At 41.1% G+C, this 575578-nt stretch overlaps 2 protein-coding genes across 9 annotated transcripts; both read left to right on the top strand.

The window, feature by feature from the left end:
• Positions 1-91174: 91174 nt before the first annotated feature.
• On the top strand, positions 91175-224787 carry SLC4A7 (solute carrier family 4 member 7). Of its 5 annotated transcripts, none has more exons than XM_067561883.1 (26): positions 91175-91404; positions 145221-145302; positions 163605-163745; positions 168792-168930; positions 171092-171252; positions 174938-175126; positions 178544-178900; positions 186872-186987; positions 188445-188602; positions 189886-189973; positions 192079-192225; positions 193626-193729; positions 195304-195478; positions 197901-198034; positions 199341-199586; positions 201199-201304; positions 203922-204083; positions 205621-205734; positions 208420-208581; positions 209223-209474; positions 212146-212214; positions 213116-213289; positions 213707-213838; positions 214644-214744; positions 217021-217128; positions 220161-224787. In XM_067561883.1, exons 1-26 carry the CDS (start codon positions 91357-91359, stop codon positions 220240-220242), a joined length of 3747 nt encoding a protein of 1248 aa, XP_067417984.1. In that variant the 5' UTR covers positions 91175-91356; the 3' UTR covers positions 220243-224787. The 5 variants fall into 5 exon arrangements, with proteins under 5 accessions (XP_067417984.1, XP_067417986.1, XP_067417987.1 ...); XM_067561884.1 differs by lacking the exon at positions 91175-91404 and adding an exon at positions 126584-126798; XM_067561885.1 differs by lacking the exon at positions 217021-217128.
• Positions 224788-235781: 10994 nt separating this feature from the next.
• On the top strand, positions 235782-399057 carry NEK10 (NIMA related kinase 10). 4 transcript variants are annotated; one of them, XM_067561620.1, is made up of 36 exons: positions 235782-235886; positions 236257-236317; positions 238028-238161; positions 239955-240053; positions 249944-250028; positions 251476-251517; positions 257062-257140; positions 257542-257609; positions 259054-259133; positions 262851-262937; positions 264751-264975; positions 265808-265947; positions 266525-266586; positions 269578-269655; positions 272589-272653; positions 274158-274260; positions 274370-274498; positions 274984-275121; positions 276153-276198; positions 276898-277019; positions 277222-277324; positions 296826-296901; positions 324795-324924; positions 325538-325608; positions 337238-337451; positions 355930-356113; positions 356203-356289; positions 366076-366124; positions 367729-367766; positions 367882-368022; positions 374255-374355; positions 384692-384802; positions 387147-387255; positions 389171-389223; positions 389317-389372; positions 398810-399057. In XM_067561620.1, exons 1-36 carry the CDS (start codon positions 235813-235815, stop codon positions 398856-398858), a joined length of 3489 nt encoding a protein of 1162 aa, XP_067417721.1. In that variant the 5' UTR covers positions 235782-235812; the 3' UTR covers positions 398859-399057. The 4 variants fall into 4 exon arrangements, with proteins under 4 accessions (XP_067417721.1, XP_067417722.1, XP_067417723.1 ...); XM_067561621.1 differs by lacking the exon at positions 367882-368022; XM_067561622.1 differs by lacking the exons at positions 367882-368022; positions 398810-399057 and adding an exon at positions 368989-368996 and having other exon boundaries at positions 367729-367776; positions 374240-374355; positions 389317-389376.
• The last annotated feature ends 176521 nt before the right edge of the window (positions 399058-575578 follow it).

A 575578-nucleotide genomic window follows, 5' to 3' on the forward strand; every position in this document is an offset into this window, starting at 1 on the left:
TTTGTGCAGCCTTTTGTAGCCGAAGCCTGCTCGGTGACCCCCATCGCTCTTTCGCTCTGTTCTCCAGCCACCCGGGCTGGGCCGGGAGGGTCTCTGGCTCGCTCAGCCCTAGCGGGATCACTGTTTAAAGGCACGAGCTTCCCGGGCCACTCGGCGCGCGGGGCGGGGATCCCGCGTGCTGGGCGGAAGCCGGCTGCAGCCACCAGCCCGCCGGGGCAGGCAGCCCAGAGACGCTCAGGAGGGGCGCGTGCTAATATTCAGTGCTTGGTCCTGATCGTCTTCAGAGCTCGCCCGCCCCTTTTGTGCTCGCAGCCCGCGGGGTGCCACGAGCGCAGCTCGGGGTGACTCTTGGCGACAAAACGAAACGATTTTCTAGGTCGCTGGTGTTCTTCATCAGCCGCTGCCCTGCACTGAGTGGCGGCTCAAAAGCCCCACGTTTTCCTCCTCCTCCATCTGACTAGGACCAAGCTAAAGCTCCCGCACGCATGACGAGGGCGCCTTCCTTTCAGACTAACAGAAGCACATCGCAGGCATTTTATCCTGACTATAGATTTTCTTTGCAAATGAAAACAACGCGCCCACAATAGGGGCTCCCTGCTCAGCTCCTCTGCAAACAGCTGGATTTTAAATCGCTGCATGGAGGACCGGGCTCTAATCAACCACGCAGCTCTGTTGCTACTGGTTTGCAAGTTTGAAATACCGAGTGAGAGATTTGCAAATACTGAGCGAGAGAGGCTGATTTGCGATCTTCAGGCACATCCAAAGGGTCCTCTTTCCCTCTTAATATCTCCATTTCTTTTATTCCTCAAGCAAAGCAAATACGAATTATGCCAAACGCTGCTTGAACTAGCTGGGTTTGGTTTCTGTCACTCGATTGTGTTGCGATTTTTTTTTTGTCTTCTTGCCCCCTAAGGGGACCACACGTGTGTTATGTGTCAAGGAAGCCTTGCTCCTGATTTAATGAACTTCCTGTGCAAATGTCGCTTTGTTGCATCCGGGCAGGCATCCCTCCCTCCCTCCCTCCCTGCTTCTTTTGATGCTACACCGGAGTCAATAAAGGCAGGAGTGGGCCCCTCCCCCCCCACCCCATAACTCCTTAAAAATGGAGCAAACCCAGCCAATGCAACTGACTATGAGGCAGCTGCTCCTATTCTACTCGTTACAGAGTTGGTTCAATAATAATAGTAATAAAACAAGCACGGCTGCATTACGCCGATTTTTTTTAACTCTTTTGCTGCTTTACCCATTTCCTTCCCTTAGAGAAGCGGCTCAAGGAGTTCCAGATGTCCCGCTAGGTTCAGCGCTGATCCACGCCTCTCTCGCTCGCTTGACATTTCCTTGACAATGAACGCGAGGAGACGTGATCCTTAGAAAGGCCAACCACACTTCGCGGGCTGCTTCTGCCAGCATCTCTGCCGAGACCAAGGGAGGCTTCCGCGGCCCTGGTGGTTTATTTTAACTCTGGTCTGCGTTCCCTAGAGCTCTTTATTTCTTTCTGCATTTAGGAACACCCCCCCCCCCCTTTCTGCTTTTCTCCCCTGCCCGATCTCGTTTTTACTCCGTGTGATGTAAATAAAATGTATATCGTGTCAAAATAAAGAATGAGCAAGCTCCTCCCAGCTATTGAGTCCATATTGAGTTGCCATATTTCACTCATCCAAGCGGCGGGTAGGGATCTCACTACAGTTAAAAGGCCCTTTGCATGGAATTTTGTCTCCGCAATGGGTCTTTCCGAATTCACTTCGGATCCGCTTCACATCGATTATCCTAGGCCGGAGCACTCGGAGCGTCTCCGAATTTGTGCAGGGAGGGGCGCAGACTCGTGAAAGGATCGGCGAAGTGAATGGACCGAAAGCGAGCAGGAGGGAATGTGTTATCTGGGGCTGAGTCTTATAATCACTTGAAGCAAGGCTGGGTTTGCCAGAGCTAACGGAAGATCAGATCACCCCGCAGCCAGCTGGCTCCGGACCTGTGGCTGCACCCCGGGCATCAGAGCCACGGTCTGAGCCTCCCCTGCAAAGAACCGCTCAGCTGGGAAGCGATCGGTTCTTTGGGTCTTTAAGGAAGTCGGGAACAGCCGCGGAGATCTCTGCCACCCGTACCCTGCTGGGAGGATTGGCCGGGGGGGAGGGAAACGGGGGCGGCTCCCTAATATTCCCATCCGGGCTGTAATCCAGTTTGTGGTCTGACACTGCCAGCCAGCCGAGCTGCTCCCTTCCCAAACCGAGACTCCCTCGCTCAGGAGGGAGACGACTGAAGGCAACTTTCCAGACACACCACCCACTGACGCACCCACCCAGGGCCGAAACAGCTCCGGGGGGCCGGCCCGGCCCTGCCCTTAGGGGAGGAGGCGCCGGGGAGCTGCTGACGCCTCTGACCACTCCCGGATCGGCCTCCTGCCACTCCTACCGGAGCTGCGCTGGGAACCCTGCTCCATCTAGCGGCGGCGGCCAGTGCCTCCAGCCTGTCCGGTGCGAGCCGGACCTGCGCTCAGCCCCATGCCGCCTAACCCACCCTTCCCTCCGGGCCCGCCGCGGGATCTGGTCGGCTCGAGCAGTGCGGGAGGGACGCGGGCGCGCTGAGCCGCAGCGCTGTGGCTGGCATCACAAGCCAGCGGACGTTCCCCGTTAGCCCTCGGGCCTGTAACTGCAGAGGCAGACGGTCTCACTCCCTCCCTCCCGCCCAGCCCTGCAGGCAAGGGGCCGGAGAGCATTCATCCACTGACTGAAGAATGCCCGCTGAGCAGCCTGGCTAGTCTTTTGGGAGAGACAAGGTGGGTGAGGCAATAGCTTTTATTGTACCAAGTGCTGAGTTTACACGGAGCTTTTCTCTTTTGGGTGAAGGTGTCCCCGTTCCAGAGTGGCCCTGCAACACCTATCAGACCTTGGATTTCTTTGATGTGTTTTATTCCCCTCCCACTCACCCCCTTTTTGAACCCTAGTATTTTTCAAAATCCGCTTTAAAATAGGATTTTAATTTCTGCATACAAGCCCCCACTCCTTGCTTTCCCCAACAAAATAACCACAGCACTTGATGGCTAATATAAAGATTAATCTCATCTTTCTTGGAAGGATTTTTAGTGCCCGCTGCATATCACAAAAATATAATCCAGAGGAGAATAACATTAGACTGAAAGTGTGGAGTGCAAAATATGATTTGAATAAAGTGATAGGGTGGTATCTAATATTTCCTTTAGGGAGTACTAGACTCTGAGCTGTCACAACAGATTGTGTAAATAGACTAGACTGAGGGATGTGATCCTAATCATATTGATGAAACATTCATCTGAAAGACTGAGCGCAACCAGAAAAGACTCACCAGGAATACAATTAAATCCTAATCTGGGGAGGGAAAATTCTGTAAAGATACCACCTGGCTTCCCCCCAACCCCCCCAAAAAAAAGAGAGAAAAGAAAACTAGAAGGAACAGTGTGTGCCAACCTCTCATCAAAGGAAATTGAGGCTGTGTGGTTTGCCTACCTGAAACTAATGGATGATTGCACTGGGTACTGTGGAGGAAGGTGGCAAAAATGCTCCTGATCTTCCAAACCCATGCCTAACTTTACTCATGTGACTAACCCTACTAACCTGAATAGGACTCCTCACATCAGTAAAAGTAAGTATGTATATAAGTGTTCACAGGATTGGGGCCTATAGGATGAGAGGGAAAGTTCATTTCTGATCCTGAACTGGCAGTCAATTTAACCCTAATCATGTGAACAGGCGTTACATTAAATGCCCTTTAGGTTCTGTGAGCAATAGGAAAATGATTTGTTGCTTGTAACGATTATCAGCAATGGGTTTGCTCTATTCATACTATCTAGTAGTTCCCCTATGCCTATTCCCAGCCCACTTCAAATGGTGTTAAAGTGGATTAGCTGCTACTGTAGATGGGGCAACCCATTTTCAACCTAGTTACAGGAAGTGTGATTCACGTCTGATAGGACCTCACCTTGGTCATACCTTTGCTAATGGTGCTGGGAATAGTTTTAACCTCTAGCCACTAGCAACTAGGTCATTCTCATCATCATCATTGGGGGGGAGCGGGGCAGACAGGCAGGTGGGAGCCATTTTTGATTACTGTTAGCAGAGGCCTTTTCCTAGTACAAATAGAGCCTTATGCCACAAAATATATACATAATATTAGTGTTGGACCTAAAATGACAAAGATTTACAGCACAGTTTTGCTCTGAAAAGCAATCTTGTTTCAAATGACTCTATGCAAATTCCATCATGGAGTCTCAGAAACAACATCACATTAGCTCAGTTTACAAGTCTGGCCTATATTTTCAGAAGTAACTTGCTTCCAGGTGCCTGAGGTTTTGGATGTCCAACTTGGGACACCTTGTGGTGGCCTAATTGCGGAAAATGCTGAGTATCCAGCCTCTGACAATCAGCCATCTTTATGGTCTCTCAGGCCGGGCACCCAAAAACTGAAGTCCCCCAAATCAAGTCAGTCTTGAAAATACAGGGCCATGCTTTCTAACTGCCAAACCAAACCTAGCCTGGGTTTTGACAACCACGCTGGGTTCATTCCAGCTAGTGTGTGCTCACCAATAATAAAGATCCTGAAGGCTAAATTCTGCACTCTTTACACCTCTTTACACTTTCAGTGAGGTTGCACAGATGCAAATGAGGGAAGAATGTGGCCTTGCAATTGGAAATTAGTTTGTAAGTCTGTTGAGGCATGAGCCTGCATAAAAACCAATGAGCTCTGCCATGCATATATGGGCTCCGCAGGGCTACATTTTGAAAAAAGTAAAAAAATTAAATTTTTATCATTAATGTTGGCAGATTTTCAGAACAGAATGACTGTGTAAGAAGGGGCCAATTTCCAGAATAGAACTACATTTAAGGCTCCATGTATGCTATAATTATTAACAGGTTGTCAGTGGACCCAGTTACAAAATGGGTATTCCCTGACCGACTTACAGCATGGTTTGATTTTTGTAGTGTAGACAGGACTTCAATTGTTAAAGTCCGTGAAAGAGCTATTTTACTGCAGAGCTTAGTAAGTTATCAGATCCACTGACAGGCTTGCAATTGCAAAGCAGATGTAGGCCACAATCCTCAAATATATTTAGGCTCCTAATTTCCATTGATTGAGGATCTGGGCCTTAATCCTTCATGTCTCATTCACACTACTAAAATTAACCAGGTTGTAGGATTGGTGTAAAGTGAAGTTGTCTCACAGCATCGGTCAAATATGATTTGATTCTATTTATGCTAAATAATGAAATTGTGCTTTAACGGTGTGTGCGTGTTGGGCGGTGGGAGGGACATACGGTATCTGGAACCCTCAACATTTTTGGTTTTTAATAGTGTAGATAGGAAAAACATTGATTACTCACTGAAGGTGGAAATGATCCCCCCTTTATATTTAACCTAGATTTATTTGTTTGAATTTCCAGGAGTATCCAATCCCCTGGGTTATAGTTTGATGAACTTGGAAACTATGAGAAACCAAAGGGGATCACAAAAAAGAGTAAGGATCTGTTTAATCAAGCAGCAATGCTCTGAACTATCCATTACTCCCTTTGGGAGATAAATGCACAAGCACCTAGACAAATCTAGGTGAATTAAACTGAACACATATCCTCAGTCACAATAATTTATTTTTCTTACAAACCTCCCCGCTCCTATCTTCAGTGAGGATTTAAGTAGCAAAAGAGGAAATTCTTACTCTGGCAAACAACATAGCCAAAGGAGGCTAGTGACTTCCCAATGTGGGTAGGTTGTATCGACTCTCAGGCATGTTCAAAACCTTCTTACAAGAACATTTTATGCTTTATCTGACTGCAAACATAGCAGCCAAAGCCTCTCCTGTCTAACGTAAGGAGTCTCTGGTGAAATGCTTATACATAAAGCAGCTTACTTTGCCAGTAGTTTTCTGTTTTATGCCTTGAAGATTATTGTTCAACAAGAGATTTCTTGCTCTTAACTCAGCTCTTCTGCTGCTTCATCCTGCAGTGAATCTGAATTTTGCTCTGGTGCCACTGCATAGTTAGCATTTTGACTTCATGGCAGGATCCAATGAGAGAAAAGCTAGGACAAATTCCTTGTTTAAATAGGATGTCCTTGATGCAAAACAAACAAGGCTAGGAAAGCGATGGAAAAATCGGTGACAGTTGAAGGGATCTATTTTCAAGGATAGCAGGAAATATTTTAAATTTCCGCCCAGTTCCTCTTGAATACAACAAATAGGTCCAAGCCACAAAGCTTACATCCAAATCTGAACTTTTCTATTAATCTATTTTACCTAATAACACACTGTATTTCTCGTACACCACTGAAAATTCTCACATGGCAGGTGTGGAAGGGTGGTCCAGTAGGCAGGGCAGTAGTTTGGCACTTGGTTTAAATCCTTTTTCTACCAACTTCCTATGTGACCTTGGGCAAGACACCTAGGCCCAGATCCACCAAGGTATATCCATTGAAATTAATGGAAGGAGCCTAAATACCTTTGTGGATCTGGGCGTTAGTCCATGTTGATGCGTACAATGGCACAGCTGTACTGATATAGCTCTGTGCATCAAGTGAAGACACTCCATGCCAAGAGGAGAGAACTCTCCCATGAACATAAAAATACCCCACCCTTGTGAGCAGCATAAGCTATGGCAGTGGGAGATGCTTCTCCCACCAACATAGCACTGTGCACACCAGCGCTTATGGCAGTGTAATTTATGTCACTCGGGGTGGAATATTCACACCCCTGAGCGACATAAGTTTTGCTGACATAAAGGAGGTAGTGTAGACATAGCTGAGTCTCTCTCTATGTCAGTTCTCTGTCTGTACAATGGGAGAATATTGCTCCCCTACCTCACAGAGGTGTTGTGATGATCAAAGCATTACAGAATAAGATGCACTCATACACTGGGACAATGGAGGTATCTTCAACAGATATGGCAACCCCTTCCTGTTTATTTCGAGAGACTCTTAGCTCAAGTGTTTGACTGAGCTCAATTTGCATATTAGCATGTAAGGATAAAGTTGCACGTTTTTAAATATCTTAGAAAATGCCTGTGTATGGATTGTCCCCTGTTTCTATTGTGTTACAACAAATTAATCAGAAGGGTTGTTTAGGAGTTTGTGCAATAGCTTGAATATGATGATATTGGCTCAAGAACTGTTTGGTTTCAGCATGGTGTACAGATGCTATTTTTGATATTCCCCTTAAGCAGCTGATTGTAAGAATCCATAGGGAATTATGATTCCCCAGAACTGGACTTTATATTCAGAACTCCAGTGAGCAGGTTCTTTGATCTCAGAGACTAACCATGGGTACTTTGCAACAGACTTTTCCCCACTCCAAAGTCAGGGTGGGATGCCTATTAATGACGGGTGTCCCACTTGGTTTTACAAACACTGGAATTTTGTAGGGGTCACTTTAGCTTTCCTACAGAGCAGGATTACTCTTACTTCACTGGAGCAGTTTTTTAAAATCATTCTATGGTAGTTTATTGAACTGGAGGATGATAGTGGCTAGAAAAGGTTTCTGAAAAAAAAATTTTTAAGTGGCCAATGGAGTTGCATTACCAGAGATGACTCCTGCATGGGGCTGCAGCAGATCCCTTGGGAGTGAGTGTGGGGGGCCAGAAGATGGCAGAGAATACAGCTTTTCTATTTATATACTCCTTCACATTACACAAGTACCAGGGTTCACCCTGTGAAATTAATAGGCTGCAAGTTTAAAACAAACAAGAGGAAGTACTTCTTCACACAATGCCCATTTAACCTGTAGAATTTGTTGCCAGGGAATGTTGTGAAGGCCAACACTATAACAAGGTTCAAAAAAGAATTAGATAAATTCACAGAGAATAGGTCCATCAATAGCTATTAGCTAAGATGATCAGGGATGCAACCCCATGCCCTGGGTGTCCTTAGCCTTTGACTGCCAAAAGCTGGAAGCGGGTGACAGGGGATGGATCACTTGATGATTACCTGTTCTGTTCATTCCCTCTGAAGCACCTGGCATTGGCCACTATTGGAAGACAGGATACTGGACTAGATAAACCATTGATCTGACCTAATATAGCTGTTCTTGTATTCTTTTTTAACCCCCACAGGGCCAGAGATGGGACTGTGTGCATGGACCCTAAGTCCACAGCTTATCCTCCATGAGGATTCAAGGACATGGTGGGTGTCTCAGGGCACCTTCATCTCTATGCCAGTGTATTGCACTGCTTAGGCTGTTTCAGGTTGTTTTTCTTCCACCACACGTCCCTTTTATTTCTCTGCTCTTTTACACATATAACATAACCCAGGCATCTTGTAGCATCAGTTTTCCACCCAGCCTGATCTCCCTCCTCACCATAGCTCATCTTTTGAGCTTCCCTTTGCTTCCTGCTCCTTCCTCTTTCCTCCTAGTTACATCATTAGTCCAGTGGTTACTAGTGCCACCCAGGTGCTCATAATCTCCCAAGAAAGCGTCATCAATTGCTCAGAGCTGAGCCTGCAGCTCAGTCTCTTCATGATGCAGCAATCAGCAGTGTGCTGCTGCTGCTAGGGTCCCCTGCACGCAGAATCTCAGGGGGGAAAATCTGGGCCAATAGCAGAGGCATAGATGGGCAAATGCCCTTCCCCCACCCTATTCACTGGAATGAGCTTTGAACTGCATCCCTCTGCAGCTCCCTCTCCTCAATGAGGTATTAATATTGTTATGCTGAGAGCTGCTAATGGCTGGCAATTAGGGGTCATTGATGTATAGAAACAGTTAAAAGTGGTATGTTACAACCGCACCCAGAGATCATTAAGGAGACTGAGTGGGTTACCTCACTCTCTTTAGTATAAAAGACGAGGCGGGTGAGCAGAATGCATGGACTAATTCCCTGTCTTTTGGCTAACCTTTAAAGCTTTCAGGATTCTTATCTTTTCTAGCACAGCTGTCCAAAGGGAGGAAAATGGCCAGGCCACTGCCAGGCAAAGGCAGTTCCCTTGAGCATAAGCATTTACAGTATGTCTTCACTGCAGACTTAACATGGGTTCTTACTCACATTGCCCCTCCCCTAACCTGTCTCCTGACCACCCACAAAACCCTCTCACGCAGGTATGGTGGTGCTTTCAAACCAGAGTCACAGCAGAGGGTTAGAGCCTGCGTGCCACTTCCACGCCGGCTGGTAACCTGTCCCTTTGCAGTGATGAGGACAAAGACTAAATCACTTGATTGCTGATAGTCCTCCAATGCCATTGCCTACCCACAATTCCCCCCACTTGTCGAGCTGGGAAAGAATGATAGAGTGGCTCAGCTTACTGCAGTACAAAGAACCATGGAATATGCCCCCAGAAGTCCTAGCACCACAAATGGAGGAATGCAGCACCGGTGAGGATGTGATAACTCAGGTGTGGCTTTGCAGACTGGCTGCTCACACTCATGCCTGCCTAGCCCTAGGCCTTGTCTATATTAGAAAGTGTTGTCGATGCAAGTTACAGCAATGATCAAAAAGCACTATAATGACAACGCTTGTGCCTGTCCACACAGCATGCATTGTGTCTCTGAAGCACATCCACAGTTGGTGCTCTAGCATCGGCAGTGAGAGCAGTTTACTTGGGCAGCTATCCCACTGTGCAACTGAGTCACCACCTAGTGCCGCTAGGAGTTGTGGGAAGGCAGAGAGGATTGCAGTGCATCATGAGTGAGGGCTCAACGTCCCAGGATGCAGTGATTTCCGTCCCGTCATTCTATGGGTTTCCAACTGCGTTTCGCAGCATTTTTCAACAGCCCCAGTTTCCTGAGCACCCACCATCTCCATCTGAAAGGCTGGATCCTGCACTGCTCTCCACTGTTGTTGTCAGTGTTCTTAATATATCATGGCTGGTTATGCAGTATATCATGAGTTCCCACTGGAACAGGAATCCAAGGCACCTGGCCTACTGATAACTTGCAAACAAACAATGCCAAATTACTGTTTGCATTAACGGAGCATCTACATATGGTGCACTGCCACTTTTGGGCATGTGAAACAAGCATTGAGTGGTGGGATTGCAGTGTTATGCAGGTCTGGGATGAAGAGCAGTGGCTGCAGAACTTTTGAATGCGCAAAGCCACCTTCATGGAACTCTGTGCGGAGTTCACCCCTGCCCTGCAGCGCAAGGACACCAGAATGAGAGCTGCCCTCTTGGTGGAGAAGTTCATGGTGATTGCCATGTGGAAGCTGGCAACTCCAGACTGCTACTGGTCAGTCACTAATCAGTTTGGAGACAGGAAGTCCATTGTTGGAGCTGTGTTATCACACATGTTCAGGGCCATTAATCGCATTTTGCTATGAAGGACTGTGAGTCTTGGAAATGTGTATGAAATAGTGGATGGCTTTGCAGCAATGGGATTCCCAAACTGAGGCGAGGCAATAAATGGCATGCATATCCCAATTTTGGCCCCGGACCATCTTGCGATAGAATACAACAATGGAAAGGTTCTGCAGGTATTTGTGGATCACCGTTGGCATTTCACTGACATCAACGTATGTTGGTCAGGGAAAGTGCATGATGCATCTTCAGGAACACTGGCCTGTACAGAAAGCTGCAAGCAGGGACTTTCTTTTCAGACCAAAAGATTCCAATGGGAGATGTTGAAATGCCCATAGTGATCCTAGGAGACCCAACCTAACCCTTACTGCCATGGCCCATGGAGCCTTATATGGGCATCTTGGATAGCAGCAAGGAGTACTTCAATAACAGGTTAAGCAGGTGCCAAATGACTGTTGAGTGTGCATTTGGCAGATTAAAAGATTGCTGGTGATGACTTTATGGCAGGTTAGACCTAAATGAGGAAAATATTCTCATGGTTGTAGCCGCCTGCTGTGTGCTCCTTAATATTTATCAAGCTATGGGTGAAAAGTTTCCCCCTGGGTGGAGCACAGAGGCAGATCACCTTGTGGCTCACTATAAACAACCAGATGTCAGGGCTATCAGAGGGGCACAACAGGGGGCCATTTGAATCAGGGAGGCCTTGGGGAGCCATTTTGACAACAATCAACAATAGTGTGTTTTTGTAAACAGTACTGTGCCATGCTATGACTGCTAACCAGCTTGCACTATGTATCAACAAAGGTTGCAATCACCATGTGAAAGAGGCAAATAAAGATTGCTTATTCTTCACAGAGTATGTCTTTATTAAATAACAATTATTCGCAACACACACAAAAAACTGGGCTTAAGGAGAGACAGCAGTGAGGGACAGTGTGAGCTAAGACAGATGGATGTAAGTCCAGCTATTGTTCTGGAGCTGTCTGAATGGGTGGAGTGAGTGGGGTACTGAGATGGGCTGGGAGTTTAGTAGGAATGTGTGGGTCGAGTATGGGGAGGGCCCAGAAAACAGTTCTGTATGGGCTTCAAAGGGGAGTGAGCATACATGAATTTAGTCTAAGCGTCATTAATGACTTTAGCAGCTCCATTCGCTCCTCCATGGCTTTTATCATGCACTCGTGCCCTGCTATCACTTGATCCTGGTTTTCCCTCCTCTCCTGCTTATCAATTTTCTGATTTTTGGACACTTTATCTCCATGCCCTTTTTTTTTTCTTTTTTTCCGTCTCAGAGGACTGCAGGAATTCTTGGAACATCTTCTCTTTGCTTCTCCATGGTTGTTTTCTTATCAACTGCAGGTGCTTAGAAGGTGTGGAGGGGTTTCCCATCAGGGGCACTTCTGTAGAAGCACAATAAACAATGAACAGAAGCATGATTGTCAGTGTAATAACATCATTGATTCATTACTGTAAAATACACCACTTTCTCACTCTCCCCTGGTAAGCACACAGATCGACTAGCAACCAGGACATGGTGAGTTGTGCCTGGGGGGAGGGGGCACTCAAGCTGAGGAAAAGATTCTGGGTGGTTTTTTGGGGTACTGATGCAGGTAAATAGGGACAAAATTTCAAATTGTGCCACCATTTTCCACAGGTGGGGACCATAGAAGCCGATATCTCATTCCTGATAGAAAGGGTACATCTCCTTCATGCAAGCAGCTTCACACCAGGTCCCTATACTGCTCACCTGTGTGTTGCTTTGGTCCCTACATAAGTGATTGCCAAATGGCATGGGAAAATTTCCTACAATGGGGGAAGAAACAAAGCAGCTCTGCTGCAGCATCTCTGGCAGAGGATTGGCGAGTACCTCCAGTTAAGTTTCCTGGAGATCTCGCTGGAGGATTCCCGTGAAATCTCAGTGTGCATTAACACACTTTTCCACCACACTGCCTAGCTGAACAGGGGAATGGGAAACACACATGCAAACACAGCTACTCTTGCACATTTCTATCCCTTCAACCAGCTGTATAATGCAAACAAGCAAAGGACAGCCATACCTCATGTAACCGAGCAGCATCAGCTCAAAAAAATCACATACCCAAACTCCCCTTTCCTGCATTCTGCATGCCAGAGCTGGGGGCCTGGGGCTGGCTCGAAGCCTCCTGGGTCAAGAAGAGGTCCTGGCTTCCCATGTCAGTAAACAACCCGGTTCCCTGCTCCGCATCATCCTCCAACTCGACATCCTCGTCCACAACTTCTTTTTCAGAGTTGAGTCCATTGTCTGCTGTCTCCAGGCCTGTGTGTCAGTGGGTGTCTTGGTGGGGGAGGTGGGGTTGTTGCTGAGGATGGCTTCCAGCTCTTTATAGAAGCAGCAGGTCTTTGGCTCTTCGCCAGAGCGATGGTTTGACTCCCTGGCCTTTTGGTATCCCTTCTGCAGCTTCTTGATTTTTGCACAGCACTGCAGCATGGTCCATTCATAGCCCGTCTTTGCCATTAAATGAGACATTTGACTGTACATCTTGAAGTTCCTTCAGCTGGCGTAGAGTATTCTCTCCCCAAATGCCGATCAGATCCAGAAGCTTCAGTGTGCTCCACGCAGATGAGCATTTGATGTGTGGTCAGCTAGAAAGATGTGGTGTGAGCTCTCCACACCAACCATGCAGGAAGTGTAATTTCAAAAATTCCTGGGACTTTAAAGGCATAGAGGTGGATGGTTGCAGGGCAACGGAGTTCAAACTGATGGCCAGAGTGGTCAAGATGGGCATTATGGGACACTTCCTGGGGGCCATTTACCATGACATAACCAAGCACAGTGTCTATACACTGATGCTTTGTTGCTAAAAGTTTGGCGCAAAAAGCTCTATGCCTCTTGTCGAGGTGATTTTATTTTGTTGCAAAATCAGGGAGTTGGGTCGGGGGAGGGAGGGGCGGGAAGAGGAGGGAAGGGGATTATAGAGTGTACACCACCACAGTTTTGGTGAAAAAAACTGACTGTGGTCGACAAAACTCTGTAGTGTAAACCAGGCCCTAGTGCTGACAAGTCACTTGAGTTAATTCTGTAGTGAAGACCTACCCGGAGGGGGGCGTTTCTTAGGCTGGCTCATCTCAAGTTGCATGTTTTCACATGAGGCGAGAGGCATGTTCTAAGGTAAGTATGCACTACGTACATATTTCCCTCTGGGATACGTTGTGTGTTGAGCTGTCATGTGCACCCCAAGCAAACAACATGGCTGCAGTGAAAGCACTGAACCCCCTCCCCTCTCAAAACCAAAGAAACATTGGGTCAATCTACACTATGAAATACATTTCCTGGCTAATTGACATGGTTGGACCTGTTTATTTTGAACAGTGGTTCCCAACCTTTTTGGCTCGAGGGCCACAAATATCATTTTTACGATGAAGGGCCGCCAATCTATCAACTCATAAAAAATGTATTGACGTATACTCTATTAAGGACTACAAACCACTACATGTTTAAAGTAAACATTTTGATGCTACTGTGCTCATTTTTACATTCGCTATTTTACACCTACAAATTACTCACAGTATGACACACACTCACAGACAAAGCACTAGTGTCGGTGAGTGCTTGTCACTACACACTGAAGCACATGGCCTGGCAGCTAAGTCACAGTGAGTGGTCTTCTAAGTGCAGGCCAAACCGGAAGGCCCTGATTTTTAGAGTCCTGCCCTTCCTCAAGCATGGTAGGTCCTGGCTGCTCCAACAGCAGCGCCCACCTCCCCCACACTGCAGCCAGATGGAAGGAGTTCAGTGAGGAGGCTGCCTCACTCCTCACTGATCTCCTGTCCCACTGGCTGCAGCAGGGAAAGTGCACACATCCCGTAGCCCTGTGCGCTCCAACTGGGTCCCTAGACAGTGGCTCCCTTCTGCAGCCAGGGAGATGGGAAATCAGTGCTCCCCTTCCTCTGGCTCCAGCAGGGACCCCAGCGTCTAGGGACCCAGGCAGAGGACTTTGCCGTGCTCCCTGCTCGAGCCAGGGGAGGGCTGATCTCCCGTCCCCTTGGCTACAGCAAGGAGCCTGCCCTGGTCTTGTAGCCTTGCGGCAACATGAGCCACCTGGATCCTTAGGCAGCATCTTCCTTTTGCAGCCAGCAGGCAGGGAGTGGCGGGCCACTTAGAAAGACCCACAGGTTGGGAACCACTGATTTAGAAGGTACTAAATCATGAGCCAAATGCTGTGAACCTTAGCTGAGTAAAACTTCCATTGATTTCAGTTTTTTTTAAAATAAGCCTGTAAATCGCACTCCTTTGTAAAGTGCTTTCAGACCTAAAGATGAATAGTGCTATATAAGAGTTAGGGGGTAGCAGTACCGACTTTTACTGAACTGTAGACTGCAAGGGGATAGGAAATGTTTCTAAAATGGTTGTTTTAAAGATTATAGGATGATCTTTTTAATGTTTCCCATTACAACCCTCTTTCCATTGTCATTTGCAGGGTCCAAGGTCTATCATATAGACAGACCACACATACCATGTATCTATGAAGGCTGTCTTGCCTGCCACTGGATGTCTGTTTATGGCGAAAGCTTAACATATGTTATGCGAGTTAGAGTTTTCAGGTGTCACAGCAGTTAAGGTAAGCTGATGGGAGACTGAGATCATACCATGCCATTCAAGCAATTTGTTACCCAAAAAAACCCCCCCCCCCCCCCCCCCCAAAAAAAAAAAAAAAAACAACAAAAAACAACAAAAAAAACCCTGATGGTTGGACAGCTTGAGCAGTAGCATGGATGTTCTGTCATCTCATGGAAGAATATGAACCCTAAATCAGCATCAATAAAGATGAGATAGACGTGCAAACATGCCAATCCAGACAGGAAATTAGTCTTCATGTGGCAAGGTATTGCCAGTGCAAAGAAGTCACAAGACAAATGAACACAAATGCTGCCAGCAAGTATGGATGGAAAGTTAGATAAAAGTATGAATCCTTGCTGTTTGAAAAATACAAAGTCATCACTGCTGCAAGACAGTGCTAAGAAAAGTGCTTAGATGAGGTGGGAGAACTGTTTTTAGGGAAAAAAAATGCAGCAATTGTGTAGCCTGTAGAAATAATGTTAAATTTACAAACAAGTTATTTTTCTTGCTGCAAAGATGAGATGATCAGTACAGTCACAGGCTGAGACTGTTGCCCTCACTAATTTTAAAAAGCAGCATCATTTCCTCATTCTTTGCTGGCTTGAGCAGGTTGTTGAGACAGGACATGAGGCAAAAACCGTGAAACTTCTTTGCAAAGCAAGGTCTGGAATCTGCAGTATCCACACCCATTTCCAGCTCCTATAGATTGCTAGAGTTTCACTCAAACCATCCTGGCATCTCTGCTACAGTGACTCAGTTGCTTACACTCTACAAGAAGTTTTTTCTTCCCAAGATGGGGAGACAAGATTTTGACCATTATGTGCAACTTGATGTTGGGATCACTATGGGAGCAAGGAAAACTGATTCATAGCTGTGTACTGAACTGCAGCTTATACATGGCGAAGGTTTTGACAAGGACATCAGCAAATCAAGCACCATGAGTGTTACGTCAGCTAGAGGCAAAATTTTGCCTTCCAGTAGGCGCTGGTGAGCTGGGGAAGAGGGAGAAGGTGCCAAGCCTGAGTGACGGGGCCTGGAAGTAACAGTCTTTGAAAGCCATAAAGCTTCTAAAGGCAGCAGGGGTGGTGGACTGGGAAGTGGCTCTTGTTCTGCTTTTGGAAAAGTATACCCAGTGGTAATTCTTATGTAGCTCTGTTAGGTCTCAGTCCTGTAAGATGGTGAGCACTGTGGCCCCAGCGCAACAAGGCGTTTAAGCATGTGCCTCACCTTAGGAACATGGATAGTCCCATAGAAGGCAATGCGGCTACTCTTGTGTTTATAATTAAGCACAGTTTAAGAGCTTTGACGAATCAGGCCTGGAATGCTCAGCACCTTGCAGCATGGAGCCCCTCGTGCCTGGATGGAAGAAGGGTGGTCTCCTTGCTCTCTATATTCCGCCTCAGTTGCATACCCAGGGGACAGTGCAATGGAGCCTTAGATGTCTGATTTTCATTTTTAGGCACAAACAAGGTTAATTTACATGAAACCTTTCATAATCCTCAGTCACTTGTTCATAATCAGTAAGTTTCTTTACCGTGCTGTGGCATCAGAAAGCCATGATCGTTTGTAATAATCACCAAGATGAACTAGCTGTTTGTTCTTTTTCAGCTATAATGGGCAGCGTCTGTGTGATGTGAACCACCACAGGGAGCTCTGGGGTTTGTTGTTTGTTATAAGCCACTGTCTGATCTGCTGCTTGAAAATTAAGGGTTAATAAGCACACATCATTTTAAAGGCAAAACAATGTGCAATAATATTGGGAAATGAATGGTTTTTTGTGAAATAATATTTAAACACGAAAAAACTAAAAGGTGACATTATGTTTAAGAAATGAACTTGCTATATTTTATTACCCTTATTTAAAAATCTTATGAAGTTTAATAGGTTTCTATAGGAATTTAACAGATTTCTGTAGCACTTGCTCTATAATGCCGTATATTTTAATTCATAGCAAATGATATCCTTTCTGTAGAATTAATTATATAGAGCAGAATAGCCCTGCTTCCAGAATTTTATAGGTTGGATTAAAAAGCTGTGGAAATGTTTTCATTCTCTAGTAAAGAATTCTGACTTTTCTAGGAGGTAGGAAACATTTCAAATGGAAGTGTCTAGTTTCATTGCAAAATGTTCAGCCTTCTAAATGCTTAACTTCATGCATGCTCCATTTAAGAGCATACTTAGCTTGTTGTCTCAGGGCTGTGCAAATAAGCAATGCGCCCAGTCCTGTTCTCACTGACAGCCCAGCTATTAACAGCAACACTACCATAGCTCCCAATGACTTGAGTGAGAGCAGGAACTGGCGTTGTAGTTTTATTTTTGTGCCGGGAAGAAAATGTGTTGTTCCCATTGCACTCCTTGCTCAGTACTACGGCCCCATGGAAGGGAAATTCTGTCCTGTTTAAGGCTAGCACTATCCCTGAAGTCCTCTGCTCTCCTCAACTTTAAACCAAATTATTTAGCAGCTACACTTTAAAGCCCTTTCAGGCTTTTCCCAAAAGAGACAAATTTTATATACTTAATGAACTCTTAGTGATACTCTTAGAGTTAGCAGTTCCTGGCTGCACATTTAGGGCCAGACGGTAAAGCCCTTACATGAGTTATCCTATGTGAAGTGCTCCCCAGTGCAAGCGAAGTTTCCACAATCTAGTCCTGAGATACTATGTTGGAGTTCTGTAAACCTACAAATCCCAGGGAGTGTCAGTTTTCAGCTTCAGTGTTGCAACCTATGGTGGTTTGCAACTCCAGAAAACAGAGTTGTAGCACTTTCTCTAGCAGTTCTGGTCGCAAACATAATACTTAGAATGTAAATTGTTGAAGTAATAGATTTTATGGCCTATCTAGCACTCTACTAATTACACAAAATTAAAGGGAACTGAAGTATGAAATGACTTACACTGTACATTATATATCAAATCTGGGCTAGGGGATTAAAGGAGTCTGGTTTAGATTTTCATAGAAGAAAAACTTGGGTATTTTGTAAAGAACGTGGGGTAAAGAACTTCTGCGGTCAAAGTAGAAAATCAAAAGGGCTTTACAAATCTACAGAAAGGCAGTATGCATGTTGACAAGATATGAGAGTGACCACTATCAACCACTATCAAGGGTCAGATGTTGCAGTCCTCACACTGAGTAGCACTTACACATGCAAGTTGTTTCACTGAGTAGTGCTAATTCATGCATCTTGTTGAAGTCAATATGAGCAGAAGATGCTGAATCTGGCCATGGGTTAGTGACCTAAAAATCTAGCCTTTTAAAATGGATGAGAATTGAGAGGCTCAAGCTAATGCCACACTGGCGCTGACAGTATTTTTGCCCAGTTTTCTTATAGTACTAATAAGAAAATAAACAGTTCAGAGGTGGATAAAATGAGAATTTGCTCCCTTGGACATAGTCTGAGGTCCTGCCCAATTCCTCTTAACAGCTAGAGCTTTTGTGAGTTATATTCAATAGCAGCCCCCAAAAGATACATTTCTGCTGCCTGGGGTTAACAACTCCTGAGATTTCTGAAGTCAAGCTAGTACATTAACACCTTAGATTTAGGTAGTGCATGGCTACAAGCAAGTGTCTTTGGATGATAGAAACAAATCAGACACTGCTTTTGTATGTCACAAGGGATAATTCCATTTTAGTGCTATGCCCTGTGGCTTTACAAATGCACCTGTAACGCTCCTGAGGTTAATGAAAAAATGTCTCGGTAAAATTAATTTACCATAGTTGTTTTACCTCTGCAGATGACGAAATATTAGAACTGACTACATACAAGTAGTACTGCCAGACCTACGTGCTTTATTTACTACAGTTCAGAAAGCAGGGAATCATTTTATTAGTTAATACCAGCAGTGCTTTCATCAATGTAGCTTTATATTAATAAAAAACCCAGGGTTGGGGGTTTTTTTGAGTAAGCTTGCTATGATAGCTGGTGTTATGGGGTGTTCACACCCCTCCAAGCCCTGAACCCGGTTAATGTGGGTTAGAGGAAGCCAGTTAACTTTATATGCTGCACCTGGAGGGATTGATAAAGCTTAATTGCAGACAAAGCCCAGATGGCCGAGGAGCTGTGCTTACATTATAAAGACAAAACATGAGAGTAGGAGGAGACTGCAGGGAAGGGGCTTATAGTCACTTTGTAGAGGGAAGCAAGTTGGTCAGGGACAAAGAGAGATCCAGGGGGAGAGTAAGATCTGGGGTGCTGCCCTGGACTAGGGAATCAGCCAAGAGGCTGACAGGACTGAAGTAGTCATGGGGAGCAGACGATGCTTTAGTGGTAACGTAGAAGCAAAGGTAGGAAGGAGCACAAGGAAACAGCAACAGGGAGCGAGACTGAAGTGACCTGGATTGATGGTCCCTGGCCTGGAACCCAGAGTTATGGGCAGGCCCAAGTTCCCCTACCAACCATTGGGAAGCGGCACAGGATCTAGAGTTGGAACAGAAGGCCATCTGAGGACAGCTTGTCTGGTGGGACTTTGTTATCCCAGAAGGTACAATTGGACTGTGTCACATCACATCACAAAGACAGAAGGAGATTTCTTTCTTTGGCATTATCTACAGGGGGGGCAGTGCTATTTGTGCAGCTATATCAATGTAGTGCCCCACTAGTGTAAGCCCCAGTGCAGACGCACTGTGAAAGCTGTGACTTGGGCCTGTGCAGCCTGGAACTGAGGTAAACAGCTCTGGTCACTCTTTACAACAGCGCAGCACAGCTGCACTCGGGGTACCAGTGCAGCTTTATCATCATGGCTACTCTGTCAGCTACTAGTCTGTGTGGACGAGGCCTCCTACTAAAAGGAATTGTTCTCCGGAATTAGTTTCTGTGGTGATCAGCTTGCTGGTCTCTAATGCAGAGTACAGCAATGTATGTCGCTATACTGCCACCTTGTGCAACAGAGAGCTGAATAAAGATGGCTGACTCAGAAGTGTTGTACACGGTGTTGAGGCCTGGTCAAAACTTAAAAATTCTAGTCCTAGCTACATTGCTCAGGGCTGTGAAAAATTTACACCCTGTGTGATGTAGTTAGGTCAATCTAACCCACCAAAGGAATTCTTCTGCTGACCTAGCTACTGCCTCTTGTGGGGTTGGATTTGCTATATCAGTGAAAAAGCTCCTTCCACCAATGACTGAAGCATCTCCACTGTGATGCTATAGTGGCACAGCTGCTCTGCCTGGTTCTCTGTAAGATGAAAATATAGAGACAGTTTTTGCTTTGGGGCTCTTTCAGTCTAAAACCGGTCTGGTGTTCAATATCCTGCCAGTCAATATCCTGCCATCAACTGGGAGAGCCACGCTTTGTATTTCTATTGATAGTGCCCAGAGGCCCTAATACAGACTAGGAACCCATTGTGCTAGGTGCTGTACAAACCCCTGTACGTTGCTCCAGCTGTACTGAGGACCTTATGTCTTATGCGGAGGGAGAGCAGAATACCAAAGTCAGTCACCTCTAGGCAGGGCTAAGAAAATGGTTTTGCCCTAAGAATCTTGTCAGCTGCACTTCATCCACCTCAAACTACAGAACCTGAATGAATGCGTCTTGATGAAAGAGAGGAAAATTCCAAAGACGAGAGGGAGTACACTAAAAGTGAGCAGGACAAATCCAGGAAGGTTTTGACATGTTACCTTTTGAAATTGGCAAAATGGATAAATCTGCTTTGATCATCCTGTTTGAAAAAAAATACCATACTTGAGTAACATGTGTTTAATGGTGACAAACAAAAATCTGAGGAAATATTTTCCTAGTTTGTAATGGACTTTTCATTCCACTTCTGACATTATAGCCATCTTTCAGAGAATATAATTTGTGATTCAAATTGGTGAGGGGTTGTAAATGGTGACTAAGGAAGATGGCAATTATATTAGCAGAATTTATAGTCTTAAAGTATGCAAAACTCTGGAGAGTATCAGGAACTTCAAAACATCAAAAATAAAATCAAGACAGGTAATTGTACAGTGAACTCTTAACAGGAGATGAAATAGTATCAAGTGAAGAATAAACCACACTGTGTTAGAAACCTGTAAGGCCTGATTTTCAGAGGTGCATGCCCAATACAGCTAATGGGAGGTATATCTGCAAAATCAGGCCCATTACTGGACAAAATGAGGAACAATCTCTTGGGACAGTGATACAATTTAATTTGCTTGATTTTTTTTTCTAGAATGCCTCTAAATTAATATCTAGAGTGACAGTTTCATTTTGCCTAATTTGTAACCTTCTCTAATATAACTGTTGAAAGTTCAGCTCTAATGTGATTTGCTTTGCATTCCATGCAGGAAAGACTGGGAAGGTACAAAGTGATGGCAGAGAGAAAAGAATCAAATGAAAATGGGAGGCGAGAGCTGGCAAAGTGGAATACAAATACAGAGAGAGACTGGGGCAGGGAGGGAAGAAAGGAGAATTTTAACCAGCAAATACAAAAGGCCTGCATGGCTGTAACTGGGAGAAGAATTTGGCCATTATATTGGTGCCCAACTGCTCTCATCTTCAGTTTCTCTTGCTTGTCCTATTTGTTCTCCCATCAGTTGGGCCTTACTGGATGTAACATTGAGAGAGACTAGTTATTAGTGGGCGAGATCAAACCTGGGATTTCTGAAGCTTAGTGTATGAGCTGCTACTGAATGAGCTAAAAGCCACATGCCCCTTAGCCAAGACTATAGCAGACTCCTCAGTCTCTAGCTGGGGTAGGTGCCAGTAGCTGGGGGAGAGCACCACACCAAGAAGGCATGGCTTACATGGACACACAGATGGTACCTGTAAAATACCACCTCGAGCCCTACAGCTAGGGCAATAAGAGACTGAAATGGATTTGTGAGAATACTGTGTCCTCTCACTTATTGAGACAAAGAATTCACATAGAATAGGTCCCTTTGTCTGAATGAAAGAGTGTGTCATAAAACTAGCCCATTCACTAGCTATGCCTTGATAAGGAAAGATATAATACCCCCTGTGACAAAGTTAGTTCTGACAGATATAAGAGTGTGGTCTGTTAAGCTGTGTAGCTACACGAGACAAAGGGGGAAATTAAGTATTGTGACAGGGCCAAACATGATGGCTATAGGAAAGTAGTCTATTTGCATACCAGGAAGTGGGTGGGCTAGCGCTAAAGGCCCCTCCCCCAGCCTAAGGGTTGGAGCCACTGAGCCTGGAACGCAATTGAGTGCTTGGGAAAAGTAATGAAAAAACAGGAAGGGACGTGAGGGTCACAGGTTTAAACGAAGGGAGAGGGCAGATATATCAGTGAATGATGAAGGCCACTATTCCCTATGAGCTTAAAAAGGGTTACCTGAGATTAACTAGAGACACCTGACACCTTGCTAAGGCCAGTTAAGGGCTGCCAGTGACCTTTAAAAACCCCTCTTCTGGTGAGAGAGGGGAAGGGGGAGAAGGGAGATAAGCTAAAGAAGGGCTAATGGCAGCAGGGAAAAAGAGAGGGGGCAGAGAAAGGGGGCAGAGAAAGGTATTCCTAAAGAAGGGCTAATGGCAGCAGGGAAAAAGAGAGGGGGCAGGGAAAAAGAGGGGGCAGAGAAAGGTATTCCCCTTTTTGTACTATGAATTTGTTTCTTATTTGACTGAAACGTATCCCTGAGGCCTGCCTTGTAAATATGGAGGAATAAAAAAACCTGAGTGAGGAATAAAAACTCTCCAGAGTGGGACTGATAGAACCCCACTACCAGAGGGGGAACTGCTGTGCCTGGTGAAGTGAAGGAGTTGCCCTGCCACACTAATCAGGAGAAAAATAATGTGAAATAATTTAGACATTGTGACTGGGTGGACTAGGCCTGGAGGCCTCAGGGTCCTGCCACACCCCATCCCAGAGAGGAGCAGAGGAGAAGTCCTCCAAGTGGCCTACAGTGGCTGCAGGGGAAACAGTCAATTAGATGGGCTTCTGGAGCGACCAATCAGGGGCCAGGAGGGCCATATAAAAAAGAAGTAGAGACACCGTCAGTCAGGTGCTGCCTGGAGCTGGAAGAGAGAGAAGGACTGGATTTCTGGCAGGCTGAAGGAGCAGCAGGACTATAGACAGCTCAGTGCGGGCAGAGACCAGGGGAGCTAAGAAGGAGCTCCTGACTGGCTACTGAGACTGAGTAAGGACTGAGCCCAGGGAGGACTACAGAAAGACAGTGTCTCCAGGAAAGAAGCCTTGGTGGCATGACCCCATGCCAGGGCCAGGAGAAGGTAAAGACTGTATACCCCAGAAGGGATTTGTTCCATTCAACCTACAGCGGGGGTTCCCAACCTTTTTGGCTTGAGTGCCACAAATATCATTTTTACAACCCTCAAGGGCCACTAGTCTATCAACTCATAATAGTGTATACGTCAATACATTTTTTAAGGACTACAAATCACTACATGTTTAAAGTAAACATTTTGATGCTACTGTGCTAATTTTTACATTCACTATTTTACACCTACAAATTACTCACAGTATGTCACACACTCACAGACAAAGCACTACTGTAGATGAGTGCTTGTCACTACACACTGAAGCACATGGCCTGGCAGCTAAGTCACAGTGGATGGACTGTTAAGTGCAGGTCAAACTGGAAGGGACTGATTTTTAGAGTCCTGCCCCTCCTCAAGCATGGTGGGTCCTGCCTGCTCTGCCAGCAGCCCCCGCTCCCCCACTACCCATCCACTGCAGCCAGATGGAAAGAGTTCAGTGAGGAGGCTGCCTCCTTGCTGAGCTTTTGTCCCCCTGGCTGCAGCAAGGAAACTCCGTGCGTCCTGTAGCCCCATGCGCTCTGTCTGGGTCCTTAGGCAGCGGCTCCATTCTGCAGCCAGCGGGAGGGGAGTGGCAGGCCACTTTGAAAGACCCCCTTGGGCCACAGGTTGGGAACCACTGACCTACAGACTGTGTGTGACTTGGCTGGAGGGCTGAGTCACTGAAGATTGACACAAGGGGCGGGGGTGTGCTTGTGAGAGGTGGGTGCCATCTCATTCCATGAACTGAGTGATTGCAGGCATGCACTCGATCAAGGGGTCACTCGCGAGAGGCGGGTGCCACCCTGTTACCAGAAACAGAGACACTGCAGCACATACACTTGACCAGAAGGGGGTGTTTGTAAGAGGTGGATGCTGACCCTGTTACCGACATATAAAGAGTTAGGTTTGTTTATATTTTAAATTACATTAATTTGACCTTTTCTTGCATCTTCCACCTGAGGATCTTGCAGTACTTTACAAATATTACTTAAAACGTAAATGTGTAAGAATGACATGATGGAGTTCCATGCTTAATGTGTCTCTTTTACTCCATATGAGATGTGTTCTGTTTACAAATACAGGCTTTCATTAAAGTCAGTGGGATCCTTTGCAAGTGCAGGCATCTGATTGCAAGAGTCGGGCCATAAAGACATTTTTTCTTGCAAACATTGCCTAGGATCTGAAATCCCAGCTGCTTTCTTTCTTTCCTTCTTCTGCCTCATCACCAGTACTAAAGATTCTGCAGGCAAAATTATGGCCTCTGCTTCCTGTTGCGCAACTCCTATTTTCTGTTCAAGGCTGGCCATTGTGGCCTGGGGGGAACAAACAAAAAATCATTGTATGAAAATATGACATGGAATCATGGCAGAACAAACATGGAACCCTTCAGTATTGTTTTCACAAGATCACTTTTCAAAGGAGAGACCCCTTTAAAACTGTCAAAATAGGTATAGTACAAGGCCCTGATCTTCCCAAAACCTACACCTGTGCTTAATTTTGAGTACATGAGTAGTCCCACTGAACTGTTTGCAGGCTCAGAGCTTAAGTGACTTAGGCTTTATGTCTATACTGCAATAAAACACCCGTGGCTGGCCCATATCCGCCAACTTTGGCTCACGGGGCTATACAATTGTAGTGTAGATGTTTGGGCTCAGGCTAGAGCCTGCTTTCTGGGATGGGGCAGAGGGTCTCAGAGCCCGGACTCCATCCATCTGCCCTGCAAATGTCTACATTACAATTTTATAGTCCTGCAGCCAGAACCCCGCCAGGTTCAGTGGGGCAGCCAGGAGTGTTTTATTGCAGTGTAGACATATCCTGAAGGTCAGATGGGCATAGACAGGCCTGGGGAGGAGATCAGCTGTGGATGAGTGTGAGAATCAAAGGAGAAAATAGCTCACTTGGCACAGAAGAAGAGAGGCTGTTCCAAATGTAGGAGGCAACATGAAAACAGGAATGAAATGAAGGGTAGGAGGAGACTGAAGATGGAGGCATGACTGGAACGTTAATCATTAAGAGCACATAGGAAAGTGAGAGATGAAATGGCAGTAGGATCTATGTAGGGCCTTGCAGATGAGGATGGGGAGATTTGAATTTATGCTGAAAGAGAGGAAGTTAAGAAGGGGTCATGAGGACATGCTGGTGAAAGTGAATGCTGCACCCCATTCACTATATAAGGACATACAGGATGTAGCTTTTTTAGCCATAAGCACAGTAACTTTCCTTATTTCAACTTCAAATGCAGTAAGAAAACAATAAAAACCTGATTTGATTTGATATCCTTTCTGAGTGAGTGTTTGAGGTGCTGGAGGCTTGCCTCCCAAAAACTTGTCTCTGTGTTAAGTATATTTTCTTCTTCAAATAAATGAAATAGGTTGAAGTGTTTCCAGTTTCAGAATGTTCTTGCTCAAGTAGACACCGATCAACTTGTAAATTAAGATTTCTCAAAGTGCTAATTATTCCAAAAGCATCTCTTGTTTAGCAAGTGATTTTTTGCATGGATGAGAAGTTTTCAGATTGCTAATTTATGGTTACAGTAACTGGAAAATCTAGACTCTGTGTGTGTCTTTTGTGCGAGGGTGGGGATAAATAGAAGCCTCCATGATTTTCCAATTCCTAGATCCACTGATGTCCCAGCTACACAGCAAAACTGTCATACTGGGGAATGTAACAGGGTTACTGTCCCATCCAGTGACAGCTCTCCTATTCCAGCCCAAGGGAGCTAGACAAGGGTTGGTGGAATCCAGTCTGAGAACAGAGCCAGTGAGGAGAAGGGCAGGAGAGGAGAGCTGCCAGAGAGAAGGTGGTTCCCGGAAGAGAGCTGAAGGCTGGAGAGTAGCAAGTTGGGTTTGCTGACTGGTGTCCCCAAGCCAGAGAGAGTTGCCTGCTGGCTCTAAACCAGAGAGCCAGACCCAAGGGCTAGAAAGGGCAGAAGGAAGGGGGAGCAGAAGCGGGGCGGGTTTACCCACTGACATCTCCTTGCTGGAGAGCTGGGCCCCAGAAGACCCATGAAAGGAGGGGAGGGGAGAGTGGGGAAGGAATTCTCCCAGATATGGGCATTCCCTGCTGGGAAGAGTGGGGTTGCACCCCTGAAGGAAGGGCTGGGGTGGCCTTCCTGGCAGAAGGACACAGGAGAACTGGCAGATTCTGGGAGTGGCAGAAGCCAGATGGGGTATGTGTTATGTTAATGTTCCAGCGCATATGTGATTTTTAAGAACTATGTGCACTGGGATGGTATGGACCATGTTATGAGGCTGTTTTGTTATTGGACTGCTGGCACAATGCTTTTCCATAAGCTGTTGATGGGCTAGAGGGCAAGATTCTGTGAAATTCCTGGGGATCCAAGAGGGAAACCAAGGTGAGGGGCTACTTGCATGGCCTCCTTGAGGCCACTTCGGGATGCCCAAGAGGAGGCTCTCGGTTACAGGGCCCCAGGTTACAGCATCGTAGTTTCTAGACATAGTTACCAGTTGTCTTGTAGTGCCTGGGATTGAAGCATGCAGAACCGTGCTCAGTGACTCAATTACAGTTATAGGCTATGATCCTGCAACTGGCTCTGTGCAGGCAGATCTCTGCCTCTGTGCAGGGCCCTCTGATTGAGGTGGGATTCTGCGTGGAGGCAGGGGTCTGCCTGTGCGCTCCCACTTGCAGGACTGGGGCCAGAGTGCAGATGAGCCCTGAACCCCTCTCTTTGCCAAGCTTTTCCCCACTCTCCCTGTCCCTACCACTAAATAAGAGATGAGGATTGTGCACTAATAAAATATCACAGTGACAGCAGATTTGTTTGGCAGTTCTTCCATGGTAATAAATTGGAGGGTCTGATTTAAGAATGGGCCATAAACTAATGTTAAGGTGGAGAGTGGGCTCCTGCTGGACAAATCTTGTTTTTAGACAATTGAGATGAAAACAATGATAGTTTTGTACCAGGATCAAGTCCATTTTATATGTATGGTTACCACTTCTGGGGTAGGACCAAAGTAAATATACAGCTAACACTATGAAGCTGAGCAAATACAAAATTATTTCTTAAAAGTGCAAGGGAACAGGGAGAAGTGAAATTGGGGGATGATTTCCATAAGAAGGGAGTTGTAGAGCAACTGATTATTACCTATGTGAGGGGGGGAGGGGACAACAGAGGAACACTTCTGGAAGATCTGCTACATGGCTATAATACCATGAAGAGGAGATGGAGCAGCTATTTACATTTTGACAATGAGTATGGCAGCCTATTGACCAGACCTTCTAATCTACAAATACTGGCTTAGAAAGGCCCTTTAAACTGGTATTTATGAGGTTGCTGTTTAGAAATCTGAGGTCCTCTTGATTCTTTAATTGAAAGTGCTATTAGTAGGTGAGATCTGGAAATTGTTTGTATAGTTATGGATGAGATTTATTATGTAGAAATGTGAATTTAATGTTAGGAAGGATAAACGTCTATAGAACTTAAGCAATTAAATGTTTTGTTCATATATGTTAATGACAAAAATAACAAGTTTAAAATCCCCTTTGAAAAGCTTAGCTTATATTCGAGTCCCTTGCTTATTTAATATTCCCTTTCACATCCAGCAGAGGGCAGATTTGTGTCATAAAACTTCCATTTAGTCATTCTGTCAGAATTGCATTACAAAGTATGTCAGGCTGTTCGAACATCAACAGAAAATCATTCTTCCTTTGGTAATTTTCCTTGCAAAGTACATTAAAAATAAGATCATACCCTAACAGTAAAATAAACAAACAAAATCCCAGTAGCAACTTCTCATCATTCTGAAGGATTGGTTAGCCTGCTGTGCACAGAGGGAATGTAAATACTTTCATATGAGTCCAGCATCTCCATTGGATTGTTTCTCCTGGTGATTGTTTGTTTATGTATTTACTGCCACGTGTCAGACTGCAGTATCCAAAATATTTTCCACACTCATGTCAGCTGATGATAATCCAATGACACTGCTCCAGTTGCAGAGGCATGAAATAGGTAGCATTAAAAAAAAGTTATACTAGTGAAACCCGAATGTAATTAAGGCCTGGATGCTAAAAATAGGGGAATACCTGACATGGTTCTGTCATGCAAAACACTCTAAAGAAGAGCACAGGCTGTTGTCATGGTGACAAGCCCCAACACGACAAGCCACATGCCTGTGTTTGTATAAATCATCTAAATGCTTCACTACTCCCCTACTTCTAAAGGAACATGTTGTGGCAGTGCTGACTGGGGGAATTCTGAAGCAAAGATGCGTGCTTTGCTAATTGGCATGTCATCGCCCAGAATTCTCTTCTCCCTTACGGCTATTTCCTATAGTAGTAGTCCTGTGGGAAGCAACAGGCATCAAGTTTCTGCATATACGTAATGCTCAGTATTTCATCACAGCTTCCTTCAGCTCCTCTGTGCTTTGAGTCTCATTTCTCAGTTGTTGCATTTCATCCTGTGGCCAAAATGAGATTATGAATAGAAATGCTCCTGTTTTACAGGCATATACACACACATTAGCAGTTGGTGGCGTTCACTTTGTTCTCTCAGATCTATGCCCGACATGCCTTTCCTGTTCTAGGCCTGCTTGACTTTTCTCCCTCTTCCCTTTTACACCCTGACTTTGAGCAGTGTAAATGTTTTGTGAGATATTATATGGCATTGCAGATAATACAGGTACAGTATTACTGTGCTCTCATAGCTGTAGCATAGTCCAGCGTTCTAATAATTATAGAGAAATACACCGAGTATAGTGCAGAGCTGACAAATTTTTGCAGTGCTCCATGAGGGACATTTTTCATGGATGAGTACATTGCATGGCACCTGCCATGGGGCACAGATGCCACTTAACACCCACTTTTGGCCAAGCATGGCACAGCTGGTACTCGCTGCCTCAGTTTCCCTTTTCAAGGCTGGTCTCCATGGCTTCCCAGAGATTGGTCTCTGCTAGAGATGTCGCTTAGTCTTCCAGCCAAGTCACCACAACCTTTTCCCAGGATACTAAAGTCCAAACTAAAAAGTCCTAAACAAACCAAAAGGTTCCCCTGCCCTTCAGGGCTTCTCTTCAGCCCAGCCTCTGGGCTCTGTGCTTCATGTCCTTCCCAGCTCCCGTATAGAACCTGGGCTTCCCTAAAGTACCCTTTTCCTTGCACACCCTGCCTCAGGCCCTTCCAGAGGAGACAGCCTGCCTACTCCTTGTGGTCCCCACCACCATTGATTTCACTCTGTCCTTTTATAAGGCCGAGGGGGTCCCTTGATCTATCACCTGACCCTCCTTCCTCTTGCCCCTCAGGTTGGGAAGTCACTAATTAATTATGGCTCAAATATGGCTCCCCCCCCCCCTTAAAAGGGCCAGTCTTTGACCTCATTTAGGTCTGTCTGTGTCTGTTTAGATTGTGCACTCTTTAGAGCAGGGACGGTCTCCCTCCTCTGTATTTGGAAAGCAACTAGCACACTAGCACATATTGGGCACTAACCCAATCTAAATAAAAGTTCATAGGTCATCACTGTCCGGGGTGATACAATAATATCCAGAGAGCCTGAACTTCATCAAAATCAGGGAGTTTGCCTTAAGTGGCCTTTCAGTTTGATGGTCAAATATTAACAAGAACCCCTGCATGCCTTTGGCACAGAAGTGTCCCTAGCTGGTTTGTCAGCTGGGGAGAAAATTATTTTCTGCACCCATTACTCCTCTCCAAGCAGCTGAAGCGGGGGAGGGGAAGGAGGGAGGCTGAGTGGCACAGTAGTTTAGTGCTTCCTGGAAGCTGGGGCCCAGCCCTGCCTGCCCACTCCTAGAGGTGGCCCTGCCCTGGCATATAACTGGGTTGACCAATATTGAACCCAGGTCTCCAGAGGTGAAGGACTACTGCAGGGTTTAAATTCTCATAGAATATTTCCCAGAGCCCACCGCACCCTCACCCCTATTCTCCGTGGGGCGAGTTGGGGCATGGGGCTAAAATATATACCAGAGCTCCGTTCCAGACAGCTCTGGCTGGATTTAAACCCTGGACTAGTGCATGAATCCACTAGAAAACCTGCCCCCAAAGAAAAATACCTTTTCTAATTACCGCCACATTTATGATAGTTACTAGGGCAGAATAATGTTTCATGACCTTTGGATTGTCTCATTACTACTACATACTCTTACAGTGCAAGCTTTGTAAAGGTCACTATAAAAGTTTAAAAAAAAAATCCCACTGTGATCTATACCCTTAAACACAATGAAAAATAAATATCCTGACAACTATGGTGACATTTGCACTATAGGGCACAGTGCAAAGGTTATGAACCATTATTCAGCAGTAGTAGCAATGTTGTCATTTTATTCTTGCCTGGTGGATACTGGGTGACATTTGTGCTCCTGGAGGAAGTTCCTGTGAATATCAGTAACTTAAACATGCTGCCCTAGGGGGACCTATCATTCTCCCACTGAAATCAATGGGAGTTTTGCCATTTAATGGGAGCAGAATGGGGCCCAAATTTCCCATGATAGTTCATCAAAAGTGAGATGACAAAATGGTTGAAAAATCATTTTTAATGAAGAAATAGAAACTTTCACTCACCATACATACGATATAGGATAAAAACACAGCAAGTGTAGTATTAGGAGGATGGCTTTTATCACTGGTCTTTTTGAAAGGCTTTTGGACCGTAATGCAGTTTAGCACTTATGCAATGCTTTACATCTTCACTGCACAAATATTGGCTGATTTATCTTCACCACACACCACGAGGTAGGTAAAGAACTATTCCCCCATTTTACAGAGAAACAGAGATTTAAGCCAACATTTTCTGACTTGGGTGGCTAGTGTAATGCTCCTAAATCCATAGAACTGTAAGTTCCTAAAAAAAAAGTGGCCTGATTTTTTTTTTTTTTTTTCTTCCCTCTCTGAGCTGCGGGAACTCCTGAATCTCACAAACTCTATCCTATGCTACTTGTTTACACATGCTCAGCAGCAGAATTTTTAAAGCTACAGTATATGACAGTTTTCACCGATCTATCTGGAATTATAACGGAGCCCTCAGGGTGAGGGAAATTCTATCTGCAATTGCAATACACGTTGGCCCCTGTCCGAAACACACCTTAGCAATCAAAATGTTTTGTTGTGCTTATGATAAGATATACAAATCTGAAAAGAATACCATGCCTGCTCCTGTGCGCAGGACAAACCTATCTGGATACAATGAATTATATGAAAGTTAACATGCATGACTAATGATGATAGCACCTGTTTACTCTTGCTTTCAGCCGCAGTGTGCCAGTCTCTAGCATGGGTGCTTGGTGGGGGAGATGTAATGAGGTGTTCCCTCTTCTCTTTTTTTGTTACTGCACAAGTGTCAGGTACAACAACAGTCCTTGCTCTTCAGGAAGTGCAGGGGCTGCTCCCTCCAAGAACCCCCAGGGACAAAAACACCCCAGAGAAGGACTCTGGTCCTCCATGCTGATCTGAGGCGCTAGCTAACCGCATGAGGAGGGGAGGGAATCAAACTGAACCATCTGAGAGGATGATAGTGCAGTGCACATTGTTATTCTGTGCTTCGGGGGACTGGGAGAGATACTGGGCCTTCTGAGACATAGTCTTGGATCTTTACAATCAGGGGATCTTCTTGTCAGGGGTGCACGTCCACACTGCCCCCAATTTGGGCTAGTGGCTAAATGGCACAATCTGGCCCTTTGTTTATTTTGGCATTTTATAGCAGGCAAAAAATGTCAAATGTGATTTTTTTTTTTCTTTTTTCCCCAAATGTTGTTTCCATTTTCTGTACGCAGTTTTGCACCTGGAGTGGACTGGGCCCATAATTTTGCACCCACAGTTCATTCAGCTTTTTCCTAGTAATTCACTGTGTGTGTCACTTGTCGGAGCCTCATTAAAGGTGCAGAGTTGTGGCCATGGAAATTGACTGATCTGAAAAAGGGGCCACAAATTTGCTGTTGATTAAAAACATATGTAGTTGTCATCTATGTTAACCTTTTGCATCTTATAGCTATAAAAAGGTACAGTGTATCATCATTAGGAGCTTTCCATGAATCACTTACAGACAAGTCAGTGGGAGTCTTGTCAGTGAGTTCAATGGGTCCAGGATTTCATCCTCCTTTTTTTTTTTTAAATTCAAAATTAGATGTTACTCAAATGCCATACTATGCATGACTAAACTTGTGTTAATTTCACAAAAAGTAGTTTAGATTTGCATGCATGTCAAGAGACACGGAAGCTAAATCCATCATGACTTTTCACTCATTTCTCAGAGCTGTTGAGTCACTTTAATGGCAGACTGAAGTGTTGGCAGGAAAGGAGTAGCAGTAGGAATTCCTTTAAACATCTGAAGGAAATTATCAGGGTATCTATGGGACAGAGCTCAGTCGCAGACTCTCTGAGTGCCTTTCTGACTCACTTTCATTTTCCAGCCCATATCAGACTTCACATCCCACGGTGTTCAGAGGGTGTCTGTCCTGATACATTGTCGTGGAAAGCAATCAAAAGAGTTGTTCAAATGAGTGAATAGTTACAGCGGGCAACACTTTCAAAGGCACCTAAATCTCTTAGAAGCAAGTGCTATTTTCAAAAACTCGCAAATCAATCATGAGCCAAATGATTTAGGTACCTTTGAAAATTGTATCCACTGTGTCTATAACAGTGCTCTCTAATAACCTCAGCCCAAAGCTGTAGAAATCAACTTCATCAGGAAGACCAGCCAGTCTTTTGGTTTGATTATGGACTTTGAATTATTAAGGACCAGATTCTGCAACTGTTCCATATTGTACTACCCTACTCTGCAGTAGTTGCACTGAAATTAATGGGACTACTCATAGGGTAAAGTGTGAGTAATATTGAGTATTACTGTTACTCACTATGAGGAATAGTGGCAGAATAGAGCCCGAATGTGTAGTTAAACAAAGGAGAGTCTGCTCAGATCCAGCATCTCATTCACACGAACTTCCTATTTTCAATCAAGTCAGGTTAGTGCATTAATTCAACAGCCTGTGCTTTGGGAAGACCAAGCAACATTTTATCAAAGACTTCTTGAACTGTATTTTTGTGTCTTTTTCTCAGGGTATGCCTTACACACATGACAGAAAATGAGTCATGCACACACTTGGTCTCCTGACCTCTGAGCTATTTAATTTTGGTACAGTTTATGTCCTTGCAACAGCTTTTACTTAAGGCTTGCATTTCAAAAACCTTTGACAACGTCCCTCGGACGAGGCTCTTTGTAGTCATAGAGTCAGAGGTAAAGTGTTGTCATGGAGCAGAAATTGGCTAAGAAATGGAAAACAAAGTATAGAAATGGTCACATTTTCACATGGCTAAAGGTTCATAGAGGAGTGCCTTAGTGTCTGTGCTAGAACAGATCATGGTTTTGTCTGATAATGAACATATATAAAATAAATAAGAGTGGAAAAACGGTCAATGGCACACAATTATTTAGGCTAGTGAGGATAAATATAACAAATCTAGGTAAATGGGCATCACAGTGACAGAGGAAATCATGTTCCCAAATACAAGGGAATTAACTATGGCAGGAACAATTAGAACTACTCACACAGGTTTCATTTACTGAGTTTTAAAGTAACTGTAATGGCAAAGGGAAAAAAGACCTCTTTGTCATTGGGGACACCTAAATGTCAACATCTCGCCACTGTACAGTGTTGGCCTTGTCTCCCTCACTTTAGTGGCAGGGATAAGGGTGGGGAGTTGCTGTCAAAGTTTTGCTGGGATGGGGAATGAGGAATTCAACTCTCCACTCCAAAAATAAAGTAAGTTCCACTCCTGCTCCAAAGTGGGTGGTGAAGAAGGGATGTGTCCTTTCCCCACTCGGCAAAGCCTCAACTGCCTCCTCTTTGCCAACCCCCCAAAACTGATTCCTTCCAGGGTGCCAAAAGCCTCTACCCAGCTGTGAAAGCTTCAAGCTTTCTCCCAATACAGTGCTATTATGTATTGCCATCTGCCAATGCAAAAATCTGTGACACAACCATTTGAAGGCAAAATAAACAGAATTTAATATAGAAATAAAAGACGTGCTTGTTCGGGCTTGGCTGAGGGTAGGGAAATGGGAGTGAGAGATCTTGGGGAGAAGGCAGGGATTAGCCCCTGAGGCATAATTTAGGTCTTCTATGACACATAGAGCTAGTATGGCTTTGACTAGAGTAATATATTAAAGCCAGTATGAGCTGTGGTGCTCAGTATATCTACAAATCAGATTCCTAAATCCTTATGTAGGTGCCTAAATAAAAGTAGCCTAACTCTTAGTGGAAAATGTTCACTCAGGGACCTCTGATCCAGTAAGATTCAAGCCTGACTAGAACAATGTTGAATAGTTTGACCTACTGTAAATCCTTCATTATTCAAGAAAAATTACATGGTCCAAAGTATGAAGTGATTAAGCACAGGCAGAGAATTTCTCTATCAGACACAATTAATATATAATTATAGCTCAAATTAGAGTAGTATCTGTTATGACCACATCGAAGGCTACAGTCAAACTTTGCTCAGTAATGATTTTGTAATGTGGATAAAAATTTACCAGCGCCTCAAGTGAGATCACTAAATCCACTTTATATTTGCTTTTAAATCACATTTGAATTCAGGTTTTCAGATGCAGTGGGCTACTGTAAAAACTTTCCTGCCTAGCCCCAGTGGAAATACCATTGTAACTATTCTCTCTCATTTATGATGATCAAGAAGCTGACTTGTGTACAGCAGTTTAAGGAATATAATTCCAAAGTGTTCAAAACACTTGAGTTTATTGAGAGGAGCACGACTAAAATCCTGTTAATCTGCTTTAAAATTTAGTCCAGTGCTTTAATTCACACTCCTGTACATTCCCTGTGTAAATCCGTGTGATATAAGCCAGTGGAGTTTGACCTATGTGAAAACTGGTGTGATGAGAGTCAAGTCCATTATGTTGAAGTGTCACCAATGGTTTGGTTTGGTGACTGCAGCTGTAATGTGTTTTGGTAACTGCAACATCCTATGGCATCCTGTGAGTTGGGTACATTGAAGATATCAAGCTGGCAACTGGCAACGTCACTCCCTGCAGTCTGTCTCTAATGTGATCTTGGAGTGGAAAGAGTCAATTACCAGTCTCCTTACATTTGTTAATAGACCAGAGACCGAAAGGTAACAAAAAGCCTTTAAAAATCCTAAGAAAACTTAAGTGGCAAGAAGAGGGAGACATCCTTGTGTGAACTGTGGGGCTTTTATACCTAGGCTATTGAAATCAACACATCGTTGACTTAAACAGGCATTGGATTGACCCTCTGAGATATACAGCATGTTCCACAAACTAGAAATGTTTCTTTAAAGCTGACAGCTCTATTAAGCATTTGCAAACATGTGGAATGTTTGTCAGCTTTCACCAAAATAATCAAAAGTGAGTTGAGAATTCTGTATAAAATTGATAAAGAAAGAACTTTTCGTATATCCTGGAGATTTGATGTGAATGTTGTTTGCTATGAGCTGTTTGCAGCTGGGATATGACTTCTAGCAACACAATGAGGCCTTCATGAAGAATGTGGCTTACACAGGGAAGGTTGCTATTTTGTATTTTTCTGGAGACCACCCAGGAATTACCAGCAAGAGTCCACAATTTTAATGCAAAAATGTCCCATTACTTCAAGAAGAACTCTCTTGAAGTGCAGACAAAGGTGCTTCAGCGCATATGTACAAGAGAGTAACAAAACAAAAACCAGTAAACAAGGAAAGACTTAAACCAGTCAGTCACATACCACACAGTTTCTTATCAGAGAATTTCTCCTCTTATCAGCTCTAACATGAACAAACCATTAAGGGCTTGATTCAAAGCCCACTGAAGACAATGGAATGACAGTTTCAATGGGCTTTGGATCAAGCAGAGGAGACATATATAGGGCTGGGGTGCTACCCATTGAAAGCTTACATTTTATCATCACCCACAAAAGTTTACACTATTTAAAAATAAAATGTTTCTTTATCCCACTTTCCTTTTCAGCAATTTGAACAGCTTCAGGAATCTCCACTGGAGAAAAAAAATCTGAACCTTTGACCTGCCCACCATTGAAAGCAATGGAAGACCCCAAAGGGATGCGTACATCAGGAAATGGGCACCTCCCATTTATGAATGACACTTCTCAGTAACAAGGTGTGTCATCTTTGACCTGAAGAAGAGCTCTGTAAACTCCAGAGTTTCTCTCTCCCACCAACTGAAGTTGGTCCAATAAAAGATATTATCTCACCCATCTTGTCCTTCACATCTTCTTTTTATTTGAATGCTGCATCACAAAGGAGCCTCATTAAGGTCTAATGGCTCAAATAAAGAGGCTTTAAACCCACACAATGCCCTAAATGACTCACTGAGGGTGATTAGTGCATGTGGCATCCTCAACTCTTTCTATACAGAGTTTGATCCTGGGTGCTTATACATCAATGATGTGCAATGGTCAACCTATTTAGCATCTTCCGCCATTACATGTTTTGGCACTTTCACTTCTGATTCAAGCAGGAACTCAAACGTCAAGAAGTGCCTATGCAGAACTGGGGGAAAACAAATTAAGAAAACATGTTTGAACTTCAAAAAAGGGTTCATTTCCAATTCAGCTACTCTAATTTTGGAAGCTGGGAAGACTTATCTGAATCAGTTTTTCCATTCAGAGTAAGCACTTGAGTTTACTAATTTCTCTAACCTTTCTATTTCAAGCAATTTTACACATTCTTCATAGCCAGCTGTTTAAACCTTCTTGGCAATTATCAGGTTTTTTGGGGGTGAGGAAGAGAGGTTACTTGAATGAACAATTTGGTGGTGGCTGATGCAGGAATGCTGAGATGCTTTTGTCTTGTTTTAATCTCAGACTTTTGGAGCAGTAACTGTAAAGTTTGGAACTTAAGCAGATTTACACATAAATAAGAACACAAGGCCAGATGCAGGTCAGTCACAAATACTCCTTCTTTATTGTTTTTCTACAGAGAGATCTAATTAAGATGTCAACTCATAATTTTTAAGACTGACTGTTAAGGTGGACTCTTCTTGATACTGGAACTATGCAAAACTAAACCAGGACCATTAACTCTGGATGGGGACCAATAAATACCTGGAATCTTCAGAATTCCTGGATCCCTTTCCTTCTAGTATTGGATTGGGTTGATTGAAATGTTCTGAACAATATATTTTTTCACCAAAATTGGCTTTTTTTAAAAAACAGAAAACTTTATTAACATTTTTCATTTTTTTTAAATTCCATTTTTTGTCAAAACCCCAAAATTAAAAATATAATCCACTCCCCTCACCCCAACCCTTTGGGTTTATAGCTTTTCCTCTCCCTCCTCCCCCGAATCAATCTCTTCAGCATTTAGGCTTTTATCAAGAGGATGATTTGGAAGGGGTTTGGACCTGGGGTTTGTGTGTGCTTTGGTTTTTGCACATACACCTAGAAGTTAATGGTGCATTTAAAAAAAAAAATGGCATAAATACATTCCCATGTAGACCATAGAACAACTATCTTATGGCAGTGACTTTCACTGCTAACCAAAGTTGGAACTGTGATTTAGATGTGAAAGGATCTGTGTCCAGGTACTGATCCACTGTCTAATCCCCTTTTTATTTATTATCAAACGTACGTAATTGGTGAAACATTAAAATAAAAAGTGAGTTCACACAACCATCCATTGATAACATGAACCAAGGTCAAATCGCCTGACCTATGCATGATTTCAGAGCTATCCACTTACAGCTCTTTTACCTCAGGCAGCAGCATTTGATTTTTCTCTAATGTTCACCACAATTCTTAGATCATGCCTACATTAGGTGAGCTTTACTGGTATAACTATACCACTATACTATATTGGCAAAGCACTTCTAGTGTGATCAGTTACACTGGCAAAACTGTGCTTTGTACTGGTATAGAAAACTCCCCCTCCTCCCATGAATGGAATGAGCTATACCAATATAACTGCATCTACACTAGGGACTTCTGCTGGCACACTGTGTAGGTCAGGGATTACATCCCTTCATAGCTCTGACCCACATAGCTATGCCAGCAGTGGCTGAAGTATAGAGCTTTCAGAAATAGTCATTTGGGTCTGCTTGCCCATGCTGTCCATGTGGTATTTACACATGGCGACAGGCTGTCCTGAATCACTATGTACATTACAATTTTTTGTAAAAGTAAATATGCCTATGGAGGTCAGATTAACCACTACCTTTTTTATTGTGCCATAAAAATGTTCTTTCAGTTGCAGTATTGAAGTAATTAGCAAAAGTAAAACAGGAAACCATGAAGGTTAAACTTTTGATCCCATTAAAGTAACTGTTTCTAAATAGAGTCAGATAAGGTTAATGTCTCATTCTGGCTTCATTTATCATCTGGGGACACAAACAACCTTGAACGCTTTGCAGCTGACTAATGGATTTATTAGAGATTAACGCCTATTAGCTGCTTAACTTCGAAGTTTAGTATCTACTAAATTGATTAGTGCCCTGCAATATACCAAAACCTTACCCATTTCTTGCAAAAACTATTTGGAGTGAGTAGGATGGAGCCCAACGCCAGCTGTAGCCTGCAGTATGTGATAATCTATATCAAAAATGGACCTACAGAGAAAATGAAACATGCTTTGAACGCCATTGCATCACTAAGGCATGGGCAAGCATTAGAACTTGCAACTCCAGGAGATGATGTGTGTCTCAGAACTTTGTGGGGTGCAGTGTCTGTTTCCCTCTGTACCTGACGTCCTCTGCTAGCCAATGGATGGGCAGAAGAGAGACAGGGCACAATGCAGACCTATGGCACGATATACAAATATATCTGAATCAGTACTGTTTACGATAGTACTTACAGGCCCGAGCTGAGAGCAAAGCCCCATTGTGCTGGACAATGTACAACGGTGTAGCAAGAGGCAGTCTCTACCCCCAAAGAGCTTCTAATCTCAATATACAGCGCAGGCAAAGGGTGGGACTCACAAGTGAGGAAATATCACTGTCCCCATTTTACAGATGGGGAACTGAAGCACAGAGAGATTTAAGTGACTTGGCCACAGGAAATTGATGGCACAGCTGCAGCTTGAACCCAAATCTCCTGTGTCCCTGTCCTGTGGCTTTTGCATGAGACCGTACTTCCTTTCTATCACTGTCGATCATAAGAATATTTATGCAGTATTTGATATGGGGCTGGGTTGCACATCCTGTGGCAGTTCTGTCAGCCTGTTCATCCAAATCCCAGCAGCTGGCACTGACACGGTCAAGCTCTCTTTCTTTAGCAGAGGAGGGGCAGGAACCCATGGAGGATACAGCACAGCAGTGGACAGTTGGCATTTGTAGGCAGTGCAGACAGATTCACAGGGTTTCTCTCCTTCAGGGCTGCAAGTTAGTTTCTCCCCCCCGCCCCCTATTTACTGTCCAGTGTGTGTTTGGAAGCTTGCAGCAGGCAGTCATCTCATGGCCAAGGCTCATGTGAGAAGGCTCAGAATGCTGTAACGAATGAGCTTGTTCTGATTGCCTCTTGTGAGGAGAGTAGGGTAATATAGGAGCCACGTAGCATGGAAGAATGCAGGTGGCTAAATGCATTTGACTGCTAGGACTCAGGGACAGGACCCCCAAGTGGGGGGTGGGGGGAAGGGTAAACTTTGCTGGGGCCCGGAGGCCCTGCGGGCCCGGCCCAGGCTGCAACCCCTCATGTGTATGTGTGTGAGAGGGGGCCCGTGTTACAAGTTTGTACTGAGCCCGAAAAGATTATGCTTGGGCCCTGTTTAGGGAGACGTCTGTACCAGCTGTGTGTGCCAGGGTTTAATGCAGATAGTTTAGCCGTTAACATGGTGTCCAAGTCTTGCAGTTTTTGCTGGAAGTCTAGAGAGGCCAAGCACAGTTCAGACACCTGGAAGAATAAGTCGTTGCAAATTCTGGCATGTACAATGCCTTGGTCTTTTTTCCCCTGCCAAGCTGAGAACCTAGTAACGTAAACAATGCTTCCAGCACCAGTTTATCCTTTTAACCTCTTAACATGCCAGGTATGGGTACACACATGTCTACAGGGCCTGGGAGTTACTTCTTGCAGAGGAGACGTGTCTACAGGCTGGAGGAAGCATGCACTCCTGAATCAATCCCTGATGGCAGCAGAATGCGTGAGCAAGGAAGCAAACAGTAACATTAGTAATTAATGTTGCCTCTTTTCGACTCTAGTGGCTAGTCCAAGTGAGGGGCCTTGTAGATTGTTTCAGTTGGGAGTAGAAATTGATGATGGAAGCTTTGATGCTGTCTTGCTTATTTACCAGGAATGTACAAAGTCCTGCTTGTCTGAATGCAGGAGGACCCAGAAACAAAAGGCGTAGTTTTTTATCTTACAGGTCCAAGCTTCTTTCAGCTGGAATCCCTGATCACAGACCCGCTCTCTAGGCTTCTCCCAGGGCAACACTATGCTTCCAGGCTGCTGCTTAGTTTTCTTGCTTTACTTCTGAGTCTCTCTGTTTTCCTTACCTGTCTATACCCCACCTTGTCTTTTTTACACACCACACAAACCAGCAGAATACTTTGCTCCCATGGTGCTACGGTCTGAACAGAGTCTATTTTGCCTTTTTTCAGGTGGGACCTTTAACTGTCTCTTGCAACTGTCTTAATTGAAGGGTACATTCACATCTATCAGTTTCAATGAGATTTTAACTCAACTCCCTAACAAGGTTTAACCCAGTTCATAACATCAACATTCATAAGGGCAGCCAGTGAATGAAGTAACTACAGGATAAAAATAATAAAGCTGCTTTATTTTATAGTTTGAGGTTACAGAATAGAAAGTAAAAATGGACCATACAATTTACCAGGAAGCAGCCTTTTTAATTTTTTTTCAAGTGCCTAGAAAATGTAATAGCAGCATTTATGAGTTTCAATTTTATTTCTGTGAGGACTGAGTAGTCTGAATAGAGGACTGACAGCCCAGGAACTCTTTTTATCTTGGCTCTGACGTTGACTCTTACTATGCACTTTGGCAAGTCACTTAATTTTCTTTCTTTAGTTTCCTCATCAACAAAATTGAGACAAGAATAATAGAAATGTAGAGCTGGAAGGGATCTCAAGAGGTCATCTAGTCCAGCCCCCTGTGCTGAGGCAGGGCCAAGTAAACCCTACTATCCCTAACATGTTTACCTGCCTCACAGGATGTTCTGAGGATTAGAGCCAATGTAGGCAGTACTGCCTACCCTGCTTCTGCCAGGCGTGGCTGACTTGGAGCCCACTACAACAGGCTGCAGAGTGTGAAGTAGGAGATGCTTCTTGTGACTAAGAGCTCTATAGTGATAACTTATCCCAGCTCTGTGGTGGCTCACCTTCTCTCTTATTGTGGCCCTGGGTGGGTACATCACAGGTTTTCTCCTGTGTCACAAGAAACCTCCATCCACTATGCCACAAATACCAACTAGTAGTTCTGGGCCAAGTCTACACCTCAATTTTGCCAGCATAGGTATGTTGATTAGGAGGGTGATTTAAAAAAAAACTACTTAGCTATGTTGGCAAAAGCCCTAGTGTAGACACACAGTTATGCTGGGGGAAAACGTGCTTTTGCTAATTGTAACAGGATGGTCTGTCCCCTTAAGGGCCACGGATGGCCTGCGGCCAACCCATCCAGTTGATTATCAGACCCAGCTGGGAAGAGGTCAGGTGATTTCTATAAAGGGCTCAGCTGGAGGGAAAAACTCTAGGAAAGATGTTGGATCCTGGTTTACTCAAAGGGAACGGGTCCCTGAAGCCTCTTTTAGTCATAGAATAGCTGTTTGAACAGAGCTGATCTGGAAAAGCTCTGTTTTGCTGGAAAATGCTGATATGTTGAACTCAAAATATTCAGTGCAAATGGATCAGGTTTGATTATATATTTTGTTGTTGTTGAATCTCAGGCAGGATTCTGATGTTACTCTGTCTTCTGGGAAGGTTGCCTGGGGGATCCCAGAGCTTACAGGGGCTGTGGCTATAGGGTAATCTTGCCATGCCAGGGCTTCCAGTCTCCCAGGCCAGCTGGCTCTGAGACTTCTGAGCTGGCAGCCTTGGGAAACTGGCCTGGGAGTCTGGAAGCCCTTGGGTTCCTAGCCCTGGGGCATTCCACATGATGGGGATGCCCAGTAGCTGCTGACTGAAACTGATATTTTTGTCAGTTTCATGACTACTGTTCAGATAGCAGAAATAGAGGAGGTTGTTGCATTGCAACCCTGTGGCCCATCTGTATGGCTTTGCAGGGCCAAGGATTGCCGGCTTTGCCTGAATATCGTCTTGATGCTTGAAGATTAAAAGTGCTATTTAAGTGCCGGTAATTATAGTTACAGTAATAAGATGTGTTTGGAATCAAACCTAGAGCTACATTAGTCATACAACTTCCTCGGAGAGGCTACAAGAAACCTTGGCCCCCAGTGTACTCATGCATGGAGTAAACTTAATCTGCCTCCCAGCATGCCACTGTCTATCCCCTAAATATCTATAGAATTTAATAGGGTTGAAAAACCTACAGAAGTGACTAGAGAATAAAAACTTTACTATAGCATTTTTAAATTAGGTTTTCATTCTCTAGTCACTTCTATCAGACTTTTCTGAGTGAGATAGGGGCCTGCTTCTCTGTGCACCATAGGTCTGTACTGAAGATGTAGCAAGATCCACTCTGCCCTGTGCTTTTCTGCTGCATCTGAGATGTTATTTCTTTCAAAGGCAATAATACTTTCAGACACTTCACCTCCACCTCCCCCACAATTGGGTGTACAGTGTACTTGGGCAAGTGATCTTCCAATAGCTGTTTTCCTAAACTGCCAGTGCTAACAGTTCCCTTGACAACTTGACTGTAGTAATTTTTCTTGCTTTCTCTATGCCAATTTCCAGAGGACTGGTAATTTCAATTAATCTCTTCCGAAGGATGTAGAGGTGGGATATGTTTGTTTTCCTGTGCTGAATTCTGCATGAGTGCTTTTTTTCCTTCACGCAAGACATGGGGAAGAGAAATAAAAACACCACACGAACAAGAGAGAAATAGACAGAGAAGGAGGAAAGTGCTGTAAATAGAAGGGAAGGGGGAGTTTAAAAAAGCTAAAAGAAGTAGGAGGTAGGAAGGGGATGCATTTTCCCTGATTATCTAAACGTTGTTAACTTCCTTGGGTTTTTTTCTATTATACATTTTGTATGTAATTATTTACTAGCATGGGGAGTTTATAGCAGAAAATATTTATCATTATTATCTGTTGAATTCCATTGCCCATAACTATATGGCAGGGAAAGTTTGAACATATGTATGTTGTAGGTCAAGAACCCCTGAACTTTCTCATAGCCTGAGCCAAACTTCACCAGAGAGGCTGCCTCACTGGCTATCCTCTCTTCCATTTACAGCAGTATGGCCCACTTCTCCTCCTTTTCATGATCATGTAACAGGAGCATCCTTGTGGTTGGCTATGGCAACTGCTTACATGGGTAAGTAATACTCAGAAAGTCGTCTTTTCCTACTTTTTTTTTTATGCCAGTTAGCAAACTGGCAAGAAGGAGGAGATCCTGAGGCATGTGACCCACCGGCTCTACACAGGTCACTAGCCAGTGCTCTGCAGGCTGCCACACTCTGAGAACCACAGTTGTGGTGAACTTAGAGAGAGAGGTTAGGCATTATGTGATGAACATAGAATCATAGACATGTAGAACTGAAAGGGACCTCACGAGGTCATCTAATCCAGGCCCCTGCACTGAAGGCAGGGATTTGTACTATCCAGCCCGTTCCTGACAGGTGTTTGTCTAACCTGTTCTTGAAAACTTCCTAAAAACCGAGGCCAGATGTTGATGCTGTGTTTTGTGACACTTTCCTAGGAGCATATTCCAGGTTTGCCCTGGCATCTGACACACACGTATAGATTGGGGCGAAGTCCACAAAGGGACTTAGGCGTTGTGACGCTTTAACTTTTATGCACCCTGCTACCCAGTGACATCCTCCCGCCCTGAGTTCGGTGCTCCAGCTCCCTGTACAATGCATGGGGAGAGCCAGGAGCCTAAGAGAGAGATCCTGAGAAGCCAGCAAGCTGAGTGGCTAGCTACCTAAACTAGCCAGGAGAAAATGCTGAGGAATGGGGCCTAAGACTCACCCCTTAAAGGTAGGTAGGCACCTAACTCTGCTCAGGATTCACAGGTGTGAACCCTCTCTTGGAGTTAGGGCTGACCTGGCTCAAGTGCCTATCTCACAAAAAACCACACCCCTCCCTCATAGCCAGTAGCATGGACGGAGATGGGAAGGTTTGGGGGGCAACTCCCTCCATGACTGGATACATTACAGAGGTGACATGGTGGGGGGACCCAGATTTCTACCTTCCATTTGGCCCTGCTCCCTCCCCAAGCCCCCGTAGGGGGCTCAGGCTGGCCACAGCCCCCTAGGAGGGCACAGAGGAATGTGCGGAGGAACGAGCAGTGATACCAGGCATTCTGTCCGTCCAGATCAGTTTCCCCATGTGGGTGGGGTAATGGCTGCCATGCCCTCCAGGTTTAGGTAGGTGTAGTTCTCTGTGTCTGCAAACCACTGGGCGCCGGTGGCCAGGCTAACCATGTCCGGCCTAGCGCGCGCACAGCCACAAGGAGCAGAGCTGCCCCCGCTGTGCCAAGTAGGGACTGAGTGTATCATCGGGCATCCCCCCACACGCGGGCACAGCCCCTGCCTGCACCTGGAGCTACACCTCTCCTGGCAGACAGCCCCTCGCTATCTCCCTGCCTGCAGCCTGAGCAGCTCTCAAACGTTTTGAGCTAAGACCCCTCTTTGAGTTATAATTTTGGGTTGTGCCCCACAACCCAGACAGGCTGTGTGGCCTGCTGAGGTGAGTCAGGAGGTGGAGGTGGCACTCCCTCACAGGGCTCTACCATGCAGAACTGGTCTGAGCCTGGCTGGGCTCTGCCCCCCCCCCCCCCACCCTAATACAGAAGTCAAACTACACCTATGGCCAATAGCCCAGTGGTTGGGGCACTCACCTGGGGTACAGGAGACCTATTTTCAAACTCCTGCTCTGCAGGGACTTGAAGCAGGGACTTGAAGTTGGGCCTCCCACATCCCAGGGAGTGGCTGCCTACGGCTGTCAGTTGTGCAAGTTAAGCCTGCTCAGAGTGTGCCTGACAGATCAGGCCCTGCAGGAGATGTAGTTTGAGAATCCTGCTGGGACGTAGGTGTGAGCAGCTTGGCAGTGTCAGAACTTGTGGTTTTGCACATGCCCACTGGTGGAAATATAAATGCCTATGGGACTTTACCAGCAGAAACTTAGATGCCTACAGGGTTAGGCAGCAGCTGAGTGAAGGTTTTAAGGATCTCAGTGGCACGTAAACGGGTAGGCTTAGGTGCCTCAAGTGGCAGTTATGCACCTAAGTCCCTTTGTGGATCTAGTCTTAGTGGTTTTCAGTTCCAAAGTGTATTAAAACTATTTTTCATAGGCAGTGATAATGCAGAGACTTTGTTGCTGCTATTACGCATTTCAAAAATCTCACACACAGTCTTAACCTTCAGAGCAGATAGTTGGTAGTGGGGTAATGCCCTTACCATTTTTTTTTTTTTTTTTTTTTTTTTTTTTTTTTTGGAAGGAGTGGAGCATAACAGTTTGAAAAAGTGCCAAATATATCCTCTAGACTTTGGCCCGTATTTTAGACTCCTACCTGGACATGCTAAAACAGATTGGCCATCAGCTGAGTTTCAGCCAGTAGATAGTATTGCTAAAAATGCAATGAACAGATATTACTCCATGGTCATATAAATTCAGCAAAATGTTCCCTGATTTAGTCCTAATCCTGGATTCCTGAACACCCCCTATTACAGCCCACAGAGTTTTCCCTGATTTTAGTGGTTTTCTGTAAAGTGTATGCATGTGAGTCTTCTAGCAGGATCAGAGACTTACAGTGCAGTAGATCACAGGTGGAGTGGGGTGCTCCACAAACTACAGAAGACATGGTTTTGTTTTGGAATAATTTGTGCTTATAAATATGTGCTAATCTTCCAGAGGAAGGGTGCAATTTTAATATGATTCTCCCATTCAGAAGCACAAGTTTCTAGCTGGTGACCTAAAGAAGCAATTCCATTAACAGCCACTAGAGGGAACTGTCATGTATATACAAACCAGTTATTTAGTGACTTTTTTTTTTTTTTTTTTTTTAAGTGCCCTCAGAGACTACTGAATCACAGCGTGCCTAAATCCACAGCTTTAGGGTTGGGGGTCTTTTTCTCTCCGATATGCCAAATTATTGGCTGCCACAGAGACAATAAGAGGAGTTTTGGAAAATATGTTCATGGAAAAAGCTGAAGACTGATTGAAGGATTTTTAAAAAAAAGTTAAAGCTGTTCCAACTATACACGCAGATGAGCAAAAGTACATTTGCACCTGCAAAATGAGTATTTGGATACAAATTGCGTTGCATGAGAATATTTTGTGGGTGCAAATTACATGGCCTTTTTAAAAAAAAAAAAAAAAAAGTGTTCTAAGAATACTGAAATAACCCTTACTACTTAATGGTAAAATCATTAATAAATAATAACGCTAATACCATTAATTGCAGAACATGCCTATAATTAATTTTCTGAGAAAAGAGGGATGAGGGGAGTACAATGATCAATCGTATGGGCTTGGTTCTCTTGTGCTCGAGCGGAGCTCATGCCTAGTGGAGAGGGGGAGCTGACAGGGATCAGAGCGCCTTGATTCTCAGCTGCCTGGCCCTGGCATGACACAAAGCTACAGAGGGACAACTTTGGACTTGTGGCGCTGGAACCAAAGGCTAATCTGGCAGAGTAGAGTCTCCCGCCACCAGGACACTTTCCGTGCCATGCTCTTTTTGCTGCCTGTTCTTATGTTGGGTGGCCCAGCTCCAGGCAGTGGAAGTGGGTAGTAGAGCTTGTACAGGAAGAGGCAGAGCCACCTCTGCCAGCATTGTGCCAGCAGAATTTCCTGATGCCAGGGGACTTCACTACACATTTCCAACCACTTTTAGTTCACTTTGTGCCACAGCGTGACCTCGGTGGACTTGAGAATCCAGCCCTGTGCAGGGCCAGCAGTGGTCACTCTAAACATAGCTGATGCAAAGGTTAATTAATCAAAATTATTTTGTTAATAGTAACTGATCTAATCTAGCCACACACACAAAACAAACATTAGACCCAATTCAAATACATTTTATCTATGGGTATCTCTACATGGGGATAAAAAAACTCATGGCTGGCCCAGGTCAGCTGACTCAGGCTTGCACGACTTGAGCTCTAGGGCTGCAAAATTGCTGTGTAGACATTCGGGTTTGGGCTGGACTTAAGCTGTGGGACCTTGCAAGGGTGAAGGGTCCCAGAGGTCAGGCTGCAGCCTGAGCCCAAACGTCTACACAGAAATTTTTAGCCCTTCAGCCTCAGCCCTGAGAGCCCGAGTCAGCTGACTCAGGCCAGCTGCGGCAGTGCCATAGGGATTTTATCCCTATGTAAATGTACCCTATGTCATTCACACTGTGTTTTAATTAGTGGGTTTTATGGACTGAAACTGCACCCATTGCGTTCATGTTTGAAAACGCAACCCTCAATTTCTGCATCATTCTCAAGTGCAGTTTCAAATTTGGAGTGTGTTTATAGTTCTTTTCTTGAGTGATGGTTTATGGCTAGCTTTTCCAAAGGAGATAAATGGGAAAAGGTCAGATACTGACTGTCTGTCTTAACAACACCCTTCCCCCCCCCCCCGATCTTGGTGAAAGCTCTGCCTGAGTAAAGACCGCAAGTATGGCCCCCTCATCATTATATTTGGCCCTAAACTTTCCTGCCTCTGTGTTGATTACATTAAAAGGTTTGTCTTTGGCTGTCTTAGAATTTTTTCCTTTGTCTTTTAGATTGTTGTATGCTAACTTAGTGCAGTAAAATTCTCATAGCGGGAAATGTCTGTATATAGAAATCTGGCAATTAGATTTCAGAAATTCCCACACCAACTCTCAATCCTGTGCAGTGACTATTTATATTTTATCCTCATGTTGGCAAAAAAAAATGTGTGGTGTTCAGTTATGAGGTAGGATCTAAAGCTTCTGCTTGGTTTTGTTTCTTGTGAAAATGATGGAATCTGGCTACCACAGTGTAGAGTGACATTTCTCCTTTCACATGGGACTCTTACCTTTGTTACAGGACATGGTCAAGCTCAATTTAACCAAAGTTTCAACACCATGTAAATGAGGCCCCGGGGCCTGATTTTCAAAGTTCATTTGAAGCCAATAACTTGTCACAACAAAAGGAGAAGCTGGTTAACTTATTCCCCTCTTGAACTTCATGAAGAAAAAGAGCAAGTGAATGGATTTCAAGCTTCTCATACCGTTTTGTGTTATTTCAAGGCCCTGCGCAAATCCATCCCTGCCTGCACAATGCTCGCATTTTTTCCTATGTCAATCACCCTCCACTTCACTTCCTACTGCAACCGTGAGACCTGACAGCTATAAGAGAGTGGTAGAAGGTAGGTATATCAGTCCTATAAAGATGAAGGCCTTTTCCCCAATGACTGAGAGCAGGTTAACTATCTAGAGACACCTGAGTTCAATTAAGGGCTGCTGGTGACCTTTAAAAAGCCCTCCTCTGGTGAGGGAGATGAAGGAAGGATGGAAAAACAAGAGGCAGCAGGGAGAAAAGGCTTCTCCTAGCTGGAAGGCTCTTCTCCTTCCTATAGGGGAAACAATGTTGCTGCCCTTCCCCAAATACAAGTAAACTAGAAGCCAATAGAATGAGCCAATGCCTTCTTCCTAAGTGCCCCCTTTGGGCTTGATCCAACTCCCATTGACCTTTATGTGAGCTGGTTCCAGGCCCCTTCTCTTCTCACTCTTTCATGTTGTCTTTTATGTCTCATCTCCATCTGGAACCGTCTGTGAGTTCTCATGTCCAAGTGACAGCCCTGTCTCCTTTCAAATTTCTCCTTAAAATATACTTCACTCAGGAATCTTTAGTAAGGGCACAGCTACATTAGAGAGTTTACCGCAGTGCAGCTGCACTGATGCAGCTGCACCGCCATAAGCTCTCTGTGTAGCTGCTCTAAGCCGATGGGCAAGAGCTCTTCTGTTGGCTTAACTAGTCCAGCCCCTGCAAATGGTAGTAGCTATGTCAATGGGAGAAGCTCTCCCTCTGACATAGCGCTGTCCACACCGGTGCTTATGTCTGTGTAACTTATGTTGCTCAGGAGGGTGCTTTATTCACCCCAAGTGACATAAGTCTTGCCAACATAAGTTGTAGTGTATACCTAGCCTAACATGAGCTCATCAGTTCTATCAGCAAGCACCACTTGTATGGAATAAACCCAAGAAATAAACCTGTTTCCCAAGTCCCAAGTTATCCACTAGGCCACACAGAATATTGTATATAACTAGGTGGTTTAAAGGTTTTACTGACATTCATGATTGAATTACTTGTAAATAATGCATATCATCCCCCCACTTATAGGAACATCAGAATTGCCAGACTGGATCAGATCTGAGCTCCCTTTATCTGTGCCTGATGTTTCAGGGAAAAGTGCAAGAAACCCTGCCATAGCTACAGATGGGATAATCTGGTCCTCAAGGGAGTCTCCACTTCTCCCCTAAGAGTTAGAGATTGGCTTAAACCTTGAAGCATGTGGTGTTATCTCTCTCCTCTTCTAAAAGTACTTACTATGATGCTTCTGAATATTCATTGTAGGAATAAATGTCTATTCCCTCTCTGAATCTTGCTAAATTCTTGGGTTCAATGATATCCTATGGCAATTATAGCAACAAAGTGGGTGAGGTAAAATCTTTTATTGGACCAACTTCTGTTGGGGGGAGAGGCAAGCTCTCGAGCTATGCAGAGCTCTTTTCAGATCAAATAAAAATCTCTGTGTGGCTCAAAAGCTTGTCTCTCTCCCCAACAGAAGTTGGTCCAATAAAAGATATTACCTCGCCCACCTTGTCCCTCTAATATCCTTAGACTGACACAGCTACAACTACATTGGATACGTCCTATGGCAATGAAATCCAAAAAGTGATTATGCATTGTTTGAAGAAGAATTTCCTCTTATCAGTTTTAAATTTGCCACCTTTCAATTTCATTGAATGTCCTTTTGCTCCCTGATTCATAACAAAAGCAAGGACGTTCTTGATCTGCCTTCTCTATACCATTAATTATTTTACTTTTATCATGTCTCCTCACTTATCTCCTCTCTAAAGCAAATAATCCTTCTTTTCAATCTCTCTTCAGAAGAGAGAGGTGATAAAGCCTTCTAGTACATTACATCACTATGTATTCTGTGTTTATCAATATATTATAACAGGAATCCTACTTTGCCTTTCTATAGATCCTCATCTGAGGATCTGGAACGTCTTATTATCCGTGTTTGTACAGCTCACAGGACAATGGAGCTGCAGTACCGACTGGGGTGTTTGACCACTGCTGCAATACAAACTTATAAGAATAAGCATTAATGAATTAATCTGTCTAGCATCTTTGCAAGGCTGCTGCTGACCATGTTTACCAGTGGGGAAACTGAGGCACATTAAGAGGCTTGTTTAAGGCCACAGAGCAAGTCAAGTCAGAATCAGGAATAGAACTCACTTCTCCTGACTTCCATTCCTCTGCTTTAGACAAGACAGAGCACCTCCTGGTTAATCTGTATTTCTGATTTACAATGTAATTTAAACCATCTCTCTTATATTTATATATCTTGCTGTATGACAGCCAATTGTCTATTTAATATACTGAATTTGTTAGATTTACATTTCCCAACATTTGTTTTAATTTGAATACAATGGACCTGATTCTTCCCTATCTTGCAGCTTGTATAATCATTCCCACCTGTGCAAAGTGCATGTGAAAAGCTGCTATTCTCATCTACTAGCATTTTGTACCTTTTTTGTGCTCAGTTTGCATAGATGCAAAGCTGGCTGGAAAATGGACATCTCTTCCTATGAATAATATTACATTTTTTTGGGGGGGGGGAACAAATAAAAAATACAAAATACTATAGGATAACCAAAAGTTTCAGCAAAAATGAAATTTCCCCCATAATTTTTGTGAAAAGCATTTTTTTGGGGGGGTCAGAAAATCATTCTGATGAAAATTTCCAGACCAGCTCTACACAGATGTAAATGACCACATAAGGTGGAGGGTACTAGAGAATCAGGCTGAGAGGAATTAAAATTCCCATTGCTAGTTATGCTAATTTATGATCACATGAAAGACCATAAATTAGCAATAATGAAACCTCTCAGTGAACCACTTTTCTTTTTATTAATTATACAAAAGTGAACAATAATTACCTACTATACCTTTCCATTCTTACAGATGAGGCTATTCTGCTGATGTGTCATTGAAGCTAGCTCACTTTTCTCTGTATCTTTTTATTTTCCAATTCCCGCTTCTTTCCATTCACTCCACCCTTTCTGCTTATTTGCCCTTCTTTTCCTGTTTTCCTTTCTCTGTCCCTTTAAGCTGGCCTCTGAATGGAAATCCCACCAATTCAAGGGAGCCAGTTGAAAGTAAACATTGCCATATGGGTAAACAAGTCTTATAGCTGCCTTAGCCGCACACTGTTACCACATTTAGTGTGGGGAAAAAACAAACGCCTGGAAATTCATGTTAAGGCTGATTCACCGTCGTAGGGTTGTCTTCACTACAAAGTTAACTCAAGTTCCTGGTTGAGTATAGCACATCACAAGCTCTTCCCACAGTTCCAGGAATTTGGCCTTCCTCCTGCAGATGCTCTGGGTCCATTGCTGGTCAACACAAGTTTGTGTGAGCACAATAATACGTGCTTGTGGTCCTGCTCCAGAGCCCCTGGTCAGTATAAGGGGAATCCACAACTATTACAACCTGCATCAGCTGACATCCCTGTTTCATGTCTGCATGCAGCCTGCAATAATCTCCTCACCAAGCTGCACTTGTCACCTTCTCAGGGCAACAACTTGCTGCCAAAATGCCCTCCGCCTTGTCTTGTGCCCTCTGCCTCCTGCTTCTGGAACTAGAATTGCATTAATGCCAACAGCTGGAACAGGTCATTATTCTGAGATAGATTCCTGCATTGCCACCAAGTGAAACAAAGGCCATGGACAGCAATCTAGAATGTGCAAAACCAAAAACAGTTACTTTAAAGAAGAGGTGTTCTAAGATCACTTTGGTACTTTGTGCCCAGAAAAAAAACAGTTTCTTTGACAATACCCTGAGAGAGAATTCCTGGAGCAGCTCAGCTTAGAGCAATGCTAAGAATCATGAGATGTGCCCCCAGATGCCCCATTGCCTCACACTACTGAGTTGCAGTTCTAGTGTCAATGCTGTAAATAAAGTATGGCTTTGAAGAGTGGCTGAGGCAGGACAGACCAACTGAAGGGGTCACATTTGAGCATCGGTCACTCAAGTGAGTTGTGCAGTGAAGACAAGGCCTTAAAAACAGGCCCTTGTGCCTTTCTTTTTCACAGAATGCCACGGTTTTGTTGGTGTGTGTCACACATCAGCATTATTCAATGATAATTAATTTAAACAGGCTTCCCCGTTTCTTTTTTCTGTAAAGCTCCCACCCAGCAAATAGCTTGAAGTCCTGATGGCTGAAATAAGTTCTCTGTTCTGAAATGAAGCCTGTGATACAAATAGGTTATCATATGACTGTGTAATCTTACCTAACAATGCACTGAGCTGGTACATTATGTACATGCCTGTCAGCACAAAGAACCTGTCCTTATAACTGTGATTCCTTAGAGGTTGACAGGGTTGGTCTTCACCCAGTTTTAGAACCCATTTAACTAAACCGGTTTTTCCTTGTATAGAAAAGCCTTTACAAGAACATTATCTGAGCACTGAGCCTTTGATTAATCACTTTGAAGTTCCTCAGGAGGAGAGGGAGGAAAGAAAGGAGAATCATACCATCCAATAACAGCAACAGTTTTGTCTAAATACAAAATTGTACCACTTTAACTGTACAGGAGTAATTTAAGCAGTGCTTATGATTATCCCAGATTATCAGTTGTGGACAATGAGGTCTACGTTTTTGAAAGTCACTTGTGGTTTTGAGTGCCTGACATGTTGGGTGCCCCACAAGAGATTCAATTTAAAAAGCTTTTTGAAAATAAGACCTTTTTAGAGTGTTGTAAATTAGGCACCCATAATCATGAATCACTGTGATTCTAAGAGCATCCTCGTGCCAGAAGGCAATGTGTTTCCTGGTGTTTAGTACTGAGTTACAGCAAGGGCTGCCAGCCCTCCAGGATTGTTCTGGAGTCTCCAAGAATTAAAGATTAATCTTTAATTAAAGATTGTTATGTGATGAAACCACCAAGAATACATCAAGCCAAAATTGGCAGCCCTTTCAGCTGGCCTGGCCAGCTCAGTGCTCCCCAACTCACTATTTGTATAATCTGAATTTAAAAGGTGTCACGTAATTTGTCATTGGAAAACTAACTGTCTGATCATTAATATTCTGTGGTATGTATGTCTGGTCAACCCACAAAAGATTATACAGATGTGCTGGAATTCTGACTAAAGTGTGTTTAAGCCTGGTGTGTCAGAGGGAGTTGATAAAGTTTTTTGTCCAGACAAAGGAATGCAGTTTCACCTGCTTGAATGTGTGTCCTACATAAACTGAGCAAGGTGTGACCAAAGGGAAAGAAAAGTGTATTTGCATGCCAGGCAAACACAGTCATCAGGAGAGTAAGTGGTGGGGGGGGAAAAGTGATCAATTTAATCAGGGGATGGAGACTGCACCCCTCAGAAAGCCTTCCTGCTGCTTGAAGCCTGTCACCGATCCTTTTAGAGAGTTACTTTTCAAAGATTTACTGGACTACAAAGAGGGCAGAGAACTCCTAACTTATCCTTCACCTGAGGAGACCAAGAAAGCCAACGCCTTGGACTCTTTGCGAATCCTGACTAAGAGCTAGTCAACCATTGCTGGGAAGGAAGATCGGTCAGGAAACTACTTGGAACAAAGACTGTAGCTTGTTACATTAGGCCTTAGCCATTAGAAAACATATTCTGACTTTTGTAACCCTTTCCATCCTTATCCCTTATACCGGAACTCATTTAAAACCTCTTTCTTTTCGATTCAATAAACTTTTTACTTTTTATCCAAACCAACCCAGCGGTTTGATTGAATTGAAACAATTAACTCTGGTCACGGTAACAAGCTGCTGTTTCTGTCTCTTGAAAGGAGCAGGAAACTTAATATCTGCTGTGAATGTACAGGGATGGAGCTGTGCAATGCAGAGACATCTCTGAGGAACGCGGGGACTGGAGTTCACTGATTGTTCCCTGCTAGGCAAGGTTTGGGCTGGAAGAGCCCTGAGGAGTTTGCTGGCAAGACAGACAAGCTGGTGTGTCAGGGAGTTATCCCGCAGCTTCGCTGCAGCAGAGCTCCCATTTGCTGAGGCTGAGAGGGGTGGCACAGTGTCTCACAGCTCTAGATATTCCCAGCAGCTTGTCACAATCACTATTGAAAATTTAGACCCAATGAATTGCTCAAGCTCTCCCAGCATTTTTGCAACGGAGTCAATAATAGAACAAATAGCTCCTAAGTACCAGTCCTGTGCTTTAGCCGCTCAATCACCCCGCCTCAGGTCCAGCAGTGACAGAGCAGAACATGCACTTCGTCAGATTTATTTTGAATTCCCAGTAGGAAATTTGTGTGGTGACTATATGGTTCAGTCATCTTTAGAATTTGATGAGTCACTTCATGTTACTAAATCATGAAGAAAACCAATTGTGACAAAGAGCATGTGAATGGAAGAGGCCCCGCAATTCAGAGCCTAGCCCTTTGGAGACTGCAGACCTATAGATCCATTTGGCTGGAGGGCTGGAAAATACCAGTATTGTAAGGGTTAGGACAGTCAGTTAAAGCCTGTGTAATTTTTAGTCTCCGCATGTATGCTTTCATATTCCATGAACACACGGCATAATATTTATTATCTTTGAACTGAGCAAACAACTTTCAAAAAGGCAATAGATTTATTAGGAACACCAAGCCCAAGGGCGCTACACCTACCCAAGGAAGACTTAAAAGCAGTTTAAAAGCTGCATGTTGGCTGCAGAAGAGCGGGGGCAGCAGCAACAGAGACTCCGACACAGTGGAACTCTGCCCCACCTGTGCTACGAAGATTTCTAAAGCGGGTGCCGCAGAATGGAAGATTCTATGCAAAGCAGTGAGCACATGTAGCTCACAGATCCATTGAACCAAAACCTTCTTTAGACAGGGGAACATCTGCTACATCCTTTACTTCATCCTGTGTCCTGTATTAGGCCCAGCCCTGCAAACAAGCGCACACATGCTTAACTCCACCACTGTGAATAATCTCATTGAAATCAACGCGACTACGCATGGTAAAAAAGTTAAGCATATCCGTAAGTGTCTGCAGAGTGAGTGGCTGCGGCCAGGCTGCTGTGCCATTTAGGGTTGAGAATTCTGTCCCCTAGCCCCACAATGTTTTTGTGTGAAATAAATCTATTGTAGGTGGGCTTTGCTTCAGTTCCCAAGTTTTGGACCTTAGTATTTGTACTACTGTTACACTATTGAGCACGGATATTTGTTTGGTACTGCATCGAATCAACACAACTTTTCTTTTCTAAAAAGATGAATGCAAATTAAAAAACACATGAAATCTAGTTCCCAGACATAATCTTCAAAAGTATTTAGCACATTTAAATCTTGAATAACCATGTCTTTTGATTTGCCTGTGCCTATGAAGGGAGACCTGTCTATTGTTGTTATAGTACTATTATTAATTTGTAATACAGCAGCACCTATAGACCCGCAACCAGGGATTGGGGCCCTGTTGTATTAGGTGATGTACAAACATGAGGTTAAAAAGACAGTCCGTGCCCCTAAAGAGTTTACAAACTAGATTAATGACAAGATGCAACTACTGGCTGAGACAAATGTATGAGATTGGGGAGGAAGAGGTGAGACTAATAGGAGCATAATGTAGCTGGAACAGCCTTTCAAGGGGAACATAGGGGCAAAAAACCCCTAATTGGCTTCAGGACTGAGCTTGAGAAGTTATGGAGGGGATGATATGATGAGATTGACTACATGTCACAGCTATAGACTGGGGACCGACGAGCTGGGCAGCAGCTCTGCAGAAAAGGACCTGGGGGTAACAGTGGATAAAAAGCTGGATATGAGTCAGCAGTGTGCCCTGGTTGGCAAGAAGGCCAATGGCATATTGGGCTGCATTAGGAGGGGCATTGCTAGCAGGTCGCGGGAAGTGATTATTCCCCTCTATTCGGCATTGGTGAGGCCGCATTTAGAATATTGTGTCCAGTTTTGGGCCCCCCAATACAAAAAGGATGTGGACAAGTTGGAGAGAGTCCAGCGGAGGGCAACAAAAATGATTAGGGGGCTGGAGCACAGGATTTATGAGGAGAGGCTGAGGGAACTGGGCTTGTTTAGTCTGCAAAAGAGAAGAGTGAGGGGGGATTTGATAGCGGCCTTTAACTACCTGAAAGGGGGTTCTAGGGAGGATGGGGCTAGGCTGTTCTCGGTGGTGGCAGATGACAGAACAAGGAGCAACGGTCTCAAGTTGCAGGGAGGGAGGTCTAGGTTGGACATTAGGAAAAAGTTTTTTACTAGGAGGGTGGTGAAGCACTGGAATGGGTTACCTAGGGAGGTGGTGGAATCTCCATCCTTAGAGGTTTTTAAGCTGCGGCTTGACAAAGCCCTGGTTGGGATGATATAGCAGAGGTTAGTCCTGCTTTGAGCAGGGGTTGGACTAGATGACCTCCTGAGGTCCCTTCCAACTCTAATATTCTATGATTCTATGATTCTATGTCATTTTAGGCAATCTGCATCTGCTAGCAGCAAATATCTCCAATGGCTGGTGATGGGACACTAGATGGGGAGGGTTAAGTAAACTACAGAAAATTTGATCCGTGATGTCTGGCTGCTGTGTCTTGACCACACGCTCAGGGTCTAGCTGATCACCATATTTGAGGTCTGGAAGAAATTTTCCCTTGGATCAGATTGGCAGAGACCCTGGGGGTTTTTCACCTTCCTCTGCAGCATGGGTGACTTGCAGATCTAAACTAGTGTAAATGGTGGCTTGTCTGTAACCTGAAGGCTTTAAATCATGATTTGAGGACTTCAGTAACTCAGCCAGAGGTTATGGGTCTATTACAGGAGTGGGTGAGTGAGGTTCTGTGGCCAGCAATGTGCAGGTGGTCAGACTAGATGATCACGATGGTCCCTTCTGGCCTTAAAGTCAATGAGTTGTATCATTTGTTTATCTGCTGGCAGTATTCTGGAGGCTGCCCAGAAAAATTGAGTCTTAAGGCAGGATCTGAAGAAGGATAAGATAGTGGAGTTGGTGCTATGCATAAGTGATGGTATGGAAGGAAGCCCAGAAGTGCTCATTAACAAAGTGACCTACCATGACAATGTTGGCAGAGAAAAGGCGGTAGTCACTGACATGAGTAAATCTAGTAGATCTGACGGACAGGGCCCAGAAAAGTTGTGAAGGGCCTTAGAAGTAAGGACAAGGAAAAATGAAGATACTGTGAAATGGGTTAGGGTAGGGGGACCCATTGGAGGGATTCAGTTATGTGGTTATCATGATCAAAGTGACAAGCTCAGAAGATAATTTGGCCAGCAGAGTTTTGAATGAAACTGAAGGCCTGAAAGCCAAAAAAGAGAAGGCAGTTGCTGTGAGTGACAAGATGACAGTTTTAGCCATCTGTACAGAGAAGGAAGGCAGTATCTGGGTGAGGATGTTAAAAAAAAAAACAAAAACAAAAAACCCAAACCAGTGGTAAGATTTGGATATGACCCGATGTAAAGGTCCATAGAGAGGTTTACATAAAAATTCTGCATGGACTCCTCCTGACGGTCGAAACAACAGACTAGACTTTTACATAGAGTGCTTCTGCCGACGTGCACAAGCTGAGATTGTTGACAAGCAACGCCGCTTGCCCCATAACCTCAGTCATGCAGAACACAACGCCATCCACAGCCTCAATAACAATTCTGACATTATAATCAAAGAGGCAGACAAAGGAGGTTCCATTGCCATCATGAATAGATCTGATTACAAATAGGAGGCTAACAGACACCACATTCTACAAGCCACTACTGTCCGATCCCACTGAGGAATACCAAAAGAAACTACAACATCTACTTAAGAAACTCCCTACAGAAACACAGGAACAAATCTACACTGACACACCCCCTGAGACCGGACCAGGGTTATTTTATCTGCTACCCAAGATCTACAAACCTGGGAATCCTGGATGCCCCATCATCTCAAGCATTGGCACTCTCACAGCAGGACTGTCTGGCTATATGGACTCTCTCCTCAGGCCGTATGCCACCAGCACTCCCAGCTATCTTCGTGATACCACTAACTTCCTGAGAAAACTACAATCCATCGGTGATCTCCCAGAAAACACCATCCTAGCCACTATGGATGTAGAAGCTCTCTACACCAACATTCCACACAAAGATGGACTACAAGCCATCAGGAACATTTTCCCTGATGATGATATGTCACACCTGGTAGCTGAACTATGTGACTTTGTCTTGACCCACAACTACTTCAGATTTGGAACCAATCTATACCTTCAAGTCAGTGGCACAGCTATGGGCACCCACATGGCCCCATAGTATGCCAACATTTTTATGGCTGACCTAGAACAACGCTTCCTCAACACTCATCCCCAAGCACCTCTCCTTTACCTACGCTACATTGATGACATTTTCATCATCTGGACCCACGGGAAAGAGTCCCTTGAAGAATTCCACCGTGATTTCAATAATTTCCACCCCACCATCAACCTCAGCCTGGACCAGTCTACACAAGAAATCCACTTCCTGGACACTACAATACAAATTAAGGATGGTCACATTAATACCACCCTATACCGAAAACCAACTGACTGCAGTACATATCTTCATGCCTCCAGCTTCCACCCTGGACACACTACATGATCCATTGTCTACAGCCAAGCCTTAAGATACAACCGGATTTGCTCCGATCCCTCAGACAGAGACAAACACCTACAGGATCTCCATAAAACATTCTTAAAACTACAATACCCACCTGGAGAGGTGAAGAAACAATTGACAGAGCCAGACGGGTACCCAGAAGTCACCTACTACAGGACAGACCCAACAAAGAAAATAACAGAACACCACTGGCCATCACCTACAGCCCCCAACTAAAATCTCTCCAACACATCATTAAGGATCTACAACCTATCCTAGAAGATGATTCCTCACTCGCTCAAGCTGTGGGAGGCAGGCCTATCCTTGCTTACAGACAGCCCCCCCAACCTGAAGCAAATACTCACCAGCAACCATACACCATACAAGAAGAACACTAACTCAGGCACATACCCCTGCAACAAACCCCGTTGCCAGCTCTGCCCCCACATCGACTCTAGTGACACCATCACAGGCCCTAACCACATCAGCCACGCCATAAGGAACTCATTCACCTGCACATCTGCTAATGTAATATATGCCATCATGTGCCAGCAATGTCCCTCTGCCATGTACATTGGCCAACCGGACTGTCACTACGCAAAAGAAGAAATGGACACAAATCAGACATAAAAAATAGAAACATCCATAAACCAGTCGGAAAGCACTTTGATCTCCCAGGACACTCTGAAAATGACTTGAAAGTTGCCATACTTTTACAAAAAAACCTTCAAAAACAGACTCCAAAGAGAAACTGCTGAGCTTGAACTGATCTGCAAACTTGACACTATCAAACTGGGTTTAAACAGAGACTTGGAATGGCTATCTCATTACAAGAAGTAATTCTCACCTCCTAATCAATGGTTGTGAATATGCCTCAACTACTTCCCCATTGTTTTTCCTTAAACTTGGATGTATAGATATACCTGCCATTTGATTTCTATTTCTTGCATCTGACGAAGTGGGTTGCAGCCCACGAAAGCTTATGCCTGCAGAAATTAAATTTGTTAGTCTTTAAAGTGCTACAGGACTCTTTTCCTGTGGATGAAGGTTTGAAGGATCAGGCTTCCAGTTTCAGGATCATTTATTTTTATGTGTTTAACCAGTTTAGCTGTATGAAGCCTTATTTATCCAGATTATCTCTTTGCCTAATATAATTTTACATGAAGTAAAATTCTTTTCAGGTAAGAACTTGTCTTTTTCTCTAACTGCCCATTGCCTTAGTAAAGAGATACAGTTGCAGATTAATTAAGAGGTCTATATCTAACCCACTAACAAGAATAAATTCAGCTTTGGACTGGTTCTCTTCAGAAAAAATGATCACAGTCAACTTGGAAAGCTAGCACCCTACATCCCAAATATATTCAAAATAAATATGCTGGTTTCAGCAAACTAGAGTCTTAATTATAAACCTTGGATCATTTACAGGACTAACTTTTTAGCATTTAATTACAGTGTATGATCATATTACTAGAGACAATGAAACTGATTCTCTTGTCTTTAGACAAAGAGTTTTATATGTTCGGGGAGGAGAGGGGGATTTGTTGCCAGATTGCTTTGTATAGTCAGTGGCATAATTTATTCTGATTTACTCTAATATTCACTGCCTTTGCATATTGCATGATACTGGCCATTGCTAAGAGCCATTGAGAAACAATATTGTTGCATTGCATGCCTCTGTATGTTTCAGGTACTGAGTAATTCTCTACGTGCTTTGGAAAGCAGACACACCTTTTTATTGTTGCAAAATCAGAGGTGACTGATGCTGAGTAATTAATAGCTGAAATAATTTTCTCCTTTTTCTTCTATTCTGGTACAGAGGTAGCTTTTCACATTAGTTATCAATGATTTATCAGTGCTTTTTGTATAGGTGTAGTTTCAGGTTGGTGAGTTATCTAATCAAAACACTCATAAACACAAGATATTGGAAGAATTCCGGAAATAATGACGGGATGTTTGTGAAAAGAAAAAAAAACTTTATATACTTCTAAGTGGGAGTAGTTTCCAGCCTTTATTAATTTAGCTGGCCCAGTAATGCTTCTGAATAAGCTAAACTTCGCACTGTGGGAAAAGTTGGGTTGCTTACAAGAACTTCCCTTGTAATAGGCTCTGTCTACAATGAGCTAAATACAACTTTCAGTTACACACGTGACCACTGACTTCAGTGGTGTTGCACTGGGAGGAGAGTATGACTAGTGTTTTATTAATAATAACAGTGCTTTGTACTTACATAGCTTTTTTCACCTCAAAGCACTTTAGCTCACAATTGCAACAATCGGGCGAAAAAATCCTGGTTATTTATATACTCAGTTATCATAATTGCTTTTGCTCTACTGGCAACAAAATAGTGGCACAGTTGGTGAGGCAAGGAGTGTGCCATCCTCAGGCTGACCAGGGACTGATTTGGTTCCGACACAATTTATAGAGCAACAATAGGGCTGTTCTAAAGTGTCCACAGCAAGCCACAGCCTCATAGAGCTATTTCAGCAGTCCGGGATAGATGAAATACAGCTGTGCTCTGGCCATGCCCACTAAATCTAGGGAATCCCCAATCAGCTGGTTAAACTGGTTTTCTGCCTACTTTGCACTGCTGAGGAGACACAAATGGAATGACAGCCAGGACTGGGCCCTTGGCATATGAATGAATGAAAATTCACAATTCTGAAAATCATTCCCTAAAGTCCGGATTCTTTTTAATTTTTCCTGCCTGAATATAGTTTTGGATTTGTGTTAAATTTGTAAGAATATTTTAATGCTCCTGCAAATGAGGGATTAATAGCATAGGATTAAAACCCAAATTCTAATAAGCAGTGCTCAGAGATATAAAATCTTCCTGTTCCAGTATAGAGTCTCTCTTGCATAGGAAATACTGCCAGGTGTGCTGAATTGTGTGAAACTGTCAGCGTGGTTTGTCTTTTGAAAGCCTGGGCTAATGAGTAAACTCAAGGTACTTTTGCATATGTAATTCTTCAGATGAACAATATATTGTGCTCTCTCTCTCTACCACGTTTTAGCTATCTGAGGTGTGGACATTTGCTAATTTTTTATAAAGCCGTTTAAGGAGGCAGGTGTAGGGAAATAGGCACGGAGTTTATTGTTGTTCAGGGACAAAGGCAAAGTGCAATTGTAACCTACACACAAAAGGTTTCCCACTAAGAGAAAATATTAGAGATAATGAAAGTTAAAAAGAATGTTTTCTCAGCATTAATAGTTTTTAAGAGGGTAGATACTATTATACATTGGTGCCAAGAATGATCAGACTAAATTATATTCTCAAACTAGAGTCACTGACCTCATTGAGAAAGATTCTTTGTGTTGATTACCTCCTGTATGCTCAGTATATTGGATTAAGCAGAGAGGTCACTAATTGTTGTTCTCAGGCTCCCAAAAAAAGAATGGAAGGCTTAAGATTAAATCTGCAGCAGCTGAAAGACATCTGGCAGCTAATTGGTTTTCTAGTGAAGATCTTCCTACACTGTAACAGATAGCCAAGGTTAAAGAGAATATTTCGGATAGGCCAGTGGAATGCTTAGATTTTAATCTTTCGTGGTGCGGAATATTTAAGTAGTTGCTATATAAACCTCTTACGTTTTCTGCAACCAATGCCCAAGATATTTAAAGATATGACTGCACCACTTCTTTTGGTGGCATATAGCATGTACAGGTATATAGCCCCCACCACATGAATATAAACAGCAGTGTAGCCGATGAGGCATGGCTTAGGCAAGTAGGGTAAAGAGACACCTGAAGGGTGTGGGTGTGTACACAAATACACATCCCACCCACCTCCCTACTCGCCCAGGCCACGCATCCCCATTTATGCTACTATATTTAGCAGTGTAGTGTCCTGCAGGGAAAGACTCCAGCAGCAGGGAAGGGCTCTGGTAGGAACGTTTCCTCACTGCCTCCCCCTTGACAGAGCCTTTCCTCTCTGCAGTGAAAGGCTCCGGCAGTGGAGAGCTGCTAAAGCCTTTCCCTGCTGCCAGAGTCTTTCACTGACACATGTTGCAACATACTACAGTGTAGATGCAATTTGCATTTCATTGCAACCTGTAGCTACATGTACACTATGTGTCGCTGCCAGTGGTGTGTGGTGTTGACATAACCTAAGGGTATATTTACACTGCAATTAGACACCTCCAGATGGCCTGTGCCAGCTGACTCAGGCTCACCGGGCTTGGGCTAAGGGGCTGTTTAATTGCAATGTAGACATTCGGGCTTGGGCTACAAGACCTCTCCTACCCCACAGGTTCCTAGAACACAGGTCCCAGCTCTAACCCAAACATCTATGCTGCAATTAAAGAGAACCTTAGCCCAAGCCTCATGAGCCCAAGTCAGCTGCATTGGCCAGTTGTGTTTTTTTTAATTGCTGTGCAGACATACCCTAAGTGTCTTAACCAACAATAATTAGAAGCAACAAGCTCTCTTATCCCCTCTACTTTGGGGATACAGTGGGGGTGAAAGAAGCAGAAAATCTAAAATGGAGCAAAATATGGTGAGGAGAAGGGAGCCAATGTTGCCGCCTCTTTCCCATTTTGGCCCCATAGATGACCATTCTGAACAAGCATCGCACATTTGGGGTTCCATGAGCAGGAGGCTTTACCATTCAGTCTACACAACATAGTCTCCTGGGACACTCACAGAGAAACACCCATGAGAACTGATGCTGACACCATCAGCCTAAATTCCTGTGGGTTCCCACTGCATGCTATAAACGCCTTTCAGAGAAGCACTAGCAGCTCAACTCCAGAAAGACTTGCGCTGGTTGCATCCACTTTACACTGCCCACAGCCTCCCCAATACACTTTATGCCACCAGCACCCCTGTCTGGTATCCTACTTTTCTCCAGCAGAAACCAGGCTAAACTAGGAGTTAATCTGGATGTCAACTACAGCCCAGGAGACATCTAAGCAGGAAATACAATTCATTCAATACCCTGGCTGCAGTAAATGCAGGAGATGGATCGTACAGGCAGTACAACGAATAACCCAGCTCCTGTATCGGGGTTGCAGTAAGAATGTTGTTCAGGAGGGGTAAACTTTTCAAAAGTGTCTAAGTCACTTGATTTTCAGGGGAACTTAAGCTCTCAAGGCCAGATCTTCAAAGGTAATTAGGTGCCTAACTAATGGGAGTTAGATGCCTAAATACCTTTGAGGATCTGGGCCCAGGAGACCTAGGTGTTTTTAAAAATGGGATTTAGGCACCTAAATTACTTAAGGGCTCTTTAAAATTTTGACCTTGGTGTCTGATAATTGGTTTGCAGCGGAAATTCACTGGGAGGGTGGAAACAGAGTAACACCTGTTTGTCTTGGCCAGTGGTATTTGAATGTGGTGTGTTTTCTTTGTATAAAATGTGTATTCTTTCACCTGCTGTCTCTGCCACTAAGATTATTATTACTTGGTTCTGCTTATTTTCTGTCTGTGGGAAGATATTACGTGACATGGTGAAGGTATGGTAGTTTTGCAATGTTTGTTAGGGAGGTAAATGAGTGCATGGGATGATTTCTAGCAAAGTAACACCAGCCAGAGGCATCTTTTCCTAATGCCAGACATTAGACTCTGAGCTAGATTTCTTAGATTGCAGACTAGGGATTATCTGATTATTCTCATCTCCTATAGACAAGAAGGCACCACAAGGACATTAAAGTCAATAAAGCCCAACAGAAAAAGCATATGGATAAAATTTAAATTTAAGAGCAAAATAATGCTTCTGTTCTGTAGGTAGAATTCTGATTGGTAGCTATGAGAATATGATATAAAAACAGAGGGACAAAATCTGCTTTCAGTTTATGTGTAAATCTCAAGTAACTCCACTGATATCACTAGTTATTTTGGTGTGAGTGCAGAATTTGGCCAGCATTGTAAAATATGTTCCACAAAGCCACTCAAGGCTGGTCTACACTACACAGTTAGGTGGAGGTATATGTCGACTTAATTATGTCAGTGTCCACACTGTAGTCTTCCTCCCGCCCATACAAGTGCCCTACTACATCGATAATAATAACTCCACCTCCACGAGAGGCGTGAGGTTTATGTCAGTGTAGTTAGTGTGATGCAGTATCTGTCTAGATGCTGCCTTACTTACATTGGCTGTTGGCTGTCCTGTCAATTTCACAGCAGGAGCTTCTGCTGTGAAACTGACAAGGAAGCTGGGCAGCTAGAGCCCAGTTGCCATTCCGCTCCTCTTCCCCCACTCTCCTGGAAAGCTGGATGGCTGGACCCTGCTCCTGGCTGGGAGCTGGGGCAGGAAGCCTGGGCAGCTTCCCACCCATTCCCAGCGGGGAGTGGGAAGGCAAAAAGCCCTGGATGGCTTCCCACCAGCTCCTGGCGGGGACCAGGAGGAGGGGGCAGGGTCGGCTCACCCAGAGCCAGACGCCTTTGGGACAGCCGGACTCCCAACAAGAAGATGCCAACAGAGCTGAGAGACCAGGCTTTCAGCTCCCCACACGGTCCCTCTTATGTTGTGAAAGCACTCCTGGTGAGGACACGCACCACTGACCCAAGGAGTGTAATGTGGACACCAGCCACTGCAGTAATTACTATGGTGGCTTTAAGTCGACCTAATAGAGGTCGACTTATGTTTCTAGTGTAGACATACCCTCAGATTGTCATAAATAGCTGTAGTTCATTATTATAAATTAGTAAATTAAAAGTGCACCGCATTTAAATGTTTTCTATATTTTACATTATCTAAAGTATTAACTATTGAGACACAGTCTGGCTGGACGACTTCAAGAAGGTAGTCCTACTGGGTTCTTGCACCAGTCCCAGCTGAAGGCCCTTCCCCAGCCTAAGGGGAGGAGCTACTGAGCCCAGGACTCAACGAATTCCAGGGGACAACAAATGAAAAAAACAGGAACAGACATGAAGGTCAAAGGGTCAAAAGTAGGGAACCTGAAGGGGATACCAAGCAGAGAACCCCAGACATCGCTCACTGCTCAACAAAGGTGTCTAAGCAGACACGGCCCAGAGGACCTCTGTCTGGATATGTGAATGTATACAGGAACGGAAATAGACCCCAGAGTCGCAGAGCACCCCTTTAGCCAACATCCTCTCCCTGGTTTTATAGATGACCACCTTTGCCAATGCTAGGAGGAGGCTGACGAGGAGGTCTTGCAACTTTGTGGGGTCACGTATTGGATGTGCATACATCAGGGAGTGTGGGGAGAAGTGTAGCCAGAACCTCAGGAGAAGGTTCTGCAGGAGCTGGAAAAAGGGCTGCAGTCTTGCGCACTCCAGATAGCCATGCGCCAGGGTCTCCCTCATGCCGCAAAAGGGGCAGGTGTCAGGGAAAGTGGTGAACCGTGCCAGGTACACGCCCGTGTTCATGGCTCCGTGAAGGAGCTGCTAGCTGATATCCCCAGCGGAATAGAGGCTGGCCCACTGGGGTTCCTCACCCTCAACAGATAACAAAAAGTTCCGCCACTGTATGGCAGGGCAGGACATGAAGGTGAGGAAATGGAGAGTGTAGAGCACGAGCTTGTACAGATGTGCCCTTGGCACGGTTCAGAAACAAATCCGCTGCAGGTTTCACAGTTGGCTTGGAGTATGTGGAGGGAATGGCCAGGTGGCTTGTGAGGCAGGAGACCAATGAAAAGGTCTGGAGGACCAGAGGTGATAGGCAGACAGGGAGCACCCTCCCACAAGATCTGCACAACGTAAACCATAAGAGACGGGCAATAGGGCTGCCCTCACCATCTGAAGTACACACTGGGGGGGAAAGGGGAAGGCTTCAAAGGATGGAGAGCCCCATGCACTGACCTACTGCCCAGAAATCCATCCATTCCCCTCGGTCATATTCCAGGAGCGCTCTGATTCTGTTGACTCCTGCCAGGACCAACCTCTGGCACACCGAGGGGGACTCTGCCATCTGCACACCAAGTTGGGGATTGTGTAGCAGGGGCTCCATGAGGAGATCTGTCCTCTCGGCGGCTGCCATGGACCTGGCTGGCGAAACCAGCTTCCATGTCCAGAGGAGATCCTGGTGGAAAACTGGCAGCTTGGAGCAGTCTCATGGAAGACCTCTTGGATGGAGATAAAAGAGCTGGCAGTCATATCGGAGGTGACAAAGGAAGGCATGTGCCAACATGCTCCATGCTGGACTACCTGCACTATAAAGGAGTCTCTGCAGGGCCTGGAGGCTGAAGACATGGACCTGACTGTGGAGGCAGAATAGGCCCTGCCCTCCTTCCTCCCCAGGGGGACTCAGAACCCCTGGAGAGATCCAGTGCAGTTCTGGCCAAAAGAACTCCAGAGTTAACTTCTGGAGATGGACCAGGAAACCTGCAGCCAGGCTCAGAGTACTGAGCCGATGCCAGAGCATGGACAGGACCAGCTAGATAAGCACTAGCAGCCTCACCACAGGGAAAGGCACCAGAACAATCCTGTCCACCTCCGCAGCTGCTCAGCCACCCTGTCCTCCATATCTGCCAGTTCTCTGGCAATTAGGAGACATCTGAGTCCAATTAAGGGTGCCTGAGACCTTTTTAAACCCCTCTCCTCTAGTGAGAGAGAGAGAGGGAGGAGGTGGGGGGTGAGACAAACTGCTGCAAGGTTAGTGGCAGCAGGGAGATAGGCTTCCCCGGGGTGGGAGGCTGCTTTCCTCCCCATAGGGGAAACAACTAAAACTAAGTGCCTGTTTAGGGGAAGGATTGATGCGCCGGGGCCAACAACAGGACAACACCCCCACCCCCCGCAGCGAGGGGGCGGGGAAAGGTATCCCCCTTCGTTTTTGTGTTTGTAAATTTGTTTGGTGGAGGAGCATTCCTTCGGCCCTGAGACCTACCTTGAAAACACTGTCCAAGGCGGGGCTGATTTACCTCAGGCTCTGCCATCGCCAGAGGGAGAAGTGCCCAGTCCAGCATGGAAGAAGTGCCTTGCCATACTATATATATACGTAATCTGTAGGATGAAATTTTCAAAAGAATCATCCCCTTGACATTCAATGAGAGGTGTGCTCCTGAGGCACTTTGGCAAATTCTACTCTTAACTAATATTTTTTCCTCTAATTAATATCCAGTTAGCATCCTTCTGTCCTATTTAATAATCTTCAGATATGAGATATTAATTTAAGAGCTCTTCAGGTCATCTCTGATTGTTGCCTATGTCTAAGTTAAAGAGCCCAAGTCACTGAAAGACTCACCTTTTCTCTTTTCCTGGTCCAAGACCAAAAATGTTGCCTTTGTCTTTCTCCGTTTAAAGGCAGAAAGTAAAATCTTGCTCCTTCCCACCCCTGGAGAGTACTGGTGCCAGATTTGACAAGCAGACAACATTTCAAGTACATGCAAGAGCATTGGACCCACTGTATCTAGAACTAGACACAATGTTTTTGATCATGGAGCTATCCTCAGGCAGTAACTGAATACACAGCTCAACCAAATAAAAATGTATACAGAAATATTTTATGGAAAATCATCTATGTGTTGCTTCCCATTTGCTATTGTGACTGCCAGATTTTGCTCCTCATTTAATCTTGCCCTGAGCCTTCACTCATCTATCTCTTAGGTAAACACAGCATTGCCAAATACATTTTTAGAAAGACAGTGTAATCATGGATTCATGGACAACATTCTGTCTTTGGTAATAAAATGTTTCTAATGTGTATCTAAATGTTTGTAATGTGATTGCGGAGCACATAGGTCTTCCACATTTGCTTGCACTAGCAGTATGTAAGGGGTTTAATTTTTAAAGTGTATTCGGATAGCATAAGGGAGAAGGTGCTATATAAAATCACATTCTATACAAATACTAATAATACTAGCATTTAATCATGGGATAGGAGGGAATATATTCTTCTAGTTATACGGTGGCTAAGTTAGGAAATTGTCAAACTTGATTGTATTCTTACAGAAAAGAAATCAGTTGTAGAGACTTTCATGGGTAGGAACGAACAAACAAAACATCTATTGTGACTCAGATTTGTGTTTCACAAATAATATCTTTTGCTAGAGCAACAGGAAGCCAATCTTGGATTGAACCTACCAACAGTGGTTTGTGTCTCACAGGTGTATGCTGTCAGCATTAAACCAGCTGACGTGGACTTTGGTACAATGCAAAGCATAATTAAACAGCAAATGGAAATCAAACAACTCTGATAGGAGAACCAAAGTGAGAGGTTACAGTAGCTTTGCTAATCCTCAAAGCAATGGAAAAGATCAACTGCTTATGTTGATGTGTATATATATATCTCTCTTAGATTTGCTGACAGCCTTGGATACCGCTAACCATAAAGTTTGTCCACTTGATTAAGGACCTTGACAGGGGTGGACAGGACTGCATTTAGGTGCTTCCACTCCTGTTACTTGGAAAGATCCCAGAGGGTAGTGCTGTGTCATCTCTTATGTATCCTGAGAGCTCTCTTGTGCAGTGTTCTATAAAGATCTAGTTTGTCACCTATCCTGTTCAAATTGTATGTGAAGCTACAGGGGAGGAGATGGAGGCAGTTTTGGCTATGGTGCTATCAGGATGGAGATGACATGCAGCACTCTTTCAACAAAGCTGGGAAGTGCGGCATTTACTTTTTCAGTGTCTGGTTGAGATTGGTACCAGAGTGAGAACAAATTTGTTGAAACATAATCTGGATAAAACAGAAGTGATGTTAGTTGGTTGGGACTTAGGGAGCATAGAAAGAATGGACTCCATTCCCTTTATGGAGGAGGTTTGACTACCTTTTGTTCTTTTTGGTTCTTTTAGTTGTAGCTAATTGTAAGCAGTTGAATTTGGTATTTATTAATATATGTTTATATACCCTTAAAATGTAATACATATTACCACAGAGCCGGATCCTCAACTGGTGTAAATTGGTAACTCCCCATTGAGGCCATGATGATACTACCCAGCGTGTGTCAGAACAGAATCTGATGATGTGATATGGTTGGGTTCGGACCAAAACCATGTTGCTGTCAAGTTGTAGATCCATGTTATAAAAGCCAGCTGAACCTGAGCAGTCACTTCAGTCAGTGCAGTTCACACATTTCTTGTACAGTATACTTTATCATATCATTTTTATTATTTATTTATCATTTATGTTGTGGTAACACCTAGAGGCTTCAGCCACGTCAGGACCCCATTGTGCTAGACATGTACAAACGTATAGAAAATGAAGTTAAAAATGAAGGAGGATGAGATGTTCCCTGGTGTTGGAATTTGAATGGTAACCTCCTTACAGACTCATAGACTTTAAGGCCAGAAAGGACCAGGACCATCATGATCCATCTAGTCTTCTGCACATCACAGGCCACAGAACCTTGCCCACACCCTCTGGCAGTAGGCCGTAACCTCTGGCTGAGTAACTGAAGTCCTCAAATCTTGATTTAAAGACTTCAAGTTACAGAGAATTCATGCAGGTGAGTTGATAGAGGCCCAGAGATCATATGATAGATTTAGATGGTGAAAGCCTGGCTACTGAAATCAAGGGCCAAATTTCCCTTGACTTCAATAGGATCAGTTTTTAACATCCTCCAAAGTCTCACTTTTTTAGTCAATAGAGCTGTGGCCATCAAAAAGGCAAATCTTGATGAGTTCAGCCAAGACGTTTCAGCAAAGACTATTGGTGAGTACAATTCATAGCCTGTGAGTAGCATGTCAGTAATCAAGCAGATGACAACTTGCCACTGGCCTGCCCATTTTGAGATGGCAGTAATATGGCAAAACAAAAATCACCAATGTTAACTTTTAAGGAAAAGATCAAGTTCTCAAAAAATAAAAGCACCGGGGAGCAAATCCTCACCTAAGCACACAGTCCAAGTATGTGAGTTATGTAGTCGCGTCCCTGGGTGAAGGAATCCTTTTCCTCAGGGCATGGAGTAGTGATGTAGCTGCTCCAGAGCTGTTGCTTTGGCTGCAGCTTTGAGACTTCTGTAACTACCCTGGCTCCTTTTGAACCCACTCTGTGGGAGACAATGACTGGTGGATTTATCATCTTCATCCCACTTCTGCCACACCTCCATCCCCATCCTGCATGAGCTCCTCAAATATATTGTCTGGTCTCTTTTTATGCAGTGCAATCACTCAATTTCCACTTCATTTGACCACCTCTGCATCTAAAGATTGGGAAGTGGCAGAGCAGGATTTACCCCTAAAAGCTAAGCATTCTAGTTCTGGAAGAAAAATATAACAATAGTCCTCAGAATCGTGTTAGTGCTAGAGTTCTTTACTGAACGTTTCTAAGATCCAGTTCAGAGCAAAGTAGGCTTTCTACAACTAAGCAGCAGGGTTAATCTTTAAGCTTTATTTTTATATACAGTTTCTTAGCGAATTATGACGCTTATGCTTTGAGTCTTATTTCTATCTACAATCATCTGTCTTTCTTCTGTATTAAGTTTTATGCAGTTTAAAGTTATATAGAGCTTAGGGGGTGATATAAATTTTAACAAGTTTCTATATAACCTAATTTATAAGATTAAAAAAAACCCATATAACGTATTAAAGGTTTGTGAAACTTGGTGTAAGGCTGATTTTAGTAACAAATGTAAATTTTTTATTTATTTTTTTGGTCTTAAATGAAACTATAATAGGGATGGGCTTATAGAACACCTACTATAGAATATTAACAGTTAGTTCTTTCATTATTGTAGATTTGTTTTGTCATAAGCAGTTTCTTGCATCAGAATGCTATGTTGCTATACCAGTAGTTTTCAAAAGTGGATAGTGCTGGCCCAACTTTGCTTCCAATGAAATCAATAGGAGTTCTACCACTGATTTCAATGGGAACAGAGTTGGGCCAGTGCTGAATGCTTTTGAAAATCCCACCCATTAACTACAAAACACTCCTGCCAGATAGAGAAGTACATTGTCTATGTACTTTTGGTTTAATTTTTCAAAGTAATACAAATGAAGATTTAAGGTAAATGTTTTAATGCAAAAGAGGAGATAATATGGACATCAAGCCAGGGCGAGTGACTGTTGTCACAATCAATTTCCCAAGATAACAACACTCATCAGGTGCTTAACATAGTTTAATTGGAAAGGTTCTCTCAAACTTGAGTTGAATATATTTATGGAATTACTTTCTGAACAGACTCAGAAAATTAGGTTCAGATTGTGGCTGTAAACCTCTGTTAGAGGCAATGAAGAGCTGCATCATCACAGTAGTTGCACCTATAGTCATTGTGCTTAAGCTTCCTTTGAGTCCCCGCACACTTTGGCTAATCAAGTGCTGATGAATTAGACATGCACAGACCAGACTACCAGTTGGTGTAAATTGGTGTAGTTCCATTGAAGTCATAGGAGCTATGCTGATTTTCGCCATCTGAAAATCCAGACTGCAGAGTCCTTGCTCAGAAATTGTGTCTAGCCCAGAGGAGAGGTGCAAAAGAGGAAATGTCTCCTTCATCCTTCTGTTCCCTTTACATATCTGGGCCAAAATGTTTTATTCTGTCAGATCTTAAAAGTGGACCTTTAACTTCAAGTATGTATAAGTGCCAGAACTAGGGAAATACATGAGAAAAGCCAAAACAAGGAACAAAGAATTTAAGGGCCTGTGATATACAGAAGGCCAGACTAGATGGTCTCTTCTGGCTTTGAATCTATGAATATGAATCAAAACAGTCAATGTTTAAGTTCCTTTTCAAATTCAGAAAATGGAATACATTGGTTGCAAGATAATTACAACTTGTAAATGAATAAATTATTATTTACTGTGTATGTACATGATTGTAAGCTTAAAGATCCATTCTAGATCACTGGGAAATCTAACTGGATGCCATTCTAGGAAATCACCGTAGAATGTTTGAAAAAACTCTAACCAATGAACGTTGTGGTCTTCCAATAGTTCGTATTTGTTGGAGCAAATTTGTTCTGCTGGTCTTGAAAATGGTGAACTTTCCTTCAGAGATGCTTTTACATCAGTTGTTGAAACTCTTAAATCTTTAAAAGAAGAAGATAACGTCAGCTTCTTTTTTACAACTTTACTTTTTATATTTTATTCTTACAGGAGTTCCAAAAACTCAGCGCAAACTGGAGTCATTAAACATACATCATACAAAGTTTCTTCAAACCATGAGGGCTCAATGGTGGAATCCTTGCTCATTTGGAAGTCAGTGGGAATACTTGTGTAAGTGCTCATTTAAGTAAGCAAGAGTTCCACAGCTGGGTAATGAATGAATAAAATAAATTAGGTTCACATGTGAATTTTAAAGTTTATGTCCATTGGCCAAATGTTTTTTCAAACATGAGTACCTAAAAATAGACACTTAAACTCATATTTAGGCACTAAGTAAACAGCCTGACTTTCAGAGGTGCTAAGTACCCACAGCTCCTATTCAGCACATTTGAAAGTCAGGTCATTGAAATAGGTATCTAATTATGGATTTAGGTGTGTAACTTTAGGTACCCAAGTTTGAAAATGATGTACTCCGTCTATTGTACATCTGTTTTCTGAGTGATCTGTTCTCCTGAATCCTACCCTTTTTGCTCCCTCCCTCTTTCCCGCCTCACTTATTTCTTTTCTTCCTTTTTCTATTGCTCCTGTGTTAAGTTCTATAACGGAAGGAAACTCACCAGCATACTGGGCTTTACACAAATGTATTGTGTGGAGCATATTCAGTAAATGGTAATCAGATCCTAAAATATTCTCTAAAGTACCTTTCTAATAAATGAATTTCATTAAATGAATTCTGAATGAATTACTGCATCAATATATCAGATGAAATATCTGGCATTGCTCACATGAACATGACTAGAGATATTTTGTGGTAATCCTTAAAAAACAAACCTTTTATAAGAATCTATGACATCTCCAATATCAAACCATAATTTAAAAAGTCTTCCATCCACATGCAACCTCAAAATAGACAGTATTAAGGAAATAATCTTGTTCAGGGTGTGATAAATCACATAGGCAAATGAAGGATAGAGCGGGATATCTAGTGTATTCCTAAGAAGACAATTTTGGGGTATGAGGAATGGCTGATTTAAACCAAGTTAGACAGAAATCCAAGATGCACTTACCTTCAAAGGTGAATGGGATTATGTGAATATAACCTGCAGATTTTGAGATGCCAAATGATATTTTATGAGTGAGACTTGGTGAAATTTTACCCACCACACACAATTAAAAGACTAAAGGAAATCCTTTAAAAGTGGAAGTTAAATCTTATTGAGGAAAATAGAAAGGAGCATAAACTCTGGCAAGTAAAGTGTAAAAATATTATTAGGAAGGCCAAAAAAGAATTTGAAGAACAGCTACCCAAAGACTCAAAAAGTAACAGCAACATTTTTTAAAAGTACATCAGAAGCAGAAAGCCTGCTAATCGACCAGTGGGGCCACTGGACAATTGAGATGCTAAAGGAGCACTCAAGGAAGATAAGGCTATTGTGGAAAAACTAAATGAATTCTTTGCATTGGTCTTCATGGCTGAGTATGTGAGGGAGATTCCCAAACCTGAGTCATTGTTTTTTTAGGTGACAAATCTGAGGAACTGTCCCAGATTGAGGTGTCATTAGAGGAGGTTTTGGAACAAATTTATAAATTAAACTGTAATAAGTCATTAGGACCAGAGGGTATCTACCCAAAAGTTCTGAATGAACTCAAATGTGAAATTGCAGAACTACTAACTGTGGTATGTAACCTATCATTTAAATCAGCTTCTGTACTAGATGACTGGAGGATAGCAATGTGACACCAATTTAAAAAAAAGGCTTTAGAGGTGACACTGGCAATTAAAGCCCGGTAAGCCTAACTTTGGTACTAAGCAAATTGGTTGAAACTATAATAAAGAACAGAATTATCAGACATATAGATGAATACGATTTGTTGGGGAGTCATCGTGCTTTTTATAAAGGGAAATCATGTCTCACCAGTCTACTAGTATTCTTTGAGAGAGTCAACAAGCATGTGATCCAGTGAATAACATGTACTTTGCTTAAGAGCTTTTGGTGAGGGACCTTGTCAAAAGCTCTCTGAAAATCTAAGTAAGCTGTCATGGGGGATAAGAAGGAAGGTCCTCTCCTGGATCAGTAACTGATTAAAAGGTAGGAAACAAAGGGTAGGAATAAATGGTAAGTTTTAGAATGGAGAGACGTAAGTAGTGGTGTCCCCAAGGGGTCTGAATTGGGAATAGTACTGTTCAACATATTCATAAATGATCTGGAAAAAGAGGTAAACAATGAGGTGGCAAAATTTGCAGATGATACAAAACTACTCAAGATACTTAAGTCCAAAGCAGACTGTGATTAGTTACAAAGGGTGACTGGGCAACAAAATGGTAGATGAAATTTAATGTCGATAATGCAAACTAAAGCACATTGGAAAAAATAATCCCAACTATACATATAAAATTATGGGGTCTAAATTAGCTGTTACCACTCAAGAAAGAGATCTTGGAGTCATTGTGGATAGTTCTCTGAAAACATCCACTCAATGTGCAGTGGCAGTCAAAAAAGCTAACAGAATGTTGAGAATCATTAGGAAAGGGATAGATAATAAGACAGCAAATATTGTATTACCTCTATATAAATCTATGGTATGCCCACATCTTGAATACTGCATGTGGATCTGGTTGCTTCATCTCAAAAAAGACATATTGGAATTGGAAAAGGTACAGAAAAAGGCAACTAAAATGATTAGGGGTATGGAAAATCTTTCATACGAGGAGAAATTAATAAGACTAGGACTTTTCATCTTGGAAAAGAGATGACTAAGGGGGAATATGATAGAGTCTATAAAATCATGACTGTATAGAGAAAGTAAATAAGGAATTGTTGTTTACTCCATCTCATAACACAAACTAGGGGTCACCAAATGAAATTAATAGGGAGCAAATGAGCAAAAGGAATAGTTCTTCACACAACGCACAGTCAACCTGTGGAACTCCTTGCCAGAGTTGTGAAGGCTAAGACTATAACAGGAATAAAAAAATAACTAGATAAATTCACGAAGGATAGGTCCATCAATGGCTATTAGGCAGCATAGGCAGGGATTGCTGTTTGCCAGAGGCTGGGAATGGCCAATGGGATGGCTCACTTGATGATTACTTGCTCTAGTCATTCCCTCTGAAACACCTGGCATTGGCCACTGTCAGAAGACAGGATACTGGGCTAGATGGACCATTGATTTGACCCAATATGGCTGTTCTTATGTAAATCCAAGTGGCTTATTTGTGGTGTTGCTTTCTTTGCTGGCTAAATTTTGATACAGAGCTCAAGTGTGTAAATTTCCTGTGTAACCAAGCTTGAGAAACCATTAAAGAAATAATACAAAAACTACCGAATTTGTGCTACTTAAGTAAGAAGTTGTCCTATCTTTTAAAATAAGATCCATCTGTTTTGACTGTAGCACTTAAACCCTTCATTAAACAAGGGGCAGTACGACATCTAACTTTTGCTGCAATTTTACTCCCTTATTAGTCTGTCATTTCATGGGTAAACTTCTTTGTGATACAATCTGTTTGTTTTAAGCTATAGTTTATAAATCAAATTTTAAACTCTGAAAGGTAATTTCTCCATAACTGAAGTGCTGTGCATGTGTGGTGTCGCACAGATGTCTGTCAGGGACACAGCTATTTGTATCTCCTCAAAACTCCCACAAAGAACTTGGTTGGTTCTGCAATCACAAGGGAAAAGTAGCTCCTCAGTCAGCTGTTGGGATGTAATCTGACTCCATGCTAGATTTGTGTGCCACAGAAGCAATACTGTGCATGCACAATTTGTTGACAGAAAGTTCTTAATAGCATTTAATTACAGTTTAGCAACTTATTCTTCATAAATATTAAAATAATTATACTACTTATCAATAACACAAAGTGTAGATAACAGTTTTAATTTTCACTATGATAGAGTAGATCCATCACTTGTAAGCAGACAGCCAGCTGACCCTATAACTGCCATGAGCAAGGAATATGGGTGGTTTAAGAAACCAGGTAGAGAGTGCATACTGTACCTGCCCTTTCCTTTTGTTAGCTAGCCATTTCCATTTCTGGCTGTTTCCCCCTTTCCCCCACCTTGTCCATCACGATTTCTAAATAGGTAGGGTTAGTTCCATATGTAGATGGTTGGGAGCTAGAGAGCCATCACTGGAATGAAGAAGTAAGTATAGGTCGTTGTGTTCTTGCTGATATCAGGACATATGCAAGTGCACATTTTGATAATGTCTGGAGAAGTGTTTCTTAACTGGGTCTGGTTCCCTTGATATTTGGGAGACCCCTTGACTTTTCAGAAGAAACATGTTAATAAAATTTTTCTTTCATTGCCTTGTTTTTAATTTATTTTGGTATCTGATCATTATTGTTAGTGCACAAAGTTAATAGAAACTCACAAGAACAGAGTACTAAGAAAAGTCTACTACCAATGCACACATTAGTGGTAACCTGAAAAGGAAAAATAAAATTGGTCTGAGCCCTACTTTTGCTTCTTTATGATACGGACCACACAGCAAATAGGTAGGAGACATACTCATATTAACACTTCATCTGCTTAGGTTTTCATTGAGTATGTTTAGAAAGATTCAAACCTTGAACCAAAAATAACACTTCAGACACTAAGTTGATTCAGCAACAGTACTTTCTCCCTTTCACATGTCAGCTTATCATTGCACTTATATCACCTTGTGGTATTTGCTCTGCTCATTGTTTCAAATGGAAGTCTTGAACTTTCTAGAAATTACGCACATAAGGGATTTTGACAACAACAATCCCCTTATGAGGCAGTGATAGCGTCAGTAATTCCTAGCGTGATATTCTGCAGGGAATATGGGCAGCTCATTAGAGGTGCTATCTTCTTAAGTTTAATTATAATATGACAAAACTTGGGATAGATATCCATGAGTTTTAAATAAGTGATCCTCAGACCCATACTTTCCTGCCAATGCTGTATTTTCTCAATTAGTTCCACAGATTTGCATTAAATACCAAAGAGAGGACCAGCAGGGAGGCTATCTTTTAGTTTTACCTCTAGGCACATTTACATCCTGGACAGGCTCCATGTTGTTTCTAAGGGAGAGACTAAAATTAACTCTCCTGCATACTATTCAAACTCATTTTTTAGTTTACAAAAGTTTGTTCCTCTGCTTTAGGTGTATATTGGTATACAATTTCCTCACCGATTGGATGAAATTGTGAATTTATTTGCAAGCTATGTCTGCTTGGTGTGGCAATCTGTCCCTCTCCTGTGGTAGCTAGACCAACTAGAGTTTGATGAGCCTGCTACAGTCTTGGCTAAGAGAGAGAGATCTTTTAGCTCAGGCAGTAGAGGCTCATGCATTAAAATCCAGAGGTCCAAAGTTTGATTGCTGCTGCCCTACCCAGAGTCATCTGCATTACATATTCACTGCCACTTGCATTCATTGTTGGACACCTATCCTTATGGCATGCTTATGAGAATGTGGGCTACCTATATAACAAGAAGTGAGAGCATTAACGTAGGTGCATATCCGAATTCAATAAGATAATTTATGCAGCTCTGAAAATAATTCCTCTGGTTATCATGGAAGCTGACAGTAATTAATGAGAACCTTTGTTTATCAGCTCTGATGGCCTATGGACTTTGATAAATGCTACTTTTATAAAGCCATAACTTGGGTACTAAGTCCCCTGGAGGTTATGGTAGGCAGATGGTTATTGGCAATATTTAAGGTATGTTGTTACTACTAATTAAAGACTTTCAAAAGCTACTTATTTTTCTTGTTGGCTCTGAGACACACAAAGTGGAGCTGTTGTTATGATTTCCGTTAATGCTATAATATACTTTGTGGTATTCAGTGATCATAAAAGGAAATTAGATCCTAGTTCTGAACTGAGTATGTGGTGCAGTTCAGGAGTAGTGGCAAAGGTGACTGTAGGCCATCTTTACAGCCGCAGCAGTCTGGGGCGGCCCAGGGACTGGTCTGGTCCCTAACTTAAGTTAGGCCTGGTCTACAGTAGAAAATTAGGTTGGCTTAACTGCACTGCTCAGGGGTGTAAAAAATCCATATTTCTGAGTTGTGTAGGTAAGCTAACCTAAGTTCCCATGTAAACAGCGCTAGGTCGATGGAAGAATTCTTCCATTGACCTTCTGTCAACCTGTCTACTGCCGCTCGAGGAGGTGGATTACCTTCACAGAGGGAAGAACTCTTCCCATCAACATAGTGATTGTCTACACTTGAGCACTGCAGCTGTGCCACAGCAGAGTTTCAAGTGTAGACAAGCCCTTGGAGTAACTCATCCCTTTCTCCAGACTCCATGGAGGATGGTTGTCGGAGAGGGGGTGGAAAGTGGGTGGCTCTGTTGTAGATGGATGGGGCAATGCTGGGTGGAGGTAGATCAACCCTGTAAAGATTATTTTAGAAAGTTATTACAGCCTGAGGTTGTATTACTTTTTCTGAGAGCTCCCTTTGTGGTGGAGAAAGTCCCTTTAAGGGGGAGTACCAGAGATGAACAAGAAGCGGGACAAAGTAACAACAATTTATAAACAGAATAGTGAAGCCTGTCTAGGCTACAGGCAGAAGAAAAGTTAGGAATGGATTACACCCAACACATGGAATACCATAGAAACCAGACAAGTCCTGAAGAAAAAAGTTTTAGACGCAAAATCTCAGAGGCTAAAGGACAAATACCACAAGTACGGCGCATTGGGAGGTTAAACACCTTGTGAGAGCAGATAAATGACATGACATTGATAATCTGACAATACAAGCAGAGGATGCAGCTGTCCATGGTGAACAAGGAACTACCTACAAATGATGCCACTTATTACTGGTAAATGGCAGACACCAACAAACACACTCATCAGGGACAAACAAGGTCACCTATTGATAACAGAAATGCATTGGATAGAGCATTTCAAAGGATTGCTGAACGGGGAGCCACCTAAAGAGGAAGCAAACATTTGGGAGGCAGAAGAAGATATTGATATGAACACAGATACCCCAATATAGGAAGAAATCATTCAAGACATCAAATCTTTAAAAAATGGGAAAGCTCCTGGCAATGGCAAGGATAACTTGAATGCAGAATTGTTCAAGGTTAATCCTGAGTTAGCAGCAACTATCCTGGCCTCTCTATTTACATCAATTTGGGAAAAGGAAAAAGTGCCAGATGGGTGGACCAATGGGGTTATAATGAAGATACCAAAGAAAGGAGCTCTCAGTGATTATAATAACTGGCGTGGTATTACACTTCTATCTGTGCCAAGTAAGGTATTGTATAAGATCATAGTCAAACATATATCAGAGTGGTCTCAGAAAAGAGCAAGCAGGTTTTTGGAAAGGGTATGGATGCACAGCTCAGATCTTTACTCTACAAAATATAATAAAACAATGCTTAGATTGACAATGACAACTTTACATACATTTCATAGACTTTAAGAAGGCTTTTGACAGCATTCACAGGATCAGCCTACGGCATATTCTGTGGTTTTATGGAATCCCTCTTTGTATAATTAACATAATTAGAACCTTATATTGCAACTTGACATGTAATGTTGGTCACAGTGAGCTCAGTTTTGAAGTTAAAACAGGAGTATGGTTGGAGTGTGTTATGTCTGCAATCCTCTTTAATATTGTCACTGATTGGAGTACAATAGAGACATGCCAAGAGGTATTAGATGGATACCCTTCTCATCCCTTGAAGACCTGACTTTGCAGATGATCTTTCTCTCTTATCACATACCCATCACCATATACAAGAGAAAACAACCTGACAACATATTCAGTCAGCAAATTGGACAGAAAATCAACCGCAGTAAAATAGATATGACTTTTAATATTGCCTCACCATCACCAGTACGGATAGAGGATTATGTTCTCACTGATGTAGAAACATTCATATACCATCAATCAGGATGGTGGAACAAGTCAGGACATTCGGAACAGAAACAATAAAGCCAGGAACACCTTTAGGAGCTTAAATACAGTCTGGAAATCATCAAAATGTAACATAAAAAATAAACATAAGATTTATCAGAGTTGTGTACTTTCAACTCTACTTTTATAGTGCAGAATGCTGGAGAATAGCAAAGTCTGACATGTCCAAGCTGTCTTCATTTCATACAACCTGCCTGAGAAAAATTCTCTGTATCTTTTGGCCCAGAACAGTCTCAAATCAAGATCTATTCATACAGTATATCCAAGAAGATATAGAAACCATCATTACCAGAAAGCACTGGAAATGGGTTGGCCATGTATTTCAGATGGTAGTTGATTCCATCACCAGAATAGCAATAAGATGGACACCTAAAGGCAAGCAAAAACAAGGCCACATAAAAACAACATGGCGAAGAGCTGTGGAAGCTGAGCTGAAAAACCTGGGGCACAGCTGGGGAACCATTGAAAGACTTGCCTGAAACAGACAGAAGGGGAGGAACTTCGTTGCTGCCCTAAATACCAGAGATGTAGTGGGGAACTAACTAAGTAAGCAGAGCAATTGCAGCCAGGAAGATTACATCAGGGCTCCAAAGCTTGTGCAGAGGTAAAGGGACTTCATGATATCTCCTGCTTCAGTCTCCTGTCCATTAGCCATAGTAGGAGCTATGACTCTGCGTGTTAAGTTGTGGGTTAGGCCTCATGATCTGTATAGTGAGTGGTGCAATTCACTGTCCCATGCTCCACAATGCCTCTTGCAGAGAGAAAACATGGAGTATCATTCTGTGGAGTGCAGGGGATATATAGTCCATCTGCACAGCATTTCCATAGCTTGCTTCCTACCTAATACAGCCACACAGCTTCCATTGTCCTTGGGGATTTCAATGCCTGCAAAGGATGCCACACTAGGGCCTCAGTATGAGAGAAGGACTAAGCTGATTGACATCTCTTCTTCTGTGTGTGGGCTTTGGTGTGGGTGAAGGAATTGATTCTGAATGTTCCTTCTTTCAGAGTCTTGCTTTTCCTTACTAGAGTGTGTGAGATGTGCTTATACTGAGAGGAGACGCTTCTGTATGAGTAGAGAAGAACAGGACTGAGAATGACAGCATGGTGGGACTAAGTTTTTTGGGGAGGTGACTATAGAAGTGGGTGCACATGACATTCAGATGCCACAATAAGATGTCTTAGCAAAACCTCAAGTACTGTGAGAGGCAGCATTCACAGCAAGTATTTCCATGGGAGGTGTGGGAGGAAGGTAAGCTGCTAGCCAACATGCTCTCCCAAAATATCAGATAAAGCAGAGCATGATGGTGCATGTAACCTCATGTGTATCAGTCATGTCCTTCATTTGCAGACAAATTTTTAATTATCTATTCTGTGCTCAGCAAGAAACAAGATTCAAATCAGTTCCCTATAAACTGGCCTCAAGCTAAGGAGCCGCCTTCCTGGTTTACTAATACATTTGCCAGTTTCCTTTTCATGCTGTTTTCTTAATTTCCCTTTAGAAGTAAAGTTTTCCTAATTCTTTCAAGCAAAATAAATACATAAATAAAAATAAATAAATGCAAAAAAATAAAATAAAAAAATACAATGTATAATGGATTTTGTAAACCATAAGAAAAACAATATATTTTAAACTGTCACTAAATAATAATTTAGGATTAATGGTCAATTTAAATCTTGCATAGTTAAAGAATTTAATCATGAAATTTGTAATACAGATCTCCTGACCAACACACACACACTTTCCAAAGATTGAAATTTCTCAGACACTTAAGAATAGATTTTTTAAATGAGGCATGGGCTTTTTATCTTTGCATTGACTTTAATGGCCAAAGCCCCCATGTAGGGTATTGAAAATGTAGGTCTTAGTACCTAGTGCAAACTGGTGTCTTTGTTATTTTTTAAAAAGATACTTAATTTGGAAACATGGTGGTTGCACACGTACAATGGCTACTTTTTATTATATTTTTCTTATTTTTACTGAGTATATAACACACTGAAGAAAAAATAATTAAACTATTAATTATGTATTGTGTTTGAAGGAGTTATCTGATGTAAAATTCGTGGAAGTATCTCAAGCAGTTACATTGATACTGAACAACTGAGAGTGATATTAATGCAAATGAGATTATGCTGACTGTTAGAGTTATGAATTCTAATTGTGTGCTGGAAACCTTGAGAGGTTAACTCACCCTGGAAATACTAACTCTGAAGGCATTTTTTAAAATATTTAGATAATTGGCACATACTTAATTGGGAGTTTGGCAATAAGCCTAGAGGATGACCAAACACATTTAGAGGCTGGCTTTCCAGCAACAGGGTGTGATCTAACTCCCAGGGGTAGGAGAAGGAGATTGTGTGGGAAGAATATGATCTGCCAAAACAGCTTTATTGGATAGGATTGGAGTCCCAACTTGCACAAATCCTTTCAGACCCTGTACCTTTCTTTTGTGGATCTTTAAACACTTTACAAATAGAGCTAAGCTTTATTATTCCTATTTCACAGATGGTGATATTGAGGCACAATGGGGTTAAATTATTTGTCCAGAATTTTATGATAGGGCTGTAATCTAGAGGGTTAATGACTTAAATGCAGAGATCTGAAGGTGAAAGGCACCGGAAATGTGTGGTTAAAATGTTAATTGGGTGGCAGATATATATAATCAACAGGGAGCACAGAGTGTGCGGTGATTGGGGTAAGAGTGAAAGACTCAGCAACATGAAGATGAAACATGAGGCTCACTTCTTGTGGTGAGTTGTGGTCAATGGTGCTAAATTGAGACCCTGATCCAGAAAAGCACTTAAGTCCATGTTAAATTAAGTTAAATTAAATATAGGCTTAAATGCTTTGGTGGATTGGGGTTTAGCTGTTTTACTTTAGGTATTCCAGCCAGCAAGTGGAGAATAAAGAAATTACAGTTTATATTAAAGCACTGTTACAGGTAGAAAGAAATCTCTCCTGATCATGTGCAAACCTCAACTTTTCAAATTTGGCTAAATTTCATAGAGATGGCAAAAGGCACATCTCTGACACAAATGCCACTCCATTGCTGAATTTCAAATTTCTCCTCTATGCAATGGGAGCACTAGAGCTTTTCAAACAAAAGGTTGACAGAATATTTGAACATGAGCAAAACAAGGTATTTTTTCCTCATTCTCAGAAATGGCTGAATCATTTTGGCTGAAATTTAAAAAAAAAAAAAAAAAAAATTCAACCTGAAGCACATACCTGACAGAAAATTTCAGCTCAAATTGTTTGTTCGGAAAAATTATAAGCAACTGAAAACCATTTGTTTATAATGGAGAGGGTCAAGCAACCTTAATAATTGATAGAACTATCAGCCCACTCAAAATAATCTCCTTTCAGTACTTTAATGCATACTGGTGTGAATGCTCACTTATGTCATTTGCATTTAGCCCCTTTGTCAAAGGAACACTAATGTCACAAATTATAATGTGTCTGAAAGGGACCATATTTGAAGGAAATTTTCAAAACTTGAAGAAAGTAAAGTGCACATATAGACCACAGGTTTTGGATCACACAGCTAGGGAGCATTAGTTGAAGATAGTTGAAGTAGAGCATTGTGAAGATAGTTAATAGTCTGGGCGCCCAAATGGAAAACCCTGCCTAATTTTAAAATTTTTAGCAAACACCCCCCCCCCCCCCCCGGCGACAAAGTTTAACACATTTTAATGAAGGAATTAACCCCCAAGAGTGATTTCTTTTTTGGGGGAGGGTGTATTATGCAATGGTAAATTTGAGAATTATGGATGCTTTTGTAAATCATGTCAAATTGCTATCACGTATTTCTTGAAAAAGACTCTCCTTTAACGTGTATAATTATAGATTGATTTAATTCTATATTTATTTAATTATGGCAAATTCATTTTAAATATGTTCTCTGCTTGTTTGTCTATCTGTGTAATTTATGATCTATTTGCACAATGTGATTTCTAAAAAATAAGCTTATTTCAACATCATGTTTTACAGCTATAAAACATGGACCAAAGGTACTGTAATTTTAGCTAGATATAATTTTACAAGATGAATAATATACTAATAAAAATATTTTAATAGCATTTATCTGGTATGCTGATGTTGAGGCTTGTCAACAAGCCACCAACCTTGATCTGCAGTGGATAATTCTAAGATGCTGCCCAACCAAGCTATCTGAGGTTGAGTTTGAAAAGGTGAATGCTCAGCAAGTATCAGGATGGGCAGTTTTTAATGTGATGATTTCATCTACCATACCAACAGTAACATCTATTGGGTACTGTCCAAGGCTGTGAGCATCACCTACTGAATGAAGTATAGATTTTACTATAATGAAGAATGTCAGCAAAATGTCAAGGACACTTGGCCAAGATTACAGCATCTTGACATTTGATGAGAATCTATTGTAGGGCCAAAGAGATTCAGTGGAGGTGCCCTGATGAATTTCAGAAAACAGTCCTGAGAATGGGTGGTTTCAACATAGAACAGACATTTCTGGAAAGAAGCATGAAGAGAGTGGTCTGGAAGACATCTTCATAGAATTGCAGGTGTATGGTAGCAACACTGAAGCAATGTACTTAAAGGCAAGTCATAGAACCGTGGGCCCATAAACTTGTAATGGAATCTTTGTCCAGATTATGGTGGCAGGCATTTTGTAAATGGGTACAAGACAATGAGATTGATTGTGATGTAGACCTCACCAACAGCAAGCTTCAGGAATGTCCAAATGCAGTATCAAACACTGATGCAACAAGTCTAAGAGCAACACTTTCCCAGCTCAGTGATGCCCTCAAGAGTGTAGGGGATGTATTGCACAGATTCCACAATTCTGGAACAGCACCATCCCAAACCTTTCAATTCTGGGATGATTACATTAAAACAGTTAACATCCTAATGTGTTTCATTACAGCAAAACATGAAAGCATCTTGTTACCGTTGCAGAGATGTTACCACTGTTTTTTGCCTTTGACTACACCAACTATGCCCACTGTATATCTCTTTACAACGGTGATATGAAGCTTCTGCTAGATTTTGCCCTCGTATTTCATGAGCAGTTGGTGCAAGAAAATCATGCTGTACGTTGATCCAGAAATAAATTCAGCAAAATCTGGACAGACATGGCACTTGAACAAACAGTACACTGTGATAGTAAAGTAAAAGGGAATATAGTGGGTTTCACTTTGAAATCAGGAGCCTTGACTAGATGGTTCATCACTGCTTATGAGCGCTCAGGTATCACAGTTTTCATGAAAGTTATGTGTGATATGGTAGACTCAACTGTTTCACAAGGAAAACAGAATGAGGTTTCACCACATCATATATAATATGATGAAGGAAATGTAAATAAGGTTGTTCACATCATCACTGACTCCATGACAACCCATTTGATTTGAATACTGATATGATAGCAACTGGCATTTCTGCACCCACAGAGGTTATCACCAAGCTTGTTACTGAGAATGATACAGGAATCAAAACAATGAAACAGTTTGTGAAAGATGGAATAAATTCAAATGCCACTGGATTCTTTGAACCACTGCACAGTCTTAAATTCACGACACTTGCAACTTTAAGCAAGATGATCAAATCAAAAGTTAGTAGTGATAAGACAGTGACTATCAATGCAGACAGGAAGTTGTTTACCTGTCTTGTAGCTGTACAAATGAGAGATTGATCTCAATGAAGTTTTCACACATGAGTTTTCCACAGTTCCATATGCTCTATCACACTCAGATGGTACATGTTTTGGGGTGCAATCCAGACCCGTGAGGGACTGTTACACCACTTGCCCTGTAACCCCAGAGTGCTTCAGGTGCTTTTTCGTTGTAGCTCCTTGCCTAGGATGCTCACAATCAGCAACAAGCATGCGTTCTGTATCTGAGTGCTGTGCAACACTGATCCAATATTCTGACATCAGCAGTTTGCCTCCTGCAACAACATAGTCATTTCCCAGTTTCCACTAACTTTGGTTACAGCTGGCAAGATGACTGCAACACTCTGCAGTCTTGAATTTTCCCAAAACAGAGTGCTCTGCACTGTCCAGTCCTTTTGTGGACCATTCAGAGGAATAATGAGGTTTATTTGTGCCTCTAAAGAAACAAAATGCACAGCTTATCACTTTAACTGCAGTTAACAATTTACTTCAATTCAAACACAGCAGTGGATGTGTTTAGATTAAAAATAGAACAAATTCATTTAATTACAAAGAGCTAGGTTTTAAATGAGATCAAGTATAAAGCATAAAGATTTAAATGGATACAAACAAATAGAAGTGAAAAATGCTTTCTAATGCGAAGACTTTAGCAAATTATCGCCTAGGTATCAGGTAAGATTCTTACCACACACTTCTTCCAGAAAGATGGCTGACCACTCCACTGCTCAGGAACTCTTCTCAAAGACAAAATGCTTCGTTTCTTTGTCGCTTAAGTGAAAAGATAACTTGTTTTGCCGCTCACTTTGCCCTCTTATAGTCCAGTGAAACTTCTAAATGGATTCTTCTGAAAGCTGCCCCCCCAAATAAAGTTCATTCAAGCTATGGGGCAGGAGACAGGGAGTCCGGTGATGAAGAAAGTTCCATGCTGACTTCTTCCTCTCTGGTGCTTGCTATAATGCAAATGGATCTCTTTCTCCTCTGATGCAAATTAATGGCCTATTGACATGTGATTGCCAATTGACTCTGATGACACCTGGCTGGAGACATCGACTTGTCCTTTGTCTGAGAGAAATCTGATTATCCCCTTCCCAGACTTGTCTGGTAAACACATTTTAGTTCCACATTTCCTTCACCTTTGTAAGGCCCCTTAGGCATTTCCCACACATACACCACACAGTAATATTAATGATCACTGTTTTATTAGTTTTCCAACGATACTTTACATGACACATCACATGTAGTTTATGACATTAATGAACTGGGATACACGGAATTGGTCAGGCCAGCTGCAACTCTCTACCACATATCAGGGAGGGAGCCCCTTGCCCTCTGACATTGGGATGCTTTTAGGTTACAGATGGTACCCTGAACAAAACTACAAAAAGTAAGCTATTGCCTGAATTAGAAAAAGAAATAGAGTCTATGTATCAACTGCCAGCATCCAACATGACACACGTTGGACAGTGGATGGCATGACTGTTAAATAAACAGTCATGCAAAGAGGTGCAACCAGATTTACAGAACTTGCTGAAATGGGCTTCAGAATAATATGTCAGCGTCTACAGTTATAAGAGTGGCAAAAAAGTAGATATTGTATTTGATCAATATGTCAAAGATTTAAATAAAGCTTCTGAGCGTGCACAAAGGCAATCCTCACAAAACAATGAAGTCAAAATCCATAGTCCCAAAACACCCATCCCAATGCAGTAGAGTAAGTTCATTGGAAATTCCAAGAACAAAGCATATCTGGTAATTTTTTGTCAGAATCATGGTGTGATATAGAAACAACTTCACTTGGCCCAGATCAGAAAATGGGTATTACAGGTGGATTTATGGATGGCCTCATTGCTTGCATGGTCACTTCAGATGGAGTTATAGACCAAGAAGATACATTGTCATCACATGAAACAGATATGTGGCTTGTACTTCATGTTGCACATACTTCACAAGAATACCCTAATTTAGTGGTGTGGTCTGCAGACACTAACACTGCAGTTCTCTGTGTATGTTTTATTCACAAGTTGGTAACAACTTCACAGCTTTGGTTTTATACTGGTGTGAAAAATAAAGCCAGGCTCATACCAACCCACACTATAGCAACTGAACTTGGCCAGAAGCTATGAAGAATGTTGCCAGCAGTACAGACACTGACTGGGTGTGATTTAACCAATAGTCTGGCAAGGGTTGGCAAACTAAAGCCATGGAATCTTGTCAGGAAGAAAACCACAAATTTAGACTTGCTATTTTTGGCATTATGATGAATAGGTCACTAGCACAGTTCAAATCAGTAAAACTTCTGATAACCCTTTTCTCTGACCCAACTCAGTGGCTGTAAATGCTGTGTGATATAAGCTTTTCTATTGCAAAAGGGCCTGGAATGCGGCCCTCCCCACAACATATGATAGTCTTCTGCAACATGATGATGATGAAATCTTCAGGTGAGTTCAATAGATGAGCCACAATCACATATTGTGGGTCCTGAGATGAGATCAATGACCAATTTTGGACCTGCAGACCCATCTGTAAGTGCCTCAGGTGAACACCATTGTAGATGAATGTGCACTGCTTTTGGTTTTATGCCTCAAATATCTGTCCTTGATTGCAGCAATCCAAAACCGCTCAAAATCTTCAGTCTAAGATGGTGGAGCTGCTGCCATTGGATCTTGTCATGGGCTAAGAGCTCCTGGGTGTTGAGGTCAAATTGGAGGTTGGCATTAAAAATGTCTTTGTAATGTTTTCTTGGTCTGCCTCTAAAATGAATTCCAGTCTGCAATTCTCTATAAAAGACAACCTTTGGTATTCTGCTGTCAGATGTATGGACCACATGATTCAATGTTCACATGACTCAATGACCACATGAGTCAGTGTTTATTTTGTCCAACTGAGAAAGCGTGTCAAGATCTTTATCAAGTTTTTAACAAGGCTTGCACATGTGAGCTCAGATTTCAACATGTGCACACTGAGGTTGGATACTGGAGATTTGCAACATCGGCACTGTTTTAATTGGAGGATCAGTGTCATTTTACATCTCATGAGCTGATGATCAGACCACATGGATGCTCCCTGATTGCATGGATGATGATTTTGATATCTTGATAGTTGTGCTGGTGTACAATGATGTAGTCAATTAAATGCTAATTAATTGCCAATGACCAGAGCTGGGATGCATCCATGTTGTTTTATGCTTTGTAATATATTCAGTGCACAAATTACCAGACTCGTATCTGGAACCATTCCATGAAAGCTCAGCCTGACATCCCTTCCCCAGTTGGAAATGGATGATATTACGACAAGGATGGACACATTTCCCCAACACTAATGACACAGGCACATGCCCCGGAAGCACTCCTGGAACTTATTACATGTGGGTTTAAAAAGGCAAGTGTGAGCCTAACTGCAGTCGTGTGAGACAGAGCAGAGCATGCACACAGGTTTGCTTGTATACTGGTGGTGAGGACTCTTATAACCCTCATAAAGTTGCCAGTGTAGAGATGAGTCTTAGACTATAGATAGTTCAGATTTAGACATGTAGAATATAGCAAATATATTGAAAAAGGCTAGAAACACATGTTCACTGTCATATTTCCCATTGTTGAGAAGGAGTCCACTGGGAATTAGTTTTGCTGGCACTAGGCAATAGTATACCTGACTTCTATTAGAATGAATACTTTATTTAAAACTTTTGTCTTGGTGAATAATCTGTGCATTTATCAATACCAAACACACAGCCAACATTCTTTAAGTAATGAGCCTTATTAATAATTTGTGGCAAACAAACCATTTGTATGAGTAAAATTTATTTTTGTCTCTTGAAAAAATTAGTGACACTTTGCGTCAAACCCTTTGCATGATAAAAATTTGCTTTTGTCTTTTAAAATAAATTGTTTAAAGCTCATTTTCTTACATTTTTTCTTTAAAACATGTCTTGACAATCTAAGTATAATTTTTGTGCCCTTTTCACTTGCACAAAAGGTTGTCTTGACATGGGTACTAAAATCTTGCAGTGACATATCTTGCTACTACTTTATAACACCACATCCACCCTGGATAGGTACCCAAAGGACACGTCTATCCAAATAACTTTATGTATAGTGGGTTACTGCATCAGCAAAAATGTCCATACTGGGGCTTCAGGCTATAAACTTAAACAGAAAATGTAGCTTGTGCAGTTCTGCCACGCAGTTGCCGATTGCCCTCATTGCAGAGCAGTGGCTTGCAGAAATTTTATGCTCTGACATCATGTAATAGCTCCATCCATTTTGATGCTCTCAAATGCGCTTTACCTTCCAACTCCCTGTTGCATGTACCCCTCCAGCCAATGTGTGCAGAGGTGATGCCCGCCCATTGGGGGCCTTAAGCAGGAATAATTTTTGCCCTTCCCCATAACCCATACTAAAAAAGCAAATGGGACACCGTGAGCTGCTTGGGCCCTAAGCAATTGCTTGGTCTGCTTCTGCTTAGCGCCAGCTCAGAACACAGGCCTCCTCTGCATCGCTCTCAACCTGCCAAGGCCCAAAAGGGTGATGGGTGCCAAGCATGACAGAGACTCACGATGAGCATGGGACATGGGCAGGACATTTCAAATGCTTTAGTGCAAAGGGAGTCGTCTCCCACCCCAGCTGTGGGCTGCTGCTTCCCTGCGGTGAATGGTTGTCACCAAGGGAGCTGAGACCTGGGGGGCCCTGCGCTGGCTGCTGAGCTCTCTCCCAAGGAGAGGTAGGTCCCCGCCAGTGCCTGCTCCTCAGCGCCCCCTGCGGCCGCGCAGCGCTCCCTCCTCTTGCTTGCCGGGGGGAGGGTGTGTGTGTGTGTGGGAGGAGCTTCCTTCTCGCTGCGATTGGCAGGCGACGCTGCCAATCGGGCTGAGGGGCGGGGCTCTGCTCGGGGAGAGGCGGGGGTGAGCCTGGGAGTACGGCCGGGCCGGCGCCGAGTTCATGTAGCCTCATCCCCGGCTCGCCAGCGGCGCCTCCTTCGCTCCGCTCCGCCGTCGTCAGCGGCCGCTCGTAGCGCGAAGTCAGCGGCGACTCCCCTCCACCCACCGCCGCCCCCCCCCCCCCCCCCGGTTCCTCGCGCTCCTCTCTGTCCGCGCGCGCGCAGCCGGGGCGCCACCATGGAGGAGGAGCGGGCGGGCGAGCAGATGAGACCGCTACTCACCACGGTACCGCGCCGCCGGGAGGGGTGGGGGGGGGACAGAGCGAGCGAGCGGGCGCCGGCCGCCGCTGAGCCCGGCCCGCTTTGTGTGTGAGCGGAGCAGCCGGCCCGGCCCTTTGTCATCGGCTGCCGGCCGGGGAGGATGTGCGCCCCCCCCCCCCCCCCCCCCCCGCGGGGGCAGGGACACGGAAGCGGCGCCGCCGGGTACCCGAGTGTCTGAGGCGGCAGAAACGGTTCCCGTCACCTCCCCCCCCCGCCCGCCCCGCTACCCGCCGCCGCGTGAGGGCTTCTCGCGCGCACAGGTGTCCCCAGGGCTGGGGGCGCGCGAGCTGCGCTCCTGGCTGCAGCCCGCGGCGCGGTCTCCGCTCCCGGCGCACCTGGTGTGGCGCGTGCGGGCGCCCGCGCGCGCGAGCTGGGGGCTCTCTGGGCTGGCGGCAGCCGTCCTCCCTCCGCCCCCCCAGTCCCGCAGGCCTGAGCCGAGTGTGGCGGGCTGCTCCCTCCCTTGTGCCCCGCAGGCTTTTGTGTGGGCGGCGGTGTGGGCCGGGGGGGAGATCTGGTGGAGCGGGGCGAGCTGGTTTCTTTGTTCCAGCTTTGTCTTTGTAATACCCGCTTCAGGCCCGTCCCCAGCCCATGCCCCCGTGTAAGGGAAAAGGTAAGGAACAGGCAACAGGCTCTGTATCCCTCCTCTCCACCCCTACCTTGGTGGAACCATCATGGCAGGGCTAATGCACCCGCTCGGGGAGCAAGGGGCGATCCGCGCTTTACTTCTGCCGCCTCTCTGCCGAGTGAGTTCCTGGAGCGGAGAAGTGCGCACACGTAGTACATAAAGATTATTTTATTTTTCCTCTTGTTCTCAAGTCTCACGGCCTCATACTCGGGTCAGGTGGTGGATATGGTTCCCAGTCAGGTGTGTCTCGACGATATCTGTGAGGGCATGGGAGGGAAGGATAAAACTATATTGATTCCGTTCATTTCCTTTCAGGGTTGGTGGTGAAGTAAGGCAGGCATGTGTTCCGTTACTTCCTGTGCTACTGAAAAATACATGTGGCTCTATAGTATGCAATTTCCCCTCTCTCTTCTTCCCCCTCCCCCACCCCCCAATAGATGATTCAGAGTCAGGGTTTTATTAATAAACCTCTTTGTCCTTATTCTGATGTTCTCTTTTGATGCCTGCTCCAAGAAGGTGTTGTATAGCAATATATTCTTAGTATCAAAAGAGGAGGGATATGTGGTTTCCAACCGAGGTAACATTCTGGTAGCCAAAAGAAACTTGGACATCTTATTGTCTTTTACACAAGATTATGTTCAGTTTCACTTCCTTACTCCCTTAAGAAGTAACTTTAATCACTTCTTATAAAAATTGGAATCAGTGATGATTTGCCCTCAACACACTTATTATGGTTCAGAGAGGCCTATGAGTGGTGTATTTTCTCTGGATTCCTATCAGCTGTGTTGCAGGTCATCTTAGGTTAAGAAATTGGTATAATATCTCCCCTATAAGAGATCAGCATAAAGAAATGTGCATTACTTTTTTTATGGCCTTGTCTTCAGTTAAGAAAAAAAGGTGTTCTTAACTCTAGTTAGCTAATATGTAGTGACAAGCATGAGATAAATGTCTGCTGAAGGCAAGGCAGTTTGCAGTTTTAAGACTAGTAATGAAGCCAAGATTAAAACTACAAACTGTTTTGCTTTCAGTAGGCATTTACCTCATGTTAGTCACTACATGTTAGCTAACAGGGAATCTGAACTAGTGGATTTCCTGTCTCTTTAAGAACATGTAGGCTGTGTAAAAGCTAAGGTCACAGAGGTTTATTGTAAAGTGGACATCCTTCCTCCTTTGCTACAGGTAAATGTACAACTGAAGAATGCTCTTTTGGAGAGGGATGCCTTTCCCTCAGTATTCTAGTTTGCTTAGAATTTTTTCCCTGATGCTGAGTGAGACTGACGTGGAAAACTGAATGGGGGACAGGTGCACCTGCTGAATTGGAGTTACAGAAATCTGTGCATAATCTTCTCTCTTTACTGTTTGGAAGATCTGCTATTATTGGAGGATCTCTTAGGTCTTGTCTACACTAGCACTTATGTTGGCAAAACTTTTGTTGCTCAGGGGTGTGAAAAACACCCCCCCCCCCAGTGACATAAATTTTGCTGGCATAAGTGCTAGTGTGGTCAGCACTGTGTCAGCAGGAGATACTCTCCTGCCAGCATAGCTACTGCTGCTCATTTAGGTGATTTTATTATGTCGTTGGGAGAGCTCTTTCCCATCGACATAATGTGGCTACGCAAGCAATCTTACAGCAGCACAACTGTAACGATACAGCTGTGCCACCATAAGTTTTAAGTGTAGACTAGCCTAGTGAGATAGGAGGTGAGTTCTGTTTCTGTTTGAGGCCAGAGTGGCACAGAGAGTTTACAAAGAGAATCTGTGGAAGGGAGGAAAATACCTGTCTTGCATTTTTGCTCCTTTTACTGTAACTGGCTTCTAAAGGAGCTATCTCTATTTCACCGTAAGGCGCTTGAGAAGAACACTCCCATCAGTGCAAGAATCGCTATACCGGGTCTGATCAATGGTCTGTCTAGTTCAGTATCTTAGTTTTGGTGTACATGCTGTCTTCTGTACTCTTGTGTATGGGAAGAGCAAATCCCTCCTTACTGAAGATAGTATAAGATTCTCTGGGTAGATTCTCCAGTATTGAACACAGATCTGTGTATTTTCCCATTTCTTGGACAACAGTTACCAGTAAATATTCCATCAGTGGCTGGACTACCAACTTGAGGCCAAAGTTAATCTTTGTGGTCTCATATCATTTGAGGGTGGATGCAATGTACATCTTGCTAATTTAAACAAACTAGGGCTGTCAAACAATTAAAAAAATTAATCATGGTTAATTGTGAGATTTAAAAAAAAGTCACGATTAATCACCTTTTTAATCGTGCTGTTAAACAATAATAAAGTACCATTTATTTAAATATTTTTGGTGGCCGGGGGGGGGGGGGGGAAGAATGTGTGTGTGTGTGTGTGTTGGGGGAGTTCTGTCTCTTTAAGCAGAGACTCAGGAGTCTGAAGACTTTTTTAGTTAGCAGCATTTACTCTTGAGCCAGCAGCAGTGGGCAGGGTCCCCTTGTTCACCGACCCTAGCTCAGCGGCAACTGGGCACGTGGGCGGAGGGAGGGGGACACTTTGCCATTCTCTGCACCCCCCACTCTTTGCAGCTGACAGGAGGAAGACTCCCAGTCCGGAGCAGCTTGACTGGGGTAACTCCATGTGGGGGTGAAGGAGGAGGTGGGAGCAACCATGGAGCAGGGTGGCAGGAGAAGGGACACCCCTGCCCCAGAGGCATACAGTGGCACCCCCCTCATTGCAGTGCTCTGGTGTGCAATTAACGCTCGGTTAAAAAAATTGCATTAATTTGTTTTGATTTAATCCCATCCAATAACTGTGATTAATTGGCAACCATCAGACAAACTAGCAAAAGCTCTTCTTCACACCCATTTGCTGCCTTACTTTCTGTGTTGGGGTGGGTTATTTTTCTATAACCTAATCTTTTATCAATAAATATAGAAAATTAATTAATGTTTTGATCATAAACTTACTCTGCTCCGGCCCATAGCCAGGCAGCCATCAGCTTTCTGTTCAGTCTTTCTAGGATCTTTACAAGTCTCATGTGCCTTGATGCTTATGTCAAATTTTGGAGAAGATGAACTCAGTAATGTTGTGCTTAATGATGCTTGCAGCTATTTAGGAGATGTTTTAACCACATCTGCTATGACTGAGTGTGGCTTCATTATCGGGGATACTTGAGTTTGAATGTCTTCTGTATTAGGTAGGGGGTGCTCTTTTGTGTTCTAAGGACTCTGGCTTTTTAAGTGTGAGAATGTAGGGGGAGTAGAATACCATAGCTTTGTTCTATCTCCCCCTCCCTGTAAGAGCTATTGAATTGATTTTTGTTTTTGCTGAATCTGTTCCCTTTCAAGTCCCCAACATCTTCCACAGCAGGACATGGGAAATGTTCTTGTTGGGAAACAGAGAGAGAGTTTATTGAGGATTCCCTAGCTAGTTTGCTTGATCTAAAATACTGCAGTAACATGCCTTATCTGATTTTATTGGAGCATATCTCTGCAGATCTTCTGTAGTGGGTGCAAGGTTGGTTGCCACTCTTTTAAGAATAGTTTTGGAGGTGATATGACTGGTGGGGTGAGTCCCTTTCCTCTTCCGGTGTTGGATCCTGTTCCTAGGACGACTCCAGATTTTTGGAGGCCATGTTTACGTTGGACACAGATTCATAGATTATTTCACCGACACTCACCACTTTAGTAGGGCCTGATATTTTTCCAGACTTATTTTAAGTTGTTTTAATTTTTTTTAATTTTATTTTTGATTAAAAAGTCACTGGGATTACATGTCTTGGAACCCGTGACACAGATTTTAAGGGCGTGGGAGGGTCATACAATATCAATGAATATTGTGGATAGTTGACAAATATAACCATGCTGGTGACAAAAATGCTTCATAATGTCTATCTTGCTAGAAATGATGTAAGTATATAATTTCATTATCAAGTAATCAAATATACTTTCTTTGGATGTTTCTCTGTTCCCCAATCATCTTCATCAATCTCTATTCTAGAAAGTAACTTCTATTGTATGCCTAACTGCATATCTTGATTGTTCTTGGAAAGTAACTCTGATGCTAGGTCTGTTGGAATGTATGAGATCAGACTCGGCTTTCAGCAGGATTATTTAATTTTGAAACAGTTCTGGCAATTCTGTATCACTGCTTTGTATAACTTATACATTATTTATAGAATTTACTTACTGAAATAGTTACCTTTTAAAATAATTTAGGGCTTCCTATTTTGAGTCAGTTAGTTTCATTTTTGGGGATTTGGTTTTGGCAATTCTTGAATTCTATGCAGGTGTCAAAAATCAGGGTTTTGGGAGGCCTTCTCTTTTGTATATACTGTAATGAGTTAATGTATGATATCCATTACTTGTTACAGTACTGTATACTGTCATAAGTAATCTTCATAATGTTCCTTAATGCAGTGGTGCTCCATCTTTTCCAGTCATGCCCCCTTTTGCCCTTAATGGGATCTGTCCACACTCCCTCCCCACCATTACTGCACAGCCAAGGCTTCCAAAGCAGTGGAGCGTAGGCTGACGGTGGAACTGGGGATGGGGGAGGAGCTGGGGCTAGAGGCAGAACTGGTCTGGGGGCGGAGAGGGAATCAGGGCAGGGTGTGGGGAAGGAGCAGGACTGGAAGTATGGCACTCCCCCACCACCTGTGGGGGCTAGCTCTCGCCCTGCTGTGTGCTTCCGTTAACGTTACTCTGTGTCCCCGTAGGGGGGTGTGCCCCACACTTTGAGAACTACTGCCTTAGTGCACTTTAGCTGTTTCAAACAGCACTGCGTTAAGGATAGTAGGGAACCTTTAGTGTGCGCCAGTGGGTGCACACCAATTCATGAGCAACATATTAGTGTGCTTTAGAAAGCAAACCCCTGTTGTGCACACTACTGCTCCATGTAGGCAAGCCCTTAGATACAAGTAACCATTTCCAGTGTTGGATAAATACCAATATCAATTTTTTTAGTATTGGGGTGCTTAATTTGTGTTTTATTGTTTAGCATCTCAGATTAGAAATCCTAAATCTGTTGTATACTTTGATTTGTCCTTGCAGTATTTCCTATATACATTTTTATGTATAGGAATACTAATGGAATCAGTGCAGAAGTACAGTATCAGAGAACAGTATCACAGTGGCTGGTCCAAAACTGCTGATTATATACTGTCATATGTTTCCACAAACTTGGTATCAGAGTCACTCTCAAAGCAGTGATTTCTTGCCATGTATACCAGATAACTAACACTTCTTTGAATTAAATGCTAGGAAAATGCTTGTTTTGCTGCTTTTTATCTTGTTTGGTTTAAATTGGGTTGTGGTAATGGCAACTCAAGAGGCCTCTGGATCAAAAATTACACCATGCTACCTCTTGAAAAAACATGTCCATACCTTCTAATTCCTCCTGATTAACACTAAAAATAGCAGTGTGGACATTGCTGCTCTGCTGGAGATTTTGCTAACCACTTGAGCTCAGAGTCACCCAGCCTTTTAGACTTGAGGCTCAGGTGGCTAGCTCAAGTCTCCACCAGAGCCGCAAAGCCCACAAAGATATTTTTAGTGTGCTAGTTTGAGCCTGTCTAGCATGAATCTCTACCCTGGCTGGGAGGCATAACTCTGTGTTAACTAAGTTTTTTGCCCTTTAATTGTTATCAAGTTCTATTTTGGTTTTAACATAGTTATCTGTTTGTGTTTGTTGTAAAATACTCTGAGTTGCTATACAAAATAAATGACTGCTGCAGCCTAGATGTATAGCTATTTTAATGTTTGCCAGGGTATGTTTTTAATAGCTCTTTAAAAAATGCACTAGCAGTATGTAAGTATTCTGTTGTATAATTAAACAAGTGTGGAAATAATTCTTTATTGGCTTCTTCAAAAATAAGCTAGGACTCAATGTTTTCAGATAGCTATATGAGCTCAACTGTTAAAAACAGCCTGATGTATAGGAAGCGCTAACTGCCTGTTTGTAGTGCTTATATAACCCAACAGATTAAAGTTGCTGATCCATGTGGCTCGGTAGGGTGAACATCTGAATTGCATAATTGGCACTTAACTTGGAGTTTTGGAGTGCATAGGACCTTTAATAACTGAGTTTGCAAACTGCCAATGTGCTGACCCACCTCTTGCTTTGACTTACTTTCCATCCTGGGATTTAGATGGAAAAGTGAGACTATCCTTTGTTCATAAGTGAATATTCCCTAGAGAAAAAGAGGTACTTTATTTTAAACTTAACTTTATACATCTACATATTACTTCTGCCTAATTTGCAAGAATCTGGAAAGTCTGGGGCTTCTCTACCTACAGACTAAGGAAAATTTTCTAAAAATTTTTCTTAAATGTGAATTCAATGATTGCAAAAATTATCAGATTCTTAGCACTTGTAGTGTAGACATACTCTACCATGTCAGAGCTGTGGTGCTGCAGCTAGACACTTAATAGAGCAACAGATTTTTTTTCCCCTCCACGTTGTAGTAAATTCACCCTCTTGGGAGGTGGTAGCTAAATCGATGGGAGGATTATTCCGTTAACCTAGCTGAGTCAACAGTGGGAGTTACATTGACTGTGTGGTACAGGGCATGACATTTTTTCACAGCTGTGAACAATGTAACTAGATCGACCTAAGTATTACGTGTAGACCAGGACTCAGCCTCTGGGATGGAATTCTCTATTAATCTATGGAAGAGATGAGCAGCAGCAGTGGAAGATGCTGAAATCTACTCTGCCAATGTGTACTTTCCCTCTAATTTTGAGGGACATTCTGTGCAGCTGAGGTTACTTTGCTCTCTGTGCAGTTCTGTACTTTGTGCCATTTTAAGATGGCATGTAAGAGTATAAATATCTTTCTTGACACTTTGGACTTACTTGTTTGGCTTCATTTAATTGCTGAGTGCTTCTGTAGTGTTAAAGATCTTCCTACAAAAGTAACAACATTATTGCAGTTCATATTGTCCTTATACTGTCACTACAGTTCTAGCATCATTTCTGAAGTTTTAAAAATGTATCTTCAGTGCAAGTGCAACAACTCTCCTAAAATATCACTTGTACTATGTCAGGCTTGGATGCAGCCTCACCACTGAGTGAGTCCCTGTCCTGGAGGGCAAGGGGGATGCAGGGTGATCTCCCATCTCTGTGCAGCCAGTGGCCTGTGCTCGTCAGTGCTATGCTGGAGCCTCCACATTTATTTATTGACAAATAAAATTTGCAGAATTTTAAAATATTGTGTGCAGAATTTTTATATTTTTTGGCACAGAGTTCCCTCAGGAGTAATCAGATCTATTTGCCACAGCCTAGAACAAGAAATGACAAGTGTTCTGTTCTAGAGGGGATGCCAGTCTAGTGTTCCTAGTCAAATGCGGTTTATCCGCTGGACAATGGGACTGATGTTTGTGTCTTCCCCCAATCCCCATAATGCTGAGGGTTGTGATGAAACTGAGGCAAGATGTTAGATTGATCATGATAGCCCTAGTGTGGACTAGGCATCTGGCATTTGGATCTGGTGAGCCACTCAACGCAGCCTCCAGTTACTTTGCCTACTCTGCCCCATGTTGTGTCACAGAACACAGTGGCATCCTACACTCAGACCTGGTATTGTTATATCTGACAGCCTGGATGGTGGCTGGCTGACCTCCACTGATAGAAGCCATTCAGCTGAAGTTCAGAACATTTTGCTCCAAGGCAGGAAAGTCTCAGCTAGACTGAAATTGCTTGAGGAAGAGGTTTTTCAAGATGTGGTATCCACATGGATTCCACGGCCTGCCCTCTTTCCCTGATACAAGGGGACCCTACTTTTCCAGGATCCTGTGTTGATGAAAGAACTAAGTGACAGCTGGGCCTGCTCTGCCCTTTGTATCCTAGGGAGAAAAGGAGGAAGTGAGTCTGTGCATGTAGTTGGGGGCGGGGAAGTGGGGGGAGGGAGGGATGAGGTAATTTAGGACATCGGCTTGCCCACCGGCCACTCCAGGCTAAAATTCTAAGATGATGTGCATTGTACCCTGAATGTAATCTAAGAACCTTATTTATTGAGGTGGTGCTCATATAGAGTACGGATCCTTAGTATCAGAGAAGGAGGGTGGGCTGTGGAATTGTGTGGATACCATGTTTACTTCAAGGTAAGTAATTGTTTTCCAAGTTGTGGTTCTCCCTAGAGCCCCTAGTGTTGACCATTATTAGAAGTAGGTGTTTGGGTGTCTACATCAGGGATGGGCAACTTTAAGGTAGTAGAGGGACAAAAAAAATCCACTTAAATCCTTTGGCATGTCATACAGGAAAAAAATTGTTTTTCAAGATTTGAACTGGGTACCTGAGGGGTGCAGTCTTTGGGTAAAGCTGCTGCTGTCTCATACCATTCAGCTCCACTTCCCCATCAACACAGGCTCTATCTCCACCCTGAACCGCCCCCAGCTCCAGTTACAGCCTTCTCATTGGCTGATTGGTTCTCTGCTCCCGAACAGTCTGGTTCTGGCTATGCCCCCTCAGCAATGCATGGGGGCAAGGCACATCTCCATCAGTGGGGTAGAAGTAATCAGGGTTGGGTGGTGTGGGAAGAAACTGGAGCCTGTGTTGTAGAGCCTGGCACATGGACTCCACACGTGGCAGAGCCTATGTCCATGGGGGAGCAGAGCAGAGGCAGAGACCAGAGAAGCAGGATACATGTGCTAGGTCATATCGCCACTCAGATTTGGCCCAGCTGCCCCTTCATCATTCCAATAGGGAAGATACTGCTGTTATGCCAGCCAGCTCTGGTTACTGCCTCTTCATTGGCAGAAGTGCACCAACCTACTGGGGGAGAGGGAAGGGAGAGGAGAGTAGGGGGACTGGCTACATTCAGTTGGCCTGTGGGAGCTGGGAGCTAATGGGAAGGCATCACTCCACACTACCCAGCTCTGGTTAGAGGAGCCCTTTCCCCTGCACAAGTGATGGAGAGGTGGTTGAACTGAAGAGTGGTGTTGTGACCCAGCCCATGGGCTCCTGCTCAGTCCCAGGGGTCCATTGGTATGCCCTGCAGTCCCCCTTACTTTAAACACACTGCCTACTGCTCAGGCGTTACCCATGGCTACACTCCTGAGGCCTCCCCGAAGACTGTTTTCACGAGCTTCCTATGGGTGCACCAGATAAAATGATCTGGCATGCCAGATGCCCATTCTTGGTCTACCTTTATAAATGCCAAATATGTTTTTGAGCAGAATAGTTTTCAGAATAAAAAAAAAGGCTGTGTGGCGGTTGACCCCCCCTAGGATAGAGGAGTGATATTGGCCAGTGTGGGAAGGCTGGTATTGTCCAAAACTTTGTCAAACTGCCAAGCATTCTTCAGAAAAAAATGCTGAAAAGAGGGTGATGCCCAACCAAAGCAGCCGAATTTAAGATGATTTACATCAACACACCACAATCTTGTAACCTCAGCAGAAGGTTTGAAAACCCCTGATCAACAGCTCTTGTTCAAAGAAGCTCAGTTCACATGATTTTTTACTACTTTCTGTACTTCAACTATTATATAATGTTTGTTTAAGCAATTGTAATTATATAATAACCAGATCTCACTTGATGTCCATTTCTGTAGTGATGGTTTCTTCCTGCAGTATCCTGATTCTTAGACTAGAGACTGATCCAGTGTGCTCTGATGGGTCCTGAAACAACTGCTTGAAATAAAATTAAGTGTCTGCTTCATCTGTTCCGACTGGTCATGTATAAAAATACAGCTAGATGAATTAAACTTCTTTCTGGTTGATCTGTTATTACTTCTGTCAATGGAAAAAGTCATCCATCAGGCACTCTCTGTCTGGTATAAATTCAGATAGATATAACAATACCTGCACTGAATGTTTTTTCACTGATATTACTTGATATGAATTACTGGTCAAAGGACCAGAAAGCAGTTCTTACAGCTGTAAAAGAAAGCAGAGATTAACATGAATATCACCTTTCAGTAAACAGTGCTATTTTTCAAACTTTAATATGTAAATTTAAAATAGACAATTTAAAACACTAACTTTTTTTTAAAAAGGCTGCTCTTCCTCCTTTCTCAAATAAGATACCAAAAATATCACTCTTGACTTAGCTTATTTTCCTAAGATACCTTACAACATAACATTTTAGTATGAATAACTTGCATGACAAGGAATTTTCCTTGATCTTCGTTCTGTGATATTAAATCTGCAGTTCACAAAAACTGTGTGTGTGTGTGTGTGTGTGTGTGTGTGTGTGTGTGTGTGTGTGTGTGTGTGTGTGTACACAAATACAGAATGTAACGAAGAGGCAAAACAATAATTTGCCAAAATCCATGGTTTGGACTATGCACCTCCTACCATGATTTGTACAGGGCAGGGGAAGTACCAGTGCTGCTGCAGAATACTACTGTCATCTCCTGGCCCTGAAGAAATTCCCAGAGAAATTAATCCAGCGCTGGGTGTGCTTGGTTTTGCTCTTTTTCCCTCTCTCTCTCCACCAAGTCTTTATCTCTAGGTTAGGTCCCTGGTAGCATGGCTTTTATGGCTTCGCTCATGAATCCCTGGGAATTTTCTGGGTATGAGAACAGGTCTTGTGGCTGACTCCATAGGGATTTAGAATCAAACTATGCTTCTGAATAGGCATATGGTCAATTTCTTTTCCCCTGAACTGTCTCTGGGAGGTTTTACCATGGGAGGGGATGATTTTGAACCAAGTTACAGAGCCGGAATTGTTACTAATTCCTGAATTGCTCATTTAAAGCTTAACTAATTCTGTTGCCTGACTTCTGGTCAACTTAGCTTGAGATGGTACTATATTTCACTTTCTTCTACATAAATTCAGAATTGGCAGACTAAAACTATGAATAATCCTCTTGTTTGGAAGGAAGAGTATACAAAATTTGTGTAATTTGTCACCGTTCTGAATTCAGGTGTATGAAGTGCACAAATGACCAAAATGAGATCAGATTTCTCATTTGTAACCCAATACAGGATGTCAGGCCTTCTCAGAGGCTAAATCCTAGTCCATTAACTCTCTGTAGCATCTAGTTTTTTTCATAATAGAGACCAAAACATTGTAAGATATGTAAATATCCTGTTCTACAAAAAAAGTTTAACTTTATTTCTTTTTTTGCCTTGCATGTTATGTATGTAAATGTTAAAGATTTTGACATAGAGTATTGCAAACAGACAATAGCAAATACTGGGATGACTGGTACCATCCATGTGAATCTGTTGGTACCTAACTGGCTGTAACTTGCTGATATATCAACATCAGGAGTAGCTCTAGATGTACCAATTACAGCGTAATTCAGATTCCATGTTTTGGGAAGAGGGAGGCATCCATAGTGATGTACAGTATCTTTCTTCAGGACTTGAAACCTTCCACCAGATATTTACTAGTCAGATGCTATAGTACAGGTTGGAGAGGGTGCCACTTTCTAGGGGGAAATGTTCTCCTGGAAAAACCCAACCCCTTGCCCCCAGCATAGTTCCTGGGGATCAGGAATGTACTGAGATTCCTGCGTGGTATACTATTTTTGGACTGTGTTCAGGGGTTCCATCATCTTGTATTAGCTATTTATAGTAGTTTGGTTAAACCCCCCTGTTACCTGCTTGAGGGAATTTTGTATTCATGTTTTGCCCTGTCTATAGTGCAGGTGCACCCCTCCAGTCCCCACCAGAGAGTATATCCTGGGAAGGAAAACAGATTCTTCCTATTATATCACTCTCCCAGGTGGTGATGTGATTTGTTACTGTTTGCTTCTCCCTTGCAAGTGCCTTTTTGTTCATCCTCTCTAATGAATTGGTGTCCTGTGTTGTTGCTATTTATATCTTTCAGAAGTTGCAATAGAATGAAATTGATGCCATTCTTTGTGAGTTTCACTGCTGCTCACAAAGTTCTGAAACTGAGAAATCTATTCAGTTTTCACAGTGTTGCAAACTGAAAAATGTCTTAAAAGAAAGTCACTGGGTCCATCTACACACACAGACAGTCAGCACTACATATCACTTTACATTCATTTCACATTCAGAAGTTTATTCTTGCAACCACAAAGGGTGGAAGTGCAATAATAAATGCTTGCTCAAAGTTAATAACGTTGGTCTTCCTTCTCATCCAGGAAGGTTGCCTATGTCCCACTGGTAAGTAGGCAAGTGTAATTTTCAAATTCTGCATTAAATTCTCAGATACTACTATTTATTATAAAACTCTCCAGGCTCTTTCCTAATTCAAATTTTTCAGCAGCCTATGAATTTTAAGCTGCGACTTGGGAGATCTAGGTTCTGTGCTTGGCATTTTTTGCACCCTCTTATGTGACCTTGAGCAAGTCACTTTCTCTCTGTTTCCCTATTTGTAAAAAGTGGCTTTTGTTTATTAAACACTGCAGTGGTGCCTAGAAGCCACTTTTTTTCTACGGCTCAGTGTGTCATGATATATGGACTGCAAAGGTCAATAACTTTATTAAAGCTGTAGTTTATAAAGTAACCCTTTTTTGTCATGCAACATTAAATATGACAGATAAATTTTTCATTTGAAATTTAGCTATTACTGTGTTTTCCTTTGCTAATCTGTCTTTATTCTGTTACTAGCCTTAATATGTCCATAAAGACTTTATTAATATGCCTCTTAGAAATTCCTATGCCCATTACTTTGTAGTAGGTTCTATATGCTTAGTGTTTTCACACTAGAATGCTACCTGAACTCTCTTCGTTGTTGACTTACTGAAATGCTCTCCTATCCTCTCCTCCCCCCGCCCCAAAAACTCACCCCTATATTCATCCTGTTGGTTTAGTGTGTCTTAGCAAGAGCATTTAAAGCTGCTTGCAGCTGTTCATTGAGCATTTCTTAATTGTTTGTTTGACAGGATTAAATATAGTTAGAAGCAAACGGCTGACAATATAAAGCATTGGATCCATTTACACATTCAAATAAATTTCAGATGTTGTAATGTATCACTTGCATATGAAAAGAGTGCCTGAAGTGCAGTCTGTGGGGTCGTAAAACATGGCTCATGGCTGTCCTCTTACTGTAACTGCTGGGTGAGGACAAAGCTAACTATCTGCAGGGGTTTATTGCTTCTGAATTTCAGATAAGATGCTTTTTAAAGAAGGCATATATAAATGTTCATTGTTTTTATCCTATTTTACAGATGGGGAAATAGAAGCTATGATGTGCACAAGGCCACAGAAGAAGTCAGTGTCAGAGTGAGAACTAGAATTTGAGGGTTCTTGGCTTTGAGTCCTGTGATCAGGACACTGGAGAGAGGATATTAACGACAGATCTGACTGCTGCTTTACAAGCCTAGAATTCCTGAGTTCTAATCTTGGCTTTCTGAGTGATTTTTTTTCCCCTATGGCCAGGGACAAATTCCAACTTTTTTGTTTTCTCATCAGCATAATGGGAATAATGCACCTGTTGTGTATGAAACTAATCCTAATACATAATGTTAGGCATGGAAGAATTAGATTTTTATTGATAAAGGTTGGTAGTGTTGATCACTATATACACACAAACTGATGAAAAAATATTTTCATCGATTGAAATTTACAAATACCCAAATTAAGGAAAATGCTTATGTTTGATAATGATATTTACTTTGTATATTTTGACATGTGATTTTGACAATTAATGGTTATAAAACTTAACTTTTTGAATCTCAGCATCTACTGTCTAATTCTGACTACCCCATAATTTTCCACAACTGTGAACATTTAAATTGCTAAAAATTAGCTTTGATATTTGTCAAAACTATAGAAAAGATTGAATTCTTACAAGCCTAATTAATGTTTATAAAGCCCTTTGAAGATGAAAAACAGTATGGGGGGGGGGGGGGAATTGTATGCGACTTCATGGCCTGTTTGCAAAAATTCTAACCCTGTCAGTGCATAAGTGTCTAGTATGGTTAGGAATATCTGAACTGAAAATAAATCTATCATTGTGTTGGCCCATCCACACTACAAACAACAACAAAAAGTTATGGATGCCCCTGGTTAGTAGCAGGTACACATTTATAATTTATTTGGTGCTTTTGGCAAGTAGGCTTTTGCAATACTGCTACTAATGCCTTCTCTGTCCGAATACAAATAACTTTTAAAAATGTTGGAAATTATTTAATGTGAAGATTCTTTCTTAACCCTGAGTTAAATATAAGGTGCCACTTCAACTGAGAAATCCTAATACTTGTGTAGTTACATGTTGAACTCTTTATCGCTGTATATATTAAAAGACTGATATCACACTCCTGATTTTGGCCAAAGGAGGAATATCAAGTTTCACTAAAACTCTGGGTTATTAGAGCACTTAAGTATTTAAAAACTAAAGAAAACAAAATCAGTGCTCATGTTTCAAAACAAATACTTAGATTTTTTTTTTTTTTTGAATAACGAAAAATATCTTGTTTAAAAAATTTAATTATTTTAGCCACTGCAGTGTTCCCCATAAGTGAATAGGTAATTATTTAGCTTAATGGTGCCCTGTATTGTCTTCAAGCTAATGGTTCTGAAGTGGGAGCACAGGATTTGGGAGTGTTGGCCTGATTGGATAGATGCAGGCATGATGAAAGTCTGCCTAGATTTTAACATGTGTGAAAGCTGTTTTGGGATGTAGCAATGTTGCTATCTGTGACAACCCATGGCTGTAATTTTTGATTTTGTAAAAGTTTTCCATATCTTTCATTTATATTCATCTTTATTTAAGAACCTTTCTGGATACACACACAGGGCATGCAGAGTATGTGTACTATACCTGAACTGTACATCGCTGATATACAGTGATCATGGAAAGTGTTTGGATTTACAACTCTGAACACAAAAGTCCTTTTGAACAGTATAAACATGACCTTCCCCACACCATTATATTAAATGTGTCAACCTTTTAATGGATGGATCACCTCTTGCAGTGAGTTCAGTCCTCGGTCTCTTAACTGATGAGTATATATGGTGGTGTATTCTCATTAGAAATTAGACTATGGCCACCACAGGCCACCAAACAGCTTTGACAGTAATGATTCTTAGTCGTCATTAATTGAAACCAGACCTGAAATGGTGTCCTAGGGGTGAAAGGTTTCTTATCCAGTTATCCCTGACCCATCCATTCCGTCTTACTGAGAAAGGTGGCTCACCTTTAAATCCATGAGCTTCAAAGAAGAAATCTTTCCTTGGAGAAAAGCTAGCAACTGAAGAACATGTATGTATTGTATCCTCTGTATATTTCCCTCAAACTACTTCATTCCTGATCACAGTAATTTATTTGTTACTTATAAAAAGAAAAATCATAAGTAGTCCAAAATTCCATTTTTGAAATTTAGACTTTGTAATCTGTAATGTGAAACCATGGAGTAGGATGAGTTCTATGAGTTCTATGCTTTACTTTGGCAGCAAATGTTTCATCAGAATGTTCTGTAATAAATTGAAGTTGAACCATTTCCATAAAAGTACGGTCACAAAAATATTAACAAAGGCTTGTCCTGTGATGGCCCTTTAAAGCAACAATTTAAGCCAGAAGAAACACGGAAGACTGGAGAATTATCATAGTGAAAAGTAGCAAAACGTTTGTAATAAGCCAGAGTTACTGTCTGTGTTCAGTGAAGTAGATTATGAAATTCTTCATAAAGAAAGGAAAGCTGTTTTCTTAGCTTCATCAGCTGATTATGTAACACACTAATTAGACTTAAGTAGTTTGGCAGAAGCCTTATTAAAGGGAGGAAATGGTTTAAGTCAGTTCAGAGACTAGATGAAAAGAAACACTGTGAGAATATTTTGCTGTTAAATTGAGTCATTGGATGTGGTCCCTTTACAGTATACGAATACCCTACTTAAATGCCTAGCAGATTGCCATAGTGGACCACTGAAGAGGATGAAACTGGGCACTGAAGAGTAGTTTTCATTTACGAAAGGGGAATGAATAACTGAGGGTTAGTGAGTTGTCTGGTTATAACTGCTTATAGGTGAAAAATATATATAAGCATGCCTATCTATCACTTAGACAAGATAGGTGAGGCAAATTATTATTTTTTAATTGCATCAACTTCTGTTGATGGAAAGAACGAGGTTTTGAGCTTCATAGAGCTCTTCGGGTATGGAGATATTGATTACATTCTCTGGACTTGAAGAAGAGTTCTGAGGAGCTCGAAAGCTAGTTCCTTCCACCAGGAAGAGAGAGTGCCTCACATACCTTGTGTGCGTCATATCCAGGGACCAGCATGGCTACATCAACCTTGCAAATATCTGTCACTGAGCAGTTAAGCCTTTTAATCTAAATACCAAAGCACCTGATTCTGCAGTCTTTATTTTGGTAAAGCACTCATTGAAGCCAATAAGAATTCTTCTAGTCCAAAGATTACAGGATTGATCATCTAACTGTGGCCTGCATGTTTTTATAAAGATTACATCATTCTTCTCCATACAGGAATTCAAGTTGTGGTCAGTAATGTTTTAACGAATGAACTCTTATACTATTGTATCTACTAGAAAAGTACTTAACATTTTAACACTCTGACTCCTTCCTTTTTTTCTTGGTCTATAAACATTCGACTTCTGAATGTTGTGACCCTTTTTAATTTCTACTGCTCTGTGATGAAATTATACAAATAAAACTGTACAAGAAAATGTGCAAATGTTTGTTTTGATATAATGTAGAATCCTATTCTAGAGGGATACTCTGGAATATTAGCCTCTGTTTCACTGTTTTAACCTGATTTCACAATTCACTTACAATATTTTCATATTTTCTCATTTATGTAACTTTCCAAAATTCCAAAGAATTGTCACTATTTTCTATATTGCTAGAGTCCTGCAAATCTGCAGATATTCACTTTATATGCATGGACCATGTTTGCAGATCACAGATTGGCTGCGGATACAAATTTTGTGTCCGCGCAGGGCCTTATATATTGCTTCTCCATCTCTTTCTCAGGGCTTTTTTTGTTCAGGAAAGTTCATGACTCAGTAATTGTACTTAAGTGTTACATTTTGTATCAATGTATAAGGACAATTTCTTTCATCTAGTGTATTGGCGTGATATACTTCCTATACACTGTTTTTGATGCTTTCTATTTTCTTATTGTATTTGACAACTATATTAATAAGCATGAGCAAGGAATTCATATATCAGGTGCATTTTGCATGGGGTATTTCACATTAGGTGAGGGGTGGTTGTAGTGGGGTGCTGGTCGCTCTTCCCCCCTCTGGGTCAGAGGGAAGCCACACTGCCTCACTATCTGTCGGTTGATGAGAGAATTAGCCAATAGGCAGTTTAGGGGAGCTCTGGCCCTCAAGCAAGGCAGAGCAACTAAGCAGTCTATTGCTCCTAGTCCTCGGGCAGGGCAAGTAAGCAAACAGCAGTCTAGGGACTCAGGCTTCTGGTGGGGAAGCTGCCACCCCAGAGGTGAAGTGTCAGGGGGGTAGGAGGGAACATGGGCCCACCCGACTTCACCACATCCCAGCCCACAACCCTAACAGTGGGGGGATGTTTTGCCACTGGGTCAGCAGGGAATGCAGCTGCTATGCGCTGAACATGTCTCTGGCTGTACTACTTCCTGACTGGAGTCTGTTGCCCCCGTGCTACTTCCCACCTTCCCCTTGGGGTGTACCTGGGTCCACGGGGTGTCCTCGGTCTCCCCGGGGTAGGTGTCCAGCGGCAGTCCTGGTGGTTCCCCTGCAGGCACAGGTCCCCAGTGGGCAGGACATCTCTGGCCTTGACAGCAAAGTCGGCAGCCTGGAGCGAGCAAGATGCATCCATCTCCCTTGCTGTCTCCATTCTAGCTGAGCTGGAGGGCCCTGCCTTTTATATTTCCTGTCCCACTTACCCACTTCCAGTGGGAGAGGGGAGGTCGATCTAGCTCCCTGCATCTGGGCATGGAGAGGTTCCTTCCCCTCTCACTCAAAGGGAGGCCATACTGCTTCACTACTTCCCCTCCCTCAAGTTGGGCTCCCTATCCTGGGGCTCAGCATCTTCCAGTTCCCCTAAGTGTGTGTTGGCGTGGTGTTTGCTTGCTTGGTGATGGATGGTGAAGGTATAGCGTTGTAAGGCGAGGTAAGAACACGAGTTGGACATTGGTATTCTTCATCAAGTTTAGCCATTTCAGAGAGACATGGTCGGTAAGGGAGCAGTAGGAAGGGAAAGCCGCAGAGGTATTACCTGAGGGTGTTGGTGACCTACTTGACAGTGAGGGCCTCTTTCTTGATGACCAAGTAATGTTGCTCATGAGGGAATAATTTTCAGCTGATAGAGAAGGGGGTGGTCTTCCCCATTGACTTCTTGAGAAAGGACAGCCCCAAGTCCCATCTCAAAGGAATCTGTCTGAAGGGTGAAGTCCTGTGTAAAGTCAGGACTGTACAGCACTGGCTTCTGGCAGGGTCTGGGAGGACTTCTTGCACTCTGGCTCCAGCATGTATATCATGGATTGTCTTTAGTTAGGAGGTCAGTTAGGGGAGCTGCAGTAGCGGCAAACTGCAGGATGAACAACCAGTAGTAGCTGGCTAGACCCAGAAACTGGTATGCCTGTTGTTTCATGGTGGGCACTCTTTCAAGTCCTGGACTTTTCCCGATGAGTGGGCGTACCTGCCTGCAACCCAATGTGTACCCCAGATGTATCAAATAGGATGGCAAGAGACTGCCTTTCTTGAGTTGGTGGTTAGGTCGGCCTCTTGCAAGATCTGCAACACGCTGGCCACCCAGTTGAGATGGTCTTCACCATGCCGGCTATATAGCACTACATCGTCAACTGTCTCCTGTAGGAGACAGTCCATTAGCTTCTGGAATGTTGCAGGGGCTCCATGTAGGTCAAAGACCATCTGTATGAACTGAGAGAGCCTGGTGGGAGTGGCAAAAGCCGTCTTCCCTTAAGCCTGATTTGAGGGGAATTAGCTAGTACCGTTCGGTCAGGTCGAGGGTGGTGATAAAGCAGGCTTCCCGCAAGCAGTCAAACAGCTCATTGACACGGGGCATTAGGTAGGCATCTAACTTAGAAATTGTGTTTACCTGTCAGAAGCTGATGCAAAAGTGCTGTTCCATCAGGTTTAGGCACCAACACCTGGGGCTGGGTCACTCACTTTGCGACAGCTCAATGATTCCCAGTTCCAGCATGGCCTACACCTTCTCCTCTGACTCCCACATCTACCATGGCAGGTGCTGCATTGCCTTTTGGACTATTACCCCTGAGTTGGTATGGATGGTGTGGTGGATCATAGTGGTCTGGCACGTCTGGGCCGTGAAGATCTTCAAGAAGGCCTGCAGTAGGCACTGGGTTTGTTTCAGCTGTACCTCATTAAGGGTGTTGCGGAGGGTAGGGGGATGCGGACCCACTCAATTTCACTGCATGCAAGCCCAGGGCCCTAATAGTGAGGGAGTGTTCCGCCACTGGGTCAGCATGAAATCCAGCCACAATGTTCTGACTGTGTCTCTGGCAGCACTACAGCCCAATTGGAGTCTGCTGCCCCTGGGCTACTCCTTACCTCTTCTGGAGGTGTACCTAGGTCCATGGGACATCCTCAGGCTCCCTGAGGTAGGTGGCCAGTTTTCTTCAAGTGCTTACTCATGTTGATTCCATTCTAGGTGTGTAAACGCCCTCATGCATGGTCCTTTCCGCCCGTGATGGTTCTGGAACCCATATCGCAAGTACTCTGCTAACTTTTAGCAGTTTCAGGTTTTTACGTTTCAAGTTTAGTAGTGCCGACCCTCAGTCAGTGATGCAGGGTATGCCCTTCGAAAGCCTCGTTATCCTGGTGTCCAAAGCATCGGACTTCGGATGGGGTGCTCACATCAACGGCAACCTCAGCACGAAGGGGACGTGGTCCCTGACAGACTGCCATCTCTATATAAATGTCAAAGAGCACAAGGCAGTACACTTAGCCTGCCAAGTATTCCTCCCTTACATGGAGAGGCGAGTGGTTCAGGTCCTAACAGATAATACCACCACAATGTTCTATATCAGCAAGCTGGGAGGGGGGTATGCTTGTCAAACCTTTGTCAGGAGGCTATGCTTCTGTGGAACCTTGCCATCCAGAACAGCTTCCACATCATGGTGGCTCACCTACCAGGGCCAGAAATGCCATGGTGGATCGGCTCAGTAGATCCTTCTACCTTGCCATGTGTGGTTGCTCCGTCCTCAGGTGGCCGATGTGATCTTCCAAAGGTGGGGAACTCCAAGTGGACTCTTGCTTCCAGGCAGAACAAGAAATGCAACCTATTCTGCTCACTTCATAGGATTGACGAAGGGGCGCTTTCCTCCTCTCATGGATAGGGTTGCTCGTGTACGCCTTCCCATCAACACCTCTAATCCACAGAGTCCTGCTGAAGATCGAGGGGCAAGGCAAATGTGATTTTAATAACTCCTGCTTGGCCTAGTCAACATTGGTTCAGCATGTTGCTGGAATTTTCAGCTCCTCTCCCCCCGCCCCCCCGGCCACTGGAAATGCCCCCTTGGCAGGATCTGTTGTTGCAGAACAATGACCAACTCCTTCACCTGGATTTGATATCCATCCACCTGATGGTGTGGAGGCTGAGTGGCTGAATGTAGATGAGTGGGCGTGCTCATCTCAGGTCCAGCAAGTTCTTATGGGCAGCAGGAAACTCTCTACCAAAATGTCCTACCTAGCTAAAATGGAAGAGGTTCTCCAGCTGGGCAGCAGATTGGAATATCCTGCCCCAGCAGGCCTCGGTACAATCTATTCTGGACTGCATATTGTGCCTCAAGGGACAGGGCATAGCGCTAGTCAGTCAGGGTTCGCCTCGCAGCCATTTCAGCTTTTCACCTGCTAGTTCAAGGGAAGTCAGTGTTCTCCCAGCATATGACAGCCAGATTCCTCAAGGGTCTGGAAATACTTTTACCCCAAGGTTGGGACCTGGTACTTCCATGGGACCTAAACCTAGTTTTGTCAAAGCTTTGAACCCATAGCAACTTGTTCCTTTCGTGGAAAGTGGTTTTTCTGGTGGCTATTACGTCAGCATGTAGAGTCTGAGTTAAGGGTGCTCACTGCGGGTCCGCCATACCCAACATTCTACAAGGATAAGGTGCAGCTGCGGCCTCATCTAACTTTTTCCTGTCCAAGACAGTATCCCACTTTCACAACAACTAGGATATATTCCTGCTGGTATTCTAGCCTAAACCGCATAATTCTAGTGAGGAGTGTAGATGGCACATCCTAGATGTTAGGCGGGCACTAGCCTTCTACATTGAGAGGATCAAATCCTTTTGCAGGACCACACAACTCTTTTTGTTCTGGTAGTGGAAAGGATGAAGGGATTACCTGTCTCATCCATGAGGAGATCCTCTGAGATATCTTCTTGCATCAGGAAGTAGGCAAACTTACCTCCATCGGAGATCATCACAGCCCACTCCATCTGGCTCAAGCCTCGTCAGCAGCTTTCCTGGCACAGACATTGTAAAGCTGCTACCTTGGCCTCGTCCCATTACACCATCGTTCAGCAGGCTCAGGATGACGCCAGCTTCGGAAGGGCAGTGCTTCAGATGGCACATCTGTGAACTCTAAGCCCATCTCCAAGGATACTGCTGGTAAGTCACCTAGAATGGAATCAACATGAGCAAACACTCGAAGAAAAGATGGTTAACTTTTTTTTTTGTAACTGTTGTTCTTTGAGATGTTGCTGATGTCCGTTCCATGACCCGTCCTCGCTCCTTTCTGTCGGAGTTGATGGCAAGAAGTAACTGAGAGGGTGCAGGGCCAGCAGTGCCTCCTATACCGCAGCATGAGCGTGGGGCTCCAGAGGGCACCAGAGCTGGCTCTACAGATACTGCTAAGGGAAAAAATTTTTTGGCAGCCATGCATGTGGGCGTGCACATACCTAGAATGGAATGGACATGAGCAACATATTTTGAAGAACAACCATTACAGAAGGTTAGCAGCCGTCTTTCCCAGCGGTTCTCCTGTAGGCACAGGCTTCCCAGTGGGCAGGCGTCTCTGGGTTTGGCAGCAAATCAGCAGCCTGGAGTGAGCAGGATGCATCCATCTCCCTCGCTGTTTCTGTTTTAACTGAGTTGGAGGCCCTGCCTTTTATGCTTCCTATACTGCCTACCCACTTCCAGTGGGAGTAGCAAGGTTGGTCTAGCTCTGCCTTGCTGGGCATGGAGAGTGGTTCCTCCCCTTCTGGCTCAGAAAACAGTTATGACCATCACAACCTTAATTTCTTAAATAATTTAAATGTGACTATGCTTGGACTGAATGCTGGTCTCAAAATGTTAAACTTTGTTGTACAGTAAAGAGTTTTGAATTGAAATTCTCCTCAGATTAATAGCCTAGTCACTCAGCTTTTTCTTGAAAAGAAGAGGGATCCAGGAACATAGGGCAATTGGCTCTAGTATAGACTAACGTTCTGAGTACTGTGTACTCCGCTCTCCTCCCCCCCCCCACAGTTTGTTGAATGCCATATTTTTTTCTGTTAAGTAAATAGTGTGCTCTTGAGAGTAAAAACAGATTTATTGTAGGCTTTAACTTTTATTCCACTTCAATTTGCCACAACTCTGTGGTCAGATTACATAGATTTACTTTTTGGGATCTGGATATACAGGTGTATATATCTGAATTAGTGTTAGTTACTGCACCTGCTTGTTCCATGTGCCTCTTAATCAAAATACTCCAGTAGTGTACCATTGTGTGTGTGTTGCCTCTGGAGGGATAAAACATCTTGTTTATAATTTTTTTAAGGAGCTGTTAATAGATATCTTATACTGCAGTTTTTCCGGGTCTTCTGCGGGGTGGCTGTTGTCCTCCTTGACGACCTTTGTTATGATCCCAAGAATCCTGCTATTCCTTCCCCACTTCCTCTAACCCCAAAACCTTGGTTTTTATGCTTTCTATCATTTTGGGAAAGGACAGTGAATTGACTCAAGTCCATGAACTGTACAGGCTTTTAACTAGAATAATCATGAGTATGATGACCTTTTGGTGGGCTGGTGACAAAATGAAAATATTCAATAAAGGCTCTTGCTTGGAAGAGCAGAGAATCTACTGGGCCATGGACTTACCACCTGCTCTGCTGTTTTAGAAAGCTGGGTGCTTCTGTTGGAGTCTACTTCACTACCACCTGCAAGACTCATGAATATAGCAATAAGTTCGGGTTTATATGCTTTAATAGGATTGCTATATATTGTCTGTGTATGATTACAGATAGGCTTGGCAGAATTGGATTTTTTTAAATCATATTATTTTGATAGACAATATTTATTTAAAATGTGTTTAGATTTTTATTTAAATTTTTAGTTGTGGGAAATTATGGGGGAGGTCAGGCAGTATGGGGGTCAGACAATTATTTAGTGACAATAGACATACAAATTGTCATTATGTGTCAAAATATACAAAGTAAATATCCTTAAATCAAATTCTAAGTTCTTAGGCAAAGCACAAAAAAAAAAAAAAAAAAAAATGCTGCTTTATCAGTGGAAATACCATTTAGTTTGTGTGTGTGTGTGTGTGTGTGTGTGTGGTGAAATCAATATTTACTGACGTTTACCAATAAAAAAAATCTTCCTGAGACTTGAGCAGAAGTGAAGACCTGCTCAATCAATCCGGAAGTTGATCTATTAAAACCACCTCCCTAAAAAGTGTAGCGCTGCATCGTTGGGTACGCATTTCCCGTTGGTGCAGCGCGGTGGAGATTGCGTGCTAAATGGAAGTTATGAGGTTGATGGGAGTTACGCAAGCTACTCTGTGTAACTTGCATAACTCCCATTGACTGCTGCCGAATTTCGCTGGCAGTATAGACCAGGCCTAATTATAGAAGGCTGGCTCCCTGGATGCCTGAGTTGTAGCCATCCACATTAAACTTTTTGATATAATACCAAACTATCTTTCGATAGGAAGCTTCCTTGACACATAGTGTTTCCATTTTTTATTAATTAATCTTGTTTCTTGAGTTGCTTCTGCTCTTGCTACTTTATTGGTGTTTCATTGGTAGCAGTTTTTTGTTGTTGTTGTTGTCACTTAGGAGGATGAACTGGCAGAGGAGACAGTGACTATTCAGCTACAATAGGAACTAAAATGTAAAAACTTTGAATTAAAGAGCTGCACTTGAGATTTTGGCTCAGCTTTACTCTCTCTGAAAGGTACCATTGTGATGCTTGGAAAGTCTGTAAGTGTGATAGCTGTTTTATTTTGTCAGCATGTGCTTAGTCCTATATATTGGAGGGCATGATGGAGGATTTAAGATGATTGAGAAGATCTGACAAGAAGAACTAATGACTGCACATTTTTAAGTCTTTGATGTGGTTTATAGGAATGCTGGCAAAGACAGGTTATTGTCTGTCAGACTTTGCTTATAGGTGCCTTGATACTGTGGTTGGTGGGACTAACTTTTTTATGTAGTATATCTAGCCTGCTTTGGAATGACTTGAGCATTTTGCTGTATAAAGAATTGTTTCAGCTGCTGCTTCACTTAGGATACAACCAGATCTGCCCTTAGTGTTGTAACATTGTCTTCTAGAAGTGCACTGAAAGTGTACAACTGTAACAAGCTGTCAGAACTCTTTTTATGTTTTTAATTGTATATTAGTTACAAGGCAGACTTGTAATATTGTTAGCCATGAATATACGAAACGGGCCAGGTTAATAAGCGTACTTAAGTGCCTAGGTGCTTGAGGTCAATATTTAGGCACCACTGTCATTCTTAAAACCATTGCTCAGCTACTGCCTAATCCTATAGACACCTTTATTTCTAGAAGTGCTTAAGGTTCCACTGTATGAAGTGTGCAAAGCTCTCCTAAGTCCTGATGCCACTCTACAGATAATGGATTGCTTGAAGGCTTCATTTGAGCCAAAACCTCAGTGGGATACTCATACTTAGGCATCCTTACCCCGCTACCCTGGTCTGTTTTGATAGTAGGGCCTGACTTTGCCTGATTTGCAGCAGGGACTTGAACCTGGGTCTCCCACATATCAGGTGAGTGCCCTAACCACCAGTCTAAATTTTTCTTGCAAGAAAGGTCTGACCTGGCTTAGGCTCCTGACTGACCGGTCAGAGGAAGGTGCTTATCTGCACTTGGGATTCTCAGCCATGAACTCCTGGAATTAGGTGCCTAAGGCTAATATTAATGGGAGTGAGGCACCTAAGTACTTTTAAAAGGATCTGGCCCCTAAGCCCCATTCCTTTCCTCTGAATTGCACTCTTGGCTAGCATAGATAGCTTGTTTGCTTCTGAGGATCCCTTTTTTAGTCACCTAACTTTCCCTGTACAGTGCAGAGGAAACCTGGGTAACTAGCTGGGGCTGAGAATTGCACTAAGTAGCAGGTCACTGGGGGTATTAAGCTTTGCAGTGCTCAGTTTTGCAAGGCCTAAGTACTTCTCCTCAAGCAGCTAGAGAGAGAGATAAAGCTACCAGATTACGAGCTTTAGGTTGATGGGGAAAAGGTCCACAGAGAGCACCTTGCTAGAAATTTTAGCATTCTCTTTCCAAACAGTTGATTTAAAGGAGGACTGGGCTCTGGGCTCAATTTGTATATAGGAATGCTTGTCTCATGTCTGCATCTAACCAACAGACTTCTAGTACAGTTCAAGTCCTAGTATTGTATGTTATATCAGTGGAATACTTAACACCATTTAAAAAAACATTTTTTTTTTAAAGAGTTGAGGTATTATATTGGGTAGCAAAACAGTTACTTTCTTAATTTGTACATGAAGGATGATCTAACTTGATTCCTTTTAAACATGTTTTTAATCAGGTGGAAGCATTTTATTTGTGAATTTCAGATGGAATAATATAAACTGATTTTGGTCTACTTACCAGCTATTACAAGAAATCTTTAAAGTAACGTAATTAAGCCAGGTTTGTGCAATTAAAATAGCTAATTCAGAAGTTAACATGCAACTAATATCTATTTTTCTCTAGCAGCTAATATAGCCTATAGTGTGCTGGTCCTGATGGTTTGGTTGATAGCACAGAATGCTGACATGAGTCAGAGCTGGCCTGTAGTATAGTAATAGTTTTAGAATATGGGACCACTGGAAAAAAAACTCTGCAAGAGCAAAGTGTGAACTGAATTGCTTTCAAGACCCCTCATTACTTGAGTGGCATAGTCCTGAGCTGAACTAATATTCTGAGCCCTCCTCTAAGAGCGGAACTTACTTGGTACAGTACATTTTTCAGAATAATAAAAAGAGAACCCATTCTTCAGATGACACAAAAAATAAAAATAAAAAAATGAATCACTTCTGTGGATAGCTGATCTAGTTTAAAAAAAGAAAATGAAAAATTCCTTTTATTTACTTGTTTACTTTTGATGCATCCAGTGAATTTGCTTGAGTCTGTTCTTTTAGTCAGTGTTGCAGATGTCCACTTTGACTGGTTTTCATTGTAAATTGTTAAACTTTTACATACTGCTTTTTGCCAACTCCAAGTTTTTAAAGAACTGAAATAGCTAAAATCAAATTATGAAGTCTCATGGTTAATTACACTAACGAAATCACATTAAGAGGCCCTAGGATTGATGCTAAGACTAATGACAATTATGAGCTCTTTTTTTTTTCTCCTCAAGTACTGAACTTATTTAAAATGTGGTTCTAATCTACGTGTTGAGTAAAATGAGGAAGCGATTTTTATATCAACAGGTCTGCTCCTTGTACTTAGTCTGGGTTACATATGATGACTTCACTGAGTAAAAGTGTGCTTTTTACTCGAGTTAGTGCTCTGGAACCGATACGAAATAAGTAAGATGGATGCTGTTCTTTTTTGAGTATCAGGAGAAATGTTTAAGTTCCGTTCAGTGACACTTGTACAACCCCATTTGTAGGTAATTAAGTTCTTCAAGAAGTCCCTTCCTAAGATGCTGACAAGAAATTTGCCATAGAATGATGGCACAATGAAGGGACTACTGTGGGATAGTCTTAATTGTGTTTTTGCATGTGTAGTATTGTTCTGGTGTTGCTTGTTTTTTTTTTTTTTTTTTTTAAATAAAGATTATAAGCACTTAGAGGCAGGGACTGTTGTGTATGTTTGGAAAGCACCTAGCACGTAAAAGATGCTACTGGAATAGAAATAAATACAGTCAGTATTTTTCCTTTGAATATCTTAATCAAACATATATAGGAGTACAGGATGAATTCTGGATTCTTTCGAAGAAGTTTGTAAACAATGGTCTCTTCTGTATAACATGTTTATAACGGGCTACAGTGTGTGTATATTTTATTGCTCTATTGTGGTTCTTTATGAAAGTAAATACTTTGGTAGACTGCCTTCATAGGAATTATTCCCCCCCCCACCCCCGACATATTTTAGTGGTGCAGTACTGCTTTGTTCCTTTGTGTGATGGAATATGTTATGTCTAGGTTACTTAGCTTTCTGTGTCCACAAGTTCCCCTTGATATTTTTTCTTGTTGCAGAGAACCACAGCCTCCCTGTTACTCAGTAGCAGAGGCTGTCACTCCTTCTACCATTACCTGACAACAAAGAGAAATTTTTTGAATACCCCATACACCTTCCTTTCACTTTCTGCATAAACTATAGCAGTCATTTTTTGGTGTTCTTTAACAAGTTAGAAGGAAACTTTCAAATGTACAAATGGGAAATGGCTATCCAAGACCGACTGATTCTCAATGGAAATTGGGTGCCTCACTGCCTTTTTTGTCTCCTGAAAATCTCCCTGTAGACTTTTATACCATAACATTTCTGGGTCCTAGAAAGAGCTGGTGAAGAAGCTACTCTTATTCCCCTTCTCCCCCCCCCCCACACACACCCCCACCTCCCACCGCACTTTCCCTCTCCTTTCTGGTTGGCTGCTGTCCACTTCCCAGAAACCTGACCCTGTTTAAACTGGGCTTGCAGGGGTTAAAAATAAATCACATTGTATTATAGGCAAGTTTATTCAAATGGCAGACCCAGAAAGAGGAAAAAATATAAAAAGTACTTAGCTCAGGGCATTGCTCAACTCTGAAGCATTTAGGTACCTTAACATTTGGTGGAATATTTCCCAAAGTGAGATTTCAAAATGCATAGCGATTATAATAAACACTTATGGCTATTTTAAATAAGACTTTCAGCATTGTTAACCCCTGGGGTTCAGAACAATTATTGCAAAAGTCTGTTTTGCAGTTCACTTGGGGGTGATCTGCAGGTATTATAAAAGAGAATTCAAGACAAAGATAGTGCTCTATTTTGGCATTAACACTGCAAGGCAATGCAGCCTTCTTGGGGCTGCTTATATATGCAACGTTGGCCTTCCACCCCATCACTCCCCAGGATTGGTATAGGGGTCTAGCCTCCAGCCGAGCTCTTGGTTCTGCATCCACAAAGAGGGAAAAGATGGAAGAGTGGAGGGAAAATCTCTTTATGGAGAGAGACTGCAAAAGACGGAGAATTGACAGGGGAGATCATGGAGAAAGATAGGGACATGCAGAAATAGAGTAGATGCAGAAGCAGACACTTTGCAGAGGAGAACACTTTGGTGTAATGTTCCCTCCCAGCATCCTTATCCAGCCATGTCTTGTAGTCTGTGGAAAACAATGCATATTGAGAGTAGCACTACATTCCCCTCAAATTCTAGCTACAGTCACTTGCCTCCCTGTCCCATACCACAAGACAATGAGAATAGTGGCTACTAGGACCTCACTTGCACTCCTCTAACTAAAAGTGATGGCTTCTTTCTTCATCCTTCTGTTCCTGAGGAAAGAGCAACAGGCAGAAGCTCCCCACTTACACACGTGTGACCAGAACAGCACAAATAAGTGTGCACTGTTATGACCTCTAAACGTTGCATTATCTTTTGTTGTAGTTTATATTCAATAAAATTTTTATTTGCACTATTTTATCTTCACTAAACGTTATATTGACAAAGATTCAATACACTTTCATAAAACTACATGTGTGAAAAGCATAATGAAATGTGTTCTTATAAAATTGTTGCACAAGGCATAGAGAAGCATAATAAAACTTCATTTAATGAAATCCTTACACAAAATAAAATTTCATTTCAACTTTAGTTTGTAGCCTCAAAGTAGGATCACAAGACATCCTTGAATGTGGTCCTGATGATTTGCTGCAATTTATGACGTCTGCTTCTTTGGCTGTTCATAATATTATGAAACTCTTTATACTTCTTTCCCCCCATTAGTGAGGTGCTCTCCCTTGATTTTGCAGATGCGCAAAATACAGCGGGCAGTTGTCGCATAAGGCAGATATTGCCCAGCAGCCTTCACATCAGGCATCTTTTTAGCTTTCTGGATATGCACTCCAATTCATTCTGCAGCTATATGGGATATAATTAAACAGCTCCTTTCTCCTCTTCAAGTGTCCAGTAAAAGGTTTCATAAATCAAGGGAGCTGAGGTAAGTTGTGTCTGCCAGAATGACAGAGGGAATCACAGCACTATTGATGTCCGTAGCAGTCCTGGGAGGAAAAAGTTCCCCTTTTCAGTGTAGAAAATAGTGGGCCTGAGTTTCTAAAGATCCTAGAATCATGAATCTTTCCATCCCATCCCACACAAATACAGGTGAACCTTCCATGGTGATCAGCCAGGCCTTGGAGAGCCATGTAGAAATACTCACTTTCTGTTGAACTTTTAAGCTTGCTGTGTGTGTGGTAGGGTGAGGAAAGAATAGGCATATGGACCCATCAGTGAACCCAATACAATTTGTGAACCCCTACCATGCAGTTCCATCAGTAACCTCTTGTACATTGCCAGGGTTTATGACCAGGGCATCAGCACCCTCTTTATATCTGGGCCATATGTGGTGCTAATAGCCCCCACATTTGATTTTACCAAAATCCAAACTGGTTAGCTATTGACCAGTAGCAGTTGGTAATCTTCCAGATGGCAGTGGCCCATGTTTCTTTGTGCTGAAGAGAACTCATGTTCATGTTCTGTTGCTGCAGCTCCAGGGTGAGCACTGTGCAGATCTCTGAGATAGTGACCTTTGTAATCTTGAAATTCTGCTGCCACTGCTGGTCATCCCAGTCTGCATCATATCCTTTTTTGGCAATCAGTGCTAGTTTCTCATGGCCAGAAATGGCCTTCTGAGTGAAGCAGCTCCAGGAAAAGTTAATCCAGAAAAAGCTACTTGATTTTATCTGCCACTACCACCTTCTTTACCCAGAGGGAGAAGCGGCTGACTCCCAAAATCATCCGGCTGAATGACTGCAAATAAAAGTGCAGCAGCCTCTGTGTATTAATAGCTGTCAAAATTGTGGTATATAGCAGTGTTCCCTTCATGCTGGCTGACAGCAGCTGAAAAATGTAGAAGTCCAATGAATCATGGGAATTTCTTAGTTTGACTCCCCAAGTCCCAGAATGCACCAAACTCCGCAACAGAAGAATACACCATGGTGTATCTTCCAGAATGCTGTCTGTTTGTTTAAAAAACAAACAAACTCAGTGCTTTATGGATACATTATTCAAAAAGAAGTAGGTTAAAGCAGGCCATGTGGACAGATCTATTTTGTGTGGTGTTCCACGGACATTTATATGCAAAAAAACATTCTGCAAAAACCTCTGTGTGTAGACAAGCACTTACTCTTCCTATGGACAGCTCCATTTTATATAAATGGTACGTAACTTACCAAATTCTTTACATTAGTTTGTGGGGTAAAATGAGTGGAAGGGTTAACTATAACTGGGAAAGAATAGCCTTCTGTTGCAGCAGTTGAGTCTACAGTTTCCAATTCAATAGAATCACAATACAGATGCCTCTTTACTTGGGATATGATACAGATTCTTAACAGATATCATCTGCTTCTGCTCCTCATTGATCTTGATGGGATTTTTTTGGGGAAAATATTGGAAGATCTGTTCTGAAGAATTATTTTATGGATAATATAGTTACTATTTTGAGTACTTTCACCTACTCTGGATAGATGCTCTGGCAACAAAAACCTTAGTATTTATTACTTACAGCATGGTATGTTTGAAAATAAATGTTGCTGCATTATCTACTCAGGAACAAAGGTGGCAGATAGCTTGGCTCTTCTCCCCCCCCTTCCCCCCCCCCCCCCCAAAAAAAAAAAAAAAAGAAATGTCTTTAATTTAGGAGTTATAGCCAATTTGAAACAATGTATGTACTGTATTACTAGTTGGTCAAGGACGTAAAATGTGAAGCTGTTCATTTTATGTACATGGTTGATATGTTGACAGTGACATTGCTGTAGGCTGCAGAATAATCCACTTTTTTTTAATATCTCTTCAGTAGTCTAGTCATAAAAATGAACAAGAAAACTATTTTTCTAATGGATTGGATCAGCATAGAGCCCCTCTCTACTCTGAAATTCATTAGTGAAGAGTACGGGACCACTGCCATAGTACAATCCAAAGTAAATGGAAGAACTGGTTTTTCAGCTGACTCTTGGAGGTCCTCCTCTGTGAAATTTTGTACTGCATGCATGAAGGTCATGGATGATGTGTTGCTTGCCAAAGTATTCAGTCACATGTGAAGGACTGAAAACCAAATATGTGTCTGTCTTCCATTTGCCAAAGGTTAAAATTTCATATTTAGATTATTATCTTCTCGTGAACATGCATTCTAAGAAAATATCACTTCTATGGCTAGGGATTAGTTGAAGTGAGTGTTGAGTTAGTTGAGTAGTGTGTTTGTGGGAGGAGGAGGAAGGAAAGATCAGCTAAATTGAAATGCATATGTTATGTGGAAACTAATTCCTATAGTTGCTTTTCAAAAATAAAAAATGCATACAGTTTTGTGAGGATGCTAGATTGCATTATTACATGTGGTTAAAATGTTGCTGCTGCACAAGATGTAGTAGACTTTTTGTTTTGCTTTGAGGTCTCGTGGTGGTGTGTCACAAAAACAAAACGCTTTCGAAGTCTTGACAATTTTGAAGATATTTTCTGGACTTTGGAGGTTACTACCTCTGACTCTGTAAAACATAATTAAGATTGGTGTATCAGTTGCAATTTTGAGCCTGATACTTGATCCCTGTCTAATTTTCTGCACAAAGCTTTTTCATCTGAAATTTATCATGTCTACCCTTAGGCATTTTATTAAGTTTGAAAAATTGCAATATTTTACCATTTGAAATGTCTTCTGTGGTGTTTTTTGGAGCATGGGATGTCCAATTTGGCATAGTTTAAAAAAATCAATTCAGTTTATTTTTGTTTTGATCGGGCCTGAAAACTAGTGAATATTCTTCTCTAGGAATATTTCAACCTCTGCAGGCTGAAAGATTTCAACAGAGATGTTGAGAGCTTGGAGTTTGCAAACTCAGAAAGAGTAGCTTCTGAAGCTTATAAAAATCCATAAACTATTTGTTCAGAGGCTAAAAAGTCAGCAGGATCAAAAAGCCTGATACAGGGACTTATGTTTGCAAACATGCCAGGTGGAGTTTATAAACTGTAGGAGCCAAACAGCTCCTATTGAAAATCTTGTCATAACCAGCCTGCTGTTGACTTCTCTAGCTCAGCTGGCCAGCAGTTCCTTCCAGTCATGAGAGTTTGCATGGATTTACAAAAATGGAGGCAAAATGTTAATTTACATAAAACCTACCAGGACAGACACTAAAAGCTTCCGACTTCCTGGGATACATTGATTATATAATCTACATCATATAATTGTAGGCAGTGTAGATTGTGCCATCTACAGTTATGGTTGCCCAACACTTTTCATTATAAGATCCTGTTTTTAGTTGCTTATTAAACTGTTTCAGGCTAACATTTTCCATGTTGGATGTCTCCCTCTGGCTGAATTTTTTTTGGAGAAACAGGTCAGACATTTCTCAGAATGAGGTTAGGGAAAAATACATTCATTGTTTTGTCAATATTGGAAAAAAAATTGACAGCCATTTTGGTGAGAAGCTCTAATGTTTCTATTTTTTGGAGCAGGGACTTGAAATTTTAGAGTTGCCTGTATGTCAGTGAAGTCATGTCGTGTGTCATGACATCCCCATGAAAATACACTGGATTTAGCCTTGTAGTGCTTCTAGTTATGCTTTTAGCTTAAGAAATAGAGGACTGTGCTGTTGATCTAACAATCCCAGCTCTACTGATACACAAACACACGCACACACTGGCATGTGTGTGGGAGGCGGTGCGGGGGAGTGGTGCAATATGTTTCCACAAGATGAAATTTTTGGTTTTTTCAATATTAAAACTGTTTAAAAACATAGTTTTAAAAATGTAACTTCCTATGTTAAGTTTGCAAAGTCAAGCACTCAGAGGTTAGGAATTAACAGAATTAAGGTTGCATGGGCAACCTTAATTCAGCCTCTTTGCATATTTATTATGATAATATTAATTAGATGAATACATACTATTTTTTCCTCAGTACCTCTGTCTCATTCAGTGCACAGGATGAACTGTGCTCTTGGAATGAATCAAGGATGTGTAGTGAAAGAGGCCTGTAAGACCGTTTCCTCATTTGTTGCAGAAGTTGGAAGATATCTAGTGAATGATGCGGGAAAAGAAGATGGTTAAGGCAGTTGATTTTCTCCCTGGAGAACTGGAATCTCTTCTTGCCTCTACCACAGGTTTTTTTTACATGATGCTTGGCAAATCACAAAGACCAAAGTTTTCACAGGTGGCCATTGTGTTCCTCATTTTCTGGGTGCCCGCTTGACACCTCATGTATGATTAGTCTTGGTACTGAGCACTCACAACTGTTCTGAACATATAAAGTACTCTAAAATGCCAAATACTTTAAAAAATCAGGCCCTAGCCTTCTTGATTTGGGCACCCAAAGTTAGTCGACACTCTGACAATTTAATCTGTGGGGGACGGGTGAGCCAAACATGAGTGGCGTTGCAACCTCTGTGGTAGGTCACAAAGCTGCTTTGCTGGAGATGGAGGAGCAAATGGGCCAAACCTGAGTGGCTCTGCAACCTTGTGTGTCAGGTTGCAATGCTTTACTCAGTTTGTGGGCCTAATCAAATGTGTGTTTATGGCCACTTCCAAGATTTAACAGACTTTTAAGAAAATCATGATTTCCAATATCTCCAGGACAAAATCATAGCCCTAGTAATGGGTGGGTGGTAGATCATGAGGCTTGTGGTTGATAGTGGAAAATATGGCAAGGTGGGAAGATGTTGTGAGGTTTTGGATTTGTATGATTAAGTTGGGGAGGGGAATCTAAGAACAAATTTTCTCAGATATTTTTGTTTCATTGATATGAATGAATTATTTATAGTTCTAAAAAGTTATCTTGCTTAAGGTTTTGTCTGGTTATTAAATTATAGCCTGTAAACAAGACCAAATTAGTTTCTGCTAATGAAGTATTTTTTTACCCCAACTAAACAAGATCTAAACAAGGTCTTCTAAATCCATCTCCTCTAAGGAACAAAATACAAAGATAATTATTTTAGAAATATTTGGTTTATGTACCCTATCAGGACTGCTTTGATTTCTGAAATGTGTATGTGAAGAAGGGGGTTGTGGAGGAAAGAACTGTCTTCAGAATGAACATGCATTGAAAAGGTCTATAATAAACACACTTAGCGGATGTTTGATTTTTGAGTTTCTCAGCTTTCACTTTATAGTGTTAACGAAGCCTTGGATCTGAGCAAAAATAATAACCTTGCAGTTTGAGAGCTGTTTTTAGCAGCTGCTTTTGCAGAAAACCTTAAGTCTCACATTGCATAGTTTCAGTTCCTTTTTTGGTATTCTCTCTGTTGGAATTGAAGGCATGCTATGTTCACCAATTCCGCTATTCTGTAACCCTGTGATAGTTACTGGCTTGGGAGGTTAAGTAGTCTTGCAAGATAGCGATTGGCTCTAGGATAGGGAACAATTTACTGGAGTACATCTGTGTAAAGCCCAGTGTTCTAAATAAGTCATGTACACACAGTCTTCAATACCTCAGGAGACTCATTACGTTATTGTGTCTTGCGCAAAGACGTTCACTGTTTCTGCACATCAGTATGGAAAGAGCTCATCCAGAGAAGAAGCTGCTACCTGTATGTAATTAGCTATGGGTATAACTTTTTAAAACACTTTTTAAAAAAATGTATTTTGATAACAGGCTAAGGGAAGGCTGGGATATTTATCAGCACTGTCTCAGAACAGTATCACATCCTTGTTTTGATTGTACAAGTAATTTCCTTTGAAAGAACCTCATCTGGAAATAATTTTTGTAGTATGGATATCTGTTTAGAAGTTTCTTTTTAACTGGAAGTTGTTTCATTGTATTGTCTGTTGGCCTAATCTGGTAAAAGTAAATCCTTTTAGCTTGAGAGAATCTGTTATCAAATTTTGAGTAAGATTTTTAACCAGTAGTTTACAACTCAGTTTTCCGTCACTGAAGGCTGTTTGACTATGGAATAAAAATAAGTAATTCTGTGTAACTGTGGCAGGCAATTTTTGGTGAAGGATCTCAGGAGCTTGATTATATATAGCCTACCAATCAAGCTGTTTTTCAGCAGTATTCTGCCTATATTGAGATATCATAGAGTTCAGTGCCTTTGTATAAATAACATTGTTCCTTTGATTATTTTAAAAAATCTATTTTATTTTTTAAGACTTTAATAGCATGTTCATAAATTTCCTTTGTTTGGAATCTCTATATTGAAGTAATAAACTTATGTCATTATGGGTTTTTGTTTTTAGTCTGTGGATGTGTAGCTTTTATCATAGGTATTTATTTTAGTGCAGTGTTTAACAGGGATTACAGTTTAATTAAAACCCAATGGAAACTAAAACTATTGGGTGAAATTTCCCTAAAATTTAGTTAAGAGCCCACAAGAGCATTTAGCAGATTTAATGGACTTTTTAATTTTAATTGCATTAATTCATTACTACTGACACTACAATACTGTTTAAATCAATCTATTCTTTTTAAAAAAACACTCAGACATTATAAAATGCATCTAATTGCAATGGTCTTACTTGCTAAGGGGTTATATAGTATAATTGATTTCTTTTTTAAATTTGAATTCCGTTATACAGTTGCCTTCTCTGGATGCATAATTTGTTTAGACATTTATTATCTCAGTAATGCATATATCAGTGGAGACTATTGCTTTTGCTTACTTAGGTATTGGTTAAAGCTGATTTGATGTTTTGAAGGTAATCTGCTTTTTTAGCTTTAAATGACAAGGCATAGATTCATTTCCTGCATGTTTAATTATAGTGTAGATTTGCCTCTGTAGTTGACCTCTCTAAAAGATCATGTAGTTCAACATCCATGGTACTATTAGTCTAATAACTAGCACTGAAAAAATCGATGATGATCCCATAAATTAAAACATTACTAAACATTTTAGAGCAATATATTGATATTTGTGACATAAACAAATCTTCTCCCCACCCTGAGATTCCTGCCTAACATAAGCTTAATTATGAAAATAAAATGATAGTTTGAGGAAACTGGGATTTTAAAATATTGAACTTTGAGTAATGAGGGTTTTTAAAACTTCTTTCAAAAGTATTGGTTCTTAATTCATATGATTTTAAAAACTTGAGCTGTTCTTTTGAGACAATTCTTTATTATCCCCTTTCATTAGAGCTGTTAAGCAAGTAATCTGTGATGGATTCTACTGCTTCTTCTGTAATCTTCACATGCTATTTTTGTAGTTTTTATTTAATAATAATAATGAAACAAAGATATATCATATTCTTTGTTACTTCATATAATATATTAAAAATGTCTTTCCTTTTTAAACTACTCAAATGTTTAAGCTAACTTTTTTTTATTTTTTGCATCTCCCTTTTTGAAATAAAGAATCTAAGTTACTTGAGGTATTAGTTTGTATTTGGCTGTTGAGCAACAGATCTTTGGGCTTTTGGCTATAGTTCTATAAATAAAACTATTACGGTTGTGATGTAGAAAATCACAATATATGTGAACAAAATATTTATTTTTAGGGGAATGTCTGTTTTTAGTATGAATTTATACAATGGCTAGTGTATTACTAGCTACACTTGCTATTTCTGTGTGCAAGCTAATATTGGTTGAGTTGGTGGCAGTATTGATAATGTTACACAGTTTGGGAACTGATGGTAATTTTTCTGGTTCACAGCTGAGTTCAAACTAATTTCTCAATTCAGTTAATTTACAACTTCATTATAATTTATTCTTTCCTCAAAATTTGCAAAGCCATCACCTTGTGTTAAACCCTTCCTTGTAACCTAATCTTTGCCATTGTGACCTACAAATTACTGCAGCCTGGTGTTGGTTAGGGCCAGTGACCACCTGTGTCCAAGTCTTTGTCTACCAGTTTATACTGATACAGCTATCTCTCATGTTACCTTGTCCTGCTCTTTCCTTCCCTTAAGTCTCTTCAGATTGTTTTATGGCTTATCCACCTATTGAGTATTGTCTAATTCTAGATTGTAACTTCTCTGGGACACAGGCTGTCATTTTGTTTGTATAGTGCCTACCATGAGAGCAACTGATTGGGATCCAGAGATGCTACCAAAGTAATAGTAATACATTACTTAAAAGCAGTATATATCCTGAAAGTGTTAGTGCATATCTATGTGAAAATAGCCCATTTTTAAACCTTTTTCTAAAAAGGGTTATACATCTTTTTATTAAAAACAAGTGTATTTGTTTTCTTTTAGTGTTCTTACTCCACTTCTGTAAAAAATTAATTAAGATGCAACTTTGGAGGCTTCATTGAAGTTCCGCTGCTGTTCTAGACCAAGTGAAGGATTTTTAAAGTGTGGATCCTATTGTGAACTTTGGAAAAATATAGTTGTTCAAGCTTCTGGATTTTGCTGGGGCAAACTGAGTCAGAACTATGAGGTTGGCTAGTCAGAGAAATTTCTTAAATATTCTTAATGTCTTTAGTATATTTGTAGACAAATTAATGGGGATGAGCCTTAAAACTCAGTCTTTTTACCAATCTATCCCATTAGCAAAAAGTTTAGAAATATAAAGATAGTTATGTGACCGCAGGATTCTCATATACCAGCAAGTAGAATTCCTTAATAAATAAAGAAGTGGATCCTGGTATACCTTAGACTTTTCTCTAACTCTTGGAATACTGCCTACTGCAGTGTTAGTGGTTGAAATCTGGAAAATGGCTGTTTGTCTTCAGTGTGTTTGGCAGTAGCAAGTGGAATAGAGAAAAGAGGAGGCCTGAAGTGAGTATATTGTTTGATAATGGAAAATTAGTATTCTGGTCTGTGGAATTGTAGTGCATTTTATTCTCCACAGGTGTGCTTAGTAGAGTTCTAAAAGTTGAAAATGCAGGTCTGTGCTGAAAAGTGACAGTGTAAAATAGGCACTTTATTACTCCCCAGTTATCCATTTGTGTGTTTCCTTATATTGGCTCACTTTAGTATAAACAAGGTTTTTACAGTTGCTAGTCTTGCAGAAACAGTGCTACTACAAGAGTGAACAGGACTCTTTCGGTAAGAGTTGATGCACCTGGCTTGTGCATCAACAAACAAAGTAAATTCCTCTTTCAGAACCTCCTTTACACCCAGGTTTAAGTTGAAAGGGTTGTACTGGTGTGAGGACAGCAAAACATATACTGGTTATAGTATCCAAGCTAGAAAGAACTTACTTTTAGGTCCCAGGTTTAGTTTCCAGGGTTGGTTCCAGAAAAATCTATCTACTTATAAACTGAGCAACTTTAATATGGAAATGGGTTAATAAATATGGAATTTTGTAAACAATAAACAATGCCTTTATTGCATAGTAATATGCAATATTACTCTAAGTATCTACTTAGAGTAGAACCTTAGCTAAAGGCTATATCTACCTTAGACTTTCTTACCTAAAATTTCCCATTGGTGAAGCTCAACTGGTGATAATGGTGTAGAGTTCTAATGTAGACTTAGGTTATGTCTACACTACCACTTATGTCGGTAGAAGTATGTCACCCAGGGGTGTGAATAAACCACCCCCCTCAGTGACATAAATTACACCAACATAAGCACCGGGGTGGACAGCACTATGTCAGCAGGAGAGCTACCGCTGCTCATTAGGGGTTGGGGGGGGGAATAAGTAAGTCGACAAGAGAGCTCTTTCCCATCCGCTTAGAGTGGCTATGCTAGAGAGCATACAGCTATGCCTCCCATAAGTTGTCTAGTGTAGACATAGCCTTAGTGCTGATGACTGCCAATGATATAACTACCATGTCATCAAACCCTGCTTCCAGCAGTTCTGTAAATGTGACTAACATTAAGATTCTGTCACGGATATTTTTAGTAAAAGTCAGGGACAGGTCGTGTGCAGTAAACAAAATTTCATGGATGCCGTGACCTGTCCCTGACTTTCCCATGACTGGGGGAGGGGAGAAAACAGCTGCTGGCACTTGCAGCTGCTCCAGCCTGGTGCTCCAGCAGGCTTGCTGGATCAGCTGTTGGGTGGCTCAGGCCGGCTGGCTGATCAACTGTTCTGCGGCTACATCCCCCGAGCTGACAGCTGCTCCAGCCCAGCCCCAGAAGACACGGAGGTCCCAGAAAGTTACAGAATCTGTGACTTCTGTGACCAAATCATATCCTTAATTATGACACTGTAATTAAAACAAACCCCAAACCACAAGTGGCTGTTGGACCCTGATCTATGCTAGAGCTCCCATAGTTGCTACCACAGGTGGAACTGTACCAGTAGTAAGTGGGGAAATTATGGAGGAAAAAGTCTGGGGGTGGACCAGGCCTAGGATATCTGTAGTCTGTACCTAGCTGACAGTTCTGGGAGACTGGTTTCCTAAACTGCATTTTCTCCCAAAAGAATAGGGGGGGAGGGAAGGTTGAGTACTTACTATAGAAAATGGTATAATTTTTTGACTTACAGGTATTTTTGCATATGCAGGATATGATGTCAACGTTGATGGATGTGTGTCATTCAGAAATCTAGCTTTCTGAAGGTCAAGGTCTTTAGGAAATGGAGGGAAAATGCATTGTAAATGATTCTACTAATATTTAAAAAACACTGTAGTAGCTATCTGCAGAGCACACAAAGCAAATGAAAATTTTTAATAAAAGAGGTAGCTGAAAACAGCTTAATTGTGAGTTCAGTTTTCTTGATTCTCTTGTATGGTTTTTATTCATGTGAATTGTTCAGTCAAAAAATGAAAGTTCAGATAATGTTAATACTTTTACTTTTTCTAAATAGGAGATATTGTATGTAAAATTCAGCTCTCTGCTGGATTCTTACCCCATTTTGTATTTTGCTACCAGCCTGTATATATTGATTTAAATAAAAGCTTTTAGAGACATGCTTAAAAGGCTATTTTCTCTCTCCTTTATAATACCAAGCACATTATCAACACTCTACAAACACAGAGAGTAAATAGGGTGGCTGAATTAATTACATATTTCTGTTTGAGATATGAAATATACTGTTTAGGAAATTCTGGTCTCCCCAGTGACTAGATACCAGTTCAGGCAACCTGAAACTATGAATGATTTACACTTACAAGGAACAATTTTTATGAGGAGGAGGTCTTAAATGCATTTATTTTTATATATTAAATATGCACTCATGAGCTGTTCTGGGTGTGTTTAAAATCATTAAAAATCATTGTTAATTAGTGTGAACATTATTTAAAAAAAAGATGTAGAAGATGAAGGAAGGGTAAGTGTCACTCAACTCACACTTAGGAGAAGAATGATGAAAATAAGGCCTTGCAGCTTGCCCTGAAGGTCAGGAACAGATTTGAGTTCTGTCAGAGTAAACGGCAGGAGACAAATTTCAGAGTTAAGGATTTTTAATTGAGAAAATCTTGTCACCTACTATCTTCTTCCCTGTAAGGTGGTAAGGGCCCAGATATTTTATGGTTATTCACTAGAGCAGGCTGAAAAAATTAATTTCCAAGAAATTTAAAAAAAAAATAATTGTTTTTAACAGAATGTGTATTTTATTGGGGGTGTAGTGGGAGAAGGTTTTCAACATGTTATCAACAGCAAATAGCTGCATTCTACACCAGATGAAGTGTCAGATTGTTCTGTGTGTGTGATCCCAAAACAGCATGATAGTTAGTCTAGTCTGGAGATGATACAGGAATGGACTACTGCAGCGAAGTCACTACATCCAAAAGGAAAGGTTATAAACTCCTTGCAAGTGCACATGGTAACTAGTGCTGCCAGAATATCTGTGGGCAGGTCAGGATCCAATGAGCACAGAAAGCTGTGAACCTGAATTGACAAAAGGCAAGCAAAGTCCCTCTCTAGGGGATAGTCTGACATTCTGTCTGGGTTTTTTCTCCTCAGCCATATTAATATTACCTCTTGTTTGGTTTGAGCCTCATTTGCCCATCTCTTATACAGGTTCTGATCTCTGTTGTAGACAAAGGAAGTCAAACACACAGCTTGTGTCTGATAAAATGTAGACCTGAATCTGTGTCATGCATATACTGAAAACACTCCAGCCCCAGCAAAGTACCTTTTCGCTTTGTGAAACCATGTATGGGACAGATGATCATTGGCTCAAATTTTAAAATTGGAAAAAGTTGCTCAAGCATATCTGCAGGCAGCTGAGTTCGTCTGCCAGGATCCACAGTTGTGTAAAGAATAACTCAAGGTTAACGATTTCAAAGGCAGGTAATGGTGATTGTTAACCAGAATGAGAGAATTGATTTATTATATTTAATTAGATTGCAAATCTGTTGGAATAATACTTTTTTATGCCTTGCTGGCAAGATACATTACTTTAAATTGTTACTCTGCAATGTAGTTTGGGCAATGAGCCCATTTGAAATCAGTCCTGAGTATGAGACTACATAACATTAGACCAGTTACATGGTGAGAAGAGATTATACAGATGAAAGAGTGGAAAAGTTCACTTCAAATTTAATTTTCTCTGCGTCATTATTGTCCATTGGGTCAGAGTATGTATTAGTACATGTTGGCTGTGGACAACTGAGCTTGTTTAGGAAATGGCTAAAGTCTGCCAAGATGCTTGCTATTCTGGATTAGTTATTTTTAATCACTTATAAATATAATATGTACAAACATCATATCTGAAATATTCTTTAGACAGAAAAGTGTATAATTCTACCCAAACATTAATCTTGGTTTAGTGATTAGTTCATTAAACGTCTAGTTTAAGAAGAATAGTACGCTGAAGAATCAAAAAAAAATCTGGTTATAGTCTAAAGTGTGAGAAGAGATTCAAAGAGTAAACATCATGATTATTATTATTACGGTAGTACTTAGGAGCCCTAGTCATGGATCAGGGCCCCATTTTTCAAGCACTGTACAAACAGAACAACAAGACAGTCCCTGCCCTAGGAAGCTTACAGTCTAAGCCAGTGTTTCTTAACCTGGAGTTTTAGAGGGGTCGCAAGTGCAGAGCTGGTATTGGGGGTGGCAAGAAAGGGAATTGCCTGGAGCCACAGGGGCGCCATGAAACTAAGTGACATGCCTCAGCCCCGTGGGGGTGGGACTCAGGCTTCAGGGGTACAGTAGTTTGGAAAGGTTAAGAACCACTGGTCTAAGCATAAGAGAAGAGATGTATGTAGACAGATGGAGTACAAATGAACAGTGCGTTAGCATTGGTCAGCAAAATAAGCATTGGTCTCTGCAAATAGGTAGCCTAATAGTTGTAAAGGTTGTTTTTGGTAGGCATCATGGCAAAGTAGAATTTTGAGGAGGGATTGGAAGGTGGATAATGAGGTAGCTTTGTGGATACTTACAGGAAGCACCTCCCAAGCATAGGGTAGCTTGGAAGAAAGCATGAATGTGCTTGTTTAAAAATTTAACAAGTGGGGAATGGGTGCTGGTGTAGGATAAATATGAAATTAAAGAATTAGGGTTAGCTTATTTTTGGCTAAAAATGTGTGGGTGTTGTAAAGAAAGGCCCTGACTGGCAAGTGGAAGGAAGGCCTTGAAAATAATGAGTTATCAGGCCAGAGACAATGAGGCCTAGAGGATGTCTGGTTATAACTAATGACCTAAGGGGAAGTTTCTAAAAAGGCGGCCTCTGATTGATAGCGGTGACTGCCAATGGTTTTAAATAAGACAAAGAGAATCTGTCTTAAAATGAGCCAACATGTTCCTTTCCATCCCACATACCAGTGTTATCTAAAAAATTAAGGCTTATGTGAACCAGGTGCAAAGTAAAAACTGTTGGTTAACAAGGAGGCAGGAAAGAGGTAGGAAGGAAAGGCCTTGGGAAGAAAGGAGATTGTAAATCTTATCTGGATTAAGAATGGAACTAAGGGTGAATTGTCTCACATTAGTTTTTAGCTGAAGTCAGTAATTGGCAGTGGCATCATATGTTGAAGGGTATAAAAAAGTTATTAATTTGTGTTCTTTGTCAGACCCTAATGCTATAGCATTCCACAGTGAGATGGTTTTCATTAGGTCTGGCCTATTTGTAAGTATACTGACCACATGCTTATAAATACTTTTAGTGTATTGGATACAGTGCCTGCTTATTTTTAGGCTGTCAGGCATGTTTAGAGCAATTGTATAAAATATCATTTGGCCTTTGGACTAAATAAAGGAATTTATGATTAAATTGGTGTATCCTGGTCTCTATTAATATTAATAATTCCAGCAGCTGGCATCATGGGCCAATTGGAGGTGAGCATCAACAGCTCGACAGGGAATGAGAGATGATAGGTGGGTGGGTAGGTCATGAAGGGCCTTGAAAGTGAATACAAGCTGCTTATGATTGATGCAAAAGAGAAGGGGGAGCCAGTGGAGGGATTCAAACAGAGGGATAACATGGTCAAATTGACAGGCTACGAAAATGATTTAATTAATAAAATTCTGAATGGATATGAGTTGGGCAAATTGCATTTGTCAAGACCAGAGAAGGATGTCACAGTAATTGAGATGTTGGGAGCTTTGGTGAGTTTTTGCTGTGTGAATAGATAGGAAAGACCATATCTTGGAGATGTTATGTAGAAATATTGGCAAGACGTAGCTACGGCCTGAATGTGAGAACCAAGAATGAGTTACAAGTTGAAGATGATGCTCAGGTTATGGCTTGAGTGACAGACAGGATGGATGGTGGTGTTGTCCACATCAGTTGAGAAACGAGGAGAAAATGAGGAGGACTTGGAAGAGGGGAGAAGGGGAAGTTTAGGAGCTCTGTTTAGCTATATTTACCTTGAGCTGATGGTTAAATATCCACAAGGAAATGGCAGAAGAGAGAGGCCAAGGTTTTAGTTTTGATAGAAGGAGACAGGTTTGGTATAGAAAGGTAGATCTGAGAGTCATCAGCATAGAGATAATGTCACACTCAGAGTCTTGTATATGCCCCAGCTTGTAACCAGTCTCCGGGGAGTGACCTTGTTAGTGTGCCAGGTCCCAAAGACCCACATAATTCCACAAGGGCAGGCCCATGGCCTCCAAGACTCTAAAATTGGAGCCTCCATTCAGGACCAGTGATCTGTCTCTCTCCATGGCTTCCTGCAGTGAATCCAGCCAAGCCAGAGTCCTGTGGGAGGCTTGTACTGGGCCCCTTCAGGAATCTGTGCTCTCAGTGAGTATTTGCAGTGATACCAAGCAGCTTTTTTTTCAAAACAAGGTAACAATTTATTAATCACCTGGCATACAGCATATGAAGGTCTTAGAGTAGCACAGAGAAGCAGAAGTTAAGCCAAAGTTTATCCTGGCCAACCCAATGCCATCAGCCAAGCTGTGATGGACTCCATTCCTGGCTCCCTCCTTTGTCCTCTTTGTCTCCACAGGTCAGAGTTTCCTAGTCCCTCCAAAAGTGCTGATCTTATTCCAGTCACCAGACAACATTTTCCCCCTGTATTCTCCAGTTCAGTTCACATGTCCAGCCTGCCAGGTTTTTCTGCTGTAATGTAATTGTTATTCAGTCATTGGGGCATCTTTGTCTTGTTGATTTGGGGTCAGTTTCAACCTCTGTTGATTTGGGGTCAGTTTCAACCAGTTCTTTAATGACCTTGTTGTTCCTCCCAGACAGCTATTTGATACATATACCTCATGCCTTCTCTGCTGTCCTAGGAATAGACTTAAACCTTTTAACAATGCAAAGTGTGGAAGGAAACTGAGGCACACATAGGCTTCATAAAAATATTACAGAAAATTCCTGCTTCAATACAGAGGGTAGTTGAATTTGTGTTTGTGGGTGTGATTACCCAGAGATGAGATGTAGACAGAGAAGAGAATGGGACCAAGGATGGAGCCCTGTGGAACCCCCACAGAAAGTTGAAGTGGGGATAAGGAGGGTGTGCTGAAGGAGTGATTAGAGAGGTAGGAGGAGACCCAAAAGAGGGCATACCATCTCAGTACTCAAAGAGGGTGGGTATTCCAAACTTTTCATCTTTATATAATTGTATTGTGGTCCAGTCATGGACCAGCACCCCATTGTGCTCCTACAGGCCAGTCATTCTGTTGCAGAATGTCTCTACTAGCCTGCAGTACTGGGTTGTCTCCTCTCTGCAGTTTTGGAGTCATTGCAAGCTGTGGCTTAAAATCCATAATCTTGGTGCTGCCTCGATATCCTACAGCAGAAACACCAAATGGCCCTGGTTTCCTTTCTAAAAGATAATTATCCTAACAATAGTTAGCAAATAGTGAGCTAGTAAGGGTTAAAACCCCTTTCTTCTAACCTTCCCACATTGGGGAAGAAATATATTTGGTCTATTCAGACACCTTTCTGGTGTGCACTCTGAGGCTTTCCATTCCTCCTCTAAGTGGGAATATTATTGAATAGGCAAATAAATGTCCTGAACTTCAGGTTTGCACAGTTTGTTGATGCCTGTTATAGTAGGCAGCAGAAGGGGACTTGTACCTTTCCTGTTCTCATCCAGTCTGCTGGAGAAAAGAGCTCTGTATCTTAAAGACACAAAGGGGTCTCAGATCCTGGATTCAAAGAGCACTGGAAAGCCCATGCTGCCCAGAACTGAGATATAGAAGGACTCAATTTCTCATACAGTCATATAAGCATTGGAGCATACTTTGGGGAAGGAGAGGTTAAGGCTTGTTGTGTGTACCAGATGCCATCTGTCTTTGAATACAGATCCAAGGAGTTCTAAGGTCCCTCTTACAATACTCATATGGGTGCTCACCAGCCTGGGAAAGCAGGCAAGCACTCTCTGATTCCTAGGGCTCACCAGCAGGATCCTCCCACAACTACAGGAATTCATCCTAGGGTCTGTCCTAGGTAAGTGTCCACAAACATGCTGCTCCCCATTTAGAAAGAGCCAGAAGAAGCATGTCAAAAAAGCACAAGACCACCGTGCCCCTTCTCTCCTCTCCACTTTTTTTTTGGGGGGGACAGCATAGTCATTGCTTACAAGAAAATCAAGAAGAGTAAAAAGGCTAATAAAACACAAAACAAGAAGAAAAAAATCCCCGAAGCATTTAATTCCTACTCCTTAACAAAACACACAAACAAAAAAATTTATCTATTGAATTAGCCCAGAATGGGTTTCAACTTTTGCTTTTACTTGTGTTCTCCCCCACTCATCTCTTCCTTCTTTCTTTTTGTGTGTCTGAAGGATCAGGGTAAGTAATGTTTCACACATGGAAACCACAGGAGACTGCAAAGAAATACTTGGTAACACTAGTCAGTTTTTTCCTGCGCCATGCTGTTTACATGGATTTGTCAGGGAAGGGAAACTAAATAGATTGACACAGTTCTAGTTATTCCACACACCCCCTACCTCTCTTCTCTATATAAATGAAAAGAGAAACTGACTAGAACACAGTCTTTTACCACATGACTCTTTTTTCAATATGAAGCAATAACAGCTGTCTCTTGAGCTTTGTCTAAAACTGGCCTGGCAGATTTTATATGAATATTGGAAGCCTATACTCTATATAGTTATATTTAGCATGGGAGATACTATGTATTGACTTTAGCATTATAGTTGAACTGAACATTTAGTTACCTTATGTTTGACCTAGATTTAAAATACCTGTATTTTTTGGTTCTAACTATGATTTTACAAATGATACATGAAGAAATGATGCCTAATGTAGTACTGTCTTTCCAAACAATGAAGGTTATGAATGATATGCTTTCTGCATGTAGGATATTTGTGGTTGCTAGCAGTTTATTCTTGGAAGAGTCTCTGCATAAATTGGATACACTGAGATAGCAATGTAACAGGAGGGTTTACAAGGGCATGCATGCCTTTCTGTAATCTAATCTCAATAGACGTGTTGCTTTCACATGATGGAGATTTGAAGGCCACTTCTGTATGTGCAAAATTGGCAAAATACCTCCTTCATTTGTGCCATTAAGAACAAAGGGATGGTAAATAGTAATGTCAGCATAAGTGATACTGCAAAATACAGTTTCAAAAAGTTATTGAAAAGCTGATTCCACTTGTAGGTTTTTTAATTTTATGTTTTAACTTGTTCCATCTGCCATTACACTGTGGACTTTCACAATGATCTGGGCAAAGTTCTCTTCATTTGATGCTCTGAAACATTTTTCTTTAGATCACTTGAATTCTGTCCACAAAACACCATATTTAAAGGATTGTAGCCAACTTGAAAATCACACTTCTCTCTGAAACTCTTATACCTGTAATAGTTAAAAGTAACAAATTAAATACTGTAACTGAAAGACAGTAATGGGGGGGGGGGGTTATTTTCAGTTTTAATTGGTGCTTTATGACAGCACAATGTCACATAGTGGGCTGTTATCATATGCCCCTTAGAATACTTGAGAGGCACAATTTAACTTTTATTCATTCTTAATACTTCCATTATTCTTTCCTTATAATAATTTTCATGTCGGTTGTCTGTCTTTCTGATAATTGGTTGCCCAGAGTTTAACGCAACTGATGGGGTTGCTCCAGAGTCATGTAGACCCTGATCCTGCGTCATGAAAGTCATTGGGAGCTTTGCCCTTGACTTCAATGAGTGTAAGATCAAGTGCATAGATAAGTAGTATACTTGTCTCCCTGGTTTTGTGATGTTATGTCCTTATCTGTTTAGCTCAATATTACAGTGGGCTAATTTTTAGCCATACTGAATTGCAAATATATGTCCACGTGATCCTGTATGTCTTTTTCAACACTATCATTTCCAGGCTTTTCCGTCCTGTTGGATCTATGCATTAAATTGTTTTTCCCTAGATGTATTACCACTTCTTGACCTTAAGTTCACTAATAACAGTGCATGGTATATCACACAATGAAATGAAATAAAAATGAAAAAGCCTTTCTTCCCTCCACCCCAATATTTCCCTTGGAAGTTGGAGAGGAGGGAGAGAGTGAGCAAACACATGGCAGATAGCAATAGCATTATTAAATGTACTTCTGGAATGTGCTTAGATTCCACATGGATGGGAGCAGTTCGAGAACTTGAATGGAATACGTTATTTAACCTTTTAATAAGTTGAATCTCTTTAACAATGGCATTTCCTTGACTCTGAACATCTGCCATGTCTCATGTTAATAAATGTCTGTTGTTAATTTCCACATCTTTGCCCATTAGATGCTACTTTGCCTATACTTCCTAAAATCTTAATCTATACCTTCGTAATTACAATTCCTTTTCTCTCTGTCCTCTCCAAACTGGTGTGTACAGAATACTGTACATCCAGAAATGCCTTCCTTGAATATCCCATTCTTCAGGATCCTATTCTGAATTGTCTTTTGTTTATAAACCTACCATGCATTTGGTACAGCCTGTCTTGCAGTTCTTTATCCCTTTACTTTTCTCTCTGCATATCTGGTACAGTTACCTCTTTTCCCTTTTATACAGTCTAATCACTGTTATAAACAAACCTTTCCTGCAAACTAAAGCAGCCTTTCACTATATTTACCTCGCTTACTCTCCTTCCTATTTTAAATCTCAGTTGATAACATTTTCTCCCCTGTGTGTTACTTCATAATATTTCTCCCATTGTTAATTAGTCTACATTTTTTATTATCCATAACGGTATAGAGCAGTTTGGAATGCTATTAGTAGGAAATATGCTATACAAAATGTGTCCTGTCTGTGGTAGAAAGAGGTGCAGGTTTATTTGGTATAGTTTCTATATATATAGCATTTAACAAGAAATTCAAGTTATTGTGAATTGTAAGTGCTACGGTTGGTGTGCAGCTATGGAAATTTGGGATGACTAGCTTAGCTCTTATTTACAAGAAAGGAATTTGATGTTGAATGGTGGTGTAAAATTGCAAATTGAAATCTGATTTGGGTAAACTTATAGGTTGGAAACAATTAGTTCTAAGATTCTAAAGAATCAGAATAAGATTCTGAAATAGAACTAGAACTAAATTGTATCTGAATCTGATGGTATTCTCCAACTAAATCTGCAACCAAGCAGGTTTGTGCTCTGTATCAGAGGCAGAGGTAGCTTCCTGATTCAATGGGTGCACTGTACTAAACTGCAGAGGGGTGAGCAGCACCCACTGCCTCAACACAGCAACCCTAATTCCAAACTGATAAGGTAAGGGTCGGAGAGGCAGAATTCACCTGATCTCTAAAACAGTTTATTGTATATTTCTAATAGGTGACTTACCATATAGGTTTAAAAAGCGGATGGAAACTTATATTTATTTAAAAGAAGGTGAATATACTATTTTCACTCACTTCTGTTCCCCATAATGTGCTAAAAACTGAATGCTTAGATTACTTGACTGCCAAAAAGAGGGCTTGTGTTCCACTAAATGCCTAAGAAACACATTAATACATTGAATGTCAAAGTATGTGACATAAGAGTAGAGGCTACTGTTTTCATAGGATGGTAGTATGTAACAGATACGGCACTAAAAGACCAGTTCTGTCAGAAGGAAGTCAAGGTTACGTGGCCCAAAACACAAGTTGGATACTCTGATAACTAAGGACTATTTGAAGGTAACCGTAACAGATAGTTTTGACCTCCACCACAACTTAGATCCTAGCATTACATGATATCAAAATGCTGTCTAGTAAACGTAAGATATAAAACATAAGTTTAGGATTCTCTTTGAGTGAGAGGCTTATGTTTTTTATTCTGCCTTAGCCATGTGTTTTTTTTCCTTAACATATTGTAAAAAGAAGGCATATTCTGCAGGTATGTATTTCTATGGCAGTGTCTAAACAAGCATTTTTCTTTAAATGTCATACTGTTGCACTACTACTGAGATAACTTTGGCAATGGCAGAGAGTATGGGTATAGACCACTGATGACCTTGTAACCACTGTGTGATAGGATGGTCTGTTCTCTTAAAGGTTGTCAGTCTTAGGGATTACCCCATCCCTGTCCCATGGTGTTGCCCCTTTAAGGTTTGGTACTGAATAGTCTAGGAAACTGACAAAGGGAGATATGGGAAGAGAGGAAGCGGCTCTGGGGTCATAGGCTGTGTTTGGGAGAGGCCTGTGCTTCTATTCCTTTAAGGCCCCAGAACCAGCAGTCTTGTAAAGAAAGCAGGGCAAAGCTCTCCTCATTCCCAACCAGCCAGAACCAGCTCTGGGAAAGAGGGTTGTATATATTCTGCCTCTTCCTCAGAATAGAGAGACACCAGCTGTGGACGATTGCTGCCTGCTGAGCTCTCCCTGTCCAGGGAGAAAAGGGATTAGATGAAAAGGGGCTAGTTGGAGGAGAAGCTAGTTGGAAGCTCCCTCCTGGCCTGAGGTAATGAGTGCAGACCAACAAGGGGAGCTCTGGGCTTCATGTGCCATGTAGGGAGAAGCTTGACGGGAAGCCCCCTTGACCTCAAGAAGGAGGGTTGGGAAGACTCTGGAATTTGATGGGAGAATGTTTGGGCCAGCAATGCCAAGATTGAAATTCTCCAGCCTCAAGAAGAAGCAATAAGACACCTGAATCTAAAGGAGGATCTTCTGGAGTAGTTGTATAAACTAATAAATTAGACAGCTATAGAATGGAAACATTGTTTAAAGAATCTGGACTTGAGTTGTTTATTGCTGAACCCCACTAGAGGGAGGTCAGGGAAGTGTACCTGAAAGGGCCTCACTGTGCCACAAGGGGGTGATCTAGGATGATACCCTCCCACACACACTTATCTAACTTTGCTCAGAATGTGTCTGGCCAACAGGGTGGTAAAAAGATCAACAGCCCATCTACAGTTGTGCTCCCGATCATTGATATTGAGATGGATCTTCAGTCCTGGGAAATTCAAAGCCAATAGCTGGTGTAGAGAATGTCTTGGTGTAGCATAATTTAAGTTGAGCCGATGAATTGCAATGAGACTGTGGCTTTCAAATACTATTTGTTCATGCTGGAGAAGTCTGCACAGGTACTCTCTCCAAAAGTGCCATTCGGAATATATTTCTATAGTCTTTTGTTGGGTTGAATGTTAATTCCTAGGTCTTTTAATAAGGTTATTTTATTTAAGTGGACTTCTTCCACTGTTGAACATAAACTGCTTCTTGTCAGTATCTTTTATTCTTAAACTTTAATGTTTATTTCTTGAGAAGGAACAATCTAGAACCTTGTAAAAATCTACTTCTGTGAATTTGAACACTTCCTATGTTTTTTTTTCTGTATTGCCTTGAGAATTAAAATCTTTCTAAAATATGAAATTTTTTTGGCCTGATGTTTTATGAAGATAGTCTGATATGTTTGGCTGTCAGCTTAACAAAATTGCAGTGCATTTCTTTAGAGGCATGATGACCTGGAAACATAAGCTACTTGCCTTCACTTTCAAGGCCCTTAACAGCCTATGCCTACCCTACCTATCTCTCATTCAACATCAAAAAGCTGTTCCCTGCCCCTGATTAGCCAGGTGTCAGCCTTTATCACCCATTTGTTAAATTTTCAGGCAAGTACCTTTGTTTTCTCCCAGGTGCGCTTTGTGCTTTGGAGAAGTTCCCCATAAACATCTGCAAAGCTATCTCATTATCACCTTCAAATCCCTCCTTAAAATACTCCTTAGCTATGGTGCCTACAGAAAATTTGACAACAGTTAGGCTGCTGGTGTGCTGAGACCACTGCCTCACATGCTGACCACTACTATCTCATTGTTTCCTTGTATTCCCCCATCTATCTGTATCCATCTCTTCTTATCTTATATTTAGATTGTAAGTTCTTTGTGCCAGGGACAGTCGTCTTGTTTTGTGTTTGTACAGTGCCTAGCACATCAATGGCCTGGTCCCTGGGTGGAGCTACTAGGTGCTATTATAATACAAATAAGTCAGCACTGCTGCATTCCTCACCTCCCTTATTTAATTTAAGGTGGTGTCAGCCAAAACTGGGCTTTAAAGTTTTTGTGCTATTGTCAGGATGGCTGGATCCAGTTCTGTTTTATCATGAGAAATGCATGCAGTCAAAAGATAAATGCATAAGTACAAAAGGTATTCGGTAAGATTTTCTTAGTCTACGTCATAGTTTCTCAACCTGTGGTACATGTACCCCTGGGGGTACATGAGACACAGGCAGGGGGTACCCGGGGAAAAACAGTGAAGGGGCGGCAGGCGGCAGCCTCCAGCTTCTGGGGGAGTGGGCGGCAGCCCCCGCTTCCTGCCCACTCCCAGCTCCCAGCTGGGAGGCGGGCAGCAGCCCCCCACTTCCTGCCAGAAGGCGGGTGGCAGCCGCCGGTTTTGGGGAAGGCGCGTTGCAGCCACCCACTTCCCACCTGGTCCCAGCTCCTAGCTGGGAGGCAGGCGGCAGCCGCCTGCAACTTGCCCAGGAGGCAGCCTCCCTCCCTGGCTCAGAGCCTAGTGCCAAGAAAACGTGTCCATTTCACTGCTCTAACTGAGCAGTGAAATTGACAACTATGACAGCCCCAGATTTTATCAGTTACCTTCTTTTCCTGTGTGTGTCTCTTTCTCTTGCCCTCCTTCCCTGTCTCTCTCTCATCCCTTCCTCCTCTCAAATCTATGGAAAAATATTTGGTGCGGCGCTTTATGTTCCCCAGCATTGGTATGCCGCTCAAAGCCTGCTAGCTTTGGCCAACATCATCTCTAGCCCAGGTACATACTTGAGTTGTGCACCCCTGGTGTAAAGGTGGTAACCCTACCCACACTAAATCTGACATCTATCATATCATGACCTTATATACTCAGCCCTTCTTTCAACATATGTCTCACATTAGTCTGTAAACATAAAATCCCATGGAAAATTGAGTGTTGGGGTATTTATTAAAATTTTCAGAAGTTAGGGGGTACTTAAAAGGTAGAGAAACGCTGGTCTAAGTGAAACATTTTGGATGTTCTTCTTTACATTTAGGTAACTTCAGTTGTTTTAATGAAGCATAGGTTACCTAATTTTCATCATAGTGATACTTCCTACAAGCAGAATATTTTCCTTCAATAGTAAAAAGATTTTTTTCACAGAAAATGAAGAGATTTCTACATATAACTCCACTTCCTATTCTTCCTCCTTGAAGAGTTGGACTCTCTTTTTATTTAATTATCTCAGAAAATGGTTGAGAAACTTTTGAGCTTTTGAAACAGGCATTTGAAAATCAGCTGTCCTTATAAATTGTGTGTATGAGTGTATAACCCATTTTTTAACGTGTTATGGTAGAAGTGAGTTTGGATTTCTGGTTTGGATATTTAAAATTAAACCAATCCATATTGTGTGTGTTTTCTTTAGGGTCATGATGAAGAAGCTGTTGTGGATATGGGCAAAACTAGCTCTACTATCAACACAAACTTTGAGAAAGAAGAACTAGAGAGTAAGTGTTCTTAAAATCTTAAAATTATTTTACAGCCTAAGAGGTCTATATCAGTGCACTACATAGCTCTCATTAACAATACTGAGAGTTTTGCATGCATATAAAGAGCAATGAATTACTACACTGTAAAATTCTAAGAACATGCCATTAAACTTAATAAACCTTTGTCCTTTTTCTTCATTCAGTACATTGCTCAGTGCTAATCTTTTTTATAAATCTTTCTTTACAACTTCCTTATATATAATATATATATATATATAAAAATATGGAGATTACACTTTTTTTAGTTAAGAAAACAGTCTTACTGTTGAAATTGATTAGATTGAGTCCTCCGGACCAATGCTTGAAAAAAATCTGATCATATATAACTAGTAGGTGGCTTCTCTGGATGAGTTCTGACAACTGCAGAACTGATTGATTGATAGATTGTGTGTGTGTGTGTGTGTGTGTGTGTGTGTGTGTGTGTGTGTGTGTGTGTGTGTGTGTAAAAGTGAGATATTTATCTTTTGTGGCTGTAAATATACCCTTCAAAATATGAATAAGGTATAAACTGAAGGAGTATTGTCTTTCCAAGACTGCAGGCTATTCCAGTGCCATTGCTGCTGCTCATAAATTTAATTTGTGGCAGAACAAAAATTGCATGGAATCTTGTTAGCGTTCCTTGGTGTGCTTCAGAATTCTGTGCACAGAAGCAAAACCAGCAAGGATTTGGGTCAGTTTCATGCTGCTGCTTGTAAAAACTGTGAGCAGTATTACAGGAGGATGTTGTTGGATCTGGTGTTTAATAGCTAAATGGTCTGAAAGAGGGAGTAAATAGCATGGTAATAAAAGTTGCAGGTAATGCCAGTACAAATCTGGTTAGAAAAAAAAATAATGCAAAGACTAGACAGACTAGTGACATAGACAGAAAATACCATGATTTGGTTTTTAGGAAGGATTATCAAATAGATATTCAATAGTGAAGGAATAATGGAAAGCAGTAACACTGAAGGAGACTTGGGGATGAAAGAATGCAAGTTAAACATGTGTTTGCAATATGATGTGGCAACTAAAGAAGTCATTTAAATTTAGATCGGGATACAAGATCACTCTTCTTTTTATATCTTCCTTCCATTTTGGGATTTCCCTCTCTCCACTACCTACCAGAAATGAGGAAAGATGAGTGACTAAGGTAGAGGGCTTGGGTGTCTGGGTTCTGTTTTCACCTCTGCCACAGACTTCCTGCCTATATAACCTTTGGAAAAGTGTTTAACATCTAGCTCTCTAGTGTAAAATGGAAATAATACTTGCCTATTTCATAGGCATTATGAGGCTTAATTAATGTTTGTAAGGTGCATTGAGATCCTTAAAGAAGTGGTAAAGTGGTATTTTCCCAGGGTGGGTCACATTTTGTTATTACTTCACTGCCTCATGCCAAACTGCTAGAGCAGCTGACTTTCCATCACCCTGCGTGGAGGAAGCAGATTTCAAGTTGCTCTTCCCCTTTCCTCTGTGATTGGCTTAGTTGGCAAAGAAATTAAATGGGGCAGAGCTCAGATCTGTGTGGAGCAATACTTCTATCCTTTAATAGGGACAATAATACTCAGTGACCACAGCAATTCTGGGGGAGGAGCTCTGAACTTCCTCCTGCCCTTAGCACAAAGACAAAAGGGCTGAGTAGAAATAGAGCAGCCTCCCTCACAACCTCTTGTCTCTTGAAGCAGGTTTCCCCTCTTTGTGCAGGAGGAGATGGGATTGAAGAGAATTTTGAAAACTAAAGAATCACAGGGATTACCTTTAAACTTTATCTTTTTTTAAAAAAAACATATTGGCAGTTGTAAGTAAATGGCAGCTGACTAAAGCTTCTCAAGCAGGCACAAATTCCCACACATCTAGGTTGAGATATATACAATCTCAATATACATGACCTGATTTTTTTCAAAGTCCTTAAATATCTGAAAGCAAATGAATTATTTTAGCAGGTGGAATGGGGAGAGAAGCAACGTGGGAGTTTCCTTAATGTGGGAGAGGAGAAAATATCTATAAATAGCTACTAGTATGACTTACTCTGCGCACAATTTACAGAAGGCCTACTTTCTGCAAGGGTAAAAGCTTAGCAGTAAGAGTTCCTTTGGATGTCCGCTCTTTTTATTTTAAACTCAGGTGAAATTGCAGCCCTTGATTAACTACAATAATGGGATTAGGAATATGAGTCCATTTCTGTAGTTCAGTGTGGTAAAATCTTAAATGGGGGTGGGTGGAATTGTCAGTGGTATATTGGCAACATATATTGGCAACATACTTATTGGGTACTAAATCTTTGTCTTGCTGGAGAAATTTCTTTCTGTAGTTTTAATAAGTACCATCCTTAATGCAAGTACAGAACATCCTATAAATAAATGTTTTAAACTCTGCAACTATTTCTGTCTTCTTCCTGTGCTAACTATTTTTCCTGCTTATTGAGGGGTCAAGTATGGAGTTAAAAAAAAGTGTTAATTCGCTTGCAATATACTTTCTGTATTATAGCCTTCATCTTTTTCTCTGTCTTTTCTGTCAACAAGCATTCAGTGCTCTTGTGTACACATGTTACTGCTAGTGCCTCTAAGACACCTATCCTCTTGGATTTAAGCACTGAAGAAGATCAAAACAAACTAATGTCTGTGGAGCTGATAAATCTGTGGTGTCAGCACAGTGTCTTCTACACTGTAGGTTACTCAGTGCTCTTGGTACCACAAATTTGTATGCAGCTTGATACTAGTTTTCTTACTCTATGACAATATGCTCATGGAGAGAAAAGGCTATAGAAAATGAAGTCTTGGGTGGAGTGGGGAAAGAGATCAGGATGGCCTGTGTACGCTGGCTGTGGAAACCACATTAGTAATGTTCAGGTTAGAAAGTGGCTAACACAATTTATGTATTCTGTAACTACTACTTCTAGTGCTTGCTCATGTCCATTCCCAAATTAGGGGTGCGTGCGTGCGTGCCACATGCACTGGTGCCCGCCAATACCTCTGATCCACAAAGTTCTCCTGAAGGTGAAGAGGGATAGGGCATGGGTCATTCTTGTAGCACCAGCGTGGCCCCGGCAACATTGGTTTGGGAGGCTTCTGGAGTTGGTGAGACCCAGGCGTTGGACCCTACCGCTATGGCTGGATCTCTTGTCTCAGGATCAAGGTCACCTGTTCTACCCAGAGCTGAGCTCCCTACACCTGACGGCATGGATGCTCCATGGTTGAGTCAGGAAGAGCAGGCCTGCTCATCCCAGTTCAGTGCATGCTCCTAGAAAGCAGGAAGCCATTGTCCAGATTGGCCTATAGGGCTAAGTGGAAGTGCTTCACCTGCTGGGGGACTGAGCTCTGGTCTACACTTAACCGGGCGATTCGGCGGCAGTCGACGGGAGTTACACAAGCTACGCAGAATAGGTTGCGTAACTCCCATCGACTGCTGTGCTTCCCTTCTGCATGGTATCTGCACTGCACTGCGCCGACGGGAAACGCGTTCCCGTTGACGCAGCGCTACGCCACTTGAGGTGGTGGTTTTACTGCGTCAACTTCTGGATCGACTGAGCAGGTCTTTACTGACTGCTCAGTTGATCCAGATAGGTCTATCTGATGGTGGCAACTTTGCCGCCGTCAGTGTAGACATACCCTGAATATGGAGTGTCCTCGACGGAGGTGTTGATCCCTTCAATTCTGGGATATCTGCTCCACCTAAAGCAAGGGGGATTGACCTTCTCGCCCATTAAGGTCCATGTAGTAGCCATATCTGCTTTCCACCCCTTAGTGGTAGGTAGAACAGTCTCTTCGCATGAAATGATGACCAGGTTCCTTAAGGACTTAGAAAGGCTTTTCCCATCAATCAGGGAGCCTTCTCCTCAGTGGGACTGGAACTTGGTCCTTTGCAGACTTACCAGTCCACCCTTAGAACCCATGGCCTCGTGCTCCCTTACACATCGGTCCTGGAAGGTCACCTTTCTGGTGGATATTACATCTGCCAGATGAGTTTTGGAGATCAGGGCATTGACATCAGAACTACCCTACATGGTGTTCTTTAAGGGCAAGAACCCGCACTGCACCCGGCCTTTTTGCCTAAGGTAGTCTTGCACTTTCATCTTAACCAGGACATCTTTCCACCTGTCTTTTGTCCCAAACCTTGGAGCTCCAGTGAAGAGAGATGCCTTCACTCTCTTGATGTGAGACAGGCCCTGTTTTTTACATCGACAGGACCAAATCTTTTCATCGTTGGACGCAATTCTTTGTGGCTGTTGCTGTCCGACTGAAGGGACTGCCAATTTCTTCACAGTGCATCTTGAAATGGATTATGGCTTGCTTCCAAACCTGTTATGGGCGAGCAGGAGTCACGCCTCCTTGGGCCCTTCACAGCACACTCAAGAAGAGCACAAGCCTCATCTGCGGCCTTCCAAGCTCATGTCCCCATCCAGGACATCTGCAGGGCTGCTATCTGGTCATTGGTACATACCTTCGCATCCCACTATGCCTTAACACAGCAAGCTCAGGATGACGCTGGCTTCGGTAGAGAGGTGCTTCAAGTGTCACATCCATGAACTGCTGGTGAGTCACCTAATTTGGGAATGGACGTCAGCAAGCACTCGAAGAAGAAAGAATGGTTACTTTCCTGTAACTGTTGTTCTTCGAGATGTGTTGTTCATGTCCATTCCACACCTGCCTGCCTTCCCCTCAATCGGAGTTTCAGCAAGAAGGAACTGAGAGGGAGGGGGAGCGGATGGCGCCTATATGCAGGCGCATGTGCATATTGCTGCAGGGGGGCGCTAGAGTCAGCTCCTATAGGTACTAATAGGGGAAAAATGTTGTCTGGCATCAGTGCATGTGGCGCGCACACACACCTAATTTGGGAATGGACATGACTTAAAAGACATGCTTTTTTTCTTTATCTGCTGCATACCTGTTCTTGCAAACTAATTGTATTCTGTTGTCACTTTTTGCCCAGAAATAATGTTAATACGGCTTGATGAAGATTTATAGAACAATTGTAGGATGATTTGGCCATTTCAGTAATGTAGTTTCTTAGTAGCAGTTAGAATAAAAATTGCATCTTAAATACTGACTTGTTGAAATAGGTAGCACAGATATTTTAACTTGTAATAGAATCCATTGCTAATTTAAGGATCTTCTCAGTCATGAAATTTACAAGTTTTCATTTTGCCTTTTAGATACATTTAAATGAAAACTATGTCTATAAATAGTCTAAAAATGTCTAAATAGTATTTCATAAGTTGCCATAAAAACTTCCTCAAAGAACAAGTTGTACAGGACAATGTAAACAAAAGAAATGCAACAGGACTGATTATAATTGCTGCATGATTTTTGTAAGGTATTTTATTTACTATATATACTATAAATTGTAAATAGTACAGGTTTAGACCAGCAATATAAGATGAATTTTACTTTGCTCTCTCAATCGTTTTGCTCTCTAAAGAGCTCATCATAGTACAGAACCCAATAATTACCCCTCTTAACAAACAAAATAGAGTAGAAAGAACATAATTCCATAAGGAAGAGCTGTTAGACAAAAAAGGCATAATGATAAAACAAATTTACATAAATACAAAGGTCTTACAGTAATTCTTGAAGATGACCCCTGGGGACCTCTGGCAGACACCTTTGAGAGGAGGCTCGCTCTATACATGAAGATCTAACTGAGAAGGCCTGGCCAGAGGCCCAATTCACATGAAATAGACAGCAAGAACAATGTGGTTGAGCTTGACTTGCTTGATGGCACTCTGGTCACTCAGCTGTCTTATCTCTAGAGTAAGAGTTTTGTGTAACTTCAGCAAAACATTGATTTTTATCTGTTATCATACTAGCAGCCTATGAAAATTAGAATTCTTCACACTTAAAACAAAGCTAATGGGATTGATAGCTATGCTCAGCAACCTTTTAAACTTCTATATAAATTAGACAAAAAATTGTTAAAAGAACTTTAAGGTGGCAAAGTCAAGGACACAAGTTAATCAGAAATAAGGCACCCTTGTATGTATGCATTATGATAAAGTCTTTAATTACATGATTGCATGCTATTTTTTCCACATGAGCCCTGCCTCATTAAGTATACAGGATGGCAAGTGCTCACTTAGTGAGCAGCTATTCAATATTTTGTCTTCTCCTCATATCCTCCTATTCAAACTCTGCTCTAAAGACAGAATTATTAATTTGCTCATGTGTTTTCTATGATACTCATAGCAGCTGAGTGCTTTGCAAACATTAACAACTTTATTTTCACAACACCCCTGTGAGGTTAGGGGGTGGCACTAACTCCATTTTTACAGATGGAGAACAGAGGCACAGAGTAAGGTCAAAAGTGTCCACAAACTTTGGGTGCCCTATTTGAGACACCTACAGATTCATTTTTCAGAGTACTTAGCACTTTATATGTTCAAAGCACAACTCCCATTGACTTCAGTTGGAGCTGTGAATGTTCAGCCCCAGTTAGTGGCCACCTGTAAAAAGTTTAAGTGACCTATCTAGCATCACATAGGAACTCTGTGGCAGAGGCAGAGAGAGAATTCAATTCTCCAGGACAGCGTTCAACTACTTTAACCATTAGACCATCCTTTCTCTTCCTGCAATCCCCTGTCTCATTCATTATGCACCTTCAAACTTCTCCATCAAATGGGGCAGGGGTCCTGGAGACAATAGCCTCTTTCATTACACAATCCTGATTAATCCCATGAACATGGTCTATCCTCTGCAGTGAATGTAGCTAAAGACTGTATCACAACGCATACAACATGAGGGGCTGAATTAAGGTTGCTCAGGCCACCTTAGTTATTGCATTTCCTTTGAGTGCTTCACTTTTTTTATGTAGTTCTTCCTTTTTTGTGTGTAAACTTCCTAACCTTTAAAAATAATAAAAGCAGACTGAAAACATATGCCATCATATGGAATCACACTGTCCCCTACATGGGTCATTAGCATGTGGAACCACCACACCCTCCGCCATTTCAGATCCACCACACCACCTCTGCCATTTCAACTAAGATAACAGTGATATCAGTAGAGTTGGAAGGAACCTCAGGAGGTCATCTACTCCAACCCCCCGCTCAAAGCAGGACTAACCTCAGCTAAATCATCCCAGCCAGGGCTTTGGTAAGCCGGGCCTTAAAAACCTCTAGAGATGGAGATTCCACCACCTCCCTAAGTAATCCCTTCCAGTGCTTCACCACCCTCCTAGTGAAAAACTTTTTCCTAATATCCAACCTAGACCTCCCCCACTGCAACTTGAGATCATTGCTTCTTGTTCTGTCATCTACTACCATTGAGAACAGCCTAGCTCCATCCTCCCTGGAGCCCTCTTTCAGGTAGTTAAAGGCTGCTATCATTCTTCTCTTTTGCAGATTAAACAAGCCTAGTTCCCTCAGTCTCTCTTCATAAGTCTTGTGCTCCAGCCCCCTAATCATTTTTTGTTGCCCTCTGCTGGACTCTCTCCAACTTGTCCATATCCTTTTTATAGTAGGGGGCCCAAAACTGGACACAATACTCCAAATGTGGCCTTACCAATGCCGAATAGAGGGGAATAATCACTTCCCTCAATCTGCTGGCAATGCTCCTACTAATGCAGCCCAATATGCTATTAGCCTTCTTGGCAAGCAGGGCACACTGCTGACTCATATCCAGCTTCTTATCAACTGTAACTCCCAGGTCCTTTCTGCAGAACTGCTGCCTAACCAGTCAGTCCACAGTCTGTATCTGTGCATGGGATTCTTCCGTCCTAAGTGGAGGACTCTGCACTTGTCCTTGTTGAACCTCCTCAGATTTCTTTTGGCCCAATCCTCCAATTTGTCTAGGTCACTCTGTATCCTATCCCTACCTTCCCGGGTATCTACCACTCCCCTTATTGTTATCCTCTATGTGAACCTGCCACGAGAGGGAGAACGACACACTTTGCTAGTGGGTTTCACAAATGCTTGCTGAGAGCTGAGGAATGTTGCGGGTCAGGAATCTGTTAATAAACTTGTTTTACTGTTTTATCTAAACCAGTGTGTGTTTGAAGTGTTTGGGAAGCCTCCATTTGAGACAACAAGGTTTGTGCTTATTCATTACCTTTTGTTGGAATGACTGACTAATTATGAGCTTGAACAGTTCAGTGGACTACTGAACAGTACAAAACAGACATTTCTGGGGGGCAAGCCTCAGACTGAGGTAAATGTAGGTGTCGCCCTATATCTATTCATGAATGGCTGGGAGAGCATTCATGTAAACATCTGGGAGTGATTTTTATGTGCTAGTGGCTGTGCATGAACTGGCCAGGAGTGACTGTTGTCACAGTAAAGCATTGTAAAAGGCACCACCAGGCTTGAGAGTTAGGGGACTCGGCAGTTCAGGTTGCACCCTGGGGAATGTCACATGAACTAAGATTTTAAAAAAAAGGTTTATAACTTGACCAAATATAGAATTTTTTTTATGTGGGAATATAAAAAAGCACATCTCTGACACCAAGCTGGTCCCCTGCCAGATTTCAAGTCCTTGCTCCAAAAGCATGGAGATGCTAGAGCTTGTAACTACAGAGTTGTAAGAATTTAAAAATTCAGGCTGACACACACATTTGCATGGGAAAACTTCATCCCAAATGACTAAATTTTGTCAAAGTTTTATAATCAACTGCAATACTAAGTCTTATAATGGGAAGTGTTAGCCAGTCTTAAATACAATATTCAAGGAAGCCCAAGGAGTCAGTTAGTCTGCTAAGACAGAACCTGAATGCTGATACTAAATTAACTAAGTTATAAATGACTAATGGAATTAATGCTAAAGATGGATTTTCCAAATAGGATAGTCACATCAGTGTAATATTAGCACTCCATACTTCAGAGAGTTATCCATTGTTACTCTTAAATTTCAGAACTATCTCGTGAGAGGTGCCCTCAGTTCTTGAAAAACAAACGTTAATATTACTCACAAATTGGCTAAAGTTCATGACTTGAGCTTCTAGCAAGTGTAGCTTTTTAGAGGCGAGTGTAAGCAAACAGTAAAATTAAGGCCTTGTCTACACAAGCACTTATGCCGGCAAAACCTTTGTCGCTCAGGGGTGTGGAAAAAAACCCCCCCCCCCCCCCCCCCCCCCCCCGAGTGACACAGTTTTTGTTGGCATAAGCGCTTGTGTGGACTGTGCTATGTTGGCGGGAGATGCTGTCCCGCCGACATAGCTATTGCTGCTCATTTAGGTAGTTTTACGATGTTGGTGGGAGAGCTCTCTCCTATTGACATAATGTGGCTACACAAGCGCTCTTAACAGAGGCACATCTGTACTGATACAGCTATGCCGCTGTAAGTTTTAAGTGTAGACTAGCCCTAAGAAAAACAAGTTTTCCAGACAGTTGGATAACTAGAGAAAGTCTAGAGAGAATCAAAAATAAAGTAGCCATCAAGGCAAGCGTCAGCATTCTGGTTGTGTATCAGTTCATTCATCTTTTTATAAGCCTTAGAAACTTTTTGTATATGTTGTGCTCCCTGATTTTTCAAAATAAATCCTTGCAGCACTCTATTTGGGAGACTTCTCAGTGATAGCAAAAAGTGCTCATCCCTACCTTGAGACCCCTGTCATTCAAGGAAAGAGCTCAACAACTGAGGAACGGTTTGGAATATCCCAACTGTGACTAACACTATCAATAGCCGGTGAGAAGTGTAACATCAGTAGTGACAGACCACTTCTGTCTATTGCTGGAAATTGCACCTCTAGCCTGTACAGTAGACCTAGCCTAGAGAACCAGTATGCAGATTGAGGCTATGAACGTTAAACGTTTCGAAAATAGAATCCGTGACTAGATAAAATGGTTTAAAATACTTTTCATTGCATTCCTTTCACTTTTAAAACCAATTCTGCATAATATACAGGAATGCATGTGATTCATTCCAGTTAATAAAACCTTGTTTGGAGAGGAAAACACAAGTCTTAAGTGGAGAGAAAGGAGTTATTGCAATGTTTTCAGTTCACAAAATTACATCCTGTTTCTATGTTGTAGTTAGTTTTATACGTCAGTGAGTTTGACCTGTAAACATGAGCTTATGAGTAGTGAATAATACATTTTTTTCCTTCCTTTTCTTTCACTAATAAATTTTAAGGTGGGAGGCATGCTCATAAACAGTCTTTTTCCAAGCAGAAGATTCTTTTAACAGGAGAAGAGATTATTAGAGACCGAATACACATTTCCTTAATGTCTGTCACTACTTTTTGTATATAGCTAGAAGTAAAACCTACGCTGTACTGAACACCAACCTGTTTGAGTTAAGATGTCTTAAAAGCAAGGAGTTTTATTCTAGGATTACAAGAAACAAAGCCTGACTCGTTACAGGGTAGATATGGGAAGAAATAAGAAAACAGTCTAGTTTAGATGTTGAGTTCCTATTAGAATCACTGCATGAGAACATCTGTGGCAGATAACAACTTTGTTTATACTTAGAGCAATCTCCAAAAATCCCATTTTGGGAAATTTCCATTCCAGCTACAGTGCTGTCAGGGCTCTTAGTTATTCTTAAGGCAAAGTTGATTTTAAAACTTAAGCAAACAAACAACTCATCTAAATGCTGCAGATTAAAGCCCAAAGATTTAATGAAAAATAGAGCTGTGAGGCAGAAACTATGCTTGAGAGAGAAAGAAAAATCTTTCAAAGTTGTTTTGAGGTAAGTTTTTACTATTACCATATTGCCTAGGAGTCCTAGTCGTGGACAAGTCATAGCTCATTGTGCTAGACAATGTACAAACACAGAATAAAAAGAAACTCCCTGCCCCAAGGAGTTTACAATCTGTGTATGAGACAAGAGACAACAGATGGATATAAAGAGACCAACAGGGGACTAGAAGGAAACAATGAGATGGTAGTGGTCAGCAGTGGTCTCAGCACACCAGCTGCCTAACTGTTAAATTCTTTGGAGTCATCACTGCAAAGGAGAGTTTTTTTAAGGAGGGATTGGGTTTGAAGGTGAATGATGATGTAGCTTTGCGAAAGTTTACAGGGCATTCCTCCCAAGCCTGTTGGGCAGCACGGGAGAAAGTACGAAGGTGCTTATTTCCACATTTTAAAAAGTGGACAATCAGAGGCAAGCATCAACCGCTCGATAGTGAATGAAAAAGAATAGGTGGGGTTGGTGATTGATTGTGAAGGACCTTGAAATGGATACAAGCAGCTCATATTGTATACAATAGAGGAGGAACCAGTGGAGGGATGCAAAGAGAGAGATGACCTGGTTAAAGCGATGGGATAGGAAAATGATATTAGCAGCAGCATTCTGAACGGATATGTTTGGGGAAAGATTACATTTTGTCAAGGCCAAAGAAAGGGATGTAATTGAGTAATTGAGACATGAGAAGCTTGAAAAGCTTTTTTGGATAATTTAAAGTGGTTGATATATTTTCCTTTTTGTAATATTGCAGCCTTGGCCAATAAATACAAGTCCTACATATTGTGAAAGACAACTGGCTTCCACTTAATACACTAAAATATACCTTTAACAATTATTCAAGTTATTTGGCCACAAAACTGAGGTTGAAAATGATGACCTATAAGGCTTCTGCCAAAGCCCAATTAAATTAATATGCATCAGGTTTAAAACAAACAAAAGGAAGTACTACTTCACACAACACATGGTAGACCCAAGGAACTCTTTGCCAGGGGATGTTGTGAAGGCCAAAACTAGAACGGGATTTAAAAAATAATTAGATAAGTTCATGGAGGATAGCTCCATCAATGGCTATTAGTCAAGATAGTCAGGGATGCTGCCCCATGCTCTGTGTGTCCCTAGTCTCTAATTGCTAGAGGCTGGGAGTGGACAACGGGATGGATCACTCGATGATTGTTTGTTCAATTCATTCCCTCTGAAGCACCTGACATTGGTCGCTGTCAGAAGACAGGGTACTGGGCTAGATGGACCAATGGGCTGACCCAGTCTGTACTTATGTAAAACTTAAACTCAGTTTTGTTACTAGAGGTTCGTGACCTCAGATCACCCTTCCCACTGCCACTGTTTCAGGAAAAAAAATTGGACATCTGTATTTGATTCTGTACCCCACCTATATGAAGGCTTCCCATAAAAATTACCTTATTATTTCACCCTTTTACTTCAGCTTTAGAACTAGTGATTTAAAAAGCCCTTTGTTAACTTAACTCAATGGGTCTCAACCTTTCCAGACTACTGTATCCCTTTCAGGAGTCTGATTTGTCTTGCATACCCCAAGTTTCACCTCAGTTAAAAACTACTTGCTTACAAAATCAGCCATAAAAATACAAAAGTGTTGCAGAACACTAATACTGAAAAATTGCTTACTTTTTCATTTTGTCTGAAATTTTAGTTTGTACTGACTTTGCTAGTGCTTTTTATGTAGCCTGTTGTAAAATAAGGCAAATATCTAGATGGGTTGATGTACCCTCTGGAAGACCTCTGTGTACCCCAGGGATACATATACCCCAGCCTGAGAATCACTGACTCAACAGGTAAGGATTCCTGCTTGTATTTGTGACTTTAAAAAAAAAAATCTATATAAGTAATTCATTGAATAAAACTTCCAAATGGAATTATGCTAACATAATCCTCAAATATCGGAATTAAGAATTTGTGAGAGAGAACCTTAGGCACAAAAATGTTTGCATTTTTAAAAATCAATCTTTTTAAATTAACCAAACAAAAATGTAGAATACAAACCAAAAGTAAAGGAGGAGAGCTGGGTGCCTTTGCAGAAAGGTAACTCTCCCATTCAGGGTTGTGTCCCTTTATAAAGGCTTAATCATGGCTCAGGCCCTTATTTATTTTTGAATGGACAAATCCAAATTCAGGAATTGCATAAGAGATGGTGTGTGTGTTCATATGCCTAAGGGGAGGCATGTGTTTTGGCATCCTTTGTATTCCTAGGGCTGCGTTGCTGGGCTCAGCTCATGATGATCCATGGATGAACTGGATAGCTTGACTTTTCGTGGGGAGAGAAAGGGGAGATTTTATTGCTTTGCTTTACAATTACGATGTTACAATTACAATGAAGAGAGTGAATTTGCACTCTAATTTCAACACAATGCATTCTGGGTTAGTGTTGAAAACTTCTCCCCTTCTCTGCCCCCAGAATTTTTCTTAATTCTTAATTTAAGAACAAAAACCGAAAGATTAGTTGGAGTCTTTCTCTGAACTGGCTATTTCTAGTGTTTATTCTTGCCCCCATCACCCTCAGCAGCACAAACAAGCTCTGGTACTCTTTTTTTCTATCAGCTTTCAGGAGAGGAAGGCAGGGTGCACAATAGAAACAGTTTCTTAGCAGAAGGATTGGGCCCAGCCATCTCCTGTCTTTTGTGGGATGTGTGAGGGCCAGCCAGATTCTCTTTCCAGCAGATGTCAAGTGCTGGCTCCTCTCCCAGGCAAGAGACTTTGGTGCTGGCTCTGGGCACAAAGACCTGGGAGGAAGGCAGCCACAGGGCCCGAGCCTCTTTGCGTTACATTGTCTGGCACCAGCCTCTTCCTACTATCAATGACTAACGTCAGTAATTACATCCAACATATGGTATTGTCTCATTGTGTGGTGTTGACTATCAGTCATATTATAAGTACTATAAGTAGCTTTCTCTTACAGGATCTCCAGTAATAACTCTTTCTTTGATTCTGATTAACACTAGAAATCTGTTCTGTCTGACTACAGTAAGTGTTCTGGTTTTGCGTGTCTCTGCTGGTTCTCATTTATACTGCAGGCCACACAGTTGAAGGTAGTAGGTAGTGAGAAAAAAAACAAGTTTTCCAACTGAACTGGTCTACAGTGTGTAAATACATGTAAAATAATGCTTATTGGATTTTGCATTTGAACCCAGTTCTAGCCTATCAAATTACTTTTGTGTAAAGTAAACTTATTTCTATCATACTCAAGAATTACCAGGTACAACAAGAAATTCTAGAATTAGGAGGCAGCTGTTCTAGGGAAGTCTAGAACAAGTGGTGTTGGGGAGAGCAAATAGTCTCTCCACATAGTTAAGGTTTGCAACTATGTTTCATTATAAAACCCTATTTTTAGTCCCCCTATAAATGTTAGAAAAGTTGGTTTGACCTGAATATGGCAATGTTTTCTAGGCTTTTTCTTTTTTTATTACAAGGCATTAGTTAATCAAGGCAATTACCTTGAAAGTGGAACCATTCCATAGCAGCTCCATGCTTAAAGTTACAACCAAGTTTCTATTAAAAGGCCTAGATTTGGTTTTAGTCTAACTTTGAAGATAAGAAGTATTTGTGACTACTTCTAGGGAACTTGATTTTTTTTTAAAAGGTTGAGGGGGATTGGTAAAATTACCTGTGATATGGTTGCTTAACAGTGACATTTTTGTGTCCCTCTCACGTAGAAAAGAAATAAAAGTTTTACTGTAAACTTCAAACTTTACACATAATTTAATCCTACTGAAATCTTGGGCAAAGCTTATTAGACTCATCAATTGGTGTAGCCATGTGCATTTCTTCTGTGGTCTCAGTGGCTTGATGGACACTCTGTAAAGTTTTACTAGGACAAAGAAATGAACAAGGAAGAGGAACTCTTCAGATTGTTCCTGGATTCCACCTGGCAATGCAAAGTGGGAGTTTGAGGAATATGTGGGGCTCCAATGCTCTGCAGAGTGAAGGTGAAAGGGGATGACTTGGAACTCAGTATCTATTTTTCTGTCCACTTTTTTGCCTATCTTTTTTTTTTTCTGTCTCCATCTAGTTTCCTTTCTTTCCTTGTTTTTTTACTCTTTTTTCCCTGTTTTTATTCAATTTTGTTGTAGTTTTTTACTGCTCCCCCCTGGCAGCATCCTGTCTATTCCCTCTAGTTGCTCAGAGTTGCGTTGTGAGAGAAATGCCCCAAAGCTTGGGTTGGTGAGCCTGTAGTCCTGTATGTATGAGCTTCTCCTATGATTAGATGTATTGGGGACCACCAGTGAAAGAGCATGAAGTGAAGGTAGGTTTCAAAAACTTGCCATACCAGCATATTCGTAGCAGTGAATTGGAGGGCATCCAAGGGCATGCAGCTTTCCTTACCCTGATTGCAACTCGTCCCTATTCTGTGCCTCTCTGGACTAGTCTGGTACCCTCCCAGAGGATCCATCTGCTATAGTGAGAAACACTCAGTTAGGGGAACATAGAGTTGTACTTGAATATTCATCTAGTCTCTTAAATAAATATACATCATGTAAAATATCACACTAATTCAAAATCAGCCTTGTCATATTATTCTTTCGTATTGCTAAAGGCCTTTAATGGTAATATTTCTTTTTGTGTCTGTGTGTCTGTCTGTGTCAACTTTAATTTTAAACTACCAGTTATTGCCATGCTAATTTTTTTAGTATCAAAGTATGTGTGCCTAATATGCAATGTGTAAAGCTTTTAGTTACCAAAACTAATTGCTAGAGGAAAGCACAATGTTTTTGATTACAACTTTACATTTTTCTCTGCTAGTGGCTTTGGACAACATGAACAAATAGTTTAGTTTATTTTTTCTAATGCCTTTTATATTATGTATATATTAGTAATTGAATTGTAAGATGTTTATTTTATGCAAACTGATTTTTGTAGTGTAATGAGAAGCATGTGATAACATCGAGCAAACTTCTAAAATATATTTGAATTGATTTCATACTAATAATGTACTAAATACCATTGGAAGATTTCAGCAACTAAGCTTGGATAAAGTCATGTTAGATTAAAATGAACAATTATCTCTGGTGTTTTGTATACTAAATTTAGTATCATGTGTTCTACTAATTCTGTTGATTAACAGTTTAAGCTAAGTCTGTAACAAGCTTGGATGGGATAAGCAATAGTGTGTACAGGTGTTTATATGAGTAGAGGTTTGAAGGTCATATAATAATTCAATTATATCTTTGTACTCCTACCTGAACTGTTTGTTTTAAACTTGTAATTTCCTTATGAATGTATTGATGCAAGTAATTTAATTTCACACTCTTAAATTCTTCATAGTTACTTCTGTTTCTTCCCCCTTTTTAGCTATTGTAATAAATCACTTTCCAACATCTTTTTGAGGAGTTACAGATAAGTGTAACTCTCCTTATCCAGAGGGATGGGGTCTGGGGGTGGAGGAGATAATGCTGAGCAACCAATATTTTTTCTTGTTGGAAACTGAGTTTATCGCATGCATTGAACCTGTTCCTTTTCATTTTTAATCATTCTCCATTTATCTTTGGGTGGTGAAGAAGCAGGGAATAGGATGTTACTTGATATAATCAATCATCTACATTTTTTTTTAAAACAATTTTCTCTGTGCTATTCTCTATCTAGAATTGAAACACTGAATTACTTCACTTTACTTTGTGGCTTTAATACACCTTTAGGTTTGAATATAACCGCAATGTTTTTACAAAGATTTTCTAGGAAATAAAATAAGCAACATATTTTCCATAGAAGAACACCCTCCGCATATGTAATTGACCTTTCTTTGCTAAGGAGAAATCATTCCATTCATTCATCAAACCGTCTTTCTAAAGACATTGAGTAGCTGGTTGCAGCAACCAGCCTCATCATCATTATGGCATGAAGGAGCTGTTTTGGCCATACAACTCAGTCCTGTAAAACCACCATAGCTGCATCCCCTTGGATTTTGTGTTTGGCTACCACTATACTGCTTTTTGGTTTCTTCACTTTGTGTCTGTCCCAAAAGAGCTGGGAAGAATTGTTATCAGTGGAACATAGCGACTGCTTGCTCTGTGTGTATGCATCTTCCCAAAAGGTATGGGTGAAGGTGGCCATAGCCCAGCCCCACTTCTGCACCAGCCTACGGAACAGACAGTACATACTGTTAGTAGCTTGCACACATAGCCTGTGTCTATATTTGGGGGTAGGGGTGTGATTTCCAGCTTGCATAAACATACTCTCGTTAGCTTTCATTGAGCTACCACTCTAAAAATAGTAGTGCAGTTGTAGTAGCACAGACAGCAGCAAGCAGTGGGATAGGTTAGTGGTCCAAACTACAAACCTGTCTGGCCCCTGTAACTAATTACTCAAAGTGGCTAACGTGTGCTGCCAATTCCCATTCTACAGTGGCTACACTACTATGTTTAGCATACTAGGTCAATGAAAACTGGAGTGAATATGTCCATGTGAGCTGGGAATTGCACTCTTAGCTCCAAGTGTAGATGTAGCCTAAGGTACTAGAGCCTGAGCATTTCTGCCAGCACTGGAGAGCCCATAGGTAGTCCAGCACTGCCCTCTTCTGAAGGCAATGCCTGAATGACATAGTCTAACCTGTAACTAGGGGTGTTTGAAAATTTTCCGTAGAAACTTTTTTTGACGGAAGATTAGTTTTTTTCATCTAAATGAAAATTATAGCAGAAAGTGTCTGCTCTCCTCAAATATTTTTGTTTAAAAAAATCCCAAAAATACTTTTTCATCCAAAAGTTTAAATTTCTCTAAAGCTCACTTTCCATCCAGCTCTGCCTATACGTTTTATGGCAACACATTACTCTATCATTAAAGTTATCATGATACTACAAATATTGGATTTGACAGTACTGAAAAAATGTTTGTTTGGGTGGGAAAAAATCTTTAGAAAAATGGCACCAGATGATAGTTAAATTTTTTGTCACTTTTTGTGGCTGGCAGTAATTGGGAGCCACATGTTTAAAAGTCTTTTACTACGTCTGTCAATATTTTTTTAAACCTTTTTAAAAACTCTTTCAAGGAAGTGCAGGTGCACACAAACCTTTCAATGGTAAGAGAAGGTATTTTAAATTAATATAATCATAATTATCAAGACAAATGATTTTATCTGTATATATAAAAAGCCACTAGCGGAGGAAACAAATTTGCTTTCATGCGGATGCATTAATGCAACTTGATATAACATTGTTCCTACATAATGTCATTGCCAACAGTCCTTTTTGCACTATTCCTGCCTCAGGAGCGTTGTGGCCAGGATTCCGGTGTGATGCATCCCAACTGGCAAAATGAGGGCAAATGATGTTTTACCTGACTTCTCTGTCCCACCATTGGCTTATTGCATAATAATCTCAGCTGTGTGTCAAGCATTCCATACCAATGCTGAGAATCAAGTTTGAATTTTCTGACATGGAAGGCTGATGTAGTGTTCTGTAACTGGATTTTCTGTATTCTGGCAAGAAAGAACAGAGACTGCTATAGGTGACCCACTCTGGGGAAGATCCTAAGTCACCAGTTGTCTGACCCCAGCAACAGACAGAAAGAAACTAAAGAGTGGTGTTACTGTTGTAAAAATTCTATGTACTTGTAGGTTTCTTGGCTTTTTGATATAGTATTGTAAAACTGGGTAGGGTAGTTCTTCATAAACTTTTATTGTTTTCTCTCATACTTTATGCATAGGTCACAGAGCTGTGTACATTGGTGTACATGTCCCATTTGGAAAGCAGGGCCGTCGACGTCATAGGCATCGAGGACATAGGCATCACAGAAGAAGAAAAGAGAAAGAAGATAGAGAAGATGGACGAGAATCTCCATCATATGGTAAGAAAATTTTGCCTTCTGTGACTTTTTCATATCACTTGAAGAAGAATCTACATTTGCAACTGTTTGGGAGTTTTTTATTCAAGTGCTTGCTCATGTCCATTCCATAGTAGTATGTGCGTGCCCCGTGCACCGGCGCTGGAGATTTTTTCCCTAATGGTATCCATAGGGCTGGCTTTAGTGCCCTCTGGGGTTGTGCGCTCATGCTAGGCTATATAGGGTGCTGCCGGTTCCCCTCCCTCTCAGTTCCTTCTTACCGCCTGTCATGGTGCTGAAACATTCTCTTTCTGCAGCAACCTCCTCTTCCTAATGGTTTTCTCATAAATGCATAGTATACGTAGATTAAGTAAGTTAGTTTGATAAGTGTTAGTTTCTTTGAGATAGTAGCTAGACGAACGTAACCGAGGGCCTGGGCATGCTCCGGTCTCCGGACTTCAAGCAGTGTGCTTTGTGCAAGAAGTCTATGCCGATCAACGACCCTCACCAGAGCTGCTTTTAAGTGCTTGGGGGAGGCTCACATGCATAAGTGCAGAATCTGCAGCGGGGTTGGGCTTCACACGAAGAAAGATTGGGATATTAGGCTGAGAGCACTCCTAATGGAGATGGCACTTACAGTGGCTTCAGAGCCAAACTGGTTGGAATTGGCACCGAGTACGTTGGCTTCGGTGCGGTGTGCCCCCTGGCATCGATCACTGTCTCTGGTGCCAAAGAATGGCTCTATTTAGTTGTAAATCAGCAGGTTTTAATGGTTATATCAATCAATGAGAATGCATTTTTCTTTAGAAAATAATTGAAGTACGACTGGCAAAGTTGATAAATAATTTATTTTAATCAAGGCTTTCCACTTAGATTTAAAACATTATTTAAATTGCCTCGATTTAAATCAATCCACCCTGCACCAAACACTGCCAATACTGGTGCCTATGGTTAGGTTCAGCTCTCTGCCTCTGCTGCCAGGACTGATGAGTCAGTTGTCTACTGGGTGCCTTGTCCTTGAGATGTACTTCAAGGGAGGGAGACTGGAATGTGAAGGTGGTGGAATCGTGAACGGAGATGGAGTTTGAGGAATGTCTTAACCTTTGTCTAGGGGAGGAGCTACAAGCATTGGTTTTGAGGGTCGAGGAGGGACTGGCAACCACATCAATACCAGCAGCTGAATCTTCATGTTACCCTCATGTGCTACTGCACCCTATCTTAGTACAGTGGAAAAATCCCTTTCTGTGCCCATCAGCAGACGGGATTCTGGCTCTTCCAGGATTCAAAGATTCTCAAAGGAGAAGAAGCTGGACACTACCAATGAATCTGGGTACTGTTCCTCGCATTGGAGCAAGCACATTGAGAGGTTGCAGAGATGCTACCAATGGACAATCGTGTGCTCTTTCATGTGGCCGGAGGATGGTGGTTCCAAGGATGATGGTTCCAACTTCCAAGTATAGAAGTTTCCTATTCTGGTACTGATGCTGTGCAAGGTTGCTCGCAGAGAAGTTTCCCAGTATGTGGTGTGCTGGCATTATTTTTTTTGAGACACTGGGATCTCTGTACCAGAGGAGGTAGAAGCCTCAGTGGTACCCATACCAGGATGCAAGATCTTCTCATTTCCTTGCTTTAAGGATTATTTTCCTCTTCTGATGGGAATGAGGTCACTTTTTCCTAGAGGGTTTTGAAGACTCTGAAGGCCCCCAAGGTCTTTGCTTACTGGAGCCGAGGCTGACACAGTCACCAGGGCATTCTGAATTGATAAGGCCAATGGTACAGGGGGAGATTCAAACCCCACAGGTCTCAGGGAAAACTTCATAGGTAACAGCTTCAGTCTAACTTCCCTCAGCTTCCTGGATCAAAGCCTGAGCAGACCTTACACATGGAGAGGACAAGTAGAGCTGAAAGTGTTCTTCCCAGTTATGATAACTCTATCACACACATTGCCTGACGTGAACAGAACAGTTCTGCTATCCATGAAAAGGAGCTGTGCTTTGAGAATTCAGTGAATCTCTGTATTCCAGTTTGTGAATGCCATGCTCTCTTTCTGGTACCCAATTCTGGTACCGAACTGAATTGGGAAGACCCTAGAAAAACATATCTGATTCTCTGAATTCTCCAGTTGTGGGAGAAGAGAGACTATACATTTGGATCTAGATCTCTGCTAACAGATGAGATGGGAGAGAGAAATGCCTGGAACTACTGCACAGGTATCACATGAACTCTGGAACTCAAATGGGCAAAAATAAAGAGATGCCTGTTAGCAGAAGAGGTTCACAGGACTCATTTGACTCAGATTCCCAATCCCCACCTCCCCTAAGAAGTAAAATTTAAAAAAAGAGGGAAAGGTTCAAGAAATATCTCTGAAACTTGGGAGAAATCTGGACTTTTCTTCTGGTGATAGCAGTTCCGCTGATGCATCACTAGAGGGTGCCAGAACTAAAGGCTCTGCACATTAGGTTTTCATATATGGAAAATAAAAACATAATAAAAGGAATAGAATTGTTTATATATATCTGATTGTTCATCATTTAATTTATTTTCATCCTATCTTCATGGGTCTCACCAAAGATGATAAAAGCTAGAAAATCTGTTCAATCGAAGTCCTACAGGGGAAAAAGAAGTCAACAAGGAGGAATGTGAACTCTCAATCTCAGAGTCTGAATTGCAGCAAGTGGATCTTTTTGCAGCTGGATTATCTGAGAAGATATTCAGAAGGTGATTAGATGCACGAGTGTTCTGTTGGATGAGCCTATTAGAAAAAAATCTGGAGGAAAAAAGAGGATTGGTACAGAAATTTTTTTGGGGGTATTTTCCAACTAGTTTGAAGTCTGAACACATTCCCCTTCAAGTGTTTTTTGAAAAAAAATAATTAAGACTGAATGGAAAACAGCGGTAAAGTCTATTAGATTGTCCAGGTGTGCCAAAAAAATTCTGCAGTGTGCACTGTAGCAAAGCAGATTCTTTTCCCAAAATGAATGAGGCAATTTCACTACTAGTCTAAGACACTGATATCCCAACAGAAGGGGACTTTCCCACAAAATAACCCAATGAACACAGAATGGAAATATCACTACATCGTACGTTTGAGACTTCATCTTCCTTTCTTGGGGCAACTGCTGTGGCAACATGTTTTGTAAGAGCAGCACTGACAGTTTGGACTGACAGTTTGGCAGACAGACTGTCAAAAAAGATCAAGAAGCTAAGAAATCATTGTGGTTAGGTTTGGACGTAAATAAAATCACAGCGACGTCAGCATTTGTAGCTGATGTAACCAGGGATGGTTTGATTTTTTTTTTGCAGCACATGCCATGCCCTCCAGTGTGGTGACCAGACAGCACCTCTGGTTACGAGCCTGGAAGGGTGATATACAGGCCAAAATCTGTCACTTTGACAAGAAAGGTGTCAGAGTTGGGAGCTTTGTCAGTTGATCCATCCTGCTGCATCTTTCACAAAGATAACATGACTTTGAGAATGGATTCCACCATTATTCTACTTGATTTTTCTCTGAGCACAAGCGCTCTCATTGCCTTCTTTTTGTTCACATCCTTCTCACCCAGAGGAGAAGCTGTGGCATTTGCCGGATGTAAGGGAAAGAATTGAGAACTTAAGTAAAACAGACATAGTGGTCTTTTTTCACCCAAGAAAAAGAGGTGCTAAGTCATCTAAATCATCCCTCTCATGGTGGATACGCTGGTGCATTGCTGAGGCATACGAAGCAAATGGACTCAATAAATGGGCACCAGAGCTCACTCTTAGTACTAGTAGTTGCAGCATCATATGCTGAAAAAAAGGGCCCCTTAAAATGAAATCTGCAACTTGGACATCCCTGCGTACATTTATCAAGTTTTACAAGATAGATACTCAGTCTTCTGCTGACTCAGCCTTTGGCAGGATATACTGCACACAGTGATAATTCATGAGAGTGAAGGGAATCCTTTCTCTCAGGCCTGGTCAACACTGCTGCCATTGGTCAACGGGAGATATTCAAGCTATGCAATGTCCTGTCAAAGTACTTACATTGATGTACTGCTTCAATGGGAGATGCCTTCCCATCGACACAGCCTTACTCCTTTTGGGGAGGTGGATTACTGGCATCAACTGACCTCACTTAATCGATTGCCATGGAGCCTTAAGTGTAGACATACTCTCAGTGACATTTTATTCCCTCCCTAGGAATTTTGTCACTGCTGAGAAAATCCCACACTGAAGATCTGTGGACCTAACCCTGAGAATGGATGGGAAATTTTGTAGTTACTGACCTGAACATTTTCTTTTCTTCTTCAAAGAGAGAGATGCTGATACAGGATAAGAGAGTTTTTTTTTTTTTTTAATGATCCAGAGGGGCTAGCTTTAGAAGCACCTTGAAACTAAGGGCATCCCCAGAAGGTAGGGACTAGTCCCCAGCCCTCCAGTCAGCTTTGATTCTGCCCCCCACAGCTGCAGACTGGTGATGTCCTACACTGAGGCTCTAAGGACCTATCCCTTCAAAGAAGGGAAAATTTTCAGGTAAGCAACCTGAAGTTCTCCCACATGCATCCTTACCTGTCTTTGTTGAAATGGACAACCAATATGTAGTTGAATGATTTATTGTCTGGAACGTATTTTCCTTTTTAATGTCAATAGTCTAATTGTCTTTCTCTTTGAAGAAAAGAAGTCGATATGATCTATTTTGTCTCCAAGCATGAGACTAAGATGTCTTGCCCTTTGAGTTTGTTTTTGACTTTTTTCATTTTACCAGCTTTGTTATTGTTGATGTTTGTTTTTGAGGTGTGAAATTATGGCAAGATCTTAAAATATTTAAACCAATATGTTAACTAGAGTATAGAAGTAGCTTATTTTCCCCCTCTCCCTTTTGTTTTCAGAAAGACATTACAATTTTAGAAAGGACCGTGGAGCTACTGTTACAGGAAACCTGTATTTGGCTTTTAAATTGTTCCCATCTTCTTTTAATGAGAGATTTTCAACACTGTTTCCAGCTGTTAGAGGGAGGATAAAGTTTTAGGTGTTGCAAAATGTTAACAGTTTAATAGAAGTATTACCTTCTAAACTACTGTTTTTTCCATTAAGACACCCCATCCCAACGAGTGCAGTTTATCCTGGGTACTGAGGATGATGATGAAGAACACATTCCCCATGATCTCTTCACTGAAATGGATGAGCTGTACTTCAGAGATGGGGAAGAATATGAATGGAAAGAAACTGCCAGGTAAACCAAGCATAGATAATTCTGTTTCATGTATCCTTTTCCAATGATCTCGTTTGCTTTGTCCTTAGAAATCTATCCTAGGTTAGAATTTTCAAGGCAGGGAATTTGCCTCCCAATTAACATTCACACCAATGGAAATTGATAGTCTGATTCTCTGAGCCACTCTGAAAATTTACCCCAGACTTCTGGAGGAAATCTCTTTATTGTTGCTGTGCTGACTTTATTTTCCAAATTTGATTAAATGTAGCATTGCAAACACTACAGGTGTATTTGACTGTGAGTACAGATGTTCTAATTATATAGTATTGTTTTTGCTGTGACAGAATGTTAACAAAAATGGAAGGAGGGGATGTCATTGATGCTAATTTATTGTATTTTTCCTTCAAGAAACCCCCCACCAAATTAGGTAAGAGACACAAAACTACATTAAAAGAATGATATTTAGGTTGCAAAGTGAAGTACTTGAAAGTTAATAAATTTCAGATTTATGGTGGCCCTGTGCAACCTTAATTCTCTCTCCTTGTGCAGATGCATTATGAAAGTCTTTTGTATCGGATATCTCTAATTACATGAGTACATATTAACTTTTCCACAATACACGGTTTTGACACCCAAGAGGGCAGAATCAAGATTGCATGGGCATCTGTAAATCTGGCATTTCCTAACTTTTGAGTGCTTGACTTTGAATTTTAAGTAACTTTATCTGTTTATGTATCATTTGTACCATAGATATGCATAGTGATTTATAAACCATATATTGAAAACATGTTTCTGACTCCAAAAGCCTACAATCTACATTTGATGAATACAAATCAAATAGTTAAAAGATTAACTGAGTGTGGGTGCACTCAGTCTTGGTTGATCATACTTGGTGCCTTGGCAGAGGGTTGTTTGAGCCAGATTCACAAAGATACTTAGGCCACCTGGATTTAGGTGCTGCTGCAATCCACAAAACCTCTTCTCAGCTGCTGCTTGAACCTGTAGGTATCTAAACTCACTTGCCACCTAAATTTTCAGGATGAAATTTCCTTAGACACCTACGTTTCCACTTCTGGGCGTGCATACTCATTTTAGGCACCCAAATGACTATCTCACACCTAAACCCCAGTGTGATCCACACAGCAGAATATATAGGCATTCATTCTCCCCGTCCATCTTTACTGTGGAACCTGATCCAGTGGGCATGCTCTGAGTATGCCTACCGCATTGGGCCCTGTTCAGAATTCAGCTGGTGGTGGTGCCTCCCTTATAACTGTTAGTCCAGTGGTTAGAGCACTCACCTGGATGTGGGCGACCCTAACCACTGGGCTATGGGGTATTCTGATGTGGGTCTGCCTCAGTCTCTGCTATTGAAGCTGGTTCACTTTGTATGCATATTTAGTCTTTGGGCCACAAAGAGAGATAAGAATGAGTGACTCTATATCATGATGATCAGGGCACCCACCTGGTAGCTGGAAGACCCAGGGTCCAGCCCCCTTCTCCATGACTACTTATCCAAAATGGAACAGCTTCAACAGGTGAGATTGAGGGAGCCCACATGAGAATACCCCATAGTGTGCAGTTAACACACTGTTCTGAGAGAGAGGATTTGAACAGGCGTCTCCCTTCTCCCCCTCAGGCTGAGGGGGAATTGAATTCAGGTATCCCATGTTCCAGGTGAGTGGTCTAACCACTTCCCATTTCCTAGCTTAGGCATCTCTCTGCCTAGCAGGCTAGCTTTTGTGGATCCCAGTCTTGGGCACCTCTCTCCCCCCAAGCATTGTGTGGGAGAGCCTAGGCACCTAACTCAGGCTTTGTGGATCCTCTTGTTGTTCCAGTGATTTTCTAGGTGCTTAGAAGTCAGGCATTAGGGCATTCATGGTTGTGATACCTAGTTCCCTTTGTGAATCTGGGCTGTTGTTCCAAACATAAGGAGTAGCATGAAAAAAGCAGTGTCAAGTATGGGAACAGGTGATAGAGGATGCATTAAAATAGAGGGATTGAGCACGGAACATAGGGACTCAGAGGGAGTGTAGGCAGAAATAAAGGACAATATACGCAGGGGGATATAGCTTCTGTTTTGCAGCCTATAGAAAGAACAGAGAAAAAAGGGGATTATGTTCATAAAAAATCTCTCCAAAAGTAATGCGTACATATGTCATAATATATATTTATTTTTCAGGTGGCTAAAATTTGAAGAGGATGTTGAAGATGGTGGTGATCGATGGAGCAAACCTTATGTTGCAACTCTGTCTTTGCACAGTCTCTTTGAATTGAGAAGCTGTATTCTGAATGGGACAGTTATGTTGGACATGAGAGCAAACACACTAGATGAAATAGCAGGTTATAACAAGTTTTTTTGAAAGATTTTATCTTTGCTAGTTTACACTAGTTTGTGATTTAAAAACATAAAAGTTTATATTTAATCTTTATATTATACTGTAATTTTCTTTATCTTTAAGAGTTGATTATGCAAACTTCACTCACACTAGGAGTCCCATTGGGACTGCTCTTGGTTAGTAGGATTAGGCCCATAAGGATATGTCTACACAGCAACTAGACACCAGTGGCTGGCCCATGCCGGCTGACTTGTGCTTGTGGGGCTTGGACTGCAGGACTGTTTCATTGCTGTGTAGACTTCTGGGCTCAGGCTGGAGCCTGAGCTATGGGACCTTCTCACCTCACAGGATCCTAGAATCTGGGCTCCAGCCTGAGTCCGGAAGTCTACACAGGAGTGAAACAGTCTTGCAGCCGAAGCCCAAATCAGCTGGTGTGGGCAAGTCAGACACTAAATTGTCTTTTATTCTAATCTTTAGTTGGACAACAAATACATACTTACATTTCACCTGGAGAGACAAGATGATGCATCAAGATACTTGAGGGATAATTTGTACAGTGTACTATTCAGTTGATACTAGCTCTTGCTGTTAGTGCAGTTAATTGTTGCACAGTTTGATTTAAACTTTCATTTTATAAATGGTAAGAAGTGAGCTGAAATAAAACTTGTATTATTTAATTTAGCATGTTGAGTGTTCTCAATGGTCTCTAGTTAATTTTGAGTATGTAAAAGCAGCTTTGAAAACTTTTTGCATATATACACTTAGTCTAGTAAGTGGCTTTTATTTTAAGAACCCTTAGGCTAGCTTCATTCCATTTTCTTGGTATCTGGTCACTGAATGACGCATCCTTGTGAATCATAGTGGACCTATTGCTGACCATTATGATCATAGGGAACCAAAACGGGGAGTGACGAAGGTTTTCACTAGAATTTTCAATCTGCTAAGTGCTTTTGAAAATGTTACCCTTTAGCTCTTTGTATTGAGCCCTCATTTTAGCTTATTTAGTGGGAGCACGCAGTACACACTGTTGAAGCAAATAAAATTTACAGATTTTTTGTTCTCTGATTAAATTTCATTTGTCAATGATGTTAGTGCAAAAGTACTGTAGTTACTTTCCAAGTCATCTTAAGTACCTGTCACTTTTTAAAAAAGTTGTTAAATACTGAAAGAAGCTGAGCTAGAAGATATTGAAAGACATACGTAAGTCTATCAAAAATTGGGGACACAGGTCTATTTTCAGGTTCTTGTGCAGGGACTCAGTGACAGGATATCAGTCTTTTACTTGTTGTGGAGGTGTAGAGCTATTCTGTTTTCTCACCTTGCTGCCAGATTTAATGGATCTCATTGGTTCCCACCCAAAAGTATAAAAGGCTGAGAATCTCTCTGAGGCTGCAGAGCTATAGGGAGGGGCAGGATATCTTGCCAAGAGAAACCTTAGCAACAACCTCAGACTAAGGTTTACATTTCTGAGTACAGTCCTGTCTCAGGATAATGTTATATACATTAAGAATAAAGACAAAGGATGGGGGATAACTTTGGCTTTTAAACCATTTTGTATGCATGTGGTGTGTGTACTGTATATAGAGCAAAGTGAGGGTTGTTCCTGTATATAGATCTGTAACTGCAATGCAGTTCAGACCATTGCTAATTCTTTCTTACCCTTCATCTCAGTTTGATGTACCTTTAAAATTGGTCGCACCACTCTCACTCTCCCCAACACGTGCACGCAAAACCTAATATTTCCTATGAAAAGGGCATTCTGGTTGGGTAGATCCAGATGAATAAAACTAAGACCAAGAAGTATTGGATCAGGTTCATAAAAATTGCCATGCTGGATCAGACCTGTGGTCCATCTAATCCAGTTTCTTGTCTCTGACAGTGCCAGCACCAGATGCTTTGGAGAAAGGTGCAAGAAACCTCTTAATCCCAAGTAGTTAGAGATTGGTTTAAACTTTGCATCACGAGGTTTAATATCTCTTCTAAATTTTTGTTTTCAGTAACTATTATAATGCTGGATATTCTTGTCGTTCATATAAATGTCCAATTCCTTGCTAATTTTTTGGCCTCAGTCACTTCCTGTGGCAATGAGTTCCACAGTTTATACATATAAATAAATAAAATTTAAGATGAATTCCTTGATTTAATCTAGGTTTAGTAAAACAGACTTATTTAATAGGCTCTTCAGGGCAATATCCTATGGCAGTGGATTGTCCTATTGGAATAATATTTTAGTTAATCTTTCTTTCCTCTGAAAGAGGAGCAAATGCATATATCGTATATCCTAAAGATTATTTTTTTTATTAACAGTACAGAATCCACACTTCATTTGAGTATCAAAGCATCACAATGTTACTAACATTTCAGATGTGTGCATTTTAAAGATCCCAGGGAACTTTCTTATAAAAGCTACAGTGTTAACCCAAGTATCTTCTGTAATTATATTTGACCTACCTCAATTCTTTTCCATTTTCAGTTAGATACATATACTTGACTTTTTGTCTTACTGGCATAGATTGCTGTGTGTGGTGTTGTATGCTATAAAGCTGTAATTGTGTTTTTCTCCAGAGGAGGCTGCACTGTAGTGGTGAATAAAATGATCCCTGCATAGTTTGCTGTTTTGTTTGTAAAGCATGTCATCATCTTTTAATATAAAAGTTTCTATATAAATGTAAGTTCTTAACCTTACAAGGGATCTCAATGAAATTAGAAATGGTAAAATGTAATTAAAAAGTCTTTATACAAACAAATTCATACAAGTTACTTACACATAAGGCTTATGTTACTGAAGATGCTGGCCTACAAATCTTTCAAGATTATTTGAACAAGTCAATAAAAGAAATGCTGGCTGCTCTTCACATAGCCATATAGGCAGATTTTCATTCCTCAGTTTATATCTGAGGTATTTTGGAAACATGGCTGATCATACATTTTCATGTGATTAGAAATATTTAAAAGCCCACCCAAATTGTGCAAAATGATGAGTTTTGCCACACTTTACATGTCATCTTCATCTTCTTTGTAAAAATGTGAAATAGAAAGAAAGTCCAATAAGGAATCTTGAAGATTAGGGCAACTTAAAAAAGGAAGGGTAGATGCTTGAAAGGTTGGGCAAGTCATTTTATATAGTAAACTACATTGAAGGAACACTGAAGTTGCAAAATCAAGTGCTCAAACGTTAGGAAGCCCTGGAATTAAGGTTGCTATGCAGAGACTTATATCCCGATCATACATCCAGCCTTGCTTGTGGTAGTTTTTGCTACTGCCCTGCTGTCCAGTGAAGAATGGTGTTTATTTGGAATATCCTTGAATAATACCTCCCTTTTGTAATGAAAGCTGTAGTTAATAGGAATTTGAAATAAAGATAAATAACAATATTTTGTTAAGTGGTTAACAATAACCTATTTATTCCTATAGGCCATATATTTTTAAATGCTGTGTATTTTGCAAAGAATACTGTTTAATGACTTGAAGAAATGTTTGTTCAAAATGTATAGATTTGAACTGTTAGCCTGCAATATTCTTGGCTATTCCTTTTCAGTGGAATCTAGACACACACTTTGCCAATGAAACAGACTTGAAGATTCTTCATAAATTAGTTTTACTGATTTTTTCAGACATGAGTTAATGTGGTGATGTTGGGTATGCATATATAAAGCTCAAATTTGATTTTAGTGTTTTTCTCATGATAGATATGGTGTTGGACAACATGATTTCCTCTGGTCATCTGGATGAGTCCATAAGAGAGAATGTTAGAGAAGCTCTTCTCAAGAGACACCATCACCAGAACGAGAAGAAATTCAGCAGTCGGATCCCCCTGGTTCGGTCCTTTGCGGATATAGGCAAGAAATATTCTGACCCTCACTTGCTTGAACGAAATGGTGAGATAAGTTGTAGCATCCAATTTATTCTAACCTGTTACAAATAAAACATTAACATGGGCGAGGAGGGAGAAGTCAGCAGATAATAGTGGATATATTTTCTGTGTCCTTCTTGGTATGTAAAAGCTGTGTTTGTTCTTTTGTGGAGTTTGGACATTTACTGTATATTGCATGTGTAGTCTTATTTTGCTTCTTGCAGCCACTGTAATATCTTGTCGTATTATCTTAATTTACAGCATGGTTTAGTTGTCATGTTAAGAGGTATATAAACAGCATTTTCTCTACCTTGACAATATATTCAGTTGGTCCTACACTTTCACAGGATATGCTAGTATTAAATTTACATATTTGAAAGGTTTAAAGTCATCCTATTACCTCAGCCAGGCAAAGCTTCATGTGCATCCAGGAGTATGACTACTGGATAATAGCTTCTGATTCAGTCTCCTTTATTTATTGTTTTAGAGACTTATTTAATCATGATGGTCTTAATGGTTAATGAAACTTTTAATTTTTGTTTTATATTAATTGTTTTCATCTTACTTGAGTTTTGCTTTTGTATAGTTGTCCAGAAAGGGAGTTTATTTAAAAAAAAATAAAAATAATAAGCTGCCTTTAGCTAAGGTTTATTTAGTATAGTAGGACCTAGGTAACATCTTCATAGGATGTACCATGTATCTTGCTGATAACTAATTTCTGACAAACTTGGGCATGTTGTGATACATATCTTCCATGTATTCAATGCCTAAGTTCAAACATTACCACCCCAGAGCAGCCTATCTGACATTTTATTCTTCCTTTATGGCCTCTGCCTTCCCAGCAGAGTTCTCCTCTTTCTGTTCTGGATTTCCAGTCACATCAAACAAGATATCTACTTGAGGGTTTTTGCCTAGTAAAGACTGAAGTATTGGGCCCATCACAGAGCCTGATTACTTGTCACTCCTTAAAATAATGTACTTCTGGTGCAAGATGTGTTATGTCTGCTGCCTTGGAACATGTACTTACTTAGGTTGTGCTAAGTGTAAGTGTGTGCTGAGTTTGATCTGTGCTGTAGAGATTTTCTAGCCTGTTTCCTGATGCACAGTGAGGGTTTAGAAAAACTGGACAATATCTAATGCTCACACATACTGAAAACAGCTTTTTGCCAGTATTTTTGCCAGTTTCTTGCCAGTTTGACTTCTTGGTTTCTAAAAGGAGGAAAATTCTCTTAAACTTTGAACTGATAGTACAGACTTCAATTACAATGAATGACTGTTGCTTTGTTCAGTATGTGTGAGAATCTTGCTAGAAAACTGCAGAATTCCAAGTCTAAATAACATGCCCAATCCAAACATCTGGGTCCCTAGGAAATAGTGATTCAGTGAATTTGATACCTATGTAAGATATCTTCCTTGTCTTGAAAACAAATTAAATTGTTTTCATATTATGTAATACATTGGATTCTTAATTAATATATACCAAATAGAATATTTTGCTTTATCAGTCTAGATTACTACCGAAGCAGCAGTGCACTATAGAGACCAATTTCAAGGCTTTAACACTGAAAATAAAATAATTTTAAATAAACCTTGAATCTGTAGAATGTATTTTTCAGATAAACCCTCTAAATTTGAGTTTTCCCTGTATACTGCTGGATACAACCCCATTTTCCCCCAAAAGAATTTTAGAATTGTTCAATATGTTGTTCCTCCTTAACCAGTTTATAGTGCACATGATGATAATGAGTGAGTCTCTGGGTTTTTTTGGTCCCTGCCTGATGGTATAATATGCATGTGTGTGAGAGAGAGAGAGAGACATTCACCTCCAGATCTCTAGCAGAATTCATCATACTCTTGTTCTGTCTCAGATGGAGCACCAGTCATTGTGCATGTATTTCATGTACACTTGTGTAGTTGCAGTCAGTCTTCTATAGACGCTCCCCCTTCCTAAGGGAAGTGACGGAGTGAAGATAGAGAGCTATTTAGAATCTTTTTCCCTGATAGGGAAGAACAAGCACCCATCAGAAACTTGTCTCTGAAGGAAGGATGGTGACTCTATATCTTAGAATAGTGGGGAAACAAGAGGATAAAGAGAGACTGCATTGTGTGGCAAGGGTGAGAGACCAAAAGAGATTTGGAGAAGTCTGAAGCTAAGTAAATGAATAGGGTTGTAATAAAAGAGACCGAGGGGTATAGTTTGACACTTTGTACGTTTCACTACACCACAAGCAGGAGACACTTTGATCAAGAACATAAAATAATCTGCTGCCGTCTGTATTAAGTAGCAGCTGCCCTTAATTTTTTTATAAATAGAGTATTTTAGCTCTTCTATTATGACATGACATGACTTAACATGTTGTCATATCATGCACTACTACTACTACTGATGTGTAATGAAATAATGCAAAAATTACAAAAGTGAGAAAAAAATTTAAACATTTTTTTTTTTTGTTTTTAAATGAAAATTTTGAATTTTTTCCAAAACAAAACTTTTGGCAACTTCCCTTTCAGGGAAAATTCTGAAAATGTGTTTTCATTCTGATTTGTAATGAGAAAGTAAATTGCAAAATATCAAATTTTCCCATGAAATGGAAATTCTGCGTTTTGACCAGCTAGTTATGATAGCAAATAACTGACAGGAGTGGTTTCAGAAGGGTTGCACTCAGTGGTGCTGATAAATTGAAATTTGGTCCCAAGCCAAATGTTTGTGAGTGCCAGTGATCTAAGATATTCTCCTTCAGGTTAGGTTTAGTAGGTTATTTTTAACTTGGAAATTTGACACCTATCTTTGCCTCGAGGATAAGTTGTACTGAAATATCAAATTAACTATTTCCTTCCCTCCCTTTACAAGCTCTTATGTAGCATTTTACAGAGAGTTTCATTATCCCCATTTTACAGATGGGGAGACTGAGGCATAAAGAGGTAAAATGACTTGCCCAAGCTCACCCAGCAGACCAAGTAATTATAGTCAATATACAAATGCTTCAAAATCTGCTGACCTGACGTTTTCACAGTTGCATTATGTCTGAGACTAGTAAAAAAATTCCAATAAAAATGATATGTGGTAATACTACAACTTGATTTTTTTTTTCCTTTTTAACATCTATTTTAGTTATTTTGGATGTCAATATTTTATGAGCATATGTTAAATTCTTTTTGGATCTTTTTTAAGCAGTTACTGGTCATACTATTTTCTTCCAGAGCCGCATTATGTGCTCATTGGTACTTGTCAGTAAGGTACATGCTGGCTTTTCTAATATCTAAAAATCTGATTCACTCTTACATCTTGCTTAACTCTTATCTCACCTGCATGAATGTGACACTTTTTGCCCTTAAAGCTTTCAGTTTACAATGTAAATTGTAATGCATAATTCATTTCTTTTTTTTAGCTTGTTTGCCTGCTGTAAACTTCATCGTATTTCATTTATTTGTTTTGTCTCAGGGGAAGGCCTCTCAGCCTCCCGCCACTCTTTGCGAACAGGTCTCTCTGCCTCAAATGTTTCCCTGAAAGGAGAAAAACATTTGTCCCTTCTTCTCAATTACCTTCTTCCTTCTTCAAGAGCTGGAACCCCGGCAGACTCAAGGTGTACAACCCCTCTACCTACCCCTCAAAACACACCACCCTCCAGTCCTAGCAGTGGCCGCCTGGCAACCACAAGTTCCCAGCAGAGTCAGCTTCAGGGCAAGGAACTGCTAGTGTCACCTGCCAGTGATGATATTCCCACAGTAATAATCCATCCACCTGAGGAGGACTTAGAAGTTCAGGAAAAGAAGACAGAGGATAATATTGACATATCAGGCAATTATCCAAACTTACACTGTCCATGTGTGGTGCTCTCTGAATCTCTGTCACTTGCATTGCAATGTTGAGCACATAGCTTGAGCACAAATGAGTATTATTTACATCTGATACCTCAGTCTGCATGTTTTATTTCTTCTGAAGTGTGATTGTTTCTTATTCAGCATAATAGATTTAGTGCAAAGATTTTTTTTAAAAATTAACACAAACATTATTGAAATTCATCTATTTATAATTGCATTTTAACTCCTTGAGGCAATGAAAAATAGAATTTTTCATACTTAACCTCTTTTGTGTGATTAAAAAGGAATTTTTGTGTTTTTGTTTTATAAATAAGTAATTTTTAAATACAATTATTGTCTTTTAAATAGGTAAGATGTCAAAAATGGTGGCCTTTTCCTTTCACTCACCTTGAATCCATGTAAATGAAGTTATTAATTTAGTCCTTCAGTGTGGTATGTGCTTTAAAGACAAGGGGCATGGTCTGAAGAATTTATAGTCTAAATCAGACATGATAAAACATGTGGACAGAAAAAAAAAAAAGAGAGGGTAGGTATTAGGAACAAACAAGAGTTACAGTTAGAGTTAGGGTAGTAACTTAATTGTGTTTTTTTGTCGTGGTGGATTTGGGTTTTAAATACTTTCTTTGAGGCTTTAGCTTAAGTTTGTATTATAAAAATCTCAGAACTGTTATGGTACCTTAAAACTGGCATATCCAGCATTTCTATAATTGGTGCCAGTGAATTTTTCAGTAGTGCATTATCACCGTGTCAAATGTTTAATTACTGTTTGAGGTGTGTTTTTGGGGGTGGAGTGGGGTTTGTCTTTTTTGTTCTTGGGTTTTTGGGTTTTTTTTGCAGAAGATTGTAAATTAACCGAAAGAAACCTAGTAATAGTAGCTGCAGATCCCGTTATGTTGTTGATCTCTGAAACACTCTGAGGCTGTTCACTTTGTGTAAAAAGCATAATGTGTATGAGAACACTGAATATGAGAGAGAGAAATTCCTTTGAAAATGCCTCAATATGTTGAGTAAGTGTTTGTTTTGTATCCCAGACATCAATTCATAACATTTGAGTTTTTCTGTCATTTCCTAGCAGCAGAGACAAGTGGAGGCTGAAGATTTTGGCAATTCTTCTGATTAACTCGTAATTGTTTGTAGAGGTCACTTTTGTCTTTACCTCCAAGTGCCTTCAGTTTTTTCTTTGAAAATGAGTAAACACCTTACCTGGAAGAACAGAAAATTTTCAAAATGTGAAACTGCTCATTCTCACTATTCTGAAACTCATCTCCATTTGTGTGAAGTTGGATAGCTGTAACTCAAATTTTTGACCAGAAACGATCATCTTAGTATCCTTACTCATTATCTAGTAAGAAAGATCAGTTTTTAGGAATTGGGAGACAGACACGATCAGTCCCACCAGACTGGCTATCCAGCACAAGCCCTTTGTTTCTGGGCATCTTGAAAACACAGATCCATCTGATTACCTGGCCAGATCTCAGGTATGTGGTCCTAGTTTACCCAGCCCAGTCTGTCTCTCTCTTATACAGGCCCAAGTTCAGGGTAACAAGGAACAGGAAGTTTGTTAGAGGCATGTGGTGGAGGGAGTAACCAGTGTCAAATGCCATGGTTATCTGTTTTTCCTCCTTTTCCATCTAAAAGTATTGAATATTTTAAGGATCAGAGAGAAATCTGTCCTAACACTAGTCCTCTGAGTCTCTGAACAAGGCCCTTCTGTCTTATGTAAACCAAAATAAATCTTGGCCTCTGCCTCCTTAATGTAGAAAAACACTCCTAATGAGGAGAGCATTTATATAAAGATCATTCTCCTGCTCAAAACCAAGGATGATTTTCATGGAGGAGGAGGATGACTGCCAGCATTAAACAACTGAATTTGGTTAATGGCTCTGCACTAAACATCACAATCTTGACTTTGCTACTCTTTTCTCTATGAGAGTGACAAAATGCCATACACAGTCCTGTAGAATCTTAGAGAGACAAGTGAAGATAAAGCTTTCTACCTGAATCTAAGTCAGTCATAAATTGATTCTAAGCCTCAAGGAGATGTATCTGCATATTTATAAAGGAGAAATCTGAAGAGGATGATCTCCCAGTTCATCTGGCTTTATATACCCTGGTCTCTTTTTCTTTGATCCACTATTTAGAAATGGATTCTTTGGTTTTCTGGATCAAAAAAAAATAAAAATCCAATATTAACATAGAGGTGCCCTTGAGAGGAGTCTCTCAAACTCTGGCCCATGGGCTACCACTGGTCTGGAGCCTTTCTTAAGAACATAAGAATGGTTAAACTGGGTCAGACAGTGGTCCATTTAGCCCCCCTGTCTTCTGACAGTGGCCAATGCTAGATGCTTTAGAGGGAATGACCAGAACAGGGGAATTATTGAATGATCCATCTCCTGTTGTCCAGTCCCTGCATCTAGAAGTCAGAGGCTTGTCAAAAGCTTTCTGAAAGTTCAGGTACACTATATCCAATCCCTCAAAGAATTCTAATAAATTGGTGACGCATGCTTTCCCTTTACAAAAGCCGTGTCGACTCTTTCCCAACAATTTGTGTTCATCTATGTGTCTGAATTCTGTTCTTTACTGTAGTTTCAACCAATTTGCCTTGTGCTGAAGTTAGGCTTACTGGCCTATAATTGCTAGAACGCTTCTGGAGCCTTTTTAAAAATTTGGGATTACATTAACTACCCTCAAGTCATCTGGTACAGTGGCTGATTTAAGCAGTAGGTTACATACCACAGTTAGTTGTATAGCACAATTTCATATTTGGGATCCTTCAGAACTCTTGGGTGAATACCATCTGGTCTTGGTTACTCTTTAATTTATCAATTTGTTCCAAAACCACCTCTGTTGGAGGTTCATGGAATTAAATATGGAAACGTCTTCTGTCTTGGGGGTCCTTCATTGTCCAAAGGGAATTGAAGCCCATTCCACTACGGAAGGGTATGGCAGTGCAGTTTTGAAAGAGACATGAAAGACTACAACCTTTGTCTGTTTCATATCCCTTTTAAGTGCTATGAACTAGCTGGATATTCCTTCTATTGACCAGTCTTTAGGAGATGTACTGTGTGGTAGTTTCTAGTTTTGTTCTTGTCTCCATTGCTCTGGGTTATTCAGAAGTTTATATGGGATTGTTAGAAAGATCCCAAACGTTGTGAGTTAGAGTATAAGGTGGAGAAATAATGATTTTTTCCACTTCAGTTTGTTCTTTGAATTGTTAGAAGCTAGTATCTGGATTACAATCAGGCATCAAAGCAGTCTCTTTCACAAATTAAACATTCCAGTTAATTTCTTAAATGTTTGGTGTTTAGCTTTTCAATTTTTTTTTTGTAAAATCAGTATTTCTCACATGAAAAGTTCAGTTCAGAACCAGTGTTTCAGAAATGTCCCTGCTTTGGAACTATTGAATACTGAATTCCACAGATGGGGGTAGAGACAGCCAAAAAAAGTGCCAAAATAATCAACATTGGCTCTGCTGCCATCTGTGGTGGTAAATGAAAGAGGAATGCAAACTTTTTATGAATGACTGTGGACAACAAAAATAAGGGAAGAGGTAAATATTTGTATTTTTATTTCCTTGTTTCTGATGCTTCGAAGTTTTTTTGCTCTATATTAATTTTATTTTAAATTTAATTAATTGATTAAAAACATAAATTGTAACATTTTAAAAATTTAAAATAGCTTTGCCCTGCAATTCTATAGCATCCTATAATTTACTAAAATAATTTTAATAATTGGAAACCTTCAAGTATTTCTTTTGGAAAAACTCAAACAATTCTTTTCTTCTTTAACAGGCTGTTTAGTGCTAGGAAAATACACTCCCTTTTGATGTCTTGAATGTTTTAATTCCTGTAGGAAGTCTAGAATTTAACTCTTAAAAAAAATTAAATAATTCACACTATTTCCTAGGTTTCGATATGTGTGCATGCAAATATAGTAGGACAGTTAGGCATGGAGGATTTGTATGAGTCCAACTCAGTGCCTAAAGCAGCTCGAGTTTGCACTAGATCAGTGTATGTCTTAGCTTCACTTGAGGTTCATCTCTTCTCTCTCACTGAGGCAGAGCTCTAGGAGAAAGGCTTCTCAGATCTGGTTCTTCTCTTAACGAATGGAACCTTCTTTTTCCACCAACAGTCCATGTGTCTAGTACTAAATTAAGTCCAACAATGAATGAAGTCTGAATAAAGAAAAAGTTAGAAAAATACCTTAATTTGATATTTCTTTTAGATGGATTTTGTAAGAAGGCAGAGAAGAATCACTATATAGGTCTTTATCCAACCTCAAATTGCCTCTGTCACAGAGCTGTGGAACCTCCATAGAAATTGCTCCATATTTTGAAGGAATCTTCCCTATTGGTATTATCTTACTTAGCTATACCACTTTGCATGATGACAACAAGAAAGAAGCTGGGCATGCTCAGTGTTTCCCTCAATATTCCAGCATGGGGATGAATTAATTTTTCTGTGTTGACAACCTGGAAAACAAAGGGTCTTCTATATATCAGATCAGTTATTGGGCTAGAGTTAATAGATTGGAGAAGAGGAGGACAGGAATTGTTCCCTCATAAATAAAGATTGCATGGGAGAAAGTCCTCATTCTGGTGGTGAAGAAGGGCTGGATAACAATTTAAGGCCGGACAGTGACCTACTCCAACAGTCCTATACAATTTTGGAGAAGTCTTATCCACAGAGTGTGTTATTCAGCGTTTTTGATTCTGTGCGCCCCAGAATACCAGAAGGTCTTGTAGGCTGGATAGAATATATAGAAAGACATGTTCAGTGTGTCAAAATATAGCTGAGCTACATCGTAGCTCTGCCTCTGCACAGACCCATTGAGAATTTATACTCATTTTCATTTACGTTTACTTTGTAAAAGTAAATCAATCTGACATTAAAACAAAACCACAATAAGGTAACAAAGGCCTAAGCCTATCAGGAATCTTGCCTGAGCGAGGGGTGCAGACTAATTTCTAAGGGAGCAATTTAATCCATGAAATAAAGGGATTTCAAAATTAATATTGTGAGGAATTAAGTTTCAGCTTTGAGTTAAACTCTTTATTTAAAGATAATGAAGATGGGTAGCAGGGAGGAAAACCTGATCCATTTGGGAAGTTAGATCAGCCAATCTTATTTTATCAAAAGTTGAGCAATAGGATCCAGGACTCAGAAAATAACCATCAGATACAACAGATGTCACCCTTTTGACATTGGGCTGTTTGCCAGAAGCTGGGAATGGGAGACGGGATGGATCACTTGATGATTCGCGTTCTCTTCATTCCCTCCGTAGCACTTGGCATTGGCCATTATCGGAAGACAGGATACTGGGCTAGATGGACCATTGGTCTGATCCAGTATGGCCGTTCTTATATACGAAGAAATATAATTACAGTGTGATAAATATCTGCTAAAAGGATCACATTCGTGCCATGAGTGAAAGGCACTTATGATTTCTACTAGAGTCATTTTGAATTGGAAATATGTAAAATATTAATTACATTTAAGAGAAAAAATACTTGGTCCTAGGCAAATAATTTGTGACATTTGAGACCAAACTAATTTTATTTTTAAATAGAGGAAAATGTATGTATATGCTGATGGACTCTTCAGTGTTGAGCTTGAGATACAGTTTGTGAATACAGTATAATTTCTGTATGTTGCTTAAACCACAAGAAGCCAATTTATTCTTTATTAGGTATTTCCTAGCACTGGGTGATTTAAAAATGGAAGGAAAAACTATGAAAAATTTTATGGAAATGCTTCCATTTTTGTTGCAAGTTTGGAATGTTACTCTTTTTGACCATTAGTATTTTTAAATTTAGTTTGCATCTATACTTTAGTAAGATAATGAAAAAGCAAAAGCTAATAATCCTTAGACTTTGAATGGGATAGGAACTTCTATATTAGCACTAAGGCTTTTTTTAACCTGGGCTGTAAACAATTGGAGAAATTCTGACTTCAGTCATAAAAAGATCAATATTATCCTAATGCTGAAGCTGAGAAATGGGAAAAATGGCAGTTTGCAGTTATTGTTTGAGTATGGACGTCAATGGACAAATTTAGGCCACCATTTCTGTGTACTTGGGAAGTTTGCAGCCAAGCAACTTTTGTGCCTTGCTCTCTCCCTGAACACCCAGAGAATTTACATGTTCCAGATACTCTGGATAGGACAAGGGAGTGTGGCCTATGAGATTATTCTTCTTCCTCCCTCCTGATCATCTGTGTATCCTCAGATTTAGGGATTAATTGAGTTTTTGCAATGAGTAATCTGCTTTGGGGCATTGATGAGATGGTTGGAATACAGATGCAAAATGACGCATAATTGCACATCTTTCACAATTCACACTTTTTACGTTATTTTACACTGTTGTTCTAGGATCATAAAGTGAAGAGGGCCTGAATTTGATCTTTCTGTATTTATCTGAACATGTTTTGTTTTTCCCACCTATGTATTAAAATGTAGACTTTCTATTTTCTCACCATAGCAGTTATATTGCATCCCTGTTTCAGTTTCGTGAGCCCTACCTAAAAATGGAGTTTCATTTTATTAAATGTAGTGCAGCTGATTCACAGATTGGATATCTCCTTTTGGATGAATAATATATCCTGCAGAGCAAAAGGGAGGAATGTGATTTTGCCATTTTAATTGGCTGATTGGCATTTATTGTAATAGTTTATTGCTAGCACAATATAGTTTCACAGAGGAAATTAAAGCCTATTTAATATAATTGTTTTTTGTTTTATTAGAATGTCTTACTGCAATTCTCATTCTTCCATTTTATAAGAATTTAAGTATTACCTCTAAAGGATGATAGAACTTTTTATTCTGACTCTTTGGAATAGCTATATAGGATCAGATCTTTAGAATTCAGCTGTCTTTCAAAAAAAATGTGAAATAGGTAAAAATGCAAAATGATAAACTTGTAAGGAGGGTAGGCCTCTATTGACTAGGAAAATGGTTGTCTTTGTCAGGTTTAGCTAGCATGAACAGTTTAGACCCCAAAGCTTTTTCTAGTTTAGACAAAGCCCTAGGCCTTGGCTAGACTAAGATCTAAAGGTGTGATGGCAGATTGTGTTAGCTAAAACATTCTAAATAATGTGTTTTGAAAGAGTGTAGTATAGACAGGGCAATGTATACTTTAATGTGGGGGTAAACTGGTTGAGTTAAAGCTTAGAGGGAAGCCTAACCTTTAACTCATTCAGTTTAGCAAATGTTAAAATATATGTTGCTTGTGTCTATACTAGATTTTTTTCAAACATGTTAGTTAGACTGTGTTAGCTAACATGGTCTCACATCACACCTTTAAATCTGTCTAGCCAAAGACTTAGTATAGAGAAGGTAAACTGTTTCAAACCAGGTTAAGCTTCATTGATGTAAATAATAATTTACACCAACATACCCTGTCTACACTAGAGAGTTGCACTAGTTTGGCTAACCACTAGTGTCTTAACCTTGATGTGGTCAAAGTCTGAGTCTCATTAGTTGTTTTTTTTTTTAATCAATATCAGTTTTAGAAGCAAATATCAGATAATGCACTCAAGTATGTGGAGGGTGTTTTTTGTTTTTGTTTTAATTCTAGGGCTTTCAAATGTCTATGTGTGACATCTCTATCGTGTAGGTTCTGTGCACAAAGCATTGGTTGTTAGGATTAAAATCTGTACATTTGTCCTCTTCCCCAAAATATACTCTTACATTCTTTTCTTTACTGTTTTGTAAATGGCCACCATTTAGGCAATATCTGATTTTAACTATTTTAAACAAACTTTAATTGTTTTCCAGAATAAAATAACTTGTTTATGTTGAATTTGTGGTACTAATATGGGGCACATTTGTTTATTAACTTGCACATTCGCTTTTAGCAAGCTGCTATGTTGAGTTCTTGTACAGTGTGTCTCTTGTAATGTCCATTTTCAGTGGGCTCCATTTTGAAAGTGTGTATTATGTTTAAATCTAGGGCTTCTAGCGTCGCCTCAGTCGGCACCTGGAAATTTGGATGTTGGAAAAAGTGGAGATGTTAAAGGCAACGGAACAGGAGGAAGCAGAGAAAACAGCACTGTTGATTTCAGTAAGGTAAATGACATTACGTATTTTCTTAATGATTTATAAGTAGGATTATGTAACAAAGTATGGTAGCAGAACTAGTCACTATTTCTACCTTAATGTGGGTTAACTACAGCAGTATCAGAATGCAATATAGATTAAAAATAATTGCCATTAAATGTTTTGACTACTTTTGCAGTCTGTCTGGACTTCCTATTGATAGATAATTTTGCACTTTAGTTTTGCAGTACTTCATGTAACTTGAAATAAGAATCCACTTGCTTATTGAGCAATATATAATAATTTCAGGTCTGATGTGCCGCAAAACATGAGTCTTGTGGGTGTTTTTGAATAAAGTGGCTTAAGTTTTGTGTTTTTCTTACTTAAGACCCCTTTTCAGAAAAAGGGCTTTTATGAATTTGTTCTGTAACAGCCATGGAAATCTAAGGATAAAGAGCATCAGTTGTGTTGCTTCTGGACGCAGACCTCATGTATTACTGTTTAACTTCTTCCATCTTCTGAAATTTAAATGTTCTGGGATATAAGAACCACTATGGCTCTTACACAACACAGCTGAATTTTGTGGTAATCCATACAGTAAAAAATCATAGTAAACGGTTTGCCAAATTACATAAAATAATTATGCTGAAGCAAAGCTAATTTACATAGTAATTCTCATCTGATCATGGCAGGTGCCATTTATTCCTACTCCTGTGTCACAATTTTTATATTTTTGCTTGGCCTGTCCTTCTATGCACCTGACTTGTCTCCTGTTGGGCAGGAGTCAGCCTCCTGGCACTGTAGTTGTGGCACACTTGGTGTGGGACTCAAGAGGCCAGCTGTAAGTTTTTCTAGGTAACAATGTAACTAGTGTTAGCTTCTGGTGCCTTTTGTGTATCTGTTTGTAAACAAAGAGTTCATGTGCTGTAAAATTTTGTAACATTTCTCTGTAATTATATGCAGAAATGTAAGTTTCTTTATTCTATTTCAGGTGTTCATATTTTATGAATAAAATTATATTAAAGTTATTCCTTCCTTTAAAAATATTTAAAATACAGTTTATAAAATGTAAAATACTTAAATTCTGGAAACTGTGTATCATTACATGAACTCTCCTTAGTTATTGTTTTTTTGATTTGCTGTCAAGTAACATCATCTAGCATAGAGAAAATATTTCTGTCCTGAGAAGTTACTGTGGAAAAATGATTACGTAGCTGAAACTTTTTAGAATATGATAAATAGTAATTCTAACTTGTAACAATAAAAACGTATTAATAAAACACTGGTGACAGACATATTTTATACACGTCATACGTTTTGTCTTTTCTTTTCCAGTACATGTGAAATATTTCTTTTGCATTTATATTGTTTTCATTGCAACACAAGTATTGAACAGTAAATACTGTTATTAGTTTTAAAAAATTCTTTGTAGAATTATCAATAAGAACTGTAAAGAAATAAGCAGTTGTTTTATCTCTGTATAATAGGTTGATATGAACTTCATGAGGAAAATTCCCACAGGAGCGGAAGCATCAAATGTGTTGGTGGGAGAAGTAGATTTTTTGGAAAGACCAATCATTGCTTTTGTGAGATTGTCTCCTGCTGTGCTTCTTTCAGGTCTCACAGAGGTTCCTGTTCCTACACGGTAAAGAAATCCTTGAATAAAATGCATTTACTCACACAATAAAGTAACAGCACTTCCATTTGCAAGCAGAGATCAGAGTTTAGATTGTGAAATCATTGGGACAGGAAATGTCTTAATCTGTTTTGCATGGCAAGCAATTGTTGCAGAATTAGTATATTGAGGACCATCTAAACATCCTCTGAAAACTTTTTTTAAATGATATTTTGATAATAATGTTATCTTCAAAACTGTTTGAGTACAAAGTTTGAAACTGACCATCCAGGTGGCTGTGGGAAGGGTGGATCTCAGAGATGCTGGTCCCTTTCTTACACCATTTTAACTGTGTGAATAAGATGACTTACTTACTCGCCCCCCAATATTAACATGACAACAGATATAGTCCATTGAGTCTGGAAGTCTATGTACTCCAAATTGGTGTACGCTGTGTAGAGTGCTGTACTGTGAACACACAACCCTAGAGTGTGGGAAACTTTTATTTGATCATGTGATCTCTAAATTGCACATTCTAATGTGAATACAGATACTAGTTTTTGCAAATTTGATACCAAAATGAAATACATTTACACCTTTCTTTTTCTAATGGTTTGAAAATGCAAAGTGAAGGATGCTATAATCCTTGTCTTCTCCAGTCCCTACCAATGGCATGATTTTAAGGGAAAATTTTGCAATATTTTGATGTTTACCACTAACAGTGAAATTCACATCCACTGGTACAGGAGGTGTATGTTGGACCTGCCCGCACTAGCATTCTGAGGACCTGCTTGGACTTAATGTTAGAAGCAGTTTGATAAATTGAAAATTAAATAAGTTTGGTAGACAAAAATGTGAGTAATCTGTTGTGGGTTTATGTGAAATCATTTTAAAAATAATTTTTTATGAACTAATTTAGATAGCACACTGTCAGACACAGTAGGGCTAAAACATTTGAAGCATGTTTTCATCAAATTCATTTACAACTGCCATCAGAGAATAAAATATGTGCATTGGGTTGTTGTTATTGGAGAAGGGTAAGATCTGTGCATGGTTGGTTTAGTTATTTTTAGATCTGTGCATGGTTGGTTTAGTTATTTTTATATCTAAAATGCAATTGCAGTTTCTTGAAACTTGTCTAGGGATTGCTTTTCTTATCACAATAATTTTTGTTTTATTATCTTGCTTTGAATTGTAGTTCCCAAAGGAGAGTAACTATTCTTCTTGAAATAGTACTTCCATTTAAAAGAAAGCTCAAGGTTTAAGATGAAATAAATCAGCTCTCGTGGTCTTCTGTCTGATTTTTCCCATAGGTTCTTGTTTGTGTTATTGGGTCCAGCTGGCAAGGCACCACAGTACCATGAAATTGGAAGATCAATCTCAACGCTTATGACTGATGATGCAAGTAGTATATATTTATAATTCATTGAAAGTGAATCTGAATTTTGAATAAAAGCTTTTATTGTAGAAGTCTGAAATCATGTATTTGTTGACTGCTTAATGAAATCTTTTTATAACCTATAATTCACAGAAACATAGAATCATAGAGTTGGAAGGGACCTCAGGAGGTCATCTAGTCCAAGCCCCTGCTCAAAGCAGGACTAACATGGCACAGCTAAACTAACTTTATAAAGAATGAAGACACAACCCACAGACATGAGGAATCAATGTATAATAGCTATTTAAATTTATTCCTTGCCTTCTAGAACGATCCACATATATAGCTTGTGTATCTTTTCTGAATTACTTTTGGATCTTTAAATTCTGTAGCCACTTGTGCCCTGAAAGATGGCAACTGTTAAACAATACATAGTAACACTACACAGCTGTTCAGGACAGAAAAATAAGCATGTTGTAGACAACTCAAACACCAAATATATATTTTTAGATTGGCAGAATGTAATGGCTAAACTTGGAATTTTGCCAAACACTTGAATGAATACTTCTAGTTTTCTGTGAAGTGCCATGAAGTCTTTAAAGAGAACAGGGGATTTATTTCTCATTCAAAGGAAGATTCCTCCTACAGCATAGTAGGATATTGTTTCAATACTGAATTCTCACTACTATTTGAGTAAGCTAACTGAAATTTTAGTATCTCTTTAGGGAACAGCAATTTTAACTTTTGAATTTTAATCCAGAAATTGTTTATTTTAGAACTACTTAGAAATAGTATGGCTCAGATTTGACTGAGATTTTATTTATTTAATGTTTCTTAAGTTATGGTATTTAATCAGAGTTTTTTGGTATGTATTTTTAGGGACATCATAGCTTACTGGGAATAAAAATTGACTAATCAGTGTTTAGAAAATGAATTATATAAACATTTAATAATACAGAATTTTAAAAAATGTTCTTCCTTTGAAGACCTGCATTTCTGGGGATGAACTTCCAGTACATGTGGCAGCTCTTTAGGGTCTGCCTCTGCAAACAATTTCTAGTACTAACTAAACTTATCATTTTTAATGGGTAAAAACTCCACCAAAGGAAAAAGTGTGATTTATTTTTTTAAATTAAACTTTATTTGTTTAACTTGAAATCAGAAACCCCAAGTTAAGATGGTCACTCACTGGTTTGTGAAACTGAATATATTCTAAGATTCTTTTGCAAAAGCAAAAGTTCCGTTGACTTTAAAGAGAGTGTGTTTTGGCTCTGTACTTTCTGCATTTGTAAGACACCACCTGGAATGCATGAAATTTAAGGATGAATATGAAGTTCCTGATTTAAGCATCATGCATGTTTTGACATGGAGTTAGTTTTAAATAGTTTGTGTGTATTAATGCAGGACACTACACTGGCATACACCAGTGACTGTGGTGCATTGAACTGTTACTGAATTATAGTTCAGTAGTTGTAAATCTAATTCATTTATTGAATGTTGTGGTAATGAGGTATTTAATATTTACAAATGTTTAATGAATTAGTACTCACAATATCCCTGTGAGGTCTAACATATATGATCCCTATTTTGTACATAGGGAAACTGGGACTTAAACTAAGGAGGCTCTGTAATGTTCTTGTTTCTCTAATCTCTGCATCTCTATTATTGGTTTGCCATCATTTTGTAAAATCTGCATTGAACCATCTAACTTTGGGGTAAAATGCTGACAAAAATGCATAAACTAATCAGCATAACTATTGTAGAGAAAAAAATATTTTTAGAAGTTTGATTCAATAAACTGCAGTTTTGTTTATTAACATGGCTAAGAACACTTCAAAAATATTTGGGGCCACAGTTACGTATATGCATGCATAAGGTTATGGGATGCAAGCACTCATGCACACACGCAAAAGAATTTGCATGTGCAAAACCCATCGAACTACACACATAGTTGTTAATCTTTGTGCTTGTACAAGTGCTTATACAAACATATTTGCATGCAGAATTGCAAGTGCACAAGTAAATGTCTAGGTGAGACCTATGAATCATGACTTTTTTACTCAAGTGTCCCTTAAACTGTTGATTTTACCCAGCATTCATTTGTGTGTGTATTTTTTTTCCAATAAAGGTTTTCCACGATGTTGCTTATAAAGCTAAAGACCGTAATGATTTGTTATCAGGAATTGATGAATTTTTAGATCAGGTGACTGTCCTGCCTCCAGGAGAGTGGGATCCATCTATACGCATTGAGCCACCAAAAAGTGTTCCTTCCCAGGTCAGAGCTTTTATATTATTGTGGTCTGTGATTTGTTTCTAAAATACATGTCCACATGTAATCCAAAACTTAAAATAATAACATTCTTAGAGCAGCAGAACCCTCCATTGTCTTCAATTTGGGAGAAAGATTAGACGTTCTGTAAAGTAACACTAGCTGTATTACCTTAACTTTGTTTATCTCTTCTCCTCTGTTTTTGTTTGAAATAAATCTTAATTTCTCTAATCTTGATATACATTTCTGATTTTTTTTGAGTGACTTTAAAGTGTTACTCTGAAATTGTATTTTGGTATTTTCATAACAAAAAGTTCTGTTATGTGAATTTAATGATTATAAATAAGAATATTGCATTTTTTCCAAAGGAAATGGAAACATAAATTAAATACAAATTTAGGTAGGGTTAGGAAGTGAAAATGCTGTAAATTATATGTGGAAAAATAAAAATGGATATTAATGCATTGTGTTACTATGTTTAAAATGAGAATTTTAATCCCAAACATGGTGGTCTGCTTGCTGTTCTAAGGAGTGTTTTGTGCTGCTACCATGATGCACCCGACAGGCATGTTAGGGTGGAAAATTGTGCTCTAAAGAAAACCTGATTAGTTCTCATAGTTGAAGGAAATTGCTGCAGCGTGAGTCTGATACAGTGAGGGGTAGGGGCTTCTCTTTTGGAGGGTTGGTGGTATACTCTGTCAGGTGTAACCATCTTGGAGAGGTTTAAAGAAAGGGAGAAATTTAAGAGGGGGGAACTGTAGCTCATTTGCCAAGTAATGTGAAGTTAAAGCCTTGGGCTCCCCTATGGCTTGGGCCTGGTTTCCAAAAAAAGTTGATGAGTTGGTGTTGTGGGGTGTGAATTGGACAAAGAAAGCTGGTGGTATTTGTGTGCTGTTGGTGGACCTTGCTGAGTATAAGGAACAAATTTTTTACATTTTCATATAAAAAGAAAAACTGTGCTTACATTTGTACTTGCATTACCCATGGGTGTGCACACATGATATAACATATATGTAAGCAGTATATAATACATACATACATAATTTTTAGATATACATGATTCAGGCATAATAGTTAAATTTTGCCATTTAAAATGTATTGTTATTGAGCTAGGAATTCACTCTTTAGAGGTCATGCGACCCAGGAGAGCTTATTCATAGATAATATTGCCTTTTGAGAAGTTTATTTACAAGCATCATCCATGTGTGGTAGGTATGCAGAATTCTTACAACAGTTGCATGTAACGTTGTACATTCGTATTGTAAATATTTATCAAATACCTTGTATTAAAATATTAAAAGATAATTTATTTTGGAAGTATTGGATCTTTGCAAACTTCCTGAACTAAGGCTTATCATAAAAGATGACCCTAAAGCAAAATGTTTTTATGTACTTTCCTTACGTAGGAGAAAAGAAAGATACCTAAATTTCCAAATGGAACTTCTTCTACCGGAGAGACTCTCAAACAGGAGAGCCATCATGCTGGACCTGAGCTACAGAGGACTGGAAGGTGGGTTTGCTTACCTAAGTACTAGTCATCACAAAGAAATACAAGCAATAAAGCATTAATGCTGATTACCGTTTTGTAGAATGATACATTTAAACCTTTTAAATTCATGGTAAAATGCATCCTTTCTCCTTTTCAAGTGTTTAGTTCTTGCCTGTGATTGTTGTCCTGCTTAAAGCATTATCAATCCTGTGGCAGTATTCCTCAACACACTTGTGAAGGATTTCATAGTATGAGGATGCCTCCTTTTACTGACTAAATCTTCAAAATTTATTTTTAATTTTTAAATTACTTTATAAAGCATGCATTTATCATGGGTGTAGCAGCAACTTGGAAATTGTCTATACTGGGCTAGATAGTCAAAATATTGAATGGGTACAAATCATTGTCTAAACTATTTTCTAGACCCCACAGAAGAAACTTTAAAAGAAGCTATCAGTCTTTATATGCAGCATCATATAACAAGATTCACAACTTCCAAAGATCATTGGAATATGGGCAAAGTAATGATTTTAGGCCCACAAAAAAATTCAAAGAAAATTCTTGTAGATGAGTTGCATTCCTTGCCTGGCAATTTTAGTCAAATGAAACCCTTGGCTAAAACATTGGATTGCCTACAAATTAGAAAAATAGCTGACAAGACTTAACCAGTCTTACTTCTTCACTAAAATTTTGTTGCGGGGTTGGATTAGCTGGGGAAAAAAAAAAAAAAAGTATAGAGGTTCAAGAGTTAAAATTCCACAGACAAATCAGCTTTCAACAGCATGAATTTAGCAATACTTTTGCAAAGAGAACCTGTCACCATATGAGTTGACTTTGTTTTCAGCTCCAATATATAATGCCCACTACTCATTTCTTATACAAGGAAATGATATTACGTCAATACTGTGAGCTAAAAACTGAACTCCTATCCTATCCAAGTTTTTCTTTGGAATGTTGGGTTTTTTGGTTGTATTTGTAATAACCCCTTTATAATTAATTATAATTGCATCATTTGTAGATATTTTGGTCCTGTCTAGTATTCTGGATAAGAATCTTGCAACTTTTTAGGCACCTTCAAAATTATTTGCAGTTTCTATTTATATTTTGCTCAGATGAATTGATCATACTACACATATTGATTTTTCTATTATTTCCTTTACAAAGTACCTCAATAAACAGAGCCCCTCATTGTGAAAGACAGTAGATGGGTTTCTTAACTACATAAATAGCTCCTGTAGAGGGAGAACTTGGCTAATGTTTTTGATGACCACTGCATTCAGATGTGGACTTCTTAAAACATTGTTTGAGCAGAATGATTTGCCATGATCTTTTCAGTGTCTAGCCCATTATATGCAAAATACTAGCCAACGTTTTAAAATATATGGTTAAGTATAAACCATGTATTTTTTTCTACAATTACTGAATTGGAATTGACTAGATTAGTTTGCGTTTTAGTCTGTTGTATTTTAAATTGGATTATGAAATAGTTAACTTTGTGCTGGCAATCGGCATTGGCAGTCTTGTGTAGCCCATAGTTTTAAACTAGCTAGAATCCTTTAGTGTACAGTTTGACGAGTTTCATCTCACCTATTTAGGCTTTTTGGTGGTTTGATACTTGACATCAAAAGGAAAGCACCTTTTTTCTTGAGTGACTTCAAGGATGCATTAAGCCTGCAGTGCCTGGCCTCGATTCTTTTCCTATACTGTGCCTGTATGTCTCCTGTAATCACTTTTGGAGGGCTCCTGGGAGAAGCTACAGAAGGCAGAATAGTGAGTACAAAGAATGGTAGTGGCCAGGCTTTTAGATCTTCAGAGGCAAGTGACTGTGTGCATTTGTCTCATTTATTCATACTTTTATTTGAAGAATTTACCCATAGCACTTGATTAGCCTTCCCCAAAGCAGACATTCCCCAAAAGGTAATTGCTGTGGAAAATGTGGGGAACCCATGTGAACAGGAGAGGATGCACAGTTGAGGTAAAAATATTTATCCTGCCTTACTGGGTGAATGGCTCCATGAATTGAGAAAGGGCTTGCATTGCCTTTTTGGAAAGCGTCAATCGAATCGGCTCAAAAATGTAAGCAGCAAAGGTGCACCATCCCAGTAGGCCTACTTAGGATAAGTCAGAAGCTCAAGGTGGATAGCTAACAAAGCTTACTAGCCTTGAATAGTAGGCCTATGTGGATGATAATGCCGATGATGCATTGGCAGAAGAAGCAGAATTGTATATTTAAACAATGGACAAAATATATATGTTTTTTCTTAAATGTGTGTTACTTTATATTCTTAATAAGAAGAGGTAACTGAGGTTTATAAACAGAAAATACTCTTAATTGTAAACCTTAACAAATTTGGGTATAGGGAAATATCCGTTTAATCTTGGTAATGCCATACTGGATAGTTTGCAAACTACAGCCATTTTAACTAAATTATTACGGCTTTGCAATTTTTCAGAAAGGGGGAAATGGTCACATCCACTATTTTATTAAGTCAGTGATTCAATATCAGTTAGCTAGTGACTGTTAATTAAAATTTATGAAGTGTATTTTCCATTTTTAAATTTGTTGTGAAAATGACTTTTTTTCTTTTAGGGAAATTATAAGGATGTATTCAAATTTCTCCTTAAAACATTTTAGGATTTTGAATATACTTTCATTGAAAATACAAAAATCTCTATAGTGCTTTTCAGAGCAGACCTTTAAACTTGAACTGTATCACTAGTACTTGTTTAACTGGACTTGATGTTTTGCAAAGAAGACCTGTGACTTGAATATTTGATTATTAACATGAGAATTTTAACAAGCTATTGGCTGGTACAAAATTTGCTTCCAGAAATAAATTACATTCTTGTACTGTGCCATTTTTTAATTACTCAAGATTTAAGAAGTACGTTTTCAGGCAGTTGGCATAAAAATGTTAATGTGGTTTGTACATGTACCTCGTATGCATAAGTGTGAAAATATGCTCCTTTTTAAGATTGATTTTAAATACCTTCTTTTTTTTAGCTGTCTGGGATTATTTGCGGGTTTGTTCCTGCCTTCAGATACTTTGGTGTGCATCAATGAATATAATAAATTAGTTACTGCACACGTATGTTGAAGCACAGTAGCTGACTTTGTAAGGTACAAAGTTTGTGTTCAAACCTCTCCCTCACATACCCAGAGGCTGTCACCTTCACAGTATTCCCCGTCCCTGCCACCATCCTGATTGAGAGCCCAAAGTTAATGCATTGACTGAACTAAAATACTAGTTTGAGGTTAACACTTGAGCAACAGGCCAAATTGATATATCTTTTTCTGTGTAGAACATGAAATTCCTTTATTTATTGCCCCAATTCAGCAAATCACAGCCATGCTTAAGTGCTTTGCTGAATTTATCATGTTTGCCTACTTTTAGGTTTCTCAGACATGAATAATTACATAATAGCAGTTTTTTAAAAATTGCAATTCAAAAACCTTATTATCAGACCTCATGACTTTTCCTAGTTTATTTTTTGACTGGTTTAGGTAGTTTTTTTAAAACTTCAACACCATTTTTGGTCCAAAGCTCTGCTTTTTCTCTCTTGCAGTGGTTTAGAACTTTATTTATTTTTTAAGAGGAAAAGGTTTTAGGAAAGCTGGATAAAAACTGAAATAAATAGCTTATCCTAATAAAGAGAAATGCATTACCAGGTGGGATGTTGGTTTACTGCTCCATCTTTTTTATTATCATGTATATGTAAACCATTATTCTTCAGTAACACCCAGCACATTTTTTCTTTTGTAATGCTTGGTTGACTTGTGCAGGTTTGATACACCACACTGTATCAAGTTTTGGTACAGGTATGTTGCAATATCTTCTTTCTTACAGAGAAAGATGGTTTTTCTCTTCTTTTTTTACCACATTTTGATAGATCTTGTGTTTGTTAAAATTGTTGGTGTGTTCTTTCCTCTTTAGCCTGCAGAATAAGTAACTTGTTCTCATGGGGTTGGATAGCTTTACGTTGTTCAAGAGTGAAGCATTCCAAATCTTTTGACCACGATATTGTTATTTCAGTAATGTGTGAAGTTACTTTTCTGTATAAAGCATCAATACTGATTTTACTGTTTTCATTACTAACTTTATTTTTAAGTTGGTGATTTATAAAATCATAAGCGTGACAACTGTTAACCATAAATGCAATGTGTCATAACAATTTTTTTCCCTCCAAACAGAGTGCAATAGAGTCTCTCTTTGGAGCCTCATTAACTGGGATTGCCTATTCTCTGTTTGCTGGGCAACCTCTTACAATATTGGGAAGCACCGGACCAGTTCTAGTATTTGAAAAAATATTATTTAAATTCTGCAAGTAAGTGATATTTACATTGACTTGATACATTTTCTGAACTTAAAGATAACTCAGGCTTCCTGCTAGATTTGTAGTAGCTGAAAATGGAAATCTGCAAGTATGCATGGACTTAAACCAGATCATTTAACATTTTAGTTGAGCTGGATTTTAATTCTCAGATCTGAATCTGGTTTTCTGACTTTGCTTATGGGTTGGATTCAAAGCCAGAAGAGATCTGCCTTTTAGTTTTGGTTTATATGTGACCATCACTTTGCAAGAAAAGCCCACAATATCTTGGCAACATCAATGTCAGTCTGAACCCTTAGTCCTGATTTGGCCACAAATCTAAATCTTGAACCCTGGCCTTAAAACTTTATCTAGATCCAAATATTGTTTTTATCCCATCTCTATTTGCAAATTTAAATAGATTAAACCTTCTTTTTTGGAATTATAAGTAATTTAATATATAGTCAATATCAGACTTGTAAATATAGTGTTTTAAAACTACCTATTTTTTAAAAATTGTAGCAATCTTACATAGATGAAAGAAAAAAGGAGGACCACCATTCCCTTTTGGAAGTCTTGTTATTTTTATATTTTCTTGATGGTGTGTCTATATCAGTAAATGTTATGTTCACTTTCAGCCATAATGTTTGACAGCATTAGTTTCCTCTTTGATCTTCTATAAAAGTTCAGATGTGTAGATATGGTTCCTCCCAACCAGCAGATTAAGAAAAATCACTTAAGACTTTAGATGTTAGTCTTGACCTTTAGCTGTTAGACTCCAGCATGTAGAGAATGCTGCTGCTACAGGAGAAAACAGGACTTGGTTGGAGGCTTTAAAGAAGCTCTGTGCCACACTGATGTGAGGCGCTGGTTGATCCGAGCAAGGAAACCATGGTTTCAGTCCTGTGTCAGGAAGAGTCAGACTCTAACTCAGCAGAGAATTACAAGACATTTCTGTCTGAACTACAGTAGTGACTTTGACCCTGACAGGGAACCCTGAGAAGGTAGACACCCTTAAAGTGCACTCCGAACCCTTTAAAGCAGAGAGGCAGTTCATGTGCTCCCAAACTATATAACTACCCCTTGGATCCCAGCAATCGCTTTCCAGAGTAGCTGCTCCAGCCCTCAGGAAAGGAGTAGAGGACAGTCTCAGTTCTGCTGCTTCCTCAAACAAAGGCTGCCCTCGGATAAAGAAGCAGTGAGAGAGTACAGGGTGTGGGAACAAAAATTTATGGCCTTTCTTTTTTCAAGATGGAATGGTTTACCATTTCTGGTAGTCTTACAGTTTTATTGAACAACTATATTTTCTTTTTTCAAACAGGGACTATGGGCTTTCCTATCTCTCCTTGCGAACCAGCATTGGTCTGTGGACTGCATTTTTATGCATAGTATTAGTAGCAACCGATGCAAGCAGTCTTGTGTGTTACATCACTCGATTTACTGAGGAGGCTTTTGCAGCACTCATTTGCATCATATTTATCTATGAAGCATTGGAAAAGCTTTTTCATTTGGGAGAAGTATATGCCTTCAATATGCACAATGACCTGGATAAACTGACTTTATATTCGTAAGTGTTAGTTTTTTACTATCAAGATAATACTAATGGAGCACCTTACAGTCTATTAGTAAAATTTCTGAATGTATAAATGTAAGTGCAAATGAATGTATATAATATTATGCTTTCAAGAATTCTTTTTAATACTCTGTTTATTTAGTGCTTGAATATTTGTATCTTGAATGTTTTTAATACATATTCATAAAAATTGCAGCTTTGAATATAGATAGTGCAATCTCAGGTAAATATAAGAGAAGGCAATGGGTAGGTATGGTATAGATTCCATATTAATCTCGACTAAATGTTTAAACCTGTTGGGCCAAGTCCTGCTCTCTTACACCAAATCTCCACTAACTGAAGATCAGTTTGTTTTGCTATATACAGTCTGGGCAGATATGCTGTAGTGAATCTTAAAACTTTAAATAATATATGTACAGTTTTGTCAACTGAAAAATTTGTTAAAATATCTGTAAAATGTTTTCAGTAATGTAAATAATTATATAGACTAAATTTATACAAGAAGGATGGAACTTTTGTACCTTCTAATACTTTTCTATTCACATTTTATTTTTAGAGGCAGTCACAAGATATATACGTTTTTTTTATTTTTACTTGTTATGTTTGATTTTCAGGCTTGGGTCCATTGGAAAACTATTCCTCTAGACCTATCAAATAGTTCAACTATCTTCTTGCCTGTCTCTGTTTGTTTGAAATAACTCATTTGTCTTTAGTTCTCTGTCCAACCCATTAAAACCATGAGCAGGCTGTTTTATGGAGTGCCAATACCCCAAAATGCATTTCACTTGCAAACAAATTTGCTTATGTAAAGTGCAATTCAAGCATAAAATTCAGGTTCATTGCCTCAGATTTTTTAAAATTCTGTTAAAAGGATGCTGTCAACCTGAATATTTTAAGCTCAGTTTACTTTCAGATTAAGCACTCTGGTGTCATAAATATTTAAAAATTCTGTTTAAAAATTGTATTGGGGTTTTCCTGCTCCTTAGTTCATGTTTATAAGGATCTTTTCAACAATGGTGAAACTTAATGAATGAACAGGTGAAAAAGTGAAACTGACTCTACCCAAAGTCTGTCAAATGCACAATGTAAACCAGATAGGAAAAACAGAGAAAAGCAGTTGTTTTTTGTCAACTGTTCAGTTATATTCATCTTCAATATAGTAGGTACCAAGTTATAGGAATAAATGTGATTTCTTCCCCTCAAGTTTATAGTGTCTCTCTTATAAGGACATTTTTGATTGGCGCCTACTACATGTTTCTGGAGAGAAACCTCTCTCTTATGCAGTTTTGAAGGTATTTCATATGTTAGAATTTGAGAGGAAAATAGATGGAACACTTTTTCCTGGAACTCTTCAGAAAATATTTCTAATAGTTCTTTTTAATAAAGCCATTCTCTTATCTCGTGTGCTACTAAATTTCACTTTACATAATGAGGAGACTTGTTCTCTGTCGTCTTTTAGTAATACTTTGGGATAGAAGTTGTTGTACACCCTTTAAGTTTTTGCAAATGTAAATTGCTTAAAATTGCAACATTGTGTCATGAGTTCAAAAGCAAACTGAAACAAGAATGAAAAGGTCTTTACTTGATACTTAATTCTACTTTTCAGATGTGTGTGTTCTGAGCCTCAGAATCCCAGCAATGAAACTTTACAGATGTGGCTGAAGACCAATACATCCGTGGATACTATAACATGGACTAACCTCACAGTTTCTGTGAGTTCCTCAAAAGTTTAAAACACTAACAGACTGTCACTTATTTTTCATGTTGTTTCATCCCCCAGTTGAACCTGGATCAGCTTTTTTAGAGTTCTGCATATACAGAACACTTTTAGAGTATTAGGAGAGAATTGAAAGATGAAAGAATATTTCCCCCCTTTTGAGTAGGTTAATGCCTTCTTTTTGTTTTATTGTCCATGCTAATAATTCTCAATTTCACAATAAGATCTTGATTTAAATCTTAAATATTATCTGGGCCCTATTTTGTGTTGGTAGGCAGGGCCAAGTTCTTTCAGTGGCTTGGTACATTTTTTGGAATTAATTGGTAATTGTTTGCTGTATTACTGTAGTATATCTTTCTAAAAATAAATGTTTCTAGAATGAGGCCTCAATTCAGGAAAAGACTTGTGAATGTGCTTAAGACTCATTGATTTCAACAGATTTAAGTACATGTGTAAAATTAAGCATGTACTTAAGTGTTTTGCTAAATGAGGGCCTGAAAATTGTATACAGTACATTTGAGTATCATTTTTTGGTTCTGGAGTGATGGAGAAGTCAAAATAAGTCTTCAACTATAATACTGTATGCTAGGACTAAAAGTAAATACAAGTTTAAAAAAAAAAGGGGGGGGGGGAAAGCAGTACATAGGAATTATCCAGAATCCTAAAAGGTATTATCCATATGTTTGTCTGTTTTTCTACTACATAAACAACCAGTTCTGAAATTTCTGTCCTGATCTTCCCCAGACTCCTTTGCTCTAGAATAGAAACAATATTAACAACTTAAGATTTGCTACCAAACTTCTCCAACTTTAACAGCATATGTTGAGAGTATTTGGTAGGTGGTCCTTTATCTCCCTTAAGTCTTGTGGTAATTAGTCTATGTAGAAAACTTTAATATAGACTTCACGCTTTATAAAATAAAAACTTAAATTCAATATGTTTGTAGGTTTTTTTTAGAAAATGCTTGCCTTGGAGAAAGAGCTGTTGAACCAAGAGTTACAGTAGATGAGCATGACCTGAGTAAAGGAGGAACTGTTTGCTTGAATTCAGCTGAGGAAAAAATAAATTAAAAAAATTAAATTGGGGAAAAATTATAAGATTTTTATAATGGTAGAATGTGACAGTACAAATATTTGTTTTAACCTGTTAGAGTATGGAACTGGGGGAAACCTGCAACAGAAGGGAAAAGAAACAAAGTAGCTGCATTAGAAAAATGCTGATTAGGAGTGAGCAATGGAGAAAGGCAGATGAGAAGGCGAGAAAGGGAAAAAGTTGAAGGGAAGGAAGCTGAGAAATGATTTAATTTCAATATTGAAAATTCCACTCTGTTTCTGTGGCTGGGTAGAAAGACACCACAGTGCTACACTGATGTTCCAAAATGGGAGCAACCTCATGGAGGTGAGTGCAAGGTATTTAGTAGGAGACGTTGTCAACTGTGCTAATACTCCCAAATGTCTGACTGTGGCACTGGTGGCCAAAGGTTTGTTTTGGGGATGAAGGTTGGTGTATCTTGCACTGTCGTCTCCATATAGAGAGCGTGCCTAATGTTCCCACAACCTTTCCCTTGCTGATTGCATTCTTGTCTGCTACTGTGCTCACCTTATCTTTCCAAATCTCTTGTGAATCTTTTCAGGAGTAGACTCTTCCAGACTTAACTTCCACCTAGATGACATATTTGTCTAATTTTTCCCTTGTGTTCTCCCTGTCAGTATCCACCTGTTGTCTCTTTTATGACACTTAGATTGTAAGCTCTTTTCGGGCAGCTACTCATTTTGTTGTGTTTGTATAGCAGCTAGAACAATTGAACCCTGTTCCATGACCCAGGCTACTAGACACACTACTGCAATACTGCTACAGATTCAGCTTTCCATTTTCACTCAGAAATTATTTGGCTGTTTTATACAGCTTCTTTCTACTCTTGCAAATTGCTTTTTTCCTTTATACAACTCAGCTGGGGAAATAACCTCTTCTCAAGAATCAAACACATTTTCACAACAATTAGGCTAGTGGATGATTACTTTAGTTTAGTGAATTAAACAGCAACATTCTTTCTTCTAATAAAAGATACAGTTCAGCTTTAAAATATGTCATACTATATCCTCTTAAAGTTTTAAAGGTAGAACTGTAAGTGGAGGAGAAACTACTCACAGGGCAAGTACAAGCCATAGAATAAAGAGATGGGGAAAACTGAGGTGCCATTAAAGTGAGGGTGCTCATTTTTGTCATTGTCAACTTGAAAATTGATATTGCATGCTGTTTTATTGATCTTGGGCACTCAGCCCTCCCCTTGCAGCAGTCGTCATCTTGTTGGTGTTTTGAGAAATAAGTCAGAAATAAGGTGGTTATGTACTGTGGAATCCTTTGTTGTGGGGTACTTTCCCCTCCTTGTGCTGAAAAGGCTCTGGGAATATTGAAAGTTCAAGTTTAGATCCTGAAACTATTTTGGACATATACAAGAATGAGTTATTTGAAATTTCAACATTTTTCTTTTTCTTTGAATGCAATTTTTTTGTTTGGTGAATTTAAGGGGGAAGCCACAAGTACGATGCTAGAATGACTTTTATTTTAAAGAGTGTAACTTGGGTTTTTTTGTTTTGTTTTTTTATTTGCAGGAATGCAAAAAGTTTCATGGTGTGTTTCTTGGATCAGCTTGTGGTCATCATGGCCCATATATTCCAGATGTTCTGTTTTGGTCTGTGGTATTATTCTTTACAACATTTTTCCTCTCCTCTTTTCTCAAGCAGTTTAAGACCAAACATTATTTCCCTACTAAGGTAAATAGGATACACTGCCTTTTTGTTTTGAAATTAGTCTTTCTTTCTTGCATGCAATGTTGTAATGTGTTACAGTTTTGCTTTTGCTTAAGTGTTTTCAAAGTTTCAGAACATTGTTTTGAGCATATTACTTTGCTGAGATCATTCTCCTAGTGAGAACAGAAAGAAATAGGTGATTGAAAATTGATTGATAATGCTGTAAATTTAGGAATTGAAACTATAAATATAGCCAGAGGGTGGTGGAAATTGTTAAGTTTATGATAACTGAACTGTCATTTTCTTAAATTCTTTGCTCTATTTACAGCAATGAATAACCTAAACATACAAAGGCCTAAGCAGGCCCCCAGATCCACATTGGGACATAGTCATATCTCATAAAGTGATTAGACATCCACACGGTTTGCCACATCCATTGGCACAGGATAATGGGGTAATACCTAGTGTGGGAAAAAGTATATCCCCAAATCCAAGAGCAACTTCCCTTCACTTAACCTCTGTTAGGGGGCTGATCTAATCCTTGCTGCTTGGATGAAGTGCCAGAAGTTAATTCCTGTTAACAAAAAGAAAGTACAGAAGATGCTAGTGAAACTTGTATCCATTTATTGTGTACATTAAGTTTTACCAGTCCATCTTCCACAGCTTGAAACTGTCCTATAGTATAACCCAAATTGGTTGAAGTGTACACATGCAGATTTCAGAACTCAGTAAAACTGTATATTCTAGAGTGTGTTCTTGGAAATAAGAATGACAGTGCAGAAACAAGATGTATGAAAGGAACAGTTGAGCAGTGCCTGGCAGTCAGCCAACTCACAAGTGAGAGATCTGTGAGATTAGCCAATAGCACTGGGTTGGCTGGCTGGTTCTACCACTCTATTATATGGGAAATCATCTTTTGGGGCAGCCTCTACAATGTTTTGCAAGCTGAAAAAGTCATCACTGTTTGTGCAGATATCTTGCAGAAAAGCAACATGGCTATTGTTTTATAGTGAAATCACACCTTATCATATAGAGAATGCAACTATACTAGTATGTAGTGTTCAGGATGGTATTGGAAGTTAATCATAGAAATTAGTTTTGTTATGGAATGGTTATGTTATGGAATGGTCATTATATTTTATATTTTGAGGGGAGACACATGCATCTTGTTAGGGTGAGGGATCTGTTTTTTATGGTCTGGTCCTTCTTCTAAGGCTAATGGAAACCAAAAGCTAATGGAATTCCAAAAGCCTTTGGAGAAAACAAATTCCTTTAACGGATAACTTCTTCAAGGATAGGATTTTAGATAATATTCTATCGTCCATTAATAGGGCAGACAATAAGACAATAGGGTTATGGTCACAGGTCACTTTAATTTACAGATAAAGTATGAGAGAAAATAGATGAGTGCCAGTGATGGGAGTCTTGGGATAAATCTGATCTGTTTTATCATTTAAAAAAAATTAAACTGATTTAAAGTTTCAGAAAGTATCCATTTTCACGGGCATGAAATACAGCAGTGAAAATAGCTTGCATATTAAGATACCGTTTTTCCTTCTAGGTGCGCTCTACAATCAGTGACTTTGCTGTATTTCTAACCATATTGATCATGGTTCTGATTGACTGGCTTGTTGGAGTTCCTTCTCCTAAACTTCATGTTCCTGAGAAATTTGAAGTAAGAAACAAAACCTTGTCCATTTAAAAAGGTTTAAATGATCTGCAATTTTGTGGGTAGTTAAGCAGTGAAAAAATGAAAATATTGCTGTTGAATATGGAAAAATACGTTTACTTTTTTATGTTTGCAAACAAATAATAATACGCCTGTAATATGCCTGTTTTTTCCATGCTGATTTTTTGTTATTGTTGGTTGACTTGTATTTTTAATTTCTCTGAATTTTCTGTTCTGGGTCTAATTCTCATCTAATAATCTTTGCTGCTGTGTGTTGTTCTAACTCATTGGGTAGAATGAACCCTTTTTCAAGAGAGATGTGTAGACGCCAAGGAAAATGGAAAGGATTATTTTTGTTTTGTCTTGCTAACTAGTTTTCATATAAACCCATACCCTCACATGACTGAATGTTATAATGATGCACACCTAGCAGCTAATTGCACCACTCCTTCAGTCCACCAAGCAAATGCATTTTAGGGATAAGCCTTGATAAGATCCTCTCCTACACCAGTGTTGCTGATGACATAGCACTAGTTTATCAAATCAATGGATGAGCTACTTGAGGCACATAAAGCCCTGAAAGCCCAGCAGCAAAAGTTGACCTGAAAATTAATTGGGGTAAAACCAAACTTCTTACGATCAGCAATTTTGAACATGCTGCAGGTTCTAGTATCTTAGTAAGATTTTTGGTGATTTCACCTACCTCTGCTCTGTTATTGATAATATGGGCAGCACTGAGAAACAGCTTGAAGCCAACTCTGCAAAAGCATAGTCAGTAAAAGAGCATCTCATCAAGAAAGTCCTTCATAAACCAAACATGCTGATAAGTAGAGAGACAAAGCTGAGGATTTATAATGCTTTGGTGGTCATTATTCTGACCTGTGGGACTGAAACATGACCTCTCAGGCCTGGTCTATACTGGTGGCTTAATTCCAATTAAAGTCCCTTAATTCGAATTAATTACTCCCGAGTCTACACTTGCGCATTGTTAATTCGAATTAAGGAGCCTTCAAAATTGAATTAATAAAACCACCTCTGCAGGTGGATTAGTGCCTGAAGCGCATCAGTTAATTCGCATTAGTGTGAGAGTGGACGCAATGGGACTTAATTTGAATTAATTGGCCTCCAGACTGTGTCCCATGATGCCCCATTTCAGTACCCTCCCCCAAAGCAGTCCCAGGAAGATTTAAATCTTCATTTCCTGTGGTGAATGGTTTTAAAATCCAAGCTGCGATCACCCCACACACACACAACAAGCCGTTTGCAGTTTGTCGCTTTAAGGGTTTGAAAGATTTCACCCCCCTCCCGGCGTGGTGAATGCGTTTTAAATGCCCATCAAGCACTTTGCAGTTTGTCCCTTTAAGATTTGTCCCTTTGAAAGTTTAGCCCTTTAAAGTTTGTCCCTTTGAAAGATTTCTCCCCGCATGGTGAATGCGTTTTAAATGCCAGCAGTGAGAGGAAATTCTTTGCTACATTGTTTCAGTGGCCAATCATGGAAATTGATACTTTCTTAAGAGTTTATTCATGGTGCTACATGTGGATACATTATATCATGCTGTCCATCAGTGAAATGGAAACATTTGTATCACTGTATTAATATACTAACTTATTCCGTTGTTATTTATCTTACATTCAACAGATACCTGTAGAATCAAAATCAAAGGCAAGCAATATACAGGGAGTGGTGGGGGGAGCATAAAAGGCAAACAGCATACAGTTTTAAAGTAAACCAGGATAAGCTGCGATGTATTTGTCACGGTCAAAATGAGAGCATAGTTCAGCTGGCTCCATGTGCCTGCAGCAATGGCGATCGGGGGAGTAAAAAAACAGCATGAAAATCCTTTTCCTCTTTGTTTGGGAGTGGGGGAAGAGGGTGGGGGAAGGAGCACTACATCCTGGGATGATGACACTCGTCATAACAGCCTCTATGGTTAGTTGCACTGTGGGATAGCTTCCCGCACTGTGGAATAGCTTCCCGCACTGCACTGCTTTCTAATTCGAATTAAGGCTGGCCAGTGTGGACACAAGAAACTAATACAAACACTGTAGTGTGGACAGTCTGCATTGCTTTCTATAAATCGCTTTCTGTAATTTGAATTAAGCTAATTCGAATTAGTGCTGCAGTATAGACATAGCCTCAGTGTCAAGATTGAAAAGAAGTTGGATATCGTTCAGATGAAGCATGTTCAAAAGTTTGACAAATGGACAAATTCAAGTTGAATGAAGAGATCCATTTTTTTAGCTAAATGTCCCCCACTGCCTTAAACTGTCACCCAGCACTCTAAAGTTGTATGGTCATCTGCTCTGAAGCATACCAGATGTCCAAATGGGACTTATCTTAGACTCCTGAATCAATAAAAGCAGAATGGAAAAGGCTCCCAGAAGACCTGAAACATGGTTGATCAGCGTCTACAGACACCTGTCCCTCACATGCATCCTACCCTGAAACACCCCAGATTTGGTTCAGGATAGAACATCATGGAGGCACACAATGCATTTGGTGGCCTCTTCACTGTCTCAAGTGACAGCATGAGAACCAACGTAATATAACCTAACCTCAGTCCAAGCCATTTTGATTAATTTAAAAACTTGAATATGATTTTTTTAAAATGCCTTTTAAAATAAAAGTCTTTAATAGCAGTCATTTATAGTTATCGACTTTCATTCCTATTATTCAAATTTGTTTTCCAGCCTACTCGAAAAGACAGGGGATGGCTCATAGATCCTCTTGGAGGTAATCCTTGGTGGACACTCCTGGTAGCTGCTATTCCTGCATTACTCTGTACCATTCTCATTTTCATGGACCAGCAAATCACAGCAGTAATCATAAACAGAAAGGAGCATAAGCTGAAGGTAAATAGTTAGCTTGCCTCCATTTTCTAATATATTCTAAACTCATTTGTGAGCATGTAAATCAACTTATTGCAAAATAAACTCTTTTATTGTTCTCTAAATAGGCTACATAGCTGTAAATAGTCATAGAATCATAGAAGTGTAGGACCGGAAGGGACCTTGAGAGGTCTTCTAGTCTAGTCCCCTGCACTCAAGACAGGACTAAATATTATCTAGACCAGTGGTTCTTAACCTTTCCAAACTACTGTACCCCTGAAGCCTGAGTCCCACCCCCACGGGGCTGAGGCATGTAACTTAGTTTCATGGCGCCCCTGTGGCTCCAGGCAATTCCCTTTCTTGCCACCCCCAATACCAGCTCTGCACTTGCGACCCCTCTAAACCCCCAGGTTGAGAAACACTGATCTAGACCATCCCTGACAGGTGTTTGTCTAACCTGCTGTAGTGTAAGTCTAAGTTGCAGCTACTAAGTGACCTATTCATATCTAGTAACAAACACATGACTGCTAGTATGGTGGGCACTCTAGAAATCTATCTATAGAATTTTTTTAGTCATTTAGAGTGGAACTGTAAGTGTGTAAATCTTTTATGTACTGCAAATCTTCATTTTTGCAGGGAACTAATTTCTTTACTTGACTTTACAGAAAGGATGTGGCTATCATCTTGATCTGCTCGTGGTTGGTGTTATGTTGGGGATATGTTCTGTAATGGGCTTGCCTTGGTTTGTGGCTGCAACGGTCCTTTCTATAAGTCACGTCAATAGCTTAAAAGTAGAATCTGATTGCTCTGCCCCAGGAGAGCAACCTAAATTCTTGGGAATCCGGGAGCAACGAGTGACAGGGTTAATGATATTTGTTCTGATGGGTCTGTCCGTGTTCATGACCTCTGTTTTGAAGGTAAGAGATAATGATTGTTACAAAACATAACATACTTTATATTTTAATATCATTATTTACTATTTGATAATATAAGCAAGTTTAATATACTAATTAAAAGAAATCCATTTTCATTTTAGACTTGTTTTTATGTAAATAGATGTTTGAAATAGTTTAATAGAAATGATGGAGGAGATGAGAGTAAAAAGGACATCTGAGAAGATAAGGAATGAGTATTTATTTCTTATAAACCCTATCTCAAATGGTTGATTACTTAAGACTCTTTTCTGACTAGTTATTTTTCAGTTTTCTAGGTCCAGGTTAACTTGTGGCAGGTCTGTGTCCCTAATGCAGTTAAGGGAATGAAGGAAAAAGAAAGATACAATAGCTCTATACATCTGCTTGAATGGCAACAATAGAAAATAGGAGAAAGATGTAAAGTGCATTTCTCAGGAAAATGACTCTGTTAAATGGCATTGTGGGATTTCATGTTTGTCTCAGTTATTTACATATACTGTGTTCTCACTATTCAGACAATATTTTGTTTTGTCTACCTACCAATCTTGTAAACTCGCTTAGGTATTGGAGTATCAACCTCAATCCTTTCTCTACAATGCATCACTGGGCATAATAAAGGTTCTGTTGGTCAGATTAGGGCCCTACTTTACATCTATGCATTATCTCTAAATTATTCTCTCACTGCTTTCGGTGATAGAGATGGCAAGGAATTTTTCGATGAAACCAAAACTTTTCACTGAAATCATCAGTTTTGATGAAAATGAGAGCGAGAAAAACTTTCATCCGGAATAGCTAATAGCCTGGTGGTTAGGAAACTTGCCGGCAATATGGGAGACCCTGAATCAGGCAGAGCAGGGATTTGAATCTGAGTCTCCCACATCCCAGGTGAGTTCCCTAACCACTGGTGTGTGTGTGGGGGAGGTGTCAGTTTTTTTTCTACTATTTTTTTAAAGGTCTCTCTTTTGTTCTGAATGGAACAAAAACAAATGTCAAAATCTCAACATTTTTCATGAAACAGAATTCTTGTTTTCTGGCCAGCCCTATTCATATGGCTCTATGTAATTATAACTGGTTGGAACATAATAAATCAATTCAGTTGATGCACAAGTGTGAGCAGAATCAAGCTCACTTTGTCTTAGCTGTATTGATTCTGCAGGATTGAAAGGAGTAGAGAAATAAAAACTTTTATCACTGAAGTAAGCCATATGCACTCTGCATACATGAAAGGAACAGATCTGTTAAGATGCCATTTTTATGTAGTAACTTTTCATAATAGAACCACTCTTTAAAGTATTAGAGGTTGACTGTGTGTGTTACAATAAATAATGGTCTCAAAGAAAAAGTTTAGATTACATTATAGAAAAATATCCAAATTGAGCAATCTGACAATGGAAAAGCCACCAAGAAGTCACAAAGGCACTATCAATGGAAACATTAAAAAACCAATCATCTAACACTCTTAATGGAGTATTGTAGAGACGTGAAGATGCAGAAGAATGATATCTGATCTGTAATGCTCCTTTCACATTTAATGCCTGATTCTTATGAAACTCAGTTCAGTTTCCATGGAGCCAAAAGCAGGTGGAAACTAATAATAAATGTCTATTCCTTGTGCAATGCTCCATCTAATTTTCTTTTTAATTTAAATGGCTATTCTCTTTCCCTTTTGCTTCCAACTGCTTTCCCTCCCCCCACCCCGATTACACTTGTCTGTAGGCTATTGTGCTTTTGTTCAGTGTATTGATGAAAAGCATGTATTTATTTCTTCATGCCTGTTTAAATGTAGTAGTAAGGAAGTTCAACACCAATGAAATTTCTTAGTATGTCTAATAGCAAATGTCCTCACTGTGAGCCACCCCACCGTATATAATGAACATGACTTGGGCATGATTCTGTGCTGTCCGGCACAGTACGTTTCAGTAAAGCTCTGTGTTCAAGCTTAGTTGCAGCAGTTCACCTTTTGAGATGCACATCTATATCATGGTAGTCTTCAAAGCATTTACAGCCCTTCAGCATTGACAACTGGAGAGCAAAGTCAACCTCAACCTACACAATACTCTTCATTGGTTTATATGGGATATAAAGGCCTGATCCAAGGCCCATTAAGTCAATGGGAAAACTCCTATTGATTTTTGTAGGCTTTAAAACAATCCTTTATCAGAGCAAAATTTGGCATTGCATAATCTGAGGAACTGGATAGTTCAGGAGATTTTAGCGACCTTTCATTTCACTTGTGTTAGCCAGATTAGTGACCAAAAGTAAATATCGTGATGGTATATTATGTGAAATAAATTGGTGATCTCAATCCATTTCTTAGCAGATGGCAGTCTGTTACATAAACCAATTTATTTGACACTAACTGTCACTCAGGTTGCAGTCTCAGACAGGCCAAGGATTAATTCTACAGGCAGTCCCTTGTTTAGGACATGGTTGAAGCACAGTGGCAAACCTGCTCCTCTTCCTCGTTGCTGCATATGCTGTATCTATTCTCTGGATAAATAAAGGACTTCAGACTGTACATATATCAAGCTGGCACTTAGAAAAGAAAAGAAAAGAAAAGAAAAGAAAAGAAAAATTAGATCCCTACACTTAAGCACCTTCCATTAACCTGTACTGCCATATTTTATTATGTGATTCTATAAATGTAAACTTTTAACTTTTTTTTTTCCTCTAGTTTATTCCAATGCCAGTTTTGTATGGTGTCTTTCTTTATATGGGAGTATCTTCACTAAGAGGCATCCAGGCAAGTTCTATTTTTATTAAACAAGCAGATTGCTTTTTTTTAGAAAACATTTTCCACTTGATGAGGGTTCTAGGAAAACACTAAATTTGTTTTTGCCTGGAATGTTCTTTCTATGAATAAAAAACATTCCAGGTGCTCAGGGTAAAATTGGAAATATTATCTTAATTCAGTTGCTTTGCATCAAATGAAAAGGAAACTTCAAAATGTAATTTTATTGAAGTGTAAGTAAAGGTACAATGTATTGTCAGATTAGAATGTAGAAAAGTACTGAGCATAAAGTCCGGATCATTGCTTTAATTTCTAGGACACTTAAATTCTAGCATATGGTCTTTCACTAGGCACTTGGTGAACAATATGAAATCCGTAAATATTGTCACCAATTTTCTAAAATTCTAAGCAAGTAATGATTTAAATCAAATATTCACTATATTAATGCATTTCATGTAAAAGGCTATAAAAAAAAGTTCCAGAGGGGTAGCCGTGTTAGTCTGTATACAGCAAAGACAACGAGAGTTCTGTGGCACTTTAAAGACTAACAGATTTAATATTTGGAGACATAAGCTTTCGAGAGGCTAGCTTTCTTCTTCAGATGCAGTAATACAAAAATAGGTAACACAGAGGTATCATACAGGAATCCAATGTGTTCTCAATGCACTTGGATTCCTGTATGATACCTCTGTGTTACCTATTTTTGTATTACTGCATCTGAAGAAGAGAGCTAGCCTCTCGAAAGCTTATGTCTCCAAATATTAAATCTGTTAGTCTTTAAAGTGCCACAGAACTCTTGTTGTCTTTGCTATAAAATGAAGGAATCTTATTTTCAATATTCCTGAAGTAATTATCCTGTCCACTTCTGCGTGACTAAAATCATTAACTGAGGATGACTTTCTTCTCAATATAGTTTTTTGACCGTATAAAATTGTTTGGCATGCCTGCCAAACATCAACCTGATTTGATCTACCTGCGTTATGTGCCACTCTGGAAGGTCCACGTCTTCACAGTTGTTCAACTCACCTGTCTAGTTCTTTTGTGGGTGATTAAGGCCTCTGCAGCTGCTGTTGTTTTCCCTATGATGGTAAGTTCTGTCCTATCTTTGAGAATTTGTTCATTTTCAAAAAAGGGTTTGTGGATTAATATCTCCCTTGAGGGTTTATTTGCTGATTGTAAAAAAGGGTTCTAATAAAAATCCTCCTCTTTGGAAGCTACTTGTATTTTCTTTCATTCTTTAAAATAAAGATCAGTTTAATTGAATAGCTGTAGACTCGGTAGAAATGTATGGTTTGTGATAGTTATCTCAGTGGTCCATCTGTTCTTGTAGTAGTGAGTAAGATTTATGTTTTTGAAATTATGATGTGATAACCTTCGTATGTGTAGAAAAAAATATTCTATCCTTGGTTTAAGAAGCTGTTAATATATTAGTGTATAAATATTGTTATTTTTCTAACATTCATATAAATATATTCTAAGGGATTCTGTTCTGATTTCCTGTAAGGTTCTAGCATTAGTGTTCATTCGTAAGCTCATGGACTTATGTTTCACCAAACGAGAGCTTAGTTGGCTGGATGACCTTATGCCAGAAAGTAAGAAGAAGAAAGAAGATGACAAAAAGAAAAAGGCGAAAGAGGTAAGTGTACAAAAGGCCAAAAGTGAGTCAAAAATTGCTAAAGGGAACTACTACAGAAAACGTAAGCAAATACCCTGCTATTCAGAAGTTGGCAGTGTAACTGCCATGAAATTCAAAAAGACCTGATGAAGTAGTTTACGTTAAATACACATGGGTTTTTACACCTAAGGTAATCATCATTTGGAATTATCTGCCTTAGGAGTTATTGCCAGAATCTCTGTTGTTAGGATGCAAGGAGAGAAAAGGACAGTTATAAAAATATCAATGGCATGGGATTTGATACATACTGTGGTTCAGTGGATTTTCCAAATTTAGCATCAGAAGCAATTTTTACCATGGCATATTGGTTGTGTTGGGATTTTCACCATTCTCTAGAGACCTAAGGTGACACCTGGCCCTACTGAAGTTAATGACAGAACTTCATTGACTTCATTAGGGCCAGGATTTCACCCACTGTATGTGACAGGGCTGTAGTTAAAACAGTAAATAAGTACTTATTAGTCAACTAATTTTGCCTGTATAATTTTCCCCATAAAAACTTCAGCTAAACTAGCCCTCTCATAGCCAGTTCCCTAACAAACCTTTCAAATATATCATTAGAGGTTCTTGTTTATCTTAAGCTTTATTTAGTTGAGGGGAGTGAAGGGGGAAGAAAAATATCTCAGGGAAGTTCCCCCTGCCACTACAATATTCAAAGGTAAATATGTAATTTTTTCCTACTGAAAAATGTCTAATACTCAGTCTCTTTGGCTTGGGCTACTTGCTCTTTCTGCTTCTTGAGTAATTTCATACATGTGACTTGCAGGAAGCAGAGCGAATGCTTCAGACAGTGGACAGTGAAACTGTACATCTTCCATATGAAGGAGGAAATATCTTAGAGATTCCTGTAAAGGCCCTAAAATACAGGTATGATACAACTTACTGCTTTTTTAAAATGTGGGGGTTTTAAATAGATTTGTATTATATGCTGTATTTATATTTTTTGCTTTAGTTAAATAAAAATAATTGACATATTTTAGTGAACAAGTTTACATGTTAACTTGTGACTCATCTAGCTAGCTGTGGAGGGTTGGGGAATGGGAAAGGATTGAAGCAAATCTTGCTTTTTATGATACAGGGGCTGTGTATCCCCCTTTTTTTTAAAAAAAGAAAAATTTGCATCTTAATAATTCATTCACATAACCATCTTGAACAGATCAGATGACTCAGTTTCGACCAGCTGTTCACAGGGTGAAGAAGCTGTTTTGGTCAGTTCTTGTCTGTAAAATGTTTGTGTGTTACTATGCATGGCTAATAAAGTGAAACGTTAGGTGTCATTAAATTATAGTTAACTAATGGCATTACTTGAGCCATATGTTTTACCAGCTACTTTGATTTAGAAAGTTGAGATCTAAAACTGTCTTTTGCCAATCATAATTTTTACAACTCTTTAATTATAAGTGTGCATTTATGAAATAGTTTTCAGACTATTAAACTGGAACCAGAACTATTAAAAATAACACGCTCACTATTTGGATAAATTATCTCCAATTTTCTTCTGCTTAGAATGAGCTTTGTTCTTCACTGCTTACAACTTGTGGAATCACATCTGAAGAAACTGGGTTTGAAATACTACCCTCCTGATGAGATAGTGTGTTTCAAACCCACTGTGCATAAGGTGTACGCTAGTGGAGATTCAGGCAGTATCCCCAATCATTCCTGTAAAGAGACTACACTTGTGGGGGAATTGAATGGGAGGATAAGTGGCAAAAATGACATGACTGATACACTGTATGATGTCTGTATACTTGTCCAAATGGGAAAAAATAAATTTCTGCAAAATCTAGATTTTTATAGGTAATCCAGCAAATATCACCTGACTTCAAAGGCTGGATCAGCAGAAAAAGTTGACAGTTTAGGTCTTTATACTTCATGGTATAGGTCCACTTCAACCTCAGTTCATTTATCAAATTCAGAATACTAGTGTCTCTATACTATCTTCCCAAATTATTTCCTGGGGACAGGTCAGAACAATTATGATCTCTGAAAAACATCAGCCTTTTTTTTTTTTTTTTTTAAGTATGACATCTTATTATTCCTAAACAACCCATAATGAATTTTTGAAAGATTACAGGAAAAGATATTTGGGGAAATGAAGTACTTAATTCATATTATGCTGGGGGGATGAGTCAGGTCATACACATCATAGCTTCTGTAGGCCAAGCTCTTTGTACACACCAGGGGCTCTTTGCATTCCTGCATTCCACCCTACCACCTTTTGTGCCACACTGCCATTCCCCTCTGTTACAGGGACTCCCTGCAACTCCTCCTATCTTTCCCAGGCCAGGGGTTCTGTGCGCTCTTCATACACCCTTCCTCTCTTACCAGGGTTCCCCACTCTCTCTCCATGCCAGGGGCTCTGCACTGCCTTTTCCCCATGCCAGGGGCTCTGTCTGCCCCTCCTTCCCCCAAGCTAGGGACTGTGTGCTCCCATCCCCATACCAGACTCCCATTCTGTCCCATGCCAGGGGCTGTGTGCTCACCCTCGTGCCCCCTATTTCTCTTTCTCCCCACAATTTAGTCTGGGAGATAAGTCTGTCAGGATGTCAACGTGTTAAACTCCATTGGGAGGCTGGGCAGAGATGAGATTATGGGAATGTTATGCTGAAAGGGCATTAACTGATGGGCAGTCGTTTGATCTGTAGATAGTTGCAGAGGTGCATGAAGTTATGGATGTGCTAATCAAATGTCAGGAATTCTGTGTGTCCCCTGTTCCGCACCTTTTGGTTTTCTGATTCTTCCCCCAAAATAGTAGGGTTCTGGCCATTGCTGCCTAGAACATTCCCTGAAATTTTGGGATTGATGGGATGCTATATTCAAAGGTTACTGCATTACATACATATAGACAAACACAGAAATGCCATCAAGCTAAGTGTAAGGCCTTCACAGGCTTGCAAACAATGACATCTCTCTGTCTCCTATCAAAGACAGTTCTAAGATGCTACGACATGGGAAACCACCCAGGATTTGGAGTTCTAAATTTCTGTTTAACTGCATCTGTATGGGATGATTTTGTATTTAAAATGTCACTTGTGGCTATGTAAATGATAACAGAAGGCACTACTGATGTGAACAGTATGGGTGACAAAGTTAATGCTTTTGCAAGTATTGAGTACTAACCAGAAAGTATGTTTGTTCTTTAGCGTTGATCCCTCAGTTGTAAACATATCAGATGAAATGGCCAAAACTGCACAATGGAAGGCTCTTGCCATGAGTACTGAGAATGCCAAAGTAACCAGAGCTAACCTGAGGTAGCTATAATTACCCACTTACACATTTTCTAACTGCAGTTTTGTTTGTATTTAGCAGCCGTTAGCTATGAACTTAGTTTGTTTTTAAAAATGTATTTTCTATACCTTGAAAATATATGGCAGAATTTATATTGACATCTTACTTTCAAGGGAAACTTCAGATTCTGAGAACCATTTTGGTGACCTTTACCAAGAGGTTATACAGTAACTAGTGTCATACCTGCTATGCATCCTTTTAATTAAAATGTAAAAAATATTGCCTTATAATCTGAAGACATTTCAAGTTTGCTTGATATCTGTATGCTAATCTGAAAAGAATTTAGATTACTAAAAGTTTTATTGGCATGTGTTCATAAAGGATCTGAGAATCAGAAAAGCCAGTTGGTTCATGGGAACTGCAGGTGGTCAGTACATCTGAAAATCAGACCCTAAAGCTAGTGTTCAGTCCCCAGTGTAAGTAAAAAGAGCCTTTGCCTGGCTTCCTGCAGTGCCCTTTTCATACTCTCTGTCCCTACCTCCTGCACCCAGAAAGGATAGAATGAGGAATTGATGGATGAGCTGTTGCATCATCCATATATCCCCCATGGATTTACCCATCATGGGCACGGAGGGGATGGAGAGAGCCTCAGGAGGATGAATCCACTGGCTTTCTGATTGTTTTGTGTTGCCCTAGGATCTGGCCTGTTTTTTTGTTTTCTGAGGATTTTTTTTTTTTAAATGTCTGCCTTTAATCTCTTTAATAACCAAAACTTGTGTCTAATTTTAACTTTGTTTATTTCAATGGAGATAAAACCATTGAAATGACATACTGGAATGTTAGGGCTCTATGCAGCCATGAATACTTTGTGGCTGGACCTGCACACTCCATGATGGCCAGTAGCCTCTTTGTCATATGGAGCTTGTTTTCATCCCTTGAAACAAGTGCCCAATAGAAACTAAATGCTGAGTGATTCCTCCCAGTATCCTATTGCAGGTTCTTCCTTGGTTGGCTGAATCTCAGTCAGGCCTAAGGGAGGGGAAAAAACCAGAGACTGTTTATAGGGAAAGTGGGAGCTAACACAGCACACTCCATTTAGATTGCTAGTGGGAGGCATTTTAAAATTTTTTTGTGTTGTTTTGCCTCTGCCTTTGTTAGGAAATCTGTAAGGAAGTTATCCTTCTCTAGAGAGTAACTCTTCAAGTTCCATCCTCTGTAAAAGGATGACTCCTGTGAGTTAATAGTTGACAATCTCTTGGGAAAGAGGAAATTACTTACACATGAACTTTCCTCCTCTCTTTTCCCTCCGGTCATTCCTGCAGGTCCCAGACAAACAGCTAAAATATATTTGGTAGTTGTTACCACCACCATCATCATAGCAGCTAGGACTCCATTGTGCAGAACAAACACAGAACAAAAAGATGTTCCCTGCCCCAAACAGCTTGCAATCGAAATATAAGACAAGAGACAAAACATGGAGACAGATGAGGGAGTATAAGGAAATGAGACCATTATTGGTCAGTGTAACCGGCAGTAGACTCAGCATGCTCGTAGTCTCCCTTTTCCGACTACAAATCCTAGATTTCTCCTTTCCATTGAAAAGGGATAATTTTCCCATTGGGTATTCTAAAGGTTAGAATATGTTTTTAGTAAATACATGTTACAATCATCTGAGCCCTGCTACACCTCTCCTCCCTCACCGGATCCCACGTGCTCAAGGCTTGATGGGTCTGAGCAGAGAGTAGGCATTGTCTGTCTCTTTGTCCTTAGGCACGTTCTTGGGGTACAGATCGTTTGTCTGGCACCCCTCCTTTAGAGGTGGCACTTCACAATCCAACTGCATAGGCACAGAAACTAGTGCCAGCCCTCCCACTCTTCCTTAGTAGCCTCGTATACTCCCAGAGTTCTACTGAAGCCGTGGACTGTACAGTTCACTGTTTCCCTCTTCAGGCACAACGTGACAGGGAAAGCCAGTAACACAGAGACTTTGCAAAGTAACTTCCAAACCAGTCACACTTCACTTACAAGAGAGATACAGATTTAAGGAAAAATAACCATACCTGCATTCTAATCCCTACCTCAGTTTCCTCACCATTCTGAGAGCCCTTTAGTCAGTGTCTCCTAGGGAGCCCAGGATCCTTCCTCCCTCCTCTTCCTGCACAGCTTGCTTTCTGGTTCTTGTTGCTTATAAAAAGGCCATTGAAAAGACCCTTCCTTTTATAAAGTTCCAGTTCCCTCTGCTAAATGACCATTCTGAGCTGCTTATAGTTTCTTGTCAAGTAATCTGTTGCTTAATTATCGCCCACCTGAGAAAGGACTATTCTGGATGGCAGCCAGGTCATTGTTCATGTGGTCTCTTATTTGACTAGAAGACCATTTAGGTGAATAATTCCTGGTTGTTCTCTGTTAGCCCTCTGCTAAGTGCAAGCATTTCTCCAGACATCTCCTGGAATCCCAATCCAATATGGAAGTTAAAAGGCAAAAGTGCAGGCACAGTACAGTTTTACAATAAAGATGGTGTTCACATAAAATGGAGTTTGCAGATTGATATAGATAAACGCAGACATGTACTAATTCATCACAAAATATCTAAGTGATATACACTGAATTTGACAAATGTTTCTCGCTCAGTGCTGCGCCACCTTCCTCCAAAAAGCTTTTCCCACTTCCATATAATTAAAAAAACTAAATATCCTCCAAAATAATTAAATGATGTAGATACTATTGTTTGGTACACATTTTACTGTTAGTACATTTAAATGGCCAAATACATTTTCTGATAGGGCATATCACTTAAAGAATATCACAAGAATCTTACTATGGCGGGATTGGAATGTAAGAACAGAATGGCATGCAATATTTTATTTGTAGGTTTGCTGGCTTCCCTTTTCAAACTTGTGTTCTGTGTATGAGATTTTTATTATAAATGTTTCCATATATATAAAAATCTCACAAACTTTGGATGCTACATGCTAAAGTTTGGAAGCTTAGCCTTTAGCTTAACCTTTTTGTCAGTTTTTTGGAGAGCATAAACCCTTGTCTTTGCTTTCAACAGCCCTGAGAAACCAGAAAGTGTGAAAATAAATGTGGAAGATTCACCTGTAATGAAGTATGTGGATGCTGAAACATCATTATAGAACTTAATCAAGGGGAATTGTGTGTGTTTGTATATGTATATATCATTGTAGGACATCATACCATTGAAAGGTGATTTTCATGTTTCTTTAAGAAGTATCATACATATGACTCTGCAGTTATTAGCACTGTAGATACTATACGTGTATAATGAGATGCCCATACAAGAAAGATGGGTGGTGATCACTCCTCAAATATTTATTTTATTGGAAATTTTATTTTCATTTTTAAATAGGAAGATTGAAATGAATGCATATTCTTTTGGTAATCAGTATGTGCATAAATGTCAAATCAGCTTTTGCTGATAATTATTGGTCCACATTACTTAGAATGTTGTAATACCTCTCTGTTGTCACTTCTTGTGCTACAGAATTTTGTTTTCAGTGCAGACAATTACATTTGAGATTTTTTGCAGGGAAGCACAGAGTGTGTCCATTTCCATAAAACAAATGTGTTAATGTGCCATTACATAAACTGCATTTTTTACTTTTCTCCACTATATGCTGATGTTTTCTGGATTTTATCATTCATATTTCATGGCAGTGGCCTTTCAGCCATAAACTGATACGTGATGTAGTCCTTAAAATATATATAATGCTGTTCCATTCCCTTTAAAAAAAATCTATTCTTCAAATCTTATTATATTACTCAATAGCAATACGGGTCCTCTTTAAATGTAGTTTTAATCTCAAATCAGTATTTGATATTTCTGGAAGCTCAACGTTTAAGTAATGTAAAGTGGATCTCTAGCAGAAATAATTCAGTATGTATTTGGCTTGGTTGATAACTATTTATTAATACTCATTACATTATAGTCTTGAACTCTTGAGATATGTTCCCTTCTCCCTGTGCATGCATAACTTCCATTGACATTAATGGAAGACCCACATACTCAGAGAGAAGACTGGAGCCTTTACAGCATCTCTTGTCCTCATCAGAATGTCTTTTTCTTGAATCAGGCTTAATTCTTCTTTTAATTTATAAAGTGTTTGACTAATTTATCAACAATTGGTTATAATTCTGAAATAGCTTTATGATCAGTATTTTATGGATTACAAATTACCTTGGGTTTTGTGTTTACAGTTATGATCCTTTCCATTGTAAAGGGCATATTTGGTAGCATACTAACCTTAATTTTAAAAAAAGTTTTATTTATTTTAACTGGTATGAATCTTAATGCTGTAAAGCAAATTTGAAGAATATTTGTATATTAAAGTAAATGTGATTTATTGGGGGCCCTCAGGCATTTAGATAGTTCACTGAGAATGCAGTTGATCTATTCCAAGTTATTGTACTGGTTATCTCCAAACCCTGCAATGTTTAGTGTGAGCACTTGTATTTGAGGAAATGTTATAATTATATGTAAAGATCAACATCTTGATCACTTACCTGTTGTTTTCACTGTTGATATTCTTTGCCTTATTCTTGGGCAAGGGGTGTTTGGTTTTACTTTTTTTTCCTCAAATGATTTATCTAAATTTTGGTCAGCTAACAGCATTTACTAGGCCCATAATCATAGCTTTAAATATAAATTAAATATATTAAAAATAGAGGGCACTATTTTCAAAAGCACTCAGATTTGGCTTATCTCTGCTCCTGTTGAAGTTAGTTAATGAGAGTTTTACCTTTGATTTTTGTGATTAAGCTCTCATTAACTTCAAAGGGAGCAAGCAGAGTTAGGCCAAAACAGAGTGCTTTTGAAAATACCACTTAACATGGAATTGGGTGCTGTCCAGCTCTAATTTGGGGTGAGGATAATTTTACAATAAAACTAAAAACAATAAGTGGGTATGGTGGAAATATTGCAAGTGGCATTAAAGTTATACTAAAAATTTAAACTTTACATAGATTACCATTCCCTTTAATTGTAATCGTGATATAATATAATGGTGCTGCTGAGGTTAGGCTGAATTCCAGGGAAAAAAATAAGTTTTTTGACACAAACAACAGTACAAAGCAATATGAGTAATGCTATGCAAACTGACATCACAATAGTCACTGAAGTCTGAGCAAAATCAGATAGTCTGCACTATCAATCTGAGTAATATTGAGTCAGGGACAGTGTAGGAGTTTCTTCATTCCTGGATGTTGGTATAGCCTGTTCCTTAGCCTGAACATATGCTCCTTTAGGGAACATGTTTTTTCCCTCGTGTTGAAATAAGATATACATTAGAATTATGGCTATCTCTCCCAAATACTCCTCAGATCTCACAAAGAAAGAATGAAGTCCATTGACTGTTAAGTAGCTTTCTGTTACAACCAAGGAGAATAAAAACTCGTCTGTCAGTGTACATAGCATTATCCACAGTGCTTTTTTTACTTACTCATCTTCCTTTACTATTTTATTCTTCCATGTCCCCAGCTGCACAACAATTTCCAAAGACCCAAATAGACATCATAGGTCTTGTGACTTTTAACTCTTTGATGCCAGAGTTTAGGGTTTCATGACACTAAACATTTTGCATCTGGTTTCCATTGCCAAAGGGTTAATAAGTTTTGGCTTCTTTACTGGAAGTGGGTATTTTTCTATTTAAAGTAAAAATTTGAAATTCTCTTAGAATCACAGTATTCCTTTGATTCTCTTGAATAATGTAAATAATCAATCAGTGCCAGAAATACCATGACTTGCAAAGTTGTTTACATTTTGTTCCAATCTTTTTGGTTAATAATGTGTTATGTTCACACTTTTTAACCACTGGACATCAGAATCAGACCTGGTATTACGTGCATAAAAACCCAGTGGTAATTTCTGTTTAAGTAATTTACTGCTTATTTTTTACTTTGTATAAATATTATTTCCTTCTCTGCATTTAAAAAAATATCATGTATAGTATTAAAGTAAAATAGTGAAAGACATAGTTTACTGTACTTAGATATAAATGTTCCCTTAATAGATGTAAATGAGCAGTGATAATTACTGTGCACTGATTTACCTTGGGGTAAAATTTACAGTTAAGCCAATATGTTTCCATTCTAACAAACAGTAGAATAAAATAAACAGCCCTGCACTTTTTTAGATGCCTTATTTGCCAGGGATGGAGCTTAATGCTACTGTGTATCTGGCTGCAGAGTCACCTCAGGAAATCCCTCTTTTGATCCTCTAATTTATTTATAAAGATGTATGTTTACATAAAATATAGGTCTTAATTCTGACCACTCAATTCAAATATCTCTTAAAAGGTTTCATTTACAAAGCAGTCATTTTTAAACATTAACTTTACAAAAACTAATTTTTAGTATTTTTCTTATGTATTACAAGAAACACATTTTTAATTTTTAGATGTGCCCAAGTTAATTATACTTTCCTCTTCGTTTTAATTTGCAGCTGTATAATCCCTTTCATGTTTTTAGTGAAAAATGTAAAATGTTCCAGGTTGCCAAGTTTATCATCACAAAACTTGTAGGACAGAATTTAGTGCACTAGTGATTTTTTTTTTCCCCAGACAAAATATTAAATATTTATCTTATGTTTAACAAAACCTCTCCCAATATCTCTCATTTCAAATGCATTTATCACTCTATACAGTAGTTTTCCAACTTTTGCCCTTTGCAAAGGCAGGTTCAAAGTGCTATAAAATATAACTGTACTAAATAGGTGTAATGTAACAGAGCCATTTTAAAGGGTTATGTATTGTATATAAATTCTGTAAATGCATAAAATAATAACTTAATTGATTCATATTGTTTTAAAATCACAAACTTAGAATTTGTAGGCCATTAACATCACATGTTGATTCTAATTTGCTTTTGTTTCATATGATTACTAATTTAATGTTTTAAAATTACCCCTCTAGGTCACATCCATTATCTAACATAGCAGTAATGTGTTAAAGGGTGGCTTGTTTATATCAACAGTAATTTATTTATAGAAAATAAATGTAAGACTACAGGCACAAAGCTTTGAGTCTATGAAAAATAGTGTTCTAAATGCAAAACAAATTTGCCTAGTGATTTTAATTAAAAATGATCTTTGTTTTGTAACTTTTTTTAGTAAAATTGTCAAATACAGGAAAAACTTTTAGTTGGAATTGACATTAACCTAAAGACTTTTTCATACTGAATTTAGTATATACTGACACTTATTTGGAGTTCTTGGAACAATGTGTCCAGGCTTTTATAAATAATGACTTATTGGTAAGAGACGACATGGCATTTATAACCATATTTTCCCCTTCTGTTGTTGATACATGGTTCACATTGTTTTTATGTGTCTTCCGATGTTCAGCACATTCAACTGAACAAAATTTTTAATTTTAGTATTCATTATATTTGGTCACTTGAGATGTAATTATATACAGTACAGTTCCAGCTTTTTATGACTGCTTTTCTAAATAAAACAGTGATACTTTTATAATAAAACCCAAAGCGAGTTAAACATTATTCCAAATGTAAAAACAATGTTTTACGTTTATATAGAGTACACAAAATTCTTTGATGTCTTTAATGTGAAAGATCCAGACTTTGTAATTTAATTGTGATTAGAAGAAAGTTATTTTTTGTAATGTTTCAAACAGTTGGCAAAAGCAATAAAAATCTATTGAACTGCATGAATTGTTTTAATTTCTACTTCCATTCAAATATGTAAATGTCAAGTACAGGATTAATGGCACTGGTTTAAAGCTATTACAGCCTTTCTGGTAAGGGAGAGACAGATCTGAAAAATCATGCGTTGCATCTGCTAACAGTTGTAGTTATTGACTTTTCTGATTTATGGGGTGATGTGTGTGCTATATTTGTCCACACATGAAAATTATTCTGAAAGAGCTCCATTGGTGCACACGCTCTGGAATAGCTGTTCCTGAATAGCTATTCTAGAATAACTCCAGGTGTAGACAAGGGCTAAGTATCTGAGCAAATAATCTATATCTGTTGTGCTGTAAGTGTGTCAGAATTAGTCTGTACTTTGTGACATTCTGTAAGAATTAAATTTGACTTTCTAACCAGATTTAGAAATTGCCCAAATTGTGTTGTCTATCAAAAATGGATGAGGTGTATTAAAAGGAAACCAAAATTTCCAAATAGCCAAAAGACTGTAGCTTCCAGGGAAGGCAGGGTTCTTCAGATTTACTGTATACAGTAATTTTCAACTTTTTTTTTAAAGCATACCACCACCTTCTATTACAAAGAGTTATTTTAATTGTAGCCTCTTTATAATTTGGAAAACAGTGTGTGGATTGACAACCTATTAGATGCTGAAATTAAATAATGTTTCTGGGGGAAAAAACTTTGCACAATGTGTGAGTTGCAGGTCCTGTAGCCAATCATTTGAACTCAGGATATATATTTTTTTAAAATTGTCTCTTTAAGGTTTAATAACTGCTTGAAACAACTATATGGGAATTGAAAAGAAGGTAACTGCTTGTAAGTCCCGGGGCTGGCCGCATTTAAAGGCAATAAGCGCAGTTAGTAAGAACGATTTAGAGCGGATCCCCTGTGGCGCAGTGCCGCTCCGAGTGGGACTTCTGTGCCTCTGTTCAGCGGGAGAGGGCGCGGAGCGCTTTCCAGGGGCGCGCGTCGGGTCGCGTAGGAGCCGCGTCTCGGAAAGAGCGCGTGGGGGCAGGGAAGGGGACGTTGAGGCAGCCGGAGCAGGCTGGGCGGCAGCCTCCCTCTCAGCTCCCCCGGTGCCAGGGCCGCTTCGCTCCTAGGGCCCAGCTGGGGGAAGCCGCTGTCCTGCGTCCCTTCTGGTTGGGTGGGGCCTTTGCCCGCCTCTCAGACTCGGGGCCCGGCCTCGGCCCCAGCACAGTGAGCCCCACCCCACCGAGCCACTGGGCCGAGCTCGACGCCAGAGCGTTGCTGTGGCCATGGCAACAGCGGCGGCGTGTAGCCGTCTCTATGGTGCCCGACCACCTTGTAGCACAGAGTCCAGCCATTGAACGGAGAGCCCGGCATCTCCCAAGAAGGGGTGATCTGATTGGCTGAGAGGCTGTCAGTTGATCAAAAACAAACTCGGGGCCTGTGGCAAGAGGAGCGGGGCCGGGGGGCGCCGGAGCTGAATGAACAGGGGCTCACCCGAGGACTAACCCCTCTCCCGCCGCCGCCTCGCAGTGAGTAGGAGGGACCCCCCCTGCCGCGAGGCGCTGGAGGGGGGCAGGTAGCGAGTCCCCCACAGCGGGGCGGTCGCCCCGCCCCCGAGGGATGCCGGGAGTAACCCACCGGCGGGACACAGCGGCCGCCGCGAGCGGGTCTGCAGGAGGCTGGTGTGTCCCAAAGCGAGGACCTGCCATTTGGTGCTGGGACGGGGTGGTCGAGGCCTCCCCCTCAAAGGTGGGAAGGGGGAAGTCATTGGACCCAGGCCCCAACTGAGCACTGGCGTCAACAGATCAAACAACAGGGACAGGAGTGAGGTCGAAAGTTGAAAATCAGGGATCCCGAGGGATCCAAGACCTCCGAGGAGTCAGTGGACACTGCCCCGAGGAACTCTGCTCGGAGGTGTGATCGCATGAGGGATGCCCCTGTCCCTGTCAGTCTGGAAGGCAGCACAGGGATTCCCTTCAGTTCTGAGCCCCATCTCACCAGAGATGTGTTAACAAGTTTGGAGGAATGAGAGGGACTTGGAGAGTTTAAGATTCAATACACACAATTTCTGTATAGCCTTTCAAACTGCGTTTTAAAAAGCAGCAGGAAAAACAATCTTTTTGCAAGTAAATCCTTGAGAATATGTTAAAACTCAGTCTGAACAGTCTAAAAATTAAAGTGCCGAGTCAGACCCAAGTAGTAATGGCTAACATCTGCAAACTCAAAGGATGATATCTCAAAGGTAAGTCAGACCAGTTAGTAGCAGATAACGTTGCTAAACGGAGGTTCCATAATACTTTCCTTGCCAAACGCAGTCTAATTACATAGTTCTGCCCCTGCTTTCCCCCAAGTGGAAAGAGGATCAAATCATTGATACCTGAATCTATCATCATAATTTCTAAAACCTCCCAGTCACCAACAACATTCCCCAAAAGGTCTGTCTAGTGGTTGAAGCTCAGAAAATGGATATAAGACATTTGGGTTGTTATCCCTGCCCTGTCACACACTTGCTGTATAACTTTGCAAAAGCTTAACTTCTTAGTATCTGTTGCCACATCTGTAAACAGCAATTTTCCAGGATGGATTCAGGCAGGATCTGGGTCTTGAGCTGGATAAGTGTGCACATGGAAACACGGTGCTTTGAATTGAATGAATTTATGTGGAGGGGACACTGCCAGAGAATGTTGGATTCCATCATAGGCACTGGGGAGAGCAGAGAACCAGCATTGCCATGAGCATATTGATTTGTTATGGGAAATCCAGGCCTGGTGTAGGCTTAGTCCTTTCCTGGGGTTAATACTTCCATATTTCAGAGGAGACTTCAACAATGTTTTTAAAACACTTTGGAGTCTTCTGACTGAAAATTCTGAAGAAGTGTAAAGTGTTGTTTGTTAATATCAGGTTTGCTCTACATACACAATATCTCAGCCCCTCTAAATAAATGACTAATCCAAAATATTTGACGTAGATAAATGTGAATCCTTCCAGATTGATAGTTTGCAAAAGTCATGGAAAATAGATGAGTAGCTCTTTAAGGATTGCCTATATGGATACATGAGCTTGGAATTTTTGGCAAACATTGTCCACAGATGCCCCCACTTTAACTTTCTTTCTCTGAGTATTATGAAGGAAGTGGCCCCAACCATTGTTTGTTCTAACTGGCAAGAGCTGTGAGCTCAGAGTGCAAAGTCAGCATCTTCAATACTTCCCATGTCAGGTTTCATCCTTTTTCTAACCTTTGGGCATTATTTAAAAAAAAAAAAAAAAGTATACGGATTCCTATACATTTTAAATGCCAACCATATCATCAATTTGTCTTTTTATTTACATTTAATAACTAATTCAAAGTTGAGATTCTTATGTTGACTAGCTTGTCACTGTGATAATTCATATGGTCTTAGCTCTTTGATGTCTACCCCCAGTGTATGTCATCTGTTAATATAAAAGGAAAATATGTACATGTAACAGGTTGTCAAAGAAGAAAATCCTTTAGTGATAAATATTAGCTATAGGAGGTAGCAGAAAAAATAATTTATTCTGTATATTTTGAAATACTGATTTACTGACAGGCAGCCATGACCACAAAAGAAAAATAAAAGCAATGAAATAACAAAGGTAAATTAAGCTAGTGTCAGGACTTTCTCAAATCAGCTGTTCAGTTCTCTTCTAATTTCCACTCCTTCCTGTCATTGGGCCCAATCCTATGAAGTGCTGACAACCTCCTGAGATGCGCTGACCACCCTCATCGAGTAGGATTGGGCCTATACATTTATTGGTAAGGTTCATATCTCTGTGAACTAGACAAAAACCTGGACATCTGTTCAGAGTGGAATTGGGTATTCTCTTAATGAAATCTACCTTTTTTGTTGTCCCTGACTTTCTATCAATTAAAGGGACACTTTTAACTTAAAAACATGTATGTTGCAATTAACACATTTCTATACATAGGTTACCAAAAAACATTTTGGATTCTTTTTCCAGAATTGCCCATATGTATCCTTATTCCTGAACAATGCAAGTCCTATGCATGAAAGTTCAGAAATATCTAGCTATCAGCATTTATCAAGGCTGCACACATATCTTCTCTTAAAGATAAGCACGTAATTAAGTGCTTTGCTAGACTGGGATCCAGAGCATTCAGTCAGCATCTTGTAGGATCAAATCATTAGTGTGCAGATACCAACACATGTCCGGTTCAGCACACATCCTGTTGTTTATAGGAATTAATAAATGTCAGCTTATGGGTTATTTCCATACAGATGTAGATAAAGTATTTTCCTTCTACCCTGCTAGATTTGAGATGAAAGAATGTTACATAAAAACATCTGCAGCAGGACTTTATAATAAAGCTTTGTTGTAGCACTAAAATGGAAATATATCACCTGAGTTTTTGTTCTCACTGTGGTCTACTTGTTTGTAAGCTTTCCATAGTTTATATCCATTTTTATTTCATTGGATAGCATTGAATGAACCTGTTTTAAACTGGTGAAAATATTAGTTACTTATTTCTTGTTCACAAAAGCGTGTGAGTAAAATATTAAGCCCCCATATACAGAACAGAGATAAGCAATTCACTTAAAGTCCCCAAATGGTAGGAAACTGTTGTAGTATAAACTTAATTATTATACTGATGATATAAATTAGCTGCAGCTTTGGTAGAGTCTATGGGTGAAATCCTGCTTCTGTTGAAGTCAAAATGGGGATTTTGTCATCCACTTCAGCAGGATCAGGATTTCACTCTATTAGTTAGATTGAAGATGTGGGATGTTTTTTAAACACCCTTTCAGGAACAAAAATAATTTAATTATACATTTACATATTTATTAAAATATATACAACAATTTGAAATTTTCACTCTACCGCCTTCTTATTTGCCTTTTTAAATATTTGAAAATACAGTTTGGAACTATCAAAAACCTATGTTCTAAGTGAGGATAATTGGCTGTGTACAGATTTCATCTTTTCTTTCTTTATAATAGTTTTATATTGTTCATAGATGTTAGTACAAAAAAGAAGAAAACTAACTTTTTTTAAATTAATTAACACTTATTCTTGAAACGGACTGATCTGATTGGTTATACTGTTTGTGAGTTTACCAACACCTATTAGATCAAAGATTAAGCCTATTAACCAGGATGAAAAATACAGTCAGTGAGACTTTCTGAAGTCAGTGCCCCTACAAGCCACACTTTGTGCAATGTCAAGGGACAAAATAATTGTGAACTGTTTTTAATTGTAACATACTGTTTATGAACTTAATATTTTTAATGAAATTTAGTACCTCTTTTGCTTTTGTTATACTTTTTTTCCCTTTATAGCTTCCGTCCAATTTTCTTTTTTAAAAAACATAATAAATCATGTTGCTCTGTTATTTACAGAGAGCATTCTTTCTATGTAACTTCCAGAGAATTCTAGTAACTGAAGGTGAGTATGGGGTCTTCACTGCTCCCTCAGCTTTTTTGCTTCTGTAAAGGGAAATTGTCTCCATTAGTCTGCCACTCATTCAGCCTCAGTTTTTTAGTTCTCCTCCCAGGTGATTGGCTCCTGTGCAGTCCTCTGCTGCTGTCCCAGACAGAAGTGGAATGAAACTGACTTGATTCTTGTAAGTTTCACTGCTGCACAGAGTTTTGGATAAATAATATTAATGAAAACTTACAAGATTGATCAAGCTTTAATCTGTTGCGGCTTTACAAAAGCATGAGCAACATCAGAGGCACTGGAGCTGTCAGTCTACACAGGTAAGAAGTCAGAACTGCATCACTTCACACTTTGTTCATAAACTCTATGAATCTGTGGTCAAAAATGACCATTGTGATCAACTAGTCTGATCTCTTGCACATCACAGGTCACAGAACCTCACCTACCCATTCTTGTGATAGACCCATAACCTCTGACTGAGTTACTGAAGTCCTCAAATCATGATTTAAAGACTTCAAGTTACAGAGAATCCACCATTTACTCTAGTTTAAACCAGCAAGTGACCTGTGCCCCATGCTGCAGAGGAAGGCAAACCCCCCGCACCCCACCCCGAAGTCTCTGCCAATCTGACCTGAGGAAAAATTCCTTCCCGACCCCAAATCTGGCAATCAGTTAGACCCTGAGCATGTTGCAAAACCCAGCAGCCAGACATCTGAGAGAGAATTCTTTGTAGTAACTGAGCCCTCCCCATCTAATGCCCTATCTCTGTCCGTTGGGAATATTTGCTACTAGCAGTGGCAGATGAGCTCATGCCATTGTAGGCAATCTCATCATACCAACCTCTCCACCCCTCCATAAACTTATAAAGTGCAGTCTTGAACTCCATGAGGATTTTTGTCCCCACTGCTCCCCTTGAAAGGCTGTTCCAGATCTTCAGTCCTCTGATGGTAAGGAACCTTCATCTAATTTCAAGCCTAAACTTGTTGATGGCCATCTTCTATCCATTTATTCTTGTGGTAACATTGGAGCATAATTTAAATAATTCCTCTCCCTCTCTGGTATTTATCCCTCTGATGTATTTATAGATAAGTCATATCTCCCCTCAGCCTTCATTTGGTTAGGCTAAACAAACCAAACTCCTTGTGTCTCCTCTAGTAAGGTAGGTTTCAATTCCTGTGATCATCGTAGTAGCCCTTCTCTACACCTGTTCCAGTTTGATTTCATCTTTCTTAAACATGAGAGACCAGAATTGCTCACAGTATTCCAGATGAGGTCTCATCAGAGGCTTGTATAATGGTAATAACACTTCCCTATCTCTACTGGAAATGCCTTGCCTGATGTAATCTAGGATTGCATTAGCCTTTTTCACAGCTGCATCGCATTGGTGGCCCATAATCATCCTGTGATCAGCCAATACACCCAGGTTTTTCTTTTCTTCTGTCACTTCCAAACTGATAAGTTTATAGAAAATATTCTTCTTAGTCCCTGCGTGCATGACTTTGCACTATTAAATTTCATCCCATTTCTATTACTCCAATTTTCAAGGTCCTTCAGATTTTCTTGTATGATATTCTGTTCCTCCACCATAATGGCCTATCTCTCAACTTTGTGTCATCTGCAAAATTTATTAGCGCGCACACACATCTTGTGGCAAAATCTTGAATGAAAATGTGTTAAATAAGATTGGTCCCATGACTGATCCCTGATAAACCCCACTAGTAACCTCCCTCAAACCTGACAGTTCACTTTCCAGAATGTCTTCTCTTTAACCAGTTCCTTCTCCACCTTTCAATTCTCATATTAATCCGCATCTTCTCCAATTTAACTGATACTGTTCCACATGGGAAATTAAGTGCCTTTCTGAAATCAAAGTAGATTAGATCTCCTGCATTTTCTTTGTCTAAAAAAATCAGTTATCTTCTTAAAGAAAGAGATCAGGTTTGTCTGGCGTGATCTACTATGTCCTTAGCTACTTTCTCTTTTAAAATTTGTTCAGAGACCATGCATACAATTGAGGTCAAAGTAATGGGCCTGTAGTTTCTTGGATCATTCTTTTTCCCTTTCTCAAAAATACATACTATAGTAGCAATTCTTCAGTCATAGGGTATGACTCCTGAGTTTACGGATTCATTAAAAATCCTTACTATTGGGCTTGCAATTTCATGTGCCAGTTACTTTAATATTGTTGGATAGAGTTTATCCAGGCCCCCCAAGTTTGGTCCCATTAAACTGTTTGAGTTTGACTTCTACCTTGGATGTGGTAATTTCTCCTTCCATATCCTCATTTCCATTATCCGCCCTGCCACTATCCCTAAGATCCTCATTAAAAACTGAGGCAAAGTATTTGTTTAGGTGTTGGGCCATGCCTAGATTTTCTTTAATCTCCACCCCATCCTCAGTGCTTAGCGGTCCCACTTCTTCCCTTGTTTTCTTTTTATTTATATAGCTATAGAATCTTTTACTGTTTTTAATTTCTTATGCAAGGTCCAACTCTCCTGGGCTTTTGACAGTTCTCACTTTTCCCTTGCATTTTCTGACCTCCAAGAGGTATCTTTCCTTGCTGATCCATCCCATCTTCCATTTCTTGTAGGCTTTCTGTTTTCTCTTAATCATCTGTTTGAGATGCTTGCTATTCCAGCTTGGTCTGCAACTCTTCCCTGAGAATTTTTTCCTGTTGCTTGGGATGCAAGCTTCAGATAGCTTCTGGAACTTTTCCTTAAAGTAGTTCTAAGCCTCCTCCATATTCAGATCCTTATGTACTTCAATCCAGTCCACTACCCTAGCTAATTCCCTTAATTTTTTGAAGTTTGTGCTTTTGATATCAAGGACCCAAGTTGCAGATCTATTTTTGTTTCCTTCCATTTAATTTAAACTGAATGAGTTTATGATTACTCAAACCAAGGCTCTCCTCTACAGTCAGTTTTTCTGTTGTCCTCGCTACTTACCAATACTAAATCTAAAATGGCATCATCTCTTGTTGGTTTGGTGACTGTTTGTTGAAGAAATCTGTCACCTATCACATCCAGAAATATCTGGGCCCTATCATTATTAGTAGCACTTGTCCTCCAATCTATATCTGGAAAATTAGTCTCCCATAATCACACAATTTCTAGTAGTATTTATTTCATTTAAAATATTAAAGACAACTCTATCCATATCCAAATCGGATCCTGGAGTCCTGTAGCAGATCCCAACTATTATCCCAGGGGAGCCTCTGTTAGCTTTCTTCCCCAAAGTGATTGTGACCTGAACAGATTCTGTTTTATCCATTCCATCACTTCTAATTTCTTTAAAGTCTATCTCATCATTAATGTGAAATCCTACTCCACCACCTTTCCTTTATTTCTGTCTTTCCTGAACATCACATAGCCTTCAATACCTGTACTCCAGTCATGACTACTATTGCACCATGTTGCTGTTATCCCTATCATATCTGGTTTCACTTCCTACACTAGTAATTCTAGTTTCTCCAGGCTCCTTGCATTGGAGTACAGACATCTTAGTTGTTTCTGCCCAGCTTCGTCCAGATTCCTTGCCCAATTAGGTACAGTCATTCTACTGCTAGTATCGCCTACCTGACTGTTAGTGTCATTGGTACTGGCACTGTCTTTCCTCTAGATGTCCATTTTCCTAACCTTTGTTGTTCCTTTCTCCATTGCAGTATATTCTTTTACTTGATTTTCCTCTCACTCTATCCTAGAATCAGGCATGTAGACTACATGAGCATCTCCCAGCTATCTCCCCCAAATTCCTACTACAAAGCTCTTTTAAGTTATTGTGCCAATTTCCATCCCAGAGGTTTATTTCTCTCCCTACTCAAGTGGAGTCCATCCCATGAGAACAGTCCTCTGTCCTCCCTGGATCTGCTTTGGTGACAGGCCTATCTGTTCTTCTTAGTAGGTAGTCCCCAGTCCCAAAGACCTGCCTCTTCCTGGAGTTGGTGCAATTCTCTGACTTCCCTCTTCTGTTCTTTCTGTCTGCAAGTCCTCTTGTCTTATGTTTTAATTTGCAATCCTCTGTCCTCCTTGGGTTCAGAGTTCTGGCTGTCTCCATTGACTCTTTCCCTCTTCATGTAAGACTAGTTGCTCTTCTCTTCTTCTTTGTCCTCCCACCTTCTGCTATTGCCTGCTGTGCTCCTTCTAAATTTTCCAACTCGGCAAACCTGTTCGTGACCTCTATTTCTCCTTCATTAGCCAGTCTTTTTCTCTGTCTGCTTCTCATAGTTACAAGCTTCCACTGGCCACTTTCCTCATTGAGTAGTCTACCCTCACAGTTCTCCACTCCACCTTGCATCTGTTAGTCTTGAGTTTTCCTTTCAGGTTCCTCTTGCCTTCCCTCCATCATCTACTCAAATCCCCTTCAAAACTCAACCATCATTTCTACTTGCATCTCCAGACCTTGGATCTTCTCTTCCATCAACAGCACTTCATACAAATGACATACTTTTCAGGTACCCACTTCAAGATAATGTATATGCCACAGTTTTCACCGTCAAATAATCTTCATCCTCTTCCATTCCTTGGGTCAATACTGCTACTGCCTCTGTAGCTGTCACAGCCTTCATCACATTTGTAAGGTTTTCTTGTCAACAATAAAGGCTAAAATTGAGGGTGAAATCCTGGCCCCAATGGGAGTTCTCCCATTGACTTCAATTGGGCCAGGATTTCATCCCTAGATTTTTTAAATTTTTTTAATGAAAGCTTAGAATCTGTAGAAACTGATTGCACTAGCTTTGGAAAGCTTCCTACACTCATGAGCAAGTTGATTTTTTTTCTAGTCCTGATTATGTCATTATGGCATAGCACAGTGGTTTCCAAACTTTTTAGTAAGACAAATGACCAACCACATTTTGTCTTTTTTTGTGACCCATCATTATATATACACACTCTCTGCCCCAATACTGCAACCCCAATCCCAGCCCAGTGGAGAGGGGGCTGGAGAATGAACTCATCCTGCAGCAGTGGCTGCTGTCCTGTGGGGCTGGTGTATGCTTCCTGCTCCAATGTGGTGCATGGGGTCACAGCACCACTCGATTTTTGACCTGACCAACCCTCATGAGGGGTGGTCGGGCCAACCCACAGTGGTGCTGCAATCCTGTGTGCCAGGTCACAACACCTAGAATTGAGGAGCCAAGCCCAGTCCTGCAGGACAGAAGCATGGTGAGCTTGCTTTCCAACTCCCCCCCTCCATCTTCTTCCAGCATCACTTAGCATGGCAGGGTCCTGATCTCAGTAGGAGCCTTTAGGCATTATCATAATGTAAATAGTCAAATCCACAGCAAGAAATAATAATATGCTGGAGGAGGGAACAAGCCAATAAAAATGGATGGTGGTAGCAAGTTACTTGGGATCCCCCTTTGTTCCCTCTATCTTCCTCCAAAACAACAGGTGTCGATGAACCAAGCTTATTTATCTTGTCTTTTATGCCCTGTATATTAAGGGATGACCTCCATTTGGTACCTAGTGTCTCAGGTTGGGCATACAATACATCTATTTTTTTTTCACACCTGACTTCCTAAAGTTTCTCAAGTTGGTTCTACCTGTGTGCTATTACTTGCTGCCATTATAACGCAATCGTATTTTGTCATCCACTTTTTTTAAGGGAATGAGATGTTAATTCTGCAGTGTTGATGTTGTACAATGCCTGATCAAGACCAAAAGGTGAAGAGCATAGAAAAGGGAACAGACAAAAATCCTCAAGGGATCACTGCAAGGTATAGTATCTGATAATGGTTTAGTTTGTTTAAATGTCAACGGTGACTTTCTGGAATTTGTACCAGCTGCCATAGTTGAATGCTGTAATGTGAAATGCTCTATACACATAGCAACTGTTACTCTGGTCACAAAGTTTATTTAGACCTTTGGTGATTTCAGGCATTCTGGAGAAACAAATAAATAGTTATGAAACTTTTGTATGCAGAAAGAAAAAATAATCTACTAAGGCAACGTCAGAGAATTGCCTTTTCTCTCACCAACGTCGATCACACAAGTTGACCTTATTTATATTGAGCAGACTGCTTGTTGACATGGCTATAACTTTGTCTTTTGAGTTATTAATGGATACATTATTATGTTTTATCCTAGGGATTACTCTGATCTTAAAAGACTTCGGTCTCTTTTAAATGTCCAGTCAAGCAAACAGCAGGTATTTTTAGTGGTTATTATTCACCATGTAAACAGTTGTATGATCATGCAAAATAATGATTGTGGTGGTCAGTATCAATTTTGTGTATTGTCAGAAATAGTCAAATACGTTTCAGCGAGCTCATCTGCAGTTAAATTCTCTAGAAACCTTTGGTTTTTTGGCATTAGTAGAGTTTCTGTCCCATTTACACAGCGTAAAGGAATGAAATCAACCAGCTTTTTATGCTGATCTGGCATATTGTTTTTTTAAACAGCAAAATTATCTTTATTTGTTTTGCTGTGTCAACATATCTAGCAGAGTTTATGCTATCACAGTTATTTATAGTTAAACAGCTTAACAGCTTTGTCTTTTTCCATGCCCTTTGATAATGTCCCGAGGAAGTAGTCCCCATTTTCAGCAAGAGGCAGGTTAATTATAACATGATGAAAGGAAGTGAAGGTGGCAAAACCACAAGCAAACAATTCCACCATGCATAAATAGTCTTTAGAGAATGAGATTAAAACAATGGTAGGAAAATTTATTACACTGCTTATAAGTTTTCTAGTGTTATAACCAAGTCCTCCCCCCCCTTCTCATTTGGACTTCTCTCTGCCATTTGAAAAAAAACAGTTACATTTTTTTTTTTAATTGGGAAAATAATGTTAATCCCTACTTCATGTAAATCCAGATAGAGATAGCTGTTACTCTGTGGTCTGGCTGGATGGCTCATTTATCTTGTTTTCCTCCATTCTATTAAATGTGATTTTTATGGGATTGACTGCTATAGGATGTCCAGTGCTTAATTTGCTGAACCCTGGCACAGCTAGGCTTGGCAGTTCATAGCCCCAGCACCTCTGGGCTTGCTGCATCAGATATGAATGTAAAAAAATTTCCTTGAGCCCTGTCACCTCTTTCATTACAAATTAATCACTGGGCATAGCTGAAAGTCGTGACATTTTGGAGGCATTCCTGAGGAATTCATCCAAAGCCCAAATGCAGATAGATATGTACCATAGCACGGAGAACCCTTTCTGCTTGTGAATCCATTTCTGATGCTGTACGAAGGTGTGGCGTTTGATCCAAAGGATCCTCTATAACATACAAGGCTATATTTTTTTTTCACTGAGGCTGAAGTTTGCAAGATGTGAGGCAGCTGCATCGCTCAGATTTCTAAAACGTGAAAGGATATTATCACAATGGGTAACTGTGGTTGGAAGCAGTGGTGTGTGTGGATTCACTGCACCTGATTACACAAATCAGGCTAGGCGTGAACATCCTTACAGTAACAAATGATGGTAGAAATACTTAGCATTTAAAGTTGAAATGGCTGAGTCACCTAGTACAGATAGACCTCTAGAGTGACAGGAAATATCATGGTACCTCTGTGCACCTGTGTGAGTGGGATTGGCAGTAAAATTTCTGAAACAATGTATAATGTCAGTGGGTTAGTACAATCTGTAGTAGGCTGCCTAGAGAGTCACTGATTTCAATATTTGTCACATTTCTTCATCTACCAGTTTGATTCAGCACTGCTTTTGATCAGAGTATTAACATAGCTTTGTTTGCATTGTGTGATATCTGCATTACCTTTTTAATGGCAATTGTTGGATCTTAAGTTAAACAATATCTGAAATCCCAGTAAGAATTTGAGAAGACAAAGGCTAATATTCTCTTGGCTTGGTTACTTTCTATATAGTGTTTGCTTTATGCACAGCCTTCTTTGCATTGCAGCTTCCAGCCATTAACTTTGAAACTGCTCAAAATAGTATGACCAAGTCAGAACAATACACGAACAAGACTAATGGACAAAGAAGCCGAGGTCAATGGCAAGAGTCAACTGAAGCAGTTGAACTTGAAAACTTTAGGTAAAGATTGTACCTTTCTTTTAAACAACTATACAAAGTATGGCTGGAGTATGGACTTGGACTTTCTAACCCTAACTCTGCTACTGTGGGTTTAAATAACCTTTAAACTTACAACATATTTTTCTTCTTATCTTATTAATGATGGATTTTTAAAGAATAGCAAAGGTGAGGCTAACAGTGCTAAAGGTATAATTGATACTTGCAACCCAGAACCTCACTCTTTTTAACTGGTAAATGTTTGAAGGGCATATTCAATTATATGTATTCACTTCTAAACTAAAGAGGAAATGTGTGGTTTGCAAAGTGCAACAAATAATCAGCTTAAAGATTTCCCAAGGGCAGTCAGACAGTTCAGATTGCTGTTTCATTTAGAACTTTTTCATTAGAGTTGTTATAAATATAGGAAGGAATCATAAGGCACCTAAGGTAGAATCTATTGTGTTCTTCTGATGCTGTGTGTTCTTAGGGGTACCCCTTATTTAAATAAATATGGTTAAGAAAGTTATGCCAGCCATGCTAACTGAAAAGTTGAACATATCACATTTAGTTGGTTGAATTGCTTTTGTTACATCATCAGGGTTGTATTGTGTATAAGTGTCTTGGCTATGGGAGAGAGAGAGCACACACAACATCAGGATAATCAGGAGGTTGGATAATCAGGGGATCCTAAGCATATTCTTCAAAGCTGGTTGGGCTTCCTCTTCAAATTACAGAAAGCCAGTCATCCTCCCCAAGACTAAACCTCTCTATTCCTGTGCAGCGCCTAAGATTTGGAGGACAGAAGCACCAATCTTTCAGAGTTTAGGAGCGTAATTCACACCTTGGGAGACATATATCGCCTCTTAGCTAAATGAGAGTTGGATAATTGAGATCTTTCTGTTTTCATTTTAGTTAATTTTAAAAACATCACATAAAATATTAAAACATCTTTAAATCTAACATCAGTAGATGTCAGAAAGATGAAATGTGGCTTTTTAAAAAAACCTGTTATGTCAGACTAATTCTGCTTCTGCTAAAAAGTGCTACATCTTTCTAAATATTTGGTTAATAGCACGTGTGTTTAATTCTTATGAATTATTGTCCTTCAAAACCTTTTCTTCTTGGTTGTCTGATGCTTGTCACTGGCTCAAAATGGCTGCGTGCCACTTCACTCCCCTTTATTGTTGTTATTTACATAACACCACAAGCATGCATCATGCTTTCCAGATAGAAGACACTATTGCTGCCTCAAAGAGCTTACAACATACATTCAACATTACCCCACAAGAAGTGATGGCAGACAATAGGGTGGGCAGTGGAGTAAGGTTAGGGCCACGAAGTTTAGGATCATGCATTGTCAGCAGTTTAGAATCATGTATTTAGCTTTTAATGTATGCATTTTGTGGTGGTGTTTCTTTTAAATAATTTGGTTTTACCTTATGAGTATTTGTATTTTTAATACTGTTAATTCATCTGAAAGTGATGTCATTTTGTGAGTTTAAAAAAAAAAAAAAGGGGGGGGGGGGACATAGCTGGAGCCACAGTATCAGTAGTGAGAGTTTATGAAGGTAACCATTGAATGGCTTCATCCACTTGCTGCTGCATGGGCTGCTGAGATCTGCTAAATACTATTTTAAATAAAAATAGTAGACATGTTTGTCAAACTATTTATGTTATCATACACTACTATAATCTCAACAATTAACTCTCTCTGCTAGGAAAGTCTGTTTTCTCCTCATTAACTTGCAGTAATCTGAATTTATCTTACTACAGTGTAATTAATAATACTGCATTTTTCTTTGTTTTCCCCACAGTGTGAACTATAGGAATGAGAGAAATTTTAGCAAGCATGCTCAACACAAACTGTTTCAAGAGATCTTTACAGCTTTGGTTAAGAACAGACTTATCTGCAGGTAAGCATATGTGATACAGGTATGTCTGGAAAAGAGGAGACTACTCATTTGCTTGGCTTAGGCAGGGATGTAAAATGAGTGAGTAAAGCGTGGCTTGTACACTTCTGCAACAGTCGCTGTGGTATGGAAACTGTTGGTTTCACAATATGGGGCAGGGAGAGCTTTAATAAATGAAAAAACCTATGTCTCCCAGTCTAAATTTGGGCAGATAACAGTACTTCTTTGCTTTCTGAGTTCATTTACACACTGTGAACCTGTTTCTTAAAATACTGTAATTTTTTGTTGGAAGTCAATTCTTTGATTCCCATATTGCTGATGGCATGCCCATCTATAGAAAAATCAGATTCCAATGACATTTCATTCATCTCAGTTGAATCAGCACTGTAAAACTAGCTTGCTACTCATATATATTTGACCATTGAAGGCTTATAGAGAGGAAACCTTTTTCATACCATTTTTCATAGAATTAGATTGAAACTGCACATGAAATTCTAAGGGACTAGCTTAGCAGTCACAGCTGGGCTGGTGTCCACAAGTCAAGGCTTGCCACTACTCAGTAAGCAGGGATTGGAGTAATTGCTAGAGCCAGGATCAATAAGTGGGAGTCAGAGTCAGGCAGGATTCCAAGACTGGAGATCAGAGTTAGTTACCAGGCTGGAATCATGAGGCAAGAGCCAGGGTCAGAGTCAGGCTGGTATTGGAGATTGGAGATCAGAAGCAAGGTGCAGTCTGGAGTCACCAAAGGCGAGAAGTCTATGTGGTTGCCCAGAAAACTTCCTGGAGCACGATCCAAGTTTAAGTAGTAAATTTGGCCAATCAGAGGGCTGCAGGGTGCTATCACTCTAGACCCTTTGAGCAGTACTTAGTTTCGTGTCTAACCATCACTGTGCTCCGTGGATGTAGCTCTGTATGCCTCCCGGAGGCAATTTAGGAAGGCCAACCATCCCAGGCTGTGCAAACCTGAGTTCTAATCCCACAGATCCTGACAGAAATAAGTGAAAGACATTCAAGAAAATATGGGCACTGAGATTTATTTTCTGAAAAAGAGTATATATTATCTTTAAACAAAATTTTGTATTTAATTCCCAGGTAAAATTTTCAAAAATATCTAAGTGATTTAAGAGCCCCAAGGCCAGATTTACAAAGGCATTTAAGCACCTGAAGACTCTTGTTAGATGTCTAGTGAGATTTTCAAAGAGCCTAATCAAGTTAGTCACCTATCTCCCACTGAGAGTCATGAAAGTCAATGGGAGTTAGGCACATAACTTGCTTAGACCCTTTTGTAAATTCCACCAGATGCTTATCTGCATCTTTAGACATGTAAATACCTTTGTAAGTCTGGCCCTACATTTCATTTTCAGCAGTGATTTATGCACTTAGGAGCCTAAATCTCCTTGCAATGGGACTTTGGCCATGTCTGCACTACAGACTTCTGCTGGCATAGCTCTGTCAGGAGTCATTCCTGACCAGCATAGCTGTGTTGGCAGTAGCCCCTAGTGTAGATGCAGTTATACTGACAAAACTACACATTTGCCAGTATATCTTATTTTGCTCGAGGCAGTGTGTGGACTAAACCAAGGTAGTGAAAAACAGGGTTACTTACCAGTAACTGTTGTTCTTCGAGATGTGTTGCTCATATCCATTCCATGTAGGTGAGTGCGCGCCCCGTGCGCGAGCCTGCGGAAACTTTTCTGCCCTAGCAACCCCAGCAGTCGGTCCCGGCGCCCCCTGGAGTGGCGCGTGCATAGCGCGGTATATAGGGTGCCACCGACTGCGCGGGCCCCCAGTCCCTTCTTTCTGCCGACTCCGACAGCGGGGACGGAGGGTGGGTTTGGAATGGATATGAGCAACACATCTCGAAGAACAACAGTTACTGGTAAGTAACCCTGTTTTCTCTCTTCGAGAGTTGCTCATATGCATTCCATGTAGGTGATTATATAGCCATACCTTTGGTGGTGGGAAGGAGTCAGTGGCGCGAAGCCCTTCTCAGCACGGCTCTGCCAACTGCTGCGTCTTCTCTTGCTTGTTGCACAATGGCATAATGGGAGGTGAAGGTATGGACCGATGACCAGGTTGCAGCTCTGCAGATATCCTGCAGGGGCACTCATTCCAGAAAAGCCGCCGAGGTGGCTTGGGCTCTGGTTGAGTGCGCCGTAATCGGTCCTGGGAGTGGTACCTTCGCCCTCTCATAGCAGGTGCGGATGCAAGTGGTGATCCAGGAGGAGATGCACTGGGTGGAGACAGGTGAGCCTTTCATGCGGTCCGCCACTGCGACGAAGAGTTGCGTGGACTTCCGGAACGGTCTGGTCCGGTCTATGTAGAAAGCTAAGGCTCGCCTGACGTCTAGTGAGTGCCATCTCCGCTCCTCCTCCGATCCGTGTGGTTTGGGAAAAAACACGGGGAGGAAGATATCCTGGTTATAATGAAACTGGGACACCACCTTAGGCAAGAAGGCCGGGTGAGGTCTCAGTCGCACTTTATCTTTATAAAACACCGTGTAAGGAGGGTCTGAGGTTAGGGCTCTTAGCTCGGAGACCCTCCTAGCCGATGTGATGGCTACCAGGAAGGCTACCTTCCATGACAAGACCAGAAGTGGGCATGTAGCCATAGGCTCAAAGGGGGGACCTGTGAGAATAGTGAGGACTAGATTTAAGTCCCAGAGAGGTAGAGGTTCACGGACTTGTGGGAACAACCTCTCTATTCCTTTGAGAAACCTGATGGACATTGGGTGAGAAAATATAGACCTCCCCTCCACTGGGCAATGGAAGGCCGAGATGGCCGCCAGATGCACCCTTAGGGAGGCCAGGGCAAGGCCCTGCGTTTTTAGGTGTAGGAGGTAGTCTAAGATGGCCTGGATAGTTGAGTCCAGAGGCAAAATGCCACGTGACTGTGCCCAATAAGTGAAGCGTTTCCACTTTGCCCGGTATACAACCTGGGTAGAAGGTTTCCTGCTCCCCAGCAGGACGCTTTGGACTTGTGCCGAACAAGCCCTCTCTCCCTCCGTTAGCCATGGAGCCTCCATGCCGTCAGGTGGAGGGAGTCCAGGTCTGGGTGGAGCAGGCGACCCTGTTCCTGGGAAAGGAGATCGTAGCGTCTCGGGAGCGGGATCGGTGTGGCGATGGAGAGGTCGAGCAGCATACTGTACCAGTGCTGCCTCGGCCATGCCGGTGCGACCAGGATGACATCCGCTCTGTCCCTCTTGATCTTCAGGAGCACCTTGGGGAGCAGTGGAATCGGGGGAAACGCATAGAGAAGTGGTCCCGACTAGTCTATCAGGAACGCGTCCGAAATGGAGTTCTGTTCGCGCCCGCGCAGGGAGCAAAATAGTGGGCATTTCCTGTTCTGTAGCGTGGCAAAGAGGTCCAGATGGGGAACTCCCCACTTGCGGAAGAGAAACGCTGTAACCTCCCCATAAAGAGACCATTCGTGGCGGGGTAAGAACGACCTGCTGAGGCGGTCTGCCTCATCATTCCTCACCCCTGGGAGGTGAGACGCAACCAGATGGAAATCGTATCTCACCGCCAGGTCCCATAGTTGCAACGCCTCGTGGCACAAGGTCGAGGAGCGTGCTCCCCCCTGTCTGTTGATGTAGAACATCGTTGCGGTGTTGTCTGTAAGGACTTGCACCACCCTCCTTTGAGAAAGCGGAGAAAAACCTTGCAGGCTAGAAGTACTGCACGGAGCTCCCGAATGTTTATGTGGAGCATTCTGTCTTGTATTGACCATCGACCTTGTGTACTGAGGTCGTGGGACATGTGGGCCCCCCACCCAGTGTCGGAAGCATCTGTGATCAGCGTTACAGAGGGAACCATGTCTGCAAATGGAACTCCTTCCATTACCTGTCTTGGGTCTGTCCACCAGTTCAGGGACGCTAGTACCTGGGGTGGGACCGTGACTACCTTGCCCAGAGAATGTCTGGCTGGGGCATAAACTGAGGCTAACCACCCCTGCAGGGGTCTGAGTCTGAGACGAGCCAGCCTCACCACGTATGTGCATGCCGCCATGTGCCCCAACAGCTGAAGGCAGCGCCTGGCTGTTGTCGTGGGGAATCTCTGTAGCTCGGAAATGATGGTTGTCATAGCTAGGAACCGGGGCTGTGGAAGGAAGGCCCTGGCCTGTACTGCATCTAGGGTCGCCCCAATGAATTCTATGCGCTGTACTGGGGTCAGCGTGGATTTCTGCTCGTTTATGAGCAGCCCCAGTCTGTTGCATGTCGCGCACGTTAGGGCTAAACTGTTTGTTACGTGAAGTCTGGACCTCCCCCGAAGTAACCAATCGTCTAGGTAGGGGAAGATTTGAACCCCTTTGCGCCGCAGGTAGGCCGCTACCACCGCTATGCACTTGGTGAAGACCCTGGGCGCTGAGGAAAGGCCAAAGGGGAGGGCTGCAAATTGGTAGTGGCCACCAGCTACCATGAATCGTAAAAAACGTCTGTGGCCAGGGAGGATAGAGACATGAAAATATGCATCTTTTAAGTCGAGAGCGGCATACCAGTCCCCAGGATCCAGGGTGGGAATGATGGAGGCTAAGGAGACCATGTGGAACTTGAGCCGCCTGATGAATTTGTTGAGGCGGCGCAGATCCAGAATAGGCCGGAGGCCTCCCTTTGCCTTGGGAATAAGGAAGTATCGGGAATAAAACCCCCTGCCCCTTTCCGTGGGTGGGACTTCCTCTACTGCCCCTAGGTGGAGCAGGGAGCGGACCTCCTGCAGGAGGAGTTGCTCGTGAGAGGGGTCCCTGAAGAGGGACGGGGTAGGGGGAGTCCGGTGGGAAAGCCGAAAGCTGCAAGGCGTAACCTCTCCGCACCACACTTAGCACCCAGCGGTCTGAGGTTATGCCCTGCCACTCTCGGAGGAAAGGCCGAAGCCTGTCTCTGAAGGGCAGGGTGTGATCCTGGTCGGCTACGAGGGCCGTGGGAATGGCAGAGGTGCCGCTCTCGAGCGTCCCATCAAAAAGGGCGCTTGTTATTTTTACGCGGCCCTGACTGAGAGCCCTTGGCAGGGCCTGGGCGGTCTCGGCGGTTAGTTTGTCTAAACCGGTCCCGAGCTCTCCTGGGTTGTGGTGGACGGGGGGGCAACCTCGGAGCTGTCAGCTGCTGCCTCTGAGGCTGTTGTTTGCCCTGGCGTCTCGTGGCCTGAGGTACATACAGGCCCAAGGACCGCAGAGTGGCCCTCGAGTCCTTCAAGGCATGCAGCTTGCTGTCTGTTTTGTCCGAAAACAGGCCTGAGCCGTCGAAAGGCAGATCTTGGATGGCCTGCTGTACCTCTGTTGAGAGGCCGGAGGACTGAAGCCAGGACGAGCGTCTCATAACTATACCAGACGCCATGGCTCTGCCCGCTGCGTCCGTAGCGTCACTGGCTGACTGCAGCGTAGCTCCCCCCACTGTTGACCCTTCCTGGAGCAACGTGGTGAAATCCAGTGCTAGGTCTTGGGGTAGGGCCGATGTAAATCTCTGGAGAGATGACCAGAGATTAAGCTTATAACGCCCCAAGAGAGCCTGGTGATTAGCTATACGGAGCTGTAGGGCAGCGGTCGAGTATACCTTCCTCCCAAAAAGGTCTAGCTTTTTGTACTCCTTATTTTTGGGAGTATTAGCCTGGGCACCTTGCCGTTCCCGCTGATTTACTGCGTCCACTACCAGGGTGCCCGGGGTTGGGTGGTTAAAAAGGTACTCGAACCCTTGCTGCGGGACATAGTATTTACGCTCCGCCGTTTTTGATGTGGGAGCTATGGATGCAGGGGTCTCCCAAATAGGTCTAACGAGCCTTAGCACCCTATCATGCACTGGGAGTGCTACTCTAGAAGGCCCCGCAGAGGCCGGAAGCCAAATATGGGGTCCTCCTCCTCAGAGAGCTCCCGAAGGTCTATTTTTAAGTTTTCTGCCAGCCTCTTCAGGAGCTCCTGATGTGCCTTGAAATCAGGCAATGGGGTCCTCCGGTCCCTGGATGTTGTGTCGGGGGAGAAGAGGAGGAGGACTGCAACAGGGGACCCGTGGAGGGGCCCTCCATAGGGTCGGACTCGTACTCCGACGACTGGTCATCCCCTTGTGGGCGCTCCTCCTGTGATGCACTCTTGGGTGGAGGAGGAGGCTGGGGCTTTGAGGATGAGGGGAGTGACCCCGTCCCCTGTAGTGTCTGTGGCGGCCAGGGCCCCCAGTAAGGCCATTGCCATGGGCCTTGTCCCCATGCCGGTACCGGGCCCGGTGCCGGGTACGGCGCCATGCTTGCAGGAGCCGGGCTTAGGGATTTGCGGCTCCTTTTGCGCTGCCCTTTAGCTGTAGACGGGCTGCGCGATGAGGAGGAGCGGTGGCGCCGCTTGCCGTGTCGGCGTGATGGAGAGCCGCTGGAGGAAGATGAGAACCTCCGCGTCTTGCAGCGGTGTTTCCCTGTATGTCTCCTGGGACTCCTCGAATATCGTCTCTCCGGGCTGACATGCGGTACCGGAGAGGCCTTCGGTGCCGAGGGGCCCGGCGCCGGGGCTCGTGGCGGGCTGCGAGAACGGGCTTGAGTGACCCTTCGGTGCCGATCGTGCTGCACCGGGCTGCCTGTGGGAGACCTGGAGCGTCGGCGGTAGTGCCCGTCTTTCGGTGCTGGGGATTCAGAGCGCCGACGCGGTGCCGTGTCCTCCCTCGGTACCGTACGCCGCGTCAGGGAATGCATTGGCGACCGCGATCTGTATCGGTACCGCGTGCTGTCCCTGGGTACTGGGGACTGAGAGCATCGGTGGTGTGCCGGTGTCTTCTTCGGTGCCGCCGAGTGCACCGGACTGGATGATCGAGACCGGGTATGGCGGTACCGGTCTCGTGCTCTCGGTACCGGAGGGCTCTGGGACGCCGGGGCCCTTCGCGAAAGGCGAGATGGGCTCGGAGTCCGAGACCGTGACCGAGCCCGGCTGCCCCGCTGCCCACTGGCCGAGCGGGATCGGTTGCCTCTACGCACAGCCGGGAATCTGGACCGGTGTCGAGTTTGTGTCTCTGGCACCGGGACCCGCACCGGACTGTGCTCCCGACGATCTTTTGCCGGCACCGGCGATGGTTGGTGCCATGAGCCCGACGATGACTTGGAGCGGTGCCGTGGGTCTTTCGGTCTGGTCTTTCCCCGCAGGGTTGACCGGTGCTGAGGCTCCGGAGACCTTAATCTAGACACGGAGCTCTCCCGGGAACCTCCAGAATCCGCACGGTGCCGGGACTTGGAGGAGCTCGACGACTCGCGGTCGGAGCTGGGAGGGGAGGATGTTGCTCTCCCTCTCCCCGACCGTCTGGGGGGAGACACCGAGTCCCGTCTCGACCTCCCACCGGAGTAGCCCAGCGCGGGCTTATCCCGAGACGCTGTCCCCGAGGCCCTCGGCCGAGGGGGGGGCGGAGGCGTAGGCAAGGCCATGAGGGCTCGTGCCGCTGTAAACGCCTCCGGTGTCGACGGCCCTTGTAGAGGCGCTCCCCCACCCCCCGGGGTCGGGGGAGGCTCTCTACGAGGAGATGCCGGTGCCGGGACTATTTCAACGGCACGTGGCTGGGGCATCTCCTGTATCACCCCCTGCTGTACCGGTCGCAGGGGGGAGTCCATAGATACGGCCGCCGGCCGTTTTTTCTTTTTCGGTGCCGTCTTGGGCGGTACCGATGGTGTTGCTGTCGGTGCCGATGGTGCACTGCGCACCGACGAGATGCTCGGTGCCGTAGGTGATCTGGACGGCTCCGAGTCTGGACGAAGTGCCGTCTCCATCAAGATCGCCCGGAGGCGAGCGTCTCTATCTTTTTGGGTGCGGGGTTTGAATGCCTTACATATGCGGCACTTGTCCTTGCGGTGTTGTTCCCCGAGGCACCGAAGGCAGCGATCATGGGGGTCGCTGACGGAGAACACTTTGCCGTAGGCCGCACATGACTTAAATCCGGTGGAGCCCGGCATGGCTCCTAAGGGAGCCCCTAAGGGCTAACTATTTACACTATCTTAACTGCTATCTACTAATAACTAGAGTAACTAAGAAAACAATAAAAGAACTTATCTACACGATTTGAGGTTGCTACTTGCTGAAGAGGCAAGGGGCAGACGTTCCACTGACCGTCACGGGCGGAAAGAAGGAACTGGGGGCCCGCGCGGTCGGTGGCACCCTATATACCACGCTATGCGCGCGCCACTCCAGGGGGCGCCGGGACCGACCGCTGGGGTTGCTAGGGCAGAAAAGTTTCCGCAGGCTCGTGCACGGGGCGCGCACTCACCTACATGGAATGCATATGAGCAACTCTCGAAGAGAGAAGCGTAGCTTTGCTGGTATAGCTGCATCCACACTAGGAGCACTTTGCTGGTATAGTACTAGAGGTATAATAGAGGTATAACTATACTGGTAAAAACTCTCCTAATGTAGACATGGGCTTAAGCTTTTATGTGCCTAAGTCACTTTTGAAAATGGGACTTAGACTCTTAATTCATTTAGGCACTTTTGAAAATTTTGGGTACAGTGCAATGTGGCATTGACCTCTTGTAGAGGAACTATAGTGACACAACTTCATTTGCAGATAATTCAAGGAAATCTCTTTCCAAACCCATTGTAACATACCTAATTATTTCTGACTTTTTCGTTTTTCCATCCCTTTGATGATGATATAATGAAATTAGTACCTAGTATTGAAAATAAAAGACTTAGATGAGGTTAATAAACTAGCATATATTAATAGCCCTGTGAAACAAGTAACATAACTGCAATCACAAGGGGATTACATGCCGCACATTGCTACTAGTATGTCGATAGCCTCTCTTTAGAACAACTGCCATTGCAGAAGGTCAAAGCCTCTAGAGGCTGCACTGGATAACTGCTGCCCCTGCTGGGAAACATGAAAGACAGATTGCCCTGTGGAAGCCTATGAATTCTATCAGGGATCTGGGCCTCCCGAAAAACAGAGGTTTTAAGGAATCACTTCTTAAGGCATGCTCATGCTTAAAGCATGCTCCCCTTCTGTTCCACACGCAATTACCAAACAGGAAATAGAGGTCACTTCACAACATATAATAATAATTTTTATTTACAAAGCACCCCCCACTTTCCTTGCAAAAGTCTGTGCAAACCATAAATTCTCCTTGAAAGGAAAGCACCACTATTCTGGATAGGCAGGTGTGAAGAACCTAGGATAGAGCCACTACTCTTAACAGGGCATGGGTACAAAGAGGTTGCCCCAAATAAGCTGATGATGGAGTTTTATTTGCATCTGTTACAGCACAGCCTTTATTTTTATCAAAATATTTTTAGCTGTTGGCTTAATTCCCAACAGCAAATGATAACAAGGGAAGAGAACTGCCATATCATGTGGACTTCTTTTGTTTCTGGGGAACTTATCCAGATAAATACAGATACCCACCCCATTATAGATAGATACTCACCCCTTATATATATGGGGGGAGTCTCTCTATGTATCTATCAATTAAAAGGGGTGTATGTGTGTATAAATGTCTAAAAAATATATAACTTTCATAAACAATGGGAAAATCTTTCTTTGTATCGTATCTTGAAATGTTATAGCTCAGTGATACCCAGTCCTGGAATTTAGTAGTGCTGTTGTTTCTAGGTGCACTTTAAGCAGATGAGCAATTCCACTGAAATCAGTGGGACTACTTGTGCTTAAAGATCAGCATGTGCTTTTCTGAATTAGGGCCTCACCTCTGTTAGGTGTAACAAATGATAGCTAATAATATGCAGTTTAAGGAAATCTATTTTATTCATAGGGAACCAGTTATAGTGCTTGAATACAAGTAGTATTAAAATATGCTGTTTGGTTGGTTTACATGCTTAATCTCATAATGACTAAGGTCCCAAATTGAAAAACTGTGTTATGTATATTCATTGTTATGTATTTATTATTACCTGTGGCTTATAACTGGACATTTTTGATGTTTCTCTTACAGGGAGTGGGTTTATCGAGCTCCATCCATCCATTTCCTGAGAGTACTAATCTGTCTAAGATTATTAATGAGGGATCCATGCTATCAAGTTGGTTTGCCAAAATATTGTTTCTTATTGAAAGACAGAACACACACAAACTATATATGTACTGTAGCCTACAAATACACAACAAAACTCCATTAATTGTAGAAAACTATAAAATGGGGGGAAACAACATCCTGTTCCTAGTGGTGTTCATCTGGTATTCTGAAACATAATAATTGGTATTCTGAAACATAATAATTGGGCGCTATTAATTTTATCCTAGCTGCTATGATTATAGATTGTTATTCATATAGCAGGGATGGTCAAACTGTGGCTTCGGAGCCACATGTGGCTCTTTTACAGTTAAAGTGCATCTCGCAGAGCCTCCAATGCACTCCCCCCATTCTCTACCTTCTAGATTGAGGTGGGGAGTTCAGGGCTTCTGCCATGCAATGGGGTGGTGGGGGCTAGAGGTTTCTGCCCGGGGGGGGGGGGGGAGGGTCTCAGGGCTTCAGCCCCAGGGGGCACACCTGTCGGGACTCAGGACTTCAGCCCTACAGTGGGGTGATGAGGGTAGGGACTTCTGCCCCGTGGGAGGCACCTGCCGGGCTTCCAGGCTTCCACCTTGTGACAGGGTGGTGGAGGGGCTTGGGGCTTTTGCCCCGTATGGCGTGCCTGCCATGCCCCGAGCCCCACCACCATCCCAGAAGGTTTAAGCCCAGAGGCCTGGCAGGTGTGCCCCAGCTCTTGAACTTCTGAAAATTGTTGTATGTGGCTCTGAGGGTCAGTAAGTTTGGCCACTCCTGTCATATAGGTTAAAAAAAGTTCTAAAAAAACCTGGCATGTTTAATCTTGAGAAAAGAAGGCTGAGAGTGGACCTGATAACAGTCTTCAAATATGTTAAGGACTGCTATAAAGAAAACAGTGATCAATTTGTTCTTCATGTCCATTGAAGGTAGGACAAGATATAATGGGTTTATCTGCAGCAAGAGAGATTCAGGTTAGCTGTTAGGAAAAGCTTATTCTAACTGTGAGTGTAGTTAAGCTCTGGAATAGGCTTCCAAGAGAGTTTATGGAATTCCTATCATTGGAGGTTTTAAAAACAGGTTGGACAAACACCAGTGAGATATAGTCTAGGTGTACTTGGTCCTGCCACAGAGCAAGGGGCCGGACTTAATGACTTCTTGAGGTCACTTCCAGCCCTACATTTCTATGATTTTATATGTCTAATCCTCTTTAGAAACTTAAGCAATTTGCCTCAGCATACTGCAATTCCATACATTCCATAGTTTAATCATACATTGTTGTCCCAGTTTTCAGACATTCAAAATTAAATGTAAGCAGCCTGATTTTCAAAGGTGCTTAGTACCCACCGATTCTATTAAATTCATTGTGCTTTGGGAGAAGTCAGCACTTCCAAAAAGCAGGCCTTTTATATTACGCTACCCATTCTTCCTAATGGTTCTGTGTTATGACAAATTAATTAGTTTTCTTCTTTATATTTGTTCAGGAAGTGCTCCATAACCTGGGTGGGATTGAAAATCTAGCCCAGGTAAAATTTTCTTTATTGTTGTTGTCTATTATTTTATGCAGTAGTTTGTTTTTGCAAAGGCAAGAATGAAATATATTGTAAAAGTGTTGTTCTGTTGGCACATGAAGAGAAACAAATTTGTTATCCTATTAGCACATGGATAAGTAGGTGCGGTTTCCAATTATGCCCAAAGCAACTATACATGTAATTTAGTAAGGTGCACCAATGACATTTTCTTCTAGCAAATTGAATTAGATAGTAGCTAGTTTGCTGAAGTGAAAAAGGCTATTAAAGGTCAACACGTGCTTGGCTCAGTCATGAGAATGAGTTCTAGGCTTTTGAGGGAAGGATGTGTAAAGTCTCTTTGTGCTTTAGAGGCTGATTTCTCTGAAGGAATAACAGAAGTGATAGAAACACTATTAGTTTGAAATAAAAACACACTGAAATGACTTTTTCACGGATTACCGTGCTTTAATTAATGACATTTGTTGAGGTTTTTTATATTGTCGCTTCCTTTCAAAGCATTCCATGTTGTGGGATGTGACTTTAGTCATGGCATATTAATAGAAAAGTCTCAGGACAGTTGTGAAAAGGACAAAATAAATAGAAATATAATTTTGAAAAAATCAAAATGTAACAACATGACATTATTTTTTACTGTACACAAAATAGTTCTTATTTTTCCATGTTTAATTCTTGCAGACAAAAAGGGTAGCAATACAACTGTTTGGAACATAGAAGCTAGCATTCTGGAATACTGCATTGAATATTTAGTCTGATTCAAGGATGCCAAAAAGCCTTTGTGATGCATCTTATGTTAAAAGTTTTTATGTTCATTCTGGGTCCATTTTGTGAGAAGTAAAGATGGAATCCTGCTAAAAATGCTAAAATTGTTTTTAAATAACAAGACTGTAGGTCATGGGTGCATGTATGCAGTTCCCACTGTGCCCATGTTGGCTGTCCAGATCTGTGTTATCTTGGTGTTGGTATTGAATCCCTCCTCTCTATTAGACTCCCTTTTCGCTCAGTTTAAAATATTCAGCTCTTAAGGTTCTCAGTGAAGTTTGTTCAAGTGTTTACTGTCACATCCAATTGCTCACATATAAATATCTCCAAATGTCAGAAGTTATGGCTATTTTTTACACCATTAGTCTAATGGCAGCTGTAGCAATAGTGCAGTTGTACTATGTGTTGTATTATAGGCGCAGCAGCTGCAGTCCTTATAGTTAAATTACATAATACTTTTCATTCTAGCCCCTGTTTTCAGTTGCTCATAGCTTTCTGAAACTTTCACCTTCTGTGCTGAATTTTTCAGGCTTGATCTCTGCCTGAAGGTGAATTATTTTTAGAAATGAAATCTTAGCAGTGTAATATCTCACTACAGCACTCAGCTATTAAGTTGTTGCTGAGAGGTTAGTGGAGGCTGTTAGGTTTTGTGTGTCAAGTATGGTGTGTAGATTAGTAAACTGGTATTAGTGGGGTTCCATGCTATCTTAATTTTGTTTGTAGAGAGAAGGAATCTTAAGTGATTGTGCACTTCCACTACAGACTGTGGAAGACGGATACCCTAGGATATGCTGTTTGGGTTATAATGCTGTAATGTTTGTAGCCCCCATATTTCCTGCCAATAGCCTTCATAAAAATCATGTGAAGACCTATCTAAAACTTTGGATTCGGAAATCATTACTATGTGTTGCCTCATCAACATTCTATGACATTTAAATTGCGTAGCTAGCTGGTCATTTGAAAGAAAATTGCACTCATCTTACTTAGGAAAGCAGTCTAAAAGTACAATTCTTTGGCAGAGCTTCTCTTCTTCAAACAGAGAATGATCGGTAATACTCTTACCAAATACTGGTACACACCGCAAAAACACTGCACATTTCAACATGATTGGTAGAATAACCCTTCACTGTGCCTCATTATGAGAAATTTGTTCATTTTAGATGCAAACGTGCCTTTGTCCAACAATCGTCTGGTGTACTATGACTGCTACTGAAGATTATTAATATGACAGAGACTGTACCTTAAAATGAAGTTTCAAATTAATTCAAGCTCTCTCCTCGACTATATGTTCTCGTTGTGTTCCTCATTAGATATTTGCTGTATGATTTAAAAGCTTTTAAAGTCATTTTGGCTTTAACAGTCTGGTAGATGTGATCTGGAAATCTCTGGTAAATGGTGATGCAGTGGTTCCATTCTTCACCTATGGGAACCTGATGTCAAATCCGAATTTATGATCAGAAGTGAAATGGTCAGTTAACCTGAAATAGTCATCATACAGTTTGTAGTATCTGTTCATAGGAAGCTCCTCAGCACAGTACTAACAGAATAGTTTCATGTCACTATTTAGGTAGTGGGATGCTTGAAAGCATTATGTGTCAAATTAAAAACAAATGCATCCAACAGTACACCTGCTATTGCAGACTGTACCATGGTCAGATTCACTTTTCTCCAGAATAACCTGCAGTGGTAATTACTCCACGTGGAACAGGGTTGCAAGTTGCCAGTAACCCCACCACCTGTGCCTTCAAGGGGCTTAGAATGAGCCAATTTACTCCCAAAAGGGGGAGGGGGCAGAGCTGGGAATAGATATTTAATATAAAAGAGCCAAGTCTCATCTATTTAGCCCCATGGTCTTTTAGAAGGAACATGCCAAATTAGATACTACTGTAATCCGAATTAATATAGTAAGGCTTTGTGTCACTCTCTAATGGCTAGCCCGCATGCAGCAATTTATGTCTCTGCTGCTGCTTCTGCGCCAGGATGTCTGGTGTGTTAGCTTAGGTGGTATGGTTCATGTTATTAGATTCAGAGGTTCCACAGTTCAGTTGGTGGAGATGGCCAAAATGGCTAAGCTATTGGTAACCATTAAATCACATTCTGCTCCTATAGCATGGAATAAATCTGATGCGCAGCATTCAATTGCTATCTCACAAATACTTGTGCAACCCAGTAGACAAGCGTGTATTGAGTGTCACTGTCTGATCCATGCAAAGGATAATACAAGCTTTCTCCCCACCAGTTACTCTAGTAACTGAAGTGAAAGAAGCCTGTGCTATAGACTGGAGACTGTAATTCTTTCTCTGCTTATGACCCATGTTGAATGTGTGTTCAGAAACTATATATGTATGTAATATATAAAAATTTGTTTAAGCAGCCTGGAATCAATATTGAAGAGATTTTGTATTGCAAACGTATTTAGAAGTGAATTCGGATATTATGTGAACATTGTTTTGTTATTGCATTTTTAGTTTTTCTACTATGGTTAATGGGAGCTATCCCATTAACAATAACATGTGGAACTTCATGAATGTTTGTGAGGCTGAGAGCAACGTATAGGAGATTTTGCTTCAAAAATCAGTACATGATGTAATACACTTACCTTTCCAGAAAGCAATCCTTATTCTAGGTGGTGTAACACAAGTATTTATGGGAGACTGGAAGCCTCATGGCACTGCTTAATACATTATAGAGCCTTTCACCTATAGGTCACCAGTTTGACTCCTGTCCTGCTCAACGGGAATGAAAAATTGTTCTCCTCTAACAGATGTTTGGTGGCCCCCATATGAGATGAGTTTGGTGGATCCTAGTTCCAGCTCCCACATCATAATGTGTGCTTTGCACTAGATTTCATTCTCTTCTGTGTAGTAACTCTCTTACTATGTGTTTGTACGAAGGTTAACATAATGGGACCCCTGATATTGGTAGGATCTGCTAGTGAGATCTCCTCCTGCAGCAGGAGCCAAAATCATGTTACTGATAAATTTTGTGAACTGGCAACATTGTGACTATCACACACACATGGGAGGAAGCCGGGGCAAGTACAAGAATCAGCAGACCACAAAACATAATTTATGGTAAAATTTTAAAAAGCATCTATGTGACTTAGGAGCCTAAGTCCCAATGACCTTTAATGTGTTTAGATCTCTTGTGAATAGGGGACATAAGCTCCTAAATCATACAGGAGTTCTTGAAAATTTTATTGTTAAATTAAAAAACCTCATATTTTTGGGGCCAATCATAATTTTTTGTGGTCTGATTCACTATTTTTGAACTTTTGGGGTTCTCAGTATGGCAGTGTACTGTGGTGTAGATTTGGAGCGGAGCGGCGAATGGCTTTTCCATGCTATGAAATTGTCTTGGAAAAATATTAAATACTAAAGGGCAAACTTTCAAAGTTCTCTTGGGAATTTAGATTATGACCTCCTTTGAAACGCATTTTGAGATCTACCAATGAAAAACACTACATAAGAGCTAGGTATTTTTATTATTACATATTTCACTACATATCCTTGATGTGATGTGCTTCTCCTCATGTGAATTTGCTGAGCAAAATAGGTGCTAGAATATAAGCCTTAGCCCCTCCACACCAACTATTTGGAACTGTTAAAGAACCCATCTTCAATGCTTAGAGAAGTTGAAGAGATCCCACTGTCTGCCAGGCTAATGTTTAAATGATGTGAGGCCTTTTGTACTGAGGTGAATTTTATCCTTATAAAAGTGTACTTCTGTTGCAAAGTGTTTGATTATATATGATTTATGATGTAGTACAGCTTTCAAATATGCAGTTCTTAACCTTACTGTAGAATTTTAAGTATACATCAAGATTTTCGAGAAATCACCTCTTATATACTGAAGCGCCTTGCAAACTTTCTTCTCTTCTTGGTACATAACAGCCAGAGTTTGTTAATCTTCAGCTTACACTACACAGCCCAGCTTTTCTCCTTTACACCTAAGGAGATGGGTGATGGATAGGGCTGGGTGTAACGATGGTGTGGGATCCTTCAGAGGAGGTTAATTAATTCCTGTTAGGTTATTGCTGGGTTATTTGAATAGTTACCCTAGTAGTTGGTGGGTTTATTTATATGCTAGTATATTTTAAAAAGCTAATCCAGAAACTCCAGAGCATTGGCTGAGCTCTCTTTTATCACAAAGTAGTAAATAGGAGGAGGGCAGTTAGCTCCCCTAGTTAAATAGAAGGAAGGCAATAATAAAGGAGGGCAGATGTTGCTAATTAGCAATGACTGTATTATCAGATTTGTAATGGAAAAAGTTAGTTCCTGTCTTAACTGTGGAGAGTGTAATAGCTCTTTGTAATGCTGTATCCTTCAGCAGTAGCAGTTTATAGTCTTTGTAAAGCTGGTTCACCACCTACAGGCTATGATTGTGCATGGCACTTTTAAACTTACACAGTAGAACCTCGATTTTATGAATACCAATCTTACAAATGACCAGTTATACAAACCATTTCTTTTTTATGTAATAAAAATCACATAATAAAAGTGATGTTGATGAAGAACAAGACAGCATTCTTTCACATCTGATATCTTCAGTGAATTGCAAATCACTTTGCAGTAGTTTGAAGGACAAGAAAAAGTGATGGATTGCACCATACTGCAATGTATGAATCCTACCAACTGTAATTTTGAGATATTCAATTTTATGAAATTTTCCATTTATGAACTCATCAATCCCCGATTAGTTTGTAAAATAGAAGTTCTACTGTATATATAAATCCCTTAACTTTTGGTGTGTTAACACTTTATTTTGTCCCACTTACAGTATATGGAAACAGTAGCAAATGGATATCTTGGATATGGAGAAGAGCAGCATAATGTAGACAAATTGGTCAACATGACATGTGAGTGTTGTAACTGACACATGTACTTATAACCTTGGATGAGGACCAAAGTTTACATGACAGACTGAGGAATGCTTAAAATACTTGCAAATGGTTCAGTGATTGTGATGTTGCTAGATCTATTACAATCATGGTCACACAAAAGAGAACAGTACTTGAGTAGATGGAAGCACAGCACAATAGCAGATCTCACTCTTGTGCATCTCTAATATTGTTTCTGAAGAAACTGACATGTCTTTGTATATTAAAATATTGAGTAACATGAATTATTAGTCATGTCAAGAACATAGCTAATTTCAGAGTGTAAGTCAATGGTTTAGAGCTGTTATTTTATTACTCTATTAATAAAATGAAAATCTTAGATTTGTGACACTCAGTTTATGTGATTTCCTTCATTTCAGATATTTTTCAAAAACTCTCTTCTGTTAAAGGTCAAAGAGAATGGATTATAGCCAGTGGAGCACATAAAGTAAGTGGTTTAAAGAACTGCTAATTATAACCAATCAACTACCTATGTAAATGAGTTATGCTTCCCAAATTCGATCAAGCTGAGATCAAACTCCCTCCATCTTCCAAATAATTGTAACATAAGCAAACATCAATTTGTCGACCTGGGCTAAGATCCTCTGAATTGTATTTTTATACATGTGAGCTTCTGAGAGGTTTATGTTGGCCTTATGCACACATTTTGCATTTCCCTGACATAATTTAGCCCTTCAAACATTTTGGTGAATCTTGTTCCTATAAAGGTATCATCAAATTTACTTTGTTAAACTATATATTATTAAGATATAAATAGTCTTGAAATAGCTGACACAAACAAAGGCCTTGATCCTATAGTTGGAATCTCTAAGGGTATGTCTACACTGCAATTAAAAACCAGTGGCTGGCCTGTGCAGCTGACTTGGGCTCGCGGGACTCAGGCTAAGAGGCTGTTTAATTGCAGTGTAGACATTTGGGCTCAGGCTGCAGCACAAGCTTTGGGACCTTCCCACCTCACAGGGTCCTAGAACCCATGCTCCAGCCTGAGCCTGAACATTTACACTGCAATTAAACAGACCCTTAGCCCAAGCCCCACATGCCTGATTCTGCAGGCACAGGACAGCTGTGGGTTTTTAATTGCAGCGAAGACATACCCTCCCGCAGACGAGTATGGAACACTACTGACCTCATTGGGGCTCAGCATGGTGGCAGGGATGTGCACTTAGTGGATCTGTTTGTAGATTTGGGGCCAAAATTAGAAACAGTTGAGATCAGTACTAATGCATCTAGTGTTTCATGATATAAGTTTGCTGCTTAAAATGAAGGGAATTTTATTTACAACAGATGGGTCAGGAGACAGAAAAAACAGACCAGGAAGGAGGGCAAGCTTACAACAAGTAAAAATGGAAAACTGGTTATATTTTAGAAAACCAAAACTACATTTATCAAAATATTAAATACATAAACCACTTTAAGATCTGAGTCATTAACAGAATACATGTGAGGTCTTAAATTACAAACATATTTATTTTAATATAAACTAAAAAGTTTTTTACTTAGTGGGACCTCAGTTCAAGGTTCTAAGTGTCTCTCACAGCAGCAGATACCACCCTTAATACTTGAAGTTGGGCAGATGCTTTCCCTGCTTGAGTTGTTTCAGATGCAGTTGATTATTTGAGGAGAAACACACTTAGCTGACCTTAAGGCTTGGCAAGTATGGAAAAGAGCAAAATGCTTTTCTAATATATTTATTTGAAATCTCTAAGGCTAGTTATGTATCCTGTGATGATTTAGTGTCTTTACTGGTTTTGAATATTTATTTCTTTTAATAGCATTTAAATTTTACTAAACAAATATGCATGTTTTAGGGTCATAACTGAAAAACACATAATTTATATAGTTTTATCTTTTTTAAATTTCTAATTTTCCAGACTTTAGTAAATTTGCTAGGAGCCAGAGACAGTAATGTGCTGTTGGGTGCACTCCTTGCTCTTACTAGCTTAGCAGAAAGGTAAGTTCATTTTAATAGCTGTTGTTTGCAATTAATCTCAATTCTTGCCAAAATATTGAAGCTGACATTTATTGAGGGATAAATGTTACTGTACAAGTTAAAGCCTCTGTCCTGAAGAGACATATGCATATGCTTATATTACATTATCTGGAGTGGCTCACAACCATGAGTACCTACCTCAGGTAGACTGTCACAAACAGCACATACACCCAAAACTGTTGGTAAGTTCTATAGTTAAATTTCACCAAGCTGGTAACAAACGTGAACTTCTAGATCATTGTAACAAATCTTACCATGAAGTCACAGACAGTTAGTTCCCTTAGACTTTCCATTTGATCTTGCCACCCATGCAAACTGGACTTAGTGATGAACAGTCACTTGTACCAAAAATCACAAAATATTCAGGCTGCTTCCATTCCCAAGAGACCAGTCACTTACCCCAGATCAATTGATACCCTAGATCTTAAACCAAAGACAACGTTTGTAGCCAATCCTGTAATAAACTGTCTAAAGGTTACTAACTAGGAAAAATAAATGAGAGTTACTTACAAGTTAAAGCAAGCAAACATACACACACAAATGACTTACTATCTAAATCAGTAACAGAGTTGTAGTGATCTGTCAATTCAAAATGTCTTCCAGGGCAAACCCAGGGGCTCTCTGGCTTCAGTTGAGTGTTCCTTGCCCTGTGAGAGTTCAAACAGCAAAGAGATGGCAAATTTTCCTATTTGTTTCCTTTCTTCTTTCTTCCTTTTCTTCAGTCCATAGGATGAGCTTTCTTGCATGTAGCATTTCCAAGGTCTGATAGGGCCATTTACCAATCCTTTGTGTTGCGATTTTCCTTGATGGCCCATATAATTTTGATTGTTCTTCTGGATGGGCAGGGGAAACACTCTTCCTATCTGATTTTACACGTTTAGAGAAAACATTTTCAAAGTCATAAAGCAAAATTTACGTATTTCCTTATAACATGGAATACAGAAATTACAAATAAGATTAATTCATGTAGCAATTTACAAACATTCTATAGAATCTAAACACTAAATACAGTCTTATAAGGCTAATACCTATTTTGAGCAACACTAACACATAAGTGAACTGGTCTGGTCTGCAGCTATGAGTTTGTCAGTTCTTAGCTTATGCCTATAGGCTTGGCCAGAGATGGCATTTGGTTTACCAGCATCATAGTTTAACTTTACACTGAAGCCAATGGTACTGCTCATAGATTGAAAAGTACATGTATAAGCCTTTGCAGGATCAGGGCCTTATTCTTTTTCCAGTCCTACAGGTTAAATACAGACATACTGATCCTTCAAGGCAGACCCTATGCCCATGTGGAATACCTTGCAAGATTGGGGCCATACAGTCCAATCCTGCAGTCTCTATGCAGGCTTTGGAGTTGATGGATGTTTTGCTTGCACATGGAGCTGCAGGATAAGGCCCTTGCTGTAGGTTTACAAACAGCTGTAGTACAGTGATCCAAAAGTTATTGCATATTTCCAACATCCCCTCCCTTTTCATGGCCTACAATTTTATTTCAATTGGTTACTCCTGCTAAAAATTTTTCCTTTCACTCTCTGAAAATTACTTAGAAGTCCTCCTTGCTTATGGTCTTCTCAGCCAAATAGAGTCTGATCTGGTAATTTATTTATATTTTCCACAATTTTACCTGAGTGCTTGCAAGCAAAGCATAAAATAAAATAATATCTGTCTTTAGCAATACACACTTGCTTCTCATTCTTACTGATTTCCTTTTATGTCAAAATTCTCTCTATCTTGACAAGCTGAATAGAAAAGATACCTTGAAATATCCAGAAAGATAGAGGCACAAGGTGTATTAAGTAATTTTAAAATATGTATATATGTACATACATGTATGTATCTGTATATGTTAATACTTCAGTATGACTAAAATCATGTTGTGTATTATGGTATGAAAAACCTGAAGATATAGCATCTTTCAATCCCCAATTCTAATAGTTGTGCAGAAGAGAAACTATCTGTTCTCCATTATTATTCTATTGACTTCCAAACTTGGAGAACAAATTTATGCTTTAAAGCATATATAAATATTATATATTATATTTTTAATATAAATATATAAAGTTTGTTTTATACAGAGAAAGAAAAGTGAAAAGAGGAATTGATACAATCAATTATAATAAGTAGGAATTTCTTCATTGAGCCTACGTTTACACTTGTCGCCAAATTCGGCAGCAGTTGATAGGAGATACGCAAGCTACTGTAGGTAGCCTAGAGTAGTTTGCGTATCTCCCATCGACTTCCTAACTCCTACTTAGGAAATGCGCTCCCATCGAAGCAGCGTTATTCCAGCTGGCAGAGGTGGATTAACTGTTGATTTCCGGGTCGATTGAGCGGGTTTCCACTTCTGCTCAATTGATACAAATAAATTGATCTGACCGGTGAATTTGCCATCAGCCTACACATAGCCTGAGATGTCTCCAGAATTTCTCTTCCCTTTTGTCAAAACAGAAGGTATTTTAAAAGTATTTTGGTTTGCATTTTAGCTTTCTCTCTTGAAAGAAAAAAAATTAAAGCTCATCAGAATCATAATATTTTGGTCTTCCATTTAATTTTATACTCGGAGTGAAATAAGTTTATCTTGCTTGAATATCTTTAGCTTGATGTATAAGGTTTATTTATTTTCAAATACCATTGAACAAATCACATCTGCCAAGACCAGAATTTTTCACCCCCAAAAGAACATGTAAGTTCTCCTGTTAACTAAATGTAAAATCCACTCTCAGTCTAGAAGAATAATTATTGCAAATCCATACTAGTGAACAGAAGGGTTGAATTTGTAATATGTTTTTCTTAAATCCATGATTGTCTAACAGTTTTCCAAAAACGCTTTTTTTTTTTGTCAGAATAGTTAGGCCACTTTCAATTAACTCTCCTTCTTTTAGTACATTTGAACTTTTTTCTTTTTCTTTCTTTGTAGTAATTTAAAATTAATTTTCCCCTCACTTGAGTACTTTTTAATACTCTTTTAAATGTATCAATATCAAGAATCTTAATTTTATCTGAAAAGAACATCCTATATAATGGGTAAGCAGTTACTTCAAATTACAGCACTGGTTCAGGAGATAACTTAGTAAGTGCTTAACTTTAAGGGACTTAAAGCACATATTTAAGTGCTGTTTTGAATATGGATACTTTCCTGACTCAGGGTCTAAATTATTACAATCATTTAGATGTAAAGACTTTGGTGATTATGATGCCCAGTAAATTCAGTTATTCACTTGTAAATTGCAGCTTCCATTGAATATTCCTCATAAAAACTATTTTTATTTACACTTATATGGGATAAGCAAAATAGTAATAGAATATAATAAAAATATGAAGACACATTATATTTGCATAATAAAAAATTAAACCACAGCTTTTTAAATTTGTTTTTCAAAAGCACTTTTCTAAGCACATTTAAATATTTAACCTTTTTTCCTCATTCACCATGTTAGTGTTTCACTAAAACAATCTATATTATAGAAAATAAGAGTAAACTTTTGCAGTGCCAGTGCTGAACCAATTTATTTTTTGTGTTTTTAAACCTTCATATACAATGTGACATTACCTTAGCCTTAAGAAAATACAGCCAGCCAAAACAATGGATAATGAAGTATAAGTGGGCAGAAGTTAACTAGAAATAACATACACGTCTTTCATATAATTTTATTTTGAATTTTCCATTTGTAGTCCAGAATGTAGGGAGAAGATCAGTGAGCTCGCCATTGTAGAAAACTTGCTTGTGATATTACGTGAATATGACTTGCTATCTAAAAGGTAGGACCTTATTTATAGACTAATTATGTTAAATACTTTTCTTTTTTAAAGTTTATTTTGATATACGGAAATACTGTATTTATTTAGTTAGAGTGGTAAAGTCTCAAACCAGTGGCATTTAAAATCAGATATTGATGCAGCAAAATGTTCTTTGGTGGTTATCTAGTACATGTTGTCATCCTTCTTCCCATTGAGGGGTCACATCCTGGCCTGCAGTTCAGGTTAAATGGACTGTAAAGCTTCCCTAAAGGGATAGCTGATGATTCCCTGTGAACTACAGCACTGCCACCAGTGGGGTGACCTAGGGCCATTGCCAAAAAGCATGCTGGACTCTGATACTCCACTTGGGGGCCATTATAACCTGGCATAAATTACAGCATACCTGAGACTGCTCTAAGTTATACCAGGGACTGATTGAGACCCCCCCACAGCCTTGTGGACCAGAGGTGCACAAAAATATCCCCACTTCCTTTAAAGTCATCATAGCTCAATTGGACTTGATGATTGGGGCTGATAAGTCCGCATTTGAAAGAAATTGGTGGAAAAGTGGCCACTGAGTGTTAAGTACAAAACAGCAAGAAGACAAAAACACACTTTCAAATGTAATTGCATTCCAGTCACCAAAGAATACTGTACATTTTAAAACAGAGGTTTTATTACTTATTTAACTTACAATCAGGGACAGGGAAACCAAATACGAGGAACAAAATTGAATCTTCTGGCATATTTGAAAAAGTTCTAATTAACTTTAAAAAAACAAAAACAAAAAACTACTTCATTATGGGGGGAGAAGATAAAGGAGTGACCATAATAAAAAAGATTCTCTGCTGAATATTGCTATGTGACTGCTGGAGTCTTGAGTTTCAAGCTCAAGGAAGAAGTAACAAGCTGAAAAACCAGCTAAATTTGCAGATTCAAAATATGAGTTTTCATTTTTGTGCACTTCAGCGTTTCTTGATTCCAGATGGAAGTCAAAGAGCCAAAATACAGCGAGACACCTCTTTCTTGTGGTCCCTCTACCCAAATTGTGGAAGCAGGAATTAATGGAAATCTTGTGAGAACTTTTCCTTGTGACATTTCCAGCCAATTCCGTGAACACAAGTGTGGAGAAGGATCCAGACTTCTGAGTGCTTATTCCACCACAACCTATGAACCTTCTGAAGTTCATCCACCACCATCTGTAATCCATTAAAAAGAAAGAAGGAATTCAGAAAAACAACAGCAGTGGCTGACGAGTTCATCTGAAAAGCATTATTTATAGAACCAGAGTCAAGCTGCCCTGAATATTAACACAATAATGCTAAGGGCTGGTGCTGCTTGCCCTGCAACTGCAGGGACCCCCAAGACATGGGTCCCCAGTCCCCACCTATTCAAAGGCTGTGTTTACTGTATCAGCTGCAGTGTCAAATAGTCTGAAGTATCAACTGCTTCATTCTGACTAAGTGCCCTATAGCTCCATCTTTGAGTTCAGAGTCCCCATCTCCCCCAATTCAGAGAGGCTGAAAGACATGTTTGAACTGAAAGGAAAGTGATACAAATGTATTAGTGTTATAAATTACTGCATACCAAAAATGTGACAGGCTTAATTTAATAAAGTTTAGGGTCATTTTAATGAATGAATAAAAATATGACACTTTACTGAATGTAACTTAACAGCAAATGTATTATAGACTACTTGGGCATCTTTATAATGTACAGTAGCACTAAGTAACAACAATGTAATAGGAATTGCAATAATAAGTAATTGTCTGGGTGATTTAACACAGGTGAACTGTGGTGCTGTGGTTATAATTTGTTGCTGTTCTCTTTCTAGACTGACTGCAGAGCTGCTACGCCTCCTCTGTGCCAAGTCACAAGTCAAAGAGCAAGTGAAACTGTATGAAGGAGTTCCTATCCTGCTCAGTTTGCTCCATTCAGATCATCTCAAACTTCTATGGAGTGTAGTTTGGATTCTGGTACAGATTTGTGAAGACCCTGAGACTAGTGTGGAAATCAGGATTTGGGGTGGTATCAAGCAACTCCTTCATATATTACAGGGGTAGGTCTTCATCTTCAAGGTCAGCATAATTATCAATGTCTTTGTCCCATATTTTAAGGTTATCACACAATCATTTGACCATATGCCAATGTATAAAAAAGCTTCCACCCTCTGCTTCTGATGGTATTTGCAGACCTGGAATAATGCAGAAATTAAAAGAAATTCAGGTGGATAATTCAAACAGTGCAGTGCATTTTTTCAAATATATTATATGCTGCGCTTTTCAAATGTATAGCATGTCTTTGTTGTGTTAAATCAATTAAATTGAGATAAAATATATAGTTAGTGTCCACTTAATTTCCATGTTGATTAGAAAGGTAGGAAGGATAATCTATTCTATTAGTTGGATTTATGAATATTTTTATAGTATGTTAAATTTTCAGTCCAGTGATAAGACCATACGCCTAAATTTTGAACAGTGACTAATGATTTTGAGTACCTGAGTTTTTGGATGCCCAACTTGAGCTATTTTTAAGGTTTTCAAAAAAACCTGATTTTCAAAAAAAAACCCTCTAAAGTCAGGGTCCATTAAAATGTTTGTAGTTTGGCACCTTAAATCACTACTTGCTTTAGTAAATATAGGTTGCAGTTCATACTCTTCCTCACAGTGCCTTATTTGAAACTATAAAGTGGGCTAAACTATTTATCCCATCACTCTGTGGTTTATATCTGATGCTTTTGATGTTAATTGGAAATTTGTAAGTGCTTTTTTTATTTTTCATTGTGGAGATGTACAGAAGAAAGACAGAAATAGTAATACAGATAAATTTCAGAGATGACTAACACAGATATTTAATAAGTATTTATTTTACGCTGTGATTTGTTTTTCAAGAGATAGAAATCTAGTTTCCGATCGCTCGTCTATTGGGGGTTTATCTAGTGCAAATGCAGCAGGGAGAATCCAACAGCTTCGTTTGTCAGAAGATTTAAGTCCTCAAGAAATACAAGAAAATACTTTCTCCCTTCAAGCAGGTATGTATATTGGGCCTGATTTTCTACTGCCTTGCACTTTGTATAGTTATTTACACCTGTGCAAAGTGGGACACAGTGTTATCAGATCAGAATGGTATAATTTTACATTCACTTTGTAGAGGAGGAGAATCAGATCAGGTATGAGGTTTTTTTAAATGTACAATATCAATGTATTTCTCATCACAAAATGAAGGAAGAAGTATTCAACATCTCAATTAATGTTTCTGTTTTAAACTCCTGTTTTAACTCAAGAATATTTTAATTCCGTTATTAAAGTTTTACCTCATATCCAACTTTATTGTACGAGGTCACTCATAAATGGGTTTGGAAGTATTAGATTTTTGTCAGTGCTCAAAGAAAAAGCGTGCGCCTGACATGAGAATCTGTCTGGGACGTATTTCTGGTGTACTTTTTGTGACTGCTTCCTTAATATCCCTAATGTAAATCAATGGGAGGAAGGCACCTAATTTGCTTTGGTGCCTTTGTAAATCCTGTTAGGCATCTATCTGAATCTTTAGGCACCTAAGTACCTTTATGAATTTGGCCCTGAATATTTATAAATGATTTTTCATTCTAGCTTGTTCTGCTGCAATTACTGAATTGGTGCTCAATGACACTAATGCTCACCAAGTAGTACAGGTAGGAAGACTTTATTCAGTTAAGGTAAGGTGTTTAAGTCTATCACTTTCATATGTCTCGTTTGTTTACTTGTGTCTCCTTATGCATTTTTACCGGTAGTTTATAAATCTCGTAGACTCATAGACATTAAGGCCAGAAAGGACCATCATGATCATCTAGTCTGACCTCATGCATATCGCAGGCCCCAGAACCTCACTGTAGTAAGCCCATAACCTCTGGCATTGTCTTTCACACCTAGGGCTCTTCTTCCATCCTGGTCTGATCTCCCAGCCAGTCCTCCCAGCTCTCCTTCACTGAGACTCTGATGTCCTGTCCCAAACATAGGCAGGGTTTTCCACCCCTACATCAGCCTCCTATTCATTGGACATTATTCGCCAAGCTCCCTTTGGTGTCATGATCGTGCATGACCCTTTTTCTTTTTGGTCCCATAAATGTCCACCAGCATAACTGCAACTCCCTGGGCCCCTTTTTAGTGCAGCTGCCTTCTGTTCTGTATATGGAATTGCCTGATTCTCCTCAGGTGCGGCTCATTCTGTAATCAGAGTTGTTTTAGCTCCAGGCTTTACAGCCCACAGGGTAAGCCTCCTGTTACACTCACCTTTGGTAAATTTCTTACTTTGTCTAAAGAAGTCATATGAAGATGGAATAAAGCAGCTTCAGTTGTACATCCAGCTCAGAAGTCATCCTGCAATTGCAGGGGAGGACAACCAAAGGCATGCAGCCACAATGCACTCCTTATTGCCCTTCTGAACAGGAGTACAGTATATGCCCCCAGCAAGTGCATGCTGCTGACTACAGCATACATATTAGCTTGGACCTGCCCATAACTGGGAGATAACACCTCACTGGGAGATAACAATACCTAGATGTTATATAGCACTTTTCATCCATAGATCTCAAAGCATTGGACAGAGCACGTTGGTGCACATGCCACCCACTTAAACACTATGGGCCTGCTTCTGCTGAAGTCAAGTACAAAACTCTCATTGTCTTCAACAGGAGCAGGATAATACCCTATGAAGGGATCCTACTCTGCTGCTAATGTGGTTACCAGTATTGAACAAGAATGCAAAATGCATATGTTTGTAGACATTTGGCTTATTAACTCTCATTATCATATAACTAATCTTTAGGCAAAACTCATTAAAAAGCTGGCTGGGAAACCTGTCCAATATTGCTGCATTGTAGTGTATAAATCGTATTGCTCAGATTTGAGTTTCTTTTGGTTAACAACTGTCAGCTCATAAATCTATTTCCTGGTTTTTTGACACATTCAGAATAGAAAATAAAAATTGTTGTAGAATTGGCTGACACACAAATTGTAAAGCTCATGAATATTCTGGCATTTCAGCTCTGGAGATGTGGATTTTAACAAGTGACATCATTTAGCTGGTTAGAATTTATGGTTTGAAAAATGATTTTAATTAGTGGATGAATCTCATGCACAGCCCCCAGATGCTCCAACTCAGTGTAAATACTCAGAAGTTAACGCCAAATAAAAAATTAATAGCCATCTATTATATAGTAAATTTTAAGTCAAGACCATGAACAATAAATTAGTGAAATCATCAATATGTTCACTTTAAACCCAAACAGAGGCATAAAAGGAATAGAGGGAAGGAAAGTTCTTAGTACAGGCACAGGGTGTTGGAATACTTTAGGACGGTGCCTACTCGGGAAGAGGAGTGGAAAAGAGTCTGAAAAAAATTAACTCCTTGTGTAGCTTAAGCACTAGAGTTGTAGAAACAACATAGTTTAGGGAACCATTTTTATCTGAACCACATGTGCTTAAGTGTGTGGTACTCGGTATGTTGGTCACCGGTGTTTATCAGTGTAGGCCGCGTGCGTGTGTCCCTGTGTAGATGCTGTCCCAGCTCTGGCCAGGAAACTAAGACGTCTCTCACGATCGAATGAGTCGACACGACCACAGATTAGCTGAGTAACGAAGGCGCCCAAGCGAGGTTTATTGCGTGCGGCACAATGAGAAATGACTTAGAGTATCTCTGGGTCAGTTTCATATTGGCGGCGTTACAATGGTCTCGGCCCAACGGCGGGACTTTCCGTTATCCCCTAGACCGGACACCGGTATTCCCTCTGACATCCTCTTTTATACACTGTTACATACACTTTCGGTCTGCCCCCTTTCACGTAGGTAGTTGCCACCCTCCTGACGTAGTCTAATACCACCTTTTTTTCGTTGATTGGCTGATTTGGGCACCGCCACTCCATGTATCATTTCTACCCATCAGAGTGTCATTTCAGAGAGTTAGTATCTTGGTACCTCTTATACCCACTACATATTTTAGTAATATTTTGGCAGTCTTACAACCTTGCAGAATCAGCACTTTCCTATACCAGTCTCAGTTAACTTGAGTGACCCCTTATACTTGTGTTCACTCGGCTTTTTCCATTTAGGCCTTAGCCTGTTTTACAGGCCTTAAGCTCTCACTTCTTACTACAAAGTGGAGTTCATTTTTTTGTTTTCGTTAGAGATCACCTGTTTGTCAGATTAAATTTTAAAAACAGTTCAACTCTTTATTATTGGTGGGTTTTTTTCCTGAACTTTCAACATGATTTTCACAGAATCAGACTGGGGACATAGATATATTTCCAAAACTATCACATAGGGTTTTACTCCAGTTCAGGGCTTTTTTGGTGCATAAATCTCTGATCATGACATTCCAAATGCATGGTGGATGATGGGAGTTTGTGGTGCAATCCCTTTGATTTCAGTGTGGCACAACACATCTTCAGGGTCCATCTGCAAAGGTGCAAGGGCAGGATCAGTTTACAATGAATGTATTGATAGTTTTACTCTCCTGTGCATTTCACCGATCTTACCTTAAAACTTAGTGTATAATAGATGGCTAAGAACTTTTAAAATGGACATTAACTTCTGAATTGTTTACATAAAGTAACATTTAATTTTGTTTGCACCTTCTGTACTATAGCAGCACTAACACTGATGACTCTCCTTTGTTTCTTTTCCAGGAAAATGGGGTATATATAATAGCTAAACTGATTTTACCAAACAAACAAAGGAATGCAGTAAAAGCTAATTTATTACAGGTAATTCACTTTCATGCTGAAAGCTTTACACAATCCTTGGAAATTTATCTTACGATTTTTGGTGTTTTAAGGTACAAAAGCAACTTTATTAACCACTTAATTAAAAAATACATGAAACAAGTGGCAGATGATTATACCACAGGAAAGTAAAAGTCAAATCATGACCTTATGTGTGGTGGTCTGCTATGAAACACATTATGGTTCTTGTGTCCTACATAGTATAGAAGAAAACAGATATTTACATGTGATGTAATCCCACTTTCCAGACAGTCCCTTTGTTATGCCTGTGGCTTTCACTGAAAGCTGATAAACACTTGACACAACAGTACTGATTTCAGTTTTTTTGTGTTGGGGCACCTTACTGTGACAGTTAAATGAAGTATAGCAAAACACAACATAAAGTAATGTAAACTTAAATGTAGGATGATCCATCTTTTTTTGCTAAAGATTTGATGGTTTTTGGGTTTGTTATGCAATTTCACATAAGTTTATTTGTTAGAATCAATCCAGGTTGGTAGTGACCAATAGTTGTTAACTATGTGGCAGCTATTCTGTGACCTCTGTGGAATGAGTTTGGTGTCTTTCTGATTTCTAATGAATAAGTGCCCATGTCAGTAAAACCACCACCATAACTGTTGCCTAGCTGGCACTCTTAGTAGAGAGGGAAAAACACTGGAGAAGTGATTTGGGGAAGCTTCCACGACTGATGTACGCTGTATGTGCTCTTTATGGATTAACAGATGAGACTGCAATCTCCAAATATTAACTAGTGCCTTTCATCTGCACTAAAGTTTTTTTTATAATACTTCAATTAAATTAATTTAAAACTTTTTGTAACATTATCCTTTAAAGGAAATTAGAGCGGGAGAAAATTTTATATATATATGTGTATATATATATCTTTTAGTAAACTAACAATGCAGTTAGGCATTTGTTTAACAATAGCTTCAGCTGCATACATATTTTTAATTAGATTAATTTTCCAAGTGTATTATTAACTCCAATTCAGTACTTCAGCTGATAGTTACAAAAAATTATATTTTACAATAGATCATGAGTGAATGTAGTATGGTTTAAATATAAAATGACATCAGTTAACTTAGTAAGAATGGTTTTATTATGATAGTACTGATATACTAAAAAGAAATCCCACCACATCCAGGTAAATGATAAGAAATCTGTGTTTCATCCACACCATGTTTAACATCTCATGCTGCTTTTCTATAGTTCCTTTCTCATAATTACTGATTTCCAGGATATTTGTAAACATTGGACCACATTTTATGAATTTCATGGGGTTATTTCCTATGATTTGGCCCAGAACCTTTATCTCACTAATCAGTTTCTTCATTCTTTCTATTTCTTTGGGGATCACAGTTCATTACTTCGGGAGTAGTTGTGCTATCACAATCATTCTTTCCCCATTCATTCAGTATATAAAGATTATACTGCCTTAAATCTCAAGCTTTTTACAGCCATTAATGTGTTAAGCTCAGGATACTGCAGTGAGGAAGGAAAATAATAGTATTCTCATTTTAAAGGTAGGAAATAGATGAATAGGGAGGTAAGTGACTGTCACACAGGAATGTCTGTGGTAGAGCTGTGAACAGAGGGCAGATCTCTTGACTTTCAGTCCTGTGCTTCAGTCATGTGACCCTGCTTACTTCCTTTATTAGGGTCTATGCACAGTCGCTAAAAAGGAAAACCTTCAGAATAATAACAATGACTCCAATTCTGCAAGTTATTCCACACTGCCAGACCACTAAGACTGTATGAGTTTCAGAAGAATATTGGAACTCTCAGCACCTGATGTTTCTCCTGTGTCAAAGGGCAGTTGTTATGGAATAAAAAAACCCCCAGTGTTCTTTAAAGAATACAGTCTCCTTGTAGTATTGGTGATTCGTGCCCTGCTTCCCTCAAAAATAGTGCATATCTTCTATCTCCTTCGTTGTTTTGCATTCACCACAAATTCAAAAACTTATTTTAAAACAGGGGCTTAATTCTGCAGTGATTACTCAGGCAAAATTCCTGTGTTCTGAGTAAGGACTACTGCATTGGTCTCATATATAGGATTTTTAGTCACAGATGTAATCTAATAGTTTGAATATTATTTAATTCTATTTTATTGTTCCCACTGTTACAAAGTCTTGGTAATTCATTTTCCCTCAGTTTATACATTCCAGTCATCTTTGTTTGGTTAGCTAGTTTTTGCATTGGATTGGGCAGATGGATATAGTTGGAGAGAACTCAAGATGAGTTACTTAAAATTCTATATATTAACTAAGAGACTCTGATTTTGTCTAACTTGGCTGTGGTGATTCTTTTTTAATATTTATTTTCTCTAATAGTAATTCTTTATAAACTGAGCTATATGCAGAATTTTGTGTAAACTAGACTAGATTAAGTTTATACTTGTGGCTAATCTTCAGATTCTTGTAAACTTTTAAAAATCACTAGTTGAGCTTTTTGTTTGTTTGTTTTGTTTTTGACTCCTGTTGACATTTTTAGGGCTCTGCACTTCAGTTTCCAGAAAAAAGGGCCAAATTCTGCTGTCTGTTACTGAAGTGCAACCCCATTGGCTTCCCTGGGGCTGCTCTGTGGTCATAGAGCAGAATGTGGTTCAAAGACTTCAGCAGTGCAGAAACAAAATTATTTGGTGTCTCATGTAGCTATGCTAATCCATAGTTGTTTTTTTTTTTTTCCAAGAGGGCCATCCGTATTTCAAATACAGCATGCACTGAAGCAGATGGCTTGTGACTAAAGTGTAGAGCTGTTTATTTTTGCTTTCTTGAGGATGATTACCATTCTAATAACATGGCCTACTTAGTTACTTAAAAATGAAAGTTAAAAAAATATGTTTAGGGCCCTTGCTGTTTTAATAGCAGTTTTTAAATTTGTACATAGTTATTAATTTAAACATTTTTCCCACCCAGTGTTATGCTTTCAGAGCCTTGAGGTTTCTCTTCAGTATGGAAAGAAATAGACATCTATTTAAAAGGTATGGTAATAAAATGCTCTATGGGACTGCCTTTGTAGAGTTTACAAACCATCATTCAGGTAAATTCTCAATTAATGTCAGGGCCAGTTTTCAAATGTAGTCATTGATTTCCAGCAAACAAGGAAAAAAAAATCCGAGGGGCAAATCCTTCCCTCTTCTCCACAGCCACAAATGGCTGGCTGTGCCTGCAGTTGAACCAGTGCAGAACTTCTGTGTGAGGTAGTGTTTGGGCAGGGGGCTTGCATCATAGGAACTCTACAGAAACCAGATCTACAGAAGCTCCTCTTGTGTTTCCATGTATCAAGCTTTGGAGCAGGATGGAGGTAGAATGAAGTTAGGACTACTAGATCTCCATTGTGTAGGTCCATCAGTCTTTTCCCAGAAGATTAACACAGTTGCATGAGAAGCAACATGGAGCCTCAGAACTACAGTAACAGATATAGAATAATCTGGGAGGAGTGGATTCTTTCTCACCCACCTTTTGAAGAATTGATCTTGCATCAAGCCTACTAGAAAGGTGTTATCAAAAAATTAGAATATGAAGGTCCTTTGTAACCAAATACCTAACTGCGGCATAAAAATGACAATGAAACTGCAAGTAGGCTGTGACTTTTGGTAGTTCTTACCTATGACATTTATCCATCACTTGTTATCTAAAGACTTAAATTGATAGAATTATAAACACACACACACCCCTTTCATCTTACTTTTATTTTAATAAAGCTGACCTGGTCAGTTTTCCTTTTCCAGGAAGGGTTCCAGCCTATAAAAATTGTACAGTACTAGTAGGGGTTGGTGACAGCTAGACAGTTGTCTTTCCCCATCCTTTGTTTTCCAACTCCTTTACCTGATTTCCATTCCCACCCTTCCTCATCCTCCCATAGGCCCTATTGAAAAAGAAAACAACAAAACACCAATCAAACATATAACTAACAAGGATTTGCCAACTCTTCACTATTTTCATTGGCTTGTGTGTTGTAAATCCATTCCCTGCCCTTTGTCTGTTTTGTGTCTTTTAGATTATAAACCCTGGGACAAGGATTATAGCCCCAATCCTGCAATTCATTGCAAATAGACAGATGTTAGTCACATTATTTAATGTGCTGCTGGAAGGTGCTGAGATACCATAGTGACGGAGGCAATATGAGAACCTGTACAGAATTGCATAGGTACACCATTGCATCCATATGGAGCTTCATTGACTTCAGTCTGGAGTGAATTGGAGGATTGGGATCTGTGTTTATGCAGCGTCCAGTGCAATGATGTCCCAATCCCAGTTAGGGCCTTTGGAAGTTGCTTTTAATAGAAACGTTTACTACTAAATAGGGTGAAGTTCCAGATGATGGCTATTTGGGGTTAGGAACATTTGAATGGACTGGTCAAAAATATTATTTAGGAGGTTATAGATCAAAGAGTAGCAATACATTAGTTAGAAAAGTCTTAACTATGTGTGTAATCTGTTATGAACACTCTCTACATTTATAAAAATGTTAAATGTTTTTAGACTCTTCCCGCCTGATTTGTTTGAGATCTTCATTGATATTGGACATTATGTTCGTAATATCAGTGCATATGAAGAGCTGGTATCAAAGCTAAATTCATTACTGGTAAGCAAAAGTTTTCAATTTTTTCATAAAGTTAATAAACAACTATTCTTTGCAGTGTGATGCATATGGAAGTCATCAAAAGTGCATTTTTTTAAAATTTTATAATTAGGAGGATGAACTGAAGCAAATTGCTGAAAGTATTGAAAGCATTAATCAGAATAAAGCACCTACAAAATACATAGGAAATTATGCAATTTTAGATCATCTTGGCAGTGGAGCTTTTGGAAGTGTTTATAAGGTAAACTTGCCTTTTGTTATTAACTAACAATTTTCTGTTAACATTCCCCCACCATTATTTAGTTTTATTGTGAGTCTGTTTGACACCATTTGTACCTGTAAAAATGGCCAATATGCTTCGTAGAATAACAGAGGTCTTTATTGCCACTCTTTCTTTGCATTACTTTTCAGAAACAGCAGTTCTGGCTGCTGGAAAGTGTGACAAATCTGTGTAATCTGTATGGATTCACACCACTGTTTCTGTAAAGCCTCACACAGAGCATCTATGAAGTTCTGTAAAACATCTAGGCAAACCCAGTAGGACATTGCTAACAGCACCAGAGGTCTCCAACACTTTCTAGCTGATCTCACACTAATTACAGAAAGAATAATGATTTTAGAATTTAAGAGATATTTAGGTTCAATTAACTAACCACATATGTATGGTTAACGTCCTTTCTACCCCCATCCTCTGTTGTTAATTTTTACAGGTTTTTTCCCTTGTAGGTTAGAAAACATAGTGGCCAAAATCTACTAGCAATGAAAGAAGTCAATTTACATAATCCAGCATTTGGAAAGGACAAAAGAGACAGAGACAGCAGTGTAAAGAACATTGTCTCTGAATTAACAATCATTAAAGAACAGGTAAGTGTCATAAGCCCTTCTCTTGGGGACGTTTTCTAAAAATTTCTCATCACTAACACCAGCTCAGCTGCACTGTTAGCAATTTTGGAAGCTTTAGTGTACATAGACTGCCAGCTGCTGTTAATGATTTTAGTCTGATCAACACAATGTAAACATTGCCAGTGGCCCATCTACACTAAGACTCCTAACATTGCAAACACTTCAGTATTAGCAGCAGCGTAAAGAAGCCCTTATTGTTACTGGGAAATTCTGAGCTTGTTAATGGAAGTATTCAACAATTGAAAAAAAAATGCCTTTAATAAAGCATAATCTGTTAGCAACAGCCTAATGAAAAGTTGATCAGTGTTTCTATTCCATATTAAACTTTCTTGGGTTTGAAATTTAGTCAGATTTTAGTCCAAAAAGTCACTGTTGTGACTTACAAGTTCTCATCTTCAACCTAAGTGTGATTTTAAAATTAAAAACAATATTGAAGTCAAATTGATTTAGGATTATCTGTTGAAGTGAAGGGGCTTTGTGCAGACTTAATGAGTTGACCCTAGTATTTCTTTGCTCCATTCCTTCCACTGTTAGGGGCTAGTTCAGAACCATCTTGTCTGTTCTCTCACTTCCTGATTTTGCTGGGGAAGGAGAGTAATCTTCAACACCCTTTTATGAAGTACACCTTCCACCCTCCAAGCCTGATATTGGGGAAAGGGACAACAATGGCTCAGCCTACTTCCTATCAACTCCTAGAGTGACTATGATTCTAGGGAGTCCTTATGCCATCTGTGCAAATGGGGAGAGGAAATCCTGTCTGCTATACCCAACATGCTCATGTAAGGCAAGGGCACATTTATCAGATAGAATCAGTTACAACCATCTTAAATCCAGAAGTTGTTTGGAATACAAAATAATTTCTGAAACTTTTAATATATTTGTTTTAAAACTAATGCTATTGCCCCCCTCCCAATTTATAGATTGATGTTATCAAATTGTGCCCTCAATCTAACATTAGTTCCAGCTATCTAATTATTTTTTTCTTATTGTAGCTTTATCATCCTAACGTTGTACGATATTACAGAACCTTCCTGGAAAGTAAGTAAAAACATAGCCAGTAAAAATCATGTTGTTTGTCATGAAGAAATATTAGCATAATACAAGTACTTGGTAGATCTGGGAAAGATCTCATCCAACTTGAACAGCAGGAGCTAATTTTTTCTTAAGAATAGCACTTCAGCGCAAACAGATTTAGACATAAGTCTTGGTTTAAAACCTGGCTACAGCAGACTGTAAATACACATAGCTGCTATTTACATTTATTTACATTGCAATAGCACCCCATAATGCGCTAGGCCCTGTCCAAACATATAAGAAGACACACCCTACTGTAAAGAATTTACAATCTGAAAGACAAAATTCAGCTGCTGAGGATGGGAAAGAGATATCATATACAGGGTGCTGACTGATACATGAATAATTCATTCCATTCCCCACCCCTTTTTGTATGCATGAACTCTACGCAGCTGCTCTCTCCTGTTGTTATTATTAGCTGTCTAATTTCTTGTAGGAGTTGCAGCAGATGTGACTTTGAAGAATGAATTTGAATGACAAGAACGAGTAGTGATTAAAATATATTTGCACATACAAATAATTTTAGCAGAGTAATAAAATAATAATAATAAAATAATAAAATTATATTTGTACATTTTGACCAAGATAATATTTTCTGTGGAAATGCTGGATATATGAATGTCATATTCTTTTGATATTGCCATTTCCTTTTGTTGTGTGTAGATGACAGGCTGTACATAGTAATGGAGCTCATAGAAGGGGCACCACTAGGAGAACACTTTCATTCTTTGAAGGAAAAGCAACAACAGTTTACGGAAGAGAGAATATGGAATATATTTATACAAGTAAGGACCTGCATTTTTCTTCATGATTTTTCTTTATAAAATTTGTAGAGCCATTTGTATATGTTGGACTAGTAAACTTATAAAATAATACTTATAGTGCCCAAGCTCTAATGTCCTAAAATGTTAACATAATTTTATGCGACTTTATTTGGGTTGCATTTAAGATTTTTCATATGTTTTTTTTTTTTTTTTTGTCTTGAAGCTGTGTTTAGCTCTTCGTTACTTGCACAAGGAGAAGAGGATAGTCCATAGAGACCTCACTCCAAACAATATAATGCTGGGGGATAAAGACAAAGTAACAATTAGTAAGTGGAATTTCTGTGACTACAGTGGGTTTCGGCTCATTGTGCCTTGTTCACCAAACTTCACAAGTGGGGGAATCTAGTAATTAATTTAGAATTACACAGTCACATAAAATAATTGCTAATGTAAATTCACGGAACACCACCATCAGGTTTTACCAATTAAAACTGTACTGTATGCACCTAATATTGCAGAGCATACAATGTAGCCTTTTAAAAAATTACAATTAGATCTATGATATATGAGAGACTGCTCCTATTAAAGTCAATTGGAATAGCAAGATAGACAGATGCTTTAGGTACCACATCTAATGAGGTGCCAGTGAAGATACAAATTTGAAATGACCATCTCTTCTATTCTGTGGGTTTCCTTCAGTTGTAAGTGAACAACAAGCCTGCTTCAGACTATATTCTCTTCCTCCATTTATTGTGGGAACACACAAGGGCCTTCCCTTGCAGGTGTGTGGCAGACACTCTTCCAGCATGACATACACTCACACTTGAAGATTTTATTTTTAGATCTGAGGGGGAGCCTAAAATTCTTTGCACCACATGCCTCCTTTGAAGTCTGCTCCAGCCTGTGTAAAAGTACCAGCTTCACAATGAGCACCATGAAGCAGAAAATAGTGACAAAGGGCAAAAGGTACAAATAAGAAACTGGTTTCCAGAAAAGATGAGTCCGATGAGGAGAGGGCCAAATCCATTCTCTGCTCAGCAAACCACTGCAACACCTGTGTCCCTTATGACTGGGAGATCATAACTTCTCCATGATTATCTTAAACAAATGTTTTAGGCTGTCTTTGTACCAGGAGCTCTCTTGTCCCCTCTCAGTGCTCAATTACAATGTTAAGGGTCATGCTTAAATAATGCTTGTGTGTCTAGTCCTGTAGTGCTGTATATGGCTGGCATGCATCACTGGAGTCTCCCCAAAGTGATCAGAAGGAAACCTGTCACAGGCAGGATTTTATGATTAGTTTTGAAAGCAGCATCTGAGCATGAAAAATATTCCAAAGAACTGCAGATTTTTAATGCAGTGTCTTCTGTGACTGAACTGAAATGCAGTGTGGAACATTCAGCTAGTCTACCAGACATTTCAGAATCCTCTATCTATTTTTTTAAAATAGAGGTTTATAGTAGCAAAGACTGCTACATTATTTTATTGCTTAAAATGCAAAACCAAATACAGAATCTGAGTAGCAGAGAACAGCTACAGTAAGCCTGGCTACAAAAGTCAAACTCCCTGGTTTAAAAAAACCACACACACACACACACCATTCTACTGTAATAGATAATAACACAGTAATATTAGAATACTATAATTTTCTAGAAGGTGTCAGTTATGTCAAATATGCAGAGGAGAATTCCTTGATTATTATTAAATCTAATGTACTAAAAAGTATTGATTCCTAATAATTGTATCATTTTAAATTAAAATGATTTAGTGGTGCTTTACCCCTGAATTATGAAAATACATTCAGAATATTTTCTAACAAAAATACTGAAATGTAGTTATACTGTATAAAAGCATACTACCACTGAGAGGCAGTCTTGCCTTGAGTTTACTGCTTTGTCTTTCTGCCTGCCTACTTGCTTATATAGAAAAATGCAGAGTAATTTTAAAACATGTGCCCAAAATTGTACCTGAGGAATATGAGAGTTCTGACAGGAAAATTGGAGTTACTGAACTCTGTCCATAACCCCCTCTGTTGTGATTTGTTATTGTATATTTGAACCCTGTATTATTTTACCTAGTGTATAAAATAATATGTTGCACTACATATATGCAATGGAAGAGGGGGCATGATGGCCTTTTCTCCATTATATTTGAATATCACTGAAATTGTTGTCTCATAGTCTTAATGGTAATAGAGTTCAATCCCTTTCCTTCTAGCAATAGTTAAAATGTTCTCTATCTGTGAATTGACATAGCATCCTGCAGTAATTCATACAGAGCAAGGATTGGATTATTTATAGTTTGGGTAATTATATTTTGTGGAGAAGATATACTATTTATCTGACAATGTGTAATGTCTCCATATAAAGGTAGATACATAGGGCCTGATGTAGTTGAAAATACATGCACAAGCCCTGGAAAGTCATAAATCCTGGCTTTTCAGCAGGTTTGAAATGTTCACGGATTTAATAAATCTAAACATGAAAAAAATAAAAAAGTTCTGCTCCATGAACTCAGCCAAAACACAACCACAGCTCAGTGGTGACAAATTACAGAATAACACCATAGAAGAACAGCTCTAGGTTCTTTTGTCTTTCCAACCCTCAACTTGTTTAGGTAAGTGAAAGTTATCCCTGTCTAAAGTTGGAGTAACACTTCCATGGGGCTGCCAGGGAGGTGATGGTTGGATTAATGAATAATAAGGGTATATCTTCCGGGGGTTAGGATTGTTTTCCCTTTAAAAATAACACATTTTCACTTGTAGTGCTTCACTCTCCTCCCCAATTATCCTTCCTGCAGTAAGAATTTGTAGGGCAATAGCATAATGCAGAAAGAAAGTTTACTCACCTGTGACTAGAGTTCTCCAAATATATTGTCATTGTAAACTACAGTGACCTTCACTCTTTCCCTCTCTTTGTTGAATCTCATATGAGGTGTTGATCAAGGGAAAAGAATAAAGCTGAAGGATAGTTGGGGCCATGAGATCTAATAGACTTAGAACATAGTTCTGCACTGGGTACACTTTGTCCAGCAGCCTCAACAATAAACTGCTGTTAAACAGTTCTGGTATTGTTCTGACACACACATGGAAGAGGGCTCAGTCACCTCAGTGGTACATCTCCCTGTCTTCAGACCCCATGAAGGCCTCTCCTGAAGTGCAGAATTTTGTGCCGGAGGAGGAGGCAAAGATTGGACATGCAGAACTGTTAGTAGGCGTTTTAGCACCCCGGGCAAGCAAGCATATTTGCGCTTCCTAGAGATGACACATAGGTGAGAGGCATGCAGATCATGTGCCTGCGCCCAGATTTCTGCCTTCCATTTAGCACAGAAGTTTTCAAACTGTGGGGCACCTCCTGTCAGGAGCTGTTGGATTGGAAGCTGGTGGGAGCTGCCCGGCCTGTTCGGGCACCTGGACCCTGATATCTTGTCCATGAATATCAGAAACAGGAGTGGGGACAGGACGCACCCTTGGCAGAGCCCAATGCCCACCTTGAATGAACTCGACTTAATGCCAATAATATGGACACAACTCTCCAGGAATAGAGGGACCGAATAGCATGCTGCAGCAGCACCAGCACCTTATACTTCTGCAGCACTTCCCACAGGACGTCTCAGGGAAGGTGGTCATAAGCCTTCTGCAGGTCTACAAAACAAAGGTAGACCAGAGTAGCAAATTCCCACGCCCCCTTGAGTATCTGTGAGAGAGTAAAGAGCTGGTCCATTCCATGTCCAGGATGGAAACCCCATTGTTCCTCCTGAATCCAAGGTTCAACAATGGGCATAGCCTCCTCTTCAACACTCTGGCATAGGCTTTGCCAGGGAGGGGAAGAAGTGTGATCCCCCTGTAGTTGGAACACATCCTCTGGTCTCCTTTCTTAAAGATCAGGACTACCACTCCGGTTTGCCAGTCCCAAGGTACTGCACCCACTTTCCATGTAACATTGAAGAGGTGCACTAACCATGACACCCCGACTTTGTCCAGTGATTTCAACATCTCAGGGTGAATCTCGTCTTCCCTGCTGCCTTACTTCTGCAAAGGCACTTTACCACCGCAGCGACCTCATCAACAGAAATAAATTCGATCCCAGTGGGGGTTTCTAGCACTGCCTCCTGAAAGGAAGACATGTCCACTGGGTTGAGGAATTCCTCCAAGTGCTCCTTCCAACACTCAATAATCATCTCAATTGTGGTCAACATTTCACCGCCCGTTGCTGAGAACAGCCTGGTCAACATCCTGCCGACCCCTCCTAAGGTGATGAATGGTTTGCCAGAAAACCTTAGTTATTCTCCATGATCTTTCCAAACTTCTCCCAGGCCCAAGCTTTTGCTTCAATGAACGCCACAGCCACAGACCTCCAAGCCTGCCAGTACTTCTCAGTCGTATCATGAATCCGATTCACAAGCATTTCTCAGAAGGCCTCCTTCTTTGCCTTGACAGCTTCCCTCACCACTGGTGTTCATCAGTTGGTCCTAAGGTTGCCACCATGATGGGCACCAACCGCCTTCAGTCCACAGCTTTTTGTGGCTGCCTCAATGATTGAGAACTTGAACATGGTCCACTCGGACTCAATGTCCATGACCTGGCCCGGAATGTAGGAGAAGTTCTTCAAGAAGTGGGAATTGAAGTCTTTCCTTACAGGGTCCTCCACCAGAAGTTCCCAGGTGACCTGCAGTGATCGTCTGGGCCTCCTGTCTCTGTCCAGCTGGCATCCCATGTGTCAGATCCAACTCAGCACCAAGTAGTGATTGATTTACAGCTCTGTTCCTCTCTTCACCCGGATGTCCAGAACATAGTCTTAGGTCCAATGAAAGAACTCTAAAATCAATCTTCGGCCCGAGGCGCTCTGGTGCCAGGTACGTTTATGAGCAATCTTGTGTTTAAACATGGTATGGACAATCCCTGACTAGCACAGAAGTCTAATAACAGCTCACCTTTTGGGTCCAGATCAGGGAGGCCGTTCCTCCCAATCACTCTCCCCCTTCCCCCCCGAGTATCTCCATCGTTCCCCACGTAGGGACTGATGTCACCCCAGTAGAACGACAGAGTCACCTACAGAGTAAGAAAAAGACTACCCTCAGTAGAGAAGTTTGTTTCCAGAGCCTCTGCTATGTGTGGTGGTGAAGCCAACTATATCTATCCAGTATCTTTCCACCTCTTCCACCAGCTCTGGCTCTTTCCCCTTTAACGAAGTGACGTTCCACATCCCTAGAGCCAGTTTCCATTGTGGAAGGCCTGTCTGTTGTGGTTCATCCTTCCTGTTGCCATTTTGATGTTGCACCCAGCCCTCACCCTTCACCTCGCGGGTGGTGGCCCATGAAGAAGGTCCATGTCGCCTTTTCAGCTGAGCCTGGCCAGATTACATGAGTGGCCTGGCCACCAGACACTCGCTTAACACCACCCCCAGTCTGGCTCCACGGGTGGGTCCCAATATCCCTAATCTGAGCGAGGTTTGCATAGTCATTTTTGGGCCTTCATGAGTGTATTAGAGTGGATCATTTTTAGTCTGAAACTTTCCCCCCAGAGCTGTTCGCCTAGGGTGACCCTACCAGAAACACTAAGCTCCAGACTACCTAGTCCTGGCCTTCATTGGAACACACAAGCCCCTCCACCACAACAAGGTTATGATCCTCAGAGGGCAAATGTCCTGTTAGTTACACAATTTTTTTTGAGGGCAAGAGTGAGTAGGTTTTCTTAATAGGGAATCAGCTAAATAGAAAGGAAAGAGAAGGGAGTTGGGATGAGGAGGACAGGGCAGGAGCAGGTGTGGAGTGAAGTCAAGGTGAAGAGATATGAGGGAGGGTAAGAAGGAGCAGGAGTGTTGGAGCAATCAGCCAACTAGCACAGGCCAGTGTCCAAACAAAACTGTAGAAAGTTCTCCAAATGTCCAAAGGACCAAATATTCTAGCACAGCACCTAGCACAATGAGAACCAGCCTGGTTGGCCTCTAGGTGGTACCACAATATAAATGTTACAAAATAATAATTTTTAAATGATTAAACTTTTTATTTTAAATTGGTGAAGAAGTGTCACTGAAATAATACATTTCTGATCATTGTGAGTCTCTGTTATATATTTCTGATAAACTGAGTTTACATTGAAATTGCAGGCACACCATAAACACCACCACTCTCATAATAATAATAATTATTATTATTCCGTATGCTGTTTTAACAATACATTGGAGCACTATTGTCTCTGTCTAGTTTTCATCTGCTTAGGTTTTCTTGTATGTATATAGATAGCGGGAGCTAATGGTTTTCTGAATTTAAAATGAATATGCTTGCTTTTCTTTTTGTTCATTGCAGCAACATTTTGTAACATGGGCTGGTTATTTCTATATAAAGCCACATAGTTTTGTCTGCGTATATGATGAAACATAAGATTCCATGCATCATCAGTATCATGATATATTTAACATGCGATATGAAAATCCATTTACCTGTTGTATTCTCAGTGGAGTTCTTTCCCAGCCTACTCTTGCTCAGTGATGCAAAGATCTTTGAGAGTCAAGAAAGTCTGCATGGGACCCTGTCCTAGGGCCACCTTGCCTGGAGCATCCTTCCTTGACAGATGCGCCAGTCTCCATTTCCTTCCTTCAGAGTCCAAGAAATAGTCTAAATAGTCCTTAGTGCAAATGGCCCTTGTGGGATTAATTTATTACAAAAGAAAGCCCTGTGCACACAACAAGTCTCTGCACCATAATCCAGGCAATACATCAGTACAACCATTGCATCCTGTACCATGCCCCGGCACTCCAGCACAACCCCGGCATCCCGCACCATGCCCTGGCTCTCCAGCATAGCCAGCAGGCACCTCCCTCTGCTGTTCTCAGCTTTCAACCTTCTCCAGTCTTCTCTGGCCTTGGCTCTCCATGGGTCAGGAAGGACAACTGGCTAGCTCCTCCACTGGTTCCCTTTTCACTCTGTCAGCACTGGCTTTGACTCAGAAAGATTAGAAAGCTAGTCCCTCTCCTGACTCCTAGCTCTCTGCCCTCTTCAGCTCCCATCATTGGCTTTTCATCTTAGAAAAGTCAGCCAGCTCACCCCTCCACTAGCTCCTAACCCTCATCCTTTTTCAACCTCTCAGCACTAGCATTGACTCAGGAAGGTGAGCAGGCTAGCCCTTTTCCACTGGCCTCCTGATAATTCCTCCCTCTTTCTAGGGAGGGCCTGCAGCGAGCTTTCCCCAGACACTTCCTTCAGTTTCCAGACTGACTCTCACCAGAACTTCCTGATCCTTTATAGCCCCCAGGTTCTGCCTGCCCCCTTAATTGGCCAAATGGGAGCACTTGCTCTGGCTCAGAGGCACTGGTCTTGTTTCTTTTATGCCTCTGTGACAGACCCACTCCAAAGCCCTTCAGATTTGCTGCCGCTAGAGATCTGATTCTATGGGGATTGCTGCAGGGTCCTGTATACCCTTGGGGGATGTCTACACTACATCTGAGAGTGAGCTTCCCAGCCCTGGGTCCACATACTTATGCTAGCAGTGCTTATGCTAGCACTCAATAGTTGTGTAGGCATTGCTTTAATGTTGTGGCTCGGCTTGCAAGCCCATCCCTCCACCTCCAGGCTTCAGAGCCTGAGCTGCAATGTCTACACAGCTATTTTTAGAGAGCTAGCACTAGCCCTGCTACCACAAATAATCTCTCTATCCAGACTGAGAAGCTCACTCCCAGATATATGTAGACATGCCCTTTGGGGCTGAATATTCTGCTTTTACAATATTCCTATTGCCTGCCAGTTGGAGAGACCTGTCTGTAATTCAAACCCGGGTTTCTTATGTAGCAGCAGAGTTAACTTTTAGACCAGCTTTCCAATTCCCATTTTAATGTATGATATAATTCATATCATGATGGGCAGCTGTGAACTCTGAGCTATAATGGTGAGGTCAAACAAGGAGAATGAAACTTAAGGGGTCTTTGTGGTTACCAGACTTGTAAAGTGAAACTTCAGCTCTATAATTTAAAATGCTTGGTTGTTTGTGTACTTTTATTAAGAATTACTGATGTCCTGGCTCCATATCCTGCACAGATGCTTATCCTATAAGATATGGTCATGTAACCCAGTGCTAGCAGATTGCTTGTTGGTCGATAGTTTTGGGTGCCAGTAAGAAGGACAACAATGCTAAACTCTTTCAAGTCAAATGACCTCACAACCAATCATCACTGTGAGGATCACTAACTTTGATAGAAGGTTACTGAACTGTCTCCCAATCCGCTATAAACAAGGCTTCCATAAGGTATTGAGTGGTATCTTCCATCTTTTTTCTTTAATGCTATACTGTAAAATTAGTTTAAGACATCATTGATCACTTGATTGCACCATCACAGATCTCTCCACAAATCCTGGCTCTCAGTCTGGAACAATGTTGCCTAGTAAAATTGACTAGCTTCACAAAACTGATGGACTGTGTGGAGTTTGGGAAACACAATGCTATCAGTGTCCAATATTTTTTGGTGGGTGGCAGGATGAGTAATATGACAGCTCTGGGAGTCAGGAGAATTAGGTTGTATTCTTTTAATGTCAAGAATGAGATTCTTGAGAACTATATAATAGATATGTGCCTTTGTCATTAAAATGTACAGATTTCAAGTTTAATTTCAACATATTCTTTTATGGATAATCAAATTAAAACTACTCTTCCTTTATGAACCGAATCAATAAACACAATAGTCTGGGTTCTTTAGAAAGGTTCTTATTTGTTTATGGGGCCCAATCTTTACCCATATTTACTACCAAGCATAAGTCTTACTGCTTGGAGTATTCCCACGGCAGTTAATGATACTACTCCTGATAGTAAGAACTGTGTTTGGTAGCAAATGTTTTGTAGGATTGAAATAAAAGTTCATAAAACCTATTAATTGAGATTCCAAAGAATTCCTTTTACTTTTACTAAGTAATTTACAACACTAAGTGTTGGAGTATATATCTTTTGGGACTGCTTCAGGCCTTGGAAGATGGAAAGAGTTTGAGTGTTCGATTTCCATAATTTAAAATATATGAAAGTAAATAACAATGAAGTAATATAGCTATGTAATTATAGATCAACATGCTGATGTCTCTTTGCACTATACATCAATTTCATTCTATTGGTAAAATATCAATCAGTACATGTACTTGTTATTTGTTCAGATATGTTTGTTATATATTTCATGTCAAAATATAGTAAAAAATATTAATATTATTTATTTAGACTACTACAGCATTTGAAGGGTTCAATCAAGATCAAGTCTTATTGTGCAATGTATATATATATGGCTCTGATCCTGCAAAAACTTATACATGTGTTTAACTTTACATACAGCATTAATCCCACTGAAATCAATGGGAATACTCAGACGAATGACCCATCTAGCTCAGTGTCCTGTCTTCCAACAGTGGCCAATGCCAGGTGTTTCAGAGGGAATGAATAGAACAGGTAATCATCAAGAGATCCATCCTGTGGCCATTCCCAGCCTCTGGGAAACAGCAATCCCTGCCTATCCTGGTTAATTGCCATTGAATGAACTATCCTCCATGAACTTATCTAGTTCTTCTTTGAACCCAGTTATAGTCTTGGTCTTCACAACATCCTCTGGCAAGGAGTTGCCTAGGTTTACTGTGTCAAAAGTGAAATCTCTGCAATCTGCATGGAAACTTTTTAAAGACACCATTATAGCATCTCAATTTAAATGTATACCCAAATTAAAAAACACAGTAAGAGGACCAAAAAAGTGCCACTGCGGCTAAACAACAAAGTAAAAGAAGCAGTTAGAGGCAAAAAGGCAGCCTTTAAAAAGTGAAAGTTAATCCTATTGAGGAAAATAGAAAGGAGCATAAACTCTGGCATGGGAAATGTAAAATTATAATTACGAAGGCCAAAAAAGAATTTGAAGAACAGCAGCCAAGGACTCAGAGTAACAGCAAAAAATTTTCCAAGTGTACATAAGAAGCAGGAAGCCTGCTAAACAACCAGTGGGGCCACTAGACAATTGAGATGCTAAAAGGAGCACTCAAGGAAGATAAGGTTATTGTGGAGAAACTAAATGAATTCTTTGCATTGGTCTTCAAGGCTGAGGATGTGAGGGAGATTCCCAAACCCAAGCCATTCTTTTTAGGTGACAAATCTGAAGAACTGTCCCAGATTGAGGTGTTATTAGAGAAGGTTTTGGAACAAGTTGATAAATTAAACAGTAATAAATCACCAGAACCAGCTGGTATTCACCCAAGAGTTTTAAAGAGAACACAAATGTGAAATTGCAGAACTACTTACTGAGGTATGTAAACTATCATTTAAATCAGCATCTGTAGCAGATGACTGGAGGATAGTTTCATCTATGTACCTCTCTGTCTCCCTTAGCTCCTCCAATTTAGCCATCCTGGTCTCTAAAGCCCCTATGTGGTCTTTCAGGGCCAGGAGTTCCTTGCATTGAATGCATATATACACCACCTACCCATAGGATTCCTGGACTTCTGCCTGAATTCTCTTTTTACTCCTGCAGCTCTTTCTTTTATTGTTTGTTTTTTATCAGGGTGGGAGTGAGAGGGTTATTAGCTTTAGTTTACAGAATGGTAATGAAATATATCTACCCTCTGCCCCCCCAAAACTCCGCAGTTAGCTGCCCCTTTTCACTAGCTCCTCTGGTTGTTTAGGAGTGGGCTTTTTAAACCCTGGTTCTCCCTGAGTAGCCCTGCCCTCTGGTTAAGGGTTGATGGGTGCAAAAGGGCTTGGGGATTAAAGCCTTATTAAGAAGCTCTCAGCCTTGCCTCGCAGGCTGCTAGGATCAGCACTTGGTCCCCGAAACAAACAGACCACACATGATATACTTCAGTCAAGCAGCAGGCACACTACAAATGCACACACTACAGACGACAAACTCACCTCAAGGGTCACATAGTCACTTTTCCTTCACCTGGATAAATCCCTTGCAAACTCCCGTTAGCTGCCCCTGTTCGCTAGCTTGCAAGCCTAAAATTGAGCATATGCAAAAGGCTTTGCAGGATCAGAAACTATATATCTGAAATATATGACAGTGATACTCACATGCATTGGATTAATTCTTACAATGGTACATATTCTTACAGGAGTATAATTCTAGATATTGGTATAGATCAATATTGTATATGCAAATTCAAAGATACTAAATAAATTGCGGTGGATTATTTTATTTAAGTGGCATACTGGTTTCTGCTCAATTGTCGGGTATTTTTTTAAAAACCAAAAATAAAAACCCTTTTCAAAATGTGTTTCCTTGTGATACGTGAATAACCCACTAATCAGATAATATAGACTTTTCAGACTTCTATTGTCTAGATTATATTCATGCTCCTTATCTAAAGAGCACCTGCTCCTGTTTCCTCTGTACTCTCTCTACTCCTACAGTCCTATTCTTCCCTGCCTCCCCTCTCTCTTTTCTTGAGCTGTCTTCCTGTTTGTGTGTGGTGTCATCCTTCCCCTCTTTGCCTCCCTGGAGCCTTCAGAAAGTGGTTGCTATTCTCTAATTTCCCTGACTTCTACCACCACTGTTTTCCTGGGCTCATTGGGACGGGAACAGCTGGACTGTTTTCCTCTTTCAGCTTTATTTAGGGCAAAGAACTGCCTCGTAGTCTGCTCCCCCTTTAATCCTCTTGTGAATGAACTTCTGGATAACAGGTGGTCTGCTGACCCCCAATACTGATCCTGCAGCAATGGGACTTGATATATTGCTCTTGGTCTTGTCGCTGCTTCGTTTTGACCTTTTAAACACTATACACCTTAAGACCTACACCTATTTAGAACCAGAGGTAAGAGGGTCAGCTGGTAATAGTCTTCTTTGATCACAGCTGGAGACCAGATGATAAGAGACATAGACCTGGTCTGTACTACCAACTTAGGTCGACAGAAGCTGCCTTACGTCGACCTAATAATATATGCTTCTACACTACAAGGTCTCTTCCACTGACCTAACTCACCTATAACGTCGACTTAATTACTCCACCTCCATGAGAGGCGTAGCGCTTAAATCGATATTGATGAGTTGAGAAAGAGGCAATGGAGACGCAGCGTTATGTAAGTTGACTAAATTGGCCTCCAGGAAGTGTTGCACAATGCTCCATTGTGACCATTCTAGAGATTGTTTTCAACTCCACTGCACAGCAGCCATGTGCTCAGGAAACGCCCCTCCACTGTTAAAGCCACAGGAAATTTTGAATTCCCATTTCCTGTTTGATCAGCATGGAGAGCTCACCAGTGCAGCTGATCATGGCCACTCAATGCCCCAGATGTGCTCCACCTTGGAGTACACAGGAGATGGTGGATCTTATCATTCTGTGGGGAGAAGGGTGTGCAGGCACAGCTCCAATCCAGTTGAAGAAATGTAGTCATCTATGAAAAGATCGCACAGGATATGGGGGAGAAGAGCTACACCAGGGACATGCAGCAGTGCTGCATGAAAATCAAAAAACTTTGGCAAGTGTACCAGAAGACAAGGGAGACAAATAGTTGTTCTGGTTCTGCACCACACACATGCCGCTACTACAAGAAGCTGCTTGTGATTCTCGGTGGCAATCCCACCACTATCCTCAAATGCAGTGTGGATACCTCCCAGAAGTCTGAGTCCTGGGCTACCTCAGGCAACAAGGAGGACAATGTTCTGGACGAGGAAGAAGAGGAGGGGACGAGAATGGGAGACAGACGAACAGGGGATCCATTCTCAGATTTACAGATTGGTAAAATAGTTTTGTGACATTGTGATACCTAATATGCACATTAAAAATGCCGCAGCAATACCAGCAAATTCATAGCAATTATGTTGTGAGAATTGGGTTTTAAGTGTTGTTATTTTATGTGGGCCTTATTTCTTTGCCTGTGTATTTTTTTACATTTCATAGTGTATGCGGAAAAAGGTTCCACATTATTATTCCACATTGCTATGGAACTGACATTACACTTTGGTAGGGTTTAACCTTCAAACAACATCACATAGGTGATCGCGATTTTTGGTAACTACTTTTCCAGAGCACTAAGCACAACTATAGTTTTTAAGATGGAGTGATTGAAAAGGAGTAATGCCTGGAATCATTTCACAAAAATAACAGAAGACATTAAATTAATAACAGAAGACGTTAAATGTAAACTGTGTAATACAGAGCTGACGTAGGCAAACAGCACTGGAGCAATGCTGAATCATTTGAAGCTGAAAAATCCCTCTATTTCATGTGAAAAAGGCGGCAAAAATCAACCAACACTGAGAGTTTGTTTCTGGCAGTTCAAGAAAATGCACCACAGAACACGTTGAAAAACTAACGAAGTTGTTGTGCACCATGATCGATACAGATATGCTGCCTGTAAGTGTTGTTGAGGCAACAGGTTTTCATGCATGGATGAGTTTTGTAGAACCTGGATACCGTGTGCCTCTGACACAGACTAACCTCGTAACTAGAGAAGTGCTATGAAGACTGTGTGAAGTGTCTACAGGAAAAATTGGAAAATGCCATTAAAGTAGCTTTCACTACTAACTGCTGGACAGCATCAACTACAGAAAGCTACATGATGGTTACCTGCCATTATACTGAAAATTGGGAGCTGCAATCCGAAAGCATAGCACAACGACATACAGTGGAAAACCTGGCTGAAAAATTAAACACTATAATGAAAAGATGGGGTCTGGCAGGCTGTGTCTTGGCATGCATACATGATAATATAAGCAACATTGTGCTCACCAACACAAAAATGTATGTCACATGGGAATCTGTCAGTTGTTTTGCCCATACTTTGCAGCTAGCCATAAATGATGGTTTTCTTCAAGTAGTGTGGTTCGTGCTGTTGAAGCTATAAGTAGACTAGTTGCACACTTCCACCACAGCACCGTGCCACTCAAAAGAAAAGAAACACAGCTTCCAGTTAAGCGACGCTGTCTGATCCAGTCATGTAAAACTCGCTGGAATTCGGTATATATGTTTGAAAGATCCAGTGAGCAAAGGTGGCCTATAACAGCTGTGCTTTCAGATAGCTCTGTAACAAAACAATCTGATGCCCGAATACTTCAGCTGCAAGATAAGCACTGGCAATTAATAAAGGATATCTTACCACTACTTTGCAGTTTAAAATGCACTACAACTGTCATGTCTGCTGAACATTCAGTTTCAATTTCAAATTACTATCCAATTTGCAACAGTATTTTCCAAACTCACCTCAGAAGCAAAGCTCCTGTCAAAAATGGAAAAGTCGTGGATTTCGAGACTGCTGTTTGTCTCTCTCTGGTACATCACAAGAAACTTAATGATCCTGCCATAACAGCCAAAGCTGCACTGTTTGCCTCCTTGTTAGATCCACACCATAAACACATGCAATTTCTTTCACCTGTCATCCAGATCGCTGCTAAATCAAAGCTTTTGCAACTTGTATTGATGTTAGAAGAACTTCCAAGTGTTGTGGCTGAACCTAGAAGTGCTGAACCAGTTGAGCAGATAGAGCCCATGCTGAAAAAAATGTGTGAAACCTAGAAGGGTGCTATAGTGATGCTTTTAGGTGAAGATTATACTGAAAAGGAGAATGAGGTGAATGCAGTAGAAAATGAACTGGAAAATTACTTCAAGGAGCTTGTCCTTTGGTGGAATTCAGTGCATTGGAGTGGTAGGAGGTCAGTGCACAGCATTTTCCAAGGTTTGGAAAACTGGCAAAGTGTTACCTGTGCATTCCAGGATTGTCTGTGCCTGCAGAATGTGTGTTTTCCAACTCTGGCCTTATTGTTAATTGTCTGTGCACAAGCCTAACCCTGGAGCATGTAAACATTAATTTTTATTAACAAAAATCAATAGTAGAATTGAAATGCAGCATGTTTTAAACTTTATTCATGTGAACTGGACTCTGAAACTTCTTTTTCTGATTGGAATTTTTGTGGTTTTGGTAGCTCAGGGATATTATGTGGAAAGTTAAACAAAACGGCTTCTGAAACGTGACTTTTTGCAATAATTTTTTTTTAAAGGCATTAATAATATTTGAGGATATTATGTAAGAAATTGCTACAATTAGTTGTTCCTGCAGATTTATCCATTGTTTTTTTTATCTTTAGTGAGTATTATTTAAAATTATTTATAAAGCTGAAAGGAATGTGTAAGTATATTCGACTTAATGAATTTGCAGGTCATTGAAAAAAGCAGATTTACACTTAAGACTGGCTGTTTTTGTTGTTTAGTAAAGACTCTTGATAAAGACAATATATACTTGGAGTAGATGGTGAACTTGTTAATGATTAAACGAGTTAAAGTTAACCAATATAATTTTAGTAGTTTAAACAGGTACTTTTTAAAATGATCTTACATCCCCTTGTATTTTATGTGTAATATGAAGAAAAAGTGAGGTGTAGTGGGTATCTGCTTTCCAGTGGTTGCTCCAGCTACGCAGAGTGTGCCCCCTGAAAAGACTGTTTATGTGCACAGGGATGGCACAGGAATCCTACATGGAGATCTCCAGGAAACTTTCATGGAGTTACTCTGCCAATCCTTTTCAGAAGTTTTCTGGGGAGGGCTGCCTTATTTCTTCCACCACAGTAGGACACTTTCCTACACCACTCTAGTATTAACTCTGCTGGCATCATTGCAGAACATAACATAGCAACATAAGGACCAGGTGTATATCCAGATGCCTGCAGCATCTGCTCCCTTGCTAGCTCTGTTACCCTCAGGAGACTAATATCACATAGAGTCACCTAGGGCAGACAGTAGAAGTTTTCATTACAAGTGCTCATGCCACAAACCCCAGAGCATGTGATCCCCCATCCATGGTGATTTCCAGTCATGGTTTCCCTAATATGCTGGTGTTTTGGTTGGCAGGAATTGGCATTGACTTCAGAATCCCTTCCATTCAACACCAAGGGAGGGTACTAGGAACAAAAGGCAGCCATTTGAAGACTTTTGATGGGCAAGACTTCTGTGCTTTCACAGACAAGCTGAATTTGTTTCTCCCCTCCCAATTTTATCACACCGTTTGACCAAGGTTAAATTATTTTCCTTGTTCTTTCAGTTTCTTTATGTTTGTGCAATAAAAGTCAGCGTTTCGCCAATGAAATACTCTTTATTCCAATCATGGAGGTTTGTGGGGGGAAGGGGAAGTATAGGGAAACTGATGCAATGGAGGGGATGGCACAATGCAGAAAAGTGGTGCATGTTACTGTGGCTCATTACTGAAAGGGTTTTCAAAGCCTTCCAGAGACAGAGCTCCTTGGTGGACTCTTCTTATTGCCCTTGTATCTGGTTGATCAAAATTAGCTGCAAACCTATCTGCCTCTACACACACAGAGCGTAGTGTGGACACATCCAACTGACTTAATTACAGCAGCGGCTGGATGTCGACTTAAATTTAGTTGAGTTAACTTTGTAGTATAGACATGCCCATAATCTTGTTACCTTGTTTGTATCTGGGGGAAGAGGCGCAATTGTTCAGGAATGGGTGAAATAAATGTTCTAGACTGAAAAGGACGGAAGCTCACACTATTTGTCAAATTTAATATTCCATTCACCCCTCCCTACCTTGTGTGTGAAATGTGCAATGTCTTTTACCTCTTTTGTAGATTTTAGAAAATCTCCCCAGTGGCTACTGTATTATGAAATATAAATTATGTAGACAAAATTTCAGGCATAAGGATGGTTTTGTGGTAAATGTGCAATGACCAGAATCTTAATTTTTATTATCTTTAACACAGGGAATCAATTCACTAGGTACTATCTCTAGATAACAAAAACAGCAAACGGTGGAAGATACAAGTTCATCCATTGCAGATAACCTAAAGAAGCCTATAATTCTATTGCTAAGAATGAGAACTTATGTCATTTAGGGGTTATAAACATGAAATATATTATTCCATAAATTGTTTTTGTTCAAGTCTTTTTCTCATAATAGCTTTCCCCCCTTACTGTTTCTCTCTACTGTCAAGATCAGATATGCTTCTTTCTGGAACAATCTTACATTTTTGACACTGTTAACACCATTAGACATTGCTGCACTGAAAACAATATCAATGGACCTTTTGGGGTGAGAAAGCTACAGCTAGGCTGAGCCCTGAATGTCAACTGGATAAAAGTCACCAGAAATTTGTCCAACCTATAAATGCATCTCCTGTTCTGAGACACTTCACCCATGTTCCTGTGATGAAAGGCAACCATTTTTAACTATCATTTTTGTTATGTAATAGCATAAACAAGAACAGGAGTTGAAACAAGAGTGTTGGTGGGTAGGCTGTGGCATGATGACCGAGCTACCTGCACCTGAGACCCCTCTCTCATGTTTCCCAGTGCATCCTCTCCTCCAGGTGACAGCCTTCCAGTTTTTGCCATTTGAGGTGGAATCTCATGATTCTCCCACTCTAGGACTAGGTCCCTAGCCACATCCCAGGATTTTTCAGCAGACCTGACTGTGATCACACCCTGCCGCACCTTCTTTCAGGGCTGTGACCAGAGGTTAGTGCACAGTGACTATACAGCTGTCTCCAAAACAAAATATTGTTTATTCTTAACAGTAGGAACAGAGCTGCACAGAAGAGAGCAAGATCATTTGAGTCCACTAAACAACTCACATGCATGTCTAGCTTACCATTTCCCTGATGATACTGGACCTGACTTAGTCACACCATCTTGTATGGACTTTCCCCCTCTTTTATAGAGGAGCAGCCCCTGACAACTGATCTCCCTCTCTGTGTAGATCCTCACTTTGGAGAAGCAGTGTCCTTTTGGTCTTTAGATTCAGGCATGACAACTATGTAAGTCTTAGCTGTAAGTGGGCTCTAGGCAGTTAATTGCCCAGCCTTGTTTCCTGCTTGTGTTTGTCAGAAGGTGGCATATCTGCACCCATTGTCTGGCCTTCATGGTTCTTTTTTCATTAGCCAGCTAGTAAATTGAGCTAACCTATGCATTTAACTCCCAATAACTCAATATAGCTACCCAGTACCTACCTTTACAATAACAGGACAATTATATACAATATGTAGCATTCGTAGATTAATACAGAGCAATCCCACTTACATGCTTGCACTAAGAGTTGTGGTCTTGGTTCCAAAACTGCAGCCAGTTGGGATGATCCATCTTCTTGGAGATGAGGGAGAGCAGCTGTTATTGCTATACAGGATCCACTGTTTTAGATTAGGGGAAAAAAGATCTAAGCATAACACCAAAGTTTAACACCTTTAAACATCTTGCTTCAAGTTTCACAGCAGATCAGCCGAATCAAGGATGAGACAATACCTGATTCAGCTTTTCGAAAAGAAACAAAAACAAAAAATGATATATATTGTCACAGTGGGAAGGAGGAGAGGGAAAAAAGGGGGGAGGGGGGGGGCGGCAAAAGCCTTCCTGAGGATGAAAGGAATCTTTCCAGAGTGCAAAATACCAAACTATGGAGAAAAAAATTAAGTAATGTGGATTTAAATTTTATATTTATTTGTGTATTTTATTGTTACTAGAATAGTAAAAAATTAAATATGTAAATAATGGGGAGCAATGAAGGGCAGAATGCTGGCACAGTAACTAAAATTGAAGTCAACCTTATTTTGTCCCTGATCTTTTTAGATTAAACCATATGCTTAACTTTAATGCTCTTTGGGACTCCTCATTTGCTTAAAGCTAAGCACATGCATAAGGCTTTGTAGGGTCTTAATATATACAAATATTTTAAACAATATTAAGATTATTTACCATTTTAAGTCTTGCAAATTATGAAAATAACAGAAAATTCTGAACTTTGGTTAGCAAACTTAATTGAGATGCATTGATGCTTTCTGTGATTTAGTTTAGTGAAGACTAGTAAAGTCTTATGTATGATGTTGTATCACAATAGTTCTATAGCTTTTGCTATCACAATAGTTCTATAGCTTTTATAGTAATGAGATTGCAAGTTTATTATGTGGAACTTTGGTGAGAAAGCAGGGATTCTTAATGATGTACGTGTATTGATTGCATGAACGACATACACTTGAGAATTCACCGTGGCTAAGGGTATTTTCATAACTACATGACAGAGGCCTGGTCTACACTAGAGAGTTCTGTTTTGTTGACAAAACAGTGCTGATGTACACACTGCAATCACCCCTGCCTCCCCCCTTCCCTCCGCCCCCTCACCTCCCCTGCTGACAAAATTGCCCTGTTTTTTCAACAAAATAAAACCACCTTGACAAGAGGTATAGGGCTTTTGTCGGCATAGCTAGGGTGACACAGTGTCAGTGTGGACCCATGGAGAGCAGAGTGGACATCAGCCAGCTCTGTAATTATAGTGGTGGCTGAAAATTAACATATCTTATCTCGACTTATTCTTCTAGTGTAGAAAAGGCCAAAATTAAATCAACAATTTTTGTCCTGTGGTAAGACTAAAGTTTCTTTGTCATTGACTTCTGAGAAATTTTGTCCTTCAGCTACTGCTGAACCATTTATTATGGTTTAGAATAAAGTAAAAGTTGCTAAATAATTGCCTCTATCATTAATTTAATTTTCTGTTCGTTTAGGCATTTATCCACTGCTGCTTTTATATACTTTATTAGATTATTTTAAATATCATGTATATTTCATGTTCATAGCAACTGAATGGGACACTGATAGAAATCTGAAAAATGGGAATTGGTATTACATTTTGCACCAGTGGTCACCAGAAATACTTTTCTAATTTTTTTTTTAAATCTGATACATCTGATTAAAATGTGTGTCATTAATTAGTGCAGAGATAGGTGTGGAAGAGGAGCAGATGGTATGGTACATTGCTGCAAAGTGTAAAAACTTTCCAGCTGTTTGAACATACATTAATTGTCACCCTAAAGGGCAAGATTTAAGGAGCTACGCCTGTCCCAGGAAAATATTAATGACTTGTAAATCTTTTTTTCTGTATTGCAGCTGACTTTGGTCTTGCAAAGCAGAAGCAAGAAAACAGCAAACTCACATCAGTTGTGGGAACTATTCTCTATTCCTGGTAAGAATAAAATAATTATAGAATCTTCAAGTACAATGATTTCTGTCTCCATGGTTATTTTTCTCTGACTGAAATATGAAGGAAGATTTCGAATGGTACAATATGTGCACCCCAATGGAATTTGATTTTAGTGATCGGTGCATGTAGTGATTGTTCAGTTACATTATACAGATGAAAAAGTTGTGTTCCAAAAGGCATTTCCAGGTGGTACTGATGGATTTAATTATGCTGATTGTGCTGATCAGTCAGCATTTGGTTGTAAAATCAGCTTGGAAATATTTGTTTGTTTGTTTTGTTCTTTGATTTTTCAAAGATGGGAAAGAATGACACACCTTTTAGTTGGCCACTCAGTTGCAGGTAAATAGTGGTATAGTATATGGGAGTACCATTTTGAGCTAATAACCTTGATTGGCATTAAAACACTTAGTAGAACTTGCTCTCTCTTTGCAGGATGGAAATTTTTGCTTCACTGCATGTGTGCATTTGGGAAGCTAACTCTTTGATAGACTTGTTGTAGTGGTCCTTTGATTATGATCAAAATAGGGATTACCCTTTTCTGTCCTTATAGTGGGATTCTATTGTATTTACACTAAAATATCTTGACACTTAGAGATTAAGAAGCCAACTGGAAATTTCTTTCTTCATGTTTTCTTAACTGCATGATTTTCAGTAATTTCACAGTTTTGCAATAAATGTGTGAATGACAACTCCAAAAGTTTGTTGCCTTAGTCAGTACATTATTCACTGTGACAAATCAGCGCTGTTTCTTTTGACATCTCTATTTGAGGACAAGTCAAAATGAGGGACCATATTGTGTTAAATTAGAATACCAATCAGACTACCTAAATTTCAACAAGATTACCGCTGCCTAACTGACTAGCATTTTAATATCTCTAGTTAATGGAATGGTGAGTAGAATCTGTCAAAAAGGTTCAACTCAAAATGTGAAAAGTATGTGTCACTGAGACCATTAGATGTATGTCAAATACTCCCTAACAGAAGTAAATGCTTGCAATGCAAAATATTAAAATATTTTCTTTTTCATGATATACATCACAAATTACAAATACACCCATTCTCAAAAGTTGTATTTTGAACAAAAGTGAGCAGGTTTTGGTGTCATTCTATGTTACAGAATAAATCATAGAAAGCACAAACCCAGTTTTCAGCTAGTAGAAGTTGACATGCTGTGGACTTATTCCAAGGCTGCCCATTAAGTTACGAATTGTTGCTGATATTGCTAGAAAAATTAGCATCAAGAATTAGTTAAAGAATTGTTCATCTTCCGAGTATTATATCTCATTTCTGGATTTGAGATTCCATAAATTGTGTGTTTTGCAGTCTGACTCCTGAGCAAAAGTCTACTAAAATTTGCTTAATTCACTATATTTTTATTAATGAAATACATTTACAGTAACTGGAGAGGGAATCTTGCAGTCTCCAAACATTCCTTATTCCCACCCTGGTTTGTTTTAGCTTCACTCAGCATCCTTTTGGGGTAGGCTCTGCTATGCCTTCACTTGTGACTTGATGCTCATGCTGTTGCCCTTATTCAACATCCGTCTTCCTTAAGGTCAGAAATTGGTTTCTTTCTCTCGGGAACTTCCAGCAACTCTTATTAGCACTAGCATAAATTATTACTTACAACTATTGTAAATAAAGCAAAGTTTATTTGACACAGGAAATAAACAAAAGAAAACTGTGGATAAATGACAGATAAGTAGGCTATAAATACTGCACACTGTAAGTTCTGAAGTCTAATGCTGTGATACTCTTAGCTACCTTCATCAAACTTTTTAGGGTATGTTTATACTGCAGTAAAACACCCGCAGTTGGCCAGTGTCAGCTGAGTCAGATTCATAGGCTCAGGTTGTGGGGTTATAAAATTGCAGAGTAGACATTTGGGCTCAGGATGGAGCTTGGGCTCTGGTACCCCGGGAGGCTTGTGGCTTCTGTTACGCCAATCCCTGCTGCCATTTTGACTTGTAAATCCTTTTGCGGCAGTAATGGTAGTTGAGATTCATTCCTCAGAAGCCACCAAATTTAAAATGGCATTCAGGGGGAGTTAGTCCCCGTGACTGATTTTAAACATCTTTAAGTGTTCAGGTCCATATCCTGATCTCCAGTACAGCTGCTCTGTATGAGTGTATAGTGGATAAGATACTGGAAAATGTGCTTAGCTGACTATTCAAAAATTCCCTAAGAATGGAAGAATCTCTGATTGATGTTGTGCTGGTATAGCTGGCTCTACACCAATTCTTTCCAGCTCCTCTAGAAGGCATGTAGGGTCATGGCTGGGCAAAGTTTTTGTTGCTGAAGAGCTACAGTGCTCCAGCAATCCTCAGCTTCTGGAACAGCCTCTTTGGGGCAGATGCAGCCAGTCACAAGTTTGAGCAGTTCTTAGGCTGCTCTAATTTATGCCTGGGACCAAACCCCCAGTCATCTCCAGGATCATTGAGGTATAATGGTGTACAACTACCTTTGGCCTCTCTTTTCCTTTCCCAAACATAGCTCAGCTAGACCTGACAGTTGGACCTTTAACAATTCATCTTAAATGCCTATTTGAGATCCTCTATGAGTTCCTGTTTACTCATTTGAAGGTTTAAAGGTATTGCTTTTGGTTTTAAAATATTGGTTGTACCTACATTTTTATTCCTGTCTCTCCTCATCTTGATATCCCTAAACACAAATCAATGTTTGGACTCTTGTGGTCCTCTTCTATCCAGCTGTTTAGAAAGAGGGAGCAGGGTGAAATTCCACTTCTCTATAGCAGTGTCCCAGCATGTGGTCTTCTGGGACACCACTTGTCAGCTCCTCTTCTGCTCTTCACCAGAAATCATTGCTGCAGTGATCCTTGCCCACTCTTCAATCAGGAACATAAGGCAGGAACTGGGGACAGATGTCCTCGTATTGAAGATGTGTGCTGGAGTTGTATAATAATCAGCTTTTAAAAGGACAGTGTATTACATTGAACTCCATACAAATGCTGTGATTATGTATGAGTGTTAGTAGGACTTGCAAGGAGATGAAAGCACTGGATGCTACCTTCAATGGAGCCAGCTAGTGCAAATTGTGACATAGTTTTTATATGGAAAAGCTATTCATGAGGAGCTAGATGAGCTGAAGTTATTTTGCATAAATCATTAAGCAATGCTCCCATCCTGAAGACTCTATCAGTACTAGCACTGGATTATTTTTAATGACCTATAATAAAGGTGAAAGGCTATAATATAACCAGAATGCTTGGGATACATATAGTAGCAGCAGCAGTAGCAAGCATAGTCCCTGCAGAAAAAGAGAGAGAGAGGGAATAGAAATATAGCACTGTCATTTTAAAGTGGCAGAAATTGCTTTTTTCTGAATTGGTAGGATAATAGTTTTGGATAGTCTGAAATATAAGACACTTCTGGGACAAATACAGTCCAGAAACAAATTAATAAATGTCAAAATAAGTTGTGTCTGAGTCAAATTTGTTAAATTTGGAAATACAGTATGGATTAGATGTAGCAGCTGAGGTAATATGAAAAACATACAGTGATATGTACTAAGCAAGTTTATATTCAGGCCTGGCTTGTGAGAGGAAGTACTGGATCAATTTGCCTGGGGAATTGCAAAAGTACTTTTTTGTTTCAGTATCACGAAACAACAGCAGACATTGTTTTATATGTGACCTTATGTTTAGAGAATGAGGCTTATATAATTATGTTCTGTAATTGTTATGTTTTTCTATTCTGGTTCTTTGAACAATCATGCTAATTAAATTCCTTTAAATTGGTTATGTCCTTGAATTCAAATCTCCTGCAATATGTAAGTTTTGAATGCAAAGTATATTAAACTAATGTGTCTGTATTTAATATATATACAAAATGATAATGCTTTTGAGGACTGATAATGAGCTGTGAAGCTTTTCACTAGACTAAGTCACCAGAAACAATCTGGCCCAAGTTAATAGTGACAGAATCTTTCTTATCTGTCTCCAGAAGAGGTGACAAATATTGAATGGATATGGAAAATTATCTTTCCTTTCCTGGATGTCTGCCATCTCTCTGTTTCACACACTCTCAAAAAGATATTGACCTTATGATGGCTGCAAATCAAGTGTAGACCAATAGGCCTCAACATAAGTTGAATATTTAACATATGTCTTATTCATGGATGTGATAGCCAGATCTGCATATGAAAATACAAGAAGACATTTGGCAGAAGTTGAAGTAGGTTCTAATGTTATGATTGAATTCAGAGATCGAGTTCCATTCTGTGAGACTTTATTGATATGGCAAACTGTATAAATGTTGCCAAACTGACAGAGTCAGACCTCAAGTACCGGTCAAAGGTAGGAAAGGTCTGCCCATGATAAGACTACACGCTGTGTTTGGGGTTTTAACCCTATATCCATTTGTCATTACTGTCTATTCCTGATCTTTTGGCAAGTTCATATGCTCTGTTATCTCCTTCCTTTTAGCAAGCATCAAACATTTTTTCCTTAATAACTTTTGATGAAACATCTTTTATGATTCCTGATGGTTTAGGGACATGCCTCTCTTGCTCTCCCTCACATTTTGGACCATGAAACAGAAAGTCTCTCTCTCCTGGGAAGGGATAGTTTACTCCATTGATCAGAAGGCTACATTGTTTAGCTAAGGGACTAATAATAAACAGGAGTAGGTCGTACTTCCATTTGGATTTAATTTTTAATCCTTTGCAGTGGAAAGAGTATTTGCTGGTTTGGCTGAAATGGCACCAAAAGGAATAATCGTTTCTGTATGTTGATAAACAAGAGAAGATGTTTTGCATGAGTACTCTCAGAAAAACAGAAATGAACACCAAAAAATAAGAAGAAGAAAAAAATCAAGCTGAAAATTCCTTGTTTTCTTGTGATTTAGGGTACATTATTTAATTTTGCTGTTACCCCCTCTGTAAAATAAGTATAATAGTGTTTACCCATCTTTGTAAAGCACTTTGAAACTTAGAGATGAAGAAGCTCTATGCAAGTGCAAATTCTTTTTCTACTTTATGCTGTAATCTCCATTTGTGTCTTATAAGCATCAGGTTTTTTTTTGTTTTATTTGTTTTGTTTTTAGATAATCCTTTTGCCAGAATAATAATACGAAGTTAATCAAAGATTGATGGGAAAACAAATGTATTATTAATCTTGTGAAAGAGGAAGAAAAGTGATCCTGGCAATTAAATGCAACCTCTAACCCCAGTGAAACAACAGAATAAATATAGATAGAAAAAAAAATCACTAAACATCTGAAAGAAAAAGGAGCCATCAACAATCAGCATGAATATTAGATCTTACTAAACTAATTGGATGTCATTCTTATTTTGGATATAATTACAGAATAAGTGGATGAAAGAAAAGTGGTAAATGAAACCTATTTGGATTTTAGTGAAGCCTTAGATGCAGTATCTAAGGAAACAGTGCAATCAAAATTAATTCAGATAACCTTTGCTATAAACACTAACGTGGATTGAAACCTGCTATCTGGAAGACTAGACTAAGATCCAGCAAATGACAAAACATTTAGTTTTGGGGATGTGCTTAGAGGAGTGTTGTTGGACCCCATGTGAGATCCTGTTCTTTTAAAAAAAATACATTCACTAATGAGTCAGAAGGGAAAGTAAACCACACATTAACAAAACTTTCAAGTAAAACTAAACTGATTGGAGTCATAAATACTAGTGAGGGTAAAGGAATCATACAAATAGATAATCGTCTAGAAACATCTATCTATCCAAGGTACATATCTGACTCCCATTAGTGTAGCATTTGAGTGCCTTACACTCTTTAATGTATTTATCCTCACAATACACCTGTAAAGTAGGGAAGTACTATTTGTTCCCACGTTACAGGTATGGAATGGAGGCACAAAGAGGCAAAGTAACTTGCTCGCACACAGGAAATTGTGGTGGAGTAGGGAATTGAACCCAATTCTTGTAAGTCCTGTACTAGCACTCTAACTACTGGGCCATCCCTCCTTTCACATGAGTAGAATATAATAAAATAAGATTCAACTTAAACCAAAAAACATTTATACCAGGGAAAATAATTGAAAATACAGCTATTCTCTTGGAGGGGAGGAACCTTCAAAGCTGTGATACCAAATGAAATGTAATAGTGAAAGTGAATGGTAACTTAGTCATGGGTAACTCAGTCATCAATTAGCAGTGTGAAATGGCAGCCAAAAGGCCAGTGAAGCTTGAGGCAGAATAAACAAAGACAGTATATCTCAAGATTGGGAGGTAATAATCTTTTTCTTTACAGCTCTGATGCAACCACACCGGGAACACTGTCTTTCATTATGGAAACCATGTTACCAGAAAGATACTGACAAATTGATGAAGTTCAGAGAAGAGCATTAAAAACAAGGAACTAGAGGGATTGATTTATGAGAAAAGATTAGAGTTAAATTTATACAGCTTGTCTTAATAACAACAAGGTGGGAGAATAATAGTCTAACAGTATTGAATGATGTAAATATCAAACAAAGAAAAGTATTATTTAGATTGTACAAGGGGATTAGACTAAGAATGATGTGTAATGAAGAAAGGGAAAATGTTGGTAGAATGTCCCATTTGCTAGGCTTACTGTATTTGCCAGCAGAATAATATTCCTGGGGAAGAGCTAGAAGTCCCATCACTAGGCATATTTAACAATAGATAGGACAGAATACTAGAAAACATCTCCTGGCGAACAGTCCTGTACTGTTAGAGAAATCAACTAGATGACCTAGTAGGTATCTTCCAACTCTGGATTCCAGTAACAGCAGAGTTCTTTTAGTCAGTGTAACTCAATATATGAGTCTTACAAAGTCATGCTTTGAGCTTCATTGATGAAAGAGAAGTTAACAACATTTAATGTCAACGTGCGCATGTGTGCGCATACATGTACTGACACACAGACATACACACACCCTGCTCACACACATTCCTCCAGACTCTGAAGATTTGCTTTAATCTATTTAAAATATAAAAGAAGTAGAGTATAATCATTTTGCTGAACAGATGGTGAATTTAATCCACTAGTTTGGAAAGAAATTTACTAATCTACCAAGCCAATAGAGTTCTGTCTCTCTGGGAAGTACATTATTGCTTTTTTCTTTGTGTGGGCATTCCATAAAAGTAATGTCAGTGGTGACAAAATTGTCATTTAATCCTTTGCTTCAGTGATTTGAGACTTTACATTTGTGATCCTTTTGAGACAGAGAATATATATAATATGAATGAATAACTTTCCACCAGCCAAAAGCAGTCATTTGATCCAAATATTTTATGAACGTGTAAATATCTTCTTTCTCCTAGTGCTAATATTACTGATATTTGTTTACTGCCATTAATTCTCCTTTTTCTTTCCTGCTAATGGCAGAGGATGAACATTCAGATGAGCTTTATGTTACTGTAACATTTGAACTGTAGTTACTCTACCATTAATTCCTTTTCTTTCACTCTTTCCTCTTTCCTGTCATTGATGTCATCAGTCTAGTATCCTGGCAGTTTTTCTATTGTGTTCCTTTCCTCTATGCTCTGTTGCCAACACATGCTGTGCCATCCCAGTCTCCAGTGCCTGTGTACATAAATAAGCAACCTCATGTTGTTTTCTTATTGATGTCTTCCTAATGCTGTGTTTTTGTGTCATTAGTGATCAGTTCGTGCTCTCACACAAATGTACTTCAGTTTGGAGTGTGGCTTTTGCTGAGTTGCTTACTTTTTCACTGTGGCCAGATTTCTGAGCTTTGGAACAGAATAGTAGAGACTTGCACTTACCTGCCATAGTCTGTTCTTGGTTTGGGCATAGGATATTCCTTCCCTGCTATTCTCTCTACCTCTCTTTTCAGCTGAGTCCAGCACACTGAGTGTTAATTATACTTAAAGATCTCTAACTGTTTACCATTAAATCACTGCCTTCCAAACACTCACTAGTCAATTGTCATCCTCCTCCCTGGATTCCTCTTTAAAAAAGTGAGGACCAGGGAAGTAAATGGCACTGCTTTTCTCTTCTTAACCTTTTGCCCCCAAGAAAATGTTCTATCCTCTACTTAGGTGGGTATGTACTTTGTCATTAAAGGCCACAGGCCAGCCACAGCACCAGCCACATGTGAGTCAGCATAACGAGCCAGGCATCTGCCTCATGGAGCAGCCACCCCACGAAAGACTGTTGGGATAGGAAGAAAGAGGTGTGCTTGTGGTTTCCCTCCAAAAGAATTTGGGATGGAGGAGAATCAGCACCAGAAATAGGATAGACATCTGGGTGGGGAATCCTGCAAAGGAGCACCTGTGCTCCTCACAAGAAATAGGAGGCAACCTGGGAGTATCAAAGGAGAAATATCCACCCTCCTCCCTAGAGATGGCTTAGACAGTTGTGGGGGAGGCATAATATGAACAATACCTGTGTTCTCCTCTTATGCATGGATCTGAGACAGCTGGGGAGTTTGGGGCAGAGAGTTGGTAAGGAGAGGAGGAGATGAGGAGCTCAGTCAGATAGTTATGTTTAAACAGCTTTGAGCACTCAATTCCCAGTTCATCCCTTATCTGCTTGCAGAGTTGCTAGCAGTCTTCTCATCACCCCTTCTAGGACTGAGCCCGTCTGCTGCTTGGGGTACTTCCCTCATCATTTCCTACAATATTTGTTGTAAAATTTCAACCTTATGGAAGGAGCCTAGTTGACCAGAATGGGGCTGAGGTTCTCTTCCATAGTCATGTACCTTAATTTATGTGGCAAACTGCTGGGACCTGATGGCAGGATTACATGTAAGCCAGTCATGCTGCCAGTTCTTGGCAGGGGAAGGATAAAAGGCATGCAACGGGATTGCTACTAAGTGTATATGACCCAAGATCTGTGGGATTGGGACATTCAGTTCCCAAGAAATCTTGTACTCTATGTGTGTCAATATACACATTCCTTGCCTCTTTTCCTCCACTACTAAATCTGCACCCTTGAGAAAAGAAAGCAGCTCATTTTTCATTATCTCCACCACATGGAATTTTTCAAGATATTTTTTCCCTGCTGTGGAACTTTGCAGAAAATATGTCTTAGCTCATTAGCACCAGGAGCAGAATTTTGGTTACAAATGTGGTTACAAATGCATTTTGCAGTTGTGCTAACAACAGAACTCTGGACTTATCAGCTCCAAAAGAGTTAATTTAAAAAGATAAGAATGATTTTTCTTTGAGGTGGCCTCAGCTATTCCTTTCTATGGAATAAAGAACATAAGAATGGCCATACTGGGTAGACCAGTGGTCCATCTAGTCCAGTATTCTTGTCTTCCTACAGTGGCCAGTGCCAGATACTTCAGAGGGAATGAACAAGCAGGGCAATTATTGCATGATTCATCCCCTGTTGTCCAGTCCAGCCTCTGGCCCCCAGAGACTTAGGGACATCCAGAACATGGGGTTGCATCTCTGACCGTCTTGGCTAATAGCCATTGATTGACCCATCCTTCATTAACTTATCTAATTCTTTTTTTAACCCGGTTATACTTTTAGCCTCACAGCATGCCTGGAAACGAGTTCCACAGATTGACTGTGCATTGTATGAGGAAGTACTTCCTTTTGTTTGTTTTAAACCTGCTACCTTTTAACTTCATTGGATGACACCTAGTTCTTGTGTTATGGGAAAGAGGAATATGACACTTCCTTTTTTACTTTCTCCACACCATTCATGATTTTATAGACTTCTATCATATTGCCCCTTAGTCATCGCTTTTCCAAACTGAACAGTCCCAGTCTTTTAAATCTCTTCTCATATAGAAGCTGTTCCATATCCTAATAATTTTTGTTGCCCTTCTTTGTATCTTTTCAAATTCTTATTCTTTTTTTGAGTTGAGGCGACCAGAACTGCATCCACTACTCAAGGAGTGGGCATACCATGGATTTATATAGTGGCATTATGATATTTACTATCTTATTATCTGTCCCTTTCATAATGGTTCCTAACATTCTGTTAGCTTTTTGACTGTCGCTGCACATTGAGTGGAAGTTTTCAGAGAACTATCCACAATGACTCCAAGATCTCTTTCTTGTGTGGTAACAGCTAATTTAGACCCCATCATTTTGTATGTCTAGCTGGGATTATGTTTTCCAGTGGGCATTATTTTGTATTTCACAACACTGAATTTCACTGCCATTTTGTTGCCCAGTCACCCTGTTTTGTGAGATGCCTTTGTAACTCTTTGCAGTCAGCTTTGGACCTATCTTGAATAATTTTGTATCAGCTCCAAACTTTGTCACCTCACTATTTATCCCCTTTTTTCAGGGAATTTATGAATGTGTTGAATTGCACTGGTCCCAGTACAGATTCCTATTTACCTCTCTCCTCTCTGAAAACTGACCATTTCTTCCTATTCTTTGTTTCCTGTTTTTTAACCAGTTACTGATCCATGAGAGGACCTTACCTCTTATCTCATGACTGCTTACTTTGCTTAACAGCCTTTGGTGAGGGGCCTTGTCAAAGACTTTCTGAAAGTCCGGGTACGCTGTATCCACTGGATCACCATCGTCCATGTTTTTTGACCCCTCAAAGAATTCTAATAGATTGATGAGTCATGATTTCCCTTTACAGTTCCCCAACAAATCGTGTTCATTTATGCTAATTTTGTTCTTTACTATAGTTTCAACCAGTTTGCCTGGTACTGAAATTAGGCTTACCAGCCTGCAATTGCTAGGATCACCTCTGAAGCGTTTTTAGAAATCAGCATTACATTAACTATCTTCCAGTCATCTGGTACAGAGGCCGATTTAAGCAATAGGTTTCATACCACAGTTAGTAGTTCTGCAATTTCATATTTGAATTCCTTCAGAACTCTTTAGTGAATACCATCTGGTCCTGGTGACTTATTACTGTTTAATTTATCAATTTGTTCCAAAACCTTCTCTATCGACACCTCAATCTCGGACAGTTCCTCAGATTTGTCATCTAAAAAGAATGGATCAGGCATAGGAATCTCCCTCACAATCTCTGCAGGAAAGACTAATATATAGAATTAATTTAGGTGCTCTGCAGTGGTCTTGTCTTCCATGAGTCCTCCTTTAGCACCTTGATCATACAGTGGCCCCACTCACTCTTTGACAGGCTTTCTGCTTCTAGTGTACTTAATTTTTTGTTTTGTCCTTCGGTGCCACTGAGCTTTAGGGAAAGCAGTGCCTGTTGGAGCCACACAAGTGCCTTCTTTCAGTCAAATGGCCGTAACTAGCCATCCACCATAGATAATAGGGACCATCTGATCATTTCTGGAGCAATTTCTGGTAGGATTGATTCAGAAGTCCTTAGTTTTTATAGCTGTTTTACTGTTTTTTAGTTAACTAAGATATGTCAGGTAGTTTGTGCTGTTGGATATTTATTTTTTATTCTGGACCTAGAGTTCTCAGACCATGCCTTCAAGGACTCAGATAAGAAGTGTGGATTTAAATGGTGGCCAGTCTTGCTCCTCCATGTTCTCAGAAACATGCATGTATCTGCTATTTGTTCTGCTTGGGGGAACCTCCTTCCTTTAATTGCTGCTCAGTGTGTAGGGCCTTCACAACCTGAACCTGTACCAATAGGCAGCAGATGCTCTTTGCTTTCATCACCAAGGAGTCCTTAGAAGTCTAGACCAGTGGCTCCCAACCTTTTAGAGTGAAAGCCCCACTGGTAAACACTAGGTAAAACACGCACCCCCCTTTACTCCCCGACCCACTCCCTTACCGGCCATAAACACACACTATAAACACATATAATGATAATAATCCTCAGTTACATAAATAATAATAATAAATTACTCTTACCTGAGTAAGAAGCTAAGACTTCTCTGGTGCAGCCGCCAACGCATGCCCCATGTGGGCCCCGCCTCTTCTCATCCCTCATGGACTGAGGGTAATGGAGGGGGGCCCTGGCTCCAGACCCCCACTGGCCAGTGTGGGACTGGAGGGGCTGCTCCTGCGCTCTGACCGGTGCAGATGACCTCAATATTACTGAAGCCTCATGGACCCCCTGTAATCTTTGGCACCCCCCCCCCCCCGCAAGGGAGTCCCGCCCCCCAGGTTGGGAACTGTTGTCTAGACCAACATCAGATCAGCTACCTAACCCTGTGAATGGACAGATCCATCTTAATGTCTAAAGATAGGTAATCAAGGATGACCCGAGCACCGGAATAAATTGGTGTCAAAGAGGGTCCATGGATGTAGTGAGAACATGAGGGGGCACATCTGACACTCTTGAATAATCATAGTTCGAATGGAAAGTAATGTTTTCTTTCCCATTTGGTCAAGACACGTACTAAGGAGATAAGACAGGTATCTTCTCCATGTTTTAATTTAATAATAGAAATGGTATAAGGATTTTCAAAGTTTTCATGCTTAAATTATGTTTAGGATTACAGGATGTATTATTAGGCTGTACCAGGACAATCTACAAGGCAACTGATAGTAAATATTTCAAAGATCTGTTTTACCCAAGTACATGTGGTTAGTGTAGGTGGCTAAGTAATTCTGGTTAATGTGAAGCGTGTTGGGGAATAAACTTACCATGTGGAGTAGCATTTTTGAGCAACAGAGCCTATCTCAAAATCAGAATGCATATTTGAATGTAAAATATAAATTGTACCTATTGGAATTTGAAAAATCAGAAATTTAAAACTTGTGTTGAAATGATCTTATTAAATTTAAAGTCAAGCATATGCAGGAAACAAATATATTTTCATACAAATCTAGGTAAAAGTGAAAACCTGTCTAGTTGCTTTGTCTGATTACTGTATACAAATACACATATACAGTAGAGTCTCTCCCCTTTATTTCTTATGAAAAATTGGTGGTGGCACTAGTTTATTTCCCTGGAGAAGGATGAATTCTACTTAAAAAAATGTGTTCCTCATTATAGGGTCTCTTGAGAGTCCAATTAGGTTATTTATCCAATTTTGTCCCTTGCCAACTAAGATATTTAATAAAATTTCTTCTTACACTCAAGGTTAACATTTACAGTGTTCAGAGGTCAGATTGTGGGGTACAAAGCTGATACTCTGCTCCTAAACCTCATCCACCCGACCCTTAGTCTCAACTTTGATCCATTTGTCATACATACTTGTCTGCTCTGCCCATAGTTTGTCATGGCATGTCATGAAACATATGTTAAAGTATATATTGTAAGTATTGTATTAAAATATTCATTGAAATATTTATACTTTATTATATTTTCAGTACTTTTAAATATATTGTAAGTCCCAATCCTGTGCTCTGTGCAGAGTCCCCCCACATGAACCTTGTTGCAGATTTGGGGTCTTAATTTGTGTTTAAAAAGAGATGGTAAATTACCAACCCTTTTAAAATATCAGAGCTAATTGGGACAACCTTTACCTATATCTTTAGTGGAATTAGGGATCTCTAGAAATACGAATTTAGTGAAAGACTCACATTTAGGATTTACTTGAATCCGCAAAAGAAAAATCGAGGCAGACTATTTATTCAGCACAGGAGCAAAGTACTTTGTGGCCTTTTATCCACTTTAACTTACTTAAACTTATCATGTGTGCTAAAACAGAAGATTATCACATTATTTACTTGTCAGGCTAGGATTCATCATATTCCAATACTTAAGAAGTCACATAACCTGTACATTATTGTAATGAGTCATAGACAAGTCTGTGTTTGTGACTCAAATTTTGACTATAGAATTATAAATAACCTGCTTTGCTGCTGTTGATGCTCCTTTTCCACCATATTGCTCTTTTTCCAGCCTCTTTCCATTTTATATAAGCAGTTATTTCTTGTAATGGCTCAGCAGATGTACTATTTGCACAGAAAATTTGTATGCAATTCATTTTGAAAATATACGACTCAACAAGTGAAAATTTTTTATATTTTTGAAGTGATAGGGCTCTTGTTCCATAAAAGAAGAACAGTCCATTTCTTTTTTTGACCTGTACATAAGATTACAGATTTAGGGCTTGCACACAAAGTATTTGATGAGAAATTGCAGTTGATTTGCTGCAAAACATTTATGGTAAAAAGGAATAATTTCTTAATTGTGCCTTTCAAATACATGATAGGAGCATCTTTAGAATATGAATATTCTAATTTTTAAAAGCTTGGATAGCACTTTGCCACAAGTTACAAATATAATTGATCTTTAATACTTAATTTTAGTCTGGCAGTTTGACAGTTTGCAAGATTTGTTGTTGCATAAGAAGAAACATACTTCTGATCTTTGGACAAAGCAGTGAACCTTGTCTTATATAATATTTAAGCAGAAGTCACATTGAAATTAAGTTTTGCACTTCAAATTTGGTGTATATTTTCTGCTGTGGTTGTTTTAGATGTGTTCTAAGACATATTTGAAGGAATAGTAAGTGTAAATTAGAATTTTAATACATATTTTCTGTTTCTTGTCTCCCAAAGGCTCTTTATGTGATTGAGCACTAAACTATGTGTTGATGCTTGCATTTGTGCTTGTAACTAGTCAGAACTGCAGATGATAATTCTGAAAATTCAGAGGCATGAAACCAGTTCAGACAACTATGCACATGAGAACTTGAGCTTAATTAGATAATTGTAACATTTTCTTTATAGCCTGAAAAGTAGTACATTGATTACATTCTTCAGGAATAATGAGATCTGTGAAGTACAGGGAGAAGCTTGCTACAAACATCAGTTCTTGTGTTAAGAGTCTGTAAGCCTCATTAGATTGTTCCTGAAACAAGTATAAAAAAATCCACGAGATAATTCAATGCAATGTATAGCATTTGGTATGCCCAATAATAAATAATAGACTTTACAGTCAGACACACAGCATGTTTTTTCCTGATGAGCAAATATAATGCATGAAAAGAACAAATCCTAACTGCATTATATCTTTATGTGAAATGCTCTCAATGTGATTACACAATGTAATGTTTGTGATTTTATCCTTCTGAGTGGGAGAGAGATTATATTCACAATTTTCTAACACTTATTTTTACAATTTATATAACCCATCAATTGTGAGTTGCTGCTTCTAATAATCAGTGAAACTTTAATAATTGCAGTCCACTTATAAATGACAAACAAGTACTTATAGCCAAAGCTCCAGGCATTCTGCAGAGTGTTTAAGTGCCAATCTCTGTGGCAAAAATGAGTGAATTCTGCTGCAAATGTTTATACTGTAGGTGCCACAGGACAGCTGTGTTACTGGAATTGCATATTCTTAAAGTCCTCTTCTGACTGCAGAATTCAACAGACCCCTGAATGTATCTTTGAATTGGGATGTATATATTTAAACAACCACTGCCATGTACATATTTTCTGGGAGACTAGTCCACTTTAGGTGTGTAGTAAGAGACAGATATCTCACAACGTACATTTTCTGTTGAATGTGGTATTCCTGATGATGAAGGAATTAGCTGAATTATTAAGAAATCAACCAATATGATGACTGATTTTATAAATATTTTTCAAGGGATAATTTTATATAGATTTTAAGTCTCTTTATACTGCACGTATTCCCCCCAATAATTTGTAGACATTCATTGTAGTCAATATTTTTACACTCCTTTTAATGAATTTAATAAAAAGCTCTGTAAACTCTAAGACCCTAGGGATCCTTTAGGAGCTATTTAAACTACAACTTTTGAACCTAGTACAATATACATAATTGTGCCAGAACCATATTCTTTCCAACACCTTATTGCTCAGGTACTTATTAAATTAAAACATGATTGAAGCAAGCACAGGTTGGTGCATCCACCTAGCAACACTCTTTAGGGCATAACCATCTTGAAACTGGTTGGCATATTCATATCTTCCATGCTTCCAACTCCATATGACCCTGTGCATTTTGAGAATTCTTGGCAGCTATCCTCTACAGTTGGTGCTTGGAGCAGGGGATTGTGAAAATGTCGATAGATTGTTCTGGGAGACTTGCTATGATATTTCTGGAGGCTTTTAGATCACATTCATCTTTTCATTTATCAACAGTATTAGACCCTTTGAATATGGTTTATGTTGAATAGAACTTTTGGTGAACATCAATTACAGATTAAAACTTTACCCATTAGTTTTAAAAAGTGCTCTTTAAAAAAATTACATACTCAATGAAACAATTATTTACAACTCTTCCAGGAGCCTTCATAAAGAATACATAGATTCACTTTACTGATGCTTTTCCTAACACTTCCAGCTCCCTGGTAGTAAAAGTAATTTAGATAAATATGCAGCAGTAAAGCAGTAGAGGTGTATAAGGTACAATACATGAGTATTCTCTAACAACTACCAGTTATATACACAAATAGAATAGGAATACAGTGGAAAAATATTGGAACATAGATATGATAGTGTTCTTACCAGCATATACTGTATTAATCTTATAAATGCAAAATTCCTCTCCTAGTAAAATGATCATCTGCACTCTTTTCAAATGATCTGTAGCTAATAATGGCATGTGAAATGCTAAACATTTCCCATGTAACTTTTGTATTACGAAAAGACCTTGAGAAAAGTTAATCTGAAACTTTTTGTTACCTTTAATTTAGTAAAACTGTGATTGACCTAGCTGTAGTTGCCCACTCACAAAAAGACAAGAAAAGATACAATTAGGCATTATGAAGTAAGAATAAAATTGAGTCATTTTGTTTCAGTGGAAGCTGCCTTTGCACATATAGCTGACATCTAATAGCTATCATTAGTACTACCATTCATCTAAAAAGGATCTTTTCAAATAAATCATTTGCTGGTTTCTCAGATTCCTTTGGGCAAAGAACCATAAACTTAAAATGTGTTCTAGTGTTATCTCAATATTTTCTTAGTTCCCCAACAAGTACTTGTTTCCTTTCTTTTTAAAAACAACTTTTACAGTTTTAGTAATCTTTACTAATCTAATGTCCTATTCTATAAGGAGAATATTTCTTTCCATTATGCACTTTTATTGACAGTTGTCCTTTAGGGCCTGTAAGTTTTATATTATTCTTAAGAAATTGAAAAGTTTCGTCCCCTCTCTCCCATTTTTTAAAAAGAAAATACTAAAAAAGTCCTCAAATACAGACTTTAATCTTTTGTTTGTTGAGCACAGATGTGCCTGATTTTCAAACTTGGCCAACTGTCAGATTTCTCTCAGGGTTGTCTACACTTCAAACTGCAAGTATAAATTCCAGCTCAACGAGACATACCCGTGCTAACTCTGATTTTGCTAATGCACTAAAAACAGCATACAGCCACAGCAGTGCAAGCACCAGGAGGGGCTAGCTGCCACGAGTGTGCCTGTCAGAGACACTAGGTACACATTCAGGCCAGCTAGCCCCTCCTCCTTGTCATATTGCCATGGCTGCACTTTATTTTTAGTACACTAACTAGCTCAATGGGAGCTAAGGCAAGCAAATCTCCTCACACTGAGAATTACACCCCCAGCTTGAAGTGTAGAGAGACCCTCAGTTGTCTCAAACCCACATCCATTCTGTGTTCACCCTTGTGATGTGTCCAGAAACCTTCAGCGAATATCTGTGGTTACACCATACTAGTGCAAACTCCCTAACTTTATTCATTAAAAGGAAAAGACCACTTTAGGCACTGGAGCTGCAATTCAAACTTCTTGTATTTGTCCCAGCTGATGAAGAATGATTTCCTTCTTAATGAAAAGCTTTGATAATTCTGAAGAGGCAACCTGAGCAAAGTAGCTCAGGCTTGCAGGATGACTGCACCATCATAGTTAGGGTTTCATTGTGATTTTTTGCTTAAAGCAAGGATTCAGCCTCTTTCTTCTATATGAAGAATACATCGTCAGGGGGACAGATTCTCAGCTGGGCTGAATTCATACTCAGTGAAGCAGAGGAGAGGGGGGTAAACGTACCTCTAAGCAGCCTTTCTGCTATCCCAACCTGGGGCCAGTGGTCAGGCCATTTTGGCCCTCACTGTAATATAGAACAACTTAAGTGTGCTCTAAGTCCTGCCAGCAGGACCAGTAGGGATGACTTCTCCAGTCGAGGATTGAAAGGACTGCTATATGTTTTGGCCTGCGCACACAGCCTAAATGGATACCACCATCTGTAACAATTCTTTCAAAAACGTGGAAAGGTTGGGTTCTTTAAAATAAAGCAATAAAAGAAAACAGTAATAGCAGTAAAACAAACAAAAAACCCCATCCCAATTAACTGGTGGTAAAAATTGTTCTACTAAAATATATTGTGAAATAATCAATTAAAAATAAATTAGTGGGACGTTTTCACAACTCCTGGGACACTTTCTAATACCTCTTTAGACCTGTGAATTATTTTTCTAAGTTGCTATTTTTAGCACATCTAAAACTTGGTATTTAATATCAATTAGTTATTTGTCAGTTCATTTATCAACAAGAACAATGTAATATTACATTTAAATATTTTATTTTCTCAATTAAATGAAATAAAAATAGATTTTAAAGTTTAAATTGGTGTCTGTGTAATTATTTATTTCCATAACTGTATAGTGTAACTCTTCAAAGAAAACTCAAGGAAGGTATCTCAGAAAAAAACCAGTGATTTTTGAGGGCACCTGCTTCTGATTGTGATGGACAATCCATATGTGTTAAATGGTGCTAGGTGAAGATTGTGCTTTCTCTAAATTGTTGTTAATTGGTTGCTAGGTAGCTGTGAACTGTAACAATGTTGTGAACTTTACAGCTGTTGGGGTGGGGGAGTCTTATTTTATACAGAAGGAGATGCTCAGTGCCAATCAGGAAGAGTCAGGGGATCCTTTAACCTTTCAATTTTGGACAGTATTCAGTTTTGCTCATTTGCATGATGTAAAGATGCATACTTTGCATAATGAGCAGGGTTTTCCCCCAAGATATTAATAGAAGGTTGAGGGAAGGAACTGTCAGATAATCTCAATGTAAGTCCTACATTCATTGGAGACCTGCTAAAATTTGATCTCAAATAATTGTTGCTGTCCACAGACCGAGTTAAATGTGTTGAGAGAAGCTTTCTGGGAAGAGAATGCATAGGGTAGAAAATGAAAAATGTGGAGATTACACCCTTTAGAGTTTTGATGGAAGCCATGATAAAAAAAAAATAGGAGCTACCTTATCAACTGACTTTGCCCATTTTAGAATTAAATCTCCACATGGTAGCAAAGGATTTATTACATTGTAAAGTTGCAAACTGAAGATAAGAAGAGTGCTTCCACCTCTCCCTCCCTGCTTATAGTGTATAAAATCTCTTGGAAGTGAGGTGATTAATTTTATATAGACTCTTGAGGTATAGTGTGTCTGTAAATGTTCTGCTTTAAAGATAAGTAAGAAGGAAAACACACACACTTTGCCAAAAAGAAACAAAATGTTTGAAATAATCTATGACCAGGAAAATAAACACAATCTTTCATTGCTTTTAATAGTAATTATGAAGCTGTAATTCCATTTGGGTATTTGTAGCTTGCAATAAGCTATATCAAGAAAAACTGTGAGGTGGCAACTGCTTTTCTGTTTTTCTTTTTTCTCTGGTGGGTTGGTGCTGATGGTAAGATGGTGTATTTTCATTCAGCTTCTTGTGTTTTTCCCTTCTGGGGTTCAAACAGAGAACTGAATAGCCCCGAGTAGCCCTGTTGCTCTTAATATTGTTCTCCATCCACTCAAGAAACATCATGCAACAGCTTAATAAAGTGCAGAGCTTTATTATGTGAGTATAAATGAGGCCATCTGGTTCATATAAAATTAGAGATGGAGCCCAAACTGGAACAGCACATCTGAATCCCCTCAGACTTTGAGAATGCTTGTGTCCAGAAATGAACTTTATGGCTTCTGCCCACCTTTGCACTGAAAATGAGTCAACCGAGAGATAAATTAACTCTTTTTGTTGATATGGTTCATGACTAAAGGATTGCCCCCTTCATCTCCAACCAGCTTCTCCTAAGCACAAGAAATAAAATTGGCCCCACTGTCCCTGTGGATTGCTTAGGGTGCTGGATCGGGATTTAGAAAACAAGCAAAAATTCAAATATACATAGCGATGGATTGAACACAGTGTCCAAGTGATCACGGAGCAATGACAGTGGTTGATAGCTGAGCACAGAGCTCAGTCAAAGCAAAATAAAAATTGAAACGTTTTAAGAAAAATTATGTACACTTTTTTCTCTTTCTTTTGATCACTAGATGCTGCTTCTTATTTTCCATTGCCCAGAACTTTGACCTACTGAGCCCCTAACTTGCCAGATTACTTGAACCAACCTGAAACTTTGCCCAAAACAAGAAAGAAACCTATAGTAATATCTAATCTATCTGTCTAGGTTCTTATATTAGCACCCCATCACTGTGATGTCTGAGAGTGAAATTCACCCAAGTGTAGAGAGACAGCATAAGGCCTATGCAACACTTAAATTCCATTTATGCCCTATTTTGAGGAATTAAGTGGGATTTAAGTGATGCATAGGCCTATGTTGTCATTTGCAAAAGAGTGAATTTCACCTTGAGTTAATCATGAATTTTGCACAAACATATCTCATTTCTGCAGTCAGCGAGACCTAGAGTTTGGTTGGAGTTTTTCATTTGTTTTTTTCTTTAGTTTTTTGTAGTTTTGTTGTGGAAGACTTAAATCTAACAAGTGAGTTTGGCAGTTTACTCTGAAGATGCTGATGTTCTGGTCATCCTGATCTTTTCTGGAAGTGAGTTATGGATTGATAAACCAGTTGTTCAGAAAGCTGCATCTTCCACACAAGGCCAATGCTTGATGTTGATGGTTCCTTTGTTCAGTGGATTGTAGCTGTTGTAGGAGGTCATTTGGTTTCACTTTTCAAATTCTAGTGTGTCTTTGGTCAATGTTCATATTTATAGAATCTTCAGCAATCTTCAAGACTTCCAAGCAATCTGTCCACTAGTCACAGGGACAATAAAGGTAATAAGCAGTAATTCTTAATTGTTAGCAAATTTCCTTCAGCCATGTATCTCACTTGTTCCTTCTCTCTTTCATGAAAGCCATTGTTGTCAGTTGTTGGCTGCGTTTGTGTTTTCCCAGTGTATATGCTGTCCCAGCTCTGCGAGACATCACTCCACAATCAAACTATTCAATAAGACCACAGATCCTTTCAGCAATGAAGGCACCCGGCCAGGTTTATTGTCAAACGAGTACAGAAGAAAGCACCCTATACATGCTACAAGTACACTTAATATTGTGTGCCCCTGACAATGGACCAGCTCAGTAAACGGCGGGACTTTCCATTCTTCACTCAGCCAGCCAAAGATGTTTCCTCTGAGACCCTCTTTTATACACTGATACAAACAAGTTGAGTATTGCCCCGCTGACATGTATAGTTGCCACCCTTTGACGTGGAAAGATACCACCTTTTGATATGGTATGATGCCACCCATTATCTTGTACCGGATGGTTTGGTCAAAACATCTCTATTCATCATATTAACAAGACATTTCTATCCATTATAGTGTCATTTGGAGAAGTCAGTAAGCCCTTGTTATCTTTGGGGTATTAGGATGTCCTGGCACCTTTCTAGAATGTGCTTGAGCCTAGCACTTCTTTGGAATGTGTATTTGTAATACCAACTCTGTTCTTGCCAGTTACGGAGAGTCTGCCAGCATTCACAGCATGACTTCTGCTAACTTTGCTTTATACCAGGGGTGGGGAACCTTTTTTATGTCAAGGGCCTGATGGTGGCCCTGGCGGCGGGGGAGAATTTGGCGGCGGCACGGTTTCGCGGTGGCAGCGGGGTTCCCTGGGGGGGCGGGGGGACAGTGCCCGCCGCCGAAAAGGGGCAAACAGCGGCAGGGTTCCGGCGGCAGGGTTTTGGCGGCGGGCACTGCCCCCCCACGGAACCCCACCGCCGCCGTGAAACTGCGCCGCCGCCGAATTCCCTCCCGCTGCCAGGTCCAGACCAAATGATTTCGCGTGCCTTATACGCGGGCCGGACGTTCCCCACCCCTGCTTTTATACCATTACCTTAGCTCAGGCCTTATACCTGGCCTGTTTTACTAGGCCTCATGTCTCAGGCTCTTACTTTCTACTACAGCCATCACCTGTTCTGGGAATGATGTTACAAATTATGCCCATCTTAATTTACAGCCTAGTCTAGTAAAGAACCACTTAGCCAATTGTCTTCTGAAGCCAGTATGTTCCTGTTAAAGATATTCCTACTCATATTGCAGTACCATGCAACAGCCAATCCTTGCACCTGAAAGAGTCACTTGAATTGACCAATGGAAGCCCTTCAAGGAAGAATACCATTGGTTGGTGGGCTCTGCAGCACTGACTGTGTGGTGTAACTTTTCCATTGGCCCTGTCCTATTTCATGCTGACTGTTAGGGCTGACCCTTTTAGATTTTAAGTTTCAGCATGCTACTAAAGTCTCTGTTTTTCTGAAAAATCATTCAAATAGTAGTAGAATTCATGACATTTTCCTATGTACACAGAGAATCCATTCAGTGATAACTAACGTCTATTTTTCATAAGAGGGCCATACCATAGGTATGATACTCTCTCATACTGGTCCATGATCAGGACTCCTAGACACTATGGTAATACAAGTAATTAATAACAATAATAATAGCAACCACTTAATCAGAATTCAGCACTGGGATATCTGTCTCCAATTTCCTATTTGAAATTAAGCTTATGTAAATACCATAATAAAATATCATTAACTGTAAAATTTAGAAATGAAAACATAAGTGCAAAGGGTCTCAAAGGCCATGTGGTGATAAATCAGTACAGCAGAGCTGTTTTATAAATGTCATAAATATTGCCATGACTTGGCTTTCAAGTGGAGTCAACTTTTCTTTGATGCTGACTAACTATAAATTCAGCTGAGCTTTTCTAGTCATCATACATTTAAACACATTAATAAAACTATGCCAGGTAAGATGGAAAATATCACCTACAACATCAGAAAAATAGCTCTTTAATTTTACAAAACTAGTTCAGAAGGAAAGATGGATTCAATCAAGATCTAGATTGTTTTAAGCTTGAAAAAGGGTATTCATTATAATAAAAATGGGATGCCAATATATGATAAGCAAGAGCTCAAAGATTTCTGACAAACAATAGAGTAGTACACAGTCTGCTCAAAGGTATTAGGAATTTGAACAGCTACTTTGGAGAAATAGTCCATTTTTTTTTCTTTTATAAGAATTTGACCTTGTTCTTTCTGTGGAAATTTGTTTATAAAGAATAATACCTATACTTAACATAATGCTACTGAATTAGATGTTTTCAACTTCAGTACATGATTTGGAATTGAGTTGTGATTTACAAATTTAAAGGAAAAATGCACTGATTATCTTGAATATATTATATACAAAAGTGAAATGACCATTCACTAGAGAGAGAGGGAGAGAAATATCCTGCGCCTGTTTTAATAGCCATAACTAGGCATCTCATAGAGCACAACAACATCACTGCTGCTTCCCTTCAGGAAGTTCAGCCTTTGGAGTCACAGAAGTGAAATTGTTGATCAGTTTTTGAAGTGTCTGTTTGTTTATATTTCATTTTTTACTCAGAATTATTTTTGTTATGTAGACATCTGTCTGCTAGAAATTTAATCAATGCCACTAATTCAGTTCACCCAACTGATTTCTTATTCTAAATCTAGGAGCTAAAAAACACCACATGCACATGCACACACATACCTACCTTTAAAAATAAAACAAAACATAATGACACTGATATCACCTTCTTAGTTACCTTTCTGTTCTCTCTGCTAGGATTTATGTTGGCAAATTCCGATAGAATAGGTGTCAGGGGTTTAGTGGCCATTCTTTCTGATCTTGACTAGACACTAAAGGTTTGGGCATAATTATCAACATAATTAGACCATATGTACTCCCACCACCCTGGTGAGAATTTGTTTGCGCAGCACTGTACAGGAACAAAATTAGATGCCTTCTCTGCTTGGCATCACTTAATATTGTGTAACTCAACTGCAAAAATGCTTCAACAGCCAGCAAGTGCTGCCATCCACGCTGCCAACTAACAGATGGTCAAATATGACTTAAGTTCGTTGAACAAGATAAGGGATTTGTCAGGGTAAACAGGTGAAATTCTGAGATCATATTAGAAAATGTAAGTGCATAAGAGTCAATAGCAGAGAAGCCATGAAGGCAAAGTATCAAATGAGTATAATAGGCTACAGCCTTTACAAAAATCTTAAATAAATGAATAATGTTGCTTTAAAAGTTGCAGTGTGTGTCCTAGGTGTCAAACCCAGCTCTGTGAGTTCCCACACATCTGTCCCATCCTGGCCTCCACCCAATGTCTGCTGAAATCTGGTGGGCTGAGAAGCTAGCAGGACTAAAGCCTCAGCTTAGGCACCACCCACAAATGTCCTGATTGGAGGAGTACCTGGCTCCACCAATTGGCCAACCGTGTTGTTTAAGCCAGAAGGAGGCACAGGAAGTTGTGTGAGCAACTTGGTGGTTCTCTGTTGCTGCACTGGATCCTGCTTGTGGTTGTTCCCTGCACCCAACTCTGGTCCTGATTCCTCCTCCGCTCCTTGCTCCTGCCTCACCGCTGCCTTTGCTCTTGGTTTCCATTGTGCTCGTGCACCATGCCTGGTTCTTGCCCTTATGCCTTACTTTCAACTAGTTACTATTCCTGGCTCTGACTCTGGCTTGATCTTAGGCTCTGGCATTGGTATCTGACCTCAACTTTGAGCCTCACCTTCAATTCCTGGCTCTGACTCTAGGTTGACACCCGACTCTGGTGATCAGCTGTTGACTCTGGTGCTGACCCTTGACTTTGTTTCCTGACCTGGACACCAGCTCCACCCACGAGACCTGTCTTCTGCTCTGACCACTGGGCGAGACCCTCTACATCCCTGTCCCTAACAATGTTCTCTAAGTACAGCTGACCTGGACTGAATTTGAGCCACCAACCTAGTTGAGAAAGGTTATATATCTCCCACTATTTATTCCCCTGAGCATTACTGTTCCACTTACATAAAGACTTTGTAAATATGAATCTTCCTTCTCTTTGTCAGAGCCTTGAAATAATCACAGTTCAATAAAGTTGGTTAGCCTGTGTCTACAAAGGATAGTATTAATTAAAGTAGTGCTTGCACACCATTCATATTGCATATAACTTGTTATGAAGTTCTAAATAATTTAAAAAGCCATTGTCACTTTAATTTTGGCCCAAAAATGAAGCTTTTGTAAAATGAAGTTTTTACAAAACCTAAGACCAATAAAAATGTTTCTATGATTTTTGTGTAATTCTAGTGGAAACAGTTCTTTAGTAAACAAACATTCCTTGGTACTGTTTGGTTTTTAAACATTGCAACAGTGTACTAGTGCATGAGATCCTGAACATAAAAATGATTGGAAATTGACTATTAAGTAAAAGTGAAATTGATTAGGCTTTTTTCATTGCTTTAAGGTGAAGTACAAAAAAATGAGCAACATAAACTGTGCAAAGTAAATCAGATTTTTGAAGTTCAGTTTGAGTACCTCTTCAAAAATCATGTGTCAGGAAAAATCATAAGATTGACTTAAATCATGAGATCTAAATTTTTTGGCTGTTTTTATTTGCCTTCTGGTTTGTGTTTTTAGGAGTCACACAACATAGAAACTTTTTTTTTAAAATAAAAGCTGAAATTCTCCTGTACTCCTGTGACTCCAGGAGCTGGGGCTTTAAAATAAAACACTAAATCTGGTTTAGATTTGTGATAAAAAGGTGAAAACTGGCAACTCTTCACATTGTGGATAATCTAAGGGGTTTTACTAGATTACATATTATTTTAAAAAATGCCTAACCTAATATCTCTTTCCCAAATAAAGTAATCACTAGAATGGAGGATTGTAGAAGTCATAAAATTGATTTATTTTTATGGGGAGCTAACAATGTGCTTAGCACTGTTACAAGCAGAGTAAAGCAGGGTATTTTCCTTCAAGGAGCTCACTGTCCAATTATGTTGCCAAATTCATGTTTGTCTCTGTGGACAGATCCAGGTTAATATATAGAATGACCATTTACCAAAAGCCTCATAATGAATTGAAAGTTATAGTAAGGAATAACTAAAAGCCATTTATAAAAATAGTGTTATGTGCTAACACTATTTTTTTCTCAGTGATTATGAAGCGACAGCAACAGTTGAAAGTTGCCAGCTAATCTTCACCCACAAATCTGTACCTTCCCTAATCAATTTGATCAGAAAACTAATAATCAATCTCATTCACTTCCCCGCAACATGCCTTCAAGTCCAATTTCCTGTTCCTTTTCCGATAACTCTTCTTGTCGTTAAGTGGTTAAGGCTCTTCTTTCCACTTCATTTGAAAACCAGTCATATTCCTTTTATTTTATATGCGCCAGCATGCCTTCTAGCATTTTACTTCATCTTGACCTGAAACAATGACTTCAACGTACACAATGACTTTTCATGCCAAAACATCTCAAGGCACTGTATTAAAGTTGTCAGTAAATAAATCATACAGTCGGCAGTTCCGAGTTATTAATTGAAAACAAAGGGAAAAACAAGTGAGTTCAGGTTGATTTTAAAAGTGAAACAATGGAAGCATCCTTGACATCTCTGGACAGATATGTGCAGAGAAAAGGTGCTAAATGAAAAAAACTACCGTGTAATTTGATATTTAATTACTGATGAGATGAAGCCCTGCACCAGATTACCTTGACTGGCATAAATTGTGACCATATCACAGCAAGAACATAGTCCAAAATTTAGAAGGGCTTTGTCAATTGAGACAGCACCTGGACTCTGATTAGGAATCAGTTTAAATGAGCCAGAACTGAAATTACCTGCTTCCTTCATGTATTGTAAATAGGATCTTAGTAGCAGAACTAGAACTTTAGTCTGTTAATTATGTAAGCGGCAATATCAGAAAAAGTGCATTACTGATGTCTAAACAAGATAGAACAAAAGGTATTGTTTTATCACAAGAGTAGTAAAATCACATCCTGTAATATTCCTAATAGTATTAGTAGTAATAGTAGTAGTTTCTTTACAGTAAACCTGTAATTCAAATGTTGGTGCAGCACAGCATTTGACAATGCATGTGTTAATAATGTTGTTTGATCATATATCACACATGCAAAATCTGAATGCAGTAGTTTAGTTTAATCCAATAAACCAACAGTTATTACGAAGGGACAAGTGAAAAAAACTTTACTCCACCAGTGTTATGAGCAGAAATGTTACAGAAATAAAATAGCTATCAATTACATTTGTACCTGTAGTATATAGGCAATGAGCAAGTAAATGCTTCCATTTGCAGGCAATTATCTGTCTATCAAAATGCATTGTAGAACATAGTGAATAACTAGCAACAAATAATGTATTCAAATTTAGCCTATTTTTGCATGATTAATATCAACAAACTGGGATTTCTCCAAATATATTCATTATTCAAATTTATTAACAAGTATCTTTGATTTTTTTAATTATCATGAATATTCAAAATTTGAACTGTGTTGCTTAAATATAATTAGTCAAATAAGTTGCATGGCATTGATTCTCAAATGGATGAGCAAGAAAGCACTTCTGGGATGAATGAATGCTTGCTTGTGCAAATTTAAAATCCTTTTTTCCATAAATACTCCCATATGTAATGTGAAATTTGCTTTCTGCAACGTTTGCCAATAAAACTTGATTGTTCAAAAAATTGTGAAAAGTGACCATTCAAGAGGAGTGAGAACTTGGTAGAATCAAATGTATTTAAAATTTAAACTAATTTTAGATTTTGATTTTAGTTGAGTTTATTTTGCATTATTCAGCGAGCCCTAGCATAGTGTATTTTTGTAAGATTGTGGAATTATAACCAGGTATCATTAGATAAAGTGATGATATTTCTTCATGCACAAGTAGTATTGCATCACAAAGTTGAAGTGGCATTATGCTTTTTAAGAAAGTGCTACAGTCAATTCCTTTTGTTTTCTGTGTTTATATCATTATCTGCGATAACTCAGTATTTTCTACACCTGAACTTTTCTCCTACCTTCAGTGAGTATTAAATTGTATTTTTTTTTCTTTAGCCCTGAAGTTGTAAAGAGTGAACCATACGGCGAGAAGGCTGATGTCTGGGCTGCAGGGTGCATCCTTTATCAGATGGCAACTCTGAACCCACCTTTTTACAGCACCAACATGCTCTCCTTGGCAACTAAAGTACGCAAGTTTGCTAGATCAAACTGCACAATTATTTTTGCATGCACCTTCTGGGTTCCCCAGGGTTCAGATATAAGATTGTAGAAGACAAGGTACTTTGCAGTACAAAAATGTGAATAAGTAGAAGTAAAATCTCATTGACCAGGGCATGGACTGCAATGTTGCCATTGTAACCGTTAAAAGTTGTACTCTATAAACATTTTAATTACCAATACATTTTATCCTATCATTTAGTGGTAGGATCTTTAGGATTCTAAAGGTTTCTTACGATACTGTAGAGTTGGATTTGCAATAGGGTGTGCACTACTAGCAGTCTAGAACATTATCATAAAAAAAGATATTTCAATTTTTGTGTAAATTTCACCCTGACTCAAATGCTGTTGCTCCTTAGCTTACAGTTACTTAATATTATATTATTCTGTTTATCTGATAATGAGACAAATTCTGCATTAGAAGATATGATATAAAGTTTTTTTATTAAGTTATAGTGGTGATGTAATGTCTGTCGCGTTCTTCCAAGGAAAAACATTAATCACACAGACTTCCATATATATAATAGAATATTTTTATTCCTTGCTGCAATTTTCTTCACTCTTGACTCTTTATTTTGCAGATAGTAGAGGCTATGTATGAACCAGTGCCAGAAGGAATCTACTCCAAAAAAGTGTCAGTTACCATTAAAAGGTAATTACTCATGTAGTTTTATTTCTCCATCTTCTCAGAAAGGTGCTTTGTTTTGTATATTTTCATTATACAGATGGCAATGTGAGAACTTACTGACTTTAACAAGCTTCAGTGTTTGTCTCTGAATATAAAAGGGCTTCAGGGTTAAAGGAAGAAAGAGATGTGCTCACACTGCAAATAATACATATAAGATATGTGCCACTATCATCAGCATGTCTAACCCTGTAATATTGGTTCCTCTTGTAAATGGTTTATTGGTTGCATGTTTCCTTTTTTATAATTAAAAAGTGCTTGATAGGTTGAGTCGTGTAATGAAACGAACCTCCCAGTGCCTCTTTTTAAGATATTGTGTGTTTCCATATCCTGCAAATTATAATGGAATGTTCATTTGTTTGTATTGATACAGGAGTTTTGTTAGAAATTTTTAAAATTCAGGATGTTTCTCTTGTATTTATCTTCATGTAATGAGAACCATTGATGAATGTACAGTTTGTAAACATGTATCTATGGCTCAGTTACCTCTGTCATCCCTTGTCTTTCTTTTTCTCTCTCTCTTTCATATATAATTTGGGGATTAGGAGTATGTATGAATGATCAGATGTGAATTAATTTTAGATTACAAGATACTGAAGGCTCTGTCCTTTATTATAGGAAATGCAGCAAGGAATTTGATTTGCCCTGTCATCTTGGCATTACTCTAACATGTAGTAAGCACTCAGGAGATTGGTTTGCTGGAGAAAAGGAATGGTCCAGGCTTATAAAAATCATAGAATTGTAGGACTGGAAGGGACCTTCAGAAGTCTTCTGGTCCAGTCCCCTGCACTCAAGGCAGGACCAGGCATTATTTAGACTATCCCTGACAGGTGTCTGTCCAACCTGCTCTAAAAATTTCCAGTGATGGAGATTCCGCAGCATCCCTAGGCATAAATTCTGGCAAGTCAAATGTAAAAGTATAATTAGGCAGGCTGTAGGAAGGCGCTGTGACCTCCCCCGGAGTCTGGACCCGAGGAAGGGCCGTAGCGACCCGGCTCGACCGAAACAGTCCCCGCAGACAAGTCTGCCCGGCAACAGAAAGGCCGGGCTGGGATAGGGCCGGCAGGCCAGTCTGCCTGGCAACCAAAAGGCTGGGCAGTAATAGGACCACCCGGCCAGCCCAATCAGTGACAGCGGGGCGGAGTCCCTACAGGAAAGTGCAGTATAAAAGACAGGCCCCAGAGCTCAGTAGGGAGGAGACTGCTGTCGGAGGCAGACGTGCTGCCCCGGTGGCTGAGGCCTAGGCCAGATTGGAGCTGAGCAGATACCAGGGACGCTCGCCTCCCAGAGCGGAGACCCCAATCATCCCCCGATCCTACCTCGGGGCCCGAGACTGGGTAGGGCCTCCGGCTGGACCAGGCTTCCGGATCCCAGTGACTGGGCTGAGCCGCCCGAGCAACCCAGATGAGAGATACCGCCTGAGGCCGGACGGGACCTGGAGGAGCTGCCCAAAGCCAAGCCCCCAGAAGCCTGACGGGACCTGGAGGAGCTGCCCGAAGCTGAGCGCCCAGAAGCCGGACAGGACCTGGAAGAGCTGCCCGACGCCGAAGCCTCCCAGGAGCCCTGTGACCTGGAGGAGCTGCCCCCCGCAGAGGAGCTCCCTGCCTTGCCACCAGTGGACGAGGAGGGACTGGCGGGCCTAGTACCCGAGTACCCCAGCGACCCTGAGGACCCTGACGAGATAGATACCTGGGGATATGGGGAGGAAGTGGCCCAGGGACTGCCATAGACAGTGGCTGAGTCTGGGGCAAGGACCCTGTTGGCTTGTTGCGGCAGGGTCCCGCTGACTCAGTGGCAAACGCCTTTGCCACAGCTAGGGCCTTGGGCTGGGATGCAGTGGAGACGGGTGGGCCTGCGTCCCCCTCCCCCCTTCCCTAGCAATCCCAGGAGATCCTACTCCTCCCTACCTCTATAGATAGCGGATCCACTGTCTGCCTGCCCTGCCTGAGGGCTGGGCCATTGAACTGCAGGCTTGCCCCCCCTGCCTGAGGGCCAGGGCAACAAACTACTTGCTGGCCCACCCTGCCTAAGGGCTGGGGCCACAGACTACTCGTTTGCCCGCCCTACCTAGGGGTCAGGGCTCTAAACTGCTTGCTTGCCTCAACCGGCCTCAGGGCCCGAGGCAATAGACTGCCTACGTGCCTAACCCCACTGGGGGGTGGAAGGCTAAAGACCACAGGACTGCCCGCCCTGCCCAAGGGCCAGGGCTAAGACCCGGGCACCAGAGCTAACTGTTTCCCATTTAGGAAGGCGCTGTGGCCTCCCCCGGAGTCTGGACCCGAGGAAGGGCTGCAGTGACCCGCCCAGATAGGACGGACATTCTACGCAGGCCAAAAATAAATTTGAAGAGTAACTAGCAAAAGATGCAAAAACTAACAGCAATATTTTTTGTAAGTACATCAGAAGCTGGGAGCCTGCGAAACCATCTGCGCGGCCACTAGATGACCAAGATGCTAGAGGAGCACTCAGGGAAGACAAGGCACTCAGAGAAGCCAAATGAATTCTTTGCTTTGATCATCATTGCAGAATATGTGAGGGAGGTTCCCATACCTGAGCTATTCTTTTTATGTGATAGATGTCCCAGACCGAAGTTTTAGAAGAGGAGTTTTTGGAACAAATTGATAAATTAAACAATAATATGTCACCAGGACCAGATGGTATTCATTCACTCAAAAGTTTTTAAGGAACTCAAATATGAAATTGCAGAAATAATAAGTTTGGTATGTAACCTATCTCTTAAATCAGCCTCTGTACCAGGTGACTGAAAGATAGATAATGTAATACTGATTTTTTAACAAGACTCCAAGGTGATCCTGGCTATTTTAGTCCAGTAAGCCTAACTTCAGTACCAGGTGAATTGGTTGAAACTATAGTAAAGAACAGAATTATCAGACACATAGGTGAACATGGTATGTTGGGGAAGATTCAACATGGCTTTTGTAAAGGGAAATCATGCTTCACCAATCCGTTAGAATTCTTTGAGGGTTCAAAAACATGGACAAGGGTGTTCCAATTGATATATTTCATTAGGACTTTCAGAAAGCTTTTGACAAGGTCTCTCTCCAAAGACTCTTAAGCCAAGTAAGCAGTCATGGGATAAAAATGAAGGTCCATTCATGGATCAGTAACTGGTAACAAGACAGAAAACAAAGGATAGGAATAAATGATCAGTTTTCAGAATGGAGAGAGGCATTGGAGTTGGCAGCATCAAGTGCCAGTTTTAACATCTAGGCATTCCTTTCAACAATACAGCACAAAGCCGGCTCGAGCTCTCACCCAGACACCTGAGAAATTATATGCCACCCCTGTGTGTCTCCAAAAGGTGATACTTCCCCTCTAGCAAGCACAGAGTCTGAATGAAGAAAGAAGACTGTTTAATAAAAGGAGGGAAGTAACTCATCATTAATTTGGGAAAACAGCATTAGCAGGATTAATAAACATAACACCATGAGCAAACCCCGCATCCCAGAGTACATTGGGCAGTGTTCTTTGCCTCTCCTTTCTTTCTCCCCTGTACCCCACTCACTGTAGTTGTTCTTGGTCAATGATGACCCAGATTTCAGGGATGCATCACAGCGTGGTGGGGTGGGGGGAGGAGAAAGCGCCCTGCTTTCCCAGCCAGCTGTCACCACCACACCACTCGCCACTCCGCTGGCTGCCCTGCTGGCTGCCACGCCTGCCACTCTATCAGCTGTCCTGCTTGGCTGCTCATTGCTCCGCAGGCCGCTCCGCCAGTCACCCGCTAGCCACCCTGCCTGCTGCTCTGCTAGCCACCCCGCCAGCTGCTGTGCTGCACACCATCACCGTCTGCTACCACTTGCTTCTTCACTATGACCTCTGCAGATCAGTCTCTTGAGGTCCCACCCAGCTCTCTGATTCTCAGCTTTCAGAGATTTCAGCTTGCAGTGATTTCAGCTCTTAGTGAGTGAACCTCAATGCTGAAGCTGGCCAGGAACACTGTCCCACATAGATGATCTCAGCTCTAGTGAGCACTTAACAAAAAAAAAAGCCTCCTAATCTTAATCAAATCTTAATTAGCTTTATCTTTGAACAGTGGGAGGGGAAGGTTAAACTATGCCTGGAACTCTTAAGCAGAGCCCACACTTACAGGCAGGAATACCTGTCCCCACCCCGTGTCCATCTTGACAGGGTTCTGGCATCTGAGCCCCTTGCTTAGCCAGTTCGGTTTAGATGATAGCGACCCTTCCATCAGAATGGCTAAGCACAGTTCTCAAAGCTGCCCTTTGCTCATATAATAAGGGAAACATTTAATTATTCTGTATTTAACACTAGAGTGATTTCTAACCCAACACCAGCCAAAGGGATCATTTGAGCAAAGCAGTCCCATCATGCTGAGCACCTAAGCAGTATGGGTGTGCTAATGCAAATACAGTCTGGCACTGAGACTTGTTTCCATCCCCCCAGCCAGCTTGGAGGGGAGGCTTCATTCAGACTCTGCTTACAGAAATAAATAGCAGGCTCCCCCATGAATCTGTACTGAGACCTGTGCTGTTCAACATATTCATAAATGATCTGGAAAATGGGGTAAACAGTGAGGTGGCAAAGTTTGCAGATGATACAAAATTACTCAAGATATTTAAGTCCAAAGCGGACTGTAAAAAGTTACAAAGGCATCTCACCAAAGTGGATGACGGGGCAAGAAAATGACAGATGAAATTCAGTGTTGATAAATGCAAAATAATGCACATTGGAAAACATAATCCCAACTATTCATACAAAGTGATAGGATCTAAATTAGGTGTTACCACTCAAGAAAGAGATCTTGGCGTCATTGTGGATAATTCTCTGGAAACATCCACTCAATGTGCCAAAAGCTAACAGAATGTTAGGAATCATTAGCAAAGAGACAGAAAATAAGACAAAATATCATAATGTCACTCTAAAAATACACTGTATGCCCATACTTTGAGTACTGGGTGCAATTCTGGTCACCCCATCTCTTTAAAAAAAAAAAAAAAAGATATTAGAATTGGAAAACATAAAGGGAAAGGCAACAAAAATTATTAGGGATATGGAACAGCTTCCATATGAGGAGAAATTAAAAAGACTGGAACTGTTCTTAGAAAAGAGACGGACTAAAGGGCAATATGATAGAGGTCTATAAAATCATGAATGGTATGGAGAAAGTGAATAGGGAAATGTTATTTACCCCTTCACATAACACAAGAGCCAGGGATCACCCAGTGAAATTATTAGGCAGTAGGTTTAAAACTAACAAAAGGAAGTACTACTTCACACAACACATAGTCAACCTGGAGATGCCAGGGGATGGTGTGAAGGCCAAAAGCATAACTGGATTTGAAAAAAGAACTAGATAAGTTCATGGAGGAAAGGTCCCTTAATGTCTATTAGCCAAGATGTTCATGGACACAATCCTATACTCTGCGTGTCCCTAAATCCCTGACCGCTAGCCAGAAACTGGGACTGGACAACGGGATAGATCACACGATAATTGACCTGTTCTGTTCATGCCCTCTGAAGCATCTGGCACTGGCCACTGTCAGAAGACTGGATACTGGGTTAGATGGACCATTTGTCTGACCCAGTATGGCCGTTCTTATGTTCTTACTTATTTCACACTAGATGTGAGCAAAGCTTAATAATGCCAGTGACATAGCCAGTTCCCTACAAGTAAAATGATTCCTTTTCCTGAAGTCACAAGATTTTGAGTGTTCTTTTTCAGCTAGTGTCCCTATGTGTGCTCCACTGTAGGGCAGTAGCGCCCTCTGCACCTGGGAACCGAGATCTTCGGTAGCAGTGGCCACTGGACTACACATGCGCTTCTCCCCATCTTGCAGTGTGAGTGGTGTCTATATATTGCTGTGCAGTCCACCTGCCCTCAGTTCCTTCTCAGCTATCTTTTGTCTGTGATGGTTTTCTGAACAGAGCCCTTCCATACATCCATAGCCTTTAGTAGTAATAGTGTTTCTGTTATAACTTTCAGGCTATTAACAGTTTCCTTTATTTTTCTCTTTTCCCTGGAAAAAAAATTTCCATTGCTCTTCACTCCCCATTATTCTTTACCTTTGTGTATGTTTTCTTTTTTTCTACACCCTTCCTGATTGGGATGTCCTCTCTTTTTGGGGGTTATGCTTGGATCCACTGGGTTTAAGAGGTGCCTGTCCTGCTGTGAGGCCATCCCCATGAACGACAGGCACTCGCAGTGCATACATTGTCTCAGTGAGGGACACGTTGCACAAAAGTGTACCCACTGCCTCAACTTGAAGGCTCGGTCCAGAAAAGACTGTGAACTGAAGCTAAAACATTTACTTATGGAGAGCTCTCTGCAACCAGCCTCAAACACTGCCCCCACCCGATATCTCTGCTACATGGTGATCACTATCGAGGGTCATCAGCCGGCCCTTTCACTTTCATCACATATCACCAAGTGAAAATCTACTCTGTCCTACTCAGATGAAAATAAATGTCTAAGGAGTCGCATCAGAGAAAGACATCCCTGAGAGTCAGTAACTTCATCATCTTCAGGGGTGAGACTTAGCTCCCATGACCATCCAGGCACCTCTGGTAATGGCAGTAAGGAGAGGTCCAAGGACCCTAAAAGGGCAGGACTACCACTCGGGAAAGAAATGGACATGGCAAGACTTTTGGAATCGGTACCAACCACATCAACTAAAACAACTCTGAGTGCTTCAGCACTGACCAAACCACTGGCACCAACTACATCCATGGCACCAACTGTCCACCAATTACCCTACAGTTGACTCCACATCTCCTCTTGCAGGATGCAGGACGAATCCTCCATCCCAGTCTAGAATTCTTCCATCTGAAGGCATGGCTCTAGGATTTGGGGATGACCTGTTCAGAAGAGGTAAAAGATTCTTTTAAGTAGCAGACATGATACAAATTCATCAGACTTACTTCTATAAATGGAAAAGATTCTGGACTTGGTGAGACACTAAACATGACCCTGCAATGAACGCTCCTTTACCACTCATTCTAGACTACATTCTAGTGCTTGAAAGATCAGGACTGTCCATAAGCTCTGTTCATGTACACCTAGCCACCATCACTGCATTCCATCCCAAGATAGAAGATCATATTTACCTGCCCACTAACAAAAAGATTCCTTAAGGGCCTTCAAAACCTGTATCCTCAAATACGAGACCCCCGCTCCACCTTGGGATCACAGCCCAGTTTTGCACTATCTCACTGTCCCCCCCAAGTTCTTTTACATACGGCTATCTGTAAAAACAGCATTTCTCATTGCTATCACATTCGCACGATGGATAGGAGAAATAGGTGTCTTTCATGGAGTACTTGCCATACACAAACTTTGACAGAGACAAGGTCATGTTACGACCACACCCAAAATTCTTACCCAAGATGCCATCCTCTTTCCATCTAAACCAACCTATCCCCCTTCCCTCCCTCTTCCCAAAGCCAGAAGGCAACCAACATGAAGCTATGCTACACACCCTGGATGTCAGATGAGCATTAGCCTTTTATCTTATCAGAACTAAATCTAACAAGCAATCATTATGCTTATTCCTCTCTATTGCTGATAGATCAAAGGTATCAGTTGTAACCAAATGACATCTTTCCAAGTGGATCTCAGAGTACATCCTCCTTTGGTACCAACAACACAAACCGCGACCCTCACCTGGAGCTCAAATGAATTACACCTCGATTGCCTTTCTAAGCAATGTGCTGATTCTTAACTTTTGCAAAGCAGCCACTTGCGCATCCATGAAGACTTTTAGCCAACACTATGCCATTATCCATGATACGGCCTCAGAACACACTATCGTATCATCCTTGGTAGATGTCACTCTGAAGTTCCAGCTTTCCATCTAGGGGTAGTGCCCTACAGTCATCTACAGTGGAGCACCCATAGGGACACTACTTGAAGAAGAGAAGGTTACTCGTCCTGTGCAGTAACTGAGGTTCTTCAAGATGTGTATCCCTATCGGTGCTCTTCTACCTACCCTCCTCCCCTCTGCTTCTGAGTTCCAATGTAGATTCTGTGGTAGAGAAGGAATTGAGTGGTTGGACTGCACAGCGCTATATAGATGCTGCTCACAGTGCAAGATGGGGAGAAGCATATGTGCGGCCCAATGGGCACTGCTACCGAAGATCTCCAATCCCAGGCTTGGGGTGCTATCACACTTACAGTAGAGCACCCATGGGGATGCTACTGTGCAGCACCTATAGGGTGAGTAACCTCTCTTATGTTCAGGAGAGTGACTATGTAAAAATGGCAATTTCCTATGTACTGATCCATTCCCTATGCACATTTTTAGTTGTGTGTTTCTTTGACTGGTACTAATTAGTTTTTTAGTACTTTTTAGTCCTGTTGACAAAGCAGAGACAACACACTAATGGGGGATGTGCTGGACTGTAGTCCATTCATCTTCAATAGTTTTAGTTAAGTTATGATTGCAGCATCTCTATTACTGGTGATGATGGACAAGGTAAGAACTACAGTTTTAGTTTGTGCACTTCTGAGCAACTTCAACTCCCCGTGCCTCCCTTTTAAAAAAAAAAAAAATCAACTGGAAACAAAAATGCTTCTTCTTTCTCCATCAAATGTGGGATTCTGCCTCCAAAAAAATCAAACTGACCCCACGGAAGGAAAACTGGGTCCTTGATCAGCACCATTTCTATAATAGAGTTTCTATTATCTCATGGCCTTGAATGGTGAGAAATTCTAGCTTTATGTCTAGGCTTGGCAGAATTTGATTTTTATTTTTTATAATTTTGACAGATACTATTGATTTTTATTTTTAAATGTTTTTTAGATTTGTATTGATTTAAATTCTCACAGTTGTGGGAAATTAGGAAGGTTAAGCAATGGGGAGGATCTGACAATATTTATATAATGACAGTAGATGTTGACCCAGGATGTAAAAATTCGCTTAATTAACAATCCGTTTAAACGTCTAAAAATAGAATGGTTAAACAGTTTAATTCTGCACGCGTGAGGATGAGCGGAGTTGCGTTGGGCTTGGCTCCTCCCTGCGAGCGAGACCTGCCCAGATGCAGTTCTGCATGTGCAGGAGAGGGAGCAGTGCTGGGCTGGGCTCCTTCCCATCAAGGCTGGGCTGGGCTCCTACCCACTCAAAGAGCTAACGCTTTATTACTGTTAAAATACAAATTGTCAATGTCACATGTCAAAACATAGATACTCAATACCCTTAAATCAAACTCTTGAGTTCTCAAGCAGCATTTTTCTTACTTTGCCTCTCTGTACATTTCAATTATTATTGATGGAAGTATTTTTGTCAGTTTGTGTGTATGGTGAAATTGACATTTACCAAAATTTACTAATAAAATCTAATCTTTCCAAGCCTATTGATGTCATTGGAAAGGTTAAAATCCTAGCTTTCCAGTTGGATTCAACCTCTATCTTGAAAAGGTCCTGAAAGAAATGACTTTCAAGTCATATTTTTAAGAATAAAAAACTGTTTGTGGTTGTTCTCAGTGGGTTTTACGGCTCCCACCTGATCCTTGGACAGTTAGTTTCATGGTAACTAAGGGAACCTGGCTATACAAGTGAAAGAAGACAAAAAAACAATAACATTTCTAAAATAGATGGGAAGGGGGTAGTAGCATATGTGGCACATTCTGTTTTATTGGCACTCGTTTGGAATGACTTGCATTACTCACTTACTGCTCACCACTTAACAATTATTCAGTTATCCCAAATGTGTCCTGATAATACCTTCATGCCGCACCATGCCATAATGTATTCAGTCTCTCTCTTTGTGCCTGGATCAGATCCTCATGGTGACTTCAAAGGAGTTATACCTTTACACAGTGCTGAGGATCTGCCCCTCTATGTTTTTTTCCTCCACCTTATTCGTGTATATGTAATAATAATTCAAAAATTGTAAAAGGAAGTATCTGGTTGAGGGCCACTTTACCCTTTATAACTATACACACAGTGTCTATTGTAACCTGTTCATTAACAATCCCATATAATTATCAACATAAATGAACTTTCCATTACTTTATCCACATTCTAACAAGTTATAGTAGATGATTAACAGATAATTACATGAAAGAGGGGAAATAGGGTCTCAATATCACAAATACTCTGTTTGGGTTATATTAAAAGTTGGGGCAAGCATAAAATAAGACAAATAAATATTTATATATTTAAATATTCTACATTCCTTAGTATTGGTTAGTCTTCAGTAAATAATAAATTCAATAAATACTTCATAAAGTATTATGTTCAGTTTTTTGTTCATGCTTTCAAAGAGATTTAGACAAAATGAAGAGAGTTTGAGGAAAACAGCAAAAATAAGAGATATGGAAAATAAGATCTATTAGTAAAAGTTAAGAGAGCTGGACATGTTCACTCCAGATGATTGAGATGTGTTACCTGTCCACAATAGGGATGCTATAAATAGGCCAGGTATCAGTTTTTTAGCCAGTGAAGAGCAAAAAAAACAATGGCTTTATGTTGCAATTGGTAATTTATGTTCAGTGTATTAGGTAAAACTTGTAAGTATAAGTACTTGTTACCAAAGGAAGTTGTGAAATCACAGTCATGATTATATTCATGGCTAAATATCCATCTATTAGGTGTTCAGTATGCCCTGATGCAAGGGAAATGGATTAATGACCCATTAAAGGTCCTTTCCGGGTCCTATGATTCTTGGAAATTCTCACAAATTTCAGTGGACTGAAGTGAAGTAAATAAACTTCCCTTTTTAACATTTTTTTAAAACATTTTTTAATATTTTAACTTTTTTTTAACATTTTTAACATATTTTTGAAGCAAAGTTCAAAACTTTATTTTGAAGTAAATAAACCTTCCTTTTTAACATTTAAAAACATTTTAACATGTTTTTAAACATTTTTTGACATTTTTTAAAAACAGCAAATACGCTTGAATCTGTCCAAAAAAAAAAAAAAGAATACAAAAGTAAAGCAGAGAGGAACAAAATAATGACAAACTGACATGCACCATAAAGGCTGTGAATATATGGCACAAAGAGAGATTTTAATAGACTTGTTTTCTCAAGTACTCTATAAAAACATTTTAAAAGGAATTACTATTCTTATAGGATATGTTTATTAACAAAGCACTCTTTTAGGAATAATAAAGTCATTTTGTGAATTTTTCCCTTCAAGAAGCATGTTTGGTTCATACACACACATACTGGAACTCAGCTAGCTGAAAGTAGGGGCAGAGCTGAGCAGATCCTCAGCCGATGACAATTGTCCTCTGCTTTGCTCCTCTTCTTTTCAGTGTCAGACCTTGTCATATATTATTAACATATAATGCTGCCTTACAGTTAACTGCTTAAAAAATTGACCACTATGAAGAATTTCATAATAATATTTTATAAACTAGTTAGCAGATGTTCTCACTTTGTATTGAAGTGCTCTGTACCTATCTAACACTGTATGCATTTGCATTTTTTAAAATTAATTGTAGGAATTTCAAGATGTTAGCCTACTAGATTTCAGCTGCTGTCCAATATGACCACTGATAATTACCAGTGAATGTGTGCTAGTGATATTAAGCAGATATCCAAAACTAGGTAAATAAAACTGCATTGCTATGCATGAATTTTTCATTAGGTAATGGATTTTTCAATAGGTGCTTGACTCCTGATGCAGAGACTCGTCCAGACATAGTCGAAGTCAGTTCAATGATATCTGATGTGATGATGAAGTATTTAGATGACTTGTCCACTTCCCACTTTGCCTTGGAGAAGAAGCTGGAGCGCGAGAGGAGACGCACCCAGAGATATTTCATGGAAGCTACTAGGAATGCAGTGACTTGTCACCACCAGCTTGCCATCTCATCTCATGTAAGTACATGAGTTAGGGTTTTCTTTTTATTATTATTATTACTATTACTATTATTTTATCACACAGTGCTATGCGTGTACATTTTGTGGACTAATAAAATATATGCATTTCTCAATTGTCTTATAAGCCTATTGTCTTATAAAAATTAAAGTTGAAATCCATGCAGGTTTTTAAATTTATTTTAAACTTGTTATTAATTAATTTTTCTGTGTGCATACAAATATAGTAGCAGTTACAATATCTTAAAAACTGCCTTCATCCCATATTGAAAATGGCATCAAACAGACTGAAATATGTAGGTTCCTGGATTCTGAATAGAATCTGTTAATGTTTAATTATGTATGCAAGTTTTTGAATGATTAGTGAATTTCAAAATGTACACATGGCTGCGGTGGAATAATTCCGTGTATGATTCAGTAACATTGGCCCCTAGAAAGTGGCACCTACACATATTTAATTTTTAATTACAGGTTGGTAGATAGAGAGCAGTGATGCTGATAATGTATTTGCTAAGTTTGTCATGCTATCTGATATAGTTCCTTAGAAACATCTTTTGCAGTTCTTTCATTTTGCTTCAGGCTTTGTTTTGTGAGCTTGTGTTTAGTGAGCTTAGTCAAGGATTTCAGTGTTTTACTTAATGAAGGTCAGCTCATATGAATTCTTGGAGAATTTACTGAAAAAATTGATAGAAAAAAGTTTTCCACATTAAAAACTCATAGTATAAATTATTATTAACTCAAGAAAAAAGTAAAGTTATGATAATTTATACAGGTATTCTAGTAGGTTCAGTAATCACATCTCTCTGAGGAGGTCACTCTTTAACTCTTCTATTATTTCAGCTCACCCTTATATCTCTCACTGAAAATTCGCTGTCTCCTAGGAAAAGATTGACAGTAGCTCCCAGTCCCCAGCCAGTGGATTTCTTAAAGATGCTTCCTTGTATTCATCACTAGCTCAGTATATTATTTCATGGAACTAGTAACTTATTTTTGCATTCTGTAGTGTTGCCTTAATTTTCCAAACCTGTCACTCCAATAAAACCATCTTTATTAAATTATTCTGATTCACATTCTTTTTTAAAATGTAAAGGGACACCAACACACACCACATTGGTGTGAAATTTTTGTGCTATGGTTAGAAGTCATTCGTGATGATTTTAACTGAAAGAAGGTATTGGGGAAAATATTTCCCCCCCCACCCCACCCCACCAGCCCCAGTTTGCTTATTTTCCACATATGAAAGCACTTTGATTATAGTCATTTTCAGTAACTTTGGATGGTCAGTTTCATTTCCTGTCTCTCCACTGCTGTCATCATGCACAGCTCTGGAAGAGCTCTTAGCGCACTTGCCAGTCTTGGAAAATGATATATAAATAGGCAATTAAAAACTAAAAATGCCTTTATTTTTATATACGTACTTTATGTAACAGTATGAAACCAAACAACTTATATTTAAATAATCTCCTAATGACTGTAATAACTTGAGTTCACTTTGCTTAACTTTAACAAAACTGTCATATAAAATACAAATTTTCTTAGAGTCAAATCCTGGTTCTGGTTCTGGTTCTGTAATATTAAGGGGCACCTAGGAGCCTTACTGCCATGTATGCTTGCCTTTTACCTGGATGACCAATCTGGAGAACCTTTAGGCTTCAGTCCACGACTGGGGTCTATAATGCTGCTCAGTGAGAAGCTTCTGCAAATGATTTCCCCATCTTCCTGAGTGCCCCTTATTAGATCCTGATCCTGTTTGTGTACAACACAGAGGATGCAGAAGCTACTGCATCCTCCCATGGATTTCCTGTCTTGGCTAGGGAGTGGCTCAAAAATGAAATTCCTTGACATTTTTATTTTAGAAAATTGATACTTTGTAGGGGTTGAATGGGAGAGAAGTTGTAATCTCGCTGCCCTTCAATTGCCTTATGGCATGTGGGGTTCTTTGACTTTTATGGCCCTTGAATACTGTCATAAGCTGAAAGTTCTATCATAACAACATGTCATATGTAGCATAATTCACCACACTGCCACAGAATTGTGCTCCAGAATCTGAGCTTCTTCTGTGAATGGTTGCAAACGTATTCCGCTGAGGTTTGTGCATGCCCAGCTCATGGAAGCCAGAGAACTTTGCTTAGCAGTAACTGTAGGAGCAGTGCTCATGCCCTCTGGTCCCATAGCCCCAGCCTATGACTATTTAAAAGTGGTGTCATGCCAACCTCCCTCAGTTCCTTCTCACTACCGGCAGCTTGAGTTGGAATGTTCTGTGTTGTGTTTCACCTCATACTTTTCTATCAGTGTTTCTATAATTGTGTTGTATATGGGTGAGTTATTTATTGTTAGTTACAGCCAGTACCCTTAGGTTTAGATAGCTAGTAGTTAAGTAAGATTTAGTCTGTTGGGATGCTCTCGCCAAGTTTTAAATATTGTGGGGTTGCTACCCTTAATACTGACCCCCACACACAATGAGTTTATTGTGCCTAGGAGAACAGCACATTAAGGAAAGGTGCTCCATTTGCAAGTCATTTAAGTTGAGAATGCAGGTTGTGAGAGACTTGTGCATCAAGCAACACCTTGTGGAGCAGGCCACGTGTCTTCCTTTGATGCTGGGAACCTCCACAGATTGTCCAGTCCTGCAGAGACCTTCAGAGCCAGTACGAGATTTTGTTCCAGGGCCAAAGTCTGATATCTCTCCTAGGGGGGAAGAGAGATTGTTCTCCTTCCTTTGGTCCTCCAAGAAAAAGCTCTCCAGTGCAGACCACATTTGCAGGATCAGTTCTGGCTCTGGTTTTGGTGCCGATACCTGATCCGGTTCTGAAGGGAGTGCAATGCCCCTCCTAGTACTCAAGACATCAACTACTCTACCATCCTTGGCACCAACGCAACATACATATTGGCATGAGACTTGCTCCATCTGGGGTGGCTCCTCCATTGCTGTTGGATGACTTGGAGGGTTTGTCGAGATCTAACTCAGGGACATCTTCCCCCTCTCCCTCATCTTCAAGGCACTGCTACTGAAACTCATTGAGACCTCCTATAAATCACCATCAGTGATCAGCACGACTCTTGCAGTAAGGGCTCTCGGCACAGTGCCTACTGGCTACCAATGACCTATCCTTCTCCTGAATGGCCTCCTTGGAAAGCTTGGGATGTTCCTCAATCTACAGGATCCCAATCCTTGGCCCAGTCCAGGGCTAGGTCTCCAATCCCATCTGTAGTCTTCCCTCTTGAGCCACTTACATTGCAGACACAGACTTAGTTGCTCCCCCTGAGCTGGTTCAGCCTGAGTTATTTTTACAGAGGCAAGTGCTCCAACAGGGGGCTCCATTGGCCCCATTTCCTTCCTCCTCACTGCTGATTCCACAGTGCCAGACACCTCTTCCCCTCTGCCTGAGAATTTTAAGTCATATCAGGATCTCCTGAGGCAAATGACTTCAGCCTTGGGCATTCAGGCCAAGTTTGTGCAGGAGAGTACTGATAAATAGTATTATGTCTCTATGCAAGGTTTTGAGTGCTTCTGTTCATACCCAGCCCCTAACTCTCATTGTGTAATGAGAGATTATGGCAGGGGAGATCCAAGTCTATACTGAAGAAAAAGAATTTAAGAGGCTGGATTTGATGGGGAGAAAAATTTATTCAGCCTCATCATTACAATTGTGCACTGTGAATCAGCAGTTCTGTTACCTCAGGATGACTTTGTAAATTGGGAGGCTATGTTCAGGTTTACTGATAAATTGCCAGAATCCTCTAGGGAAGAGTTTAAGGTGTTCATTATTGAATGCCAACTGATGGCCAAGACGTCATTGCAATCAGCATTGGATGTGGTGGATGTTTCTTCCAGAATTATGGCCTCAGCTATAACTGAGAGAAGGGACTCATGGTTACAGAACTTCGGCATAGCTCCTGAGCTCCTACAACACATGCTGTACTTATATTTCGATGGTTGGCTTTTATTTTCTGAGAAAACTTCTGAGATACAACACTCTTTTAAGTTTTAACTCTGTGTTCATCGGGGTTATACCCCAGCCATAAAGATATGGAGCCATTATGGAGGTCAACAGCAGCAATATAGTTCGTAGTGATACTTCTGGCAGCTGTGCTACCCTGCTAGGCAGCAAGATTTCTCTAGGGAGGGACATAAGTCACAGAGGAGGAGACCTTCTGGGTCCAGTTTTAACCAGCCAGCCCATACTTTGCCAGCTTTGAGTGCACAGCCATGTTGACTTGCATATTGAGAGCAGCATTCCAGTCATGAACTCCCCAATTGTATTTCCACCATTTAGGAACAGGCTGTCTCTGTTCTAGTGCTTGGGAAACAATAACCATGGACAAATGGATCCTAAACACTGTGGGATAGGTTTATGCCATCCAGTGTCTTTCCATTCTCCCTTCCCATCCCTCTATCCCATCCTCTTCAGGGACCCCTCTCATAAGTTACTGCTCCTTCAGCAGGTCCAGGCTCTGTATGCTTTGGGAGCCATAAAGGAGGTTTCCTTTCAGCAGCTGGGAAAGAGATTCTACTCATGGTACTTCCCAATACCCAAGTCCAAAGGAGGAATTAGACCTTTCCTCAATCTCTGCAATCTCAACAAGTACATCAAGCACATGAGATTCCACATGATTACCATAGCTACTATTCTCCCTGCTTTGAATCACAGTGACTGGTTTGCTACTCTTGATCTTTAGCTTACTTCCATGTGGTGATTTTCTTGAGCCACAGGAGGTTTCTGAGATTTTGTAGTGTCAGGTCAGCATTATCAGTACAGAGTATTTCCCTTTGGCCTGGCCTTGGCTCCATGTGTATTTACCAAATGCATGGCTAGTAGCAACATATCTCAGCAAAAGAGGAATTCATGTCTTTCCATACCTGGATGATTGGTTAGTGAGGGGCAAGTCCAGAGAGCAAGTCTTCTGTCATATCCAATTTACACTATGTCTTTTCATTTGTCTTGGACTAATTTTGAACAAGGGAAAGTCATCATTAATATACCAACACAAAAAATTGAGTTAATTAGAGCCCTGCAAGATTCTACAAGTTCAAGGATATTACTGCTGAACAGCCAGTTTCATGCAATTAATCACCTATGTTTGTCCCTCCACTCTCACCCATCATCTACAATCAGTGTATGCCTGAAGTTGTTAGGTCATATAGCTGCATACACTTATATGGTCCAGCATGCAAGACTGCACCTTCGTCCTCTTCAGGACTGACCTGAAGTTGGAATATCTCCCAAATTGTCAGTTGTTGGATGGCCAAGTACAAGTGCCATCGTCCATTCTGGAATCCCTAGAATGGTGGACGGATCAGATCAATGTTTGAAAATGTGTTCTCTTTGCCCATACTTCTCTGATCAGGACTATAGTTACTGATGCCTCTACAATGGGTTGGAGAGTGCATCTGGGGGCATTGAAGGTCAAGGAAGGGGAAGAGCATATTTCGATACAGATTGGCTCACCTAGTGAGGAGGACTTTAAACTAGGTTTGATGGAGGCAGGAAACAAAAGCCCACAGGTAAGTCAAAAACATGAAGATCTGGGAGAAGGGTCAGAATCTGGGGGGAGCATGGGCTGTTATAGCAGGGATAAGTGAGAGACGAGAGAACATAAAGGGAAAATCAAATTATATCTTAAATCTCTGTGTACTAATGCAGGAAGTATAGAGAAAAAGCAGGAAGATCTAGAAATGCTAGTTAATAAACACAACTATGACGTAGTTGGCATCACAGAGACTTGGTAGGATAATATACATGACTGGTATATTGGGATAGAAGGGTATAGCTTGTTCAGAAAGGGAAAAAAGGGAAAAAGTGTTTCCTTATACATAAAAAATGTATGCACTTGGACTGAGGTTGAGATGGAAATAGGAGACAGACTTGTTGAAAGTCTTCAGGTAAGGATAAAAGGATTAAAAAACAAGGATGATTTCATGGTAAGGGTCTGCTACAAATCACTAAACCAGGAAGAAAAGTAATTGAGGCTTTTTATAAAAAAACTAACAAAATCATCCAAAGCACATGACTTGGTGGTGATGGTGGACTTCAGTAACCCAGGCATCTGTTGGGAAAATAACACAGCAGGGCACAGATTATCCAACAAATTTTTGGAATGTATTGGAGACCATTTTTTATTTTAGAAGGTGGAGAAAGCTATTAGGGGAGAGGCTGTTGAGAAATAGGGAGGAATTGGTTGAGAATTTGAAAGTGGAAGGCAGTTTGGGTGGAAGTGATCATGAAAAGGTAGAGTTTGTGATTCCAAGGAATAGTAAGAGGGAAATAATAGTACGATAACAGTACGATAAAAATAATGGATTTCAAGAAGTCAGACTTTAGCAAACTCAGGGAGTTGGTAGGTAAGATCTCATGGGAAGCAAGTCTAAGGGGAAAAACAGTTCAAGAGAGTTGGCAGTTTTTTAGAGAGACATTATTAAGGGCACAAGAGCAAACTATCCCACTGCGTAGGAAAGATACAAAGACCACCCTGGCTTAACCAGGAGAAATCAGTGATCCAAAACGCAAAAAAGAGCTCTATAAAAAGTGGAAACTAGGTCAAAAAAGCCTCAGCTGTTGTCATTTGATTTGAAGGAACTGGGCACGGGTGGGGGTAAGGGTGGGGAAAGAGGGGTTGAGGCAGCACGACTCTTAAATAGTTATGGGAGATTCTGTAGGGCCAAAGAGTGCGAGTGCTGCCCTCTGGGTACTGCTAGGCAAAGTTTCCAGTTTCAGAGGACTGGGTATACACACATCTGAGTGGAATACACATCTGCACCCACATCTTGAAGAATAATTGTTACAGTACAGATAGGAAATTATTGTTTTAATTTAAAATACCACTTATCTTTTGAGGTTTTGAAAATAATCCTGAAATATAATGTAGTGTAGACTGATGCATGGTCATCTGCCTGGGGAAAATCTAGAAAAATAGAGAAAAAAAATTAATCATTTTAGGTTGTTCCCATTTTACAGGGTTCAAAATTGATCCATTTTCTGTTTTGCAAAATTTTGTGTGTTTTTATAGACAATTTTATCAAACTTTTTTATTATGAATTTTTTTTCTGAAAATCTGGTTTTCAATAAGAATTTCTGGTAAATAAAAAAATTTCAATAACTATTTAAAAATCATTTTGTTAAAAATTCAGTATAAAGCATCACTGAAAAACTGATGAAAAAGGAAAATTTTGATAGTATAAACAATTTTTTCTGATTTTTTTTTTTTTTAAAAGGCTATTTTTGACCCAAAAAATTGAAAAATTTCAAACAGCTTAGCAGTAGTTCTGTGAAATGTAGAAAACCTCTCATCTCAGTCAGGGCTACATGGACTCCACAGCCATGCAGTTTGTCATTTTTCCAAGATGCTATGGAATTCTATATATTGCTACAGTCATCTGTCTGCCATTTTGTTTTCTGGCTCCCTAGCCTGCTGGAACCTGCTTGCAGCTGCCTCTTCAGCCCCAGCTTTCCTACAGTGTGTAGTTAATTGGATTGCATCGCATGTTGTCTGTGTGGTCCATGGAGCTAGACAGCAGGGATTTACTGGAGCCAGAGCTAGAATCTGTCTTGTAGCAAGGGAGAGAGGTGAGATGGAAGTGGAGGCTGGTAAGGGGAGATCAGTGGAGAAGCTAAGGCCTGGGAACTGGAGCTGCAGCACCTAAAGAACATAATGTTGTCTCTTTTCTAACAGCAGACACTCAAAGTTAGAGCCCCCATGGTATCCAGTTGGGAGCAGAAATTGGTGATAGGTATTTCTTTGTTGCAATTTTGTTTATTTACAAAGAATGTACAAAATCCTGTGTTTCTGAATGCAGAAGGAATCAAATAGCAGGGAACAGCTTCTTTTGCTAACAGTACCAAGAACACTTTCAGCCTGCACCTCTGACCTAAATACTTCTCTCCAGGTTTCTTTCAGGTTCACCTACATGCTTTCAGCTGCTCTTTTCAGCTGTCTCTCTCACACTCAGTCTGTTCTTGTCTGACCTCACTTTCTGCATGATCTCTTTTTGAATATACAATCCTATCCAAAATAATACTTTGCCAAAAGCTCCTGGGCAGGTTCACACACTCATTTTATCTTAGGTGGGACTTATGCTTACAGTTCTGTTAACTGAAGGGTGAGTTCACAACTACCAATCTCAGTGGGGTTTTAACTCAACCCATAACAGTAAACATAAAACCCATTCTAGAAAATAATTATTGTGAAAAATAATCATTAACAAATTTTACATCCATTAGTATTCTTGCCAGCAAGTTAAAGAAGTTTGGGTTGGTTGAATGGACTAAAAGGTGGATAGAAAGCTGGCTGGATCGTAGGGCTCAACAGGTAGTGATCAATGGCTCAATATCTAGATGGCAGCCGATATCAAGCGGAGTGCTCCAGGGATCGGTCCTGGGGCTTGTTTTGTTCAGCACCTTCATTAATGATCTGGTTGGACTGCATCCTCAGCAAGTTTGCAGGTGACACTAAGCTGGGGGGAGAGGTAGATATGTTGGAGGGTAGGGATAGGATACAGAGTGACCTAAACAAATTGGAGGATTGGTCCAAAAGAAATCGGATGAGTTTCAAAAACAACAAGAGCAGAGTCCTGCACTTAGGACTGCTACAGACAAGGGACCAACTGGCTAAGCAGCAGTTCTGTAAAAAAGGACCTGTGTGTTACAGTGGACAAAAGCTGGATATGAGTCAATAGTGTATCCTTGTTTCCAAGAAGGCTAATGGCATATTGGGCTGCATTAGTAGGAACATTGCCAGCAGATTGAGGGAAGTGATTATTCCCCTCTATTTGGCACGGATGATGCCACATCTGTAGTATTGTGTCCAGTTTTGGGCCCATTCTACAGAAAGGATATGGACATATAGGAGAGAGTCCACTGGAGGACAACAAAAATTATTAGGGGGCTGGGGCACATGATTTATGAGGAGAGGCTGAGGGAACTAGGCTTGTTTAGTCTGCAGAAGAAAAGAATGAGGGGGGATTTGATTGCAGCCTTTAACTACCTGAAAGGGGGTTCCAGGGAGGATGGAGCTAGGCTGTTCTCACTGGTGGCAGATGACAGAACAAGGAGCAACAGTCTCAAGTTGCAGTGGAGGAGTTCTAGGTTGGACGTTAGGAAAAACTTTTTCATTAGGAGGGTGGTGATGCACTGGAAGGGGATACTTAGGGAGGTGGTGGAATCTCCATTCTTAGAGGTTTTTAAGGTGCGGCTTGACAAAGCCCTGGCTGGGATGATTTAGTTGGGATTGGTCCTGCTTTGAGCAGGGGTTGGACTAGATGACCTCCTGAGGTCCCTTTCAACCCTAATCTTCTGTGATTCTATGATTTTCCATTATGTACCATATTTATACATGTTTATGTGAGGTAGAGAGAATGGACATGAAGAGTATTTAATAGTGATAGAAATACATTAATGTTGTCCTGAAATAGAAGATTTGCTAGTGCAGAATTTGTTCCTATAATGCTGGGGCCTGAGTATAATCAATCTTTCGTGAATAATGATATCATAATACTGATATTCAAAATACTTTGTGCTATTTTTCACCTTTTCTTCTAAAGACTTTGATTATCTAAAGAACATAAGTAGCTAAATATGGATTTAGAAACTTAACTTTAGACACCCAGGTTTGAAAAACTTGGCCTTTGTTTGTCAGGCATCTAACATTTAATAGGATCTGTACAAAAAAATTAAAGTAAGTTACTTTTATACAATTACTTTAGAAATATCTATTTGATTACATAGTCACCATCCATTATTATTTCATGATGGCACACGATCTCAGGAGTTGGTTACTTAGCTGTAATTCTTAGAAGCTCTGGGGAAGCGAATGCATCACATTCCCTGGAACATATATATAGGATGTAATTTTTCTAACTGCCAATTTTTTTCAACGTAAAATATCAAAATTCAAAAAACAATTCAAGCTAAAACTGACATTTTTGCTGAAAGTTCTGCAGGAAATCCCAACATTCCAAAATTTCTTTACATTCCAAATCAGAACTAAGAGTTGAAATTTTGGAATTTCTCACAGAGTGGAAATTTCTCAATGTTTTGATCTGGAAGTGTTCCAAACGTTTTGTTTTGATAATGTCCAAACATTTTTATTGATTATGTAAAATTGTTTCATTTTGAAAATGTCAAAACGTAATACAAAATATTGCATATTATACACAATGGTAAAATATATAGCTATAAATACTGTAATATTAAAAGTAATATTATAAAAATCAAAATGAAATAAAACAATAGTCCAATGAAACATTTTGACATTTAAATTAAATGTTTTTATTAAATAAAATGAAAATGACTTTTTTCCCACTGAAAGTTTAATAAAAATCCACACATTCCTGCAGACGTTTCAACTGCATTTTCTGATGGATAACTTATTTTGAAATTTTTTTAACCACCTGTAGTTCAATTGTTCTCTAAAATTATGTAGAGAGATAAGTACTGATTGAGGTCTTTTACATGCTTTGATTAAGGGCCAGAAGTCAGGTATGCCCTTTTCATTTTAATCAGACCCTCTTTGTGGTCACACAAAAAGCTGAAAAAAATACAAACTTGAAGCTTTTTGTACTTTCCAATAATCTGCATAAATAGATATTTTTTCAGCCTTCACAGTTTTCAGTGCCTTCTTTGAAGGATTGTCCTTTCTTCCATTTCTGCAATTGTGATTTGGGCATTTTGGTGCCTATCTTTTATTTCACTATTCCATTGGGAGCTGAGCCTCAATTTATTTTTACATGAATGATGTCATTTAAATAAACTTTATTTTTAACTTGACGTAGTCAAGTATTCTGCCTTTTTGGATAGGTTCAAAAATCTTTGTGTAACCTGAATATAAGAGCTCCCTTCCTGAAGTGCATTGGGATCTCTTTGCACTGTTCCACCAACACAAAGCAGCTTTAAAGTCAGTGTAACGTCTGGAATCCTGCAGTGGTATAGAAGCAGCTCCTACACTTTCCTTCCCAGTGAACGACAAGTGGCATGGCCAGTGGGAAGAAACATGGCCTGAGCTTTTCTGTGTCCCAGTAATCCCTGGTTGCAGTAACTGCCCCTTGAGGCCATTGGCAGCTGATGTCCTGAAAAGCAGCGGTAATTTACACAATAAAACAGGACAGTTACACAATCAACTTAGAATCAGGGGAGTTCAAAGTGACTTAATTCCACTTTTGCCTTGCAATCCTCTGCCATCTCTAAACTGAGCTCTGAACTCCCTAGCCAGAGTTTAAGGATGTGGCCGTACTTATGATAACCTTGCTTGTTCACAAGTATCATCACTTACAGTACAAGGTAAAAATATAGTTAGCAAAACAGTTATGAGTTTGTTGTTTTTACTTTTGTCCGCTCAGGAACACAAATAAGAATTGAATTAGTTTAATGTTTATTTTTGTTTTCCTCTTCATTTTCCTCTTCATCTAGTGCCTAGATGTATCTTTTGTTTGATGGATTTGAGTATTATTCATTGATGAGGGTTAAATTAAATACAATTTCAGCCAGTCAGATACCAGTTCATTCCTAAAAGTATTTTTCTTTTAAAGCAATTGTGCATGTATGCATAGGCTGATCTCTTATTAGTTGAAGCAAATAATATGTTTATTTTCAAATCATGCAGAATGCAACTAGTTATTAATGTTACAGTGAACATAATACAATCTTGACTTTAATTTAAAATATGTACACCTTGTATTTGTTTTGACTACAGTTTCATTGAGGCAGCTTACATCTGCACTGATGTTCTCAATTTTTTTTAATTTTAAAATGAACAGGGACTATTATTTGTCTTGAAAATCCAGCCCTCTATGAACTATTATCTTCTTTCTCCTTTTGCTCTATTGCTTTTATCCTGAACTGCTCCATTTTGGCATTTAAATAGCACATATTTGAATTACAGTTTAAGAACTGGAAACTATATTTTGTATGATTAAATAAAAGCTGGAAGAGATTGCTTGTTTAAACACAGTATAGTGTAGTATTATCTCACAGAAAACTTTTTCGGTATTTGGAAGAATAAAAAAATGCATTGTGGAAAATGTTTTGCTGGTATTATTTTTCAAGAGTTGCTGAATGTAGTAAATTAGCCATTTCTTGTATGATTTATTTTCTAAATTATTAGATATGAAAATGTATGATCAACATATCAAGGACGTTAGAAAGACAAGGACAAGCATATTCATTAATTTCATTCAGCTGCAGTTCATTAATGTGTTCAAGTGTTTTTACACAGTTTATTATAGTGGTATCATCTCCGCTCTGCAATTAAGAGTGTTAATTAAAACCCTATGTGTCCACCGCACCCCCCTTTTTATTTAGGGTTTTATATTTTAGTATAAAAATGCTTTGGGCTGAAATGTGGCAAAAAAGATCCAAGCCAAAGAGCAATAACTTTCTTTGTGTTACTTTTTTAATGTTCAATAATTTCTGAATTTTTGTGTTATGTACAGGTCAGAAAGAAACTTACCAGTATAAGGTTTGTTTGTTTTTCATAATCATATGTTCCTAGAAGATAGCGATGGAAGATCTCTATTATAGTAGAGAGCCCATCCTCTTGAAAGTGGAAGGTACAGTTTTCTGATAGTGCTCATATCTTCAATGATAAGTATATGGATGGGGAGAAAGAATGAGTGTGTCAGATATTGTCAGATACATCAATGTGGGGAAGGTGGTGACTACAGAGAGGAGTAGGGAGTGAAATCGACAGGTTAACTTGGAAAGGAAGCAGGAGTGTGGTTCATGTTCAGCAATACTTTTTTTTAAAGAACAGGGAGAATTTATTTAGCTTATATTCTTAAAAATAAAAAAGGCCTTTTGTTGAAGATGGGTCAGGGATCTTAAATCCTTCACAGATACTTTTCTTCTTGGTTGGAGCAAGATTTTCCATTATGCCTTCCCTCCTCTTATCAAGGGCCATCAGAAAATTGAGGCAAAGCAGAACATTGCAAATCTGATTCTCAGGCCTTCTGAGCACAATGAAAAAATCTACATATCAACTCCCACATCTCCTGTCTCAGAGACAGATCCTACACCCAAATCTAAAATCACTGCACCTGGTGGCTGGGATTATAGCATTTTACTAGATACAGACTTAAGCTGCTCTTAAGAAATGCATCAAGTCTTGCAGAGGAGTCATTGGTTCTACACAGTTAAGACTTATGCTTTACAATGGAAAAAATGAGTTTTCAGAGGGTAAATATTCACAGGATTAGGCCACGCCTTTAAGATAGATCTGGGTTCAGCTCACAAATGTGACTCTAAGAAAAATGGGGTGTTTCTGGGACTTGTAGTCCAACAACCATGAAAACAGTGGACTGCTGATACAGCATGCTGGTTATATAAAGGTCTGCTTTCCTCAGTCTCAGAGAAATCATGGAACCAGTTGTGAGTCTCTCTGGCAAGGAGGAGACCAGGAAGGGGTGGGAGCTCTGAGCCTTCCAAGGAGAAAGGGGTTGAGGAAGAAATCCGCATTAGAAATCTGGCAGGAAGTATTGAGAAGAGTTGGGCAAAGAACAGTACGGGAACTCAGTATAAGGAGGGGTGAACCTCTGAGAAAAAGAGACAATTCACCTGGACCCTAATAAGGGGTGCGAACCACTGGTGCCTGTAAGGGTGGGTGGGCAACATCACTTCGTTGTTAGGTGGCATTTCTGGGGGAGTATCCGCTTGGCCACCTCTCCTCCTCCGGGGCCCAGCTTCTCACCTATAGCTGCCGGTGTCACAGGTTTTGAGATCCCGTCTCCCAGGATTCCCTCAATTAATCCCTGTGCAGCTGGTTTAAACCCCGTCATTATCTCAGCAAAATGCTCCAAACCCCAAGATACTGGGTTAGACTTGTGTTGAGGCCAGCCCCATTAAAAGGAACTTTGTGTTTTTCCCTGTAGTCATGCTCTGGGGTAGGATTTAACATCACAATGAATACACTGTAGAAAGATAGTATCCCCTGGCTTCTCTGGATTTGGGACCAAGTCGCCCTGTATCTGTATCTGCCCACAGCCAGAATCCACAAGGCCCGTCACCTCTGTTCCATTTATCCGAACAGGAACTCCATTACTTTATCTGGCGTACACTTATGGGCACAGCTTTCCGTTGTCCACACCTGTCCATAACCACATACCATATGGGGGACTCATGATACTGGTATCCTAAGTGCCCACATGAAAAGCAAACATCTACTGCTGGCTGAGTGGGCTCCATTCTTGACCTAATTTTGCGGTAGTCTTCCCTATGTGGCTTATCTGCTCCCAGTTCCTGGCTTTCCTGTGAAGAAGCCCATGGGGATCCAAGGCCCTTTGTCCGGGCTGAGGCCTGAGATGCTGGGGTTTCCCAACAGGGAACAGTCCAGGTCTTGGTGGCCTACTGGGCTTACCGCTATTAAAATCCTGTGGCTGGCCCATGCCTGCTGACTTGGGCTTGCAGAATTTGAGCTAAGGGATTGTTTAATTGCTATATAGACATTCAGGCTAGAGTCTGGGCTCTAGGACCCCACAAAGTGGGAGGTTCCCTCTGCAGGCGTCTAATTGTGATGTAGACATAGCTTTAGAGGCTAGCACTTCCGAAACCACACTGTCTGATCACCAGTTCCTCTGGTTGTGTTCTCCCTTGAGTTGAGTCGCCCTTTTGGCCTCAAGCAGTAGCTTATGTGATGCTGCCAGACCCATTTCAGCAGCTAGATAATTTTCCATCAGCCAGACAGCATTGGCTAGGGACTCTGGCTGGTGTTTGAACACCCAGTGCATACACCCAACTGGAAGTATGAGGGTGAACTTCTCCAATCCTAGTCTAGCTTTAATCATCTCCAGTACAGGTCTCTTAATTTCTGGGTGGTCTCATGGGGCCAGGCTCCTTGGGAATATTTCTCCCCACAGAACCTCTGTTGGATGTCAAGATAGTCAAATATAGTTGCTTTCACATGGGTACAGTCTTGGGCAGACACTGTGTCGAGCTCCTGGTATGGAGGTGCTGGCCTTGTCAGGTAAGTTGCCAACAGAGTGGCCCACTAGTCAGGTTCTCTCATCTGTATCTCTCATGCCAATATAACTAATAAATTGTTCTGATTAAAGATGAAGTTTGGCAAACAGCCCCACAATATGATTTGATATTGCTTTGGGTATTTTATAAAAATAATGTAAAACAGGTAAGATATTCAGTGTTATTATTTCTGCACGGGATATGTACATTTCATTCATCACAAAAAATTGTTATTGGGGTTGTTACTATAAATCCACTAATGCATTTTAAAAATGCCTAAATGAGGAATGGTAAATATGCAATAGACCTGATTTATTCAGTTGGAGCCATTTCAGTCTATTGGTCATAAAGAGCTTTTTTTTTAAAAAACACAACCCCCTCTCCATAATATTGTAATTATGTGATAGATTTGGAAGTTACTGAAAAGGCTGTTTCTACATCTGGGGAAAATAATATAATTTTTGGAATTTAGCAGTGAAAATGCATTTGATGGAAATGCTAGAAAAATATATTTATAAGTATATGAATGATTACCCACAAATGTCAAAAAAAAAAGAGGATAGGGTGTATGTAAACATTTTTACTTTAAACTTCCTTTCAGGGTCGGATTTAGGAGTGGGCAACCGCCTGGGATGCTGAGCTTGAGGGGCATCAGGCTTGGGATGCTGTTTTTGTTGTTAGAAACAAAAGGGAAAATAGAATGTTTGAAGTAAAATGTTTCACATATTCCATATGTGGATTCATTTTTCATTAACCTCCTAGAATGTTCTAGACCTTTGTAGAATCCTGTGAAACTTTCCAGACTTTCTGAAAACCACATTTTCTTCGAATCTCCTAGAATGTTGTCTGCCAAGTCCTTGAGGGTATATAAGGGATGGGGCATTGCCAATCAGTCAATGAGATATAAGAACAAACTTAAGTGAAGTGAGAACCCAGCTGCAATATTGTGAAACTTGTTTTATTGTGAAAGTGTGCTTGTGTTTTAAGACTTGAAGCATGTAAGTAGTGAGTAATAAAGGATATATTTAATGAGAAGCCAGAGAGATCCATCGAACCCCTATGTACGCAAAATTATAAAATGGAGAGGGAGGGCATCGAAGACGCTCCTTGCCTGGACGCCATGTGGTCTAGGGCTGGCCCTGCTTCCTCTTGTCTAGTTTTCCATCCGTTGGACAATGTAAACTTTTTTGTGATTAAAGTTAACATTTAAGTATCATACTTCTCCAACCAGCACATGAGCGCGCGGCAGTATCAATCTTTGCAATTCTAAAAAGAAGGAAGAAGAAACATACATTTGATTCTATATTGGAGGGAACATGCTACTCATACTTCAGCATATCACCATTTTCTCTTTATTGGACAGTCTCCTATGGACTGAAATGATTATGAGCAAAAGAGATTTAATGTATGTGCCATCCACTCACTAATTCCAATGATGATCTTGGGATAAATCTGCTAAAATAAGAAAAGAGAGAGAGGAAAAAAGACTCATGAAGGGACAGCATTCTTGAGAAGACAACAAGGGTGAGAGAACTCCTCTCCTCTTCTGCCATGGCCAATTCCTAATTGAAATTCACTGTATTTCCATCAGGAGGTCGGCAGCTGGGACTACACCTGACGTAACTGAAGATAAATGCATCAAAAGTCACAGGGTAGAACTCCACTTTTTGGTCGCATGGTCAACATGTGGTATCAGAATGCTCTTTATATTGAGGCTTCTAAAAATGCCACATCAAGGCAGCAGCCCTAAAACTCCAGCTACCATTTATTTCTGTTCCTGAAGCATTTAAATGTCTTATTTCACTCATACTTCTCTGAGATAAATTTGTTTTATTAAAGATGATGTTGCTTTTAAGATTAATTTTTAAATTGTTACAATTTATCTTCAGTTGCACATTGAAAATTGTTTTCCATTGTTACTATGCTATTGTAGTGTATAAAGCTGGAATCTACAACCTAAAACATTCCAAAAATAATACGTTTATTTAATAAGAAGTTTTACTATTGCAGTCATCACTATGATATAGGAGTACCTCAGGTGCATTGTTAAATTTATCCTCAACATTCCTATGAGGCAGGGAAGTATTGCTATCACCATTTTACAGATGGAAAAATTGGTGAACAGAAAATTGTGCTGTACATAATATCCCTTGTGAAGTCTTTGGAAGAGTTGCCTAAATCCTAGTTCATTACTGAACCATAAGATTATCCTTCCTGTTAGGTGTTGACATGGAAATTCTTGAGGATTCATTTATTTAGTCTTCTGGGTTGAGTTGTAGAATTAGGAATGGGGGAGAGAATGAATAGAATAATTGGCTCAGGCTATTGGACAGTTAACACTACAATCAGTATTCAGGAGTTTGATTAAGTGACTTTCAAAGGAGTAGAGGACTTGGGAATACATTCATTCTGTACTGCCAAGGTAAGATGACAGTCATCTTAGGAAAGGTGTTTGGGGAAGGTCTGAAAATCAGGTAACATCCAGAAGGGCAAGTATCTAAGACAACACCCTTTGTAAATGCAAACTGTTTGGAAGAAACTTTATTATCCCCTGAAATTACTTAATATTTAATGTACAATAATACAAATAATAAATAATAATCATAAAGTTAATGATTTGTTTTATGTTTTTATATATTGTTCTTATCTTTACATATGATAGCTACTGTCTGTAAGTAAACCCATCCTTTGTCTACATTATTCTGTGGAGACAAATAGTATAAACTGGTCTGTCTTCAAAACATGTCTCAGAAAAACAGAGGCTAAGAGGGATCAGAGAGCTCTACTGTGCCCTGAAAAGCTATAAACAAACAGAGTGATGGTTGGAGCATTTTATATTCATTAAAGATCTCCTTGTTATGGACAGATTCAGCACATACAGGAGACAACTATGACAGCAGTATAATTTGTATGCCAGTTTTTTGATTTTCTTAGTTTTTGTCAGCAATAATAGCCAGCATCAGGTTGGTTCCACTTCATGACGTCTCTGAGGCATCCATATCAAGTTTAATTAATATATATATATATATTTTTTACAAAACTTGATTGATTGCCTTACACATTTTGTTATGTCAAGAAACCTGTCTGCTTTAAATTGTCCAGGCTGAAAGAGGTTAATCTCCACTCTTGGTTGTCTGTGGGATCTGTCTGTGTCTCTGTCCAATTTTTTTATTTTTAAATTCAATATTTATTCATATTTTCATATTGTTTCCCTTATAGTTTATGATGAAAAAGAGCTTCGTCAGTATTCTTTGCAATCTCTTTTTGGAGTTAAAACACAATTTTTAGGACATCTATATAAAAAGTAAAAATCATTTCAGATAAGTAAAGGGATGTAAGGAGATTACCATAAATGCAGGATCACTGGTAGGATGAGACAGCAGGACAAGCAGCGGAGTGAGAACTATAAGTATATTTTTATGAATTATGACTTTTTATTTTCAGATTTTGTAATGAGCCTTGGACATTGCTGTGGAAAACAAAAATTGGTAATGTTTCCCTCACTTGTTCTTCTCTTTGTTCTTCATTGTTAGGAGCATTCTGAGAAGTCAAGCCTTAGCAGCAGCAGCAGTGGAGCAGCCAGTTTCAAAAGTGAATTTTCAGAAAGCACTGACATTCCAACCGAAAACTTTCATCCAACATGTGGAAAAGATGAAGACAGAACATTAGATGAAATCCTGTCAGATGACAACTACACTTTAGAAAACTCTGAGAAAGGTAGTCTTTAGCAGAAGAAACACCAGGAATGTTAATATTCTGCTCAGAGCTTGGCTGAAAGCTTCCTTTCTGCTTTTATTTATACACAGATGTCTTCTCTGAATTAGATGATGAGCTGGACATATCAGATAATTCCAGCAGCTCCAGTTCAAGTCCTTTGAAAGAATCTGCATTTGGTGAGTTTCTGTAAGCATGATTTCTAACAGTAAGACATCCAAGTTGTTCTAAAATATTTGGAGATGTTATGATTAATTGCAAGTTCACCATCTGTCATGAGAGCAAAGGCCCTCAGTAAAAGAAAACTAAGAGAAACGTATCTCAATGGTGCCATTCTTTTTATTTTGTATAGCATCTTTCTCATAAGCTGCATCCCAATATGCTAACCATTCTTTTAAAAAGCAGATGGATAGAGAAATTGAGATGTTGTATAGGCAGAGGAGAAAAGATAAATTTTCGGATTTGAAGAACAAGAGAGCTGATGAGATAGAAAGATAGAAGAAGACTGTTCCATATGGAGCTGCAGAGAAGGCTTTTGCATCAACAATGGTGAAATTATGTGGAAGAATAAAAAGAGACCTATGTTAGATAAACAGGGGGAGTGGAGAGAAATACGGTCTGGGAATGCATTTGGGTGTGATTGTATGGAATTGGTTAGATGTTGGGATCAAAAAGGAGATTATTACGGAGTGTGCATGTTTGATTATTATGGTTGAAAGACAGGTGAGTTTAGTTTGGTGTGCATGTAAATTCTAGCTTACTGGTGATTTTCTGGATTTTTAGCAGTTGTATTACTAAATGGGCTCTCAATCCGTGGGTCAGAAACAAGTGTCAAGAGGTTGCGTCCACCTTACGCTATTTTACTAAATGGGAGAGGGGTCCTGGCCTAATGGGAAAAGATCTTACAAGCATCTTGGTGTGGAAAATAGGGCATGATATGGAATAGATTAACAACACCACTGAGTAAAAATTGGAAATTCAATCTCACAAGAAATTCCAGTATTTCAACATTTGCGTTTGTCCTCAATCAGGATGAAAAATTGAAACCATTTTTTTCATTGGATGAAACATTCCGAAAAGTTTTCCTTTTGTCATTTCTGATCTAAACAAAATATTTCAATATTTGCAAAAGAGAAATTTTTCAGTTTGGTTTGTTGAACTGACCCAAAATGTTTAGTTTCAGTTCAGTTCAACATTAAACTGTTTCCCTATAGCAGCGCATTGCCTCATGGGAGTTATAGTCCACGTTCCTGATAACCCTATTCTCCCCTATGGGCTAGGCTCGCTTTTGGACTACATCTTCTATGATGCACCTAAAACAAATGATTCCCATATATTCTGCTCAGTCAGAGGGGAGACTGTGTTACATTAGGAGATGCAGTCTGGTCAGTCAATTCCATCCATAGGAGAGAATGGGGCCATGAGTCATCCAAACTACAATTTCTATGAGAAATTTTCCCACCATAGGGCAATGCAGTTTTGTGTTGAACTGACTCAAAAGGAAATGTTTCAGATCTGTTCAGCAAACCGAAATAGTTCAGTTTTGGTCAAATCTATGCTAAACAACATATTTTGTTTCAGTTTTCCCAACAGAAAATCAAAATATTTGTGTAAAATCTCTGTTTTCCTGCAGAATATTTCAATTTTGTGGAAATTGCATGTACCATCAAAATATCATTCAGATGGAAAATTCCTGACCACGTCTGTTTAAAAATTCTGGAAAGTGGAGGAAATACAGTTGATTGAAGATTTTTGTGGGGTTTTATTCCAGACTTCAAGAACCATTCACAGTGTTGCGATTTTGGCAAGGTTGTTCCAATGCAATGCTGATTCTTAGATAGTCTTCCTTCTTCTAATGTTACAGATACTGACAGATATATTTCCTTGCTGATATAACTATCTAGCCAATAGAGGGAGAAATCAAAATAGCTGGATAGTGCTCTTTAAAATCCCTTAATATATTTTGGAGAAGTTAGCAGCCTCCATTTGAAGTTGTCATTTGTGCAGCTCTTTCAAATGACTCATCATTTATTACCAGGTTTGACCTATGAATGGCATCCTATTCCAAAAATGTCATGTTGTGTAATAAATAAGTTGCTTGTCATTCATTTTTCTTGGGCTGTGATTTGCACACCAACAAACATCTTCATTTGCTAATGGCTAAATAGCTCTTTGCCAAGTTTCAGCTCATCCACTAATGAGGAAAGCATCCATCAGTTCCTCTTACACCCATTAATTTTAGTCAGCAATTCCAGAATTGGTCACACATTTTCCCACCAAGAAAGTTTGTAACTGGCACAAAACCACTGCTGGATTACTTTTAAGAAAAATAATTAAATAAATCACACATTTTAGATCACCTATGGTTTCTACTTATTGCTGAACGTTCTCAGTATTGGGTATAAAAAGTTATCAGAAGTTTTCTTTTCTTTTAGGGAAAAATAAAAGGTATATTTTTGGCATCTTTGTAAGTGCTATCAGGAATTTTTTGACATATTTTCAAGAGAAAATGCAACATCTAAACTGAAACTTTTTTTGGAAAAGGGTTGGTTTTGATGAATTTTTCAACTTGAAAAAAGTTTTTAAAAAAGTTTTGAAATTGTTATATTAAATATATGAATAAATATATGTATATTTTAAAAATAAGACCTTGTAAAAATTGAAACAAAATATTTCAATTGATCCAAATAAGTTTTTTTCCCCCAGAGTTTTTTGTTTTTGTGAACATTTTTGAGGTTTTTTTTTTTTTTTTAGTCCTGATTAGGGAAGGGAAATGTTTCCTCAGAATTTTTCACACAACAGATACAACTGTTTCTCATCCAGCTCTAATGATTGTGATGTGGTGTGTCATTCCTGTGCACATGGCTATTCAGCATGCACCCCTGCTTAACAAGTGGATAACAATATTCAGGAATTCCAGACATCACTCACTCTCTTTCTCTGTAGGGTTCCCCCTCTCCTTCCAATTTAAAACTTTTATGGATTTTTTGCAAAAAGCGTTCCATGCCAAAATGTTCAATGAGACAGAAATTGGTGGGCAGGATAAGATATAATACCGAGTATTTGGCCTGATTATACACTTTATATCCTTTTAAAAAAATCCATAAAGGTAGAACTGTATTTAATAGTTATAAGAAGAAGGGGACTGAGCTCTTAGTTTAGTCATTTTTAACTTTACAAGACAGATTCCCTTAACAACTTGAAGTTTGCCATATGCAAAAAACATAGATGCTGTAGTAATTGCTCATGCCTCTTGAAGATGGCTTGTATCTCTTCTTACCATATAACCCTGTAACTCAAATCCCCACCAGTATACATTAATTGGGACCTGATTAATTGATTGAAAGAAAGGCATTTGACAGAGGATGCCAATTAACTGAGCAGAGATTCAACTGAGGGGATAACTGGGTGGAAGTAACATCAGCAGTGGGATTCTGTAAGCAGACAGGAAGTAAATGCTAGGGACGAGGGTAAGTAGCCTGAAGGAAGATAGGTGTAGGCAGCACTGGCTGCTGCTAGTACTGTATTGGTCCCCATAAGAATATTGGGGGTGCTGGCTACTGACTGGAAACAATATGTAAATAACACTCCAGGCTGTGGCCAGCAGAAGGAATATAATAAAGCACAGTGGTGGTAAAAACACTGGAGTTGGGGTGGTCAGTTACTGAGGCTGGAAAAGACTCTCAAGGGGCCACCCTGTGACATTCCTAAAATATCAAATAGGCTGAATATGAGTACTTATTATTTGTTCAATGGCAGCACCCAAAATGTGCTAGGTGCCTCAGACATGTTGTAAGACAGTTTCTGCCTTGTTGAGTTTATAGTGTGAAAAGATAAGAGACACAAATGGTGAGAGAAACATATAGCCAGAAAGAGACCAGGGTGATGCTAAGTATACATCTTGTTAGTTTTTTATGAGCCTTTTTATCATTATAAACTATCCCCAACTGCCCTTTAACCTAGTCATTCTTAGGTCCTTATTTTTAAGTGTAATTGCACTTCATTTGCAGAAATGAGCAAATAGAAAAATGAAACAAGAAAAATAGGAAAATCTCTAACTTAATTGTTGTTTGGGTACTCCTAAATAGCTCTGCTTTTACTTCAACTATTTAGCACTGACAGTCAGGATAAAATAGTATTTGATGTTCTTTTTACAGATTCCTCTCCTCTTATGTTTTCTGTAATGTTGGTCCTTTTATCTTATGACATTTTACTCAGTGCACCCTGGTTAGCTTGAGTAATAACTAATCAATCACCACTGAAACTTGGACACTTGGCTCAGTTCAGATCAGTAAACATTGACTTTCTTCACTTGACTTTGCCTGCTTTTTCGAAGTGGCTAGAGATCATGTTGTCTTGGGGACAGTCATCCTTTATCTGCCATAAAAATGCTACATTAGGACAGTCAAGTACACTTAGAAATTAGATTTTAATAACAATGAAGGCTATATAACAAAATTCCAAGATTTTAAACATTAAGTACATTTCTCAGGTTTCTACCTTACTGTACAGATGATTGGAAACAAAATATAAAATATTGCTTGGGTTGGAGCATGGCTCAAACTCTTGACTAGTTACACTAATAAAAGGTAGCACTCTTAAGCTAGTTTTTAAACATTATAAGTAGCACAACTTTGCCTTCTGTCTCCCATTATGGATGGGAGATAATTTGGACACCATTTTTACCAACTCATTTCTCAGATGAGATTCTTTCAGCTAAAGCATCCTACTGGCAATGCCAGATGTCTAAGTAGGATGATGAAAGGGAATTAAGGTTCTTATGGAGCTCTGTGGAAGTACAGGGGTGGTTTTTACAAGCATTTGTATTTCAGACATGAACTTGAGGTAAAAATATAATCATTTCTGTTTTTGTTGTTTGTGTGTGTAAAACGGTGTACAATAAGTGCTGGTTTGAACACCCAAATGAAATATGATGCACTGCTTAAGTGGCTATGTCTGAAAATTAGACCTGTGTAGTGGCCCTACAGACAAGTTAGGTGGAGGAACTTCTATTTTCCATGGTTCTTGAATCACTCTGGGACTTAGTCTGTGGACCCCTGTCTTTGGATAGCAGTGCAGATGCCCAGAGGCAGAAACGTAGGTGCCTAGGGAACATTTACTGCAAAAATTTGGGCACCAAATAAGGTTAGGCACCAGCAGCCTCGGGCGGATTTACCAGACTTTTGTGAATCCCAGTGGGGCCTGATTTTGGGATTTAGGCATCTAAAGTGATAGTTAGGTACCTAAGTTCTTTTGTAAATCTAGTCCCTGGATGATGTATATTTCCTTTATCTTAAGACTACCATAAACTAAGGGCTGGTCTACACTGGGAATTTACATCAGCATAGCTACCTCTCCCAGGGTTGTGAAAAGTGCACACTCGTGAAAGATGTAGCTATACTGACCTAACCCCTGGTGTAGACAGTATTAGGTTGTTGGAAGAATTCTTCCATTGCTGTAGCTACCGCCTGTTGGGAAGGTGGTTTACCTAAACCGACAGGAGAACCCCTCCTCTCAGTATAGGGAGCGTCTACACTGAAGTGCTGCAGCCACTGCAGTAATTACTGCGGTTTTTCATGTCCATACTACCCTCCTTCTGCTGGTGATGTGTGTTTCATCAGGAGTGCTTACATCGACTTAAAAGGGACAGTGTAGGGGCTTGAAAACTTGGGTTCTCAGCTCAGGGCTGAGGTCCTACCCAGGAGCTCAGCTACCGCCTGGGCTCTCAGCTCCCCACAGGGTGTTGAGAGCCCAGACAGCAGCCGGGCTCCAGCTGGAAGCTCTGCAGGGAGCCCACAGCCTGGACTCTCAATGCCAGGCAGCAAGACTCCAGCTATCAGCACTGCTGTGGCTCACAGCTGAAATACCCCTTCCCGCCACTCAGTTTCTCTCATTGAGGTGTATTAACTAAGTAGGCAGAGCAGGCGCATTACAGTGCTGGTAGGAACACTGTAATATGGACGCTTACATAGTTAGGTCGATTTAAGCTGCTTTATGTTGACTTAACTTTGTAGTGTAGACATGGCCTTAGTTTGCTGTGCCTTAATCTTCCTCCAAAACAGATTGATTTACAGCAAACAACTAAGATCACTTTACTTCTGATTGAGAGCTTCAATGCGTGGAGGTGGGGTTAACACATGTTAATTTATGCCCATTGACTTCTCACTTTTATTTGATTCTTCTTAACTTCCCTGAGTGTCCCTGTGTTGACATGCCCTCAATTCACAAGCCATTTGGACTAAATCATATTTTCCCACACAAGATAACTGTCCCGATTCAAATTGTAGCCTGATTTATAGATTATACATTAATTATATTGATTACTTAAGAATTCACAGTTATCACTTTGAGGTTTGACAGGTTCTTGTCCCAAGATGAGGCCCAGTATTACTAAAATTTCTATATAGTTGAGAACCCCGACGTGCACAGTTGCAACACTCACACTATCTTAAAATATTTACAATAATTTATTAATACATTTAGCAAAGTCACCAACACACTAACCCAGAGAAGTGGATAAAGATAATACAGAATATACATCTAAACACTCATATACTCACCACATCTCTTGCAGATGAACCTGAATTATTAACCATTATCTTCCTCATCACCTTCCTGCTCATCACAGTTGCCATCATTCTGGCACCTCCCAAGGTCTACATCTCCCTCTCCCCCCATACTTAGGCTTGGATACAACTTTTATAATATGTTACCCTGACACCACTATGTCTAATGCATATTTAGGGGTTTCTCCCCTCATCCTTACTAATGCTGGGGTGACATTCTCCTATAGGTTAGTATATTAATGATCTCAGCTTATTATCATGTGTGTCAACTCGTTGTCGTGACACTTTTGTGGTCAAACATTTGTGGATGTTCTATTCAAAAGATGGTGTTAGTTCATGCTCCTGTGGTTGGTTGATGTCATTTTGGACAAAATTCCCCCTCACACTCTATTTCCAGTTCCCAAAAACTTAGGTGTGACTGGTAGGTCATTTATCTGTGCCAAAGTACATAGGCCTCAAGCCTTACGCTAACTGCTGAAGCCAGTGTCTTACAGGATACAGGCTGTAGGTTCCTTACATTACTGCTGACTATAATAAAGGCAAGGCAATTAATATAATAAAAGCAAGCTAACCCTATGGGCTACCAAATCCATGGAGAATTCTATTGGAAAGAGAAAGTGTGGCCTTACAGGTGACCTGAGTTCCATTCCTGCTGTGTGACCTTGGGTAAGTCTTTCATCTGTCTGTGCTTCTGCTTCCTCTCTCATCCTTTGTCTGTCTTGTCTATTTAGATAGTCCCTCCTCTGGAGAGCTTACAATCTATTACTGCCAGTATTATTATTATAGTATTAGTATTTATTTTTTTGTATTGTATTGTAGTGCCTAGATATCTGGTGCCCCCTTGTGCTAATCACTGAAAAGTCTCTTACTATGTTTTTTGTACACTGTCTATCACAAAGGGACCCCCGTCTCACCTGAGGACTTTACATGGTACTCTAATTCAAATTATTATTAACCACAACAGGGCCATTGGGCAATAGTTATTGTTAGTGACCCGGATCACTATTTCTGTTTCTTTGTTACTGAAAATATTTTCCCAAGCTTGACATATGATTCAGAAAATGTCTGTTACATGTATGTCGTGTACTTATGATGTATAGAGATGGATTCTTTAGTGTGAAATATCATGGTCCAGTATATTCATAACTCACAAGATTGGCAGGTCAAATGAGCCAGCTTCTGATTAGACTATGGATTTGGAGCTATTTCCTGATTGGAAAACAATTTATTTGACACAGACATAGGATACTCTATTTCTAGCCTAATTTATTTACTAGTATATATATTCTTGAGAAGGGGCAGCTGACTCATCTTAGAGTTAACACTGCTTTTTCAGAACTCCAGCAAGTATCTCTGTGTTCAAACTCTGTGTTATTGCTCTAGAAGCTTATTTGTTGTTATATATTCCCCAAACACTTATACTCTGTTACAACTATGTGCTTGAGGCTATTACCCAAAATCCCTAACCAAGCTATGTGATCCCAATGTCAGTCAAAACTACCACCCTTGGGTTGGTGTTACTGTGTCTACATCCATAAACAAATGGGAAGCCATTTGCTACTCCAGAGAGCCCCACTCAAAGTTTTTACATTTCAGAAGGATGTCTTTGAGACAATGAGAATTCTAAGCTCCCTAATCAAGAGAGATGATATAATGATTGTCAAAATTTCCTCTTAACATCACATGAAATTGAGCTTTATGGATCTGCTGTTGTTATTTGAACTGCAGTAGCGCCCAAAGGCCTAAATCAGAATCAGGGCCCAATAGAGGTTGATTTGTTCTGTGGAAATTCTCTTCTCTGTTTTAAATCTCGCTATTCAATCCATTTGCAGCCAAAGTATTCTACATTTTTTCTTTTGGCTCATCGAAGAGAATCTAGCCCATTTATAGTGCATCATTTACCTATTTTTTGAGCAAAGTGCCATACAGTAGGTGTACCTGTTCAACTGTGTAGAACAGTAACAGGGAAAACAAGAGAGAGGCATAACTTTTTTTATTGTCAGGTCTTACTTAAATAAAAGATTAATGGTTTCTTTTATAATTTGTCTTAAACTGAACTCCACATGATAGATGACAGTCTCCCTCATGATCTTTTCATGATTGCCAGGGAATCTTGAAAAGGGAAGAAATCTGTAGAGACTATAATGCAGCACATTTTAACTCACAACTTGACATGTGCTTGAGCTTCATGGAAAAGGATTCAAGTCACTCAGAAGTTTATTCAGTTTTGAAGGCTGGGCTTTTTCTGATATCTCCATCTCTGATTTTTACTGTAGTACTGGTACAGCGCCACCAGTCCGAGCAGTGGTGGGAAAGCTACTGTAAGACCTGGCACAAGAATTTTTAATACAGTGTTGTTGAACTCTGAGTGATTAAACGCTGCTGTTCCCAGTTGACAATAATATTTCCATTGTCATCTCTTTGTTCTGAAAGTACAGTTACATTCTGCCTTCTCACTCAAAATAGAGGGAAGAGGCAGCGGCCTAAACATAGTTAGAATTAAAATGGTTTGCAGAGCAATAGATAGGTTATCATCAGTGGAACAATTTTACAGGAATCTTTTCTGTCATGGCTTCTAAGTGAATAAATAATAAATAGTATGAGGATATTTTCCCCTCTTAATACATTGAGGAACTATGTGAATGAATGCCCTAGCATTGATTAGGAGATTGCTTGGTCCAGTGTTTAGAGAACAGAGCTGAGAGACTGGGTTCTCTTCTAGCTCACCTATTGATTCGCTGCATGATTGTGAGCAAGTCAGTTAATCTTGCTGCACCGTAGCTTATGTGTCTTTAAATCAATGGCACTATTTGAGAAGTAAGGTACTGTTCATGTACACAAGAGTGGCAGAATTTGGCCCAAAGTAAAATGCTAAAAATTAGTAGAAATTTTAGATTTTGTATTTGTTTTCTGCTGTTGTACACTGACATTCCTAGCATTGTATACTGTTTGAGTGATGATAGACATTAAATATGTGTTTATGATATTTTATACTGTGCCATGAAAATTGAAAAATTTCTCTAAGAAAAACAGTACTCCTTTTCTGTAGGGAAAAAGTTACAGTTTAAGGCCCCAGTTTTGCAAAGTCTTTCAAACATGCTTATTTGAAGCAAGTGAATGACCCGACACATGCATCAGTCTTTGTAGGAGTGGGATCTTGGTTATGATGCAGGCAGATCCTTGTGCATCGCAAGGAGCCTTGGTATTTAAATGTGTTATTCAAGGTCACTGAATCTTTATACAGTGCTTGCATTTTTGAAATTTAGATTTAGACCAGGAGGGGTGTGGGTGGAGAGCATTAAGACTTTGGCACAGCATATCTGCTGGGAAACTGACTATATTTTACATCTATAAGATTATTTCAGCACAGAGAATATAGCCTTTGTGCATTTGTTTCAGGTATAATTAAACGAAGTTTCAGTGCTTCTGAAAGACAGCCTCAGACAAGGTATGTACAATTTTAGGTTTCAAAAAGTTAACAGATTTGGTCATCGTTATTTTGAATTCCAGTGTGGATATTCCACAAAAATTTTTCCTGATTGTCCTGGATGAAACATTTGTGGAGCGCCTGCAAATGTGTTAGTTATATCAATCTAACTGGCAATCAGTTAACTTGAGGTAAAAAGTCTAGTGTCAGCATACTGTTATGGATTGTCTATGCATAGAAGTTGCACCAGTTTAACTAAAGGTATGATGTTAAATTGATTTAGTTAAATCAGTGCAATTTTATGAGTGGACATGTTTATGTCAGTGCCAACTAGATCTGGTAGAAAAATCCAATTTTATTTCCGCAAAATATTTTGAACAAAGCATTTTTTGGTGGGAAAAAACATGCATGTGTATATTTAGCTGTGTACACAAATCTACTCTAAACTGGCTAGTGCTTCTTTACAAAATTAGATAAATGTTTTGGGAAAGCCATGACCTGGTAAAACAGATTCTTCTGTTGCTTATGACATCTAAATGCCTTCTTGGTCTAGTGGGGAATGAGCACCAGGGGAGATACCAAGAGGTCCTGAATACTATTCCCACCTCTTTGTTAACTGACCTTAATATTATGCAGACCTTTACAATCCTTATTAGTGAGGCATCACACCACTCATCTGAGATAGGCCAACATTGTTACCTCCTTTTTACAATGAAATAACTGAGGCATAGAGAAGTTATGCAATTTGGTCAAGATCACATATAAAGTCTTTTTTAGAATCGGGAGTAGATTCAGATCAGCTAATATCTTTTCTCCATTACACAAGAGTGCCACCAATGCAAATTTTCTGTTCCTTATATTCACCATAGGAAAAGTGGGGCTAATAATACTTACCCAACTATATACAGTGTGTTGAGCTATCCTGAGGAAAAAGGTTTAGGTAGTCTAGGGGATTAGTGAGGGTTTTATACACTGAAGCTAACTATCTTTTGCTGCATCTTAAAGGCTCAAAAACCAGAAGGCAAATAAACAGAACCATAAATTTATTATTTTATTTAAAAATCATGCTTTTTAAGCCAGTGTCATGATTTTTTTTTTTTTTTTTGGAACCTGACTCATGATTTTGGACACCTGTGGTTTTCAGACCTTTATACTGCTTGCCAGATACTTTGTAAATTAAGTATTGTTGTTTTTTCATCCTGCTGTAATGCAAGTCAACCTCTGTTTGTGGTTTTGTGGATCTTTTTGGTTTTGTTTTGGACAAGTGCAGAGAAAAGCACAGAAGTACATGCACTTTACAGTGGCAGGGTGAAATATGTTGTTTCTTTTAACTTTGTTTAACCTTGTCCCCCTCACAGCTCTCATTTTCCTTACTTGTGGCTATGGCCAGGATCACTTGCACAGAGATGTTTTCACATGTGAACAGTGCAGTGTTCAAACTTATTTTACAATGTTGATTCTGGGTCATGGAATGGCAGCTACTGGACTGTGCCAAATATTGGGGAGAAATGGATGGGAGGTCGGAGACTGGGAGGGGGCATGTTAAGGGAGCAGGGGACATTTTTTCCTCCTAGAATCTTTATGATTTGAAACAAGACACTATCATATGTACTTCTGTTTTACAGAGATTATATTGGAGGCCCAGGATCAAGACCAAGACCAGGTAATTACATGTTTATGACATCCAGACTTGCACTTACATTAATCTTACCATTTCCAAGTTCTTTTAAAGTTTGTTATAGTTGCAAATACAGTATCTCCCTCTTTTATTTCTTCAGCTTTGCTGCCTCTTGATCTGCTTCTGAGAGTACCTACGCTCATGTTCAGTGCCAACGTTAAGAAAATAGAGGCATCGTTAGTGACAGGGTGGCAGTCTTATAGCCTTCCAACTGTGGTTCTTCGCAACCTAAAAGATCATGGTAGTAACATTTTGAAGTCGAACAAGTGATAGGAGAGCACAAAATTATGTTTAAGACAGAAATACAGTATATGAATGATCCTTAAGGAAACTATTTTTAAATATGAATTCAAAGAAAATTCTTCAGGGCCATATTGTTTGTACATATCATCATTGGTGAAGCAGTCTGTAGTTTCAGATGCTTTTTATTCTCACTGATATGATCTAAATATTCCATGCTTCTAAGCTGTTAATTCATAATGTAGATTGTTACCTGAATTCAATTGTATTTGAAAGAAAATGATTTTGAGCAATTGGAATATTGCTCTTCATAGAGAGGTTTCCATATACATATAATCACTATTGTTTCACAGTTTTTTGGTTATTAAATCTGTTTTGGGCATTTTAATTGCACAACACAAAACACAAATTATTGCTCAATTATAACAGTTGTTACTATTATTTTCCTTAAAGTGTTGTTGTTAGAAATACAAACTCTTCGAAAGAACCATGGGTTATCCAGCCAGAATGTATCAAAATCCCAATGGGCTGTGAGGCAACGCAACTGCCCTGAGAGTAATATCTATCCCTTTTGTCAGTGCTTTTTTTTTTTATGGCAAAAAACCCCTTTTGTGTATATCTGTTTTCTTTTATTTTCTTATTCATAATTGATGTAAAATAAGTTTAGTTTAGTTGTATAGTCACTGCAGTTGATTTTGATTCTGTGCCCAATTCAGTGCAGGCTCATCAGCCTTAGTTCTTGACCCCTCTTCACCGCAAGTTGATATGACTAGTCCCAGAAAAAAGCTTGGGTTCAAGTGTTGCGTATCTTGTTAGAGGAAGTTGCTTATCATGGACCTAATTCCTGTTACTTGCATTGTCTGGAGAAGATAATTTTTCTGGTTACGGTTTATGTGGCTCTTAATCCCTCTGCCTAAGGTACTGGGCATCAATAATTAGGCTCATCCTGCTAAAGAAGGCTCTTAAGGGCAACAAGTTTGAAAGAAACTAGCCATTTGTAACTATGTTGACTACTTAGCATCAGCTACTTACAGTAAATCCTCAATATCATTTACTGTTGACCTCTTCAGAGTCATGCTGGAAGGCAGAGAAGCATGGGTGTGCATATCATGAGGTCATCAGTGTTGTGAGACTCAGTCAAGAGCTTCACTACTATGTACTTAGGTTCCATCCATTTCTGTATTTCAAGAAAGGAGTACCCATGACTGCTAAGGAAAGGATGTTGACTTAATATTGTCCTTTCTCCTTCCTCTTCCATTTACCTTAATCAGAAACTCTACCAACTGTGTCTTCTAGAGAAACCAGATTTATGGATGATGCCCCAGAACAATGGCTTCAGACTGAGGGCATCAAGGTACTGGACCCAATGTTGTTTGTGTGGCATTGGAAGCTCATTCTTGGGCTAGTCCTTGACCCCAACAAGCTGTTGCATACTCTTCTTTGAAGAGAAAGGGCATTCTGAAGTGCCTTTGCTTCTTCAGGAACTTAAAATCCATCTTCCTTTTTCCCCATGGGCAGCTTCTCCATATTGGTCCATATCAAGCAGTTCACTTTTTTCCTATGGGGCAAGCATTGGATCTCCTCATTTTTAGGCAGAGCCCCTTGCCAGTCTGCCTTTTTCATTTGACTTGGATCAGTTTGTGGTCATCCACCAGTTTCAGAAGAACATCCATCAAAATGTCTATGCTTCACACTGCTACAGAGAAGACTTTTCCATCGACGCTGAAGGTAATCAAAATGAGGGTCATCTCATGGCTCTTTCTTCTCCAGCTGAAATTGAAATAACTTTCTCATTCCCTTTGGAAGACTTCTGTAGTTTCCTGGAACTGAGCAAAAGAATAGAAGACCTGGATAGCAACTAATAACAATGCATAAGAATTCTTACCAGCTGTCTGACCTCTTGAAGCTTCAATATGGGGTCAGAGTGACTATTCTTGTAAATGGTGATCTTCTGGAGCCAACAAAAGACCTCATCCACAGTTGTGCTCAGCCACAGCTTTTTCTATATGGACTTACATGATGTATTAGGTGTTACCTCAGGAGTATGAACATTTTATATTCATCCTATATGAGGATCATTGTAGGTTTTTATACATCTATCTATACACACACACACCTATATAAAAAATCCACAATGATCCTCATATAGGATGAATATAAAATGTTCATACTCCTAAAGTAACACCTACACACACACAGATTATGAGTAGTTTTGGCAAGGTTAGATACCTAAGACAGGATAGAGGCCAGGAAAACAGACCATGTGAGGAGGAAGTAATATACTTTGCTACCCTTCAAATGAAGACTACAAGTTACTAGACTGTACTGGCAAGATAGAACTTCCTCTTTTGGGACTGGTATCTCCCCATCTTGGAACAGCTGGCTGAGGGGTAAAAGAATGAGGTGAAAACAATTGTGGCCAAACTTACTGTTCATATGGCATATGATGCCTCTGATACAGCATGCTCTGTGGCAGCTGCTGTAACCCTGAGTAGAATGTCCTGGCTTAAAAGCCTTTCTCAAGAGGTTTGGCAGAACATCAAGAATTTGCCTTTTGAAGGCCACACCTCCTATTAACTGGACAGAGAAGACCTTGGAAAATGTGGAAGACAATATTTATCATGTAATCTCTTGGATCTCTATCAACCCACCGGCAAGAGGGAGGGAACCATTCAGATTCCAGCATCAAGGATAATCTCCTCATCCTCCTGACAGTTTACAGAAATGTGTCTGTAAATGTCAGGGAGTGCATTTTTCTAGATGTTTGTACAGTGCCTAGCACAATGTGACCCAGATCTGGTTGGCCCCTAGGTGCTACCACAGTACAAATGTCAAATAATAATAATAACCTTTCTTCCTCTCCTTTTCATTAAGGGAATCATCAGGAAAATTGAACAGGACAAGGTCCAGATGATTATGATGATGATATAGCTCTGTCATGGGCTCATTAGTTTTGTTGCTTAGATCTCATGTATCTATCAATGGAATGTCTATTCCTGTTACAAGTTTGCTTGGGGAAAGTCTAGATGGATTAAAATGTGCATACAAGATGCTACCTGGATTTCAATACATGCATTTAGGCTCTTGACATGGATTCCAGATCAGATGCCCAATCTGGGAGAGTGGTTGTACAATCTTGTTTAAGAAATTATCCTCAGAATTTTGCTACTACTACCTAATCTCCTGAAAGTATGGATCCATACTGAGAATATGTTGATGACTAAGCTCTTTATTTAAGATCCTGAAATGATAATGTATATGACTTGTAAATGTGCAACATTAGGAAGTCATGAATTACAATTGATTTATCATGTAGGAATTATAGAACTTGAATCTGATGTACATTAAAACCCTTTTACAATTCTCTGGCAGGCAGAACAGTGTAGTGGAGCCTATGGGAAAATGTGAATTGGACAATTAAATCAATTGTATCTTCTGACGTTCTGTGAATCAATTTTAGTTTGCAGAAGACATAATATATAGTTGCATGCTTTAGCCTTTTAAAATGGTCTAAAGCTTGGTCAGCAATATTTTTTCTACTGATCCTTAAAGTTTGAATTAATATTTTTCCAGGGAGCACAAATCAATCATTATTATGCCTTTATGGTTAAAAGGTAGATACATAGTGCTCTTTAATTAATGAAGCATCGTTAACTTTTCATTGTGTAGTAAATCAGGGTTTAGTATACTCTGCCTAGTAAATAGCTCAGCAATACTAGTTCATTTGAGAAATTAAGTAAATTTATTTCCTATCAAGCTGGCTGTGGCTAATCTATATCTGATATCTCATTGAGGAAGGGAGGGAACAAATCACATAGGAGTTTGAGATTACTTGTGGGCTAGCAAATGAATGTTTTTGTTTCAGAACAGGTCAACAGCCTTTCTAACTGCTATTCTTAAGAGAAAAATATTAAGAATATTTAGTTACAACAGAAAGAAAACATATCACTGCACCAGACAACTTTGACTACTACATCAAATTCTTATGACATACACATATAATATATTGCAGCCTAGAGATTGTCATAAGAATAATGTTGGTGGTATCTATGTTATAATGACTATTTTTGAGCAGAAGTCATAACACTGTTTACCCCATGGCTATCGTGTGTCTTAGGATATCTCTAGGCCTTTTTCTCATTACTTTTATTAATTTTTCTAATTTGGTTAAACTGTTCATACTCTATCATCCCACCTGCCTTCTGTCAAATTCCAGTTCTTCCTCAGTCTTATCTCAGGGCGAATGCTATTTTCTCATTTCCAAGAGTGAGGTTCTTTGTCTTCATTGGTCTTCTTCACAGTTCCAAACTCCTCCTCCTCCCAGCTTGTCTTCAGGTTCTTACCAAGCAGGTGCTAGAAATGACCTCTTGTCACCTCTTGGCACACTATAGAGGTGCAAAACTGGCTGTACGTACCTATCCATAACTGATTTAATGAGGGTGAGCAACTAGAGACAATGTAGAGGGCCATGATTTCCTAAGGATGTGTGCTCAGTGCTTTCTAAATATCAGGCCTTTTTAATATATCTCAGGTTGAGAACCCAAAGTATGAGGCACCCAAAATCACTATTTGCTTCTGACAATGTAGGCCATGATCTTTATTTAAGATGGTCTCAAAATTGGGATGGTATCTTCTGCAAAAAAATTTCTTACCAATTTCACAATTAATTTTTTTTATTCAGTTGTCGTATGCAAAAGTCTACTTCCACTTTTATGAAATGATGATTATGCTCTGAAAATTTTTGAAGTCTGAAATTTTATTAAGAGAGAAATACTTTACAAACCAGATAAAACAATAACTTCTAAATTGGTAAAGTCTGTACTCAGTATCCTGAAACAGCTTACTTATGTGACCAAGGGAAGGAGTGTGTGTTTAAAAAACACACATGTATATGTGGGGATTAAATTTATATTTGCATTTGGTGTTTTCTATAACCCATATGCACCTTTTAATCATATTCAACTAATCTGACATCTGGAAGTTTGAGGTTTAAAGCCAATTATCCCTGCGTATTCATTGATGAAGGTAGCTCTGCTTGTATGAATCTCCACTCATGTATATGTAGCATGATAAACTATGAAACAGAGTAAATTCATGCCACTAAAGCTACATAAAATGTTAATTTTATTGACAAAATGACAAGGTGTTCATGCTCCTTCTCCACTAGGGTGCCAAGGGTGCCTTTTAGCTGACTTCAGGGGCTCACGTCCCTGGTTTCTGGTACTGCTGCCCTGTGTGTGTGCATTTATACATGTGTGTATATCCTATATACATAACTATAATCTCTGTGTATATACCGACACAAATTGTAAGTGTGTGTGTGTGTGTGTGTATATGTACAGATTATATAGAACAACAACACTAATACCATATAATGCATAATTCTGCTTATGTGCGAGGACACGGAGATACACTTGCCATGGGGACCGTATCTTTGAAATCTGTCCTAAATTTTTTTGTCTGTCAGCTGAAATGCTATCTGGCAGGAATAGGAATTTCTGACAAATAACTTCCATTTTCATTGAGTTAGGCAGAAAAGAGAAAACATGAGAAAATCCTTTGTCTCACATTCTCATTGAGGTGTTCTCAATAGCTGATGTGGCTGGATATTGGAAAGAGAAGATAACTGTTAGAAGGAACATATGGTACAATAAGTGTGAATAGAACTATTTTGAGAAAAGAATACTTCCATATTATGTACATAAGACATATTATGATTTCTAAGGTAAAAGAGATACTAGTTAATAGTAACTCAGTATTTGAAACCAAAGGAGCGTGTGTCAATCTGTGTGCAAAATAATTAATAGCTTAATTAATTAATTAATAGTTTGCCACAATTAAAATGAGAGGGTTGGGTTTATTATATTTTTAGGTAAGCCTACACATAAAATTGAAAAGGCTCTTATGAATAGCAAAATGTATTTACACCTCTGCTCTCCCAAAGCATCTATTTTAGTTTGAATGAAGCAGAAAAAGTTATTTTACTTTTTAAAATTTATGATTAATAAGGCTATCTAACTTGTAAGGTTTTTAGTTTAATTCTTTTATCCTTTTGTAATGTTAGAACTAATCTCAGACTGGGACAAAAATCAGAGATTAAAAGGCAAAGGAATGTTTTTGTCTAGATTTAACATAGAAACAGTATTTTTTAAATTAATCTATAAAGACTAGTGATATGTGCTGGAAAACAACAAAATGAGCTTTCCTCCTGATTGTAGCATTATCATCTGCAGCATCTGCAGGAATTGCTGTGTCACAAAGGAAGGTGCGACAGATCAGTGACCCTATTCAGCAGATTCTAATTCAGCTGCACAAAATAATCTACATCACTCAGGTATGCCACTTCAGAACCTTCCATCCTTTGTGTTTGCTTGCTGTTGCCAATATAATTGGACTATTAACAGTGTGGCTATTTTAGTTGCTATTCTTTAAAAACAACGGGACTTGACATTTTTACAGATGGCATGATTTAAAAAAAAAACACTTTATTTAAATAAAAACTAAGCTTGAATATTAGTATGTGGAAGATGGTAATAATTGAGTCATATTAAGAAATGCCACTGGCTCACCTCATTATAGTGGATTTTATACAGAAATTTATTTTAACAACGTTCTGTCATGCCAGTAATATGAGTATTGTACTTCAAATGACTTAATATAAAACACTGACACAGAGATTTCATAAAATGCTTTTATTCCTATAGTCATTTTTAACAGTTTCCTATTATTTCTAACACAGTACTTCAAATGCTGAATGCATTAGTTGTCTTAAATATTTTGAACTTAAATACAGTTTCTATTCTGACTTAATGCTAATTGAAGAAATTCAGCGTTTAATATTTCAAGAATGTAGAAGCTCTGATTTCGAACTGGTACTAAAGCAAAACTGTAACTAGTATAAATCTCTTAGATTGTACTCTCAAACTGCTAGTATAACAAATGATTTCAGTCTCCTGCACCAGGCTACAATTCAGTAGTAAAGGTCAAAATTACTCATTCTAAATAAATGCCATCTTACCCTCCAAAATTCACAGTTTATACTTGGCAATAAGTGCTTATCACCACTGAAATTTTCAGATTGCTGAGCAAAGTTGGTTCAATTTTCTTTTAAAATAGAACAGCCAAACTGAATGTATGTGTGTCTGACATAATAGGACTGGTTAACATATTTTACATCCTTGAAATTATTATATTTGTCATAAGTTAAAAATGCTGGAAGTAAATCCCCTGGGCCAAAGAAAAGAAACTTCTCTTTAATTTTTAAAAAAATGAACTGATTTAATTTAATGCCAGCTTGACAGTGTGGCAAGTCCTCTATCTGCTAAAGAAGAGATAAGGAGCAGTGCAATTTTCTCTACACTGCCCTATCAATGTGCCTTAGTTAGGTGTTGGAGGGCCCACCTGGGGAGATGAGCTGGAATTTCAGGCTTCATACCCATTAAACCCCAGGCTTCTCTTCTCAGGTGGCCCTCAGAAAATTAATGCCATTTGTGGTTATCATAGTATGGACACCTGATAACTGAGAATGGACAGCACCCACCAGGCTCACTTCACATAGTTCACTGAACAGATAGTAAAAGCTTTGATAGTGTTGCCTCTTTTCAACACAAGTAGCTAGTCAGAACTGTTTGGAGCCCTGGGGATATTCTAGTTGGAGGTAGAAGTTGACAATAGTCAAGAATTTCTTTGATGTAGTTTTGTTTATTTACAGAAAATGTATAAATGTCCTGTGTCTGTATACAGAAGGAACCAAATAGCAGGAAACAGCTTATTTTGCTCACAGGACCAAGAACACACTTTTCAGTCTGCACCCCTGACCCAAAAACCACTCCCCTGGTTTCTTCTAGAATCAGACACTATGCTTTCAGCTGTCTGTCTGTCTTTCTCAGTCTCCTATTTTTTATTTGTTCTGCCTTGCTGACACACCCACCCACCATGGCCACAATACCCAGTGGAACCCTCCCACCCACAAAGTGCTAGTTTCTGGCCAGACTCTGTTAGGCCTTGTTTTAGGTGTGCCCTCCTAAGTGTTTCTGATAGTTATGTGAAGTGAAGGGTACATTCACACCCAGTCTCAAAAAGCTTTGTAATCCAAGCACCCCCAGTATCCCTCAGCAATAAATAATACCTTCAATTTGGGCTAGATTTGAAATGGTGACCTGAAGATGAAAGGTTCCATTCCTCGTAACCAATTATTTTGAGCCTTCCAATCCTCCTCATTATTTGTTTATTTGTTTACAAATCCGAGGTAGAACAGACTTTAAATATGTAGCTGGCTTTTAAAAGGCTCTATTGCAGATCTCAGCTGACAACTAGAAGCTGAAGTTTACAAGGGAAAGTCCTTATTGCTGATTCTTGGCTGCCAGCAGCCTTTCCAATCTAGTTTCCATGGAAACAGATTTTGGTCTGATCTCCAAAAAATAATGTAAGAGCAAGTTTAAAAAAAAAAACGTTATGTAAAACCTTGGCCTTATTTTCACTGATCTAACATCTGATTTCATGGAAACAGAATCTGGAATCAGACATCACCAGCTGAGACAACTCTGGTTATTTTCAGTTGCAGCTAACTGTTCCCTAAACTTCTGTACCTCATAATGCCCCCAACATGTGCAGGTATCTGGTATTAATTCACACAGTATCATGTGCTTCTGCTTACCTATAGGATTAGGAATAATCATCGTCTGACTGGCTGAAAGTTCTTAAGGGCTTACAACTCAACATATGATAGACATTATCTATGTGAAAAGAAAGCAACACGTGTCAGGATGTAACTGGTTCTCTCTTCGAGTGATTGCTCATATGCATTCCAATATAGGTGAGTGCGCGCCCCGTGCACGAGCCTCCGGAAGCTTTTCTGCCCCTAGCAAGCCCCTGCGGGTCGGCTCCTGCGCCCCCTGGAGTGCCGCGCTGATGTCGCGGTATATAGGGACCCTGCCGACCCCGTGGCCTCCAGTTCCTTCTTTCCGCCCGTGATGGTCTTTTGGAACGCTGCCCCTTGCTTTACCGCAAGTAGCAATCTCCTACTACCTGTTCTAGTTTTATAGTTATTGTTAGTTAGTTAGTTGTTTAACTTTAATAGTTTAAAAAAAAAAAAAAAAAGTTTTTTCGTAGTTTAACGTAGTCAGTTAGCCCTTACGGGCTCCCGGCGCCATGCCGGGCACTTCGGGGTTCAAAGCCTGCGCTGAGTGCTCTAAGGCTTTCCCGATCAGCGACCCGCACGATCGCTGTCTTCGCTGCCTGGGTGAACTTCACAGGAAGGACAAATGCCGCATCTGCAAGTCCTTCAAGCCCAGGACTCAGAAGGAGCGGGATGCCCGCCTGCGGACGATCCTAATGGAGTCGGTGCTTCGTCCAGTCTCCGAGCCCTCGGGGTCTCTGTCGGCACCGAGCATCTCATCGGCGCACAGCGCGCCCCCGGCAGCGGCACCGGCGCACAAGGTGCCGAAGAAAAAGAAGCGGCTGGAGACTGTGTCTATGGACTCCCTCCTGCGACCGGTACAGCAGGGGGTACAACAAGAGCCGACACAGGCGTCTCCACGCAGGGAGCCTCCCCCGACCCCGGGGGGTGGGGGACCTCTCCTGCAAGGGCCGTCGACGCCGGAGGGGTTTGTAGTGGCACGGGCTCTCATGGCCATGCCGACGCCTCCATCCCCCCCTCGGCCGAGGGAGTCAGGGTTGGCGTCTCGGGGTAGATCCATGCTGGGTTACCCCGGTGGGCAGCGGAGACAGGAACCATCGTCTCCCCCCAGACGGTCGAGGACGGGGGAAGCGGGAACTCCCCCTCCTCGCTCCGACCTTAGGTCGTCGAGCACCTCGGTACCGCAGCAACGGGAGCGGTCTAGAGGTTCCGAGAGCAGCCGCTCTCCATCGGCCACCAGATCCTCGGTGTCCCACCACTGTCTGGACAGCCAGCCGGCACCGAGAGACGCTGACCATCCTCGCACTTCGGTGCGCAGCTCTCGGCACCGGTCTCCAGGCAAGGACTCTCGGCACCGACCCGGCTCGCCTGCGGAGCCGAGACGCGTAGAATATCCACGCGGGCGCCGCTCTCGCTCCTCGGTGCACAGCTCCCGGCACCGAACTCCCTCGCCCAGAGATGACCGGCACCGATCCCGCTCTCGGCACCGGTCGGACTCTCGGCACCGAGCTCCATGGCGCCGCTCCGGCTTGCGGCACCGCTCCGGCTCGCGGCACCGCTCCGGCTCTTGGCACCGATCAAGATCCCCGGTCCGGGCCCGCGCGCATTCCCGGGACAGTCACCGCTCCCGATCCACTGGTAGCCGTCGGGGTCCCGCTGATCCGGAGCCTTACCACCGCTCACCGTCAGCGAGGGGCCCCAGACTCAGCCCGAGGTGGTCCCCGGCACCGCATGCTTCGGCACGCAGGGACTCTCCGGGGCACCGGAGAAGACACAGCCGCGGGAGAGACCGCTCCAGGTCGCCGGTAGCTGACCGCCGCAGAGCCAGGAGGTCCCGGGGGAACTCGTCTAGCTCCAGCCGTTCCCCCCTCGCCGTCATCGTAAATACCGCCGCAGCCGCTCCCGCTCCTCCAGGAGCAGATCACTGCCAGATCGTGGCAAGGACAAGGGGAAGCGCCCGAAATCGCGCAGCCCGGCACCTTGCGGGCCTGCAACGTCCACGGCACCGGGACCGGTGCCGGCGTGGATGCAGGGGCCCTGGCAATGGCCCTACTGGGGGCCATGGCCTCAACAACCGACCCAGGGCACGGCGTCGGTTCCCTCAGTGGCGGCGTCGGTTCCCACCTTCTAGTCAGGACAGACCGGACTCCTCGGACGAGGGATCTGACCCTCTGGAGGGTCCTTCTACGGGTCCCCTTCACCAGTCCTCCTCCTCCTCTCCTCCGGACACTACCTCTAGGGACCAGAGGACTCCCCTTCCTGACTTCAAGACCCATCAGGAACTCCTCAAAAGGTTGGCTGATAACCTTCAGCTTGACCTGAAAGAGCTTTCGGAGGAAGAGGATCCTCTCTTCGGGACCTCGAGCTCAGCAGACCCCTCCCGCATCGCGCTCCCCGTCCATGACAGGGTGTTAAAGGTGGTCAAGCCCCTGTGGGAGATTCCAGCATCAGTGTCTGCCACCTCTAAGACGGCGGAGCGCAAATATTACGTTCCTTCGCAAGGGTTCGAATACCTCTACAACCACCATCCCCCTGGGTCGTTGGTTGTAGATGCTGTCAATCAACGGGACAGACAAGGGGCCCAGTCGAGTACTCCAAAGAATAAGGAAAACAAAAAACTTGACTTATTTGGGAGAAAAATTTATTCGACTGCGGCATTACAGCTACGCATCGCGAATCACCAAGCGCTCCTGGGCAGGTATAATCTGAACCTGTGGGCTTCCCTCCAAAGGTTCCTCCGCGCATTACCATCAGACATGGCGGAGGACTATAACACCATCCTGCAGGAGGGAGCGACAGTCGCGGGAGCAGCCCTCCAATCCTCGAGCGATGCCACCGACGCGGCAGGAAGGGCCATGGCATCGGGCATTGTGATGCGCCGGTCGGCGTGGCTGCAATCTTCTGGCCTGTCGTTGGAGGTGCAACAGGCCATCCAAGATCTGCCCTTTGATGGCGTTGGCCTGTTTTCGGACAGAACAGACAGTAAATTACACGCCCTTAAGGATTCTCGGGCCACCCTTAAATCATTAGGCCTCTACGTGCCACAGGCCACAAGGCGCCAGGGCAGACAGCGACCCCAACGGCAGCAGCAACAACAGCCTGCCTCTAGACTGCCTCCCCGACCCCCTCCACCTAGGCGAGGTCGAGACCGTTTTAGGCAGTCAAACCGCCGAGACCGCCAAGGCCCTGCAGGGGGCTCCTAGCAGGGCCAGCAAAAGAACAACAAGCGGTCCTTTTGACGGGACGCTCGAGGGCAGCTCCTTAACACTCTCCATCCCACTGGATTCCACTCTACCCTTTACGGACAGACTGCATCCCTTCCTCCGAGAGTGGCAGGGGATAACCTCGGACCGTTGGGTGCTCAGCGTAGTGAGACGAGGCTATGCTCTCCAACTCTCGGCATTCCCACCGGACTCTCCCCCTACCCCGTCCCTCTTCAGGGACCCATCTCACGAGCTACTTCTCGTCCAAGAGGTTCACTCTCTTCTCCGCCTCGGGGCGGTAGAGGAGGTTCCTCCCTCGGAGAGGGGCAGGGGGTTCTATTCCCGTTATTTCCTTATCCCCAAGGCAAAGGGAGGCCTCAGGCCTATTTTAGACCTTCGTCGTCTGAACAGATTTATCAGACGCCTCAAGTTTCGCATGCTCTCCCTAGCCTCCATCATACCCACTCTGGATCCAGGGGATTGGTATGCTGCCCTCGATTTAAAGGACGCCTACTTCCATATTTCCATCCTCCCTGGGCACAGACGTTTTCTTCGTTTTATGGTAGCGGGTGTCCACTACCAGTTTTCGGCCCTACCTTTTGGCCTCTCCTCAGCACCCAGGGTTTTCACAAAGTGCATGGCGGTGGTAGCTGCCCACCTCCGGCGCAGAGGCATCCAGATCTTCCCCTACCTCGATGATTGGTTAATACGGGGAAGATCCAGGGTTCACGTACAGAACAGTCTAGCCCTGACCTGCGCAACGTGCACCAGGCTGGGCCTGCTCATCAACGAGCAGAAGTCCACACTCACCCCAGTGCAGCGGATAGACTTCATCGGGGCCACCCTAGATGCAGTCCAAGCCAGGGCTTTCCTCCCCCTGACCCGATTCCAGACCATGACCGCCATCATTCAGGAGTTATTCAGATTTCCCACGACGACAGCCAGGCGCTGCCTTCAGCTGTTGGGTCACATGGCGGCATGTACATATGTGGTGAGACTAGCTCGCCTCAAACTCAGGCCCCTCCAAGGTTGGCTGACTTTGGTGTACACCCCATCCAGACATTCACTCTCCAAGGTGGTCACCATCCCAGCCCAGGTCCTAACATCCCTCAACTGGTGGACAGACCCGAGGGAGGTACTTCGGGGGGTTCCCTTTGCAGAATTAACCCCATCTGTGACGTTGATAACGGACGCTTCCGATGTGGGCTGGGGAGCCCACATGAGCCGCGACCTCAGCACGCAGGGTCTATGGTCGCCACACAAGCTGCACCTTCACATCAATGTCAGGGAGCTACGTGCAGTTCGTCTCGCCTGCAAGGTCTTCCTCAGGTTCCTAACGGGCAGAATAGTGCATGTCCTCACGGACAATACAGCAGCCATGTTTTATATAAACAGGCAAGGGGGGCACGCTCCTCCACTCTGTGCCAGGAAGCCATACAGCTATGGGACCTTGCGGTGAGGCACGATTTTCACCTCTCTGCCTCTCACCTCCCCGGGGTCAGGAACGACGAGGCGGACCGCCTCAGCAGGTCGTTCTTACCCCGCCACGACTGGTCACTCCACAAGGAGGTGGTGTCTTTTCTCTTCCACAAGTGGGGCACTCCCCAACTGGACCTGTTCGCCTCTGCGTGGAACAAGAAGTGCCAGAGGTTCTGCTCACTCCGGGGACGAGAGCAGGGCTCCCTCTCGGACGCCATTCTAATAGACTGGACGGGGCCCCTGATGTATGCGTTTCCCCCCGTCCCATTACTCCCCAGAGTGCTCCTAAAAATCAAGAGGGACAAAGCGAATGTTATTCTCATTGCACCAGCCTGGCCCCGGCAACACTGGTTCAGTATGCTACTGGACATGTCCATTGCCGAGCCGATACTGCTCCCGACACGATACGACCTCCTCTCGCAGGACCGGGGCCGTCTTCTACACCCGGACCTGGACTCTCTCCACTTGACGGCATGGAGGCTCTGTGGTTGACTGAGGGGGAGAGAGCCTGCTCAACACAAGTACAGCAGGTTCTCCTAGGGAGCAGGAAGCCTTCCACTCAGGTGCTGTATAAGGCTAAGTGGAAGCGCTTTACCTTTTGGGCAGAGTCCCGGGGGATCTTACCTAGCTCATCGCCTATACAGGCAATCCTAGAGTACCTCCTACACTTAAAGATGCAGGACCTCGCGCTTGCCTCCCTGAGGGTACACCTGGCGGCCATCTCGGCCTTCCACCGGCCGATGGAAGGGAGGTCTATCTTCTCTCATCCTATGTCCTGTAGATTCCTGAAGGGGATAGAGAGATTATATCCGCAGGTTCGTGACCCGGTACCTCTCTGGGACCTGAACTTGGTTCTCTCCATGTTAACGGGACACCCATTTGAGCCCATGGCTACATGCCCTTTGCTAGTCCTGTCCTGGAAGGTAGCCTTCCTAGTAGCCATTACTTCGGCCAGACGGGTCTCCGAGTTGAGAGCTTTGACCTCGGAGCCCCCTTATACTGTCTTCTATAAAGACAAAGTGAGGCTGAGACCCCACCCAGCATTCTTACCCAAGGTGGTGTCTCAGTTTCACTGTAACCAAGACATTTTCCTCCCCGTGTTCTTTCCCAAACCGCACGGATCGGAGGCAGAGCAGAGATGGCACTCCCTAGATGTCAGGAGGGCTCTGGCCTTTTACATCGATCGTACAAGGCCATTCAGAAGGACAACCCAACTGTTCGTCACGGTTGCTGAGAGAATGAAAGGCTTACTTGTCTCTTCTCAACGCATCTCTGCATGGATTACCGCCTGTATCCGCACCTGTTACGATCAGGCAAAGGTGCCGCTTCCCAGTACAGTGACGGCACACTCGACCAGAGCCCAGGCCTCATCAGCGGCCTTCCTGGAGCGGGTGCCCCTGACGGACATTTGCAGGGCAGCGACCTGGTCATCTGTCCATACCTTCTCATCCCATTACACCATCGTACAACAGGCAAGAGACGACGCGGCTGTAGGCAGAGCCGTCCTAAGAAGGGCTACTCGACAGTGACTCCTACCCGCCTCCATGGTATGGCTACATAATCACCTATATTGGAATGCATATGAGCAATCACTCGAAGAGAGAAAACAAGGTTACTTACCAGTAACTGTTGTTCTTCGAGATGTGTTGCTCATATCCATTCCAAACCCACCCTCCGTCCCCGCTGTCGGAGTCGGCAGAAAGAAGGGACTGGAGGCCACGGGGTCGGCAGGGTCCCTATATACCGCGACATGAGCGCGGCACTCCAGGGGGCGCAGGAGCCGACCCGCAGGGGGTTGCTAGGGGCAGAAAAGCTTCCGGAGGCTCGTGCACGGGGCGCGCACTCACCTATATTGGAATGGATATGAGCAACACATCTCGAAGAACAACAGTTATTGGTAAGTAACCTAGTTTTCTGATGAAGCCCTTTACACTCAGAATCAGATCCTGATCTCAATTTTGCCTGTGTAAATCAGGAGTAACTCCATTAAAGACAGTATAGTTGTTCTGGATTTATACCAGTGGAACAACCACAGTTATTCCCAGCAAAAAAACAAAACCAAAAAAACCCAAGAAGACTTTATAGCTAGATATCGGTGGACGTTCTGAGTAATGGTTAAAGCTTTCATGTGTCAAAAAGTTTCCATTTAGTTATAAATGGCATTTGTTCATATATAAAGGTATAAAGTGTAACATGGGTTGAATCACGTCTGTGACATATAATCCTGGTCCAGACACTTTGAATACAAGGCTCTTGGTTCTCCACTGAGTTATACCCTGTGCAGCTGTTTAGACCAGTGCACAGTGATTGTGTCAAGTGCTACCAAATCAGAAAGGTAGTTTTACACCCTGTGCACAGGGGTCGATGATTATGCAAAGTATCAGGGAGTGGAGAATCAAGCTCAATGTGCAATGTGTGTTATAGGATGACTATATCCTTCACATTGGAATGATGACAGATATAAATCAAAAGAACTGTCTTGACAATAGGGCCTGACTAACCATTGGGACTTTACATTTATTCCTAGAGCAGAAAGGTGATTTAAAAATTCAAACACCAAAAGATTTCATCCTTCATAAAGAAGAGAATTCAGAGGATCCTCCTATAAGAGAACTGTTTACAACTACTGAAATATGCTGCATGTTTGTTTGTTAAACAGAGAAAAAGAGAGAAATGCACAAGAACATAGAAGGAAATTTTTCCTGTATTGATATATAGTCAAAAGTTTTCTGGGTGCTTTACAGACAAGTAAAATGTAACGTTTCTGTCCTGGAAAGCTTATAATAGAAGGGCCAGTTTCTGCCACACTTTGTCATATCGAGTAGTACATAAGAGCCTTAAGCAAAGTCCATTGAAATCAAGGGGAAGATTCCCATTCACTTTATTTTGCATTTCATCAAGCTCTTATCCTCATATATAGTTCCATGGATTTCAATCCAGGTAATTCAAGATAACCAACACAAAATCCAGCCCAAGCCTTCTTGTCAGGATCTGTGCTTCCTAGGATTCCTCCCTTAAAACTGCCTAATCCCAGATGCTAGATTACTTTGACCAATGGGGCCAATCCTATCCTCCCATATTCAGGATCAATATTACAAGCTACACCTGTCACAGTGAGCTGGGCCCAGTTACCATCACTTGAGGTTCCAACACCTTCTAACAGGGTGGGTGAACAAAAGAACACTATTACAATAGGCCATCTTTTCAGATTCTGTACGGTTGTTTATTGGTTGTTTATTAAATATCAGTGTTTATATATACAGTTTTCAGAAATGTCGCTGTAGAAAATGTAGTCTGTATAAGGAGTCAAAATTGAACTGTGATAATAGCTGTTTCTCTATCCCACACAGCTCCCTCCAGCTTTGCATTGCAACTTGAAAAGAAGAGTTATTGAGAGATTCAAGAAATCTCTCTTCAGCCAACAGAGCAATCCTTGTAACTTGAAACTGGAAGTTAAAAAGGTACAATATTGTGAGACTTATCATCCATTATGGTCTTCATCTCTTCTATTTCATTATGCCATATGAATTAATCCAGGGGAGGAGAGGAGAGGAGCTTTATAAAGGTTAATTATGATGCTTTGAATTGTGAATATGTTCTTCATATTCATCTTCTGTTTTATTCATGAAAAATAAGTATCTGATTCAGTAAACATACACCAAAAACTTGAGATATTAATCATTTTTCAAATAATTAAATCTTTGTCATTATCCCCACACTTTGGTTCCAGTGAACTATGTTTAGTTAGCATCACTAAAACTTTGATTAATTGAAGTTGTTTCCAGTTTTTATGGAAAATGTTTAGGCAAATGCGTTAGCAGTCCTTTAGTTGGTAAGTCTGAAGGTCTCCTAGATAAGCAGTGATACAGAATGGTTTAGGTGTTATCTTTGATCAGTGCCACACACATTGAAAATGGAAAAAGCCAGCCAGCTGCTAATAAACAAAACATAAAATCCATCTCATCAGAGATCAGAGAACTTGTTTTTCCTTTCATGGATCAGATCAGGATAGTAGCAGGGAGGGATTTAAAATAAAACTGCAGGAGATCAAAACAGTCACATAGAAGTTTTCAGAAATGTATTCTCATATCTTTTTTTTATAAATATGAAATAGAAACTTTTTCCAGTTCCAGGCGTAATGCTTAAAGGAAAATTAATGCTTGTCTCATTTTTTTAAAATGCAGATGCTTAACCTGATCAATAGTCTCAACAATAGGTCTCTGTTACCATAAATATAAATATTATATTATTAAATATTTACCAAAAATATTTCACAATACAAAACAAACAGGGTTGCATTTTTTTAATCATTTAATCTTCTCGTTTCTTGTCCTAGAATCAAATTGCAACTGTTTGTGTTTAAACTGAAAAAAAGCTAACTTTTTGTGTTAAAGGCTAATAGTGCTGGATTATGTTAACTCCTGTTACATTATCATTAGCCTGCCAACATTTTTGGTATTTTGGAGCATATTTCTACTGAAAGCATGAACTCTTGGAAATCACTGAAACTACACAGTGCTCTTTGAAGCCAGATTATTCTGACTGATTGTTGAATAGTCTGTCAGCAATAATTCAATGTCATCACTTTAAAATTACTGCAGACTTGCAAGCATTAAAGGATATTTTTTCCTGGTCAAATATAGATTCAACTTTTATGATTCTGGGCCACATGCATGATAGTCTTTCTGTGGAGAGAGAGTATTTGGAAGACTGAATTCAGTTATGAACATCTCCAGCCCAGAAAAATGTAGTCAGGTTGGAAGCAGTTAATAGAACAATGAAAAACTTTCAGAATTGATTGACAAGGAAGAAGTAAAAGCTAAATATTTGAAAGTCAGTGGGAGTTAAGCGGCTAACTTCAGAATCTCAGTGAAGGACCACCAACATGAAGGGTAGTTCATAGTATAACTAGGAGTTAATGGGATGAAATTAAGTAGAGAAAAGTTTAGGATGAACCCTGAAGACCCTTCTGGACAATGAGATCTGTTATATTGTACAATGATTTTCAGTAGGAAATAGTGTAAGGCCTATCGCCTGAAACATTTAAAATTACAGTGAACAGGTCACTAGGTTGGAATACCATTTAGAAAGATTCCTGTGTTGCCAGAAGTAGGGATGGAGTAAAGGACCTCCCATGATAGGTTTTGTTTGTTTCTAACCACTGTGATTCTATAGCATTAAAAGCTGGTGAAGAGAAGAATGTTGATTATGCGGGAGATACTGTAGAGTACGGGAACAGATATTTCTTTCTTATTTATCTATAAAAACGACACTGTCATGTCAAAATCATAATGGATCCTACATCTTTACAAAGACATCCAAAAATGGCTTGATTTTCAGTTTTCATATGTTCAGAGCAGTCAGTTGAAATCAAAAGTGATGAGATCCCACTGATTGAAAATCAGGCCACTTAAATATGAATTTAGGAACCTAACTTTAGGTATCCAGCTTTGAAAATTTCAAACTATTGACTGTTTCTCCCCTAGTTTTGAGAAAACACATTTTTTCCTTTTTGTTTTCATACAAATTTGCACTTTGATATTTCTTTGACATGTACCACAGAGTCGTGAGGTTTATACTGCGGTTTGGCTACCTTCAGTGTCTAATAAATACCTCTGGAGGGAAGACAGTATAGCATTCACGATTGATTTGACCAGTTCTTTATACATTTTAAATGTATTGAAAGCCCTTTTCTCCACTGACTCTGGATTTTAGGAGAGTGAAAAACTACTTATATTCTGTGATGGAAGTTTTTGGGTTTTTTAAAAAAAATGTAGTTTTCATGTGGTTTTTGCTTTTTTCCAGCTGCTCCAGGGTTCGCCTGAACTGATTGAGCCCAACTTTTTTACAGCAGATTGCCATTTATTACTTCACTCCTCAGGGGGGAATATGTTGGCCCCGGATGATAGAACAGGTAAAGAAAGCAAACTAAGACACATAATCTGAAATACACTTTTCAAGTCGGGAATATAGTATTGAGATTAGAAGTTTTCCAGTAAAAGAAATTAACTTTTTTGTGGTCCGTTACTGTCTTTACTGACAATTAAGTTGTATTTGCTGAACTGATTTAAAATACAGTTTAAAAAAAGTCATGCTAACACCTTTGCAGTATGGTTTGCTACTGTGAATCAGATCTAACCATCTAAAAGAATATATGCTTGAGTTTGCAGGAGGAGAAGCAATTTTTCAAAGGCACAAATTGTAATTACGTGCCTAACTGCCATTGAAAGTCAGTGGGAATTTGGTGCCTATTACTTGTGTTTTTGAAAATCTCCCACTTAGGCCTCAAGCAAAGCCATGTTTAAACACTGTGCTAGATAGAAAGAGCTCTTCTTATACCATGTTTTAAAGTGGTTATGCTAAAATGATTTAATTGCCTTTCTGGATGGGGACTTAAAGAGTTGGAGAGGAAACAGTAAAACATAGTTCATCTGCTACAGCATTGTCCATACAAGGGCTTGTAACTTTTCATACATAGTTATCATTTCAAATATGGTTTGCACCTAAGTTGAACACTCTTTTAAACAGTGTGCTCCATCCTCAGCAACACCCAATAAATACTGAGAACAGCTAAGATGGGGAAACAAAAAGGAGCCACTTGTGATTCCCCAATTTTTATGCATTTCTTTGAGTTTATGCAGTGTTCTTCCAGATTAAAAAGAAAAAAAATCATTTTTTAATCAGACATGACCATTTTTACAATATGATCACATCACCTATATGGCTGGGAAGGGCTGCAAGCACTTTGGAGAACATCATCAGAATTCAAAATGATCTTGAAAAACTGGAGAATTGCTCTGAAATCAACAAGATTAAATTCAATAAAGATAAGTGTAAAGTACTACACTTAGGAAGGAAAAAATCAAATGCACAACTACAAAATGAGTAATAACTGGCTAGACAGTGGTGCCACTAAAAAGGACCTGGGGTTACTGTGGATGACAAATTGAATATGAGTCAACAAAGTAATGCAGTTAAAAAAAAGGCTAATACTCTGGGATATATTAACAGGAATGTAGTGTATAATACATCGGAAGTAACTGTCCTGCTCTACTCAGCACTAGTGAGGCCTCAGCTGGAGTACTGTGTCCAATTCTGGATCCTTTAGGAAGGATGTGGACAAATTGGAGAGAGTCCAGAAGAGAGCAACAAAAATGATGAAAGGTTTAGAAAACCTCACCTATGAGAAAAGGTTAAAAAAAATGGGTATATTTAGTTTTGGGCCAAAAGACTGAGGGGGGGACCTGATAACAGTCTTCAGATATATTCAGGGCTGTTATAAAGAGGATGGTAATCAATTGTTCTCCTTGTCCACTGCAGGTAGGACAATAGGTAAATAGGCTTAATCTGCATCAAGGGAGATTTGGATTAGTTATTAGGAAAAGCTTTCTAACTGGAAGGATAGCTAAGCTCCGGAATAGGCTTTCAAGGGAGGTTATGGAATCCCCATCATTGGAGGTTTTTAAGAACAGGTTGGATAAACGCCTGTAATGATGATCTAGGTTTACTTGGTCCAACTTCGGAGTAAGGGGCTGGCCTGATGACTTGTCAAAGACCCTTCCAGCCCTACATTTCTATAATTCTCTGGTCACAATTACATACCAATGTCTAAAAGATCACATCATACTGTAAGGATTTCCTCCTCCCACCTGTTTATATGACCACTGTGGTCACTGCAGAAAAGAGATGAAGATCAAGGTTAGCCATTTCTCTTGTTAACAAACTGTTCTGTTATCATTCTGGCTGTGCTGTGATTGCTAAGAAACTCGGATGAGGCATATGTAAGCCATAAATTCAATGATTTAATATTGCCTGATATTTACGTATAGGCTTTCGTGGCAGTTTTGACATGGAGGAAGGCGTGACATATGAACAGATGCAGGTCAGCTCTTCACATTCTTTATGAACAATTTTGTTTTCTTATTTTTAACCAAGATGTACATTTTTACTAAACTGAATTTCTTTTAATCTGTAGTCTGTGATTGAAGAAGTGTTGGAGGAAAGTGGATATTACAATTTCACTTCTAACAGGTGAGTTTCAAAGTTCAGTTTCAGAAAGAAAAGTTAAATTATGATGTATTAGGCAAATGATACATCTATTACCTAATTGTAGATTTCTCGTTCAGTTTTAATGTTAACATAATTTTATGGCATATAGGCATGGACTGGATAGAACTGATTTAGGACACTTTAGCCAGTCTTTTAGATTGGCCACAGCTGCTGTATTCTTCACTCTCAGAGAAGAATGGGGCATGTTTGGTAGCAATTTCCTCATTTTTTTCCATGGAAAAACTCACTTGAAACAAACAGCACCTTTATCTCAATCACTTTAATGGGAGGGTTTTTTTTGTCATAATACCCTACTGCTCCGAGACTGAAACTAGCATAGTCAGTATAATGTTTGGATGCAATACAAAAAAGAAGAACTGTAGATGCTAACACAAAAGAGCAGGGGGAAGTGAAATAAGGATTTGTTTGAAACCAGGCAAATGCTTCGCAACTGCAGGCAATAGTCTCTCTCTCTCACACATACACAGTTGTTACATAAAGAGGATTATTGGTGGAGATACTACATGGAAAATAGAATAACACAATAACAGAAACCTGGTATTTCTAATTCTGTTTGTCTGTCCAGTCCTAAAACACCTTCAGCAGACTTTTAATAATTCATGTTATCCCTATTGAAGAAGTGGTTCATTTTTGCTTCTTTCCTAGGTCTTCTCCTGCAGTCTGCTACTCTTATTGCCAATGACCAACATTTTCAAACCGGGGAACCTAAAATTAAGCTCTTAAATGCAGTTAGGGGCTTTAAATAAAAATGGCCTGATTTTCAGAGGTGAGAAGCATCTGCAGCTCCTGATGCTTCCATGGTATTTGCATAGATCTAACAAGTCTATTATATAAATGTACCGCAGTTTTATAAGCATTTACATCATGCATACTGACTGGCACAAAACATCGTACAAAAACTAAATATAGCTAGGCAGGTGTTCAGTGCATGTGGGCAGGAGTCTTTTACACACAAGAATAAAAATAATCTGTTTATTAGTGGAACCTATACAGCATTGCTGTAAAGCATGTATGTATGTCAGCCTGTAGCATTGGAATTGGGCATTAATGCATATTACACTGTCAGCACTAAAATTATTCATATTCTCAGTCTTCTAATTCCAATATCTATTTCTCAGTTCTGGTCCCATGAGTGTGGTCAATTCCCTAGTGTGCCATTGTTCTTTGGTATCTACATTTTAAAATGTTTTTCTAGAAATCTCATATTATGAGAGAGATTGTGTCCTTTCCTTCACAGCTATGCAGGGGAACAATGGGGTGTAAACCACAGTCTTACTTCCATGTGCTGTCTGCTCGTGCCATGGGTCAGAGCACCAAAGGAAGAACAACCACAGCTGGGTCATTGCATCCCTCTATTCATGTGGGCAGGAAGTGGTCTGGGAATGCATTGAGTCTTGGCTCCGCGTTCTCCACACATGCAGGGGGACAGCTGTCCTACGGCATGTCCTCCTGGAGCAGTGGGCACCTGGAATTCAGATTGACTCTCTGAGTCAGACTCTGCTTCCCGGTCTGGTTCTAGGGCAGCATTTGGGAAAGCCGCAAATGACCCCTCTAGTTAAATACATTTTTGGGAGGGTGTGGAGTGGGACCCTGCACACTCACTTGTTTGAAGTGTATTATATGAAGTTTAACTATTTCTTACTCTGTGTATTTAGACAGTACACATGGTTAGATTTTGAAACGTCACTGCCTACAGTGCATTCTTTTGTTGTTATACCATGAGTTACTTTTCAACATACATCCTAGTATCTGCATAGTCTTGCATAGTTACGTTTGGCTCCCTTGCCACTATAACCCCATTTTTTCCCCAGATCCCTTCACCATTACCAAGTAGCCCACATATTTCTCCCTGTCTTTCAGAAAATGCATTTACCTATAAAATCTCCCATCTGCATCTCCTGACAAATGAGCACATTTTCTAAAATATGCTTTGCTCAGTGCTATTTTTAGCCCCTGGAATCCTGCACATTTTTTGCTCCACACTCACTGTCTTGGTAGCAAAATAGTCCAATTTTGATAGCTGTCCAGTACAGGATGATTCATGTAGCAGACATACAACATTAGGTTTTACCTCTAAATCTCCAAATGGTTCCAGCTGGCTGAAAGGACAAATCACCCTCCTTAAACTGCAATTCATGCTGCTTGTCTGTGTCCACCATTATTTGGCTTTTTTGCACTAACCATAAATGGGATCGCAGACCTCACAGCAGCATCCCTTCAGCCTTGCCTTGCCTAAGGAGTCCTTGATTTCTTCCTACTTCTAAATACACGATGGACTGTCTCAGGAATGACTACAACTTTTCCAACAGAAACCCAGCATATTATGTGACTCCTTGCAATCCTCAATTATCTCCTTTTCTTAGGAAATAGCTCATAAATAATAAGGCACTGAAAAAAGTTTTTAGTCATAGAATAGTGGCAGGAGTCTGTGCGCATTTTTCTTCTAGCAATCTGCTGAACCTCCCTTCTCTTTTTAACTCTCCTGGCTGTTTAAAATGCTTTCTTCTAGATCCAGCTCTGGAGTTTCTAAAGTGAGCAGAAGTGTTGCAGGGGCAGAAGGGCTTATGGCAGTTAAAGCCATTGCTTGGGAGGAAATGGATTGCTCAGGGACTGTGAGCTTTTATCCATGGAATATTGAATCTGGAGTGCTTGGGCTGGTGCGCTGAGTTTACTTCATCTTGCCAGTGGTGCAGCACAGATGCCTATCATGTTGCCAGCTCTCATCACAAGTCTGGCAATATTTGGTGTTTTCTTATAAAGTCCTAGTTCTTGGAGATGAGGGACTATGTGAGAACTGCAGCTTTTCTCCCTCTCTTTTAATATAAGTTTCCAGCCTTCATTGTTCAGGAAAAAAGCCTGAAAACATGAAGCCTAGAGGCTAAAAAGAAGAGGCAAGTCAAAGGACTGCCAAATTTAATCTCATGATTTGTAAACCAATCTCTTAATTTCTGGGAGCCTGGCTGATGATATATGGACACTGGGAGTTGACAGTACTGGTTACATAGGGGTCAGAAAGCCACAAGTTGAACCACAAGTTTTGGGACAGAGAACTCCAGAGCTTGCTGACCCTTTTCCTGCAAAGAGCTGGGGCATACCTTCTTTTTCTATAGGTATGTCTGCACAGCAGCTTTAATGGACTGAAAATAGCCATGTAAAAATAGCCACAGCGGCATGGATGGCAGCTGGGATTAGTGACTTGCGTACCTCCACCCGGGGGTGTTGGGCAAGTTTGGACTTGGATGGCTAGCCCAAGCTGCCACCTGTACTGCGGTGGCCACTCTGCTGATTTTATGCTGGCTCAAGCAGAGCTAGTGCATGTCTGTCTACCCATGCTGGGAAGCACACTTCCCGCTGCTGTGTAGACATATCCTGTATTTCATAGCAAATGCTAAATCAACCGTTTGACTGCATACAGGACCCCAGTTCTTCCAGGAACACATTTCTTCTGGAAAATCCTTTTCTTTTGTATATGAAGCTTTTTTCCATTTTATTTATATTTGCTGCTCCTTAGCACCTCTGCCCTAAACTTCTGCCCGCTAGAAGCTGGGACTGGATGACAGGGGGTAGATCACTCAATGAAGTGCCCTGTTCTGTCCATTCCCTCTGGAGCATCTGGGACTGGCCACTGTCAGAAGACAGGCTACTGGGCTAAATGGACTATTGGTCTGACCCAGTATGGCCATTCTCATGCTCTTATGCTCCCCACTATATGTCCCCCCCCTCCATCCCCACGTCTGTAATAAAAATGATGGTGTCACTCACTGTTACATAGGGAAATGAAAGAAAAAAAAAGATATTTAAAGTTATAAACCGTGTGGAGTGCTGATAAATGATTCCAACAACTTGATTGGCTGATGTGTAGGGCATTAATTCTTTAGAAACTGAGGAGCTGAACCCCATAAGAAAAATGTCCATACACTTTTTTCATTATAGTAATTTTTTTTCCTGTTTTCATTATAATAGTAATTACAGCCTCAATGCAGGCCATTTCATGAGGATTAATGACCAGCTGAGAATAATGACCCTCAGCTGTGTTCTGAATAATCAATTCCTGCCCATTTATCTTTAATCCCCAGAAAATACTCAGTGCTTTGATTAGTGTAGTTTATTTGTACAGAAATTTGTAAAAAAAAATTTTTTTTAAATTAGCTGAATATTTCAAAATGAGTTTTATCCCACTGACTCTTCCCTGCTCTCTCTTGTCCCTGATTTAATGTTACACCACATATGATGATGGCTTACCCACTTAAATCAGGTGTGCTTGTGACCATGTGGTGTTATTTGTAGAATCATTTACAAATAGGACAATGCATACCTTTTGCAAACTTCCAGCTTGCTTCTGTGCATTGAGGTGGTCACACAGTATCTGAGTTGAAACATCTGATTTTAAATAACTATATTTCCTTTAGGTTTGCTGTTTGTTGCCCCGTTATTTCTTGTAAAGTCCCTTAAAGTATATTAAGAGGCTTAATTCAAGAGTAGCTCAATTTATATGTAGGTGGATAGATGTGTTATAAATTAACAAAATCTGCAGAAATGAAGGCTCTAGTGGTCTTCAGATGAGTGCTGTAGTTCATTGAGAATCCAAATGAATTACTATATTGTTCATATCATCAAAGGTCCCCTTATGGTAGAGAAGTGCTGTTTCAAGAGTGGTTCTCTGTAATTGGAGAGAACATTTCTAGCCCTAGTATAATCAAGTGAGAGGATACTCCTCTAATCAAAAGTATACATTGTAAATGTATTGTCGTAGATCATTTTTTTTCACAGCTTTTATTTGCTGCATTTTTTTCATTTCTGTAAATATTTTAGACATAGAGAATATCCAGTCAAATAGTTATATGTAGATTCCTGTGTTTTTAGCAAATATGAAATAAAAACCAACATATATATCGAAATAAAATGAAGGAACTCACCCTGCAACAGCAACTTCTGCAGGTCCTGTCCTGCGGGACTGGGACTGGGACTGGGACTGGCTCCCCTGCTCCTGGCATTGCAAGCTGGTGCATGGGCATAGTGCCACTTAGCGTTGGCCCAGCCTCCCCTCTGTCATACTGGGGGGACAGCTGGGCCAAATTTCAGTGAGTGGCATTGCAACCTGGTGCATTGGTCAGAGCACCACTCACTCAAATTTAGCCCAGTCACTCCTCTGTCACCATGACAGAGTGGCGGCTGGACCAAACCTGAGCAGCACTGCCATCCTGTGCACCGGCTCTGGGATGCACTGGGTCTGGGTTCGGGCCCCAGAGGAACTGAAAGCAGGAAGGCTGTCTCTCCTGTATTCTTAATGCTCTCACACCTTGGCCCAGGCAATGTGGAGGAAGAAGCTGCCTGATTCAAATGTAGGATGGGCAAGAACCAGAGCTGGGGGATGAGGGAGGGGAGTTGATTGGGACCAGGAACCTGGGGGTGGGAAGAGGGAAACTGAGAGTTGGGGTTGGGGGAGACTGGGATCGGCTGGGCAAGGACATTGGAACTGGAAGCTGGGTAGCACTCAGAATGACAGTGCTCACTTAATGAGCAACTACAGGGGCTGCTCTAGCTATAGGAAGTTTGGGCAGATTCTGCCTAAGGTGGCTGGGGAGATGAACCAAACCTGAGTGGTGCTGCAACTCTCTCAGATTTGGATTGGCTTCCTATCCGTCCATCATTCAATATTTAAAATCTTCAAAGGCTGACAAAAAAGATGGAGAAAAATTATTCTCTCTTGCCAGAGAGGGCAGGACAAGAGGCCATGGGTTCAAACTGCAGCATAACAGGTTTATATTAAATCTTGGGAAAAAGTTCCTAACTGTAAGAACAATAGGACAATGGAACAAACTGCCTAGGGAAGTCATGAAAGCGCCTTCACTGGAAGTTTTCAAAAAGAGGCTCTAAGGTCAGAAGGGACCAATATGATCATCTAGTTTGACCTTCTGCACAAAGCTGGCCACAGAAATTCACCTACCCATTACTGTAATAGACCCCTATCCTATGACTGAATTACTGAACTCCTCAAATCGTGGTTTAAAGACCTCAAGGTACAGAGAATCCACCAGCAAGTGACCCATGTCCCATGCTGCAGAGGAACATGAAAAACCCCCAGGGCCTATGCCAATCTGCCCTGGGAGAAAATTCCTTCCTGACCCCAAATATGGTGATTAGCTAAACCCTGAGCATGTGGGCAAGACTCTACCAGCCAGACACCAGGGAAAGAATTCTCTGTAGTAACTCAGAACCCATCCCAGCTAACATCCCATCACAGGCCATTGGGCATATTTACTGCTAATAGTCAAAGATCAATTAATTGTGAAATTAGGCTGTCCCATAATACCATCCCCTCCATAAATTTATCAAGCTCAGTTTTGAAGCCAGCTAGGTTTTTTGCCCCCACTGCTCTCCTTGGAAGGCAGTTCCAGAACTTCACTCCTCTGATGGTTAGAAACCTTTGTCTAATTTCAAGTCTAAACTTCCTGATGGTCAGTTTATATCAATTTGTTCTTGTGTCCACATTGGTGCTGAACTTAAATAATTTCTCTTCCTCCCTGGTATTTATCCCTCTGCAATATTTATAGAGAGCAATCATATCTCCCCTCAGCCTTCTTTTGGTTAGGCTAAACAAGCCAAGCTCGTTGAGTCTCCTCTTATAAGGCAGGTTTTCCATTCCTTGGATCATCCTAGTCCTCTGCACCTGTTCCAGTTTGAATTCATCTTTCTTAAACATGGGGGACCAGAACTGCACACACTATTCCAGATTGAGGTCTCACCAACACCTTGTATAATGGTACTAACACCTCCCTATCTCTACTGGAAACACCTCGCCTGATGCATCCTAGGACCGCATTAACTTTTTTCACAGCCACATCACATTGGCAGCTTATTATCATCCTGTGATCAACCAATATGCACAGGTCCTTCTCTTCCTCTGTCAATTCCAACTGATCCGTCCCCAGTTTATAGCAAAAATTCTTGTTATTGATCTCTAAATTCATGACCTTGCTCTTTCCACTATTTCATTTCATCCTATTTCTATTACTCCAGTTTACAAGTTCATCCAGATCTTCTTGTATGATATCTTGGTCCTTCTCTGTATTGACAGTACCTCCCAACTTTGTGTCATCTGCAAACTTTATTAGCACACTCCCACTATTTGTGCCAAGGTCAGTAATAAAAAGGTTAAATAAGATTGGTTTCAAGACCAATCCCTGAGGAACTCCACTAGTAACCTCACTCCAGCCTGAGAATTCACCTTTCAGTATGACCTGTTGTAGTCTCCCCTTTAACCAGTTCCTTATCCACCTTTCAATTTTCATATTAACCCCATCTATTCCAATTTAACTAATAATTCCCCATGTGGAATTGTATCAAGTACCTTACTGAAATCTAGGTAAATTAGATCCACTGCATTCCCTTTGTCTAAAAAATATGTTATCTTCTCAAAGAAGGAGATCAGGATGCTTTGGCACCAACTACCTTTTGTAAAACCATGTTGTATTTTGTCCCAATTACCGTTAACCTCGATGTCCTTAACTACTTTTTCTTTCAAAATTTTTTCCAACACCTTGTATAGTACTGAGATCAAACTAACAGGCCTGTAGTTATCCGGATAACTTTTTTTCCCTTTCTTAATAATAGGAACTATGTTAGCAATTCTCCAGTCATATGGTACAACCCCTGAGTTTACAGATTCATTAAAAATCCTTGCTATTGGATTTGCAATTCCGTGTGCCAGTTCCTTTAATATCCTTGGATGAAGTTTATCCAGGCCCCCTGATTTAGTCCCATTAAGGGGTTTGAGTTTGGCTTCTACCTCAGATGTGGTAATTTCTACCTCCATATCCTCATTCCCATTAGCCATCCTGCCACTATCCCTAAGCTCTTTATTAGCTTCATTAAAAACAGAAGCAAAGTATTTGTTTAGATATTGGGTCATGCCCAGATTATCCTTAACCTCCACCCCATCCCCAGTGCTTAGTGGTCCCACTTCTTCTTTCTTTGTTTTCTTCTTATTACTATGGCTATAGAATCGTTTACTATTGGTTTTAATTCTCTTTGCAAGGTCCAACTCTACTTGGCTTTTGGCATTTCACACTTTATCCTTACATGTTCTGACTTCTAAAAGGTAGCTTTCCTTGCTATCCCTCCCATCTTCCACTCCTTGTAGGCTTTCTGCATTCTCTTAATCACCTGTCTCAAATGCCTACTCATCCACCTTAGTCTACAACTCTTGCCTATGAATTTTCCCTCCATCTGTCTTGGATGCTTTAGACACAACAAATCCAAATCTTGGCAAGGGGTTAGACTAGATGCAGTCCTTGTGGTCCTTTCTAATCCTATGGTTCTATGATTCTGTGATTACCTTATTTCTGGCATTTCCTAACTTTTGAGTACTTGACTTTGCAACCTTAACATAGTTATTTGTGTGTAATTCTGTATAGTTCTGATACAATTCTCACCACTGTAATATCTGAGTAATTTCCAGTAGAGCAGTAAGCAGCATGACTAACATCTGTCACGTGTTGTTTGTTCTCTCTCTCATCCTCTTCCCAGGGGGAGAATTGTGTGCAGTTTAGTGGTTTGTTTTGTTAACACTTCGTTTTGGGGTGTGTTTTTTAATGCACGTGCTGATGTGTGTGTGTTAGAAAAAAACAGGATTGAGGAAGTGCTCCTTGCACCCTAAGCAGAAAGTGATGAGGTTTGTGAAGGATAAAAAAAACCCCACTTCTTGTTTTTACTTTCTAACAACACAATTTATGAGAGTAAAACCTTGGTGCATGTTTCTGCAGGAAAGCATAATATAATAGACTAGTTTGGTGGTTCAATGGGGGAACGTCCACCAGCATAAAGCTGACAGAGGCGGCTCCACCATCTCCTATGCTGGCTCTCATGTCTGGCGTGTCAGGGGCTTATCAGGAGGAGAAGAGGATGTAGAGGAGCAAGACTTTGCTGTGCCTTTGTATGTTCTCCACTGCCATGAAGTCTTTGAGGACCCTTTATCCCAGCAGTGTAAGCTAAAGCTGTCCCCTTGCTGCTTTAACTTATGCCAGGTCCTAGCAGCTGGGAATCAGGGAGCTGTGATTGGCTCCCTCTCAGACCCTACCATCACACTATTTGTGTGCAGCGTATAGTGAAGCCCATAGATTTTAAATCCAGAAGGGATCATTACAAACATCTGTTCAGAGGGCCAGACCAGGCTATAGAATTTCACCCTGTAATTCCCGCCCCAAGCCTAGTAGCTTATATTTGAGCTAGAATATAACTGTTAGAAAAACATCCAAGCTTTTCCCTTCTCATTATACATCACATTTCTATCACGGTAACTTGCCTGCTGATAGCACAGAGATTCATTCTGATTCTGGTGAACATGAGTAGTGATTTCCTAGGGCCAGCAAACACTTACTACCTCTTTATCTTTGTAGGTACCACTATTATCCGTGGGGAACAAAGAACCACCCAACCAAAAGATGAGAACATGCAATTCTGAACAGACTGGTTTTTTTTCTGATGAAGTCAAACTGCCCTTACTTCAATAAATATTGTGTGATCACCAAAGGGATAATAAGCTTTGCTCAAAATATATCGATTGGAATGGATTCCAATGCTGAAACAAATGGGGGACAGCTTTCAAACGACCTCATGACTGACGAACTTCAGTATGATACTTTTGTGGCAGCTCTGTTTACAGCATAAGCTTCTTGCACTGTGGGTGGGAGGGGGTAGGGGGAGAGGTTCTTTACATACTATTTGGGAAAAGGCTTCAAGGTTTGTGCACTAGGAGAGAAACATAATTCCTTATGATGCATATGTTCTATTTTTTTATTTTATTTTTTTAAAGAATTGTTGAATACTCAGGTTTGCTGGAACTATATTTTTAAGGCTCATAGGTAGGCTATCTTTTATAGCAAGCAAAAGAAATCAAAAAGGACGCCAGGCAGGATATAAAATATTTGTAGGTTCACCGCACCAGAATTAGAATTTGATTAAAATTCATCAAAACAATAATAATTTAAATATTTTAATGTAGCCATTTGGATAGTAGCAATTTCTAATCCTGGTATAGTACATTAATAGTCAGTATTTACAACTTGCACAGCTTTTGAGAATAATTGTCATTTTTAAAATTGCAACTTTGAATACAATATCAGAATGTGTGTGTATATATGAACAGTTGTGTGTGTGTGTGTGTTGTGTGTGTATATATATATCATATATAGACATGCATATATTGTTTAGATACATATATGTAAAATATGTATCATATGTATACAGTGTAATATACACACACATTTACTGTTGAACAGAGAATAAATAAGTAAACGAAACCAATGTTTTGCTGCTAAACAAATGTGTAGTACTTAATGCACTTTGAGGATATCTCTACATATGTACATTATATGTTAAATAGAGATGCAATGTCTCTCAATTCAACATTACTGAAGCTATTATTTTCATCTTTAGAGTTTTGATTAAGTGTGCGAGCTATTCTCTACAGTTTGATTATACTATATCCATTGTATCTAACATAACTGTTGTAAAAATCAGAATACATATGGTGACATATACCTAGATTCTTGAAACTTATTTATATCATGCTTATTATGTAATTCTTCATGACTGATTGGATACATAAGTATGTCATATTTACTGCACATACACTGGCAAAGTATTTCTGCTATAGTTGGTTTGTCACATATGTAAATAACGAGAAACTATTTCTTAACAGTGTACAGAATATTATTTCCCCTGGCATTTGGGATTTCATTAGCCTGGATTCTAAGGTGGTGAAAGTGGGCATCAGAGGGGCTAAGTGAAAGTGAGGAAGCAAAAGACATCTGCCCCCTTCCCAGGCCCGTGCAGTGAGGAAGTTTGAGGTGGTGTAAAATGCATATAAATTCAGAGTGAGTGAGTGGGAGGAGCACAAAGCCAAAAGGGGCATGTTTAAATCACAAGGAGGCCTGTTGTGTAGAAAATGGGCTTATCCTTATGCTGTGATGACCCATCCAGGAAACAAGCATGTGACAACATGCAAAACACACTATTTTGGCATCTGTAGCAGTCAAGGTCCATTGAGGAGTTGCTCTACATAGCAAACATGGCTCTTACCTGCTATCGTGGGAAAATTATTATCAACAGGAACATCAAAGCTGAATAAATCTGCATTAGAAACATAGGATTAGAAAAGATACTGTATTTTGTTTTCTAACGTGGTATTTTCACACATAATTGTCACCTATGCATATCCCCAAAATATCTACTGTCTACTGTTTTCTGCTTTCCTCATACCTGAAGTGCTATAGTTAATGCCAGTCCACTTATAGATGCCCCTGTTGCTACTTCAAGGAGAGGTATATCTGTTGGTTTCCCTCTGACCTGTTAAAATTGTCTGCCATGCTGTGCAATCCTCTAAAACTTTGCTACCATCACTGTTCGATTGCACCTTACTGGACACAGAATCCTTGATCTAATTTATAACCTTCCTGGGTGTAATTACATCTGATGACTCCTAAATTACATGTATGTTAAAGTTATAGAATAAACCACCCTATATGTTGCCACTGAACTAAAAGGTATAATCTGTCCTGCTGCATGAAATGTGTACTTCCTTAAAAGGTAAAATGCATATTTTTTGAAAATGTAAATACAGATTATCTTGAATTAATATGTGCTTACACTGAGCACCTTCAAAACTTAGCATTCACATCATCTCATGAAGTAAACATTTTATCTCCCTCTATTTAGAATAGCAAATACCACAATCACTGGAGCATGGAAAATGTTGAGTTTCTAATGGCTCCCACTGTACATTTCATTTGAAAACCAAACCCTGTTATGTTTTGCAATTAGAAGACAATCAAAATGCTTATCCAAGTAAGGTACCCATTCCTCCAAAAAGTGTCACTGAATGGTTACAGATTACAAAGTAATATGAACATTAGAGCAGTTGCCTTGCAGATACATCATAATTAGCAATTGCTGATATATTATTTACAATGCAGTCACTAAAACCTCATTTAAACTCACTTGATATGTTGGCCCTACTCACACTGAATACACATTCCCACAATCATTTTCTTTTCAAAATGGCATAAAGCTATCTTTACTAATATAGTGAGTATAAGTAAAAAATGTCTATTTACAATGCTCTTCCTCCACACATGTTTTTTAATATTTAGTGGTCAGACTAGTGTAATGGCAATAGGGGACCCTGCATCAACAGTGGCTTGGACCTTATTTTCAGGAATGTATTAAAGCGATGTTATTTGCGTTTGGGCTGAGTTTGAGTGATATTAAGTGTCTGTTGATACTCGGTGGAATAGTTTTCATTGGAAAACAGACCCTAGTTAGTGACTCTACCTTTATCCATAATATATCGGTAGCAGCATTCATAATGGGGCAAATCTCATGCGGCTCTTTGTGGCTGTGGAAATCCCAAAGCACAGAAAAATGGTGTTTCAGCCTGTTCTTGGTTGTGCCAGGCAGTGGAGAGCAGACTTAGGAGGGCTCCTCTGCAGCAGCTGTCACACTGGAACGCAGAGTTGGGAAGGGGGCCTGCCAGGGTCTTTGGCAGAACCCGTGTGTACAGCTAAGCTAAAAGTCCATGCTAGGGGATCAGTGGGCCTCATCTGGTACTCTCCCTGTGTTCTGTAGAAGTAGTTGTAACTCTCCAGCGTGCTGGATATTGCAGGTTAGAGTTGAGGATATAATCTCTGATTCCCTGCCGCTCCCTCTCCCCCACCTTTGAGCACTTAGCCTACTTATTGGGGACATTAAAAACTGGACATTTTCAATTGTGGGTTACCCATTCTAAGAGCAGACAATACCTTAAATTCCCTGCTATATGCAAACGTAAGGTGAGGGCAATGACCACTTTGTAATGGCACCTAGCTTGTGTGCCATTTCCCAAATGCTGGTCCTATGTGACTGTGATGAGTGCCATCAAAATCATCAATATTGAACACACACACAGAATGTTATTGTTTTGAACAGTGTTAAATATGAATCAAATATATTCTGTTTGGTTGCCTTACACATTTTAGTTTTTTTTTTAAATTGCCAGTATATTTCTTGTTTATATCTTTGGTGAGAGATCATCAGTGGTTCACTGATCTGAGCTGTACACTGTTGCCCACGATTTTTTTAACCATTTCCTGTGGGAATTGCTCCTATGAACCATTGTTTGTCAGATTTCAGGAAAAAAACAACACAAAACACTTTTCCAAAGCTATCTTTTATTGTACTTGGCTGCTCTTACAACTTCTAATTTGTTTGCTTCTGGATTGTTAGTGCAATTAAAAAAAACCAAAACAAAACCTGTAAATAAATATACATAATTTTCTGAAAGTAAATATGCATATTACTGAGTGTTGGTATATTTTGCCTTTCAGATTAATTGCTGTTACAGAATATATCTATTCTTTTATACTATTTTTTCATATGAACAGGAAATTTCAAATGTCGCATAGGCAACATTCTGCGCTACAGAAGTTCTGTTGAACATTAGAGTTAAATTACATACTGTAAGTATGATTGCTATAGTTGGTTGTATATGTGCTACAATATAGCCTTCAGAGAGCTGCAAGTATGTTTGAAATCAAATCCTTCCCACATCTAAATGGCTTATGGGCCTTGAAAATAGTACACCGTGTACACATACAATAAGATTATAAATTGAAGATTATCCATGCATTCATAATACTGTAGCTTCTGTGTTTAGATTTGTAAATGTAAAATGAGGTGCAATTAACTACAACAATGCACATTTTAAAGGAAAATATTCTCATTATCTCTGTTATTTTTATTAATTTGTATGATAGTAGTACATATAAGTCCCAGCTAGGATCAGGGCCCATTGTGGTTGACACTTTACAAACAAATAGTGAGAAATGCACCCTGAAGCACTTACTGTCTAAATAAACAAGACAAAAAGTAGGAAGGAAAACACAGATCGGAAGTGTGTTGACCAAAATCACACAGCAGGTCAGCAGCAGAACTGGAACTCTGGACTTCTGATAGAAAAAGGAATTTACATTTATTTTGAAGAATATTTTGCAGTTTATATTAATGGCCGGAATCTGCTCTTGGTACGTTTACACTGCTGGCTACGCAGCGATCAGTTGAGTGGGATCAATTGACTAGGTTATGGAGACCCGCTTAATCGATCCCAGATGGGCTTTCCAGCCAACACTGGTAATATACCTCCTCAAAAAGAGTAAGGCTGCATTGATGGGAGAGCGTCTCCTGTCAACGCAGCACTGTGAAAACGCCGCGCTAAATGTGCGTAAGAACATCGATTGGAGATATGCAAGCTGCATTGTGTAGCTTGCTTATCTCCCGTCGACTGCTGGCGGTAGTGTAGATCAGACCTTAATTACATCAGCATATTTCCAGAAGAATACCACCAAAGTCATCAGAGTTACTCTGGGTTTACACTTTGGTAACTGAGATCAGAAACTCACCTTCAATGTTTAGACATGGAAGAAATAAATTACATACAGGATGTGAAAAAGACATGGTTATTTTAAAAGCTTTCTGATTAGACTGCACAGTGATAACTGAGCAAAACAATAGCCTGAAACAAATGTAGGACTTGAGTTTGATCTCAGATATGAGGATATGCATCATTGGGCATCTTTCAAGATAAATGTTCACATGTATGTTGTAATCATTCCTGTAAACGATGCAGGAATTTGTGATTATATATCCGAAAACAGGAGCAGCCTCTTCAGTTTAGATAATGAAAAAGATCCAGCTAAAAAGTTTAGTACAGGCCATTGTTGGAGACAGGATACTGAACTAGATGGACCCACTGGTCTTATCCCAATGTGGGAATTCCTATATTTCTGTATTTCCTCATGGAAATCATTGACTTTAAAGGCTCTACCTAACTTTCAAAAGAGTAATTTGGAGAAGTGTACTGGGTCATCATTTCAATTGTATTTCCAATTAGGAGATTTAACAATTAATACAAGATGTTATAAAATGCTGTTAATAAAGTAGCAAGACCTGGACAAACGTATACCTTACATTTCCCTCCTATTTAAGATCATTTTTGTATTCCAAGAGCAATTTTTAAAGCACGGCACTCCAAAAACCCCTGAACCCATTCAAGTTATTGTCATGTAGAAAATTTGTAGGAAATCTTAGACTGATTCTAGGGAGAACTGGCAATTTCATGTGAGCGTGCATTTAGGTAGAGACAAAATAGAAAATTACTTTGGAACGTGACTTGCTTTCAACTGGGTGAATTGGCAATTGATTCAACTCATACCAAAGGTTGTGTTGAAGGTTCCATCATTCAATTTGTCCAAGTAGATAGCAACAACTAGAAAAAAAAATCTTTCAGTCCATTTTGACTATTTGCTTTCAGTAAATTAAAATCGAATTATACAAGGCTTTCTGTACTTTCCTGTTCTCAATAGGAGATGTTGAGGCTCCCAACTAATAATTAAGAAAACAACTAATAATTAAAAAAAACAAAACCTGAACCAATTGAAATACACAGATAATGTTAGTAGATTGAAATGAGAGTATGTCAAAGCACACTACAGAACTTTTTGTGCATGGTAGCAGGGTCCACACAGCCAGTTAGTGCACGGCAAGCTAGCGCGCTGTAAATTCACACCGTGGCTTACCACACACTAACATGCCATATAGACATGCCAGAAGGCCTTGTCTACACTTCAGAGAGTATGTGTATTATCAACCCTGTAGGCACCGTAACATGCCAGTAAGACACCTCACTTCCAGCAGTATATACCCTTGTATAATTGATTCCCCAAGCCTACCAAAGTCAAAGGATGAAAGGAATGAGAACATTAGAGCTGGTTGAACGTTCTCCAATAAAACTTTTTTCTGACAGAAAATTTTTTGACCAAAATGAAGATTTGAAAAAAAAAAGTGCTAATTTTTAAAATAAAACAATTAGTTTTTAAAATTATTTTGAAATTTACAAAAAAAAATTTTTTTTAATTTAAAAAATGAAAGAAGTTCACAGAAAATATCATATGGGAGGGTTTTAATTTATTTGAACAATTGCTGGCAAAATATATTTCCCTTTTCTTTGACCAGCTCTCGATACCATGGAACTACACAGGATGATGAGCAGTGGCAGAGCATCTTTAGCTCACATAGTGTGGCCTGAGACTCTGGCACCAACACAATGACACAGCATGTATCTGAGGGGACATCCATCTAATAGCTATGCTTTCATTCAGTTGTGGTCCAAATGCAGCCCAAGAAAATAAACAGGAGGCAACAACATGATAAGCAGAAGCAGGAATAGACCAATTAATCACACGCTAGCAATGTCAATGTCAGCAGTCCTCTCATAAAGATTTGTGTGGCGCCATCAGCGGCATCATGATAAGCATCAGAAACAGTCCTAAAACTTTGCCGCGCAATCTGTTATTCTTAATTTACACATAGCTGAATTTATTGTCTCTGTAATTAGGTTTATATTGCAGAGAATAGGAATTAAATAAATGAGGGAGGTGATTAGTTGCAGACAGCAGTTTTTAAAGATACCTTGTGGTAGCAGGCTTAAATAAATGTTTTCCTATCTGCCATTCCCGTCACTGAGACAGACATTTCCATTGATCCTTATGCAAAGTTTAGAGCCCCTCTCATTATTCAAATGAGGAAGCTAGACAGTCGATCAAGCTAGACAGTCAGTCAGGGGACTGCCTTGTATCTGGTGAGCTGCCTATTAACTTCCTCTAGAAGAAGGTCTTCTCAAAAGACTGTGATTAAACAGGAATGTGTCAATATGGGGACAGATATTTCCCGGCCTGGAGGAGTAATAAACTATGGAACATAATGTGCTCCTCAACCATAAAACCAAATTTGAGATAATTCTCTCATCTGTACTCTCAAAAGGATATGAAGCCTGTCTTGGAGAACAGAAATCATCAGAAAAGATCCTTTTTTCGTTCTTTCATTGGTCAGTTCATTGATACCTACATATGGGACTTGACCACTGGTCAAAAGCAGGATTATCACAGGTTTCTGGAAAAGTACAGTAAAACCAGAGGTACCACAGAGCAGCACATCTCTTCTGACAGCTTTGTTTGTGGAGCTCATCAAATCCAGTCTCTGGTGCTTTGTGACTATTTGACCGGGTAGCTACTCTATAAATTCCCTCTGCTGGAGCATGCCACTTCCCGGCCCCATAAATCAGTATTTATCTTGAGAAGTAAGTTGTTGTTCCTACCAGAAGTGTTCTCTTTAGTACCCTGCTCCTGAAAAACATGTAGGGTGAGGAGGAGGGTTGGGCTTCTGGGCCCAGAATACACGATGTCTCCCATTGGATGCTTTGGGGAGCTGGCATGTTCTAGACTTCCTTCCTTCACTCTGCTGCAGCTGTGGCTTCATGGCTGGAGAGTGAAAGAATTTGGAAGGGATGGGTGTTTTTATAGGCCACCTTGGTGGCTCCTGCAGCTTCTGCTTACAAGGAGCATTTACAGTTCCTTATTGAGAGAGTAACTGTCTTCCTCGGCCTATCTTGTACCCAAATGTGGTGTTATCCAAGCACTAACCGTGGTAGCGAACTTCCATTTGCCACTGATATTTCATTTTTTTCTGCTTTATTTTTGCCATTTTATTAAAAAAATATGTGCATGTGTTATGATTGTGCATGTCCTCTGGCTGTTTTCCACTATCTTTTCTTTGATTAAACAGTTCTCCACAGCTACAGTACCATTTTGCACATCCCAAGAGAGAGAGAGTTTTTCTTCCTCCATTTTGGGGATCACCCAATTCCTCAGTGAGATCTCAGCAGCCTTGCACTTTGATTGAAGAAAGAATAGTACCTCATCCTTTAGAAAGTGGTACATGATTTACCATACCTAGTCGAGTTCTTATTTGTCACTGTTGCACACCAAGAATGTCCAAAACTGTTTACAGCTTGGGAGACATGAGCTCATTGCCTTGCATTTGGCTCATCAGAATGTAGGAAACGTATTCAAGTAAACATCCAAATAACAAAAATAACTCATTAAAGCACAAACTGAACTAGATTTTATCATAATCTGGACTGCCCATAAGAAAAAACATGTGATGTTTTGAAATGCATTTCTGTAAATATCACTGTTTCAAACAAGTTTTTTCTTAAGTAAATGATAAATTTTATTGTGACTCAAATCTGTTGATAGTTGGACAATAATTTTTCTGGACATGATGTCTTCATTACTGAGAAAAAATATTAAAGCTCATATATTCCTACTGACAGAAACTAACACTCTGTGGCTTTGCTTTGTTTTTGTGCTTCTCACAAGCCCTTGCATTTGTTAAGCTATTTAATATTCTGCTTGCAAGTTTGAACAAATTTTCCAGAAAAAGATTCTTTCAATTGTGACAGAAGCTCAGAATTATTACTGCATGTATCATTGGACTGAGGCAGATGAAATAGAAGGGGGATGGGGAAGCTAGGGGTCATTATAAGTATGGTGAATTTGTGTTTCATTCTTACATCTGAGGGCTTCCCAATGCCTTGTTAGGTTTAGGTTAGAGAAGCAAACCATCTTCATACTTGTTTGACGTGCTGGAGAACATAATTTGTGCTTTTGTAGGACTTTACATTTGATGATCTCAAGAGGTTTATCAGCATTAATGAACTACACCTCACAACACCTCTGAAAAATAAATAACATTATCCAATCTTATAGATGCTGAAGATATACAGAAAGGCTAAGGGCTATATTTTGGTAGCATTACTCATGATACCCTTAGTTCATGACTTCATGGGCAATATTTGTAGCATAAGGCAAGTCCTTTCCTTATGGAAAGGTATCAGACTCTCAAGTGATTTGCTCAAGATCACAGGTCTGTTGTAGACCAAGACATAGAATCCAGGTCTCCTGATTCCTAGTCTGGTTCTTCAACCTCAACATCATCCCTCCTCCTGAGAATGGATACTTTTACTTTGAGGGGACAGTCACTGCCTGCTGTGGTAAAAGTTTCATGTGCTCTTTTCATTATTTAAAAAATGGAGCCTTTTAATGTGTTTCTGGAGATGTTGTAGGAACTAGTTTCCAGGAGCTTGACCCTCTCACTTTGTCTTCCAGTTCCCATCACATGCACCACAGCTATTCGCTTCTTTCAAAAATCACAGCCAGAAAGAAGAAATGTAATGAAATAATGTCATCTTTTGACATCTTTCCTGGCCATTATTGGCACAGCTGATTCATGAGTGTTCCAGTACCAGCACTAGCAAGACAAAAAAATACAAAGATTGAGGGAAAAATGTCCAGCATAAGTTTTTGTCTGTAAAGCCTAGATTTTAATTACTGTTGTGGACAATCAACTATCTGGGTTCTAATCACAAAAGTTATTGATGTATAACAGAAGTGAATGAACATCACCAACTTATGCATGATAACATTAGGCTATTTAGAAGCTAATGTTTTAATCGTGAAAACATTAACAGTTGTGTAATGCTTATTTTAACAATCTGAAATCTTTCTAGATGATATGGCTAGATGTCTGATAACATCCATTATTCATCATCCAAAACTGGTGGAGAAAATGCTACCTTAAAATATACAAGGATGTAATAGATGTGTATGTTATAAATATGTGTTTGTGATGTTGAGTAAGGTACTAGGGTGCATTGTTTTTTATTCTTGTTTGCCAAATTTTTTCAGTTTGTTGCATTCCAACGAATCCTTTGTATAAAGACATACAGTAGTAAGAAGATCCACCAAATGATAGCATTCCAAATCAACAGAGGACTTTAAGAATGAAGAAATATGTTAAAGTAAAAAAAATTTCAGTGACGAGATCTGGTTGAACAGATCTTCAGTGTGGGAGAGCCTTAAATTTGTATGCCATTCTTTGACAATAATCCAGAAATAGATGTACTAGGGATTGATACTATTACAATGTGTCAGATGAGTGAACTACATAAAACCTGCTAATACAGTGATCACACTTGAAAACCTGCCAGTTCTCTTAGACAACCATATTCATTTGCAATAAGTACAAGGAAGTGCAGAAAATATTGCAAGTAGCGAGAGAACAGTATCTGTTTATCAAAGGCAAACATTTCAGCTTATTAAACGTGACCACTATATTTGTTATTTCTTTCTAGAGTGTTCTGATGACCTCTTTCTCCTTCTTCATTTTTAATCTTTTTATTCCTTTTAGAGCCTTTCTTATGCTAGGAACATTTTAAAATATTTTTCAGCACTGGTGCTGTTCACGCAGTGCTGCCATTGGGGGACATTGTTGGGTAGACAGCGTGCAGGCTTTTATACCTCATTCCCTTCTAACCGTATGAAATGAGCAGAAAACAAGATGTTCTATTACTGGGCCATGCTCACTGGTTCTTTTATTGCTGCATCCTACATTATTTGTTCTATCTGTATATCTATATTTGGCATCAGAGAATTTACATCAGTGCCTTCCCTTTCAAGTATGGTGCCCCCAAAAGCCACTTGTTTTATTGGCCCTAAGGCTGGCTCTCGTCATCCATGCAGAGAGTGAATCTCTCCTGTAGAACTGCAGGAACTCCTCCCTTTGGCTAGACGCTGCCCCCTCAGTCTCTTAGTGGCACCATTCCTTTCTGATCAAATTTTTCTCAGCTGGGTGGTAAAACTCTTCCTTTGTCGTCTTCTTTCTAAAGGTCGGTTGGTTTGTTTTTCGTCTTCAGCAAATATGTTGCTACTGGAGGGAATACCAATTTTTTGAGCATAGGTAACTCAGAATGCCAGTTCCGCATTCCAAATAGGCACAGTATGTTTCAGAGAAGCACCTTCTCCCCACACACACGCACCAATGATTAGCTTGTTAAAATATGAGCCTCATAATTTTGTGACATGAGATGCATATATAGCCCTCTATCAGAGCCTGCTTGTTAAGCTACGAGCTGCCATATGCATTACTTCCACTGAATACAAGCCATGTACAACTGTTTCAAGCTAGTCCTGCCGGATATAAACAGTAAACCCCAAGCTGATTTTTTACAAATTCTAGCAATTTTTTTTCCTAAGCACAACTGGAAGCAGCATCTTTTAAATCACAGCATGAGACCTTTTACAAAGTCTGGGTTTTATAAAAATTCCTATCAGCTAGTAGTCCAGATCCTCCGGCACAAATGAACTAATTTCATCTTACCCATTTGGATTTTTGTGTCTCCATCCTCAGTTGCATCTTTACTGGGATAAGACTTCCTATTTTAAATAGCCATTAGCCAGAGAAATGGACATTCTGAAGAATAAATTGAAAATGAGTTATTAGATTTTAAGGGCTAACAGGCATTAATAGACTAGTAATATTATAGTAACAGTCAAAGACAGGCTGTGCTGTTTGAAAGCTTGTAAATTACAGCCAATGCCTTGAAGGCAAACAGCATTAAGAGAACACCATTTGAACGTTAAAGAAATTGTGTTCTGCAAACAAGATGTCTGCCAAAAGCTAAGCCAAAGATGCAGAGGCCCCTCAAACAGTTCTCTTCCAGTATGCATTTATACTGCAGCTGACATCACCTGTCTACTGCTTCAGTTAAGGATATTACAATATGAGCAGAAGGACAATTACTACTGGAATACCATTTAAAAATAAATGTGAAGTGAATGTACTGTTTGTAAAATGTGTTGTATTGACAGCCTTGGATACATAAGTCTCCTATCCACAGAAGAGGTGTAGCATGGGCTGTAGCAAGAAGTTCACTTCTCAGCCCAGTCATTAGATGATCACAATGGTCCCTTCTGGCCCTGGAATCTATGGATAAAACGTGTCAAAGCTGGTTTGAGGCACCTGTTGAGGCAAGGGGACAGCTCAGTCTCTCTCTATATCTTCTCTTTATCCAGAAAGATTTTCTAAGTCCAGTCTGACTTACAACTGTGCTAGCCCAACCCAAGCACCCAGATCTGAACATCCTTCAATTCAGAGGTGTTTGAAGTCTAGATGTGACTTTTGCTGCTTGGGCCCATGCTTACCACAAATCAGAAGGGGATGGTCATTGGTTTCTTCTTTTTTCATCTTTATCATGGTGTAGAAATCACATTTTTTCTAGAATCCTGTCCTGAGATGGTTTTTGCTCTGCTCTCCTCTTTTCCTCATCCCTATGAAGAATTGCGCACACAGGCCACTACTCCCAACTCCAACATCAACGGAAAACATGCCCTCACCAGAAAACAATATTTGTGCTGCTGAAAGATGCTGGATCAAGAAAAGTGAGACTGGAGAGTGAGACAGACATGTTACCTTCCTTGTCTGGCCAATGTGCTGAAACCCTGAGAAACCAAGAGAAACTACCCGCAGTCGTGAGAGACACTGGGGTCATTTTTAATCTTTCATACAAGTAGAGTTCCATGTACATCCTGCCTTGATTTCTCTGCTGCTATTGCCAGTCTGGACTGACTAGTATGAGTTCTGGTGCTGACATCTATCAATTGGGAACAGGACTGAAATCACAAAACTCACTTCATATACAGTAGGACACCTAACACCTTTCAGGTGATAAATGTCAGTTACAATTAATAACAAGCTGATTTTAAATGAGTAATTTAGAAGTGAAAGGCTAGTGAAGAAGCTTTGAAATATCCACCCACATTCTTCCAAAGGAATATATGTTTATCCTTTTCTTGTTTAATACTGAAAGCCCCAAACCTTTAGGGCAGTATTTTCAGAAAACGGCTAGAATGCTGAATTTCACTCACAAGGTAATTCAGACACTAATAATTTAATGTTTCTATTTTTTTAATGTTGGCTCTGGTCACATAAACTTCTCTTCTTGCTATGAGGTTCTTTAGGGTTTCCCCTGGTTTTTTTCTCCTGTTTCCCAGTGGTGCTCTTCAAAGCTGACTGTTGCAGTGACCTTTGTCTTCAGAAAAAGAAAGCTGGCTGCAGCGATCTCTGGGGGAAGGCCATGCAACAAAGACATTAGTGTATCCTTCCCCACAGCCTCTGTAATGGACAAAGTCTCTCCCAACCTCAGGATTGAAGGACAGAGTTGAGCTCAGATCCTCACATGATGTGGCTGGGCCATAGCCTCATTTATCCTTCCCCCCTATTTTACAGTGACACAATTTAAGCCTGTTTCATACGGTTTACATTACACTAAACATCTGGCCAGAGCTTTTTGATCAGAAGTTTTGTGTAACATGAAACACTCAGAGGACAATGATGGTAATTAGACTTCAATACACTGCTTCGGCATCTTTCATTTTACCCACAATATAACACTGGACAGAGGGGGAGAAAATTGTTGGTATCAGATTATAATTTCTACTCTCAATAGACATTCTTCTGTGTATTACCTTCGGTCTTTGGTTCTGGCTTCCCTCTCTTATTTCTAGGAAAACACATAGCATCTCACAGAACTTCTGTATTTACAGTACATAAATCATGGCAGCTTATGAGCATGTAACCCCGTCAGTCAAGCTCCATGACGCTGGCTATGAATCACAAACAGAGCATCACTATGTTGTGCATGTGCTACATCCAGGGCAGAAATTGCACTGGTGCACTGAAGCTAACTACTTGATTTGAAAGTGGTACAAAATGGATTTTTCCAGTGTTTGCATACAATAACTGTGAAGAAATAATGCTTGCCTTAAAAATGATCTGAGGAGCTACATGAGAAGCCCACAACAGTGCACCTCCTATAATGGGAAAAATAGGGCTCTCTGCTAGAGAACCAGAGGTCTGTCAGCAGGAGTATGCAGAAGGTCATTAGTACCTCCTCTTTCTATCACCTTGAGCTGCTCCTGATCATCCCCACTTGCCCTTTCAGTTCCCTCCAGCCGACAATGAACACCCCCTACTGGTCTCCAGCTATCACCAGCTCTTAGGCCTTTCTCCAACACCAGGAAGTCCATAGAGGTGATACTTTCTCTGCCAGCGTCCTTGGGAAACAGGAGAAAAGAGTTCTGGGGAACAACTTCAATCATTTAGACTTTTATAACCTTTTTCAAGACTATCCTCTGTTGGTGTCCTATGTGAGATTAACTCATGCAGGGAATTAGAAGACTGTATTGATTACACTATAGTTATCTGAAAAAAACATTAGACACCAAGGGAAAATTTGAAAAAGGGTTGTTCTTTGTCCTGTGGATGCTCCACTTTAGGTGTCGGTGCATCCTCACGTTGTTGATCGGAGATTTTTGCTAGCAGTGCTCATCCAGGTTGTGCATGCACTGGGGAAGTCTCGCAGCGCCATTGGTGCCCTTTTCAGCGCACGCAACCTGGCCCCCCTCAGTTCCTTCTCAACCATCCGTGGTCGAAGACAAAGCCTCTAGCAGTTCCTCCCAGCTCATCCAAAATATCCTTCTAGTTAGTTGTTTTGTAGGCATTTAGTCAGTTTTCCCTCAGTTTTAACCTAGTTTACCTTAATTACCTGAAGGGAAAAAGAAGTTATACTTACCCTTAGGCTAGTTAGTTTTTCCCTCACCAGTTCAGGCATCATGCCAAGCTCACCTGTTTTCAAACGCTGCTCTTCATGCAGGGATGCAATGCCAGCATCTGACGGGCATGCTGACTGCATCAGATGCCTTGGAGAGGGACATATATCACAGACATGTCCCCACTGTAAAAATTTAAAGTCTAGAGCCAGGCGGGACAGAGACTTCTGATTGATGCTAATTCTAATGGAGAGATCTCTTAGACTTGCCTCTGACCCTGGTCAGGAAAACAAGACCACCAGGAAAAGGCATTTAACTCTGCCTGGCACTGAGCACAAGAAAAGAAAATCACTGGCACTGGTGACTAAGGACTGAGTACCAAAGAGGCTACTGGTTCCTCAGGTGCACTACCAAGCACGGTGTCTAAAGAGCCCTCTCGCTCTGGCATGGGGCGAAAGGATAAATCAGAGCACCTCCCCCCGGACATGGCACCGCCGCAGCTAACTGTCTGCAAAGCCTCAAAAACGGGCCCCGGTGTCGACCTGTCTCAGAACCGGCAACTGCCGAATTGCACGTCCTGCCACGACGGCACCAGCAGCACCTGCTGAACTGACCACCGGCACCGAGACAATCCCAACACCAACACCAACTATACCAGTGTCGAGGAAGCATATAGAGAAGCGCAGACACCATGAGTAGGAGGAGGAATTTCTAACATCCTCCCCTATATCTCCACTGTATGGTACAGATGTATCTCCTGTGTACTTTTCTCAGGCTGAGCCCATCTCCCCCATATCTTTTTCAAGTGATGAGGACTATCATGGGGAACAGGCAACATTCTTCCCCCAGCTGTCCTCTCCTAAGGGGCAGGTTGTCAAATGACATCCACACTCCAAAATGTCACCATACCCATGGTTTGGATCCCCATGATTCGCTCCACCTGTGCTCTACTATATGCAGTGGCCAAGATGGGACACATGGTCCTCTTATTCTGCTTCCTGCAGCAGACCATCCACCTCTCATAGGCATGGATCCAGATCACCACCCAAGTCCTCCCTAATAGCAACTGAGCCTGAGCCATCTGTGGTTACACAGGGGAGCATACAGGAGGAAACAACATCATCCCCTCACAATTCATCCTTCTCCCCATATGAGGCCATAATCTCTCCACCGCCCGCCACCACTGATGACTTTTGACAATTTCAGGATTTATTCAAAAGTGTGGCTGACAATTTAGAGATCCCACTCCAAGAAGTAGCAGAGTCACAGCATAAGCTCCTAAAACTTTACAAACTTCGGCCTCTTTGAAAATTGCCCTCCTTATGGATGACGCCCTGATGGAGCCTGCCAATAACATCTGGCAAATGCCAGCTACATCCCTCCCACCTGTAAAATGGCTGACAAAAAATATTATGTCCCCACCAAAGACACAGAATACCTTTTCACCCACCCACCACCAAACTCCCTGGTTGTAGAAGTTGCCAATCAGAGGAATAAGCAGCAATACCACAAGTCCACACCTCAAGACAAGGAGGATAAGAGACTTGACTTGCTTGGAAGAAAGTTATATACTTCTCCAGCCCAGCAATTGAGTGTTGCGAATTACGACCACAACAACTATGGGAAATTATCGGAATTTATTGAACATATCCCAAAGAACAAGAGGGAACAATTACAATCTGTGATAAAAGAGGGACAATTGGTCGCAAGGACAGCTCTACAAGCCTCCCTTGATGTGGCTGGTACAGCGGCCAGGACAGTGGCAACAGCAGTGGTCATGCATAGAACTTCATGGCTACATCCAGCGGCTCTGCCCAGGCAACTCCAGACCACCATTGAGGACCTTTCTTTTGATAACAAAAAGTTGTTTGCAGAGAAGACTGATGATGTGATGCACACCATGGAGGACTCTTGTGCCACGCCCTGCACCTTGGGCATCTACATACTTGCCACAAGAAGCAAGCCCTTTAGATATCAGCTATACAATTTCAGGTACCAATACCATCCACAACACAGGAGATATGACGTGTCACATAACAGACAACAAACCCAACAATTTAGACAATCGAATCAGCAGCCATCAACATCCCAGGCTGCCCCATCCAAACCTCAGTTTTGAGGTTTTGGTCGAGGGTCTGCCCAACCTCCCCCAGCTTCCAGAACCACAGACCAACACCACCATCGACTACACCCTTTCTATCAATCTCCAGTGAACATCACAACAGACAAATGGGTCTTGGAGATTGTCCAATCTGGATACGCTATCCCTTTCATCTCCACACCTTCTACCCACCCCCCTTTCCTGTCTCTCTGCAGGGACCCATCTACGAGCACCTATTGAGACAAGAAGTCGAACTTCTGCTACAAATAGGTGCTATAGAACACGTTCCCTCCCAACACATGGGCAGAGGTTTTTACTCCCCATGTTTCCTGACCCAGAAGAAGAATGGAGGTTGGAGTCTAATCTTAGATCTCTCAACAGTGTACAAACTTCACAAACATTCACTACACAAGACAGTAGCAATGCTGAACAAGATCAAACAATCACTGCTTCGGTGGACACATCCCTGCAATCTAAGATTGGGTGTTCCATTCGCACAGGAAACACCCTCAATTATGATAACCATGGATGCATCCCTCATAGGCTGGGGATCACATTTACAGGAACACACGGTTCAGGGGCAATGGTCCACCCATGGAACGACACTACATATAAATCTGTTGGAGCTGCACACAGTTTTCAATGCTTGCTTCCATTTCCTATTCATGATAGTGAACAAATCCATAAAAATAATGACAGATAACATTGCGTTTAAAACCATTGTATGTGAGCATGGGTTTTGTTTATTTTTTACTATATGTACTCTTCAAATGATAGTAATGGTTATGGGTCACAGGAGGAAAACAAATACAGTAGAACCTCAGAGTTACGAACACCAGCATTATGAGCTGACCAGTCAACCACACACACCATTTGGAACCAGAAGTATGCAATCAGGCAGCAGCAGAGACCAAAAAATAGGCAAATAGAGTACAGCACTGTGTTAAATTTAAGCTACTAAAAAAATAAAGAGAAAATTTAAAAAAATGATTTAACAAGATAAGGAACCATTTCAGCTGTATTAAGTCAATTTTCAGTTGTAAACTTTTGAAAGAACAATCATAACATTTTGTTCAGAGTTACGAACATTTCAGAGTTACAAACAACCTCCATTCCCGAGGTATTCGTAACTCTGAGGTTGTACTGTAAATGATACATACAAGCAGTCATTCAGGAATGCCCAGGGACAAAAAGTGAAAAACTACAGTATTTAGCTCCAATGTGTTTCAGTCTCACTTCCAAAATTCTGGGTGCAGTGTCCCCTCTGCCTTTTTGCATGATCCGAAACTTAAACAGTGTCCACAATGTTATAAGCCAGTTCTGAAAATTGTAAGTCCTGTTTTCACCAGCAGCAAACAATATAACATATAAAGCCCAATCCTGTTCTCAATAAAGCATTAAAGTCCATGACAAAAGGGATTTCAGTGGAAGCAAGATAGAGCCCATAAGGTGGAATAAGCACTTAACTCCTCCAACACTATCAGAAACTGATAGCCACAGATTACTGGAGAAGTAATTTTTCCTTGGTTTGCAATTAGGTCTCAGATAGCTATTTCCTCTCTATCCCTAGGTATTAATGATCTTTATTCAGGCAACATAAAGGATGAAAAATGTAAAATTTTTAATGCATATGCTAGGATTATACTCATTTTATTGATAAAATCAATTAATAGAGCTCATTAATGCATAAAATACAACTGATTGGCATTGAGGCTCAGATCCTTACGGCAAAACACTGACTGATTTCAATGGCAGGAAGGCGGGCCACCTACATGCATGGTGCTCTTCAGATGGTTCATTCTAATAATAAATAGGAGGATAAAATTAATTGCCAAATTCCGCTCAGTCATAGATTTGGGGTGAGAGAAAAAAAGGAGGAAAAATAACATCCCACCTCATTTTACAGCAGCATATACACTAGAAGATTCTCTTGGACAAAATGTATAGCGTGAGGGCACATTGAGCCAGCCTCAAAATAGAAGAGAGGAAAAAAATGGAATCAGTATTACACATTAAACCATAACCAAGGGAACCAAGGGCTGCATGCAATTTTGTAAATATCAGAATACAGCTGCTTCTGTTGCACTGCTCTCACCAGAATTCATGTTTTCTGTCTAGCGCTGCTTTTTTCAGAGACAAGCAATCACTAAGAACGTGTTATGGGAAGATCTAGTGCAAAAGTTTAGATATCCACACACTAAAGAAGCATCAGAATGTAAAGAGAAAAATAATTCATCAACCATCAAACCCTTTTATTAACAGAGGTAGAGACCTGCTAAGGCTTCTGAATACTATAAAGAGGAATAAGGGATGGAACAAGCAGAGGCCCAGGACAGCCAGGGAAGGAACAGCAAAGATCTGCAGGGGAGATGGTGGGAAGGGAGTAAGTTCAAAAGATTTGAGAAGCTTTTCAGTGCATCTCAATATGTTTGGAGAATGACCCTATTGCCAATAACTGTCTTCTTGGGATTTCTCATGTGAGCTCTCTTTATAAACGTGAAAATCATCAGATGATTTTGAGAATATCAAAGCAAAGCTAGCTAGCCCCTAAAATGGCTTAATTATCTTTCTTGCAGCTCCTCTTATCCTAAAATCTGACTTTTCAGGTCCTGACATTTTGAAAGGGATGCATTGTTATTATTATTTAATAGTTCTCTTGGTATTTCCAATTCCAAGTCCTTTTTTTCTTTTCTGCTTCTCAAGCGGCTTTATCATGTCCAAAGTTAATCCATTTGCAATCTCTCCTCTCAACGTGCAATAGGAAGTACTTCCAATTTTATCTTTTTTCTTCTGGATAAAGAAACTTAAGCTGATGGCCAGAATGATGTTCAATATTACTGCATAGCCACCATAGCAGGATGGCATTTTCATTTGAGACAACTATTATTATTTTCCTTTCCTGTCCTGTATTATATATCTGTTTCAGTAAGGAGCTGGGACACTGAACAACACAAAGACTATGTGTTCACTACAAAAAATAGGTGACCTCTGCACCCCAAGTGGACCTCAAATAGTTACTGCAAGGTATAAACTACAGTGTCTTGTCTCCACTAGGATTGTACATTGTGTTAGTTATTTCAGTGTGAAGGAAAACAACCTCTTTTGCCTTAAGAGCATGGGTTGGGTTGATTTCTTCACTTAAAGCAGAATTTAAATCCTTCAAATCATTAACAATAGCAAATACCTATCAAACTTGCACTGTTTCCGATAAGGGGAACAAACTGGAATTTCCAAGATAGTTGTCATGCTAGCTTCAGCTGCAGTTTGAGGAGTCAAAGCAATTTAAAAAGAGAGGGTTACTCACCATGTGCAATAACTGAGGTTCTTTGAGATGTGTGTCCCTGTGGATGGATGTTGGCGCATCCTCGTATCCTTGATCGGAGATTTTTGCTAGCAGTGCTTGTCCGGATCACGAATGCACCATAGCGGTCTCGCGGCGCCTTTGGTGCCCTTTTTGGGGAACGTGACCCGGCCCCCTCTGTTCCTTCTCTACTGTGAAGCCTAAAGATTTGTCTGTGAACTAGAGGAGAGGAGGGTGAGTAGTGGAGCACTCAGAGGGACACAGATCTCGAAGAACCTCAGTTACTGCACAAGGTGAGTAACCGTCTCTTCTTCTTCTTCAGGTAGTGTCCCTGTGGGTGCTCCACTTTAGGTGACTGTCAAGCAGTACCTTAGATGGCTGGAGGGACTTTGGAGTTGAGAGGTTGTATAGAGGAGAGTACTGAAAGACCAATGGCCACATCTAACCATGATGCTTGGTCAATCACATAGTATTTAGTAAAAGTGTGGAATGAGGACCAGGTGGCTGCTTTGCAGATTTCTATTATGGGTACGTTGTTTAAGAAGGCTATGGATGTGGACACATCCCTTGTGGAGTGTGTTCTAATTGTCTAAGGTGGTAAGATACGTGATTGTTCGTAGCATGTATGGATGCAGCCTGAAATCCATATTGAGAGCCTTTGATGGCTTTTCCCTTGCAATGATCCGCGATTAATACAAACAGTTCGGGTGATGCTCTAAACCAGTGTTTCTTAACCTGGGGGTTTAGAGGGGTCGCAAGTGCAGAGCTGGTATTGGGGGTGGCAAGAAAGGCAATTGCCTGGAGCCACAGGGGCGCCATGAAACTAAGTTACATGCCTCAGCCCCGTGGGGGTGGGACTCAGGCTTCAGGGGTATAGTAGTTTGGAAAGGTTAAGAACCACTGCTCTAAACGGCTTTGTTCTATCCAGATAGAGCACTATCACGCGTCTCATATCTAAGGTGTGGAGAAGTGTCTCCTGTGGGTTGGCGTGTGGTTTTGGATAAAAGATGGGTAAATGAATAGGCTGATTGAGGAGGAAAAGGTGACGTGACCTTAGGAATGAATTTTGGGTGAGACCTAAGAGTCACTTTGTCCTTATGGAGTATCGTATACGGTGGATGAGCCATGAGAGCTCCAACTTCCTCTACACATCTTGCCGATGTTACAGCCACTAAGAAAGATACTTTAATCGACAGGAGCATTAGGGAGCAGGTGGCTAGTGATTCAAATGGAGGTTTAGTGACTGTTTTTAAGACTAGGTTGAGGTCCCATGGTAGTGTGGGAGGACAAATGTCTGAGTATAAGTTCTGCCTGCCAGCCATGAAGCGTTTCATGATTGGATGTGTGAAGACTGTATTATCATCAATGTGGTTGTGAAAGGCTGCAAGGGATGCTAGACATACTTTAAGAGAACTAATTGATAACACTGTTTTCTTTAGGGTGAGAAGGTATTCAAGTATGGCTGCAACTGGCCTGGATACGGCCAGGATCTGCTTCTGTTGACACCAGGATGTGAATCTGCACCATTTTAGGTAGGTCTTTCTGGTAGATGACTTTCTGCTGTTTGGTAATACATATTGAATGGGTTCTGAACATTCTAGTTTCTCTTGATGGAACCAGTTAGGAACCAGGCTGTTAAATGCAACTTCCTCAGATCTGAGTGAAGGATGCATCCCTTGCCCTGGGATAATAGATCCTTGAGGAGGGGTAGAGAGATTGGTGTACGGAATGACATATGCATCAGGTAAGTGAACTATGCTTGTCTGGGCCACGCTGGGGCTATCATCATTACCCTCGCTTTGTCCTGTCTTATTTTGCGTAGGGTCTTGTTTATTAGAGGGATGGGTGGAAATGCGTAAAGGAGTTCCCTGCTCCAACTGAGGAGGAATGCATCTCCCCTCAGCCCTTTTCCTAGCTCTGCTCTCGAGCAGAAGTCAGGGCATTTGCGGTTGTGGGTCATGGCGAACAGATCTATTGTGGGGTGACCCCATTCTTGAAAAATGTCTTCCAGGACTCCGCTGTGCAGTTTCCACTCATGATTGGTGGGGAATCTCCTGCTGAGGATATCTGCAGTGGTATTGTGGATTCCAGGTAAGTCGCTGAAATGTTGATATTGTGGTGTATAAACCAATTCCATAATTTTATCGCTTCCGTGCAAAGGAAGTTGGATTTCACTCCTCCGTGTCGATTGATATTCAGTCCTCTCTCCAGGCCTAGCTACATTAGTGCAACAAACACATACAATTCACAAGTGCAAGCTGTTTGCAGATTTCAAAGTCCCAAAGTCGACACCCTGCTGTATAGTCCCCCACCAGGCCATGAGTTCACCTTCTGTCCATCAAGTTCTCTCCCCATCAATTCTCACTAACCACCTAGTCGATGCTTCCACCACACCTCAGTTCATTAGTCAAGCCATCCAATCTTCCCTCTCCCTCTACAGTTCTCAGGCTTTCCCACTTTATTCTGCTCCTCCCTGCACCTTATTTGTCATCCTCCCCTCACTTCTCCCTCCCAGTCTTAGTTCTTGCCCATCCCAGTCCCTCACACACATAGGTTGGGCAGAGCTTCTTTCCCAGCAGTGGTAGTAGCCTCTCTTGTTCTGGGTTCCTCCCCTGCCTCTCTCATTGGATGAGGGAGAAGAGTTGAGGGCTGGGTGGTAGCCTGATTGGCTAGCAGGGGAAGTAGCAGGAGGAACCTCAGCAACTAGCTCTGCCCATCCTGTCAGCCAGCCTAAAGCAGACAGTTCAGCCTCTGGCTAGAACACAGAACAGCCACCTCAAGCCAAAAGCCAGAGGCCATGCTATTTTGCTTCTGTCTGCCCCAGAGTTGACTATCCTCAAGCCCTAAAAAATATCATGTGACATCCCTCCAAAATCATGGGGTTTAAAAACATGAATGCTGAGGTTTAGGCGTGTGATTTGTGAGCTCCCACCCCTGACACCCATTTGAGTGTGTACATGTGCCCAGATGAGAATTCAGCCTGAATCAAACAGAAAACGTACTGACTTGCCCTAACCCCACTGTGACAATAGTCCCCTCTTACATGCAGTTTTGCATGTCCTACTTCCCCTCCTCCCATACGCTCCAGATCACGGCCTTGTTTTTGTCCCTCCTCCCCTAGCCAGATTCTAGTCCTGCTCTTCCTCCCATGGCAGACTCATCCCTGGCTAAGGTTTCCGCTTCTCCTTTCCCTGCTACCTGACAGAGCCCGGCAGCAGCAGCAGCACTTTCTCCCCAATTCCCTCCCACCATGACCAACTCTAGCACTTTCTTGTCCCTCTCCTCCTTGGCCACCTACGACAAATTTTAGCAACAACCCCCATGCTGCCCATTGCAGGCACGACCTCCATGCTCTAGCCTGCAAGGGAAACTACTTTGGTCCCCTACCATCATTTTGTTGGTTGTGGCAGGGGGAAATGGGGAGAGGGCTGCACTCCTGGGGGCCCTCCTCCTTCCCCTGGATTTCTATCTTCATCACCCCACTCCCAGTAGAGGGTCCTAGGGTGTGGTGGGCCTAGCCAGCTTCCTAGTCCTGCCTTGCTGCCTGCATAGGCCCTGCTCACTCTACAGGAACCCAGGGTGGGACAACAGCAGTCATCTAGTTTCTGCTTTACACACACAACCAGCTCCTAGCAGCCGCCAGTTATTTGTATTAGCAGGAGCTACATGTACAAAAGGGTCCAAAAGCACAACATTCACGATCAACATCTGAAAGGTCATCAATAAACCCCTGGGATTTCCTGCAGCCAGGGTACCAAGAGCTGCATCTCCTTGACACATCCCAAAAGCTGAAGTACGTTGGAGCAGGTCTATGTTTAATGGCAAAAGCTGTAGGGTGTAGTGTCAGTAGTTCAGTAAGCAGCACTCCGCCCTCTGAATTAGTACTGAAGGCACAGCCCAGCATGGTGTTAGGGACACTGGTGCTATGCTGGAGCCATCGTCTTTACAAAAAAGATATCAAAACCAAGGACTTGACGCCATTGGTGTGCCTCTGGCATGTTTGTACAAAGTAGAGGTGATGTTTGAATTCCATTTCAGGTAAGCGCCCAAATTGCCCCTCCTACCCCCGCAATTTAAATTGAATATGGTATTTATTGGTAGTATGCCTTTAAATAGTGTGGGAGCCCTCGAGTCGGCCTTCTTGTATTCTGTTTCAAAAGGCACCAGAACTAACAGAGCAGCAATGCGTGTGTGTACCTAAGCCTTATATGTATAAATATGATTAGTAGCCATTGTTATTTTGAACCCAACTGTGTCCATGTGGTTTCTTTATACTAATGTTGTGTAGAGAGCAAAAACACAACAGTGCTCTTCATTACTTCTTGTCTTAAACTGCTGTGGCCTCTTGCTGTCTGGTGTTAAACAGCAGCTGTGTTTCATTGTAGCATTTCAGAAGTGGATCGAAATGACCCCTGTGTATGGTTGGTTGGTTTGTTATGTGTGCAGCGCACTGTAGCTCACTGGGGGGAATGGAACTGTAAAGTTATTTTTCAGATTCAGCAGAGTCATTAGGAAAGAACCCTCTGTCTCTGGCACCCTAGCTGAATAATATCACCACCAACATGGTCAATTTTTGCTTTATCTTGCGGGGGCATGGTGTTACTTATAACTGCAGGAAGATAGTAATATTGTTATGAGACTGCACAGCTGTAAAATTCAGATCCAGGTTTTGAACAATGTCGGGGGTCCTTCAAGCTAAGCTTTTGGTTCATTGGTTCACTACTTTATAGAAAAGAAATTTAAAACAGAACCTAATGAATGCCAGGCGCAGTAATCATTTTGTGTGTGTGTGATTAAAATGTGATTGATTTTCATAAAGAACCAGTCACTGAACAGTACAAATAGGGAAATGACTTACAGCTTGTATATGTTTCCACATACCACATGCTTCAAGGGATCTCCTCTAGAATTATGCAGTTTTAATATAGCGCACACCACAGAGGTCGCACATGATAAAGGCCTTATCCTCTGTTTTTTGTTGGTGCTGTAACAAAGAACAAGGAACCCTGATGCATATGCTATGGGACTGTTGAACAATTAGGCAGTTGTGGAAAGAGGTGGACAGGAGTTAAAAATCTCAGCTGAAAATTAAATCCGAGGTTATTTTCCTGCTAAGACAGGTTGAATTTCTCCAGAGGCCAGTAATCATTTTATGAGCCTGTAACGGCGTACATTTTGAGCATTGTAAAGCTCCAGCATTAAATCAGCAGTGAATGATCTTTGATTAGGGACACTTCAATCAACTTATACAAATATCTTATTACTGTAGTTGGTACCATGCTGAGTACAGGGACATTCTGACATGGTAGGTATGGCTCATGTGTGTGTATCACATTTAAGGGGGGGTACACAGTAGCAAGGCAGGACTCTTAAAGGGGCTGACATCTCAAAAGCTGACCTGAGGGGTGGCCAGGCAGGCTGGATCCCCTAGGTGTGGGTGCAGTAGCTATTGGCTGTTTCTTCCTGCTGGTGTGAGAAGTCCTGATGGCAGGCTAGTGTCACCCCTTAATATTCAGCAGTTTAGCTGGCCTCCTATATCATCTACACCTGCTACTTACTGGTAGGTAACCCCTCCTTGGTTAACACACTGCTCCATTTTTCATCTTTCCAGTTCTTGTTGTTTGTCCCATATCCAATCCTACTCTTCCAGCTGTAAACTTATGATATGTCAGCGAATGATTTACTAGGCAGCACTAGGCAGGCTCCATCCATTCTATGTGACTAGTGTTACTGGGCCAAATTTAAGAGCCTGGTCAAAGGTAACTTTCATTGCTAGTGTAGTTTACAAAATGCTTCAGATCTACTTATCATTAACCCCTCTGTACCAAATAAGACTGCCCATATGCACCATGTGCATACCACATCAACATGAGCCGATACCACAATAGCACTTACTGGGATATAGGGCTTTCCATACATAAATCTCATATGGCAGCACCATATTACCAGCTGGCACATTGTGGCATCCGGCAGCAATGGTTATGTCATCCATTGCTGCTGATTTTATTTACTTGGTGTACTTCCTTAGTTACATATTTGCTGCTTCAATTGCCTTTACTCAGAGAGTGAGAGAGAGAGAGAATTGAGTCAGATAGCATAAATAAGCTTCACCAACAACTGTCAGGCTCTGTACGTGTGTCTGGGAAAAAGAGCAATCTTCCATCTCTTGCAAAACCAGCAAAGTAATTCAGGATATTTGTGCTTTGTTGTTCATATTGAATGACACCTGCTGCCACTGCCTCAAAGGGCTCCTGAACAGTAAAAAAAAAAAAAAAACTTGTAATCAGCTCATTGTTGTTGACTTGAAGACATAACCTCTGAACCAGCAGATTTTTTAGGTCAGAAGGCAATCAATATGTAGACAGTTGAAATCTCTCAGATACTCAGTATGTGGCTTTTCGTGTGTGACTATATTTAGAGATTTTTTCAGGGAAGCTTTTTTTCCTGCTATGAGCACTTCCAGGCCTGTGCATCAGAGATAAACCCAACCCCAAACTCCTGTACCACTTGAATTTAAAGACAGAAGGGGACAGTATTCAACTTTGGATCCAGATCTAGAACTTAATTTTGCAGCTGGAATCTCTCTCTTCTTTGCACATTTTAATGCAAATTGTAACCCAAATTAATTGCAAAAAACAATGGAAGAATTTTTGTTTTGATCCTGCTAATACTAGGTCTTTAGCCTGGCAGTTATATCCTTTGAAAGTCCTTCCCCACAGCAGATTTAGGCTGTTTGTTCAAAACAAAGGCCCGGCTGCAACTGTAACCCTCTTGGCTGCTTTTAGAATGTTGCTGCCATTTGTCACCAGCTCTGACACTTGGTTTCAGATTGTTCTGCTGTGAACTGCTTATTGAACTTCTGCTCCTGCCAAGATATTTGAATACATGAGTTTCTCGAGCTGGTGACACAGTATACTGGCTGGCTCCTGTGCAGTGGAGAAGCGTTGGGCCAACCAGGCTATGATGCGTCAGAGCTCTTAAATGAGTTGTGACAATTATGTAGTCTAGATCTTGCTAATGACTGTGGCTCCATGCACTGATTGTCAGGATAGATCAGCTCTGCAATACATGAAGGAATTTTTTCACTTAGAAGCATAATCAAAACCTGCCTAAAAGACCTACTTTTTGCAGTGGAGTGGGACGCAGGGGAAATGTGGTCTATTCCTGGTGCTGCCATGTTGTTGTTAATAATAATATAAAGAAACATAATAAATATGGCCACCATTTGATATATGTGTGCATAACATCTATAGGTCAAGACCCAGATATAGTGATTTATAGATGGATAATCCTTATTTTTCATGAGAAGTAATGAGGAACTACCAGCACAACTAACCATAGAGTCATCTGATTAGGTGGATATGAATGGGACAGGATGGATCAAGGATGTGTTAACAGGATTCAGAACCTTCAAGCCACTAGCTCAAATCCAGCGCAAGCCATTAGTTACCAACTGGATACTTGGTGTGATGTGTGTTTGGGGTCTGTAATGGGGTGTGTACCCAACACAGGCTCCAAAAGGGTTAATGTGGGCCTGAGAAGCCAATAAACATACCTGGATGCACCTAGAGGAAGAGCCAGGCTTACCTGAGGTTAACTAGGAGAGAATTATAAAGAGAGGAGGTTGAGAACAGATGGGGGCTGCAGTCATGCTCTGGGACCAAAGAGAGTAGTGACACCAGGAGATTCAAAGTCATAGCCCCGGGGGAAGAATTGGCCCTGAGAGCCTCCCCTGAATAGAGACATCTGGCAGGCAGCCAGGAGAGAGATGAAGCAGCCACTGGGAGCAAAGCAGGCTCTAGTGGTAAGCCCAGATAAAAGGACATTATTTGAACTTCCAGAGAGAGAGTCATGGGAGGTGTTCAGTGGAAGAACAGCAAGTGGAATTTAAGAATCATGAAAGGCCAAGCCTGAGGAGGTCAGAATTGGTTGGCTTCAAACCTTTGGTTTGAGTTTGTTGGGGGATTCCAGGGGAGGGCCATGAGAGTCCCAGCTCTGAGAGATGGGTGAACCTAGCGAAATTCTGGGGGAGAATGCTTCAGACGGGCTGAGTGGGAAGAAGCCCAAGGAGGCAGCAGAAAGGAGTTGGATAAAGCAGTACGTGGCTGCTGAGCATAGGGTACATAGACTAGAACTAAGTGTAGTAGGATGTCCAGGGTTCTCCTACTAGCCACTGGTCTGGTGGTATGAGGCTAGAGAAGGGGACAATGTTGACGAAAAGCCCTGAGAAAGAGGAGTGAGGATCCAGAGTTGAGGCCGAAGACTTGATGCAAGGTCTTGGACTTTGGTTTGTTGGACTTTCTGTTACCCCAGAAGGCGAAGACTTAAATCATGACCTGGCCCAAGGGCCAACTCATCAGAAAAGGCGCACCACCAGAGGGCTAAAATGGCTATTGGCAGAGGGCTCCAGACAGGGAGAGAGAGCCTTTAATCCATGTTCGGCCATGAGGAGGCACTCTAGCAGGGAGTCCATCCCCTTTCACGTGGTCTTATTGCAATTCCTAGTGGACAGACATCTACATTACAACCCCCACAATTGGCACTAACTAACTACTTTATACAAGAAACAGATGTATCCCCACACTTACCTCTATCGATCCAACAGCCATCCCAGACACAGCAAGAAATCTGTTATCTACAGCCAGGCACACAGATACCACAGAATTTGCTCTGAAGAGAAAGTCCAGAATACACATCTAAACACACTTAAAACCACTTTCACCAAACAAGGACTCACCAGCAAAGAAGTAGATTGCATCATGCCAAGGGACATCCAGATACTCTAAGAGAACCTGCTTCAATATAGGGGAAAAATCCCCAACGTCCTCACCCCCTCTTGTTGTCACTTGCTACCCCACACTGTAACCCATATGGGGTACCATAAAACAATTACAACCCATACTTGATGGGGACCACATCCTAAAATAAATGTTTCCTGAAACTCCTCTTCTTGCCTTCAAACCAACTCCCAATCTCATCACCAGAAGCAAACTCCGCTCAGATCAGGCCACACCAACCCAAAGCAGCACCAGACACTTCCAGAACAATAGTTGCAAAACCTGCAGATATATCTCCACTGGTACAATGATCAATACTTCCCACAGCACACTTTTCAAGCTCCATGGGACTGACATATGTCTGTCATATGTGGTGTACCTCATCCATGCATCAAATGTCCCAACAACTATGCGGGTGACACTAGACGATCATTATGCTCTTGAATGGACTCACACAGAAAAATGATAAAAGATTTAAAAAAACACCATATCACCTGTGGGTGAACACAAAGTGATCACTCCATATCTGATCTCTCAGTACCTGTCTTCAAAGAAAACGTGCATAACACCTTCAAAAGGCAAGCCTGGGAACTTAAACTCATAACTTAAACTACAAATCATAGACTCAACAAAGACCCTGGGTTTTTGACGCATTACAACAATTTATAACACACCCCACTGCCTGCTAGCCCTTAATTGCCCACTTCATTTTGAGGGGTCGCCACCAGTATGTATGAACCCCTTATGTGTAACAGTCTAACCTGCAATTGCCCAAAACATGTGTTAACTCCTCATGCTTAACAATCTGTCCCCACTTGTATTTAGCTCAGTCTAGTTTCCTTCCCCAGACCTGAAGACGAGTTTTGTGAATCTTGAAAGCTTGTATCTTCCACCAAGAGAAGTCCAAAAAAAGAGAGGACCTCACCCACCTTATAACCATGTTGTGGGCAATCTCGGACGAGGGGTCAAGGCTTGAATAGAAGTAAAGGCAAAATTGTCCTCTTTACCCGTCTCTAGAGAAGGCCTTCTAGGTCAGAGTTGAAGGGTGTTGGGGAACTAGGGAATGGCAAAGCTGCCAGTGCTGTTCCCTGTATTGTAGCTTTTCTGTGAATAAAAAGGTGGTGTTCTCCAGGTTGTCAAATGGGCAACTTCTATGAATGTTCCGTTAATTTTTAAAATATGTAATAATAAGTATGAAGACGATAGAAGTGAAAAAATAAGATTGCCAACAGAAGATAAAAACTACCAATATATTTGACCATGTATTAATGTTAAAATTGTACTATATTCTGTTTTTCCCCCCTAGATATTTATACCATGTCTATCACCATGTTAGCTCCGCAACTTCCAGTAGCACACTAAGAGATTTGACTAGCACATATGATGTGTGGGTCTTTCCTTATTTCTCTCTTCAGGCTGAAAAGTGCATGTGAATTTTTAATTTAATAAAAATGCTATTTATGTATGGAGTGCTATGATATGTTTACTTGGTGGGGGCATAGCTGAAGAAGTGCACCATGCCATGGGAATGGAAAGTGCTGAGGTTTAAGTAGTGGTCAGAAGTCAATGGAAATATACTTTATTGCAGTGTTTCTCAACCTTTTTTATACCAGGGACCGGATTCCTCTACTGTGTCAGGGAGATCTCAGGGACCAGTGCCTGTCCATGGAGATACTGAGAGATACTGCTTTATTGGACTATGGTCCAATACCTGTCTCAAATACTTAGGATGGGCTTTGGGATCAGGATTTCCTCCTAAAGAAAAACAAAAACAATGGTGTCTGACATGGAGATATAAAGGAATCAAGACTTTCTAATTAAAAGGAGGGCAAATTGTGGTGAGAGAACCCTGTTAACACCTACACTCATGCAGAACAAGCACTTGCTGATCTTTTATTCCAGAGCATGGCAGCTTAGTTACTTATTCCTTCATCAGCAGAACTTCCAAGGGAGAAAAACATCAGCAGTACTTCACCATGTGGCATTTCCTACAGTTATCTGTTCTCATCAAATTAATGTTTTCATTAAGGTTAATTTAGATTTTCTTCCCAAGGAAGTGGAATGATTTTGTGTAAATAGAAAACAAAGTTCACTTTGTGGCTGTCTATTTAGGTTTTGAAAGAAAAACGAAACAGTGAATCATTTCCTGTGTACAGGATTCTCAGTGTATGGGTGTAAACACAGTTACCGATGCCAAGCCAAAGCAACAACAAAATCTTGAAGATGAACTGCTCTGAAGATTGGCCAGTATTGCAAGAGAACATGTTGATCACACACCTTCATTTCAGGGAAATATTAAATTCAGGAAATACCACAGCCTTTGTGTTCCTCTTGGCTGTGTTCCCACAATGAAGAATGAAGTCTGAAAGAGTGGAAGATGTAAGTGAAATTCATAATCATCTACCTTTATTCTTGCTGGTGCAAAGTTAAGGGGGGAAGTGTGCCTGGCACACATATGGAGCTACTTTGTAAACCTTTAAGAGTTAATTAGGGTGAGGGGTCTTTGTCTGGACGCATCTATCAACAGCATACGATGAACGACAAGACAGATGGTCTTTCCAAAACAGAACAGGGTCAATTTATTGGTGACAAACAAGTAAAAGCACGAGGGTCGATACAATGGGGATAAACCCTGGACCCATGTGCCACAAACTTAACCCCGGGACAAACCCCCAATTGTCTCTAGGCTCTTGATGGTATAAGCTCATGGTATGTCTTCGCCCCCCTGGGCCTTGTTGTTATGATCTGGTCTGGTGCTCGTCTTCTTCTCGTCCTGGTCCGCCAATTGTCTATTTCAGCTCCAGGTCCGACGAGGCCTACCTTTAACAACCACAAACATGTCTCCCACACACTGTCGCTAGAATGGACAGCACCTGCTGCTGGGCACATAGATCTTATATAGCCTTGGGCTCAATGTTAGGGATCTAATCCTAGGGCTGGGATTTCCCGCCCTAAGAGGATGTGCACACAGCCCTATGCTCTGCACACGGCACGCTGACCCAACTGTCAGTGCTGCACCCGGCACCATGACCTACTTAGATGTGGCTTTTCCCACCTTAACAGGTGTTACCAGGCAGATTAGAGGGGCTTGGCAGCTTGCCAGAAATCTTCTAGGGACAGTGACCATGGCTGGGAACAGAGACTCCATTCTGATTAACGTGGAATTCAGGCAATCTGGCTTCAACTATATACAAGGAAGGTTCATGCCTTAAATAACTATATACACAAGTAACCTTGGGTTATTTAGGCTTACAACTTTACCAAAGGGGCCTCAAATGATGCTTGAATCTTGCAAAAAAACTCAAGATTTTATTGAAGGCACAGACGTTCTATCTCTTTTCTTTTGATGCTCCCAATGGCAGTGAGTGTACAGACATATACACACTTACAAGAAACACAAGCAATTGGGTTATATGTGGGACTTCAACTTGCCCCAACCCCTTGTCTGGTGGCTCATAGTTCCTTCTCTTTTGACACAGCTACCCTAGAAAGGCAGGCAGTGTGAGAGCTCTCCTTCTTTGTTTTCTGCTCACTATTTATGTGCATGGATGGAGGCCATCATCTAGGCATCAAAACAGGGACTCCCCATCATGCTTGAGAAGTTTAGCTAATCAATTATCAATCCAAGGAGGAGGCACAGGTGGAACAAGTGGTGCTGGCAATAAAGAAAGTCACCTGATCAGCTTGTCAGAAGTGCTGTCCTCTCTGCTACCCCCGGGGGTGGAATGAACAACTGTGGACAGATAGATTAAGATTTAGCAAGCCGACAAATCACCTTGGACCCAAAACAGCCAAAAAGGAGACCACACTGGGATTTAGCATGAAGTTTAACTGTGTGTGGGCCTGCAGCAGGATGTTCCACTGCTCTCTTTCTCATGTCCATTTCAGGATACTACATAGCTGCTCTTGGTTTCCCCACATACTTCTTTTGCATGCACTTGTTTTTAAATTGTTCCAAGCACTCTGGCTCTTCCAGAAGAATCCCTTTTTATAGATCTCAGACATGCCATTCAGAGGGTCTTTTACCTAATTCCACCCCTTTGATCTTTAGTTAGGTGACATTTACCACACCTGAAAAAGGCCATATATTTGGGTTCCTTGTATGTGGCAGATAGGGAGGTGAAATTCATTCCCTCCAACCTGAGGCCATGCATATCTCCCATGAATGTTGCTTCCACGCACGGGCTGGAGTAATATCTGCAACACCTAGGTACCTATAAATCTAAGCACTGAGTCCACTACGTCTACATAAACATGGAACTGCAGCACCAACTCGCAAACAACGTCTGGCCTGCTAGCAATATGGCCTTCCATGTAGGATGTGAAGGAGTACTCGAGTATCTCTATGTGTCCACCCAGCTGGTCAACCCCTGATGTGGCTTCTAGGGGGTGCTTAAGTGATACGGAGGAGCTTGTGCTGGCTTTCTGCACCTGGGGTGAATTTCAGCCATATGCCACAGAGCATTTCCTGACTCTCATTCTCTAACCCAGTGAAACCTATATTTTAAATGGTGGGTGTTTAAAGTTAGGTTCTCACTTCCTATTTAGGCACCTAAAAACAGGTGTTCAGAGGTGCCGAGCACTTGCAACTTTCATGGAATCAACTGATGTTTTGCATGGTCAGCATCTCTGAATACTGCCCACTTCTATCTATACACAAACAGCATTGCCCACGGTCACAAGTCTCATGGTATTTGGTAAATTTTTTGAATGCCTACGTGAGCATCTCACTTTTTTTTTTTTTTTTTTTTAAATAAAAGCTATGTTTCTTGCCCCCATAGCTGTGCAGAAAAGCCTGGAAATATGCACCCTAAAAGCCTCCATATCAGAAGGCAAAGAAAAATAACCTTTTACTATTAATTAAAAATGCTATGATTTTTAAGCCAATCTTCTTATTCTGGGAGGGCGCCTGATGGATGATTTTTGAATGCTTGGTGTCAGGACCAGGTCATGGGCAGTCTGTGGGCACAGAGTGAGCTGCTCAGTTTTGGGGCCAAAGGTCAGAGATCAATCCAGGACCAGGCCAGATCAAAACGGCGAAGTCAGAGCCCATTACCAAATTGAGAGGGTGAAGTGAGAATCAGGGTTGGGCTTGGCCAGAGTCTTTTGCAGGGTCAGCACTGGTCTTAAGCTGGAGACAGTAAACCAAGATCAGGGCGGGAGCTAAGCCTACATCGAGAGCCATACTTCTGGGATCAAAGTGAGGCACGACAAGTGGGGTATAAGGCAAACTCACACCGGAGATCTGTGTTGCTCAGACAATTTGGAGAAATGAGTTTCTGGGTTATACAGAGTGTGCCAGCAAATCAGGGAATCACAGAGGGCTATCGCTCATGCCCATGAGGGTGGTACTTCCTGCAGGGTTTAGACTCTCAGTTCCTCTTGGTGGCAACCCTGCCTGGGCTCCTGGTGGTGATGAGGAAGTGGTGCCTACCTTGAACCCCCTGCATCCTAGTTCTAGGCCCATGGTTCTTATGCTACTCTGCACTTCAGGCCCTTCCTTTTCAGGGTGGAACTGGGCCAGGCTTCTCTGGATGAGTCTTATGAAACCCTCTTACAAGGTTGGGGCATGGACATGAGAAGCAGATTCCCAAGTGTGCTGTTCGGGTCCACATCCTTCTCAGTCTGTAAGATAGTACAAGCATTTGGAATTGAGGAGGGCATGTGCCTTGTATTCTTCATGTTCCTGAATTTTGACAAGCAGAGATGGAGGAGTGGTTTAACTAGGGAAGGGATTATCAGTGTAGGGTTTTAGGAGAGGCACATGGAACACGAGGTGAATCCTGAGGGATCAGGGAAGCAGTAAGTTGAAAGTAACTGGGTTGACTTACTGGCATATCTGGAAAGATCTCAGGACCTGGTGATCCAGCTTGTGGGAGGTTCTACTGGGTGGAAGATGTTTGAAGGAAGTCAGACTTTCTGGCCTATGGAGAGGCCTGGGGCCTCCTGGCACTGCTGGTCAGCAAATCACTTGTAAGCTTTCATCACATTCTTTAAATGGCCCATAGGTTCCTCCTGGGTCTGATGGATTAGTTGGAATCATTCGCCATTAACTGAGTTCAGTGATGCTACTGGTACTGCCAGGTGGAACCATAATTTGTGACAAAGGGTCTTTGTCCTGTCAAGGCATGGTCTGCATTGTTATAGGAAAACTTGGCAAGTGGTAAGTAATTGTATCAGTTATCCTGACAATAGTGAAGCATCTGAGGTTCTGTTCCAGTACCTGGTACACCCTCTGAGTCTCTCTATCTGTTTGCAGGTGGTAACCAGTGGAGGTAAAGGCACATGTCTGACAATTGCAGGATTTTGTACCAGAAGCACAAGGTGAATTGTAGGCCTCAATCTGGCCCACATGTGAACATGACAAATAACATATCATATCAAGAGTGGGCCAGTAACCTCACTGGAGGGTAGACTGCTGCAGAGGATGAAGTGGGCCATTTTGTCAGACAGTCCATGGCCTTTGTCAAGATAACAGTGTGACTGTTAGTGTCAGGGAATTGAAGTCTAGTGAAATCAATGTCCAGGGCTTTATGGGTGTTTCTCGGATAACCAAGTACCAAGGCACTTGGTTCAAGGTGTCTTGGTGTGGGGACGAAGCACTCATGAATCCACATAGGACAGAATTTTGGACCTCATGCAGGGCCAATAGAAGAAGTAGGAGAATGTGTGGGATGTCTTACTATGACCGAAGTGTCCTGCCAACAGGGAATGATGACAAAGTACCTTGAGGTGTGGGCTTCCTCCATTGTGTTAGGATAGGTGCATCCAGGTCCTGGAGCACTCAAAAAATGGTTCCTGGGATAGGGATAGGGGGTCCTCCTTTGAGGTGGAGCGAATGAGTGAGATCAGATTTTGGTGAATTGCAATGTTGAAGAAATTACTGGGCTTGAAGCAGTAATGTGGCTTGGCATTGGTTCTTAGCCCTCCTGGTAGTTCACAATTACTGGATAAGAGGCCAAGGATACCGGCTGCAGATTATGACCTGATTTAGGGTTCAATATCCATGCAAAGACACAATGACCCATCCTTCTTCAATACAAAAATGACTGGGACCCCTGCTGGGAAGATAGATTGATGAAGCTGCTCTTGAGATTTTCTTGGCTATAGGTGGGCAAAGCTTCCAGCTCTGATTTGGACATGTATATCACACCAGCCTGCAAGTCTATGGGATAATCCGTCCCAGTGTGGGGGCCAGATGTCCATGGTTTTTTCCTCCAAAACGTCAGTGTACTACTAATATTTGCAGGGAGGATGAGGTTCTGGGCTCAAGGCAATTTTCTTCTTGGTAGCCCCACCTGCCCTGGGTTTGCCCTCATATAGTAATGGACCTTCCTGGGGAACAGATGTTGGCTCACACAGAGCTTGCAGACAGCCTTTTCGGCAATGATCAGAAGAAAAATTCACACTTCTCCTCTTCCAGGAGATACATGGATAGCGCTGCTCCAGCCAGACAAAAGTTAAGTTGCTGATGGCATTCCTCCTCCACTGGTCAAATATCTGCAGCACAGGTTCATGTGCATTGGTTCAGGGCTTGGTTCCAGGGGCCTGGGTGTCATGGGTGGCCATAATGGCACTGGATTCCCCTTTCTCTCCTCCTTTCACTTGTGCAGCAGAGTGTCAATATTAAGGGTGAAGGCACTGAGTCAGGTAGGGTTATATACATGAGCTAACTTGTCTTTTATCTCTTTGCTTAGACTCCACGGGAGCTGGCGCAATTGCGCTGCTTTGTTCCACTCAACATCAGCTACCAGTTGTCGGAAATGGGCAGCATAGGAAGTGGCTGGCTCTTGCCCTTGCCTAAGCTTCCAGAAGGTGGCCTCTGCCAAGCAGGCCGGTGTGGGTCATCAAAGATGGTTGAGGATTCTCGCATTTGTCCCAGTTGGAGACTACCAGGCTCTTTTTGTTCTAACAGAAGGGAGGCCCAATCTAGCACTTCTTCCACGATCAGGCTAATCACCAGCCTCAGGACCAGCACTTCGGACATGGCCTGTGCTAACTAGGTCTGGAGCATAAGGGCTTCTGTCTGCAAGCAGGCAGCTCGTTCCTGGAGGTTTTGGACTCCCTGGGAAACACAGGTGGGAAATGGACCTGCACCTTTGATTGTCAGTCAAGGGATAGGTGGGAGAGGAAAGTCTGGAGGTGGTCTGAGCAATATGTCAGGGCTGGGTCATGGACAGCTTGTGGCCATGGAGTGAGCTGCTGTGTCCACACCCTGCACTCTACTGTAATACCTTACATGGCTTACTTTGTACGAGTAGAGATTTCCCAAACACTTCAATCAACCACATTATTTTAGATAAAACATTAAAACAAGCTTATTAACTATAGAAAGATAGATTTTAAGTGGTTGTAAGTGGTTTAGGCATAAGAGTCAGAATTGGTTATGAAAGAAATAAAAGATAAAATTGCAAGCTAATTCTTAAGTTTTTCCATGCTAAATAAAATTTGAAAGCAAAAGGATTTCTCTCATCCAAAACTTTCAGCTGTTCATGCTACCTGGAAAGCCTTCCAGGTAAGATCCCCCCATCCCATACAGTTCACCGAGCGATCTTTGTCTTCCAAGTGATCTTGCATGTTGTGTGGAGATGGGGATGGAGAGGCCAACTGATGATGTCACTGTCTCTTATTTTATACTCCCCCTCCTCCTCCTCCTCCTCACTTCCAGGAATAACCCCTGCTGGGTTGCAGACAATGAATCTGTAGTGTACATGAGATTCAAAATGTCACTCAAATGCACTTAAATTCTTTGCTCACACCTTTTGTGTACGTGTGAGCTGTCTCCAGGGATGATATGCAAGTCCTTTGTTTTTAGTTCTTTTGTTATTTCTAAAGAGCTAGTTTGCAGGCATATCCTCAGTATATTTTCAACATGTCTCAATAACAAACATAGAGCAAAATTTTATAACTTCATATGCAATGAATGATATACATATTAAAGCAGGCAGTATTGTTCAACAGATTATGACTTTTCAAATGATACCTCACAAGGCATACTTTGCACAAAATATATCATAACCATATACAAGTGATGAATATGGGGGTAACAGGGTGTTATTTTGAGGTACAATGTGTCTCAGTGGCAACATTGTATGTGAAGTTATAAGATTCCAGTGTATGGTGTTCTTAACATGTGTTCCAAACTGAGGAGGACAATCAGGCCTGTCTCAAACAAAGGAATGTGTGTTCTGCTTAATTTGCGTTTAAGCAGCAAACAGGGTCATCAAGCAGGAAGGGAAACAAAAGAAGCTTCAACAGGTGAGGAAAAGCAACAAGGAACATCCTTCCCTATAGACTCTCTATTTCCTGAATCTCAGCTGAAAATGTTTTCCAAGAGGGGGACTGACACTAAAAAAAGGAGGGACAAACACCTGAAGATACCCCCACTCTTTCTGTCCATCAATTCACTGAACCAGAAGGGACAAAGGAAGCAGCCATTGAACTGGAGAAGAGGTTCTGACGTAAGAATTTTGGTCAGTAAGACGGCTGAGAGCATATGGTGAGAAAACTTTGCTTTGAATTTAACACTGTTTGTTAAGCTAGGGACCAGTTGCATTTTATCTTTATTTTTCTTGTAACCTTGTATGACTTTTATGCCTCATTACTTGTACTTACTCAAAATCTATCTCTCTGTTAAGAAACTTGTTTTATTGTTTGATCTAATTTGGTGTGTTTAAACTGGAGTGTCTGGGAAATTCCATTTGAGGTAATAAGATGTTTGCTTATTATTTCTATTGCTGAAATGGCGGACTTTATATAACTTGTATTGTCCAGGAGAGGGCTGACCAGTACAGGACATAGAATTCTGAGGGAAAATCTAAGGCTTGGATTGAGTTGGGGATATAACCAAGGCTGATAAGAGCCAAGGTGTGGCTGGCTGGCTACAGCACACACACAGACATAACTGGGAGTAACTTGCATGCTGGAGGGTGTCTGTGAGCAGTCCAGACTAGAGGCTACAGCAGCAAAGTAATGTAAAGGACATCCCAGGTTAGAGGGCAGAGGTGACACAGCTACTCATTAATCTGGATTGTATCCTGGCATGTCACATGGGTGTCACTATCTGTTCCTGCTAGGACCCTGAGGTCCTAAACACTCGCAATGGATTTTTAAAATCCTGATCTTGCTCTGTTCTCTCTCAATTTGTTGATGGCACTATATAAGGCATACTCTACATCTCTAAGCTAATTCTGCATTTCACCTCTCTCACCTCTATGTAAGGGGGAAGGTCCTGAACCAGGGAGTGGCCTGGCTCTGTGGCAGCCACATGGCTACTCAGAAGCTGCACAGAAGCTGGACGCACAAGGAATTCTCCAGGAACCATGTGTACAGCCACATGTTGAACAGGCTGTGACGGCTAGACACTACAGCTGTATGCAGGCCTGTGTGGGCTTCCAGTGGAGCAGCAGTGCCTGAGCAGGGAGCCAGTGCAGAGTGCCACAATGAGAACTGAGTCCGTCTTGGAAACCTCTATTTGCTTGAATAGAGACTGGACTGGAGAGCCCTGACTCTTAATTGGACCTGCCCCAGGGACCCAAACAAGAACCTCCGTGGCTCACTTTGAATCATTAAAGCCTGTGTAACCTAGGGTATGTGCAACCTTCCCCATCCCTGTCAGCCCTAGTAGAATACCCTTTTATTTAGCCATGTGTCCAGGTGGGTACTGGGACCCACCAAGGCTAGCACCTACAAGGCCTAGCTTCTGAAGCACCTTCAGTGCTTGCCTCCAAGTCGCAGCATACTAGTGGCATCCCAGGGGTTTGATGGCCTCCAGCGCTGAGCAGCTTTAATACTTATAAATGAATCTACACAATAGTTTTATTTCCTGAGTTAGATGTAGACATAGAATGACTTTATTCTTGCTGACCGATTCTTTGCCAGAATTTGCCACATGTCCTTTTTTACAGCACTGGATGGCAATCAATCACAGGAACAGGTTGCCTTTCAGTTCTGCCCCAAATCCCCATAATCTCGATCTCCACCAATCATGATATCTCAGGATATAGGATGATATAGGATGTTGCGGGGCAGAAGACACCTGCTAATCATGCCAGCTTGTGTGGTGATACAGAATCAAGACTTAGAGTCTTTTCTGAATGCTTGCTTTGGCTCAAGACATAAGTAAAACTATTCAGAATGAAGGCCTCGAAATAGAACAAATTAGTTTAACAACTCACCACTCCATTGACACCCGCTGTCTGTTCCAACCCTATGGCCCTGATCTTGTTCCACATTAACTCACTAACTCAATTCACATGCTGCATATCTGGCACATTGGGGATTTAAAACTGCTCTAAGTGAGCTACTATGGGAATCCTTGTCTGACATAGAGCTGACAGTGCTGCCTGTGTGGCAGAGTTTTCTAGCCTCCCAGTGAAGAGGATGTGCTGGGATGGAAGTGAGTGTGGCCAGAGCATGCTGTGTTCTGTTGATCCTTGACTGGTATAACAGTCACTAGGGTGAATTCTGGAAAGCAGTGATCGCGACAGAGACATCATGGAGCTAGCAGACAGCATACTCAGTGAGAGGTGAGCGTGAAATGTAATGTGGCAGCGGGGAAAAGCCAATGTGGTTTTGAGCTGCACAGACATCGTTGTTGTGTAACAAACCAGGAAAGTGACAGTACTTCTCTGGGTAGCTCTGTTGAGTATTTGACCTCAGGACCAGCAATGTGTAGAGAAATTGCAAGGAATTCAGAAGAGTTCATATGTTAAAAGGGCTGGCAGGACCCACATCTATGGAAAGTTTAAACTTTTAAATTGGTAAGACCTGAGCTTTCCAATGGTAAGACTTATCCTGTATTAATACATCATTGATAGTCAACTGGTTAGAGGTAGAATGCCAGTGCCAAGTCACAAGAGAGCTCTTTTCATTGCTTAACACAGGCAAGGGCACAGAGGTAATGCTACACAAACAAAGCACATCTACCACTATCTCTCTTTGCCCCTTCAAGCAGACAGGATGAGTGAGGGAGAAGAAGAGATCAACAGCCTTCCACCCCTCTGCTATGACACCAGTAAGAAAATGACAGAAATACCTCTCCTACCTTTGTTCCAAGAAGGGATTAAAATTTGATCATGAGCAGAGAAATAACTTTGAAAAGGGGAATAACACCGAGTCCCAGTAATTACTTATTCAGAAGGCTGTAAGGTTCTTCTCCATTAAAGTGAACGGAAGAATCCTTATGCATCTGGGATTTCAGAAAGTTGCATGAAGATCTGATCCAACAATAGCAAATTCTTTTGGATAATCATAATAGAAGAAACATTGAGTTTTCTATCCTGATATATGACTGCACTACCATTTCGATAAATACCAGAATTAGGCCATTAGACTGCTACACACAATTTCCTCCTGCTCTTTTTAAATGGTACAAAGAGACGGTCTTATATAATATGATATGAAAAGTTTCAAAGTGGATTTGAATTGAAAATGGAAAAGGAAATGATGGTCCTGTGTGCATAGGCCGAGGTAACAGAAGAGATGTATTCCACCTGGGTAATGAAGTTACGGGGAAATATATTGCCAATTATGCTCAGCTCTTTCTGCTAAATGTGACCAATATCAGTGGTGGTTATTTAAAGTGCTGCCAGTGCAGGGCAGATGGGAGGAAAGAAATAGAAATGCGAAGATGCCTGTGAGAATAGCATATGTAGTATAAAGTGGAAATAAAGGACAATGGCTGATACAGAGAGACTGGCTGCTAGAGAAGCTGCATTTCAAATGTTAGCTTTACATAGTTCCTTTGCTGCAGATTTCTGGCAGGTGTTAAGTTAGCATTTCAGTGACTGACAGGAAAGAAGACAAGACTTTTAGGGTTGTGGCATTACTCCACTGTCAGGATTCACAACATCGAAGTCTTGGAGGAGGGTTGGTTTGGTTTTTGGGGTTTTTTGACAATATATTTTCAAAATAATTTTTGTATCACTGTTTAGCAATGAGTGTTCGTAGATACCATTTCTATTAGACACAATGAGTCAGATTTTTCTTGATAGCATTTTCTGGTTTTCTGAACAGAGTTGAAAGAGATTATTTCATTCCTAAAGATCATTTTCAAACTGTTTTTAAGAAAATCTCAATTTATTGATATTCTGTAGCAAATTAATTTGGCTTTGTATATGTGTGGACGGATGGAGAGATAGATACCTATTTATATGGCTAAACCACACCTGCATACACATCCAGGACCATTTTTAACTCCATTACATTAGTTTTGCATTGGTGTATTACCACTGATTTCAGAGTAATTGCACTGGTGTGAACTAGCATAGCAGAATGGAGAATCAGGTCCATCCTGTTTGTGTCTTATTCTGTAATAAATGTACCTAATCTGAGCAAACCTGAGATTGGGCTGAACAAACCACAGATTGGAAGGAAAAGTAAAAAAGTGTGAGAGAGTAGGATTTTTCCAACTATTTTAAATAAGAAATTTCACAATATTTTTTTAAAAACTGGATTTTTTCCCAAAATTTCATAAAAAGTACAAAATTCAGCAGTACCATTTTCCATGAAAAATGTCATTGTTAAAACCTCATTTTTCAACTTACTTTTTGTTTAACATTTCTACTATCTTTTCATTTTGTCCCTGACAGAATCCACTGGCACCCATCCATGTCTGAGGTGGCAAGAAGCAGCCATTGTGCACCAGAAACACTATATCTGGTGATTGTTTCCATGAAAGGAGACCAGATTAATTCTACCAATGGACATTTTTAATAGGTGAAATGTAACTGCTCAAGTTGGAATTTTGCCATTGGATCTATACTGACCGCATGGGGTCAGAACCTCAGTTTTATATATAATCCAAAAAGTGACATATCTAGCAGCATGGATGTTGTCTGCTGAATCACTAGCACTGCTCCCTAAAGCACTGAGGTCTCCAGTCCAAGAACTGCCTGAGTCTGACTGCTTAATGTAGATCTGATGAGCTTAGATTTCCCTAAGTAATGGGGTTAAGCACAGTATAAAAGCCAAGATAGATGACCAACTCACAAAGATGGTTGACACAATTTTACATTAGTCAGTGGCATTTGCAAGCAAAAAAGGTAAGTTATGGTCAAAAGTAATTCTCCTAAGCATCCATAGTTTGATAAATGAAGCAACTTTAAGAGCATTGTATCATGCAATATGCCATACAATAACATGAAGAGGCCAGCTGTCTTCAGCTATGTGACTAAAGTCAGTATTCTAGGACTAATTCATGGAAACCACTCTTCCATACAAGTATCAAAGCCTCACCTGTAAAGGTTATTGATCCATTTTTCTGAAATGCTCAGATTTTTTATTTGTAGTAGGAGTGAAAACTGTGATCTTTTAATAACTGAGTTACACAGGGTATGTCTATACTGACAGCAGCAAAGTCGCTGCCGTTAGATCGACTTACCTGGATCGATTGAGCGGTCAGTGAAGACCTGCTCAATCGATCCAGAAGTCGACTCTGGTAAACCACCCCCTCAAGTAGCGTAGCGCTGCATCGATGGGAATGCAGTTCCTGTCGGCACAGTGCAGTGAAGATGTTGCACAGAAGGGAGCACAGTAGTCAACGGGAGTTACGCAAACTACTCTGCGTAGCTTGCTTAACTCCCGTCAACTGCCGCCAAATTGCCAGGTAAGTGTAGACCAGGGCTTAAACTTAGAAATGATGCATTTAGCTTTATCTAAAGCTGTACCTCTGTGTTCCTTGCCCAAAGATATTCTCTGTAGCTGAGAAACTTATTTATACTTTTCTTCTTGTGACCTAGATGCCTTTGACAGCACTCTGCCAGTCTGGGAAGCTTGGCATTTACCTTAATGGGATTGAAATTGCTTTGTGTAATGCTTAAGAAAGAAGAATCCATTGAATATAGCCTGCCAACAACAGGAAAATCATTCATGCACTTGGGTTTCTCTCCAAATCCTCATTTTAAAGTGAAAAGGACATCCGCATTAATGGAGCCCATGCTTTGAAATGCACATTTTTCAAAGAGTTGTAGTCTGACTTTGGATTTTTGGTTGTTGGATTTAGTGTGCGGGTGATGGTGGTGGCCTGTAATATGCAAGCGATCAGACTTCATGATCTGGTGATCCCTTCTGGCCTGAAACTCTATGACACCGTGGCATATCACATCAGGGAATCACATAGGCAGAGGCGAGGCTCTCAGACTTAACTGAATACTGATGGGTCTTCCACAGAAACCAAACTGATCAGTGAACCAGTGGGAGCCACTATCTTTTATTGCATCATTCCCAGGCTTACCAACTCCAAAGGCAGCAATGCTGGGTGAAATCTTGGCCCCTGCTGAAGTCAATAAGGGTTTCCAATTGGCTTTCATGGGTCAAGATTCTCCTGTTGGCAGCATCATGAACTCAGCTGTTGTGTCATATTTCTTAGCTTAGCCTATGTCTACACTTGCTGACAAATTCGGCGGTAGTCAACAGGAGATTCGTAAGCTACGCCGAGTAACTCCTACTTACTGCGGTGTCTTCAGTTAGCTGCGCTGATGAGAAATGCTCTCCCGTTGATGCAGCATTACTCCACCTGGTGGAGGTGGATTAATAACATTGATTTCCGGGTCGATTGAGCGAGTCTCCACTTCTGCTCAATAGATCTGGATAAATCGATCTGACGGTGGTGAATTTACTGTCGTCAGTCTAGCCATAGCCCTAGAAGCACTTATTAGTCCCACAAGCACTGTTTCCTTTTGGGACTTCTGGGAGTCACATCATTTGAGAGGACACTGTTTGCCACTTTTGAGGTACTTGTTGAGTAGGGAAAACATGCACATGCCTATATAGACCCTTATGTGTTGAGATGTTCTTTGGGTATTGGTGTCAGTTAACTGACCCAGCCTCTGGCTTAGCAAAAGCTGAACCTTTACACTTCCTTATGGAGAAAGAGGGATTATGAACACATTGCCTGGCTTCCAGAGGTGTTCTGACAACCCAGGGTCCCCATTAATTTTAATGGAAATGTTGAGTGCTAAGCAGCCCTGAAAATCAGAGTAGGGTCAGATGGCACTTTAGCTACTAGCAGTCCCAATGTGAATGTATGTTGTGTAGTGGTATATCTACCCTGGGGGATTAGAGTGAGCCTACTGTGGTCTGGGATGCAATGAAACAGCTAGCATGTGTACACATTTCAAAGGGACAGCTACACCTTTGCCTTCATTTAATGCTGAAACAGTTCCAAGAAATGTAAAAATAGGAGGTACATAATAATTAAAAGCAAATAATGCAAAGTGAAGTTTAAATGGTCCTCATTAGAGTTTGTCTTTTATAAGCACAGTGACTACAATGAGAATAATTAAAGAGCTACAATTCTTGATTTGAGCTAATATCTGGCTTGATTGCATCCTGTCATTGCCATATCAATATGTAGATGAAAGAAATTAAATAATTTACATTTCAATATGACATAATGAACTGGAGACAGATGAGGCATGGATCATAGGCCCCTTAGCTAAAATAAAAACTACAAAACCATACACACAAAACATTTCTCCTATCTACTTGGAATAGTGTTACCATTTCAAGACCTCTAGAAGATTCACTGTTTGCCTAAGGCAGTGGTTTTCAACCTTTGTTCATTCGTGGATCCCTAAACATTTTTTGAATGGAGGTGTAGACCCTTTTGGAAATCTTAAACATAGTCTGTGGACCCCCAGGGAGCTGTGGCCCGTAAATTGAAAACGACTGTTCTAAGGTAAAGACAATCTCTTGTGGACCCCTTAGATATAATCTATGGAACCTAAGGGGTCTGCAGACCATAGATTGAAAACCACTGGCCTAAGGTATTGACTTCTGACAATACGGCTCTCCATCTCTTTGGGGTAAGAGCATGAGTTTTGCACATTACACTGTCAATATTTCTAAATTATATACATTAATCAAGAGGATATGCCACTATTGTGGGCCAATTTATATGTCTTAGTGCTAAAACTCATCTGCAGTGATGAAACAGTTATTCTACTGGATCAATCATAAGAGGATGGCAGTGTGGGGTGGGGAAGGTATCCTATACAGTTTTATCTCCAGAGACGAAATGATTAAACTTCACCCTGTGCTCTGCAGGTCTGAGAAAAATCACAACATTATAAAAAACATAATTCAATTCAGGCGGAAATGCCATGGAATAGAGGAAATTATGTGACTGAAGTGTCTTATGTATGTATATCACATTCTCTGTCGGAAAGCATTTTATGTCCTTTAGAGGCAATTTGATCACCTCCATATGGACTGTTGAAAATGTCAGAGCCTGTAATTTATCTCATCAAGAAATGCAAGATGTTTTTATCTTCTTTCTTGTAGATCCTTCTATCACCTGCCATATTCCTCAGCCATTTCTAGAAACTGCAATATTAGGAATGACAAAACATGCAAAAATGATTCATAGATAAGAGTGACAGCTCAGAAATAACAGCATGTACTGTAGGTGGGACATGGTTTAAAATGGAACATGAAAGAGAGCAGGAACTTTTCAGGAAAATAAGTGAAAAGCACAAAGTAGAAATTCAGAGGCACAGATCTAAGAATACTGGAGTGAGATATAAACCAGCAAAAATCGATGTAACTAAGTGACCACAGCACAGAAACCTCCACAAACAGCTAAAATGCCAGTTTTATTTATAAGTTGTTGGTTCAATTTACACCTGAGTGGCAGTTTATTAGCTGTTGAGTTGTATTTAATCCATACATAGGTAGCACCAGTATCTTCTCTACCCGTTTAAATGTATGAAAAGTAATAACAGTCAGCATTCACATTTATCTACATCATTTTATGTGCCTTCCAATTATTTTCCACGTGCAGTAGCAATAAGAGTGAGGGCTTGTTTGTACTACTGCAACAATGGCTAAGGCTGATTCAGCTGGTATGAATACATGTTTAGCTGGATTTAATGACTCAAATCCAGAAAAAGTTGATTTGGGTTGAAATTTCATATATTGGATGTTTCTATAGGTTTATGGCTGAGCCTTTTCCCGTAACTATCCCTGCAATCCCTTACCACAGTAAGGTCTATGAACAACTGACAATCTCATATACTATACAGATTTTCAGTAGGCTGAGGCCCTGATGCATGCACAATTGCATGTCTACATTTAAGCATGTAATTACTGCAAATATGAATGCACTTGTAATACTAGTGTGTGTGAAAATGGGTATGTTAAATATCTTCTTGTGCATGCACTTGCAGCATTACACAGGCTGTGGCTGGCACTGTGTGTGCAAATGAAGGCATGCACTGTACCTGCATTTTTGGGCACACACATTGGGCCCTCCACTCATTGAAAATGCAGCTCAGCCTTAATATTATTTGAACATTAGTTTTTAGGATTTAATACTGTACATTTTGGGCTACATTTCTGAAAACACCTGCAAAGCTTGTGTATCCATTTATGTGGACAAATTTAGAGCCCAGATTCAGGTGAGTACTTACACACATGCTTTAATAGGATTTAAGCGTGTGTGTGAGTTTTCTTGAACAGGGATACTTTCCCAAATCAGGGCCTAGAAGCAATGTGTCTTGACTTCAATGGTGCTCAACTCTTCTCATGAAGCATTTGACACCTTGTAGGATCATGCCCCTTTTGTAATATAATTTATACTATAACAATGTAATTGTCACCTCCACATTTCCTAAAAAAATTCATCTTTCAATCTGAATCATTCATGATTTTATTCAAGAATATGAAATGAACAGCAGCCTCTCCATTCTTTTCATGACTCATTTTAAAGAGGAGAGGATCTGTGTAAGATCTTTATATTAGGGGAGGCTAAGTTTTCTAAACCTTTTGCAGGAGATGTATGACTAAATGCTGGGAAATGAAGTGAAATGGGGTGCACAGCCACAGAATTAGTTGTGTGGAACAGCAGTGACCTCCTCACCCTCACTCCAGCCACTTTGCATCATGTAAAAAGGCCAGAGAGAGCAGTGTAAAGGGGCCCTAAAATCCTTGGTTCTGGCTTTAGGACACAGGGCAAGACAACCATAAGGCTGCCTCCCAAGGACCCTCTTGCAAGACTCAGTGTAGGAGACATGGTTTGGGCATTTGGGGCTGGGCCACAGTTCAATGGACTGTGGAGATCCCAGAATGCTGCCATAACTTAGTCGGGCCCCCAGGGCTGTTTTCATTATGCTGGGGGCTCTGGAGCTGCCCAGGGTCAAGAAGGATGCAAGTTGCTGGAGGCTCTCTGAGGCATAACACAGAATCTCACCCCAGATCTAAACCAAGTGCAAGTATTAACAGGTCCAATCAATATCTTTATTATTTGTGTTGAGGTCGTGTCTAGTAGTCGCAGACCCATTGTGCTGTACAAACCTACAACAGAGACAGTCTCTGTCCCAAAGAGGTTTTAGTCCAAATCTAAAACAGATTACAGGTGGATGCAAAAAACAGCTGGGGAGGAGCACAAGGTACAAAGAGATGATTAAGATCCATGTGAAAAGTAGCAATCACAGCACACCTAAATAGGGTGAGATAGGGATATAATCCCTTATCAATGTGTGGGGAAATGCAAGGCTGAAATCAATGGGATTACTTGCAGAGAAAGGTGCCGCTCAACAAGAGTAAGGTGGGGAGGGGAGGAGGGCAGAAATCAGGCTCTTCAGTCATGATTCAAAGTCCTTTGGCATTAATGGGGGGCTTTTTGTTGACTTCAATGGGCTTTGAATCAGACCCATAGAATTTAAACGTTAGTTCCAGGCACTGGCAGAAATGCTGCCATGGTGGTGACTGAGCCAGAGAAGCTGAACCCGGTGAATATTTTGAAGGATTTAACCATCTATCTTGATTTGCAAGATGAGTCATTTCATTCCCTTTCTTAAATCTAAAGGCGGTCAATGCTTTCCAGAGATATCAATTTGGTGACCAGCTTTATTTAATCATGGAGATGAGCTCTTGAACACAGGTTCACTCAAATACTTGGTCCTATTTTTGAGGCCTGGGGGACAGACTACAAAGTGTCTCAAGTTTTTAAATGAAAATGCTGAACTTTTCAAATCTGTTGTGACTATTTTGGTGGGTCTTAAACTAAAACAAGGTTGGATTTTACCAATGGAAAAGCCTGAACTTGCCATCCTCTTTGCAGTCCCCTGTGCAAAAATTTTCCATTATCTGTCGCAATGTCTGCAGCACCAGCATTTCTAAGTGGCAGGCATCAGTTTTTTGGGTGTGGTTGAGGTTTGGTTGCAGAGGCTTTTCAAAGCAGCAGTGCAAGCATGAAAGGAAGTGTCAATGCAATGAAAACTTTCATGTTAAATTTCATTTTTAAATGTGTTTTCTCCTTCGGAAGAAATAGTAGATTCAGGCATAAGATAAAGATGCTATCTGAGTTCTATTGCAATTCTTATATATACAGTGTGCCAGCTTTAAAACAAAAGCCCATTAAAAAAAATTAAAATAGCACCTAAAATACTAATAAACACAAACAGCGGAGAGGCAAATACTAGTGCTATGCATATTCTGATTTTTAATCTGATTTTCTAAGGCTTGCATGTGCTTTACACACAATATTGCTGTAACCATATTGCTTGGTGAGGGTGTGGGGAAACTGTTTTATTGCCCTCTATGACTGCCTTTGCACGAAAGCATTTGGCATGGTTCACTAAGCCTTGGTAGTGATTCCCATGATGATGCCTTCACTCCAGTTTATCCCAAAGCTGCTGATAGTAGGGCAGGCTGCCAAACTCTTCTCAAGTTTCCAGTCAGCAATTTGAACTAAAATGGAGCTAGGCTCAAACTGACACTCTGCATCCAAACTCCCTGGGTTTTTGAGAAAGTAAATGGGGCAGAGGACAAGTATCCACATCACAAAAGCAACCACCATGACAGCTGCCCTTTTGGGCACTCTCAGTGGAGGCCACAGATAGAATGGAGAGGGAGGTGATCACCCAAGAGGTGATAGTTCTTGATGAAGCAACAGAGATTGGTTGGGGGATGATTAGACCCATAGTTTGAGCCCCAACTTTATAAGAACAAAGTGATTTTGCAAAATGCTGGGTGTTTTTTTTTTTGTTTGTTTTTTTGAGGGTGGGTCATATCTCAGGAACGTCTTGCTTAAATTCTCCTAGGTTTAGACCACTAACCCTATGCTACACCTCCATAAGGTACAGCGAATTTCAGGACAATTCAAGTCCGCATGTGGGTTTTAGAGCACTTAGAATAGTTGATCTTTAAACAGAAAGAGGTGCTCAACCTTAACTATAGCAGAGCCGGCTCTCTGCTACAACAGAGGACTTCAGTCTTCAGACGTGACCGTCAGAATCTTTCAGTAGCACGAACGCACTAGTCATGCAAGACATCTGAGCATGTGCCTGACTTTAAAAACGTGAGTAGTCTCATTGAGTCAGGCATGTGCTGAATTGGGACCTAAATTTGCCTATACAAAAACCACAGGGATTTAATTTCTAATGAAGGTGCTTGTGGCAAAGACAATCATTCACCTCAGTCATTTGCAGTACTGTAGATACTGTAGATTTATTTCTGGAGGAGGGAATTCAGGCTCGTTGGAGTAAAGAACAGGAGGGAAGATGAATGATAGGATTAAGATAAAACAAAGAGATATTTTGGGCAGGACCAGTCGATGGATGTTCCGGCAGTTAAGGCAATAGCTGAGGACCCAGGTTCAAGTCCCTGCTCTGCCATGGACTGTCCATATGACCTTGGGCAAGTCACTTCGCCTCTCTGTGCCTCTGTCCCCCATCTGTAAAATCGGGATAATAGCACTTCCCTTCCTCCCAGGAATACTGTGAGGTTAAATACATTAAAGACTATCAGGCACTCAGATACTACAATGATGCGGGGGCCATAGGGGTACCTAAGCTAGATAGCCAGGAATGGCCACCTTGGCTCCTTACCCCCCTTTTACCAGCTAGCACTGCTGAACCCAGTTAACACTGCAGCAAGGAAAGGTGCTATAGTTCTAGCAGAAATACTGAAAAAAAAAACAATTATTTGCCAGCAACTGCTTTACTTGTGTTGACTATTTGGCAGTTAAGACATTGTTCCATTGTTTATAATGCTATTTCCTGTACTGCAGCGGGTGCACCACAAGGGTGAGTAAGGTAGGAGAAGGGTTTTTTTTAATGAAAAGCAAAGAAAAGGCAGAAGTAACAGGGGCATAAAGCAGTGGGATTTATTTCCTCTAGCTCTATTCCAGTAGTTACAACAGTATTACTTAATTTTTTAAGTTATATTCTGAACTGACATTTTCCTAGAGTCTTCAGATCTGAACTGAGAAGCATATTCTTGTGAGCAGGCCACAGTGCCAACCTGAGGTCTGGATTTGTAGGGCCAGATCACCCATTCACACCAGAAGAGGATTTTTTGGGTGAAAAGAGCTTCTGTGAGTATTTGGCCTGAGAGATTTTAATTAATACAGCAGGGCCTGTGTAATTCCCCTGTGGCAACCCCATTTCCACTGGAGATGAGGTGTGTGGTGGTGGTGAAAATAGCATTTTGATAGGGATACTATCTTTCTTTCTCTCTCTCTCTCTCTCTCTCTCTCACTCAATATGTATGCATATATATAATTACAGAGAGTCTGTACTATATACATACACGTATACGTATGGACAATCCTTAGATGAATTATTTGCCATTCCCAATTATAAATTATACATTCTTTTGAAAGCAGTTTGCCAAAAATGACTTCAAGAAAAAGGTGTTATCATTCATTCTCTTTGAACTGTTTTCCTTTTCCTCATGGGCAAAACATCTGAGTTCTCCTCTCAGAGTTCCTTAGGTACCTAACAATTTGAAGCTGTAGAGGGACTCTCACACTTGGTAAAACTTAAATATATCTGATTAAATAAACCAAGTTACTTTTTTTCATAGGTTTGTACTTTTTCCAGAATATTATCTAATAACTGTTCTAGATATAGAGTAGAACCTCAGGGTTATGAACACCTCAGGAATGGAGGTTGTTTGTAACCCTGAAATGTTCCTAACTCTGAACAAAATGTTACAGTTGTTCTTTCAAAAGTTTACAACTGAACACTGACTTAATACAGCTTTGAAACTTTACTATGCAGAAGAAGAATGCTGCTTTTAATCATCTTAATTTAAATGAAATAAGGATAGAAACAGTTTCCTTATCTTGTCAAATATTTTTTTAAACTTTCTCTTTTTTTTTAGTAGTTTACATTTATCACAGTACTGTACAGCATTTGCTTTTTTTTTTTTTTTTTGTCTTTAATGCTGCACTGCCTCATTGCATACTTCCAGTTCCAAAGGAGGTGTGTGGTTGAAAAGTCAGTTTCTACCTCTGGTGTTTGTAACTCTGAGGTTCTATGGTATATGTGCATTGTTGCCCTCTGCTGGGTGGAATCAGACCTGCTGAGTTGTGTGGCTGATACAATAGGGATTCTCAAGTGGCAGCAGTGTGTACTTTTGAAACACAGGGATCTGGGTTCTTGCCACCTCTGTGCTGAGAATTTTCAAATGACCACGATATGTTCCACAATGACAACTGGGAAGTCCTAGGTAACCATAGATTTGGTATACTATACTGCTGCTTGTGAATTACCAAAGCAAAACAAGGACTCTCTCTTTTTCTCTCTCTCTCTCTCGGAACATCTCCCCCTCCCCCAAAGGATTCTGCTGCTAAATCACAATATTGTGGAGTCTGTAACATCACCATCATTTCAACAGTAAAAATATCAGGTTAAAACACTTCAGTAATTGACATCACCAAATGTAGAGGCACCTGAACTATTGCTTACCTTCTGCACAGCACAAACGGGTGAGTTCCTGTCAGCTTGCCTTTTATTAAACATCCGGATTTTAAGAGAGCAAGTAAGTCGTGTATTTTGAAGCCCAGTTTTCTTTTAAACAGCAATATGAGACTATGAAGATATCTGCAATTATCCCTGAGTCCTATCCTAGCCCATGGCTCAGAGTTGGCTGGAGTTGTGTGGGATGGCCAAATGCTGCAACTGCAGAGGGATAAACACATGCTGAGCGGTGAAGGAATTTGAAGGAATTACACTCAGTGGTATGTGTGTAATAATGGCCAGCCCCTCTCCTGTGCCAGGAGTAAGAATGCCAGCCTCTGTCCCACGCTGCCTCTGAGAGAGGATGTCAGGGAGGCACTCTCCCTGCCTTTAATGGAGGACCTGATCAAAAACTCATTAAACTCAAGGGAAAGTCTGCCATGGATTTTAGTGGGCTTTGGATCAGGCCCTGAATAACCGACACCTAGGAGGAAGCCTTAAAGGGGCTGCACACCTCAAATTCAGAATTTTTGGCTGACTGCTTAAAAATAGGATTGCCCCATCCACGACAGAAGTCAGAACTCACCAGCTCAAAGAACTCACCCTTGGCAACTGGGAGAATGGGGGAAGGCCAGTTTGACCCAGTGACTTCCACTAACTTCCCCAAAAGGCACAGCTGTTTTGAACTATTTCAGCTAAAGTGACCCCCTCCCATTCCTGGTTCGTCTCTCTGACCCTGCACCGGCAGGCACTTCATAGAACTTACTTGAGAGCTGGGGTGGTAAGAGAGGGAGAACGTGTTTTTTGGAGGGCTTTTGGGGGTTGGAGGGTGGATGTAGAGCTTACTTGCATCCATCGATCAACTGATAGATCCAGTTAAGTGCTTATATGACACCCAGCTCTGTAAGCATCCTCCAAGTATTTCTGAATAAAGAAAGGACAATTACAGTCTACTGCAGGTGCGCTGCCCGTTGCTCCCATCGGGATTCAATACATCATGTTGCCATTCCTAGAAGTTCTCCCTGCAGCAGTGGACACAAAAGAAAATGACATTACAGCCGTAACCAATTGGCATTCATTGTGATGCTCTAATATTATTCTTGCAAGTGCACAAAGCTATATCCGTGTCCCAGTGGGCAGGAGTAAAACAGAGTCTAGATGTGAGTATACAGCTCACACTCACTTTTTCAGTCTTTCCTCGCCCTTTCCTAGATGGTGCCAGGAGTTTGCGAAGTACATCTTTAACTAAAGAAAAGAATGATCTGTTAATCAGGAACATATTCCGTGTGTTCTAACAACTTGGATACACCTGGGGCTGAGTTTGTGGTGTGAGGTACATCCATATTAAAAAGCATACTGACAGGATTTTTTCGTGGCAGCTCTTGGCATTGTTAAAAACTAATAATGATCCTGTCAGCTGGCTTTCACCCAAGCAGATTCTGAATACCTCCAGTGCCCTCCTTATCACTCCCCCACAATAGTGTATTCAGTGCTACAGATGAGAAAGTGTAGTTAGATGCCTCTGCATAAACTGCATGTTGAGTGCTTCGTGTTCCCCAAGGTTGGGCATGAAAGGTGAAATGCTGGTGCTTGATATGCCAGTGAAAGGTGTCAGAGATGGCCTACATGCTGAACCTTAGCACCAAACCTTAGGACTGGACTTTAAGGCCAGTTTAATTTATAGCCTCACTTTTAAGTTACTTTCTACCTCTTTAAAATATAGGAATGTCCTGGGACAATAGTGAGATGAAATGAAAATAAACAAAATAATTGCTGATTTTTCAAAGCCATTTCACACCCATAATTATGTCAGTCTAGTTGATTGCAGTGGTATTGTAGCTGATTGGTCCCAGTATTTGAAAGAGACAAGATGGGGGGGACACAAAAAAAGCGATCACCTACCTTGTATCAGTGTAGTTTATTAGAGAGAAAAGGTGATAAGATGAATAAAAAACTTTTATTGGAGCAACTTCTGTTGGTGAGAGAGAGAATTTTCAAGCCAAACAGAGCTCTTCTTCAGGTCTGGGAAAGGTACTCCTATTGTCACAGCAAAATGCAAGGTGGAATAGATTGTTTAGCATAAGGAGTTAGCACATATTGTATGGGACCATTCAAGGTAGAGTGGCCCGATAACATGTCTGCAGTCATAGGGGAAAAAGAAGGGGTTGAGGGTTAAAGATTGTTGTAATAAGCCATAAATCCAGTGTCTCTGTTCAGTCCATGAGTCTGAGTGTCTAGTAGCGTTATGAATTTAAGTTCCCATGCTTCTTTTGAAAGTGTTGTGCAGGTTTTCTTTGAGGATGAGGACTGTTAGATCAGACACAGAATGATAGCTTTATGGAAAGCGTTCACCCACGTGTAATGTGTTTTTGCCTTTTATCATTGTGTGAGGTACATCCCTATGAAAAGCAGTCTAGTTTCTGTCATTTAGAGCACTGGTTACTTGGTATGTGAGTGCATGCACAAAGCTGGAGATTGTCATGTCCTCAGTTGCTTCTATGACATGGTGGGCCAGATTTTCAGCAGAGGTAAATCAATGTAACTCCATTGCCAGATGAAGACACACTCCAGCCTGTTGCAGGGCTGACATGTTCTTCATATTTTGCCTTCTGTAAGTCAGGCTTTGTGATGGGTTAATACCTCGGTTGAAGCCTGGGGAAAGTAAATAATGAAGCCAAAGATGAGCAGAAAGTGGTGGTGAGGAAACCCTTCACAGTAAAGGAGAATGAGCCCTTAGAGCTAGAAAACATATTGTTTCCTTTGGTACTATAAATATGCATGAATGCATAGGTCTTACCTTCACAAGGTTTGTCCATCATTCAAAGGAATTAGCTAGTGCAGCATTTCTTTTGTGCAGCTGGCAGATATTCAAGCTGTCACCTGATAGATAGAAAGTCTTTTGTGTTGTAATTAAAGGGCACCGATTCTTTGCACCGTTATGATCTCTTTGCACCACCCAAGTTGCACAAAGTAGATGTAGACTGGCCAGTCTCCTGCACCAGCCCCACTCCTAGTCCCAGTGTCGAGGGAGGAAGGGTGGGGTGATGTGAGGCAGAAACATAATACATTGAAGCTCTGCTTGACTTGGAATATAGTCCACTTGCATATAGCTACTGAGGGACCCTGTGCCAATGGTATAAATCAGACCTGCTCCTCAGCAGCCCTAACATGCTGTGATGGTGAAGGCATGATCAAGAAGCCATCAGCTGCTTCCTGCAGTTGCCCCTATCTCCTGCATCTGAAAAGAGCTCAGGGAGGGGGTCAAAAATCTAGCCCAAAAAAATTTAAATCCAAAACAGACCTATAAAGCTGCATTTTCTAGGTACTGCCCTTCACAGCACTGCAGAATTGCTGCAAAATATTAGGAATCCAAACTTAGTATTTCTCTCTGTCTTATTTACCAATTTTATTTTTTTTTCCAAACATTCCATCTTCTGAGGTGCTCACTTGAATTCCCCAAGACCAGAGGTGGCATGTCACCCTTGGAAGTGGGGGAGGGGCACAATTTAACGTTTCGGGGTGCAGGGCATGTGACCATTCCCTCTAGGCCCTTTCCCACTCCCTTCCCCGTGCCTCCCACACTCGCTCCAAGCTGACACCGCCTTGTCCCCTTCCCCCACTCTCCTCACAGCTTCTTCCCCACTGCTCCCATCACTGCGGGCATGGCACGAACTGGGCACCTACTACCGAGCATTGGTAACTGTGGCTGCAGACAAGGAAGGGACAGGGCTCAAAGGACTTCTCTGTGCCCCCTCTTTCAGCCCCGTCCCTCTTCCCTGCAGCAGGCACCTGCTAGCAATGCTCTGTGGGAGTGCTAAGTGCCAGTGTCTTTCCCAGGCACGTCTCCTTCAGCCACGCTCAGTCCGTCTCCCATCCTGCCAGAAATCTAGAAGGGCATGTGACTCCGCATGCCCCCTCCTCATGTGTCACCTCTGGACATCTCCCAGTTAGATTCTTTCTGCATTTTCCAGAGACCCTGGTGCTCTACTTCTCAGTTCTCCATAGTGCCACTAAAATCTTTTAACAGAAAAAAAGTTCCAGTTTTCTTCAAGGGCAATGGCTTCAGTCATATTAAATCACAAGAAGAACTATGTCTGGGACACTCTACTCACTCCATGGGGAGGGTACCAGGAGCACCAGTATCTAGCAGAGAGCTGGTAGAAAAACGGACCAGATCAGGGTTTCTTTAATTTTTTTTGACTTTTTATGGAAAAAAAAAAAATACAGAAAACCATCAAACTGTATTTTTTTGTTTGCTTGCTTTTGGCAAATCCTGGACATTTTCGATCCCAACCTGTGAAAATTGGCAAATGTTTCTGTTTTCAGAGTTCGGCTTAAAAATCCAAAATTTTTTAGGAAAATATTTGTTTCACCGAAAACCCAATTTTCTTGCAATAGATAATTTTGAACTAACCCTAATCCAGGGACTGTTTCTGGTCCATGTTAAAACAGTGGGGGCCAGATCCTAATACCTAATGCTAATACCTAATCTTAATGCTGATGGCACCTTCTTCCAAGTAGCTCCATTGAGACTATTTTCAGAGTAAGGCATGACTGAACATGAGTAAGGATATCAGAATCTAGTCCCATAATCAAGTTGTATCTCAAATCACTTCTCTGTTCCATGAGAGACAATCCAGGACCTTTCAAAAGGCTCACACTTTTATTATTCTTTTCTGTGTTATCCCTGGTCATTTCCTCCAAGCCATTTTTACCACATGTTTAGTGCTTCATTTGCCTTCTCCAGCTCGCATCCCCTGCAGATTTGTCATTCGCTGTCTTTGATCTTTTTATTTCTCCTTTTCAGGGTAATATTGAGAAGTTGAAGGGACTGTGTTTATCTAGTCGTGCCACATTCAGGCAAAGCTGAATCATTCTGAAATATCTCCAGAAAACTCCCCATTTGCTGAGTCACTTACTGTTACCTGGTAGGTGAGGTGCTCTGATCTCTACCATGACCATCAGAAATAAGTTTTACTGAAGCAGAAGTGAATAAGATGTTCGGTGCATGAACACAGGGTTCAGAGCAACATGACTGATTTTCACAGAAAAGCTCCATCCGGCGGCATGGGGGCCTGAGGTTCAAAGCTCTCCCAGATTGCTGTTTTGGGAGCTTGTTATCAAGCTCTTCTACTTGCTGCTATGCAAGCCATGCATCAAACTTAGAATAAGAGAGAAAGCTAGTGTGTAATGGCCTACTTATTCCTGTGAGAGCCAGACTGAGGCACAAGCAATGCAAGCACCTGGTTGGGAGAGTGCATGTCAAAGGGCCTGTGCAGACTAATAGCTCAGGTCTCCACCTGATTTCTCCCACCATCACTGGGGCCACAGAGGAATTATAGGGTTGGAAGGAACCTCAAGTATCATCTAGTGAAGTCTAACCCCCTGCCAAGATGCAACATTTGTTGGGTCTAAGCCATCCAAGACAGATGGCTAGCCAGCCTCCTTTCGAAAACTTCCAGTGAAGGCACTTCCACGACTTCCTAAGGCAGTCTGTTCCATTGTCCTACTGTTCTTACAGTTATGAAGTTTTTTCTGAGATTTAATCTAAATCCGCTGTGCAGCTCACAGCCTGATTCCTCCTGTAGCCACTTGGAACACCATGAATCATACAGCCAGCCCAGAGACTGCATTATTATATATGTTTGTTGGCAGGGGGGAGAAGGTGTTAAATTATTCTTTGGTTGTTTCCTTTTGCTGTCTAAATGGAGCCAATCATCCCCATAATGGGGTTTATGAACCTTCAAGCCATTAGAAAACATGTTACAGTTTTAAACATATCTATCATCTCTTAGAACAAACATCCATATCGAGGGTTCTGTGCAAAGAAGCACAAGTTAATAAAAACAACGAGAGTCCTGTAGCACCTTAAAGACTAACAAATTCCTGCGGGCATAAGGTTTCGTGGGCTGCAACCCACTTCATCAGATGCATGAAATGATATCACAGATAGGAGGTATATATATACATCCAAGGGTAAGAAACAACAATGGGGAGGGCAAGTGCTAACAAAGTCAATTCAGTTAGCGTAGATGAGGCCTATTCACAACTGTTGATTAGAAGGTGAGAATGTGTGAACTGTGACAATTACTTCTTGTAACGAGATAACATTACATGATCCATTGTCTACAGCCAAGCCCTAAGATACTATCGGATTTGCTCCGATCCCTGAGACAGAGACAAACACCTACAGGATCTCCATAAAACATTCTTAAAACTACAATACCCACCTGGGGAGGTGAAGAAACAAATTGACACCAGATGGGTACCCAGAAGTCACCTACTACAGGACAGACCCAACAAAGAAAACAACAAAACACCACTGGCCATCACCTACAGCCCCCAACTAAAATCTCTCCAACACATCATTAAGAATCTACCTATCCTAGCAGATGATCCCTCACTCGCTCAAGCCGTGGGAGGTAGGCCTATCCTTGCTTTAGACAGCCCCCCAACCTGAAGCAAATACTCACCAACAACCGTACACCATATAACAAGAACACTAACCCAGGAACCTATCCCTGCAACAAACCCTGTTGCCAACTCTGCCCGCACATCAACTCTAGTGACAACATCACAGGTCCTAACCACATCAGCCACACCATCAGGAGCTCATTCACCTGCATATCTACTAATGTAATATATGCCATCATGTGCCAGCAATGCCCCTCTGGCATGTACATTGGCCAAACCGGACTGTCACTACGCAAAAAAATAAATGGACACAAATCAGACATAAAACATGGTAACCTCCATAAGCCAGTAGGAGAGCACTTCAGTCTCCCAGGACACTTTGTAGCTGACTTGAAAGTTGCCATACTTCTACAAAAAACTTCAAAAACAGACTTCAGCGAGAAACTGCAGAGCTAAAACTCATATGCAAACTTGACACAATCAAACTGGGTCTGAATAGGGACTTGGAATGGTTATCTCATTACAAGAAGTAATTGTCACTGTTCACACATTCTCACCTCCTAATCAACAGTTGTGAATAGGCTTCATCTAACCTAACTGAATTGACTTTGTTAGCACTTGCCCTCCCCATTGTTGTTTCTTACCCTTGGATGTGTATATATACCTCCTATCTGTGATTTCCATTTCATGCATCTGAAAAAGTGGGTTGCAGCCCATGAAAGCTTATGCCTGCAGGAATTTGTTAGTCTTTAAGGTGCTACAGGACTCTCGTTGTTTTTGCTGTATACAGACTAACATGGCTACCCCTCTGAAGCTAATAAAAGACTGCAAGGGAGACTACGTAAGCATGTCTCTGCTCTGTAAGCCTGAAGTTGGTATGGGTAAGCTCTCCTGTGGGCTACACAAACTCAGTGAGAACTCTTCAGGCAGAGGAGTAAAAGGAAATTGGTTCACAGTTAAGCTGCCATAAAGGACGCCACTGCAAAGAGCAGATATTTGAATTCATGTTTAATTTAAGTTGGCCATTGGTTAACTGGTAATGGGATAAATTAAAGCATCATTAGGAAAAATTATAAACAGGTGTAGTACAAGGATATCAGCTCATTAGTCAGGATCTGGAGACCTCCCTGGATCTGTCTTTAACCTAGTTGCTTGTTTGGGGGCATATTATGTTAAAAAGTACTGTGAAATGATGTGCCACTCGGGCTTATTGCAGCAATGTAGCATGTCTTATTACACCAGGGTGGCAACTGACATATTGCCATGAAACAATAATTATTCTCTGAGGTTGCAAATGCTTATTTAGGAGCTAGCTAGTGTGAGTCAAGCATTGAGACTATTCAGCCTCTAATTTTCTTCTTCTTTTTGGAGAGCTGAACGCATCCACAAACCCAGTCTATTGAAGTATGTCTACACTGCTCAGAGGTGTCACTGAAGCACATGTAGACACAGCCCAGGTGGCTTTGTCTAGCTAGTGTCAATAACAATAAAAGTAAAACTGAGGCAGTATGGGCTTGAGTACCTAGTCACGGCCCTGGGTAGGGCTGTGCAGCCTCGTAGCTATCCAAGCAGCAGTCACACCTCTGATGGCAGAATAGCTGCAGAATGGTGTGCCATAGGCCTCTGGGGAAGAGCTCCTATGCACGAGCTATCAACTTCTCTGTCATCTTGGCACCTCTGTGGGTTGGCACCATGTGAAAGAATTTTTGAAAAGTGCTTCCACATGCCAGCTGTTTTCTCCCATGATCAGCAGAACCAATTTTCATGCCTTCCATGCCTTGCGAACTATTTTGTTCCTTTTCTCTTTCTAACAGACGAGAACACCGGAACAGTTTAGTCTGTTCCTTCAGACTTTATTTTACTAAGGGCTGGTCTACAGTACAGACTTTTGTCGACCAAAGTCAGCATTATGGTGTACGTGCTACAATCCCACGCCCAATTCCCCTGATTTTGCAACTAAATAAAACCACCTTGACGAAAGGCAAAGAGCTTTTTGCACCAAACTTTTAGAGACAAAGTATCAGTGGTTATGTCATAGTAAATGGCCTCCAGGAAGTGTCCCATGCAGAGCTCACATCTCATCTTCCCAGACCATGGCAGCTCCATGCACCAAATGCTTTCCCACTTGGAGCGCACTGGAGCTTTGGATCTGATCAGCATTTTAGTAGAGGAGGCAGTGCAGTCTCAGTTTCACTCCAGCCAAAGGATATCTATGGTCAGATTTCTTGTGGCATGGCTAAGAATGGGACACGCTGCAGTGTTGTGTGAAAATCAAGGCGTTGTGGCAAGAGTACCAAAAGGCACAGGAGTCAAACCGTTGCTCTGGCGCAGAGCCAAAGACCTGCTGCTTCTATAAGGAGCTGGAAGCCATCCTTGGCGGTGACCTCACCGCCAAGAGACCCGTGGATACCTTTGCAGGCCTGGAAACAGCGGAAACCAGATTCAGCCCTGACAAAGAAGTCGTGGACAATGAGGTTGAGTTGGAGGATGATGCAGAGCAGAAGACTGGGTCGTTTGTGACGTGAGAAGCCAAGTCCTCTTCTCGACCCAGGAGGGTTTGAGCCAGTCCCAGACCTCCAACTCTGGCGTGCAGGATGCAAGAGGGGGGAGTTCTGGTAAGTGGTTTTTTTTTTTGAGCTGATGCTGCTTGGTTACATGAGCTACAGCTTTCCTTTGCTTGGTTGCATTATGCAGCTGGTTGAAAGGATAGAAATGCACAAGAGTAGCAATGTTTGCATGTCTTTCCCATTCCCCTGTGGAACTAGGCAGTGTGGCAGAAAAGTGTGTTAATGCACACTGAGATTTCATGGGAATCCTCCAGAGAGATCGCTAGGAAGCTTTCCTGGAAGTACTTGCCAATCCTCTGCTGGAGATTCCTCGGCAGTGATGCTTTGTTTCTTTCCTTGTTGTAGGAAACTTTCCTGCGCCAATCAGCAATCACTTGTGCAGGGACCAAAGCAGCACATAAGCGATCAGTATAGGGACCCGGTTTGAAGCTGCTCGCATGGAGGAGATGCACCCTAGCATCCCTGCTTACTCTCAGGAGTGAGATATCAGCTTCTCTGGTACCTGCCTGTGGAAAATGGCGGCACAATTGAAATTTTGTCCTTATCTACCTGCATCAATACCCCCAAACAACCACCCAGAACCTTTTCCCCAGCTTGAAAGCCCCTTCTCCCTGGGCACAACTCACCATGCCCTGGGCAATCGTCAAGCTGTGCGCTTGGCAGGGGACAGTGAGAAAGAGATGCATTTTACAGAAAAGAATCAATGCTGTTATTGCACTCACAATCATGCTTCTGTTCATTGTTTATTGTGCTTTTACAGATGTGCCCTTGAAGGGAAACCCCGACACACCTGCCAAGCACCTGTGTCTGATAAGAAAACAACCACAGAGAAGCAAAGAACAGATATTCCAAGAACTCTTCTAGTCCTCTGAGGCAGGAAAAAAAGGGAAAAGGGCATGGAGACACAGTGTGACCGAAAATCAAAAAAATGATCAGCAGGAGAAGAGGGAGAACCAGGAACGAGTGATAGCAGGTCACAAGCACATGATAAAAGCCATGGAGGAGCAAATGGGGCTGCTAAAGTCACTAATAATGCTGCAGATTGAATTCATGAGTGCTTGCCCCCCCTTGCAGCCAAAACAGAACTACTTTCCATGCTCTTCCCAAACTCCACCCACACATTACTATCAAACTCCTGGCCCATCTCAGTATCCTGTTCACTCCACCTCTTCAGACAGCTTCCAAAATGAAAACTGGTCTTACACCCAACTGTCATAGCTCACTGCCCCTTACTGCTTTCTCTTTTCCAGCCCAGCTTTTTGTGTGTGTTGTGAATAATTGTTATTTAATAAAGACATACTCTGTGAAGGATAAGCAATCTTTAAATGTCTCTTGCATATGGTGACTGCAGCTTACGTTGATACACAGTGCAAGCTGGTTAGCAGTCATAGCCTGGTACAGTGCTGTTTACAAAGACTCCTTGTCAAAATTATTCCACAAGGCCTCCCTGATTTGAATGGCCCCCCATTGTGCCCCTCTATTAGCCCTAACATCTGGTTGCTCATAGTCAGCCATAAGGTGATCTGCCTCTGTGCTCCACCCATGGGGAAACTTTTCACCCTTAGCTTCACAAATATTATGGAGCATACAGTAGGTGACTATGACCATGGGAATATTGTCCTCATTTAGGTTTAACCTGCCATAAAGGCCTCACCAGAAATATTTTAATCTGCCAAACACACATTCAATGGTCAATCTGTCATTGAAATGCTCCTTGCAGCTATCCAGGTTTCCCATATAAGGCTTCATGGGCCATGGCACTAAAGGGTAGGCTGGATATCCTAGGATTATTATGGGCAATTCAACATCCCCTGTTGGAATCTTTTGATCTGGGAAAAAAGTCACGGCTTGCAGCTTTCTGAAAAGACCATGTGTCATGCACCTTCCCTGACCAACCCACATTGATGTCAGTGAAACACCTATGGTGAGCCAAAGCACCTGCAGTATCATAGAGAAGTACCCCTTTCTATTGACATACCCCGCTGCAAGATGGTCTGGGACCAAAATTGAGATATGCATGCCATCTATCGCCCTGAAACAGTTAGGAAATCCTATCTCTGTGAAGCCATCCACTATTTCACACACATTTCCAAGACTCTTAGTCCTTCGTAGCAGAATGTGATTAATGGCCCTGCACGCTTGCAATAACACAGCTCCAACGGTGGACTTCCCAACTCCAAACTCATAAGCAACCAGCTGGTAGCAGTCTGGAGTTGCCAGGTTCCACAGAGCAAACGCCATGTGCTTCTCCAGTGAGAAGGCAGTGCTCATTCTGGTGGTCTTGCACTGCGGGACAAGGGCAAGCTCCGCACAGAGTTCCATGAAGGTGGATTTGTGTATTTGAATGTTCTGCAGCCACTGCTCGTCACCCCAGACCTGCATAATGATGCGATTGCACTAATCAGTGCTTGGTTCACACACCCAAAAGTGGTGGTGCACCCTGTGCAGATGCTTCATGAATGCAAACAGTAATCCGGTGCTGTTTGTTTGCATGTCACACAGCAGGTCAGGTGCCCCAGATTCCTGTTCTGACTGGGAGCTCATGATATACTTTATGAGCAGACATGGTGTGTTCAGAACACTGACAGCAACAGTGGAGAGCAGTGCAGGATCCAGCCTTTCAGATACAGAGGATGGGTGCACAGGAAACTGGGGCTTTTGAAAAATGCTAAGAAATGCAGTTGGAAATCCCTGGAGTGGTGGGATGGTGCACCATGGGACATTGAGCTTGCACCCATGATGCACTGCGATCCGCTCTGCCTTTCCACAGCTTCTAGTGGCACAAGGTGGTGAGTTGCACAGTGGTATAACTTCCCACAGTGCATTGCTCTCACTATCCATGCTAGAGCACCAGCTGAGGATGCTCTTCAGCGATGCGAGTGCTGTGTGAACAGGCGTTGTGATTATAGCACTTTTTGATCATCACTGTAACTTGTGTCAACAACACTCTCCAGTGTAGACAAGGCCTGACTTGTCTCTGGTCAGATTCTAGAAGTTTTTCTGTCAGCTATCAACTCTTCCCTGCTTCTGGCCACGAAAGATGCCTAGATTGAAAGCAGTGAGAAAGACAAAAGACATCTCTGAAATAGACATGCAGATGTTTCTTAGGCACTTAATGAGACTGGTCCTATAATTTATGGAGCTGAGCCATGAGAGGAGTCGCTTATCTCTCTGACTCAAGTGCAGAATAATGTGTGCTGAGACTTTTGACCCATGTGACGATGACACTTACTGATAAACATTAGACTGGAGTTTTGTGTCTATTGTTAATGAGTCTAAGCTCCTGGCTAAAAAAATTAATTGAGATAAAACTTTAAAAAAAGTGGTTCATCCTTAATAGGGTGGTAGAGCAAACAGGCCATGTTTCATTGAGCCATGTGTTGCATCAACCCACAGTCATGTGCCTCGATCCAAGTGGCGCATCTGTTGTCCCTGCTCTGGAATATCTTAGTGTTCTATTTATACTATGACCATTATGGAGTTAAAATATAAATCAATTAGGGAATTATCTTTATATTTTTAAGACATATCCTTCCACTGTGGAAAATAGTTCATAGTGGAAGGAGAGGAAGAAATTAGCAGGAAAAGGTAGAATAGACTTTTTATTCTGGGCTATGTGGCTGAAAGACATTGTGATGCAGGGGACTGACTAAGGCCTGGTCTACACTAGAAAATCCACACCCTCTCAGCGGCATGGTTAAGCCAATCTAACCCCCAGTGTAGACAGTGCTAGGCTGACGAAAAAATTCTTCTGTCGACCTAGCTAGTGCCTTTTGCGCAGGTAGATTACCCACATCAATGTGAGAATCTCTTCCATCGCTTATGTAGTGTCAGCACAGTGCCACTGCTGCATTTAAAGTAGATAAGCCCTTAGCATAAGGAACAATATCTGGTTTGCCTAGTGACTACTAGTTCGGTCTTGAGCAAAGTATGTAGGGCCTGATTGTCAAAAAGTCTGTCATGAGTTGCATGTATAAAAGTATACATGATTCATTTGCACCTGTGCAATTTGTAAATGGTTTTAACTATTCTTGTGTGAACGTTGTTGCAGAGTTCTAGTGTTAACCTTTGGTCTGTTCCAAATTCCAACTCTGATGTTTTTGGCTGTTCCACAAATAATTGGCTATTTGTGCAGGCAAACACATGTCCTGCAACAATGGTAACTGCCTGCCTGATCTTAATCTTAGTTTCATAGTGTCTCTCGTTCCTCAGATATAAAATGTAATAGCATCTGACACACAGGTATGTAGCAAGGATTAATTAGCTAATATTTGTTCTATGTAAGCACTAATGATTAGGTTACTTTTTGGTACTGTTTTAATATAAAATATATACATATTAATTGTGACATTTTTCTCCCGTCATTCCTTCAGAAACCCTATTATGTAGCTTTCCTTGATCACACTGCTCTGCCTTATGGTCAGGCTTTTTGCCCCCATGTGAGTGCAGAATTGGTTCAATACGTGCTACATCAGGGGTGTACAAACTTTTGGCCTGAGAGCCACATCTGGGTATAGAAATTGTATGGCAGGTCACATGGTGGGAGAGGGGTGGGGGGAAGGGATGGAGTTGGGAGGGGGAGTGACTGCTGCGCTCTGGCCAGAGCACCGCTGGGCCCATGTGCTGGGAGAGGGGCAGGGAGAAGGGGCGGGGCTGAGAGGGGGAAGGCTCAGGTAGGCTGTATGCGGCCCACAGGCCATAGTTTGCCCACCCCGTGCTACATCCTCTCTCCAGAGACTACATCTTGCTCTGGAGATGAACTTGATGATTTACAGTACTTTCCAGCTCTTCCTAGTTCCAGCTGCTCCTCACAGTTGGCCAGACTGTTTTAAACTCTTTTTTCCCCCAGGCAGAAAAAACCTTCTTGGGGATGTCCCAGCTCTCTAATAGGACAGCCACATCTGGGTCGTTGTGGAGGTGAGGGAAGAATTAAAAGTCGTTTCCTATCCATCCCTCCTCTTCTCCCTCCCTGCACTGCCTGCACTAACCTGGTGCAGATCCTTTCCACTATCTTTAAGGAAAGCTGAATCAGTAGCTTTAAACATCTCCCACATTAGCATTCCTAAAAGAAAGTAAAAGTTAAAAGGGGACATGGTGAGAGCCATTGCAGACAGGGAACAGGGCAGAGAGAAGAGTGGGGGAACTAGAAGCGACAAGCGTAGTATTTTCTTTACTAAAAATCACTAAAAAAACGTGGGTGGATGGAGGATTTTTCTCTCCTATTTCATTTTTTCCCCACTCATTTTTATTCCTTCAGCAGGGTTAAATGAAGCTTCCCAGTAAGTAGGCCTGACAACAGCCCTAATGTACATGGGAATGGGTGTGGTACTACCGCCATCTCAGTCCTGTTGCAGGATGTGTGATGCTGTCACATACATTCAACAACTGCTACTGTGCTCTGTGGGGTTTGGTGGAAGCTGAAGCCCTTGCTGCACCTCCTACGCTGAGCTGTATACCAGTGAATCTGAATGCAGCCCCTCCAGTGCACCACGGCCTTGCACTACTTCAAGCCTATCTTCACCCCACCCTATGCTTCCACAGGTCTGCACAGAAAGCAGCACAGAATCCCTCTTCATGGAGTCTTCATGTCCTGGCTCACCAGCTCGGTAAAATCGCTGGGATGGTTTCTAGTAGCCCTCGAACCATCTGAGGATCTCCCTGGAGTATCTAGCTCCTGTTCCACCAGACTCTCCAGGGAGATGCTCGGTGGACTCAAGGGCTGGTGTACACTAGTTGCTAGCCTGCAGCGTGACAGTAGGTCCTGTGAGGCCTAGAGAGGCGTGTTTGTGTTGCCTGGGGCGGTGAAGAAGGGGAGTTGACAAGACTTTCTCAAGCCAAAGGAAGGTGGTAGCGAGGTGCCTTACAGCCCTGGGCACTTCTGGGTGGTGTCACCCTTGGGTACCTGTAGCGTCTGAAAGGGCTAGTGGCAGCACAGGCCAACAGTAAGTACATGAATTACCCACTGTGTAAATGTGATGGTCTGGTGATATCGTTCCCAGGTCTGTGCAGCATTTAAATGCAGGTCTGACTTCTTCTTTCAGATGAGACATAAAAGTGAGGTCCTGGCCACTCACGTTCATCAGAGGTTGGGCTTTTTTTTTTTTGCAGGAGAACAGGAGTGTTAACTAGCACTACACAAGTCTCTGTGGTTGTACTTTTCAGTGGCTCTTACAGACATTTTATTTGGTTTAGCATTCAGCAGTTCCCAAACTTTACTGGTTCCTGTACCAAAAAAATTGTTATGAAGTGTATGGATGGGACATCAAGCTCTCAAACCACAATTTGGGAATCCCTGTGTCTTTGAGGATTTATACCTCTTCTCACCGAGTTTCACTTTGAGATTGGGGGTTTGAACCCATCAAAACCATGTGAATCATGGTCTGCCTCTGATTTTGATGCAAAATCAGGTTGGCCACACGTCACTGAAAACTGAGTCCATGTTTTCTTGAAAGGGTATTGAATCTTAATGATCTTTTTTAGTTTTTCTGGTCTGTTTTTCATGTTTTCAATGAAACCAAGTGCTAGGATGATTTAAGGTTTTATTACACAAACATTTTGTTCAACTGTATCATTAACTTTGGAATTCTTATTATATTTCAACTCTGGTCAGATATTTTGCCCACATAAATCTGCAGTTTTAATTGGATACATAGAATCCTGGATAGTTACATAGTGCTTTTGCACACAACAAAATATTTTTCACTCTCAAGTTATCCCAGGGTATAATTTGTGCTGCACATCAGTCTAAGTTTGTAAAGTGATTCAGGATGAAAGGCGTTACTTAAAAAAGTAACATTGTTATTTAATTATTACTGAAAAGGATTAACCAGCAGCTTAGAATATAATTTTGGATAATTAGAACCAAAGGACACACACAAATATGTGCATGCAATTGTACACTTAAAATTGTGCACACAGATCAGGCAACTTTGTTTACAAATGCCTAATTAGGCACCTACAATTGCTCAGTAGTTACACTAATCTCATGCACTAAAATAGGCCTATAATTGTTTGCACATTATAGAAAAAGGACCCTGAACTGCTGTTTTAAAAACACGTGGACTTGATTGTCCCAACGCATTTTCTGGCAGTTTATTTGATGTTTGTTGTTATAATTTTCTTTATGATGGACACATGTAGAGGAAACATGGTTGCAATGATATGCACCAATAACAAATGGACGCTCATTTCAGATGAGCATGCTGCTGTTTAGGTGTTTATATGGACATTTTTGGAACTCAGGCTGGTAATTTTGAAAGAACAAGGTATCTTCCAGTACCTTCTAGTTTTATCTATAACTCAAATACTGTACCACAAGGCTAGCCTTTCTCACAGAATTTGGGATTTCCCTCTTCTAGGCTTAAAGCAGTAAGCGAAAAGAGAAGTAGACATTATCACATAAATATACAGGTGAGTATATATGGTATAGAGTATATAAATTAACAAATCTTTGGCATGTCTGCAAAGAGCTGATTTCCTCTTGTGAGATGCTGAGCTCTTTAAATTCCTACTAAAGTAAATGGGATTTGAGGGAACAAATCCTTTCACAGGATCAGGTTTTTATATCAACCGCAAAAATATTTGGCTCTATTCCCCTTGTATCCAGATTGGTTCACCCATCCTTCAAATGCAGTAAGCTGCAGATTTCTCTACAAGAGCCAAAGCCCAGAGGAGCATATTGCTTTTCATTAACATAGATATGCATAAAATGGCTTTCCGGAAAGTAACTCTATTTCCAGTTGTTAAATAAACTACTTTGTTTTTCTTAATTTTCATTCAATTATGTAGTTGTGAATTATGAAAAGACCATTGTGGTTCTTTACCCAGTCTTAAGAAAATAACAATCTTTTTCACGTCTTTGTCTCTTAGACAGAATGCTATAAATATGCCATCATCTGATACTTTTATAAAAGGATCAGTGATTTAATACTCCTTATTGCAACAGCTAGAAGCTACTGGATTGTCTGCTAATGCACTTCCAAATATTTCCGTTGAGTGTCTAGGTGGATACAATCCAGGTTTCTTATCAGAACGTGATGACCTGAAAGTAAGACACAAAATAAATTGGAATGATGGAAATGTATTGTCACTGTGTGTTAAATCCAAATGATGTGATGGATTTCTATTTTGCTTCTGTTGTTTGCTAAGAAATGACTTAGGAAGGCTTGACTTCTGCCATTCATATTGCATTGCACCATAGTAGTAGTTGAGAATGCTCTCTCATTATAAATCCTCCATTCAACTGGATAAAACATTCAAGCAAAATTACCCTTTGAGCTGAAATTACTTATCCTTGTTATATCCCAAAGGTAATTTGTTTTTGAATGTTTAGTAGAAAGAATTCTGTTGTGGTATTGAGACACAACATGTGAAAATCTATTTTGTTATAAAACGTGCTGCTTTGATTACTCAAAAAAGGTGGTTCTTGGCTCACCCCAAGAAGGGCAGGTGACATTGACGTTTGAAGAAATTGAATTAATTAGAAGTACCAGAGTGATGCAGCCAATTCCAAATACCTTCTCAGGGCCAAATTTTCATCATTCCTCTAAAAACTCTCCAAAATACTCGAGTGCTCATACAAATTGGCGTTTCACATGTTAATTGGGTATTGGGTGGCTAACTACCTGGTTTGCATATGCAAATACACATCTGTTCTTGTGCAAAGGCATGTGTTAGCCAAAAGAGTGGGTGCATTTTTTGGAGGCCTATTGAAAAATTGGCCCTCAGTGTCTGTTCCTGTTGCCCTTCTCTTTTTCTGCTAATAGAATATAATGGGAGGGAACCAAAATGCAGCACAGAACAGCAATGATTTAAAGCTCATTGTGATGGATGTTGCCTTGCCAATCTAATATGAATTGTATTTGCTATACAAATCTTGGGCAAGGAAAGTAACATGCTAATGAATTTTAATGTATGCAGCTGATGCTGTAACTAAGTCAATGGAATTGGACAAGAAAACCATTGATTAAATGAAGATCAGTATTTTTGTATCCATTGCAGCAGGAAAAGGAACAATCTAACGTGGCACTCATGAAGAAGGACATGAGTTCTGTTCAAAGTTAACCTGGATGGAAGCAAAAAGAAATGCACTGATTTATTCTTTGGTTGCTCAAAAGCAAAGTTGTCTCTCCAACAATGGTGCATTGTTCGATGTATTTTTAGAGGGAAGAGCAAAAGCAGTTTGATGAGGGCTTGGCTGGTCTTTTCTTGACGATTCCAAAGGACTATGTAGATATATTAGTTGAGGACTGACCCATACTAGGAAGAGAGGAGGAGAAAGGAGGACTTGCTTAGTGCCTACATTTTTTCCATGAAAGGTCCCCAGGCACCTACGTTCTGCTTCTTTATATGCGCACTGCAGCCCGATGCCTAAACCCTGGGAGAAGATTGATGTTTCTCTGCCTACCTTGCTTGTGGGGCCCAATCCAGTACATTGGCTCAAACCTCACCTATAAGATGGACACCTACAAAGAAGCTTACACAAAACGGAGGAGGAGCTCCCTCATAAATTTTAGTCAAGAGGTTAAGGTACTCATCTGGGATGTGGAAAACACCCAGTTTAAGATCCCCTTCCACCTGGGAGGTAGACAGGATTTGAATTAGAGTCTGCTGCCTCTTAGCTGAGTGTGCTAGGCACTGGGATATAGGATAGCCTGATGTCCTGCTGTCTCTCCTGTTGAAGCTGTTCCACTGTGGCTAAATAATGAAAGAATCAATTGAGGGGATGTGGGGGTGAAGGGAGAGAGAGAGCACAAGCATGCCAATGACTCTGTAGCCTGGTGATGAAAGCACTCCCATGGGAGACCCAGGATCCAGGCCCCCTACTCCACTGACATTTAAAAAAAAAAATTATGCAAAGTGGGACAGCTTCAACAGGAGAGCCTGAGAGAGTCCCACCTCAGAATATCCCACAGCCCATTCTGGCTTAGACCCTTTGTTCAATTATGCTAGCAGTAATATTTCAAGAATTTGTGACGTATGCCTTGCACCCACCTACGATTGAGTTTGCATTATATCCAACTCGATGCACTCTGTTCTGTACCAATATCATTTTCTTTTCATTAAGCAAGCCTAGAATTACATGGAGTGACTGCTAACCTGAGGTTGGGGATCATTTCAAAAGTTCATTTCAATTCCCCGCCACTGCAGCTGAAGGGAACCCAGGGTGGCCTGAGAACAGAAAGGAGACTGCTTGAATATTTAAAGGTATCCAATAGCATTGCTAGTCCTTAATGTCACATCAGAATGTCTATTATTACATCTCCCAAGTGCTTTGAGGTTTACAATTTACATCAGAAATGTAAATTGAAGCTGAACATTAGCATAGTGTTCCTCAGGCGGTATGACTATTTTTCCTTCAAATGCAGAGTCTTTCAATCCATGCCCCAGCACTTTGTGGATGTATTGGTAATGCACCAAAGCTTGACATATCTCAGAGCTAGCAGTCTCCTGCTCTTTAAATCTCCAGAAATGACCTTTACAGTCTCAAAAGAAGAGCTATTTTTTGTCTCCTACACTTTCACTGAGATTGAAGTGCTCCAGGAAAATAAGCTTTTCTGATCTCAATGACCAGTTTTTTAAATCAATGAGTATGTCCAATTCTGCACCACCAAATCTATATGCACTTAAGGATGCAGCAAAAATTACCAAATGCCAGGAAATTCAAACTTAAAGCTCTCATTGTGTTCATAGTTCATGTTTTGTGCCTAGTCCTGCTGTGAAGGTTGCTCAGCAGTAGATGATTTTAAAGGTGATCTGCACTGATTTTTATTTGAAATCCAACCCCTGAATGCCCTGTGTAACCAGAGTCAGGGTCTCTCTCTAGCAGCATAAAACATATCATTAGCCTTCTCTTTTTTCTGTCCATGCCAACTCTAGGCATACTGAGAATCAATTATTTCTACTGTGTACAAAACCACAACATGTACTATCCTGCTGGCATACTCGGCATATGTTGGAATTATTGTTATAAATTTATTAATACAAGGGCTCACCACAACACCAATTTAACCATTGCTTAAGCAATAACCACACCCATATTGTGATATGCAATCATAAGGCGTGATTAGATACTTACAACAAGACTAGGTCTAGGACATACACAATCATGTTGGCTGGCTCTAAATGGACAGGGCACTAACAACGAACTTTCGAAGAACTCACCTTTTGATACTCTTTTTATCAGATCCTACGTGACTGTTTCAGAGTTCCTTTCTTTGTTTAAACCAGTTGGAACCAACTTTTATAATTAGGGCCTCTTCTTCAAAGACTGTTCCTTCCATCTAATCAGACACATTCCAGATCCTCTATCTACAACAAAGCATATCCTCCTCTCAGAGTCAGCTGGCCCTAACCATTCTCCCAGGCCCCCCCATGACAGATAAACACCCATATTTTACAAAGACATATATTTTCTTCCTTCTAAACTAATTTTAACTCTTTATATGTCAGTTCAATCCTATACCATGGACTTTAATGCAGAGACCTGATTGATCACAAGAACGGCCATACTGTGTGTCATGCTATTAGGAGTAGCTCACAACTGTGAATGCCTATCTCAGGTCTGACTGTCAGAAAACAGGGCACACATCCCAAGCTGGAGTTGTGTTTTATAATTAGATTTCACCAAGCCAATACCAAATGTGAACATCTGGATCACTATAATACTCTTACCCTGGAGGCACAGACTTGGTACATGGACCAACTGGATTTAGTGATAATATAAAAAAATCACAAATATTCCAGGTTACTCCCAGTCCCAAGAGACCAATCACTCACCCAGGTTGAGGTGTATTCTCGATCTCACACCAGAGATCATGCTGATAACCAGTTCTATAGTAAACTAATTATAGGTTTCTTAGCTAAGAAAAGGAAATGAGTGGTATTGAGAGGTTAAAGCAGGTAAAATATATGTACAGGAGAATCACAGTCTATAATTCCAACTGATGGCAGAGATGTAATTAATTGCAGTTGTTACCCTGGAATTGAAGGGCGTGTTACCTCAGAAATTGACCAAGCTAATCGCAGCCATGTTATGTGCATTCAGCCAACATTAATTAATAAAATAAAACACCAACATAGTTAAGGATTAATTTGGATAAGCAAGGTTTTTGGAGTCAACGTCAAATACTAGCTGCAGGCTTGCAGTTTCTGCTAATCAGAATGGGAGGAGGGGAGAAAAGAGTCAATAAATTGAGACTGAAAGAAAATAAGTGGATGGAGACCATGAGTTTGGGCACCTTTGATATAGAAGCTTATTATGGTTAAAATGTTTTCTTGACAAGTAGTTTAATGAACTTGAGAATTGATGGCCCAGTAAAGGTCACTAGGAGCTACATGTTTTGTAAAAGCTTGTTATAAAAAGACTAAATAATAGAGTGAACTTTGGAGCACTTCTCTGAAGCTATCCTGACTTTTTTTCTGACACCCTACACCCTGGTGGGGAAGCAACTGGCCATCATTGACCTGCTGTTAACTAACTGATACCATCTCAGATGTCAGGTAATTACTTGGGATGTTCTAAACCTATTGCTTATGTCTGTGTGTGCTTAAATCTAATAAATAATAGTTTTAGACAAGAGCATGCTTATTTGTATCAATCTTCCATCAGTCAGAAGTGCTGTGTTCCCATTGATTTATTCCTGCCATTGCCTGGAGTGAAATAGTTAGTTGCCACTGCTTTGGGCCATGAAAACCCCAGGTAAATACTGTTTTCAAAAAGTCTTTTCAATGTACCAAGATTGTCTCTGGGGATCTCTGTGTTGCATCTGATACCCTTCCCTGTAAGAGTGTAAACAGTCCAGAGATACAGGATCTTCCCCCTGAATCCACACTTATAGCTTCTTCTCACAGAAAACAAGCTGACAGGGTTACCACCCATGTGGGCTCTTTCTTTGATTGGTGGAGTGAGAGAAGTGCATTTAGAGTCTTTGATCTCTGATCATCACACACAATGACCACTTGCCTTCAAATATACATGAACTAGTACTTTTCTGCTAAAGTTCTTCATTTGCATTACACAAGGCTTCTGTCTCATTTGATGAGTTATTTATTTACAGGTGATATATACAATGTAAATGTTTGCCATTACATTGTAACAAGATATAGACAAGTGAAAACCATGCAAGTTACATCCCATTAGTTTTCATGAAGTTTAAACACCAAATGCTTTCTTATACAATTAACAATCACTTTGATCTATACTAATACACAAATGAATTGGCCTGACTTTCAGCTGCGATTTTGTCAGTTTTCAGCTGAACCTACAGATTTGATCAGAGCTGGCATCAGCATCACAGCCATACAAGCTGCTTTTGAAGAATGGCATCACCACCTTAAGGGAGCTCAGCATCCAGTACAGGTCTTCACCAACCATAAGTACCTCTGCAAGGCCTGAGCATTGAACCAGAGACAGTTAAGGTGGGCATTGTTCTTTTCCCAGTTTGAGTTTACAATTACCAACTGCCTGGGAAAGTGAAATGGGAAAGCTCATGCTTTACCAGAGAAGGGTGAATACTACTGGGAAAGTGAAGAACTGACTTCCAAGACCCCCTTCTGCCTCCAGCCCAGAAACTTTGCTAATACAACAGTTCAGCAAGACCTGCTCTCCCTTTTCTGCTCTGCCTTGAAAGAAGAGCCACTTGCCCAAGAGATACATTCCATGCCATTCAGAGCTAAGATGCACCGTTCCATGCAGAATGGAATAACACACCTTGACGAGTACATATATGTGCTCTAGGGCTCCCCTGCTGGGAGGTTCTACAGCAGTGCCATGATGCTCCAATTGCAGGTCACTTTGACGGCCAGAAAATCTCCCGTAAGGCTGCCTGTTTTTTTTGGTGGCCCTGCATGCAGGCTGAGAGCCAAGCATACATGGTCTCCTGTGAGTGCTATGCATGTACCAAGACACTCCGAACCAGACCCCTTGGCACCTTAGTACCCTTGGAGACTCTGGCTAGGCTATAGTCCACCATCAGCCTAGACTTTATTGTGGAGCTGCCAGCAAATGATGGCCATGCCTTAGTCTTAATGATAGTGACCCACCTGTCCAACATGGCCCACTTCATCCCCTGCAACCAACTGCCCTCTGCTGAGGCTACCACCCAATCCTTGCTGCACAATGTTGTCCAGCTCCTTAGACTCCCAGATCACATAGTTTCTGACCAAGCACAACAGTTCACTTCTTGCTTCTGTCATGAAGCATTCAGGCTACTGGATGTCTGCATATTCACCTTCTCTGCATACCACCCTCAAACAGATGGACAAACTGAATGGGTGAACCAAGTACTGGGGCAGTACTTGAGATGCTTTAAAAATTATCATCAGAATAACCAGTCCATGTCAAATGCAGAGGGTTTTTTTTACAACAAAGCTGGTTATGCTAATTATGAGGTCCATTCCTGTTTCCACCCAGCCTTTCCATCCAGCCTTCCTGAACCCTCCCATCACCAATGGGGTTCAACAAATCCATCTTATTCAGGAAGAACTCAAGAACCACCTCTCAGAGGCAAAGAAAGTCTATAAGAGGCATGTGGACTGCCAGTGACAAGAAGCTCCAGTATTTACAGTAGGCCAGAAGGTATGGCTTGCTGCCAAACTCTTCCAGACCAGGTGACCCTCCTGCAAATTGGACCACCAGTTCATGGGACCCTTCCAGATATACCAGCAGATTCACCGCAGTTATCTTCAAACTCCAGCTTCCCCAGTCTTGGAAAGTACACCCAGTTTTCCATGTCTCCATTCTGAATCCCTTCCCTGACTGAACCACACTGCCATCTCCACCAGTTGAAATCCAGGATCACAAGGAATACGAAGTGCATGCTAGCCTCGATTCTCAACAGGCATGCAGTCACCTGTACTATCTGGTGGACTAGGAACACTGCAGCCCAAAAGAACATACTTGGGAGCCTGTCTCCTATGTCCACCTCCCTGACCTTGTGGAGCAATTCCACAAGGCATGCCTATACAAGCCTGGGCTGGTACCAACCTGAAGTGGGGGGATGATGTTAGAACCTTCAGGGCTAGAACATGGGACCATAGGAGTTGTAAGCTGCTGACATCTCCATGTCCCCCTTGGAGGCTTAGGCTGGGCTCCCTTGCAGGGACTTTGTGAGACTGGGCTTGGCAGGGCATACTTCTCAGCGGCCCTTCACAGTCCCCTGATTGGCTGATACCAGTACTTAAACCAGGAAGCCGGGCTGTCTGAGCAACAACACAGATTGCTTGCTCATCTCTGCTCCAGACCCTGCTCGCGAAAGACCCTAGACACTGGCCTCCAACCCTGGTTTGTCCTTGACTTTGCTATTCAATCACTCTTTGTAACCTGGGGCCTGACCCCAAACTACTGGTAACCTGACACTGCCTGCCTCCTGGTGCCTGACTCTTGGTTCACCTCTGGCCTGTCTTGGACTCTGACCTCCTGGTACCTGACTTGGCCTGACACTTGCTCCAGCCACTAAGTCTGACTGTCCTCATCTTGGTCATGACACATTCCACATGATATAATACAGGGAAGATCTGTGGGAGCGCTCTGAAATGTACAATATCATGGTAAGTTATTTTACATTGGCAGTGTGATCCACACACACTACGGAGTTTGGAGACAAAGGACATCAAAAATAAAATGCCAGATTTCAGTATTTGACCAAGATACTAATAAATCTGACAGTGTTCTATTGGCAGGGACACAGGCCAGTGAGCTCAAGCTGAAAATGCATGCAGATGACTTTTTTGTTATTGAAATTACCACCCTAATTTTTCCTTTTCCTAAAACAAAGAGGAAAACTGTCAGCCTTTTCAAATCCCTAACTATTGAATTTCTGATCATCACACTCATATTTGTGGATGGGGAAACTGCATTTATAAGCCTTGGCACTGCTATAATTAATTGACATCTTAGGCCATGTACTTTCCCAAAGCTGCTTATTCCTGAATGTCAAGCCATTGGAGGGCATTTACTTCAGAGAATCTTAATGGAACATGTCTGAGGATGGGCACCAAGCATGCAAAATATTATTAAGACAAGGCAACTCTTGTAAAGCAATAGTTTTTTGAATCAAGTGTTTTTAACAAACTGACAGAATGTAGTGTAAAAGGGAAAACGAGACACACAATGTTGCAAGAGGAGTTGTGAAAACCAGCCATTTCATGGCCTTCAGTGCTTAATACTGGCTGTCATTCACAGAACAAGTAGCATTAATTTCTTAGCTCATCTATCCAACATGCTTTTTACCCACTTGTCCTATCAACCCATCTGTCCACTAATGCAATCCTCCCATAACAGCTATTTAATTTAAATATCAGAAAAAAATGAAAGTTGCTTTAAACTACAATAAGTGTGTCTAAAGCGGATATAACTTATTTATACAAAGCTGATGCTAAGAAAATTCCACCTGTCCAAACCCATAAAAATATAGGGAAACACTCTGTTTATGGTTGATCCACCTCCCGGCTAACTCTCCTGGATAAATGTAATATAGAAACATTGGCTCTGGAAGAGATTCCCATCCATTAGAGTTGTCCTGTGGGAAAGCTCAAAAACAGGAAGGCTATAAATTGCTGTCTCTGGCAGCAAACCCAAGGCTGTTTTCTTCTTGTATAGGAAGAAGTACTTAGCTTGTCTGGGTAGTAAGTCTTAACTCTTACTGTCATGTGTTTTAAAGTACATTTCTTAAAAGGTGCAGCTCAGCAGTGAGATCTTGGTTCTTTTTTATACAGTGAAGATGATTATACCTTCTAAAAACACAATAGTATGTTGTGTGTGTGTGAGAAACTGCTGTAATGATTTGTTTATTTAATTTATGTTTTTTTATGGATTAATGTATAGACAATGCCTCTCACAGAGTTTCTGGGCTCATGTACAATATTTAAAAATAAGACGCATGGCTCATTGACCCATGTGAATGGTAAGACTGCCAAGGAAATGAAATGCCTAGCAAACAAGAACATTCTTTTTTTGCCCCAGAGGTAACAAATCATGAGGCACAAGAGGAGGCCTCCACTGTGTCCAGAAACTCAATAGATTTAAGTTCTCTTGGCCCATTGGAGAAACTAAATTCCAGAGCCCAGTTGGCACACTCTAGCAGCCCCCACATATTCCAATACAGGAAATGATTGCAACAGTACTCAAGGTGACTGCTTTCTGCCACTGTGCAGAATATTGGGTGGTTTCTTAGGGTATGTCTATACTGCCATTTAAAAACCCACGGCTGGCCCATGCCAGCTGACTCGGGCTCACAGGGCTCAGGCTAAGGGGCTGTTTCATTGCTGTGTAGACATCTGAGCTCAGGCTGGAGTCTGGGCTCTAGGACCCTGTGAGGAGCGAGGGTCCCAAAGCCCAGGCTGCAGCCTGAGCCCAAACGTCCACACCACAATTAAACAGCCCTTTAGCACAGAACCTCATCAACTGGCATGGACCAGCTGCAGGTTTCTAATTGCAGTGTAGATTCTTAGGTACCTAGGATTCAGCCCATGTAGCTTTTTAGATCAGTGACAATCCTTGTCTTGCACTTGGAAGTGTATAGGAAGCCAGTGCAATTTTTATTGAATCAGTGCCCTGTGGTTAATACTGCCAAGCAAATAGGCAGCGACAGTGTCTGAGTGCCATGTTAGTCTGTTTTCAGCAAAACAATGAGAGTTCAGTGGCACTTTAAAGACTAACAAATTTATTTGGGCATAAATTTTCGTGGGCAGAAACCCACTTCATCAGATGCAATGTCTGAGTGGTGTTGATGGGTGCCCCATGTACAGCATGTTGTATTGTTTAATCACAAAGACGTGGATTTCCATGGCATGGTTTACAGCCAAGAGACCTGGTCGTAATCAGTATAACAAATGCAAGTAGGGGGAGAAAATGTGGTTTGGGCCATTTGGAAATCCATTACAATGGGGGAATCCAAAAACACTCTCCAATTGCAAACTTTTTGGCCAAAAGAGTAGGCAAACATTATCAACAGTGAGTGGATCATGCACCAGTTGAAAATACTTCCCCCAACTACATCGCTTCTGCCTTGTCTCAACTGAACTTCATCCAGCTTCTTGTTCAAGTCACTATCTTAGCAACACATTGGGAAAGTAAAGACCATACGCTATTGGGGTCCAATAAGAAGGAAGTCTGGAGCTGTGTGTCATTTGTAGACAAATGGCTTTGCACGCAAAATCTCCTCACTGTCTTCCCCGCATGCCCATTCCAAGGGACATGTGACAGAATAGACCCCTATGGAACTCCACTACTGAGGGCTGCAGGTTGCCCAACTTTCCTCTCTGGACTGAGTAGGGGTGAGCAAGTGAGACGATCTCATGTTCAGTGGTGTAAAAGGCTGCTGACAGACCTGAAAAATTCAACCTGGACACGTTCTTCTCCAGAAGGAGATCATCAATTAATGAGACTAATGCAGTCGCTTTGCCATACTCAGGCCAGAAACTGGATTGAAAGGGATCAAGAGACTGGAAGGACTACTCTCACACATTCACACACACAGACTGCTGAAATACATTTTCATCATAGTTTGTGGGTAAAGTCATGAGACAGATTCACCTGGCACTTCACTGTATCATCTTACACATTAACCATATGTGAAGTAGTACAAAAAAAACCAAACCTCCCCCCACAACAACCCTTTTCTTCTTGCTGTGTATAGAAGAAACTATATACATAAGATTATAAAATTTCTCTAGGTTTATTGTAACAACTATCTGAGTAAACAAATTGTGCCTGTTACCTTGCTATGGGGAATGTTGGAACTTTGAAGTGAGTTAAATAGTGTAACTCTGACTTTCTAAAAATCTGAGGGGTTGTCAGAAATCTATATTGAAGTTCAAATGAGTCAGACTGACTTGGGGAAGCTAGCCAGGTCTCTGTAATCAGGGGAACCATACTTGAAAGTTTGCTGCCAAGTGGAACCACTTATCTGAAACCCCTAGGAGATGTGACCAGGTTTTGATAACAAGAGGTTTTGAATAAGTGAGGACTGGATAATTAAGGTCGCATCTTCTGATCCATTATAAGGTTTGATACATACAGCCATGTGTTTAATGTTCAAAACTTAAAGTTATTATAAGAACAGCTGTATAGTTTGCCAACAGAAAACTTTCCAAGAGGGTGCTCTACCCATCTTCAGCTCTTTGTCTTACTAAGACTGCAGGCTCCTTGGAGACAGGGATTGTATTTTCTGCTAAAGCTTGTGCAGTAGTAAGCATATCTGGGCTGTAGGATGAGCATTTTTGCAGCGGGAGTTGGGGTGGGAATAATTACACACCTCCACATGCACACACACAAAATGATTTACACTGTATACCATACACATGTATGTCAGTATTGTATCTCTGTCTTCATGTGTAAGTAAACTAGCTAGACCTATATACATTAGTGTATATAATTGACCTAGGTCAGTTTTCACCAGCTCAGGATCTGGCCCCTACTTGTGTGCATAAATGTATATGTAATTAGACATGTCTATATGTATAATATATCTATGTGTATCTATATCTGTGTGTGCATAGAGTTGTTTTCTCTTCCTCTTGAAACTTGTGCACAATCTAAAATTACTGAAAGATACTAAATGAGGCAGAAGTTCTTAATATTGTTCCAGGGCCAGTAAATAAAAACCATATGACACATCCAAGCCCTACCCTTGCAAAATCCCCCTTTCATTTGAGCTCTACAATGGCCTCTACACAAGTGGACACCTCCTTTACCAGCTGAATTGAAGTAAACTAAACGTTTTTTGGTGCCACTTCACTTTATAATATGGAGTGGGCTGGAAAGGTGCCAAAACCCCACACACGTACTGACTGGCTAATGAGCATGGCTGACCTAAGGCACTGAAAGTCAGCTACAACAACACTTCTTGCCTAGGGAACTGCGTTCAGAGGTTCAGATTAGCATATGCTGTTTTAATTTCAGATGTGAAATTGGAAGGATTGGAGCTCTGCAATGTTGTACTCTCAGAGGGTGTTACTACATTTTCTGGGAGATAACAATGGAATGCACCAATTAAGAGGCATGAATATAATTTACTTCGGTTTGCTCCCTCATGGGGATACGCTGTGTTGTGACCCTGCAGAGGGAACTCTTATTCCTTAGATCCTGTCTCCAAAATGTATTTCTGCCACAGAAACAGCAACTTTTCTTATTATAATTCATTTGGCCAACACATAGCCATTATCTTATTTAGCTTTCCATTCTGCTTATGCCTATTCTCCCTATTGTACATATAGGACTAGCTCCACACAGGGAACTTAGACTCAGCACTGCAACTCCTAACTTTAGGTGCCCACTGCTCACTGGATATGTACATTTTTACAAGGTTTACTTTCCCTCTGATGTCAGCAATTATGAACAGTCGTTCAAAGTGTGACAAATGTTTACTGTGCAGTTGCAGTTTTACATTGACATGGATCCTTTAAGAGGAATACAAGACGTGAATTGGTGCTGCAAGGAAAGGAAAGGAGGAATGCAGGGGAGGGAAGGAAAAGTCAAAGAAGAGAAAAAACTCAGAGAACCAACTGGGGAGAAAAAGGAGGGAAAGTGTAGAGAAAGGGGTTAGTAAAAGCAAATAAAGAGGGAGGGAAAATAATTCTTTGGCTCATAATTTCAGTGTGGCATATTGCACAATGAAACCTTCATTTGTCATCCCCCTGCCCCCGTTAATCCCATTTATTCATGCTTTGTGTAGGGGAAAGAATTTGACTCTTAGATTCCTGTAGAGTCCACACACTATAATTTTGCTCAATGTACATATAGCCTCATCCGCGCACATAGAATGTATATCTCAGTTGCATGCACATATATGTATATTACCCACCTCCAGTCTTACCTACAAATAAACATAATTCTTCTTCAAGTGATGTCCCTGTGGGTGCTTCACTTCAGGTGTCAATGCATCCTGGCGCCGTCAATCGGAGATTTGTGCATCAGTTCTTGTACGTGCCATGCATGCATGGAGGGTGTCTTGTGGCATTGTTGCTGCCCTAACCACTGCCTGCATGGCCTGATGCCCTCAACCATCCCCGGCCTGAGATGGAGCTCTGCAGCACTCCTTTCATCCTAGGATAAAAGTTGAAAAATAGTTAGTTTAGGCATAGTTTAGTCATAGAATAAGTTAGTTAAGTTAGCTAAGTTACATAGTAAAAAAAAATTTTTTTACTATAGCTATTTTAATTAGACATACAGAGTATCATCTTCCCAAAAACTTAGAAATGCCTGGATCACCATGATTTAAGAGATGTGACTCCTTCAGGGAGGTAATCCCAATATCGGATGGACATGCTTTCTGTGTCAGGTGCCTGGGAGAGGGGCACATCCCTGCTAAGTGTACACATTGTGCCAAGCTTAAAGCAAAAACTAGGTGAGATAGAGATCTCCACCTTAAGCTTATTTTTATGGAAAAGTCCCTACAGCACACCTCCGAGTCTGACACCGGAGAAAAAGGCAACACTATAGCTCAAACCTCCAATGTGAAAAGGAAAAGAGCCATGACCTCGCCCATTAGAGACGTGACTAGACAAAAGCGGTATTCGGCCACGTCTCTACCTCCCATATCATCTCCCTCAAGGGAGAGTTCAGCTATGGTGCCTACCATTTCTGGCACCATCGGCACCAAAAACACATCGGTACCGAGCTGAAAACTGACGCTGGCTACCGCACCATCAACACCAGCCAAGTTGGTACCGAAGACCACACCGACACACATGCCACCGCCTTCGGCACCACCATCAGTGCCATCACCACCATCGGTACTGGTGAGGGAAAGAATAAAACCCACAGTACCGACTACCGCACCAAAAGAGCAACCAGCCTCAGCACTAATGGTACCAGCAAAGCATTCACAGCACAGTACACGGGAAGACACACTTCCATCGCATTCCCCTCTTTACAGCACCAACAGATCACCCTACAGACAGGCATCACAGTCATCCATCTCACCTATTCCCAGTCCATTATCTAGTGATGATGAAGAAGGCACACATGGAGGAGTTTTCTCCCCATACCAGTCTTCCCCAGCCAGAAGAGATTCTATGTCCTCACTAAGAGCACTGGCTCAAATTGAAAGGACTATGAGGGAGTGGATTGAACAAATGAAACTGCTCTCTGAGAGATCTTCCCATTCACATAACATCTCAGAGGAGCCGGGCACATCCTGTAGTGTGCACTAAGGCACGCTATCGACATCAGCTAAAGTCCTAGAAAAATCTGCTCCACCATCCCCTGGACAGGATGCAGACCTGGAGGAGTCAGATGACGGGATGCAGGAGGAAAACCCACAATTCATCCTCATCTCCGGACGAGGCAGTAACGCCTCCCCCACCGACTACGGCTGATGATTTCAAACAATTCCAAGAATTGTTTAAACGAGTAGCAATAAGTCAGGACATACCTCTACAGGAGGTTGAAGAGACCCAACATAAGTGACGTCAAATACTACACACATCGGCCAATACGAAAATAGCCCTACCAATTAACGATGCGATAATGCAATCTGCTGATACCATCTGGCAAACGCCAGCATCAGTTCCGCCAACCTGTAAAAAGACTGATAGGAAATACTACGTTCCATCAAAGGGAATGGAGTTCCTATTCACTCACCCTCCTCTCAACTCACTGGTGATTGATGCAGCGCATTACAGATCTAAGCAATCAGAGCTTAAATCTATCCCAGGCGATAAAGACAACAAACACCTAGACCTGTTGGGCGAAGGTATACTCCTGGTGATGTGGGGTGATGGGTGATGTCAAGGTGCTGGTATGCCATTGACTATTCGCGGATATACACACTGCCCTCTGCAGCTTGTAATAAATTTTGCATTGGGTCATAAATCAGAAAATTTTTCCCATCTTTATGTTAATAACAACAAACACGGAGACAGAAACTTACCATGCTGAGGGGCTACTTCTGCCTCTTGTGTTTCTGCTGCTGGTCCTGCTCCTCCGAGGGGGCATCTAAAATCTCTTCCAAGTAGGAACCCAGAAAGTGCTACAGCTTCTCCGGCAGCAAAGCCTCCTTGGGATGATCCTGAGCACAAAAGTCACTTCAACAGCCTCATCTGGTGTTTGCTGGCTCCCCTCCAGTCCTATACTGGATTTAGGGGTGAGAAGGTCACCATCCCAGCAGACCAGGCTGTTGTGAAGCACTGGTAGCTCAGTGGTTGGTGCAGTGTCCAGCAATCTCCTCGTAAAAGGGGCGGGATGATAGTGAATTCCCAGAGGTGCAGTTTTCATCCCTGGCTTTCTGGTCATCGTTCTTGAGCCGTTTAACCCACTCCCTGCATGGATCACCAGTCCAGTGACTCCCCGATGCTGCCAGCTTCTTTGCTATTTCCTGGTATGTGTGGTCATTCCTGGAACTCTTGCTAAAGTCAAACTGTTTGCTTGCCTTGCATCAGAGGTTAACGAAAAGCTGCCTGTGCACCCAGGACCAGTGTGTTTGGCAAAAGACTTCTTTGCATCAGTGGCCATTACAAACAGAGGAGATGGGGCCTCTGCTTGCAGCTCAGAAGGCAGAATGAAATGAAAGGGTTAAATGTCAAGCATCTGTATTTGAATTGGGGGGTGGCCTTCATTTCCTGGGAGTTGATTGGCCAGTCTTGGAACAGAAAGCACAATGGACACTGCCCCATGTGATTGTGGGATAGCATTGACAGACTCCTATGACGTAAACCTGGGAGGGGCCCGGGCCTGTGCTGCTTCCACAATGCAAAGCAATGGAGTTTGGACCCAAGTCTGTACAGGGGCTCCACCGCTGCAGGGTCCAGCCTGAGTCAGACAGAACTGTGTGTGGAGGGAAGGGGGATTTGGGCTCAAGCCTGAGCCTGAGTGCGGACTTAACTAAGGGTATGTTTACACTGCAGTGTAACACAGGAAAAGGCAGGAGAAAAACATAGCACAAAACAAAAGGACACACTGACTGCAGCAGCAAGGAGTCAGCATTAGAGCTGTGCAAATAACTGATGTTTTTGGTTCAGTGGCTGAACCAAAAAAAATCAGAAAACAAAAGAAGTTCAGGATCACCCCCAAACAATTAAGAAATTATTTTTTAGCAAACAAAATTAGAAAAAAATTCATGTAGTGTTAAACAAAACGTCATTCAACCCAAAACAAAGCATGTTGTTCCATTTGGGGTTTTTAGCTTTTTTTAAAAATAAAATTTCAGTAAAATGCAAAATGAAAAGACATTTTGAATTGAAAAAATCAAAACATTTTATTTAAAAAATGCCAAAATGAAACACTTTGATTTTTTTCTAAATTCTTTTCTATTTTTTTTCCAATGAAAACGGTTTGGTGAATTCAACCCAAATTCATGAATTGTTGCAGTTGCCCCAAATCTGCATTTATAGGTTAAAAATAAAAAGGTTTTGCAGGGAAAACTTTCCCCAGCTCTCGTCAGCATGCAGCCTGAGGCAGCACGACACCACAGTTCTGGTAGAGAATGGCAGTCCTGATATTGCAAGTCAGTGCTTCACATTTTTAATTAATTTTGTAGTCTGCATACCAAAAAATAGCTTGACCACTCCTGAGTAAGGCAATGTTGGGGCCCACATCCTACGGAGAATGAATGAGGTTGTGATGACTGATGAGTACAGCCAAAACATTAGTATCTGCCAGCCATGGTTTATGGACCCAAATAGAATTGTTTTTTACTGAGGAAGAGTGAGATCTTCTTGTTAAATAGGCCTCTAAATTGATTGGCTGATTCTGGTAGTTATCAAAAAATGATTGGCTGCTCCATAGAAATTAAGTTCTCTATCTATGAGGATGAAATGAATAAAAAGCATAGGTAACAGTGGCAAGGACAATATGATCAACAGGTATAATGACTGTAGTATTCATTACTAGAGCAATGTGAAATTTTTTTGACAAAACATTTTCATCAAAAAATATATATTTAAATGCCGATTTGAGTTCACCAAAACATTTTGTGAATTTGGGTCAAATTTGCCAAATTGTTTCAGCTAAATAATTTTAAAAAAAATTTAAATGTTTCCAAATTTTTTAAACGACATGTTTTGATTTTTTTATACGACTTTTCATTTCAAATTTTGTTTAGTTTTATTTAGAAAAGGTTAAACACAAACAAGTTTCAAGTTTGCTGAAAAATTCCAAACAAATTCATTTCAGGCTGACTCGAAACAATTTTTTAAAAAATGTGTCAGTTCAGTCAACAAACCAAAAAATGTTATTCACACAGCTCTATTCATTACATCATTGTAATCTTTTAACAAGCAAACGAACTTGGATGGCAGCTGAAATTGGTATCGGGGAAGATAAATAAGGGAATGGGACATATTATTTAGTGGATACCTGAGCATCCACGACATGTTCCAAGTACTACAAGTCCTTCAAGCAAAAACTTAAACACTCCTCCAAAGAATGCCATTTCAGCTGCAAATACAAAGCTAGACTGATGGTCTGTTTACTTTGGTATCCTGCCTTCAGCAGTAGCCTCTACTGAACGCTATAGAGGAAAGGGGGAAATTACATAATGCACCCGGACAAAATTGTGCAAGACTATGCCATGAAAGGAGGGAGAATTTTTCCTGATCCCAAGTGGCAGTGTACAATAAGAGGAATGCTAGTCCATGTAAATCATAAAAACATGAAGACATACCTGGGTAATGAATATAAGGAGATCAAAATAGACAAATGAGATAAGAACCAAGAAAGTGCTTACTCTTATTTTCAGATAAAGGCAGAATTAGCCTACCATGTAATTCTATATCGGAAAGACACTAAGAAGGCTAACAGCCTGCTCCATCTTTGACTGGATGATCAAATAAGGCATTGCCTAATAGCAGAGAGAATTTTAATTACAACAGTTCATTGGATCAATGAAATACAGGAACATATCAGACCTGTGCTTACAATTTATTCAGTTACCATCACATTATCACTAACGAAAAGGAAGGGTGTCAGGCACACACAGGTATCAAATACGTTCACAAGCTGGCGATGCAGTGACAAATCATGAGAGTTACTGAGCCCTGCTGGGCACTCACAACTCAATAGGAGCTGTATGTGCTCAGCTATTGTTTATTCTCCCCTGGATATAGTGTCTCCTAGATCTCGTCCCCAGTTTTTCGCTCACTTCTAAAAGGTTCTGCACTGTGGTTGCTAACCTTTCTCCAGAGGTGGTCTGCACTTTTAGAGGGGCCCTTTTGGTTACAAATTCAAAAAAATGAAAATAATCAGCCATAGAGAGGTGCAAGAGGCTCTATCCAACAGGGGGAGATGGGTTTATTATATGACACTGCAGGTGTTATCACAAGACCCAGAGGGCCGCTGTTAGCTCTGTGAAGGTTAGACAAACACCTATCAGGGATAGTCTAGATGTATTGGGTCCTGCCTCAGTCTGGGAGCTAGACTACACGACATGTTGAGGTTCCTTCCAGGCCTGCACTTTTGTTTATGATTCTAACAAACAACTAAGCATTTACTTTTCTTAGGAAATACAAGTAGTGTGGTCTAGTAAACAGAGTACTGGCCAGCAAGTAAGAGGAGCTGGGTTCTCCTCTTGACTTTGTTATTGGCGTGCTGAATGATTGTGGATAAGTCCCTCCAGCTCTCTGTGCCTCAGTTTCCCCATTTGTAAAACTGGAATAATTATACTGATCTCCTTTGTAAAGTGCTTTGAGATCTACTCATGAAAAGATCTGTGTTATGTTGTGCTGTTGTGGTGTGGGGCGGGGTTTTGGACGCAGGGTATGTTTTAGTTTTTTGTTTGTTTTTATGTTAATATAAGTAATTTAGCAACAGAGTTTATCGATCATACTTTGTTACTGAGTGATGGGCTCCGTACCTTACTTAGAGCAGTAAGTAAGTCGCACTTGCAGATAAGTCAGTGTAGAGATTTGTCTCAGGTGAAAAAGGTTGGTTAGTCTTTCAAAGGGATGATATCAATGTGGGGAGTCCACATAAGCTCCCTATCTAAATCTGACTTTACATGGAAGGAAATTCATCTTGCCGCACACATCTGTTTATATGTACAATATCTAGATGCTGCTTTTTTACCTGTTGACAATGAGTCTGCAAGAATTATGAGATAATGGAATTTATTGTAAATCCCTTTCAAAATCAGTTTAATTGTTAATAATGATCATGGGGAACAGATTAATATCTCTAGTAGTTCATTCCTTTTAGATAGCTGAATAAGGAACTGATGAATCAATAGTGTAACACTACTGCAAAAAACAAACAAACAAACAAAAAAACTTCATTCTGGGATGTATTGGTGGGAGTGTTGTAAGCAATACACAAGAAGTAATTCTTCCACTGTACTCCACATTGATTAGGCCTCAACTGCAGTATTGTGTCCAGTTCTGGGCACAACATTTCAGGAAAGATGTGGACAAATTGGAGAAAGTCCAGAGAAGAGCAACAAAAATGATTAAAGGTCTAGAAAACATGACCTATGAGGGAAGATTGAAAAAAATTGGGTTTGTTTAGTCTGGAGAAGAGAAGACAAAGGGGGGACATAATAACAGGTTTTAAGTACATAAAAGGTCGTTATAAGGAAAAGGGAGAAAAACTGTTCTCTTTAACCTCTGAGGATAAGACAAGAAGCCATGGGCTTAAAATGCAGCAAGGGCAGTTTAGATTAGACATTAGGAAAAACTTCCTTACTGTCAGAGTAGTTAAGCACTGAAATAAATTGCCTAGGGAGGCTGTGGAATCTCCATCATTGGAAATTTTTAGAGCAGGTTTGACAAACACCTGTCAGGGATGGTTTAGATAATGCTTGGCTCTGCCTTGAGTGCAGGGGACTGGACTAGAAGACTTCTCAAGGTATCTTCAAGTCCTACACTTCTATGATTCTATGAAGGCAAGAGCTGCTTAGGTGACCACTGCCTGTCAGGGCCTGCTTTGAGGGAAAAGGAGACCTGAGGCCTAATCATTACTTTGGGACTATTACTAGAGACTCACCTATGGACAATGAATCAGGCTTTTGCCTACCAGAGACTGTGCTGGAAGAGAGACAACCATCACCCTGTGTTTGTTCATTTGTGTTTGTTTTTCCCTTTGATCTTTGCTAGTCCTCGAAGGAGTGGACTCAGGTCTCAGTCTCCTGCAACCAGACCCATGCTGTCAATCACCCAGAGATCAAAGATTGGATGAGTTCATAGCCCCATCATGCCCCTAGGAGGTTCTCATGGGACCAGACCTGTGACAGGCACTCATCAAATCCCATCAACATTTTGTAAATGAATTCTTATCACCAACTGTCTTAGCATTTACATGTATAGTTTCAGAGTTATTGTTGAAAGTATCCCTATCTGCCCCACTTTGAAGACATCTGGGTGAAAATTTGTTCGTAAAATTATGTTTGGGGAGAATAAAACTTGTACCCAGTAAGACATAGGATAAAATCCTGTCTCAATTGAAGTCCATGGCAAAACACCCACTGATTTCAATGGGACCAAGATTTCTCCCATTATATTTGTTTGTTTAGTCTCAGGGGAATGATGAAAATCACAGTTTGCCTTTCCCTGGGTGTTAGAATAAAATCACACAAGTCTCTCTTAGCGATCAGGCTGCTTCTGGCTCAGGAATATAGATTAGGGTGAGGTTACATGTGTAGGAGAACTTGGAGATGAGCAGAACAGATGTCTAACACCTTTCCGCAGCGCAGAAACCCAAAGTAACAATGGCCATGTCTACAGTATGCTAAATAGTCCAGGATGCATTGTAATTGGACCTGTTGGCGTTTTCTCTGAAACAAAAAAAGAGTAGTGATATGGGGCATTCCTGTTTCAGCCTCTTTGTTTCAATACATTCACAAGAAGAATAAGATCACATTCAGTTCCTGCAAGCTGACACTTCCAGTTGCTAGTAGAGAATGTTCAACTCACCATTTCCTAATAAGAATTTCTTCCTTCAGATTAAAAACATCCTGTTCTATCTATCATATCATTTGACTGATTACAGAAGGCAAGAAGCTAGAATCTTGCAAAAGACCTTAGAATTATCAAGGGAAGGATTATGGGTTGATACAGTGGATGTCCCTTGGGATTGTGCTCTCCTTTTCTCCAGCTATTTATTGGATAATATGCAGTGGAGCAGCAGGTCTCAAAAAAATGGTGATTTCACTTTTATTTTATTGGTGTCATTCCTCTGTGGGTTGATGATCACCAAAAGATGTGGTATGTGGGTGTGAGTCTGTGTGTATACAAATATAGCGAATGTGATATAGTATATGACCACACTGCAGAGAAGTTGGCAAATAATCTTCTCTTCCCTAAAGACAATTGGTCCAACGTATGATGTTCTGTGCTTTGGCTAGTGTGCGAAGTTATGTGTACATTCAGTTCACTACCAGTTCAAATGCATTAGGGTGCTGTCTTTCAAAAGTGCCATTGCATCCAAGCTGTGAATTTCCGAGGATTGCCCAGCCTTGCATCCAAATATTTTTAGCAGCTCTGGTTAGCAGCTCTGGTTCAGTTAGCTCTCGTTTAGCAGTTCCTTTCTCTTTTAAATGTGAGCTTTCTTTTCCAGCATCTCTCTTTTGAATGCATCTCTCTGGATGAATGCACAGCAGCTTTCTCACATGACAATGCCAGAAACTCTTTGTTGATCATTAGTAAACTTTTCTGATTAGCCACGTAATCTAGCTGTTACATTTTCAGTGTTACAACTAGCAGAACATATGTTCAGTGATAGCAGTTTTAGTGTAATTCCTTGGATAACTTTGCTGGCAAAGTGCTCTTAGATTTGCTGCTATAGTTTAATTTGTCAGAGTCCTGTTCAGATTCCTATTTTGCTTTTATTTTTTCTTCCAAGTTAATTAACAATATTCCTTTTGTTATATACAGAGCAAGCCACAGGCATTCCTTCACTTCAATGCAACTGAAGGCATAAAGAAAGAACTTTTGAATTTCTAATTATAGCAACTGCTAGGGAGCTGAAGCCAGAACTGATTTATGGAGCAGCTAAGTTCATGAGCAAATGCATCATGTACTCCACCTACTGTAAGCCAATGAATTTCTAAACATTAGTCTATTGAGGTTAAAAATTTACAGTACTTTTCCATATTTCTTTATCACTTCTACAAAACACTAATCCTGTGGGTGGAAATTTATTTTTTATAATATATCTTTTCTTATTTTAGGAGAAGGAGAATCTTCTGAAAGCAATCTATGGATAATCCTCATTAAGACACTATTAACAAGATGTTTTATTAAAAATGTGCTTCTACAGTTGAAGTAATTGCCCTTGATTATAAATGGGTAAATTGGTTAATGAGAATAGTAGTTAATTGGGAGTATCCTTGCCAAACAGGGAAATTATATGACAGTTAAATGCATCACATTGGCCCTTGTAGATACTTAATTATCCTGGAGTGAGATAAAGAACACTAAAATATAGGTATAATTTTTTAAAATACATTTCAGAACTCCGTATAAATAAAACTGAATAGAAGTCAATGGTGCACATTTATTCTGGTGAAACCGATCTGAAACGGCTTCTTGTAGGTCTGTAGGCAAGAAACAATTAAAATAAGCAGAGATCACTTTTCATTATAAAATGTTCTATACACTAATGGGTCAGTCTAATAAAATTTCACTAAGCGTGAAGATCATCCCCATGCAGAAATAACCAGCTCAAGGCCTGGGCACCACTTATGTCTTACTTAAGCCCTCTGCATAGTCATGCTGGCCTTGACCTTGGTCAATTTCATTCTAGGGTGGTACTGTGACACCTATACTCATGTTGAGTGGTACTTCATGCTAAGGGCCGGATTCCACCACAATTATTCTTGAGGAGCAGCATCTTCTTCCTCAAGTAGTTTCACTGGAATCAAAAGGGCAAAATTCAAAGAGCTCTTTGTGGGGGACAACACTACTCAATATGAGTGAGGGTGGCAGGATCTGGCCCCAAATGATTGGGCAACTCCACGGTACTGAATTTAAGTTTCAAATAGCATTTCCCTTTTAAGACCATGATTTCCAGGACTAAGCACTTACTTTCTTGCAAGCCAAAGCTCCATGTGTAATAACAATGATTTACATTTCTGTAGTGTGCTTCATACAGAGGTCCCAGAGAGCACAGCCAATTGTGCATTGATTACAAACTATAGGGCCACAGTCTGTTCCCTTTACTCATGTTGACTAAGGCTAGATCCACTGAAATCAGCATGACTTAGATAGGGTCACTTATCCCTGTACTTAATGCTTAGGGCCCACTTAGCCCAGGAAGCATTTTGACTTCAGGAAGTAGGGTGTTTCCTGCAGCTTCTGGTTGTGCAGTGGCTGCATGTCCAGCACCAACTCTTTTATGGGATGCAGCTTACTCCCCAATCCAGATGCCCAGGCAACCAGGTGGTATGCAGTGGGACAAGGCAGAACCTGACCCCCACTGCCTTCCTGCCTCGTTTGCGTGCCATGCCCCCTGTAGGTAAACAGGGAGGAAGCAGCTTAGAAGCACATTTTTAGACAATTATGTAATTAGTCTCTTTTTTTAAACATACGAATGCAAAAGAGATGCAAGGCTAGGCCAATGCAAGGAGTGAATGTGTGTGTGTGGGAGGGGGGAGCGCCTTTAAACTAACTTTGCAAGTGTATTAATAGCCTCCTGGGGGAAATTTTTACAAGTAGGGTGGAAGGTTGTGGTTGAAGCAGAAGCACTAGATGTGATACAAAACTGAGGCCCTGACCACTTGGGATCATTAAAGATCCAGCGGCACTATTAATCTTAATTATTTATCATTTAGATGGTCAGCTCTTTGGAGCAGAGATTGTCACATACTGTATATTTGTACAATGCCATGCACAGTCGGGCCCCAGCCTGGTTAGCCTCTAGGTGCTACTGTAATATAAATGTTTAATAATGATGATTAACGATAAAAATACCAAACTGGGTAATGCATCCAGCCTATTGAAACTCCCTCTGGCGTTTCAATTGAAGAAGTTACTCTTCATTTCTCCTCTTTAAAAAATATTAATAAATTGTGCAGTGTTGTGAGGATAGTGTGGTCGCCACAGTCCACCCCAGAACTGGCTGCATGGTAATATTGCCTAGTGAGACTTATTTTAAATCTGCATAGCACAATGGCATCCTGCATACTGAAAGATTCTTGGTAAATCTAAGGTCATTTATGTGTGAATATGCATGTATTGGGATGGGGGAGGCCTCTTACTATACAACATTTTTCATTTGATTTTGCCAATTGCCTGTCGTTTGTCTTCTGCTGGTGGTATGGTGTGGAATGCCAAGTTGCATACACAGTGGATCTGTTGCATAAAAGGTGTGTGGGAAGATGATGATACATGTTTGTAACAAAACAAGGTTCACACAGGGACCTGGCGGTTGGAAAATCATCACTAGATTATCTCTCCCTTTTTCAATTTACCCCAGACGAGAGTTTAAACTTGTTATCCTAAAGCTACAAAGAGTTTAGGAGCTTATGTCACATAATAAAAAATGTCCTTCCAAAAGCACACTCTGATGGAAAAAAATAACGAGCCTCAAATATCCGATCATAGATCTGTGAAAAGAGTAATTTGAATTATCCACAGATAGTTAACTCCCATGAATTTCTTATTGTTGGGACATCTCTTCTTTTGTCTGGTGTCTCATATCAGAGATTATTCTGCTGATATGTGCTTCATTTCACACGCTCCCTTTAGAAATGCAGTCAAGCAATATTTGCTGTAACATTTTTCCCACCCTGTTATGAAGTAATCTTTTTTTGCTTGTCTTGCTTCTGTAGAATGAAATTGCTAAAGCTTTACTCTCCTTCTAACTTACCTGGTCCTGGATCACCCAAAGTTTGGTCTGCATCACGCTTTTCTCTGCTGAGTTGGCATAACATTATGGCTACTAAGTTTCCCTATGATCCTTCATAACCCAGTTTGCTTGTTTAGCTCAAACCACGCTCAGCTTAGCCCTTAGCCTCTATTCCTTAGTTATTTCAAGCAACTTTTAGACTATTTTAAAGGGAGAAAAAGAATTTGTTTGAGGGGAAAAAAAGAATGCTCTCCAGGCCACTAGCATGCTAAGAAGAGGTTAGAGCAAAGGTTAAAGCAAGAAACTGAAAGGTCTCTTTAGGTATTTCTATGGCCCCCATCATCATAGTATCTGAATGCCTCATAGACATTTGTGAATTTATCCTCACAACATCCATGTGAGGAGGGCAAGTGTTCTCCTCCCCATTTTATAGATGGGGTATTGAGACACAAAGAGATTAAGTAACTTTCCCACGGTCACAAAGGAAATTTGCAGCAGAACTGTTAAATCATCCTGGTTCTGAATCCTTGAGCTGTAGCACCCTTCGTTTCTCTCTTCCTCCATTTGTCTGGTTAGATACTATCTTCTAGCAGAAGGACAGAGAATGCAGACTACAAGAGTGAATTTGGGCAGGTCTCTTATTCAGGGCATACCTGTTGCTTCTTTGGGGTCGAAGAGGAATGAACGGTAGGTATATGACTTTACCTTTTCTTCTTTTATGCAATTCCATGGGCTTCGTTTTTAAGCAGCCTGTTTGGAGCTAACATTTCCTCAACACCTTTTCTTAAATGTCTGTCTTTTGTGGCTCTATCTATACTTCCTGCATTTCAGTGTCTTTAGACTTTCATTGGTACAGAATTGCTGAATGTACAGAGAGGCACCTAAAGATTTTTCTGCAGATGTTTTTCATTCATTCCTCATCACATGCAACGTTGCTCCTTTGATGATATGATGAGGAGGATATTTTGTTTCACTGTTTTTCTAACTGAACTAGTCTCTAGTGTCCAAGAGCACTAACTGTATTGCCAAATAAAAATGAAAGGATTTTGATATTTGATGTTTCAATGACATAATGCAGCAAATATAGAAAATGAAAGTTTAGTTTTTCTGAAATTTCAACAGATTAATCACATTGCTTGACTGAATCAAATTGCTGCTTGACTCTTAAATCTCTCTCTGTTTAAATCTCTGATTGCTGAAACTTTTGGTTATTTAGAATGAAATTTTCAAACATGGATAGCTAAAGTTGGGTACCTAAAACCATATGGGAGCTGTGAACGCTCTTCACCTTTGTAAATCAGGCTTCTTATTTAGAGGCCTTGGCATGAATCTAGGTGCCTAATTTATGTGCCACTGTTTGAAAATATTGGCCTTTGTTATAGTCTCAGTCCTGTATGATAATTCTTGTGTGACTCTATGCTGTATTTATGGAGAATCCCAAGGCACAGCTGTTTGTTTGACTCTTTTAACAGACTGAGCTATGAAATCCTGGGACCTAGAGATGACTAGTCAGATCCCTCCCCTTCTTCCTGTCTTAAAGCTGTGGAAAGTGCAGTGATTTTTTCCCTCCTAGCTGGAATATTAATTACATCATTTCAGTCATTAATGTATCCAAGCAGCATGTCGATAGGTGCTTTATAAATGGATGTAATCATATTGAACCCAAGGGAACCATACAGGGATCTCAGCCTGCCTATGCAGGTGGAAGCAGTCACTTCCATGGCAGGGTCCGCCTCTTGCTGATTTGTGACGAGTATGTTCCTTTTGGGGAGGTGACATGCATCATTCCCACACCCTTTCTGTGGAGATTCCTTTGACTTATGGAACACAGCCCTAGGCAGCTGGCAGTACAGTTCCATTGCAGCCACTCTGCCAAGGAGCTGGGTGGGACCACCACGAGGCATGCGGATCCATGCTGCATAATAGCATAACTGATCTCCTAGCTTTCGCATTTCAAAATCGTTCCTGTCCCAAAAAAAGTGTTACAAAGCACAGTCCAATACCAGCTGCCGGCCCATAAGAAACAGAATACATGACTGGCGTCACAATTGCCATGTTCCATCTTCAGCGCCACATCTTATCAGGCGAAGAATTGTGTGATGTTGCCTCAAGAATTGTGTGATGTTCCTTTGCTCATCCCTCATGTTACAGCAAATACACAAAGAAAAATCCTGTCTAATCCATAAGCTATTATGCAAACTGCAGAAATGGGTAGTTGCTTTCTGTTCCATTGCACAGTGATGATGGGATTGATGGTAGGAAATTGAGTGTCTGATTATGGTTTGGGAGAGTACAACATGGCTTACTCATATGGTGGCAGTGGCACACCTCCTCTCTAGGTAAACTGTTCCTATGTCACATTTCATTCTCTTTGAAGGCGAAGTAGGTGTTTGGGGGGAAGAGGGGGAAATTGAAAGGTGCTCACGATGCAGCGTCAGAATTGTTGCACTAGCAGTTCAGAGTTCACTGTGAGCTGGCTGTGTCTCTGAGACTGACATCCATTTGTAATGGCTTCCCTGAGTTGTGATGGCAGAAACACATGTAGTCAGATTGTGTGACAGATCTGTGTGACAACACACAGACAGGTGCTAAAAGCATAGATTTCTATAGTGAAGAACAACTTTACCTTAGAAACAAAAATGTTCTAAATTTGTACCTGTAGTGGATGGTATAATATGGGTCTGGGCCAGAGGCGACACATGCAGGGGAGCATGCAGGGACACGTGCCCCCCAGATGTGTGGTTTGGCTGGTACTGAGCATGCTCACGTGGACTGAACATGCTCAGTAGCACTGCTGAAACCACGTGCTCTCACTCTGTCCCCCCACTATCGGCAGGCATGGGTCGTCTCTGGCCTTGGCCAATTCCATTCACAAAGTTCAACTCAGGAACGTCTACCGTTATCAGCAATCTTCTTATGTTGGCAGAGCTGCTATTTGATACAGAACTGCTATTGGGCCCTTAAACGTATAAATAGAATCGTATTTCATAGAACTGTCAGTAACATATGGTCATAAGTGTATAGGTGCTGAAGAGGGAAAAATTCTACTTACCCCGTAATTATCAGTGTGACATTGGTACTGTCAAGATAGCATTCCACTATGTAGAAAGGTGCCATCACTGGAAATGCTGGTGAAGGGAGCTTAGGCAGGACTGAGCTGTAACCATCATATTCTGCTCTGGCTCTACCTGACTAGGACCAAAAGGGATTTTTGAGGAGTTGGTCAAGATTTTTCATTCAACCTTTTTTTTATTTTAGTGCAAACATGGCTATTTCCATCAGACATTTTCAACAAAAAATTTGAGGGGGAGGGTGCAGTCTTCAAAAAATCAGAAGCAGAGCATTTTTTTGGTTGCCAAAAATGGAAACGTTTTCATTTTTTTCAAATGAAAACCCCAAAAACTTCTGAAGAAACAGTTTGAAGAACACGTTTTATTTCATTTTCATTGAAACAGAACATTTCATGGGAACAAACCCCAATGCGGGAGCTGCTAAAGCAGTGAGGGGTTGCTAGTGGGAAAACGCATAAGAAAATGCTCTGAGGGAAACTAATGATGTAATGTGCTACAAATCTCCCCTTGCAGAACTACAAGACAGGGCCTGATCCTCCATCTACCTGCCCATCAACATCACTTGTCAGGCTCCATTCCTCCCGGTGCCTCAGTCTCAGACTCCAGATTGCCTCATCATCCCGCTCCCACATCTACACACCTTTATTATTCCTCCACTTTTGCTTCCCCTCTCAGCTCTGCACCTATCGCCACTATATATAATACCCATCACTCCCCCTCTCAGCCTCCTTGCCTCCCCACCAGCTCCCATTCAACTTTGCTCTTCCCACGACCCAACTCCTCCTAAGTAGTAGGTGTGGGAGTTGCTTTGCCCTTTTAAGACAGTGCATAGTATCAGTGTGGGACACTGTATGTGGAGAGATGTCCTCTTCTTGCACATGGATATCAAGCCAAAGGACTTAGTTAGCCATAAGGGAAATCTCCTTTGGAATATGCAGCAATAAATTATGACTCATGATGGAGCTCACTTGTATGATATCTAATCCAGCTAACTAAAAAGAAACAGGAAGATAGTAGAAATTTGTCAGCTGTTCAAGGGTTTTTCTTTTTGCAAATGATAACTCAAAACTTCAGAGTTTTCATTTTTTTGTTTGTCTGGTATTTAAATTCTTTCTTTCTATTTTGCTTTTTCGTTTCTTTCTGGCAGGCCACTCATCAAACCACAGCTATTTCTTCCCCATCACTCTGAAAACTGCAATTAGCATTTTCCCCTCTTCTCTTCCAGCAAGAAGTAATCATTTCCGCTCATACTTGCAGACGCATATATGGGAGTGATGCATTTCAGACATTCCAAATGTCTTCAGGTAAGAAAAGTGATCCAACATTACGGTGGCTAAGTATCACATACTGTAAATGTTGGACAGATTATACCAATGAAACACTAGATGCAGAATATTTTTATACTGGTTTGCACAGTCTAACTTATCTCAGAGGTAACAGCAAGAAGGCTTTTTCTGTAAATCCGGCAAAAGTACTATTTTTTGCTGTGGTCTTGGTCCGACTTTGAAGAATGTCTGACACTGACTTTTGAAACATTGTGTGTGGCAGAAACAGCATGAAGCTTTCCCTTCCCTGGAATATTATAATTACCTTTGGAAACTTTTGTTTGTACTTCATGCTTTGTCTTAAGCCTCCTCTGATGTTGAAAATCAGTACAGAATGCATTTTGATGTTTGTTACTTCATGCAATGGGACTTCCCAGTCATTTGAACAATCAGAAACAAAGCAAAGGCCAGATTCAGATTGTAAATGTGTACATCTACATCTACTGATGTCAATGGAATTGCACTCATCTCTATCCAGTCTGAATTTAGGCCAGAGATTGATTTGGTTTATCAGAATATGCCTTTATACTTTCAGAGTCTGATCCAAAGCCCATTGAAGTCAATGAGAATCTTTGCACTGACTTTAATGGGTTTTGGATTGGGCCCTAATTGGGGGGGTTTGAAAAAAAGGTTAAAGGTTTAACCTTGAGAGTAAATAATGGAAGTATATGAGTGCCTCACAATCTTCAATGTATTTATCCTCACAACACCCCTGGGAGGTAGGGGCGTATTATTATCCCCATTTTACCGATAAGGAATTGAGCCACAGAGATTTACCCAAAGTCACACAGATAGTCTTTGGTAGAACAGGGAAGATTAGAACTCAGGTGGAACTGGTGGAACCAGGTCTCCTAAGGCCTAGACTAGCGCCCGAACTGGTGGGTCATGCTTGCCTTTCCCCCAAGGGTAGGATTTAAGGATATTAATTTTTATATGATTCCACAGGTTTAAATATCTCAATTACCCTCACAAAATAACCCGCAAAGATGTCTTCTGGAAATCTGTAGGCACCCTGCGTCAGATCCTCAGTAGTGTAAATGAACATACTGCCATTGACTTCCATCAGCCAATTTACTGCAGCTGAGAACCTCACCCAACGTCTTAGGACATTTCCTGTTGCAGTGTAGAATTGTATGTATTGACAAACTTTGCACCTGGACTGGTTAATTGCAGTTATTCTTCTGACTTACAATGCACAGCGGAACCTTCAGTCATAACAATTCCCCATGGTCCTGAACTTCTCTTAAAAACACCTGGAACATGACATCAGAGTGATTCACTGGCAAAAGGCCTACAGATTTCTACATTGGTGCACAATCCTCTTTGTCACTGAGCCTTCCGTGTGTCTGTGAGGGCAATGTGTGTATACAGAACCTCTGTCCCATTAATCAGTAAAGAAAGTAAAACAATTAATGTAAAGGTTTTAGCTGCAGCATTATTTAGTTTTTGTTACTTGATTTGTTTCCATTTTGACTTAACTTTTTTTGAGGTCCTGGCCAACTATGTAAACATAGCAAAACAGGACAGAGCATCTGTCTTACTCAATTTGATTGTCCTGACTCTACATCATTTTCTCATTAACTAGCTGCCTGCTGAACAAAAGAAGGAATCTGAAGAGCCATGAGCGGGGAAATAAAGTTGGATGTACTAAACCTTGCAGTGACAAATCACAGGAAAACATCAAGAAGTCATTAATTTCTCTGCATTATTTCAGCAGTTCGTAATTCTTTTAGGCAACAGCACCCAATTGTCAAAGAAAGGCCAACAAATAGCTTCTACCTCCCATTCAATTGTGTAAGCTGTACCTCCCTTCCTTTTTCTGTCTTGCCAGAAATCTATGAAATTGGGGATGGGTTTCCTGCAGAACGCTGTCTCTGCTCATTAATCTAGCCATATCCACATACCTCTATCACATGGCTTCTGATCCATTGACTGGGGAAAGAGATAATGTGGCTCAAACGCTGTATTTCAAAAGCTATGAAAGTGTTGACCGTTTTCTTCCCTTTCCATTTTCTCAGGTGGTGAGTAAAATAGAACTCCAACTCAGGTGTTTATTTGCCAGTATAGAAGTAGCCTCTTGCTCCTGTAAACCCACTAAAAGAGTTGGAAAAGGGCCAGAATAAAAACAGCATATTCCTGTTTTATTAGGGTATTTTCAATATAAATGGATTACTGTAAAGTGTTTGTCAAGACAGTGGCACAGTGTACAACTCTCTCCATCAGCTGTGCAGACATAATTAGATTGAAAACTTGGCTGCTTTATCCTAATCCAATACTGTACCAAATTGTCCCATCAGTTTTACATCATATCATATTAGTACTGTGTCAAATCAATATTTGTTTTCAGTAGTAAAATGCACAGGTTATACCATACATATGATTAATTGTAATGCTTTATTTTACAGAGCATAACCATCTTGTACCATAAGTACTTAGCTACTTAGAGGGCAACTGGTTTTATTTGGTGTAATTACATGTTAGCGACAACTACTTAGGCATTTTGTAGTCAGGCCTCTGGTTTAGAGGAAAATGATACCCCAATATAAACACCTTACAAATGTATAGTACTTTCAATGTACCAACGATGGAGTTTATAAACTACAAAGCTTGATTCTCCACTGCCTTACATCTTCTGCAGTCATTTACACCTGTGTAAAGTGGGCATAAAATGCTACCAGATCAGGCTGGCCACCTTTCCAGTCACATGACACAGGGCTAAATGACAACTCGAGGTGTGAATCAGAGGAGAAGTAGACCTTACAATGAGCACTGCTACAAAGGTTGTTTCCAAGCTATTTGAGTTATGATGTCTATACATTCTTAAAGAGCTATTGAGAAGTGTGCAAATTTGGCGGTGTCCTTTCAAAGCTCTCAAAGCATCAGATATTCATAATAACCCACAAATTATCTATCCAACATTCTAAAATATAAGCCCCTATATGAGAACTTACTGATGATAAATGAATAAATGACATCTAGAATTTCTGAACCCAGTCATTTCTGACACACATACCGAAGGTGGTTCAGAAAGTGAAAAATGTTTCCTTTTTCTAACCCTCATCTTTCAAAAGTCTTGCAAATAATGTAATAATAATACTTAGCTCCTCATAAGGACTGATCCAAAGTCTTTCCATTGACTTCAATGGACTTTGGATCAGACCCATATGGTGCTTTTCATCCACAGAACTGAAATACTTCACAAAAGAAGGTCTTTATCCATGTTCTAAAATTACCTTCACTTTCTCAAATTATTCTCCTCTGCCAAGAGGGTATGCATGTCAAGTTTCCGGTAAAAGACAGTTATATGAGGAAGTTAAAAGTGGGCAATAATTAGACTTGTAATGGAAACCTTATCCTACATATTTGTCTATTCTATTCTGGTCCTGTTTGTAAGCAAGCCTTCTCACCGTAGTATTAGATCAACTTCCAGAAGTGCATCCTGGGTCCTGTATTATTTAATATTTTCATTAATTACTCAGATAATGGAGTGGAAAGTATGCTTATAAAATTTGAAGATGACATCAAGCTGGATGGGGTTGCAAGATATTTTGGAGGACAGGATTAGAATGCAAAATGATCTTGACAAATTGGAGACTTGATCTGAAATCAACAGGATGAAATTCAATAAAGGCAAGTGCAAAGTACTACACTTAGTAAGGAAAATTAAATGCACAGATACAAAATTAGGAATAACTGGCTAGGCAGGACTGCAGAAAAGGATCTGGGGTTATAGGATCACAAACTGAATGTGAGCAAACTATATGATGTAGTTGCAAAAGAGGCTAATATTTAGGGGTGTATTAACAGGAGTGTTGCAGGTAAGGCACAGGAGGTAATTGTCCCATTGTACTTGGCACTGGTGATGCCTCAACTCAGGTACTGGGTCTAGTTCTGGTTGCCACGTTAAGCACGTGGACAAATTGGAGAGACTCCAGAGGAGAACAAGAAAAATGATAAATTGTTTAGAAAACCTGACCTATGAGGAAAGATTTAAAAAGCTGGGAACATTTAGTCTTCGCCTGATAAAAGTCTTCAAATATGTTAAGGGGTGTGTTATGAAGAGGACAGTGATCAATTGTTTTCCATGTTCACTGAAGGTAGGACAAGAATTAATGGGCTTAACCTGCAGCAAGAGGGATTTAGTTTATATATTAGGAAAAACTTTCTAACTATAAGAACATGTTAAGTACTGGAATTAGGCTTCCAAGGGAGGTTGTGTACTCCCCATCATTGGAGGATTTTAGGAGCAGATTAGACAAACACTGTCAGGGCTGATCTAGATCTGCTTGGTTAAATGACAGCACAGGGGGCTGAAGATGCCTTCTCAGCCTTACATGTCTATGATTTTTCAGTAAGCAATGTGACTAGTATCTGTCACATGTTCATCTGTGTATGCATACATCTTACAGAATTTAAAAGCTCTATAAACACTCACTTTGCTTATATAATTCTCAAGTGTCCCTCATTTCAAAGGACATCACTCATTTTAATTGCTTCTGTTCAACACAAATTTGGCATCACCTCACCTTTATTTCTGAGAATTATTTACATCAGAAATAAACAATAATGAAACTGAGGTTACAGAGAAACATATGCAGTGTTGTTGTAGCTGTGTTGGTCCCAGGATATTAGACAGACACTGTGGGTGAGTTAATATCTTTTATAGGACCAGCATCTGTTGTTGAGAGAAACAAGCTTTTGAGTTTACACAGAGCGCTTCCTCAGGTCTGGGAAATGTACTAGAATGCCACAGCTAAATACAAGGTGGAACAGATTGTTTAGCATAAGTAGTTAACACCTATTTCAAGGGGCCATTCAAGGGGAAGTGGCCCATTAACATCTCTTCAATCATTACAGGAAGAGCCATTTACGCTAAAGGAGTCTACAGCATTTTAAGCTTCCTGAATAAATATTATTTTTTGCATCTATGAAATCCAAAATTCTTCACACCCAACATCAATAGAGTGGTGCAGTGCTTGAACACTCATTAAAAATTAACACAGGTAAAGTTTTTAGACCAAACCATCAAAGTGAGGGAAGAAATAACTGCTGAAAATACATATCACACAGTATAAAATCTTTGAAAATATGCTGGAGGATATAATGTTTTAGTTAAGTGTATTTTTTTGAAGTGGGTGAGATGGGACAGATTGGGCAACAGCTGTCCAGAGATCATCTTTTATGCTGATTGGAATTACGGATAAATTGGAGTTATTAGATTTTGGTCCCTTTAAAATTAAGTCCCAGAGAGAGATACAATGCTGACCGATTGCTTCAACTATCACCCTATATAGGGTATGTCTACACTGCCGAGTGAAGTCCATTTACTTAAAGTCGACTTTGAGCTGTCGATTTTTAGAAGTCACAGCAGCGTGTGCACACCACGTTGTTTGCGCAGGTCTCGTGCGTCCGCACTCACCACACTTATTTCGACTTTCAAAGCAGTGCACTGTGGGTCGCTATCCCACAGTGCAACTAGCTGTGGTGGCTGTTGGGACGAGTGTCATCATCCCATAATGCAACGCTGCTTCCCCCTCCCTTCTTCCCTCAAATAAACAGGAAAACTGTTTTTGTGCCATTTTTTTACTCCACGTGATCGCCATTGCTGCGGAGACATGGAGCCAGCTCAACTCTGCATTATTATTGTGAGTGTCACAAATACATCGCGGCTTATCCTCGAGTATTTTCAAAGTAGAGCAAAAAGCCGAAGCACAGGCAACAGCGATGCCACCAAGGCTGCCCTGCTACAAGCCATTGAGCAGAACAATTCCCGATTGCTGCAGGCTGTAACGCATCATCTGCGGTCTGTGGAGTGCCGGTTCTGGTCCTGGAAACAAGCACAAACTGGTGGGACTGCATCATTATGCAGCTGTGAGATGATGACCAGTGGCTGCAAAACTTTCGTATGTGAAAGGCAACTTTCCTCGAACTGTGCTCGGAGCTGGCACCGTCCCTGAAGTGCATGAATATTCACTTGAGACAAGCTCTGACGGTGGAGAAGAGAGTCGCCATTGCTCTGTGGAAGCTGGCAACCCCCGACTGTTAGCACTCGGTTGGGAATCAATTCAGAGTCGGTAAATCTACAGTGGGCGCTGCCGTGATTCAAGCATGCAGTGCCAGCAATAGACTTCTGCTACGAAGGATAGTGACTTTGGGAAATGTGCAGGACATAGCGGACGGGTTTGCCATGATGGGGTTCCCAAACTGCAGGGGTGGGGGGCATTGATGGGACGCACATCCCTATCTTAGTATCTGCCCAGCTAGCAACCGAGTACATAAACCGCAAGGGGTACTTTTCCATGGTCCTGCAGGGCCTTGTGGATCACTGGGGTCGTTTCACCAACATCTATGTGGGGTGGTCTGGGAAGGTGCATGACGCACGCATATTTTGTAATTCAGGGCTGTTCTCTAATATGCAGGCGGGCACTTTTTTCCCTGACCAAAAAATTCACATCGGGGGTGTGGAAATGCCAATAGTGATCCTGGGGAATCCTGCTTACCCATTGTTCCCTTGACTAATGAAGCCATACGCCGGTCACCTTGACAGTGACAAGGAGTGTTTTAATAGCAGGTTAAGCACTTGCAGAATGGTTATAGAATGTGCCTTTGGGTGTTTAAAAGGCAGATGGAGTAGTCTCCTCAGTAGGCTGGACATGAGTGAAAAGAACCTCCCTTTGGTGATATCTGCGTGCTGTGTTCTTCATAATATGTGTGAAGCGAAAGGTGAGAGTTCCCCCAGAGTTGGGCTGTGGAGGCAGAAAGACTGGCTGCCAGTTATGAGCAGCCAGATGCCAGCAGTACACTGACAGCTAACCGCAGAGCGCTTTGCATTAGGGAAGCTTTGAAAACCAGGTTCTGCAATGAGATGCAGGACTGAGTTCTGTTCCTGTATGTTGTTTGCTTTTGCTAAACTTCTCCCCATAAAATTGATATCTGTACCCTCCAAATCCCTCCAGGACAAGATATGATTTAATAAAGAAATGTGTTGAAATGATGCAAACTTTTATTTATGGACATTCAAGTCATGGGGGAATGGGGGGAGGGTTCATTCACAGTCTCAAGGGGTAGGGTGGTTGCTTGCTGGCCAGCAGTCAGAGTGGCTGCCGCAGCTTTCTGCTCGCCTCCACCGGGGTGGAGGAGATTACGTACTGCGTCCTGGCCATTCTCCTCCGAGACCTCTTAGGGCGTGGGGGAGGGGCAGGGCAGCAAAGCCCTCGGTTGAGGAGCATTATGGAGGGGCTGCACTCCACTCCTGAAGCTCCACAAGCCGCTGGAGCATGTCTGCCTGGTCGCGCATGATTCACAGCATCTCGTGCGTTGTACTGCGATTATGCTCCTGCATTTCTCTGCGACTTTCCCTGTCCATGTCCGTATTCTGGGACAAGGTCAGCTGCCACGCTCTGAGCTCTGTCTCTGGGGCCGCGGAGGCGTTCATGAGCTCGCCAAAGATGTCGTCTCTTGATTTTTTTCCCCTCTTTCTAATCTGTGATAGTCTTTCTGCAGCATTTCGAGAGGGGGGTGCCAAGGCAGAGGTGTCTACAGAATGAAAAGAAAGTAACAAGGTAGCCATTGTTAGCAGAGCGAAGAAAATGATACAACTGCAACAATGTAGACAATACTCTCCATGCAGTGCACAGGGCAAACACAGACCCTCATTCCATTCCTAACATCCCAGAAGGGTCAGCTCGCTGTGCCCTTACAGAGATGGGAAGCAAGGGGATCTACGGACAGAGCGGGTGTGGGGGGGTATATAGTCTGTACTTAAACCAAATAAAAGTAATCAAAGTTTTTTAGTAGGACACTGCAATGGGGAATACAAAGGTACAGGCATCTGCTGTATAGCTCGGGTATTTTAAATATGCGCCGTCTTCCCTAGGTGACCATGAGCGATATCAGTCTCCTGAGTGTAACACACGAGGAAAAGGAAGATTTGCAGCATGCAGCGGGGTACCAGCCTGGCCCTTATGACTCTATGCTGTGTTCTGCCATGATGCCTGCTCCCTTGATTGCAGCGTGGTGCGGCAAAGTATCCTATCATGGAGGGAGGAATAATGCAGGCCTCCCCAGAACCTTTTGCAAAGGAAACGGATTTCCTACATGAAAGTTTCCATGAGAGATCAACTGATGATTATCGGAGAATATTTCATCACATAAATAATCTGTTCTGTGGGTAACCCCCCAGTAAAGTCCGATAAACGCCTGAAATCCCCTTCCTCCCCTCTCCCCCCAATATAAAAGGACAGAACTACTAAGAAGAAAAAAAACTCACTAGATGTGCTTTCCCCGGGATCATTGTTGCTGTCCTGTGTGCTGCTGGACTGCTCTGGGGTCAGGAATAGGTCCTGACTTTCAGGGAGAACAAACACCCTGCTCTCCTGCACCCTGCTCTCCTCAGCCTCCTCCTCCTCCTCGTCCACGGAGTCCTCATCATTGTCCATGGATTGTGACCTAGCGGAGGTATCGATGCTGCGAGGAGGCACCGTGGTGGGATTGCCACCGAGAATTGCATGCACCTCATCGTAGAAGAGGCATGTTTTGGGCGAGGAGCCAGAACGGCTGTTAGCTTCCCTGGCTTTCTGATATGACTGATGCAGCTCCTTGCTCTTCACGCGGCACTGCTGCACATCCCTCTTGTGTCCCTTCTCCAGCATGCCCTGGGATATCTTCCCATAAATGTCCAGATTCCTTTTGCTGGCTCTGAGCTGAGCCAGAACGGACTCCTCGCCCCACAGACCGATGAGATCTAAGTCCTCTGGTCGACTCCATGCTGGAGCGCGTTTGGGCTTTGCAGTAGCCATGATGAATAAAGCAACAAAGCTCTCTCCATGCTGGCAGCACAGGAAATGAAAATTCAAATTTTCCCAGGGCTTGAGGGGAGGGGACATTTCCAGGTAGCGTGACCACAGTACAGTACAGCACAGCGAGGATGTCCAGAGCGGTCACAACGGGGCATTGTGGGATACCTCCCGGAGGCCAATAAAGTCGATTTAAGTGAAGTTGTGTCTACACTGACACTAAATCGAACCAATAAATTTTAATTAGGCACTACGCCACTTGCAGAGGTAGTCTTATTAAATCGACTTTTGCCACGACTTAAGTTGACTTAACTGTAGTGCCAGTGTAGACGCAGGTGTTCGGAGATCGACGTAAGTGACTTTACGTTGACCTCCATCACCAGTGTAGACCAGGCCTGAGTCAGATTAGTGAGTGCCTCATTAGCAGGCCAAAGGATTTCAAGCAGGGAATTATCTACATATTAATATATTAACCTTTGTGCATGGTAAACATAATTAGTTTTACATGCAAAAGAGTTGAGGGACCATATAACCTGTATACAAAATCACGTTCCACAGAACATTGACTCAAACTTGAACATGCGACAGACATCAGACACTAGAGAAGGGAGTCCCTGATGCTCAGCAGTGCAGATATTACTGTTAAGATGCTAAATGCAAAAGATGCCTGAAAGCTGAACAAGGACACACGTTTACTTCAGACTCAGAGGAGTGTAAAGGAAAGGAGAGGAACATATAGGGGAAGGGTGTGAGGGCTATTGAGATGACAGAAGAAGGAGAGGGAAGAGCCTGTTGAATCATGGCATAAACCTGTGAGCCCTAAAATGTAAACAAATACCTGCTGAAATCACTGTACTATGAACTTCAGGCTCAATGAGGGGATGTTGTAATACCATTCACATTTCATTTGGTGTGATTTTCTCTTACTTTTTTGAATAAACTATTTTAGTTAAGATCCTTGTGATCCAAGACTGCTTTGGGTGGGTGTGATCCAGACTGCTTTACAATAGTCTGTTGCAGGTGCTTCCGGCTAGTCACCCAGTAAAAAGTGCAGACTGAGGATTCCCATCCCAAGAGGTGTGTTTAGCAGCTAGGCTGCATCCAACCCAATGCACTGAAAAAGCCGAAAGATAAGAGATGGGTTTGAGATTGGAGGTGACATGATATTATCCATAATGTCAAAATAATTTAAAGTGTTTTTGCTTTTCATGAACCCATAAAACATGTAAAACCTACTGGAGCGGTGTAGAAAGCAATATCCTTAAATGTGGTCTCTAAACTTCCTACAGAACATCCCCAAATGTTTCGACATTGCATGCAATAGCCTTTAAAGGCCAAAGACAGGATAGGGAGCTGGGGAATGCATGTGTGGAAAGGGTGCATAAGCAACGGAGTAAATGGCATCCCTAGTTCCCATCCAGATTGCTGCCCACTGCTTCAAGTGCAGATTTCCACTTACTCCTACTAGTGGGGCGAGGTCATTATTTTTGCCAAAAATGGCTGCTTTGTTCTGGAGGTGGTGCATGATAATGAGACATACCAAGGAATGTTCCTGGCCACTCATATTCTCCACCCACCCTTCTTCCCTTACATATGATGCCACCAATTTGGAAGGGATAGAGGGCAGGCTGGGTGTCAGTGTGGATGTTTGCACAGTGTACTGATTGACAAATCCACACCCACAGTGTCCTTTTGTACACCTGCCATTGCAGGCACAAACCCTACACTCCTCACTTTCTTCTATGCAATCCAGGCTGATGCTGGTTTGCCCCCAATAGGATCATTAAAGGCACAATTCCCCAACCCTTTCATACATATGTAGGCACCCTCTGTTAGAGGGGCCTCTGAACTTAATTGGGGGTGTTCTGGTTAGGAAGATCCTGAGTGCTGTAATCCAACTCTTGGAGACTCCAGCACCATGATGCCTTAGGGAAGAGAGAGACTCTTCCACTTCCAGGTGACAAGTGATCCTTGTTTTGGATGCAGAGGCAACATGTTGTGGGCTCCTTTTTTGAAAGCCTGGTCAGAGGACTGGAGGTTGCTTGGTGGAGCTCTGTCCGAGCCAGGAGCTGCTGCTAGAACTGATGAGAAACTGCTGAGGCTTTGACCAAGCAGGGAACCACGCAGGCTATTGCTGGGCTTCACTGGAGCCAGGGTAGAGACTGTGGCTGTGGCCAGGACTGACTGAGGATGGCATGCAGTGAAGGCACTGTGAGTAACCATCACCTTTCTCGTCTGGGAAATTGCTTTCAGAGGAAGGAGGATAGTGAAGAGACTTTAAGGGGCTTCCCTGTAGGGAAGAAGTGCTCTTATAGTCTAACCAGGACCCAGGGTTACTGACCTCTGGTTAGAACAACTCCCATTTTGAAAGGGGTTGTACAGCTTGGAACGATCCCACATTAAAATGGCTCTGCCCCTTGTTGCCTCAGCTGGATAGTTTCACTGGACAAACAGAATGAGCTGTCCCCAGCTTCCAGATCTTCAAGCGCACCCGTGCAAGTGCCTAGAACTCTGAAATTCAGAGGAGCGCACGCTCGTATGGGGCAATTGGTGCCAGCATAAATGTAAGTCGGTAATATTTCATTTACTACTGTAAGCTGCACTTATGGACATACTGGTGCTCCCCCCTCCTGATTTAAAATGGTTGTGACATTATAATTAATCTTAGTTGGTTGTATCATGTTGCTCTAAATTGTTAAGGAATGGTACGTTATTACTAGTCTAAAAGGATATTGTTTGTTGGTTTATTGTTGATAATTGGTACTTTGGGGTTAGCCTCATTGCACAGATTAGCGCAGGTTCATTCCTGGAGGCTCCCAAGGCTTGCCACTGAGTATATACAGGGCCCTGGCAGGTGGAGGCACCACCAAAATTAATTTCCTTTGTAAATAAAACGACTGCAGCAGAGGGGTGGAAGAGGATTCCCACCTATCCAACATCATGCCTTGGATGCTAAGGATCTCCTTTACTGTTAACATCGGGCACCTGTTCCTAAGTAACCCAGGAAGAAAAGGGGGTGCAGGTTACACACAAATAGTACCCACAAATAATGGTGGCAGAATCAGACTTTAATATATTAGGTGGTGTTAGATATAAATATTACACACAGGAAAAAATAGATCTAACGTATATGTGAATACTATACAAGTAGCATATGCTTTACATATGTGATCATCTGTTAGCTCATATGTGAATTAGCTAAAATGATCCTTTTCAGATATTGTGGTCTAAATGCACCAAGTATAAATATATTTGAAATTCTATCTATGTCACATGAAACCCATTTCTTCTTTCTACATGGGGCTTATAGGCTTAAGGGAGAACTAAAGATGCTGTCTGCAGCAAATCCTGCTGTGGCATTTGTGTGACTACACCCGTGATTTGGTGAATAAAGTGTAAGTGGAGGTTGCCTGCCTCTATATCCCTTATTTTCACATCATAACCCCTGCTGGCAGACTGCCTGCTCTTTTGGCAAAGTGCTGTTATAACAGAGGGAAACAAGAATTTGGGAGTGACCTTGAGGACTCAGCTAGGCAAGACAATGAAGAGATGGTGCTTTACAGAGTTGGCAACTTGCGTTGTGGAGAATATTGATATCCGCACTGCTCTGACTTCAACTCCTTCTCTATTATCCAATTCATGGGCTGATTTTGGCAGTGGCTGTGGCACAGAATGTGGGTTCTGCCTTCCAAGGCCAGGTGGTAGAGGTGGAAAGGTAGATGGCAGCAGTGGATGGATGACTGCTTGGAATGGAAAATCTGAACAATGTAGCTATCGCCTCTATTTGTCAAAGGAATGCTCCCGGATGATGAAAAGGGAGGAAAGGGGCTCGACTGAACGGATTGATTCACAAATCTATAATCTCAAACAACACATGCCGGTTGCAGGAGTTTGACAATTGTATTTATTTTCAGTTTGCTTTCTTTTTTGTAGTTTGTAGGTTTATCAAGCAATTTTGCTTGCTGTATAGGCTGCTGAAAACACGTGGATTTAGTCTCTTTTTACTAAATTGAAGTCAGAGTGATCATTATCTTGCAAAAGTTCAAGTCTTTGTCGTTTCCTTGGCACTAGCATTACTGACGTTATCACTGGCAGAGCACAGACAACTTTGAGCTGTTAAGATTGATCATTAGCATAAAATCCTATTGATTCTCTTGTTTCTTTCTTCTAAGGGAGAGCAGAGTGATAAAGACCGGAGTATAATTGTTTAGCACTGCGTCTATCCTGGAAGTACGATGGATTATCTTTGGTAAGATCTACATGAGAGCTGAGTGAGTAGTGGGAAATATTATTCCCTAATCTTTCTTGGATTTAGATTCACCATGTTTCAACCTCTTTTATATTTGAAGCAAAATTTTATCCCCATGAATGTTTGTATAACAACAAATTTTAAGGCCATGGTCAAAAGTCATTTTGTGTCAAAATAAAATATATTTCAGCTGGAAGGAAAAGTAACAGTGACAACTTTTTGTTTTTCCCAGTCTGTCCAAAAAGTGACTGCTGTTTTCTACTACTGAAAGAAGATCCAAGTTGTGACACTGAATCTGCGTTGATAAGGTCCATGCAGGAATGTTGTATGGCAACCCAATCTGTTGTTCCAAAGGAAATGTGGAATTATAACTGTAGAATTTCCATAACCAAACCTCAAACCAGGTGAGTTTCACCTGATTTGGGGTTTCATTACAAACTCAAAACTTTGACCAGTTTAGCAGAAGGTTTGTGAACCTTTTGAAAAGCCTAGCCTAGCCTAGGTTTTGAGACAGACTGGGCTGAATTTGAATGAGTTTTGACTGAGTTTTGGATGACTGATGGCCAAGTTTTGAGCAATACTGGATCAGTGTATTCTTTTAGGTAGTAAGCAAGTGAAATGGCATCTTCTCATGGTCTCATCCTGAAACCAAACATTGCAGTTTCAGCTGGGTTTTGCTTTTGATTTATTCAGACTGAAACCGAAACCAAAACCAAAACGTGCACAAATTCCCCAGAGTCAATCTGCTTAATTTTGCACAGATCTGAGAAGTGGAATGCATTTAAGTAAGCAACTCTTGTGACTTACAGGTACTAGAAACAACACCTGGATTTGGCAAAGCATTTTAAGTACATGCTTATATCTATCTCTATTCAGCAAAACATTTCTTTAAATCCTGTTGTCTTAAATCATTTGACTTCAATGCTTTGCTTAACAAATATAGACTTAAGCACATGCTTAAATACTCTGCTAAATTGATGCCTAAATTAATACATTTAACTACTGTATCATATTCCTTGGACCCTTCTTGCATCCTCCCCTATGATTTCAAGGCACTCTGATCTCATAAGAAGTTTTGTTTCATTTGTAATTATTATAACACTCAGATTTTTGAACATCTGTCTTCTCTTGAAACAAAGTAAAATGTAAGTTCCAGCTCTCTGCCTGGTGCTGTATATCTACAAAATTTTCAGTGATAAACATATTCAGTATATTCCTTTTTTTTTTTTTATCTGTACATTGCAAAGGGTCTTTCTCATTGGTATCTTATGCTCTGTTGTGCTTTGAATTAGTCAAGTTCTTACTGGGTTGATCTTTGAATGTATGTCTCAAAGCAACAGACTCATGAGCATGTTCTTCCCTGCAGATGTACATAATCTCTTTTCCCAGTCAAGAAAGGGAGCGTGATTATAAGTGAGTGTAGTGTGACAGATGTTTGTATTATAAACAGAATGTCAGCATTTTCTGAATGACTCAGGCTTTATTTCTCCCTTCTACTAAATATTGTTATGCTTTGTGTGTGTGTGTGCACGTGCATGTGAGAGAGAGAGACAGAGAGAGAGTGTAAATTATCATCCTGGTACTAGAATCCATTTAGTCTAGTACCATAGAATACTGTATATTTCATTCAAGCCGCAGTTGTCAGGAATCAGGGCCTGCAGCAGAGCCAGTCACTGACACCAGTAATAGCAGGTTATATTGTAAACGAGATTCTTTAGTACAGTTCTCTCTGCATTATTTTTCTTTTACAGTTTGGAAAAAGACACAGGGAAGCTTTATTCCTTTTCCACTGGCAGTCAGTCAGTCAGCCTGGTCATCTTTGTATTTATCACGCATATCACCAGAATTTCTGGTCACTGCTTTAGTGCATATCCAAGTTCTGCACATGTTTTGCTGTAAGAGGCAAAGTCAGTGGTGTTCCTTCTTACCTTTCTACTGCCTGCTTTCTGTGTTAATGTAACTGCCCAAATAACAGTGCACGGGTCACTTGTTCAGCGTGTATCTTCTTATTATGAATCAGTAGCAACATTGAACAGTCACTCTGCTATGCAACACATTTTCCACTTATATGCACATACAGTCCACAAACCTTTTTATTCCAAGAGGTCTCATTTCACCCCCCATGATTCAGAAGCCACCCCCTCTCCCTCTCCCCCCCCCATTCCTTCTTGCCAGAACTCTGACAGAGGGGAAGGAGGGTCGGTCATGGAATGGACATGACCAACACATCTCAAAGAACAACAGTTAAAGAAGGTTAGTAATCGTCTTTTCTTCTTCGCGTGCTTGCTCATGCCCATTCTATGTCAGGTGACTCACAAGTAGTACCTGTGGAGGTGGGCCAGGAGTTCACAGATGTGCCAGTTGCAGTACCGCTCTGCCAACGCCTGCATTGTCCCAGGCCTGTTGAGTGATGGCATAGTGGGACATGAAGGTATGAACAAAAGACCTAGTCATGGCTCTGCAAATGTCCTGTATTGGAACCTGAGCTAAGAAAGCCACTGACAAAGCCTGTGCTCTTGTTTAATGAGCTGTCAGAGTGGCTGGAGATGTGACTTTTGCCTGCTCGTAACAAGTTTAGATGCAGGTGGAGATCCAGGAGGAAATCGTCTGTGATGAGACTGGCAAGCCCTTCATTCGCTTGGCGACTGTGATGAAAAGCTGTGTGGATTTTTGGAAGGGCTTAATTCCTTTGATGTGGAAAGCCAGCACTGTCCTGACATCCCAGGTGTGCAGGAGCCTCTCTTTGCTAGAGCTGTGAGGCTTTGGAGAAAAGACTGGCAGGAAGATGTTCTGCTTGACATGAAGCTGCGATACCACCTTTGGTAGAAATGCGGGTGAGGGTGCAGCTGAACTTTATCTTTATAAAACACAGTATAGGGAGGTTCCGATGTTAGAGCCTGTATTTTGGAGACTCACCTCACCGATGTAATTGCCACCAGAAAGGCAATTTTCAATGACAAGTGAAGAAGTGAACAAGATGCCAGGGGCTCAAAGGGAAGCCCAGTGATTCTGGACAAAACTAAATTGAGGTCCCATGGGGAACCAGGTCTCTGCCTTATGGAAAGAGGCTTTCCAAGCCTTTCAGGAATCTGGCCATCATCTCAGAGGAGAAGATGGATCTGCCCTGGATATATGGGTGAAAGGCTGAGATGGCTGCCAGGTGTACCCTGATTGATGATAATGCCGGGCCTTGATGTTCCAAGTGGAGTAAGTGTTCCAGAATGGAGTGCAACAGTACCTAGGTCAGGTAGAGGTTTCCTTCCACCACCCAGCAGGAGAAGTGTTTCCACTTCACCAGGTAGGTAGCTCTAGTAGAGAGTTATCTGCTTTCCAGCAGGACTTTCTGAACCTGGAGTGGAGCAACCCTGCTCCTTGAGGCTTAACCATGCAGCATCCATGCCGTCAGGCATAAGGAGGCAAAATTCAGATGTAACAGCCGACCGTAATCCTGTGAAATCAAGTCTGGACGGTCTGGGAGTGTCCAAGGGGCTGCCATTGACAGGCAACATGTCGAACCAGTGTTGACAGGGCCATGCCGGAGTGATCATTATGACCTGTGCTTTGTCCCTCTTGATTTTTATAAGGCCTTTGTGGATAAAAAGGGTTGGTGGAAAGGCGTACATCAGGCCTCCCAACCACTGCAGAGGGAATGCGTCTGGAATTGAGCCGCTGTCGGGTCCTTGCAGGAAACAGAAACGGTGACATTTTGTGTTCTGTATGGTTGCGAACAGGTCCACCTGGGGAGTCCCCCACCTCTGGAAGATAACCTTGAGTACCTCCAGGTGCAGGGACCACTTGTGAGAAGAGAAGGACCTACTGAGGTGATCTGCCAATGTGTTCTTGACCCCCAGGAAGTGTGAGGCTTCAAGGTGAATTGTGTGTTCCACGCAGAAGCCCCACAGATGGAGTGTCTTTTGACAGAGGGCTGAGGATCTCACTCCTCCTTGCTTATTGACATAATACACTGATGCTATGTTGTCTGTCAACACCCGCGCTACCTTTCCCGACATTTGGGGAAGGAACAGTTCACAGGTTAGATAGATTGCCCTGACCTTTCTGACATTTATGTGTAACGTCAGTTCCTCTGTAGAACTCTATCCTTTGCACCAGTACTAATGTAGATTTCTTTTCGTTTATCAACAGGCCCAGTACTTGGCAGGAGGCCCATAGTACCATGATACTGTGCTGGACCTGAGCTTCCGAGCGACCGTTGATGAGCCAGTTGCCGAGGAAAGGGTAAATTTGCATTCCCCAACATCTGAGGTAGGCTGTGACCACCGATATACAATTTTTTAACACACTTGTTGCTGTTGATAAGCCAAACAGGAAGGCCATGAACTGGTAGTGGTTGTCTCCCATCACAAACTGTAAGAACCGTCTGTGGCCATGGAAAATGGAAATATGGAAGTATGCTTCCTTTAGGTCGAGGGTAGTGTATCAGTCTCCAGGATCCAGCGAGAGGATGATGGAGGCCAGGGAGATCATGCATAACCTCAGCTTCTTGAGATATTTGTTGACACGTAGCTTCCTGTATGGTCCCTACGTATAGGAGAGCTTGCACCACCTGGACAAGTATTTGCTCATGAGAAGGGTCCCTGAAGAGGGATGGAGATGGGGAGTGGGAAGGAGGGGTCGAAATAAACTGAAGGGTGTACCCCACTTCAATGGTACTTAGCACCCACTGGTCCGATGTTATAGCCACCCATACAGGAAGGTAGGGTGAAAGACAGTTTCAGAAGAACGGGAGGTTTGGATCCTGGGATAAGTCTGCAAGGCCGCCCCTGGGTACATCTTCAAAAGGCCTGCCTGCCATCTGGTGGGTAGAGGCTTGAGTCCGACCGGGAAGCACCGGGGGGGGGGGGGGGGGGGGTTGACTTTGATGGCACTTATATCCCATTCTTCTTCTCATAGGGCTTACTCCTGGCCTGGTCTGCAAACTGCTGCGGTTGCTGTAGCCTGAAATGCTTCCAGGGCTACCTCTGTTTCCTCATCCAAGTCTGGGGGCGGGCATGACACTGTTGCTGAGCATCTTTCAGATGTTCCCAAGATCAATTGTTGCACCTGTGATCCTGGGGCAGGTAGGAATCCCCACAGGGTTCTAGAACTGCCATGGTCCAGGCCATTGTGTTGGGGAACACAAGCCCGGTGGTAAGCCCAGGAGGAAATCTACAGCCGTGGCTGGGTTCTCTTGACCTCTGAGCAGAGTGATCTCTCCCACCCCTGTCTCCCTTCCCCCCCGTGAATCTGAGGGATTCTCTTCTGGGGGACCATAGTGCTGCCAACCTCATCTCCACCTCTTTAGTGCACAATTCAGTGCGGTGTCCTGGTATCAGGGAGCGATGCTGGGACTCTGTTGATTGATGCCGAGCATCAGGGGATCGACGATGGTCCTCTGGCAACCGACAGTGACAGTCTGGAGACCGATACTCCATGGATTGGTGCCGGGACCTGCGTTGAGGGTCCAGAGATGGGTACTGAGGGTCCGGCTGTGGGCAGCGGTGCTCTGGGAACTGGTAACGGAGTCCTGGCTACCGCTGCTGGGGTGTTGGTGACCGATGAGGGTCAGAGAGTGATGTTGAGGTGTCAGAGATCTGTGTGGGGCCCTCATTGTGGGCTTGTCGCTGGACACACACTTGACTGTCTGCCCCAGCAAGGGGTCTTGGCCTGGAGCTCTCTCCACCTGATGAGTGGGCAGCACAGGGAGCCAGAGCAGGTCCTTGGATGCTTGAAAGGCTTCAGGCATGGAGGGCATTGTGAGGTGCTGAGTACCCCCACTGCTGCCAGAAGTTGGAGGCAGATCCGGGGAGGACTGGGAGCTCTGATCACAGAATCACAGAAGATTGGGTTTGGAAGTGACCTCAGGAGGTCATCTAGTCCAACCTCCTGCTCAAAGCAGGACCAACCCCAACTAAATAATCCCAGCCAGGGCTTTGTTAAGCCGGGCCTTAAAAACCTCCAAGAATGGAGATTCCACCACCACCCTAGGTAACCCATTCCAGTGCTTCATCACCCTCCTAGTGAAAACGTTTTTTCTAATATCCAACCTAGGCCTCCCCCACTGCAACTTGAGACCATTGCTCCTAGTTCTGCTATCTGCCACCACTGAGAACAGCCTAGCTCCATCCTCCCTGGAAATACCCTTCAGGTAGTTGAAGGCTGCTGTCAAATCCCCCCCACTCTTCTCTTCTGCAGACTAAACAAGCCCAGCTCCCTCAATCTCTCTGACGGGTGAAGCTGTAGCCAATCCGAGTTCCATGGAAGACAAGCAGCCTGGCATGGGTCTTAGTTCATCCTCCATTCCCTGCTTGTCCTCCTTAGGGGCCAGGAGGCATCCTCTTCCGATGTGCAGCTTCTAGCACCATTTCTTTGGCACTGGGGATGGTGACTGGTGCCGGGATGAACTTGGTGCCGGTGGGGCGCTTCAAGCTGATGCCAATGTGCTGGGCGCAGAGTCCAAGCAGCCAGGCTCGGAGTCCAGGCTGAGAGCAGACTCCATCAGGAGTGCTTTTAACCTGACATCCCAGTCCTTTTTAGTGTGGGGTCTGAAGTTTTTACAAATCCTGCACTTATCTTGAACATGGGTCTCACTGTAAGCAGACACTGTAAGCAGCTCTGGTGAGGTTCATTTATGGGCATGGGCTATGTCCCTGAGGGATTAACTACAACTATATCTAACTACTAACTCTAACTAATTAAACTTGTCTAACAAACTATGTACACTAAATCTACAGATGAGACCACTGGTAGAAAGCTTGCTGAGGCAAGGACATTCCAGCACCATCACTAGCAGTAAGAAGAAACTGAGAGGAGTGGGAGCCAGCAGGGCCCTTTAAACCGGCACATAAGGATGCCACTGCAGAGGGTGCTAGAGCCGGCTTACGGATACCATTGAGGGAAAAATCTCTGGCACTGGTGTATGTGGTACACACACCTGACATGGAATGGACATGAGCAAGCACACAAAGAAGAATTGCTACCTATCATGCAGAAGGGGACAGTAAAACAAAAATAACAAAGCTCTTCGCATTCATATGCAGAGAGTTCTAGATAAATAATAGAGAGAGTGTGTATGTGTGTTCTTTAAACATTTTAAATTCCGATTTGAATCTTCCTCTCTCTTTCCTCTGTCCCCTGTTGGAGCAGAGCAGGGTGAATAGAGCAAGGAAACAATTCACAAATATTCTTGCCAATAAAATTAACTGTCTGATTATTACTAGCTACCCATTTTATGTGCTTAGGAACTAGTTCAGAGCCACTGAGCAGCTTGGCTTGGGCATTGGATAGAGGAGAGGGCTCATGAGGCTGCAGAGCAGTTCTACAAATGGCACTGCCAGCCCAAGGACTGGAGGAGTCTCTCCAGGGCCTTATGCAGTCTCTTCCTGCAAGGGTGAGCTAGGGTGGGGGGATGGGAGGACCTGAACAGTGAAAGATCCTGTCCTTCCTCCATCCCATTCCTTTCCACATCTTTTATCCTGCCATACAGGGAGCTCATTTGAAATGGGGCTCCATACTTTAGAGGGGAAGCACATCTGTTCACAGATCTCACTGGCATGCACCTCTGATCTCTGGACTGCAGTAAGATTGCACTGGTTCTGCTTCATGGGACTTTCTCTAGCCTTATAAGAGGAGGCTAAATATGCCCTCTTTTTACTATATGCATTAATTTGCAAGAATGTTTGTGGAAAGCCAAAGCACTGCAAACAGTGACAAATAAACATTTAGTAGAGCATTCACAAAAGGTGTGCACTTACAGTCCTTATAAGTCTCACATCTCATTCACTGAACAGTTCTTAGGGTTCACAGATAATCTGCAAGAGAGAAAAGGGACTCTTTTTTGTTTAGAGCATCTAGTTCATCCAATTAGGGAACAGAAATGACACCATGTGACTTATATGACCAGTCACATGGTACAACAAGCAGCTATGAAATAATGACCATTTATAGAGACAATTTTATGAATAAACCACCAGGTAAAATTGGTTTGTGCAAACTTCATTGAATAACTGCAAATAACAATTACAATCTGTTCGTGGATAATCCATGACTAGAAAAAGAGCTAAATTCACTGCAAAAATTTGTAATGACTAATCTGAGATGCTCTACCAGGGAGGATTCTACTTTAATGCAATTCTTTGTGTGATTTTGCCATTTAACCTGAGAAACATACATACAGAAGGGAGAACTTTAAAAGAAGAGAGTGGAAGAGATGAAGCACCCACTTTTATTTTCTCTGTCTGCTATTGCTGTGACTGCTGTGTAAAGTGCTTGTTTAACTCAGATGTCTGTTAATTCATTTCAGATCATAACATTTTCGACATTTTGGGTTCATATGTACATTTGTTATGGTTAATAGACCTGACGACCTTTTCCTGCTTTCACCAGGGAGCAATTGCTGAAATTGCTGTGGCAGGGATTGTTACAATGTTCTCCAGAGACAGCAAAATGTATGCACGTTAGGGGTGCTATGTATTCCTCCTTACAGCTCTTAGGGCCAGTCTCAGCCAGTGTCAGTAGTATGCTGATATACACCGGTCAAAGATATGACCCACGGTGATGAACGGTGATGTTTCCACTCTTCTTTTAATTTGGGGGTTGGCCTCTTATTGGTGTCCTAAACCAATATTGTTGGGTTAGTTTCTTTTTCTCAATGCTTTCTTCTTGTGTGTCAATTGTTGATGATTTTATTCCTTCCAGGCCCCTTCCTAACACCCTGACTTTTAAGCACTATATTTCCACCTGAGATGACAGCAGCAAGGAGAAGTAATTGTTAATAATGCTGTTGAAGAGAAGAGGTCAGGGAGGTGTTTTCTTATGGTCATTTGTAAGGTTGAGAGCTTCTATAAAAGAGGAAAGAATAAGGCAACTCAGTCATGACAGTACAGTTATATTTGTGGCCCTGCCTTTCATGAAGTTGGCCATGCCTGCTTTCACCAACATGGAGCATCCAAGAGTAGTGCACTGTAACATAAGCTTGGGCGCATAGTCCACCTCCGCCACTAATTCAGCCTCCTCCAGACGTCTGATGAGGCATGTGAAGTTACATGTCCATCTCTACAATTGGTTCTGTGTCTCTCTGGGGTGTGGGAAGCATGAGAGCAGAAATGTCATTGCATGCCATACGTTCACCATAGCGTTCTTATGTCACATCCTGTTTGTGTTGTGATAGTCACAGCATAAGATTCTAATACCGTAAGGGCCAAATCCTGAGGTCCTTTTTGGGTTTTTATTTAGTCAGGCAAAACTCACAGCTCATGGCTCAAGGACATTTTTGCCTGAATGAAGATTAGGTAAAAATCAAAGAAGGTCTTGAGGATGTGGCCTTAAGAGAAAACTAGGATATATACTCTTAACAAAACTCTTAACTGCTAGCTTGAATTCAGCTTTTATTTAGGGATAAATTAATTCAGAATATTTTTAGATGTAAGCTGCATAGAATGCAATGCTTTACTTGTCCTCTGTTTGATTGAAACGGAGAGCTCAATAAATATTCTCTTCCTCAGCTCTGCAGGGATGGGGCATGATGGTACAGTAATGAGCTTCTCCCTAATAGTCCAAATAGCTTCCCACTAAATAAATGGGTAAACAAGGGGTGTCTCCACTTATTCCAAGGATGATCTAGCAGTGGAAACCGCACCACATGATCACAAGTTTCTGTTGCCAGCCAGCCAGAAACATGTTGCAGCTACACTTTTTTGCTGTTCCATTGCAGAGTACCGGCTACAGATGAAGATGTGTGTGGAGGGCTATGAGGCTGGCTGGCCCTGTAAGGCAAGCCGGGCTCAGTCGTGCCTGTGGCCTTGCAGCTAGTCCTCAACTTAATGTGATATTGAGACTTAATTATAATGACTGGCCCCAGGTGTGGGAGGATTGGAGATGACTATATAAATAGAGTGGAGCATTCAGTTAGGAGATGACTATGAGAGAGAAGGTAAGACATTCCTTCCTCTCTGGGAAGGGCTTGGCAAAGGCTGGAGAGGAAAAAGATTGGTGGGAGAAGAGCCTAGGGAAAGGCTCTGCATTAAGCTGTAGCTTTGTGAAAGGGCATGTATCCCTTCACCTAGAAGGTAGGCATGAGGAGGACAGAAAAGTACCATGAAACACTTCAGAGAGAAGGTGGGGGCAGGGAAGTCAAAAAGACAAGCCCTAATCAGTGGTAAATCCTGGGAGGGGGTCAAGCAGCCCCCCGGAGGGGAGTTATGTGGATGCCATAGACTATGGTAATCCTGGAATGGGAGGATGATGGTTTTGGACTGATTATTTGGGGAAAACTGAGGATTGCACCCAGGATAGGTGATGAAAGGCTTGAAGTTCCTGGGGCAGGGGAAAGGGAGTGGAATGAATAAATAAAAAACCAGAAATTGCTTGAAATGCTGGAATGCTTCTATGAGGTGGTTACTAGAAAACCAACAAACAAAAAGCTATCCCTGCAAGTGGGGCTGTGGGTACATGTTTTGGCCAGCAGAGGGTGTACCTGGACAGCACTGGTCTTTGAGGGGAACTAGAGGCTAAAAGGTAGTTTGCAAGAAAATGTAGCTGTGTAATGGACTGAAAATAAGCCATAAATATTTAACAGTGAAAGTAATTAACCATTGGAACAACTTATCAAGGTACATGGTGGATTCTCCATCACTGACTATTTTTAAATTAAGATTCTATGTTTTTTCTAAAATAGATGCTCTAGGAATTATTTGGGGGCAGTTCTATGGCCTGTGTTATACAGGAGGTCAGGCTAGATTATTATAATTGTCCCTTCTGACCTTGGAGTCTATGAATGATTTGAAATGCTGCCTCATTTTATACATTTTTAGCTGTTGACTAAACATGGTCAGTTTTCAGATTTATTTGGGGTCTCCCATACTAAGGTGTGCTACTCTCTCTCTCTCTCTCTCGCTCTCTCATAATTATGAATACAGTAGACCTATGTTAAAGAAAAATCCTGCTTGCCTTACTAACTTGAATAGATGTGTTGGTCCTAATTCTGTCCCCTCAAGTCAGTTTTTCTGCTGTAGGTCCATTTGCCTTCAGTGGAATCACTCCTGGTTTGCATTGGCATGAGTGAAGATTCAGGCCCAATCGGCCTACTACCTGTGTGAAGAAAAGGTGGAGGATATCCCCCTTTCTTTGTGTGGCTAAGGGATTATACAAACTCCCAGAATGAAAAGATATAGTACAGTAATTTTTTAATTACAAATATGCACCAAAATACAAGAACTCATTTACTTTCCTAAAGCTTGATCCATAAGTGTGCTAGAGTTGGCTTCACCTTTGAACTGCTCTAAAAGACACAAGTAAGGGATCCTGGAGCACCAGGAGAATCCTCAGCTGCTCTGTTAGGATAGTTCTGCACCCCCTGAACAGTGCAAAACGGCCATAGCATGGGCTAGGATCCAGCCCTTTGTTTTATCAACAATTACTTTAAAAAAGAAAGAACAGTTGGGGAAACTAAATAATAAACATGGATTACTTAACATATGTAATAAAGATTATATGTAAATATCCTAATTTAGCAGTATTGCTGAGTAACTTATCAATTAATTGCTCAAAATTGCCATCCATTTCTGTCATTTCCTAAACAAATACTACTTACAGAATAGACAAATTCTTTTATTACTCTGTATAATTGCAATTGCTAATTTTATGTAATTGTGTGTATTTTTTTTTAAGTGCAGTTTTTAAATATCAGCTGAACTGGCAAGCAAAGAAGGTGATGTGTACTGCACCGGGAGCAGTAATCTTGTTATTTGGAAGGGCTCCCGGGTCTGTCTCTCTTGTATACTATGACGTGCTCTTTGCATAGTTTGGGGAATACAAAGTACTGTCAACTGCTGGATCTCATGGAAAAAGAATTCTGAGCTTCTTAAAATGAGTGTTCTTGCCAGATACCTGATTCTCAGTTACATTCATTCAGAGAATAGAAACAATTCCATGTGACTTCAGTGCCTGTCAAAACAAACACCACAGTTCAAAGTTTGAATGCCTGATGCTTGTCAGCAGGCAGGTTCATTGCAATATACAGAGCAAGCATTATGTCCAGAAATTATTTAGTAAATATGTTTGCGTGAGTACAATTGCGATAATAGCAAACCTCCTTCCCCCTCCCCGCACAGAAAATGAGGCTAAATTCACTAAATACGCTATTTGCTATAAATTATACACTCAGCTCGCTAAATGCTGAGGGGTTAGATTTAGGTGCACATATACTGCATCTTAATATTCTTAAGAGCTGGATTCAGAAGTCATTGCAGTGCATAATTGCTTCATTGAATCTACTAACTTGTGAACAATGCTACAAATGGTAATCTTTCTATTAACTATATATCTTACATCCCTTGTAAATAGCACTCTTGTAACATCTACTTTCATGTGATGCAAACTGAATCATTTCAATAATTTAGCTATTCATTTTTATAACTTGACCCTAAAAATAAAAACACTTCTTGTTGGTTGTAAGATCTTGGGGGGATAACTAATGATGCTGTGGAAAAATAGGATGACAGTTTTCCTTGACAGTTTCTATTGTCGCATTTTAACCATGTCACTTCATGCTTTATTGCATCATTTTTGGGTTAATATTTGCTACCCCAGTCCGCATGACTTTTCACACAAACCACTAAACATCTTCTGTAACCTAAAAGCCACACTGAAGCACAAAAAAATTCAAGCTCTTCTTAACTATCTTAAAAGTATATTTTACTATGAGAACAAGAAAGGGTTTTTCTCAGATGCGAGGCAAAGATGTCTTCCACAGTGTATGGCACACTTCCATACAGCACAGTCTTTTTCACTGCTACTAGGTCACTGTAGACATGCATGCTTGTAGTGACAAATTCAATCTGAGAGACAAGGTGTATGAGGTAATATCTTAGCTACACTGAGCTACAGTGAGTTCTTCTTCGGTCTGGGAAAGGTACTGAGAGTCATTCAGGGCAAGAAACATCTTTGCCTAGCATCTGAGAAAAACCCTTTCTTGTTCTCATAGTGACTTGCCCAGTACCTTTCCCAGACATGAAGAAGAGCTCAACATAGCTCAAAAGCTTGTCTCTTAGCAGCAGATCTTGCTTCAATAAAAGATATTACCTCACCCACCTTGTCTCTCTAATATCCCGGGACTGACACAGTTACAACAACACTGAGTTCAGTCAGAAGCAATTTGTCTGACAGTTGTAGCCTCCTTCTTCAACAGAGGAGAGAATCAGTCTTTCGTCATCAGACAGGTTGTACAGAATCACATGTTTCCTCTGACACTTGTAGCTGCTAACATTCTTCGCCTGATGTGAATGGGAAGAAAAACCTGAGTTTCAAGTAAATAGTGACATTTCTTTGACTACGCACTGGATGACTCTATTGTTCATGACTTACATAGATTGTGAACACTTTGGGGCAGGGACTGCCATTTTGTACAGCACAATTTGTGTTTGTACATGTAGCATAATGGGATCCTGGTGCATGCTTATGTTCCTAAGTGCTACTGAAATACAAATAATTGTCCACTGAACAGGTAATAGTTTCCATTACTTTGTTCATGATCTAAAATGCTGTGATAAATAGGTTATGACCAAAGGGACTACAGATTTTGGGTGCCTGAATTTTGGTGCTTTCTTTTAAGGTTTCTCAAGTGGAGATATGCCTTTTTTTAGAGGGCAGGTGCTCTTCTTTCTGGAAATAAGGCCCCTTTAAGAAGACTAAATTGAGCATCCAAAATCACCAGTCACTTTTGAATAACTTTCACCCCATGGTTGGTTGCAGAGAGTTTGTAGTAAGTACTAATTTGATTATTTAAAATTCATTATTAGAACTGCATGGAAAATGTCACACGGTGTCATTTGTGTTCTGTGATTGGATGGCCTACCCCTATTCTGCTTCCACCCACACCAAATTTCCTTCTGTCACTAAACAATGTTTTAAAGCAAATCTTGGCCATGAGGCTGATATTTGCTTCCTGTGAACTAAATTTTGCTCATGTGAATGTTTGTAAGACACCAATGCAATGGTGTGTGCAAGTTTGACTGGATTAAAATTTGAGTCAGCATTCACAGAAGTTTTTGGAATTCTTTTTCACACTCAGCATCAACTGAATTGGGTGAAATCTCAGCAAGGTTTCTTCCATGGCCTCATTCCAGGTACTTACTGGTACTGTATTTATTAGTGCCATGCCAAGATGAAATGTCTAAATTTCTCAAACAAGATTAGGATCAGAATTTACAAGCACAGGGTTAGCAATGGAAATAGCTCAATAATTATATTGCTACAGATAAAAATGTCAAGCAGCCATCCACTAATGGAAGGGAGACGTGTCATAGACCTTATTTGCGAAGGGCAAATCCTCTTCCTTCAGTCATGTGGTGGTTTAGTTTTTTTTCCCTCCAGGCTTGGGTTTGATCTCCAATTCAAAGCTTAAATAGGGAGAATAAATATTTGTTTCCGACTGTCCAACTGTCTTTATTTTCTGCTGCCTTTCTGTCTACAAAGCCACTGGTGTCTTTCTGAACCTATTTGTTTTTCATTTGATGCCCGCCTGCCTGAACTAGTGCTAAAGCACTTGAGATAGGGTATTGGTGTGTGGCATGGGGCTGGACATTAAAGGATTAGAGTCTTGCATTGGTGTCATGGAATAAGTTCTGTCCGGCCATGTAGAAGTTGCTTGGGTAGTTAGGCACAGCAAGAGGGGTCTCTTAGCAGAATGGGATCCTGAGCAGGGTAAGTAAGGAGAGGACATAAAAGAAGCAGGATTTGGGCAGAGTGACTTTACTTCTGATTGGAAGGAGATGAGCCAAATCCTGACAAGAGATAACTCATGTGCCCTGAAGCAGGTTGACTTTATACTACAAAAGAGGGTAGGGCTGATCCAAAACCCAATGGCAGTCTTTCCACTTTTTTCTTCTTTTCACTGCTTGGGCTCAGGCCCTGATGTAGACTCTGGGTCTTGGTTGGGGGAGGGAAAGTGGTCCTTTTCCATCTGCTCTGAGATGCAGATTGTGGCTTGAAAATGAGGATCATCCAGTAGTCCTTTAAAAGCAACATAATGGAATTTCAGTGGCTATCACCAATTCAGTGTCCTCACAATATGGCTTTGCCTTGTGACTAAAGCAAGCTTCAGGTAGCTACAGAAAGCTGGGCTTGAACTGAGGGGAAATGTAGATGCACTTAAAAAGTGCAAGAAGCTAAATACATAAAAGGAAAGGAGAGAATTGGGTGTAGGGTTCCCCATGATGTTTTCATAACCTGAACCCTGGTCAAACCTTTTTCATTCTACCTCTGCACATTAATTTAAAAAAATAAGCAAATGATCAAGTTAAAAAAATATTTCTAGGGAATTCTTTCTAATAGCTACAACATACTGGGCACAAATGATAAAAATCTGGTTATTCTATTCCCTTTGAAGACAGGTGTGAAGAACACTGTGTGTTAGTGTATAATCATACATATTCTTTGTAACTGAGCAGACAAACGACTAATTATCCTAGAACAAAATATACTTGGGCTAAAACAGAGCCCATATGACTTTCTGATTTCTTGTTAGATAAAGTATCTGGGAACACTAAATGTGACACATTGCTGCTATTAATGCTGAATCCTGTCCCTTTGTTTAATTACTGTAATTAATCTTAATCTGTTTTTGTCTGGAGATAACTAAGTTAGGGAGAGCAAACTGGATGCTTTTAATAGAGACTGCTGTTTTGATCACTAAACTTGCAATGTTGTCTCTGGTTGTAGCATTTTCTTCAAATCCAAGTGGGCGCTTTGTCGTTCTTCAGTCCACAACTGTGTGTGACTAAGAAATGTGGGGGAACTATTTGTTTGCTTACCAAGCAATATTCTCTGAAAACAGAGTAGGAAAAATGACATTCAGTGTTTCTAGAAGAGAACATTTTGCCCTATTTCATCTCCAAAAATGTCACAGCTGCATTTTGCATTGTTCAAAGCACTTGCATACTCATTTAATTCCCTTATTGTAAATCTTGCTGAATAATGATGATGTAATAATTAGATCTGAAACAGATGGGGAAAGGCTTACTTTAAATAATACGTTCACTAAAATGGCATATGCTGCCTGCCTTCATTTCTGGATGTTTTTATCTAATCAGAAACTCAGTGTTACAGCTACATTTACTCACAATAATAGAGAATAGGAAAGACTGACATAAAAGTTCAGGAAATGCGAGCAGTGTTTCTGTATTGCATTTTTGGTGTACATCACAGTTATGTAAACTGGCTTGGATGTCTATAGGTTGTGATTCTAGGCAAACTCAAGGTTAAGTGATGGCCTCATTGAACTAAGTGACTTCAGTGGATTTCACTGACAGGATCTTACTTCATCTAGTGGATTGAGCAGAACAGTGGGAGCCATCTGCTCCTGCGTTCTAATTCCAGTTTTACTTCTTACAGGCTCTGGGCCTTGGATAAACCACTAACTCCACTTTAGTCAAGAGTGGTTAAGTGGATTACCCCAAATCCACTACATTTCTACATTTGTGCATACGATTAGTGTGATTGTACATGCCTGGCAGGTGAGTGCATACCCCAATGTGTACATACTATCACATGTGGACCTCATGCCTCTTTATAAAAATGGCTCTTTTTGTTGCAGTTTCCCCAACTGTAAAATGGAAGTGATACCACAAATAGTTAACTATCTCAGAGTGTGATGCAGATTGTTCTAGTTAGTTTTTGTAAATTACTTTGGAAATGCGAAATGTTATGCAAGTGCTAGGAGTTATTTTGTGTGACTTCCTTGAGAGCGAGACAGACAGACAGACAGAGCATGCCTCTTTATTAAAGCATGAGGTTGAGGCTCAAGGAATCTGTGTTCAGTTCCTGGCTCTACCACAGATATCCCATGTGACCTTGGGTAAATCATTTAATCTCTCTGGGCCTGAGTTCTCCCTTTGTCAATAAACAAACCCTACTTTCTCCTACCTGCTGTCTGTTTTGTGTATTTAGCCTGTGTGCTCTTTGGTCTAAGCACTCTCTCTTAATATTCGCATGGCCATCACTTAGCACAGTGGGGCTTCAATCTTATTTGAGGCCTCTAAGCACTAGAACTATAAATAATAAAACTTATTCTTCTCAGGGAAAAACTTGAGCATACATGGGTCTTACATGTGCACTGAGGATGAGTAGATTGAAGGTTTGTTGATCAACAAAGGGACTCGTTTCTGGAGTTGAGGGCCCTATGTCTGATTATCAGTCTCCTGACAACCAGATTGAGCAAAGCTCCCCAGCTGACTTCAACTACCACGACTACACAGGAAGAGAGGCAGCCTCTTCAGTAGCCACATCCCAAACCATATACAGCAGAACAGTGTTTATCTGATCTAATTAGGACCATGGCCAGATCGAAAAATCAAAAATTTGGATAATCTGGAGAATGGAAAAGCGTGAGGCCGCAGCGCTATTTAGCAGCCACAGGAGAGATCGCCCACATCTGGACCCATGTGCACTGGTTGTTCAGTTAATACAGACAGCCTGACAATGGAGGGTTGGATAAATGAGGTTCTACTGTATTGTATGGCAATACAGATCAAAAGCAGTACTTACTTAATCGCAGCTGGAGGGAAATTGGAGCCGTAGTGCTGACTTAAAGAACAAGTATAATCTGCTACCTGTGGCCAGCATTTCCAAATAAACAAGGAACTGTAGTCTCTCTCCAGTTTCTGCTTCTGCCTTGCTTCAAAGGTATGCCCTGTGGAGTGCATTGCAAAAATCCAGTCTAGCAGTGACAAAGGCAAGATTCTACTGTCAGAGCCATGGAGTAGAACATAGCAGGCTATATTAGCAATGCTCTATCATGTTAAAGAACGTCTCTGGATTACTGATACGCTGATATTCATTTTTACCAGAATTGTATGGAAGTGACTAGGGTGCTCAATCTCAGTGATCCTGATGATTTTCTGTTCAGAGTGATTGAATCCCTGACCTCCATTCCAAAAGTAATTTCAATACTAAGATCCTGGTTTGATTTTTTGGCTTTTTTTGCACTTCTGTCTTGAGGCGGACTAGTTGTCTCTTTCCCAGCTCTCCCGTTGCCTACTCTGAGCGGCGTTCTGACATTTCATCATTATTTATGATGCGCACCACTTAAATCCATCACAAAGGATTAGATCAAGATTAGTAATGGGAAAAACTTCTAAAACAAATTCAGAAGCCTGTTTGCAAAGCTCATCTGAACGTGTCTGTCTGGAAATATTATGTGACTGGGCTTCCTCATGAGAATTTTGGCTTTTTCTGATGGGGTGGAGGAGTTGGAAAAGAGCATTGGGTGAGGCTAGAGATGGGGATTGCAGGGATTACTCTTGAAACCTGTGCTTTTTAGTAAATTTGTCATGGACTTGTCGGCTCCAGATAAGGCAGCAATTCAGCCCAGACAAATGTTTAGTCTCAGCACCAGCTAGCTGTTGCCTGGCCATGCTGGAAGAAAGACAGAAGGCAGTGGAGGTGGTTTAATTAGGCCACAACTTTATTCACTTAAAATATCTGAAAGTATCAAATTGTATGGCATGGGTCATCATCCTTTCCACATGATCCCAGCCTTCCCATCACTGGGACCCTGCAACCCTCCCCTTCTAGCAAGACTGGGGGGATGGGAAGATTGGCTCACTGCTGCACCCAGGTTTAAGGACTCTAAACCCTCCTTCCTTAGATCCCTTAGGGGATGCTTTTCTTCAAATCCTTTTCCAATCCATTTTAACCAGTAACTGTATCCCTTCCATACTCATTACCTGCACTACACAGCTTCCATGAGTTTAACATGCTAAATTGCAACACTATTATCTAATCCCCCTGCCCCACTGAGTCCCAAACCTGCTGTGAGTGGGGAAGGTGAAAAACCCTCATCCTGCCTCACGCAATCACATGTTGAGGGACAACTAGTGTGATGCCCCCAGAGGGTCATGAGGAAGCCGGGTCCTCTTTCCAATTTCTGACCTCTGAGGCCCTGATTCAGGACAGCACTTAAGCACGAGCTTAACCTTTAAAAATGTGCTTAAGTCGCATTGAAATCAATTCAACTTAAGTGTGTGCTTGAGCGAGATCCTGAACAGTGACTTAGATACACTAGAATAAGCAGCGTGTCTATGAAATGACTTAAAATTGGGTGTACTATATGGTTTTCTTAAAGAAAAATGCTTGTTTTAGGTCCTCTCAGGAGACATTCAGCATTTTGCAGCTTTGGCTATTCATTGTTAACAGTAACATTACAAGAACAGAAAACAAATTATTATTATTGATAGTGCTGTAGTACATAGGATCTCTAGTCATGGACCAGAACCCTAATGTACTAGGTGCTGTATAAACAGAACAAAAAGATGATTCCGGTCCCTGTCCCAAAGAGTTTACAGATAGAAAGATTGGGGAGTGCAAGGAAACAACGAGATAAGATTGGTCATCATGTCAGTCAGTGGTTTCAGCTCACCAGTGGCCCGTTAAGTGGGTTGTTTTTTTTGTAGGCATCGTGGCAAAGAAGTTGGATAATGAGATAGTTTTGCAGGTGTTTATGGGGAGTGCCTCCATGGCCTGATGGTCAGAATGGGAGAAAACTGTTTGTTTTGGAAATTTAACAAGTGGGTGATTGGCTGCTGGCATCATAGGCTGATTGGAGGCAGGGAGTCAGCATCTTGATAGTCAGAGCTAATAGGTTGGGGTGAGGGTAAGCCATAAAAGGCCTTGAAAGTAAAGAGGGTGAGAAGGGGGAGGCAGTGAAGGGATTGAAAGAGAAGGATGACAGTCTCATATGGAAATTGCTGTGCAACCAGAGACTACCAGGAGAGGCTAGCTAGGTGGGCCATCCCAAACAAGTACCAGTAAAACCTTTCTACCTTATATTTTACAGAAAAGGTATATTTGACAGGTTTTAGAATTCCATCTGTTTTATTGGTATTAGCGGCATACAAAAAGCATCAGTAAAGCCAAGTACCTTTCTGCTAAATCCAGTCAAACTGTTCATTTCAATTTATTCCAGGAATGTATCCCTTCATTTGATTTGCAAATTGTCCACAAAGAGGTCAAGCTGAATTTATTCATTATTCAGAATTATTTAACAACTCATTTTTAGAAAATTATTTGAGCTATGGATTGTTCACCAGCAGTTTGTAGTGAGCCAGAATGCACAGTACACACCCATTAAGTCTACACTAATATTACAGAAGAAAAAGCAATTAGACAAATAGTGTTACCAAAGTATGGCTGAAAACAATACTACTATCAATGAGTTGTAACATCCTGTTATAAACATTTATTACTACTTATGTAGGGACCACTTGTCTACTTAGCTGGCAAGCCTGGAACTGAACAAACTTTCCTTTCAAAGTAGCTGTCAGAGTAGGCCAACCTCTGTTAGCGTAGAATCACATCAAATATAAACTTGTTTGTTTCCCGCATCAATGCTGGAAATAGTCCTTAAAGGGTTGTACTTTCCTTTAATCCTGACTATATTTATTAATGATCCAGAGGAAAAATGTCATCTTTGGGGTGGTTATATTTTTAAATTATACCAAAAGGAAAGACCATAAATTAAAACTGTAGAAGGAGCAGCATGCTTAATGAGATGGGCAGATAATGTAAAAACGTGATTTAATAGATATAGATATAATAGATAGATAGATGTAAGGTCTGGGAAAAGTAATTACCAAAATACAAAATGGGAGACTATTATTTAGAAAGTAGTAATGCAGATAAATAACTCTGGGAAACTGTAGATAATCAATTAGATGATGTCTAAGCTTCAGGTTTAGAGTATGCTAGCTAAGGTCTAGACAGCAGAGTGGGAGTTGGGGACAGGAGAGTTAAAAAACCTAAACTGAGACATGTCACTGGCAGGGGAAGAGATGATTATGAAAGACGGCCTGATTGTCAAATGGGAGAAGACACATCAGTCATTGTATGTCTCCTCACTCTTGACATTTCCTCTGATAGCAGGTGCTGGGATGGCTATTGCAACCAGGTGTCTGGCCTGGCACTCCCAACTGGCAAAAGAGGATCACAGCATTGGCTGCACCTGCCTTCACCATCAGTTTTTCCTCTATAAGTTAAAAAACTGAAGCCAGGCACCAAACTATCTTAAGTGCAGATACGGATTTTACCTCCCTGACACAGATTGTGGCTTCTGTAATACATGCCTATATAGTGAATGGACTGACAAAATGTTTGTTATAAGAAGCCCTATCTTTTTTGTCAGCAAAGAGTATCTTTAACAGCTCATTTCAGAAATCATTGCTGAGTGATGAAGTTAGTTGGGCCATGTTTATCTTGGTGTAACTCTCTGGAAACCAATGTCATTCCACAGGGATGAATTTGACCCAATATGTCCAAAGGGGAGTAGGCAGGTAGAATATATGGCATGATGCGAAAATTGTGTAATTCTCTTATTCTATATATATATAATTCAAGTCAAGTCCTAGCCAGATTTTATTGGACCCCAGCCAAGACCCATTTGCCTAGTTTTACAGATGCTGAATGCTGGAAATGCCATCTTTCACCAGCATCTTTATGACACATCCTACATTCATGCCAAAAGATTTCCTCTGAGGGGGCAAACACCTGTCAGAAATCATGAGGTTTTTTTATCTTGCTCTTTGACCATTCACTACTATGAAATTCCTGCTGAAATAATTGTTTCATCTGTTCACAGAAAGTCCTAGAAGACAAAAGTCTAGAGAGAGCCATTTATTTTTAATATTTATAGTCATTTTAATGTAATATGTTAACAGCCATTACTGACACATAGAAATGACAGAAGACGAGAGTGTAGAGAGTCCATCATTAGCAAATAGACGTGACAGTCCAGTTTGAGACCTGTATAGGTTTTCAGTGTAATGTATGGACGTGTGTGTGAGAGAGAGATCTAATCTACATTATTTAGAGAGATCAATTGTAAGACAAAAGTGACTATCAATGGCATTTCATTCTTGTTAGATAACTATTGGAATACTGAAGACCCCTCATAAAATAATATCAAAAACCTCTTGGAGATGGTACAAACTTGATTGAAAGTATTGACACAAGAACACCCATACTGGATCAGGCCAGTCATACTGGATCAAACTGCATCTAGTGTAGTATCCTGTTCCCAAGGGTGACCAGTATCAACTGTTCTAGAAGAAGGTGCAGGAAACCCTGTAGATGGCAGTTACAGAATAACCTGACTCCATGGAAAATTTCTTTTTTAACTCCCATTCATTAGTTGTGTTATGCTCTGAAGAAGCACATGGGTTTATTTCTACTCTGAACAAATTAGAATAAATGGCAAACTGTGGTGTGTGACAATGTGAAGATAGCACTGAGAGCACAATGTTTGCACTAAGAAAGTTTATGATAGCCATAACGATGAGCTATTTTCTGCCTATCTGTACTATTTTCTTTTTCCAGTCCAAAACTTTTTGTGGTTTTTGTTTGTTTGCTTGCGATTTTTTTAATTCTTGTAATAACTAACTAAAATTAGTTAAAATACTAAAATAAGTAACTAAAATTAACAGAGACTATAGGATAGGATATAACATGAAGTGATTGGATCAAAAGACAAAATATGGTGGAACATGATAATAGTGTACAAATATTTGATGTGGTAGGAGCAGTGAGGGCAAAATATTTTCCCCCCCCCCCCCGCCCCCCACATCTGAGGGCTAAAAATCAGGCCTGATATTCTTTAAAGTAAGGAAAGAAAGGTTCAAATTAGGTAAGAGAAAAACTTTAGTTTTAAGAAAATGGGTTAAGTCATGGAATAAATTGCCTGACAAGGTCACTGAGTTACCATCAGAGGACGGCAGAGTAAGGATGATAAATCCTAGCAGAATCAGTGTAGAGGAAAAGCCTGCTCCAGATGGGCTGGCTGACCCTATCACACATGCTTCTCTGACTATTCTAATTCTAAAACAATTGAAAGTTACTTTCAGTTAACCTGCATGTTAGTGAAACTTGATGCACGGTTCCTGAACATTCTCAGGAACCACTGCCATCCATAGTTAATGGGTTGGAAAAAGCAAATAGTACAGACAGGCAGAAAATAGCTTACTCAGCATTATGGCTATCATAAATTTTCCTAGTGCAAACACTGGGCCTCAGTGCTATTTTCACATTGTCACATACCACAGTTTGCCATTTATTCTAATTTTTTCAGAGCAGATCAGTACATCTGTGTCATTGGTAATCAAATTAAATAGGTGTGGGTTTTGAGATCACTTAATGGCAATAATATGACTAATACCAGAGCTGTAGAACAAGAGGCTGTGTTGTTTTGTAGTTCTGCTTGCTAACATAAGAATTTGCAGATATATTTTTGTGTGTGCTTTCCCACTTATGCAGAAGCACAATGGTTCTTCCCTTGCTGTAACTCCCTTGAGTTGATGTGTTTTACTGAACATTTAGGAGAACGTTCTAACCTCCATTATATCACAGCATTCCTATTGATTTCATTAGGTGTTTGCACTAAGGTCATGGGGGGAGAAGGTCTTCAGTAATAACAGTAAATGTGTAATAGCTCTGGCCCATATCCTGAAGTCCTTAGTTTCTACACAGTCTTTTCTCAGGCAAACTCTATTGCCTCAAAGTGCTTTAGTTAAGTTTCTTAACTCCCTGCAAGGTAGGTACTGTATAGAATACAACGATCAATTTACCTGCTGCTAGGGTGAAATGGAGTACCTCTTTAACAGTGTATAGCAATTCTACCCAGTGTTTAGGATAGGAAGCAAAAAAATATCACACAATTGAAACTACATGGAGAATTTAGACAGGCAAAATATAACTTCTCAGGTTGAAATTTGGCCAGGACACCAGCTGGTTTAGGAGCCCATAGTCCCCGGCCTTCCCACCAGTGGGCCTCTTAGAGCAGTCTATTGACCCGGCCCTTAGGCAGGACGGGCCGTGAAAGAAGTCTATTGCCCCGGTCCTTAGACAGGGCGGACAGTTAAAGCAGTTTATTGCCTCCAGCCCTCAGGCAGGGAAGTACGGTGCCCTCTGGACAGTAACATAGAGGACGGCGATTCCTCCCAAGGTGGTGAGGGAAGAGGGGAGGGGGACACAGGCCCACGTGACTCCCCTGCATCCCAGCCCAGGGCCCTATCAGTGGCAAAGGCGTCAGTGAGGCTCCCGCTGCAACATGCTGACGGGGGTTTCGCCCCTGACTCAGCCACTTCCTAGGGCTGTCCCTGGGCCACTTCCTCCCACCCAATCCCAGGGTACCTGTAGCCACGTATCTCCCTCTGGGTCACTGTGGGAGGTGGTGAGAGGGCGTCCAGCGAGTCCCTCAACATCAACTGGTGGCAGGTCCAGAAAAGCCTGAGGGTTGTCTGCGGATGGTAGCTCCTCCAGGTCACAGGGGTTCCTCTGCTCTGCTACGGTCCATCCCCGCCGGTGGGTCCTCCACGCCAGGCAGCTCCTCCAGCTCAGGGCCAGCCTCAGGGGGTTTCTCCCATCCAGCAGGCAGGGTTAGCTTCTCCCCGCTACTAGGGTCCAGTGGCCCTACTCAGTCACTAGGGTCCGGTGGCCCTCTCTAGTCTTCCGGGCCAGGCAGACCTACCTAGTCACCAGGGTCGGGCAGCCCCCTCCAGTCGCTCAGGCCTGGCAGGTCCAGCAAGGTTTGGAGGCTCCAGTCAGCGGGGCGTCTACGCCAAACAGCCACAAGGCCTGGGTCAGGCCTAGGCCGCAGCCTCCAGGAAGATGCATTTGCCTCCAGCAGCAGCTTCCCCCTAACTGAACTGCTGGGCCTGTCTTTTATACTTCCTGCCCTGGGCCTGGCTCCATCCCTCTGCTTCCGGGTGGCTGGGCCTGCAGGGCCTAGTTCTGTCCAGCGGGGGCAGAGTGAGTTCCTCGGTCCCAGGCTCCAAGGAAGGCCACAGCGCCTTGCTACAATGTGTATCTGTGTAGATTTGCAGTAGGCATGCACAACTCTGTGTGTGTGTGTGTGTGTGTGTGGAGGGGGGGGGGTGGTAACCTATGTACAGTGTGATTATTTTTCTGTATAGCGTGTAGGCTGATTTTTTTTTAAACCGATGAGCATGTACCCTCTGAAAATCAGACATTTTGGGCATCCAAAATCACTAGTAATTTTTTAACCTAGGTCATTTCTCTCTTTGAGTGTGTGTGTGTGTGGGTGTGTGTGTGGGTGGGGGGAGGGGGGTTATTTTAAAAAAAAAAAAATCAAAACTAATTAAAATAGGTAGCTGGACAGAAGATAAAAAAGAGTGATGAGGAGCTGTTGGAAAACCAAAATGGGGGAGCTGCCATGCTTTTACATTTGTGTCCCAGGCCCAAGAAAGCCCGATTCCTGATGGTAGGAGAGGACAGAAAGAGTTAACACATTTTCCAGCATAATGGCTTTAAGGATTCAGAAAAACAGAAAATTCTCTGAGGAGGAGGAGTCCTGCATCAACACTAGGTACAATTCAGAAATAATAGGTTACAATGAGGTGGGAAAGGAATGAAAGACAAAATTTGCACACATTAAAGCTAGCTACTGTTTAACAGAGCCACAAATTCTTTCTTGTCACGGAGGCTCAAATGTTTAGGCTGCAGATGGAAGTTGTTAGATAGAAAACTTTTACTCTTTTAATTGATAAGACACTTTACTATAGTATCAATCAGGAATGCAAGCCTTGTAGATCAGATGCATGTTTTCTCTAAAATGGAAATTTGTAATGAAGATAGCAGACTCTCAGTTTCTGTGTTGAGGCTTCATTAGTATGACTTGTGGGATAAATGTTGCAGGCCTGTGCAAAGCCTATGAAAAGAAGTTGGCTGTAGGACGGGCCCCTGCCCGGTCCAGTCCTGGTGGCCCTTTCACGGGCCCAGGCTCAGCGGAAGGCCACTGCGCCTTCCTAATCAACAGGGGAATGTTAGTTTTGGAGTCTTTCGCCTCAGGCCGGGCGGGCGAGCAAGGAGTCTTTCGCCCCGGCCCTCAGGCCGGGCGGGCGAGCAAGGAGTCTTTCGCCCCGGCCCTCAGGCCGGGCGGGCGAGCAAGGAGTCTTTCGCCCCGGCCCTCAGGCCGGGCGGGCGAGCAAGGAGTCTTTCGCCCCGGCCCTCAGGCCGGGCGGGCGAGGCTATTCCCCTTTTGGGGGTTGGCGAGGATCAGGGGGGAGGGGAAGGGGACGCAGGCCCACCCAACTCCACTGCGTCCCAGCCCAGGGCCCTAGCAGTGGCACGGGTGTTGCCACTCAGTCGGCGGGGCTCCTGCCGCAACACGCCGACTGGGCGTTACCCCTAGTACAGCCACGCCTCTGGCTGTCCCTGGGCTCCTTCCTCCCTGGGTTCCCCGGTACCTGTATCCGTTGGTTCTTCTGGGTCATCGAGGTACACCGCACAGGGTAGGCCAGTCAGTCTTTCTGCATCCACGGGGGATAGATTGGGAAGCCCCTCAGCAAGGGGCAGCTCCTCCAGATCGCAGGGCTGGGGGTAGGGTTCAGCCTCCGGCAACTCCTCCCGGTCAGATCCCGCCTCCAGGGGTTGTGCGTCTGGCAGCTCCTCCAAGTCCAGACCAGCTTCTGGGCAAAACTCCCAGCTCTCCGGTTCAGGGGGCTCGTCCCAGCCGCTGCGGGCCTGAGGCTTGGCCCAGTGCTTCGGGCCTGTAGGTCTCAGCCAGTCCAGGGGGCCCGGAGGCCCAATCCAGGCCTTAGAGGCGGGTCGCCCCGGGGCCCTCAAGGCCGGGAGAGGGTTACCTGAGGCGGAGGTCTGGCGTGGTTCAGCCACTTGCTGCAGCCGGCAAGGCAATACATCTGTCTCCACCAGCAGCCTTCTGCTTTCTGAGCTGCAGGGCCTGCTTTTTATGGCTGCCGTCCTCCCTAAGGCTCCGCCCCCCTGCTGCCGGCTTGGCTGCCCGGCAGGACCTATCGGGGCCCAGCTGCCTGGTTGCCGGGCAGACTGGGCTGCCGGCAGGTCTAGGGTCTGATTGGGTGCTTGCGGCCCTTCCGCGGGCCCAGGCTCAGAGGAAGGCCACTGCGCCTTCCTACATTGGCAAAATGGCAAATTACCACCTCATAATTGTGTGTGTGTGTGTGAATGACAGTTTGCCAAATGAAATATAAAATATACATTTCCAGAACATGCATTCTTCTTTTTGGGGAGGTATTGGGAATAAGGAAAATGGTCTCTGGGACTGTGCAGAATTATTATTCTCTGAATTATTCTAATAGTAGAGAACTAATATTATAAGATGCTCCTTGACTCCATTTTTGATGGCACTTTATTACTGGTTATTATTATACTGAAAGAAGAAAAACTTGGATAAGAAAATGGATCAGTATCCAAATAAAATTTCAAAATTCAAAGTTTCCTACTGGTTCCTACTGGTAAGGAGAGTATTCTAGAAATGGTGAGGAGTACCATCCATCAGCAAATTTTGACATCATACATTGTTATGTATAAATACATCATTCTACTCTTCTATGAGTAGCTGTGAAAATCATCTATTTGTAGGTTCTTCAAACTCAGATCTATGCCGGTGAGAGAGAATGTTGGAGCTAGCGAAAGTCACAAAGTCAGCTGCGCAACAGTCATTACCTATACACCACTGTGCTGTAGAGACTTTCTATTTTCAGCTTTTCATTCCCATACAAGTGACACATCTAAGCCTAAAGAGGATTGTCTTATTGTAGGCTATCGTGATCTATCTTGTGTATCTTTCCTTTTTATGCTGCTGTCATATAAAGGGAATTTCACGTATAGTGCAGGTGTTGTTTTTATGTCGCTAAACTTTTTAAACTTATAATTTTGCACCTTTTTCTGCAAAATTTTGATTCCTAATATACAGAATCCAAGTTCCAATGATCACCTAGAAAATGTAACATATGTTTCATAGATCGTAAATAGTGCCCTGCCCTCCATACCAACCATTAGGCTTTGCTTTCTGATGAGATTCAGAATGAACAGACATTGAACAAACATTCGTATGATACCTTGCAGCAAACATGTTGCCTTTCTGTTTAAATTGTTACATATTTTAACATATAAATAATTACTCTTGATAAAATCAGGGTCATTTAACAGTGAGGATTTTATAGAGAAAGGAAGAATACATTTCTGTATAATTATAGATAAGAATTCAGCCAAAGAAACAGGATACAGTCAATGATGCCTAAACATAACATGTCTCAAAAATAATATAGTTGAGGATAATTTCAAAAGTATAGTTGTCATTTGTACCTGTAAAATTTGAGTCTCTTTGGGCAGCATCTCCTGTCAGGCACGTGGATTTGCCCTCCTAATAAATTGCAGACAATATCAGGTATTGGACATCTAAATGCTGTCATTTGCACTCATCACTTATTTAATCTACAACTTTATACATTCCCAAAATTGTGGATGTGAAATGGAGGCCATTTTAAAGCATTTGGACATCATTTCTGGTTAGTTAGGCCTCAATTTATATAACATATATCTCCTCACCCTTGTAGCCATATTAACACCTTCCGTTCTCCACTTCATGTTGAAATAAAATGCCATCTGGTGGAATCCACTGGATTGTAGTCATGCTCTTATAATGTGTTTGTCTGTCCTCACTCATCCTTTTGCAAAACCCCAATCTGTTCCTATAATTTGAAAAGCATCTTATCAACCAGTGTTACCCCACCCTGGAAGAAGAGTCTAGATGTGAGGTCAGTAAGTTACAGACCTCCTGTATAAGTAAACTTGGTCTATTCCCACCCCGCAGCATTTGCATCTGGCATGCTTCTGCCTTGGGATGGATGGGTACATAAGGTATGTAGTAGCTATATTGATATCTTCCTTTTTTAAAAAGTTACATTGCTTTTAATTTATCTACATTTTGTTGGGCATATTATTGCTGCTATTTTATGACATCAGAATTACCTTTATTCTGACAGCAGTACAGAAATACCCATAAGCTACAACATGATTTAAGCTATTTGTGACTGTTCTGAGTGATTCTTTTATTTCCCCTGTCACAATGATCTGAAAAACCATTATTAAACTAGAAGGTATAGGAAACAACCATAACAAGAAGTTTCTAATGTTATATTTTATTAAGACCTTTTACTTGCAGTGATAGGAAACAGCTCAGGAGACAGGGTATATTTGGACTTGGAAACTGCAGTCACAAAAATAATTGTTCATCGTGTGAGCTGCTATCAGTTAATGTGACAAGTGATGTGCAAACCTCACAAGGCTTGGAGTCTGGGTTAAGTTATGAGATGCACATAATCATTTGAGCTAGAGATGGGCTCAAGTAGCAATATTCAGCTGTGGAGCCAAATTCAGAACTAACTAAATTTCAGGGATGTTCTGACCAAGGTGTTTTAATAGGCTTATTATAAAGGGACAGAATTTTTGAAAAATCTGGACCCACATTTTGAACAATCCACAAAGTTTTGCGATGTTCAGATCCAGGGTTTTGTTTCAGCCCCATCTTTATCTTGGAAATTCAAAGCTTCTCAGCATTATCCTAAATGGAGAAACAGGCAAAAACTGACAAAAAGTCAGTGGACATTAGGTGCCTCTTCATTATGTTTTTGAAAATCTCACCCAACCTTTTTTTTTTTTCAAACTCAAAAAGAGTTTGGTTCACTTCAAATTTTGTGTGAAGAGTCAGCTATCAGCAGTACTTATTTTACCTGGACAGCTTCATTAAGATCAACATCTTGAATTGCACTCAAAAAAAATAGCTGGAAGCTCGTGCAATCTGCAGTTATATATTCCTAAGCACCTAGTAAACCTTCTTTACCTCCAGCACAGTAATGGCTTAAGAATTTCAGAAATCTTTATTCTGCTATCAGTAGCGTTCAGAATGAGACTGTACTTCCAGTTATCCACAGGTCATCTGTGAATCAAGGGAGTCTAGGAGGAGGGTGCAGCGAAATATGGCTTAATGAATCACTATATAGACAAATGAGAATGGTAGATTATTTTAATGTTACACCAGATCCTTGACAAAATACACTATTATGTACATACTGCAAGAAGACTTTCTGCCCTTGGGTTTCAGCAAGGCTTTTGAAAAAATACCACATAGGAAGCTAGAGAGCAGGGTGAAGAGTGTAGGCAATTGCTAGTAGAGCATGAGCTAAAAATTAATTTTCCGAAAAAGTGAAGAGTTATAATAATTGGGACCAATTCTATTTATATACAAGGCATTTTAAAAAGGAGCAATTTACATAATATCCAGATTGGCAGATAGGGAGGAGCAATTGACACAGGTTAAAATATGAGATTTGCAGGAGGAGGGCCAATTGGAGAAATGGTCAGAAGCCTGGGTGTTGGTGTTAAATGTCAGGAAAATGTAGGGTGATGCAGCTGTGGAGATCCAAACCCAAATAAATATACACATTAAATAATAGCCAGAAGAGATAAAGTATGAAAGAGCTCTGGGGACTGTAGTGGGCAAGTCTATAAAGATAAGAGGCGCAGAGCACAGCTGTAGAAAGAAAAGCTAACATGGTATTAGGCTGTATAAATAAGAGAACAAATCATAAATCAAAGGAAGTTATAGCTGTAAAGCCCAGAGGATGGCACACTTGGAGTACTATGTTCCATATTAGTAACCTAGACTGAAAAAGTGTATCAAGTGCTAAATAAAATGTAGATGCAAGCAAAATACTAAAAGGTATTTTGAGGTATGGAAAGATTGTGTCTTGAGAAAAAACCCCATGGGCTAAAGTTGTCCCTGGTGTAACTCCATACATTTCATAGAAGTTGCACTAGAATGAATTTGGTTTCTTGAATTAAATATGTTCAGCCTTGGAGGGAAAAAGGGATTTTTATCACTGTCCAGTGCCTAGGAGAGGAGGGGTTATACAAGAATAAAGGAAAGGATCAGTTTTACTGCAAGGAAGGGATATAAATCTATGGTCGTCATTGGAAATAGAGGAAGGAAAGGTTTGGATAAGACATTGGGAAGGGTTTCATGCCTCATATGGATACCAAAATGTGGCACAGTCTGTCATAAAAATGATGGAGACAGATGGTATAAAGACATGGTATTTAAGACATGACTGTATTAGAAGATAATACCATTGAGTGTATCTACTGAAAGGGCACCTTTCGATTCTGTTACTTGTAACCATCAAAGCCAGGTAAAGAAGGCAGTGGTCAAGCCCTGCTATGCAAGAAAGATTGTTAATGAAGAACCTGATTCAACTCCCATTAAGTCCGTGGGAGCCTTTCCTCTGACTTCAGTAGAACTTGGAGCTGGCCTTATATTTCAGCCCTATATATTAAGAAGCAGCCTGGATACTAAACTGTAGTATGATGGGTTTGCAATGAAAATAACAACTGGTTCTTAACTACAGGATATTTCATATACCAGGTTAGTGAAAGGAATATATTGCCTGATTGGAGAAGACAGTAATATCTCATGAGCCTCATGAGAATGATGTAATTCTCCTTCACGGATACAGTGTTTTCTTTCTTGACAAAGAATATTCATTCTCTGATTTTATTTGGTGAGTTTTTGAGTGTGGATGAGTAGTGAGTGGTGTTGATTGGTACATGACAGTTGATGTTTTTATGTCACATACCTTAATATAGCATAAAAGAGCGAGAGAGAGAGATGTGGTTTAGTCGTCAATGCATAGGCCAAAGATAAAGGTAATCCTGAGTTCTAGTTCCTTCTCTCCTACCAATTTATTGTGTGGCCTTTGGCAAGGCACTTAAACTCTCTGCCTCACTTCCCCATCTACTGTAAAACTGATGTTGCAAGGATTCATCAGTTAGTGTTTATCAAGTGCTAAGTGTTGTTATTAAGATGACATAATTACATTTTATGTACAACAAGAATAAAATGCTACTTAACCACAGAGATGACGCTATTGCCAGCTCTTTCATCACATCTCCAGAGTTAGCCTATACAGGGTGGGCCACATGCTTCAAGACCGTTTCCATAGCTATTATACTAAATGTGGTGACACACTGTAGTACATGCTAATGTTACAATGGAAAGTAGATATTCTTTAATTAGGCTGCAGCATAATTCATTATGACTGAAAAGTTTATATTACTTACCACGGCAATTTATAGTAACCTATTGAGTATACATCATTAATAACATGGTATCTGACACTTGACAATATTTCTTCCCAAGTGAATGTTAAGCCAACTTTGACATTTTATGTATGCTTAATTAAATCATTGTGATATCTTTTGATCTTTTCAGATCAGAATTTGGTTTGGAATTTTTTAAACTACAAATCCAAAGGTAAATTCTTTTAATAGATCTTCACAAAGATCCTATAATAAATGCTTTCAGTGCTGAGATCCTGTTGTCTGATATCTGTAAGTGTTATGCTGTACAAAGATGGGTCAGTTTACAAATGATTGAACAGTAAAACCACAGACTGATGCTACATAGACTGTTGGAGTTTTAATGTTACATAATAAAGAGAGTCTGCTGTTGGGAGAGCCTAGCTTCATAACCACCAATAACGAATGGTTTTCAGTTATGTTTGATCAACTTTATAAAAATAAGACATTTTCCAAAACCAAGCCAAGAAAAAAGAATGGTCTTGTGGACAAACAGATATGGGTTCAACTCACATCCCTGGAACTCAGGAGATTTGGGTTGAATTCCCAATTCTATCACAGATTTTCTGTTTGAGATTGGGCAAGTCACTTAACCTCTCTGTGCCTCAGTTCCCCATCTGTTCTGACATGCTGATAATAGTACTTCCTTTGTCTGTTTTTCTATTTGATTGTATGCTGTTTGGATCAGGGACTTTCTCTTACTATGCAGTAGTTTATAGAATGGGACCGAGTCTCAGCTGGTACCTCTATTCGCTACTGTAATACCAATATTAATCAAAATATACCTGATAAGGAACAACAACGAGAGTCCTGTAGTACCTTAAAGACTAATACATTTCTGTGGGCATAAGCTTTTGTGGGCTGCAACCCACTTCGTCAGATGCATGAAATGGAAATCACAGATAGGAGACAGACAGAAATCGCAGACAGACAGAAATCACAGACAGTCTGATTGTGTCAAGTTTGCATATGAGTTCTAGCTCTGCAGTTTCTCGCTGAAGTCTGTTTCTGAAGTTTTTTTGTTGAAGTATGGCAACTATCAAGTCAGCGACAGAGTGTCCTGGGAGATTGAAGTGCTCTCCTACTGGTTTATGGATGTTACCATTTTTTATGTCTGATTTGTGTCCATTTATTCTTTTGCATAGTGACAGTCCAGTTTGGCCAATGTACATGCCAGAGGGGCATTGCTGGCACATGATGGCATATATTACATTAGTAGATGTGCAGGAGAATGAGCTCCTGATGGTGTGGCTGATGTGGTTAGGACCTGTGATGGTGTCACTAGAGTCGATGTGCGGGCAGAGTTGGCAACAGGGTTTGTTGCAGGGATAGGTTCCTGGGTATTTGCTTCAGGTCGGGGGCTGCCTGTGAGCAAGGATAGGCCTGCCTCCCACGGCTTGAGTGAGTGAGGGATCATCTTCTTGGATAGGTTGTAGATCCTTAATGATGTGTTGGAGAGATTTTAGCTGTGGACTGTAGGTGATGGCCAGTGATATTCTGTTGTTTTCTTTGTTAGGTCTGACCTGGAACAGTGTAATATGAGCAATATTTCTGTGAGTAAGCATGATCTTCCATAACACATCATGAATAGGGCTGTGTGGAAAAGTTTTCCCATCCTGCAAAAAAGGTTGTGATTTCTAATTGAAAGTGACACATTTAAAAAAAATTTGCAACTCCCCCCCCCCCAAAAAAAAACAAAAACAAAAACAAAAACAAAACAACAACAACAGAAAGAAACCCAGATGGCTAGGATACTTAGGATATGGGAGACCCAGGTTTGCATCCCTGATTCAAATCAGGCACTTGAACCTGAGTTTCTCATATCCCAGGTGAATGACCCTAACCATGACTATTCGAGGGAGGGCATCTCTCTCTGACAAGAAATTCCATCCTGGACTTGAGAGGGTTTTTTTGGTTTTTGTCAAAACTGACACTTTTCTTTGAAAAGTTTTAGGTTCGCCAAATCAATATTTTCCGATTAAGATATGTTTTGTCAAAAAATTCCCAGTCCTCTGTTCTCATGAGGGCTCTGTGTAGCATAGCTATGAGTATGCCTGCACTGTGGGCACGGTGTGGGGCTCCATGGATTGATCCTGGAAGTGCTCTCCAGCCGACACAGTAAATCCCTTCCCGCCCCTGAAAAGAGTAACATTGCGTTGACCGGAGGGTGTTTCCTGTCGACGCAGCACAGTGAAGAGACCGTGGTAAGTGAAACTTAGTAAGTCGACGGGAGCTACGTGAGTTTCAGTACATAGCTTGCATATCTCTCGTCGACGACACTGGCAGTGTAGACCAGGCCAAATGAGTACCTTGTAAAACAGGACATTTCAGTTGAATGAAAGAGTTTCATATCAGACTACCACCATTATATATTTGTTTTATACAACTTGTCACACCAGTATAAGTCAGATCAGAATCATACCTAAGCTCCTCTTCACTCTCCCAATCTAGAAGTGGACTTGGTAAGATTTCAGTGTGTCTCTTATACCCTTTCCCTATAAAAGACATTTCACCCAACTGATTATTTCCTGCTTCAGTAATACAGAATGCTATGCTGGAAGCATGTTGATTAGATTGTCCCTACACTCTTCAGTTTGAGCATGCTTTTCAATTATTGTTTTTCCCCCCCCTAATTTTTCATTCTCCAGTATTACACTTTTTTTTTTCAAGCATCCAGTGTTTTCTCTGAATAGATCTTTTTATACTCATCGTGGCTTAAAATTGCATAATAGTCTTGTTTCTAAATTAAATGTAACAGATCATTGTGTCTCCAGTTTTTTAGTTGTTTTACTTCAGTGAATTACAATCAGTCATGTGGTATACAGCCTTGGTTTGCACAGTAATTTGAAGGGATTCCTAAGTTAGCGATTTGATTTTTGTTTGTCTATTGGCCTAGCAGTAATTTCCTATTGTTTTTATAATTTGGCTTGGAGATAAGCTACACATTAATTGACTACAGAGCGTTCCATTGAAAGATGGGCAAACCTATTCATGAAAAATGATCATCCTGAGCCTTTGCTTATCTCACAAATTGCCACTCAAACTTTTCATGTTTGGACAAGGACCCCCAACACACACATGCACACACCCTTATCTCCCTCCATCCAGTTCCCACCATGACTGGCTTCCTTTCTTGAAGCCTTAAAAGAGGCACCAAATTCTCTCTTTCTCTCTCCTTAAACCTTTCAATACATCGCAGATCTCTTCTTCCTTACCCTGACTTATGCACCAAAGACTCAGAAAATCCTTTTGCAGGGCCTTTCTGGTGAGCTTGCAGAATTGAAATTTTGTCTTCTCTATGGCAACTCCCAGCATGCACCTTTTGAATTCACCAGAGCGGCTAATGGATCCAGCAACAAGAACTTCAAAGACACTGGAGAAACAAGGGCTCATGTAGGATCACAAATTGGGAAGAAGAGAGGTATCTACAGCAGGGCTGAGAAAGGAGCATAATAGGGATGGAAGGGTAAATCAGTGAGATTTGGAGCCCCCAAAAGTTTGGATAGTCTTCTGAAGTTCAGTCATCGCTAGCTGCTGAATGTCATACTCATGTCTGGCTATCTGGCCTCTTCCAATCAACTTGTTTGACTGTTCCTTCTTTTATTGAACTCTCCCATCAGGGGATAAAATGAGACACCCTAAAATTAAATTTTCTGCAGTGTTAATTATTCTGAGTCTGAAATCTCACCCATTTACATGTCTTCTGCTGCAACTGGCAGGGCTGTTTAACCCTTGAGGAGTCGGTGTGGCCTGTGAAAGACTCCTACCTCTAAGAGCTGTCATTTTGTTGTGAAGGGAAATGACAGTTCCCTATTTAATTCATTTATCAGGCTGCTGTGAACTGGGTTCTTTTCTGCTTTTAATAATTTCTGGTATTGTCTAGTGCATTCAAGGCTGTTTGAGCTTGGCATCTCCTATATAGAGACTCAGGAAATGCTGCATCATACAGGAAGGACAAACAGCTACAGTAGAGCACAGGGGCATGCACAAGCGGAGGGGAGGGAGGGATGGACAAGGAGGGGCACCAGGCACATAACTCCTGTGGCTCTTGGACTGTGGTGTGGAGAGCGAGTTCCTTCGGCCCCGGGAGCACAAAATGTGCCCCTCCAAAAGTGGTCAAATTTTTATTCCTGGTAGAGCAGGGCAGAGTGTGGTGACTATCCTTGCTACAAATTACTGTGGGTTGGGAGGAGTGGGCATTTTCCAGTTTACCTAAAGGAGAAAAAGCTCCCACAGCTGGTGCTGCAAGAACTGTGCCATGGTTGTGACTGCTGTGTTCTGTGAAGGAACATAAGAGCTTTTGATATTCATCTGCTCCTGCTGCACGGTCTGCCAGCACTAGCAAAAAAACATCCCAGTTCTCGTCTGTTCAGAATATTGCTATTCTTTCTGAATGCTGATTAGTTAGACAGCCAGTAAGGCAGCACGAAATGAGTTTCAAAGGCTGTGGCAACGGAATAGCAGTAGCACACTGAAGTGGAAATGACATCAAGTGGGACAGGCAGGTGATTTGTGCTTCAAAAAGCCCAGAAAATGTCAGGGACCAGCAGAAGACATCATAGGGCAGAAGGTATAGACTAAAGAACTCATCTGAAAGAAAGCTGTCTACAGCTTTGATGCTTGGCCCATGTAACACAGTAGAGGCTGGCAATAGAGCTGTAAACAGACTAACCGAGAGGCACTACAGACATATGCCTAGGGCCTTGGCTTCTGGAGTCCTGTGCTGACTTCAGAATCTCAACTTCCTTTTTTTTTTTTTTTTTTTTTTAGCCAAAAATACATTTCTAGCTCTCATGGTTTCAAAGGAAATCTTGAAAACCTGACCTGAATGTCTCTGGCACAGTGATGTCTGCCTGAGTCTGCAGGCAGCCTGAAACAATGGCTTCTCTGAAAGGGGTGAAGTGCTTCTTTCTTCTCAATGGAGTGTGAATTCTGATGCCTGCGGTTCTGGCAGCTCCTGCCAACATGACCCTGTTGGGGGATTCGGTGTGAGGAGTTCTTGCAGCTGCCACCCCACCAGGGCTCTGCTGGGGTGGTGCCAGTGGCCAACACACAGACTCCTCTGCTTGGTTGGATGGGAGCTGAGTCCTCTGTCCTCTGGGAAGAATCCAGCTTATTTGACAAAGAATGTTGGTCCAGGGAGCCTGTCCAATGGGTAATGGTGGGACCTCTCAATCCTAGTAGATGTTGGTGGTCCCTGCTACTGCCATCCCACGGAAGTATAGGGCCACAAGCGGGGCATAGTCAGTAGCATAGAGATGTGGCTACAACCTGAGGGTATGTGCCTAGGGTTCTGGGCAAATGGAAATGGAAACCCAGAACTAGAGGGCTTAGAGGGCTGGAACTCTGCTGCCTTTATAGGGGAAAAGCCAGCTTGAGCCAGCCTGAAGTTGCAGTGTTGCTTACCGGTAGTTCCACACAGCGTTGTGTGACTTTAGTCGGACTTTGTCTATGACCTGATTGCACAAATGATATTAGATTGTTACTGTGCCTGTACTCCTGGGAGGGTATAGGAATTGTGCAAGATGTGCCCTGAAGTGAGTGGGTCACCCTGAGCTTGTAGGTGGTGAATTCTGGTTTGGGAATGGGATTCAAATTCAGCAACTGAGGATCAAAAGCTGGGTCCTAGAGATTAGGAGTGTTATCTCTGAGAGAAAGAACTTTGCTCTGGGTTTCTTAGCTGGAAATTTTGAATGAATAATGTGTGAGCAGTTCTTTGGGACTGGGCAAGCCTGGACTGGCAGCAGCATATAGCTGACATCAGACTAATGCCTGTCCAGATCAGCAGAGGTGGTGGCAGAGCTGTGGACATGGAGCTGGACTGGGGAGCTGCAACTTGGAGGAAAGGGGGAGGATAGCCCCCCATGATGCCTCTCCAGTGACTATCACTGAGTCTAACTGGACCTGTGGGTGAGGTTTTAGGTGAGTGGGGCTTGTTTGGTAATTACGTCCTGGATCTCCATAAACTGGACAATTAGTACATGGAAGTGTGGGGTTGGCCATACTGGTTAGGGTTGACTCTTTGTGGCATGTTAGCATGTTTGTGGTTACCATGGTCCTTTTACATGGATTTCTCCTTTTTCCCCTACGTTAAAAAGTGTCTGTGGTCTGGTGTCCCCTTGGACTCCTGAGTGGCTGTGAGTGGGGATGAATCGCCTGCCAAAGTGATGAGGGAGCTTATGTTTTGCTTTCAAAGAGCTGGAAGTAGGAGTACGACTGGGTGGGGGCTTGAGTCGTTGTTTTGTTCATGTTGGAAAGGATCACTACCCTCATTATTAAACCTGGCCCTTGTTCCTGCCATTGGCATCAGGCAGGAGGGCTACATAAATCGTAATCAATAACAATACCTACACATACCACAGCTGTAGAGCTGTGCTCACTGGGTTGGACTCAGCTCCATTGCTGCAGGGCATCCCCGGCAGAGGCTGCAGCAGCAGTGGTCATTGTGCTGAAGGGGAAATTCTGCCATGGGAAGGCAGATTTAAACACTCATCAGAGGCTCACAAAAGGAGGCTGCTGTGGGGAGATACACCAGAGCAATATTACTTCCAGATGCCATGGCCACTCCCCCTGCCCACGTAGCACTGCCCCTCAGGGACTGTGCTGGCTAACTCCAGACATCCAAGTGAAGCAGGGTGTCTTGAGCTGTGGCAGCTGGGCAGACTTTCTGCCATGGGGATCTCTGTCTGTCCTGGCAGAAGCCAGTCAGGTTTCTGAATCATGTCCATTGCGCGTCATGTAAAGACACCTGTTTCTCCCATGTGACCATCAGGTGTATTCACATTGACTGATGAGTGCACACCCCATCATGTCTATTTAAGCAATCTAGGCTTGGAATGACTCAGCCTTTTTTGACACTCTTTGAACAAAATCTCCTAATTGACTGAAAGCTTTTCTTTGAAAAATTTTCCATCCACTTACTGACAAGACTTGATCCGGCTTCATTTGAGATCAGAAGAGATCACAGTTCAGGGTGATATCATCATCATCCCATTTAATATTTGTAGACACACCAAAAGGCCAGTTTAGACAGCATTATGTACTGAAACCATCTAGGCTGGCTAATTGTATGTTTATTGGGCTCAATTATTATCAGCTTCATCATTAGGTTTGAAGGCTGCCACTCTGTCAAAAACAAAATGTTACCACTGGTATTATCAGATAGTGGGATCAAGATGGAAGGAGTTGGAGCATGAACTCCTTTTATGGGTGCTTAGCGCCCAGACGTAGCACTCATGTCATCTGATGATTTGCACAGAATTTTGAGACTCTTAATACTGAGGAGCCATTGCTATTTTTTTTCAAGCTCCAAAAACTTCGAATGAGAGACTTTAATTTTCATTTGTGAATTTTTGAAAATATCTTAGATTTTTTTATTTCAATAATTTTTATTAAAACAAACAAACAAAAAAAGCCTAACCACATCCCCAAAATTGTATTGACATGGCTAACAAAGACAAACCTTTCAGCAATGTTAAAGAAGCCCAGCCTAGTTTAAGACTCCTGACGTTTGTGGTAGCCAGATAACATTTTATTTCTATGACACTATTTCCCTTCAAATTGAAGGCTCTAATATTGTCTCATAGAAAAGAGGAGGGGGGCCTTAGTGCTCAATTAACAGAAAGTAAAATCAAGCCAAAGTGAGGTCTGGAACCTGTAGATTTGGACAGTTTACAATAAATGATAAACTACACAGAGAGCAGTTTAATGACCATGTGACTCATTCATAGGTATTAATGCATCACAAATGTATATTTGATCATGTTGATCTGCAAACACTAATGGTCAGGTGTGCTCTACAGAGCTTGAAATTGGCTGACAAATGCATTACCATATAAATAGTGACACTGTCAATGAAATAGAAAGCAGAAGCTATCTTGGAATTTCAGTATAGCATAAAGGGACCACAGCGAGATTTTTTTGTTTTGTTTTGTTTTTTTTAAAGAAAATCCATAGAAGCTTTTAGCAAAATTTGGGCACAGCCAGCAAACTTAATGTGTAAGCGTCTTGGAGGTTAGAAGAAATGTTTTTTCCCCCACTTCCTATTCCAACCTTTTATTTTCATCCCCTGGCTAAGACCAAATACAATGTCCATCTTATATAAATATGCTCTTTGGTGCCACATCTTACATTGGCAGGGAGGGAGTTGGGTGATACAGTGCAAGACTTTTCCAAGTCTAACTTCTTTGAGCATAGACAAGCTAGATGGGGGATGGTGAGAGTCCAAGAGCACATGGTATTTTTTACAGTGTAGTGGACCAGGAAAGAGAAATAGGGAGATGGCCGGCAGCGATACTAGCAAAAACAAGCAATTTCTGATGGCATCAAGGAAAGTTGGAATGTGGAACTTTTAATCCCGTCCTAGGATATGGCTAACTAATAGGTGAAAAGATCTTCCCTCCCCCTGGTAAACAGGGACAAACTGTAGACCAACTAGTGGTGGTGGGAATGTATCTTTCTTAGGGAATACAGAAGTTATGCAGTGAAGCTTGTGGTTACAATGTGCATGGATATTTCACAATTAAAATAGCAAAGTTGTACAAATTTAGCATCCTATATGGCCCTGACAGAGCAGTGAAATTATCCTTCATGCAAATGGGACTAACAAATGCAGATCATTCTGTGTGTGGCCTCCATAGTTTGGTATATTCCCACACAAAACATTTGCTGGTGTGGCACATCTACAGCTTATGGGCAAAAACCTTTGCTGATGTTTTTGCCTGGGAATTCCCTTGATTTTTTATAATGAACTTTTGCAATCATTCTTCCTGCCCCACCACGTGACCCCTACGTATGATCTTTTTTGTTTTTAAAGAGGGAGCTCTGTGCATAGTGGTTTCTTCCCATCTTTTAATACGTTCATCCCCTTGCCCCCTTCCTTTGCCATTTTGGGGAACCTCTGCTCTTTTTATGCTCTTGTCTAGTAAGGTTATTCTTGGGGAATTCATATCTCCTCAGTCTTCCTTCCCCCACAAATCCTCTCCATGGGCTTGAGCCTTGCGGTGCTGAGCTCTTGCCCCTATGTGAAAAAGCTTACCCATCCTAACTATAAATGCATGATCAGCCTCACTGATTTAAGAGCTTTGCTGGACAGGGGCCAGAGTGTTCAATTCAGTTCAGATTTTAGGAAACCTGGAGTCAAATATCATGGGTCAAAGTTGCCTGGCAGTGGGCAAAGTGGATATTTTTCCCTACAACAAAATGTAGACAAGGTTGAGGTGTGAAATGTTCTACAGCTCCTGTTGGGATCACCGTGGAACCTGGACTTTATTTTTAGATACACTACATCTCTTTATGTACATTTATTATTTATCTGGAGACTTTGGAGAGGTCATAGCACCCAGAGCTCACAGCTACTCAAACACTTCGGTATATGCCTTTTCTCTCTTGCTTTGATTAAGCCATGGTCTGCTAAATCCGATTAATACTGGCAGGCTCCGAAAACTTGATTTGCTAGTAAGGAACTTGATGCCATTATTTTATCCCTGAGGCACTTCAGATTGCCAGAAAACTCTGAAATTTTAGTTTAGGAGGCATGAACGAGCCAAGTGATTAATTAGAAGAGGTGTTTTATGCATCGGGTTCCATTTTTCAGATGTTAAGGAACAAAACCCCACCTCTGCCTCTGGCAGAAACAGGTGTGTTTATTCATATTGCCATCTTCTGTATAGGCAGCCTCTGTATTCTACTGAAAACTTACTGAATGAGTGGGAAGGATGTCAGGGGAAGATTTTCAAAGGAACTAAGGGCAGTTAGGCACCAAACTACCATTGAAAGTCAATGGCAGTTGGGCACCTGCCTCCCCCATTTGTGCGCTGGAAAAGCCCCCCCATTTATTTTAGTAGGACACAGAGGAAGCAAAGACACTTTAGTCTGGCCAAGCAAATATACTGTGAAGGGCTGGAAGCAATAAACATGTGTTATATCTTTCACACCATGATAGTCAAAGGAAGACACTGGAAAACCCAAGATGGAGTTGGAGGAGATGAGATTTTTCAGGGCTTGTACTACCTTGCCCAGAAAGTAGAAGATGTGTTTTTATGAATCCTGGCCCTATCTCCTTGATAGACATTTAAAATGGAACCCATGCCTAGTTGGTGTGGTGTTCTGTCCCTCACTAGTGGCAGTTAGACCAGCTAGACATTAATGAGTCTGCAACAGGATTTAGCTCATGCAGTAGAGACTCATGTATTAAGCTCCAGAGGTTCCCAGGTTTGATCCTTGCCGACAATAACATTACAGAAGGAAGCTTAAAGTATTTTTGCAGCCTTCTTCCCTAACAATCTATGCTAAATACAAGAGGTGAAGGTTAATATGTGAAAGGCATATAGACACCCCTAGCATTTCTCTAACACCACCGTAATCTTTTGGGTAACTCTATGCTTCATTTCCCCATGGGCAGAAGTTTTTAGCAGGCTTATAAGGATATTATTTTCTCATTAGAATGCATTGGTTTTACTACCAAATGGATGACAGCTGTTAAAGTTACTCCTCTACATAATCTGAGTACAGTGGATGCTTTAGGTGTAGAAATCAGCAGAGGGGGGAAAACATAAACAATCCAGCACCACAATAAGTGAAAATAGTGTGATTTACAGCATGAAATTTCAGTATGACCACCCTAAAGTGCCTTTATAAAATGCAAATAGTACATATTATATATACACACAACGAATGAAAATCAACAATTTAAAAAGTCCAAAAGGGGGACGAGGGGGGCGCCCGGGAATAGAAATAGAAGTTAATAATAAGATCTCATGGGCCAGATTCTCAGCTGGTGTTCACACCTGCTGAGGATGTGACCTAACATATCTATGTAAATCTAATACTATCAAGCAGTAGCTAAAACATGGTTTAAAAATGAAATGAATGACTCTGTGCTGTGCTGAGGCTTAAAGATAGCAGACTAGGAAGTTGTAGACGCATGACAATGAAAAATAAATGCAGACAAATGGAACACCCACTCTCTTGATCTACTTTCATGGGACAGTTGGGTTCCATTAAATTACAGAAAGGTGTCAAAGTTCTAATAGTTCTAAGGCCTGATTCTTCACTGTCTTGATCTTCTGTGGTCATTTATTGCTGCACAAAATGTGTGTAAATCAGTACAAGCTATGAATTCTCTGCTCACACTAGTGATAGCATTTTACACTAACTTTAAATAGGTGTAAATGACTGCACAAGGTGCAAGGCAGTGAAGAACAAGACCCTCCAGCTAGATCCTCAGCTGGTATAAGTAAGTCCAGTTCTGTACTGCTGCGCTGGATCAATGTGAGATACTCTAGTTACGTATCACACGTCAACATATTTACGTTTACGCAGCATGGCATCTTCACAACGCTACATCGATGAAAGATTGTCTTCTGTCAATGCTGCCTTCCTCCTTTCAGGGATGTGGACTAAGTGAGTTAACAGGAGAGCGCTCTCCCATCGACTCAGCGGGTCTACACAGACCTACTCAATCGATGCCACTGCATCGATGCCTGCCACCAAGGCAGTATAGACCTGCCCTAAATGTAGCTTTAAATGCACTTGATCTAGTCTGATTTCCTGAATCCAGGCCCTAGTATTACATCACTGTTCAGGACAGCATATAAGCTTCAATGAGACTTGCTTAAGTGCTTTCCTGAATCTGGGATTCACCCATTATAGTAGGGTGACCAGATGTCCCAATTTTATGACAGTCCCAATATTCGGGGCTTTTTCTTATATATTATATTCTTATATTTTTCTTTTTTCCCCTGTTCCAATTTTTCACACTTTTTATCTTGTCACCTTATGTTCTAGAGTCTGGCAGGCAGCACTGCTAAAATCAAATACTGCACAAAATCATTCAGCATAAGAGAGAGACAGTAGAAACTCAGTAAAAAACAACCCCTCCTCCCAACTGTAGGAATAAATGGCAAAGAAATACCTATGATTTGGAAAAAAATCTGTTCTTTAAAAAGGAAACCTGAAATTAGCTATATAGGGGTAGCCCAACAAAGGCAAAAGAAGGCTCCTTTATCTACATCATTTTTCAAGCAGTTTGGTGACAAATAGTTATAGATCTTATTCAGTGGACTGGGTCTGTTATAAGATGGAATAACTAATTTTATTTGACTTTCCCTGGCACATAGGAAATAGAGCAGCCAAGCATATAGAAAATGGTCTTCAAGTCTGTTTCCTGAATATTCCATGGGCCGGATGCTTAGCTGAGCATTTAGTCCAATATAATGATATTTTTGTTTCTTCTTAATGGATACTCTTACATATTATAGAAAAAAACTCCGTAAACCAATGGGCTATATCATACCAACCAGAAGAAAATCTAAGTTTGTGTCACCTTTGCTCAGAGCCTTCTCAGGATTACTACTCTCGTTCCAGCATTCTCCCTAGGTGTACTGTCACATGCTTTTGTGTCATTCCTCTCTGCCAGCATCCTCTAACTCAGCACACACGTGCAACCTAATTGTCTGGCTTCTAATCGCCACTCTCAGTCCATTAGACTGCTCTGCTTCTTTGGGTGGCAGGCTTGTCTGGCATGATGTAGCTTTTATGACTACACATGGCTTACTGGTCACCAAGTTATTATAATCTAAATCAGCAGTTCTCCATGTCTTCCATACTGTGACTCTATGTTACAACAGATGAAGTTTTGGGACCCTCTCTCGTTGTTTTCATTATGCTTACCCTCTCCTCTCCCAACACCTAGTCATTAAGAAAGGGAAGGTGGTCGCACATCCTTTTTACCCATTTACAACCCTCTTGTTAGGAAGCCATGGTCTAAATATTTACAGATTAAGCTCTTTATTATTTGCCCTACTAATGCACCAAGTATTGAAGTAAGTCTCAGTGATTTGTACTTTCTCTTCCCTCCCCCTGTCATTTATTACCTACTTGACTGTTAGTACTACCTTTGCCGTCCTTCAGTCCACTGGCAACTCATCTGTTCTTAATAACTTGTCAGAATGATTGATAATGGCTCTAGTCATCTCTGCCTGTGCTTTAAGAACCTTTGGGTGAACATGATCTGTCGTTGGTGATATGTAAGTATTTAATTCAACTAAGGATTCATTCAACTATTGTTTTCTCAATCCTTTCCACCATCCTGACTGGCTCTTTAATTATCTTGCTTTCCCTCCTACTTGCTTAAAAATACTTTCACTAAATACTACAACTGTCTACACTAAAGATTTCTGCCAACATAGCTATGTCGGTTGGGGGTGTGAAGAGGTATGATCCCTGACTGACATAGCTGGACTGCCAGAAGCACATGGTGTAGCTGCAACTATATTAGCAAAAAACAAGGTTCTTTGAGATGTGTTGCTCACGTCCATTCCACTACAGTGTGTGCATGCCTCTGTGCATGGTTCCCACTCACTGGAGCCCCGCGCACATGCCACGGTATATGAGGTGCTGCCGGCCCTACGCCCCCTCAGTTCCTTCTTTCTGCCAACTCCGGCAGCGGGGACGGGGGGTAGTTGTGGAATGGACATGAGCAACACATCTCGAAGAACATCAGTTACTGGTAAGTAACCTTGTTTTCTTCTTCGAGTGCTTGCTCATGTCCATTCCACTATAGATGACTAACAAGCAATACCTTTGGAGGTGGGTAGGAGTTACCAGTGAGCTACCCTCAGCACTGCTCTGCCGAATCCCGCGTCCTCTCTCTCCTGCTGAACAATGGCGTAGTGGGACGTGAAGGTATGCACCGACGACTAGGTGGCAGCTTTGCAGATGTCCTGCATGGGCACTCTTTCCAGGAAGGCTCTAGACGAGGCTTGAGCTCTGGTTGAGTGCGCTAAGATGGTTCCCGGAAGCGGCACCCTCGCCTGCTCGTAGCAGAACTTGATGCATGATGTAATCCACGAAGAGATGCGCTGGGTGAAGACAGGTGAGCCTTTTATCCGGTCAGCCACTGTGACGAAGAGCTGCGTCGATTTCCGTAACGGCTTTGTATGCTCGATGTAGAAGGCCAGGGCTCGTCTCACGTCCAGCGAATGCCATCTCCTTTCCTCCTCCGAACTGTGTGGTTTGGGAAAAAATATGGGGAGAAAAATATCTTGATTACAATGCAATTGGGAAACCACCTTGGGCAGGAAGGCTGGATGTGGCCTCAACTGCACCTTGTCCTTATAGAATACTGTGTAAGGGGGCTCCGAAGTCAAGGCCCTAATCTTGGAGACCCTCCTAGCTGAGGTAATGGCCACTAGGAAGGCTACCTTCCATGAAAGCATGAGCAGACGGCATGAAGCCATGGGTTCAAAGGGGGGCCCCGTGAGTCTCAAAAGGACCAGGTTGAAATCCCAGGGAGGCACTGGGTCACGGACCTGTGGATAAAGCCAGTCCATCCCTGACTAACATGGGATGGGAGAACAGCGATCTCACCTCTAGCAGCTGATGGAAGGCCGAAATAGCCGCCAGGTGAACCTTCAGTGATGCCAGCGCCAGACCCTGGAGCTTTAGCTGGAGCAGGTACTCCAGGATCGCCTGTACAGACGAGAGGCTGGGTGGGATACCCTGGGACTCCGCCCAAGAGATAAACTGTTTCCACTTAGCCCGATACATGACCTGTGTCGAAGGTTTCCTGTTGCCAAGCAGCTGGGAGATGATAGAGAGCATCTACTTGAAACGTGGCTGAGGCAGGAAGGTTCTGGCCTGGGAAGCATCCAGGGTGGCCCCAATGAATTCTATGCATTGCACTGGGGTTAGTGTGGACTTCTGGTCATTTATGAGCAGTCCCAGCCTGCTGCATGTGCAGCAAGTGAGGGTCACACTCTCCTGCACTTGGGACCTGGAACTGATCAGCCAATTGTCTAGGTAAGGAAAAATTTGCACACCCCTTCGTCTCAGGTGGGCCGCCACTACCGCCATGCGCTTGGTGAACACCCTTTGAGCCGAAGATAGACCAAAGGGTAGGGCTGTGAACTGGTAGTGGGAGCCAGCCACCATGAAACGGAGGAAAACGCCTGTGGCTGGGAAGGATAGACACATGAAAGTGTGCGTCTTTGTGGTTGAGGACGGCATACCAGTCTCCTGGATCCAGGGAAGGAATTATGGAGGCTAGAGAGACCATGCGAAACCTGAGTTGTTTGACATATTTGTTTAGATGACACAGGTCTAAAATGGGTCTCAGACCCCCCCTTCGCCTTGGGGATGAGGAAGTACCTCAAATAGAACACCTTCCCCTTTCTGCCTTGAGGGACCATTTCCACCACTCCTATGTTGAGGAGGGTGTCCACTTCCTGCAAGAGGAGTTGCTCGTGAGAGGGGTCCCTGAAGAGGGACATAGGAGGATGGTTATTGTGGGGGGGTATATATAAACTGTAGGACACAGCACCCTGAGACTATCCCAAGGATCCAACGGTCCGACGTGATCTTTGCCCATTCGGGATAGAAGCGCCTTAACCTGTTTAGGAAGGGGCGGGGTGGATCCAGGAGAGAAGTTGGGATGCCACCCTAGGGCACACCATCAAAACTGTCTCCTCCAGTTGCCCGACACCCTGGGGGGCCCCTGCTGGGGGGGCTGAGGACGAGCTGGGGGGGCTGATTTCTCCTTCTAAACCCCCTATTTGTGTCCCTATTCCTATAGAGTTGACAAGGCTGGGGAAGAGGCCTTGGCTGCTGCTGTGCCAGGGGCCATGACTGATGCCTAGAAGCCTGTGGCATGTACAGGCCCAGGGAGTGAAGCATGGCCCTGGAGTCCTTCAGACCATGCAGCTTTGTATCAGTCTGGTCGGAGAATGGGGCCGACCCATCAAAGGGAAGGTCCTGAATTGATTTCTGCATCTCCTGGGACAGGCCCAAGGATTGCAGCCACGAGCACCTTCTCATGTGGATGGCAGAGGCTATGGCCCTGCCCGCCAAGTTAGCAGCGTCACAGGACATCTGGAGCGCTGCCCTAGTCATTGTGGTTCCTTCCTCCACGATGGTGTTAAAGTCTGTGGCCTGGTCCTGGGGCAGGGCCTCAGAAAACCTCCTGTTGAAATTATATTTCAAGTTGAAATTATATCTACCCAGAAGGGCCTGATGGTTGGCAACCCTGAACTGCAGGCTTGCCGTGGAATAAACCTTTCTCCCAAACAAATCCAGCTTTTTGTTGTCTTTGTTCTTGGGAGTGGACCCTGGCTGGCCTTGTCTGTCATGCTGGTTAGCTGCATCTACCACCAGGGTTCCCGGGGCAGGGTGAGTGAACAGATACTCAAACCCTTCGGCCGGGACATAATACTTTCCCTCAGCTACCTTTGACATAGGGGCGACCGAGGAAGGGGTTTGCCACAGGGTCCTTATGATTTTAAGGACCCTTTCGTGGACTGGGAGACCCACTCTCACTGGGGCAGCCACCGCCAGCACAATAAAGAGGCTATCTTCGGCCTCTTCTAACTCCTTCACCTCCAGCCCCAAGTTGGAGGCCACCCTCTTAAGCAGCTTCTGGTGCGCCCTGAAATCCTCCAGTGGCGCCGAGTGGTTCTGGGAGACTGCCTCGTCCAGTGAGGAGGAAGAGGACTGCCGAGGCGCGTTCTGCGGGTGTGCCCCCTTCTGGCCAAGGGTTGCACCCATTGAGGGTCCCTCCATGGGGTCCAACTCCTCGTCCAAGGAGTGCTGTCTATGGGCTCTCTCCTGTGCCGGAGGCACGGACTGCACCCCCAATGACGGGATGGATTGGGGCCCCGACCCCATCTGGATAATCCATGGGGTCCAATAAGGCCATTGTCGCGGCCATTGACCCTGGGGCCAACCCAGGGCTGACTGCACCACAGGCTGTGACACTGTGTCGGGGTGTTGGTTCTCCCAAGGGCTGCCCCCCTGGGAAACCCCGAGTCACTGGACCGGCAGTGCCATGCACGTCCTTGGTCCCGGGTGCCCTTCCATGCGGTAGACCGCCCCCTCAACGTCTCCGACCTGGAGGACGTCGAGGACTGCCTCCGTCGCCGTGAATGGTGCCGACGAACGGAGGTGCGCTCCGAAGAGCTAGAGGTACTGGAGCGTCATCTCGGTACTGATGACTTCTGGTACCGCTTGCTGTGCGCCCCTGCAGACCCTTTCAGTGACTGAGGTCGTCGCTGCTTCAAGATCCTCGATGCCGAGCCGGACTCCGGCGACTGGGCTCCATGTCGTCGACTGCGCGGTGCCAGTTCCTCGAATGGCGACTGGGTTCTGCGCCGCCTCGGTGCAGGCGAACTCCTTGGTGCCGGGTCCTCCGACGGCGACCGGGTTCTGCGCCATCTGGGCACAGGCAAACTCTTTGGTGCCGGGGAACTGGGACGGGAGCTATCTGAGCGCCGCCTAGCAGACCTCGACCAGTGCTGCCTCCTAGCCTGCTCTGCCTCCAGTGCTGGGGATCAACGTCGGCGCCGAGAGGGAGACTCCGCGTCCTGAGTCGAAGCAGGCCAGCTCGATGACGCCGACCTGGAGTGACTGCTGGGGGAGCGTCTGTGCTCTACGCCCGGTGGCTGTCCAGTGGGAGCTCTTACTCCCCGTACCGGGGATCTCCACTGCCCTTCTGGGGGACCCAACGTGGGTTTCCCCCCGTGACACCAGCCTCTTCTCCCTTGGCTGGTGGGGGGGGGAGGGCAGAGGTGGTGTAGGCAAGGCCAACAAGGCTCTTACCGCCTGGAAAGCCTCCAGTGTCAACACTGTCGGCAGGGGCACTCTCCCACACCCAGGAGTTGGGGGAGGCTCCCTGACTGGAGAAGACTCAACGGGCCGGATCCGGTGCATCTCCGTGCTTGACCCTGCCCATACTGACAGCGCAGGGGATTGTCCACGCACCATGTGCTGCTTCTTCCTCTTCCGTGCCAGCAATGTTGCTTGGTGCCGAGTCGCAGCCGGTGCCGGTGGTGTGCTCTGCACAGAGGTCACGCTCGGTGCTGAGGTGGAGCAGGCCAGCTTAGACACTGGGCAGAGCGCCGCCACCATCAGCAGGGCTTTCAACCGGATTTCTCAGTCCTCCTGAATCCTCAGTTTAAAAGCCCTGCAGATCTTGCCACTTTTCTTTTCTGTGCGCTTCCCCCAAGCACTTAAGGCAGCGGTCGTGGGGGTCGCTAAGCGGGAAGGCCTTCCCGCAGGAGGCACACGGCTTGAATCCCGGCAACCGGGACATAGCCCGGCCGCTCTAAGTCCCCGCAGGGACTTGCCTTATCGCTAACTATCTTTTTAACAACACTTAACAACTACTTAACTACTTAGAATAACAAACAAATCTAAACAAGGGGAATAGTACTTGCTGAGAGCAAGGCTAATTCCAGCAACCATTACGGGCAGAAAGAAGAAACTGAGGGGGTGTAGGGCCAGCAGCACCTCATATACCACGGCATGTGCACAGGGCTCCAGGGGGCGCTGGAGCCAGCCCTACGGGACCTGCTCAGGGGAAAAAAGTTCCTGGAACCATGCATGGAGGCGTGCACACACCTATAGTGGAATGGACATGCGCAAGCACTCGAAGAACTGCACTTTTACTAGTATAGCTTGTTTGGTTTGAGAGTGGTGAGAATAAGATATAAAGGCAAAAACATGGCTTTGCTGGTATAAGCTGTGTCCATAACTAAGTGCTCTTTGCTGGTATACTGTACTGGTATTGCTATAGTGGCAAAGTGCTCCTAGTACTGACACGGACTAAGAAACAAATCCTGTGCTTGCACTATTCCCTTGCCTCCCCTCCCACTTGGTGAAATTCCACTGAGGTCAATAAAATTGCACAGGGCAAAAGTCAAAGCAGAATTTCATTTCAGTGAAATAATTTTTGTGTTTCAGTGCATTACTCCCAATGAATTTATGTAGGCCCGAGGTGAGCTTTGAACAACTGGTGCTTTCAACTGATGTGTTAACCTCTGGCCCAGCTTTAGATATTCTGAACCAAATTCTGCCCTCTGACGTAACATGGTGCTCCTACTGAATTTGAGCTCAGTTTAAGTAACGAAAGGTGGAATCCATATTTAGAATGAAATAATTAATAGATAGTGGTTTGGATCTATGGAGCATTGTACTCAGATGAAAAGATGCAGTTATTTGGTTCCAATATAACTATGGGAAATTAATGTGTGTCCATTTTGTGTTACTTGGGAAGAGACATCACCATAGTTCTGTGATTTCAACTGTATTGCTTCTGATTAAATCAGGATCCTGAGAAATTTTTGGTTTGATTTAATTGTTTCAACATAATTTTTCATCAACAAATTCAAACTTTGACAAATTTGAGGGAAAAGGTCATATATTTTTCATGTCCTCCTCTCCCAGCTGGTGAACTGTTTGAAATTTCAAAAACACAATCAAATTTTTTATCACAAAAAATGTGACTGCTCTTTTAGCTTGCTGTGGTTATGAATTAAAAGTGCGCCTCTGAAATCCTCCTTTTTCATGGAATGCATCAAAACATCAGATCACTATTTGTTCCAAATGACTGGGAACACCTTAAATCAGGGCACTGAGCCGCAGCAATGAGGAACATGGTGTAACTTTACTAAGAGCCTAATCACATCTTGCTGAAGTCACTGGGATTCTTTTCATGGACTTTAATGGGAACTGGGTCAGGAATCTATCTCCTTACATACTTAAATAGCTAGGCATTTCTACCGTGCGCATCATCATGTTTTCAGTGAAAAATAATAGGGTGTATTGATCATGCCTGCATTATATAAGGATTCACAGAACGTTGGCTGAGCTCCCAGAGTTCTGTCACAGCATGCACAGGGTTTAGTGTAAAACATGGGATGGAATATCTAGGGGACAGGCTCTTCTTTGTCTGTTCCAGAGTCATAGTCAGAGTCTGGAGGGGAAGTCCCCCAGGACATCATTGGCCTTCTGCGGTATTTGCTGTGTCTATGGGCGAATAAAGTTGCTTCTATCTGTGGCTGCTAGTTCTCTTGCTGCCTTTCTAAACAGGGAACAATAGTAAAGTGCATCAGACTATTCCTGACATTTTTAGCAGAGTTCCTTAAAAAATGATTCTGCCAAAACAGACATTTTAGTGCTGTTGCATGGAACAGCTTTTTGCTACTCTACATTGGCCTAATGTTACTGAATTTTTACTTTAAAATGGCATTTTGTGTGAAGTTGTGTTTTGCATTTTCTAAGCACGTCACTGGGTAGCCATAAAATATAAAAATATTAGCAAAACAAACATGGCATACCAAGGAACACTCTGCTTTATTTGCCTATTGTACTTCAAAGGGTGGTTCAATTTTTAGCAATGAAAAATGTAATAGTTTAGACAATACATCTCCTAACCATTTTAAGATCTGTTTCTGTAGTTCAACTGGAGCAGTGTGAAGAATATCTACACATCCGGTTTCATTGATTTGGTCACATAGGGTCAAATTCACCCAGCCCAAGTAACTGGGCTTTGTGTGTGGAATGTTGCAGGAGTTTGGGGGGAATTCACCCCCTATACACAGGCAAGGCATGGGCCTGCAATGTAACCACTTTAGCAGATGATCGGACAGAACAGCAGCTGTTTCCTCAGCATGCTGACTGTGTGTGCTGGTTTGGCGACTGTAACCATATAATTTCACATCCACTGCTTCTACATCAAGCCCCTCACTCAACCATCCCGTCATACCAGCCGAGTCAGATCCAGCACAGCAGAAACCCGGGTGTTACTCTTTCTGCACATTCTTTGTGCAGCCCTAAAGTGGTATGGATGGCCTTGCATGTGCACTCAGTGCCAGGGTGAATTTCACTCACAGCATTTTTCCTCTGAATCAGGTGATCCCTGGAAAAGCCCATTAAGATGCTACTGTTGCATGGCAGGGTGCCACACAGAAACAGTTTGCCAGCTCTAGAAACCATTTTGCATAGGTTAGAAATAGACGGGCATGAGCAGGAATGAAAATCTGACCGCTTTTCAAGGGGAACATTCTGTCACCTCCCGCCACGGCCCCGGGGCAGGAGGAGTTTGCTCTCCCCTCCGCGACCCCAGAGCCAGAGGACTGATGTGCCCCCACTGATTATTGGGGCAGGTGGCATGCCCCTGTTTGCCCTCACCTTGTGCATGCCCCTGGGAATAGATGAAATAGTACAGAAATGGCACAAATCTTCTACCAAAGTTAAGCTTTCCTGAAGTTAAAAGCGTTGGGTCAGTTTAATGGAGTTTGATACCCACTAGATTTGGCAACAAACAAACAAGTTGGTATGAGGAAAAGATTGTTTAAAAAACAAAACAAAATGCCCAAGCTTTAGATAATTTTGATTCATTAGCAGTCAGGAAACCAGTAAAACAGCCAATACCTCTCAGATACCCAATCTGACTTCCAACCCAAAAGTCTATGGAGAAGCATTTGAAATTTTGGGTGATTCTCCAAAACACTCTAGCTGAGGCTTGTGATGGTTTCTGATTCCATCTTCAAGATTAAGGTGATTTTATTGTATTGTGTGGCTTTGTTAAAACATGTTTTGGACAATTGAGCAGTCTACTCAGGGAAACTCAGTTTAAGATTCTCTGGCTAAAGTTAGGGATGCTCAAGATAGTAACGCTATTTTCCCTCTGAACCAATGACATTTCCATCGGGAAACAATGACTTTTACTGGCACCATATTAGCTGAGTGACTCACTCAGACCTAATGTGATATTATTAGCATTATTGAAGTGCATGTATTGTGTAAGACATTGTTCACAGGAAAGTATCTAATAGCAGAGGGCTTCATTGGAACTATGACAACAGCTGAGGAACTGCCTCTTTATGTGTAGGTTAGCATGGGCTCATTGGATAGTAATGAAACCATTGACTCATTCACTTTAGTAAGGGATTTTGGATGTGATCTGCTATAGCTATAAAATTGTTATGATTGTATTGTAATGGCTTCTAAGAGTTGTTTAGCTATGTTGGATTAGATCAAGATTAAGCGGCGACTTGTACCAACATAGGGTAGAGATTTCAGACAGAAAAGGCTTAATGAAATCCAATGGTTGGAAGCTGAAGCTAGAGAAATTCAAACTAGAAATAAGGTGTACATTTTTAACAATGAGGGTACTTAACCATTGGAAAAGCTTACATAGGGACATATTAGTGTCACCATCACTTGAAGTCTTTGAATCAAGACGGGATGTCTTTCTTAAAGACATGCCAGAGCTTAAGCACAATTTATTGGTTTGTAGCAGAAATTATGGAATTAGAATCTATAGCCTGTGCTATACAGGAAGATAGACTAGATTATCATACTGGTCCCATCAGGCCTTAAAATCTATGAATCTTTGGGGTCTGATACAGCCCCTAAACTAGAGAGCCAATAGACATTAATTTAATAAATGCTGGTAACACATGTCCGGAATAAAAATATATTACAATTATTGAAATAAACATGATGAATTATGTTAGTTAAATTCCCTTTGTATTGAACTATCTTTCTTAAGGAATTCATTTGGGGCACAGTTCTGCAAGGTACTATTGGGCACCCTCAAAGCCCACTGAGTTAATGTGAGTGGAAGGGTTGAGTTCAATGGAAGTTGAGGGTGTCAACCGCTCCAGCTGTTGTTCAGCATCTGGCAGGATTGAGCCCTTAGTAAATTATTAGTCGGTGCAGCAATATTTTCCATATGCAAACTCCAAGCCTTCCTCTGCTAATTGCAAATTGTTTTTTTAGCTTTTGGCAGATTGCTGCTACTGTGATTTTCCAAAATCAGACTGGAAATGTTAGCAGAAAAGTAAATATTGCTGAAAAGGCGACTGTGTTGCCATGAAAGGACAGCATGTTATTAAACTATTTGTGTAACTGAAGTACTGTTGAACTCCAGCGCTTTCTTGTTTAATTAAACTTGCCCCTTTCAGTTATGAAGCATAGGGATAAAAAGCAATTATTCAGATTTGCTGATAGAAAAAAAGGGATTTCTTTTTCCATTCATCTTGCAGTAAACCAGTCAGCCAGGGACAAGAAGCAGTGGTGAGGGAAAAGAAATGCAATAAGTGAGTAGCTAACGTGGTGGTATTGCTACTGCAATTCATGGGAGCCTCAGGAACATGAATGGTCTTCAGGTATTTTTACCCCGGCTAGGCGGGAAAATGGCAATGACAAGCTTTGTCTCAAAGTGAACCTTTATCATTAGCAGCATGATTATGGAGTGTTGTCACACCATAACTCTATTCACTAATCCAAAAGCCCAGTGAAGTCAATGAGAGTCTTTCCACTGGCGTCAGTGGACCAGCGCCTCTGACCAAATCCCCAGGGAATGAAAATGTTGAGAAACAGGCTGTGGTGGTTCATAGTTCAGATTCCTAACCCTACCTTTGGGATTAAGTAGTTTATTTTGGGTGGGAAAGGAGTGTGTGAACTTGTCCAAGTAGCTACTTACCCATAAGCATGTAAAGGCTATTTCCCAACACAGATGGAGAGCAAATGATGATTTAAACTGGATTGATTCCTTTAAATGGAACTGGGGAAAATGTCTGATTGGAAGACTGTTATATTGGAACATGGATATACAATGGTGGATTTAGCGTTAGGAGAAATCATGAAAGTTAAAAGTATTGCTAAGGGATTTTTTAATATAAATGTTGGCAGTATAACAGCCTAGAGCAATCAGAAATGAGATGCGGTATGTCAATATTGGTACAGTACTTCAGGTATTTGACTGGTCCCCTCATTTCACCCTATCTTAAAGCATGATCCTGTAAAGTCCACAGTTGCTAAAGGGAACAGGATTTTGGGCCATCCAAATAATAATCCATTTTATTCAGTCTTTTAAGCCATGCCCATCACCATGGTGTCGAGAACCTACTCTCTTCTGGGAGCCAGATAAATTAGATTTAGGTTTGCAGTAGCTCAAGCTCCATTGTAGCAGGTGGAAATGAGTGGGATACTGTCAAGCAGAGCCAAGCTTTTAGAGGACACTGCAACTTGGGTTTTTTTTGGCTAAGACAAAACAATGGAGAACCACTGCTTTGCAGAATCCTGCTTGACTTTTTAATAGCATTAAATATAGTGCAGTCAGTTCAAGTGTAGTAGTTGATAGTTAGGATGATATCCTGTTTCAAGAACAATCAGCTCACCATTGTGCATGTGGACTTATCTCCCTGCTAAATCAGCCATGAATTCCTTGGGAAATACATGTGAAACTAGCCACCACCATGATAATAATTCTAGTTTCACACTGACGCAGGTGCTTCATCATTTGTTTATTTTTAAAGGATAAAAATACAAACAGTTCTCTCTCAGAAAAAAATATTACAATGCACAAGTACATTCACATCCTACAACATGAGACAAATAACAACCTAGCTAGAAAAGGTCAGATGATGATAAATAATAAAAGACACACCTCCCCAAAATCATGTTTAGGTATTAATCAAACTCTGCACAGTGTTAGTTCTAGATGTTCAAATCTGATACTGTGGGCCAGATTCTCAAAACCTGGTCTCTTTGAGGGTCAGATGCCCACTGTTTTACTCTCCACTATATGCCTCTCACATGGCCGGCCAGTTCTGCTGACAGGGAATGGAGAACAGAGCTATATCCCTGACTCCTTCTCACTTCCTTTGGCACATTTCCCTGGGGAAGTAGGGAGTAGAGGAATAGAGTGGTGCAGCCTCTGAATGGAGTGAATTCTGCTTGTCCTTCCATGGAACACACAAGGTGGGGGGTTTGATGTCGTTCATTATCATTGCATGTGCATGTAGGGGCCAGGCAGAATCCAACTTGCAGTAACTATTTGGTTTATATCAGTTGATGCTAAACTATCTCTTGCTTGCACAGTATTTAAAATGAGAAGCTAACTTGCCATTAATACTACTTTACATTTTGAACAGGATCGCCTGTTTGCTCTGTGTTTGGGAATTTTGCTCTGGGCCCCGATCAACCCATCTAATGATGTGTATCTCCTTTAGCGATCACTGCTCCATCAGTCATCTCAAAGGGATTAATGGTCATAAACAGAGATTTTATATTCTAGGTTAAATCAGGAAACATGGCAGTGAGATGCAGTCAGAGTTAATGGCATGAAACAGAAAGCAGTTACAGTGAGAGGCAGACAGAAAATAGCAGAGACAGGAACTCAGAAGAGACTAAGATATAAATAAAAGGACAGGTGCTCTCTTCGGTTGTGTAATGTGATGGAAACTCAGTAATTGATCTAAAAATAGAAGAGAACAAAAGCACAACATTCAGAAAAGTACACTAAGGGCCAGTGTACTTCAGTTGGTGTAAATCCACAGACGTCAGTGTTGTTAAGTTATTTACACCGGCTGCATAATATGACCCTACATGTTTATGGTAAGAAGGGACAAAAATAGCATTTGTCAGAAAACATTACCCAAAGCACATGAAAGTGCACAACATTATGGACCTGCACTATGTGAACAGAGCTGTGATAAACTATAATGAAAGAAATAAGAAATACATACATCACATAGAATACTGGTTCTTTAACAGAGTTTCTTAATTAACTCATGTATTTAGTGTCCGTGTCATAGTTACAGACAATCCTGAAAAAAGAAACGGACATGCTTATATTTTGCTTCCTGGGTGTATTTTTGGAATGATGGTCTGGACTGAAGTCGACTGCGCTCAGCCTGAGATATATCTGATCAGGTTACAGTGATCACTCGTACAACTTGGTCAATTTTGCCATAAATATCGTTACCTCAGTGTTTGCAGTACTACTGAGGGGAATGTTATGTAGTTTTTGATGGCAACTGGCAAATTCTTGAAGGTGATCATGCTATTTCTTGTGTAGAAAAAAAGAACCAAAATGTCAGAGTAAAAATCTAAGTGAAAAACCACACAAACTCTAAGATCATCTCAAAGCCTAAATTTTAGCTTCACTACTTTAAAGTGAAATATTATGTCTCCATTTTTTGTGTTCCAAAACACCTCTCCTCTACTTATTATTGATCCCAGGTTAGACAATTTCACTGAAGTGATTCATTCAACAGTATCTTTTTAAACACAGAACATGGGAGCTGATTTACCTTTTTTTTCTTTTGATAGAGTTTACTCTGGCAAGTAGTTCAAAAAATGAAGACAGACTCAGTTTCTGTTCCAAGCTCAGGCAGAAAACTCCTGTTAACTTTCTGGGTTTCCTAGCCAACTTTAAGACCTGACATTTCCCTAAGCAGTCTAGAGTAAAAACTCTGTTTCTATTTGAAACTTATCATAGAAAAGCTATAGATGCTGTATGCAACTCAGCTTAAATATCAATGTCTGCTGAAGGGAGTAATCACAGACCTGGAGCTTTTCTGCACAACCCTCTTTCTTGCAATAGCTGTTATGTACATATCGCAGAGCCAGTCTCAGCATTATCATTCTCCTTATTGTTGAAGTCCAAGACGGGCCTGATTCTCAGCACCTATAAATCAGGATAGCTCCATTGACTTTAATGGAGCTACACCAGTTACAGTCTGCTGAGGCTCTGGCCTTAAAACGCTTGCTTAAAGCAGGATCTTTTGACTTGACAAGTGGTATTAAAATAACTGCAATTGAAAATGTTTTCCTCCCACAGTCGCTAAATCTAAAGCCCTGTAGAGGAGCTTGCCTCGGATTTATTGGTGTCTCTCAGCATCCATTGTTTACATTCACAGGTGAGCAGTCTCTTATGAATCTCGCCTGTTTCAAGTTTTATACAACATAACAATAGTAATAAATAGGAAGATCTTTCTTTGTATTGTGGAACAGTCCTACCATGACTAAGGAATGATTTCCACAGAACAGACAATACACAATATTTAATTTAAACTTATTAATGGCTTTGGAAATGTGTATATTCACAAAATTGAATTCCAATAAGCTTCCCGAAGATAACTGCAAGCCACATGAATGCATTATTTCTGAAGGACTAGCACACTCAGAAAGCATTGTCTCACTTTAAATGAAATTCAATGAATTTTTAAACCAGCTAAAACCACCCGCTTTGGTACATCCTGCCTGTTCTGGAACTGCATAGACTAAAATCTAATAACACTAAAGTAAACTTCTTACAGGTTAGCAACTTATGTGGTCAATTTTCCAAAAGAGCAGTAATGCAACATACAATACCCCTAATGTTGTTCAAAAATAGTAATACAATATACTTGCTTTTCATAAATGATTGATTGCTCCGTAAACTTATATCTTCATCAACAAAATAGTTAACAAGTTTAGAGCTAGTTGAAAAACATTCAAATAGTTTTCATCAATTTTTGAAAAATGTCAACAACTGCATGAGTTGTTTAAATAACAGCAACAATTTTCATTAAAGTTTTGCACAGCTCTACCCAAACTGCTTAACAACCCTTTAAGCAAAACAAATCAAGACTATACTGTAAAGTTTAAGTCTGCACTGCAATATAGTGAAAATATACTTGTCCAGGGATAATATACTAATGATGATCTTTTGTACTTGTACATCACTTTCCATAAGACCTGATTGTCCACTCTCCAACAAACATCTTAGTGCTTTCTTCTATGCTGCCCCTTTTGTATAGCATGCCCTCCCTGAGCTACGCTGTGAAGCCACTAGCTTGGCCTCTTCCAAATCCTCCTTCAAGATCTACTTCTGTTGTGGTGCCCATAGGAAATTATCAAGTGATATGGCCAGTAGAAAGGACTTATACCTACTTTATTTGGGTATTTGTATCTTATAAACCATCGAGCTATGCAGATAGCTGGTCTATATTGCCATATGTTCCTATCACTATTTCTTTTGTCCTCCCTCTCCCATTCCATCCTATTACCTGTTAATTATATCATGTCTGAAACTAGACTGTAAACTCTTTGGTGACCGAGCTGTCTTGTACAATATCAAGCAGAACAGAGCCTGGATCCTGACTGGGGCCTCTGGTGCTAGCATAATACAAATAATAAAAATCAATCTGAGGATCTCAAAGTGTTTTGGAAACATTAATGAATTAAGTCTCACAGTATACCCGATGCCTATGTAATTATTATTCTCATTCTACAGCTGGGAGTCTGAGGCTTAGAGAAGTGATGACAGTAGAGAGGAAGTTTATGGCAGAGCCAAGAATAAAAAGCTAGAGCGGGGTGGAAAATTGGTCAAAACAATATTTCGATAAATAACAAAACAAAAAAGTTACTAAAATTCTACACAGCTTTACTAGAATCTGCAGCTCTTGGATCACAATGGTATCAATCACCAGGCTGTGCTTCCTTCATATTGACAGTAAAACCTATCTTAAGTGGGACTGACGCAAATAGGTTTCCTAACAAAAGTGGATTAATAAAGATGGAGTAGAATTGTACTCAGTATGTTTCAGGATGGTTTCTTAAAACAGATTTGGTTGATGGGTAGAGTGTTTTCTTGTACAGGTATCAAAGCATTACAAATATTACAAGTTGGAAATATTTAACTCTGCCTGGTGGGTCTTGCCCACATGCCCAGGGTTTAACTGGTCAACATATTTGAGGTCAGGAAGGCATTTGTCCAAAGGTCAGATTGGCAGAGACTCTGGGGTGTCTTGCTTTCCTCTGCAGTATGGGGCATGGCTCACTTGCAGGTTTAAACTAGTGAAAACGGTGGATTCTCTGTAACTCGAAGTCTTTAAATCATGATTTGAGGACTTCAGTAACTCAGCCAGAAGTTAGGGTCTATCACAGGCGTGGGTAGGTGAGATTCTGTGGCCTCCAGTGCGCAGATCAGACTAGATGATCCTGATGGTCCCTTCTGGCCTTAAAGTCTATGAGTCTAATTCCTTGCATTTGTTTAAGATAGATGTATGTTATAATCATGCCCTTTTATGTATAGCAGGATGTTAGGAAATCCCTTTTTAAACTACTGTAACCAGTACACTAAAACAGGAGAGGAAGTGTTAATATACTTTAAGAACCCAGGAAAAAAAATAGAATCCCAAACGCACTGATAACAAAGTTGAATGAGCTTCCAGCATTCTGTGATAAAATATCTTTTAGAACCTAAACAGAACAGCATTCATTCCATGTACACTGACTGTATCCTTTTTTATGTAGAATACATTAGGCAATGATGCTCCAATTACTAGCATTGGCATGGCCTAGCGCACCCATGACATACATGCTCATCATTGGCAGTGCTCAGGAGATTGCATACAGTTTAGGGGGTTGGCCCATTTACTAAAATGGGTACTTTACTGTTGCAGGTGTGTACAGTTAGGCATAGGATACTTCAGAACCAATACATTTCTACCTGTGACCTCATGTTAAATGTGCTTTCTGCTCTCACTCCTTGACTCCCCCACATTTCCCCAGTTGACTGCATAGACTGGAGGAGATGGTTTGAGTGGCACCTCACCTGCTCCAATTCAGAGGCAGCAAACAATCCTTACAAGTTTGTTTCTCTGTGGAGTGGCACCAAGCCTGTTTACAGGCTTGTCAGGCATGTGCAAAATTTACATGTAGGTAAGTGATACTTCATACTGGATCCAAAGTGCATAAGTGAAATATTTAAAAAAATGTGGAACATCTCTAGTTTGAGACGTCTGTCAGACATCTAATGTAGAGACCTGAAGAAGAGTTCGGTGTAGGCTCAAAAGCTTCTCTCTCTCACCAAGAGAGGTTGGACCAATACAAGGTATTACCTCATCCACCTTGTCTCTCTCAAGACATCCAATGTACATTTCTTTAGAGTATGACTGCAGACAATGAGACCCTCATTTTCAACCCTTACTACCTCACATAAGGCACTTAAATCCATATTTAGGCAGCCAAATAAGTGGCCAAACATTCAGAGCTTCTGAGCTACACATTCCTCACTGAAGTCAGTGATGCTTTGCCCTGGAGCTAGGCCTCGGGCACTATTGCTTTAACAGCAGTAGTTGAAGCCCCACTGTGTATTAGCAGGCTGTCTGTTTTTCAGGAGATTGCTTTCAGTCTTGTGCCTTGTAGCCCAGTAATCCCCTACTGCACACATCTGTAGCTTTCTGTGAAGAAAAAGCATAGCAGAAAGCAGGGGTTGAGCTGCTCCCAGGTGTGGCAAACAACTGATACCGTTAACATGTGTATATTGTTGTGGTAGCACCCAAAGTGTACGACCTTCTTGCCAAACACAGATGAAGACAGTTAGTGCTCTGAAGAGCATACAAAATATCTAGCAATGTACAGTAGCTGTTTTTGACTGTATGCAAAGCATGCTACAAGCTTAGACTCCAAAGGGAATTCTTGACATCTCTCCAGCACTGATCTGCACTCTACTTAGTGAATCCAGGGCCTCAGATTCTGCTTTCAATCCTTGAAGGTAGGGCTTGACAGAGGAAAAAAATATGCTCTACATAATAAAGTACAAATATGAATAGGTATTACAGAACCCAACTGGGGTTCACTGTGTGGAAGCTGACAATTGGCTAGATTATACAAACTGCACACAGCCTTGCTACCCGATGTGAAGGGAGATTGCAAAGGCTGCACTTCCCCCCCATCCCATCTCCTTACGCTGGTGGACTCTACTCCTCTGGTTACACTGAGCTAATGAAGAGGGGGAACAGAGTTGGGTCCTTGCTACCTCCATGCCTGCTTTGGAGTGATATGAGCTCCCAGCAGTGCAGGTAAGGCACTGGCCACATACTCCCCTGAAGGCAGAGACTGTGATGGTGATCAAGCTCGGCAGTGCATTGCAAAGGTTGGACCCCACTCTCCCCATCAGACTTAAATGTAGGTAGGCACAAAAAAAAGTATACCTATATTTTTAAGTGGCTTCACTTCCCACTACAAATATTACATTGACAAGGAACTATTTTTTTCCTTGTTATATATGATAATGAATTGCAAAACCAGAGCTAGAAACCTTCAGATTTTCTTCATTAAGTTTCTAAAATAATTTGGAAACACCTAAAACATTGGTGCACTGTGAAAACGGTTTCTTTATAATTTAAATCTTTTGATTTCTGCACATATGCCTGCTTTCTGTATTTATTTTCTAATTAACTCAAAGACTTAGAAGATCTGAAGTTCGTTAACACAAGATTTTAATTCCCAACTGTTTCAAACTGATCTGAGTAATCCATCTGTAAGTCTCTGTATTAGGACCAGATTTACAATACCTCAATCAAAGTCTGATTGAGGTATTGTAAATCTGGTCCTAATACAGAGACTTATAGCTGGAATTCAGATCAGTTTGAAATGCCTGGGACTTCAAGCAAACATATGTTCAATAGAAAAACCTTCTACGAAAAACACACCTTCCCTTAAAGCTGACATGCAGTAAAAGTGAAAAGTGTGTCCTTTCCCCCTCTTTTATGATGTATAAAGAAAGAGTGATATTTTGTAAAAAAAGAAATTCCTGCTGCTTATTTATATTTAGAAGTATCAGAAATACCGTTTGTTTTTTTCTGAAAGACCACTGGGAGGACTCTGGGATGTTTACTTTGTGCTCTTAACTGAAGGAGAAAGGGTGTTGAATCTTTAATGCAAGGCTCCTTTATCAAATATGTTAATTAATCATTGAAGGAAAATAGATGCTAACAAAAACAAACAAGGTATGAAACAGTCTGATTAAAAATCCCTTTCCCTCTTAATTGCTGAACCTTCATTTAGCTGGCTCTTGTGATGACATTATTTCACTACTTCGTCTGCCATCATAGAATCCTGCAGCCTAGAGAGGAGCTGAATTTCTAATGTGAAAAAACAAGAAGGAACACACAGAACAAACTTTTTTTTTTTTTTTTTTTGCAAATACTTTTCCAAGCATCTTTTATACATCAAAAAGAAGCAAAAAAAGAAAAATGAAGGGAGGGGGGCATAAACTTATTTTATTTTCCTTTGCAAATGACTTTTCTCAAGGTATATTTATTTAAAAAGTAAGCAACTCATTTTGAATGCATGTTGTCCCCCATTTTACCAGGAATTTCACATTCATTGCTGATATCATATACACTGGCAGCAAGACTTCACATCCATGATATTTAAATTCAAGAGTGAGAGGTTTGTGGAAGAGACTGTTTTATAATTATTTCTGATCTGTCCATTATATTTGCTGGGACTCCTGTGACAACCACTGGATTGAAACATTTATCGCCTTGACAATGATAACCATCTCAAGTATGGCTATCCACTATCTCTGACAGAGGCGATGTCATCATTACAAAAAAAGGTGTGAAATCAGTGGGCATTAGCTGCCTAAATAACTCTGAGGATCTGAGCCTGTACTTTTACTGTCAGCAAACTAGGCAAGGTCAATCATGGCCAGCATTGACATTGCATAGCTACCTCACAGTAAATACAACAAGTGCATTGTCTCCACTAGGATTGCTAACGTGTGTTAGTTATCCCAGGGTTAAAACCAGTTAAAAATACACCTTTTTTGATGGAGTAGACAAAGCCTGAAAGAACCTATGAAAGAGCCTATAATGAAATCTTGCTAAGCAAAGTGTCCTGATGCTTTAAGAACCACACAGACTGACAGTAAGGGTATGTCTTCACTAGACTGTTGTATCTACTATTAACTGATTGCTAGCTAACTAATGTTTGTAAAAGCTAGTGTGGACATTCCCCACAAGCTTGATCCAACTTACAAAGGCTGGTCTTTTCCACAGGTGTAAAGAACAAATGTGTAGCCTGGATCAAATGTGTTGGGGACTTCACATTAGCTTTTACAAACGTTAGCTACCTCGTTAACTGACAATCTATTAACTCTATGTACATCGGTCTAGTGAAGACTAGCCCCCAGAGCCTATGCATGAGATGAGATACGCAAGAGAGAAGCACTAGATGTCTGTGACAGGACAAGAAAATATGGCTTCACTAAAAATTACAGAGGGCCTAATGCTGATATGTGCTGAGCTCCCACACTCTCTCAGATTAATCAGAGCTGAGTGTATTCAAGGTCAAGGCCTGACGTCCCAGCTGTGAATTTTCCAAATTCACTAGGAATATTCTGGTTTATTTGATTCCGCCTCTGAACAACGCCAAGTTGTAGCCTCACCAGTCCTCCTTGGCCAAGGCAGAAACATTAAAGGGAGAGGAAGCACTGAAATGTCATAGGACTGGCATACATGGATGGTGACAGCGATCCC

The sequence above is a fragment of the Emydura macquarii genome, unplaced genomic scaffold (assembly GCF_026122565.2).
Source record: "Emydura macquarii macquarii isolate MOO-44397 ecotype Brisbane River unplaced genomic scaffold, CSIRO-AGI_Emac_v2 contig_2422, whole genome shotgun sequence".
NCBI classification, from domain to species: Eukaryota; Metazoa; Chordata; order Testudines; family Chelidae; genus Emydura; species Emydura macquarii.

Bases quoted from the DNA above. Each gene is read 5' to 3' on its own strand.
- SLC4A7 (XM_067561883.1), top strand. From the start codon at position 91,357: ATGGAGGAGGAGCGGGCGGGCGAGCAGATGAGACCGCTACTCACCACG. The intron at 198,035-199,340 runs GTAAGTGATATT...TTTTTCAAACAG, and splicing joins ATATTATTTAAATTCTGCAA to GGACTATGGGCTTTCCTATC. The intron at 209,475-212,145 runs GTAAGAGATAAT...TTTTTCCTCTAG, and splicing joins TCATGACCTCTGTTTTGAAG to TTTATTCCAATGCCAGTTTT.
- NEK10 (XM_067561620.1), top strand. From the start codon at position 235,813: ATGCCTGATCAAGACCAAAAGGTGAAGAGCATAGAAAAGGGAACAGAC. The intron at 236,318-238,027 runs GTATTTTTAGTG...TTTGCATTGCAG, and splicing joins TCCAGTCAAGCAAACAGCAG to CTTCCAGCCATTAACTTTGA. The intron at 262,938-264,750 runs GTAGGACCTTAT...TTCTCTTTCTAG, and splicing joins TATGACTTGCTATCTAAAAG to ACTGACTGCAGAGCTGCTAC.